The following is a 576,716-nucleotide window of genomic DNA, read 5'->3' on the forward strand; positions in this document are numbered from 1 at the left end:
CTTACTAGGAGGTATATGCAATATACTCATGTAAACTCAAGATACTTTCACAGTCCAGAGAGAAAATGATCATCTGTAGGATTTTTGGAACCCAGTTTCAACGATAGAGTAATAAGTGAGAATAAGAATATTTTATGGAAGCACGAATTAGAGGTTGATTAGGAGGGCAATCACACTACAGGCACTGGAGTACAAAACAAGTGAGGTGGGGTGAGTTGTAGCAGCAGCAGCCTTGGACAGAAGGTAGCAGCAAGGAAGAAAAAAAGGCAACGGTGCTAGAATAGGAGACAGAGTAACAGGATAAAGGGACTTAGATGGTACCACTGGTATATACTAGGAGAGCTGAGAAGAAGAAAGAAATCTCAAACAAGACCCTAGTGGGAATCTGGAAGTTCAAAGGCGAATCTATGGGAGCCCGCCATCCAGCCTCCCCGGCCAGCCCAGTACAGTAGTCCTTATAAGGGAAGCGGCGGCGGCGACGGCAGAGACAACGGAGGTGCAGGGTTGCGATGGAGGTGGTGCTGAAAGGACAGCTCCCGTCCCTCCCTTCTCCCTCCCCCTTTGGAGCTGAGCGGCGGGTGCTGCCTGCAGAACGCACAGCCTTGCCAGCACAGCCGCCGCGGAAGCCTCAGCAGCGGCAGCAGGAGCAGGAGCAGCAGCCATGAGCCAGGCAACCGCCGCCTCTCTTTCAGCAGCAGAAGTAGCCGCCGCGTCCGCTCCCGCCTCCCGCGGGGCTCCCCAGCAGCCGTCCGCTGCCGCCGCCGCCGCTACCCGCGTCTCTCCCAGCTCTGCGGGACCATGAAGCGGCAAAACGTCCGGACTCTGGCCCTGATCATCTGCACCTTCACTTACCTGCTGGTGGGCGCCGCCGTCTTCGACGCCCTGGAGTCCGAGGCTGAGACTGCCGACCGGACTAAGCTGGAGCAAAGCAGCTGGAGCTCAGAGCAAGTACAACCTCTCCGAGGCCAACTACTGCGAGCTTGAAGGGGTGGTGCTGAAGCTGAAGCCCACAGGCTGGCGTCCAGTGGAAGTTCGCCGGCTCCTTTTACTTCGCCATCACCGTCATCACCACCATAGGTAAGGCGGAGGGCAGCTGGGCTCCGGCAGCGCCTTTCGCTGCGGCCTCAGGGCGCTTTCCGCCCAGCCGGAGTGATCCCCGGCTTAGAGTCCGCCCCCTCCTCCCCAGTCCAACATGCACCCACATCTTCCGCTTTCCCATTTGCAGTTTGTCTCCTGCTTTTTTGTGTGCCGAACCTTTTGGTTGGTTTAGCAGTCCCTTACTTTTCTCACGCCCAGGCTGGAGCGGATCGGCAACTTTATTCTGGGGAAAGAGATTTTCCAAGAATAGAGAGTGGACCCCCTTGTTCTCAGATAGGTCACTACTTTGGAGTGCGGCAGAGGCGCTATATTTTGCTTCCTTCTACCCTTCCCAAAGCTGGCTTACTACTGTCCGATCAACCCAGCACAGCCGCTCTTCTACTCTCTGGGTGTGATGGGCGTTTTAGTCCTAGAGTACGCCGCCTGTGAATAGTTTTCTCTACGTGGCTCTTAAGCGCCTGACTATATTATACCTTCTTTCCCGCTCTACCCCGCACTCTCCCCTCTGTTTTTTTTCCCTTGCTTTGCTTTTCCCTCTGGGAGGCATCCCGTTCCTCGGCGGTGCCTGGGCACCTGAGATTCTCGCTCTCATGCTCTTTAAGTCAAGCCGTTACCCGCGAATGGCCTTGGGACTCCCCCCCTCTTCTCGAGACTCCCCAGCCTGGCTGTGGAAGAGTATGCGCGTGTGTGAAGCCTGCAGTGCATGCTAAAGCAGAGGGAACAATGGAGACAAAAGATTTTCAACCGAAAGCAGAGCCTTTCTCTCTTCTTTCCTCCACCTGAATTTGTTTAGCCCGAGAGCATGTGCGCAATATCTGAAGGCATGTTGTGGATTTCCAGTTGCACTCTCCGTATATAATCCGTTGTAGCAGCTGCCAGTTGTGGGGCGTGGGTGGGAGGAGGAGGAGGAGGAGGAGGAGAGCACTTGTGGGGGAAGTATCTAAAGGGTTCCAAGTAAGGAGCAAAGCTCAGCTTCCCCCCCCCCGCGAAAAAACCTTCTTGGGCTGGGTAATTCTTTGGGCTAGATGAGAAGAATCACTACATTTCAACCACATCCCTAAACTAGGCCCAATTAAACTCTTCTGAGTAAATATGTGCACAAGTCAGCTACTAAAATATCTATTCTGGACACATGCTTGAGAAATTAGAACATTCTTTGCCTGTTTGAATAAACAGACTTACTTGAAGTAAACTCCACTGTATTTAATAGATTTTCTTCCTATGTGATTCTGTCTAGGACTACAGCCCTAAAGAGTTGTAGAATAATTTCATTTTTTCCCTGCCCAACAAGGTTTCCCCTCCTGCCTCTTGCTTACCAACCAACCCACTACCCCGTCCCTCCCTTTCATACAGGCCCCTTAGAATTATTTAGATGTCCAGATATCCCCCCCTTTTTTTTTTAAGGGAGAAGAGATTGCTTCCTGATTCTCAGTTGTTGTAAAAGCATATGGGTTGTTTCGGAAGGAACTCATCTTGACTTTTGAACAATGTCTGAATGTTCAAAATGAGCAATATGAATAAAGCAAGAGCATCTTCTGACTCTGCCTGCAATGTATACATTCCCAATCTTTTACATATCATTCTGATGGGAATGGAGGGGGATTCCCTTGATTGAGAAGAGAATCAGGAATCATGTTTCCACTCTGCTACATAGCAAGCTCAAAAAGTCTTAGAAGAATATCTTACATTAAGAGGAGCGATCTTCCAACCCTTTATAGGAGAGCAAGTTTCAGTGTGTGGAATGGCACTTATTGCTGAGTAAGCACACTTATCAGGCAGGGCATTACTTTTGGTATGATAAAGGAGCCGGTTATAGCAAGGTTGTTTCTATTTTGTAGGTGAAAATTGCAAAGGGGAAGGAGCTTGCTCAGTGCCCATTAGTGGAGAACTTAGAAAACTCAGTCACTTCAATGCAGAATTATGCCATTGTTGGATACTGGCAAAGTTTTTTTTTATTTGCTGATAACTTATGTTAAGAATCCATGCAGTCTCAGCTTGGAGGTGAGGGGTTATGAGAAAAAAACAAAAAAAAAATTAGATTGCCCCAAAGTTCATTAGTAAAACAGACTCTTTGTGGGGAATGGATAAGGGGCAGTACTGATGGTAAACGACAACTTTTTTAACTGCATCGCAAGATTTCACTTTTCTACTCTATTCACAAATCAGTTCGATTCACAGTAAATATTATTGTTGCATCTAAACAATTGTATTCATATTTACTTTAAAGTGAGTTCTGTTGAACTCAATAGAGTTTACTATTAAGTAAACATCTACTCATGTCATCTGTAGAGTGAACACTATGTTCTCTTTATTTTTGTTCCAACATTTCTGTTCTTAACAGGACAAAATGCTTTTCTTTGATGCTTTTAAAAATAAACGTTATACATTTTGCAACATACAGTATTAAGCCTGCTTCAGATAGAGCATTTTAAGGAAAAACAAATGCAACTGAGTACAGTGTGACATGTAGGGGAAGAGATCAATTTAAGCTCCTAATTCTTGCTTGCAATCAGATTAATTCCTGATTTATGTTGCTGCTACATAACAAAGTGGAATTCTAGCCAAAGCCTCACAGAGACCAGACAGCCTTGAAACAGCTTTCAATGAGTCCAAATTATTTTTTGAATCTTTGGCTCTTGAAGCATTTCTCTACACCCTGTCCTTCTAAGACAGCTCTTCCTGCTTTCAATCACTGTGTCTTATTTTTAGAACATACTCTTTGCTTTGGATCATTTCTTCTAAAAGTGCAAATCTTTATAGACTATCCTTCTCTTCATGTTCACAAAACTCTTTAAGAGGGACTATCTCCTGTCCTGCCTAATATAAGTAAAGTTCACCCTTCATTCAAAAGAATGAGATAGCATTACAGAAACCACCATAAAATTATTAACGCCCACTAACTGATATATGCAATTGCTGTCACCAATAACCAAAAGCTGAAATACCCTTTGAATATATATATATATATATATATATATATATATATATATATATATATATATATATATATACACACATATATATATAATCCACACACACACACACACACATATATATATACACACACATATATATGTTTTCTGAGGTTTTCGCGGGATTGTATGTAGGTCTTGGTTGTTCGGGTTTTCTCTCCAAGTAAAATTGGAAGTGTCTTGGCAACGTTTCGACGAAATCCATTCGTCATCTTCAGGCTGGTGCTTTCAGCTTCGTGCCTCGAGCAGCACGAAGCTGAAAACACCAGCCTGAAGATGACGAATGGGACTTCGTCGAAACGTCGCCAAGACACTTCCAATTTTACGTGGGAGAAAACCCGAACAACCAAAGACACACACACACACACACACACACACACACACACACACACACATATATATATATAATACGAATAAAAATACAATCACCAGGAGAATATAGGTATAAAAAAATATACTTTACTAAAACCGCCAAGCTTTCGTCGGGGAGGCTCCCAACATCATCAGGGCTGAAAAGCCAGTAAACAATGATGACTTAAATGGGTTTGGCTGACATTTGCACCCGGCTTTTGGACTGCGTCACTGGTCCTGGCTGATCAGTTTGTGTTTTTCAGTTTTTCAGCCCTGATGATGTTGGGAGCCTCCCCGACGAAAGCTTGGCGGTTTTAGTAAAGTATATTTTTTATACCTAAATTCTCCTGGTGATCGTATTTTTATTCATATTATAAACATGCCCAGGAGTCGTATTTTTATGGACATTTGTCAATATATATATATGCATGTACGTATGTACATACATACATACGTATGTACGTATGTATGTATAGGTTTTGCATCTTCTCTGAAAAAGTAGAGCAGTTGCAGGTCATACAGCTGAGCATCCTTCTGCCACCCTGAGGCAATCAGAAGAAGATCTTGTGACTTGATCCACAGACCTTTACATAGTATAGGCAGTAGCTCCCAATTTCAGGAAGAAAAACATCAATTGGATTAATGTAGGGCAAAGATATCTCTAAAGTTAGGAGATGCCAAACTAGGAAGAGTTGGAGGGTCATAACAAAGGTTCTGAAACTGCCCTCTGAAATGGATTGATAGCTAGAGGAATATTCCCATATTTAACCAAACAAATCCCTGGAATTTAGACTTTAGCAACAGATGATCATTGTATTGCTATAATACAGGGGGAGTGATGTCACATGTGTCATAATATCACTGTTCCCTTGCCATCATAGGGGCTTAGATGCTGGATCAGTTGATGCCTGATTGAGTTCACGTTCTCACTGCCTTTTCAGCTTATGTTCTTGGGCCTTGCTGGAATTCCGCATGTTTTGAAGTTGCAAATGTACCTTCTGCTAAAAACATTCCCCTTTGGAGGCTTGTGCTTGAATTTGATAAAACTGAATTTGTCAACAAACCATGGCTGGGTTCACGTGTAATGCAAGAAAGGTATGCTTTACTAATTACAGTAATTAAGTTTAGTACTCTTGACCCTGAAAGAAACAAAGCAGCTTTTGGTTTAACAAGAAATGTGCACCCAGCCAAAGACTTTATGAAAGCTTCCGTCTGAGATAACATAGGTTTCTGGTACAAGTGATGATGATTTCACATGTATCACTTATGTAAATTACATAATTTGCATGATATCATGATGCACACAATACTTTTGCCTTTTTCTCTCTTCCTCCATGCCCATATATCTTTCTATTGCCTTGTTCTTGCTGTTGCCACTTCTCATAGAAAGTAAGGAAAAATATGAGCAGGAAAGTTATAATGGTTGCATTAACACAACATACTCCACCTGAAACCTGAGCTAACAAAAATGAAGTATAAGATGCTATACTTTCATACATCTGCCTAACATGCAAGTGTCCCGAGTTTGAATCTCAGAAGGGTATGGCTACTGATGAGAGCTAAATAGCTCGAAATAATTATACTGGTCTGCCTTTAATTCTTTGTCGGTAAATTTAAATTTAACACACAAGTAGTCTGTTGTAGAAGCGACCTAGATTGGGGCTGAAAGGTGAAAGCGGAAGCAGTATGCTCTGTCCCATATTGGGGGTAGACCAGGTTGCCCTGATAGACTAGTCTCACATGAAAACACTATAAGATGCTATGTTCAAAGAAACCATACTAACACTTACTAGGTCATATTTTATACATATTTTATATTTTCCATCTTAATTAGTTTATTGTTCTGCAAACTTCCAGGGCAGATTTCAAAGCCAACATTAGCTGAGCAGCTGTCAGTGAAAGATTATTCTAGGAATTTTTGCAAAATTAGTGAAAATACTGAGGAACACCACTGGAATTATCTGAAATTATTTGGGGGCAGTGACAGAAGGGGGGGGCAATCTTTATGTAAAGTAATTTTAGCCAGTTTAAAATAAATGTGGGCTATCAAGAAAAGTAGCAATTAAGCCAAAATCCACTCCGTTTTTTTTTTAGCTTCATTAAAGATAAAGACTGATTAAAAAAAAATTAAAAAGCAACCCAGCTTAGCTGGCTGGCTAAACTAACACAGTTACTAGCCAAGCCAAAAATACCCTGCGATAACGGGAACCCCTTGACATCTGAAAGTAGGAAGCATGCTAAACTAATAATCTGAATCAGAGAATTTCAGGGGCTTTGCTGGAAGGGTTCTGTTCCCCTTCCCCAGTCAATACAAAGGGGCTACAGAAGAACTGACTTTCTGCAAGTGGGTCAGTAAGAAGAGGAAGTGGGTCTTAGGTACAAAACTTGTAACACATGCTGGGGTGGAGACTGAGGCATGCAGAAAAGAGATGAAACAGTTAGTCAGTCACCACTCTATTTTTTTCCACAAGTAGGAAAACATTGTGGAGAGGCTAAGGGTAGACTGAAGTGAGATTGCTAAACGCAGGGTGGTTCAGCATTTTGTGGGACTCCAACTACACTCTTAGTATATTCCATGAACCAGGCCCTTAAACCATACCGGTATTATGGTTTCTTCAACATAGCACGTAACCCTTGCTTACTCAGATTTAAGATTTAGCATGTTATGTGAATCTAGCAACTTCCATGTTTGCAAATCCTCTGTGCTGCCCACTTACCTCCAGTAAAGAGTGTGGCTATATGCAGATAATTCAGGCTCTCAAACTGAGACAGAAATCAGCCTTGGTTTGACTCGGGTTACAACTACATTCATACAATCTAAAGAGAAGGGATGGTCCTGGGTCAATGGCACAGCTTCTACTACAAAGTGCCAATTTCATTCCTCTTCTAACCTGCTCTTTTGGGGATGTGCTGGGATCACAGCTGTCAGCTGAAGTGATAAGAATCATCCAGCACATCTGGAGGATCCTAGACAGGGAGGGCGGGTGGCAGAGGGGGAAGTGGTTGTTTCTAAAGAAGTTTGTGACTCTTAGTAAAGTTCATTAGTTGTTGCTAATGGTGATGTTGATGCATTAATGATCAGTTGTATGGTGTTACCCCAATTGCTCTTAGATATTTTATAAAGAATCAAGATCGAAATCTAATGATAGCAATCACAGCAACAATATTACAGCTTCTACTGCTACTACTAACTTTCAGCACTTCCAAAGGATCTGCCTTTGATGGCAGAGCTAATAATAATTCTGGAAAAATTCTCAAGTTGTGTGACTGTGTTGAGCTTGGCTCCTGATGGAATATGTTTCTGTTTAAAGTATGATTTTTATAAGAAAGTGAACTCCACCGAGAAATGATTTTTAGATAAACATGTTAGGTTGAAGCTAGCTATATATTATGCATAAATTCACTTTTTAAAAAGAAAGGGAATGTTAAAGAATTTGAGAAGCAACGTGATGTGAGTGCAAATGGCTAAGACTGATTGATCTTTGATCCTGTATAGAGAGAATTAAGGGTAATCCAAGTAGAGAGGAAGGAAGGAAGGAAGGAAGGAAGGAAGGAAGGAAGGAAGGAAGGAAGGAAGGAAAGAAGGAAGGAAGGAAGGAAGGGCTTTCCCACAGATTCTCTACTCTTTTTTTTTTACTTTTTAAAAGTAATTTATGGGCATCCTTCCATGAATTTATGCATATACATTGCTTCTTTTCTTCCACTGTAAATTCTTAAACTTAGCAACTTTAAGATGTGTGGACTTCAACTTCCAGGATTCCCCAGCCAGCCATGCTAGAGTGTTAGCTCCTAAAAATAGAGACCATATAGAATCCTGGCAAGATCAACATTTACTCAGGACTTCTATTCAGACCAACCAGAAAAGGATGTTATGCATATTTCATATTTCACAAAGTCACTGTGTGTGAGTTTGGTGGCCATATAAATCTATTTAATAAATACATATCTCTGAACAATAATAAATTCTAGAGGGTACAGATTTAGCTCCCTCTGTAAGAAGATCAGCGGCATTCTGTAATCTTTTTGGCATATATGCAGGTGGAGCCAAAGTAGAGACACAGTTTGAACAAAAAGTCTCATTTGGGCATTTATTTATTCAACAGATTTCTATACTGCTTCCTATGTCAAAAGACATTTCATATTTTCAAGTTATTGATAGCTCCAGTTATTAAGAGTCATTTGCATATAATTTCCTTAATAAAGTGGAGGCTTGCCTGGGCCATCCAAGTGTTCTGCTTATATCCTAGCTTTACAGGCACAGGAGGGTCACTAGCAAAGAGAACTGGAGTAGAAGGAGCTGTAAGCTGAATGCTTAATCACTAAATCTTTTAGCAGCTGTTTTATTCCAGCAACTGGACCCCCTTTTGCAGAAACTTGTCTTTTCTTTCTTCTTTACTGGGTTTCAGCCCAGGCTTCAAAAAGCTTGTTGATCATTTACCCAAATCTAAATTCTAAAAACACAGATTTATCCCCCATTTGAAATAAAATGTGAAGAAAAATAACAATAGAAGAGAATATTTGTAGCCCAAGGTGGAACCATGAGTCTCTGGTGCTCTCTCTTTTCTTGCAGATGTTTCATTACCCAACTTGGTAACATCACCTGTGATATCACCTAGTTGGTTAATGAAACATCTGCAAGAAAATAACCCAGCTCAGAGAGCACCAAGGACCCCCTGAAGAAAGACAGAGATACGAAGATCATTAGCAAAGAGAACATTGAAGGATAGCAAACAAACAGAGAAACAGAAAACTTGCAGAGTGAATAAAAGCAAAGCTTCTCTTTTCAAGAGAGGACCCGAAACTGATTTCCAACAGAGTTTCACCTTTAACTTTTAAACTCAAGAACAAAAGTATGTCAACATAGTCCATTAATTTTGAGTGATATATTTATATCGGGCAGAACAGTCTTTCTCGCATTAAGGGACTTCGCCTTGACCTTTGAGAGATAGACTGGCACAAAGATGGGGGGGTTCAAAAAATATCGTACACATGTAATTAAAGTTTAAATAAATACAGCTCATGCAATTAGACTCCATGCATTTAATAATTTATCCCCCCATCAACGTTAAAAATTACAATTTCTCAGTACCACCAGCCAGGCTGCACTTTTATTCAACAAAACCTCTACATTTGATCTCAAGGAACTTCCCCTCTGCCTGTTTTGATTTATTATTTATGTCATTTGTAGACTACTTTCCCACATGAAATGGTGCTCAAGGGGGCCAGTAATACATTATGATACAATAACATTTAGAAAAACATCATTTGCAATCAAGAGGAGTGCCCAGGCAAACAGGCAAACATTCACATTTTATCAACACAATTGCTTAAACAGACCGAGTCGGTCTAGATAAAAATGAGTTTGTCTGCTTGGGAGAGCGACAAAAATGAAGTTAGCCTGATCTCCTTTTTCAGCTAAGTCCAAGAACTCTTTGGACTGCTTGTGGCCCTTGACTAGTACTCCTGCTTTGCATGCATATATTGGCAGAAGGAATTCCAAATAATAAGAATGGCAGGAAGGCCACTGCATGGTGTCTGAAGAATGACATGGTGGACAAGCCCCTGGGAGCAGGGTAGCCTGTCCAACTCTCCCTGTTCTCATCCCCATCCCGAGGACAGAATGTACATTATCTATGGCATTTCTGCCCTGGCCTTGACTGATCAGCACCACTCTACTGCCTGTTCAAAATTGCCCTTGGCTTCACTCTTTGGCCCTGCTTATCTCCTCAGTCATTTCCTGAACTAATTTTTGGATGGTCAAGGAAATCTTTAGTGGGAGGATGACTCTCTAGCTAAGTCTCTGTGGCTATTCTTTGGCCCCAAACTGTAATTCAACTTGTCAAAGACTTTGGCATAAGAGATGCTGACACGGATCCCCACTGTGCTTGCTCTGGTGAAGCTTAATTGGCTGAGAGGTAGTTGTTTTCATGTTAAGCCTGCACAGATTTTGGAAGGGGGTTTTCTCTTAAAAGCTTTCTCTGTGTTGCAAGGCATTATGTGAGCAAAAATCTACAATTTTCAGATGGAGAAAAATCTATTTTGTAGCCAGCATGACTTTCTCTCATTTGGGGATATTATTCATGTTCCAGTGTCCCTAACAACCCACCACTTTTCACCTGTAGATGCTATCTTTATTCTACTGATTGTAAAACTAGACCTAAACTATAATGTAAATAATTAAATCTGCAGCCTCATATCAGAAATGAATAGAAAGAGCAGGACAGCTTAAGCAATTGGTAATAGAAAAGTCATGTGCTTTTCTGTATAGCTGTATATCAGTCAGAGAGCAAGAAAAAGTGCCACATGTCACAGAACTGTGCAGTGTTTCAGATTTGATTTCAAAAAAGTTCTTTGGAGCAAGTGGTGGCACAAATGTAGCCCTTGCCTGCAACTCCTTAAGGCAACTGCCTCTTCTGGAAAGAGAACTGGGGAAAAAAATTGGAACTCTGATTTTATATATGGTGACGGCAGCAAGATTGATCTATGCACAAAAGTGGAAGGATGCCTCGATTCCTACCATGGACAAATGGTTAAAAAAGCTGATGGAATTAGCAGAGATGGCCAAACTGACTGTGTTGATAAAAGAAAACAACGTAAGTACTTTTGTGTCTAGTTGGAAACTGCTTCTGGACTTTGTGCTTGAGGTGGAAAAAAATGATATTATGATTTTGGGTTTGACTGATTAGACTGATTTGCTAATACAGAATTGGCTAGTGCATACTACTATATAAATGTAAAAAGTTGAGATTTGATTTTAATGTCTGATTTTACTGCAACAGAGAGAGTCGGAAGTCAGTGCCTTTTGTTTCTTCCCCTCCCCTTCTTCACACCTTTTTTGTTTCCCCTTTTTCTACTGTTATCCCCTACTATTTGCTTTTGTATTTTCACATTTTATGTTATAAATGAATAATAATAATAATAATAATAATAATAATAATAATAATGCAAGCAGCTTAAGGCAACTGCCTTTTCCTGGAATTTCCTGGAATTACAATCCTGGTCTCTTAAAGGACCAGAGGTCTGATTTTTGTTTACGGCTTATGAGAGATTGTGGGGAAGATGAGAAAGGATTGGAAGGGAGATAGACATCAACAATCGACCTAGAATCCATCGGCAGATTATTGTCTAAATCTGTCACCCGGGTATTGAGAAACCTGGGAAAAAGAGTTTCAAATCACTCAAAGTGATTCTGCTTTAATCATCTCCTATAAATGAGAGTTGGAATTTTTTCTTGCCATTGCTAAGATTCTGTATTTACTTTCAGACAAGAATGAAAGATACCTTATTGGAATCCGTGTAGTTCTAGCTATCTTGCTCTTGCCCAGCTGATCAGGGTTAAATTAACTCTAAGAAATATGGAATCAATTTAGGAGTAAAGTTAACCTCCTGGCAGCAAACTGACTTGATCACTTGACTCCTTGATACTGTTCCACAACTTAAGTCTCACCAAGTCAGTGAAGTGGATTGTGCGATAAATTTTATTTTGGAAGACATTATTTTTTCCTTTTATTGTATCTGGATCTGGCAATATCATACAAAGAGTTCCTCTATTCCATCTGCCAGACCACAGAGCAAACATTTATTGTCCAAGTAAGACCCTGGAATTTCTTTCACACAAATTGAGGGTTCTCTTCTTTTTGCCAAACTTTAGTTCAATTTGCCAAATGATGCTTTGCCACAAAGTGATCATTATGACCACCTTGCATTTGTACATTTCTTTCCTTGTTTACCACGAAAGGCTAGGGATTTCTCTACTTTTGTCTGAGAATGAAAATATTGCTTTATTAGACCAGGGATTTTCAACCTTTTCACCCACTGTACTACTTTTAGGATATGGCAATATCCGAGTACCACCAGTCGCCTAGCAAGGTGTCAAAAACCTGATGACCCCCCCCAAAAGGAAAAAAGTGATAAAGTACAGGTAGTCCTTGACTTACAACAGTTCACGTAGTGACTGTTTGAAGTTACAATAGCACTGAAAAAAGTGCCCCAAGGCACAGCTGAGCAAGACACCTGCCTGCCCACCCGGCGGTACTCTTTCTCCTGTCCGAGGTTTTAATTGTTGTGAGCATTTCTATTGAGGATCGGCAGCAGGGGTGGGGTGGGGGGTGTTTGTTTTTTATTCTCCCTGTCTGCTGGGTGGTTGCAGCAGGTTTTGGTCACTTCACATCACCCTGGGACACTGTGACCGTCATAAATATGAATCAGTTGCCAAGCATCTGAATGTAAATCACAAGACCCTGGAGATGCTGCAACATTCCAGTTGATCGGCGCTTCTTCTGGGCTCAGCTGGAGCTGGCACTGATCCTGGCACTTCTGCTGAGCCCTGACAGCCCTACAGCTTCAGCCATCTCTCGCTCAGGCTTGTGTGGTGTTGCCACCAGTTAAGCTCATTCCCCTCCCCTGCTACCACTTTTCTAGGATGGTCGTGTACCACCTGCCAGGTGCCAATGTACCACAGGTGGTGCCCATACCACTGGTTGAAAAGCCCTGCATTAGACAAAGCACAGATTACTGATTGCTAGATAGGGAAAGGATCCAAGGAGAAACAGCGTGAAGCAGAATTTTTTTATAAGTTCAAATCTCAGTTCTGTGAATAATCATTATTAAAGCAGAAGCTGCCTTGAGGAGGGCCCAGATTCAGTAGCAAAATACATGCTTTACAAGTTTACATCTATGATGTGGCAGCTTCTACAAATTCTGAAGAAGATATATAATGGTATATCTTTCTTTCTTTCTTTCTTTCTTTCTTTCTTTCTTTCTTTCTTTCTTTCTTTCTTTTTTTCTCACTCATCTTGTATTCAATGACTTTGGGCAGCTTACAACATAAAATTCAGATGAATTTAACTCCATTTAAGACAGCTCTATGTATAAGATGCTTACCTGATATATTAAGTGTGTGTGAACTCTTAGGAAGGGACTCTCAAAGCAAGGTTTTTGATTATCAAGACCAGATTTCTTCCTATTGCATTTACCACCATTAAGAAATGTCTGATCAGGCTCTATAAGGCACTCTTCTAATGTCCTGTATAAACCACTATTCTGATGTTCTGTATAATCCAACACTTCTTTCATTTTACGGCCTGAGGCAAGGTTATCATCCTGCGGGGCAGTCTTGCCAGAGCTGAGAATCTTGTTCTGTGATGGTGCTTCCATTCTACACAAGCCTCAGTGGAAGTACTTCATTGTCTAGACAGGTTAGTTTGAGAGGAAGCAGACCGTAAAGTTCTTGGATTCTCAGCTACAGAGTGATTTAAAGGTCAAAAACAGTAGCTTGAGTTGGGTTTTGAAACAAAACAGGATCGGCCTTTCTAAACTGGCAAAACATACATTTTCAAGCCTAAACCCCACCCCCAAAATTTGGAACCAGTTGACTTCATGGGTAGATTCACACATAACATAATTCAATAGTCAGACTGAAATTTTATCAAAACATATGTTATATCTGCACATGAAAGTTCTTGGTTGCCTTACCCACCTGGTACAAATCTGTTATACTACAATGGACATGTGTAGCTTATATCACAAACCTGAGTCACATTTTCATCCTAGTCTTTCAAAGAGAATGTAGTTCCACACTAAATGTAATTCCTCTTCCCAATGCACATACATATTGCCTCTTTTATCCGGATTTAGAGTCCATTTATTATTAATAATAATAATAATGATAAAGTTGGAAGGGACCTTGGAGGTCATCTAGTTGAACCCCCTGTTCAGGCAGGAAACCCTATACCATTTCGGACAAATGGCTGTCCAGTTTCTTCTTAAAAACCTCCAGTGTTGGTGCATTCACCGCTTCTGGAGGCAGGTTGTTCCATTGGTTAATTGTTCTAACTGTCAGGAAGTTTCTCCTTAGTTCTAGGTTGCTTCTCTCTTTGGTTAGTTTCCACCCATTGCTTCTTGTCCTGCCTTCAGGCGCTTTGGAAAATAGCTTGACTCCCTCTTCTTTGGGGCAGCCCCTGAGATATTGGAACACTGCTTTCATGTCCCCCCTCGTCCTTCTCTTCGTTAAACTAGACATACCCAATTCTAGCAACTGTTCCTTATATGTTTTAGCCTCCAGTCCCCTAATCATCTTTGTTGCTCTTCTCTGTACTCTTTCTAGAGTCTCAATATCTTTTTAACATCGTGGTGACCAAAACTGGATGCAGTATTCCAAGTGTGGCCTTACCAAGGCATTGTAAAGTGGTATTAATATTTTACGTGATCTTGATTGTATCCCTCTGTTAATGCAGCCTAGCACTGTGTTGGCTTTTTTGGCAGCTGCAGCACACTGCTGGCTCATATTTAAATGATTGTCCACTAGGACTCCGAGATCCCTCTCAAAGTTACTACTATTGAGCAAGGCACCCCCTATACTATACCTGTACATTTGTTTTTTCTTGCCCAAATGTAGAACCTTACTTTTTTCACCATTGAATTTCATTTTGTTAGATAGTGCCCAGTGTTCAAGTCTGTCCAGATCCTCCTGTATCCTAAGCCTGTCTTCTGGAGTGTTGGCTATTCCTGCCAGCTTGATGTCATCTGCAAATTTGATGAGTTCCCCTTGTCCTGATTGTTGATGAAGATGTTAAAGAGCACTGGGCCCAGAACAGAGCCCTGGGGCACCCCACTACATACTTCCCTCCATGTAGATGCGGTTCCATTGAGGACCACACGCTGAGTACCGCTGGTCAGCCATTTACGGATCCATCTGGTGGTGATGCTGTCTAACCCGCATTTTTTCTATCTTGTCAAGTAGTAGGTTGTGCTCTACTTTATCAAATGACTTACTGGAGTCCAAGTAAATTACATCCACAGCATTCCTCTGGTCCACTAATTTTGTCATTGGTTAAAGAATGCAATAAGATTTGTCTGGCATGATCTGTTTTTGACAAACCATGTTGGTTTTTATTGACCTCCTCCAGTCTATAACCAAGTTCAGGTACTGATTCAGATGGCAAGGAGAAATATGGAGTGTCAATACTGTATTGATGGGATTTAGCACATTATAAACATGTTTTTAAAATATCATAAAGCATCCTAACACATGATATAATTTTCAGTAGAGGTTTCAAAGCAGATAGTATAAAGAAGAGCAGAGAATTCACACTACCATATCTTTAATTTATGTTACTGTTAATTTATGTCACTAGGAGCTATAATGATGGTATGATTTAAGCATGTAGATAAAGCAAATGTGGCCTCCAATGCTAAGCAATGCATTCATTAAGTGAGTCCCACTTAATTTGCCTGGTTGCCAATCACCCAAATTTTGATTACCGTAAGTGACTCCAGGGACACTGCAATGGTTGTAAGTGCAAGGACCAGTTGTAAATGTTGTTTTTTAAAACACCATCATAATTTCAGATTATCATAGACTACCTATGCACTGTTAATTTGCAGAACCCATTCCTTACATTAATAATGTTCTAATTTCTCTATGACTCCTGGTAGATGCAGTTGCTACATCCCCTAACCTTTAGTATTCTTATAGGGATACTAAATATAAACATTGCTTCATATGACAAGATAGACCTAACTGGAACAAGAATCTTTTCCTAACAACAAACTTTGATTGTTGTCCTCTAGTTTGCTGGTCAAAAGCTGTTCCGCATGATTGAGTTTCCTGGGAAGATTACCAACACTCCAGTTCTGCCTGAATGTTCATAATTAGAAAGAAACTCACCTTCGGGTGGATATATTATCAAGATGAATTGGGCAGACAATGACCTCTGGAGCCTACATAATAAGAAACTTGGTCGGCCTCATATTGTAATGAAGTAACATGAGTGGGTGTGGTATTAACTGGCTATTATACTAATAACCTCAACAGTTCCTTTAGCAATTGCAAATTATTTATAAGAGGCTGTCACATGCTGTCTATCCAGCTGGTAATCAATATATGGCTCTTTTGCTTTAGTGACACTGTTGCCGTTTGCTGATTCAGGAGCTGTCTTTCCTAGGATTTTAATGTTATTAACGGTGGTTGGATTTATTGTTGTTTTAGAAGGCATTTCAGTTCTTTTGTCTCTCTGTGTGGGGCTTTTGGTCATGTTTTCTTTTCTAAAAAAATAAGAATTGCTTGATATAAATAAACAGGAATGGGTTTGCTGTGGGCTTCCAAATCACAGAAAAGGAGTAATGCTCAATGCAGTGATGGATGGCCACCAGGAATCTAATGGGTTGCCCAAACAGTAGGAGTTGGCAGGTGGACAGGTCAATCAGCTTATTTTTTAGAGGCAAAGAAGAGAAGGCAAACAAATCCTTCCCTTCCCCAGACAACGGAATTTCCTCTCCCTCAGTGGACATCTGACACCCCAATCTATTAGTAGTGAGATTGGCTGGAATATAGCTCAGTGCATTGCTGGGCCCAAAAAGGAAGAATTGGCCTTTCAAAACATCCTATTCAAAAAGCAAGAACACTATGTTAAAAACAACAATAAAATATAAGAAATACACTCCACCACACTATTGTTGTTTAACCATAAAAAAACCTGCAAAAACTTTACCAGAAACAACTGCCTATCCAAGGCCTCTGTGACAAATTGGGATAATGAAAAAAAAAAAATTTGGACTTCAAAGAGGTCACAATGACAATGGGAATTCATTTCTCATCATATTGCAAGGCCACATTCCGAATGTGTTTTCAACAATGGTCAGGACCAGGCAAACAGGCCTCATAAATCACCTCTGACATGTCCCAGCAAAGGTCCAGAGGTCACAAAAGTTTGTAATGCAGTGTTGCCAAACCATTTTATCCCCACCACTCCCCAAACATTTCTTGTTGTCTTACACAACTGTGATCAGGAACACTTGTGGAAAAGGAACACTTGTGGAAAAGACAACTGACTTTCACTCCTGGAATTAAGGGGCACATGTTATCTGGAATGTAAGTGGTCTCTTTCCAAAAACAGAAATTCTCTTTATTATTGGAAGCTCAAAAGACCTCTTTAGTGAAAAGCACTTCTTAACAGTTTTGGCTGTTCCAATGACTACAGCTTCTCTGCTACACTGTTCTTGCTGTGATAGCACATACATTCATAAGGATTTTTGGGGCTCCCCTTGAGAACAGTTTGGGGACTCTAACTAGTGCAGAAGCTGGGCTGGAAAATCTGCCCTGACTGATATTTGCTATGGACCAATGCCAAGTTATTGTTGGTTTAATAAAGTCCCAAATTTCTCAAGATCGGATTATTTTAGGAACTGTCTATATTTTTATAATCCTATATGATCTTCATACTCTGATGTAGATATAGCAGTTTTCTAATATGTATCTGTAGTGCAGTAGTATAGCCCCCCCCCAATGTAGAAGGAACATCTAATGGAAATTGAAATAACCCCTTCTCCCCCCACTTAAAAAAATTATCTACCTTCTTTTCTTTTTTTCATTATCTCTTATTTATTGTTATTTATTCCTTGTTCAGTGTAAGGAACCCAGCCATCATTTTAGATCATCAAGTTAAGATACATAATAGTTTATTGTGTGGAAATGTGTGTGTATGTGTGTGTATGTGTGGGGAGCACAACACTGTGATTTGAACACAGGTATTATGTTAAACTGTGTTTAAGATGAAATATGTCTTCGGTGGTATGTCACCACTTGGGGATGCTTAATGTATTTTCAGTAGCATAACCAGAGTCAGTGATTAAGGCTCTAGCGTAGAAGAGGGTTCAGCAGCAGAAATTGTTATGCTAGATCAAGGAGAACAAACAGAGTGTCTCAACACTTTTCTCTTGAACCCATGAGTTAAATGAAAGGGACTCCATCATTCTCCAAGGATTTTGGCCTGTGATGAGTGTTTTAAGTGGTGGTTACTCATGTGCAGACTTCATAATGTATGTTATAGAACAGTAACTATGTCCTGCCCAGCCTCATCTAAAATATATCAGAATAATAGAGTTGGAAGGGACCTTGGAGGTCTTCTAGTCCAACCCCCTGCTCAGTCAGGAAACCCTATACCATTTTAGACAAATGGTTGACCAATATTTTCTTAAAAACTTCCAGTATTGGTGCAGCCACAACTTCTGGAGGAAAGTCGTCCCACTGATTAATTGTTCTAAATGTCAGGAAATTTCTCCTTAGTTCTAGGTTGGTTCTCTCCTTGTTTAGTTTTCATCCGTTGTTTCATATATTGCTGTCAGGTGCTTTGGAGAATAGCTTGACTCCCTCTTCTTTGTGGCAACCCCTGAGATATTGGAACACTGCTATTATGTCAGCCGTAGTCCTCCTTTTCATTAAACTAAACATACCCAATTCCAGCAACTGTTCCTTATATGTTTTAGCCTCCAGTCCCCTAATCGTCTCTTCTCTGCACTCTTTTTAGAGCAGGGGTGTCAAACTGGCAGTCCGCGAGCTGGATGCATCATGCAAAGGCCATGCCCACCCTGGCTCTACAAAGGCAGAAAACATCGCAATATGTCATGATATGTCATGTGACACAATCGAGTTTGACACCCATGTTCTAGAGTCACAACATCTTTTTTATATCATAGTGACCAAAACTGGATGCATATTCCAAGTGTGGTCATACCAAGGCATTATAAAGTGGTATTTTCAGTAGTGCCTTGACTAGCCCTCTTACAAAGACCTTTGAAAAAAATGCTGGCTTTATATTTATGCTTTTATTATGATCTGTTCCCAGGAACTGCAGCTTGTTTTACAACACATGACCAAATCGACACCCAATGTGTATACGTATATAGATTTGGGAAAGCCTCCATTAGTTTTGGTTTCTTTTTTTCCCCTGAGGTTGAATTGGGAATTTTTTCCTTATGTGTCTGGGAGCTCAAGTGGTGTTGCATAAGTTCATAAGTTTGTACTACTAATAATAAACCACATTGTGAAACTGCCTGGATCTGGAGTGTGCTAGCTGGGGAGCAAAAGGGAGGGGTGGGGGAGACAAACAGAGGAGTTGTGGGGACCAAACTTTCAAGATATGGTGCTATCAAAGCTGCCATCTTGATTCTTAAAGTCACTTTGTGGATGCCCCTGATTGTAAGAAACCTTACTATTGCCCTTTCCCTGCCTGAGTAGCATTACAAGTGAACTTTGCCCTCATAGCTACCAAGACATAGATTTTCCCTTGAACAAATTATACAGTGTAGGAAAGGGTAGACCATTTTGCAGCTCCTTCTGAATTAAATCACATTAGAAACTCAGAAAAGGGGAGAAAATGGAACAAAGATTACAATTACATCTGCACATTATAAAAATGAGAATACAAACTTATTGTACTTCTGCACTGTACAGCACAAAACGTTATAGAAATCTATAACAATCTCCCCTAATATCTATGTGAAACCTACAAAGAAGACTAACAAGGTCATGGCTATTTACAAATTGTCACGAGCCTAGGAGAAATCCTATTTTTGAGCTGTTCCAGTGTGGCAACTTTCTAATAATGAACCAGGAGGGATAAACTGTTTTTTAGCCACAATGTACAGAGAAAAATTTAAGCATTGTGCAGTTGGGGCTATATAAATTGCAATGCTCAGAAACAAAATTCCCTGCATACTCAAAGCAAACTTCTTAGATAGCCATAAATTAGCCCTAAGTGCAAGCAGCTGGTATCTATGGAGCAAAGATTTATCAGGCTCCAATAATAGCAGTAGATGTGAAAACTAAACTCTTTGCTATTTTTCAAATGTACCTAAACCCCCTTCAATAAGGGAAAAAAGACTTGGGGACAAATTTTTGCAATGGATGGTCTGATAACTACAAACTACAACCTTTGTGGGAGATGTTGTGTGCCTATAGGTCTACACATTGCCTGCCTTTTGGTGACATCTGCTACCTAATGTTCAGTGAGGAAGAATTTTGCTAAAATGTTCAACACATAACTTGACCATTCTCATTTCATTACAGACATTAATGCCCTGTTTTGGGAAGCAAAGACTAGAACCATGAACAAAACATACATGTTTATTGCTGCAACACAGACATAATTGAGTCCTTGCAGTTGGCTTCCCATGTGCTTTTAAATTGAATATCGGAGCTGATGCCAACAAAGTTCCCCAGCAAATTACCTGCAAGATGTTGTGCATAAATCAAAAGTGAATTTTCCTTTGGAAGAGTAAAGGTTTTTTCCTTAGAGGAGGATGAGGTAGAGGAGGAGATATAGGAATGAGAAAATTGAAGTACCCATTTGGACCATGGGCTCAGGTTAAGTAAAAAAAAAAAAGGGGGGGGGAACTACTCCCTGAAACATCTCTCAAATGCAGCTCTGATCCTTACACTGTGTCACAATTGCCAAATGAAGAAATAGAAGGTTGAACAGCACAGCTGGGCTGGATTTCTGGGAAAGAGAGACTTCTATGGAGTAAGAACCATGATGAGTACTAGCTGAGTCCAGGCAACGCCAGTTACTGAAAATTTTATAAGGCTAAGGCTGTTGCTGAAGATAACGTTCAGTTTAGCTCATTTGAACATTCAGAACATTTGACTATGAATAGTTTCTATGGATATCTCGACCTTCATCTGGATCACTGTTGTAGCTAGACCTATCTTGAGTCTCTTACCATATTTCTTAGATTTGGGCTTGCAGATGGGTTTGAAGAATCCTTTGGCTTTATAGCCTCAATTAAGATTGATTTACTAGCTTGTGACATCAGTTATCTAACTATTTGCTCATATGCTCCCTGTATCTTTATGGGACAGAATTAACAGTCAGAGCAAGAAATTGCTGCCATTGTAATGTGGCTTAAATGGTCTCAGTGCACATAACCTACAGTAATTTCATATGTCACAAATATTGGAGATCCACCATTTCCTGACCATATCATCCTATACAGTTCTTGACTTGATCTATACATAACCCTGAGTAAATTAACGAACACAAGAATTTTTCAAATGTTATCTTGATGTTATGGCTGCTTTCCAGCTGTATGTCACATTTATATGGGCCTCAAAATGGTATCAATGGTGAAAAAATTCCATAAAGATCCTAATTGTGGTATTTGTTCCCTGAAGTCAGTTCTGAGAGAGCCTGAAGCAAAGTCACCAGTAGACTGACTGAACTGTCATGCAGCTTTAGCACAGTGCAGGTAGCACCATTTCAGAAGATTGTCCTTTGGCAGCCAATGAAGCTTTTTGACAAAAAATAAATAATACCATGAGTACTTTGGTGACATTCCAAGTACCCATGTCTTCATTTAGCCTGAGAATGACCTCCTTTGGTTTGATGCTGGGAAATTATTTCCAGTTACTATATAGGGATCAGCCTTAGATATTAGGCAAAAGAGAGATCTTTGAGTAATACGTTCCTAGGATTGGAATTGAATATGGTGCTGAAGCTTCTAGGAAAATAGAGAAATCTCAATCTATGGCTTCTTCCGAGAGAAACTATCCTATTATCTTACATGAATTGGATACTCATGAAAGGGGAACTTTTTCATGGAACTCTGCAACATCTTGAAAAGGATTGGCACACATACATAATTCCAGAACCTGCTTTTCGAACATTAGATACAATTACAAGATAGTCTAATTGAGCACTTCTCCTAGTTCTTTTGACCTCATTTTGGGAGTAGAGCTTCCACATCTTGGAGAGAGGACCATTTAAAAATGTTTTTGAGCCTCGGACATCACCTTTGCTGAAAATATAAGTTCCAAGGTGAGGGTTGTACGTCTGATGGTGGGCAGTGTTCTTTACTCCCAGCTGCAGAGCACTCTGCCAAGTGGTCTGCCCGCTGGGTTTAATTTTAGCTCTACCTTCAACTGCAGCACAGAAAGGAACATCCGGCTGGTGTCATTAGCTCAGCTGGCATGGACCAGATGACAGCTGCTGCTGTCCATCAAAGGCCGGATCTTGGGGCTTTAGTGGCATTCAAATCCTATCCTCTTTGCCGAATTACACCAAATGATTCCAAGCTGTCATGATCTCCAGGACTGTTAACAAAGGCCAAGAATTAAAGCCAACAAAGGACTCCGAAGGGACTATGTAGCCTGACAGCAGGCCAAAACTTTCCAGTGATTCCCTTTTCAGTCCAAAGAGCCAATGAGGAAGCTGCCTTCTTTGGAATTGGGATTTAGAAGCCCCTCAGATTGACAGAATGGATTCCAAGTTGTATAAGATACCTGGAATGATTAAAGATTGGCTCTAGGATTTTATCCATGCAAAGTAGGTTCTTTGCCACACAGTGGGGCTCCATTGGTCTGTGTGCTCATCCTGCTGTCCTCCAGTGTCATCATGGGGCAGGAGAGGTTTGCTATGAATTTTATCTTCTCGGAGAGTATCTCATTGTTGTGTTATGAATGTTACTGATTTATATAGGAGAGGGCAACTTATCTCTGGCCTCATGCAACCCTTGGCCAGTTCTTGTTTTAATTTTTTTAAAGAAAATTTTATTAAATTTATATAGGTAAGGAAAAATAGGAAGAATACAGGTATGGTAAAGGGAAGGGTAAAAGGAAAGGGGGAGGGGAAGGAAAAAAGGAATTAGGGTAAAATAAGGATAGGTACAATCACATATTTCAACAAACAAGCAACTGTCCGGTACATAATAATTAGTAAGTATCATATTCAACCATTTTTAAGAAAGCTTAAATTGTAACATATGACATGAGCTGAGGTGGCGCAGCAGTTAGAGTGCAGTACTGCAGGCCACTTTAGCTGACTGTGTTCAGCAGGTCAGCGGTTCAAATCTCACCGGCTCAAGATTGACTCAGCCTTCCATCCTTCCGGGGTAGGTAAAATGAGGACCCAGATTGTTGGGGGCAATGTAAATATATATATACATTGCTTACTGGTGTACACCGCTTAGAGAATGCTTGCACTTAAAGCAGTATATAAGTCTCATAAAATAAATATTAAAAATAATTAGTAAACAAATACGTTGATCTATTAAGTAAACACTACTAATAAAATCACAAAAAATAAATAAATCCTAACAATCAAAAGTAACAAATAAAAATCAGTAAATCAGGAAAAGTAATTGTATCATCAAAATGTTAGTTAGAACTCAATTAAAAATCAGTCATCTATTCTAAAATATTAAATCCTTCAAGTTCTAACATGTCTCTAACCATTGATAATTTTTTCCCAAGTTCTAAAATAAATTGAATCATCTTTTTCTTTCATTTCTAATGTTAGTCTATCCATTTATGCACACTCTAGAATTTTGGTAGTAATAATCTGGTCAGATGGTAGATTCTCTTTTTTCCAAAATTGAGCAAATACTATCCTTGTAGCAGTTAAAACATGCAATATCAAGTAGTCATTCTCTTTACCATAATTAGGTCTTAATATTCCTAACAAAAACAATTCTGGTTTAAATTCTATTTGTAGTCTCATCATCTTTTCCAACCATCTATGAATCTTACACCAATATTTCTTAGCGATAGGGCATGTCCACCAGGCATGGTAATAATTGCCTGGCTGTTGTTTACATTTCCAGCAAATATCCGAAACATTTTTAAACATTTTCGCTAAGTGAACTGGTGTCATATGCCATCTATAGAACATCTTATATAAGTTTTCTTTATATGCTACCGCTTTTGTAAGCTTAATGTTTTTATCCCAAAGTTTTTGCCAGTCTTCCAAATCTATAGAATATCCAAAGTTCTTTGCCCATACTATCATTGTTTCTTTCACTTGTTCTTCTTCCATCTTCCAGTTTAGAAGAAATTTATAGAGTTTTCTAATCAAATTCTCATCTGTTTTTAACAAAATTTTATCCAATGGGGTCTGTTCTTTGTAAAAATCTGCCAATTTTATATCTTTTTCGTATCTTGTTTGAATTTGCAAGTATGGTGGTCCTACTTGCAAATTCAGTCCTTGTTTTAATTTTAAAATTTATCTATACTGTCAGAGAGATGAGGAAGTCAACCTATTCTCCAAAGCACCTGAGGCAGGAGAAGAAGTAACAGATGCAACTTATTCAAGAGAGAGCCAACCTAGAAGTAATGAGAAATTTCCTGACAGTGAGAACAATTGATCAGTGGAACAGTTTACCTCCACAAGTTGTGGGTGCTCCATCACTGGATGTTTTTAAGAAGAGATTAGACAGTCATTTTCCCAGAAAGGTGTAGGATCTCTTGCTTGAACAAGTTGTTGGACTAGAAGATCTCCAAGATCCCTTCCAACTCTGTTATACTGTTAGTGTTATACTATTAGATTAGTTCAATCTCTACGAAGAGCTCCTTCCCAGTAGCTGCTTTTTGGATGAAAGAGAAGAGGATAGCAGAGGGAAAAAGGGGAAAGAGAAAGGAAGAGTGGTGTTAGAAAGAACAAAAAGAAGGCCCACTACTTCGGCTTTGAATCCCATCCACTACTTGCTTTATCCTATTTACTGAGATTGTTTTTCAGAAGAAAAAAGAGTATTTTCATCTGTGGCTGTGACATTGTGATAGGTTCAGAGAAGGACCATGAAGATGATCCTGGAATTAAAATTGACCCCCCCAAAGGGATTAAAAGGATACATATGTTCAGCCTTGCAAAAAGATAAGGTCAGGATAACATAACACTTTTCCACTCCTTGACGGATGTCCTGCAGAAGGACATTAGGGCCTGTTTTTTTTAATTCCACAGTGTAGGACACAAAAATACAGGTATAAGCCAAGGGAGGCATGTTCTGGTTGAATGTTAGAAAAAACATTTAAACAGTAAGAACAGTTTGACAGTAGAATCAATTATCAGAGAACAGGTGAGCTTCCTTTCATTGGAAGTATTCAAGCTGAGCCCGGGTAAATCTCTGGGTGGGAAGCTTTAAATTGGATTCCAGCTTTGAACAAAAGGCAAAAACTGATGATTTGAATGAACTCATCCAGCTTTGGGAGTTCATATGAGCTCAAACTTTGTGAGTTTGTCCAACGCAGTAGCTCATGCCTTTAAATAAAAGTTGGTAGTCTATCAGGTGCTATGAGGCTCCTTTATATTTGCACAAGTTGCTTAACTTAGGTAAACAAAGATAGCATGTGATGCAAAGACAATGCTCATGTGAGTTAGTTTTAAGCCTGGGTTGCTTTGGATTGTCATGTTGAATGGTTAACAGAAATGAGAATCAGGAGAAGCCGTGGACCAAGGGGCTGTTCTAAGCATTCTGTGTCTCTCTTGTGGTGTTCTCTGCCTCAAGGTTCTATAGGTAAATAACAGAGCTGCTTAAATCATTTATGCAGCTAAGCCAGCAGCATAATAATCTTTATGCCATGACATCTTTCACTGCACATCTTCATTACACCTTCATCTTTTCTGATCTCTACGCTTGCAGATTTTTCTCTTCAGAAATTCGTTCAGTGATTTCTGTTAGAATTTGAACGAGCTTATTTGTTTTACTTAAACCATTTGAATACCCACCCATCCTAAAAACCAACTCTGGGCAGCTTTCACCCAAGATAAGCAACATATGCAGCGTTATAACAAACTATACATAAAGAAAATTAATGAATTGCTTTTTGGGGTTGTTGGGTTTTTTTTTTTTTTTTTTTTTGCAGTCTCTATATCTTTTCCTTTTCATACAGCTGGATTTCTTCTAGTTCAGTGTTTCCCAACCTTAGCAACTTTAAGATGTGTGGACTTTAACTTCCCATGCTGGCTGGGGAATTCTGAGAGTTGAAATCCAGACATCTTAAAGTTGCTAAATTTGAGAAACACTGCTGTAGTTGATAAAACTTTTGATCTTCCTTTGTCTCATACTTTCTGTCCCCTCTTCTTTCTCCCCCTCCCCCACCACATGTCCTCTATGTTGTTATTGTCCCTTGATAGCCTTCATCTTCTTCTGGTCTTTGAGTAATTCCCAATAATTTCCTTCTGCCCAGTTCAGCTCAGGTTTACTGGATCACATTGAGTGGAACATTTAATTGCAAGCCATTTCCTTCTAATACCATCCTTTACCATTCTTTCTATTTTATGTGAGAACATAATTAGCTTCTTCATTTCCCTTTCACCTTCCCTGTCTCTCTTGACACTAATAATTACTAATGTAATTTCAAATACTCTTTAGCCTGGCTTTTCTGTCTCTTCTTTGGACACTCTTTCTTTTGCTTCAAGTTTTTCCATCTATCTCATTCCATCTAATACAATGGCAAAACCTGCCTTACAATTTCTCAAAAATTTTCTTCCCTTTTTTATTCACTTGAGAATTTATTTCAAACTTTTCTTACTACATTTGACTTTGCTTAGTTGTAGGAGCTGGCGGCTCTTTCTAAAGCTTCCTGGTTGCCCATAATTGGATCACAAGTTTCCTCTACAGGAGAATCCCCTCTTTTAATGGAAATAATGAAAACTCTGGGAGAAACAGTACAATGAAAGACAGGATGTTTACTCACAACTCTGTGAGCCACCACATGGCTAGATCAGCACAAGAACCCAGTAGGCTATTAATGAGAATAAAAACTCTTCTCCTTTTAAAGACATTTCAGAAGCAATTGCTGTTTCATTAGCTTGAGTGAAGTCCAGTTGGAAACTGAAGAATGTTGATAGCACTAGGGCTGTGCACAAAACAGAAGAAGTGTTTCATACATAAAACAAAACAGTGTGTCTTGAAAGTTCATCCCAAATGGTCTGGCCAGGTTTCAATTCAGGCAAATCTGAAATAGGGAAATGAGGGCTAATGAAGGCTTTGATTAAGGCGCTGATTAGAGCCAGGGAAGAACAGGTTCCAGTCTGCTCTCAGCCATGGAAATTTACTTAGTCACTCTGGGTCATTTCAGCTTGTCTCAGCCCAATCTACATCTTAGGAACTATTATGGAGAAAAACTGGAGTAGCAAGTGCTTTGTATGCCATCTTGAATTCCTGGTGTAAAGGCAGGATTTAAATCTAAAAATATAAATTGTTCGGTTAATTATTTTTATTTTCTTTATTCAATTTCTATAGCTGCCCATCTCAGTCAATGATTCTGGGTGGCTTACAATTCAAAAAATGTATTACAATTATTATACTAAAGCAGTGGTTCTCAACCTTTTCTTCACCACAGACTCCTTTTAAATACCTTTTGTGGTCATGGACCATGGCCATGGACCCCCAAGACTTAAGATTTAAATTATATTTCTTTAAGCCTTCACAGACTCCCTGTGATGACACTGTGGCCCCCCAGGGTCCACGGACCACGGGTTGAGAATCACTGCACTAAAACATTTTAAACAATACAAAATAAATAAAACATCCAAAATAAATAAATATACACAGCAGCCGAGATCCTTGGCCAGTTAGCAATACAAGCAGGACATGAGGTCCTTAACACATTCAGCATCCCAGGCTCAGGAACATAGCTACGTTTTAGTGCCTTACAAAAGCCTAACAGGATTGGGGCCATTCTAATCTCCAAAGGGTGGGTGTTTCAAAGAGCAGGGGCCACTGCAGAAAAAGCCAGTCTTCTAATCCCCTCCAGCAACACTCTTTGCTGGTAATTAATAAAGACAATCATACTTATTTTTAAAAAGTGCAGTGTCATTTAAATGTTGTCTAAAATCCGCCAACTAGAGAAGGCCAGATTATAAGATTTTTCCCCACCCCTGGAAAGCTTATGCATTGTCTTTTTAATATAGTTTTGGTGCCAGATAAAACCCCAACACACACTATTTTAGCAATTCAAAGTATTAATTGCAGTTGTGAAAATGGGGGACACTCCTTTTTCCTCAGGGAATGGGATAGAATAGAGTAGAGTAGAGTAGAGTAGAGTAGAAAAGAATAGAATAGAATAGAATAGAATAGAATAGAATAGAATAGAATAGAATAGAATAGAATAGAATAGAATAGAATAGAATAGGTTTATTGGCCAACTGTGATAGACACACAAGGAATTTGTGTCTCAGTATACATGCAAAATAACAAAGTAATAATAATGAAATGCATTTCAATGAAGTGAAATGGTGTTATATATTCACACAGGCAAGGAAGTGGGCTCTAAAGCAGCATTTTTCAAACTTGAGACCTTGAGATGTGTGGACCTCAACTCCCAGAACATCCCAGTTAGCATGCTGGCTAGGGAATTTGGAGCATTGAAGTCCATACATTTTAAAGTGGCCATGTTTGAAAAACATTGCTCTAGAGTATCCAGGCACATCTGGAAAACTATGCAGCTGTTTTAATGATCAAAACAAACCAAGCCTTTGCAGATTCTAAGGCACATTTTTTGCAGAGTACTTGTACTGCCCACAATTTTTAAATAATAATAATAATAATAATAATAATAATAATAATAATAGTAGTAGTAGTAGTAGTAGTAGTAGTAGTAGTAGTAGTAGTAGTAGTAGTAAAGTTGGAAGAGACCTTGGAGGTCATCTAGTCCAACCCCCTGCTCGGGCAGGAAACCCTACACCATTTCGGACAAATGGCTGTCCAGTCTCTTCTTAAAAACTTCCAGTGTTGGAGCATTTACTGCTTCTGGAAGCAGGTTGTTCCACTGATTAATTGTTCTCACTGTCAGGAAGTTTCTCCTTAGTTCTAGGTTGCGTCTCTCCTTGATTAGTTTCTACCCATTGTTTCTTGTCCTGCCTTCAGGTGCTTTGGAAAATAGCTTGATTCCCTCTTCTTTATGGCAGCCTCTGAGATATTGGAATACTGCTATCATTCCCCCCTTGTCCTTCTCTTCGTTAAACTAGACATACCCAATTCTAGCAACCGTTCCTTATATGTTTTAGCCTCCAGTCCCCTAATCATCTTTGTTGCTCTTCTCTGTACTCTTTCTAGAGTCTCACATCTTTTTTACATCGTGGTGACCAAAACTGGATGCAGTATTCCAAGTGTGGCCTTACCAAGGCAGTGAAGAGTGGTATTAATACTTCACGTGATCTGGATTCTATCCCTCTGTTAATGCAGCCTAGCACTGTGTTGGCCTTTTTGGCAGCTGCAGCACACTGCTGGCTCATATTTAGGTGATTGTCTACTAGGACTCCGAGGTCCCTCTCACAGTTACTACTATTGAGCATGTGCCACCTATGCTGTACTTGTGCATTTGGTTTTTCTTGCCTAAATGTAGAACCTTGCTTTTTTCACCATTGAATTTCATTTTGTTAGTTAGTGCCCAGTGTTCAAGTCTGTCCATATCCTTCTGTATCTGAAGCCTGTCTTCTGGAGTGTTGGCTATTCCTGCCAGCTTGGTGTCATCTGCAAATTTGATGAGTTCCCCATCTATTCCTTCATCCAAATCGTTGATGAAGATGTTGAAGAGTACTGGGCCCAGAACAGAGCCCTGGGGCACCCCACTACACACTTCCCTCCATATAGATGCAGTTCCATTGAGGACCACTCGCTGAGTACGGCCGGTCAGCCAGCTACTGATCCATCTGGTGGTGGTTCTGTCTACCCCACATTTTTCTATCTTGTCAAGTAGTAGGTTGTGATCTACTTTATCAAATGCCTTACTGAAGTCCAAGTAAATTATGTCCACAGCATTCCTCTGATCCACTAATTTTGTCACTTGGTCAAAGAATGCAATAAGATTTGTCTGGCATGATCTATTTTTGACAAACCCATGTTGGCTTTTAGTAATGACTTTGTTGCCTCTAGGTGTTCGTTGATTCGTTGTTTGATTATCTTTTCCAGGATCTTCCCAGGTATTGAGGTCAGGCTGATAGGTCTGTAATTTCCTGGATCCATTTTTTTTCCTTTTTTGAGGATGGGAACTACATCAGCTCTTTTCCACTCCTCTGATAGTTCCCCTGTGTTCCAGGATAATTGCTTCTTTTTATTGGTGCTTTTGCTTACAGTTATTGGTGTCTTACTGTACTTTCAAACTCTTATTTATTTATAAATAAGTAAAATCTTTTGCTAGAAGGTGGGTAATAAATCTGTCAGAAAAAGATAAATGATGAAGGCAGACAGCTTTTGCCTGCTTACAGGCTAACTAATGTGGTATATCTGAGGCTGTTCTTGTTGCAACATAGAAATAGCATTAATATTAGTCCCTTCCACAAGATGGGTGGCATAGATGGTTCATAATATAAATTAACATTTTTGAAACAGATAATATTCTCCTGCAATATTTGAAATTACATTGTAGTAGGAAATGGGAGAGAACATTCATTTCTATTCTGCTATTTTGAATTTGCACAGGAAACTAACGTCTCATACAAATCTCTCGCCCTCTCTCTCTCTCTCTCTCTCTCTCTCTCTCTCTCTCTCTCTCTCTCTCTCTCTCTCCCTCCCTCCCTCCCTCCCCCCTCTCTATCTGTGTGTGTGTGTGTGTAAAGGAACAACCACTGTACTATAATGAAAATACCTATTTTCTTATGGTTTAAGTTTTTAACATTTATTTATCATTTACCAATGATAGGAAAGCAGTTCTTGAATGGGAAATACCTTGGGGGAGAGGTAATGTGAATTTTCATCCCAATGATATATTACTGACCAAGCATTTTCTAGCAAGTCCTCTGCCCAGGTTTTTGCTCACATTCACTTTTCATTAGGCCTGCACTTGCGGAGAATGCTTTGTCTGTCCCTAAACAGATTTTCTCCTTGGGTATAGCTGTTAATGCTGCTGACATCAGCAGGGATTTTGGCCTGAAGCAATTTTAAGAGAGATTGGTACTCCAGTATTAAGCCAGATGAGTGTTAACTCTCCTCTAGCTTCATGAGTGTGTTAGGTTTTATAAGGGAGGAGATTTCACTTCCCTACCCCACTATTCAATGTGTTGATTTGCAACTATGTTAAAGGCTGTCTATTTAAATAACTGTGAATTGGAGGACTACAAGGTGGGTTTTTGAAGAATGAAATGGAGTCAAAGAATCCTTATTCATGGATCTCTTTGCTTTACATCCTGAAAATGAGTATTCAGATAATCAGCTTTTAAACCTAAGTCTTCTAGGCAAATGCTTTCAAATTTACATCATTCTGAATTGTTCAGTTTCTTCCATCTTTAAATTATGTGTGCTGCATGGAGTTATATCTGCAGTAATAACGACTAAAATGAATTCTGATCTAAACCCGTGTTTCTCAAACTTGGCAACTTTTAAGATATGTAGATTCAGCTCCCAGAATTCCCAGCCAGAGAGAGCAGGCTGGCTGGGGAATTCTGAGCATTAAAGTCCACACATCTTAAATTTGCCAAGACTGAGAAACAATTGATCTAAACAACTAATCATGTGATGATCTTCCTTTATTTCTTCATCCATGTAGTCCAGTAGACTTGACTAGAGTCCAGCTCAAATTCAGACTTTTTTCTCTTCTCCGCTTCCTTTATTATCCCCAACTGGGTGCCTTCCAGATGTGTTGAGGCTATAATTCCCAGAATTCTTAGTCATATAGACATTCTGTTCCAGAGCTATTTCAGGGCACTATGTTGGAGAAAGCATAACACATGGTTCAGTACAATTAAAGAGAGTATCTAGTTTGTTCGGATCCTACTGTAACAATAAACTCAAGTAAGAATTTGTCTCCTATGAATAGGATCTTGCCAAGATACCAGCACAAGTGCTTATCTCAGCCAGGCTGTTATGGGAAGGGAGGATTCTCACATACAGCCAAATATGACAATTTCCCATACCCCCCCCCCCAACCCACACACCCTTTCTCCCCCTTTATGTAAGTGGAAACAGACATGGGTATAATCTTTCATCAACAATAATACAGACTACTAAAATATGGAGCTAGATGTTCAGTCACCCCAAGGACTCATCCACATACACAGCTCACTAATCATTGACTCAATCCTGTCCCCATAACATAGTTTCCATCTCATCACCAGCCTGCTACTGAGGCCCCCTCAAGTTGGCATGAAAAGAGTGCTTTTCTGATTCTGCATCACAAGTCTTCCCTTATTCATCTGGAAGAGAAGACTCTGGAGATTACCAATTAGCTGTACTCCACTTGGATAGCGAGATGGAATAGTTAACAGAGGAGAGGAAAAAGGACCATTGCAAAAGAAACACCTTAGCCCAGGGGAGGAAGAAGAGTGAGAAAGAGAGCAATCCCAACTTAATTGCACTACATATAAGTTGAGCAGGACAATTGCTTTGACAGACTACATTATTCTACTAGCAATAAAGATCTTCCCAGTGGTTTTTGTTTCCTGAATTTACTAGCTCCACATGGTTTGCCACCTGGCAGGTCTGCCTTGGGACTGTCGCTCCTGTCTGGTTGTTGTGCTCTGTGACTCATTTGGGGTCTAGTTGGCAGAAAGACCAGACACCTTGCATCCATAGCTATATTCTTTTCAGTGGCAATGTGTGAGATGGAAATATGAGCTTCCAGGAAGATCAAATGAAGGTTCATCAAGGTGTCAACAAGCCAAACCTTGCTGGTTTCTATGATCGTGGGTCTTAATTAAGCTGTAATGATCCTTGACACTAATACATTGTTTGCTCTACTTTGGGGGAAGAAACTCCATTGCTTTCCTTCTCCAAACAGTGCTCCTGGACTTTAAAAAGGTTATCGTGGATGAAATGAAAGGCTGGATATTTGTCTTTTAAACTGGTGTACTGCTGGAATGAAGATGTGATTAATCATTCTTTGTTTAATCAGTGGAAATTGACAAGAATTCTGTCAATTTTTCTTCATAGTAACAAGAAAACTGATCCTCCCTTTCTGAAAGATTTCTGCCAGTTCCTCCTTTGACTGTAGTTTGTTTAGTGAAAAATTACCATTGTTACTACTTTGTGTTGATGATGGTGTGCCAGACAGGAAGTCCCAAAGGTGGTTTTTTCAAAAAGGCAACTGGATGGTTTTGACTTTTTTTTTAAAAGTTTCACTTCTCCTTCAAGAAGCTTCTTCAGTTCAGTTCAGAACTGAAGAAGGTTCTTGGATGAGAAGCCAAAGGTTTTCAACAAAAAAACCCTAAGAGTTCAGTTATCTTTTGGTAAAAGCACCTTTAGAACAACTATGATCTGGATGATTGAGAATCTCCATAGACACCAGACAGGAAGATGTCAGATAGGGAAAGAAGGGGGTTTATATAAATGGTCTATTGGTAGAAACCACATGCCCTCTGTTATGTACTGAGCGTAATTGGGAACAGGTGCAGGGAGCTGCCCTGAAACAGTCAGCAGACCACTTGCCCTGCTGGGCCAGTCTTGCTGTCTGCAAGGACTGACTAGGATACATTTGAGCAGGAAAATATGTCGCATTCATTGGCTGACAACGCCCCAGGTTGAATGTATAAAAAGGGGCGGAGCCATTTTGTTCTGAGTTCTGTTTAGCCTGAAATAAAGAAGTACCTGTTTGTTACTCCTGCTTCTTCAATGCCTACCAATGCAAGAAACAGAACACCCTGAAAGGCTCATCCATTCAGAGGAAAGGGGCTGGTGCTTGTTTTTCTAGCTTGGGGCGGGAGGGAGAAGGAGTACAGCGGTGGAAGAAGTGACAAAACAGGGACAATGATAAGTACAGGCCAGAGTACCATAGCCATCACATGAACCAAGCAAAAGAAGATCTGTAATCTTGAAAGAGATTTCTCAAGCAGGCTTGGTGCCCAGGTAGTTTTCACATGGCAGTTCAGCAATGTAGAAAAGCCCTTAAAGGATGTTTTAAATGGCCAAGCAAAGACTAGACCAGGGGTAGGCAGCCTTGGCTCTTTTATGACTTGTGGACTTCAACTCCCAGAAGTCCACGAGTCATAAAAGAGCCAAGGTTGCCTCCCCATGGACTAGATTGTATTTTTATATGGCTTGTATTATGAGTTGCCCAAAATCAATTTGGAGTCATGCTGCACCTAAATTGAACAAATGAAGAAGTAAGTAAATGAAATTTCCTGTTTAGCCTTTCTTCATACAATTTAGCTTCTGGTTTCCTGATCATCTGTGTTGTTCTTTCATGAACCTGTTCTTCATCCTCTAAAATTTTCCTAAAATGGGTTGCCCAGAAATGAATATAATATTCAAGCTGGGGTTTAGTCAGTGCAGAATAAATAGAATGATTATTTCCTGTGATTTAGAAAATACAGTTCTGCTGATACAGCCTAAAACCATATTTGCCTTTCTTTGGATATCAACTGCCAACACATATTCAGTTTGTAATCAACTACCATTCTAAGATTTATTTTTTTTTAAAAAAGAGTACTGTTGCAAACCAGCTATGCCTTTGCATTTGATTTCTTTTTCCAAAGTCAATGACTTTGGGTATTCAATTTCATTCTGCTATTTTCAGCTCATTTCTCTAACCTCAAGATCATTCTGAATTGCATTTCAGTAAGAGTGATAAGATTAATAATTACCACACTCACAGCAACTATTTTCACACAACACTTTAAACATCTTAGTAACAATCTTAACAGGCTCCCCTGCACAACATTATAGGTTTAGCATTTTTCTTTGTTGGCAGTTATAACTCTCCTTTGAGCATAATGTTCTGTTTTGGAATCAGAGACATCGAAGCGAGGCAGGAGTAACAAAACACAACTTCTTTATTGAGATCACAAACAGAATAGAACAGCAAACAAAATGGTGCTGGCCCTTTTATACTCCCTTTGCAGGGACAGCATCAGCCTATCAATGCAAGGCTAGTCTCCCACCTTGCACATGCTCACAAGGCTGGAGACAGTCTGTCTGGTCCCAGGCAACCACATGGTCTGCCTGGGCCTTCTGCAGCCTCCTGAGCCTGTTGAGTCATTCAGCAGAATCAGGACATAACACCCCTCCCCCCTTGGATAAAACAATAAGTGAATACTTACTGTTTTTATAGCAGCATACATATACATGTGTTCAATTAAGCATGTTGTTATTTCTAACACAATGATGCCTGCACGCAGCCAGACCCAGTCATGACATTTCTCATATTTACAAGAATACCACATATTGTTTAATACTATCAACAAAACACCCCAACTCTGAGTGTGCCCTTAGTTCAAGAGAACTATTAAGCCTCCTTTACATACATTCTATTTTTTCACAAGACTATTAGGCCTGTCCTGGAATTGACAAGAACCTTACATAGTCTTGTAAATGCTTCGGGGGACTCCTTGCTCGCTCTGATCCTCTTAGAGCTGTTGTGGGTGCCTGGCCTGCGAGCTCACCTGCCAGGCTTGGCAGACCAGGACGTAAATGCCCCTTGAATCCGGCGACCCTCCATTGTACTGACTGGCCAGAGCCTATAACCCTAGACCAGAGTTCCTTGGTAGGGTGGAATTCCCCGAGTCCACAATGGACCCCTCTTGGGAGCACTGTCCCGTGAGCCCAAGACTAGCATATGGAGAAGCCTGTAGTGCCGGTTGACTGGCCAAATCCATAGACCCAGTGCCCAAGTCAGGAGCCGCCTCGTAAGCAGAACCCCCTTCTGGAGCCAGTGTATCCCCACTTTCATGGAGAGACTGTGGTCCACAATCGTAATCATGGTTTTCCTCCCCCCTGAGAGCAGAGCCAGGAGCAGAAGTGTTGCTGGGAACCCTCCAGCATAGTTGATTGATGTGCCGCCTTAACACACGACCATTGTCCAAGGCTACTTCGTATGACAGTGGCCCAGAGACCTTGCATACCACTGCGGTCACCCAGAGATGCCCAGGTCCATAATTCCTTGCCCAGACTGGATCACCCACCTGTAGTCTCCTAGGTGCCCGCAGCTGTGACACCTGTGAAGCCACCCGGTCTGGGTGCAACCTGTCCAGTTTGGTAATGAATCTGCGACCCCAGTGGAGTTCAGATGGGCTCGTCCCAGTGGCAGTACAAGTGTGGTGCAATGGCAAAGAAGAAAGTCAGCTAACCTGTGATGCTAGTTGCCGTGAGTGATTCTCTTTAAAACATCTTTGATATACGCACCATACGCTCAGCCTGGTCGTTGGAAGCTGGATGGAATGGCACAGATGTGGCATACCAGATCATGTTGGCTTGAAGAAAAGCCTGACACTCAGAAGATGTGAATTGGGGTCTGTTGTCGGAGACAAGGATGTCTGGAAGACCATGTGAGGCAAAGATTCCTCTCAGCACCTGGATGGTCCTAGCAGTAGTAGTGGAGGAGACAGGAACAACCTCTAGCCACTTGGAATGGTTGTCCACGAGGAGAAGGAAGAATTGCCCCTGAAAGGGCCCAGCGTAGTCGATGGGTACCCTCGACCATGGAGTATGTGTCTCCTCCCACCTATGTACAGGGGCCTGAGGCATTTCAGGCCTTGACTGTTGGCACACTTAGCACCCATGAACCTGGGTCTCAATCTCTTTATCGAGCCCAGGCCACCATAGATGGCTACGTGCAAGCACCTTCATCCAGACAATTCCAGGATGACCTTCATGTAAAGATTGCAAGTCTAGTCCTCAATGAGGCTGGGATGACTACCCTGCTTCCCCACAGGACACACACCTTGAAAGTGGAAAGTTTGTGTTTCTTCTGCCAGAAATTCTGGAATTCTGAGCCTGAACATATGTCAGGCCACCCTGACAACACCCATATCAGCACACGTGTAAGCGTGTGATCAGTGGCAGTTTCTGCAGCCACATCCCTAGCATTGAGGGGAGATTCAGGCAATTCCTGAATAGAGAGAATGTGAAGAGCAGGAGCAGGATCTGCCTCTACCTGTGGTAGAGGTAATGTGCTGAGGCCATTTCTTTACCTGGTTTGTGGACCAGAGTATAGTCATATGCTGACAGGAAAATTGACCATCTCAGCATTCTAGGGGATATTATATGAGGGTTTTGCTTGTTTGTTGTAAACAAACCCAGCAGAGGCTTATGGTCTGTGTAGACCGTTCCTTCTGGCGACCCAAACAGATGGAGGCAACGTGGCCTTGCCTGCCACATGCCCGGCAGATAGCAGAGCAGAACCGGCAGTCAGAGCGCTTGTGGCGACCTCCACACCCAAAGCACCGAGGGACTGAGGTTGTCTACTGTCTACCTTCCTGAGGCCTTCTTCCTGCTTGCTGCTGAAGCCTGTCTACTTCCATCTCTGGCTCCTCTTCAGAATCCTCCCGAGCGACCTCTTGATGGATGGTACTAGGCGTTGGGGGGTTCTTGGCAAGCTTCAAGACCTTCACCGTCAGCCCACTGCTTCTTCAGCTGCAATCTCTCTTAATGCATCTTGGAATGACACATCTTCTTTTGCAAAAAAATTCTGTTGCAGCTCATGACTCTGAGGCCTACAAACTAAACAATCCCGGAGCCTCTCTTCTAGATCCTTGAATGCACAAGGCCTATCTGCTTGTCTTAAGGCAGCAACACAGTCCGCAGCAGACTCACCAGGCCTCTGATCCCTCTGCTCAAAGGTATGCCTCCATGCAATTACTGAGAGCTTGGGTTCGAAGTGCTCTCGCAGCATCCTCTTTAAGTCAGCATACACAATTGATTCCAGTGGTGCTGGGGCTACAAGATTCTCTGCAATATCAAAAGTTTCTTGCCCACAGACACACAGCAATGTAGCAGCTTTAAGGCCATCTTCTTGGATCTTGTTTACTCGAAAGTAATTCTCTACTCGAGCCACATAGGAGTTCCAGCACTCAGGGTGAGAAGTATCAAATTCCGATAGACGGCCTAGCTTTGACATCGTTACAGCCTGAAGCCTCTTCGATGCCTCTCACTGTAAGGTATGAGAAGGGGTCCCACAAAGCTTAGCTCACCTCCAGCGTTCTCGTACTGGCAAGCAATCGCTTCCTCTGGATGCTGAACTTCCCAGCACTTCAGGCCTCCTCTGGTAAGTCAGCCTAGCTTCTCCTGTTGTTCTTCTTGCAGCCAATCCCAACTTCCTCGCCAATGTTCTGTTTTAGAATCAGAGACATTGAAGTGAGGAGCAGTAACAAAACACAACTTCTTTATTGAGATTACAAACAGAACAGAACAGCAAACAAAATGGTGCTGGCCCTTTTATACTCCCTTTGCAGGGACAGCATCAGCCTATCAATGCAAGGCTAGTCTCCCACCTTGCACATGCTCACAAGGCTGGAGACAGCCTGTCTGGTCCCAGGCAACTACATGGTCTGCCTGGGCCTTCTGCAGCCTCCTGAGCCTGCTGAGTCATTCAGCAGGCCCAGGATATAACACATAACATTTTGGACTCCCCAATTTTTCCTTCTGGCTATGGGTCTGGCAAATTTCATTAGTATTTCCTTTGGATGTTGGACTACATTAAGGGTAGGCAAATTGGGGGTGAGGAATAAAAGACACCATAGAAGTGATGATGCATATCATACCATTTTTTTGCATGAGATCAAATTTGCTGCAGTGGTTTGAGACACAAGGCTAAAAATGGAAAGTTTGTGAATTGTAGTCCTGCCTTAGGGATGAAATCAGATGGGAGACTTTGGGCCAATCTTTCTCTCTCAGATCTGAAAAGATAGCAATAGTACATCTGAAAATGTTGCCAAAAAATCTTCAGGGACAAGTTCAGGCAGATGCCAGGAGTTAGGATGATTTGAAGCCATCCTAATACACAAACACAAAATTGCATATGGTTGGGCTAGAATTTTCTGTTGACCTCTGTGGTTTGTGGAAAAAAATATAGGGTTTTGAAGTGGGTTTAAAAAATATTGGATCAATTTATGGCCTCCCATTTTAGCAGATGTCTTCCGCCTGTATGTCTGGACTACACACACACACACACACACACACACACACACACAGACAGAGAGAGAGAGAGAGAGAGAGAGAGAGAGAGAGAGAGAGAAGGAAGGAAGAAAGGAAGAAAGAAAGAGAGAGAGAAAGAGAGAAAGAAAGAAAGAAAGAAAGAAAGAAAGAAAGAAAGAAAGAAAGAAAGAAAGAAAGAAAGAAAGAAAGAAAGAAAGAAAATTTCCAACAATGGCTATATTGGTTGAGGAATTCTGGAGGCTGACTTGATACTTTTGTCCTCCAAAGGATTTCCAGGTTTGTTACTTGTTTTTGGTACTTTCTGCCTCAAAGTTTGGAAATTCTACTACTAATTTCCACTACACTTGTTTCTGGAGATGAATCCGTGGACACTACAAAGAAGATGGTGACAGACTTGCAGCTCTGAGGCCTTGAATTGTTCACCCTTGGCAGACTTGTAGGGCATATTTTCACAGAAAATGGACATGCACAATGGAGTATGTTTTCTCTCTTTACATGCCAGATCAGAAGGCAGATTTACTCCCTTTTGGCTGATTACTCAAAACCTAAGTAAGGCTAGGTGATATTATATCTGACACAATCAGAAAAACTTAGGGATGTAGTAGATGGGGCAGTTGAAAAAGAAGAAGGCAATTTCCATGCAAAAAATGGAAAGAGTACAGAATGCAAAGAAGAGCAACAAAAATGATTAGGGGGCTGAAGGCTACAACATACGAAGAATGATTATAGGAATTGTATATGATTAGTTTAATGAAAAGAAGGACTAGGGGGGACACGATAGCAATGTTCCAATATTTGAGGGGCTCCTACAAAGATGAGGGGATCAAATTATTTTCCAAAGCACCAAAAGGCAAGACAAGAAACAATGGATGGAAATTAACCAAGGAGAGAAGCAGCCTAGAACTAAGGAGAAATTTCCTAATGATGAGAGCGATTAACCAATGGAATAGCTTACCTTCAGATGTTGTGGATGCTCCATCATTGTTGGCTTTCAAAAAAGAGACTGGACAACCATTTATCTGAAATGATATACGGTCTCCTGCTTGAGCAGGGAGTTGGGCTAGAAGACCTCCAAAGTCCTTTACAACTCTATTATTCTATGTTTTATGTTTCAACAATTTTCATTCTATCAAGCAAAGCTACATGGAAGAGTCCATATAGTTGTTAGCCCAGCCCCTAGCTTCTATTAACTTTTTTATGTTAAATCTGCCCTGAAGGATGCCTGACATCAGTCAGGAATGTGACTCTGTTGTTTGTAAAACAGAAGCTTTTACTAGCATGGGTGTATATATGAATGTGAGAAAATATGTCTTTTTTGGTGATATATATAGTTAGACCTGTTGAATGAGTTTAAGAGGGAAGACACAACAAGAAAAGAAAGACAGTCTGTTAGAAAGAATCAGGCTCCAAGGCAAAAAAGAAAGAGACCATATTGTTATGATGGGAATGTATATTACCATATTAACAGTAATTCAAGAGTGGGTGGGATTGGCTTTGAATGTGATGGATGGATGACAGAGGAAAAAGGTTGAGGATATTCAGAACTCTTTCTATATGTGTATGACACATTCTCTTTTCTCTCCCCCCCCCCAGTGGAAAATTATCTGCTGGTGACCTTCTCCCCAATTGCCTAGCAAGGGCCAAATGGAACAGCTGCAACAGAAACACCCCTCCCAAACTCTGTTACCCTCCCTATAGCTCTTGGGAGGGAAGAGCATTTTTATCTGTCGTTCTAGCCAGGCTTCTATACTTTCAACACCCAGGGCTACATGGAACAGCTAAACAGCTGCAGCATTTCCCACTTCTCGATCACCACAGCAGATGTGGGCTGGGCTTCACATGCTAAATGTGCAACAGTTAAAAAATGGCAAGACATCTCCTTTCTGCATCATTCCAGCAAAGGGCTTCATCCATTGACTTTTTGCTTCTCAGATGGCTTTCAAAGCCCTTTTGGAGTGCAACTAAGTATCTCCTCGCCTCTGCTATCTTGTGGATGTACACAGGTTGGTTGTGGGAACCATTTGCTTTTCAAAGCAAATGAAAACATCCCACTTGCAAAGGGATTTTCTTGACAGCATTAGCAAGAATTATTATTATGGATGAAACTACAGTTCTCAAGTGTATTGCCTCCACTTAGGCTTTCATATCAAATTATGGCTGCTTCACTATTGTGAGCAAAATACACATGTGTAATCATATCCAGCAAAGAAGGCTGTAGCATGATACCTTAGATCAGTGTTTCTCAAAACATGTGTGGACTTCAACTCCCAAAATTTCTCAGCCAGCCAAACAACATTTATTTTAAATTTTAGAACTGAGATACTATTAAATTTCCAAATCTAGCTATACTGTTAACCATTGTAAGATTATAGCAATATTGAAGCCCCGTGGGAAAATTTGCAAAGTTTCAAACTTATTGCACAAAGTCTCCCAAGTTTTGGGGATAAGAATTCTAAAATCCCATGAGATTTTGGGCAATTTCAACAAGCGCATGCAATGACCTCAGGGCCCCAAAAGAATGCCAGTTCCTAGAGTATATAAAAGCCAGGGATGAATACCATTTGCCAAATTCCTTTGCTGCATTTAAATTATTTTTAAAAAAGATAAGCAACTGTGTGCGAAGATCTTTTATATAAATCAGCAAGTGGATTACAAATGCTGATGGAGTCAGTCCGGCTGATCACCATTCCAGCTTCTGAGTATATAATTAGCAGGCAGCTCTGACTTCCCCAACATCGTGGGTGGCATCTTCTCATCTCAAAGGATATATTTTCTACTCCAGCAACTGTATTTTTGAATACTGTAATCATGGGATTTTATGATGATCCTGTGAGACCCTAATATTAAATGAAGATAAGAATGACAAGGGATGGCCATGTTTAAAAAACAGTGGAAAAAAGAACATCATAAGATTTCTCCAAGAAGGAAGGGGTGGGGTGGAGGAAGGAAGACCAACAGGAGTTTGCAAATTCATAAACTTACTTATGAGTTCAATTGCAAAGAACACATAATTGGTCATTATTTCACAATTCTTTGTTTACAAAGGGTTCATGAAGCAAATCATAGAGGTGGGACTTCTTTTATTTCTCTCATGCATACTGCTTCTGAAGCATTATCACAGCTAATAGCCTTTCTTATATTGTTCTCTGTCTACACTGGCAGCCACTACCATATCTAGTGAGAATGCATTCCATTGCAATGTTTTTCTCCAGCAAAAATTTCTAATTTTTCTTCTCAGCCCTGGCGGGAGTTGCTCAAATGAGGCTTTGTTATTACAATGTGATGACAAATAGGCCCTGGCTGCTACCCCAAGTCAGGAACTGGTCATGCTTGTATCCAGTAACAAATGGAAAGAGGGAAAGTCTATTGGTCTGCAAGCAACATTAATAGCAATAGCACTTAGACTTATATACCGCTTCATAGTGCTTTACAGCCCTTTCTAAACAATTTACAAAGTCGGCATATTGCTCCCAACAATCTGCCTCCTCATTTTACCTACCTCAGAAGGATAGAAGGCTGAGTCAACCTTGAGCAGATCAGGATTGAACTGCTGGCAATTGGCAGATTTAGTCTGTAGTAGTACTGTATTCTAACCACTGCAAGGCCATCTTCCCTTGGTGTAGTCTTTCCAAAATGAGATGGGGGCTTACTTCCAAGTAATCATGTCTAAAGCTGAACTCATTTTGTTTGTATGGAGGAGTTAAAACAAGGCAACAAAGAACACAAAAATCTTGTGAGGTACTATACATTATGTTGGGAAGGAGCAATTGGCTCAACATAATCACCAGTGGATTTCATAAATGAGGGAAGCATTATACAGTATTTGGAAATTCCCAGGCTCAGACTAGCTTTCCTAGATTATACCATACTAACTGCCCTTTCCATTCCCAAAAGAAAACAACAAAGCTACAGCCAATTTAGGCTATTCCTGGGGGGAGGGGGAGGAGAATCACTGCTCCTGCTTAGGATCAAACGTGCCACCTCCTTGCTTGTCCATTCAAATCTGAATGGCAAGTGGAGTCTTGTGGGGCTTTGATGTTTTATGGATGAAGCCAATTAAATGTTTATTAAATGGAGTGACTTTGTCTGTCTACATTTCAGCAAGGTGTTGGCTCTGCCAATGAATCTTTCATGGGGTCAGTGGAGTGGGAAGTGACATTTTGCCAATGGGAAATGAAGGGAACAGAAGGAAAGCAACTGAGGAACATCAAACATGATCCTTTTTTGTGAAGGTCATGGACCTAGAACTAATCCCTTATCTCTGAGTCAGTTCTCTCTCACACACACACACAACTACCATGTTTTCTTTGCCTTAGTTTTCTATGTCTTTTGAGATTCAGAAGGTGAAGCTTTTTCAAGATCTGGGGTGGGCAACCTTTTTCAAATGTAAGACTGCACTTTGTACTTTTTTTCCCTGGATTTGGATAATGTGGAACGGTGTTTATTTAAGGCCTGGTGTCTACCTTCACACACCCTATGAAATTTAACATTGTTAGAGTTTTGTGTTTGTATGTTGTATGTGTATGTCTCAGAATAGTGTGGAAATTAAGTCTGATTCATTAATGCTTCAGGTTTTTCTTTTTCTTTTTTTTCTGTAAACCTAGAAATGAATTAACTCAATAAGGTGATTCAGTGCATTATGCACACCCAGCAATGAATTGCTGGAATTAAGTCAAAAAATGGATCGGGAGGAGGGAGGGAGGGGGAGAGGGAGATCTGCATAAAAAAAAAATAGACCAACCACACTCCTACACCAGCATTTAAACAGTTATCTTTTCTTAAAATTTTTAAACATCAAGATTACTTTGAAGTTTCTGGTGTTTCTGTTGGGTTTTATAGCTTGGAACTCCTGTAAGATCTTCCAAAAATCTTGTACAGCCCCAGAGCTCCAATCCTTGCTATCAAAAATCACAAGCAGGATTTATCACCACAAACAGCAAGACATGGCCCATCTACAGCCGAGAGAGAATCCTTGGAATGGAAAGAGCTGCACTCATAAAGGCTTGTTGGCAGTGCAGCTCTAAGCACTCCTCCACACTGCCCCAGCCCTTATTCCCATTTCAGTCATTAGTTGCCCTTATTAAAGTGGCTGCTTTGTTAAGGTGACCAACTTTTTTACAATGAAAAGGAGGACACAAATAAATTGAAGAAAAAATATCGTAAATAAAAGAAACATTTTATTCATTGCAACAATAATACAGACAACTTGCATGTGCAAAGTTTGCCAGCTGGTTTTGGCACACTCAGCAGCAATTCCTATTGGCTTTTGAAAGCCAATAGTGGCAGTAACACAGCTCATGCAAAAGTTGAAAAAAAAAAACATTAAAAAAAGGTGCCGGAACACCATTCTGAGCGTTCTATGAGAAAAAAAAAAGCCCTGCAGATTAGTCTTCAAATATCAAAAAGGAGGACATGTAGGAGGACACTTTTTGAGGGAGGACAGAACTTACAAGAGGAGGACTGTCCTCCCTAAGGAGGACGGTTGGTCACCTTAGCTTTGTATTCTTGTCTAAAGATTTCCTTTTCACTTTTAAATGTGCTGCTGAACCAAGACAAAAAACTTAAAATTCTCTCGGTCATTTTCTGATTTCCTCCCCAAATTCTCTTCATTTGCTCCTTTATCTGTCGGCAGGAATGAATCCATTTCCAGGTATATTTTGTAATTTGGTTGACAATGAGCCAATATTTAAATCCTGATTAGCTCATTTAGTTATCAGTCTATTGGAGCTTGGAATGACTGTTTTCCACATAACATTATAGGGTCTGCAATTCCAATCGGGTTGCACTCAGTAGTTCTGTTTTTCAGGCACTGGTGGTGAAGATGGATCCTCTCCCTTCTTGGTTTATCAAATAGCTGACACTTCATGGGTTCATAGCCAAGCCATATTTGATCCCTAGGAAGCTTTATGATCATAGCTTTCATGCTTAGCCATTAGGCTATCCTTGTCTCAAAAGATTCTGAAAGGTATTAGAGAGTATGTTTTTACCTATGGATGTTTTAATGTTGTGCTTCTTAATCATGGCAACTTTAAGATGTGTGAAGCCTTGCTGGGGAATTCTGGGACCCTTGCTATAATTCTGATTCTGTAATTTAGTAAGAGCTTTTTCTTGGGATTCAAGTAATTTGTCCTTGGGGTTTTATTCTATGTGCTTGATTTCACTTAAAGTTTTTCTTATAGTATGCTTTTCTATTTTTAAAAGAAGTCCTCAAAGCACTGCATATTATATATGACCCTTTGCTATATGCTGTAGATTTTATATGCGTGTTTGCCCACAAAATTGCAGGCTGGCAGTTGCTAAGCTCTTGTTTAAGTGCCCAGTCATATTTTTATTTGATTAATTATCTGCACATGAGAGAGAAAATATTTGCCAATTGACCTCCCTGGAGGGATATGATGATTAATGTTTGCTAAATACACTGTCTGAAAGGAAATGTGCTTAGGAACTGATGGGCTTGCTAATTCAGTATAGCAAGGATGGCATTTCAGAAATGGTTGAATGAAAGGCCCTCTCTGACTTCAGAAGCAACAGTACAAAACCTGAATGAAGAATGGAGCATAGCTAGGGAGTGTCTTCCTGACATTTCAATTGAAGAGAAAAATACCTCAGAATATGGCTATGTTGAAAGAAGGGCTATACATATGGTTTTGGGTGAACCTTTAAACCAGTTACTTTTTTATTTTATTTTTTTTTTTATTTCTATTTTTTTTTTATTGAAAGTTTTATAAATTTTACAAAAAGACAAAAACAATACAAAACAAAAGACAACATATACAAAAAAAACCCTAAACATTACATAAAAAAAAAAAACACCCCATCCCCCACCCCTCACAAAAACCCTCCCTTCCCCCCCCCGAGCTTCCCAGAGCAGAATATAGGCTTAATTAAAAATTAAGAAATAAAAATAAAAAATTAAATTAAAAAATTTATATTTATATATATATATATATAAAAAAAATATCTGTATATATATATAAAAATAAAACTTATAAAAAAGCTATGTGATATTTTTGTATACCCAATCTAAATTGTATAAATTTTATCCATTTGTCCCAAACAGCAAGAAACTTCTCTTGCGTTTGTTGCTTTAAGAAAGCCGAAATCTTTGCCATTTCCGCCAGATAAGCTACTTTAAGAAACCATTCCTGCAATGTAGGCAAAGATTCCTTCTTCCAATATTGTCCTACTAACAGCCTAGCGGCTGTAATCAAATTTAACATCAATACAACCTCCTTTGTATCACAATCTGTAACAATGCCTAACAAAAATAATTGCGGAGTAAATTTTACCCTCCTTCTAAAAATTCTCTGGATATTCCACCATATTTTGATCCAAAATGCTTTTATCTCTCTGCATGACCACCAAATATGATAATAGGAAGCATCCTTATAACCACATCTCCAACATTTGGGTTGCACGTCAGGGTACATAAGAGACATTTTTTGTGGATCAAGGTGCCATCTATAAAACATTTTATAAAAATTCTCCCTAAGGTTCTGTGCTTGTGTAAATTTGACATTTCTCACCCAAATGGTTTCCCAAATGTCCAATGAGACTGGGACACCAAAATTCTGCGCCCATCTAATCATACAATCTTTAATTAATTCCGTTTCTGAGTCCATTTCAACTAATACCCCATAAATTCTCTTAATATGGGTTTGTCTTTGATCCTTGACTTGCTTAATAAGATTTCCATCTTCTCTAAGAAAACCCAATTTACAATCCACCTTCCATTTATCTACTAGTTGCCTATATTGAAACCAAGAATAAATAATATTTTCTTGCGCTAAGTCTTCCCGTATTCTTAACTGCCAGTTTTGCCCATCCCATCTAAGTAACTGACTATAAGACACCATGTCCATTTTTACTCCTCTTTTTATTCCTTCTATCGCATGCCAAGGTATAGCCCATAATGGAACTTTAAAATCACTTTTATAATATTTTCTCCAAATCCTAAGTAAAGAAATTCTTAAAATATGAGATTTAAAGACCCAGTCCATTTTTTTATTAAATATTAAATATTAAATATTAAATTAAATATTAAATAGGCATGCCACCCATAAAGTAAATCCCATCCCTCTAAATGAAGTATCTCAGGATTTGTCAAATTTACCCAATCACTGATTAGTGTTAAAACCACCGCATCGTAATATAATTTCAAATTTGGTACCTTAAGTCCACCCCTCTCACGGAAGTCTTGCATAATTTTAAACTTAACCCTTGGCTTTTTCCCTGCCCAAATAAATTTATTAAGACCCTTCTGCCACTCACTTAAATTAATCTCATTTTTCAAAATCGGTAACATTTGAAACAAAAAAAGAAACTTGGGTAGAATATTCATTTTTATCACTGCAATTCTTCCCATGAGGGATAATTGCAACTTCTCCCAATTCTTCAAGTCCTTCTGTACCCTGACCCACAACCTTTCATAATTATTTTTAAATAATTTTACATTAGAAACAGACAACATCACCCCCAAATATTTTACCTTATTAACAATCTCAAAACCCGTCAAGTTAGCCAAAATCTGCTTCTCCTGACTAGACATATTTTTAGGTAAAATTTTAGTCTTATTTACATTAATCTTGAAACCCGAAACCAAACCATAATGATGAATCAACTGTAATAAGTTTACAGTTACTTTTTTATTGATATTGAATATTGATATTAAAAAAAAAAAATCCAAGGACAAGTTATTATTCAAATGTGCAACGGTCATAATTGATAAGAGCGAATACATCTATGATTAAATTTGACTCATTTGAAATGAGGGTGGAATTTATGACCTTTTGCCAAAGATATTCAGTAGAAACTGAGCAATAGGGAGACCGGGCTGGAAGTTTGAAAATTTCAAATACTTTTTAAAATTAACATGTGAAATGGAACACAAATATCCTTTAATTTTTACACATTGGTCAAAACTAGTGAACAATATTAAATAGATAATGGGGTTATGTTAGGAGAAAGTGCTGTGCAGACTTAAACTAACAATAATCACAAACTCTTGAAATAATAAACACTATCCCCAAAGCCCCAATTATATTACATCCTTGTGTGATCCATGAACTCAAGAAGAGAGAAAATGGGAGAGAGAGAGAGAGAGAGAGAGAGGGAGGGAGGGAGGGAGGGAGAGAGAGAGAGAGAGAGAGAGAGAGAGAGAGAGAGAGAAAGGGAAAATGTGGTGTCAGATTGGCATGGATTTTTACTTGTTTCAAAGCAAATATTCCATATATGGACAAAAACAGTAATGGATGAGCATCTCTGGGTGCAAACGTTGTAAAAGTGAGATTTCCTTAGTACTGTTAAGAGGGAATCTGTGAAGAGAGAAATGCTAAGGATGTAGAGGACCCAAGCAGAGTAGAAAGAAGGTGAAAGTGGCTTGGCGATGAAGAACTACCGTAGTTGCAAACTATTTGCAACAGATGTTCAAAGAGGAAATGTTTGCAAACCATTTTTTTTAAAAAAAATCATGTAAGCATATTATAAATTAAAAGGAGCAAATGAGTAACATATTGCTAGCAAATTTCCATTTATAAATACTAGCTGGAGAAGTTGTTCCCCATCCTGATAATCTCCATATCTTATCCATCAAGGCCACTGTAACTAAGGGAATTAGGTTGGGAAACATTAATGTAAGCATGAGGAACCAGATCTGGACTGTGAAATTCCACACCAATATTAGATGACAGCAAAGATATACGGATAATGCTAACTTTCCATTTAAGTGATTGTCAGGGATTTTGCAGCACAATATAGTAAAATAGAACCTACTACCAGGAAAGATCATTGACCAATATTCTATTTCTCTTTCTGCTCATCTAATAGCAGGAATTAAAACAATGTCCAAGAATTAAAACAACAGGCTAACAATCCAAGTAACAAATACCGAAGGTCACAAAAATAAACCCTAACTTAAAATACACACACACACACACACACTAGAACCAATTAACCAGCAGATCTCACATAGCCTCCTGACCTAAATGCTTGAGAGAGCAGCCAGGTCTTTAGTGCCTTGGGAAAGGCAAGCAGGGTCAGTTAAGACCATCTGAAAGTTCAGCTTCTCCAGAGAAATGCTGTTTCATAGAACATGATTAGTCCAAATAACATATAACATTTAGCTTTTACCTTATTTAATGACCATTTGCAGTTACAACAGTGATTAAAAATAAATAAATTTGCAACCAAACCCCACATATACAATCTTTACAGGTCTGTAAAGCAAAGAAGAGCTGAAGTACAGGTGGTCCTTGACTTACAACACTTTGTTTAGTGACCATTCAAAGTTATAACAGCACTGGAAAATGTGTCTTATGACTGTTTTTCACAGTTATGGCCTTTGCAGCATCCCGATGAGCATGTGATCAAAATTCAGATTGGCAGCTGGTTCATATTTACGATCGTTGCTGTGTCCCAAGGTCATGTGATCCCCTTTTGCGACCTTTTCACAAGCAAAGTCAATGGAGAAGCCAGGTTCATTTAACAACCAGGTTACTAACTTATCAACTGCAGAGATTCATTTAATAACTGTGGTAAAAAAAGTTATAAAATGGGGCAAAACTCACTTAACAAATGTCTCACTTAACAACAGAAATTTTGGGCTCAATTGTGGTCGTAAGTTGAGGACTACCTGTACAGTAAAATCATAAGCACAGTCATTGTTTCACTTAGCAATCTCTTTGCTAATGTCTGGATTGCTGGTCCCAAAAAAGGACTATCTGTAATTGAATCAGCCTCTGTAGCCTGGATTAACATGTCATTTTAAACCATAAACCACTGTTTGCAAACTGCGAATGGCTAAGTTCCTACATGCTAAACCACAAACATGAGAACTGTGATGTGTTGTGTGAACTCAAGAATAAAGTGGCAGAGTACCAAAAGAACAACTAAGTTCTAAAGGTAAGAAATTCCAGGGGCAGAATTTCACAGATAATAGTATAAGTGTGACTTCAGATTGTATAATTGAATGTGTTTCTGCAGGAAATTTGAAACTCTGTTGAGGCAACTCATAAATTCTTAAAAAGAAACCGCTTTTGATAAGATCTGAGTAGACAAATGTTTCTCTTTCATGCCCGCTCTCCCTCTTCTTTTCTTTTGCTATATAAACACAGCAGTGCTCTGCTATGTTTCTCTTTTAAAATGCAGTAGTCCTTCCACTGGTTCTGTGAATGAGCAACTTTTGCTGACTGGGAAATGTTTTCTTTAACCTTGCTTTGGGAACATATAAGCAGTCCCTTTTCGCTATTATCCACAATGCTCAAGATAATCAAGATTATGAAATCCCTCAGTGGTTTCATCTGACTGTTTTGTGTTCTGACTCATGTTTGAACCTAACTGGAGCAAAATCAAGGTTGAGAGAAGAAATTGGATTAGAAAACTATCTCCTGTCTTTTCCTGTTGCAGAATTTGATATTTTGTCCTTTATGTTTAACATAAGTGCTTCTTGGGTAGTGTTTTTGGCTGCTAAGACCAACTGTTTTGTAAAAATGAGATGCTGGTTAGATCAAGGCAGAACACTTTGCAAGACAATTTAGTTTGTTTGCGTGCCAATTAAACCTGTGCAGCAGTTCAGCTTCTTCATTTAATTAGCTTAGATAAAGCATCTAGCCATTCAGCTTCTTTTTTTAATTAGCTTACATAGAGCTCTAGTTCTTTTGTAAAGTGATACAACCAAGCGGTTGTACAAGGGGGCTTAAATCAGTGCTCTTTACATGGTTTCAGCTCCTTTTTTAAACCAATTAAAAGAATCTGCTAAATCCATGCAAATACAGTAGTTAGAGCAAGAACTTAGCTGCCCTTTGATTAATGCGGCATTTATTTAACATGAGTGACAGCTTGGATTTAAATGATCCAGCAAAACTACCCTAAACATTTAATAGTTTGGGTAGTTCTATGGTTTTGCTTTTGGTATGTACTTAGGCCTGTGAAACAAAACCACTGAGACTTTTTTTGATTCCCAAAATAATTTTAAAAACCCAATGAAAACCTAAGCAGGATATAGATGTTGGATAGAAAATCACCTTAAGTCTCCATATGTCATGTATTTTTTCATGGTCAAGTAGAATGAAGGACAGTTGTATCCACATGTAAACCACCTTGACTTCAAGTAGACACTCCTAAAAATACTATCAGGGTCATCTTATTCATGTTTATTTAGAAATATTTCTGTCCATTTAGTTTCACTGGGCTTCTCTCTATGTAAATGATATCCACCTATTTTCAAATATTGTTGCCATGATAGGACGGCTTTGTGTATTTATCTTGATTTATATAGCTGCCCTTCTCACAAGTGCAACTCTGGGTGGCTGACAAGAATAAAAAATACAATATATATAATTTCCAAGCCCAGCAACACAAAATGATTTCTGGATATACTATTGATCCGTAATGAGACCGCAATTACTCTGCTGGCCTTACTGCCTGGGAAAACAGCCAGTTCTTCAAGGCTTTCTGAAAGGTGAGTAGAGTCAGGCCCCGTTGAAACTTGGGCAAGATGATCTTCAGAGGGCAGGTGCAGTCACAGAAAAACCCACTTTGTGTAGATGACAATCCAGACACTTGGATGGGACCTGGAACATACTCTACCTACTCAGTAGGAAGGGTAGAATATGGCTTTTCAAATACTCTGGTCTGTACAATGTAGGGATTTATAAATAATAACCAGCACCTTGAATTGCACCTGAAGGCAAGTGGTGAACCAGTGCAGTTCATGGAGGAAAGGTTTGTAACATGGACATAACAAGACACACCTGTATTAGCCTGCACTGCTGCATTCTGGATCAAGTGATACGTCCAATGTTTGTCAAGGACAGGACCATTACAGCACATTGCCATAACTGACTCAGGAGGAGACCAAAGTATGAGTGACATGTGTAGAGTTTCCTGGTACAGGAACGGAAGCAACTGGTGCACGACACCAAGTACAGCGGGAAGCCAAATGTGCATGTGCTATTTTTTAGCTTAGTGGCTTGTACAAATGTAGCCATGGTGGATGTGTTTATTGCTTAGCAGTTTCTATAAACCCATCAATTATGGCCAGTTTGATAAGCCATGTTTAAGTTAATCATGACTTAGCACGATATGGGAAACTACTTATATTTTCATCTAAAAAGAAAAAGAAGCAGAATATTGCATTATGAGCATTAAAATTTTCCTTTTTTAAGGGAAAAACTGGTTGGAGAATTTTGGTGTATGAGTGGGGAATGTCATGCTCGCTTGTGTATTCCCAGCAGAAAAACATGGAATCTTGCTCCAGGATCACCTTGCTAGCACACATGTGCTCCTGCTTATGGTGTTTATTATCCTTTTGCTCTGTCAGATGACAGAACAAGTCAACAGCATGGAGCCTTAAATATGTTGTTTCTGCTTCTGAGAATGTAAAATGAAACCCAGAGAAAAAGAGAAGGAGACAAAAGGTATCCAGATTTAAGCCTAGATTCTCTTCACTGAGAATGACCTTGGCATTAGCATCTGCTCCAATGCATTAGGATTATCACACACATTTCATGCATTTCATGCATTCTAGTGACATCTCTCACCATTCTCATTGAGCTGTACGCTATGGGAGTTGTAGTCCTGAGAGCAATAGACTGGAAAATCTGTTCCGTGTTGGAAGATTCATGCCCATCTTATTTTGTCTGCTAATGTGCTGGTGGTATAGGAGGATAGAGCACTTCCATTCCATGCAAGATCCAGAAAAGAGCAAGGATCCAAGACAGTTCTTTTATTCCTTCTTCCATATTTTCACACCTTCTAGTCCAAGGATGTGGATAGAGCAGTTTTTCCATGTAAGATATCGATGTAGTTTCTGGCATGTGCTGATTGACTGGAAAGATTTGTGCTGGGAGTCCAGAGAGCGCCTGTAAGCCAGTGCTAACAATACTGAGTTAGATAGGCTCATGTTATCTAAGGCAGGGCTCACACAGCTGTAACATGGTTTCTTTGCCTTTTGACATAGTCTGTCATCTAAATTCAGTGTGATTTGCAAACTAGCATGTGATGAACCCTATCGGTTATGATTTATTTGGAATGAAGGCAAAGCATCTTTATTGTATCAGCACCTTTACTGTACCTGCCTCAGTTTTTTGAACCCTCTTAAACTACATTGAGACAGGTTGGAAAAAAAAAATCAAACATCAGATTAGCTGGCAATGGCTGTTCTTTGCCCCTCGACTCTATCTCCTTCAAAATTTTCTGCTGAAGAAAAGCTAAAACTAAAGTTAAAGCTGAAGGTTATTTCAAAAATAGATGGCTGTAAATGGAGAGAAACATTCATGCAGCCTGTTAAGGCCTTCCAGCTGAACTGGAATGTAAGTCCAATTCCCAGGGGTGTTGGGTTGGGTAAGGTTAAAAAAAAGTCAAGATGGCAGCCTTAACTATGCAACTGAAATCCCACCACTTTTGAATATGCATCATGATGCATGTAATGAAGAGGTGGGCTTTGATTGTATACTGGTAGAACCATCTTCACCTTTTTGAAACCCCCCCCCCCCGGTCTCCAGTTATTTTTGGTGCAATACATTTGGTGCATTTCATATGAATGAAAGCTGAAATGAATTGTTTTAATCCTTCACTCAAAGTAACAATAAGAGGCAGGAACATAGGCTGGCTTAAATGGCCTAGGTAGAGAAATAGAGGTACATATTTCAATGGCTGTTAGCCAGGATTTTAATATATAAATCGGGGGTGTCAAACTGCTGGATGTGTCATGCCAAAACCGCATCCACCACATTGCCGGCAATGGAAAAAAAGTTGCGATACGTCGCGACACTTTACGTGATGTTGTGAGTTTGACACCCCTGATATAAATGAAACCTCCATGTTCAGGAACAGTGTATCTCTATCAGAAACTGGAGGGGTAAACAGTAACTCTTGACTTCTCATCATTTTTCTTGAAACACCAGCTTAGTTGTTTTAGAACCAAAAGGATTGCTAGAGGGAGCAATGGGATCCAAAAATATTTTGGCATTTAGCCCCCCCTTTTTTCTCAAATGAAGGTAGTCTCATTACTTGATTAAATTGACTTGTTCCATTTCATAGTATTTCAACAATTGATCTCCTGTCATTTTTGCATCGCATGCCTGATAAATAACAAAATGATAACTTCGAAAATATAGCTATAAAAACATAAAAACACTGCTAATGATAATGGCTAGAGTCATTTGTCTGGATTTTCAATTATGTAAAAAGGTTCTATTCACGCTCTCATGAATAGACTAGAAGCTGCTGGCAGATTTCTTCTCTCGATATGGAAAAGTTGGAGCTGTTAGCAATGTAATTGATGCTCATGTAACAGTTGGAGATAAAGCAAATGTGCCCAGCCCTGTTGTTCTTGTTTATGTCCATGGCTCTTTTCAGGCACACTAGAAAGTCAGGATATTATAATACAGGTAACCCTCAACTTACAACCATAATTGGAATCAAAATTATCATTGCTAAGCTAGGTGGTTCATGTCCACTTTGTTTGCCACATTTATTAAGCACTGCAGTTGTTAAGTAAATCATACACTCATTAAACAAATCCAGTTTCCCCCATTGACTCTGCTTATCAGAAGCTGGCTGGCAGCGATAGTCAGAAATGGTGATCATGTGATCCAGGGACACTCAACCATGCCATTGCCAAGCACCTGAAATCTGATCCGTGGACCAAGGGGATGCTCTGGTGGTTGTAAGTGCAAAGAGCAGTTTTAAATCACATTTATTTTTATTGCCGTTGTAACTTGGAATGTTGGCTAAACAAATGATTTTAAGTTGAGGACTATATGTAATTAGGTGTTGGATTAGGACTGGTGAGCCCCTTAGTCAGGTCATGGAGGTTCACTAAGTAATTTTGGGTTAGTTGCTCTTTCTCTGTCCAAACTACATCACAACTTGTTCTTCAGTGTGGGGGAAAATAGAAGAGAGTACCATGTGTGGTATTTTGAGCTTCTGGAGGAGTGGCACGTGATCAAATTAATGAATTAAGAACTGAACCCACTCTTGGTACAGGGATTATCATCCAAGGAGAGTGTAATAACAACAACAACAACAACATCTAATAATAATAATAATAATAATAATAATAATAATAATAATAATAATAATGGTAATGGCGCGAGGGGAGAATTATTCCTGCGCCATTATGCGGTGCTCAAGCGCCAGACGGTCAATCCAGATGACAGATGGTTCCCTGGTGTAGGGACACTCGGTGAGGGGGAATTTTCCACGGGGGCGATTGAGACAGGTTCATCAGGTCGGAGAACCACGGTCTCTGTGGCCAGTATGGTGCCACGAAAATCACCTCCACCTGCTCGTGGATCAACTTGCAGATGGCCGCTGGTATGAGCGGAAGTGGGGAAAAGGCGTAAAGTAGGCCTTGTGGCCACTGAATTCTTAATGCGTCCGTCCCCTCCGCCCCTGGATTGAAATAGCGGGAGTAAAATCTGGGGAGTTAGGCATTGTCCGGCGATGCCATTTATCTCATCTCTGTTACTTTCAAAACTGCTGTGGAAGTACTGAATTCCTCAAATTAGAGGTCTGCAGTCCTTTCAGGTAGCAGATGATACCACATGATTTTGTGTAATGCTGTGGGACACAATAAAATATCATGTCTAGTTTAATGAAAAGAAGGATGAGGGGTGTCATGGTAATGTGTTCCAATATCTCAGGGGTTGCCACAAAGAAGAGGGGGTCAAGCTATTCTCCAAAGCACCTGAGGGTAGACAAGAAGCAATGGATGGAGACTAAACAAGGAGAGAAGCAACCTAGAACTAAGGAGAAACTTCCTGACAGTTAGAACAATTAATCAGTGGAATGACTTGCCTCCAGAATTTGTGAATGCTCCAACACTGGAGGTTTTTAAGAAGAGATTGGACAACCATTTGTCTGAAATGGTATAGGGTTTCCTGCCTGAGCAGAGGGTTGGACTAGAAGACCTCCAAGGTCCCTTCCAACTCTGTTATTCTGTTCTGTTCTGCTCTAGTATGAGTGCAGGGAACTCGCAAGATTTCACTATCTTGTGAGGTTTGGCCCATTTTTATTTCTAAAAAATTAAGAAGGTACCAGATACCAGCATGCAATGCTTGGGCACTGAAGTGTCCCTTGTTGCCAACTTTCTCCTTATGGGTATATGAGGAATCTGTCTTTATATGTTTACAAAATGAATGAATTTGGTAGTGGCTTGTATGAAAGAAGGAAAGGCAGCTGGGGAAATAAAATGTGTAAGGAAAAGAGATACAGGGAGTTCTTATTTAGCAACTGCCTCATACAGTGACTATTTCACAGTTACAACAGGGAAGAAGTGACTTTGTGACCAGTTCTTGCATTTACAACCATTGCTAAGTCTGTAAAGCAAAGGAAAGCTGAAATAAGATAAGCTCAGCTGCACTTTCACTTAGTGACAGCTTCACTTAGCAATGAAGTTGCCAGTCTCAATTGTAGTCTTAAAAAAGATTAACTGTATCTAGTTGGCCTACGAAGGATTTTGGTAAGTGTGGAAGAGCAGGTTGCTTAAAAAAAAATAGGGAGGAATTTCCTGCCAATGAGAATGATTAGTCAACGGAGTAGCTTAACTTTGAGAGTTGGGGGTGTTCCATTGCTGGAGGTTTTTAAATAGAAGATTGGATAAATATTTGTCTAGGATGGAATAAGGATTCCTGCCTTGGGCAGGGGGTTGGACTAGAAGACCATCAAGGTCACTTCCAGCCCTATGATTCTATGATTCTTTACCAGATATAGTATCATATTTTACAAGCATTTGTGAGTAGACATAATGGGAGTAAATATTTGAGAGCTAGCATAAGGAAAGTGGAAAGATGAGAACCACCCATGAGTTTTCTGAAGATGAGGAGATGGTTCACAAATAGTTGCAAAAGATGGATGAAAGTTTCTTTTGAATCAGGAAAGCCATGCCTTTTTCTGTAGGATTGTTTTCCAATGTTTGATGTTTGTGCAGAAGTTACTTTTTTTCTTAGAATGCAGAGGGTGGTTTCATGCTTGAGCTTTTTTAAAATAAGTACTATAGTTCATGTGGACCTAATAATGACAGGCAATTCCTGGAAAAAGAGGTTATCAATGGCTACTGCTTAGAGAGATGATAAAGTACTTTCAGAATGGGAAGTGTTTCTATTTCATCTGGTGGGGATTACAAGCAGGATGGTGCTCCAGACTCATTATGCTGCTTTGTGGGTTTTATTTCTAGCACAGATTATAGAGAGAGGGAGATCACCCATTCCTGCCTTTGATTAATTGTAGAGGGAAGAAAGGCTATCTTTGCCTGTCACCCGTGCTTTCTTAATGCTCCATGAACATTTTAGTTGTCACTGTTTTTGTTCAGATACTATGAATCTATGGCAGCCTCCTGATTGCTCAGTTCATAGAAATCTGATTAAAAATGTCCAGATAGTTGATCGGTTCCAAACCAATAAAGATATGAAGAGGAACAAAAGATAGGAAGAGCTTCCCTCCATCTGAGAATGTAGAGTTGTTACTGCTAAGAAGATGCTAAGAGAAATACTCAACTTCTAACATCCCTGCAGCAAAATCTAGAATTCAGGAATCAGTTTTCCTTATCCTTCCATAAAAACAGGCACTATACTAGTGGTTGAATTCCTCTTTCAGTTCCTAATGATTCAGGATAGATTCTTATCTTCCATCAGTTCTGGACATCAGAGTCCAAGTTGTACTTAAAATAATTTTTTTTTTAAAAAAATGTTATATGTACTTTCTCATTCCCTTTCTTATAATATGTGACTAATGTTACTATAAGAACAGAGTTATATGTTTAAAAACAAAGTTATACGTTTTCCATAATTGTGTTTAAGCATTTTAAAAAATCACCACAATGTAATAAGAGCACTTGGCTGATTCCTGTAATTTAAAAAATGAAATAAAGAAGAGATAAGATAGAAAACAGTTAGCTTAAAGGAGCTATAGAAGAATATGTCAATGGACATGAGAAAATATTCAACATATAAAATGCCCAAATTAATGCAGTTTACTTAAAATACAGCCTTTAAATGAGGGCATACTGTGCAAGAAAATGGACTGATTCAGACATTTATTCATTTAGTTTTTGATAGCCATAGCATTTAGACTTATATACAGCTCCATAATGCTTTACAGCACTCCCTGAGCAGTTTACAATGTCAGCATGTTGTCCCCAATTATCTGGGTATTCATTTCCAGACCTTGGAAGGATGGAAAGCTGAGTCACCCTTGAGCCCAACAGAATGGAACTCCAGAATCTGGGCAGAGTTAGCCTGCAATACTGCATTCTCACCACTGAACCACCAGGGCTCTTCATATTCTCAGAGGTATTGGGTTTCAGCCATACTGGGAATTGTACACATTGAAGTTCAATACATATTATGTATTTCAGGCAGCAGAAGGATATCAATGGAAAACAAGGTAGGCGTTAAAAAAGGCTTCAAAAGACAGCCTATTGAACTGGTTTAAACTCAAGCCAAATTTCATTATGCAACCAAGCAGCTCACTTTCCTACAAACCAGTTTAAGGAACTGTTTTGAAATCAATGGGTCAATGCCCTTGGCATGCTTACCTGATGGATAAGTCTCGCACTGTATTTGGATAATTATTATTTGTAGTATAGAATGAACCACGAATAGATCTCTCAAACCGCTTGTCATCCAAACAAAGAACCAGTTAACAACAATTCATCCATTCCCTTATCTTGAACTGAGATCAAAAGCAAGTCAAGAATTGAGAGCATTCAGGATCTCATTTATGTGGGTAAAAATGTTTCAGCAGCGATATGGATAGCAACAGATATAGCTGCCAGCCTTCCCTGCTCAAATATATTGGATGATTTATACCACCCCACAATCAGCATGGCCAACAGCCACATTGTGACCATTCACAATATGGACAAGAGGTGATAACCCAACACTTCTAGAAGGCATCAGGTTTGAACAGACTAGTTTAATGTTAGGGTGGGCTCCCAATTGAAGGAAAGAGAAAGTATTTACCCTGGACCTGGCTTTTTTAAAAAAGAAGCTGATTCAGTCTCTAAGCTGGAAATAGGAGGTTTTTTCATGTTTTAAATTTTCCACTCTGCCTTTACATCATTTGTTAGTTTCCTTACATATTCAAATGAAAAGGAAACATATAAACTCAAGAAATTAATATTGAGTCCCCATCTCCACACACACACTTTTGTGGCAATTTAGCCAATGCTTATTTAATATATTAAATAATTCAAAAGGAAAAGCAGTAATCCAGAATATGGATCATTATAATTTGAGTACCTTTGTCTAGACTATTGATGGCGAACCAACCTACTTGATGCCGAAAACCAACTGGATCTCCAGCAAGATCTAGTTCACCAGGTTGAGAACGTTCCCCCCCCCCAAGAGTGAGTACAATCTTTCAAACTGAAGTAAACACCATTTTCCTCTGTAGTCATAGCATACTTTTACCTTACCAAGATCATAAAACAGTGCTAAAGGCTTTTCTGCACTTGCACCAGTGTTTTTCAAACTTAAGATGTGTGGACTTCAGCTCCCAGAATTCCCCAGCCAGAATGAGTTGAAATCCATACATCTTAAAACTGTCAAGTGTGAAAAATACCCCTCTATACTTTGCACTTGTCAGTAACCAGATTTCAGAAGTCATCTGTATTAGTCAACCTGATCCGATCAATTTAATATTACACTTAAAGTCTGCATAGATTTCAACTAACTTTTCCCACTCATCACTCTCCATGGGGTTAATTTATGCTTATCGTTCCTGAGACAGAGAAATTTCTGGCTGAAATGGCTTTCAGTCCCCACCAGAGGCTGCAAGGTGGGGGATGGAGAGAGAAAATGAACAAAAATGGGTTAGAAATGAGAGTAGCCCCCTCCCCCGTCCACCATCTGTCTGAATTGACATAGGTCCCCTGCTGCTTTTATTTTTTTCCTTTTGCATTGACTCAAGGGGACTGCCTTGGAACCACTATTGTTATGTTTGCAGGAAATAGAAAGAAATATTTTGGCATTCTGTCTCTAATAGATGGACTCATACTATGGTTTAGGCTGTAGTAACTTAGTCATTGTGAACTGTAAACTTTACTTTCTGGTTCAGGTTTTGTGCAAATCCCATTGTGTTTTGCCCCCCCAATAAATAATAGCCTATAACACAAGGGATAAACCACCTGTCTGGTGAAGAGCAGAAACACCCCTTTGAATATTCTTAAATGAGGTTGTTTGTTGTAATTAGAACTGGATTAGTTTAGGTAGGGTGCAAGCTTCCCAGAGGATTTGCGTATCGAGTGGCATATAATATATAAGCAATGAGATGCAGTCACCTCTTCTAATTAAAAAAAAATACAAATTGTCTCCTTAATGCACATGCAGAGTGTTTTCTGCAACAAGCAGTATCGGATTTTTGATCAAAGACGTCCACAGAAGTTTTGATTTCTCTGCAGCTGGCCAGATTCAGGCATAAGGATGCAGAATTCCTCTCTGACCGTTTCTTTTTCTCTTTGTGGGTTTTTTTCCCTCTTTTGCATCTGCCTCTGGTTGACAAAAGCAAGCTGCTGAGGAGGGGAGGAATGAGGTGGAATGAGGGTAGCAGTGGGGCAGCATTCTCCTCTTACCGGAGGTTGTATGTGCTTGTGTATGTGTGTGTGTGTGCGTGTGTGTGTGCGTGTGTGTGTGTGTGTGTGTGGGAGAGAGAGAGAGAGAGAGAGAGAGAGAGAGAGAGAGAGAGAGAGAGAGAGAGAGAGAGAGAGAGAATGAGTGTATGTGTATAGGGATGCAAAGAAATGGCTTGCCATGATCCTCTGCTGCCAAGGGCTCAGAATGACTCTGGGATAGGTCTGGCCAAGAGCCATTGCAAAAAATAGGAGAAAATGTCTGATTCTGTCAGCACAAATGCTCCTTTTGGCCGGCTGCAACATTTTCCATGACACCATCAGCTCTGGCGGAGGGCGCAGGCCCTCCCATCTGCACACAGAGGGTGAGGGGGAAAAAGGAAGGATGACAGATTTGACCTGACAGGTCTGAATGTTCAAATGAAGAAGCTGCTTTGCCTTTGTAGATGCATCTGGGGGGAAACAGGGCATAAAAGGAAAGAGGCAGAGTGTAAGAGGCAATGTTTCAATGATTCTTCCACTGAGAACCTGCTCTGGGGTGCCAAAGGTCCCAGGGTAAATACCAAGTATCTTCACTTCAGAATTATACCTTGAAGCAGGTTAGAGGCAAGCCTGTTTCCCTCAGAGCCTCCAGAAAGATCAGACTAACTTCTACTGGATGCACAAATGTCTGATTCAGTACAAAACAGACTCATCAGAAACATAGAGAGGTCAATCAATAGAGAGAAACGGGAGCAAAGCCACTCATAAGGATGCTGCATTACTTTGCCTGCAGATGTGGGAAACTTTGAGATCTCTCCTATAATTCAGGTAGATATACCTCAACTCCGTTATTTTATTTCTCACTTTATGGAAGTGTGAACTTCATAGATCGTATCATGTAGCACTCTCATGTAAGAAATAATACATACAGCTCTATGGAGTTCCATGACCAACCTGTTGGACTACACTAGATCAGTCAATCTGGAAATGGACTAGTTTAGGTGGCAGAGAGGATGGGAGTTTTATTAGTTCAACTCTAAAATCAAGAACTTGGTTTGAGTGACAATTTTCCACAGTGGAGTTCTGGAACATGTGAAGCAAGAAATTATGTGAAAGAGAGAACATCAGAAAGTTTACAGCATGTAAGTTGTGTTCTAGCTCATGAGCTTTTAGCAATTATCCTTCTATCCTGAATTTAATGCTGCAAATTACAAAGATATAAGACACATAGCCAAAAAGCATTCATTTTGGTTGTCTTTCCAAATGCCCAGGTTTGCTATAAAAACCTCTATCTTTCCCATCTGGAGCTGTGACAACCTCTCTGAGAAAACTGAGCAGTTATTTAAAAACCAGGTGCTCTACAATATGGATTATGAAATGTATATCTAGAATTTCCCCTTCATGAGATCTCAAACCCCTCCTAGTTGTTCCCATTTTTACTTTAATTTTTATCAGTACAGGTAGTCCTTGACTTACAACCAGAATGGAGCTTGGAATTGCTGTCATAGGTCATGACGGTCATAAGTCAAGGCACCCATGTGACTGATCTGATTTTACAACCTGCGATGCTGGAATCAGTCATAAATGTGGGCCAGTTGCCAAAGGCCCAAAATGTGGCCACATAAGCACCAGAAGGGATATTGTGACTTTAAATTTGGGTTGTAAAGTACCTTTTTAAAGGGTCCATTATAACTTTGAATAGTCGCTAGGTGACTGGTTGTTAAATGAGGATGACCTGTATCATAAATATTTCATCATGCTATTGCTACCAGCTAGTGATGTATAAATAATGTAGAAACAGTTCAAGCTGCAGATTCACTCTTTTCCCATGAGGTTTACCAGTGTGATGCTATAGATCACCTAGGGTAGAAATAAGAAAACCATGGGCCATCTGTTGGATGTTGTTCCAGATTTCCATTTCATTTGTGTTCCAATCACACCCAAGTAACACTGCTGAAATTTGACAGCAGAAATACAGCAGTGTAGTTCTTTGCTCAAAATAAAAGACCAAATTATTCTTGCCTTTTAAGATGACCTCAACCCAGTCAAAAAAAGAAACTGCTTTGCCTTTGATAATATCACTGTGTTACCAAATTCCCTGGAGCCCTTGGGAACAAACAAACAAATACATTTTTCTACTTCTATAGATCATAAGTAATGCAACATAATCAGGGAACATCAACCAGATCTTATCAACATGCATCATTAAACCATAGTGAACTGGCTTTGGGATAGACAAGTATCTGGATAGTGAACATTGCAATACCAGCAGACTGCAGAACAGAAGAGAAAGAAATAGAGAAAAATCACAAATTATAAAGACCTGCAAATAGAACAACTGTAGCAAAAGAAAACAAAAACAATGCTAATAATAATAGATACCTTGGGTGAAATCCCAAAACATCTTGAACACCCTCAGCACTGACAAAATCAGTCAATTGCTAAAGGCACCTGTACTTGGAACAGCTTATATCCTGCAACTATATTTTAATATTATTGAAAACAACATTTGCCTATCCCAGTGCTAGGGAAGGATTTGATAGGTGGACAAAAATGGCAAACCCACTGTAAACATCTGGCTGACTGTGCAACTAACCATAATAATAATAATATATTAAATGTACAAGCTGCCCAACTCTGGGCAGTTTACCAGTAATAATAATTCATGGCTTATAAATTATAGGTTCCATGGTAAATATTTGTTTATGGCTTAGAAAGTAGGGGAACTTAGCTAATTCTAGTTTATTAAACTGTGTTTAAGCAAAAGATGGCTTAAGGTACAATGTGTAAAAATTATTGATCCTTGATGTCAGGGCTTGTCAATGTCCAGTCATAAGTAAATTAACTGGGTTTTATAGAGTTTCCTAGAAATAAGGTGACCAACTTTTTTACAACAAAAAGGAGGACACGAATAAATTGAAGAAAAAAATATCGTAAATAAAAGAAACATTGTATTTATTGCAACAATAATACAGAATACACTATAATATGATAAATGCATAATAAAAACCATTTGTAACAATAACATTTTATATTGTAATTATGCTTACATGACTATTAATTATTTAAATGAGTACTTTTTCATTGAATGAATATTTTTTGTCAATGTATCATCTTCTAATAATATATTGGAAATATCTGAACAAGAAATATCCTTCATATTGAATTTTACGGCAAGTGCTGCAGCTAGAGTATCAACATTCAATCTCGATTTCTCACATCCAAAAATCTACATGGCTGGATTGCGCGGGGGTGGGTGGCGGAGGCAGGTGTTGTGAGCCAGGCGCTCCAGGACGGCCATGTAGGTGCGCAGGGTGAGGTGGTGGCAGCGCAGGTCAGCACTGCGTAGACCACCAGCTGGTGCAGCCCATGGAAGGTCAACTGCCCGCCACGTCCCCACCCATAGCTGCCCCGCCAGCACCGCTGCCCTGCCATGGAGAGCCGGTCCCGCGGCTTGCAAAGCACCAGCTGAGCCAGCTCTGGCCCTGCAGTGCCCCCCAGCAGCACCGCCTACCCTGTGCATCACTGTGTAGAACTGAACAGGGAAGATCAAGAGAAATTTACCACTCCAGTCTCCTCCAGCTATCTGCTATCTGGAGATGGTGTAGTTAGATAGCAGTGAGGGGTGCAAAGTTCCTGCAACTTGCACGTGCAAAGTTTGCCGCCCGGGTGTTTTGGCGCGCTCAGCAGCAATTCCTATTGGCTTTCGAAAGCCAATGGGGGAGTAGCACAGCTCAGGCAAAAGTTGGAAAAAAAAACATCAGGAAAAGGTCCCGGAACGCCTTCTGAGCATTCTATGAGGAAAAAAAAAAAGCCCTGCAGATAAGTCTTCAAATATAGAAAAAGAGGACATTTAGGAGGACATTTTCGAGGGAGGACAGAACTCACAAAAGGAGGACTGTCCTCCCAAAAGGAGGAGGTTGGTCACCTTACTAGAAAGGAATATAGAATAACCTTGCTACTGGATTTTTGCTAGGCCAAGAGAAGAGGCAGAAGAAAGTTTCTGGCCATTTGGGGACAGTGTAAAACTAATTCATTGTTTTTAAACATTACGTATTTCTGATGTGTAATTTAAATATCACCTTGAAGTTGTTCTTATTCTAGGAAGTTTCTATGGCACTTTTTGTTTTGTGAGAGATAATAAGAAAACAAAGAGGCCCTTGTCTGGGCATCATTTCCCTGGAGTCTAAATTTAAAAAAAAAACACCATCTGATCTTTTTTGGCAGCTGAGTGACCATTGCACAGTTCACAGAAATCATCTTCCTTCAATCTCAAGAATCTCACCAAGCTTTAGATTAGTGCCTTCAATCTTGCAAAGGATGATGTTTGTATTAGAAAGACAGAAAGCTGGCAATAGATGTTCATTTTCCCTGTGAATTAATGTGCTGATCCACCATCTGGAATCTGAGCATTAGTGTTCTGGCCTCAGGATAGGGGGCCCAGAGGGGAACAGCTGCCTCCAGGCCTCCCAACACATTAACACCCCCCCCCCCAAACTTTCACCTCATTTCACCTTATCTAACATGTTGGGCAAATATCACCCATGGATGCAAGTTTGTGACCTGAGACAACATGGAGTCCCTCCATCAAACCATTTGACACTCTCAGATCATCTCCTTTTCCACTAATTTTCATTATGTGCATGTAGTTTCAAAATGGAATAAAATGCAAGAGGGTGGTAGAAATCAATATATGAATGGGCTTAGGAAAAATACATTTTATAATGGATTCACATACATCTTGATGTGATCACACTCATTTTTATCTCTCCCCAGTGTTGTCTTCATGTGTGGTCCAAAAAGCTATGACAGTGTAATACATATAAAAAACAGGCAAAGATTCAATCACATCATTGTGACCATTATATTGATGGTTTAGAACAATGGTTCTCAATCTTTTTAATGCCGCGACCCCCAACCGGTCGTAAGTCGAGGACTACTCAACTGGTGCAGCACCGTTTGCAGAATGGGACTTTTGGCGGGCTCAGCAGGGCAGAGACAGCCTGGACAATTCCTATTGGCTTTTGAAAGCCAATAGAATTAGACTCTATTCAAGAGAGTCTATTCTATTGGCTTTCAAAAGCCAATAGAATAAAAGGGAGTAGCACAGGTAAGAAAAAAAGGGGGGGGGGGGAAATGGCGGACTGCGTTGTTTGGCGACCCCCGTGAAATGGTCGTTCGACCCCAAATGGGGTCCCGACCCACAGGTTGAGAACCACTGGTTTAGAAGGCTATCCCTGACTCTCATCCCCTCACATGTAGCAAACAACCCATTTCATAAGTTACGCAAATGGACCTGAGTTCAGAATCCTTCATGCAGCCTGTTCCAGAGCTGCATCAAGGTTTTAAAATGTGTGGCTTCAACTTTCAGAATTCTCTAGCCAGAATACTGACTGGGGAATTCTGGGAGTTGAAGTCCACACATACTAAAGTTGTTGAGTTGAAAAGTACTGTTTTACAGCATTCTGGCAAAGAGGATACATTTAACATCCTCTGGCTGGGTGAGGATGCAGAATTTCATAAAAATTATGTCATATAGGAGAGGGAGGATTTTCAGGGGATGGGGGGCTGGTTTTAAGTTGTGGGTTTTAACTATGGATTTTTAATGTTGTAGGCCACCCAGAGTCACAATGTGTGAATTGGGCAGCTATGTAAACTTGTTAAATAAATATGGTATATAAGGATATTAGGGCTTATACTACAAGGCAAAATTCTTATGGGGCAAAAAACCCTTCATTTTTAATTTTTGACATTTGCACAGCCCAGACTCAGTGATATGGCCAGAGTGAGTTCCAGAGAGGTCACAGAAGGAGGATTCAGAAGGCATCTATGCATCTGAGGTGAAAGGTTGCTTACCTTTGTTTCATATGCTGCTTCTCTCAATTAAAATTCACACTAATTAAATCTCAGTTTCCTGAACTGTATAATCTATACAGTATATTAAAAATGAGAAGCTATTGTTGCCCCCCTAACAAAGAATACAGGAGAAGATCACAAAAAAATAAGCAAGGTTTTAGGACGAGGACCCCCAAAATATAGACCATGTGTTACAGGCAACTGACCAGTATCCTCTTTATGGCTCCCCAAGGCCCAATGGCTGGAAACAAACAGGGGAGATACTGTTTTCATTTTTGGTAGGTGGGAACCGGGTGCTTTAAACCTTGCAATTTAAAGGACCACTTGAATGCCTTAAAACTCCTAAACACTTCCATGGGCATCCACGGTGTGTGTGTGTGTGTGTGTGTGTGTGTGTGTGTTAAAATGTGAAAATAGTCATTTTTTTTGTTCATTTCATTTCCAATGTTACATTTAGTTTTGATTAATTATAATGATTGTAATATTATCCAAATCTGTAAATATTGATAGAATATCCCCCTTATTTCCTTTAATCTATATTCAACATTCTAAGGCAGCAAAATAATAGAATACTAAAAAATCTTAAGTATATAATCATTGCATTAAAGTATCATATTGTAGCAAACCTGAGAAGATGGAGCAATAGATGGTCTAAATCAGGGCTTTTCAATCTTTTCACCCATTGTACCACATTTAAGATATGGCAATATCCGAGTACCACCAGTCGCCTAGCAAGGTGTCAAAAACCTGATGACCAAAAAAAAAAAAAAGGAAAAAAGTGATAAAGTACAGGTAGTCCTCGACTTACAACAGTTCGCTTAGTGACTGTCCAAAGTTACAATGGCACTGAAAAAAGTGCCCCCCAAGCTACAGCCGAGGAAGACACTTGCCTACCCACCCGGCGGCGCTCTTCCTGCTGTCTGAGGTTTCCATTGTTGTGAGCATTTCTGTTGAGGATTGGCAGCGGGGGTGGGATGGGGGATGTTTGGTTTTTATTCCCCCCATCTGCTGGGTGATTGCAGCAGGTTTTGGTCACTTCACATGACCCTGGGACACTGTGACCATCATAAATATGAATCAGTTGCCAGGCATCTGAATGTAAATCACAAGACCCTGGAGATGCTGCAACATTTCAGCTGATTGGTGCTTCTTCAGGGTTCAGCAGAAGCACCAGGATCAGCGCCAAGCTCCAGCTGGATCCTGGCGCTGATCCTGGCACTTTTGTTGAGCCCTGACAGCCTTGCAGCTCCAGCCATCTCGCTCAGGCTTGTGTGGTACTGCCACCGGTTCAGCTCATTCCCCTCCCCCGCTACCACTTTTCTAGGATGGTCGCGTACCATCTGCCAAGTATCAATGTACCACAGGTAGTACCCGTACCACTGGTGGAAAAGCCCTGATCTAAATGACTAGATTTAATAATATGTAAAGGTTGAGCTACTGCTATATTAATTCTTTATGGATAAATTTTTAGTTTCTACAAATGTCACTGATTTAGTCATTATTCTGTATATCCCCATTATTTTAGCCATTGTCTATCCACTGCAGAATGAAGGCCTCTTCCGCATGTTTCCAACCAATACGGTCCTGAGCTTTCTTTTGCCAAATGGACCCGTGATACTTGCTGATGTCGTTGATCCATCTTCTTTTAGATCTCTTTCGTAGACACTTTTTATCAAGTGGGATCTATTCTATGGCTGCCTTGGTCTACCTGCCATCAGTTCCTCTTGCTATGTGACCAGCCCGTTTCCATTGCAATTCTTTTACTCTTTGATGATATCGTATGCTTTCATTTGTTCTCTAATCCATATCCAGGTCTTTCTATCTTGTCTTGTAATGCCGAGCATACTCCTTGCGCCACTGGTATCTTTTGTATCGATTGTGAGGTTTGTGTCCATGTTTCACTGGCATAGGTTAAAGCAGGTTACACACAGTGATCGATCAGAATAGTGTGGCTATATTTTATATGCTTTTCTGAATCTATTAGCACTATTATATTTTTTGGTTGTACTTCTTCGGGTTATTTTTTTAAAATAAAAAATAAATAAAATGTGAAGAAGATAGCGAAACATTTCTGATTGAAGCAACAATGGCAGTTCAATCATGGAAACCATCTTCACTTTTTTAACAGATTCTCTGCCTCCCTTGGGTGCAGATACTGGAATCTCTCCCTTCCGCCCTTGATCCAGGGGTGGGATTCAGCCGGTTCGCACCGATTCGGTAGAACTGGTAGCTAATTTTTTTGTTGACTTCAGTGAATCGGCTGATGCCCTAGCCCTTTTTCGCAAGGCCCAGAATGGACCGCTAGAAATGCATGGATGCCACTTCTGGAAGTCCATTCTAGGCCTGGGAGGCCTCCCTGGCCTAGAACGGACTTCTGGAAGTGGCGTCCATGCAGAGAACCAGTTGTTCAGGTATTTGAAACCCATCACTGCCTTGATCAGGTCTCAGTAGCAAACAAGGACTTAAGAACCAGATCTTAATTTATGGATAGGACAATCATGAGCAGAAATACAAACCAGCTCACTGTTCTTCAACCTTGATTTCTAACCTTGGTTTTTAACCCTGGGGAGTTGAAAATGTGTGTACTTCAACTCACATAATTTCCCCAGCCACATTTTCAACTCCCCAGGGTTAAAAACTACTGAGATAGATAGTTTATCAAAGCCATGTTAAGTATAACTTCAAGAAGATGGAAGAGGACAGAGGGAGATTTTGAAATTATAGTTATGAACAGTTAAGGTTAAAGAGTTAATGTAACTCTTAAATCAGCAGCAGCTTTTTTTTTTCAGCCTGAACTGAGACAGGATGATTTAACGACTAGCCAAGAGGTTCTGTGCTTCACATGAAGTCCAAAAACGATGTTATTTTGCATGACTTTTGAAATATGCATAGCCTTACTATCAACGATTAATCTATATGTCCCAAGATAGTGTACCCCTTAATTCCAATAACTGGGGAGAGACTAAACAGCAGGAATGTTCCTGCCAAGTCCTGCTCCCTCTCAGTTCCCTTTCCAGAGCCCAGAGAGGCTGTGCTTTTCAGACATTGGTGAGTTCATAGATGCTTGTGGGAACAAACATCCCCATGGACTCTCCAGTAAGGATTATCCCCTGCCTTTTAACTGTTTTATTCCTGAAAAATTTGAAAGTTGGCATGCTTCAAAGCAAAGCCCCCATCTACAGAGTTTTATTTAATTCCAGGAATCTCTCTTCTCTTAGCTCTTAAGCCCCACTGGCATTCTGAAAAAATTAATATGATGAACTGCATTTTGAAATATGCTTACTTTTCCAGAAAAAAAAGGGGGGGGGAAACCAAATAGAGAATGTCCTGGGGATTTTAGGGGTGGGAGAGAGTGGAAGATACAAGCAAGGCAGTAGCTACTTTTGTGAAGAACCCAGTATTTCCCATATATCTGCTACCTTGTGAGACCCCTTATGACAAAAATGTTTGCATTCCTCATGGCAGAATCCTTGATTAGTTTCGAACAAGAAACACAGCATCTGAGTTCCCTCAACACGTGTAACTAGGTCAGGCACCTGCATTACCCAACATGGTAAACTGGGCTGATATTCACCTTAATTTTCTTATGGTTTCTGTTATCTTATAATTAAGGGTGCAATGCAGGTTAATTCATTGATCAGAGCTTTTTTCTATTCTCTTAAATGTCTTTTACAGCCAGATGAATGAATTCCCACTGACATCAAGTGCATCCCTGAATTCCTGGTCCTTTCTAGAAGCTGCTCCCCCTTCTTCAAACAGCAGCTTGGCATTCTTCAATGCTTTTGGCACAACAACCTGTTTGTAGTTTTCTCCATGTCTTCTTAATGCAAAAGAGAGATATTTTGTAGCTGATGCTGGAGTGCGATCAGCTGATGGCGTCATGCTGTATGAAGTTTGAGAATCCACTGGCCTCACATTTTTAACATTTCCCTTTTTCCCCCCAAGCAGCACCACCATGTTTATTTTCCACTGGTTCCAGTCTCCAACTGTCACCCTTCATTAATGTTCTTTGCAATGAGATGCTTGCTCTCAAAGTGGCACTGAAAATCTCACAATGCAGAGAAAACAAAATAGAGCATCTGGTATTAATGAGGAATTAGTGGAGGACAGGGGTTATGAGTTAAAAGGCACCCAACCAGGCAGATTCCAGCTATAGAGGATTCAGCACAGACAAGTAGCCTGCAGCCATGCTGGTTTTCTGCTTGGGCAAACATTGGTAGATGTTAATAGCTGCATCAGGGTGGGCTTCCAACCATGAAAATCAATATGTCTTAGTGGCTGGTGTTGTCTTCTGTGAAAATGGAAGCAGCTAAGTTGAGGGTGGCCAATGGGCATCTAAAAGACAGCTGCCCGGTTTCTTTGTATTTGGGGATTGTTGATATGTGACAACAACTTTTTATCTCGTAAACTGAAATGGTCAACTGTCGCAAGACATGCTACGAAAGTACATATTTCGTAGCTGAGACTATTAGGCCAGCATCCATTCTGAGAAATCCAGCAGTTGAATAATTTCTTGAGCATTTGCTCGAAGAAAGGGGCTTCAGAAATTGGAGGAACCCAAATGACTGGAAAAGATTTTCATTGGAATTGCATCACTTATACCTCTTTGACACTCTTTTAAAGTGGTTTCAGTCTTTCTGTCAGTCCATATCTCAGAAGGTGATGCTGGGGGCAACTCTTTAGTAGAATGTATCCTAAAGTTATTTTAGCTTGGCCCTTCTTATATTTAATAACTACATGAAGCTGCTAGGAAAGATCATCTGAAAAGATAACAGATCATGGGTCCTGCAGATCACCACCCCCCCATCTAGTTTTAGGCCTGTGTTTCTCAAACTTGGAAATTTTAAGATGTGTGGATTTCAACACCCAGAAATCCCCAGCCACCATGAATTCTACACCTCTTAAAGTTAACAGAATTAAAGAGTTGGAAGGGACCTTGGAGGTCTTGTAGTCCAACCCCCTGATCAGGCAGGAGACCCTATAATATTTTGGAAAAATGGCTGTCCAATCTCTTCTTGAAAACCTCCAGTAATGAAGCTCTTACAACTTCTGAAGGCAAACCGTTCCTCTATTTAATTGTTCTAACTGTCAGGAAATTTCTCCTTAGTTCTAGGTTGCTTCTCTCCTTGGTTAGTTTCCATCCATTGTTTCTTGTCCTACCTTGAGGTACTTTGGAGAATAGGTTGACCCCCTCTTCTTTGTGGCAATCCCTTAAACATGGGAACACTGCTATTTTGTCACCCCTAGTCCTTCTTTTCATTAAACTAGATATACCCAATTCCTTTAATTAATTAATTAATTCAAATTAAAGTTGTCAAGTTTGAAAAAAATATTGCTTTAGGCAACCACCTAGATTGCTGTTGCGTCCTTGGCGGGAAAGCAGACACGAGAAGCAGCTGGAGTTCTCAGTTTCTTTTATTCAGCGTTCAGCTTACAGGAAGATGGCTTCAGCCTCGCCCAAACGCCTCGCAGCCTCTTATATAGGCAACTCCCGGGTAAAAGGGTTACTTTTCCCGCGCCAGCACCCGCGCATGCGCACGGCGCTGGCGACAGCCTGTCTGGTCCCGGGCAGCTTTGCACCTGCCCGGGACTGCCTGCAAACGCCCGAGCCATTTGCAAAGGCTCGGGACATAACACCCCTTTCCCCCGGGCTAAAACTACTACCAACATACAACATTTATTTTATATAACATTTTGCTCCCCAATGTTCCCACTGTTTACTGGCTTTTGCTTTGCCAGCAATGTTATGTAGTCTTCTAGGTACTTGGGAGATTTCTTTGCTCTCTGTGACCTTCTTAGCTCTGGATTACTGGCATAAGTCCCCTGACTGGAGGGAGGCGTGAGCCTTTTCTCTCTATTGTGCCCTGGTGTCTTCCAAGGACTGTGCCCCAATGCCTGGCCTGCTCGCTTGCCCACCGGGCTCGTCAGGCCAGGGCTTCTGTTGCTTTGTGACCTGGTTGACCTGCCTAGCTGTAGACCCTCGGGCCCCTTGAAGTGATAGCCGCTGCTGGGCGTCTCTGTAGAACCTCCTAGGTCAGTCCAAGACCTGTCAGGAGGCTGTCCATTCCCTGAACCCCATTCTGTGTTCGGGCTCGTGTGGGTTTCTGTACTTTCCCAAAACTCAGGTGTTCCCTGATTTGTGCTAGGGTTGTTGTAGTCGGGACTTGGTTCCTCGACTAGCTCTGTGTATGTTTGACCCCCTGTAGGATTTGGGGTAAGGTCAGGCCAACCTTGGGAATTGTGTGCCAGCTCTCTTGCGGGGAATGATTTGTTGGGATGCCCCCGGGTATCCTCCGTGACTGGAGTGCTGTGTGACGTGTGTGGAAAGTGAGTATGCCCCCGGGGTGACTCCCTGGCTGGAGTAGGCGTGAGTGCCTGTTGTGTGGGTAAGCTCCATGACTTCCTTTTCGGAGCAATTGCGGAATCTTGGGACGAGCCGTTTGTGGCTCCCTCAGTGGAGATGGGCAGTAGCTCTTGCCCTTCCCTTTGCTCCAAAGGGTCCCCCTCCCCCCCTGGAAAAGACCCAGGAGTCTCAGCAGAAAAGTCTCGCCTAGAGCGAAGTTGGTCGATGTGCCGACGTAGGACACGACCGTTGTCCAGGGCAACCTCGTAGGAGAGAGGACCTGTGATCCTGGACACAGAAGCGGGGACCCATGTATGACCAGGCCCGTAATTGCGAGCCCAAACCGGGGCACCCACAAGTAGTTGTCTAGGTGCCCTAGGATGTGAGGTAGATGAAGGCAGTCTGTCCGGATGCAACCGGTCAAGTCTAGTAGTAAGTTGGCGCCCCCAACGAAGTTCAGCTGGACTTCTCCCTGTAGAAGTGGACGGTGTGGTGCGATAAGAAAGGAGAAAGTCAGCCAACCTGTGATGCCAGTCCCCGTAGGTGAGTCTCTTCAAGGCGTCCTTTGCGATGCGCACCATGCGTTCAGCCATACCGTTGGTGGACGGGTGAAAAGGCGCAGACGTGGCATGACGAATCAGGTTTGCCTGTAAGAAAGCTTGGAATTCGGAGGAGGTGAATTGAGGGCCGTTGTCGGACACAATGACATCTGGCAGCCCGTGTGCAGCAAAAATCCCCCTCAGTACCTGAATAGTCTTTGCAGTGGTGGTGGATGAGACAGGCACAACCTCAAGCCATTTTGAATGGCTGTCAACAAGGACCAAGAAGAACTGGCCCTGAAAGGGCCCAGCGTAGTCAATGTGCACCCTAGACCATGGGGACTGTGTTTCCTCCCATCTATGCACAGGAGCTTGGGGCATCTCTGGGCGAGATCGTTGGCACAGGTGGCATGCGTGCACCTTAGCCTCAATATCTTTATCTAAACCAGGCCACCACAAGTGGCTTCGTGCAAGAGCCTTCATACGGACAATGCCAGGATGACCCTCGTGGAGGGATTCTAAGACCCTAGTCCTCATTGAGGTGGGAATGACAACTCTGTTTCCCCAAAGCAGACAACCCTGAGAAAGGGACAGTTCGTTTCTTTTGGACCAGAAACTCTGAAACTCAGGACTAGGGCAGTGCTCAGGCCACCCGGACAGGACCCAGGAGCGGACACGTGAAAGTGTGTGATCTGTACCTGTTTCAGCGGTAACATCCCTGGCACTAAGAGGGAGCTCGGGCAAGGCTTGGATTGATAGAATGTTGACAGCTGGCGCGGGGTCAGCTTCTACTACTGGCAGAGGCAACCTACTGAGGCCATCAGCATGGCCCATTTCTTTCCCAGGCTTGTGGAGTAATGAAAAATCATATGCAGACAAGAAAATAGACCACCTAAGCATTCTAGGGGAAATGATGTGGGGAGTCTGCTTACGTGTGGTAAACAGTCCCAGCAGAGGCTTATGGTCAGTGAAGACCGTGAAATGCCTGCCATATAGAAAATCGTGGAATTTTTTAATTCCAGCAACAACAGCCAGAGCCTCCCTGTCTATCTGAGCGTAGTTGCGCTCGGCAGAAGACAGTGTTCTGGAGTAGTATGCAATAGGAACCTGAGTTCCATCAGACCTGAGGTGACTCAGGACAGCTCCAACCCCGTAGGGGGATGCATCACAAGCGATGCACACAGGAAGAGACTCGTTGAAATGTGCAAGAACACTGTTAGAAGTGAGCAAGGCCTTGACTTCTTTAAAGCAAGCCTCATGTGCTTGTGACCACAGCCACACAGCTTGTTTGTCTAGTAGCCTGTGAAGAGGCTCAGCTACACTAGCTTTATGTGGAAGAAAAGAATTGTAGAAATTCAGGAGGCCTAGGAAGGCCTGAAGTTTGGCCTTAGACTTTGGCCTGGGTGCTTCTAAAATAGCAGTTAGTTTGGATTCAGCAGGATGAATCCCAGCAGCATCAATTTTGAATCCCAGAAATTCAGTAGAAGGCACCCCGATCTTGCATTTGTCTTTTCTGAGCTTGAGGCCTGATTCCCTGAATCTTAACAGGACAGCCCTAAGTCTTTCAGCTAGAATGTGTGTGGAGTCTCCTGCAATCAAGACATCGTCAAAGTAGGGGCAGACCCCTGGTATACCTCGTAGTGTGTTTTCCATTACGCTTTGGAAAATCCCAGGAGCGACATTCACTCCAAACTGTAGCCTTTTTACCTTAAAGGCTCCCCTGTGGGTCACAATGGTCTGAGCTATGGCAGCATCATCATCAACAGGCAGCTGTTGATATGCTTGAGCTAGGTCAAGCTTTGCAAAAACACGCCCCCCCTTGAGAGAGGCCAGGATGTGACTGACCACAGGAACAGGATAGGCATGTTGCTGCAATGCCTTATTGAGTGTGCATTTGTAATCAGCACAAATGCGAATGTCCCCATTTGCCTTTAGAGGCGTAACAATGGGGGTCTCCCACGGGCTGGAATCAACAGGTTCTAGGATTCCCTGTTGGATTAGTTTGTCTAGTTCAGTGTCAATCTTACTTTTTAAAGCAAAAGGGACCCTTCTTGCTTTAATCCTAATGGGAGTGACAGTGGGTCTAGCTTTAAGGACACAGGTGGTCCTTTGAATGTGCCCAGCTGGGGGCTGAAAACATCTGCAAATTCTTTGCAGACTTCCTGTAGGTCGAGTGTTTGTAAGCTGTTGAGTCCTGTGACGTGTATCCCCAGGGCCTCAAACCAATCGAGTCCTATGAGACTCGTTCGTTCACCCCCTACTACTAATAAGTCTAGTGGACCTTCAAAACTCTTGTATTGCACGTTAAGGGTGGCCTCCCCCTTAACACACACTCTTGAGTTCTGAAAATCTGTTAATACAATATCAGAAGGCCTTAACTTGGCCTTAGACCCACTTCTGGAACAAATCTTCCTAAATGTATGCAATGAAATGATGGACAGGGCAGACCCTGTGTCTAGTTCCATAGATAATGGAACCCCTTGTAGCTTCACGTTGAGTGACAGCTTTTTCTTCATGGGCTTGTGTGTGCCTGTTCTGCAGATGCTTCTTCGCGAAGCGCAAAACCCTACCCTATTCTGGCTGGGGAATCTGGTACCTTTCAGGCGTTCTTCTTGGGGTTGTGCCTTTCGTCGGCTCAGACACACAGCTGCAATGTGCCCTTGTTTGCCGCATGCCCGGCAGGTAGCGGAGCGGAACTTGCAGTCGGTTCTTCTGTGGCGACCTCCACAGCCGATGCACTTGAGCGGAGCCGAAGAGCTTCCCTTCTGGTTCTCTTCCTTCGCGGGGTGTAGACGGTCGACTTCCTCGTCCGGATCCTCCTCGGAGTTTCGTCGGACGTCTTCCTGGTGCACGGACGCACCCTCTGCACTGTTTCTGATCGGCCGCATGTTTTTGATGGCGCCGCCTGCTGCTTCTTCTGCGGTGACTTCCCTTAAGGCGTCTTGGAAGGATAATTCTTCCTTGGCAAAAAGTCTCTGTTGTAGCTCTCGATGCCTTAGCCCGCACACGAATCGGTCCCTCAGTCGTTCCTCGAGGTCCTTGAACTCGCAGGGCTTGGCGGCCTTCCGTAGCGCGGCGATGTATTCCTTGGCTGTTTCACCGGACCGTTGATCCCTCTGCTCGAAGGTGTGGCGCCATGAGATAACGGACACCTTGGGGTGGAAGTGCTCTTTCATCAGCTTCTTCAGGTCTGCGTAGCTTACAGACTCTACTGGAACAGGTGCTGCAAGGTTTTCTGCGATTTCGAAGGCGTCTTGGCCGCAAACGCAAAGCAGGGTGGCGGCCTTCAAGCTATCTTCCCTCACTTGGTTTGCCTTGAAGTAGTTCTCCATTCTGGATACGTAGGACTCCCACCGCTCTGGATGTGAGACGTCGAATTCCGAAAGCCTTCCGATTTTCGCCATCTTCGGATCTTCAGGAGACGGGTCTATCAGCCAGCCTACCCCCGAATGCGCACCGGATTGGCGGGCAGCTGCCGAGTCGACGCCGTTCCTTTCCGCCGCTCAGGACTCCTTGGGTAAGCTTACACTTCTTCCTTTCCAGGTAGTGCAAGGCATCCCACCTTCGTCGCCAGTGTTGCGTCCTTGGCGGGAAACAGACACGAGAAGCAGCTGGAGTTCTCAGTTTCTTTTATTCAGCGTTCAGCTTACAGGAAGATGGCTTCAGCCTCGCCCAAACGCCTCGCAGCCTCTTATATAGGCAACTCCCGGGTAAATGGGTTACTTTTCCCGCGCCAGCACCCGCGCATGCGCACGGCGCTGGCGACAGCCTGTCTGGTCCCGGGCAGCTTTGCACCTGCCCGGGACTGCCTGCAAACGCCCGAGCCGTTTGCAAAGGCTCGGGACATAACAATTGCCAAGCCCTATTTTATGATTAGCCTATGAACCTATTAAGAACTTCCCAAAAACCCTCTGTGGTTGCTTTCATTTCTAAGTTCTAGTTATGGGGTGCATTTTCTATTTCTGTTCAGTCTTAAATCACAGCTGTAATTTGTTTTTGTTATTCCTTTAATTTTAGGGTTGCTTTATTTATGTTTACATTTTATAAGATGATATTGTAATATGTTTTTGTGAGCGTTTTTAAAAATGATATACTGCATAAAAATATGAAAGCACATATCTTTGTGAGAGATCAAATTTGGGTTGCTCACCGGGACCAGAGATCTACTCTTCCGAGCTATCAAATTTTTGTATTCAAAAGTTAAATGGTTTAATAACAATCTCTTTAATGATTCCAGGATCTAATTTGTATTTGCCTTAACTGGTACCCCACAGTATAACTGAAAAGGAACATTATTAAATGCATTTATTGTTTTATATTATATCATATTTAGTAGTTTTCTTGGCTATATCAATAACAACAACAACAACAACAATAATAATAATAATAATAAAGTTGGAAGGGACCTTGGAGGTCTTCTAGTCCAACCCCCTGCTCAGGCAGGAAATCCTATACCATTTCAGACAAACGGTTGTCCAAATATCTTCTTAAAAATCTCCAGTGTTCGAGCACCTAACTTCTGGAGGCAAGTTGTTCCACTATTTAATTGTTCTAACTGTCAGGAAATGTCTTCTTAGTTCTAGGTTTCTTCTCTCCTTGATTAGTTACCATCCATTGCTTCTTGTCCTGCCTTAGTTGTCCAACTTTAGCATAGTATTTACCACTGACAAATCATAAAGATGGCAAATTAGTCTCTTTGGTCCCCACATTTTTCTTCATTCTTCTGGGCCTGAAGCAATGGAAGGAACTTCCCTGATTGGCTCTTGCTAATTATTTTATACAAAAACAATATTAAGCAGGAGAAATGACTTGTTTAAACAATATGCAATCAGCTAATGGAATTCACTGCTGCAATAAACTATTAGCTTGGGGGGGGGGAGCGGGCAAGGAACTAAATGCTCTATAGATCCATCAGCAATTGTTATTCCCTGACAGATTTCAAGATGGACTTTTTTGCCTGAGCCAATCTTCCAATGTGAAATGAGCAAGTCCCTGAGTGAGAAGGAGGTGCAATTAAATGGGCAGTTGCTAGGCAGATGCAACTTCATTTCCTGGGAGACTTCAGTGAGAGGCATAGATCTGGATAAAGGTTCACAATAAACTCCGCCAATAAGATGATGCCACATCTGGTGACTGGCATCCTTTCCTGTGTGTTCTCCTTTTTAAGCACAATCTTAATAATAGACAATGCCAGTACCCAAACATTTGGATTTCACCTTCTTGCTGAGAAGCAGAATTTGTGCTCTTAATATAGGAGAGTACCAGCTCATCTTCTGCCATTTTCCTAATCCCCGTTGTAGCTGAATGCTCACTTGATAGGATGAACTTCAGCCCAAATAATCTTGGTATCCTTGTATCAGTGGCTTTGAAGGGGACAGATGAAAACACGAGGGAGTGGTATGTATGTTTATTTAGTTTTCTATAGTTTGTTTGAAGAGAGGAAAAGACTGTGATGATAAGAACCTGGGCAGAGGTAAGGCAGTGCAATCAGTATGTAGATGACAGCTGAGCAATGACTAGCTGGCAGAACGTTGTGCTTGGCTATTGGACAAAAATGAGCAACTGTGATGAATTGATGGGTTCTTCACAGGTAAATATACCAGGCTGTCTTGTCAGCTCTATTTCTAGAAAGATTTCAAAAGGTCAAAAAAAGCTGGAACAATATGAAGCCAGCTTCAGACAGAATCATAAAGGTTTGGGGACAGGAAGACTGGTCATCTGGAAGTTCCATTGGCATATACTACACAAGAGGTTCTGATATACCATAGTAGTATTGTGGTGTTATTTCCAACAAACAGGTGGAGGAGAATGACATTTATTGTCCATTTGCTATTACCTAACTTTAACTTTTCCAATGCAGCCTCAAAAATAAAGTAACATGCTATTATTGGGATAATTAATAATAAAACATTAATAAAATAATCATGTATAAATATTGTCTTCCTCTCACCAATCCCAATTTCTGAGCAACAAAGCCCATTTAAGGGAAGTTTTGAATGGAAGGAAGGAAGGAAGGAAGGAAGGAAGGAAGGAAGGAAGGAAGGAATGAGCGAGCCTTTTGGACTTTCTTAACAGTCATTCATTCATTCATTCATTCATTCATTAGCATGTTACTTTATTTTTAGAGGCTACTTTGGAAAAGACTGATCAACCATACATAGCAAGCTATCATCGAACCATTATGGAAAAGGTTCCTTTTATGTTTAACCAAATTGTTACGCCACAAAGGTGCACAACAGAAAAAGTCCTTTGTTCCTGATCTTAACATGCAAGAAGGTTGACACAATTAAGGCCTGCCTTTATTAAAACGATTAAAGACATCAAGATGAGCTCTTTGAATTAGGCCCAGTGGCCAATGGCACTACATTCTGCTCCAGCTGAAGTTTGTGGGCTGTTTTAAGTGCCTCAAAACCAGAAGGAATAAGATTTGACCTCAGGGATTCCTTCGTAAATGAATGAATGAATGAATGAATGAATGATCTCCTACTTGGTGGACAGGCATGCTGGTAGCAGCTGCTTTTTCTCAGCAGTTTGTTCTTGGTTGTGATGAAGTCCAAATTATTGCCTATGCACTTTGTAGCTCTGTATTAAGGCCCTGCTGTAAGTCATTTGGCTGCAACAGTTTTTGAATTTTCTCTCCTTTGGGCACATCTATCCTTGGGATTTTAAAAAACTCTGATAGGTGGCTATAGTATATCTACACTATGCCTTTCATGTCAAACAATCTGTTGTTGAAATAAAATGAGGCATGGCATCCAGTTGGAATTACCGTAGGCTGTTTTTACTTGCAGAAGGCAAAGAACATTATGCTCTTCCATAACAATAACTGAAGAGAGAAATGGGCATGTAGATAGCTACCTTGAGTAGGACATGCTAATTAGTGCTTCTGAATATTTTTACATACATTGTATTAAAAGTTTTAAAGAGAGGATAAAAACTAACGGAAACTGATACAGGATAAAGAAAACAAAAAAAAGAGAGAAAGAGAAAGAGAAAAAGAACTTTACCATTTCTTTTGCGGCAAACAGAAGTATAATTACAAAGTTATCTCTTACTCTACGGTTACAAAAATCTATTTTTTCTAATTTCTAATTTTTTTCTAATCACCAAAACCACAAGTCATAAGTGGTTTTGATGATTAGAAAAAAACAATTCTGTTTCATGTAAAAAGTCTATCAGGGGTTTTCAGTCAGCAATAAATGTAGATGTTGTCTTTTCTTTAGCAATCTCTTCACCAACCATTCCTCTGTTGTGGATAGCATTGTGTCTTTCCAATTTTGAGCACATAATAATCTCACAGCAGTTGTCATATACAAAACCAAAGTCCCATATATTTTTTTCCAGCTGTTGGTCCATTAGACCCAAAAGCAAAACTTTTGTTTTCAACTTACCTTACACTTTAGAGTTTCTGAATATTTTGAATGAGAAGGTTTCTTGCAGTTTGGAGAGAAATACAATCTTGGCCTTCATGCATGTAGCTGCCAAGCCTTAGGGTATTATAGAAGATGGAAGAAAGCAAAAGAGATTTGAAATCTAGACAGTGAAGAATAAGAAGCTGAGAGAAAGCGGAGAGTCAGTTGTTCTTTAGTACATTCTGAAGAACTGGATGGTCTTCTCCAGACGCATCCCCATGAAGTTGCTACTCTGTCTGACAATACAACATATTGCATTGGTTTAGCTCTCATAACCCCTCAAGAGATACAGTAGTTCCCTGACATGTGTGCCATCCCAAAGCTGCCACTGAATAAGATGATAAATGAGAAAAAAATATTAAATGCAGAGGAAGTAAACCCATTATCTGTGATTGTTTTAAATAAATTGTGTTGTCTTTGTTTCCCTATTGCCTATTCCTGCTCACTTTCTAAAGGGCAGTTCTTGACATTTTAATCAAAAGCTGAGTATGGTTTCATCTCTTGCTTTCCTTGAAGCTCAATCTTACTTCCATGGACATTGTTTCCCCTCCCCCACCACCTATATGTTCTAGGCTGGGCAAAAAAATTCCCTGATATAGTATTGGTGATGGAAAGAAAGAAAGAAAGAAAGAAAGAAAGAAAGAAAGAAAGAAAGAAAGAAAGAAAGAAAGAAAGAAAGAAAGAAAGAGGGAGGGAAGGAGGGAGGAAGGAAGGAAGGAAGGAAGGAAGGAAGGAAGGAAGGAAGGAAGGAAGGAAGGAAGGAAGGAAGGAAGGGCTGGCTCTCAGTCTAATCCAGTAAAGTTGCTTTTTTCCATTCTTGAGTTATAAACTTTAAAGAGTGGATGGTGAGATGAGACATAAAATATTGGGAAGAGTGAGGTTGTGAGAAACCTTTTTATGGCCAAAGGAACTGCAGTGCACACCTACATTTTCACAGGCAAACTAACCGAAAGGAAACTTTCATTTTTAGAGTAAATGGTACCCATGACAAAGCAAGAAGCCCTGAATGATCTTCTGTGGCTAACATGCCTGGTTTTGATGAGCGTGAGGCACTTTAGAGAGGAGGAAATTTCTGTTCCAACTAAAACTTATTTATTTGCAAGACTTGGGGGAGAGAGGCGAACAAAGGGGAAGATGGAGGCTATGCTTTTCTTGGCCAGCTAAGAAACTTTGTCGCATTCTTAATCACTTCTAAGCAGTCATCTTTGGTTTTCTCCTTCCAAAGCCCCTTAGTTCAAAGAATAACACCCGTTGTCGGTTGGAGGCAGATCAGGTTCCTAGACAGCTGGGCACAGCTGCTTTTTATTTTTTGGTTTTACTCCCTAATTCCTGGATGAAGTTGCAATCCCTACAACACCACAAACCTTAGTCTTCCATGGTTGTTGGCTAGCCAACATCCCCCTCTTCCAAAAATAAGGTAATTGAAAAATGAGTTACTAGTACTGAATTCTTAAAGCAAACACCAATGATGGATTGGGCAGAAGACAAAAAAAAAAAAAAAAAGAGAGAGAGAGAGAGAGATGGTGTATACCCTGGTTATATATTATGTTGATATCCCCAATTTTCAATGTCATAAGGTCAACTAGACTGTTTTCTGTTTCAACACAAAATAATGACTTGATTTATATAGATTATAAGCAAAATTTTTGGAGAAGCGCTAGACTATCAATATATCATAGCAATGAAATCCTGTGGTTAACCAGTGAAGAATCATAAAGTCTATAAACTATGGCAAAATAAAGTGATTCTACACAGCTGTACCGTTTGAATCATCCCTCTTTACCTATTTGGTTGCCAACTAATACAGTTGGATTCATTGAATGTGCAAATCAAATTATTATTTACAAATAACAATAATAATTATTATTTTCTGAAAATAAAATAGCTAGAAACTCTTATAGAGAAAATACAAGGGCTGTAAAAGCATATGATATAAATAGAATATAGAAATAAACAGTCAAATAGAAATGTAGTTGGATTATCATGTTCCATCATCTGAAGGAACAAGGCATACAGAATAAGATAGCATCTTTTTACTGTGGGTATAACCATTTTTATGCAATGTTATAGCTAAAGTCCATGGTATATTTCACATTGGTTTTTGATTAAGTGTCTTGCTGGCTTGGATTTTGTTGATTTCTAACTTACTTGTCCGGACAAGAAATGGACACGGGATAACCAGAAAGGTCCAAACAGGAACAAATTGGAGTGGAGGTAGGGCAGGAAGAACATAATGTTGAAGCATGAAGGCCAAATGGTAAATTCTTGTTCATTTATGGCTACAGTTTTTCTAGCTGTCATTGAGCACATCTTGTAGGAAATGATCAGACTGAGCCCAAGGGAGGGGGTCAAACACATCATCAGTCTCCAGTCCTTCATTCCCTCAAAAGATCTAAGCCCATCCCACCTTGAATTCTATTAGCTCTTATCTACCACTTATTTGCTTTGACTGTTAGTAGTTCAGATTCTTGTAGAGAGCATAAGCTTGCAATAAACCTTGATAGTCATTTGAACTACCTGGACTTCCTAATTTTCCCGTGCTTGGCATCTATATCTTTCAAGGTAGCTTATCTCACAAGATTATTGAGAGAATAACTTTTCCTACAAGCTGCTTAAAGGAAGACTAGCAGTCAGTCCACAAGCAGACAGTAGGTTTTCTCTATATAGTCAATTGATTAGTGGGTTATTAATTTTCCCAAATTTGAGGGGGGGAAATCTTCTTCCCAAACTTTGCTAAAAATGTCCTTAAAAACTGCTTTGGGACGTTCCTTGTAACCCTATTATCCCCCTATCTTTAGATCCACATAGGTTTTTTATAGTTTCACCTTTTTAACATTTAAATACATTTATTTAAATAAATAAATTTAATAAATAATCAAATCTTTTAGGAAAAAAAAGTATCAGCTCTCATACTGGCTGGCCAGAAAAAAAGGTTTTGCATCAAAATGGTCTTTAATGTTGGAGCACATAATGTGGTCCTCAATTTACTTCCACAACTGAGCCCAAAGTTTATGTTGCTAAGTGAGACAGTTGTTAAGTGAATTTTGGCCCATTTTACAATCTTGCTTATCGCAGTTGTTAAATTAGTAACACAGTTGTTAAGTGAATCTGGATTCCCCATTGACTTTGCTTGTCAGAAGGTCACAAAAGGTGATCACTGGACCCTGGGACATTGCAGCTATCATAAATATGAGTCAGTTGTCAAGCGTCTGAATTTTGATCATGTGACCATGGGGATGCTGCAATTGTTGTAAGTGTAAAACTGGTCATTAGTCAATTTTTTCAGTGATGTTGTAACTTCGAATGGTCACTAAATGAACTGCTGTAAGTTGAGGACTACCTATACCTTACTTTACAAATTACATAGGTAGCAGAGATAGTCTTGTTGGGACACTGTGCAGCTATTATAACATAGCCTCTATAGACCATGTTCCAAAACCTGGACCTTTGGGGTGGGTGGGTCATGGTTACTCCAAAAGTGCAATAAATTGGTGGGTCTGAAATGGGTGTGAAAAAGACTTGAAAGCTCTGCTCTCCAGCTCTTTCCATCCCAACAATTATGTGCTAGGGCACAAAGTGAAACTCTGCTACTGACCTCACTGCTGTGTAGCAGAGGCCCTTCATCAGTTGCTTACTAGGCTTTTGTTGGGTCTTTTAATTTAGGCTATGCCCCAAGGGAACTTCAATCTGCTTCCTCCTGGTGATAGATCTGAAGTTTTACTTAGTTTTAGTTTTATTAGTTTTACTCATGGACCTCCCATGAGTAAAACTAATAATTTAACTGGAGTTAAAATTGGGCAAGAAATAAATATATTGTTTGCTTTCCATAATTAAGTACACAGATTAAGTTACAGGGCTTTGTCATTGTTGCTGACTGACATTTGTAAAGGCAGGATGGGGACTGTAGCTCAAAAGGAGTCCAAACTCCACTGCTATTTTGCCTGTCCAAGATTGACCACATTTAACAATATGTGTGACACTCGTCTTGCCTGAGGGGTACTAATCAATGATTTGAAACCCCTGGTACAATATGGGAAGATCATTCTGGGTTTTATTCCTGTATTCCGAGATATTAGCTATTCCATCAGTTTGGTATCATCTGAAGATTTGATAAATATTTCTTTAGTCTCTTCAGAACATCAATAACTATGTAGACTCTAGAATCCAGTACTATATCTTGTTTCCACTCAATGGGCAAACCATCAAAATGAAGCCTACAAGTATCTGGGCATTTTACAGTTGAATTATATCAAACATAGGCAGGTTAAAACTGTGATTAGTAAAGAATACATCCAAAGAGTGAGAAAGTTGCTACAGACAAAATGGAAGAGTGGAAATACCGTCAAAACTATTAACATGTAGGCGATACCTATGATATGATACTGTGCTGGAATTATTAACTGGACACAAGTTGAGTGGACAGTTTGGATCCTAAACAAGAAAACTGATGACACTCATGAATAGCAAAACAAAATAATTAAAACATCTGATCCAAATGACTTTAAGAATCTTTTGCTATATTTTAAATTGGTTTTTGTTATCAAACCTACAGTATAGGACAAATGCCATTTTGTTTAATAATATAAAGTCAATTAATTTTGTTACATGCAGAGTCAAATGTTTCATTTCAGAGTCTAACTCTAAGCTATCCTTCCTCAGAATCATGCCCTCCATAAATGCTGGAAATGCCATCCTGGAAATTCCAGGAGTTACTATCTTAAAATATCTGGAGGGAACCAGGTTGGGGAAGACAGTTGTATTCTAGCTTTGACTTAAGGTCACCATTCCTATATTGAAGGCAGTTTTATATATTAATTAAAAACAGAAGTAGATATAGTGATCATATAGAAATTATTAACTTAGGCTGGGAAATTAATTTGCTAAGTAAAGTGAAGGGGGTAATCAGACAAGATCATTATCATTATACTTGCCAGCTTCTTGCATCTAAGACAGGTTTATCTCCTGATATACTGCAGGGATCCTCAGATACGTTTGGTTAAACTGCTTTCTACCCCCTCCCTACCCTCCTGTCAAGATTTTTTTTTTTTTTTTTTAAATAGCCGAGGTGCTATCTCCCTCCACTTCACCATAACCAGGTTATTTGAAAACTGATCTGGGGACTATTGCTTAAAATATTGGGGAAAATTTTGAACTTTGGTGATGCAGGGATAATTTTATAAGCTCAAAAATGGAAAGAAGCAGTAACTCCCACAATGGAAGAATGGATTTTAAAAGTGATGGAACAGGCAGAGATGGCAAAGTTAACCAGATTAATTAGAGAAAAGAACATAACTATCTTTTTTTCTACTTGGAAACCATTTCTGGACTTTCTGCTCAAAAGAGATAAAAATGAAATTTTGGTTTTGGGTTTGGATGATTATATAGATTGTTGTTATAGAAATAGCTAATACTTTTTGTCTTTCTATAAAAGAAAAATTGAGTTTATAACCATTATACAATTTACTGCACTGAAAAAACTTAGAAGTCACTCTTTTTTTGTTTCTTTTCCTTTCCTTCACTCTAATACCCTTCCCTGTTTGTTATTTAACTTTGTTTCCATTGTCTTTATTTTTATTTTATATTAAGAAAAAATAATGAAAGAACTAAAAAAAGAAAAAGAAAAGTGAACTGGTTAAGGACAATAGGAGGTGGGGATGTGGAGGAGTTTAGACAGAACCACAGATTTGAATGGGAGCATACATAATGGATACCAAAGCTGCAATCTTCCTACATCAGCAAAAACAAACCCTTCCCAATCAAATGTTTCTTGTATAGGCTGTGCAATTAGCAGAATAACAGAGTTGGAAAGGATCTTGGGGGTCTTGTATTCCAACCCCCTACTCAAGCAGGAGACTCTCAACCATTCTGGACAAATGTCTGTCCAGTCTCTTCTTAAAAACCTCCAATGATGGAGCACCCACAACTTCTGGGGGCAAGCAGTCCTGCTTGTTTACTAAAGTAAGCAGTTCACTTACTTTAAAGTAAAATTCTAAACTGAACTGGCTTTGCCTCTGGGAAGGTGTGATCAGTATAGGGACAGGGGGAGAAATAGCTTTTGTTTCCTTCTGCTTTTGTGTTTAAGGGAAGATGATGATATTGCCCAAAGCTGCAAAGACTGCCAGCAAGGCTAGGACTGAGGAGATCCTGCGTGGGCCTGCCAACAATAGAAAGGGATGCTGGAGGCACTGACATTCTGCAGCAGGGGAGGACAATCTTGTTGAGAGTAAAAGCAATATGTTGCACCTTATAATTAGAAATTGCCTGCTGACAGTGCAGTGATGCTACACTGATCACCTGAAGGGGTTACGCTAGGATTCTCAACTCATTTACTCAAACCTTGTTTGGGCTTTCTGAGCGGCATTTTATAAGGATGGTTTAAAACTCACCCAAATAAATGCCAACAACTGGAAGTGAGTCAATGATACTTTATTTTCTAAAGCTAGCAGTTATAGTGAGTCACTGCTCTCCTATACCTCACCTTTAAAGCCCTTCATGGCATGGGTCCAAGTTAGTTGAGCGACCATCTCACCCACTGGAATGGGCCCATCCCACTTGTGCCTGCAGAGGAGGCATGCAGCGGGTCCCATCAGCCCAATTATTCTGGCTGGTGGGATCCAGGAAGAGGGCCTTCTCTGCTGTTGCTCCTGTCCTCTGGGACATGCATTAACAGAGGGATAGAATCTAGATCATGTGAAGTATTAATACCACTTTACAATACCTTGGTAAGGCCACACTTGGAATACTGCATCCAGTTTTGGTCACCACGATGTAAAAAAGATGTTGAGATTCTAGAAAGAGTACAGAGAAGAGCAACAAAGATAATTAGGGGACTGAAGGCTAAAACATATAAGGAACGGTTGCTAGAATTGGGTATGTCTAGTTTAATGAAGAGAAATACGAGGGGAGACATGATAGCAGTATTCCAATATCTCAGGGGCTGCTACAAAGAAGAGGCAGTCAAGCTATTTTCCAAGGTGCCTGAAGACAGGACAAGAAGCAACGGGTGGAAACTAAGCAAGGAGAGAAGCAACCTAGAACTAAGGAGAAATTTCCTGACAGTTAGAACAATTAACCAGTGGAACAACCTGCCTCCTGAAGCGGTGAATGCTCCAACACTGGAAGTTTTTAAGAAGAGACTGGGCAGCCGTCTGAAATGGTATAGGGTTTCCTGCTTGAGCAGGGGGTTGGACTAGATGACCTCCAAGGTCCCTTCCAACATTATTATTATTATTATTATTATTATTATTATTATTATTATTATTATTATTATTATTATTATTATATCTTGTCCCCCCCATGTGAGAATGGCCCCAACCCTCCTATCTTTTTGTAAGAGACTAAAGATGTGGCTCTGCCAGTTGGCTTGGGGCCCCAGTGGGGGAACAACACAATGGGGGTGGTTGATTGAATAATAACAGATCCCACCTCCTCCCACTCCACCCCCACCCTCCCCATGTGTCCTTAGATTTTAATGTCTGATTTTAACTTTTTATGTTTTAACTGTATATGTAATTGTAAGCTGTCCAGAGTTACCCTATGGTAAGATAGGCAGCTGGCAGCCAATAAATTGTATAAATAATTAAACAAGAGCCCCAAGGTTACATAGGTCGTATACTAGTGATTGATCCAAGATACTTTAAGCATACCCATACACTAGCAGAAAACCCTATATAATGGCTCTACATTTGATGAGGGCACCAGGTAAGGGAAAGTGATTCACAGGTATCACAGTCAGTGTGAAGACACTACAGATACATTTCTTTGAAAGGCAGCAGAGCAGCTTTGAAATACAGTATAGGAAGTTCCAAGGCTCTAATTGTTATTCTAAGAAGCTGACCCTGCATTTTATTGCAGAAGGAGGGAGATAGAACAACAGCAGTACATATCCTTGAATCTGCAGCCTTTGCTAACAGCATAAATTCTATAGGTATTTAAATCATTGATAGCATATTGGCACAGTTAGAAAATCCTTACTTAAAGGAACTACCAAACAAGTGCAGTTCAAGACACATAAGCAATACTGTGACCGTACGCCAATTATTATGGAGAAAACAGGCAATTCAAGTTAACATTCTTATTTCAATTCTCCTCAAGAGAACTCCTTTGGTTTAAAATTACAGCCGCCAGCGTTTTTCAGGGTTTACCCCCCCAAATGGTCGGCAGTGAAATCCTAGTGGGTCTCATGGCCACAAGAAAAAGTTGGAGGGAATATGACCTGCTGGTTTTCTTTCTAAATAAAATCTGCTGAACATCATGAGCCTGGAATTATCTGCTTCCCTCCCAATAGTATTTGTATTTAATTTGGAGACAGAATGTGGACAGAAGAGAGCTCCATTATCCCAGGGATGCCTACTAGCTCAGAGTCATATATCTAGTGAGATGTAGGTGGACTCTTGGGAACATGAGATCAGGAAAAGGTTGGCTGGCTGTCCTCATGCCAGGGCAAACAAGCTGATTGAATTTACCCATTGTCTTACAGAGAACCATTATGTATATTTCTGCCCTCTCAAGCAGTAGCCTATGATTACATAAAAGTGGTATATGTACCAGCAGCTGATAAATGCTAGTGGTATATGTACCAGCTGCTTTAAATGCTAGCATAAATAGGATAACATTTTAAATACATTTTTCAGCATGACCCGTGGAAGGCCTATAAAGTTGATAAAATATTTATTTCATTTTTAAATATGTATTGCCACATTTTGTTCTTAAAATTGCAAGGAAAAGAGGTAGTGAGTTATTTCAATGTATTCTTATGCATTTGGGAGATATGTTTTTATTCAGAATGACAATGATCAGCATCAACAACTGTTTATATTGTATCAACCTGCAATGGTTGCCTGTAGTTGTAAACATGAAGATTGATATGAAATGTTAAGTGAAGATAAAGTAAGGGTTATATAGGGCATGTTCTGCTTTAAACCTGGGTTCCTCATTTCTTCAGTACATCTGCTGCTACAGTATATAATAATGATGATAATGATGACCAGAAATGCTGGCTTGTTCAGTTTTCTGAGAATGAACACTGGTTTCTTGTTTTCTACAAATGTTGCATGATTTGTTTGGGAACAATCCAAAAGCAAGGTTTAATGTTAGTAATTTGTTGCTTGTTCAGTATAGTGAGACAGTATAAACCAGTGGTCCACAACCACTGGTTTATACTGGCTTGGCAGTCCAGCTAGGGGGAGGGGGGAACGCCCGGTTGAGCTTGAGCAACTCACGTGACTCACATGCAACTCAACTATTTGAGTTATGCATATACTGGCCCACCACTCATGCAGCCCAGTTCCTATTCCCCCTAGCCATGCAAGCTGCAGTGTGCAAGCTCCGAGCACAAGCGCAAGTGTGTGCGCCAGCCCACCACTCACACAAGTCAAGCTGTGAGTGCACATGCATGCTGCCCTGCTGTTCATATACTGCAAATAGGCCAAGGCCCAGTAGTGGACCCCTGGTATAAACCATCTATTTGGTGTGAACATACCACTCCCTCTCATATAGTCTCTTCAATAGAGATGGGTATCTATAGTTCCAGAATAATGATGAATAAAAATTCCCAACATCCTTAACTACATTAGATAATTTAATGGAAGCTTTATATTTGGAAGTCTAGGGTTCTATGCTATGCAGGTTAAGAATAGCAATGAGAAAACATGTTTTTCTGGGGAGGGTCCTTCCCTTTCTAACACATTGAGTATGTTCTCACAACATACTTAACCTGGGAAGTTAAAGCTTTTTCCTAATCTTGGTTAGGATTACCCACAGAACCACTCGCTTGTCTTCAGAATGCTATGGGACCCAGATTGACTGATCTGGGCAGAGGGTCAAATACAACGAATAGTACCAGAAAAGGAGCCATTTCATAATCAGTTATTTTTTGTGAATCAAGCATTCTACCATTAATCCCAGGTTCTTCCTCACTAGAAAAAAATAACTTCTATCCATTATGCATAAAATAAATGTTCCCTTTTCCTTCTCCTCTTTCTTCTTTTCCTTGCTCACTTTTTTCTTTCTTTTTTTCAGTTCAGCAATGTGAATAATATTCATGGTATTAAGGAGGAGACAACTTTATTATACTAATACTTTAGTGTGTGTGATGTATTGATTGCCAGTGCATACATCACATTAGACTGAGTTAATGATTAGCTTGTGAATTCAGGAAGTTGTGGGAATCCAGCCATAGTCTTACTATGTTGTGTAAAATAGACTGTAATGTTAAGCCAGAACATGAATTGTCTGAGTTTAGCATGTAGTATGAACTGAGTCAATGGGTCAGTTATTCATATTTGTAAAGGCTTCAATTCTAAATGCCGGGTGTGTATGTCTGTGCGTGTGTGCATCTTTGCAGTAGCTTTTGCACAGAGGATCAGCACTTCATAAACTCTTAAAAGACTCATTTTTATTACTGTTTCTCATTTTCAGAGCTGCAGAATCATGGCTCTGGAACCTGAGCTCTGCGCTCAACATTCTTTCAATGCTGAATTGGAAGTCACAAGATTTGGATTTCACTCATGGGCGGGGGGGGGGCTAACATTTAGGGATCACGCTTTCTCTGGATTGGAACCTTTGCAGTGAGGTGGAGGGAAACGGCTGATGCTGAGTCAGACTGAGCAGATGAGCAAAATTACTTATGATCCAGCCTCTTTTTTCTTTTTATAGCCTTCTCCCTTTTCTCTGTGTGCACATTCTTTGCCAAATGAGAGGAGTGTCTCAGATCATTGCACTTCAGCTCGATGACGCTCCCTGAAGACAGGGGTCTCATAAGGACAGGTTGCCAGCAGAACTCAGAGGCCCATTCAGCCATTCCCTGAGGGCCCTTTCTGCCACCCCACAGTGAAGGATTTCCTTTTTCCTTTTCTTTTACACAGAAGGGAAGGAGCAGAGGTCTTCTTGGCAAGAACCGGGGGTTCCAGGGAGAAAATCCCATCCCATAAGAGAGCTATATGCCTGCATGTTTCCACAAGAAGGTTCAGTTAGCAGAAGTCATTCTTTTCCTGATTCTCCTGCCCTTCCTGCCATTCCTGTACAATTCAAGACAGGGCAGGACAAAAGTCATTTAGGTCAGAGATAAACTTTGTGCAGGGGGTACGACCCATACTTATCATTTGTGGTAGAAAAAGCAATGTCTGCCTGGAAACCAAGTCCCTGGTACTTTGTGCATAAGCAAACAAATTCATGTATGCCTACATTGTTCACATTTCAACCTGGACCATAAAAACGACTTGCACAATTGCTGGACAGATTTTAATACAGAATTAAACCTGGCAATCTAAAACTCAGATTTATGACCACTATATCTAGACATAAGCAAATTCTGTGCCCAACATTTTGGTGACAGATTATAAGAATTAACAAGAATTATATAACTTTGTATCATATGTGCTGATTTGCATAACTTTTGCCAATTTCTTCCTCATCTAAGCATGAAATTGGTGCAGAATCCTCAAATCTGTTTTTGGTCTTAATGTTTGACCACCCCCACCTAGGAGAATTGTTGTCTGGGCACCAGTTGAGTCCCAACATGACTGACTGTTACAGTGCAGTGATATATGAGCTCAAGCAGTTTTTTGGGGGGGAGAAAAAAGTCCTTTTCATCATTAATTTAAGACATCAACAAGTCAATCATAGATCAAGGAGCAGGAATCCAATAATCAAGAGCGGAGAGACAGGAGACTTGGTGTGGTAGACTCCTGAGTTCAAATCCAGCACAACAAGCTAAATGGGACAGAGCAGAGGCTTGAAAAGTTGCTATCAGCATCTGCTGCTAGAGATGAATAAATAAATAAATAAATAACTCAACCAAGGTGAGCCTCAATTTACACCTCAGCAATGGCTCTTTTGTTGGCTTGTTTCTTGGCAAGGTGATCATATCTACAGAGTTCTGCTCTCTGTTGTCAAATTTTTATCATTGATCTCTGCTTCAGATGGTGTATGTGTGTGTGTATGGGAAGAATTTCAGAGTCTGCAAAGCTGTACATGAAATTTCTTGTATCTGCCTTCCCTAGAGCAGATCATTGGCGCCAATGCTGCTGGAACCATCATGGCCAGGTTAATTGTCACAGATGCCTTATCTCCACTTCCTCCCCATCCTCCTCACCTATTGAAATGCCCAGCAGCAACACTGCATTGCCTTTTTGTAAAAGTTTTCCTTTGTTTCTTTTTTTTTAATGTTAAGATCAGGGGTGTCTGTGGATCTGTGTGTCAAAAAAAAAAAAAAGACAATCAAAGTTATGCTCCTTTTAATGTGGTTTGCATGCATAGCCCACATACAAAGAGCAAGAACTTTGATTGCACAGTTTTGACTGTGATCTTAAGGTTGTTGGGGTTTTTTGCCCTTTCCTGCAAACATCTCTAGTTAAGATGAAGAAATTTGTTTTGTAGATTTTGTTTTCTTCTTCTTCTCCTTCTCCATTTCTCCCTTCCTCCCTATCTTTTTAAAATAAATTTAAGATTCTTGAGGGGAAATATGGTTAGCATCTGCCAATCTGCCAATTCTATACTCAGCCAGAGTATCCAATCCATTTGTGGCTTATCTGTCAGGATATTCCTTCTGAAAAGTAGACACAAGGTTCATATTCCCTGTGACTGGATAATTGTTGTCACTTTCATGCAGATTATTATTAGCCTTCATTAGGAATAATAATCTCTGGATAAAAATAAATCATTCTTAAGGACAATATCAAACACAGATTACAATTGTCCATTCCAAGCAGTTTTCTCCTTCCCCGTCCTCCTTTTTTTTTCAGAGCCCTATGAAAATATTAGGCCTACTCCCCATCTGAGGATCAGTTTTAGTACACCAGCTACACATTTTCCAAACTGAAACCCAAAATTACAGTCTTCGCTTTCGCTTGATGTTCCCAGAAATCAGAAAGTAATCCAGAATCCAATTTAGCCCATCCAATTTCCTTCTGCCTCAGGGGATATTTTTCTAACTCTCTTAAACTCTCCTCCCCCCAAAAAGAGTGCATGTATGAAGTGGGGAGATGGTAACACAATGCAATGGTTTTGACTGGCAAAAGGAAACCTATAATTTACATCCATGTGCATGTATAAATAGATGTATTTATTACATTTTAAAATATATCACAACTCAGTAGAAAAGACCTGATTTGTTGTTGTTAATTGCGAAGTCGTGTCCGACCCATTGCGACCCCATGGACAACGTTCCTCCAGGTCTTCCTGTCCTCTACCATCTTCTGGAGTCCATTTAAATTCACACCTACTGCTTCAGTGACTCCATCCAGCCATCTCATTCTCTGTCGTCCCCTTCTTCTATTGCCCTCAATCTTTCCCAGCATTAGGCTCTTCTCCAGTGAGTCCTTCCTTCTCATTAGGTGGCCAAAGTATTTGAGTTTCAACTTCAGGATCTGGCCTTCTAAAGAGCAGTCGGGGTTGATCTCTTCTAGGACTGACCGGTTTGAACGCCTTGCAGTCCAAGGGACTCGCAGGAGTCTTCTCCAGCACCATAGTTCAAAGGCCTCAATTCTTTGGCGCTCAGCCTTTCTTATGGTCCAACTTTCACAGCCATACATTGCAACTGGGAAAACCATGGCCTGGACTATACGCACTTTTGTTGGCAGGGTGATGTCTCTGCTTTTTAGTATGCTGTCTAGATTTGCCATAGCTTTCCTCCCCAGGAGCAAGCGTCTTTTAATTTCTTGGCTGCAGTCCCCATCTGAGGTGATCTTGGAGCCCAGAAAAATAAAATCTGTCACTACCTCCATTTCTTCCCCATCTATTTGCCAGGAATTGAGAGGGCCGGATGCCATGATTTTGGTTTTCTTAATGTTGAGTTTCAAGCCAACTTTTGCACTCTCCTTCTTCACCCGCATCAAGAGGCTCTTTAGTTCCCCTTCACTTTCTGCCATTAGAGTGGTATCATCTGCATATCTTAGGTTGTTGATATTTCTCCCGGCAATCTTAATTCCAACTTTTGATTCATCTAGCCCTGCCTTTCTCATGATGTGCTCTGCATATAAGTTAAATAGGCAGGGCGACAGTATACAGCCTTGCCGGACTCCTTTTCCAATTTTGAACCAATCAGTGGTTCTGTGTTTGGTTCTCACTGTTGCTTCTTGACCCGCATATAGGTTTCTCAAGAGACAAATGAGATGGTCTGGTATTCCCATCTCTTTAAGAACTTGCCACAATTTGTTGTGATCCACACAATCAAAGGCTTTTGCATAGTCAATGAAGCAGAAGTAGATGTTTTTCTGGAACTCCCTAGCTTTCTCCATGATCCAGCGTATGTTGGCAATTTGATCTCTAGTTCCTCTGCCTCTTCGAAATCCTGCCTGTACTTCTGGTAGTTCTCGATCCACATACTGCTGGAGTCTAGCTTGTAGGATTTTAAGCATAACTTTACTAGCATGTGAAATGAGTGCAATGGTGCGATAGTTTGAACATTCTTTGGCATTGCCTTTCTTTGGAATTGGAATATAAACTGACCTTTTCCAATCCTGTGGCCACTGATAAGACCTGATAATCAGAGGGGAATAGATTTAAAAATGATGAAGATCCAATAGAAGGCAATAAACTGTATATAGCTCAGGGTTGAACTGTGGAGTACCAGGTTCTCTCTGACCTTGATTGTTTTCTTGTAGATGTTTCATTGCCCAACTAAGTAATATCATCAGCACGAATGTGAGTGGAGTTTGCTGCCTATTTAGATGTAGCAGCTTGCCTTTTCAGTTTTGATGAGTATGTAGTTTTCTTGGTGGTTCCCTGATTAAAGTATTGTTTTTGATCTGATTGTCTGGGATGATCCTTGCTTATCTGAATGTGAGTTGCTGGAGGGGATGTCTTGTAGTCTTTTTGTTTTCTCTTAGTTTTTCGTAATTGTCTCTTTTAAATGATGCATAAAGATGGCGTGTAAATGGTAGGTATAGCCATGTTCTGAAAACATCTTTGTACCTGAATTTAAGATACTTGAAGGAGGTAAACACAGGTTTAGATATTTCTATATCTTAACTGTGGATCTCCTTGGTGTTTCTTGGAAGTAGAAGTCTGATTTGGATAGCAGGGCAACTCTACAACACTGTTGGGCACAGATGGCAAAAAAGGAAACTGCCAGTGAGGGAATGGCAGGAAAGGTCTCCAAAGGTGGGAAAGAGTTACCTCCATACCATTATAATTAACTTTCTAGTCTCCAAGTCCATTATGGAGTTGGAGGTATCCAACAAACTCACTGTAAAGCCCATCACAAAGATGGAGTTAATCCTGTGGAAATTTAAAGAATAAGCCCTTTTAACATAATTGAACACATGGTATGGCCATACCCAGCTGCAAGCATGAATCCTTCTATTGTATATCTTTTGTCTGTTTGTATTGCTAAAGCCATCAGGTCTTAGTCTGGTTGGTGCTTGAACAAAGCACTGGCTGGAAGCAGCTCTGAATGTCTGAAATAGTATTGGGAATGAACCATCACTCAGAAGCAACGTTGCCCAAAGTGGAAATCTCCTTAATTTTCTACTTCAATGCGGAACACCATGTCTTTAGTGAACACATTGTTCCTAAATCAGCGTAAATTGAACAGATAGGGGTGTATCCGTAAAAGAGAACTGTTAATCCTCTCTGTACCAGCAGATTATTCTCTGTAAATAGTGATACTGTTAGGGCTTAACAGACTTAGTGAGGGAGGAGGCACTTCAAATTCTCATGTATATGACAATGGCCTGCTCATTTTACTGGGTTGGATTCTGCATATCCATCCCAAATTCCAGCCACAATGGCGCCAGTGCTAATGATTGTCATCCTACATTGTAAATTCAGTGTTTGTGTTGCAAACTACTTTTCTACCTTCCTCCTTCTGATTGTAAATGGTAGGAAACTGTAAAAGGTAATGATAACATTTTCCTTCTCAGTCATGTCCGATTCTAGAGCATGGAGCTCATTTCTGTTTCTAGGCTGAGGAAGCCAGCATTGTCAGAAGACAATTTCTGTGGTCATTTGGCCAGCATGGCTAAACTCCAAAAGGGCACAGAATGGTGTTACCAAAGTAGGAAAATAATCTATTAATCTGCTTGTGTGTATTTGTGTGCTTTTGAACTGCTAGGTGGGTAGGAGCAAGGAATGGGAGCTCACCCTGTTACGTGAAGCTTGGGTCTCCAGCTGACAAGCTTAGCATCTTTAACTGCTGAGCCATTGCTCCCCTGAAATCTAGGGATGGTTAAAACAGCATTTGCTTTATTCTGTCATTTCTATTGATTTTCCCACCTGGAGAAATTTGTTTGCCAAGGTAGGAACCTTTCTGTTTACTGATCATACTTTTCCATAAAGTGCTATGTATGCCAAAGGTGTAATATTGTTCTACTCATCAACACATGACTCCATCAAACTCATTCAGTTTTTTTACACCTTCAGATAAAGGTTGTACTCATACAATAATCTTAAACATGTCAGTTACAGACCTAGCAGCTGTATTTACACATCCTGGGTTAACATACGTGCTTGATTAATTGACATCTCCAAGTATCTATGTAAACCTGGAACATAGACTCCTGTAATAGGTGAATTAAATATACTGTGTGAACACACACACACAAAATAAATAAATCCAGGCAATAGTAATGAGAAAGATCTAGTGTTAAATTGCAGATCTCTTCCCATCTTTGTGGAATTTCTGAGAGCAGACATCTTTCTTGTAGTGACTCAGGGAACAACATTGTTTCCCAGTATATTTTATATGACTGAAAAGAGCAACATGCTGTTTATTGTAGCTTCGCTGCCCTTTAAATGGTCCCTTTTTTTTTTAAAGGACCTGATAATTTTTGCAGCAAATTAACTGACAATTAACCACATGAATTTAGTGAGAATTAAGCATAAGTGTAGAAGGTGTTATCAGAAATGGAATAGATAAGAATTGTTTTGCATGCTCACTCCCTTTTACATGGTTGAGATGGGTCAGAATATTGTTCAACGTGGCCCTGGACCAACAAACTTGTGATGTGGGTGAAAGGAAATCTGTATTTAACACTTAGAATTCACCCAAAATTCTTTCTGATCTCTGAATTTTCTGTGATTTAGAGGTTGGTTGTTGCTAAACAGTTTCCACAGGGATAACTGTCTGTTGTAATTATAAACACCAAAGAGGTCTTGGTATCTTAAAACCTAACGGAGAAGTTTTGATGTACTACTTAATAAACATGTTAATAGTTCATCTAATTCAATTTGGCATTAAAAAATTCAAGACTCTTGAATTTTTTTATTGTATGGCTTTCCTAGTGTCAGTATAAGTAAAATTTCCTTGGGACATATCGGAGCATGTCTCGTAAAGATTAAACATTTTAGTTGGGAGAAACTAAAATAGTGATTTAAAGTTCCTGATTTGTAAAGATAAAGACAAACAAAAAAAATATTGCTTTTGTAAAATTGAAGGAATTTCAAGAGCAGTTAATCTTGATGTCAAACTCACAAATTTTATACCATTGAAGAAAATATACAAGTGCAAACTTGCACAGCTTCCAGTTGCCCTTCACATTAATAGTAAGAATAACTGTAACATAACAGAGATCAAATACAAGAGCATGATATGATTGATACTATGAGCAACCTTCTACAATCTGTTATAATGTGCAAGGACTACTTTTTGTCCCAGATAATATTTTCTTTTGTTGAGAAAAACACATTTGTTCTGCAGACGATCCCACTACTACACATGTGTGCATTTGCACACACCCACATCATTCCCTTTGTGCATTCTCTCTCCCTTCTGTCTGAGGTCATATTATCCTCTTAGAGATTAATCTATCTGTAATTATGCCCTGTAATTGCAGAGCCATTTTAAAGCTGATTTTACCTCCCAGTTTTCATTTTCATGGATCCTGAGTCCCATCTATAAGTATATTTCTAATCATCCACCAGGAAGCTATAAGAAGGTCAAGAAACAATCTCCTAGTGGGACACTGCTATACTAGAGATCACTTCTGAGGACCAGCAAGTGGCAGAACACATGCCTTGCATGCAGAAGAAACCAAATTCAATCCTTGGAAGAACCACCAGCTGAATAGACCAGAGTAGAAATCCTGGCTTAGGTAGACGAAAAATATCATTTGGTCTCAGAAAACTTCCCTGATTCCAAACAATGTAGTTTTATTCAGCATCTGAACATGAATAACCTGCAGAAAATAGGTTTTGCTAATAAACCTATAAAGTAATGTAATTACCAGTATTTGTGGTTTTCCACCCGCAGAAACAGAAGTGGTGAATGCTCCAACACTGGAAGTTTTTAAGAAGAAACTGGACAGCCATTTGTCCGAAATGGTATAGGGTTACCTGCCTGAACAGGGGGTTGGACTTGATGGCCTCCAAGGTCCCTTCCAACTTTATTATTATTATTATTATTATTATTATTATTATTATTATTATTATTATTATTATTAATTATTATTATTATTATTACTATGGATCATCGCACAGTCAGCCAGATGTTCAGACTGGATTTGGCATTTTGTCTACCTATCGAGTCCTTACCCAGGACCTAGGATAGGCAGATGTGGATGTTTGATGGTATTACAGATATCGTCGCAGGATGGAAGCAGTTCCTAATAAGGCGCCTTTTGCAATTGACTAATAGCGAATTTGTCAATGCCAATGGTGTTCAAGTGGTGCTCCAGTTGTTTTGGGATTGCACCCAAGGAGCCTATGACTATTGGTACTACCCTTGCTTGCTTTTGCCACAGTCTTTCTATTTCTATTTGTAGGTCTTTGTATTTTGTTATCTTCTCCAGTTCTTTCTCTTCTATTCTGCTGTCTCCAGGCACTGCCACGTCCACTATCCAGACTTTTTTGTCTTTCTTATCGACAATTGTTAAGTCTGGGGTGTTATGTTGCAGGTGCTTGTCTGTTTGAATTCTGAAGTCCCAGAGCAGTTTAATTTTATCATTTTCTATGACTTTCTCTATTTTATGATCCCACCAGTTTTTGCTTACAGGCAAATGATATTTTTTGCAGATCTTCCAATGCACCATTGTTGCTACTTTGTCATGCCGCTGCTTGTAATCAGTCTGTGCAATCTTCTTGCAACAGCTTACCAAGTGGTCCACTGTTTCTTCAGCTTCTTTGCATAGGCGGCACTTACTGTCTGTTGCTGTCTTCTCAATTTTGACTTTGTATGCATTTGTCCTTAAGGCTTGGTCTTGTGTAGCCAGAATTAGTCCCTTGGTCTCTTTCTTCAATTTTCCTGCTCTTAGCCATTGCCAGGTTTTATTATTATCTGCTTTCCCAGCTATTTTGTTCATGTATTGGCCATGTGGTGCTTTGTCTTCCCATGCCTCTATTCTGTTCTTCATTTGGTCTTTCTTGTAGGCCAGTTTGGTCTCTCCAGTAGTCAGTAAGCCTTCCTGATATACTAATTTCAGTGCATCTTCATCATTGTTCTTCAGATATTCTTCCAAAGCCATTTTTTCTTCTTTTTTCTTCTTCAACCATCTGATGTACTTGCAGCATTCCACGCCCACCTATTTGCCTTGGTAGATAAAGTCTATCAATGTCACTGCGTGGATGAAGGGCATGATTCATTGTCATTATTTTTCTGGTCTGCCTATCCATTGCTTTAGTTCTGCTTGAGTCCAGCCCACTATTCCAGCTGTGTACCTAATGACTGGAATTGCGCAGGTGTTGATTGCCTTTATGGTATTTCCTCCATTGAGTTTGGACTTATTTTAAGATCTTCTTCACTCTCTTGATGTATTCACCTCTAATCTTTTTCTTGACTTCAGTGTGCTTGATGTTGTCAGCTTGAAGGATACCCAAGTATTTGTAGTAATCTTCCTCATCCAGACTCTTAATGTTATTTTCGTGGGGCATCTTGATTCCTTCAGTTTTCACTACTTTTCCTTGTTTGATAGTAAAGTGTGGCACATTTGTCTAAGCCAAACTCCATAACAATATCTTGGCTATATATACAGACAGTGTTGAGCAGCGATTCTATTTCAGATGATGTTTTTCCATACAGCTTCAGATCATCCATGTAAAGGAGATGGGATAGTCTGGTAGATGTTTTTGATGTTTGATAGCCATGTCCTGAGTTATTCAGTATTGTTGACAGAGGAAACAGTGCAATAACAAATAGTAATGGTGATAATGAATCTCCTTGAAATATTCCTCTCTTGATATTAACCTCTCCCAGCCTCTCACCATTGATCTGCAACTGTGTCTTCCATTGTGCCATCGATCTTTGCACAAATTTTCTGATGTTTCTACTGACTCCTGTTATTTCTAGGCACTTGATTATCCAGTCATGTGGCAGAGAGTCAAATGCCTTTTTGTAGTCAATCCATGCCACATTCAGGTTGGTCTTCCTTCTCTTGCAGTTTTCCAAGATCATTTTGTCTATTAGGAGTTGATCTTTTGTTCCTCTGCTATTGGGGCGGTTTCCTTTCTGCTCAGGTGGAAAGAGATTGTTTTCAACTATTATTATTATTATTATTATTATTATTATTATTATTATTATTATTATTATTATCTTGTTTCTTCTCTCATCTTGAAATTTTAGACTAAATTTGAAAAGTGGACTGGAAAAAAATAATAATAGAGCCTTTTTTTTTTATTTTACCTTGGGCTGTAATCAAGATATTTCCAAATTGTAATTATCCTCTGTGAGGAATATATTTATTATTTAAATCAATTTATAAGGTCACTCGTCTCATAAATGCAACTGTAGGTAGTTGACAACATATAAAAACAATAAAATAAATTAACAAAGAGTAAAAAGCTATCGTGGGCACTGAGGCTAAACCTCAACAGAACTATCAACAAAAACCTCTCAACAGGCCATCTAATTTCTCAACTTCCAAACTCTGGGACACTTCCAGTTCTTCAGTACTTTATAAATGACTGGCAAGGTCCAGATCAATCTAATCTTAGGGGATGTAATAAGCTGTTTCAGAAGACAGGTTTTACAACAAAAAAGGCATATTTGTGGATGTGAATAATAGAATTAGAAGAACAAAGGATTGAATACTCTGATCTTCATCTGAATTCCATGTATTTGTCGAAAGCTTTGGACAGCCAAGAGGCTCACTAGATCCACACATTCATGTCTACTGATGTGGAAATCAGTGGCCATCTATGAATTCAGTTGAATTCCAGTTCAATTATTTTCATATTTATTTCCTTTGTTCAGAAAACTTTCATTTGCTATGCTTTGCATGTTACATTTTAAAGCTACTTATTTTAGTACTTTTGCATGTTGAAGAATAAAGCATACTCTGCAGAAGGGTTCCTCCCATTGGCATCCTATTTGTTTTGCACATTAGCAATCTTTTAAAAATAAGAAAATTGAATAAGTGGCTTTCTTTCCCATATAATGCAAAAGAGAACCTACGAGTTGTGGTGTGTGTCAGAACAAAGACAAAACATAAGAAACAATTTTAGGCAACGGAAATACTTTCTCTCATAAATTCACACCATTGTACTGTGTTTTCTGCTCTCTGCACTAGAGAAAAGAGAAACTAGAAAATATGAGTCAACATGCTTCATTTTTTTTTTTAAAATCCACTATTTAAATAAATAGGTGCTTTAATCCTCTACTTCAAAGGCTTTGTTCCATTAAACAAGCAAATACAGTATAATTCAAATCTAATTATATTTTTATATTTGATGAAACTGCTGTAGATAACTCATATTCTGGCTTCTGAAGGCAGAGAAGTCATGATTATTTTGATTTGCACTATTGACTTTTTATTAATATCCATGGTTTTGTTCATTTGTTGAAATATTGCTTCAAAACCATTTAGCTAGCTATTGCTAATAGGCACTGATATTTTAGAGTACAAAAATTGCAGATGTTTAGTACAGAGTAAAATTCTATATTTTAAAGAATCATTTTTCTTACACTCTTAATCAGCAATTGGTTCCTATGAGAATCAGACCTGGCAAAAATCCTAGCTTGAGGATGTCTTTTTCCACTCTTCAGTGCCCCCTTTATTGTCATTTGACTCCACCGGAGTTTAGACTTTCTTGAATCATTTTTCTTTAGAATAGAATGGTGGACCAAACTGGGAGGAAGAAAAGATTGCATGCATGCTAATCCTCTATTATATCATTGTTTTTCAAATATGGCAATTTTAAGATGTCAACTTCAAATCCCAGAATTCTCCAATAGTATCTGCGGAATTCTAGGATTTGAAGTCCAAACATCTTAAAGATACCACATTTGAAAACCATGCTCTATTATCCAGGGGCAGCCTTGGGGGTTGGAAGAACAGAAAAAATCCTCAAGATGGTGGCCATGCCTTTATGACTGAAACCTCACCACATTTTTACCTGTATTTTATGTGATCATGGCCACCACCCTGAGTTTCTTGGCACTCCACCCCTGATACTGTCACTCTTTTCCAAGTCATTTCCAGAATTTGTACAAATGGATGAAAGATGTGAAACAGAAAACACTGCCTTAGTTTTTAGATTAATGAAGGAAAGGGTGTCTGTTAAAGCTGAATGTCTGTTAAATCCAAATTTAGATAATTGCCATAATTAATGCCATTTGCGTTAATTAATGTATTTTGCATCATTATATGATTGATATCATACATAATTTGAATCCTTATATAATTGATATTGTACATAATTTGTATCAACATGTAACTGCAAACACTTTGATGCAAATGACATGCATTATGTTAATTGTCCAGACTGCCTCAGAAAGAATAGCCTATCTGTTATTTGAAGTCCACACTTATTTTTTTTCCTTGGTAAATCTGAAATCTACATAAAATCAAAGTTTTACTGTAGTTTTACTGGTAGACAAAGCACTGCCAGGTTCCTTAGCAATTCCCTTCACGTCTGGGAACTCCAATCTATTTTTCTGTCAGATTTTGACTAGATTTCCTCAGAAAAGACATATTTCATAAAACTACCGTATTTTCCGGTGTATAAGACGACTTTCTAAGCCACAAAAACCTTCTTAAAAGTTGGGGGTCGTCTTATACGCCGAGTCGTCTTATACACCGGAAAATACGGTAGTTCTGGTCCTCAGTCCTCAAGGAAAACTGTATTCTGTTTAACCAGATGCTGCTTTGTATGACTGCCATCACAATATTGCTAATATAGTAGAATTCTGGCAAGATTGGCAGTCATTCCTAAGCATTCTTGTAGGAACAGAAGCTGAAAAACAGCTTCTATACCTTTAAGGTTTGGTCCATTATTGGTCTATCCAATAAAATGGTAATTACTTGCCTATTTTTCCATAATGAAATTGATGTGTTGGGCTACAGCTATTATAGTCCCCAGCCAATCACATTAAGATTTGTTGGCCTGAAGTTTGTATATTTGTTGAATGTAGGTTGTTTAATGCAGGTACAATAAATGAAACAACGTTTTTATTATCTTATGACTTAGTTAATTTCTTTAATGCTGAAAGAATATAGGTTTCAGATTTGGAAAGAAAGGGGAAAAATCGTCCTATGATCTTGTACAAATGAAGATTTTTTTCCCCCCAGAAAAAACAGGTAGCTACTGACCCAGAAAAGTCTGAATTAGTATTGAATTGGTCAAATAAAATGAAATGTTAACAATTTTCAATGCGTTTGGGAAATGTTTTGAACCTGTGACATATTTGGGTTGGATCAAGAATGTCTGAATTCATATCGTACTGATCTATTGTAACCCCAGGTTTGTCTGGATGATGATGACGACGACGATGATGATATGAATTTATATGCCACCCAACTCATAGCAATTCTGGGCAATTTCTTGGGGTTACTGTTCTTGTTAATTATTCTTGGAAATAATAGTGAGATATTTCTGTCAGCATTGGTTGACATCCACATAGTAAAGATCATGTAAGTACTATTCTTTGCTTCTAGACATTTCTTTTGCTGATCCGCTATCTGTGAAGAATAATAACTGCATTTATTCTTATTTTCTTATTTTCAAGTTGCAACCTGCCTCCTCATATGGTTGAAACTCTGTTGTCACATTTTGGTAATCATGTTTTAAGGGGCCTTCAGAGGATGGAAAAAAGGTACTGAAGGCATTGCAGATAACTCAGGGCCATACGTTATCCATCCTGGCTTTTGAATGTGTTCAAGAGGTTAATCAACTCTTCAGATGTAATATAAATTGTACAGAGTAGCATAGAAATTCTCCTCATTCAGTTTTATATTCTCCTTACTTGGCCATCTCAATGATGCTTTCAATACACATTCTGATCAACTCTCAGATCCTCATATGATTAACTCAGTTGGAACCCATAATCACTGTTCTTCCTTGTACCATCCTTTTACCATCACTACCCTTCCCTTTAACATGTATATTTGTGTGTGTGTGTGTGTGTGTGTGTGTGTGTGTGTGTGTGTGCATGTGTGTGCGTGCGTGTGCATGCGTGCATGCTCCTTGCTTGAACAGAGGCAGCTTCAGCTTGCAAACTTTGGTGGTGTGGCTTTGTGTGCCAAGGTGTGTGCCAAGGTTGTGAGGATAGAGGGTTGTGGGTGCAACATGGTGATGGATTATTGTAGCTTCTCCTGGCTCTTGAACCAAAAGCAGGTGGACATGGACCAGAAGAGAAGGACTTTGGTACAGATTGCTACACCACTGAGTTTGCAGGCCAGAGCAGCATCCCATCCAGCTGTGATTCCTCCCTTTTTTCAATCAACATTTTGAATGAGGAAGTGGCACACCCATCACCTATCAAGCCAGAATGAAAACGTCCTCTTTTCTCCCATGAAAATGGTATTCATAATCTATGAGGTGCTACTGACCAGGTTGCTTTGTTTTTTGTTCCGCAGGCTATGGACATGCAGCCCCTAGCACTGATGGTGGGAAAGTCTTTTGTATGTTCTATGCACTGCTGGGAATCCCACTCACCCTGGTCATGTTTCAGAGCCTGGGCGAGAGGATCAACACCTTTGTGAGGTACCTCCTGCACCGCATCAAGAAGTGCCTTGGCATGAGACGGCCAGAAGTATCAATGGCCAATATGGTCACTATTGGATTCTTCTCCTGCATCAGCACCCTTTGCATTGGAGCTGCTGCATTCTCCTACTATGAGAATTGGACCTTCTTCCAGGCCTACTACTACTGCTTTATCACCCTCACCACCATTGGTTTTGGAGATTATGTGGCCCTTCAGAAAGAACATGCCCTCCAGACCAAGCCCCAATATGTGGCCTTCAGCTTTATCTACATTTTAACTGGGCTGACAGTCATTGGGGCCTTTCTCAACTTGGTGGTGCTCCGGTTCATGACCATGAATGCTGAGGATGAAAAGCGGGATGCGGAACACCGGGCACTGCTCACCCGCAATGGACAGGCCAACAGTGTACATACAACAGACACTACTGCTTCCTCAACTGCTGCTGCATTAGGGGGCATAGGGGTTGGTGGAAGCAGCAGCAGTAGAGGAGGACTCCGAAATGTTTATGCTGAAGTTCTCCACTTCCAATCTATGTGCTCCTGCCTCTGGTATAAGAGCCGGGAGAAGCTGCAGTACTCTATCCCCATGATAATCCCCAGAGACCTCTCCACCTCTGATACCTGCATGGAACAGAGCCACTCCTCCCCTGGGCATTACCCAGAGACCCCATCCAACAGATGCTTCTGCAACACTCAGCGTTCAGCCATCAGCTCTGTTTCCACAGGACTTCATAGCCTCTCAGCCTTCCAAGGACTTATGAAGCGCCGAAGTTCTGTGTAGAGACTAGGAGTCCTTTTACAAACTCTCCTTCACTACTGAAAAAAATAAATAAAAGGCAGGCATGAAAACCCAGGTGGATATAAATGACAAAATACAATTTTGAATTTATAAAAATAATTTAACTATAAAAAAGGAAGAAAGAGCATGCACCTAGAGAGTGCACAATAAACTGATGGATCAATCAGTGGCTTAGTTATGAGGGGCAATCTCCTGGGGAAACTGAACCACCAGTCTCTAGACCAGGAGCTAGTAGTGGATTCTGTTAAGTTCTTCTGATGATCAAGAAGGGAGAAAGTCAGATTGTCCTTCCAAAGGTCTGGCAACATTAAGTTGTCTCTTCTCCCCAAGAAGGAGGCTCGACACTTCTGTTGCTGTGGTGGAAATTTTAAACTTGTTTTGCAGCAACTCCACAAAATATGAAACTTGAAAATAAGGCTTTGCACCCTTGTAAAAAATGTGTAGAACAGGGTGAGGTGGCTCTCAAGTTGAGTGTACACATCTTAATTTGTGCCAAGGACTGATGGAACAACTTTACATTGTTTTCTCCAGGCCAGTCCAATAAAGTGGGATGAAAGGAGGGGAAATAATGTTAAATACAGCTCTTTATCCTCCATTTATTTTATTCCATCCATTTCAAAAAGAAAGGAGGGGTCTTTTTGCTTGCTTGTCATTGAAAGGCCATCCATTGGGGGAAACCATTATGTAGGAGAAGTTAGAAATCTTATAGAGGATGAAGAACCTGGTCCTGATTAGTTAATACACAAATGATATCAGTTACAAATGGCACATGTATGTACAAATAGTGGCTTTTGCTACATGGTTTGGCCAAATATCAGCAAAAGCTGCTTCTTATTCATTGTATCCCATTCACATTTATGACATTTATTACTCTACCACCCTCCAGAATACAGCACTGTGCAAAGCAGTATCCCATTTGTATTTCTATGTTTAAATGTACCACAACACAAGCTCATATGCTCTTCTGCAAAGCTTTCATACAGGCAAATCCACTCTCAAAATCTTTCTTACTATCTCTAAATCCCACTGAATAGAATTCAAAAATGTCTTCTATATTTTCTCCTTTCTGGTCCTTTCCCCCATCCTCACAGGCTCTGTTGTCCTAGAAAGGAATGCTACTACAGTATACTTCCCTCTCAAATCTACCATTTTTGAATATGTGAAAGATTTAACTTCTTCACAAGTGTGATAAGGTTGTATCTCTGGCACTGTCTTGGCATAGAATCTTTTCACTATGATGCAGCAAGAGTCTGATGTGAAGTGAAGGCAGAGCCTACTCAAATATCATCATTTCTCTGTAACCTAAATTTCTATTCTTCTAGGATGTGCAATGTCCTCTAAAAGTTACTGCATTTCTACAAATCAGATGAGGGCTGTGAATCATGGGTCACACTGCACCAAAGGGACACAGCCCCAGTTTGCTAACCTGAATGTTTTATAGCTAACCCGGGAAAGTTGAATTAATTGGAAATCAACCATTCAACCTTGGATAACTCATTATGACTTTAAGAATAATCCACATGTTTGCTCATAAGCTAGGCCAGTGGTGGCGAACCTATGGCACGGGTGCCAGAGGCGGCACTCAGAGCCCTCTCTGTGGGCACGCACGCTGTCACTCCAGTCCTAGGCCTTCAGCTGGGTTTTATAGGATCCTCAAAGCAAAGATACTGCCTTCATGATGATGTATATATAGTATGTTGTTTATCTATAAACACTGATCATTTAAAATTATGTATGACAATAACTAGGTATACTGTAGGATGTTAAAGAGACCCATGCAAAAGGGAATTTAGAGAACTGATAAAGTTAATTGAAGGCGCCCCCCCAAAACAATTTATCTTTAAATAGAAGCATAATTCTAGATTTCCAGGGAAATCTTTGTGTCTACTCCCATTTTGGAGGGGGAGGGGATGTCTTAAATTCAGGACCATCCTTAAAATATATAAATACAGTATGACTGAGTTTGATTCTAGTAAGGGTGGCAGAATGAAAAGCAAACAGATCTGATCGACGAATGCAACAACCTGTCTTCTCTTAGCAGATAGTAAAAATGGGAAAGCTATATGAGAACATTAACCCTTAACTTATGTTCATTTGGCTGCATCAGCAAGAGATAAACAAACATGTGTGACTTCAGCTAAAAGTCACTCCCAGTGCTGTCCCTGCTCTCTTCCTTCCTGGGACAGATTCTGCTGAGAGGCTCACAAAGCAACTAAGCTTTCTGGCTCAAATGGGCTCATGCATCAGTGAGCAAATTAGGCTAAGCTGGTCTTAAGCTAAAGCTTTTTTATTATCATTCCTGCTCATGTGAACTTAGTATTAGAAGCAATCGGCACAGCATCACATTGACAAAAGTGTAAAACCAGAGCTGGCTGGAGGGCTGACTGGCAGAATGTCTCCTTAGGAGTTGAGGCTGGTTGAGAAGAATGTAAGAGGCACTCAAGTTTAGGAAAAGTTCTGAAGGTTCTTGTGATAGAAGAACATGTACTAATATATTTGGATTCAACATATTTGTGTTTTATTGAAAAAAACTCTCTGACTCATGAACCTGGTTTCAAAATGAAACCAGGATAGAAAACATGAAAAGAAGCTTAATGTTTCTGGGATCACACTTCCACATTTTGCTGCCAATGATTCTCCAACCAGCCATCAATAGTAGACTGCTGAGAAGGAGATGAGAGGTTAACATTTCTAAAAAGAAGGCACAGAGAATCATTTTTGAAGTTACAATAGAAGAAAATATCCGTAGCTCAGGATTGAGCTGTGAAGTCCTTGGTGCTCTCTGAGCTTGATGGCTTGCTTGCAGACATCTCATTATCCAACTGGGTAACAATTTATTACCTAGATGGGTAATGATATGGTTGCAATCAAACAACCTAACTCAGAAAGCACCAAGGACTCCTCATTTTTGAGGTTAGTTTCTCTGTCCCTTAATTTTCAGCCCTTGAGATGTCTTCTTTTTCATCCCACATCCTAGACAGAAGGGTTTTGCCAATTCATAACTCAAAGAGTTGTCCTCATTAAATTTTTTACATTTCTATCACATATTCATTGGTTGAGCTAAGACAAATTAAGCAGGGTCAGGCATGGTTAGTATTTGGACTGGAAAACCTCTAAGACATTCCACTAAACAGGAACTTGAAAAGAGTTCAAGAAATGGGCAATGGAAAGCCCCCTTCTATGAGAAAATTATTTAGAGGTCTCTTTGCATCCACAGGGATCAAGCATAACGTGAAAACATTATGTTATGGGGCTTACATGATGCCCAACATTTTATAAACAGAAGTAACAGAGGCTTCAGGGTATGTTACTTTTCAAATTGATTTTTTAAAATATTTCTTAAGCTTTAAAAAAAATAGTAAATTGGATGCTAAGGGAGATCAACCTAGGTATAGCCCATTAGCAGCTTGTTAGCTATTTCTATTTCTTCTCTAAGATTAAGTGGACATGGAAACAAACTCAAAGATGGAGTCACTACTCACTATTGGTAAACAATAGGCCTTATTTTACTCTTGAATATATGATATTTCATTCTTTTGACAGTTGCTTTTAGAGGCACATTCTGTGTTTACAGAGCCTAATTTATTCCATGCCAAAAAAGGTTGTGTTCAGTTCAGTCCATGCTGGTGTTCTCCCTCATTGTGCAGGGGGCTGTCTGCTACCCATCATAAAGCTGGTAGCATATATTACCTTTTAGGGTGCTTTCCAAAATTAATGTTATGGTGTACACCTAAAATATTATACAGAAACATAGCATATTCTGTATAGATATTGGTAAAACATCTGTATCACGCATGTACATCCATCAAAGAGAAGCCAGGTTCTATGTATACCTGCTAGCAAATTAGCTTCTATTGCAACCTGAGGTTTGCAATGACATTTCAGTAAGACTTATGAACAAGATAGGTTGCCAGTAAGGAACTGTGCTTCTGTTCATTAATCTGTGGAAATGTATAGGAACAATGGAGCAAGTTTTGCCTTAACACTGGTGAGAGTACAGGAAGCAGGTGATGTTATCCAGGAGCTGGTCCAGGAAACTCTAGAATATGAATCTTTCACTTAATTTCATTAGCTGTTTTATCTGAAGGATAAAACAATAGGAAGAGTAAATAGTTTATCTCCTTCTCTGTTTTACACACTGCATAATATGTCAAAGGTCAGACCCGCTGACCGAGAGAATATACTTGTCAAATTCTTGTCAGTATTCCCTGCTGTGCCTGCATGTACTAAATCTCAATTCCAGATTATGGAAATGCCTCTTCCTCTTCCCGTTGCTGCATGACCTATTTTATTTATTTATTTATTTTGCTTTTCTGCAAAATAAATCAATACATAAACAAACTAAAATATTCCCAGAGATGAATTTGTATAGTCCATTTAATGCATGGAAATGTGCTGCAATGTTGCAAGAATCTACAAATGATATTGGTCCAGTCTGGAAATGCCAGGCTTTCAAACTATTGAGAAAACAATAGTTAAGACCAGGAGATCCAAGAGAACATTGATCACAAGCCCATGTTTTCCCCCCTTATTCTCTGCTTTCCAGTTAACATGTGGCTATACTGTGTGCAGACTGACTATGGCATAGCCAGCATTTCAGGGTAAGATTTCTCACAAATACAAGCCAATAGAAGTTGGATTTATCTGTATTTCCCATGATTAATGCAGCTGTTCCAACCATGGCTGCATTATCCCACTGCCATAATTCCTTCTCATATCTTGTGCCTTTGCTGTGAGCTGTGTTTTCAACCATGCAACATTTCCCACCAAACCTGGAAAAAGAGGACAGTCATGCCTAGTTATAAGGAACCCTTCTAAAGAGATCCTTTCTTGTCATTAAGGATTTATTTAAATCAACTCCCTTTGCTGGCTTGTTTGACTGAGAATTTCCCCTACCCTTAATGCCATGTGACCCAAAAGCCATTTGAGAGCTCTTCAGGCTTGGGGACATTTTTCTTATTTTGTGCTTTCTCAAAATCTAGTTGACTTTTAGGTGTAGCCCCCATGTCAGATTCCTGGAAACATCTTTCTAGCTACAGCAGCTTAATGTAGTATTCCTTTATGAGGAATGTGGAAGTAGAAGAGGAGCAAGGCAACATCTCAAATTTGTTTGGTTTTATTTTAATGCAATTCAGTTTAATGTAATTCTTATGGTTGCTTGCTAGCCCCATGTCTAAAAAACTTACCTCCACATTTCATTAAAATTTACAGTTCAACAACAATTTGGGAAGGATCTGCAAGATCTGCAGTTCTAAGACTACTGAATATGTTCCTCTGCAGACTGATATGGTCCAGAAAATTTTCTTCTGCCCTTTTGAATGCTGCCAAAATCCATGCAAGGAAGCAATATGACATAAGCTAAATATTTCCAGTGACGTTCATGAGGTCTCTTTCAATCAACTCCACTCTAGAGAGTCATATCTAAGTCTTGTTCAAACTAATAAGTGACAGCTATTTGTAAGATCTGTTATTATTGGTAGGATGTACGTTCACACAATAAAATGATCTGAATTAGGGTTTTATTTGGAGTGTTCAGGGCATGTTTTGATGGCAGCCCTTATCAGATAATGCTGTGGTAAGGAATCAGGGTATTTTCAACATACTTTATGCATAATCAGGGTCTTTTTCAAGTTGAGGCTTGTGTCCAGGGAATTCTAAATTCCACCAGCTTCTGTATTTTAAAGATAACAGATATATTTTTGTCCCATACTAGAAGATGAAATAAAGGTTAAAGAAGATCTAGTTATCCAGTGGCTTTGTTAAACCAAAAACCATCACACAGTCTCTCTCACACAGTCAATGAATCATTTGGATGAATCATTTGGACAAGCAAATAAAGAATTAGTAAGCAGTCAAGACTGTGATATCTCTGAATGAAAGATTATGTAAATGGACCTGGATTCATTCCCCAAACAACCATTCAACAGAAGTGATTCTGTGTAACAAATATGATAAACAGTAGTCATTTTATGTATAAAAATACTCACATGATTTTAGCATTTTAAAATATCTACTTTGAAACAGGGGCTATTTGTTTCTGCTCTTGTCTGCTAAGAACTTTCTCAGGACATTACGGCCAGGGAAGACAAAGATAAAATCAGGGTGGGAAAAACCAAAATAAAGTATCCCAAATAGGAGCAACAGTAGTATATGATATTTGGAATACTCAATACAGAGTCAATTGTATGAAATGCTTCTCTGATATTTTTGCTTAATACCTACAGTTATATAGTTTTTTCAGCTAGGATGCTGTGGGAAATGGAGATGAGGGGACAGATGGCAGTCATTAGAGGGGGGGAAACGGTTCAGAGAAAGAGAAAAAATTATGACCTGACTGATGCTCTGTTACTCTGATAGACAACCTGATTTCAGAAGATCCCAAAGAGCAAACCAGTTTGGATCAATGGTTTGTTGTAAACCAAAACCAAAAATTACAAACAACTTTTAAAAGTTGTTGGCTTTGTATCTGAATAAATGAGTTGCTGTGGGGCAGGGAACAAAGTTAATTAATAGATGGAAAAAGGGAAGCAGGAGAATCTGTGGGGGGAGGGGCATCAAAATAGTCAAAATGGTAGCCACTCCTTTGCAACGGAAGGCTCATCCCTTTTTATGTCTGTTGCAATGCATTTAAAAAGTTGGGAGAGGAGCTTCCGTTGTGCAGTTGCAGCCACCCTCTTGACTTTTAAAAATTCCCCTGAGGGCAAACCTGAGCCAGTGGAAGCTTCCCTAGTTAAGTTTTGGGCTCACAGCCTCAGGTGTGGGCCCAGCAACACCACCTGTTTACTCTGCCTCTCATTTGCCAAAGAGCTGCTCTGCTTTCTGTCTCTGACTGTCATTTTACATGAGTCTAAAGACAGGACATCAATGGAAGAGAGATATCCTTTTTTTCCTCCAAAGTGTAGGATGCAACAATTTGCAATAGAGGCAACAAGATCTGGAACACCAGGAGGGATAGCTGCTGCACTTCTGTGAACGAAGAACCCTTGTACCAAGGACAGTGTTTTCTTCCTATTTATTTTATAACCATCCATTATATTTATTTGTAGTAAATTAAAGGGGCACTGGAAAAACGGAAAAAATAACAACATTGTACTTTTGCTTAGGAAGTTACAAAGCAGAACTTGTGTTTTGCTATTTTTTAACAGTGACTCTAAAACACCTATTTCTAATACTTGACATGTATATAAATGTTAGATATGGGATTTTCAAGGAGAATTATTTAATATAAATGATCTATATATGCGCCATATCTTTATAAATATAGACATACTGTTTGCAAACAGCATTGAAGACGTCTTGCTTTTGAACGATTTGGGAGAATTTTATTCTTAGTTGGGGTTTTTTTTCACTTAGAAAAATAGGAAATGGGGGAGGAAGGAGGGGGGAATTGAATAAAATACTCCTAGACAGGTCTTCTCTTTCTCATGCCAAAGCATATTTGTACTGCTCTTTTATTTTCATTTTAGAAACAAAATAAAGTCTGGATTCAACCTCTTATTCTCTTTCTTTCTTCTATGTATTTCTTTTGGTTGTTATCCTAGTAGTAAGCACCATTTAAGGACAGTGTGTTTTTCAAACCTGGCCACTTTAAGATATGTGGACTTCAATTCCCAGAATTTCCCAGCTAGAAAACACTGATTTAGAGTTTTAAGCATTATCATATTTTTATTTTGCTTTTATGAACTGAAAACAACAAAGAAAGAAAATAAAAATTATACAGAGGTATCATTTGAGTTTAATGAATTATTGCTGAAAAAATCATTCTGGAAAGATGTGGTGTCATTTATGGCAGGTTCCTGAAGTTCTGTTTGAAACAGAAGACCATTCCATAAATCACATTGGCATTCAAACTTTTCCTATGCCAATTTTGAAGGGAATTTGGTTTCTCATAATGGATACTTTTTAGCAAATGTCTGATATTCGGCATTAATATTTGGACCAGCATCAGCAAGCGTTGTTATTAGAAATGGTCAGTGCACAAATTTCAAAAGATAAATTAAGTCATGTCCGTAAACAACTGAGAAATAATAGTCCTATTTACCATACCATGAATAATACACTTATCAGACATGCTTATACAATACCAGATATTGGTTGGATCCAAGTGTTTCCTTGCTCTGATGGAGCAAACTGTTCTATGATGGACTCAATTTCTTTTGGCTAAATTATAAATCTGAGTCAATTTTTGTCTTTTAAAAAAACCTCACCCAACTAAAATATCCCTTTCCAAAGATGGTTTAAGAATGTCAGTTTATTCATAGGTCTTCCATCCCAAAATTCATCTGGGAGGTTGGAGAGACTCTGAAACTGTATGGATGTTGATCCTGAGGGCTGAACAAGATGATCATTTTCAAAAGTCATTCCCTTCTCCTCTTGGCTGAAGTGTCCTAATTTAAAATTCACTCCAGTTTTACTCTCACCAGAGAAATTAATGTTCCAAGCCAATTTTTATAATGATGTCTAAAATCCTAATTATAGTAGTGTCCATGAACCTTCTATGCTTAATCTTAATTCTTCCATTTAAAATAACTTAATACATCAATATAGGATTTCACGAACTTCCATTTATATTTATATAACAAAATATGTTCTTGGAATTCCCAGTTAACTACAGCTATAGACTTGTATTACACAACATAGTTACTTAAAGACCTAACAGCTGCATCAGCATAGTTTATTAAGTCGGATTAATTTTAATCTTGGTTAGGTGTTTTGTTTGTTTGTTTCTGAGTGTGGTTCATGTTTGACTGGGTTATGGTTCAGTCATGTCATACTGTCATTCCCATCATAGGAATTCAGTTACTAAGCTAAGCAAGTTGCCCAAAGCCAGGAAAAATGAAAGACGAGATCGAGGAAAACCAAGATGCAGTCCTAACTATGCCCTACCTCTAATTTAGTGGGATTTTTCTTTTTTTCTATGGAGGAAACAGTGAACAAGAGTGGCAAATTGGACACAAGTTTAGAATTTTGAGGACTAAATGCAGTTGTTAATATTTTCATCAGTGCAAAATTGTAACTGTGCTACCAATGGGTGATTATCTTGAAAATAATTCCATATAATGGGATGCTGGAGGTTATATCTTATTAACCTCACTTAACAGAGAAACTGGGAACAATTTTTTGCTGGAATTTGTTTGAAGCAGTTTGCCTGGTTCCTGAGGGGCTAAGAGATGAGTGGGGAGATGGAGGCCAAGAGGTCCTGAGAACAGAGATGGAAGCCTGGAGACCTCTGAGATATCACAAAGAAAGCTAGGGCTGGGTTGTAACCTTTGGGCCTCTCTCCTGCCATGGCTTCAAGGCGTCCCTGATGAATTTGGTAACTATATTTATTTTTCCTTTTGTGAAATATGAAGAGTTGCTAATGAGAAGAGTATGTTCCACTCTCCCTCTGGCAAACAATTCCCATGGAAGGAGGCAAGCCGTTCTGTGTCATTCTACTTCTCCTCAATTCTGCAAGATTCAGTCTTCAATCATCTCTTTATTGAAGCTGCTGGAACTGGAGGTTGACTAAATGATAAAGCAGATTGACAGCAAATGTGTGTGTATGGGTAGTTAGGGGTTTTTTTTAGTGGGAGAGGGACACAATTACCTTGAGTTCCATACATGCAGGGACCTCCTCGCCTTCCAAAATATGGTTCAGTGTTAGATAATCAGATGGACTAATTCTCTTTTATTCAAGGAAGTCAAACATAAATCACAATCCCATTTAAAAATATTATGGTTTTTTTCACCTAAAAAGTGATCCAAAGTGTTATTTTGTTCTAAGTGTTTCCTTCCATACTCTCATTTGCAGTACCATTGATTTCAATGAAGAAATGGGGGGGGAGGTAGAATAAAATGCATGGGATGTTGTAGGATGAAATGAAAATAAAATGGATCAGGGTCCCAAATGAAGACTCTCCCAGAGCGTAAAAGGTGTGTGTATGTGTGTGTGTGTGTGTTTGATTTTATAATATTAACTTTTTCCAAGGTCTGGTGGCAAGAAAACAACTTTAAGTTTGGATCGGTATTCCCCAACCTCCTGTCCTCCAGCTATATAGGCACTATCCAAAATAGTTCCACAAATCACCTCAGTACAAAAAGTAAAGAAATGGGTATATTTGATTTGAATATTTATAAAAATGTATTTTCTCAATGGATTTGGCTATTAAGAAATCTTTATAATATCAATGACTACATTGTTCTTTCTTCTATCTTAAGTTCATTCCAATTTGTAAAAACTTCAGGGGGTTCTTTTTTCTTTCTAAGCTGTACCATGATTAGAGGTTTTTTTTTAAAAAAAAACAAATCATCATTCCTCATGTTCTTTCCCTATCTAAAAAGCTCAGCATCTTTTTTTCTACAATGACCAGTGAAATACCTCCAGGAAGACTACACCTCTCCAGAGATACAGCAATATCCCTTATTTCCCATGTTGATCTGTAGTCTTCCAGCTATTTGAGAATCTGCAAAGAAACATTTTTATTTTGGGGAACAACAGATATTCATGTTTTGTGGGTACTAAGAGCAGATTCCAGAGCCCATGTTTGTATAAAATGCTAGTTGAATGGATGCACTTGACTTCACTTGTGATTGGATGCTTCTAAGCTCTTGCACTTTGCAATTTGTTTCATTAGATTCCTCACTAGTGTGATTCAGATTTTTTATATAAAGCAGTGCCAATAACCTGTCCATTCTCAAATTCCCTGGAAATAGATCAGGGAGAAAGGTGGGATGGTGTTTCATCATTTCCTTGATCTCAATTAGCATTTGGTCCATGACGCAGCCTCCTGTAAGAGATGCTGAATCACCTGCTGTTCACAGCAAATATTTGAGATAGTTCCCAGGCTTTTCAAGGGAACATCTGTTTTGTGTTCCATCACAGAGATTACACTACTGATGCTGCATTGCAATGATGTAAGTATAAGAAAAGGTAAGGCTGATTAACAAGAAAAAAGGTACATACTACAAAGAAATGGGTGGTTTTTCCAGGTGATTAAAAGAGCTGGGAATTATAGAACATAAGGCTATCAAGTAGCTGTCCAGTGCAACTCTTGCCCCCAATCCTTCTACATCTCCACTGTTCAATGTTCATAAGATGCACATATTTATGAAGGAAACCACTAGCATGATTTTGTTATTTTCCTCTTCAATAGTGTTTCTCAACTTCATCAAGGTTAAGATCTGCAGACTTCAGCTGAACTTCAGCATCTTGCCCCCTGAAGTGAGATTGACACCCACTCTTCTGGCATTCCACAAGAGCATTAAGACCTAGCTCTATCAACCTGCATGGGGATCCAAGAGTAGTATGCAATCTTGGGGGTGGCTGGTACCTTGAAGATGCTCGCTCTGTCTTTTTATTTTGTTTATTTTTGTATGAAATTTATGGTTTTTTTTTTTTACTTGTAAACAGCTCAGAGCCACTTAGGAAGTGAGATGGGTGAGCCAGCATACTCACAAAAGTCTGGGAATTGAAGCGCACAAACCTTAAAGTTGTTGAGACTGAGAAACACTGGGCTACAGAATCAAGCACAATAGCATAGCAGGGTGACATTGTGACAGGACCAAAATTTGGTGGGCTGCCCATAACAAACAGGTGAGCATGGCATCAGAAAGAGAATGTGCTCCTCCATATCTGTCTCCTAGTTCCCGAAATTGCACTGACAGAAGAAAGTCCAAAACATACAGTCGAACAGGCTAGCCAAAATTCCAAGTGAACAAATAAACAAACTGTCAGTTTCACCAGAATGCTTTAAAAGCAGGGGATAGGAGAAAAAATAATGTATTAATTCACACAGGAGCTCAGATTTTCTCTCCAGAAAATCTGACTGTTAGATTGAAGATAGAGACGGTGAGCTAAATTGTTATTAGCAGTTAATAAATAAAGCCTAGCCTTTAAGAATGAATAGAAGACAAAGCAATGCTAAAAGATATGCAGCACTATAGTTCTGACGTCAACAAGGCTGAAATTCAAATTATCTCTTGTATTGTTTGAGGAAGATGGAATTTACCAAAACTAGAACCTACTCATATTATGCTGTATAATGGTATATTACTTGCAGTATAGAAAGTTCCTCATTGTTCCAGGTCAGAATTGATTCTAACTTAAGATCCAGATTTAGCAAACAGACAAATAAACAAGCAAACAAAATCCTCACTGTTATCAACACATGTGCTACCTTGTCAAATGTCCAAAATTTGAGTATTAATGCACAAAACAAGGAATTTCAGTACAAGGCTAGAAAGCCAATTGTAACATTATTGTGCAAACAATAAACAAAAGTTCACTTTTGGGCATTAACCAGTGGTGGGATTCAGCCATTTTGCACCATTTTGGCAGAACCGGTAGCTAATTTTTTGTTGCCCAGGCCCAGAATGGACTTCCAGAAGCGGCATCCACACTGCTTGTTCACATATTTTAATCCCACTACTGGCATTAACTGTGTAGTGATGCCCTCAATGAAAAAAAAATCAGGATGCTTTGAGGCCACTAACCAGAACAGAGGATAACTGGCAACGTGAAAGATGAATGGTAACATTTTCAACAAAGCTTTCCATTGTACTTGAGGGAATTGGCTACCATGAAGAAGAAATATCACACTTCCTAAGAGCAGTCAGAACAGATGCCTCTGCTATTATATAACACATTTATATTAATGGATAAAAAATGAATAATTTTAAGGTCTTGATGCAGAAAAGTAAGGCCTCCTTACTTATATACCGGTAGTTATGTAGAAGATTACTTTCAGATAATATCTACGAAAGAAGATTGAAGAATTGAATGTATAACAGATCTGAAACCAAAGAATGAGTTTTGTGACTTTGGTAAGTTGACAGAATCTTTGATCAAAGATCAAATTGTTCTGGACATAAGAATCAAAAGAGTGCAGAAACATTCAGAGAGATTATTTGCCCTTCAGAAGCACTATGCCAAGCAGCAGAAGTTGCTCACTCGCAACTGAAAGTTATGAAGCATAGCAACAATTATACTTTGTATTTGGCCATCAGCTGTCATAAAACTTTCTGGAAAGGAAGCAAACCAGGAATGTCATCAAAAGCATAGTCCTAAGAAGGAAATTGGGAGCAGGTAAAATGACTTGGAAACAGGGTGAGGTATATGTAAACAATACAGCTGATGCCATGTGAAGCATGCCAACAAACAATGCTCAGCCTATGGCAGAAATGTCCCAAGTGTGGAGGAAATAACTATGGAGCAAAAGTGTCCAAAAGATTAATTAAAGAATTCAGGAAATATACACAGAGTCAAACAGATACAGATCTGGAGAAGATTATTTCTTCAGAGATTCAATCAACATGAAGAGGGCAAGACGTTTGGATTAAAACAATACCCACGGATAAGGATTGTGACTGAAAAAAGCAGCTAAGCACTGTCACTCTGTTGCATGATGTCTCACACACTCAAGTTGTATTTTGAGTTTATCTGGAAAAATATCAAGACTGAAATAGGTAAGGATTTTACACTCACTGTTTTTTCATGATCTAAGGCAGCTGAAAGGTGTTGAGATCTGGCAGAAAGAGGCAGAGCTGAAGTTTGGGAAATGAGATGAAGAAGATGGCTAGCAAGCTAAGCTTGATTTAAGCAATTTCAGCTGCTAAAGAATCATGTGTTCCAGAGTGGACTGAAGGCCATTAAATAGTTCAGGTTAAAAAAGAAGATCCCTAAAGATGGCAGAGGCAGCTTTGAGAGGCTGTGTCCACCTAACCGGGGAGGAAGAAAAAGATCTGTAGACGATTTAAGAAGATGATGGATATATTTCTAGCAAAGAGAGGTTTCCAGCTAAGTGTTATTAACAATTGATTATTAAAGGGTGAGGGAGACTTCACCCATGGTTATGCATTTAGCTGTATTCCAAAATAAACACATTGATCTTAGAAGAAGAATTACTTTGAAGACAGGGAAATGGTCAATCAATGAAGGTAGAGCAGTTAGAATCGTAAAACAATTTATTGCTTTTTACTGCACTCTGGCCTTGTTATGTCCGTTCAGGAGAAGGGAGAAGGAAATCTGTATATCTACTTAGGCTAAATGCTATTTACACAATTAGCCTTGTATAGCTGAAAGAAAAACCAGTGCTTTTCATTTTGCAAAATTACAAATACAGGTGGTCCTTGACTTACATCCATTCATTTAGTAACCGTACAAAGTTACAACGGTATTGAAAAAAGTGACTTATAGCTGTTTTTCACACTTACCACTGTTGCAGCAACCCCATGGCCACATGCTCAACATTAAGACACTTGGCAACTGACTCATATTTATGACAATCATGTGATCACCTTTTGTGGCTTTCTGACAAGCAAAGTCAATGGGGAAGCCAGATTCACTTAACAACCACATTACTTACTTAACAACTGCAGTGATTCACTTAACAACTGTGGGAAGAAAGGTCACAAAATGGAGCAAAGCTCAGTTAACAATTGTCTCGCTTACCAATGGGAATTTTGGCTTCAGCTGTGATCATAAGTCAAGGACAACCTGTAAAGGAAAAAATAATTCACAAGAAGGTAATTGTTTACTAGAGTTTATCGAGTTGGATCTTGGGAATCTCAACCCCTACAAGAAGTGACAGATTAAACAAAGAACGTTTCTCAGTATGCATGCTACATATTGTTCAATGCAATAATGTCTATATTAGATTTAATTATACTCACAGACAGGGCTTTTTTTGTCATAGAACACACCGGAACAGAGTTCCGGCACCTCCAGCTCTATCTGCCTCCTCTAGGAGAAGCCATGAGGCGCCGGAGCACCACAGCCAGAGCGTGGCTTGATTGGCTGGGTCGGACCATATAGTGTGGAAGCCGATGGTGGTGGTGGGAGACACATAAACACGGAGGCCATCTTTCACGAGAGGGTGAGTGAGCTTTTTGCCTTCCCTTACAGAAGATGGAGTGTGAGGTTAAAAAGAGGCAAAGCGAGAGGAAAGAAAGGCAGCTGACGTGGAAGATTGCCTGACAGCAAAACTTTGCTGTTTCAGTTCCTTGGGTAGTTCAAAGACTAGGATGCCTACAAAAGTCTCTTTTTAGTCTTTTATACTTTATATTCAAACTACAGAGGAGAAGAATAAGAATAAAACCAATGTCTTGTGATTTGGAGGTGTTATTAATAATAATAATAATATATATTAATTATGTATTGGTCAGATGTAAAGATAGACCTACAGTATGAGGTTTTATTCAGATCTATTTATTAAATTGGGTTTAACTTAAAGGTAAACTAAAAATAATCTGTTCACTGACAAAGTTTCAACTTTAATTTGTTTCAAGTCAATATCCATATTAAATTCCAACTGAAAAATTTTCCACCTTGTTTGACAACTTCTTAAAAATAATTCAATCTTTTACAAGCAACCAAGTTTTGTTTTATTGGGCCAATTTCATTCCACATAGAAAACTGACATTTCCACTTATTAAACTAAATGAATATGCCAGTGGTAAATGTCCCAAAAGATTAATAAAATGCCTTCTTGTATTTTAAAGCCACACAGTGCATGGTAATATTAATAGTATTAACTTACCTTGAACAAAATCCTAGTCTTTTAGATACACTAAAAATTGAAGAGGTTTTTTTTCAACTACAAAGGTAAACCTTATAGGATAGGCAAGGTGGATTGTATGACATGTGTGAGTTCTGGCACCTTTTTTTATTATTATTACAAAAAAAGCACTGCTCACAGATATTCTAAATAATCCTTGCTATCGTCTATTGCTCTTTTTATTATTACCTGACTCTTTACCTCTGCATTTTTTTTCTTCCTTCCCATCATTGGCATTGTGTGTTTATGTAATCCTTCTTTTAAAAATTATAATCTAGACTTCTGATAAAATAGATTGTGATCCATGAGGCTTATAACATATTTGTTAATCAATAAGATACTCTTTATTTTTTATACTACAGATTAACCCTTAATTTTTGAAAAAGATTACAAAACATATGCTTTACAGCAGAATAAGTGTCTAGTTTTATTTTTAGCCAGTCATCTGTTCCCCTGTGAAAGATTTTGTTCTTTATTTACCATTATCTTTTGGAAAACATTGCTACGTATTTTTCTACTTTCACAAATCCAAGTATAAATACACAGATAATTTGCAATGCCTTTTATTTACAAGAGACTATAGAAGAGAATATAGAAATTTACATTTCAGAAGCTTCTTGGGGTAATTCCCTAACACAAGGATCCTTTGGAGCACCCCTCCCCAACCTTTTTGGGCAACGGGGACTGGTTCCATGGAGGGTGGTTTCTCCGTGGACCAGTGTGTGTGTGGTTTTGTGCACTGCCAGGATATCACACATGCACAGATGGGGCTTTGTTCACTTGCACAGCCTGGTTCCTGCCAGGCCACAAACCGGTACCAGTCCGCAGCTCAGGGGTTTGGGACTCTTGCTTTGGAGGCTAACAGCTTTATTGAATTTCTGCTTTTGGAAGCATCTGCGAGGCTTGGCTTTCAAAAGCCACTTAATTGTCAAGATTGAATGAACAAGAGCAACAATAATACCAAAGATAAAACAGCCAGCACTTCCATAACCTAAGTTAAGAAAATGTATGGCTGTGCTCCTGCTATATATTTCTCTGGGTACTTATACATATATTCCTTTATTAGTCTCTGTAACCGCCACTGACTCAGAATAATAATTGTGAATGTCAGTTACTTTATCTCATTTTATAATGCTGAGTTCATTCTGGCATGTCAGCTACCAAAATGGAAAGTGAAATGAAATGATAAAATACTTGTTTGGTTATGTTTTCACCTCTGTTTCTCCTAAAATACCTATTTCCTAATGTACTAATTGTACTTTTCTGCATGTTTCCTCCTTTTTCTAATAAATGCTTCTTTGCATTCACTTTTATTTTTTTAAAAAAACTCACAATTGCAAAGTGAAAATTACACATCTGAACATGTAAGTTCAGTTCACATATAGAAGTTATGAACTTTTGTATAAACATTTGGGCTGAATCCATTTGTCATCCTCCATTTAAATCTAAAAATCTGTTTCCCCTCATTTATCAATGCTTGCCAAATGAGACTGCTCTCATTCATGTCCTAAGTACAGATCTCCTATGAATAGAGGGATAATGGTATGCTACAGAGGTTATTTACAGAGCTTCACATCTTCTTTTCTTCCAGCTCTTCTGGATTTCTTGAGGATATCTGGTGCTCTCTTTCTGTCTATTTGCTCTGGAAACACTGTGGATTCCATTGGCAAGACAATAAATTCTGGCTGTTTACAGGATGCTCTGTTTGAGAGAATAGCATTAGAGTGTATAGAGAAGAACTGGAAAAAGAGCTTTATTAAGAAACTTAACACCAAGGAAATTTGAAGCTCCTCCTGAATGTGGCTGATCTGTCCCAGCTGGATCTATGACAACTCACCATGGCGTACTTACCAAGGCCAACTTGCCATGGCCAACTCACTGTGGGACAATTAACTATGGCCAACTCACCCCAGGATAACTTGCTGTGGGACAAGAGTTACAATAATATCAAATAAATGGTGGAATAAAATCATTAAAGAAAGGGTGCATAAGGGGGGACAGAATGAAATATGAATGGCAAAAATTAATTTTTTAAATTTATTTTAAATAATTAAATAGAATTGTTAAATCGTCCCACAGCAAGTTATCCTGTGGTGTGTTGGCTGTGGTGAGTTGTCCCATGGCAAGTTGGCTGCAACGAGTTGGCCGTGGCAACTTGGCTGTGGCAAGTTGTCCCATTCCGGTCCCAGCCTGACTGACAACAAGAAAGATGATTGACATGCCACCCACTATGTGCAGTGTAAGTGGGAGAGACTCCAAGCCTTGCTGGCATCCTTCATTCATCTCTTTGTCACTAGCATATAGAGTCACTAGATTTGTATGGCAAGAGAAAAAATCAAGAATTAAATATAAAGTTTTCCAAGATGCTAAGAAATGAGGAGGATTGGAATTGCAAACTGTATTTTGCAGCTGAGTGTTTGTTTGGGATGAAAGAATGGGGGCTGCTGAGAAAGAGAAGATTTTTAAAATTAGAAGAGCATAATCTGAGGTTTGGATGACATGGTTTTCTATTGTATGATAAAGGTAAGGTTAATGTAGATTTTTTAAAAAATCATTGTGATAGAAGCACCATATTGAAAATATGAAATAATAAACTCAGACTATGTCAGAAAATGCCTCTATGTTTCTTTAGTTTATGGTTCAGCACAAGAAACATTTTATAGGAAAGAAATAGGAGAATTTGAAGCTGAATTATATACAAATGATGAATATGTAATTGCCAGAATGTAGAAACTTTGCTGAAATTTGAAATGGAAGATGTACAAGTGAAAGAGATTATGGAAAAAGGAAACTTTAATGTTAACCTTAGAGCAAGAGAGGGTAAAATATAAATGGACTTATTGCTATTAAGAAGATTGGAATGCATTTCTTTATTGCTTCTTTTTTCTTTTTCCTTCTTTTCTATCTCTTCTTTTTACACCTTTCTATTACTTTTCTCCATTTGTCTTTTACTTAAAATTCATATTCCTTTTACTACCGGTATATGAAAAAATATTTAATAAGAATCATTATCTATTTATCTGCCAGTGTCTTTCTGTTTTTCTGTCTGTCCATCCCTCTATCTATCTATCTATCTATCTATCTATCTATCTATCTATCTACCTACCCATCCACTCACCTACCTACCTACCTACCTATCATCTATATCAGTGGTTCTCAACCTTTTTAATGCCACGACCCCAACCGGTCATAAGTCAAGGACTACCCAACCGGTCGTAAGTCAAGGACTTTCCCTGCCCGGGAGCGCCACGCATGTGTGGTGCCGCCCCCTGCGCCGGTCGAGGCGTAGCTGGCAAGCGGCAGAGATGGTGCAGGCCGACCACCAGCTGGGCCACCAGCTGGCCCAGCCCAAGGGAGGTAAGGCATTCGCCAGGCCCCACGCGTGCCAGCAACCCTCGCTGTGCCCTCCGGCCTCCCACCTCCCACCCCTGGCCCTCTTTTACTTACATTTTTAGTAGTTGCTCAGCAGGGAGGGGTGTAAACTTCCAGACAGCTCACCTTCGCTGCAGACAACTTGCAGCACCGTTTGCAGAATGGGACTTTTGGCGGGGTCAGCAGGGCAGAGACAGCCTGGACAATTCCTATTGGCTTTTGAAAGTCAATAGACTTAGACTCTATTCAAGAGAGTCTATTCTATTGACTTTCAAAAGCCAATAGAATAAAAGGGAGTAGCACAACCAAGGAAAACGGGAAAAAATGGCGGACTGCGTTGTTTGGTGACCCCCGTGAAATGGTCATTCGACCCCAAATGGGGTCCCGACCCACAGGTTGAGAACCACTGATCTATATCATCATATGACAACTTCATAGTTGCAATAAAGCAATTCTTCGTGCATAAAGCTTTAGGTACAAATATGAAGCTTGCTGCTGGCAAATTATTGGTACATCTTTCTCATTATAACATTATAATTCATGAGATTATTTCCCTCTTATGTTGTAGGTGATCCTTTCAACTTCCAGTGCCAGAAATTGAATTTCTGCTCTTTAAGAAGAGTATCTGAAATTCTGTCATATACTGTATTATATGACAATGTAGCAAAATATACAGGATGTTCAGTTTCATGCAGTGCTTTTTTTTAAAAATTCTTTGTAGCTACCTGTTGCAGGGTGCGGTACCTGTGGTGACCAAGTCCCTTCACCTGATGAATAGAACTATCCTTCACTCTCAGATGTTTAGAAGCAGAAACTCTGCTCCAATTCTTTGTCCTCTGTGGCATCTCTGAATGACTTCAAGTCAGGAACTCTCACAAAACGTCATTTGTTCCAATATAATGCCTTTTTAATTTAAAGTTTTCATTAGGAGGCGTTTTTTTTTAGTCTAGAGGAATAAATAATGCATTATTTAATCATGCATGCCAATTTACACATTTATAATTTGATCAAGACAGAATGGAATGGGGAAAGCGGAAGGGGGGGAATGGAAGATAATTTTGTGTTCTTGGATGAATTATGAATTATTACTGGAGACAGACAGAGATGCAGATCATTGGTCCATGTGGTTGGTCTACAGGAGTCAAAATAGCTTCAATAGATTCTCTCACTTCCCCCTCTTGAACATTGGGGAGGTGGCAAATCCAATGACCCTGAGCCCATTCTGAAGCTTCTTCTGACCACGCTCACTCTTTGGAAGCTAAAGTGACAATAGTGTACAATCCAACATCAATTAAGCATAGTTTATAACGAAAATACCCTTTTGAAAACTTTTTTTAAAAATCCAGCCAAAAACAAATTCTATATTTGCCATCAGCTCATATTGTATTATTGTCCCAGTAACTCCAGTCCTACAATACCCCACTATCAAGCACAAGGAGCTAGAATAGCAATAGCAAGAGCGATAGCACTTAGACTTATATACAGCTTCACAGTGCTTTACAGCACTCTCTAAGTGGTTTACAGAGTCAGCATATTGCCCCCAACAATCTGGGTCCTCATTTTACTGATCTTGGAAGGATGGAAGGCTGAGTCAACCTTGAGCCAGTAAGAATCAAACTCCTGGCTTGGGCAGAGTTAGCCTGCAATACTGCATTCTAACCACTGCACCACCACGGCTTTTAGAATAGAGTTCAAAAGCACTGACAGTTTATTCCATGAAACCTTTGTACAAAAATCTGATCTTCTAATGGTTAAACTGGCAAAAATGATGTCATATAAGAATGGGAAACTAGTCTTAGGTCTCGTTTGAAGGTGTAGGGACTCCAGACTGATGATGCATTTGACCCCGTTCTTGGGCTCAGCCTGATCATCTCCTACATTAACCACTGGTCAGACTAAATGAACTACCAAACAGTTCCAGGAATTGAGTCCAACATTTATATTTCTCTTTGTTGATCTTCCCATTAAATTCTGTTACCAGTCATTGATTGGTGTCTGGGAATTCTGTTTCATAGCTTATTATCAACCAGAACCTTTTGCAGAATATGATTTTAAAAAATCCAAATGGTGACTGTAATAATGTGTTTGGAGCTCCACCTTGTTCCTGGACCATGTGAAAAACAGTACTTCAATTGCACTGTCATAGTAGACACCTTGACTTTTTTTTAACCTGGTAATAGCAGTTATTAGGTTGGGTGTCAGAATGACTCAATAACGTTTATTAACAAAACTGGTGAGAGCTTCCCAATCTGTGAGTTAGTCACTGCCTGCAGCATAATTCACAGTGATAGAATTTATTTATTTATTTATTTGTTTGTTTGTTCGTTCATTCATTCATTCATTTTAACAGATTTACATAGATGTCCATTTTAAGTAATTCTGAGCAGCTCACCAAGCAATAAAATCAATAAATAAAACAATCATAAATCCGTAAAAACAGTGAAGTAATAAAACAAACAGAATAAAACAGAATGCTGATTCTATGTAGGCTTCCCTTTCTTCTTCTCTTATGAAAATCACAGATGATTAGACCACCTACACAATCTCAGAGAGTTGGTGATGAATTAAACCACTTGGTGGGCTTGGCTACAAATCAGTGACAAACATCTGTCCAAGAGTGATGACAAGATTTTAGATTGGAAAAATAATTATAGAAGGTACAGTGTATCAAAAGCAAGAGATATAACCCACTAGATCTAACTGAACTTCATGGTTCAACTGTCACGGTCCTGCCAGCTTGGGATGGCAGGACCTTTTAGCAATATTTAGAGAAGTGCAATTCCACATTATTCTGAGGCATATACGTTTCTTACACCCGATAAGATTAATTTATTTACAGTGACCATAGGTTCCTTTTTAATAATGGATAATCCTTTGTTTCAGTAAGCTGCCCGTTAGGTTTATTTTTCAAAATGGCCTAGACATTGATATTTGAACATAGGTCTTTTTAACATTTATATTTTACTGTGTTTACTAATCTAGCTGAAATGTAAATATATATATTGCTATTCTATGTATGATATGCCATACGCCAAATACATTTTTGAAAAACTCACTTTTGCCCTTCATTCATACAAGGGATACTAGTTAATGTGCAGTCTTTCACATTCATGTGAAAAAAAAATGGAGATTGAAATTTCTTTTTTAAATAAAATTACATATACTGTTAGATTTTACACATTTTATTAGAATATGCATTTCTATAAAGCTCTTCTGAGTTTTCCTCCTGAATTTTCCTTTATAAAGCAAAGTTATACGCATTATATGAACCTCTTTCAGATTTACCCCTTTTTCAATGAAGTAAGTAAAATAGCTTGCTTAAAGAAACACAGTATAAACAACAGGCTGAGGTGATAGTTATAGACTGCTGATATTCAAAATTTCTGCATCTTTTTTTTCTTTTCTTAACTTGGGTTATTGAAATAAAAAAAACATTAAAGAAAATAGTGTGGTTGGTTAGTTCATAATTGGGTGCATGAAAATGAATCCAGAAAATGAATTCATTCAGTAAGCAAATTATGTTTAACACAAATTAAGTTAACTATCATTCTGAACTCAAACTGAGAAGTAATTTCAATTCCATGAGATACACTATTCTTAATTTATTAAAGCACAACATAATCCCTCTAATGGCAGCACTTAGCTGATCTTAATTGACCTTGGAAAGCTAAGCAGAGTCAGATTTATCTAAGAGTAAAGTCCAACTTGAAAGTACTACTTTTTGCTTTCTGGACTTCAAAAAAAACAACAAAAAAAGCTGATCTCCAAAACATGGAGTGCATTCATTTCAGTTATGGGCAAAAAGAGTGATGAAACATAACCTGCAGACCTAGACCCATGTGGGTCACACCAAACCCTTGAAGGAAGCTCAGGAGACTAAATCCAAATTGTATTTTTAATGCAAAACAACCAGAAAATGAGACATTTTTGTAATACTTAATCCATTTAAATTGTAATTAGGTTTGTTTTTAAATCACAGGTAATCTTTGTTCATATTCCACCACTGTTTTGGCTTAGTTTCTACTTCTTGGAGCACATTGTACTGCATTCCCCCCTCGGGGTGTCTGCAGTGGGATCAAAATAATCAAAATGGAAGCCTCACCACACAACTGAAGTCTTACCCCTTTTTCACATCTTCACTGTTTGACCTGCCAAAAGCCAAGTCCAGTTGTGTGTCCCTGGTCTACAGAAACTTTATTGAAGAAGTTATTGTACTGATAAAGGAGAATATTTGTGGCTCAGGGTTCAAATGAGGGATCCTTGGTGCTCTCTGAGCTTGGTTGCTTTCTTGCAGACATTTGATTATCCAAACTAGGTAACATCATCAGTGCTCTCATGTCACAAGTTGTTGTGCCCCCCACAGACTTGGTGCTGTGTTTATTAATGATGTATATCTGGTTGCCAAGGGTTACAAGAGGCTTCTGGATACTGAAATTCCAAACAGGAGAATGGGCCAATGCACAAGTCACTCCATGAAGAAAGGAGAGTTAGAAGAATATCAGGTAAGAGGCGTCCATTCTTCAACTCTAACCATTGGTTCTCATCATTATTCATGCCTTGTCAAAGGCAGACATGTAGAACAGTGACCTCCAGTCTTTCAGGTACCAGGGAGTGATTCTGTGGGGGGGAAATTTCCATGGAGCAGGAGGACATGGTTTCACGCATTGCCTAGATCCCACACATGCGCAGATGAAGCTTCGTTCACTTGCACCACTCAGTTCATGACAGACCATGGACTGGTACCGGTTTGCAGCCCAGCAGCTGGGGACCCCTGATATAGAACACAAAATCATATTCAGCTAAGTGGTGTCACATCATCTTGACAAAAACCCAGAACCCATTCCATATCCAACCAGTAGGAAGCCATAACTAGCTATGATGTGATTGAAATGTCTGCCTCACTTGTATGTTCAACTATAGTATTGGTAGGCTGATTGAATTATGATTTCTCCAGAATTAACAAAAATGAGGCCTAGATAAATTAAGGCAGACATGGGCAACTGGTTGACCCAGAACTTGTTCCCATTTTCTCCTTGCTTCAAGGTTTTGGGAAGCAGAATGCCAGAGTGCCATTGATTCAGTACGGTCATCAAGATAGATAGGTCACAGAATATCATGTTTTGAGGTTTATGTAATGCTTTGTTTTCAACCACAAAGAAAGTATCTCTTTGTTTTTCTGTAGCCCAGTTTCTGGAAAGTCTGGGGAAATAAAGGAACATATGCAATCTGTTGTCTGCAGTTGCCCATCCTACAGTTAGGGATACTCAAATCTATCATGCAGCCTACAGAACAGGTTCCTATTCCGCCCTTTCAGGAGGTCACATGACTCTGAATATGAGTAACTGAGGAAGGATAACAAGAATATTGCTATAATGCTATGCTCCTGGGCTTTCCAGACATTCCCAGATAATTAAACAGGATGCTGCAGTAGGTAGGCTTTTTATTTTTATTTTTTTATTTTTTGAAATGTATTTTATTTTGAGAACTTCTGTTTGTACAAAATTAGCATAATTCAGAAAGGTAAAAAAACAAGTTGCTTTCTTCCAAACATTATTATATACTTATAAAAATGCAAAAAAACAAAAACAAAACAAGTACATTTGTTCCAGTCTGTTCAACGTGAAGAGTGATTTATTAAGCAACCTTGGTTTACTTATTTTCTTATGCTGAGGTATTCACTGTAGAGTATTGTGACCGTTGAGGTGAGAAACAACTGACCATTGAATATATAAGTCAAGATTTTCCCTTCAAAAACTAGTTACATATCTAGTTTCCCATCCTAAGCAAAAGTAGAGAAGATTCAGGTAGGCTTTTTATTAATGAAGCTTAAATCTTCTGAGATGGCTCTATCCAGAACAGGGAGATCGTGTTCAGTCCTCCATCTTTATAGAAGAATACTTGTTTTATTTCTCTTGACACATTGAGGAGAGTCTCCTAAAGCCACATGACTATTCTCTTACCTCTCTGATAAATTCCACATATTTTATGAAAACATTATTTTAACTTTCCTAGGATATCAGAAATAATGGCCAAGGAAAGCTTTTCAAATTTATCTTATGTATTCTTATGTGCAAAACCAGGTGATTTCTGCCAACATTGGCTGATAGGCCAAATATATGGTTGTGTTTGCATTCATTTTTTTTGTGTCTGTGTGTGTTTAAAAGAAGCAGGTAGGTTCTCTCTATCCCATCACACTGGCAATGAAAATAAGGATGGCTCATTTTGTAGTATGACATCTTTGTCATTTCCTGCAGGTGTTGACATTTCTCACCAAAGGAGAAATACTTCGGTAAGTTGATCTTTAATTTTATTTCGCATAGTCTGAGTCTTGCTATAAGTAAAGAAGACCAATCCAGATCATAACAACAGTGGCTGCAAGAAGCTGACATTAGTATTCTAATTTAAATTGGATGCCCAGTTTTTGTTCATAGATGTTAAGGACATCTATAAAATCAAAGCAGTTTTGCTCTGGGTTAGTGATTTGAGTCATCGTGTAGGGTTATATGGCTCCTATTTAATGAGAAATAAGAAACTCTTGATCTCACAATAGAACTTGGAATCATGGTTTGCTTTTCTGATTTGCCAGGGGGTTGCAAAAATTGCAGCCAATTAGCCATGAAGTTACTAGAGGATTATTGGTGTGAAATGTTTGGTCTTTTGTTGTTTGTTTTGAGGAGGGTTTTCAAAGTGTGAAATCAATCCCTTAAACCATTGCAAAACTAGTCATTAATTTTGATCTTCAGGTGCTGAAAACACATAATATTGATATTTTGGCTACATCCCGAGGGAATGGGGAGGTAGGCAAATACATCTATCATACATACTTCTTGCATGGTGTTAAGTTGCTTGAATTTTAGGACCTATAATTACCTTTCATAGTTACTTGTGAAGATCCAATCCATTAACCATTCAAGGGTTATTTATACTCTTAAAGGCCCTATTGATGAACACAGGTAGCTCAATTTGAAGCCATATACTAGTTAGCACACAGGTTTAGTTCTCAGGCAGAGGATTCACCCAGCTTGAACTAATCTGTGATATAATTGAGGGTCATGGTGTCAGCAGAGTGCTTTCTAACAAGTAGACTGATCCAGTAAATTAGGACCTTGGCAAAATTTTCTTAGTTCTGAAATAAGTAACAGCTTATTCAAAGCAAACAAACAAAGAAGCATTTGATGGCATTCCAGCAAATTAAGTCAGGATAGGCTTATTCCAGAACAAAAACAGTGCTATTAGAAGATACTGTTTCTAAGTAATATGAAATCAGAGGGTCTTATTTAATTGGGAAGCTGACTAACATTTTTTACCTTTGAATTAATTTTGATTCCTGATGACAATATGTACCAGTCCATTAGGTTTTCCAAGTAATGTTTGTACTACTTACAACATATTTGCCATTGTCTTCTTCCTAAAATTGAGAGAACATGAATGGCCCAAAGTACCTTAATTTGATAGCATGTGTTAAATTTTATGGTTACAACGAAATTATTCAGTTAATAAAGTGGAGGGCTGCAAAAACCAGCTTTTCTGGTTAGTTACTTCCTATTTTCCCTTCTAAAAATACAAAAGAGAAAAAAATCTGTTTTGAAATATTCATGAGCTAGCATCAGTAAATGCCTGAGCAAACTCTGAAATAAGAAACTTATTTGGTAGTTTTCGTACCTTGCTTCAGGTATTGGTTTTACTTCTTTGTGTTTTACCAAGACACCCAGATCCTTTGCAAATGTACTGTTATCCCTCATTGGTCTCCTGCATTTTATACTCATGCTTTTAATTAGTCCTACCCAAATATGGTACATTTGTATTTGTCCTTCTGAAATCCCTGTTGTTGGCCTTTGCCCATTCTTTTAAGTGTTCCAGATCTTCCTGAATCTTGAGATTGTTCTTTAAGAGATTTGATAAATTAATAATCAGTTTTTGTAATTTTGTAATTTTGTAAGTGACTTATAAATATGTTGAACATTACAAGTGCTAAAATGGAATCCCACCTTGTGTCACTTGCCCCTTCCTTCTATCTTGATGCGGAGTCATTGACAAACATTCAATGGTTATAGTTTGTTAAATCAATTCTGCATCCATATAGCGGTAGAATAATTCAGGTCACATTTTGTGATCCTCTTTACAAGGCTCTTAAGAGAGACTTTGTTGCATTCTTTGGCAGAGTTAAGGTTATTACAGAATCCAAAAAGTACTTATAAGAATTATCTTTGCAATCAGTTGCTTGCTTTTGATATTCTTCTCTCTTTTCCCAGGCTAGATCCTTCACTAGGAAGGAGTGAATAAAACACTAATTATTCCCCCAGCTCCTTCAATGTCCTGGTCTGTTCTTTCTAATATCTTTCAGCATCTTTGAATCTGTAACTATCTATATTATTTGTTCCCAGGTGGATCTGTAGATATTTGTCAAAGGGCTTAAATAATCTTTAGAGCTTTTTTATTACATCTTGAATATGTGCCCAGGAAAGGAACACATGTCTCTTGATCTGGAAGTAATGGAGTAGGCAAAATGGTGTAGCAGTAGACAAAATTTAATCCCTACACTATTAATAAAAACAGTATGTCAATGTTCTTATTAGCAGAAGCAGCATAAAAAGTGTTGTTCATTAGTGAAAGAACCAGCAACACAGAGTTAGCAGAATTTATTTCTTTTTCCTTGTTTATATCAACAATCTGTGCCATCCAGAATTGGTGTGTTATGAGGTGGGGTAGCAGAAAGGGAGAAAACCTTCAAAAAAGTGTTAAATCCTTTTTTTAAAAAAATTAGGAATAGAGCTTGTTCAAAAGGAGCATTAAACATGTGTATATAAAAATGCCCCATGAATCCAATAAGTACTTTGGTCAAGCATCATAAGGCAAAGTATTACATGGCCCCTACATACACACACACACACACACAAATAGCAGGCAAGAAGATAAAGATCTGGCAATGATTAAGAGCAGAAAAGTTGAAGAAAGAGACAGAGGGGCTAATTATGGCTGCATAAGACCAAACCTTAAGAACAAATGCATACAAAACTAGAATTTAGAAGACAGCAACAGATAGCAAATGTCATCTCCACAAAGAAGCTGAAGAAACCTAGTTAGTTGCTATAAGAAGATCACACAGACTGGTTATAAACAACAGCAGGACAAAGCAATAACAATAATGCATTGGAGTAGCTACAAGAAATACCACTTGCTCAAAAAGAAGAATTGGTGGGAAAACAAAATAGATTAATAAAAAATGAAAAAGTGTTATGTGACAAGTGTTTGCCACATAACATCTCAGACTTAACAATTGTTGATAAGAAAGACAAAAATGTCTGTATAGTGGACATGGAAGTATGTGGAGACAACAAAATAGAAGAGAAAGAACTGGGGGGGGGGGAATCAAACAATAGCACTTGCCTATCCCAGGTCCTTAGAAAAGACTCTGTAACTGGATAAAAAGGCCAAATCTAGTATAAACATCTGGCTGACTGTACGACCGTAATTAAAACAATAATAGATCCCCAGCGAGGCACTACCTTGATGTGGCTGAGGACTTATGTGTTCAAGGATGAGAGAGCTATGGCAAGGTTCAGTCATACCGGACAGGTCTCATCAGAGGATAATAATATAATAGTAGTCTGGAAACCCTGGATAGTTTGGGCAGAAAATTAATGACAATGAATCATACCCTTCATCCAGCCAGCGATGTTGACAGTTTCTCTTTACCAAGCAGCATAATGGGTGTGAAATGTTGCAAGTACCCCAATCAGTTAGGGAAGAAAAAGGGACATTGGAATATTTGAAGAACAGTGAAGAAGATGCATTGAAGGCAGTATACCAGGAAGGCTTACTGAATACCAGTGAGACCAAACTAGCCTATGAGAAAGATCAGATGAAGAACAGAAAATAAACATGACGAGACAAAGTATTACATGGCAAGTAGACACAAACACAACTAGCAGGCAAAGCTAGTTTTTTTTTAATATTTTCTTTCCTTAAGTCATACCTTCAATTTCTTTGGTTCACTGTTTCTTCTTTTTTCATCCTCTGTGTAACTGGTTATGTCAAAAGAATTACGTAAAGGGCATGAATGAACATCTGTGATTTAGTCCTGTTGTTTTATTTGGAGTTTTGATGGCTTCAAATTGTTAGGTAATGTGGTGAATTTTAATATGTTAAATATTCATGTAATTGCTGTTTTAGTTTGATGTTTTTATAAGTAGCCTGAGGGGGGAGGAGAGGGCTTTACAAAGCCTTGTGAAAGGAGTTTCAGAATTTAAAAATTATAAAATCAACATGCAAAATACAGTTTATGGCAGCCTTGACAACTTAGGACTTTATCAGCCCACCAACTGTTTTCTTCCATTTGCAGCATCCATGAAATGTTTTGTAGTTCATGCCCTCAAGGAAAAGATTACAGGAAAGAAAAACTCACAACAGAGCAAGTGTGTAGCTGGCCACAGCTGAAGGTAAGCCTGGACATTTGCCAGCAAAAAAGAAGACTCGATGGACAGTATTCTCTGAATGAGAAGTTAAATTGTTTCTCAGTATAAGGTGAAGGAGAGATATGATGGGTAACTTTTCCTGCTGCCCAGGAAGGCAAAGTCATACAAACCAGATGCTTGATAAATTGTTCTTTTTCTTCTGTTGCCTAGAAAACTTCTACCAGTCAACCCCCTTTTTCTAATAGAAGCATTTCTTTTCACCACTGAGCCATGGTGGAGCAGTGGTTAGAATGCAGCACTGCAGGCAAATTCTGCCCACAGCCAGGAATTTGATCCTGACCAGATCAAGGTTGACTCAGATTTCTATCTTCCAAAGTCAGTAAAATGAGGGCTCAGGTTGTTGGGGGCAATACGCTGACAGTGTAAACCCCTCAAGGTGTGCTGTAAAGCACTATAAAGCAGTATATAAGTCTAAGTGCTATTGCTATTTAAGTTGTGGAATCAACTTATGAACAAGGAACATTGTTATATATTCTTTCATAGCCATGAAGGAAGCACATAGCCTTCCTACATGCTAGCATTTGTTACTATACATACTATTCTTGGATACCTTTTCACATCAAACTGAAAAGAAGTTCAATTTGGCATTATGGAGGCATATACTATACATCATACAATAATCCAGGAGAATATTATGCATGGTCATCCATATGATCTCCTATTAGCTCTAATAAGCATCGGCTGTGTGATGACAGATGATAGGACTTACAGTCCAAAATCAATTAAATTAACCTGTCACCTTTATACAATAGTACAAGAAGAATGAAGCCATAGACATTCTATTCAGCAATTCAGTTTATGCTACAGGTAATCTTCAATTTAATGACCACAGCTGAACGCAGAATTTTAATTGTAAGTTTTAATAATTAAGTGATTGCCTTTGCTAGTTTCCTGGCCAGAAAGCTAGTGAAGGTGATTTTCCTCAAGTCTAGAGAAGCAATCTTTCTCAAGGCTATTCAGGAACAAGGAAGTCAGCTAGCAGAATTCCAGTTCCTGGCTAGCCTTGAGAAAGATTATAAGTGATAATTTTCTAACTATGCTTCCCATGGGGTGGGTGTGCCTGTCAGCAGCTGCAGGGAAATAGAAGGGTAAGTGGACCTAGATGTGGTGGGGCAGGGAGAAAGCTCAGGCCTCTTGGAAATGCAGGGGAGAGAAAAGGCCATGTTAGGGAGGGGGAGAAGTTGCAACCACTCCCATAGTTATTAGGATAGGTGCTCAGCCAAGCACCCAAATTTTGGTCATGTGACTGCAGGAATATTGCAAAGGTCAGAACATCTGGCAGGGGTGGTAAGTCCCTTTGTTCAGCAGTTGCTGAGTTAACTTTTGTTAAGTCAAGAACTATCTGTATTCACAGTTGGGGAAGAGATTCTTCTTTCCTTCTTCTTTTTGTTATTTTATGAACTCCTTAGATCAGTGGTTCTCAACCTTTTTAATGCTGCGACCCCCAACCGGTCGTAAGTCAAGGACTACTCAACCGGTCGTAAGTCGAGGACTACTCAACTGGTGCAGCACTATTTGCAGAATGGGACTTTTGGCAGGCTCAGCAGGGCAGAGACAGCCTGGACAATTCCTATTGGCTTTTGAAAGCCAATAGAATTATACTCTATTCAAAAGAGTCTATTCTATTGGCTTTCAAAAGCCAATAGAATAAAAGGGAATAGCACAGCTAAGGAAAAGGGGGAAAAATGGCAGACTGCGTTGTTTGGCGACCCCCATGAAATGGTCATTCAACCCCAAATGGGGTCCCGACCCACAAGTTGAGAACCACTGCCTTGGATGATAACATCATCTGAAACACTGCTATAGGAATGAACTGGACATAGTGGATCAATATTAAACTTAATTCCCCAGGACAAAGCATGTGCATATTAATTCCATTTACAAAACTACTGTTCTGTCCCAGCCTATAGCCGTCTTTGTTAAATGCACAAGGACAAAACCCCTTTTGAGAAATAGGCTGGAGACTCAGAAGAAAACAAAAATCCTTTTAATATTGGTAACAAATCTGCCAAGTGGTCCAAAAACAAAAGCAACAAAACACAATCCAAATGGAGGAAATTGTCCACCTGAAACACAATGCAAAACAAGGAATTAGTCACTGGTAATACCAACAGAATATGATCTCATAAAGTACTTTGCAACGGTTGCCTTCAGCAACCAGCACTGTCCACACCTTCCCTTTTTATTAAGCAACCCCAAGTCGTGGCTTCTTAATGAAAAGTTCTTTGGAGTGCTTTTGGAATTATATTTCTGATTACTTTGTGAATGCATTGTGTCACCAGTGCACACATACAGCTTAATGAGTCCACATGAACATTAAAAGGTCCTATGCACTGTTCACACCTTGCCATTTCACACATCACAGATGCTGCGGGATATTTTGAAATTGATAACACATTGTAGAACATTTATATTTTTGCAGCATATTTTCCACTAAAGAGCATTAATTTTATTGGCTTTTTAAAGCACAGAGGGAAAGCTTGTATAGCAAAGCTTTCAGCAGCTAACAGAACTGAAATACAGATTCGGATCATACCTCCTATTTAATGCAGGAAATCTAAAGCTTGATAATCTTAACAAATGGCTGTCTAATCCCTGATAAAAAAAAAACCTTGCCTCCAGTGCAAATGGAGATGTATATCTTGGAGATAGGCTGAATATGAGACTATAAGCTTGTCCTATTTTCATCGGTAAAGTATCAGAGAGAGATGGCACAGTCCTCAGATACTTGTACCTTTAACAGCCCATAAACTCTACTGGCCTTGGAAACAGCTTCAAAAAAAATAAAAAGGCTGTAATGGAACATTGATTGATTGACTGATTAATTATGTGCCACATAATTCTTGTTGATTCTTAGCAACCACATAGATTTTCTCCATGCCCATCTGTTTTTATTCTGGTCTTTCGGGTCTTGCACTCAGAGCCATTATAACTCACTCCACCCACTTTGCTGTTGGTCGTCCTCTTTTTCTCTTTCCTTCTACTTTTCCCAGCATTAGAATCTTCTCCAAAGAGTTAGATCTTCTCACAATGTGTTCTAAATAGGATAATTTGAGCTTGGTAATTTGTGCTTCAAGTGAGACCACTGAATTGACTGATGGAACAATTTAGCAGTTAAATTAAGTTGTAATATTATTTGTTTGACTACTCTGATGTGGGAATTCGATCATTATGGTTAGTTAACTAGAATTTATAGGTCAGAGTTATGTGTGACCCTATGTGTGAATGTATGCATCAGGGTCTCTTCGTCCCATCTTTTCTAATTTTAAACTAATTTAATGATTATGTATTGTTTTTATATTTTAATGTTTTTATTGGCTTTTAATGATTGTAAGCCAATTAGAGTTGTCTCCAGGCATAAGATGATGAATGAAAGAAAGAAAGAAAGAAAGAAAGAAAGAAAGAAAGAAAGAAAGAAAGAAAGACCTACCCATTCTGAGTATCATTCAAGTTCCACATTTAGCTGCAAAATCTGGGCACAATGCTAAATCAGAGGCAACAGAAGGCTAATCATAGACCATAGACCCAACTGTCCCAACGAGTTCTAATAGTTTCTTAACATCATCAATCGGCAAAGCCATTGTTGTCTAATGTGTTAGGGAAGGTTGGAGGTTTTATTTGCTACAGGTCTTCTGACACACTGAAAATAGTGAGTGTATGTTATATTTGACTATATCTAAAGGAAAACTCAGATTGTGCAACAATAAAATCCTGATGTCTGCTCAAATCTTGGCAAATATTTCAAAATGTGGATTTAGAATAATTCATGTTGGAAACTCTAAAAATGAAAACAGGAAAGAATAAATTTGTGTTTTTAACCTAATAAAAAATCCCCCTGTGAAAATATAATATTTCTTCAAACTTCGTTTTTCCTTTCATTGTCTCCTATTCAAATTTAATTCATGCCATCTTCTACTGAAAACTCAACACTTTCAATTAATTCAAAGCAACCTTCCATCTAGAGGCAAACACAAAAATAAGTTAAAAAAATACTGCAGTTTAATGTTTATTTAATTACCTTCTTCAAATATGGAACCCTGCCAGAGGACAGTTTGGATGGTGAGGAGAGAATTTGTTATTTATGAGTGTTCCAATTTCTCTATAAGTTGGGATCCAAATTAGACTGCATAAGAAATTCTATTCCAAATCCTTTTTTCCCCTATAAAAGTTTTATTATTTGTTTAAAAAAATTACAGTCTTTAATGCTTAGTAAACAACATGTTGTCTGGGTTCAAATATTTCACTTTAACTTCTTCAATATAAATCTGTTCAATACTACACAATCCAGTATTTGTTCCCTGATCCTCCTTCTTCATATTTTTTTCCATTTTCCTCTCATTACATCATTACAATTTTTGATACTGTTAATGTATACAAAGTTAGATATAAGCATCTTCATCATATTTTACTAATATCATACAAATAACAATAATATCAATTCACAGATCTATAATGTAATTCACTAAGCAATATTCTGTTTTTTGTGCTTTTGTTAGGGTTTGATTTCCCATCAGTATTTGAAATATCTTTATCAGTTATGATTTTCTCAATATTAATTACATTTATTCAGTTAAAAGTTTTATTCAAATCAATCCTCCTCTTATCTTCATATTTTCCATATCAAAAAAGAGAAAAAAATGCTATCTTAATTCTAACTCATATCTTTCATTATAAAAGTATAATTATATCTAAGGATCATCCATTCTTTTAATCTTATTCGAACAAGTATTTAAACCTATAATGTCCCCCTTAAAAGATCAAATCTTCTTTTTAAAAAAAATCTGACTCTTGCTTTCTTTCTTTGCCAAGTCGCTTTCCAAGCCAGGGCAATTAGATCACCCAGGAATTTTCTTTCTATTTTTGTAAAAATTGATTGGCACAAGGAAGACAATTTAGGTAGGGCATTTTGGGGGGGAAATTCTGCCCATTTATATTCCTTAAACAACTCCCAGTTCCTTTCTCCCTCCATTTCTCTTTTCATTCCCTGTCTCCCAAGTTGTGACATTTCCCTTAACAGCTATATATTCCCTTTTTAAAAATCTTTTTCCTTGCCCTCAGATATATTTTGCAGACCTAAGTGGTAAAAGGTCTTTTGCATTTTCATTGTTACAGCTAAGTCTTGCAGTATTTTGTTTGTATATAGTCATTTATATTTCCCTTCTTTTATCTCTTCCATCTCTAACTCCATTTCCTCTGTTTTCTCTTCTGATTTCTGGATTATTTGTTCATACTTTGTAGTTGTTATCTGGGAACCTTCTAGTTGTAGATTAATTTGGAGATTTGCTCATTTATATTGCCTAAATTGTTTTTAGTCTCATGATTTCTTTTTATGTCCTCTTTTCATTCAACAATGGTTTGGTGAATTAATTGTAGCACAGAATATATTTCTTTCTGAAAGGTGTTTGTTTTTTCTTGAGGCATCATTCCTGGAGATCCTCTAGTATCACCAGACTCAGTAAGAGTAGATCAAAGTTTCCTCTAGTTTTCTATCCTTCATAATCCAATAGATTTCAAAGTATAGATTCAGTTCTGAAAGCAATATTTTATAGTAATCCTTTGTCTCAAGTATTGTCAATCAGGCAAGGTTGTAATCCACAATGTTCAAACTGTTCAAAATGTTCAACTTCTCTGAAAATAGTCTCTCCCAGTCAGACATAGTCCAAGGTCAATTTTTTCTTTCTCTTCCACTAACTCTTGAAGTTAAAAGTCCAAATTCAGTAGGTATTTATAATCCAAGAAGGTCAGGGTGATAAGTATGCCAAAATATTTTCCTTTATTGCCAACTGTTCTCCCAAGCTAGGAATCATCAAGCAGCCAGGAAGCAAATTATAATGCTATATACAAATCCACCACTAGACGTCATTCAAAGTCCATTTTCCACTCTTAAAACAAAGGATTGATTTCTTATATTTTGCCTCAGTGGTTCTTTTTTTTTCAAAGAGAAAGTCTTGACAGTTATCTCAGTTCTCAGGTTTATCAAAACTGTAGCTTTATGTTACTTCCACTTCAATATTGTATGTTTCTGTCCCCCATAAAATTAAAACACTGCTTCTGTTTACATTCGTAGGTTTTTAGCTTCTTGGGAGCCTTTCCCAGGAAATTCATTTGTAAAATAGTAAAGAAAGGATCAATATTCTCACCCAGTTACAAACATGCTGTTTACAATGTAGTAAGTAGTGCTTTATTCTCCTTCGGTTGTCAGCAGCTAATGGCCAGCCAAGGAATGTAGCCGGTCTTTTTCCTGCTGGTTTGAAAGACTGTCATTTCTCCATGATCAACAAGGTACCCATCCTCTTCATCGCCTCTTTGGGGCAATTTTAGGCCCTATTTAGGATCCCCGGCAAGGCAAAATCGGGTGTGGAAGGTAGAGCCCTGCCTTCCTGCATCCCGTCTCACTTCCAATCCTAATAGGAGCTAATATGAATTTGCACCTCATATTGAGATCCCTCTTGCAGTCTACAAGAGGTCATTGGGTTTTATTTATTAAGAGGTCATGGGTTTTATTTATTAAGAGCCATGTTGGCTGAGTGGTTAGAATGCAATATTGCAGGCTAACTCACTGCCAGGAGTTCGATCCTCACTGAAACTCAGCCTTCCATCCTTCCGAGGTTGGTAAAATGAGGACCCATATTGTTGAGGGGCAATATGCTGACTCTCTAAATCTTTAGAGAGTTCTAAAGCACTGTGAAACGGTATATAAGTCTAAGTGCTATTGCTATTTGTTTAATATATATCCTGCTTTTCTGGTTATACAGTTCCTAAGACAGCTGAATGGAAGAGGTTTTGCCCTAGTGGTGATCTCTGTCAGATGGAAGTTCTCAGCAGGATCCAGACAAGGGCTCAGGAAGCACAGCAAACACAGATCTAGTTTCTGGCAGGGAAAGATTCAAATTCCAGATAATTTATTGTTGTTGGAGCTCAGGCTAGAGATTTGTACATGCAGGTTCAAAGATTCATCCATAAATAGCTTCAGATTGAAATCTAAGTAAAGTTTTAGTTTATCCTGATGCTTGCTGTATTTAAATTGGAAGCCACATTTCCTCTATTTTAGCAGCCATTGCTTTTGGAGAAATTGTGAAGGATGGTGCTTATGTATTTATTAGATCATAAGGAATGCCAGTCTTTCATTTCACAGTCCTATCTATACTGAGTTTTAATCTCCTTGGCTTCTAGCACTTCAGTTTATTCCCAAGTAAATTCATCCCAAGGAGCATTTATGCTATGGTTCTACTATCCCTGCTATGGTGAAGTTCTACCTTTGATAAAACATTGGACATTTTTCTTTCTCTGAAGAATTCATTTGCAGAAAATTGCCCACAAACCTGGTGGAGAAGAGGTCTCTTGTGTATAGCCCCTAACAGCAGAATTTCTTCAAATGGTAATAGATCCTTTTAAATCATGGTGTGATAGTCTGGTTCATAAAACATGCTAAAGCAATGGTTGGGGTTTTTATAACACATAACACATTGGATCCTATTCTTGTCTTATCCACGTTATGCAAACCCAGCTGCAGCATTGAATAAAAGCCTAGGATCAATCTCAGAAATAGGTAATCTAATCTAATCCAATCCAATCCAATATAAATATATTAATGATCTAGTTCCATCAAGACTCACTATTAGTCCATGGCCTTTTTGAACCTGCTGCTACAGCAATATTCCATTTTTTTCTTCTTACCGTTTCCCAGAGTGGTAGCCATGAATGAGTAAAGTGTGGAGAACAGGTGATGATTTCTTTTTTTTTTATTGAAAATTTTTAAAATTTTTACAAATAGGAAAAAGAAAAAGTAAAAAACAAAAAACAACCCTACCCAACCACCCCAACCCTCCCACTCCATCCCCCCAACCTTCCCAGAGCTGAATATAGGCTTAATTAAAATTTCTAAAAATCTTAGAAAGAAATTAAAAGAGTATAAACCATAAGTATATCTAAATACATTACATAAGCTTATGATAATTAACAATAATATATATGTAAAAAAGAAAAGCATAAATATTAAAAAAGAAAAATGCTTAAAAAAAGAATAAAAGAAAAAAGAAAGAAGAAAAGATGTATATATATATATATAAAAAAAGAAGTAAAATAAGATAAAATAAAAATAAGAAATATAAGGAAAGAGAAGAAAAAAAATACAATCTATAAAATATTAAGATTTATATATAAGTTATTGAAAAACTAAGTAATATTTTTTTATATCCAACTTATGTTGTATAAAATCTATCCATTTTTCCCATACCGCAAAAAACTTCTCTTGCGATTGATCCTTTAAAAAAGCCGAAATCTTTGCCATTTCCGCCAAATAAGAAACTTTAAAAAACCATTCTTGCAAGGTAGGCAAAGATTCCTTCTTCCAGTATTGCCCTACTAACAACCTTGCGGCTGTGATTAAATTTAACATCAGTATAACCTCCTTAACATCACAATCAGTAACGATACCCAACAAAAACAATTGTGGGGTAAATTTTACCCTCCTTCTAAAAATTCTTTGAATATTCCACCATATCTTAATCCAAAAAGCTTTTATATTTTTACACGACCACCAAATATGATAATAAGTAGCATCCAAACAACCACATCTCCAACATTTAGGCTGTAAGTCAGGATACATACAAGACATTTTTTGTGGATCAAGGTGCCATCTATAAAACATTTTGTAAAAATTCTCCCTTAAGTTCTGGGCTTGTGTAAATTTAACATTCCTCACCCAGATGGTTTCCTAAGTGTCTAGTAGAACTGGTTCACCAAAATTTTGTGTCCATTTAATCATACATTCTTTAATTAGTTCTGGTTCTGAATCCAGTTCTACTAGCACCCCATAGATTCTCTTAATATGAGTTCGTCTTTGGTCTTTTACTTGTTTAAAAAGATTTTCATCTTCTCTAAGCAAACCCATATTACGATCTATCTTCCATCTATCCACTATTTGTCTATACTGAAACCATGAATATGTAATATTTTCATGTGCTAAATCTTCCAAAGATTTTAACTGCCAATTTTTACCATCCCATCTGAGTAATTGTGCATAAGAAACACTATCCATCTTAACTCCTCTCCTTATCCCCTCTATCGCATGCCAAGGTATAGCCCATAATGGTATTTTAAAATCACTTTTATAATATTTCCTCCAAACCCGAAGTAAAGAAATCCTTATAATATGAGATTTAAAAACCCGGTCAACTTTTTTATTAAAAATTAAATAGGCATGCCATCCAAAAAGTAAATCCCAACCCTCCAAGTGGAGTATTTCTACATTTGTTAAATTAACCCAGTCACTAAGTAATGTTAAAGCCACAGCATCATAATACAATTTCAAATTCGGTACCTTGAGTCCACCTCTCTCACGAATATCTTGCATAATTTTAAGCTTTACTCTTGGTTTTTTCCCTGCCCAAATAAATTTATTGATACCTTTCTGTGGTAGCCATGAATGAGTAAAGTGTGGAGAACAGGTGATGATTTCCACATAGCTTGTCTTCTCCTGCAGAAGTGATTCAAGCCAGCCTAAAGGAAGAAAAGCATTGTCAGTAGTAGCAAAAGGGACAATGGGCATGGGAACATGGTGCCCTGAAAAGATTTTGCCAAAGACCTACCAAAGAACTCATGAATCAAGAATGGCAGTTTTTAATTAGTATGATGCATTTATTAGAAGGGTTACACAAGCTCAACATAGTTTTGAATGTGAAGAGAATACATGAGAGTTTCTTAGAAGGTACCAATTATAGTATATAGTATATACTTGTAGGTTCCAGGTTGAAATACTGCACTCTTTATGGGGGCTGCCTTTTTAATCTAGTCCAAAGACTTTATTTTGTACATAATTTAGGATTTTCAGTTTAATATATGGAAAGTTATGATTGACAAAGAAGCCCCTTAATTCCTAAATAAGAATTCAAGGTGATGCCCATTTCTACATTCAAGGCCACTCATATAGTCTGAAAGATTTAGATCAGACACCGTCTCATTTAAAGCCACATTGCTTGCTGCAATGGAAGAATTAGTTGTATAGCATGCAAGCAAAGCAGATAGTGTTAATTGCCCAGAAGTGATGGAGATGCTGTTTCTGTGAGAACTAGAATGAGCATGTGCAAATCACATTTACAGATTCAAGCACTGCAGGGTTTAATTAAAATCCAAGAATAAATATAGTTGGCCATACTGTCAGTTTAGATTACAGTGAGTATGTTTACATTTTTTACACATTTAATGAATGCTATTTGCATAGATGAATGTATAGGCCAACATTTGGCATTTATGTGATCAACTCATTGCAGGAGGAAAACAGAACACTGGAAATTGTATGAAATACAACTTTAAAAGCTTCTCTCTCTCTCTCTCTCTCTCTCTCTCTCTCTCTCTCTCTTTCTCTCTTCCCCCCCCCCTCTCTCTCTCTCTGTGTGTGTTTATATAAAATTAATAATAGTAGCAATATAAATAATTCATTGCATATTGTTGTTCACCTTGAGGCATCATCTGGGATAATGAATTGAAATAAACCTCCCAGAAAAAGGCAGTGGCAAAGCGCTTCAAAATTATTGCCAAGAAAACGTGAACTCATCTTCAGGGTATGTTTGTATTTTTATGGTCAAATAAAAGTTTGTGCTACTTCCTACACAAAAAAAGAAACCATTTCAAAGCATCTTACAAACATCAAATATGCATAGCTTCTCTCATATTAAAGACAAATTCAGTAAAAAGGAAAAAGATAGGAAAGAAGAAAAGCAGAAACAAAATAAAATCACCCATATTAGTGGAGAAAACATATGTGAAGAGTTACAGGTTTGACAGGTGCCTAGAATGGTAGTTGACCCATGGATTTCAGGAGTGAGCATTCCGGAGTATATCACCAGTCAAAATCCCTCCAGAGACTTAGATAGGAAATATTTGCTGTATGTAGGACACAACAGGCATATCATATTATTAAAAGTCTCTAAAAAGGTGGAAGAGATATATATCCAGTCACATCTCAGAGCCTTTGCATACTTTAACAATATTGCCCACTATGAAGAGAAACCTTGGATTTCTTTTTCTTGTTGTCCTTTGTCCCATCTTTTGGAGACAGTTGCATGATTATATTCTCTGCACTTCGGGTCTCCTATCTAGGTAATTCTCACAAGTTAAGCTGAAACTGTCTTGCAATTAACAGAGCACTCACACCACCACTGAGAAAGTGAACAACTGCAAGATAGCACACTGCCGTTCTTGGCACATACAGCAGGACTTCTGATAATCTCAGCAAGCAATATGATGTATAATTACAAAAAGACCCTGGTTCCAAGTTGTTCAGGGCTTTGTACATCATAAGAAGAGCATTAAACCTGGCTTGGTAATTAAATGAAGTCACTGAAATTGCTGACTCCTATGAAATCAAACTTTTGGTCTGTCCACCTCAACATTGCTTATACAAGAGCTTCCTTAGTTGTACATATAACATTTTGGGTACATGAAATAGGTACTCAAAGGGGAAGAGGCATTGCCTCCCACAAAATAACTATTACTCTACATTGCCAATCACAAAATCCAAATTTACTAGAAGAAAAACTGGATAGGTTGACATCCTTACAATTCTTTAGTTCCTGGGTTTATTTTTATTTATTACATTTATGACCTCCTTTCTTCCAAGAAAGTGGATTTCTTATTCCTGTGTTGCACCCAGTTTCCTTCCTAGCCAAATTCAACAGATAGTTCAGCACCTAGATACAATCTTTTTACCCTATGTGATCACTGAGAAAATTTGTGTTGTGACTCCCTGCCCTGCAAGAAGTGAAGAATAAGTGAATGAGTCCTGATGACACATCTTCTCAGTGGTGGCCCTCACTTTTGGAGCATCCTGTAATTTAGATTCAGGAATGCCACCAACCGTCAAGTCTTTAAGAAGTCTGTAAGATTTATTGTTCCATGGGTCATATAGGCACTGATGATATAAACATTGCTAGTTTGTTCATTTATTAATCACATTTATATTGCCACCCATCTCATAAAAAGTTTTAAAGAGGGGTTAAAGCGGCCATCTACCTTAAGATTGAACAGCCCTTTCTCAACAGAAGGGGAGGGACATGACACCATCTATGCCTTGCTTATAATACAGTCCTTTCAGCAGTTCCAAGAAGGTTCCACATTCATTTACACCAATGGTTCTCAACCTTTTTAATGCCGCGACCCCCCCAACCGGTCGTAAGTCAAGGACTACTCAACTGGTGCAGCACCTTTGCAGAATGGGACTTTTGATGGGCTCAGCAGGGCAGAGAGCCTGGATAATTCCTATTAGCTTTTGAAAGCCAATAGAATTAGACTCTATTCAAGAGAGTCTATTCTATTGGCTTTCAAAAGCCAATAGAATAAAAGGGAGTAGCACAGCTAAGGTAAAGGGGAAAAAAATGGCAGACTGCATTGTTTGGCGACCCCTGTGAAATGGTCGTTCGACCCCAAATGGGGTCCCGACCCACAGGTTGAGAACCACTGATTTACACCATTCAAATGACCCTGAAGGCACAGATAAACCTTGAAGTGTCCTCAATGACTCTCAGAAAGAGTGCTAAAGGCTAGATGACTGTAAGAAATATAAATCCTTTCATTCTCCACCATTCAGTCAGAACTGAAGAAGCTTCTTGGATGAGAAGTGAAACATCTTCAAGCAAAACAAAGAAAGTCTAGTTGCCTTTTGAAAAAACACTTTTGGGACAACCATGACTTGGGTGACTGAGAATCTCTATAGACATTGGTTACTAATGGGTAAATGACATGGCCATGACTGTGTTTTCCCTTTCCCCTTCCTCCATATTTGGAATCCTTATCCAAGTACTAAAATAATTAGCAATAAGGGGATTATTGTTTATATTAACATTCATTGGAGAAGAAGAGATTACAAGAGAGTAATCAGGCACATGTTGGCAAATACACCATACTGTTTGTTTAGCACATTTAAGGCTGTCAGTGAAACCACATTCCTTACAAGGTGTATTCCCTGTTGTGTGCTTGATTACTTTCTTATAATCCCTTCCTCTCCAATTTCTCCATTCTGCAAAACAACAGGTCAGGCACAGGATAACATATACTGATTAGAACTGGCAACCATATGACTGAGGATATTGCAAAGTTTATAAATATAGACATTGATCATAGAGTCATTTTTTCAGTATCATAATTTCAAACAGTCTCTGAACAAAGCAGTTGGTAAGTGAGAACAATCTGTACAGTTCCTCAGTGATACAATGTGCAACCCAAGAGCAGTTCACAAACAGAGACCACATAAGGGTGATGTTGTCCAAGAATCCATCCATCCATCCATCCATCCATCCATCCATCCATCCATCCATCCATCTGAAGCAGCAATCAGGACTGGGCCCTGCAATTGTTTGCAACATTGGATGAAACGTTTGGCAAATCAAATAGGAGCTGTGCCACCAAATTAGGAAATTAATATATTAGTTTCTCTAACAAATTAGTTTTCTCTACATGCTCTTGCAAATTGTTATAAACATTAAGGAAATGAAGGTGATAATGAGAGGGATAAAATTTAACAGTTGCTAAATAACCCCCAGGAGACCTGTACATCTGATCAAACATACTAACATTTCTGATAACACAGCTTAGGTTTCTTGACAAGGTAGTACATTACTAAATGGAATAATATTGACTATCCCCCCCCCCCCCGAGATCTTGCTCAGAGTTCTTTACAAGGCAGCTTTTGTAGAATGAAATTAATCATCTTCGGTATCCTGGTGCAACATAGTTTTTTCACTGACAGAACTGTTCTTAACAATAACCCAGGGGTAATAGTAATAGTAATAGTAGTAAAGTTGGAAGGGATCTTGGAGGTCATCTAGTCCAACCCCCTGCTCAGGCAGGAAACCCTACACCATTTCAGACAAATGGCTGTCCAGTCTCTTCTTAAAAATTTCCAGTGTTGGAGCATTTACTGCTTCTGAAGGCAGGCTGTTCCACTGATTAATTGTTCTCACTATCAGGAAGTTTCTCCGTAGTTCTAGGTTGCTTCTCTCCTTGATTAGTTTCCACCCGTTGCTTCTTGTCCTGCCTTCAGGTGCTTTGGAAAATAGCTTAATTCCCTCTTCTTTATGGCAGTCCCTGAGATATTGGAATACTGCTGTCATGTTAGCTGGCTCAGGAATTCTGGGAGTTGAAGTCCACGAGTCATAAAAGAGCCAAGGTTGACTACCCCTGCAATAACCAAACCATTGCAGACCTCATTTAAAAAAAAAATATCAGCAAATGCAGGGATTGGAAGTAGGAGGTCTAAAGGAATCTTCTTTTAGTGACAAAAGAGGAGTCATTCAATTAACTGTTTGGGGAAAATTAAAGCAGTATTTATCTCCTTGAGAAAACTGAACTATTATGTTTTCTTGCCTTCCTCCCAAAGTATTATTTCAATCAGCAGCAATTTGAGGGCTTTGAAATGTATGAACATCTCAAATTCATATAGACCCAAAATTCATATGGATCTACTGGAGAAAATGTGCAGTAATATGTGTAAAGAAGAAAGAAGCTTACAATTTGTTAGAAGAAAATAAAAAGTGTAATTTTTTTTTTCAAATCTCTGATGTAGTACACACTAGAACCAAATTGGCTTAAATGCTTGGCTGTGTAAATTAACTGAAAAATATATAAAAATATAAGAAAGGATGCAATTTAGCAGCTCTTGAACTGTACATCCTTTATGTAGTTGGGCAGTCTGCAAAGATGGGGTGATGGTGTCAAACCTGACTCAACTCCACAGTTGCCTACACCTGTTTTTGCTCACAGCTTTGTCCAACAATGATGGGAGGAGGGTGGTGAATTCCTAAGGGTGGGGCTGGGGAGAGGCTATGGAATGCAAGTGAACCTTCTGTTGCCGCAGAAACATTATCTACCACAGTTCATAGTTCACCATTTGAGTTCAGTTCTTTTGCTTTGGGAAAAACTTTCTGCTCCGGTCAAACATTCTTCATGACTTGACCTTGGTAGATAATGTTTCTGCGGCAACAGAAGGTTCACTTGCATGAACCTTCTGTTGCCGCAGAAACATTATCTACCAAGGTCAAGTCATGAAGAATGTTTGACCGGAGCAGAAAGTTTTTCCCAAAGCAAAAGAACTGAACTCAAATGGTGAACTATGAACTGTGGGTGGCCCAGAGGGGAAGAGGGTAGTTATCTATGTGGTTTGTCAAGGGAGAATCCCAGAACTGCTTCTGCCATGCCTAGATGGATTTTTCAATCTTGGTCAATCTAAAGAGCCAGGAGTTTCTTTTGTTGAAAATGTCAAATGGGACAGTTGACAGGAGGCACTTAAGTTAGTATTAATCTTGTACCACCTCCCTCATTTTGCTTTTGCTGCCTTATTACAGTAAAGAACATGGATCCTTATATTTGAGAAATAGAAATATCAAAAATGGCTATACAGTTGGGGGGAAATGGGCGGGCAAGACCGAATGTGGTGTGTATCAATTTGTTTTATTTTTTATCTGAAGTATTTGTAAGATTGTTATGTATTTTAAAGTTGAAAATAAAATTTTTTACAAAAAAATGGCTATACAGAGAGAGAGAGGGAGGGGGGAGGGAGGGAGGGAGGGAGAGCTGAGAACTTATATTTTGAAATTTACCTTACCTTGTAGCAAATGTGTTCTTTAATTTCTAAGCAATCACTGTTTGCTCCATTGGTAAAACTTTCAAAACTTGCAAAACAAGTTGCAAAACAAATAAACAAATGAATAACTTTATTAAAATATACTAAGACCACAATTTTCTTGAAGAATATATTACAAAACATCTCCCTTGCTTTTGTACAGCTTCTTCTCTAATTACCCTGTTTTACAGAACAGGGCTATCTTCAGAATTGCCTTTTAACAGTTTTTGGCTTAAAATACTAGCCCAGAATTAAAGGAAGTAGCCAAAAATAGTATTTCAAACAGCTCTCCAGGGTTCTGAAATAAAATTGGGATTGAATCATTTTGTTTTGCTTTCTGATGATTTCAAAATAGACTAAAGGCCATATGTAAAGCTGACATATGATCCAGTTTTCAGATCTTTAAGAAATGAGTCTCAGGTTAAGGGAAATTACAGTAATAAGATGTGGATCAGTAGGAAGCTAACATATATTCCTCACACCTGTGCAAGGTTCACTTGAGAGTGCGCTTTATATAAACCATCTTGACAAGTGAATAACACTCAGTTGTGGTTCATGTGGCTGTTCAGTCAAACAATGAGAAACAATGAGCTCCCCAACACCTTCACTATGTGATTAGCTGAGGAAACAGGCTACCCACTAATAAAGCAAACCTCTAACCCAGGCCTCTACCATTTAAATAACCAGCAATTTTTGTCAGGAGTCAGGGCCTCTAATTAGAAATATAATATGCTTAACCAAGCAGTGAATGATCTAGTGGTTACAATTCTGTAATCTTCTAATTTTATGTTACTTAATTTTTGTTAGTTTAACATGTGCAAACTAAACTCATTTCACTTGTTTTTAATTAAACATATGGAGTGAAAACAGGTTAATACAGCAAGCAGGTTAAACATATTTGATTATAACTATTTGGATTATGGCTGGTGTTAAAGCAACATCTGTTTCCTCAAGGAGCTATCCAAAGTGCTGAGGATTTTGTTACTGAGAATGGGTCCTACTTTCTATGCTAGGTAATATCCATCCATTCAAAGCACACTGATCAACTTACTATGCAACAGAAATAAAATGGATTACGGATTTGTTCCTGGCTTTTAAATTCACCCAATCCTAGCAAAACAAATTATCCAGGACAGTGCAAACTGAGGCAAAAAAAACGAAAAACAAAACAAAATAAGCAGAGTTCTGTTAATTTTGTGAAAGAGTGGTAACTCAGGCAGTCCTCTGGCTTGGAATCTTGTGTCCTGTCTTCTTTCCATGAACTCCCCGAATCCTGTATTTACACAGTGATCTGGTGAATTTTCATACCCTTGAGACAAGTATGGCAATTCTTGCTGAGATTGATCTCAGGGCCTGCAACTTCTGAATATTAAAACTCAGAGGTCTCAAACTTAACTTGGGGACAGTTGAATTAACAATAGGAAGTATTTACCCTTTTAGAAATGTAATTCTTAAAACTGCCCTAAGGTTTGAATGGGAACAATTTTCTTCCTTTCCAAAACCCCTCTTTTTCTAGCACTTTACAAACAGTAGAAGATCCTGCTGTTCTCACTTTCTCTCACCTAGACTCCCTTGCACTGAAGTTGACAAATTGCTAAGATCTATTGACTTTGAATTAAAATGAAGAATTTCCTGTAATTTTCCAGTAGAATTTAAATGATCAAATTGGTTAAAAAATTCTGTACTTGTATCTCACTGTAAGGATTGTTGAGAACTTTATGTTAATCAAAACTCACTTAGCAAAGCAAGTTCAGAGTCAAATAATTAAAAGATGCTGCTCCCAAACTCTTGCTGGTATTTTATGCTGAATATTGTTTAAAGGGATGACATCAAATCAGATTTGATGAATAACTAATTGTGGAATAAAGTAGGCCCAGGATCCTGTGGTGCTATGCCACCAAGTCAACATGTATAGTATCCAAGGCAAAGCAGATACTTTTTGAGGCTGACCATCCTTCAGTATTTGAGCACATTCCAGATGGATTTGACCCTTGATAATCAATGGATAAATAGAAAGGATGCCTTGCCATTGTAATTGAGTCTATTTACCTTGCTGCCAGCTGTCTTCTTTTTCCTTCCACTTTTGCCAGGATTAGGCCTTTCCTAAAAGATTTAGGTGTTCACATAATATGTTTGAAGTAGGACCATTTGAGTCTGGTCATTGTGCCCAAGGGAAAACTGGGCTGATATACTAGATGATCTATTGGTTTGTTTTCTTGGCTGTCCACAGTATTCTCAGGAGTACTCTCCAACACCAAAGTTCAAAAGCATTACTGTTCCTATCCTACTTCTTCAGAGTCCAGCGCTGAAATGTCTCAGGGAATACCATGGTTCTGATCTTTGTAGCTATAAACACATTAACAACACGTGAATATCTTTTGCAATGCCTTCATGGTTGCTCTACCAGGTTGCTAGTCTGTGGTGTATTATTATCTCTTTGCTGTTGATGGTTGATTCTAAAAGGCAAATGCTATCCACCACTTCAGTTATCAGTTCTAAGGCTAATTATTTTACCTGTTGCCATTAGTTTGGTCTTTATATTTAATTTTGTCCCATTGTTTTCATAGTGCTTCTTAATTTTTATGACAAGAGCTTGCAGATCCTTTGCATTTTTGGCTATCAGAATAGGGAAGCTATTCTTTTTCATGGGATGCATGTATTGCTTAATTTAATTCAAAACAAGTAAAATATTTTCACGATGTATTTGCATTTGTGTGTTTATGTGTACCCTTAATATTAATCAGTGATAGTACTCTCCAAACACCTGAAATAATGTCATATAGAGGAAGATGAAGAGCTGTCAAGTTAGATGTAAGTAAGGAAAGCAAATTACAGTTGAATGTTAGAGAAAAAAATCCTAAGAGTATCAGCAGTGTGACAGTGAAGCCATAATTACTCAGAGAAGTGTTGGACTTTTTTTCACTGGATAGGTTCAAGTGGAAGATAGACATCAGTTGTGGATGCGTCAAGTGGACGATAGGCATCAATTATGAATGCTTTAATATGGAATCATTTATAAAAAAAGAGGATTCAAATCAATATCTTAAATGTCCCCTTCCAACCACGTGATATAATTATTTAATTTTTAATAAAGATTTTTCAAAAAGGAAGGTTAAAACTGATACAACAATATAAATTAAGAAAAAAGGAAAGTGAAAGCTAAAGCTAAACATGTAAAGGGGGAAAAGTAAAAAAAACAAAAAAGAAAGAAGATAAAAAGAACTTCTTTACAGCAATTAGAACTACAATTGTAAATTTACCTCTTACTCTGTTACAGCATAACTCTCTTCTTTTTATTATCTAGCCTGTCTAATCATTAAAACCATAAATCAGAAGTTCATTGTTTTCTGTTTCATGCAAAACCTCTGTAAGAGGTTTTCAGTCAACAGTAAACAAAGTTGTTGTCAAACAAATCAGTTTAGCCATCTCAGCAAGTTCCATGATCTTCACCAACATTTTTCCATTGTGGGTACTGCTGAGTCTTTCCATCTTTGTGCATACAATAATCTCACTGCAGTTACAATATAAAAAAAAATGAAGTTCCATAACTTTTTCTCAACTGTTTATCCATCAATCCCAAAATAAAAGCCTCTGGTTTCAATTGCATATTAATCTCTGAAATCTCCTGAATCGGTGTGTATATTTGAATCAAAAATGTTCTAGCCTTTTTAAATGACCACCAAACATGATAAAATGTCCCTTCTTGTTGTTCATGTTTGCAACATAAATTTGAAGTGCCTTTATACATTCTGGACAATTTCTCTGGTGACATATAACAATGGTATATTAAAACCAACCATCTTCTGATCCATTGGATCTCTCTGAAGAATCAGGGCCTGAAGCCTCATATGCCTCTCAACTAGCTTTCAGCAGTACTTTCCAACAAATGCTAGGCATTGATTTCACCCCCTTAGCATGAAACAGAGGCCAAGTGGGCTGTTTTCCTAACTTAAATAAAATAATGCAAGGCAAACTCCAAAGCAATTTGTTTTCCCGCTCACTACAGTTGAGACAAAAAAAAAAAAAAATCTTGGACGATACTTGTATGTGCACTTAAATGGGAGGAATAGCTACTAAAATAAAAGAGTTTTATTGCTTGTGGACAGGGCCAGGTGCCAATTGGCTTGGCTAGTTACTGAGTTGCTGTTCCCTGTTGTTTGGATGGTGATATATGAAGGTTCCTGGCCTTGATCCAGTAAGTATCATTAAATTTAGGTTTTAACATGAAATGGACCTTTTTTTCCCCCCTGAACTCTATTACCCCAGTCTCTGAAGAGTGCTTTTTAGGGAGGGGGATATTGGGAAAGAGAACAAGGGACTACCAGGACTACCATGCTGTCTATGTGGCTCTAACTCTTGATGTTTTCTGGATGTTAGCCAGCATCCAGTATCAGCTTACAAACTACTCAAAAGACAAACTTTTTTCCATTTATGCAGACAGAGACATAATGTACTCTGTTTGCTTTCTTCCTCCCTCCCTTCATTTTAAATAACAGCTGTGGGAGGAAAAAAAGTGTTCAGTAAATGGAAAATCATGAGGGGGAGACTGGGCGTTCATCTGGGCCATATCTAAATTCTTCAACTGCTTTGAATTCTGTTTTCTAAAGATTTGACATACAGGCTGGGGCAGAGGAAAAACTCTTCGGTGATGGACTTACGCCATCTTCAGGGAAGCTAATGCATTGCATCTCTTTGTGTGCATGCCATAGTTTTTAATTATGAAATATCTAAATCTTATCTATCCAATTACATAGTCCATCATAGATTGTAATAATAGTTATATATGCATATATACCTGCATGCACATATATACAGATATACAAATAGAAACAGAGTATAGACAGAGATGTGAGCAAGCTGGCTAGAGAGATGGAAGGAGGGATAGATGGATGATGGGTAGATAGATATAATTTCATTCTTTGTACAGTATTTATATATTCCTATTTTCTTTAACTTCAGAATAACTCTCATTTTAATACTTGCAACAAATTCTGTGGTGTTGAGGATATTTAGTTGATGGATAGACTAAGGCCTTTAATCAATCTAATCTATCTGTCTGTCTCTGTCGGTCTATCTCTCTCTCCCCCCCCCATTTGTGTGTGTGTGTGTGTGTGTGTGTGTGTGTATGTGTGTGTGTATACCTATTAAAGCTGGGCTGTTCCAAACAACCCAAAGGACAAAGTTTGAACCATCTTTTTTCTTCAGTAACCTGACATAATGTTTTAGTACTTTTGAAATTTTGTTCTTGAGTTGTCATGTATTCATCCCATTCTATTTTCCTCTCACAAAAGGAAAATCACAGCAAACTAAGAAGTTCCGAATCATATCATGCAATAAGAATCATACAATTTCAAATGTAATCAGACTATGAGCACCATAAATCATACCTTGGGAAGCTAAGCCACAAAACTATAAGCGCATAGTCCTTTCTTCAAGCTTCTTGCTTTCTGATGGGGCAAATCCATGTTTTGAAATGCAACATAACGTCTAACAGTATGCTTGAAGCCCAGTTTTGTCTAGATGTGGGACAAAAAGACATTTGTGGGGAGGAGTCTATGAGACCCAGAGCATCAGATGCAGGCTGTAATAGGATCTGGATGACCTCTGATTCCCTTTGAAGTTTAAGAGTCTCTTTTTAATAAAAACTCCAGAGGAAAAAAATCACCCTTATTTGGGGCACAATAATAGTTTTCAGAGAAAGCAGTATACATGGTACGCATTTTCAGGACTATTTCAGAAAGCACTTATTTTCCTTTCACAAAGAACAATAGAGAATGAAGATTTCCTTTCTTTCTCTCTCTTTTCTGATTTGTTTTTCATTAGTGTTCCTGGCCAAGAGTGAGACAGAATCTATTTTAGAGAGAAGGCTAGAAATATCCGCCTCCCATTGCAAATCCTTCAACCAGGGTTGTCTCTGAATCTTAATCTTAAAACAGAAGGAACTCAAGAACTTGTTTTGCTGGGCAACATAATTAGACATATGAATAAAACAATGTAAGGATTGAAAGGATTTTTTGTAAATTTAGTGAGAAACTAAGCACAAAATTTAGTACTGTAGAAAGAAAGATGTGCACATATTGGTGGGCATATGCACATTAATATATGAATGAACATAAGAAGATCTCTGCTAGATTATTTCAAAGTCCAAAATAACCAGCTAGATGCTTCTGACCTCTTCTATTATAACTTCTTAGCATCCCTGAATCTCTACAGCACTCCTGAACCTGGAAATTTTATGCACCCATAAAATAGTCTCTCTGCTTCATGGCTTTGTATAAAATCCTCCATTTTAAATCCACTATAGTCAATAATCAGTTACATATTTGAACATTTTGTTTTCAGACAAGTGAGTTATTGCACTATCCCATGGTTTATTTGTGATTAGTTGAATAGACCATAACTGGCTAGGGTCACACAAAGAGCTAAGAAAAAAAACAAATAGACAGCTTTAGAGATTAGTGTAAAGTGCAAATTTCAACTACTACTTTTGGCACAGGAATGAAAGAGGTCTTTCAGTCCAAACTTCTGCATGGGCAAAAATCCTCAGGTCTCCCAGAAAAATGGCCGTCCAATCTTTGTTTGAAAATCTCCAATGATGAAATATCCACAGTTCTAGGAGGCAGATTATTCCACTACTTAATAGCTTTCGTGAACAGGAAAATATTTTTATGTTTTGAGTTTGGATCTCTTTGTAAATTTTAAACCCATTGTTCTTTTCCTATCCTCATGAACTATGGAAAATAAATCCACACTCTCTTCTCTGTGACAGTCCCTCAAGTATTAGAAAAGTACTATTTTGTTTTCCCTTAGTCTTCTTATTTAGGTGAAATATACTAAATTCTTTTAGTCATCTTTCATAAATTTAGAGTCCAAGCTCGTCAACATTTTTGTTGCTCTTCTTTGTATTTTTTCCAATTTCTCAGCATCCTTCTTGTATTATGGCAATAAAGCTGGATAAAGTATTCTAAAAGCAGTCTTACCAGTACAGTGCTAAGCAGAAAAATTATACCTCTGCCGATGTAGATCAGGACTGCATTATTTCTCTCTTGATAGCTGCAGAATGTTACTAACACATGCTTAATCTGTGGTTTACATGGATATTCAGATCCTTTTTACGAATACTGCAGGTGAGCTATCTAAGTGTACAAAATCTACATTTCTTGACATTTTTTTAAAAAATGGAATAATGTTAGCATATCATCAATCTTTTTGACACTTCCCATGTACATAAAAGTATTCACTAAGATTACAAGTAATGGTTCTGAGATCTGCTATTTTTGTTATGTGGCCCACTTTTCATGTTTTAAACTTAATTTTAGAATAGAATAGAGCTGGAAGGGACCTTGCTCAAACCGGAGAACCTATACCATTTCAGACAAGTGACTGTCTAATCTCTTCTTTAAAACCTCCAGTGATGGAGCGCCTACGATTTCTGGAAGCAAGCTGTTCCACTGGTTAACTGTCTTCACTGTTAGGAAGTTTCTCCTTAATTCTAGATTGCTTCTCTCTTTGATCAGTTTCCAACCATTGTTTCTTGTCCTGCCTTCTGGTGCTTTGGAGAATAATTTGACTCCCTCTTCTTTGTGGCAGCACCTCAGATACTGGAATATGTTATCATGTCACCCCTATTTCTTCTTTTCTTTAGACTAGCCAAGCCCAAGCCCTGCAGCTGTTCTTCATATGTTTTAGTCTCAGGCCTTGGATCATCTTAGTTGTTCTTCTCTGAATTTTTTTCCAAACTCTCAACATCTTTTTGTGATATGGTGACCAAAATTAGCTGCAGTATTCCAGGTGTGGTTTCACTAGGGTTTTATAAAGAGGTACTAATACTGCTTACTTCTCTCCATGTGGATGTAGTACCATTGAGAACTACTTTTTTGTTTCTTAGTTTGTCAGAGAATTCTCTTTGCAGCCATACCAGTTTCATCATCTATCTGCCATTTTTATTTCCATTTAATATTGTGTCTTGGGGTCTTAATTATCTAATTTTTCAGAATTTCTCAATCCTTTTGAACTTTTCTTCCCTTCAGGTTTTCTCACCATGGAATCATTCCTACATTTTCCCTTATACAGGTAATCCCCGAGTTATGAATATTGCAGCACCACAGCAGTCGTTTGCCCTTATGAGTGACCGCAGTGGCTCTACAACATTCACCCTGGTTAGTCCCTCCCTCCCCACCCCTGCCCCGGGTCTCCCTAGGCACCAGGCCTTCAATACTCACCCTGCAAAGATCAAGATCCTTCCCTTTCTTGGCTGCTCTAGGCCTTCGGTGCATTCGCAGAGAATGGAGGCCTAAAGTAACGCAAGATCATGTGAGATCAGTGGGGCGAGATCTCACATACTGATCTCTTGTGATCTCATGGTACTTTAGGCCTCTGTTCTTTGCAACAGAGAATGGAACTGAAGCTGGGGGACGCTTCCCTGTACCTCTGGAGGCTGGATCGGAGCTCCGGACATCTTTTCCAGGCTGCTGCAGTCCTGATTTGAGGCCAGCGAATGCTTCCGCACAACCCACGTGGCTTGATCCAGGCTCTGGAGGCCTTTTCCAGGCCACTGTGGCCCAGATTTGAGGCTGGTGAACACTTCCGCGCACCCCACATGGCCCAATCCGGCCTCCAGAGGCCTTTTCCAGGCTGCTGTTGCCCGCATTTGAGGCCAGAGAACACTTCCACAGCCTCCCCATGGCTTGATCGGTCCTAGAAAAGGCTTCCAGAAGTCGGATTGGGTTGTGTAGGGTGCGCGGAAGCGTTCCCCAGCCTCAAATCCAGGTGGCAGCGGTCTGGAAAATGCCTCCAGAGCCCAGATCAGGCTACGGGGTGTGTGTGTGTGTGTGTGTGTGTGTGTCACGGAAGCATTCCCTGGCCTCAAATCCAGGTGGCATCAGGAACCACAACAGAGAGGAGATGGATCTTTTCCTGGTGAGTCTGGCGCAGGAGGGAGGGGGAAGCATGCAGTAGCTTAGTGGGTCGGGGAGGCTTTGAGGGCCTGTTCCAGCACTAGGCCCTCCATGGCCTTCCCCACCCTGAGATACCCTCATGTTTGCTTAACAAGCCTGAGATACCCTCATGTTTGCTTAACAAGCCATGTACGTTTTAACGAGCAAGGGAGCGATCTCATACCTTGAATGAGATTCACTCTACGAGTGGATGGGCAGGCTCCAGTGGTGGGATTCAAATATGTGAACAACTGGTTCTCTGTATGGATGCTGCTTCCAAAAATGCATTCTGGACTTGGGCAACAAAAAATTAGCTACTGGTTCTGCTGAAGTGGTGTGAACCAGCTGAATCCCACCACTGGAAGGCTCCACTACATTTGTAACTCAAGGACTACCTGTAGTTTATTAAAATAGATTCTCTTGATATTTAGAATATATCTAAACTCTACTTTCAGTTTTTCTTATCTGCAACGTTGTGAATTTTAGGATCAAATGAATGTTCTCTACCAAGGTTTTTACAATTTTCACTTTCTTAACCATTCCTTCCGTTACTAAGTCTAGTATAGCTAACCCTCTTTAACCTTCCTCACCTTTTAAGACAATGGTGTTGAAAGAAAAATATTCATCAGGGTCCAGTCCAAGCCAGGAATAAACAACATGGAGACTGCTTTAGAAAGAAGGTTGTAGTTTATTGAAGAGGAGAGCCAGACAGAAAGATGGCTCTGGAAAAAACAACTGACTACATGTAGTACGGAGTGGATTTTTATACCTTCTTGGGCTTTTGTTTGGAGTTGTTCCTGTGGCATGAATTTTGACCTGAGTCTGAATGTGCTGGTATTCTGATGGTGGTGGGTTAATCTTATTATGTCCCAAAGGTCATATCTTGCTTTCCTGTGGCTGCGGCTGATTGTTGGATTTTTTGGTGTGAGGGATTTTTGATTCTAGGGATCTTTCTTTCTAATCCCAGCTTCCTGACTCCAGTCTTTCTGACAAGATTATCACATCTGCATTTCTGCAGACCTGGTTTCTGTTTGGGGCAGAGAGACTTGAGGGGTGTGTGTTCTGCCTTTAAGATCCTTTGGGGAAATATAATACTTTTGCCTTTTAATATTCCCAAAAATATTTCTTTCTTGGGGGGGGGCTGACTTCCCACAATGGAGTTGTCTACAAAGTATGTCAAGAACCTATTGGATCTCTCACTTGCTGCAAAGTTCTCAGCTGACACTGGAATAGTTGAAACTATATCACCAGTATATGTTTGCTGGATGATTTGCAAGGCTGTCATCTAATGGTAGAGGAGAGAATGGTAGAGGATATTATCTATTGGATGGGGGTCATAGAACGTACTAGATTAGGCAAAAATGGGATTGAGTTATATTGTTTTAGCAAGTAGTATGAGCCAGGGTTAAGCTCTAATATGATTGGCAGAGCATAACATGAATAGTTTTAGTAACCTAGAGTTAGCATTTTATATCTAGATATAATCCAGCCATTGTATATGGTTGCATCTTCCAAAGCTTTATTAGAGATAATGGGACTGTACAGATATTCTACTCTTTGCTCTAAATGTTGGTGATTTATTACCAGTATTATATTAGCAAGAATGTCTCTTTCCCATCTTCAAGGAATTTTAGTTTGATCCCATCACTATCTCTCAGTAGGAAAAAAAAACCTTCACGGTTTACAAAACACCCATTCAATCTGCTCCTTGCTATTTTTCTCTGTTCTGCTACTTAGAGCAAAGAGGCAGGTGCAGATAGAATGGAAAAGTATTTTCTTAGAACTAATGGTCTATTGCCACCTAGTGGTGAACAAGAAAAACTGCAGATAGCTTGAAACAGGAAGCTAGGAAATGCGGGGGGGGGGAGCATCTTTTTTACAATTTAATCAAAGGAACATTCTTCTTGAGTATGAGGATATTCTCAGCATAAAAATATTTCAGTGCAGTCTGTTTATGGTTTTACAAAGAATATATTATCAAAGAAAGATTCGATCAAGCCACATTGTGTACAATTATTATTTTTATTCAATTTAAATAGTCAAGTTCTTCTGTTTTCACCCAGATGAATCCATTCAGGGACAGGATCTGCAAGGTCTTCTCCACAGATGGCTACTTTACATTTGAGGACATTCTTGGGATGGCATCTGTCTTCAGTTACCTAGCATGTCCCACACTTAAGATTGAGTATGCTTTTCGGATTTATGGTATGTCATTCCCCATTGTAATATCCCCATAACAGTTTCAGTATATGAAAAAGCAAAAATCCCCAAGTCTGGAGGCACTTTGAGGATGAGATCAGGAATTGGAAGGCTAGGTGAGATTGGAACCATTTTATTTTTCAAAGAGGGGATAGAAACGTCTGCAGACATGGCCCAAGAAGAAACAATTGTTTGGTTCATACAATATACTAAGCCATAATATGGCTACTTTGGGTTTTACTTTAAAAAATGGAATAAAGGGGGGAAAGGATAAAAAAGATTAAAAAATCATACCACATACAAAAAATGTATTCAGCTGAATTTTCAACTTACTCATTAAAACTTGAAATGACATGAAATTGTTAGTTTTCCCACTGCAATGATATTCAATTGCACTATCAATTTATAAACAGAAAGCATATATCTATAATCCAAGATTTAAATTCTGAGTAATTTGGTATTCCCAGCATTGAATAATTTTGCAACTTCATCTGCTTTGTAGAATAGATTCCCACCAGAGAAACACATCACTTTTTTTTTCCTCCTCCAAACCTTTCTCAGGATGTTCTGGGTGGCTTCTTTCAGTTGGGGATGATCATGTTGCATTTTATTCCCTCATATGCCTGTTTTTATTCCCTCATATGCCTGGACACGGAACCACTGATTGGTTCAAAATTGGAAAAGGAGTCCGGCAAGGCTGTATACTGTCGCCCTGCCTATTTAACTTGTATGCAGAGCACATCATGAGAAAGGCAGAGCTAGATGAATCAAAAGTTGGAATTAAGATTGCCGGGAGAAATATCAACAACCTAAGATATGCAGATGATACCACTCTAATGGCAGAAAGTGAAGAGGAACTAAAGAGCCTCTTGATGCGGGTGAAGAAGGAGAGTGCAAAAGTAGGCTTGAAACTCAACATTAAGAAAACCAAAATCATGGCATCCGGCCCTCTCAATTCCTGGCAAATAGATGGGGAAGAAATGGAGGTAGTGACAGATTTTATTTTTCTGGGCTCAAAGATCACCTCAGATGGGGACTGCAGCCAAGAAATTAAAAGACGCTTGCTCCTGGGGAGGAAAGCTATGGCAAATCTAGACAGCATACTAAAAAGCAGAGACATCACCCTGCCAACAAAAGTGCGTATAGTCCAGGCCATGGTTTTCCCAGTTGCAATGTATGGCTGTGAAAGTTGGACCATAAGAAAGGCTGAGCGCCAAAGAATTGAGGCCTTTGAACTATGGTGCTGGAGAAGACTCCTGCGAGTCCCTTGGACTGCAAGGCGTTCAAACCGGTCAGTCCTAGAAGAGATCAACCCTGACTGCTCTTTAGAAGGCCAGATCCTGAAGTTGAAACTCAAATACTTTGGCCACCTAATGAGAAGGAAGGACTCACTGGAGAAGGGCCTAATGCTGGGAAAGATTGAGGGCAATAGAAGAAGGGGACGACAGAGAATGAGATGGCTGGATGGAGTCACTGAAGCAGTAGGTGTGAACTTAAATGGACTCCAGAAGATGGTAGAGGACAGGAAGACCTGGAGGAACGTTGTCCATGGGGTCGCGATGGGTCGGACACGACTTCGCAATTAACAACAACAACAACAATGCCTGTTCTAATGTATACCTGCCAAATAATACTGTTTGTTCAATATATAATGTTGTAGTCTTTTAAACTTGTCAAGCCACCAGGAATTATTTTGGAATTGGGTGGCCTGGAAATCTGATGAATAAATAAATAAATAGCCTTACCACTCTTTGGGTGGATTAATTCTAATGAATGGCTTGCTCATCCAATCATAATTAAATTGTGCACATATGATTCCTGTAATGGCACTGCCTCCCCATCACACACTCTTCCTTATATATATGTTGTGTACATGGCATGCACATGCAGCTTCAGGCCATGTTCAGATTCAGTGTGGAAGTCAATGGAAAAAAGGAGAAAAGGAATGAGATTGTCAGAATTGGGACAAATCTGGAAAAAGAGGGAGTACAACTCAATTATCAAGTGTCTATTTATACAGAGTGTCCCAAGGCCAGTTCTTGGCATATTCTGCTGCAAAACATCAAGCAGATTTAGTCATTAAACACTGCTGGACTGCATGGACTGAGATTCTGTGGCAGTTTTATGAGTAAAGATAATAGTATTATTGTTTGTGTAATTCTTAAATAATTGGCACTGGACTGCATAATAGTCTGTAAATCTTCCAAGTTCCACCCTATTTCTACTTTTCACAGTATTTTAATTTCCCAGATTTCAACAATGATGGTTTTATTGATGAGGAAGATCTCCAAAATGTCATCCGCAGATTAATAAATAAGAATAACCTCAGTGAGGAAGAAATTGTGTCTCTGGCAAACCATGTAGGTAATTCCTTTCTTTTACAACAAATCTTGAGGTTTCAGTGACTGAGGCCTTAGCATAAAATTGTTTTAGATGGTTTAAATATCCTTTCAGTAGAACCTGGGCATGAAAGGCAGAGCTCTTCTGTCTTCTAATGGCTGTCTCCAACCTAGTACCTTCCGACTGAGTTGGGAAGTCAGTGGCTCCCTGGGATGCCTGCGAGTTGTAGTCCAAGCATATTTTGAGAATGAGATTGGAAAAAGAAATCCGTTTTGGAGCACAAAAATAAAACTCTTATGTTGACTAATCTGAAACAACAGAAATACTGTTTCTATATAATACATACTTTGTGTTTGAAACAGATTTTGGAGGAAGCTGACTTGGATAATGACAGAATGCTCTCTCTAGCAGAATTTGAACGTGCTATGATAAAGTCTCCAGACTTCCTAAAGTAAGAACAATTTCCTATCATCCCATCCACAATGTACAGTAGTTGAGCTTCTTAGTTCTCACATGCTTCAAATCCAGCTCTGAAATTTCTCATTCTATAATGTTTTATGTAATTTCTCCTACAGAAAAAAAAATTCTGCCTATTTTGTACTAAGCTATATCAGATGTAACGCTACAGAAAACCTGGCCAAGGCAGCTTTGACAGATTTCTAACATAGGGAAGGGAATAGAAGAAAAATTAACACTGGAGACTACACTAAACGTCAGGCAGCAAGATGGAAAAAGCTATTGTTTAACTATTGTTTCCAATGTTCACTACAAGAAATTTATTTTTTAAAAAATAATTCCATTGGCTTTTTCTTCTGTAAATTGGATGGTACATAGCATTCAGGATGGACTATCACCCATTTTTTTTGTCCCTAAGATAAAAAATTGAGGCATTAGATTTGTTTCAAATGTTGTCCATGTTGGAATCTTCAACAAATGTGGGACTACTAAATGTCCCACTTACATTGTTCTGGATATTCAAGCTCAGCATTTTTTTAGCTCAGAAAATTTTCTACCCCTTCCCAAAACAATTATTATTACAATTAGAAGAACCTTTATCCAGGCTTCACCTGACTATGCAAAATGATTAAAAGCAATCAGAAATTTACCTTCTGACTGCGTATCAGCTTCACATCAGCATATTAATGCATTTATATGTATATGTCATTAAATCATAACTCTACTAGAGCAAGAACTAAGTTATTTTTAAGTGATGAATCCTTGGAATTCAGATTGACTCAAAAAAGTTCAAATTGTGACCTTAGGATGAATGACTTGACATTACATTTCCAACCAAAGATGTCTTTTATAATTGGGCTTCTTCAGAAATGGAGAACGAGACTGCGATTAACTACTTTCTTGAAACCATATTCTTTATTACCTCTTTATTTTCTGGAGACTTAATTGGACTTCTTTTGGCTCCACTACATTCCTGAAAACCCATAAGGTGCTTCAGAATCTGTCCCTTATTTGGTTCTCCCAGCTTGTTTTATTAGCTTATGGTTTACTTGGTACTGAATGTAGGAGTCGTGGTGGTAATTAGAGTGCAGTATTGCAGCTAACTCTGCCCAGAGTCTGGAGTTCAATCCTGACCGAGCCTTCCATCCTTCTGAGGTCAGTAAAATGTGGACCCAGATTGTTGGGGACAATATGCTGGCATTTGTAAACCAGAGAGTGCTGTAAAGCACTATGGAGTGGTACACAAGTCTGAGAGCTATTGTTATTGCTATTATGTTTAGAGAACATGAACTATTTATCTCTAATCTGATTTTGAAGCAAATAAAGGTGACTGTTTCAATTTCTTAATGATTTACTGGATAAAATGTCAGCTAAGTTGCATCCCATTGAGAATACCTTAATGGCAGGATTCATAGAATAACTGTTCAAAGTATACTCCTAAATGTATTGTACAGTAATGTGTCGAATTGACCCATACACCTGGTAATATCTTTAGTTAGACCTTAAGCTTTGATGCAGTCCACATTGTCAACACAAAGTTTAGGCATTTCCTGAAGAAAACAGAATTGTGGGGACAGGAAGCAGCATTGCTATAAAAGGTAGATCTGATTATACATAAGTTTAGTAAGGTGTCCAAGAACAAACTAAGGAAGATAGAAATAATTTAAAGACGGGAGACCTAGTCCAGAAAACTAATAAATGTTCTTTCTAGATCCTTCAAGATCTACTTCTGAGAGACAAGAATGTGACAACATGGGAAATTCAGGATCTTGCAACTGGACAGGCACAAGATAACAAACATAGCTTTAACGACTGCCATGAAAGATCAGATAGCAAATCAGTCCATGTATTTTTGCAAAGAATATGCAAATAAACAATGATTCTGAGAATGGGAAGAAAAAAGTCATGTATTCTCTTTTTTTCCATCCAGTGCAATTATAGAGAATGACATTTTCATAGCAATTATAAGCAATTTTTGTACAGGAAGAGAGGGAGGATTTGGCTGTACAATGCACTTAACTTTCTTTATAATCCTCTATCCTAAAAAGGAAATAGTTTTATTCATTACTGCTTTATTTAGAGGTTTTCTAACCAATTCATAAGCACAAAAGCTCTCAGTGTGAACACTATATCAGTTAAAAGAAGCAATATTCTCTAAACTTGAAGGCACCCATAGGCACAATAAAGTAAGCAGAGATGAAATAACAAAGACAACAGAGAAATTAGAGGTAGTCCATGGCTTATGACTATAATGGAGCCTATTACAACATTGCAATTGTAAGTTGTGATGTCATAAAACAGGTCACCTATAATCTGACCAACCAGATTTTACAATCTTTTTTCAGTGGTTGTTAAGCAAATGCTGCCACCATTAAGCAAATGCCACAGTCACTAAGAGATCCAATGGTTCATTATGAGTCAGTTTTGCTGAAAATCAGAAGTAAATGCCAGCTTTGGGCAAAAATGTCATAAAAGGCAGTCACATGATTGCATGATGTTGCAAATGTCCATAAATGTGGGCTGGTTGCTACACACCTGGCACAAATGTCATGTCACCATGGGATAGGATCCTGACTGTCAGAACTTCAGAAATAGGTCATAGGTACCGCAGGGAGTTCCATTATAACTTCAAACAATTGCTAAGCAACAAGTCCTAATTCAAGGACTACTTGTATTCAGAAACTTGACATTGAAAATAATTGCTCAAAACTTAATAAGGGTCCAAAACATCGGGAAGGTCACCCTTTTTCTTCAAGAAGTCTTCCGTTTCTGGGGAAGAAAAGGTAGACTTAAGATAGTTCCACATTTTGTGAAGCTGATGATTGTGACCAAGAACAAGAAACTGATGAGTAGCTTGGTTCCTTTGACCATCTCTGAAGAAAGACAGTGGTACAAGAATGCTCAACTCTCCATACAGTTGCTTCTTGTGAGAAGACTGTACGGCAGCAGTCTCCAAATTATAAGACAATCAGGAGAAAACTTGAAATTCTTGTTCCAATCACAGCCAAAGCCTTCAAAGGATGCTAGTTTGCAAGTTCTTTGCTAAACACCTTCAGATATTGTCTATGAACTGTTGTAAAGAAGTTAGGCCCCTTTCAAATAACAAGGCTGGAAATACTGAACATGTGTAAGAAAATGAATCTTTCTCTTTATAAGCTTTATAAATTCAAAGTAAGCAGCAAAAAGCAAGTCAACATTTTGACATAGAAAGTTTTAAACAGTTTAAGGGCTCAGGAAAAGTTGGAATATTTGATTTTGAATATTAAGCCTGAAATTAATGAATTTTAAAGAATAAATGCATTTTCATGGGAAAGAAAGTTATTTCTTACATAATGAGATAAGCAACTAATGATAGTGTTCAGAAATGTTCTTGAGAAATGATAATAGGACTTTGAATCAACATTGCTGGGTATGTTGCATGTTTTTCTGAATGCCCTGTTCCCAGAAGAAGCTGTGATACTATTATAAAAAAAAGATTTGGGAAAAAAATGATCTGACATGAATATGAACAACATGAACAAGAATTCATCACTGGACATACCAAAAAATTGGGTGAGGCTGTAGAAATTAAGAAGGAAATAAAAATGCCAATTCAAAAGAGTAATTGGAATAATTTCTACCTGCTGGACTTATGAAAGAAGCTTGTTGAAGTTTGAAAAAATTCAAGATAAGGAGCAATGATCTTTCCAATGAATTAAAGACAAGATTGTTTTATGTAAAAAGATGGAATATAATCCATCTTATTTGATCAGGATTAAAGGGATTTGTTGTTATTTTAGGATTCTTTCTGGATTTGCTGATATCTCACTGGAAACATTGTGTACTGGATTTGCTTATAAAGAATTGAGATACAGAATGATGAGTTTTATGTTTGTTAATGAATGTGATTATTTTAGGCTTGGTACTAAAATGCCGGAAACACTGCTAGATATGTTACAGTATGTGGCATATATGCAGAATAACAAAATGAAAAGTCCAGGTTGAGAGATAGCATACCCTGAATACTATATGGTTATTCACTTTTTGAGATTTTGTGCATGTGTATCTGGATGCCTTCAAGTCAATCTTGATTCCTAGCAACTACCTGGGAACGTCTCTGTAGTTTTCTTGGCAGGATTAGCGAAGTGGTTTGCCATTGCCTCCTTCCTAGGGCTAAGAAAAAGTGATTGGCCTGAGATCACCCAGCTAATTTGTGGCTAAGAAAAGATTAGAACTCAAGGTTTCCCAGTTTCCAGTTGGCATCTACACCAAACTGATTCGTATTAGATTATTAACTTTGACTAATTCAGAATTTTCAAATACCAACAATTAATCCCTTCGGTCAGGGAAGAAGGTATAAGCTAGTTTTACCTTGTTTATACAGAAAAAAATAAGCATGAAATTGAAGCCAGCATAGATGAATGACACATGATATGGGTTAACAGCTGATCACCTCCAATTCTTCAGTTTTTCTGGAATATTGTATAACCCAAGTATTCCTCGGCAACAAGACATGGTGAAGGAGTAAAAGAAAATCAACTTTATGATTTCCCATTCTTCAAACTTTTTTACTCCCAAGCTCTGACTTTCCTCTCAAGGGCTGGACAGGAATGGCAGCATCCTTCACTCAAGCTCTGAACTCAAAAAAGCTGTCTCGGACTTCTCTCTCCTGTGAAGTCACTCTCTTTCCTGAGGGAAAAGTCTGGTATGTCCGTAGATTCTCTGGCGAGATGCGATGGAGGTGCCACATTGTTTTGGCACTCAGTGGTGGGCTAAAAGAAAAGGGGTGAGAAGAACAAGCACACAATGGAGACATGGTTATATAACTGGTGACTGACCTCAGGAAGCACAACATGCATGTAATAGAATCCCAGATGATGAATTTTGGGGGGATCCTGGAGGAAATGAAGCTCCCAGACTGAAAAGGGATCCTGGTTGGAGTTCACCTGAACTGAAAATATTATTTATTCTAAGAGCACTCTTAACCCAAATCTTACCAGATATTCCAGCAGCACATAATAATCTGAATTGGTTAAACATTGCTTGTGTGTGTGAATATAAAGTTCCTAACTACTTAGTCCAGGAAGTATCAGTATCGAATGAGACCTTGCACCACAAGTATACTGGCAAGGCCTTAAGAAATCATCTCCTCCCAGACTTCTAGAGCAGAGATTCCCAACCAGGGGTACTTGCACCCCCTGGGGGTTGAGACGATATTCCAGGGGTGCGAAAACATGAGTTTTCAAAATTATAGTGTATATGCATAATTTGTTGCCATTATTTTGAACTTTTGTAAGGGGTGCGAGAATATATCAGAAGCATTCTAGGGGTGTGGGGTATAGAAAAGATTGGGAACCACTGTTCTAGAGAAAGAAATAGCAGATTGAAGATGGCTCCACAAAAGAATGGAGAATGCAGAATGTTCCTTGTAAGGAGACTGCAAGAATTCCCCTTTTTTATTTCTTTTCTGCACCTTCTACTTTGCCATTTTTCCGCATATATGTATGTGTATATGTGTGCATGTGTAATTGTCTGTCTATCTGTCTGTCTATTTATCTATGTTTGTCTGTCTGTCTTTCTTCTGTCTGTCTATCATCAAAACTGTCTCCTTCCACACTTGACCAACAATAAAATACACATGGCGATCACTATTCAGTAAATGTGTTCCATACGTAATGGCTTTGGTAACAGAGAACATAGATTTTCAGCTGTCCTTTCTCTCCAGATGTTTTTCTTAGAGAACTAGGTTTGCAAAATCAATTGCTTTGGTTCAGATGTTACTACAACATGCCTGCTTGGATAAATTACTTTAATCCTTGCAAGGCTGAGCCTGTTTGGAATTAACCTTCTGGGGTTAGTTAACTGTTTTGTGTGCATGTGTGTTTCTACTACACCACAATCCCTTAACGTGAACATGGTCAACATGTTATTTATAATTGGTCCATTAGGCTGAAGAAAAGATGGAACAATTTAATTGGTCCAGTTTGACATATTTAATTATTTTTATGGATTTATTTATGGATCAAAAGAGTTGATGAAAACCTGTTATCTTCATACTTCCATCTCTGCTGGTAAAGCAGCACACTGCAGGATTATACTCAAAAGTACCTAAACAAAGAAACTCTGCCACAATGTAATGGCCTCCCCCCTCAGCTGTCCTCGAAGGCCAATACCAGAAGATTCCTTACTTGGAGAAGCAATGTCCAGTGACTCTGGACATGGAGCAACAACAGAGCATGTGCTTCTCCAATGCCTGCACTACTAAGAAAGTGGTACTACCCCCATCTGACCATTATTAAATGGCCAGGGTGTGCAGGACAATTTTAGATTACCCTGTTTTCAAATACCAGCCCTGCTTGCACTATTGTCCGGTTCTTCAGCAATGCTTAAAATTCATTGGTTAATTAACTGACCTTGTGACTCAACTTTATAAACTAGATTTAAAAAACATCTAGCCTGCCATATTAGAATGCCTTGTAACTTGATGTAGATTTCCACCTTTTATATTCCCCTGCACCCATCTAATGCTTCTATTCCTTCTTTTAGATTATTTTAAACTCTCACTATATGTATATTCTGCTGACCATGTGAGACATAAGTACATTTTTATGAACTTGCTTCAGAGATGAATAATGCTGAGATAAAATCTGAAAGGAAATAGAATTATACTACACACATTCCTCATTTTCCCTTTCAAAATTTCAAATATATCTGATCTGTTTCATATATGAAAATTCCTGGTTAAGAAAAAGAAAAAAGTGAAAATGAAGAAAAAGATGCAGGCATCTGTGAAAGAAAGGACAACAAATATAAACAGCTTTTTGAAGTTTTTTAATTAGATACTGTGAATGTAAAATAGAAAAAATATTTTACTTCAGTTTTGTAATAATAAGAAACACAAACACTTTTCTAAGTGGATGAAATACTCAAAAGAGCAAGATTATATAGTATGACAGTTTGTTTTAAAATATACCAGAGAGTTATATTTTAAATCAGCTAAGTATTCCATCCATCGTGTCATTCCATCCAGTGAATGGGTGAGTATGAAACAGAATTAGCAAGATAACTTATTTCATTCCTCAGTAATATTTTTGAAAATAGGAACTCCAAATTAGAGGTGGAACTCTAAAGACACTAACATTAATATACTTGTTTTTAATAAGAAATATAAAGATCACACATTTCTTCACTGATTATTCATGATAAATGTTTTTATTACTGTTAGGGAACTTGTTTGGATTCTATTCTGCCTATCACATGCATGTTTAATGATATATTTCAGTGCAAGTGAAGGTAAATTTTCAAGTATCTCTATCATATGTTACAATTTACAGAAGCTCCTACAATACTTTATATAAAGAAAGTGACATGAACCCTCAGATTTTTGACATTAGAAGTAGTCAAAACACATTAAATGTAATTTCATTTAAATGTAATTAGAAGTGTAATTTGGTGCTTTGTTCTTTCTTTTCAGATTCAATTAGCTGCATTCTTCCAACTAACTCCATCTGTGTATAACTCACACAAGGTCAGACTATGGGGAATTGTTTCATTAAAAAAAGTAATAAACCTGCTATAAAATGCTAGCCTACAGCATAATCTTTTATTTCCTAGAATAGTACTGGGTTCCATCAATATTCTTATAAAATAAAAATGACATGTGCTACAGCCTAGCCCTAGACCATGTATATCCCTAAGCAAAAAAAAAAAAGCTAAAATTTGTAGGAAAATATTTCTGGAAAATAAGGCATTGACAGGGAACATCCTTGCCATTACCTTCTAGTAAATGGTACTTACCAGATTATCTTCTGGTAAATGTTATTTATATTCTGGTAACACCCACTAAGACACACATTTAGGGACCATACTACTAACTGGATATTTCTGAATAAAACTAAGAATACTGCAATTAAAGCTCATGCCTTAACACTTAATTATGTTCCTAAATGTTAATCTTAAAAGTATAGTTGTTTATCCTTTGCTTATTCAATATGGTCTCATCTTTAGATTTAATCTAGAGCTTCTTATCCTTAGGGTACAATTCATATTAACACAGAATATGAGTCCATAAGGGACATGTTAGTGTGCTTGGATGTCTTTTCACTTACCTCATAGCTGGTCGATCGGATTTCATTTTTCCAACTGAATAATAGGAACTACCACATTCTACCAGCAGAGGGCACCCATGAAGTATGAGAAATTGAACAGTTTGATTTATGCTCACTCTCTATTTCTTCAAGTTTATCAAAAGAAATACAACATTGTAAATATGTAAAATGGAGAACCACATGATTCTCACAATTATGCCTCTATGCAAAAGCCTAGTCAAGTAGCTGTAGAAGATTTATACAAATGAATTCAAAAAACACTCTAGAAGAAATAATTGAAAAAGGAAATTTCGATTTGTTGTAAGAAAGCCAATTTTGATAACTGTGGGCAAACTCCCAGTTACAAATAATGTCAAGAAAAGTTAAACTGGGCATAACTGGGCATCATCCAACAACTCAGGCAAAGTTTGGGGCAGACATCTCAGTGTTAAAGCAATGTGTTCTACTTACTCAACTGGCATGATATCAGCTAGCAGGGTTAGGAATAGATAAGGTCCCAAAGGTGCTTTTCTAAAAGGCAACTGGACTTCTTTGTTTTTTTTATCTTGAAAACTTTTCACTTTTCATCCAAGAAGCTTCTTCAGTTCTCTGAAGAGCTGAACTAAAGAACTGAAAACTGAAAAAGCTTCTTGGATGAGAAGCAAAACATTTTCAATGAAGAAAGTCCAGTTGCCTTTTGGAAAAGCATCTTTGGGACAACCATGACCTGGATGATTGAGAATTGCCATAGATCAGGGGTTTTCAACCTTGGCAACTTTAAGACTTGTGGACTTCAATTCCCAGAATTCCTCAGCCAGGTCCACAAATCTTAAAGTTGCCAAGGTGGAGAACCCCTGCCATAGATGAATAGATAAGGTATATAACTGCCAATTGTCCAAATCAAGGTAAATCTATTTTCTAAAATCATATGCAAAATTCAACATCCTACCAACTGTGACCCCATTCCCTGTACCTAGGTTCATAAGAAAAGTTTTACTAGATCAGCAAGCTATCTATTTTTCCAGTGGCCAGTCAAAGGACTTCCAAGCAGGAAGGGCAATGCTTTACTTAATGGTGTTTAGTAGCATGTAATGTCTGAAACGTGATGGTGCCTAGAACAGAAGACCCAACCTTTTCGTAACATCATAACCACAAACTTTGATGGACCATGCAAGCCAGAATTAGCAATATGGAACCTGCTGGTATCATAGCATAAGTCAGGGGTCCTCAACCTTGGCAACTTTAAGGCTTGTGGACTTCAACTCCCAGAATTCCTCAGCCAACTTAAAGTTGCCAAGGTGGAGGACTCCTGGCATAAGTGACTATCCCAGGTGACACATATAAAATCCTAAAAGTAAATTAAAAAGAAATAAAAAATAAAACTTGCAAGATAACTCAAAATTTCCTGATATTTTCAAGAAGGCTATTAAAACTTTCACAGAACTTGGCAATTCTTTAAAAGAAAACTTTGTGCTGAAAGCCTGTGCCACTTGCTATACCTTCAGGCATCACAGACCACGGATTGGCAACTACTAGCCTAGAGTTATCAGGGTGAAGGACTGTAATAGAATCTTCTCCTCACCATAATTTTTTTATTGCCTCTTTAAATTATTCAAGATATTACACTCTGTAATAGCAAATACATGAATTAAAAACTGAGTGAAATAATTAATTTTCTGTCTACTACTCAAAGATTGCACTGAACAATCCAATTTTTTAAGGTAAGCAATTTAATTCTATTTTTCTACCCAGCCAGTTACTTTAATTCAGTAACTGAATTATCCTCATCTGTTGTGTAGGGCTTCTAAAGGTTTCCAACATCTGGTCTGCAATCTTGTTTCACCATCCTGTCATCCCAAAGCAATAGAACTACAGTCCCACGACAGCACCAAGAATTAGTTACAGCAGGAACAGAAATGCTACCCTCTGTAAAGCATGGAGGACAAAAATACATCGTATTTCCTGCCAACACACAAAGCCATAAAAATAAGTACAATCTGTGGCAGAGCAACATGCCCTAGAAAAGTGCTCCAGGGGATTGATCAATCGTGATTAATGCTTGTGTGCCTTGGACAGGAATAACAAAACAGATTGCTTTGAAATGACAGACTAACAGGCAATGCTGGATTCATTATTTAGAAAGATACAAACTAGGGAGGTGTATTAAAAGCAGAAATCAGTCTGCTGAAATGGATGAACTTTTCCTATATGATGTCAGTTTGCAGCAGTGAAAATCTAGAGAAGAGTCACTAATATTTTTTCAGCAGTTTTCTGGTTTTTATAGCAGTATGGTAACATATTAAGATTAAAACTCAGAAATATTAAGTTTGCTGAATTTCCTATTTATATATACTATCTTATATCAGTTCAAGATGCTCTCACCATTATAAAACTGCAGATATCCAGCTTAGGCCTTAGGGCTATGAGATCCAGGCTTCAAAATTATAATCATTATAATGCATTAAATGCCTTGGTGGCACAGTGATTTGAATGCAGAATTGCAGGTTGACTCTGCCCATTGCCAAAGGTTCAATCCTGACCAGCTCAAAATTTGCTCAGTCTTCCATCCTTCCAAGATCAGTAAAATGAGGACCCAAATTATTGGAGGCAATATGCTGACTCTGTAAACTGCTTAGAGAGTGCTGTAAAGCACTATGAAGTGTTATATAAGCCTGGGTGCTATTGCTATTAAAGAGTTTATATTTTCTTTCTCTCTTAGCTGCCATCTGTAGTCTGCATAAATAATTAATCTCTCAACCAAGTATTCCTTTTTTCACCTAACATATAAAAAAAATCAATAATGTAGCAAGTGCAAATCAGGCATTTTATAATATAGACAACCAGATGCCTGACAGACAAATGAAGGAATTGGAACATAAGAAGTGACCTACAACATGCTTAACCAAATCTTAATAATGATTTAAACTTTCTCCAAGATCTGTCAAGTATACCTAGAACCCTTGCGCAAATACAGTCCTAGCAAGGGTTTCTGATTACAATTACCCCTTCTTGGTCAGCCAGGCATCAGTAGGCATGCAGCTAATCAGTGTTTGGGAGACATATTTTATGCTGTCAGGCTTTGACAATTCTGTAATATAAATCCTTTTTTCCTTCCAGTACTTTTTTTGGAAGACTAGATATATGAAACTGGTCAACTGATTTATTTCATGTTTCTGCAATACATTGACCAACTTTGTTTGACCAATTAAGTGTATTTGGGAACAGATATTAACTTGATTAATTCAATTAATTGCATTTGTTATAGCCACCATTCCCTTAAACTCTGTGTAGCTTATAAAATCCCAAAGACAATTAAAGAGAATGACAAAGTTGCAGACTTGAGTTCACAGCAAATGTTTACATTTAAAATACATTGCATAAATGGTGTGAAATCAAGCAAGTCAAATAAAATAATATTGTACTATATATAATTGGAAAGCAAAGGTTAATACACTATCCATTTAACATATGTTCACCCAATCTTCGAATGTAAGTACTATCTGGAAGGAATATTGATGATGAACATTGAAGTTAGAAAGTTTCACCAATTATGCAGGATATGGCACACTACATAGGTGATATATAAGTACTGTGCATTCTACATTCCCGAGTAATTCTCCTAGGAAATTATATATTGGAAATTGAAATGTAATAGATAAAGCTTGATACATTTTATTCAAGGAAATTTGAAGAAACAAGCAACAGAAAGAGAACAAAGATATTTTACAAACATTTTTGTAATTCTTTAAATAACATGAATCAGTTTTCAGATTACATACAACTTTACTTACATGATTTTTAAGAACATAACACCATCATAAACCCATCTGTCACAAAGCAATACTGACAAATGGAAGTAAGAACTCAGTTGTGATTAAGGACCTTAATTAAAGCAACACAGTATGGCCTAATACAGTGGTTCTCAACCTGTGGGTCGGGACCCCATTTGGGGTCGAACGACCATTTACGGGGGTTGCCAAACAATGCAGTCCGCCATTTTTTCCCCTTTTCCTTAGCTGTGCTACTCCCTTTTATTCTATTGGCTTTTGAAAGCCAATAGAATAGACTCTCTTGAATAGAGTATAATTCTATTGGCTTTCAAAAGCCAATAGGAATTGTCCAGGCTGTCTCTGCCCTGCTGAGCCCGCCAAAAGTCCCATTCTGCAAACGGTGCTGCACCAGTTGAGTAGTCCTTGACTTATGACCGGTTGAGTAGTCCTCGATTTACAACCAGTTGGGGGGTCACGGCATTAAAAAGGTTGAGAACCACTGGCCTAATACCATACTGACTGGGAAACCATGGACATTAATTCAAGGAATATTTATATTTTTAGACTTGGATCAAAATCAGTTACACAGAGAACAGTACTGTATGTTCAATTATAAAAGCAGAGAACTTCATTATAGGTAGTCCCTGGGTTACAATGACAATTGGGAACGGGAATTTGCTAGTCACCAAGCAATGTGATAATAAAGCATAATGTCACATGACTACAATCTAGTTTACATTTTCATTCCAAAATGTGCAAATCATTAAGTGAGAAGCAGTTCTCAGGCAAAAAGTATAGGATACCACAGGAGGTGAGAGAGGCTGGGGAAGGCCCTAGGAGAGCCAGTGCAGACCGTGCATGAATTGAGGGCAGCTGGGGAAGGCTTGGAAGCTCAGTAAAGGCTGCGAACAGATACTGTGGGCCAAAGAACTTACCAGAGTGACCTGTGACCTTCTTTACCAGCTTCCCTACTGACTTTACTTGTGGGAAGCTAGCAGCAAAGATTGCAAATGGTGATCAGGCCTCTCTTCAACATTGTAATTGCAAGCCAGACACCCTTATGCCCTGATTGCAATCACATGACCACAGGGGTACTGCAATGGGAACTCTGGAAACCAATCATGTGTCCAATTTTTTCAGTGCTACCATACTTTTGAGTGGTTGCTGAATAAATGGGACATAAACCAAGGACTATCTGTAACAAAGTACACATAACTAGAGGCATGCAAAAATATTCAAACTTAAAATCCCTTTTGTTCTGAGCTGAGAAAGGTTTGGTCTGAGCTGGGAACGCTTCCAGAGTACAGGTAATGGTTTAGCAACCACTGTTGGCACCAGTACCTCAGTTGCTAAGCAGAATGGTCGCTAAGTGAAATCATGACTATGCTTATAATCATACTTCCGCTTTCCTTTACTTTACTGACCTGCGAAGGTTTTAAATGCGAGGATTCATCATAAATTACTTTTTCATCACGGTTATCACTGTGAATGGTCACTAAATGAGGTAGTTACTATTTGAGAACTACCTATAATTATATCATTGAACCAAAATAGTTGTAACATCATTTGAACACTATGATATGGTCAGAATACAAGTTTCAAATTCAAAATGTTTATTTATTTATCAAATTTTAAGAATGCCCATCTCCTGCATTTATGTATTCATTTTTATTTATTAAATTTATATGCTGCCCATCTTACTCATACAGCAACTCTGGGAGGGTTACAATATAATAAAAAGTTAAAAAGTGCTAAAAGCAAAATTGGTATTGAAAGATTAAAAGTTAAGAACCAAGACGATGGGCAGCCTGGGGGTGAAACTCTTCTCTATGTTGTCGGCTACCCCCAACAGGTCCCTATCAGAGCCCCAAGCCAAACAGCAGAGCCAAGTATTTAGGCTCTTCCAGAAGGCCAAAAGTTTGGGGATGGATCTCACCTCTGATGAGAGAATATCCCACAGAGCAGGGGCCACAGCAGAAAAGGCTCTTCTCCTGGATCATGCAGGCCAAAATTCTTTGGCCAACAGGACCCTTTCCCCTGAAACGAGTGGGACGGGTTAGTCCCATTAATGTAAGGCAATTCCTCAGGTAACCTGGATTCATGCCATAAAACATACCAATAATATGTTTTGCATATCATAGACCAGAAATCATAGTTCATCTGAGCTTAGTTCTTGTAGCCTTAACAAACACCCAAAACAGATTGCAGAGAGGTAAACAGAACAAATCAGAAGATACATTCATAGTAAATTTAAATCATCCAATTAAAATAAAATACAGAATTTACAAGCAATACATAAGCATATATGTACATGGATCAATATATAATTGCATTTTCCAATAACAATTATTGCATATTTTAAGAGAAACTTGTTTTTAAGGGAGCAGAGGGTGGGTATTTTGCAAATACTAGAAAAGAAATAGATCCAAGAAAATGCCTTTAAGCGGCCATAGTGGGGCATTCATTCAAGAAAATATCTTCCCAATATATACGGGATCAAAGCAAATACAGATGGTCCTTAACTTACAATCACAATTGGGACCAGAATTTCCATTACTAAGCAACTGTTGAGTTGTGCCCAGTTTTATGATCCTTTTTGCCATGGTTGTTAAGCAAATCCCTGGTGTTGTTAAGTGAATCACATAGTCATTAAGCAAATCTGTCTTCTTCCATTGATTTTACTTGTCAGAAGTTAGCTGGGAAGCTTGCAAATGGTGATCACATGACCCTAGGATGCTGCAACAGTTGTAAATACATGTCCAGTGCCATGCACCCAAATTTTGTTCATATGACATGGAGATACTGTGACAGTCGTAACTGTGAGGTTCAGTCGTTATTTTTTTCAGTGCTGTTGTAACTTTGAATAGTCATTAAACGAATGGTTGAACTTTATATTTTATTTTTATTACATGCTACAATATACTGTAAATAAATAGGAGACCCAATTCCCTCCCCTCCCTGTAACTCTTCCTTGAGATTTCAGGGCAAATCAAGAGATTATGAGGAAATAAGCCACCTAGGTTTTTTTTTTTCTTACACTGATATGAGTAACATTTGCAAGGGAGAATTAGCAGATGGGCAGGTTTCTGAATTCTTCTGTTCTTCCCTGTAAATGTTTTTCATCCTCAAACTGTTATAATTTCTCTCTTCAATCCCCTCCCACAATATGATTGATCTACTTATGATAATAGGAATAACTAAGGATAAAATGGTGTATTGACTTGGAATAGCTCTCTTTCAAGCAAAAGAAGCCAATGTTTTCCAAATCAGATGGGTAGATTTCTACTAATATATTTTTAATAATCTGGTAAAATGCTGGATTTCCTTTCCCCTCTAACATCTGTTCTCTGATTTATTACTATGGTGAAATGGGAATGTTATGTTACTTCAATGATTAGGAATACAGAATACAGATCAATGAACCAAAATGATAAAAAGCAGAAAATTAACAAGTGATGCATAATAGTAAGGGCAGAAATCATAGTTCAATATTGCATAAAGCAGTGAAGGTCCCAGATTCAATCAGAACTTAAATAACAAATCTGGAAAATATATTTGTCTCCTTGAGGTTTTGGAGAACATATTGCCAATCACAATAGCTAACTATGAGAAATGAGGTGAACCAATAACTAATATAAGGCACCTTCTTATGCTAAAGATAGTTCTATTGTACTTTCTGCTTTCTGTTATTATTATTTAGTGTATGGCATATCACACATGGACTAGCAATATATTAACATTTCAACTAAATCTGTTTTCTGTGAGAATCTCACTGTACAATTCTATATAAGAGAACATAGGGCTGCAGTGTTTTCTGTCACAGTAACTTTGTCCATCATTGCCAATAACAAGTTTTTTCTCCTTTACAAAGATTTAGACTGCAATTAAGCTGTACAATATTATCTGACTTTAATGAATAGTCTGAAGAGCAGGACAGGAGATAAGAGAATATTTTCTTGGAAAAAAGAAACTTCCAGGGTTGAATTAACACATTTGAGACTATCTTTTTAAAGGACTAAGAAGAATGGGATAAACAAAAAAGAAAAGTATTTTTCATTTGAACAAAGACTAAAAAACACCCAAAATGATTCTGTTGGAATGATAATTAATGTCTTTAGATATACTACTGACTCTTTGATGTGTTTCTTTCCATGATGAATGGCAGAACAAAAATAGCAAGAAAAATATAAAGTGCTGTCTACCTTGTGCGTAAACACACTGCCTAACGCAAAGAAATTGTTGCTTTTGTTAATGAATCTCAAAATTTTAGATGGATTTTAGATGACCATGAGGATCTTAGAAGGGATTTACTGACGTGATCCAAGTCACCTCAGATTATTTTAGACTCAGACTTGTTACAGATAGTCCTTGGCTTAGAAGAAATTATTTGAAGTTACAATGGCACTGAAAAAAAATGATTTACAATCAGTTCTCTCACTTACAACTATTGCAGCATTCCCACAGTAATGTGATCAAAATCTGATTACTTGGCAACGGACATGCATTTTTGATGGCTGCAGCATGCAGGAGTCATAAGATCACCATTTGCAACCTTCCTAGCCAACTTCCAACCAGTGACGTCAATGGGGGAAGCCAGATTTGCTTAATTCAACTTAACAATTGTTGTGATTCACTTAACAAGTGTAGCAAAAAAGGTCATTAAATTGCTCATGACTCACTTAACAATCATCTTGCTTAGCACAAGAAATGTTGGTTCCAATTGTGGTCATAAGATGAGTACTGAGAGCCTATAACAGAATAGCAGAGTTGGAAGAGACCTTGGAGGTCTTCTAGTCCAACCCCCTGCTCAAGTAGGAGACTCCATACCATGCCGTGGTTGTCCAATCTCTTCATAAATCTTCTACAATAAGGAAACTGATGAGTTTCTATAACACTTCCATAAACAATCTCAATATAATACCTGATTTCTTTCCCTCCACACCATTGTTTTTGCCCATTAGACTCACAGATCAAGAGGATGAGGATACTTGTCTCTTTCCTTCATAGGCAGCACAAAGTATGGTACCATGTGCAATGTCCCTGTCTTATCTCTGTAATGTTCACGATGCATCTGAGTAAGCTACAAATTAAAAATAAATTGGGTCAGGAGCATCAGTACATAGACCTGAGTTCTTTTGAGAATATTTACTTTATGTGTTTACTTAATTTCTAAATCATCCACATTGCTGTTATGTAAGGGTTGGTGTGCTGAATCTACACAAGGGAATCTAGCACTGAGAACTCTATTCTATAACTATGTACATGTGTAATGTTTAATTACTTAAGAGATGTTTGTGTATAATAATACGATTTGATAAGATATGATAATATTGGTTTTTTTAATTAAACTAGTTATTATTGGAAGAAGAAATAAATAAGATTGGTGATAAAAAAGGGATGAGAGGGATTAAGAACTTGAATATATTTGCAAGAGGTATTTGAAGTGATAATACATTGATGTAAAACCTATCTGATTATGGTAATTGAAATTGATTTAAAGTTTTAATAAACAGGTTTAGTAGTAATAGAAATTTAGGATAGAAATGAAATATATTAAATTTACTATGTTACTTGAGGGAAATAGAGAGATGATAGTGAATGTATTCAGCTGAGCTGTTATTGTGTGATTTTATGTTGGAATCTTTGTTTACCCAAACACCACGGTGTGTCTTAAACACTTTTTGTTAAAACTATAAAACCAATAAAATACATTTTTTTAAAAAAAGAACTCTATTCAACCATGATGCCTATCACTTTAGCATGGAACTGAAGTAACCTCTTTACATGATTGTTGTGAGGCTAAAACTTAATAGGGATTGGTGATTCTGCTAATTGTACTCAATTCAGTTTCTCATTTTTCCAGATGTATGTCTGCATGCATTCAGTGCCTCCAAATCCACGCAAAAATCTATGTGCATTTGCCAGAGTTGTCCATTTCTATACAAACTGTTTTTCTTCTTTGTGCACTTTTCCCAATGTACTCCTTTCCTTTAGCACATTTTTTCTTGTAACATTATTTTATGCCAATTTTCCATCAATATGCATGTCTTTATGCAGTCTTTATGCACTTTTAAATTTGATTTTAATTTAATGTACTAATTATTTCCCTACACTTCTGTATGGTTTTGCACTATGTGTGCAGCATATGTTCAAAAAAACATTGTTAAAAAAATCCTAGCTTAGCATTAATGAACAAAAATATCTGTAAAATTCTATTAACCTTAAAAAATAACTGAAAATAAATGACCTTTTTGGTCACTTTCTATTTTCTACAAATATATTTTTTCATATGGATAAACAAAAGCATTCACAGGATCCACCATTTTGCCAAAATGATGAAAGCAGCAATCTGCCATAAACTGTGTGTGCAATATCACAGTACATATACAGAAAAAGGTTTGCATCAGGTTGGTGCAGTGCTACTTCACCATTTGTCCCCTCCCACTTGCCACCCCATGAATGTTCCCACAAGGGAATGCAGCAAGTTTGGAAGCAATGATTTGTAAGAAAAGAGAGAAAAGCTTGCAGAGAAAGGACTTCCTCTCTCCATTCTGTTATTTTTCCACCCAAAATCCCAGAGGTTTTTTTTATTAATAAAATCCAAAGATTCATTGTTGCCATTTTCATGCAATGATGGGTTCAAACAGCATGCTAAATTCTAAATCTGGGTTAACAAAAAACAATTGTCATGTTTCCACATACCAAACAAATCAGATTAAGATTTAACACAATGCTATCATTCCTGCAACATGCTAACATCTAAATGAGATGGGCAGCACACAAATGAAATAAATAAATAATAAAAATAAACTGCCAACTGCCCATAATATGCTAATCTATAAATTACCCATTGCCACTTTAACCTAATACACTTGTTTGTTGTGCAAAAAAAATAAGTTTGCTTCGAAAGCTGACAAACTATTAAGTAGAATAGATAATGACAATCACAATAATCCTGCATTTTTACCTGAAGCAACCTGTTTTTTCTTTCTCACTCCCCCTACTCTCTCTTTGTGTGTGAGTGTGTGTGTGAAAGAGAGAGAAAAAGAATGTGTAAATAGAAAGGGCTTTAAAATATTTTTAAGTTTTAATGTCATTACTTTAGAATCACTAAGAAACAAAAGAAAAAGGTCTGAACAAATAGTGCTTCTTTTCAGTCCATTAATTTTGACATCTCACTCTTAATTATTTATAGATTGTTTAACTGCTGTGGATACACTGGCTATTGAGTAAGAAGAAATTTCCCTTATTTCCAGGCTTAAGAAGGAATAAAAATTAAACTAAATTCAACATAGCAGGATCTGTGTATGCTGCTCACTTTTTGTGAGATGGACGGCTATATAATTTGATTATAAATAATAAATAAAATAAATCTACTTTAGCACACTTTTCTGTATTCAAAATGCAATTATCAACACCTACAATCAGGGAAGGCTATTTATGTGTAACCCCTCTACTTTTCCCGCACAGCTTTGCACTCGCAACCGTGCTCAAGATTGGTATCTCATTTTTTCCCTTTTTAATATTTTTTATTTATTTGGGTTTTTTATATTTTATTGTTTGTAGAAACTTAATAAAGTATATTAAAAAAAATAACAACAAAGACTGGGAACTAGAATCACAGGGCATGGCCTTATAATAAAAAGATCATAAAGTTAGAATGAAAATGCCTTTTTAAGTTTCTCAGTAGCAATCTGGAAAAAAAAATGCCATGCAATCAATTAATTCATCTAGTGGGATGACCCAGATGAAGACTGTTAAGAATACTGATTGCTGGCAAGTTGACTAAGGTTCTGTTGAGTTTTCTCAAGAAACACAGGCTTTCTTGTCATTGATGAAGGAGAAGAGAATGCAAAAAGCCAGGTTCTTGCTCCATAAAAATAGCTTAAACAGCACAGGAGTTCTCATGGCAGAATGCAGCAGTTCCTAGCAGCCTAGAAAGTGCAGAAGGCTTCCCTGAAGGCAGAACATTTGGTAACTTCTGAACTAATACAAAAGCCTGCTGTAAGAAATCAGGCAATAAACAATCACTCTTGTCTACCCATCTGAATTATTATGTTGTCTTTTTCTATATTTTCTATTATCCCAACCCACCTTGTCTTCTGCACTTATTAAATCTTGTTTTTCCTTTACCAAATTGTCCCAGGACTAATTAACACAATCCACATGAACATGTGGTACAATTTGTCCCTGCATGTATGTCTCCAACTGCAGAATATATCATTTGTTGATGTTCTGTCACTGAAACCTGTCCTCTTAAAAAGATCTGCTTGTCAAGGGGGGGGGGGGAGGAAGGGACTGGACAAAGTAAACAGCGGTCAATTCCATTTTTTATTATATACAATTGGATTTTCTACTTTCAAAATATAAAGAAGCCAATCTTTATTCTAACAGACCTAGGAGGCAACTTAAAAGTTATTTGTCTCCTAGTAGATCCTTTTCCATAAATCTTAAAATGCTGAAGAACAGGCATAAACTGAAATGTAAAAGATATTAAAACACAAAGAGCATTCAAGTTACATCTAGGATTAATATAAGTATCACCAGACTATTTGGGTTTTGTTTTAAAAAATGGAAAGCATTCTGAATAGTGTTTCTATGCATGCAAGTGGGTAAGATCCCATTTATCATTTTATGCACACATAAAATGCATAAATGTCATATTCATGAATTACACATCCCATGTGTAATTCCTTTCCCCCTCTTAAACCAAGTGTTTACTCTTAGACAATAACGAAATATCCCTAATTAGTTTAATGTAGATCATCTACATGACATTTTGAATTCACAATTTCAAATTATGTGTAATTGACCATGAGGGAGACGGTATGTCAAAGCAGCTTTACCTTGTAGAACTCTCCCAGTTCTTCTGAGCGGTTCATATCCAAATTGAAACGAGAGTAATTAGGAGTACGTAGCCATCGATCCCAGCCCCTTGCCCTTTCCCCAATCACGAGAGATGGGTCACGGGAGAAAAGGGTTGGGAATTGGCCTCCTTTGCTATAAGGACTATAACTGGTTTCCATTGCAGCACTTCGGAAGTCTTGAAAATATTTCATGGTGGTATTTCCATAGGTGTCACCAAAGGAAAAGGCTACATTAGGGACATGGCCACGGTACCTAGAGAAAAAGGGGAAATCAAATTACACATAAATTTATTCACCTGGATAACACTCATTATTTGCAGCATTTTGCAAACACTACAATCTTCATAAAACAAATAATTATTACATCTATTTTTCCAAAGGCAGAATTAAAGCAGTTGATGGTTTCTTGATTTGCTTAGACTAGTGCCACATATTATTTCTATGCCTCATGTAAGTTTTTCTCTATGTAGACCTTTCTGTGGGAACCTGTATATTTTACTTGAATCACTACTGAAAAATCAAGTTCTAATTGCTTAAGTAAAATATTCTTAATCAGAAATTATGTAAAACAGATTTTAACATTCCAGTCTTTCTAACTTTCTTCTTCCCACCCCTCAATATTCAGTGTCTGAATGAGTTTTTCAACAACTATTACGTAAGTTCCATATTTAAAAAGATGTAAAGATGCTATTCTGCCCAATTTATAGCCCTCACTAAGCCTGTGAACAAGGAAATACAATCTAACATTATTCCTAAATGACTGTTGCTATGCAACACATTATTAACGACCAGTTTGCATCTTTCTCATATTGATGCTTTCTAGTAAGTGACCTCCATCTCAACACTGCATTTAATAAGTTAATTGCATGATTTTTTTCTAAGCAATTTTTCAAAGTAGAGGAAATTAATTACAGATATAAGATAATTATACCATTCTTTTTATAAGCTATATATAAGCAAGATCTCCACTAGTAATTTATAGCATCTTTTTGAACCATCTAACCATTGCTATACTAATATAACAGTAATGAGGACAACATTTATATCACTTAAATAGTAACTGAATGATGGTAGAAGTGCTATAAGGGAAATAACCATAATCTCTTCTACAATAGTCTTGATTACCTGAAATTTATCATATTCCTTCTTTCAAATAAACACTTCTCAGCATCCTACACTATGCAATTTGCATTTTAAAAACATATCAGTACTATTCTGAGTTCCTATTTTCCTGCATGTAGTCATCAAGAAGCTCTCCTTAGAAGAATGAGTTGCTCAGCAATAAAATAGGAACACTTTAACACTGCCACACACACACACAGACACACACACACACACACACGGGGGGGGGGGGAAACCATTTGAAAATAATGGATTAAGGACTGGGAAATTCATGTGTAATATACAAAGGTGTGGATAAATAAAGGATGGGAATATAATTATCAGACTGGGCATTATCATAATAATATGCACGGGGGAGTTTGCTCTGTTTTTACTGTATACCAACAGTTCTACCAGTTTATCCCCTCCCACTCATCTAAAAGCCTTTTGGTTTAAATGCATTCTAACACATGAACATCCTTTTTTCCGGACAAGGAAGCAGCTTTTTACAAATAAAATTTCTATTACCGTAGGTCTTCTGAAAAAGTATATAGAATGTCACCGTCTTTTGCTGACGGGACAGTTCGGTCACATCGTTCCTCATCTTTTGTTCCCAGCGTCTCAGCCTCCACCCACCTTTAAACCCTCGCTGACCGACGCCTCAAATCCCCCGCCGTCCCCACCTCACTAAAGACATTTGCCGGCCACCCACCCAGGCATGAGCCCCGGCGGCACATAGACCGCGTTGTTTTGAGTGAGGAGTGTCCCAGCGCTGCGTGAGGCCATAGCCACGATCCCTTCGGCGGTGAGGGACGGATCAAGTCACGAACGCTGCCAACTACCGTAGCCGGGAATTGAGAGCCTTAAGGTGGAAGCCGGCCTACTTGTAAGGCCGAAGCAGTCACAAACCAGTCGCCATGGCAGCCAAGAGGCCCTAGTCCCGCTGCACTGGCGCAGAAGGAGGCCGCTCCCTTCGCCTCCTTCAGTTGCGCCCATCCTTCCGCGCTCCTCTCACCAGGAAAAAGTGGGCACGTGGCTCACACACGGCGGCGAAGTGTGTGGAGCTTTTTAAATAAAGAAATGCAACGTGAGGAAATACGTCTCGGGTTATCTGTAGGATTTTATTCGGCATTTTAAAAAATCCTTAGAATTATTGCACCCGTACGTTGCAAACTGGAAGAAGACACAATTAATTCCCAGAAGCATGCTCGCTTATAAATGTGCTTAAAATTGTTTCCTGCTTGAGCAAAGGGTTGGACTAGAAGACTTCCAAGGTCTGTTCCAACTCTATAATTCTGTTCTGATCTTTTCTCAATTCCTGAAACCAGGCAAAAGCCAGAGCAAAGGCGTTGATTATTTGGTAGGATACAGTCCCAAAGGTGCTTTTTCAGGAGGCAACTGAACTTTCTTGTTTTTCTTTGAAGAAGTTTCACCTTTGGAATAACTATGATCTGGATGACTGAGAATCTCTATAGACACAGTCTGAGGCATGTCGTTGAAAGGGGTGTGACATTATACATAATGAGGAAAATCCCTCCTGCTTATTTATAGGTGTTTGCAGTGCTTTTTTTCTAAAAAAAAAAAAAAAAAAAGTGCCGGAACTCACACATATCATACAACCCACCTTGCCTACCTTACAAGGTTCCATCCAAAAAAGGTGCGGGAAATCCGTTCTGGGTGTTCTATGAGAAAAAAAAGCCCTGGGTATTTGGTGAAAATCCAAGGCCAGTGCTTCTTAACCTTAGCAATTTTAAGTAGGTGGGCTTCTTGGCTAGCTGGAGAGTTCTGAGAATTGAAGTCCCACTTAAAGTTGCTAAGGTTGTGAAATAGTGGATTAGATTATACAGTATGTCCCAACTTGCATTTTAACTTTCTGGTTGGCATTTAGCATATGCACCCAAATTGTAGCTGCCTGAGACTGTCATAAAGCAATAGATGTTTATGTTGTATACTACCTTCTTTAATGAAATGTTATTGTGTGAGGTTTGCTTCTGTGTTCCTTTGTTTTATGAAAGGTTTTTCTTGCACATCTTTCCGGGTGCTGAGTAAGCAGAAGACGATTCATCAATTTAATACATATCAATTTTTTAAAAAATGTGGTCTGGAAGCTTTAGATAGCTGAAGGGGAGAGGAAGCAAGAAAGCATTTTATGGCAGCTTAAAAAATAACAAATGTATTGTAGTATAAATGTTAATGTGTTATGAGACAAAGGAGCTTTCATCCTGTCTTCTGACTGCTAGTTAATGTTCATGAATACAATCTGCTATCTACTGACAGTCTGTTTTACATAGTGGCTGTTAACAGTCCTTAGGCTGTATGTTGCAGATGACTCCTGGGTTTTTTTTCTTGAGCTACTGTGTCTTTTGGTTTACTTAACATCCAAACAGACATGTGCAAGCAAACAATGAAATTCAGAGAGTTTCATCAGCGGTGAGCCAGATATATTCTCTTCTACTGAAACACTTCAATTAGATGAGCCACAAATATTTTTCATGAAGAGTGCAATATAAGGTTTCATTTAAAAGTTTTTTATCCTTATTCAAGTTATTTTAATAATTGCTTTGTATTTTTCTATTATTATTCATACGTTTAGTTATTTCACCTCTTCATGTTAGCAATGTATCATTGGAACACGCATCCAATGGGCATCTGTGGATCAATAAACAGCTTAATTCATTTTAGATAACAGTTTCAAGATTGTAGCCTTTGCAACTAACTCAGTATTACTAACTGAGGTGCCATTTTCATACTCAGATTTACGGAATCCTTGGACATAAACCATGGTGGTGCGGGAGCCATGATAACGCAATGGTTAGAACTTCCACAGCTAGGAGTTCAATCCTGACCAGTTCCAAGTTGACTCAACCTTCCATCCTTCTGAGTTTGGTAAAATAAGGACCCAGATTGTTGGGGACAATATGCTGACATTTGTAAACAGCTCAGAGAATGCTGTAAAGCACTATGGAGTGGTATATAAGTCTAAATGTTATTGCTATTGCTATAAGAGGCAGAATAGAACTAATTTAGTTAGGCAAATGAGCATTATTTAAAATCTAACCCACTTTAAAGCATCTATTTATTCCTGCAAAGTTAAAAATGGCTACATAGATGAATATTAGTGGACATTTTTGCCTTGAGAAGCAAAGTTGGATGATCAAAATGCCTATGATTATAGTTAGAGTGGAATCTTTTTACATTATTTGTGAGGGTGGGAAAGATGAAGCTGTTCTATGCTTGGATTGCACAACCAAGGTTTGCATAAATTGTACAAGCCAAGGGAGACCTCCCCATATAAGAATAGTTATGCCCTCTCCCCTGAAAACACATCAGGTGTTATTTGCTGCAATATTTTTAAAAATGGGCAATCAGAAAAAAAATGATTCATGAACTTATTTTTCTTATCTCATTAAATCTTCAATCTGCTTTGTGTGAGTATTTTCTGCTTCTTTGGGAAAATGAGAATGCTAACAGGCAATTTTCCTAACATTTGTTTTGCTTTCTTTCATTGTATTATGTTCTTCCACCAGTGTATGCATTATGGCTTTTTAGCCAGATTAAATATGACGCTTGCCCTATCCTCCCCAGTCACAAAATTTGAAATCTTAATATTTTAGAAGTAGAAATTAGATTACATCATTGTGTTCTATGACTAGGACTATTCCTCAAGAACTCCAAGTGCTGATATGAAGTGGATATGTGTGGAATGTCATAGCAACTTTTTCAAAACACAAAAAGTTAATTCTGACCATAACAGCTGAGCTAAAGCATTTTCAGACTGCTATTCACAATATTATGCCTGTGCATGTTTGTAAATCCACTGAGTTTACTGAGATTTATACAGTACAGCTTATACAGTAAATTTGCATAGAGTTGCAAAATGATATGCAATTACAGATATGTGGGAGAAAATCGTATAGAATTTATTAATATTTACTACTGAATACCTCCAACTTATAAATCCTTTGACTATTCCTCATGACCCACAAAACTTTATATATATATATATAAATCTCTGTCTTTCTGTGTGTATATACACAAACAGATAGCAATAGCATTTAGACTTATATATCACCCCATAGTGCTTTACATCACTCTCTGTGCAGTTTACAATGTCAGCATTATTTGCATATTGCCCCCAACAATTTGAATCCTACTTTTACCGACCTCGGAAGGATGAATAGCTGAGTCAATCTTGAGCCCCATCAGGATCAAACTCCAGGCTATGGGCAGAGTTTGTCAGCAATACTGCACTTTAACCACTGTGCCACCAGGGCTCTCTCTATAGATACATAAATTATCTGGACAGTATACATTTAAAAACATATAAATATAATATTTCAGTAAAAGGAAGCAGTTAAAACAAGGATAGAATAATCAAAGTTAAAAATTTTGGGGGGAAGGCCTTCAAGACACTCACCAACCCCATGCTTCAGCAATCACACAGAGAAGTCTTAAGCAGAATACGTTACTCTCAGCTTGCCCTTGTCCTGGCAGCATAACAACCTGCCATCAGATTTTCTTTTCTGCCCTGCACTTTCCCATCCGGGTAACATCTACATTCCTTCTGGATACTGTACTATATGGAGTTGCCAGCACAAGCCCTCCCCTGTGTTCACCCCATGGCCATTTTTAGAAAGTTTGCATCTAATGATAGGAACAAGCCCACATAAGTCCTGATCCCCAGTGTGTTTTGTGTCAGGCATTACGTGGGTTCTGTTCTAGATGACGTGAAGCACTGGTTTTGTGGTTCCTCTCCAAGTGAAACCAGTGTACCCAGAGTCATCTTATAGGGAGATTGGGAGGTGGGTATAAATTTCATATATACATATATACCAATAAGGTGACCAACTTTTTTACAATGAAAAGGAGGACACAAATAAATTGAAGAAAAAAATATCGTAAATAAAAGAAACATTTTATTCATTGCAACAATAATACAGACAACTTGCATGTGCAAAATTTGCCAGCCGGGTGTTTTGGCGCGCTCAGCAGCAATTCCTATTGGCTTTCGAAAGCCAATAGTGGGAGTAGCACAGCTCATGCAAAAGTTGAAAAAAAAACCATCAAAAAAAGGTGCCGGAACGCCGTTCTGAGCGTTCTCTGAGGGAAAAAAAGCCCTGCAGATTAGTCTTCAAATATCGAAAAGGAGGACATGTAGGAGGACGCTTTTCGAGGGAGGACAGAACTTACAAAAGGAGGACTGTCCTCCCTAAAGGAGGACGGTTGGTCACCTTAATACCAACAAAGCAAATGATAGTTCTGGATTTTTTTCTCTTTCTCACTGATTGAGCTATAGAAGACTGGATTTTCTTCTATTTTTTTAAACTACATGAAATTGACAGGTTCTCTGATGGTTTTTCTTTTTAGCCCAGTGGTGTTAAAAAAAAGATGGAAAACTGATCCACCAGAGAATATGGTGAGCATGTGGAAAACTCTTATTAAAAAGTTTCATTGAAAGCATATGTCCTCAAAGACTCACTATGGAAAGGAAAGTGAGAGATGCTTGTTTTCCAAACCTGGATGGGAAGAATAAAGATAGGATATCCACCAATTGGGTGCTGTGATATCCTGCATCTAGACAGAACACCTCATGAACATTACCAAACTGAACAATGGACTGACACCGAGACAGAAATTTCTTTTTTATAGTAATTTTATTAAAGATTATTTTTACAACCATAAAATTACTACATACTAAAAAAGATAGAAGAATAAAAAAGTAAAATAAAAGATTAGTCGTATAAATGCATCAACAATATATACATCTTGTTTACACTGCTTTCTGTATCACTTCTGAGGATATATAACCCATAATATTCAGCTTTCTTTCACATGCTTTTGACCAGGGACCCAATGATCCCTGTAATTGTGCATGCTAATAAAAGCTATTTCACTGCATCTATCTCTGTACACTTTGGCCCTTATTTAAATGGCATTTTCTCTTTTCCTGGATTTTTTTTTTATATTGTCAAACAAATGCTGATTTTTCCATGTTTTGTTCAGGAGGTAATGAGGGGTGATGGATTGTGCACTGATTCCATTAGTATGTAGTTTGAGTCTTGCATTAAATTGATAATAGATAGCTTGATGGGTTTTTTTTCTTTATCCTTTTCTCATGTCTTGATTGGCACTTTTTCTTGCATAGCATTGCTTACCCCAAAAGGGAATACTGTGGTAATATGTATGTATGCATCTGATAGGATATGATCAACTTAAGGAAAAAATATTAAAATAATAAGTGTGCCTTCTCTTGATTACATCTGTCATGTGGAATAGAAATGTTCTTGAGCTCTACTGGACCCTGACCTTATTGTGCTTTCACAAAACTAAAAATCTGGCACTTTTAATAGACTTTGGGGATTAGGTGCAGGTGATCTACTCCCCGATAGTGTATTTTGGTCATTGGTTATGATCAGATGAGTTTCTTCCACACAATATACTGCATTTATTATTGCTGTATGGTTGTTGTCCTTATTATTTATAAACTGTTATTTTAACATCAATGTGTAATCATCTAGAATTATTTCAGTAATTGAGAAAGCCTACAAGTTGATTAAACAAACAGATAAAAACTCAACTTTAACATCAGTACATCTAAGGACAACTAAAGATGATTTCATTCACAGATTGGGTACAAGACAAAGGCAACATCATGAGGACACAGGAGGGAAAAAATGTTGCCAGAACACGATTGTATTATGTTAGACATAAGTGGGAAAGTTCCTAGTTAGCATAGGTTTTCCAAGTAGTATAAGTCAATTCATTTCAATTTGACTTTTGTCATTGCTGGAATAGATGATTTATGTAGCCTTCCCTAATTTGATGCTTTTTAGATGCATTGGATCCCTTCCTTATACTTACGCCAAAAGAATTTGATTACTCTTTTAGGTGCTTCAAAAATCTTCAGTCATCTTGTAGAATAGTGATTATAGTTCACCAATCAAATTTCTATTTGGAAGACAATTTCAAATCCTTCAGGGCTAATGCATCAGGAGGCAAAATTCTTATTGTGAGTTTGGCAGCAATGTAAAGCATCCAAACAGATATATCTGTCTGCCTGTCTGTGTACATAAATACCTACCTACCTATCTACCTATCTAGCTATGGCATAGGACCTGATTACTTAAGTGGACTAACTTTCTTGCATAATATATGCTTGGTTGATTTGATGTGGCAAGTTTGGAGCTTTGGGTTCCTTCAGTTAAAGAATGCTGTTTGTTTGAACCTTGGAACCACATTTCCACTGTAACTTACGAGTGGCCAGAGTAGTTGGGAATCAGTTATCATACAAATTTAATAATCCAGAATGCTATTATGATGCCCTTGAGTAACAAACAATATTTGTTTCCTAAGACTTCAGAGCCTAAGTCTCACCATAATCAATAGGATGAACACATCTCAAAAATCTCGAGCAGATTAGGCAATCAAATAAGCCCATCATCATGTCAGTTGTTATCTTTTTTCCAAGATGTGGCATTTTCTAGTGTTAAAATGTGAGCCGAGGAAGCATTTCCAGGCCAGAGTAATCAGAAAAGAGATATTTTCTACAAGTAGAAAGTTTCAAAGATGGGGCTCTGAAACTCCATGTCTGTGACAAATGAATATAGTAAAGCAAATTTCCAATCTAGACTATATCAATATTATTTCTTTTGGGATATAGTTTATATTGAAAGCTTGCTTTACTCAAGTTTATTTCAAAATTTAGTTTAAGAGCTAAACAGACATTTGAAGTTCAGCTGGAAAACAACATACAGTATACAGTACAGGTAGTCCTCAACTTACCTCAACTTACCACAACTGAACCCAAAATTTCTGTTGTTAAGTGAGACATTTGTTAAGTGAATTTTGCCCCATTTTACGATCTTTCCTGCCACAGTTGTGGCAGCTGATAAGTTAGTAACCCAGTTGTTACGTGAATCTGTCTTCCCCATTGGCTTTGCTTGTCAGAAGGTTGCAAAAGGTGATCACATGACCTTGGGACAAAGCAACGGTCCTAAGTATGAACCAGTTGCCAAGCATCTGAATTTTGATCATGGGGATGCTAAAAAGGTGGTAACTGTGGAAAACAGTCATGTCATATTTTTCAGTGCCGTTCTAACTTTGAATGGTCACTAAATGAACTGCTGTAAGTCGAGGACTACTTGTATATGCAGAAAGCAGCTTAATATGATTTAATGCAAATTCATTGCTATGAATGATAACAGATCCTCACAAAAAAATAAATTAAAATTAAAGTCTTAAATCAGAATGCAGTCAAAACACCTAAAATAAAATTCTAAAGTAAAAACAAAATATACTATAATACCAATACAATATATTTGTCAATATGAATATTTACACATCCCAACCCTCACTTCAGATATTTTGCTCAAATTAATACTATGGAATTACAGTCACACTGCAAATTCTTGTTGTTAAGAGACTGGATTTGGCAACTAAAAGTGTGACCTTAGAATTTCTGTCTCCCAAAACAACCAGGTATCATATATTGTCAATGATCCGGAATGTAAATCTAAACCAAGATCAGGGTAGAATTGACAGTGGAGTAGAAAGCGCTCCACTGACTCATTTTTCCCAAGTTTTAATGGGCATTCTCTAGATCCCAATCTAATGATGTTTTAGAATGCAGGTTTCATAATACTTTAGACTCCCAGAAGTTCTGTCCATTTGATTAATTGTTTTATCTCCATCCAGACCTCAGGTTAATTCAGAAACCAAATTAAGAATATTATGAAATCACAGTCTCTGAGTGTTTTCTTCCCTGTGAATTCCACTTATGATAAAAGAACTGTCGAGGGAGCAAACTAGCTCTGTTTAATGAACCACAGAAGTTAAGTTAAATGAAACTGTTTATGGGTTGATAGAAATTAAGGAGTTCAGGCAGCCATATTAAAATGTTACCCAGCAGTCCTTGAAGTGGCAGGAAAATATGCTGATATAAACTGTGCTGCTCCCCACTGTCTCTAGGCTTTGAACTGATCCAGTTAAGCATTCATATAGTCAAGGCCATGGTTTTCCCAGTTGCAACGTATGGCTGTGAAAGTTGGACCATAAGAAAGGCTGAGTGCAAAAGAATTGAGGCCTTTGAACTATGGTGCTGGAGAAGACTCCTGCGAGTCCCCTGGACTGGAAGGCGATCAAACCAGTCAGTCCTAGAGGAGATCAACCCTGACTGCTCTTTAGAAGGCCAGATCCTAAAGTTGAAACTCAAGTACTTTGGCCACCTAATGAGAAGGAAGGACTCACTGGAGAAGAGCCTAATGCTGGGAAAGATTGAGGGCAATAGAAGAAGGGGACGACAGAATAGGGTGGCTGGATGGAGTCACTGAAGCAGTAGGCCTGAGCTTAAATGGACTCCAGAAGATGGTAGAAGACATGGGGTCATGATGGGTTGGACACAACTTCACAACTAACAACAACAACAACAACAAGTTAAACATTATGTAGGGAAAGGGCCCCCACCCTTCGTGATTTGCTGCTGCCTTTGCTATAACTCTGTCTTGTTGCTGTAAAATTGGCCCTTTGCCATTTTGCATTACATCCTGACCCTGTTCACATTTGAATGTCCTACTGATTTCAGGGAAATGTGTTCACATTGAAGCTTGCATTGAACTGCAGTGTTTAGATTTAGATCTTTTAGTTTATGAAAAGCTTCATAAAATTGGCTTGGTAAAATCCAAGCAATGCCAATTCCAACCAATTCTTATTTTGAATTTCTTGTACTTTCACCTCAGGTTTGGAATGTAAGGAATGACAAACTACATTTCCCAGCAATCCTACTAAGCATGGCCAATGGTGAGGAATCCATCATTTTATGGAGTGCTTTGTACATCCCACTTAGTTCCAATTTAGTCCCACTAAGGGCTTTTCCACATGGACAATATTAAAGTGCTGTCATCTGTTTTGGGAACCAGCAGAAATCATGTGGCATGCACAGTATACTGATCCATATTCTGCCTCAACAATAAAGCGGAATACAGGTCTGATATGCTCTAGAAGAGAAAGACAGAAATAGAGTGAGGAATGCCTTCAGTTACTGGCATCAGAAGCCCCCCCTCCAAAGATTGGATTCCTTACATGCATGGGAGCAGCAGCTAGTTAGTGACTTACCTTTCCTCCTTCTCTCAATCAACAGGAAGCTTCAGTCACTCTTCCACCACCATTCCTTGGGGCTATTGAGCATTTAATAACAAGGCAGCAGCTATCAAAAAGACCCAATTAGCCTTGTCTCCCCTTTCTCCTGCCCCCTCCCATACACGAGGAGAGAACCTGAGTAAGAACAACTTAATTGCTACCGGTTCTCCTATCTCATCAGGTGATTTTTGTTCAGTATCAGACAACAGAATATTTTTTTCCCCTGCTTTCTTCCTTCCTTTAAAGCTGCCCTCCTCCCACCCTCAGCAGGTGAGACAATGCGGTGCTTAACTCACAAGTACTGGGCATTTCTTTGCCAACACTCCCCATCCATAGATTATGCACAAAATTGGAGATGTCAAAACTCCACCCATATAGACTTGCTGATCAGCTCTCCCTTCCCCTGACAAAAATATCTTTATGAGATTAAAAAAAAAAAACCCGCCCACTGAAGAATGGTTCTTTCCCCTCCTACTCCCAACCTGGGGATCTGCTGCCAGATCTGTCAGATTTGGCCAGAGAAGTGAGGAGGTGGCTTTGGGGCACATTGGGAGAGAGCCCTGACTTCCTCACTACCAAGAGGTGAAGGAGCAAGGGAAAGCATATCCACTGCAATGCAAGTGATCAAAAAAAGCAGGGCAAACACCTGTCCCCTAACCTATTGCAATATTGGGCACCACAAATGGACCACACTGCAGGGCTTGTGCCCAAAGAATCTAGAGGACACCACTTTAAAACTAGAGAAAGAAAAGACCACGAAGCACAAACAGGGGTAATTTGAAGATGACGTCATCCATTCATGTCCTCCAAACAGTGCTGCTGAGGCATCTAAAAACTGCAGTTAGCAGTTCATGTGGAACAGCCCAAAATTAACATTTAATCCTTCAGACAAGTGGGGCTCAATGTCCACTACTGATGCAGTCAGTAATCTTTGCTATCATGATAATATATATTGAGTCCTTCAGGAAACTCTGGTAACCTTTTCTAGGGTTTGAAAAGAATTAATGCTTACTCCTATATCCTTATTTTGACTGTGAAAACGTTGCACATCATTGCTATTTTACAAAGCAGGATTTGTTCTCCAAGGGTTGCAGGCTGACAATAGAATTCTAATTGAAATGGTATGTGGTTTGCTTTTAGTACAACAGATATTGAGTCAACTTTGAATGTAGAAGACAGGGAAAAAGAGAAGGCGAGAGGAAGACAAACTTCAACAAGTTGTTGTAGAGAACACTGGCTATGTTCAGATTTATGAGAATAGCTATCCTTTAGAGCCAAATGCAGGGGAGGTTTTGTCCAGATGAGCTACTGAAGGAATCATGGCTAATGTTTTATTTTTTTATTTATCTTTGCACATAGTATGTCTTTTATAACTTCTCCAGCTTGTCTGGTGGAAGTTGGAAATATTTGAGTATTAATGTGAATGCAACATCTTTCCTTTGTTTATACTCCCCAAACTGTTAAATCAGCTAAGAAAAAATGTAGCAAAAATGTAGCATGTGGCAGAATACCTAGCCTGGATTATTCACAAGTGATAAAAATTAACTAAAGATGACTAGCAATCATCCAAAATTCCCATCCAAAGAATTATTTCCTAAATGTTGGGAGCCCAAATCATCCAGCTTTCCTTATTTCAAAAATGGAATGAAAAACTTGTTAGCATCCATGGGCATTTCTTCCCTAGCTGTGCAGAAGTGATTGTGCCTTTACAACAGCCTTTCCCCATTGGACATCTTCCAAATCTGTTGGATTATAACTTTCAGATGGTATGGGTGAAGACAAGTGCTCCTGGAGGCATCTGGCTGAGAAAGTGTGCCTTGGGCATCAAGGACAGTTTGCTGCCTTGGACAATAACTTCTGGGTATTATCTAAAGATTTAGGAGGGATGGGGTCAAAAAGAAAAGATGAGCTTCTAGGTTTGTTAGCATATCCAGCTAGCTTCTCCTAACTACAAAACATTTCTTTTTATTTGGAATTCAAGACAGAAAAGAATTTGCAGAATCAGTTTTGCTGGGCCAAGAACACCCTGTTAGCTTAGGAACTGGTTTTCACCCTGTTTGCTACTGTTCTCATCACTTACTGATTCGCAGCTGAGTTCACACCAAGAACATGACCTGACTCTGGACCTCTTCTGTAAGTCTGCAATAACTCTTACAGGTCTGTTGGCCGAAAGCAACTTGTGATAAGCAGCAGAAAAGTAATTTGGTATCTTTAGAGTTCCAAAGCCCTGAAGCTGCCATTTGCTAAACTTCTCAGAATTAGTACAGCTGCACATGTACAGTTAAAAAGAGAGGGCACAGAAGCAAGAAAGAACACAAATCCTAGCGCTCTTTTTCAACTTTGCATCTCCATATGTCTGCAGAATAGTGCCAGAGTTATGAGCCAGTGACAGTTTAATAGCATCAGATAAGCCCTTCCCAGGGAGGAGTGGGGAGTAAACAGCATAGTTGTGAGGCTGGTTATCTACATAATTGCCTGTGGATATCTGGTAGTACCCAACTCATCTTGGAAACTACTTTTTTCCCCCCAGTACAGGTAGTCCTTGACTTACAACCACAGTTGAATCCAACATTTCCATTGATAAGCAGAGCAGTTATTAAGTGAGTCAAGCCCTATTTTACACCTTTTTGCCACTGGTCATTAAGTGAATCTGGCTTCCCTCGTTGACTTTGCTTGTCAGAAACCAGTTGGAAGGTTGCAAATGGTGATCACAGGACCCTGGGACACTGCAATTATCAGAACTTCATGCCAATTGCCCAGGGCCTGAAATCTGACCACTGGACCATGGTGATGTTGCAATGGTCTTAAGTGTGAAAATCATTCATAAGTCACTTTCTCAGTGCCGCTGTAACTTTGAATGGTCACCAAACAAATGGTTGTAGGTTGAGTACTGCTTACACCCTGAAGCCCACAAGAATCCGGGGTTCCAAGAAAGAACATTTCTCAGGTTAAGGACAATGCCCATTTTCTGTGGGGAATAACAATGTAGAGAATGCAGAGATTCTGAGGCAGGGGTTTCTCAGCCTTAGCCACTTGAAGATGCATGGACTTCAACTCCCAGAATCCCAATTAGCGCATTTGATTCTACTATTTCCATATACTGTCTTGTTATTTTATTTCTTTATTAAACAAATTTATTGGCTGCCCAACTCATACATGGTGACTCTTGGAGACCTTAATGTCATCACTATCAGTTTTTGAGTGTCTCATTAACTCCACCCAGTCACAGCTGCCCAGTCTTTCCCTTCCACTTGGCTATTCAGTCTTCTTTCATAAATTCATAAATAAATAAATCTTCATTTATTCTGCATAATATACAATCACACCACCTCAACATACTTCTTTCATGCTAGTTACTTTGCACTACTTCCCCAAAATGTTTCTGCCTCTACAGTGATGTTCATTTGGAGGAAAAACTGGGTGTGCAGCTAACGAGTAGGCTGACTTGGTCGCTCAACAGTGAGAAACTGGTGAAGCGGGCACAGCAGCGCCTGTATTTTCTGCATCACATGAGAAAAGCACATCTTCCTTCCCCTGTCCTGACCACTTTCTACAGAGGGACAATCGAGAGCATCCTGTCATACAGCATCACAGTCTGGTTTGGAGGCATCACTGCTTCAGACAGGAAGGCAGTGCAGGGAATGGTGAGGATGGCCGAAAAGATCATTGGCAGTTCCCTCCCTCCCATCCAGGACATAGCACAGAAGTGTTGCTTGAGCAGGGTCCGTAAGATCATCTGGGACACTACACATCCTCTTCACAACCTGCTTTCCTTGTTATCTTCTGGGAGAAGGCTTCGTGGTATCCGTAGCAGAACATCCAGATTCAGCCAGAGTTTCATTCCATACAGCATTAACCTTGAGAACTCTCAAGCTTCCTCCTTCTGTTATATATTCAAGATGGACAATATTTAATATTTATTTGCTATGTATATGTAGGGATGTGGTCTGTACATATGTTGTTCATAGTATGTTTAGGTGTGTGTCATGTATGTGTTTTACTTTGAGAGCCGGCAACTAAATTTCATTTTTGATGTGTGCCATCGTGCCCACAGTATAAAAATGACAATAAAGGTTATCTTATCTTATCTTAGTTATGTTTGCATTCAATCAAGATTCATTCAGAACCTGAACGTTTTAGATCCCATCTCTTCTCTTGCTACTCATACGTCTTAAGGAACCCCTTTCCATTTATTCAAGGTTTTTCCCCCTGATATACTCAACTCTTGCTTCCAATACAATAAAGCAGGCAAAACTCACTTTCACTGCTTATGGCAAACAAATATACCTATCTTTCTATCAGTATTTTCATTTATTAAAATCACTTCATCCTATTAAAGTATGCAAATTCATCTAGCTGTGTTTTTTTAATCACTTAGTTGTAATGTTTAATTATTCACAATCAACCAGCTTGATCTTTCATACATTACACTTCAGATCCATATTCCTCAAGGCTAGCCTTTGTTCCAGGACATTCCGGTTCACACCCAACAAAGTGACATCACCCTGCATAAGAAAGTGCCCACGCATTCCCAACAAACAAATATTGCCACAAGGATTCATATATACTGCACAAAGTGCTCTTTTCTCTAACTTTTCCCCACAACAGTCTTGTGAGGTAGGTCAGGCTGAGGAAGAGAGAAGAGAGAAGAGCAGATGAAAGAAAGAATTGCTCACCCAAAGTCAACCTCTCCTAGCCAAATGAAGAGTGAAATCTGATCTTCCCTAGCACTAGGCTAACGCTAAACTGGCCATCACTCCCAAGTGCCTCTCAGTTGTAAAATGAAAGGAAAACGAATGGACAAAGTTACTCCGTTTGGTCCATTCTTTTCTTCCATGCAATAATATGGTATTTGGGCAACTCCCGATATTTAAATAGTTTTAGATTTAATCATGATAATTAAGGGATACCTCCTCTGGCCTGTCTCTGAGTTTGCATGCTGGGCACAGGCAAGGGGGGGGGGCAGTTCTTCTTCCTCTTTGTGAATTTCCCCGTAGGTCCTGTGTTGGACCCCAAATGCAAACGCAGAACGGAGGTCCTCCTAAGATCCTTACGATAAAACAAGCAATCGAGCCCTTTGCTCTCCACATACAGGGTGTGCAAAGAGAATCCTCCGGGTCGGGTATTTTAATGTGTGGACGGATCGATAGCGAACGAGGTTCGGTTTAGAAGCTTGGACTGAAATGCCCGTCTGCTTGCCTACCTTTCCAATGCAGCAGTCGGCTGTGGGGCAGCCCGAGGACGGAAACTGAGACCCCCACCCGCTCTATCTTCTGTCCCTCCCAGGATCGCGTAAGCCCCGCTTGGCGCTCCTTTGGGTGGGGGGACTCAGCAGTGAAGCAGTTAAGGCACGCCAGCCGTAGCTCCAGCCCCCGGAGCCAGAGCCAGCGTGGTGGGGGGATGCTCCTCCGTTATCCTGGCTTCCCCAGGCAAAAGTCACGTTGCTTTGGGCAGGAGAGGAGTCGTGAAGCGACCTCGGGTTTAGCATTCTCTTTCTCCTCCTGCTAAAAGCGGTGGAAGGATGGGGAGAGTCCTGCCTGGAACAAGGGACCAGTTCGGGCAGCGTGTAGAGAGCGCCGAGCGGGACTTTCCAGCGACAGCTCCTGAATAATTGAGAGCCAGCAGCCACTTTGCTGCTTCCCAGGCAGCCCAATTGGCACAGCAGCTCTGGTTTACAGCTCCTGATCTGGACCGGGATGGGAGGAGGTCGCTTTCCAGCTGAAGAGCTGCAGGAGGCTCATCAGGCAAAGAGAAGAGGAGGGTGACACAGCTCTGAAGGCAGCCCTGTTGGATCCCCATATCTGCTCCAAACGTTGTGCCCATTGCCTTTCATTGCCACTTTGTAGCAACAACAGCAGAGTGCACTCCCGGCCACCAGCCCACCATGGCCTTGATCGTGCGTTTGAAGAAGGTCACCAACCTGAGAGGCAAAGCGGACAGGATAGCCAAAGTGGCTTTCAGAGGTACATGCCCCCCAGTTGTGTAGCCTGCAGCAGAGGTGCTCTTTTTGATGCTGCAAGATAGGTGCCTGTTTGTGTGCCAGACTGCATGTCCCAGGGAAGGGAAAGTTCTCTGCAGAGGAGCCTCAACCCTGCAGAACAAGGGCATGACTCTGGGGAAGGATGCTCTCACTCTCCTAGTGTTTGGGCGGCTTCATTCTGGAAAAGAATAGCTCGTGCATCTATTTTGCCTGGACTAGTGCGACTTGGAGTTGTGGCTGTTGTTGTTTAACTGGCAGGTTCTGGAGTCAGCAAGCCCTGGTGATGCAGCTCCTTCAGTTTGGAACCACATTACATCTGAAAAACCCTCATAGGTTCCAAGCCAAAGTTTTTCCATCCAGTTAAGATCTGAGGACTGAGTTAGTATGTTATTGTTGTCTATGATTTGTTTTCTTATTCAAAGAATGATTGTGCTTGCAATTACACAAGTAGACATTTTTGAGCTTTCGAATGAGGACAGACAGGAAGAAGAAGAAGAGTGCCAATAAGAACTTCAGGGTCATTTTAAATCTCACATTTTTTGAAAATGTGTAACATGTGGCACACTCCTGCATCTCTGCAATGCTTCAGACATGGCAAGGTTTTTACAATGAGATACCCATCTGGTGGAAATAGCAAGTGAATTGTGATAGGGGTTATAAGCAAGTTGCCTCCTAAACAGCAGTTTGTCAGATCCTAACACAAGAATTGGCAGAAACACTTCCCCATTTTGAGCAGAGCGCTTTCTCAGCTTTTGCTGGAGATGCCAGGGTTGAACCTGGAACCGCTGGCATACAAAGTATTGCTTTGAGTGTATGCACACAGCTTTGAAAGATGCACATTGCCACTGTTCTCTACTGAGTGCTCACTATATATAATAATCCACATTGTTTTTATATAGCACTGCAGAAAGTTAGTGCTCGCACTAATGCTGATTTGCAAAATGTAAACCTTTTGATCTTCATGTTGTCTAGGGGAGTGGAGTTAGAGCTGAAATTGGAAAGAATGGCTTGACTAAAGTTATGGTAAACTTATTTTCCACTAATCATTTATAGCATCGTCTAATCATCACTGAGACAATATAACACCTGCCCCCATCCCTGTTACATTGGCAGAAAAAGAGTTGAATTATACTAAAGGACAGTATAAATGATTACTGGAGAAATGGGCTATGATTTGTAGTTGATATAAAATCTGCTCTGACTTTTTTCAATTTATATGTTCTATTAGAATCACAGCTATTGCATGACACCTCCATAGAGTGTGCATTTAGTATACATGACAATATATGAACAAAGAATGTTATAATTATTATTTCTGAGATACTATATCAAATAATATTGTTCTTCTCACATGGAAAACATCCTGGATTTAAAAATGAAATGGTTTGCATTTTCAGGTGTTTGTTTTCTAAAATTCAGAATCAGCTGTAAGAGAAAATAATGCATGGACCTCATCAACTAAAAAGAAAAATCAACTTGATTTTCTGATGATGTCCAAACAAGTTAAAGAAATCCAACCCTCATTTCTTGATAGTTGTTTAACTTCTACACCAGCTTTCCTTGTGTCCAAGAATATAAATATATTTATCTGTAAACTATCTCAGGTCAGGTCAACCAGCCGTCAAGAATAAGTGGAAAGCCTAGCAAAATTCTAAGCATCTTAGAATAGAAATATTATGCCAGAAACACAATCTGGAGACTTTCTGATAAATTGAATTAGACATATTGGATTAGATCCTGAGTGTATTCGATTGGAACACTCCTACTTAAATTATCTCCTTAGACCCCACATCAGTTCCAATCAACACATCTGCTGCCCCAATTCATTATAAGGACCAACCTTTGTCCCCTTCCCAGCTTTGAGCAGAAATAAAACTTGGGAAAAAAAAGAATTAGAAAGAAAATAATTGATGAGGAAAAAAGAAAAAGAATGCAACCATATGGGTTTAAGGAGTATTTCTTTACACATATTTTAATCTTAACTGTTAAAAAATTGTGGCTTTTTATTACACTTTTTAAAAATAGATGGCTGGTGTGATAGGAATGTTTTTATATTTCCTATTTCAAAAACATTGTGCATGCCTTGTGTGTGTATGTGAGTGGTTCTTAAATGCCCATTATCGATTCTGGACACAGGCTTCAAGGATATTTTTCTTTAGTAAAAGACAAAAACAGCTGCAACTTGCACATCCCCTACATCTAAGGTCAAGGATAATTTGCAAACAAGATCTGTAATGTACAATGGCACACTTGTTACATATGAGGATATGGTGAAGTTGCAGTCCTAATACTTAGAACTTTTTACAATATTGATGCTGATTCAAAATATTTTTCCCAGTTCTTTTTTTTTTAATGCATCTTGAATTTTGGAACCTAGCCCCCCCATTTAGTCTATTCGTGACAGATTTTACTCCAGTGCAATCTGAAGCTCTCCCTCAAATGGTTCCTGCTCACAACTTAGTGCCATGAGATTTAGTGGTACTAAATCTCATGGTACTGAGCCATTCTTTCCTCATCCTTGGAAATAGTTTGAGGCATATTGCCCCATTCAGAAAATGCAGCTGCTCCTTGAGGTTGATAGTTGATAAAAATAATCTTGTGGCATGAAATCCCATCCTTGGCCTTAAAATACTGTTCTCTACTTATTAAAGATGAGGGAGGGACATTCTGGATATGTGCAGAGGTACTCCTGTTTTTATGATCACGTTTGCCAGGGCAAATGGTACAAAAAGAGTTCAGGGCTAGATCAAGAAAATCCTACAGCAATCTATCCTAAATAGACAGTTTCATCTGGAGTGTTGTGCTGGGGAGTAAAGGAAAAGCTACTTGTCTTGTCCATGTGATATAATACCATCTGATGAAATAAGTAAGAAATTAGCAAAGATTTTCCAAGTTTTGAGACCAATCAACCTACCATGGAAGATTCTGCCAATGGTAACAGAAGTAAGTAACCACAATAGGAAATTTAAAGCCACCAAACCAAGTCTTGCCCATGAAATGTGCTGTCTCAGGCAAAGAACCAATAACCAAAGTCATTATCATCTAGGGCTATCCCAAATGCAATGGGGAATGCCTCTGTACAGGAAGTATCCCTGGAACTATTTTTGATGTTATACAGTAACGATGACAGGATTTTATTTATTTAGTATTTATGTTTAATTTTTTGTGGAGTTCTTGGTGCTCTCTGAGTTTGGCTGTTTGCTTGCAGATGTTTCATTATCCAACTAGGTTACATCATCAGTTCAAGAGAGTGTGGGATTTGTTCTGGTTTCTGTGCAGTTGCTTGCCCTGCCAGTGTTGGTGGGGGTGTGGTTTTCTCCTTGGTAATGCCTTGGCTGAAGTATTGTTTTCTGCTTGATTGTTTGTCTGGTGTTAAATCCCTGTTTATCTGAGTATTGGCTGCTGGAGAGGATGTGTTCTGGAGACCATGTGTTTTGTTTATTTTCTGCATGCATATATGTAATATTGAGCTGCAAACTTAGAAGTTTTACAGAAGAGTGGCATCACTATTTACACATAATAAACAATATATTAGTTTAGCATTTAAAATGTGCATGTACGCGCCCTACTGGATCCTTTCCCTCATGTACCCAAAGTCAGGAGTCCCCAGCCCCCGATCCATGGACCAGTACCAGGCCACAGCATGCCAGCAACCGGGCCACACAAACAAGCAAAGCCCCATCTGCAGAATGCAGGCAGCACACAAAACCACATCTCCTATGGTCTGTGAAAAAACTCTTGCCATGTAACCGGTCCCTGGTGCCCAAAGGATTGGGGACCTCTGCCCTAAGTCACTGCAGTTATTAGTCTAGGCATTTATTTCTTTTCCAGATTCAACTCCAGACAAATTGTTGGAGCAAGAAACAGCAGGGGTCCAAGACTGAAAATGTGTTCATTACTTTCTCTTATTTACTATTGAAGTCCCTCAGTCTGATGCTTTAAATCAGTCTTTGTGGGGAGCTTAACAAATTCACATGACTTACCTAGATTGGTGGCGGTACTTAGCTAGCCTTGGCTGATTTCAGAAAGTTAAGCCAGGGCAGATCTGGTTAGTCCTTGGACAGGAGACCACCCCAAAAATACAAGGGTGGAGGCTAGATTGAGAACTTTAAAACACATCCTGGAAGTAGACAGTAATAAACCTTGTCTAAATTGTTGACAAGAAAAGTACATAGATATGTCCAAGACATCACTAGGAATAGAACCCTTACTTTTACCCCTTTCAGGGTTAAGTTATGCTTAACTGCCACAATAACCTTTTAATTTCTGCAGCTCCAAATAATAATACAAAAAAAATTATGGAGATTGATCTGCTGGACATAGCTGCATGTGTATATTTGCCAGTCTCATCAAGTTTGCAGATTACTAGAAACTGGTGGCAGTAATATTGTCAAGATCATTTTAACTAATTTTCCCTTTAGGAGATTTTTCACTAAAATTATTTTCCATAGGCCTGTATTTCTTGTACAGAGGAAAATTCATCAGGAAAAATGTTTGAGCAAGGACACATAAGCAATAATGATTCCATTGTGGTCTTTTTGTTGTAATTTTTGTAAAAGAACAACAATAAATCTTGGAAGAAAGATACAGGCGTTTCAACAATATGTCTATCTTGGCACCAAAAAAAGATATGCTAGGCAAAAGAAAAGATTAGATGTTAGAGATGGGGATTTTTTTTAGAGGAAGATGATAATGATGATGATCGATTGGTTCAGATTCCAAAGCACTAGATAGATGTTAAAATAAGAATTTAAATTATTTTGACTTAAAAGTACCATGCAACTTGTTGGATCTGGAATTTTTTCTCCTGCAAAAGGCTAAATGGCTTACTCTCTACAACTGAAAACCTCTGCATGTGAAATTTGATCAACTTGCTGAAAGAATAGCATACTAGTTTTTTTCTTGTAATTCATTGAAGTGAATCCAACTGGATGATGGGGAAATTGCTACATGCGATCCAGATGTGAGTTTCTAAAAGATACAGGTATAAAGCAAGATTCCTGATCTGAGAATTAAATTCTGATTTTCTGAAAAGGATTTGACTACATATAGTTATACTTTATTTAGACTGACAACTGACCTTGCAAAATAGATTGAAATGTAGGTCACACATAAAGATATTAGGAAGTCTGAAGGCAACCATCCTTAATCCAGCATAATCCAGAAATATTTAACTTCTGCTATCAAAAAAGTCATTATCATGGCTATAAAGCCTAATTCCATTTTTATACACTATGCTATAGCATTGTTACACATGTAATGAAGTGGCAGACAGCTGCAGCCATTTTGAACTTTGGTTTTGGAGAAAAGTTTTGGGAATACTATAGAGAGCCAAGAAAGCAAATAAATGCATCAAATGAACCCAATATTCTCATTTCCTCACAAATTATCCTACTTCAGACACAATATACAAAGTCCTAGCTTTCTGGAGAAGATTCCAATGCTGGAAAAGGTAGAAGGAAAGAGAAGAGAGCAACCAGCAGCAAGATGGATAGACTCCTTTAAAGAGGCAATGAGGGTGCAGTTGGAAGAGCTGAAGCGCCAAATTAGAGGTAGATCATCATGGAGAAAATCTATCTATTGGTTGTTAAAAATTGACAATGACTTCATGGCATGTAATCAATCAATCTTTGGTTGCTCCTGACATAGAGGCAAGAGACTTAAATCAAAACAATTGAGACAGGCAAAACATGCACATTCCCCCCAATTATTGAAAAAAAGCCTAGGCAGATGCAAAGTCAGGCTTAAACACTATCCTAAAACAACCAATATCAATGAATATAAGGGGCAAAACTCCTACTGCATGCTCACTTTTATACCCACTAGCTTCAGAACATTGTATTTTTCTTGAATATCTTCAAAAAGCAGCCCTTGATTGCAAGAATCAACCATTTTTGTTCCCTAAGAATGCTTCAGGCATTCATAAAAAATAAAGATTGCTTCTGGTTTTAGATTGTTCTATAGCTGAACAATTCCCAGTTAGTGCTTCTTTTAGTTAAAAAAAAAGATCAAAGCTTTTTACTTATTTTTTTTTTTTTTTGGAAAGAAATGAAACTTGGAGGGGTTGAGAAAGTTGGGAGGTGATTAAAGGCCCCAAGTTGTAGAGCTGGGATGTCTCTCTGGTACAGCTGCTCAAGGCTATTTCTCTGCACCAAAATGTACATTTCTCACAAGGAAACAGCAGCTACATATCATAAAGTCCTGAATTGTAAAATACAAATCATTTTAAGAACACCAAAAGAAGAAATACAGTTCCAAACAATGTCTCATATATCAAATCAAGAAAACACCCACTAAAATATATTTGCTTAAGAGACTGCCTATGATATGTCTTGTGAAAGTGTATGGAGATGGTCTTGGGAAAGGGGGCAGGGACCACTGAAGAGCTGTAGTAGGAGAAGATACTACTCAGTCCTGAGAAATTGGAAAGGATGAGAAAGCAATTCAGTTCTGTCTTGAGTTTGCTTAGTATAAGATGGGGCAGAGAAGATTTCAAGATTCAGTTATTTTGCCCTGCAACAATAAAAAGCATTTCTGGAATCTCTGCTGCTTCTTTCGTTCCCTTTCTTACCTTGAAGGGCTGACCAGGCCAAACAACCTCCCCAAAGAAGTACCCTCCAGTCTGAATGGGAAGCCAACTGAGATTACCTCTGCTACAGGGATATTTGTGCAAAGGAGTCCTGGATGTTGGAACAAAGTCTCCAAAGATGAAAGGAAACAGATCTTACAAAGTATTTTTAAAAGATAGATGATTGGTCCCTCAATAGCTATTTTGCTTTTTATTTATTTATCATCACATTTATAAGTCACCCCATTCATTGTAGCCGGCATGCACTTGTGTGTGTCTTGTCACCTAATAATCATTGACTAGCTGGCTACCAATTAGAATAAATGCTGCACAAGAAACTTTACAGCACCAGTGAAAGTATTTGTAAGTAGCTTGTATATTTAGCACCAAATTCAATATGTCCATTATGAGAAACAAATTAATATATGCATCCACATTCTCAACTGATCTCAACTGATCAATGTTACATGTTTTGTAGCAACCAATGTATTTCTGGTCCCTTCTTCTCACTATTCAATCATGTAACTGATCATTACTCTAGTGGGTAAGGCACCAGGTTAGAAACCAGGAGACTGTGAGTTCTAGTCCCTGCTTAGGCATGAAAGCCAGCTGGGTGACTTTGGGTCAATCACTCTTTCTCAGCTCATCTTACCTCATGGGGTTGTTGTTGTGGGGAAAATAGGAGGAGGAAGGAGGATTAGATATATCTGCCACCTTGGTAGCATAAAAAATAAAATAAAATATATCATATAACCTAAAAAAAATTGCTGGGGTAGGGAATTTTCAGTAGAGGTGAATGTTGATGTCATCTCTACATTCTTTATAAAGAGCAATCCACAGTGAGATGAAAAATAGGGGATCTGCAGGATATGGGAAATCAAGATTCCTAGAAGGAACTCTAAAATCCATTCCAGAAAGTGGTGACAAGCTTTCTGCATTAGTGCAAAGAAAATTATTTTGAAGTGGCTGAAAAGTATTAGATGATTTGGGGGGCCAGATGATGAGATCTGGATGTCTGAGGTGTAGAGCTGAAATTGTGCACATCATCACATAACTGCACAACACGTGGATACCACTTTAAATTTGTAATTTGTTTAAAATTACAAATTAAAAACACTTTAATCTCATGCTAGATCTCATGTTAGACTATGAACACAGAGTTTTTTGAATTTGGCCATGTTATGAGATGTTGGCATCCTTCTTTAATTGATTTATTTTTCTTACATATTAATTTTTGAAGTCAGCAGCCACCGACTATTAGCATCATAGGCATTGCAACGGCCATGGGAAATTAGGTGGCTAATCCACAATAGATTGTTTTTACAGAGTAGATTATTCAACAAGCCATTACTAAAACATTCTTTGGAAAATAATTTCACTATTCAGTTTAACTCTTTAATTAAACACAAATAGGTGCTAACCTAAATGATGGCTGTCTAGTATTTCACCCATCTCCTCAGTCTCTCTTTCCTAGCACCCCTCCCAATTCACTCCCATAGTAGCAGATAGATAGACAGACAGACAGACAGACGGACAGACGGACAGACAGACAGACAGACAGACAGACAGACAGACAGACAGATAGATAGATAGATAGATAGATAGATACAGACACACACACACATGCACACAAACACACACACACACACACACACACAGAGAGAGAGAGAGAGAACCTTTATTGTCATTTTTTACTGTGGGCACATTGGTACACATTAAAAATGAAATTTTGTTGCTTGCTCTCAAAAGTGTACACATACATAACACACATATAAATATGCTCTATACAACATATGTATAAACCTACACACTAACATATAAATAAGATAAATATTCATCACTGTCCATCTTGAATACATAGCAGAAAGAGGAAGCTTGAGGTTAATACTGTATGGAACAAAACTGTGACTGAATCTGGATGTTCTGCTTCGGAACCCTGAAGCCTCCTCCCAGAAGGTAACAAGGAAAGTAGGTCGTGAAGAGGAGGTATAGTATCCCAGACAATCTTGTGGACCCTGCTCAAGCAGTGCTTATATGCTACGTCCAGTGCTTATATGCTACGTCCAAACTTTCTAAACTTTTGTACAAATGCTTCATACCTTTGTGCATTCTTTTAACAATGCATAGTTCAAAATATTCACTCTGTGCTTCTAGCTGATTCTTCCTATTATAACACTTCCTTTGTTTCTGCCAATGAAAAATGTTGCTTGCAAAGTTTCTGAGATCAGTTAAGGGAAAATAATGTGTAAAGGGATTCTCCCCAGGGAGCCATGGTTCCAAATTCTCTCTAGAAGGTTGCCAGTAGCTTCATGCCTCAGACTGCAGCTGTGTAGATTTCTTTTTTATAAGTATGTGTACGTATCTGAGAAAAACATTTGCATATGTTAGAAATATGATTGTGATTATTATATTTTTATCCCACCTTTTTCATAACTCAAGGCAGCTTTCAGTGGGGGACAAGGAAAGGAGAAACAGCAATAGACTATAGGAGATGACCAGACTGAGCCTGAGGGAAAGGTCAAACGTGTCATTAGTCATGAGTCCCTTCACGCCCACAAGAGATCTAAATCGAGCCACCTTGAATTCCTTTGACTCTTATACATTGCCAATTTGCTTTGACCATTAGTAGCTCAGACTCTTGCAGAGAGCTTAAAGATTGCAATAAATCTTTACACTGATTTGAACTGCCTGAATCTCCTGATTACCTCATCACTTGCTGCTGTCCTTGAGAAAATCCTCTGTTCATAATGCTTTTCCAGGTCTTTTTGGCTAAACAAATTAGTCCAAACAGACAAAAGGGAGATCAAAGATAGGTAATGACCAAAACATGCACTCCTGTTGACACCACACAATGCAGTTTGAATATTGCATACTGTAAGCATATGTCTGGAAGTAGCCAGTGCTGTGTATTTTGTTTTGCTGTTTAATCTAGGTTTCTTTCAACAGTATTAAACTGCTGAAATCAATTCAAGTCCATGAAGTCATTGATCCTCTTGTTCATATGTAATTTATATTGCATATGAATTCAATGCTGGGATGCCTCCTGACTGACTGTGCCAGGCCGTTCCTTTCTCCTGGGGTATTGGTTAAAAAGCAGTGACGGACTTCAAGAGAAGGGAAAGCCACAGAGCTTCCTTTAAACATTGTAAATTTTTTGCCAAGTTACCAAGGTAATATACAGGAGGAAATTATTGGGATGAAGGTGGATTAAATGTGGGATCCAAAAAGAACCTTAGATTCTCATATCATTGAAGAACTTGGCACCTTTGTCCTTTTGATGAAATAATGCTGGATTTCTCCCTGGAGGTAGGGATCAGAAGCAGAGTCAACTGCACATTTAGAACAGAAGACACATGTTGAACTGATTTTCAAGCAGGAAGAATGGAATAAAAAAATCTATCGAAACATCCCCAAAGGCGTTTCAAAGAGAGATACTTTAAGGAGGAAAAATAGAAAATAAATGGTTCCTTCTCACTGATGTGGTAACCATGCCTTGGTTGTTCCACCAATCCAGTTTCTAAGGAAGCCCTCATAAGCCCCCTTTCTCCCCCCAAAATTATTAAGTATGTATACCTCAAGCTTTTAGTTTGGTTGTTAAATGAATCACTAGTTCTTAAGTAAATCATGAAGTCATTAAGCAAATCCATCTTCCTCTATTGACTTTGCTTGTTGTAAGCCAGCTAGTGATTGATTATGTGACACCGGGACACTGCAAGTGTCATAAATACATGCCACTTGCAAAGTTCCCAAATTTCGATTATGTGATCGTGAGGATGGTGCAAGGATCTGTTATAAGTCATTTTTTCAGTGCTCCTTTACCTTGGAATGGTGATTAAACAAGTGGTTATAAGTTGTTTGCAAATTATTGAGATTTGTTGGGTGTTATTATTACTGATAATACCTACAACAATACAATCTTGTTTCCCAGAGAAATGATTGGAAACCTAATTAAAAGTTTAGATTTCTTTGCTTCAACCAGCATGGGTGCTCCCAGAAAGTGGATCTATATGTGTAAATAAAGAGATGATTGCCTGTACCTAGTGAAATAATAATTTCCCTTTTTCAATTATCCAAATCCTATATAAGTGAAACTGTGATTGCAATCCTATGGGGCATTTATCAAGGTTTCCTATTTTGTAATCTCTCTAGCTATATTAGAATTTAATTAACAACAACAAATTCTGCTGCACTATGTTACACAACACAATAAAATTGAAAAATAAGCAATCTTTTATTTCTAGAAGAAGGCAAATTTAATAATGAGCAAGTCCTGCTAGCTTTCAGGGGAGGTTAATTGGGAACTGGGGATATATATTTTAGCATTTTAATAACATTTTCCTCTACTGGTAAACTGAAAAAGTAGAGATCAAAGAAAAAGGCGAATGAAAAGTAAATTCCATGTTATCATCTTTCCTTGTATGTGTCATTCCAGGATTAACAATTTTTGATAGTTTTACTCCCTTCATAAGGTGTCTGATGGGTCAGGTTTTTTTAGACTCTTGCCACTGTACATTTAGGCTCCTTTGGTTTAATGTTTTCTTTTCCCCCAAGCAAATGAGTTAATCAAATAGGCTGGAGATGAAATTGATACAAAAGAATTCCAACCAGTAGGAAAGTCAGTATCCACAAATCTTACAGAAAAGTCCAAATGCCATCCATAAGTCTCGTCTGATATAGTTAATGGCCTGAAGGCAGATCGCTCTTTGTGTTAATGTTAATAAAGTGAAGAGTCACAGTGAGCTTGAATAATAATACTTCAGTGTGAGGAATTAGTGGGGAAAGGCACACAAAGAAGACTTAGGGGACACCTAAGAGCAGTCTGCCAATACTTGATGGTTTGTCACAGGGAAGAGGGGGTCAATTCATGGGACCTGAGGGCAAGACAAGAAGCAATGGGGGAAAGTTTGTCAGAGGGAGACCCAACCTGGAAATAAGGAATTTCCTGACAGTGAGAACTAACTTGCCTCCTGGAGTTGTGGGTGCTCCATTTCTGGAAGTTTTCAACAAAAGATTGGACCTTTGTCCAGGATGATACAAGGACTCCTGCCTTGGGTGGAGGGCTGGACTAGAAGACTTCTAAGCTTCTTTCCAGTCCTATGATTCTATGGTTCTATATTGTATATGAGGGAACTTTCAGATGGGTCCTCCAGAAAATTTCTTTAGCCTTCCTTTGCGGCCCTCCAGAAGTGGCAAACACTAAACCATGTCCTAGGTTACTGAGGGTTATGGGCAGTGGTGGGATTCAGCTGTTTCACACCACTTCGGCAGAACCCGTAGCTAATTTTTTGTTGCCCAGGCCCAGAAAAAACTTCCGGAAGTGGCATTCACACAGAAAACCGGTTGTTCATATATTTGAATCCCACCACTGGTTATGGCAGTGGTTCTCAACCTTTCTAATGCTGCGACCCCATAATATAGTTCCCCATGTTGTGGTGACATCCAACCACTTATACATCACTGGGTGCCAGGGGCGTGGCCAAAGAAAAGGGGAAAAAAATGGTGGACAGCCTTGTTTGGCAACCCCCGTGAAATGATCGTTCGACCCCAAATGGGGTCCCGACCCACAGGTTGAGAACCACTGGGTTATGGGCAATATATCAAACACATCTAAAGGGCATTCAGATAGGGAACTGTCCATATGGTTCAACGTTGTTTGCCCTGTTATAACAATCCATCAGCTGATGTCTATCTGACCAATATTTCTTGGAAAATCTAAATAAAGTGAGCATCCATTACTTTGGGTGCAATTATTTTATAATAAAATTAAGTGGCAGAGTAACTAGTACAGTGTAGTGTCTAAACCAGTGGTTCTCAACCTGTGGGTCGGGACCCCATTTGGGGTCGAACGACCATTTCACGGGGGTTGCCAAACAACGCAGTCCGCCATTTTTTTCCCCTTCTCCTTAGCTGTGCTACTCCCTTTTATTCTATTGGCTTTTGAAAGCCAATAGAATAGACTCTCTTGAATAGAGTCTAATTCTATTGGCTTTCAAAAGCCAATAGGAATTGTCCAGGCTGTCTCTGCCCTGCTGAGCCCGCCAAAAGTCCCATTCTGCAAACGGTGCTGCACCAGTTGAGTAGTCCTCGACTTACGACCGGTTGAGTAGTCCTCGACTTACGACCAGTTGGGGGTCGCGGCATTAAAAAGGTTGAGAACCACTGCTCTAAACTATTAGTCAAAGACTGGGAAGATCCAGTTTGAAGTCCCCCTTCGATTATGTAAATAAACTGGTGGACTTTAGGCCAGGCAGTCTCTCTCAGCCCAACCTACTTCCCAGGGTTATTGTTGCACAGGTAAATAGAAGGGAGATTCCCATGGAAATCACCCTGAGCTCTTGGAGGAAACATAGAATATAAATTTAGTAAGTGAAAAATTAATATGATAAAATCATCTATATCTGAAGAGATTTTGTGTATATTTTTAGGCTTACAACTTGCTCTGGAATTAAGTAATGAGACTGCCTGGCTTTAAAGTGGCAAAATAAATAATTTCATCATAAAATTCAGGATGTTACAATGAGGTTAGGTACATCGAAGAAGAGTAAGACAATCTTAAAGTTTAATGAGATCAGTTGAAAATTGAGCTGCTGCATGCGTGCAACATGCTACGCTTGGTTAGGGATAATCTTACTTTCCTTTATGTACCCTAGTATGTCAGTCAAAAATAGCCCATGTGTTTGTTTCACTCTTACAGTAAATATATCATGCAAACCCATAAACAGGATAATGTTATTCAATAACCATATAAAATATATTATGTAAATGCAACCAGTGACTATTATGTTTTATGGCTGGTGTGAGATTTCCTGTTTGTCACCTAAATAATAGAAGTTACAGTTAATGGAGAATTCTTGCTTTTCCCTTGACACAGAACAAATGTGCGGACTTGACAGCTCCTGATTGTTGCATTGCCTTCTATGCAGATAACTAATTGCATGAAAAACCTATCCAACTTATAAATGAATTCTATCATATCCATGTGGATATAAAATATGATGCGGTCATTTTAGATGTCCTTCTTTTACTCTAACAATCAGCTTTGTCTTTCTGCAACGTTTTATCAATAGTAAAAATCATTTTCTCTTTGGATTTTGCAGGTCTCTCATTCTACACTCGAGTGCTTGAGAACTGTGAGAATGAAGCTTCATTTGATGAGGTAAGGAAGGAACTGGAGAAAGGTTATGAATTGTGGTATCTTTGTATTCTGCCACTAATTCAGACCTGCTGACAAGTCGCTCTGTATTCTGTTTTGGCAATTGTGCTCCATCAGTATACAAGCAAGTTACTCTCTTGTGAGATGGGCGACTATGCAAATATGATAAACAAACAAACAAACAAATAAATAAGTCATGAACTTAAGATATGATCTTGAAAACCTCCAGCAATCACTCCCTGTAGATACGGCCAAGGAATATAGAAAATTCTGATACCTTGCTACCATCTAGTGATCATCCAGATAACTTCAACCTATAGAGGGTAAAACCTACAGAGGATATGAGAGACACAGTAGGTGTATTGCTGTTAGCTTGGAGGGTCACGTACCTTGTCCTTAGGGATTTCCAACATTTTGCATTGATTGGCATATATTGAGAATAGAGTGTGGATTAAAATGGCTATAGTGAAAGAAGGACTTGCCTATCACAAAATGGTTACTACAATCAAGAAACCCTCATTTCCCAAAATGATCCTGGCAGGCAAAAAAAAAAAGAAAGGATTTATTCAAGGTAAACTTCAATAGGAAGGTAATTATCTAAATGCTTAAACTGATAATTGAATTAACCCATTTTCTTGAATTAAATGGAGTGCACTAAACCCCAACAAACTAACCAAAATTAAAACTAGGGATCTTCCCTAGTTTCTTGGACTGTAAAAATAAGGAGGGAGAGATGTACTTTCAGACATGAATGATTCTGATCCAATAATGTTATAATAAAGTTAGAGCTAGTATTTCTGGATGTGCTTCTTGCCTGAATTACTTCACAAGGCTGAAAGGAATAGATTAGGACAGTGGTTCTCAACCTTTTCTTCACCACGGATCCCTTTTAAATACCTTTTGTGGCCACGGACCCCCCAAGACATAACTTAAGATTTAAATCATAATATTTCTTCAAGCTTTCGTGGACCTTCTGTGACAACATCGTGGGCTCCCAGCAGTCTCCAGACCACAGGTTGAGAACCACTGGATTTGAGAGCATCTGGCTTGGTAACAACACTTTCAAAAAAAATCTTGGAACATTACTTGATTGCAAACTGAATATGGGCTAGCAATGTGATGTGGCTGTAACAAATGCAAATGCGATTTCCAAATCCTCAGGAGAAATTATTCTAGTCTAGCTTGTTTTGATCAGAACCCCTTTTGAATGCTATGTGAAATTATGGGCACTATCCTTTCAGAAGCATTGAGCAAAATTGAAATAAGCTGAAAGAAGAACAAGAAGTTGTTCAGAAGACTAGAGATGGAGTTCTATGAAAAGAGATCAAAGGTGCTAAGTACATTTAGCCTAGGGAAGACAAGACCAAGAAGGAATATGATAGCACTCTTCAAATGCCTGAAAGGATGTCACACGGAAGGTCAAGATCTGTTTTTTATTGTTCCAGAGTGCAGGATACTGAATAATGGATTTACATTACAACAAAGCAGAGTCTAATTAAAGGTCAGAAATTAAGTACTAATGGTAAGAGCACTTTGTAGAACATGGTTTTGCAAAAGGTTGGACTTGATGATCTCAATCACACTGTCCAACTCTAGCAATCATTTCCTGTGAGATGGGTTGCTATACAAATATGACTAACTAATTAAATAAATACATAGATTTAAAACTTTTTTGTTCTTCACCTCCAGCAAAAATAGGAATCTGGATAGAAAGCATACATTGCAACTCTATGCCTGGGGACGGGGAAACAATTTTACAATATTTTGTGAATTAACTGATTTTTAGTATCTGCAGTAGATTTATTTTAACCTGTTTGGATCACTGAAATTCCAAACCACAAAACACACGTTTTAAACATACGTTGGGTATGTCTAGTTTAATGAAAAGAAGGACTAGGGGTGACATGATAGCAGTGTTCCAATATCTAAGGCAGACATGTCAAACTTGCGACGTCACGTGACATCACGCAATGTATCAGGACATTGCCGGCAATGGGGTAGGCGCGGCTTCCAGATGATGCGTCTGGCCCACGGGCCGGCAGTTTGACACCCCTGATCTAAGGGGTTGCCACAAAGAAGAGGGAATCAAGCTATTCTCCAAAGCACCTGAAGGCAGGACAAGAAGCAATGGATGGAAACTAATCAAGGAGAGAAGCAACCTAGAACTAAGGAGAAACTTCCTGACAGTTAGAACAATTAACCAGTGGAACAACCTGCCTCCAGAAGTAGTGAATGCTCCAACACTGGTAGTTTTTAAGAAGAGACTGGACAGCCATTTGTCTGACAGGGGGTTGGACTAGAAGACCTCCAAGGTCCCTTCCAACTCTGCTATTCTATTCTATTCTATTCTAGTCTGGTCTGGTCTGGTCTGGTCTGGTCTGGTCTGGTCTAGTCTAGTCTAGTCTAGTCTAGTCTATATATACCAAATTGTACAATATGCTAATTCATTGATTTTTGACTTGAAAAGACATCCCTTTGAAAAATGACAGAACTCTCTTGGGGCAGCAGAGTGTCACTCCCCCACCTCACCCCCCTTTGCCAACATATAAGCAGCAATGTTATTCATCCTAAGTGAAATAAAAAGGATGAAGTATAGCTTCTTTGCAACTTCCCTATTGCCCAGCCTGATTCCAGTGCCTTTGGTTTAGAAGTGGGAAGGATTAGGTATGATTGAGAATTCAGGAAGCAGTGAATGAGATTCCCAGATAGAGCTCAAAAGAGGTTCAGGGGTTCTGTGACCCAATGATAAAAAAAAAAGTCTGCTCAGAGGATCTGTAACCCAAGATTAAAAATGTATATGTGCTGGTTTGTAGTATAAAAGTGATATCAGCCTTTAATTTTCAATGGGAGAGGCATTCATAAATCAGGACCTTATGGCTCCTGAACATTTTCACAAAGTTTTTCTGGTAGCAAAATGGAAACACTGTTGCCATTGCCTTCTTCTGGACATCCTTTTGACTTTCCTGCCTAGCTAACTACTTCAGGATTTCCTGGCAGTTTCTTACCAAATTCTAAGAAGTTCCGACTCTACTTAGCTTTTTTCCAACACAGCCTAAATTTGCCAGGACCTTCTACCCAGAGTTCCTTGGGATACAGTGATTTCATCAAAGCAATGTCTCATCACAATGCCAGCTCTTTGTATTTGCCTGCTATATCACAGCACATTACAAAAGGAGTGGAGTTTGGTGCAATACCACTTTTGCCATTTCTCTCTTGACCCCTTTGTGAATCACCTCCGTTTTTATCTGCAGCCAGCAACTGTTTCCAGCTCTATTTGCTCTTCTGTGATCTCATCGTTGTACAATGGTTGGAGTCTCCTTCTAAAATTACTCACGAGATCACCAATTTTATGAAACTTTAGTCATCCTCCCATAGGTTCTTGTGAAATTTTAGTCATTAGCTGTGATTTTTTTTACTATCATTTTGGTGGTATGGATGTAGGTGGTAAGAGTTTATGGATGCCTTGTGTTTATGCATCTAAGTTGCTAATCCTATTCTAAAGAATAAAAGCCACCCTTGGTTCACGCCATTCCTGAATGTATTACTTTCTTTTACCTGGAAGTCATGCATTTTAATGTCTGCTGTACATGAGCTGCCTGGAGTTATATATAGCAGTATAAGCTGTTTATGCTGCAAATAACTTTCTTTGTTCACATTCTGAAATCATGCCTAGGGCAATCCTCTTTATCGCTCAACTTGAAGTAAGCCTTGTCTATGCCTGTGAAGTTGTAGAGAATTTCTTAAGTGCAGCTCTCACATTTGTCTCCCTAAATCTGCAAAGCTGTCTCTTCCTCTGTTGTTACATAAACCACAGATGCTGCAAACCTTACATAACAGCCTCCCTCTCATCACATACCCGTTAAAATGCTCAGGTTGTAGACACTCTCTTCCCCATCTACATTTTCTTTTTCCTTCTTTTCTTTCTCTCCCTTTCCCTCCCACACTTCACAGTGAGTTTCTTTTCTTTGTGAATTTTACTCAGCTGCAATCTTCAGAACCAACTTATTCTATAGATAGAGAGTAAGTCATCAGTGTTAGAAAGGGAAACTTGATTACATGTCAATGCTTTTGACTGGGTACAAATGCAGTGCAACTTGTTGCCTGGAAAATCATCAGCCTATATTTTCCCTTTCTTCCATGGTTTTTCTATAAGACCTTTTCAGGAGTTCCAAATAGGTGTGACCTTAGAATCAGGGTTAGTTCACATGTCCTAGGATGTTCAAGTTTGTTTCTCAGCTGGGGGATCTACAGTTGTCATTAAATTAAACATGTCTTACTGAACTGTAATATGATTTATTTGCCTTTGGTGTATTGTAGGAATTCACCTGTTATGGTTTATAAATACAATTTACAATTTAATATACTGTGTAAACCCAGTCAGTTGTGGTTAAGAAGCAAAATACCAAAGGTGTTCCCAGGGATGGTATATTGTCCTTAAGTGTTTCATCCATGTTCCATTAATGTCATCATTTCTGGGCTTTCTTTGAAAGGGTTACATGCTTACGCAGAATTTATGTGTCCCTCTATATTTGACTTTGCATATTTACAAACTAGTTTGAGTTCAGCTTGTTTCAGTGCCCAACTTTGAATTCTCTTTGAGGGTAAGGAGTATATAAAAGAACTTTTAAACAGTATGAGATAACCATTTTAAAATTATTAAAATGTATTATATACATTTTTATAATGTATATAAAATTTAAAATAAAAATATTAAATCCGCACTTGATTGCCTTTCCCTTGAAATCCAAGGCCAAAAAGTGATTTGTGAGATTCGCATAAAAGATTTTTTCTAATAGATTGCTTCATTTTCAGTACAGTGAAAGAAAATATACAGATAAATGGACTGACTTTTTAAGAAACTGAGCATGCCTCTGATGTAGTCTTTGTTCTCAAAGTCTTAATTAGACTTTTATAATGCTCCATGGGATCATTGCCATTGTCCTTTTTTGTCAGATTTACTTATCTTAATTGACACCAGACCTGAAAGGGCTTTTTGATCTGATTCCATCTAATGTGTAAAAGCATAATCAAGTTCTTTAAAATATTAGTCCCACTGTGTTTTTACAACAGATCAAACTCTTTGAAGCTAGTAATCTTCAAACTGTATATAAGGCATGTGGATGAAGAGTGTCTGGAAAAATCAAGCACGATATTAGACACTTTTGCCACTCTTAGACCAAAGATTGACAAAGAATACACATCAACAATTAATTGCTTTATATGAGGTGTACTTTTGTCTTTCCTGTGCTTACAGTCATTATGCAAGACTCCCTTGTGTATGAAGTATCTGCAATTCTTGGCTGGGTTAAATATTTAAATAAAGCTGGGAATAAAGGTTTGAAGAACATTCTTTAATAAATAGCAAATTCTTGTCTATTGTCTATAGCCGAAACTGAGTTGCATCCTACAACTAACTGTGCCATAGAGAAGGCAGAATGTCAAAAATCAGTATGAAAGAGACTACTGTATTTCCATAGCTGCAAAGTAGATGTTTGCTTAATATATTGAGATCCTTTTTATAAAAATGTATAAGGTAAAGTATCCCTGAAGATTTAATTGGAGTGGAATAAAAGGCTTTGTATCATCATATTAGAAGTATAGGAAATGCCCTTTCTGTCACTCTAAATTTTCAATAATGAATTGAAGGTACAGGAAATGTCAATAAGGGTATAAAGGTCCCTTGTGAAAACAACTGTCAAGGAAAATTCTTTGCCTCCTAACATTCAAGCATGCTTTACATCCGATCCTTTATTCTGAGCACTGAATATCAGGTCAATAAAGCCACATGATGGGATCAAACAGAAGAAACATTGCCTGCTGTGATACAGTCCAATAAAGATGCACGTGGCTGTGAGAACTACAGGCTTCCTTGGCGTACCACAGTTGTGGTAAGAGAGTCTTAACCAAGACATCATGTCATTTCTGCAATTAAAACCATTTTAAGAAATGGAAAGTGCTTTGTTATTCATGAATAAATCTTGAAAATAACAGTGTTGCTGCCAGCAAAAATAATGTCTATGAATTATGGAAAATACAAGAAAAATAACACTACCAAAGTGTTATTGTATTTCCTGTCTTTCCTCTGTGAATATGAATATGAATATGTTCCCTAATTTTATCCCCACAATGAGGCAGATTGGGCAGAGAAAGACAGATTCTAAATCATCCATGATCCTAAATCATTCATGGTCCAAACAGAGATTCATTCATGGAACTCCTGGTTGACAGGGTGCCTGTCATTTTCCAAACTCTAAGTCCAGTAGGTATTGCCTACATTATAATGACTGTATTCCAGTTGCTACAGTAAAACATAATAGGTGTTCTTAAACATTTAGAGGAGAACTGTGTTGATTGGGAGTTAGAATCAAAATCATGCTCTCAAACATATGAATCTTTATTTTTAGGTTTCTCTAACTCTATTCTTGTGTGAGATGATACTCACAAATACTTGGTGCAAGAAGCTTCTGGCTTCTATTGTCACTTGATTGCCCAATGGAGATACAACAGGTTTTGAAATTTTATAGCAGACTGTGGCATGGATTAATTCTTAAGGATCCGGTCTGTCCCTTCTCGAAACTGCTTTTGAACTGGCAAATCTGGCATGCAAGAATGAGAATATTAGTACTTGATCTAGGCAAAGTTCTATTTGTATTGATAAATCTGCTGGCAAATTGGACAGCAAAAAGGTAGGCCTCCAAAAATCCAATGTATGTATGTATTCTTATGTATGCTACTTTATGTTGTGGGCTAAAACTTCCTTTTGTGAATCTCTTCAGCTATATCAATGGGCGAAAAGCTCTAGCTTCTCAGAATTGTCTGAATCCTGTTTTTTGTTTTCTGGCTAAATAATTTCCCAGAGAAGCTTTCAAACTTAGTGGATTTGTTTATATTTTATTTGTTTTATTTTGTACATGTATTTATTGTATAAGCCAAACTACAGCCAAGAGCTTCCAGGGCATACTGTACTGCAAAAATAAAATAAAAACAATATATAAAATATCAAGTAAGAAGAGAATAATATAAATCAGTGAAGGAAGGAAGGAAGGAAGGAAGGAAGGAAGGAAGGAAGGAAGGAAGGAAGGAAGGAAGGAAAAGTTTATGATGCTTCTCAACAGCTTTTCATAAGAAAGCTCAAAGGGGAAGGCATAGATTCTTCTAGTTCTGCCTGAAGGTGTCTAGGAAAGTAGCTTCCTATAACAATATTATAAATAATAGAAAAAATAAGACTATGTCACTATATATGAGCTAGGGCATGGATTTGGCAGTTCTTGGGGAATGTGACTATGGTGGATGGAAGAAGGAAGGAAGGAAGGAAGGAAGGAAGGAAGGAAGGAAGGAAGGAAGGAAGGAAGGAAGGAAGGAAGGAAAGAAGGAAGGAAGGAAGGAAGGAAGGAAGGAAGGTAGGTAGGTCTTGGTAGTTAAATTGAGAAGCATGGTAGAACAAACAGCCAAGTATCTATTAGAAAAGAATTCCAGAGTCAGGGCACTATTGAAAAAGGCCCTTTATTTATCCCTCACTTTAGTTAAAAATTGGAGAATCTCTTGTATGCATTTCTATAATCTCAAACTTTTGTTCTTTGACCATCAAGCAAATAAATTAATAAACAAAGCCTCTATATCAGGGCAGGGTGTGAGATCTGAAATGAATTTAAAAAGAAGTAGAAGGCATTGTAAATGATGGAAATCTTGGAGCTCATTAATGAGAGCTTATTCATGTTTACAAGGTGATTTTGGTCCTCCAAAAATGGCATGTTTTCACAAGGGACAGGTTGTAACTCCTGGGCTGAAAAGAGCTCTTTACTTTTGGTCTTTTTACTATGGTGTAGTGGTAGTATTAACAATGTTGACCTGTCATAGACCTGATTGGGCTATTGTTTATTTCTTTGAGAAGGAAGGAAACGTATGGTATATTAGCTCATGAATTAATTGGAGGTGGCTTCTTATGTTTGTCAGTTAATCCTTTTAAGCTCTGCTGCCTGCTAGTTGCCAAGCAACTGAGAATTTGACTTTAGGAGGCTCTTTTGGGTGTTTGAATAAACTCATATAATTGTTAAACTTTTTCAGAGGCAAGAATTCTTGTTGTGCCTATTTGTAAAGAAATCACCACTTAGATAATTGGAATGTTTCTTTTTACATTTGATAGAATTTCCCCCACTGTTCCTAATGCATACACTAATATACACACTACTTTGTAGATAATCTGTATTATTTTCTTTCTTTACACTGGCCCAGCCTGCTTTTTCATCACTTTGTTCTTGTACTTGGAAAACTGCTTCTGGATTTTCAACAGAAAATATAAAAACTGGAATCATCCCATCATATTAAACCCTAAGCTTAAGTTAATAAACCATAATTGTTTTGTGTATACAATATACTAACTAATAGCTAGGTTTCCAAAACATGATGACACATACTGCACCTAACTATGTTTTAGTCTAGTATGTTGCCCGAAGTAAGCCAATTATTAATGTTGAGCTGCAGTCACCATGAAGGAAACAAAATCAAACTGAAATATAACCCCTCAAGATAACTCTTTGGAAGTAAAGTACAGGATGATTTCTTTTCTTGACAACCTTGTCTGAGCAATAAATCTATGCATATGACATGGCAGAAGACAGCAGGATTGTCATATGCCTCCAGATTTCATATGTGGCAATAAAATAGCTGCATACATTCTATTAACAGATTCAGACATACTAGTTACATTTTGGAAACCACCTAAAAATGGAATTTTCACATATATACATTGTTCCTGGAAAATGGTTCAGGATCTTTCTGCAAACCAAACTAAGCTTTGTAAGTATCCTGCACTACACCAAGAAATTAAAGGACCCTGATTCTTGCCTCTTAATAGTGAATGATGAGCAAGCGAAAATTGTGTGATTAAACAATGCTAATGGAACATGTCAGAGAAAACACCCTAATGGATGTTTTTAATCAACTGCAATAAATAAATAATTTCCCTAGAGGCCATGTACAGTATGTGTGTTGTGTTTGTATCCATAAACATTCACACAAACTTCAATTACAATTGTAATAACACTTACAAGAGCAGAAGCAAACTACTCCTTTTGACCATGTGCCATAGTTTGTTTCTTTTATCGTAGAGCCAGAAAGGACAGCTCTCTGGTGATACCTCTAGAGAGGGAAAGAATGAAATGGAGGCTCTTTTAATTTGGAGGAAGGGTTAGAGGTTAAAGAGAAATTGGCACAAACCTAATGCACCTATTTTACTTGGAGTGTTTTTAAAATAGGGTTGTAACAGTGCATAGCTATGTTCTGTTGCTGAAGGCTCTGTAGACCAGGGCTTTTCAACCGGTGGTATGCATACCACCTGTGGTACTTTGGTACATGGAAGGTGGTACACAACCATCCTAGAGAAGTGTAGTGCGGGAGGGGAATGAGCCGTAGCAACCCAAGCCTGAGGGAGAGGCAACTATAGCTGTAGGACTGTCGGGACTCGGCAGAAGCCCCAGGAGCCAGAAAGGCTCCAGCTGATTGGCTTCAGCTGATTGGTGCTTCCGGAAGCAGTGCAGAGCTGAAGGTGAACTGAAGAAAAATGGGGGGGAGGAGAGGAGAGGAGAGGCTATAAAAGTAGGTGGTTTTGGCGGGAAAGGGGAAAAACAACAGGGAAAGAGAAGGGGACAGAGAAGAAGCTGTGGAAGGAGAGCTCAGCAGGTAGGGAGGAAAAAGAGACAAGGAAGAAGCAGCAGCTGTTGCTGAAAGAAAAGGTTCCCTGGTTCGTTTCTCCAGCCAGGAGAATGCAATCAGTGCTGATGAAATGAAAAGCCAGGAGACAAGCATGTTGGAAAGGAGGTAGGTTTATTTAGTTCTGGATCAACTTGCAGCTTGATTGGGTTACCATAAGGATTTTTGTACAGTTTTTACAGTGTTTTGTAATTCAGAGGCTCCTTTGTGTGCTTTGGTTATTGGAATATTTTAGTCTGTTTCACAAAGGCTAGCAATGAGTCCAAAGTGTTGACTTCCGTAGGTGTAATCCCTTTAAACAAATGTAATTAGTTTTATCCCCTTATCTTGAGTCTGTCTATGGCTTTTAGAAAGTTTTCTTTGAAGGTAAACAGGCTTAATTTAAGGTTAAAGCTTTTCACAATTGCCGGAGCCTTTCATTCTCGGATTGTAACATTGTGACACGTGACATGCCTGAGGCAGCTTAAAGAAAAAAAACCCTGGAGTTTATGTGTTTCTTTATTCTGAGAGGCTTTTGTAAGCCTTTCTTGCTTAGCACTTGATTCTTGTGTCTTTAAGGATACAGGGAAGGGATTGGGGGGGGGTGCATTCTTACTACACAGTGGAAGGACAGCTCAAAAGGCAGGGAGGAAGAAGAGGAGAGGGAGAGAAGAAGAAGGGCCGAACAGCTAGTTCAAGGGTCTACAAACTTAGCAACTTTAAGACCTGTGGACTTCAAATCCCAGAATTCCTCAACCAGCCATGATGGCTGAGGAATTCTGGGAGTTGAAGTTCATAAGTCTTAAAAGTGCCAAGTTTGAAGACCCCTGAGCTAGCTGGTAGTGGTGCATATTAATAAACATGGATAAATTCATCCTACATTTGTCAGTGCAAAGGGAAAGTGATTTAGCAAAGGAACAGCTACCGAAGAAATTAAAACTGATATTTTTTTTCCTTTTTTTAAAATAGTTTGTAATATTTTATTAGATTATAGAATAAAATACAAAAGCAAATAGTTGGACACAGTGGGAAGGAAAAAGGGGGGAAAGTGAGGGGGAGAAGGGAAAAAGAACAGACTTCCTCTTTTGCAGTAGAAGGAAGCATTAACATTGAACTTCAACTTTTTACTTTTCCATAAAATTATAAATTAGCCATTTCTATAACAAAAAATGAATCTAATCAGTGAAACCCAAAATCCCCCCCTTTTTTTAGTCATCAAATTTTTGACACCTTGCTAAGCACTGGTGGTACTCAAATATTGTCATATCCTAAAAGTGGCACAATCTGTGAAAAGGTTGAAAAGCCCTGCTGTAGACGGAAGAAATAGAGGGGGATAGGGTAGTACTGTCTATCCTATATTGGATGTTAGTTTTCTTTGTCTTTCAGTATTTTTATTTGTGTTCAGAGTAGCTCAGCTAGAAGCTCACCCCAAAAAGCCAGTTGGAAAAGAGTATGTCCCAGGAAAGACTTTTGTCACGTAGTGATAGTTTAATTTCTTTCCTAAAATTTTACAAGGAGTCCAGAAGTCGTATCCTTTTTTCTGTTCCTTTTGTGCTTTCCTTATGACTTCTGTCTTTTTTCTGAATGGAATGGAATGGAATGGAATAGAATAGAATAGAATAGAATAGAATAGAATAGAATAGAATAGAACAGAGCTGGAAGGGACCTTGGAGGCCTTCTAGTCCAGCCCCCTGCTCAAGCAGGAGAACCTATACCATTTCAGACAAGTGACTGTCTAGCCTCTTTTTAAAAATCTCCAGTGATGGAGCGCCCACAATTTCTGAAGGCCAGATGCTCCACAGGTTGATTGTCCTCACTGTCAGGAAGTTTCTCCTTAATTCTAGGTTGCTTCTCTCTTTGATCAGTTTCCAATCATTGTTTCTTGTCCTGCCCTCTGGTGCTTTGGAGAATAATTTGACACCCTCTTCTTTGTAGCAGCCCCTCAAATACTGGAATACTGCTATCATGTCTCCCATATTTCTTATTTTCTTTAGACTTAGACTATTAGAAACAATATAATTAAGAAAGCAAATGTGAAAGAGCTGCATGAAGTTTTTTTACTTGGTAATGTAAGAAGTATTGCTGGAGACGCCCTTTATCTGTTAACATTAAACATAATTATACTCTCAATTTATAAAAATCCATATCTTGTTTGATGGCATGGGTGGTTACTAGGGAGATGCCAGCTGATTTTTTGTGTTTTACTTTGCTGTGGGTAGAAGGCACGATGCCAGCCTGTGCAGCCATAACACCAGAGTGGCTTTGTTTTCTGTTGCCTTTCTGTTTGCTACGGTTCCAGAAAAATGTGGGTGTTCACCACTGAGAAGTGAATCTTTCTCATAAAGATAACTTCTCATTACAAGCAAAGGTGAACCTCACTACCAGGGCCAGGCCATGTTGGGGGCTGTGAGTCACCTTTGTCCATTTATTATATGATGGATTTTTAAAATTTGTTACATGTCACCCAAGTCGGCTATGTATGAATTGGGCAGCTCTCTATATATATTTGTTTAATAAATAAAATATATAGTAAATTGAATGGAATACCTATAGATGGAGTGGCGCAAAGAACACAGTGGGGTTGGGACTTTGCTCAAAAATTAAACTGAACTTCATTCATTCATTCATTTATTTATTTATTTATGAGACTTATATACCGCTTTAAGTGCAAGCACTCTCTAAGTGGTGTACACCAGTAAGCAATGTATACATATGTATACATTGCCCCCAACAATCTGGGTCCTCATTTTACCTACCTCGGAAGGATGGAAGGCTGAGTCAACCTTGAGCCGGTGAGATTTGAACCACTGACCTGCTGAACATAGTCAGCTAAAGTGGCCTGCAGTACTGCACTCTAACTGCTGCGCCACCTCGGCTCATATTTCATCTATATGCTTATTATTATTATTAATTTATTGTTATTAATTAATTTCAAGCATTATAATAGCTCCCTACATATTGAGCAATTTCCTGCTACTTGGATAGATTAGTACTTGGATAGTTTCATAGGCATTTTCTTTGAGACGTTTGACTGGTAAGGCATCTGTGTTTGTGACATGGTTGAGTATGGTTGCTGCAGAGGTGAGCATTCTGCTGAAATCATCCTGAACAATTCTAGAAAGCAATAGAAGCTGTAGTAATAATATACACTTGGTGGAGCTGGGATTTTCCATTTCTTTCACTGGTTTATTTTTAGAAGTATGCAGCATTATTTAGGAAGAAATGAGGTGAAGGTGTAATGCTGTAATCCACTTTTTCTCTCTGCACATGTAACATTTTCTAAATTCCTTACACTTAAATTCACAAAAGGGTTACATAATAAGCCTTATAAAATTATAAGTTGTTTTTCACTAAATACCCACTTTACAATCCTCTTCAATTCTACATTTATATTTTGAACTTCATATCTGTACGATCTCTTGGTACAAATAGATAATGTTCGTTCTCGTATCTGGAGTGGGAATAATAGGTACATGAAGTCTGGACAAGTAGGAGAAATATGGTGTGCATTAATTCTGTAACTCTCTTAAGTTATACTTAATAAAGCTCTTTGGCATTTATCCTGGTGTGAGCCTATTACTCAAACCCTACAACATACTGGTCACCGAGTACCAGTATACTATGGTACTACCACCAAGTACCACTAGTACCACCATATTGTATCATAAATAGGATTCAAAAGCAATACCATTCTGGGTGAGAAGAGCCATTGCAGAATGCTGGTGTGAGCAATATAGTTTAGGAGTTGTGGGAACCAGTGGGTGATATCATAGGTGTGGAAATCTGAGATGATTGAACATGGTGAGTCTCCACCCAAAGCAGAAGTAAAATATTTGCAGATTTAGGAATATGGAAGAAAGAGTTCAGAAGAGCCAGGCCAGAAAATGTATTGCTACTTTAGTTGTTTGATATGCCAACTGAAACTTGAAACCTGCTAATCAAAACTATATTTATTTAGAAAGCATCTATAGTATAGCCATCCATCTTAAGTATGTAACTGGGCAGTGAACAATATATAGAAAGGCAATATTTAAAAAGCTATATGTACAAAATATAAAGAATATGTGCCTAATCCACAGAAGATTAGGGTACTTGTTGCATCCCTAAAAAGGTGGGCTAGAGGTTTATGGGAGTGAAATAAATATTTAAACAGAGTGAAATAAATATTTAAACAGAATTGGTCCATATTGCTAAGAAAAATAAACAACAGCCAATTAAGATATTGGGTTAATGATAGGTATATTTTTGGGCTAAGAGGGCCCATCTATTGCCATTTCTGGTTTTCCTGAGAAGAAGAAAAAATGTACTATATTGTATAATCATCTATTATGAAAGGCCAAACCCTGGTGTATAGAATGGAGCTAATCTTCAGAGCTATTTCATTTGGTTCTTCCAAGTTATAATCAAGTAACCATAACCACACTTTCTGATGATGGAGAACATAAAATAAGGCATACTGATAATAGATATTTTGGGATTTTCTATGGAATATCCTGGTTTAATTTCCATATAGAAGCCACCCTGATTTGGCTAAAAGTGCACAATTTGGCTAAAAGTGCACATTCTATTATAGTTGGAGAATAATGGCTCAAATTGTATTTAAGTATCTTTGTTTTGTGGTATGCCTTGTTCAGACTCTTTTATATGTACAGGTTGTTTGAAGCTCACTTCTGTTACCCTCCGCTCTTCTATGTGTGTATATAATAATTGTGTGTAATAATTCCACAGGGCCCTCTTAGCTTCAGATAACTTACAATACATCATTACATTCATAGAGAAAGTTTCAGATTTCTCCTAATAGATATTTGGCAGATTGATTAATTGCAGATTCTTGCACTAAATTTGATGGAAGTGTCCCAGTTAATGGTATAGTTATTTTTTGTATCACATTTAATGAACGTTGTTGAAAAATTGAAGCTTCTTCATGTTGTATCTTTAGAAGAACTTATGAGCAACTTGTAAATGGCTTCAAAAGAAGTGTAATTGCTTCTGAAAGCTGCCCCAGTCCCTTGGGATAATAGATGAGATTCCTTTTATCCTGAAGTATACTCCTACTTTATTTATGATCATCATTGTTTACCAAAGCTATTAATGCAAGCTGTAGATACATACTCAGTCTTTCTTACACTCTCAGGCAGAACTACAGTTAGGGATGATGGGAGTTGTTGTTCAATACATTAAGTGTGCAGGATTTTTTTACAGAGCTATATTCATGGGAATTGGTCATAAATGTTTACTATTGTTTTAAAGCATGGGTGTCCACCTTTTGTCTTCAAGTGAAGAAGAATGGTCTTGGGCTGTATATAATATATATAATATAGCTAATATATATAAAAATCTCATAATAATGTTAAAAATTTACAACCTTGTGGGACTGCACTACTAGCAGTATAGGGCCATATGCACTTTATAGGCTACAGTTTGAACAGACCTGTTTTAAAGGTTATTTAGATGTCATTACCTTCTTTCACAATCAGTTCATGATTTTCCTACTTCTCATCTTTCTTTTCTCTTAATCAAGAAAATAGAACCTTTAGATCAGAAACACAACTCTGCCAATGCACACAGAATGCTACACTTGCTTGAGCATACTGCAATATTTTCTCCATTATAGGATGAATTTATGACACTGAAGCAGTCCTTTGCTCTCACAGCTGTTCACTGCTACAAAGACGGTTATTGGTCTAAGCATTTTGTCAGTATTTTGTCTAGTTAAATATGAAGAATTTTTTTTAAAAAACTGAACAAGAATTCCAAAAATTGTGATCTTGCATTTTACTCCTATTTTTCCACTCAGAATATTCCCCCCCCCCAATATTCACGATAACTGGGCTAATTCCTTTACAAATATCCATCTTTTTAAAAGTATATTTGATAGTAGTGTAAAATATATGCACTGTTCTATAGCTTCATGAAAGCAGAACTTGAAAACTTGGGGTCCTTTCCAGTTAAGCTGCCAAATTTTGATGGCATAATGTCTAAAAAACAGCATTGCCATTTAGAGGTAAGAAAGGCACAGATATAGTCATTGATCCAGAGAATATAGAAAATATAGATACAGCCATTGAAAGAAACCCTGATCTATTCCTTCACCAATATGTACACAACTTTCCAGATGGAAATTCATGATGCTGTCTCTGTGTGAAATGGTCCTGCCTGCCTTGCATCATGCACTTCCTTCTCCAAATGTTCTGGAGGGAAGCACTCCCAGTGTTTCTGTGGCTTTTCTGTAGCTAAGAAGCATTTCAACCTCGATTGTTTAAAAAATTTTTTCCTCCTTCCATTCTTCTTATACAGTACTGTACTTGGAACGTGGTAGTTTTTCCATAAAAAGTGAAAACTCTCTCAACATGACCTCAATTCCGAGTGATTGCATGGTTGTATTCATACTGTTTTTTCTTGGCAACAATCCAGAAATGGTTTTCAATTGTCACCTTCCATGGTGGTATGTTTTTTTTTTTTTTAGTACTAAAATTTCTGGTCCTCTTCCATCTAAAACGAATTCTGCCTAGCTTTTCCAAAGTCAGCCAAGTTTGGAAGCTGCCATCTCTCTAGATATTCACAGCAGCATTTCTTTAACATTTAGATCTGCCAAAAATACTTGAAAAGGGAAAATTAGTTTTCAGCCAAAGGGTATTGAACTTTGTGGTTTGGACTCATGAGAACAACAGAGATTCAGCTTCTTTTTTACTTGACTGCATTTACAAAAAAGCAGCAAAAGGAAAGGTTGTAACTGAGCCAAATCAGTTCATCCATTTTCTCACTTAACAACATGCAGTTTGCACATTTAGCAGGTGCTCTGCGAAAAATGATATAGCCTTTGCAGAGGGAGGGGGGAGGAAATTAGGGAGATGCAGCCCCAGCCCCCATGCCTGAATTCATATTACAAATTAATCATATCAGAATGGGGGGGTGTGTGGCAGTGAATATACAGAGAGATTAATGCAGTATTTAGTTATCCCTTCATCTATTTTTAAACTGATGATTAAACTTTTTCTTATAAGCTTCCAAAATCTCAGTCAGATATCAAATTCCTACAGCTATGTGGAGAAACAAATGTGTTAGCACTCACCATTTTATTTAAGTAAATGTTTAAGTCTTTGTTAAGCAAAAAGCTGTTTTTACAAATTTCTAGAATTAGAATAATCCTCTCATTTGCAAAGAAATGCTAAGAATAGTTCACTTTGGCACTAATTAATTTTCTCTTGTTTTTTTGTCAGAGACAGTTTCCTGATTCAGATTAATTTTAGATATACAGAAAGTAGCATAGGTTTATAGTGGGTAATCATCCTGTTATGCTATTGAACTTCAAGCAAATATGCTGTAATATTTTAGATACTCTATTCTGGCTGGCAGAGTAGAGAATTTGCCTTGAAAAGAGTAATGTTGTTACATGCTGAATCTATTAAAAGTGCAACTATCAATTGATCAGCTAAGACTCTAGTTGATAATTCTACCAACTTAGAAAACATATATTAAACAAATATCAACCCTTAGCCTTGTAGAACTCCTGATAGATTCTTATTTCTCTGCCTCTCAGTGTTGGAAACTATTAAGCCGATTCCAGATTTCAGTAAAATATATTCTGTTATATAACTAGCATCATTTTCACCAATAAATAGCCATGGAAACTGTTATGTCCCGAGCCTTGCAAACGGCTCGGGCGTTTGCAGGCAGTCCCGGGCAGGTGCAAAGCTGCCCGGGACCAGACAGGCTGTCGCCAGCGCCGTGCGCATGCGCGGGTGCTGGCGCGGGAAAAGTAACCCATTTACCCGGGAGTTGCCTATATAGGAGGCTGCGAGGCGTTTGGGCGAGGCTGAAGCCATCTTCCTGTAAGCTGAACGCTGAATAAAGAAACTGAGAACTCCAGCTGCTTCTCGTGTCTGTTTTCCCGCCACGGACTCAACACTGGCGACGAGGATGGGATGCCTTGCACTACCTGGAAAGGAAGAAGTGTAAGCTTACCCAAGGAGTCCTGAGCGGCGAAAGAGGAACGGCGTCGACTCGGCAGCTGCCCGCCAATCCGGTGCGCATTCGGGGGTAGGCTGGCTGATAGACCCGTCTCCTGAAGATCCGAAGATGGCGAAAATCGGAAGGCTTTCGGAATTCGACGTCTCACATCCAGAGCGGTGGGAGTCCTACGTATCCAGAATGGAGAACTACTTCAAGGCAAACCAAGTGAGGGAAGATGGCTTGAAGGCGGCCACCCTGCTTTGCGTTTGCAGCCAAGACGCCTTCGAAATCGCAGAGAACCTTGCAGCACCTGTCCCAGTAGAGTCTGTAAGCTACGCAGACCTGAAGAAGCTGCTGAAAGAGCACTTCCACCCCAAGGTGTCCGTTATCTCATGGCGCCACACCTTCGAGCAGAGGGATCAACGGTCCGGTGAAACAGCCAAGGAATACATCGCCGCGCTACGGAAGGCCGCGCCAGCCCTGCGAGTTCAAGGACCTCGAGGAACGACTGAGGGACCGATTCGTGTGCGGGTTAAGGCATCGCGAGCTACAACAGAGACTTTTCGCAAAGGAAGAATTATCCTTCCAAGACGCCTTAAGGGAAGTCACCGCAGAAGAAGCAGCAGGCGGCGCCGTCAAAAACATGCGGCCGATCAGAAACAGTGCAGAGAGTGCGTCCGTGCACCAGGAAGACGTCCAACGAAACTCCGAGGAGGATCCGGACGAGGAAGTCGACCGTCTACACCCCGCGAAGGAAGAGAACCAGAAGGGAAGCTCTTCGGCTCCGCTCAAGTGCATCGGCTGTGGAGGTCGCCACAGTAGAACCGACTGCAAGTTCCGCTCCGCTACCTGCCGGGCATGCGGTAAACAAGGGCACATTGCAGCTGTGTGCCTGGGCCGACGAAAGGCACAACCCCAAGAAGAACGCCTGAAGGGTACCAGATTCCCCAGCCAGAATAGGGTAGGTTTTTGCGCTTCGCGAAGAAGCATCTGTAGAACAGGCACACACAAGCCCATGAAGAAAAAGCTGTCACTCAACGTGAAGCTACAAGGGGTTCCATTATCTATGGAACTAGACACAGGGTCTGCCCTGTCCATCATTTCATTGCATACATTTAGGAAGATTTGTTCCAGAAGTGGGTCTAAGGCCAAGTTAAGGCCTTCTGATATTGTATTAACAGATTTTCAGAACTCAAGAGTGTGTGTTAAGGGGGAGGCCACCCTTAACGTGCAATACAAGAGTTTTGAAGGTCCACTAGACTTATTAGTAGTAGGGGGTGAACGAACGAGTCTCATAGGACTCGATTGGTTTGAGGCCCTGGGGATACACGTCACAGGACTCAATAGCTTACAAACACTCGACCTACAGGAAGTCTGCACAGAATTTGCAGATGTTTTCAGCCCCCAGCTGGGCACATTCAAAGGACCACCTGTGTCCTTAAAGCTAGACCCCACTGTCACTCCCATTAGGATTAAAGCAAGAAGGGTCCCTTTTGCTTTAAAAAGTAAGATTGACACTGAACTAGACAAACTAATCCAACAGGGAATCCTAGAACCTGTTGATTCCAGCCCGTGGGAGACCCCCATTGTCACGCCTCTAAAGGCAAATGGGGACATTCGCATTTGTGCTGATTACAAATGCACACTCAATAAGGCATTGCAGCAACATGCCTATCCTGTTCCTGTGGTCAGTCACATCCTGGCCTCTCTCAAGGGGGGGCGTGTTTTTGCAAAGCTTGACCTAGCTCAAGCATATCAACAGCTGCCTGTTGATGATGATGCTGCCATAGCTCAGACCATTGTGACCCACAGGGGAGCCTTTAAGGTAAAAAGGCTACAGTTTGGAGTGAATGTCGCTCCTGGGATTTTCCAAAGCGTAATGGAAAACACACTACGAGGTATACCAGGGGTCTGCCCCTACTTTGACGATGTCTTGATTGCAGGAGACTCCACACACATTCTAGCTGAAAGGCTTAGGGCTGTCCTGTTAAGATTCAGGAAATCAGGCCTCAAGCTCAGAAAAGACAAATGCCAGATTGGGGTGCCTTCTACTGAATTTCTGGGATTCAAAATTGATGCTGCTGGGATTCATCCTGCTGAATCCAAACTAACTGCTATTTTAGATGCACCCAGGCCAAAGTCTAAGGCCGAACTTCAGGCCTTTCTAGGCCTCCTGAATTTCTACAATTCTTTTCTTCCACATAAAGCTAGTGTAGCTGAGCCTCTTCACAGGCTACTAGACAAACAGGCTGTGTGGCTGTGGTCACAAGCGCATGAGGCTTGCTTTAAAGAAGTCAAGGCCTTGCTCACTTCTAACAGTGTTCTTGCACATTTCAACGAGTCTCTCCCTGTGTGCATCGCTTGTGATGCATCCCCCTACGGGGTTGGAGCTGTCCTGAGTCACCTCAGGTCTGATGGAACTCAGGTTCCTATTGCATACTACTCCAGAACATTGTCTTCTGCCGAGCGCAACTACGCTCAGATAGACAGGGAGGCTCTGGCTGTTGTTGCTGGAATTAAAAAATTCCACGATTTTCTATATGGCAGGCATTTCACGGTCTTCACTGACCATAAGCCTCTGCTGGGACTGTTTACCACACGTAAGCAGACTCCCCACATCATTTCCCCTAGAATGCTTAGGTGGTCTATTTTCTTGTCTGCATATGATTTTTCATTACTCCACAAGCCTGGGAAAGAAATGGGCCATGCTGATGGCCTCAGTAGATTGCCTCTGCCAGTAGTAGAAGCTGACCCGCGCCAGCTGTCAACATTCTATCGATCCAAGCCTTGCCCGAGCTCCCTCTTAGTGCCAGGGATGTTACCGCTGAAACAGGTACAGATCACACACTTTCACGTGTCCGCTCCTGGGTCCTGTCCGGGTGGCCTGAGCACTGCCCTAGTCCTGAGTTTCAGAGTTTCTGGTCCAAAAGGAACGAACTGTCCCTTTCTCAGGGTTGTCTGCTTTGGGGAAACAGAGTTGTCATTCCCACCTCAATGAGGACTAGGGTCTTAGAATCCCTCCACGAGGGTCATCCTGGCATTGTTCGTATGAAGGCTCTTGCACGAAGCCACTTGTGGTGGCCTGGTTTAGATAAAGATATTGAGGCTAGGTACACGCATGCCACCTGTGCCAACGATCTCGCCCAGAGATGCCCCAAGCTCCTGTGCATAGATGGGAGGAAACACAGTCCCCATGGTCTAGGGTGCACATTGACTACGCTGGGCCCTTTCAGGGCCAGTTCTTCTTGGTCCTTGTTGACAGCCATTCAAAATGGCTTGAGGTTGTGCCTGTCTCATCCACCACCACTGCAAAGACTATTCAGGTACTGAGGGGGATTTTTGCTGCACACGGGCTGCCAGATGTCATTGTGTCCGACAACGGCCCTCAATTCACCTCCTCCGAATTCCAAGCTTTCTTACAGGCAAACCTGATTCGTCATGCCACATCTGCGCCTTTTCACCCGTCCACCAACGGTATGGCTGAACGCATGGTGCGCATCGCAAAGGACGCCTTGAAGAGACTCACCTACGGGGACTGGCATCACAGGTTGGCTGACTTTCTCCTTTCTTATCGCACCACACCGTCCACTTCTACAGGGAGAAGTCCAGCTGAACTTCGTTGGGGCGCCAACTTACTACTAGACTTGACCGGTTGCATCCGGACAGACTGCCTTCATCTACCTCACATCCTAGGGCACCTAGACAACTGCCCCGGTTTGGGCTCGCAATTACGGGCCTGGTCATACATGGGTCCCCGCTTCTGTGTCCAGGATCACAGGTCCTCTCTCCTACGAGGTTGCCCTGGACAACGGTCGTGTCCTGCGTCGGCACATCGACCAACTTCGCTCTAGGCGAGACTTTTCTGCTGAAACTCCTGGATCTTTTCCAGGGGGGGAGGGGGACCCTTTGGAGCAAAGGGAAGGGCAAGAGCTACTGCCCATCTCCACTGAGGGAGCCACAAACGGCTCGTCCAAGGTTCTGCAATTGCTCCGAAAAGAAAGTCATGGAGCTTACCCACACAACAGGCACTCACGCCTACTCCAGCCAGGGAGTCACCCCGGGGGCATACTCACTTTCCACACACATCACACAGCACTCCAGTCACGGAGGATACCCGGGGGCATCCCAACAAATCATTCCCCGCAAGAGAGCTGGCACACAATCCCCAAGGTTGGCCTGACCTTACCCCAAATCCTACAGGGGGTCAAACATACACAGAGCTAGTCGAGGAACCAAGTCCCGACTACAACAACCCTAGCACAAATCAGGGAACACCTGAGTTTTGGGAAAGTACAGAAACCCACACGAGCCCGAACACAGAATGGGGTTCAGGGAATGGACAGCCTCCTGACAGGTCTTGGACTGACCTAGGAGGTTCTACAGAGACGCCCAGCAGCGGCTATCACTTCAAGGGGCCTGAGGGTCTACAGCTAGGTAGGTCAACCAGGTCACAAAGTAACAGAAGCCCTGGCCTGACGAGCCCGTGGGCAAGCAAGCAGGCCAGGCATCGGGGCACAGTCCTTGGAAGACACCAGGGCACAATAGAGAGAACAGGCTCACGCCTCCCTCCAGTCAGGGGACTTATGCCAGTAACCCAGAGCTAAGAAGGTCACAGAGAGCAAAGAAATCTCCTAAGTATCTAGAAGATTACATAACATTGCTGGCAAGGCAAAAGCCAGTAATCAGTGGGAGCACTGGGGAGCAAAATGTCATATAAAATAAATGTTGTATGTTGGTAGTAGTTTTAGCCCGGGGGAAAGGGGTGTTATGTCCCGAGCCTTTGCAAACGGCTCGGGCGTTTGCAGGCAGTCCCGGGCAGGTGCAAAGCTGCCCGGGACCAGACAGGCTGTCGCCAGCGCCGTGCGCATGCGCGGGTGCTGGCGCGGGAAAAGTAACCCATTTACCCGGGAGTTGCCTATATAAGAGGCTGCGAGGCGTTTGGGCGAGGCTGAAGCCATCTTCCTGTAAGCTGAACGCTGAATAAATGAAACTGAGAACTCCAGCTGCTTCTCGTGTCTGTTTTCCCGCCACGGACTCAACAGAAACCAACACTCTATTTCTTATACAGTACATTATTTGCTTTGTCCCAGAAGTACTGCAAAAAAAAATTTGCCAGCAATTTAGATTATCTTGATGCAATAATTTAATCTTTATTTTTTCTTATAACAATTATACATAAAAATCCTTGCTGGTTAAGATGTTTAATTGTCAGATTGCCTAACTTAGCAGCCATAGAAACCTCTATTATTTGCAAACATTTGATCTTAGTGATCAGAAATGCAGGGAAACACCTGTGGAAGGTGGGATATGGAAGAAGTGGGATATACATAAATCAAATAAATAAATTATAAAACGAAATGAATTCACATGCTTTATGAAAAATCCTGAGTTAGTCAAGCAGTTTGCAATTTGAAAAACTGTTAACAAAAGTGTACTTTATGAAAGAATAGTGTGTGTTATATTAGGAAACAGTGTGCATTACGTATGCATACTGGAAAAATGGAGTGCAATATTCTTCTATTCAGGAAGACTATGCATATAATCATAAGATGCATTTTTCCCTGATGAGTTTATAAATTGAATTCAGAAATAGAATTTAGAATCTGATCCTCATTGGTGTAAAAGGAAAATAAGAATCCCTAAAGTGCATTCCACTGAGAGTATTCCATTGATCTTGAATCTGGATAAACTCACTAAGACTGACATAATGAAGAGTTCACTCTTTTTAATTACATGGCAACATAATGTTTTGATCTTCTTTTAACCTTTCTTTGTAATCACTACTCACAGCAGGATTATAGCTTGACTTGCAAACAAATATTTGTAGTGACAACAACAGGTTGCAGCTGGTAGACTGCTTTTGATTCCCTTGACTTGACTGTTACAGTGAGAGTATAATCTGGGTTGGGTGGTGTTTATGAGAATGAAAAAGACTAAACACCAATTAGGATGGGAAAATGTTGAGAGCCAGATGTTTTGAGGCTGGGAAAAACAAATTGTCACTCTTAATAGAGTGCAAAATGGCTTCAGTTCTTCTGGTATGCACCATCTGGAAAGGGTTCAAGTTAAGCCTTGAATACATTGCAGCTTCTGCTGCTGTATTACACTTGTACCAAAGTGTGTGATCTTCCCAGTTTTGTTTATTGACCCTGCTACGTTCTTCCTATTTCATTTCGTCTCTTTCCTCCAAGGATAACCTCCCTTCCTGTAACTCTACTGCACCTTTTGTAGATGGGCCTCCCCTCCAACGTTTTCGCCCATTGTAATGTATATGGAAATGACCTTAAGAGATGAGCCACAGCCAGGGAACAGAGGGATAAGAGGCAGCTTAGCCTGCAGAAGCCATAGGGATGTGGCAAATGTCTCAGAAGGGTCCCTCTCTACAATTTCTTGGGCTGTAAAGGCAGCGGGGGGGGGGGGAATATACTTTCAGACTTGCAAGTTCATCTGGCGTGCTCCCTATCTGGACTCCCTCACTAGGCTGACCTTCCTTCCTTCCTTCCTTCCTTCCTTCCTTCCTTCCTTCCTTCCTTCCTTCCTTCCTTCCTTCCTTCCTTCCTTCCTTCCTTCAGTTTGTATGTTATGGAAATTAAAAAATGACTCTTTACTTTTATGTAATTATTTGACCTATTTGTAAGGTGCCACAGTACAAAAAAAAATTTCTCAGTGGCTGACATAGGAAAAAAAATAAAATGTAAAACAATCTCCACCCAACACCTCCCCCCCACCCCCGGCAGCACTGCAGACATAAAAAGAAAAGTAAAATATGTCCAGTCTCTCCAGTAGATACCAAATCAACCCAAAATAGCCATAGATGGTTTTACTCTATGGTTGCATTTTGCCCTGGTTGAGGGAGAGATGTCTTCCTACAGAAGAGCCAAGGAAGATCCCAGCTCCTAACCAGTACATTGACTACACATTGTATGATATAGAATGGTCTTATCGCATGACTCGTTTTGGGAAAAATGAGAAATTACCACTTCTAAGTTGGAATAGCTAAATAACAATTTAGGTTTCTCTATGGTAGGCTGAGAATAAAACCAAGATGACATAAGGAAAATATATATTTTTTAAAAAAGTTAATGAGGATAATGGCTAACAGGACTTTAACAATGCATGTTCATACAATGATTAGATGCATGAATGGGAACATATCCCAGAATGTAAGAATTTGCTTTCCTCCAGTTCAAGACCATTGGCCTGCCCAACCTTGTCCTGCCTTTACAGCATTTCAAATGCTTTTCGTCTTCCTGGCTTTTCCTTGAGATCTTACGGACTCAACCCTTTTCATGTGCTACATTTTTACTTGTTCATTTCCTTCAACTGGCAGATGCTTTGCCAAACCCCAGGCAGAGGAAAGTCTTTTCCATTTAAAAACCCCTTCAAGTTGAGCTGCACTACAAGATTACAAAGAACCCATGTTGTTTTCTTGACAAAAATATTTAAGCATTTTGACATTGTCTTTCCTTGGAATGTTTTTTGATTTCTCAGCCAGCCTGTAATCTTAAGATTTCCTGCTGGATGCTCATCTGAGTATTAGCCGAGCATGACTTTGTTTAGTTTCCAAGCCCAGACAAAGTTGGCCAGCTACTGCCACCTGCTGAGAGGCTTTCCCATTAACTGTTACCTTTAAACAAAACAGCAAAATCTAGATGCTGCTAGATATTGATCTTGGACCTTTCTCCAAGCAACACAAGTGAGAACTCTTACAAGTATAGCAAAAACTAGGAATTTAAAATAGACACGGTGCGGATATTCTTCTGAGGCTACCTCTCTCTCTCTTTCTACTTTCATTTTGTCCAGTGTGATTTAACAGTCAACACACTCATAGTAAATACCTGTGTGATGAAAGAGAAAAGTGCAAATAGTTCATTAAAGGGTGGTTGAAAGGCCAAAGAGCCTCTTCATGACAAATAATCCAAATACAAGATTGTAACATTCTGCAGGCTATAGATCTACTGGGTTCTGAAAGTCCATATAGGTATTTATGAACCCCTCAATCAGATAGGTTATCCTTGTTCTCCAAAATGAGCATCTCCTCCCACATCATTGCACCTAGCCATACACTCAGATAGATAGCAGTCTCTAACAAGATGCTGTCCAAATGGATCAAACTTCAGTGCTCTCATCCCCAGCCATCAGACAGAGGTTAAAAAGGACTGCTTGGTCAAGAAGAGACAGAATTAAGACCTTATATGGAAGCCTTTTGGATACCTTTCTCATCTGAGCAAGGTCAATATTAACAAGGAGAAGGGCTTCTATATCCTGTTAATAAAACCATTTTCCTGGAAAGTTGCACCTGGTCCCAATATGATTGCCTTCACAGCACCCAACCTCTTACATTGTGATGAACATTCATTTTGATGTGATTGTTTCTGGCTTTGTTTTTAACCTTGCTTATTTATTGGTTTATAGTCTTGTTGTCTTTTAATTATCTGCTTCAAAACACCATTGACATTTTTATTAGAAAGGTATTGTAAAATATAATAATAAATCAAACCATATAAAAAGCTGAATAAGCCAGGAAACGATATCCAGGATATTTTATTTGTCTTCAAATTTATGAGGACTCACCTGAAGTCATATAGAATCATAGAATTGAAAGTGGTCATCGTGTTCAATTCCCTTCACACTGCAGGATTCACGACTACACCATTCCTAATAGATGACTTTCCAGTCTCTATTTAAAATCTCCAGCAAAATGGAAGAAACCATTCCATGAGGTAACTATTCCACTAACAGACAGCTCTTAACTGTTCTTCCTAGTATCTGATCTACAGTCCTGAAATTTCATCCCATTAGTTTTAGTCTTAGGCTCTGGAGGAAATTAGAATAAGTTCAAGAATAAGTCTACAATATGACAGGTATTTGAAGACAGCTAACAATCCTCAACCTTCTCTTCTGCAATAATTATAATTATTATATATTCTTTATTTGTTAATTGATGACATGCTGCTTCTCTTGAAAAGACTCTGTTTAAAAATGTATTTTAAAAGTTAATACACATGCGCTGAACTCTTGAATGGATCCAGTGCATTCTTTACACCCTGAAAAGAAAGAGCACACTGCCCTTCTCTTCACTGTAACTGAAATGCTCTGTGAGTAGAAAGCAAAGTTGATGTCAAGAAAACTGTCAGTCAGTGTCTGGCATGCTGAAAAAACTGTAAGAGCAATCCATGTAGTCTATCATTTTTTCTCCCACCAGATAATTAAATGCTTTAAGGAATTCCACAGGCAAGTTTCTAACATACGTGACAATTAAACAACCAACCAAACAAAAACATTTATTTATTTATTTATGAGACTTATATACCGCTTTAAGTGCAAGCACTCTCTAAGCGGTGTACACCAGTAAGCAATGTATATATATATATTTACATTTCCCCCAACAATCTGGGTCCTCATTTTACCTACCACGGAAGGATGGAAGGCTGAGTCAACCTTGAGCCGGTGAGATTTGAACTGCTGACCTGCTGAACACAGTCAGCTAAAGTGGCCTGCAGTACTGTACTCTAACTGCTGCGCCACCAACATCTACTAAGACTAATTATAGTCTTAACAAAAATATATGTAAAAAAACTGAGATATTTAAAAACTAAAACCTCAATAAATTCAGCCTCATATATTTTATCTATATACCATTGAAGTCTCCCAGGTCCAGGATAAGGGTCCAGCATGTTGACAATTCAAAAAAGCATAGGGTTCTTCTCAGTGATGGGTATTCATCATCTCTGATAAAGATTATGTGACTTCCAGGCAAACCCAAACATTTTGTTTTTATTTTGAAAAACTCCCATGAGATCTTTCCTGGGAAAAAGAAATCCTAAAGCATTGAGTGCTACTTGAATTTTTGAGCCATTTCTCTTGATAATTAAAATTAAAATCTGTACTTTTATAGAAGAGCAACACAGACATGGTGTTGAGGAAGCTCAGGGCAGAAATAGGTACCTTGAATATCTGAGAAATGTGTCTTAGCATGCCAATTGTCTTCTTGTTGTCTCTCAATATTTTTGTAGACATTCCGATGGCCCATTGCAAGCAGCATTGATGTCAATGAGATGCTGGAGATTCAGGTGTTTAACTACAGCAAGGTCTTCTCCAACAGGTAAGTGATGCACAATGCCAACTAGAACTGCCTTTTTTTGCCTTAGGAAAATGATTGATGGAAGATAGCATTTCCACAGCCATTCTGATATTTTCAGCATTTTGTATCCATATATATTAAGTCTATTTATTTTACAACATCCTTCTTTAAGAGAAGTAGGAAGATATTTGTATATAGATCTTGAGCTATGGCATAATAAAAGTTTTGCTATACTGAGAGAGCCCAGAGACCTGGTGTGGCACAAATGCATTATGTGTGGTGAGTGGTTAGAATGCACTATTGCAGGCTAATTCTGCCAACTGCCAGCAGTTCGATTTTGACTGGCTCAAGGTTGACTCAGCCTTCTACCCTTCCGAGGTTGGTAAAATGAGGAGCCAGATTGCTGGGGGCAACATGCTGACTCTGTAAACTGCTTAGAGAAGACTGTAAAGTACTGTGAAGCGGTATGTAAGTCTAAGTACTATTGCTATTGCTGTTGTCTTCCAGCATGTCACTACCCATTTCCTATATTTCAATATTTGCTGCTTAAGCAGCTACTTTATCCTGTCTTATGCAGAGTGTACCATCCCTGACGAATAGTATCTGAGTATATATAATAAGGATTGGCACCTTCTAATAGCTGAAAAACTTAGCAAGGCTATCAATGGGTTTGTAAAACCTATCTTAGGCCTTTACTAGGCTTACAGTAAAATGTTTTTCCAGTCTCAATATCAAAAATTGTGCCACTATTTTTCAGCAGGCGTAACTGGAGGTAACTTTTAAGGCTGTACAGGTAGAGGTGGGAAGTGATCCTGGGCCCTTTCTCCACAGAACCGGTCCCTGGTGCAAATCTAATAACAACTTGTTTAAACAAAATGATTATTTAAGAACACATATTAAATAAATGTGATGGTGAATTTGACCAGTTTTCCACAGATATGCACAAGATTTCTAATATAGCACCAGGTGGTGAAACATGCAGGAGATTTGGTTAGAGCAAGGTTAATTGTGTAACCTTGGAACAATACTATTTCACCAACAGCACTAGACATTTTAACCTGAATTACACTGTTAATGCAATTTGGCTGTAAAGCTTTTGGAAACTCCATGGGTAACACATCAGAATAACTTATCAGTTATGTACATAACAGAATTGGAAGGGACCTTGGAGTCTTCTAGTCCAACCCCCTGCACAATCAGGAAACCCCATACCATTTCAGGAAAATGGTTGTCCAATCTCTTCTTAAAAACCTCCATGTTAGAACACCCACAATGTCTGGAGAAAAGTCATTCCACTGAATAATTGTTCTAACTTCAGGAATTTTTTCCTAATTCTAGGTTGCTTATCTCCTCAATTAGTTTCTATCCACTGCTTCTTGTCCTGTCTTGACATCCTCTTCTTTGTGACATCCCCTTAGATATTGGAACACTGCTTTAATATCACCCCTAGTCCTTCTTTTCATTAAACTAGAGATACCCAATTCCTGCGACCATTCTTCATATGTTTTAGCCTTCAGCCCCCTAATCATCTTTGTTGTTCTTCTCTGTACTCTTTCTAGAGTATCAACAACTTTTTTATATTGTGGCAATTAAAACTGGATGCAATATTCCTAGTGTGGCCTTATCAAGGCATTATAAAGGGGTATTACCACTTTGTGTGATCTTGATTCTATCCCTCTGTTAATGCAGCCTAGGACTGCATTGGCTTTTTTAGCTGCAGCACTCTGCTGGCTCATATTTAAGTGATTGTCCACTAGGACTCCAAGATCCCCCTCACAGTTACTACTATTGAACCAGGGACCACCTATTCTGTACCTGTGCATTTGATTTTTCTTGCCTAAATGTAGAACCTTATTGAATTTCAACAGGGTATTTATCCAGGTAGTTCCAAGTCTACTTCTAACTTATTTCTTAATTTGAATTCAAGCAGTTCTAGAAAATGAATCGAAACTGCCAAATTGAATCCTTTAAGGACTGTGACAAGGGTATAATTATATTTAAAGCCTCAGTCTACAACAAAAGACACATATTATTAAACTTGGTTAAATATGAGCTTGCACAGCAGGGATTATGCTGACACAAAGAGTCTGTAGCTTTAATGGGACCATGCAATATCACCCTGTTCCCAAAATTTATTTAAAACATGAAGGACTTGAAGACTTCTGGGAGTGATACCTCCTGATCTAAAGTTTCTTTTTTTTAGTTGAGACATTAAGAACTGATATTTCAATGGTATAGTATATACCTTGCTTGTTGTTAAGTGTTAGGTTCCATCTTCTCAGATCTCCAAGTTAACTGCATAGTATAAATGCTAGCATTTTATATGTATACCAATCAACTCAGTGGTAGTGGTTTTCAAAGTAGAAAAGGTTTCCATATTCATTACTGCTTGGTTCTTTTAACCTGTGATATAATGGGTTGAAGAGTTGAATCCTGAGACTTTCTGCATGTATACTGAGCATGAATTTTATCAATGGGTTATAGTTGAGCCAATAAAATGAGAGGTGAAATTACTTGAAGCAGCACAGACTGCAACCTAACAATTCCAAGTTGGACAGTCAGAGGTCTCGCTTGGTATAAGATGCCATCTACCATTACAGTTATTTTATTTTAAATTATAAAAATTGCTAGTTAAAATCATATTAGTAATATAAAAGAACAATGGGTAAAAAGACTTCCTTTATCAGTAGCTATTAAACAGTACATAATTCAGAGTGCTTTTTGTTTTATTATTTTACCACTGATCTTACTGTGCCTATAGGCTGTTCTCTTATAAGCTTATTGATTTAGGATGGGTATATTCCTTAAGATACTGTATCCATTTGCATACACGAGAAAGTTTTGCACATGCTTGTTGTAATATTTTGGATTTTTATAAATAACATTAGAAGGAAGGAAGAACAGGGTACTGTAGTCATACAAAAGGGCGGAAAACTTGCATTCTCAATTCTCTTCTATAGTGCTTTTTTTGTAAAAAAAAAAAAAAAAAGGTGCCAGAACTCACACACGTCATACAACCCGCCTTGCCTATCCTACAAGGTTCCATCCAAAAAAGGTGCCGAAACTCCGTTCTGGGCGTTCTATGACAATAAAAGCCCTGCTCCTCTAGCTTCAAAAAATGAATCAGGCATTATTTCCATAGTTTTAAGCATTTGCTGATACCTCATGTGTTCCAAAATCACCCAATTGTTTGGCAATCTCATACAATGAAAAATTGATAGACATCTTGGCTTGCGGGTAGCTAAAGTGAGGGCTATATGTATTATGGCATATTGTGCCTGTTAAGAAACTTCCGTTTTTGACATCCATCTGTATGTGACACCTATCTGTTTCACCACAGCAATTTTGGTCTCCTGGTCTGGTTGAAACTTGTTCTTATCTCCTATATTCCATTTTCAGCCTGTTAAAGTGCACAGTGCTGGACTCTTTTTTTTTTAAGCATCATGTTGATAGAATTCAAAAGATTCCCTGCTTTTAAATCTTAGGCTAAATCTTGGAAATAAACCATCTCACAAAGTATGTGCACTGGTGAACAGACAAATGCTAGATGGGAACGCTGTGCAGATGGAAAAGAATTGCTGATTAGAAGCTTCTCTTCAAAGGCCAAGTGCACTTCAAAGCTAATTTAGAGTTCAAACCCACACTTCAGCAATGTATGTCAGTCCAGAAATAATGTCCCCTGTGACTCCAGCTGGGAGCCTGGCAAGATAATTTTTTTTCTAGAAATACAAGATACCATTTTTACCATAAAATATAGCTATAGTATTTTATTTTCTAACACTGTGGGGGTGCCACATGTGAGTTGCAAAAATCCAACCAATAACTCAATGACAGGAAAGAGAATTGTCTGCATCTCTTTGCTGCAACCTGGTGATCATCCTAATTTTTGCAGCCCACGTCTTGCAGCTTTAATTACCAGAACCAGACTATCAAACATTCCCTAATGTTTGTTGATGTGTTGAAGTATAAAAAAAAATGTATATGGGATTAAATATGTCAGACACTGGGCAGAAGAGAGATCCAAATCTTACATAGTGTTTACAGAATGATGGTAGCAAATATAAATATATGCAAGAATTTTCAAAAGCTACTTTTCCCCCAACTCTCTCACCTCCCAACTAAGCAGATAAAAAAGAAATACTGAAATGCTGCATTACATCAATGAAAGATCTGGTCATTATTCATACAATATGCCAAATTTGACTAGTTTCAAATTTGATTAGGTTTTTTTTTTCAGTTAGTGCATTGTTTAAAACCCATCTCATTAAATATTTAATATGCTGTACAAGCCAAGAAAATGGTTTAATTTAATAACCCAGTTTATTGTGTTATAAAAAGCCACCCTATAAGTGAACTTTACTGTTCTCCTGTGTAGTTCAACACTCCAGATGACACTCGTGCTTTTAAAGCCACAAGAGCATTGAAAACTGCATTTGCACTGACGTAAATCATAAGAAATAGAATTAGGTACTCCTCCAAATGTTCTTTAGGAGCAGATATCTTGCTCCAAAAGTGTTTATGCACTTTTTTTACTGGGGTTTGTAAGTTATTAATTTTCTCCCTAGGAAAGAATCATAGCTGATAAAGTCAAAATGAGATATGAGAAATTACTTTTTCACATAAAGATGCAAGAAACACATTCCATTTCGTCCACTGTCTTTTGCGCCAGAGCACGGATGGGTGTATCGTGCTGCATAGAAGTTGTTTGATAAGGGCTATCTGCTTACCAGAAGGAGCCAGAGATAAAGGAATGACACTCAATGCTGACTTGGGATGAATTATTGATGCAGCCCCCTCTGACTTTTCATTATACAGCTTTGTGATGGAGCCTTTATATTCCTTCCCTGGACACTGAGTAGCTTATGGTTAATTAGATAGCAATATGATCACATTTTACTCCAGCCAGGTACTGGGCCTAAGAGGGCAAAACTTTCCTAAACTTTTAACCTGCAGACATAACCAGGTTGCCCATCTCAAGGAAGACAGGGAAAGTGATATTGTTGCATAATTTTGTTCCCCCCCCCCACAAACACTCTTGGTTGCTTAAAAAGGAAAGTCATGCCAAGGAAACAGCGACTTGTACCTTGTGTACTAGCACTTTCCTGTACTGAAAAAAACCCTTTACCAAGTATGATTTCATGTAAGATGAAAGTCAGTTTTCACGGTGAATCATTAATATCATGTCCATTGAAGTCTACATAATTATTTGGTTCATGCTAACATTTGAAATTTGCAGGTATCCCTTAATCATGATTACCTCAATATCTATATTCATTGCTTATGCATAAATTAATATTTCTAGTACAATATAAAGGTAGTTTAAACTGAATGGAGGCTGACTGGGAATATCTGCTGGATGCAGAAGAGTGATGCCATAAAATTGCTGAGAAAAGATTACGTAGGATCAGCTGAAAAATGGTAAATCAGAATTGACATCAGTGCTCTAATTTAGGCTGCTAAAAGATAACAGAATCATTGAGAGTTCCAGTAAAAGGGTTTGGCGTTTGTCAGCTAGAAAATGTACTGAAACCTACAATGGAATTTTGACAGAAGCAGCATTAGGACCAGCTCCAGGCGGGAAGAAGTTGAACAAAACCAGGAGAGATCTTGGTTTTGTAGCTAATGCAGGTACATTATCTGAGATGACTCTGCTATATGAGTGATCATGCGCAAGTATCTAGAGCCGTGTTTCTCAACCTTGGCAATTTTAAGATGTGTGGGCTTCAACTCCCAGAATTCCTAGCCCATATCTGTCTGTCTGGGGAATTCTGGGAGTTGAAATCCACACATCATAAAGTTGCCAAAGTTGAGAAACTGATCTAGAGAGATCATTCATGCATAGTAATTGCATAACCTGCATGTACTAAATTTAGGTGTTGGCCTCATACTTGGGTTGTCTCTTTCTACCTGTTCCACGATAGTTCACTTCAGGCTTCTAAGGAGGAGTCAGGTCAGTCAAACAGAAATATGTTTTGATATGGTGAATAAAAATTCTGTGCCAAATATTTGATGCCTCAACTTTCTTTAGAAATGTGTATTTCTAAAGCAGACTTTAAAATATATAAGCAAACTTCCAATATCGCTTTCACTTATGTGTGTTCATCTACCCTGTTGATCTCAGTTGCTAGATTATTTCTGTTGCTTTTCATCCACTACACTCCTGACATAAAAAAACTGATAATTCACCTGTAAGATTAGTGATGACCACACACATCAGAAAGACAGACATTCCACAAAGAAACTTGGCTTCAGGAAGAGGCATTGAAAAATAATAAACTGCCATATCAAGTGTAGTACAGAGTGACGATCTATTTTTTTGTTTCTAATTCCAGCTGATTGAAGAGCAGCAATGAAAAGCAATGATGTGCCAGAATACAGGACTGTAGTGTGGAAGTAAATGTTGCTTGTGGGGGAGGGAAATGATTGCATATTAAGCATCTGCAAATTGCTAAACAGCATCAAGAGTAGGCTGGAAGTGTGAATCTCATTTTTCCTAAAGACACAAAGACACTGCTTTCTTTTCTCTTGAATGCAGCTATGCAACACTAAAAAATCCCAGTGCATTTTCCCTGAAACAATTTTATATTGCTCTTAAAACTTCAATTAAAAAAAGAGATCTTGTTTATGCAAAGCACCTGTCTTAATGCCTCTAAAGAACTGTGGAGCTTCTGATTTGTTGGAAACCAGTTAATATAAAAATCAGATGTCAAATTTACTGCGGCAATTGAAAGAAGTACCAACAAGGGTTCTTGTGCTGGTGGGTTTGTGCCATCTGTTTTAAATGATTGTTTTTAGAAATGTCCCGGAAACTTTAAATTGTTCCGGACAGTCTGAAAATTGCTGACTGAAGAATGCAAATGGATGTATATCAATACTCTGACTACTTTTACTTGCTGTACTCTTAATTGGAAATGCTGGTTTTATTCTTTGTAGCTTCAGCTGTTAAATGAAATAAAGCAGCTGCATTGACAGCAAAAAGGGACAAAGGATGAATAGGAGTCAAATGCCCACCTATTGCTTTCCTAGCCCTTACCCAGAGTAGTAGCCTTATGAGTTCTTAAAACATGCAGCTTGTAATGGTATGTAGGAATGACTTTGGGGAATAGGTGGACAGATGAATATATACTAGACAATGTTCAGACAATGGGCAGCTGAGTCCACATATAGGCATAGCAGATGTCTCAAAATGGGCCCTCCCTAATTCTTGGACTGTAAAGGCGGTAGGGGGAGAGATGTACTTTAAAATTTGCAACATCCTGTTAAAGTAACCTTACAATAAAAGTAGAGTTAGTATTTTATTGGCAAGGCTGTCACAGCTGGTTGGCCAGCTCATAGATATTTTGAGGATGTATGTGATGTGATTATAGCTTGACACAAAAGATAGTTCTGTCTCTTGCTCCCCTGGGTACCCATATGAGGATGGTGCTGTCTTGCAGCCTGGAGGCAGAGGTAACCAGTTGCTCTAAATAAGTGAGCCATGGGTGCAAGAAGGAGTGAAAAAGTGGGGAAAAGAGATGAGATTGAGGATGCCCAGAGCTTCTTCCCACTTGAAATGGGGGTCCTTAGAATAATATAAGTTGGAGTTGATAGTACAGCAGGTTCTCTCTCTGTATAGGTGATCAACATTATGTTCTTTTCTCTCTCCTTTAGATAGATAGGAAGGTTTCCCATTATTATTAGCTTTGGGGGTGTTATTTTTCATTTTTGTATTACCTGTGAACCACATAGAACATCTTTGGAACTGAACTGCATATAAATTCCAATACTTCTTTTAAAAATAAATAATTTAGGCCACTGAGTCTGCTGCTCAGTATAGAAATGCAAATTAGAGCATCCCCAAGTGACAAACCCAACTCTGTTTTTGGGTCATGATCAAACTGCTCTTAGTATTGGGTTTTTCCTGCCATTTGTTCAGTATTTGCCTTCTTTTAATTTAAATTGATTTTCCATGTCCTATGCTTTGGAACAAGAGAAACCAAGCCTCGTTTATTTATTTAACCATATTTTTAAACCACCCTAATCTGACTGACTCTGAGCAGTGTATGCAAGCAAAGCAAAGCAGACTATCTCAACATAATCTAGTACTAATTAATTGCATGAAAATCATTATAGTAATAACAAAAATTATACTTTGTGCTTCTTGTTTCCTAGAACCCAAAGGTTACCTGGAACAAGACAGTATTTAGGGCCTCTCAGATCAAAAGGAGACCATAAACCAGTGTTTCCTAACTTCAGCAAGTTTAAGATGTGTGAACATCAACTCCCAGAATTCCCCAGCTGGCATCTGGGAATTAAAGTCCATACGTCTTAAACTTGCTGAATTGGACCTGGAATTAGACCAGCAACCAGCATGGCACCCTCAAAGCAAGGATTATTTGTCGAGTAGCAGACTGGATGTTGTATCAGCCCTAGCTTCCATGTCTTCTTCAAAGAAAGGCCAACCAGAAGATATTACAATAAATATTACAGTAGGTTGCCAAGTTATCAGGGATGCATTACTGTCACCAGAGTATCAGGGTATTTGGACAGTGCTAACCTAACCCCCTTAGATATCTAAACATACCCATCTCCTTTAATAGTTTCATAACTTGCTATGCTCACTTTCTACAGCAGTCCTCTGTGTTAGGATATTCTAAATAAAGTTGTGGGGAAAAAACCTGAACTAGTCAGGCCACTAAGTGGCACAGTATGAACTATATTTATGCTTAACTGCTCCATAAGAATTCACTCTATAACTGATCTCCTAGCTGCCCTTCTCTGAATTTGCTCTGAATTTTCAAGTTGGTGCCAAAAAATGGGCATGGTGTCTGAGGTTTTTCTGTTTCAGATGGTGAGTCTTCTTGAGCTGGTGGTTGTAATCTAAAGGAGTCTCGAGGACATTATCAGGAGCCATCCTATGAGTGCTTCTATCTTCTTGTTAGATGAGGAGCTATGACCACTTTTCAATAGTAGCATCCTGGATAATGAATGCTCTTTACCCCATCTCTTTTGGTGTGAATACATACTGTATTTTTTTAACATCAAGCAAAAACATTTTTATTTCCCCCAAGTCTTTTTCAAGTCATTCTGGAGCTTAATTTTCAACAGGTTGTTTTTATTGATGGCAGCCATCCTGGGAACTTTTTGAACAAAAATAAATAAAAGCTGCTAACTCTGCTCATAAATACAAAACAGAAGGAACTGAGTTTGGAAAAGCGTGAGGCTGACTCCATGAAGGCATTCATCTCTCATCATCTGTGCTTTAATTTGTGAAGCCCTGAAGACCTTCCTTCCAAATTTGCTTGCAAAGAACTCCAGACCTTGAAGAACTGTTGGCAGGCAGGACAAATTAAGCCAATCAATATTGGTTGAAAGGAATTTTGCTTGTTCTTTTAAATGTAATTTATTCCAGAATTTTATTCTGATGAAATTATATATTTTAGCACTTCTATTTGGCCTTTCTTTACAATTCACGAGATGACTCTGTATTATGAATGACATAATAGATATTCCCCAGATGTGACATAAGAAGTCTTACTTCGTAAATAAGGACCTTCAAAAGCTCCCAACTACATTGGTTTGCAAAAATCCATCCAAGGACATGCCATACACAGGACTTTCTACTAAAGATCTCACGCTTTAAAAGCACTTTGGGATTGTTGAATTGGGAGAAACCCCATCAGGAAAAATGCTCTTCAGAATCAGTGAGACTAACACAATTCATCCTCCCCAAAATTGTCTTCATGCTGTGTTTTATTAGCCTGGATTTAGGGTTCGACTGTTATGGGAGTGGAGTGCCCATGTTTTGTATACACAAGTGAATGATGGGCAGGGAAGAAAGAAATGAGAAGTATGAGAAAAGTTGCTCAAGAAGAGTTTGGAGAGTAAGATTTTATTGAATTATTTATTTTAAACACATTTATGTGGCTGCTGTGTCATAAAAAGAGACCATGGATGGTGAATTATGAGGAAATGTACTCTTATTTTTAAGATAGCAAAGGATTTTTAGTTTTCAATCCCCTTTTCTTTAACTTTTTAACAGTGAAGATAGCATGGTATTGCACACTTTTTGAGGATGCAACATTGTTTTCTATTAACCAATGGAACAACTTGCCTCCAGAAGTGGTGAATGCTCCAACACTGGAAGTTTTTAAGAAGAGACTGGACAGCCATTTGTCTGAAATGGTATAGGGTTTCCTGCCTGAGCAGGGGGTTGGACTAGATGACCTCCAAGGTCCCTTCCAACATTATTATTATTACTATTATTATTATTATTAAATCATTGGTGGTAGAAATGATCATAGATCATATTTGGGAAAGATATTGCCTCCCTCAAAAAATATGCTAAGCTTTTCTTGTTGAACTGATGGCACAGCAAAAAAATTTTCTTCTTCAAGGAATTTGACCCTTCCTGCTATGAGCCAAACAGCAGACAAACACGCTTTTCAGCCTCATCAGAATTCCCTATAGTTGTAATGGCTGGAAAGCAAACTTAATTAAAACAATCCATCCTCTGGTGTAAGCCATCTAGTGCATGACGATTAATACAGTAATAGAGGAAAACATAAGCTTAAATAATCTTTGGTCACAAGAAGCTAGTGTGAAATGGGGATGTGGGTAGGAGATTGTACCGAGGTTAAAATGTTAACTAGAAATGTTCCCAGAGTAATGATTTTGTTAAATCCATAGATCAGTAATAGCAGGCCCATCCTGTGCAATATTTTTATGTTGCATAAACTCAGTGGATTTCAGAGAAAAATTGGCTGCACCTCAACATCAGCTTTGGCAGAAATTCATAGTATCCAAAATTTGATCACGTGGCCATGGGGATCCTGCAACGGTCACAAGGCACTTTTTTCAGTGACTTTGTAACTTTGAACCATCACTAAGTGAACTGTTGTAAGTCGAGGACTACTGGTAATAACCTGTCTTCTTTTGTTGTGCCTTTGGGGTCCTCATCAAGACTGGAACGGGACAATACACCCTGTTAGAGTATTGTATTTCAAGTCACAATTTCATGCCCTAGGCCTAGGGTACAATGTTTTCCTTTCAAAAAAACCCTCATAAGACAATATTGGATCCTATGAATCTGGACAGTAATTGTGATTTCCTAATGAAAATGCAAAGTAAACTATTACTCAGTTCCCCCCCCAAAAGCATAGCTCTAGTACAGCAGATATCAGACACTGATGAGTGGTGGAAGTAGGATGTTTTTTTCCTTCTTTAATATGAAGTAGTCTTTGTGGAATCTTAATCCTTGGAGCCACATACATTCATCACTGCATTTTTCTTCACTTGAACCTAATCATGATACAAATATGTTCTGGAAATGTGTTTTTTTTTTTTCTACCCTCTCAACCTTGGACATTGCCTTGATCTCATCCAGGCTTACCTTCTTAGCTGAACTAGTATTAAAGTATATTATTTTCTCATAAAGTCAACAGCTTCCAATGGCAATAACAAGATCTATAAAAGGATTTGTTCCCTGTTAGGTTGGAAGGAAGTCAAATTTGAACTTCACAATAAGGGTTCAGATGTAGGATGGAGTAGATGCAGAACTGCAGTTGGGCAGCAGATTTCATATTGGCCTGGAGGTGGAGCTCTCACCTAACAATCAGGAAGCTGTGAGTTTAATCCAAGGTAGCGGTAGATATTTCTCTCTTTGGGCGCAATGAGTTATTGTCTGCTGCAAACCCTGCATAGGTATCAGGAAGGGTATCCAGCTTAGAAACGCTCAAGCTCTGTTCAGTTGCCCTGACTCCACCCTGATGCAAGGGATTACAGGTTCATTAAAAGAAAAAAAAATAGTTCTATCAAGGTAAACAGCATTTAATGGGGAAAGACTCTCAATAATATTACATAAAAGCAGCAGTAAAATCCCCAAATGACCATCCTATTCCAGCTCACTCTTCCCGTGTCAGTCTACATTTTTATACTAAAAAATAATCTATTACTCTCCTCACATTAACACATTTTTGTTGTAAACTACACAGGGAAACCCCTTTATGGATTACTGCCTTGTCGTGGCGAAGGGGCTTGTGTAACTCAATGAAGCTATAAGCTATGCCGTGCAGGGCCACCCAAGACGGACAGGTTATAGCAGAGAGTTCTGACAAAATGTGATCCACTGGAGAAGGAAATGGCAAACCACTCCAAGTATCTTTGCCATGAAAACCCCATGGACAGTACTAAAAGGAAAAAAGATATGACACTGGAAGATGAGCCCCTCAGGTCGGAAGGTGTCCAATATGCTACTGGGAAAATTCTGTCTTATAGAGTGACATGCACTTAAAAAAATAAAAAGTTATTTTTGTACTTTCTGTAAATATCTGAAATTTAAAATTCAAAATACATATTTATATATTTACAAGAATTTGTATGCTGCCTTCACACAATTCTATGCAGCTAATTCTACTTTCTTATTATATTCACATCTGCCATACCTTTTCCCAGCATAGTCTCCTTGAATTTGTTAGATATAGCTTTTCAGTGCAGCCTCCCCAAAAAAAGGAACTGTAAAGGACATATTAATATTTAAGATCAACAATATAAAGTCTATGTGCTTTTTGATTCCTGACTAAATGTAGAGTAGAACTGTAATTTTACAAAACAAATCTCTGAGGAGAAGGGAAACCTTCTGTAAAGAAAGACAGAATGAAAGAGTAAATATTTTAATATCTTTTAAGATTAAACTTTATAGATGTTCAGTCTGTATGTTGAATTTATACTACTCTCCTGATACTTTTCCCCCAACCCCAAATCCTGCTATATTTCCTCATAATGATGGAAGGGATAAACAAAGAACATCAGGAATATATACCAAGAATATACACTGCCAGTAGGGTCACCCAAGATATGAAGGTCATCCCAGGTACCCAGCTAAATCAAGCAGGTATGTACATCCAGTGGCAGTGATTTAGGAACATGCTGTGTTATATGATCTCCTTTTAGTGACTATAATTAGGACCAAGGCAATGGCAGAAGATTTTCTTCTGAAAAATCTTGCCAAGAGGAGGAGGAGGAGGAGGAGAGGGTGGAGGAGGAGGAGGAGGAGGAGGAGGAGGAGGAGGAGGAGGAGGAGGAGGAGGAGGAGGAATGTTTTTAGGGTGGAAATCATGACTTTTGTTTTTGGGTTTCTCAAAATCATCAGATTGGCAATGAGGCAAAAGGACATGAAGGACATTAAAAAGTTCTTAGTTCCCTCTTATGCATATAAGAGTTAGTTCCCTCTTATGCATATAAGAGAAAAGTGAGAAATAACAGTGAAAGAACTGCTGCTGGGACAGGCTTATACCTAAAGTACATTTCCTTTCTATGATGAATAAGCAAATCCAAGATATATGGTTTCCTTTCACTGAAACACGGAGTTTGAATTAGGAACTTCATCTAATGTCTTAAAGTTTAGAAATTTCCTTGTGAGAAACTGCCCTGGCTCAGATCTGAGACCGATATTTACAGGTCCTAAAATGGTGGCATGTACACTCCATTAATACTACAAATTAGCTGGCCTGGTGCAAACAGTTCCTGCCTTAACCAACAAGGCAAGACCTCCCTCTCTACTTTATGGAACTGGAGAACTATAATCTGTATATAGATTCATGCTTTTATCTCTCCTGCTCTACTTTACTGGGCTTGTTTACTGAGCCTTGGTGGCACAATGGTTAAAACTGCAGCATTGCAGGCTAACTCTATCCTGATTGGGTCCAAGGTTGACTCAGCCTTCCATCCTTCTGAGGTTGGCAAAATGAGGACCCAGTTGGGGGCAATATGCAAAAATGCTTCTATTATAAACCATCCAGAGAGTGCTATGAAGCATTATGGGCAGACATATAAGGCCAAATGCTATTGCTATTAAAATACAAATTCAGGAGGAAAAATACGTCTATTTACATCTCTTAATCATAAAAGAAAATTAAACAAAACCATCAGAGCCAGAGGAAGTACATTTCTGGAAAATAATTGATGTAGAAGAAATAGCAGGAAATTGATTTTGTCCAGCATGGTCTGTTATTTCTGCTGGGGTGTGTGTGTGTTTCTTTGTTTTTGTTTTTTTTTTCAAAACAACTGGCTGGATACTTATGGAAATGACATAATGCTCTATCAGATCTTCAGCCTTATCCAGCAAAGCTTATTTAGGACTCACAGAAGAAATCCTTCACACAGAACATAACAGAACCAAAGAATTTATTGTCACATGATCATTGTAAAAGAATGTTAGATTAATGGAGGAGGAGATGTCTGTCAGTTGCTATTATTTCTAGTGGCTATATGTACAGTGTTGATCATGTGGTGATATATCCAGCGCTGATGTTACCTAGACTGGTAATGAAACATCTGCAAAAAAACCACCAAGCTCAGAAAACACCAAGGACCCCACATATCCAGTATGGTTGAGAGCCAGAAGGGCAAAATAACAAGGGTATGACTGAGATTCAGGAACCAAATTCATGGCTTTTCATTTGATCTTGGAGATCCCTAGAGAACCTTTCCCCATTCATTATTTCTTAGCCCAACCCTATTTTATAGGGTTGCTGTTGCAAGGAGAAAATGAAAAGAGCCCTGCCTGTATATTCCCTAAACTTCCAAAGAAAAAGTAGGTTATACATATAATAATACACTTTTAAAGAATTAAAATTATTTCCAAAATCAATGGCAGAATACCACTGAGAACCATTTACCAGGGAACATGAATAGGAGGATATTATTGTAATTATGTTGTGCTTGGAGGCTTCCCAGGGCATCCTTTAACAAAGAGACACTGGAGTAGATTGTCTTTTGGTCTGTTCTGTCCTTCCACATAAATGTTCTTGCATACGGTTTATGGCCAACTTAAATCAGTATCTGTTTTCAATTTGAGCACTGAAGTATGCATTGTTTCTCCTTTTTCAGCTAAGGACAGAAATTGCAATTTGCCTGATTCTGTAAAGTTAGTTTCCTAATTTGCAATGTGGGACAGCAATTCAAAGAATCCAAATTACTGGGTTTTTTTTTAAATCAGGAGAGGTGGGGGGGGTGACTGTTCTTCAGCTATGTGTAGAAGGATTTTGTGCCCTCACCTCAGTCCATTGTGCCTAGTTTGCAGAGCAGGTGGCACTCTTATATCTTCTATCTTTTTTTGGGGGGGGGAGGATGAGTTAATACAATGTTATGTAAAAAACTGAAAACAAAAAAGCGTTCATATGCAAATAATGAAGAAAGAGTACAAACAGGTGGGAAGCAAGAATTCAGAATGAAGACTGGTAAAAGTGACTAATAGTAAGAAAAGGATTTCTTGAAGTATGTTCAGAACAAAAAAGAGTCAGAGTAGTACCTGCTCAGTGAAGATTGCAAAATGCTAACAAAAAAAGGGGGGGGGAGCGACAGTATTCAGTTCTATTTTGTTTCAGAATTCCCCAGGATAAAAGAATGTGCTTCAACAGGAAATTGTGATGAGGAAGGTGAAGCTTGTAATTGATAAAAATATAGCCAGGAAATACCTCTTTACTTTGAATAAGTTTAAAGGTTTATATTGGCTGCATCCTAGGGGACAGGAGGATAATCTCAGTGAATCCATATGCATTATCTTTGATAAAACCCATAGAATTGCAAGATGACTGGAAAATAGCGTAGCAAATAGTCTTTTGTCTTCAAGAAGAGGAAAAAGAAAGATCCAGTCTGACTTCGCTAAGCATCTAAATAAATCATAAAGAATTTGATTTGTAAGCATGCTGAAAATAATATGGTAATTATTAGATATTAACTCCAGTTTGTCAAGAACAAATATTGCCAGTGTAACTTTATATCATTTTTAAAAAATCAAAGAATTCTCTAATAGATTATAATAGATTAGTACCACTTAGTACCCTAATAGATTAGTACTGCTTTATAAAGCCTTAGTAAGGCCACATCTGGAATGCTGCATCTAGTTTTGGTCACCACGTTACAAAAAAGATGTTGAGACTTTGGAAAAAGTGCAAAGAAAAGCAACTAAGATAAATAAAGACCTGGAGACTAAAACGTATGGAGAACGGTTGCAGGATTTGGGAATGACCAGTCTAGAGAAAAGAAGGACTAGGGGGGACATGATAGCAGTATTCCAGTATTTGAGAGGCTGCCACAAGGAGGAGGGGGTCGATTTATTTTCCAAAGCACCAGAGGGCAGGACAAGAAACAATGGTTGGAAACTGACCAAAGAGAGAAGCAACCTGGAATTAAGGAGAAATTTCCTAACAGTGAGGACAATTAACCAGTGGAACAGCTTGCCTTCAGATGTTGTGGGTGCTTCATCACTGGAGGTTTTTAAGAAGAGACTGGGCAGCAACTTGTCTGAAATGCTATAGGGACTCCTGCTTGAGCAGGGGGTTGGACTAGAAAATCTCCAAGGTCCCTTCCAGCTCTATTTTGATTATTATTGTGGGAATGCTTCTAGACATAATATGTTTTCACTTCAGCAAAGTATTTGAAAAAAGTACTCCACAACATTCTGATTAGAGAGCTAATTTAGTGGGGAGTGGATAACATAACAATTGAGTGCTGACTTGACAGATGATGAAAAAACACTTTGAGTACTGAGTTGAGTGCATCACATTTGAAGGAAGATTCAGGAACATGGGAGTGGGTTTGAGAAGAGCAGCACAAATGATCAGGAAACTTTGCTCAATGAAGAGTCTGAAAGAAATAGTTAAGTTTAACTACTTGAAATAAGACTTCAGGGATAGCATTCTTCAAAAACCCAAAAGAATGTCACATAGGAATTCAAGGCTTATTTTTTCTTTTTGTTTTGGAGTGAAGCCTCATCAAAATGCAAACAGTTGTGCTTATCTGCCTCAACCATGACTGCACTGGTATGTTGTAGAGGCTTTGACTTAGTATTTAGATTATGTTGGGGTCTGAGTCAACTGTGGTAACTGTAAGACAAATGTAAGAGTCCTGGTAGACAACTACTTAAGTAGGAGCCAGCTGCAGCTGTCAACAAAGCAAATGCAATCCTAGGCTGCATCAACAGAGGCATAGGATCAAGATCATGTAAAATATTAGTACTGCTATATACTGCCTTGGTAAGACTGCATTTGCAATACTGCGTCCAATTCTGGTCACCACAATACAAAAAAGATGTTGAGACTCTAGAAACAGTGCAAAGAAGAGCAACAAAAATTATTAGGTGTCTGAAGGCTAAAACATATGATAAAAAGTCGAAGGAACTAGGTATGTTTAGTCTAGTGAAGAGAAGGACTAGACTAGAGTAACATGATAGCAGTCTTCCAGCCATGGTGGCAGAGTGGTTAAAATGCAGTATTGCAGGCTTACTCTGCCTTCCACTGCCTGGAGTTTGATCCTGACTTGCTCAAAGTTGACTCAGTCTTCCCTCCTTCTGAAGTCAGTAAAATGAGGATCCAGATAATGATGGCAATATGCTGATTCTGTATACAGATGGATACTTATCAAAGAGAATTCCAACCTAGAATGAGAATTTTTCTGACTATGGGAACAATTAATCAATGGACAGCTTGCCTTCAGAAGTTGAGGATGCTCCATCACTGGAGGTTTTAAGAGGAGATTGGACAGTAATCTTCCAAGTTCCTTTTCAACTCTGTTATTCTGTTATTAAAATATAACAGTCCACTTATTGCCTGGTGACAACCAACCAGAGGTACGTAACATCTACATTATGGGCATTGCATTGGCTTCCAGAAGGTTTTCAGATACAGTTAAAAATAATGATTTTAAGCCATAAAGCCCTTTATAGTTTCACTAATTGTCCTGTCTGTTGCAATCTTAACAGCCAAGAGTCTTTTTTATTATTGTGGTTTACAAAAGGCCATATACGCCTTTCTAACACCATGTTTCTGCAATTCTCTAGTAAGCCCAGAACTCTCCTTTTTTGATCTTGTGACTCTGCTGCCACTAAATAACCATCAAATTCCAGCTGCAGGAAACAATGAAAAAGAAAGATGATTGTTTATCAAAAATATAGTATAAGCTGACATGGACGGTATCTTAAAAAAACAGAAACAGGTCAGCCTACTTGCAAGACAATAGGGACCACAGTGTTTGCATTATTCATAGTACTGCTGGTGAAATGAAACTTGCAAACATTAGCTGTTCATTTTTTAATAGGCTACATGTTACTTTATCTGTCTATAAGCAGAACAAATGCTGTCACCTCTCAATTTCCCCAATACAAATGATAGATGAATGAACTTCTGCAGAGGATACGATGGTGATGATCATGACAACAATAATATTTCTCTGTTTCTTGAAAGTAGTAGCAACTGCATATCCTCCTCTGTTGTTTTATCAAAAAAATTAAGCTGTTTTTTTAAAAAAACCCACTCTTTTACTTCCCATCCCTAGAATTTCACTGCAGAATATTGCTATCCCTTCCACTTTCCAACAAATTCTTAAAACCAGTTTTTTTTCCTTTTAATTTTTTTATCCTCTTATCCCTGTTTCTTAAAAGAATACGAGCCTTTAGTATGCTTACCAGTCAATTGTTCCTTTGTTGGCTTTAATTTCCATTGCCCTTCCTATTCTCTGTAGGTTTTCCTGTAGAATTTTTGACTGTGTGCTTTCTAGAGTTACAGAACTGTCTGATTTTACATTTTAAAGCAATATCTAGTATGCAGTGATAGAAGGGTGGATAACATGGAATCATTAAACTTAACTGATTTTTAAATAAACCCATCAAACGTGGCAAGATTCAGAGGACCTCAGAGAAACTCCGTGCTCAGGGGTAAGGCATGTATAGTTTTCACCACTAGATTTTGGATTTACAAATGGGAGTCAGATTGATAGATGCTTTAAAGATCATTAGATAATCCTCCTGTGTTAATCTAGGTTCTTTCCATACCACAGCCTGTTTGATTTGTAAACCATTCTCAATGCATGCTCTGCTTTTCCTCTGCTTTTTCCTCTTTGTATGGAGATGAATAGTACAGTGTGGTAGAAAATAACTGATTATATACCATCAAGTCAGCATCACCTCTTAGCAACCAACAAATAAATAGAATTAGAATTAGAACAGAACAGAACAGAACAGAATAGAATAGAATAGAATAGAATAGAATAGAATAGAATAGAATAGAATAGAATAGAATAGACTGGAAGGGACCTTGGAAGTCTTCTAGTCCAGCCCCCTGCTCAAGCAGGAGGTGACTGTCTAGCCTCTTCTTAAAAATCTCCAGTGATGGAGCGCCCACAATTTCTGGAGGCAAGTTGTTCCAATGGTTAATTGTCCTCACTGTCAGGAAGTTTCTCCTGAATTCCAGGTTGCTTCTCTGATCAGTTTCCAACCATTGTTTCTTGTCCTGCCCTCTGGTGCTTTGGAGAATAATTTGACCCCCTCTTCTTTGTGGCAGCCCCTCAAATACTGGAACACTGCTATCTTGTCTCCCCTATTTCTTCTTTTCTTTAGAGTAGCCAAACCCAAATCCTGCAGCCGTTTTTTGTATGTTTTGGTCTCCAGGCCTTTGATCATTTTAGTTGCTCTTCTCTGATTTTTTTTTCCAAACTCTCAACATCTTTTTTGTGATATGGTGGCCAAAATTGGCTGCAGTATTCCAGGTGTGGTCTTACTAGGGTTTTATAAAGCAGTACTAATACTTTGTGTGATCTTGATTCTATGCCTCTTTTTGGATCCTGAGTTTGTTTTCTGGGGTGTTGGATACTCCTGCCAGTTTAGTGTCATCTACAAATTTGCTGAGTTTCCCTTTAATTCCCTCATCCAAGTCATTTATGAAGATATTGAAGAGTACTGGGCCTAAGATGGAACGTTGTGGTACCCCACTGCTTACTTCTCTCCATGTGGATGTAGTGCTGTTGAGGACTACTCATTGAGTACAGTTTGCCAGCCAGCTACAGATCCAGGATTGTATTAGCTATTTTGGCTGCTGCTGAACACAGCTGGCTCATAGTCCACTAGGACTCCAAGGTCCTTCAGCTGGATTTGCACAACAGACTAGACTAGGTTAAAATGGTCTTTGATAATATGGTATAGCATATTATGTGAACTGATGATCATGTAAAATCATAATATGCTTTATTTGCATATGTCATCTTCTCTGAACACAGCAGTTGTACTTTGGTAATCCAGCTATAGAGTTTAAGAAATCGCACAAATGCAGGTTTATGCTGTCTCTCCTTTTCTTTCTAGCTATTTCTTCCTACAGGAACCTGATAATGCAGAAGTTTGTCTAGCTAAGATTCGTCTTCCAGGTATCTCACTGTCTTTTCTGCTTGCTTTCCAGACTCATTGGTATATTCCAGATGGTCCTGCAGAAAGTGGTGGAAGAAGGACAATTGAATGTGACTGACACCTTGATCGATGACAACAATGTGTCCATTCAAGTAAATACCATAGTGTTGCTCAAGAGGAGGTGGAGCTATTCTTATTCTGTCCATGATCTTCGGAGTTGATTTATTTTTTTTACCCCAACAATGGTGTTTCCATTATACTTAGAAAAGCAGTTGTGCATCCAGATCAAAATCCAGCCTAGCCTACATTGTAGGCATCATTTTGCATAGTTTCTTTCACTGCAAATGGATAGAGATGATAGAAGCTTACAGGCTGTCCTGAGGCTGCATTGTTCATGGGAAAGGGGTAAGAGACAATTTAATAGCTATAGCAATAGCATTTAGGCTTATATATTGCCTCACAGTGCTTTACCACAATCTCTGGATTGTTTACAATGTCAGCATTATTTGCATATTGCCCCCAACTATCTGGGTCCTCATTTTATCAATCTCAGAAGGATAAAAGGCTTAGTCAACCTTGAGCCCTGTCAGGATTGAACTCCAGGCTAGGGACAGAGTTTGCCTGCAACACTGCATCACCAGGGCTCTGTTATTTTAAAAATGAGGTGCTATAATATAAACCCACCTTTACTACTTATTTCTCTGTTTGGTCTGGTCTTTATGCATTCATGTTATATTGAACCCAAAGTAGAGTCACCCTCTACTTTCCCCACTGAAATCAAGTCACAGGTTGCATACCGAAGCTTATTGAATAAACCACAGTTGACTTTAGGCAAATATGAAAATAACTGGGGATTTCAAAACAGTCCTTGTGGATGGTGGTAAGCCCCTTCAAGATATGCTTTGCTAAAAAGTGTTTGCCCAACTACAGATCACATGAAAGTCAAGTTCACGTTTAAACCTCCTCCTTACATCATACAATGAAGAAATGTTTAAAAAGTTCATAATTGTGTTTTTTTTCCCAATAAAAAGCTATAGAATCATGTTCTGACTGTATAGTCCACAGAGTTCAGTTCCATTCTGCAAGGCCCTAGCTGTTCAAGAGTGCAACTTAATGGAATTATTGGAGAACATGAAAGACTAGCATCTGAGGATTGCTGGGTTTTTTTTTTTGGTTTTTTTTTTTTTTAGAAAACTGTGCAAGGTGCACTCTTTTTCTCTTTCTCTCTCTGTTCAATCAATGTTCAATTTCTCTTTCAGTAAGTATACACAACAGGATATACAGGTAGACCTCGACTTATGACCACAATTGAGCCCACAATTTCTGTTGCTAAGTGAGAGGTTTGTTAAGTAAATTTTGTCCCATTTTATGACTTTTCTTATCCCAGTTGTTAAGTGAGTCACTGCAGCTGTTAAGTTAGTAACACGGTTGTTAAGTGCATCTGGCTTCCCCATTGACTTTGCTTATCTGAAGGTTGCAAAAGGGGATCTGGGACACGCTGCAACCGTCATGAATGTGAGTCAGTTGCCAAGCGCCTGAATTTTGATCACATAATGATGGGGAGGCTGCAACGGTTGTAGATGTGAAAAATGGTCATAAGTCACTTTTTCCAGTGCCTTTGTAAATTCAAACAGTCATTAAGGGAACTGTTGTAAGTCAAGAACTATCTATAGTATAAAAATCTGCTACTTTCTGAATTGTGTTGTGAAATTTGCCTTTGCCTCCAAGGGTTTTTGTTTTTTGCTTTGGTCATACTTTGTTTTCAACCATTGCTTTTATCATGCATGACTTTATATTCACCCAATTTCAGCGCTCAGAGCTTTTTAACCCATGGCTAAAATCACCCAGTGCCTATGTCAGAAAAGAAATGCTTGGGTAAGGCATGTAATGTACTACCTTATTCAGTAACCATGGGAACCACAAATAGAAAAGGAGAGCACGTTAGGAACCTTCCTTCTATTTTTTTTTTCTATTTCTCTTGTAGGTCATTAGACCTGTGTCTGGATTAGCCAGAGAAAGAGATAAATAGAGACTGAGGGTGGAAAAACATTTTGCAAAATATTTAATCAGTTTTTCTAAATGAAAAAGACTAGGGAGGGGTTGCAAAGCCGTAGATTTGTCTATGCCTGTTTCACATTTAAAACTACATTTTTGCTTTACTTTCTTTTCCATTGCTTTCTCTCATTTTGGAACCTGAATGTATCACACACACACACACACATCCATATCTGGTGTATCCCTGAGGAGGAATTGCAATGGAGTTGCAATTTTAAGCTTTTATTTTGATTGCAGTGGAAGCCTTTGGTGCTTTTATTGACATGACCAGAGAGCAACCAAAAAATCATGGTCCCAAATCACCCATTAAAAAGCTGCTTGCTCCATAGACAGTGAAGCTTCTGAATGAGAAATAATATGACACCAATGAACCTCTATTTAGATTAACCCATATGCAATAGGCAGGCTGACATCAGTGACAATTGTTGGTGCAAAGCAGAGATGAGGACCAATTTGGCTTCCATTCAGAAGTTCTGCCATCACTTGGTCAATTTAAATTTAAAATAATCACATCTCACACTTTAACAGGTTGATTAATGTACAATTTATTTTTATTAAAAAAAACACAAATCCCAAAAAACCTCACCTTGGGCACTTAGTGTATATGCATAAGTACTTAGGCAATTTAAAAAGAAAAATATTGTTTTAAACATTCAGATTCATTTTTTCTCTCCAGAAGGTCAATTATATAGATAAAAATAATCTATTAAGGAAGCCAAAATGAATGAAATGTTCCTTAATTGGTGAGTTCTTCTGAGTTTTTAAATGCTATGCCAATGTTTTAGATTAGCAGAAGTTCTCCACATTTTTAAATCAAAAGACCTATACACACACATACACACACTAATATATACAGACCTATCATCATCATCACCACCATCATTCTAGCCATTGTCTATTCACTGCAGGATGAAGGCCTCTACTGCATGTTTCCAACCAATATGATCCTGAGCTTTCTTTTGCCAGTCAGGCCCGCAATACTTGCTGATAGAGGTTGAATTGACTTGTTGTAAGGAATAGACTATAATCTGCCATGCTATACCTTTACCTATAGGATAGTCCTCAACTTACAACCACAACTGAGCCTCAAATTTCTGTTGTTAAGTGAGATATTTGTTAAATGAATTTTGCCCCATTTTATAACATTTCTTGTCATGGGTGTTAAGTGAATCACTGCAGTTGTTAAGTTAGTAACCCAGTTGTTAAGTGAATCTGACTTCCCCATTGACTTTGCTTGTCAGAAGATTGCAAAAGTGATCACATCACCCTGGGACGCAGCAACTGTCATAAATAGGAACCATTTGCCAATCATCTAAATTTTGATCATTGACCACAGGGATGCTGCAGAAGTTGTAACTGTGAAAAATGGTCACAAGTCATTTTTTTTCAGTGCCATTGTAACTAAATGAACTGTTGTAAATCAAGAATTACCTCTACCTCTACCTCTACTTCTACCAATATATGTTTGTGCGTGTGTGTGCTTCCCAGTATTTTCTGTTGCTAAATATAAGGTGACCAACTGTCCTCCTTTAGGGAGGACAGTCCTCCTTTTGTAAGTTCTGTCCTCCCTCAAAAAGTGTCCCCCTTCATGTCCTCCTTTTCAATATTTGAAGACTAATCTGCAGGGCTTTTTTCCCCCTCATAGAACGCTCAGAACGGTGTTCAGGCACCTTTTTTTGATGGTTTTTTTTTTCAACTTTTGCATGAGCTGTGCTACTCCCACTATTGGCTTTCGAAAGCCAATAGGAATTGCTGCTGAGCACACCAAAACACCCGGCTGGCAAACTTTGCACATGCAAGTTGTCTGCATTATTGTTGCAATGAATAAAATGTTTCTTTTATTTACGATATTTTTTTCTTCAATTTATTTGCGTCCTCCTTTTCATTGTAAAAAAGTTGGTCACCTTACTAAATAGTAAATGTGGCAGCTGATCACAGAATTGTATTCACTTCTCAGGCAGCATGAGTTTATAGGTCCTGATGATTGCAAGGAAGTCATGCTGTGATTTGGAGCCTTGAGCTTTTTCCAATAAGTATCCACATGAGGGGGAGGGGAATTCCTCTATATTTTGACATCTGTTGAGATGATTCAGCTGCATTCCATCTCTGAGCCACATAAATGCTGTGCTTTATCAAACTGTTCCCTATAGTGGTGCAGCAAGTGCTGATGACTCTATAACCAAAGAAGAACACTGAATAGCAAAAGAGAGGTGTTGTCATGCTTAGGAAGGCCTAACCTTAAGAAAAATGCCATAAGGTTTGAGCCAACACAATAGGCATAAAATGTCAACCTTGGAAATAAATATTTTTTTCAGCCTTGGCAATTTTAAGATGCGTGGACTTCAGTTCCCAGAATGCCCCAGCTAGGTTGAGAAACACCATGTCAACCGTCCCACTTAGTCATCTAGCAAAGAAAGAATCTTAGCCATTTCTTTTGCCAAGAATATACTTTACTGAAGATTAAATGGTTACAGGAGTAAGCTGAATCTGAGGTTTTCCCATGCAAACAACACAAAGGAAAGTTCTCTCTTCCCTCCCCTCTCCAGTTACCTGCAAATGTCCAATCAGGTGCTTATATATTGTTCAGAAAACAGGTGCTCAGTTCCTAGCTCTGCATATCATAAATAACCTTGGCTGGCTGGAGCTTCTCATGTGGCTCAGCTGGGCTTCTATCCCCCTCCCCACATTTTTTCACATTCCAATTATTCCCTCCCCCCCACTCCACCCCACCCCATGCTAATGTCTGGCTGTCAGCTAATGAGGCTTGGATAGGTGAGACTCACTACATACAAGGTTCAAGATACTTTTTAGTGTTCTGTTGTAGATCCCTATTTATTCCAAATTGGGTCAAAATTTGCCTTGCAGTTCTCACTTTTGTTCTGAGAAGGAGTCTCTGTTTTTCTCCTTTATTCTCAAAGATGTCTAAAGATATTTTTTTTTACACTTTCTCTTGCTGGCATTTAGTGATAGAAGCTGCCATTAGTTAGGCGTTATTGTTTTCTGTTACTCATCTTCCCATCGGTTTCTAGTCCTCTAATAATTGGCCACATTTACCACTCTGAAAAAGCTCAGTGGGAGCAGTTCCTTCAGGATAACATTTTTTTTAAAGATTTAATGGACCTGTTGACAGCCAGAGAGGCTGGAGATTCCTGGAGAAATGCTGATATAGTAAGAGAAAAATGGCCAATTTGCAGATAGAGCAATGCAAGAACACCATCCATGAGACTATTGCCAAGTGTCCACATTTTGATCATGGGACCAGGGGATGCTGCCACTGCTGTAAAGTGTGAAAAACAGTCATAAGTCACTTTCTTCAGTGTCATTGTAACTTCAAATCGTTACTAAAAGAAAGTTTGTAAGTTGAGGATTATCTGTATGCTGCTTTGGTCATATAAGTAACTTGTACAATCCAATACAAATCCAATATAAATGCAACAAAAGTAGAATTCAAACAATTGATCTATAACTTCCCCAATAATATAGGGTACCTCTGCTTGTCAAGGAAAACATCCACTTAGTGATACTTTCTGCATTTCAGCCCATGAAGTTCTGCAGGACAGCGATGTTTTGCCTGGTTTTGTTGAAATACCATGGGAAATACCATCCTTGCCCCAGGGGGAAAACCTGTTTGTGAAGGACGGGGTTCATAACAGAGAGCCTCTGATTTGTTCTTCTTTCAGACCAGTGTTTCCATTGAGATTCGGTACCAGGCCATGGATGGCAGTGTTGGGGTGTGGAATGATGATGAATTCTTGGAGAGTCCCAGGGTCCATCCAGATGGTGATCCCTATGAAACTGATGTCCTGCTTCCCAGCCACAGACAGTCAAGCAAGACCAGCACTGCAGAGAAAGCCTTCCGAAGGTAAGAAGTCAAACCCACAATAAAAATTCATTTATAGATTCCTCGGTTCTCTCTGAGCTTGGTAGTTTGCTTGCAGAGATTTTGTTACCTAGTTGGGTAATGAAATGTATGCAAGCAAACAACCAAACTCAGAGAGCACCCAGGACTCCACAGTACAACCCTGAGCCACAGATATTCTGTACTATTGAAAAATGCACATCCTGGAACTGTGTCCTATATCTGCTAATCCTGCCAATGCATTTACTAACCTGCTGATTTTAGATTGTCTGTTGAATTCAAGGTCAGACTAACTGCTCCCCAAAGCTGAATCACTAGGGATACAGCATGAAAATATATTGCTTCAGCATAGATTCTCCTGCATCTGAACAACTTAGATGATGATGTTCCTGGTGTTGGTCTCAGGAAAGTAATTGTTCTTGGAATCCTATGAATACTGATCTCAGCAACAGGTTCCCTCTTCACAACCTCCTGCAGATCAAGGCTGGTCTGAGCAAGGCTCAGCTAATTGGTATTTAGTAAACAAGCAAGCAGTATAATAATAAATTTACTTGTTCCCCCAGCTGCTTATAGATCTTATCTTAATGACTTTCCAGAAATATTTAAAAACCTGATTGTTCTCCCTGGAATAGGATGTCTGATTTATTTTTTGTAATACTGAAATAGATTTCCAGTAAGTTATAGGGATTTCCCAAAAGTAGTTTTTCATGAGGCAACTGGACTTTCTTATTTTTCTTTGAAGACATTTTGCTTCTCATCCAAGAAGCTTCTTCAGCTCTTGGATCAGAAGCAAAGCGTCTTCAAAGAAAAACAAGAAAGTTCAGGTGCCTTATGAAAAAGCACCCTTGGGATAACTATGACCTGGATGACTGAGAATCTCCATAGATGTTATGGGAATTTTTTTTACATATTTTTTTTCTTTTTCTCCCCTTTTTATTATAAATTGCCTTTGTGAGGAGTGGGATAGTCTCAAAACTGAATAAATCAAAGCTGAATAGAAATTGAATTGTCATTCAGGCAAATTAATTGATCTTATACTACAAACTGGATATATACTTATTCAAACAGTCCCATTTTTTTATGATGAGTCATTCTTAAGTATATAATGACATGCCAGCTATATTTCTTAAATAAATAAGAAATGTAGATGGCATGTGATTATATATGCAAGAATGACCCATCATAGAAAAAGATGAAATTCTTTTGCCAGTCAAAAACTCAGGAGTCAGTTGTGTACAGGAAGTTCTTGTTTAGTGAGTGCCTCATTTGCTGTTCTATGACCTTAATTAATGAGTGCCTTGTTTAGTGACAGTTTGTAGTTACCAGATGATGAAAAAGTCACTTTACAACCAATCCCGGCATTTACAGCCTTTGTGGTTCTGTAAAGCAAAGGAAAACTAAAGTAAGATTTCATTTAGTGACTGCTTTACTTAACAACTGAACTGATGGTCCAAATTCTGGTCACTAAATGAGTTCTACCTATAGATTATTTGGTCTCTACATGGTGATGCTGCCAATTCTATTTATTTTTTAACTGGTTTCTCTCTTCTTGTGAAGCTATGACTAGAATTTCTTCCTGGAAATCTAGAAAGCATGAGAATGTTTCCAAAGAAACTTCTAGCCTAATTTTTGTGTCTTAGAGTTTTAACCTAAATGTTGGAACTGCATTCATGGAAGAGGAATAGAATTTGAGCTTCGGCATCATTCGATTTTGAATTGACCCTTTTGCAATTTCCCCAGGATATCTGTTGGAAGTAGGTTTCAATCTGTCCCAAGTTGAAGACAACTTTGCCCAGCCCAAAATATCCTTCTTAGCTTCTTATCCATTCTGTGCACCTTTGGCATATAGCCATGCTGGCCATATGACCCCAGAAATTGTCTTTGGTCAATGCTGGCTCCCTTGACCAAAAAACAGCGATGACCACCATGCCCTAGAATTGGACATGACTGACAGGGAAACCTTTGCTTTTTACCTGGTATAGGTGTTGCTAGTTGCTAATTCTTTGGGGTGTATTCTGTCCATCTGTGTTCTATGTTTTGCAAACAGGAGCACCTTGTAGAGCAAAGATCTCTCCTGGGCCAGGCAAAATATAGAAAAAGCCAATTTTTTATGTGAAATGGCTTTGAAATGTCTAATTGGAGCTGTAAATCAACTACCCAGATCAATGTGTAACCATTTTGTTGCCGGGAAGAAACACAATTCTTGATGTTAACAAGCAGAATGCGCCACTGTTAGTGTGTTGACAGCCTCATTTAGGAGATCAAAATATATGTTTGGTTCCTTCCAAACCCTGACAAAAAAAAACCTGGGAGCAGTTATTCAGAAGAAAAGGCAGCATCCATTAGGTCAAACTTTACTAAGCCACCTAAAGGAAATTACAGAGTAACTGGGCAATTTTAAATGTAAGAGAAGGCATACGATAAATAGCTGAGAAGGTAATCGCACAGTGCTTGGAAACCATTTCTCAGAATGATCTGCCAGATAACGGGCATCAGTATTTGCTCCATCTATGGCTGTTTTGTAGTTATTTGGATGACATTTACCACATGCCAATAGACTACTAATTTTGAGCTTTTCATTAGCTGCCAAGACATAATGGGTCAGGCAGCATAACAAATCAACAGTCATTCCTAAAGCTAAAATTGCTCATAAAGATCCCAGAGACTGTTAGAAGTTATAAGCCCAGGGAGAAGATTAAACAAACATGTGATTTTAGGCCCCTAGCTCAATTGGTAGAAAATGGTTCTTATGTATCTGTTTGTAACCATTTATTTTTTTTAAAAAAAAGTCTTTTGATTGCAGAGAAATGAGTCTCAGCTTTATGTAATTATAAAGCATTTCACTGGTAGAAATTGGGTTGACCTAGAGGTTAAACTTGACTGGTAAAAAAAAAAAATATCCAAATAAAATTTCAAAATTGGACAGTCTTGTGTTTTTTGTATGATTCAAAGGAACGAGTTTATTGTTGTTGTTGTTTTAAAAAAGTAATGATGTTCCAAACTCCAAAATGTAGGATATGATTTTTAAGGCCAGCTTGAACAAAATAACATTTTCTAACAGATTCTGAGTGAAAAATGTTTTTTTTTTTAGGAAAATGAAGGAAAAGGAAAATTACTAATGTAATTTTGCTTGTTTTTCAACAAATCACCTTTTAGTGAAAGGCTGTACTTTCAAATAACTTCTATTGCACCTTCAGTTCTTACAGTTTTTGAATCAATGAAACAAAATATACAGAAAACCCCCCCCCCACACACACACCACTAATACAGACCTTTGTCCTGAAAAGCACTGTTTGAAACAATAAATGAAACACACTAGCCATCTTCCAAATAATCTCCTGGCATTGTTTCAAACATATGCATTTCTTGACAAACCAACATTGGAAGATTTCCTCCCCATCCCCTCCCCCTGAGTGTGCATGAACACTCACATTTTTTCACTGTTTTTCATCCCTTATCCATTGAGTGAAAAGTCAATTTTGGCAAGCTGCATTAAGGGTTTCTCTAGAAGTAAGCTATTGATTGTGCAGCTATAGCAAATTAGTTTTGAAGTTGATGCCCTCTAGCGTCCATGTAGCATAAAACAAAGGACCAATCTGTTTAGGAAAGTGCTGTTAATTGTATTCCTGTAAGAAAAAATGGTAACAAGATAAACTCACTGAATAGGAAAGTCTTAAGCATCTCATTCATCTGTGTAGGTGTACATGTTAGTGTACATATACTAACAGATGTGTACTAACATACACTAACATTCATGCAGTATTTTGCAGCACAAGGTAGAAATGCATCTGAGTGCTCTATTGAGACATTAATTATAGCTCGTTCAGATGGGGTACTTAATGTATCAGTGATACATCATTAACTTACATCGTGCCTTCTCACTCATAACCCTTCCATGGGGAATTTGCCCAGCCGTGCTATTTATCTATCCAATTCATTTATCATTTATCCTAGAATTGCTGTTCCTGCTCTCAGCTTCAATCTTTGGTGCCTAAAAAACCCATAATATACAAACCTTGTATCGATCCTCATTATTCTAGGCAAGAAGATGATGAATTGTATTACCATAGTGATGATGAACTGCTGGGTGAGGGAGATACCGTCAGCCAAGGGTCTTTGAATGCCAGGTATGAAGTTCAGCTATGCCTGGTAGTGACTCAAGTGTGGGGTGTTGTGCTGAAGAAAGATTTCTTTCAGGCAAGGTGTGTTTTTTTCTACAAGGAAACTGCAGCAATCTTATATCATTTGCACCCACACAACATGCTGGACCTGATTATTGATTTAATCCATTATCTGGGTTTTTATTGTGTAAACCTAGCCAGGGAATTCTCATAAATTCTCCTACTGGTTGAAACCATCCCAACTTACTTTGTTCTGTATTGTGTTTTAATTGCTTTATTATATTGTGAGATGCCCAGAATCATTTTGGACTGGGGCAACATCTAAATTGAAATCAATCAATCTCAGGCACACAAAAAAAGCAACTTGTAGTACGGCACCAGTTTTCTTTCCTGCATGGCTGATTATTTATGAGAACATGGCATGACTGCAGAAATTCCTGGTGTTCTTTTGCTGAGTTTTGTGTAAACCTTCCCAAAGAGCATGCACAATGCAATTCAATGTGATGTCATGGTAAGTAGATGTGGTGGAATGTAATCTGGATTCCCAGAAGGGAGGGATTGCATTCCAGAGAAGCAAAAGACAGAGAGACTTAGACAGTTTGGGAGGAAAAGAATCAGATCAGCTCCTCCCTAGGAGTTCTCAAAGTATATGTTTAATAGTGTAAGTAGTTTGCAAGATTTCTACCTATGGAGGAGGAACAATATAGGAAACTGCTTAGAAGAACCTCAGTGTGTCTTTTTTTGGCTTTTGGAGCCTGACAGTAGGTGAGGCTCACTCTGGTACCTGTTGATGATAGAGATTAGGTAGGTAACTAGTAGGTAGTAATCCACCAGGAAAGAATGATGGTAGATTTAATGTTGACCAATAAAGGAGCACAGGTTTTGGGTGGGGTGAGTTACATGCAAACTAGAACAACCTTCGTGCAAGAAGTGAACTATTCAGTTGGGTCCAGACTCAAGAGAAGTTCTACCAGACACATAATGGTAAGCCTAAGGGCAACAAAATCTGAACTGGGAAATCAGAGAGGGGACTCAATTCATTCATTGGGGATAACACAGGAAATAAACTTACAGAAGCTAAACAAAATATAAAGAAAAACACTAATTATATCCCTTCCAAACAAAACATTACATTCCCAGCTTTTGTTTAACCTTTTGCAGATGATGTTTATTTGTTTCTGGAGTCAAGACAAACGTCTACATACAATTCTGATTTAAGAACAGACAACCTCACCCTTAGGGTCTCTTTCTCATCATTCTCCCATAATGAAACTGTTGTTTCTGTACTAGAGAGCTGGTCCAGAAAGGGCAGACTGAATCAACTCCTATTCCCCTTGTGGATGACTGTGGACAGAGTTCCTTGAAACTATGTAAATTCTTAAGGATGCCTCCTCCCATCTCATTTCATTCTTTCCCACCAAATAAACAAGGCTAAAAAGAATTCTGATAGTTTTTTTTTATGGAAGTTGGCTATCTTAAGGTCAGGGATGGAATGAATAGAAGAGAAAAACAATAAGAGAGCAAAATTGCACAGATGCCAGGTTTCACTCAAAGGTGGATGGATAAATGCTTCCTAGCTATGAGAATTATTTTAGAATTCATCTGCATTCCAAAGGGGAATTGAGCACATGCCAGGCATGTACTGAAGAATGATTATATTCCCATAATATGCTTAACCAGGTCTATTTCAATGTGGTGGCTGCGTTTGTGCAACTTCTGATAAGCAAAGTCAATGGGGGAAGCCCAATTTGGTTATTAACCATGTGATTCACTTAACAACTGCAGTGATTCACGTAACAACCTTGGCAAAAAAAGTCATAAATTCAGATGCAATTCACTAAACCACCTTTCTGAAATCCTGCTCCCTCCCTCCCTCCCTCCCTCCCTCCCTCCCTCCCTCCCTCCCTCCCCATCTTTTAATTGTAATTTGTATTTTTATTTATATCAGAAATACTTATTTTTATGGTTTTATTGCTTTTAATGTTGTAAGCCACCCCAAGTCACATTGAGGTGGGCAGCAAATGAATCAAATCAAATCAATAAATAAATAGTGGTCGTAAGTCAAGGACTTACTTTTATTCATGTTTTTAAGAGTAAAAAACCCTCTGATAACAGGTTGCAGCACAAGAATTCTCCTTCCCACCAGCCTCAGAACAAAACAAGAAACAGCCGCCCCATAAATTCAGACTAATGATTTAAAGAAATCTCAAATCCACCAGCATCACAGACTCATCAAGAAAAATCAGAGTAAATTGGTTTTTACTAGGGTGGGAACCAACTGTGACCAGGTCCCATATTAAATTGGATTGCTTTAGACTGAGCATGCTTAACTTGTTTGTTGAGATTGATTACTGGGATTCACACCGTCATAAAACAACAGATAGGTGAGAATAGGTGAGACATTCTGAGCCACAAAAATCTACCAAAGTTATTATTAGCTTATTATTATTAAGTACATGGTGTGAATGCATCTGCTAATTCTTTAACTGATCTGATTAATTGTGTTAATCGTGTTTGCAGCTTTACAAGACAAAGCCCAGCAAACTAACCTGGGCTGAACAGACACCCACAATAAATTTTCTGCATGCAAAGAATAGTGAAAAATGCTTGCTTTCAAACATCAAAGCACAATAATGGTCATTTTTCTAGATTGGAACTGTGCTATTTTCTCCGAAGAATCCTAGAGGCAATATATTTCTTGGGCTAAATTGAACATATCAAGAGAAGGATTTTATCATGGAATATAGAAATTCATTCAAATCTTCCAATTAATTTCTGTTCTTGTTTAGTGTACAGGACGGTTTTTCTGTTGTGCAAAGGTGCTTTTTCAAGAGACAACTGGACTTTCCAAAGAAGCTTCTTGGATGAGAAGCAAAACGACTTCAAAGAAAAACAAGAAAGTCCAGTTGCCTCTTGAAAAAACACCTTTGGGACAACAATGACCTAGATGACTGAGAATCTCTATAGACACTTTCTGTTGTGCACTATTTAGACAACATGTTTGACCATATCAGTTATAAAAATCTTACGCCCCACTTGCTTAGCCCTATTTTGCCATTATAATGAGGCCAGTGACAGAGGCTGTCCCTAATGCTTTAAAGTGGGAGAAGTTAAGAAAAGCTACTGGTGGATTCCTCCAGCTTCATTTCTTTTTTTAATCTCCTTCCATCATGGCCTGGAGATGAGACCAAAATAACCTCATTAGAATAAGATATACAGAAATTGTTACTGGGCAATGGTCACGATCACGGCCGTGATGTGAGCAAGGGGAATGAGTGGGTGGTATAAATTTATCCCTTTTGGCTAGCCTATTGTCTAGGAAACTGTGTGAACCCATATAATATTTCAAGTTGAACACAGTGCGTGAATGCAGCCAAAATACGATGGGCCTTTTACATGTCTAATGGCAGCATGTTTGTGTGATGATCCATCTGTCTCAATATGGCTCTTTTTTGTATGTTAGCAATTAAAATATTTTCTCTTTTTAACCAAATGAGCAATTTGTTCTAATTGCATATATTCTGTATTCACGTATATAAATGGAATAGCTTGGATGAAGATACAGAAGATTGTGAAGGGTAAATATGCAGCAATGCATGAAATTTGAAACAAAGGACAACTATTTATATTTTCTTGACTGTTTATGAAGCAGCTCCCATTAATAGAAGTTCAGCACTGTACATTTTTCTAATTTTTATCTTCTTGAAAGAACACCATCAGAAATAAAACAAACAAATCTGTTTTACAGATAGTTATAAAATACTAAATAAATATTGGATTGCATCTTGCATAACAAATCGGCTCTTCTCCTATTCCAATTCTGGAGATAAGATATAGGTATCATCACTACCATCTATCTATAGCCTTATTTTAATATATTTCTCTTTTAAAGTTGTTCAAGGTGATGGCCATTAGTGTTTTAATTATGGAGTTTATGAAGAATAACTTCTTTTTTCACCTGTTCAAAAATGTCACACTATTTGGATATTTTGAGTGATCCCTGGTAATAATTTTATGATTAAAGAATATCTACCAGACAGTAAGATGAAAAATGAGCCCAAGTTCCAGTAAGAAGAAAATGAATGTATTCTATTTATCAGAACTTTTTTATAGAGAAAATTATTGGAATTTAGAATTCCTACATTTACTAATTTGGGGAGAGAGGGTTATAAATAATATATTTAATAAATTTAATATTGAAACTTAAGTGGAATCAGACACCATGCAGAATCTTTCAATGTGTGTTTCCCTGTCTATAAGTACCATGGTCCCAGATCTTGATTTTCAGCTTGTTAAAATATTGTGGTTCTGTATAATAGTTTATTTAATAAAGAATATTTAACATAAATATCCCTTCACATTTTAATAGGCCTGTAAAACCATTTGAGACTTTACGTGGACGACTGCATTTTATTGTAGTTACTAATAAAGGTTATCCTTCAGTAGCCCAAATAATCCATTATCCTCTTTGATGTTATACCTTGGTAGTATTTTGTATTTAAAACTAAAGAAAATATAAACCTTTTTCTGAAAACATGCACAGTTTATCTATAAACTTCAAATGAAGTTAGGATTTGCTGAACTTTCCTTTGATTAATCTTCTTTCAGGAGAAGAGTTGTCATGGCACAATTGTGCAGGCAAATCCCCTAACAGCCTGTGTGTTCAAATTGGCCTCCTTGTATTTAAGCCTGCCTGACATAGGGCTAGGCCTGCAACTGGGCCAGCTTCTCTTAAATATTAATATTTTGAGATACATTTTGTTGCCTGACCCCCAATATTCCATTCTTTGCTCCTCATGGCTGGCCTCTTTTATGTTTTAGGACAGTAAAAATGTCAGCAGCAGGACATAATACCTGATCTATGTTTATTTTTAAAAAATAGGTAGGATGTAGCTCTGGAGCATAAAACAATCCTGGCCCAATTGAATTATTCATGTTTTCTTTCCTTGGGCAAGTTTTTAATGCAGCCATCACTTGGTACACATTTGGTGCTTGCCAATCTCTTATCTTCTAGAGCTCTGTCTATGGTGCTGAATTTAATCAGGGATGCCCCATAGGAGGCAAATTAGAGGATAAGCAGAAGACACACAAAATAGCTCTTGGCTTACAAGATTTCCTTTTCCAAGGCTTGGGAAACATACTTTTGTTGTTGTTATTGCATGGCTTCTGTATTCAAGATGGCTGCTTTCAGTTTAACACCGATTTTAATGTATTTCCTTTTTTGTGTACTTCTATTTGTGCATGCATGGTGTTTATACTGTGAAGTGGTTTGATAAAAATAAAATTATATGTTAAAATCGGCCTATATACAATCATGAATATGAGGAAGTTAGCTTACTTCACCCCTACCATTTGCCTAGTTAAAATCACTTTGCAACAGAAAAAGACATGAATCTGCCATCTTTCTCCTATAATTCAAAATAAAAACAAACACAAAACAAAAACAAACAAAAACAGAGTACATAAGGAAATCTCCACAGATCTCATCTCCAAATGATCATTCATGACCCCCTCAGAATCATTTCTGGAAGACATGTTTGTTTACTTTTTTGTAATTCAGATGCAATTAATCAATGAGGAGAATTCTGAGCATTTTTTTCCTTAATCAATTTAGTTTGTTTTCATATGCATTGGCAAAAGATTGAAGAACCTCACATTGTCCTTCTAAACTAAATCTACTTGTAATGAGCCTTGTAGGAATAATAAGTAAATGAAAGGGGAGGGGGAACTTTTAATCCTTCCTTCCTTGTGATTTACAGAATTTTTTAATAGCACGTTGCATAGCACATAAGAAAGATTTTCACTTTCACTAATTAGGACCTGAAAGACAACATTTAAATGGGTGAAAACATCCAGGGAAAAAGAAATTTGTCAGGGATAATCAGGAATTTGCCAGGTATAGTAGTAGTAGAAAGAAAGAGTTAAAGATTTCTCCCATCCATTGGTTTGCTCCTATATAGCCTGTCATATCTCAGCAATTATTGATTTGGGAGGTAACTGAATGGCTACCAAGGCAATGTATAGGCCTGTCCCTTTGTTCTTTTCATTTGGCATTTTAATCTACTTAAGCCACCAGAAGTAATGAGAAAAATTATACACAGATACAATTATTTATTCTAAGGGTGATAAACATCCTCCTTACTCTTTCAAGTCCTGTTGCGTGATGGATTTGCATCATTGTGTGCATAATTAGAATAAGAAAAACAACAATTCAAATCATTAACTTTGGTTGTTATAACTGATCTGGATCAGTTTTCATAAAATTGAATGTATTTTCAACTATGATAACTATACCATCCAAGTAATATTCTATGTCTTATATTTATATGGACTTTTCTAGAAGTGCCCATCAGGAAGGGCATTCTTCCAGTGGGAGGTTCTAAGTGGCCATGAAAAGCTCTTTCCCTGCTATTTGTTTTTGCTTATTTATTTGAATAGAATCTGTGGTTATTTGTATTGGTTTTCTATGATCATGAAAGTTGGGCCACCATCTTCCCAAATGAATCTTGACTAAATTGTAGAGAATCTCATTTGGATAAATAAGTTATAGAAAACAAAAGCATTTGTCCATTTCACATGCAAAATGATCTCATGACTATTGTTGCCAATTTCATTTATCCTAATTGTGTTTTTTTTTTCCCTTTTCTTCTGTGCCCTATTCCAGCAGGCTGTCAGGAGTCCAGAAAAAGCGCCATAATGGGTACAAATCTGTAGCCAGGTATATTAAGAACCAGGATAATGCTCTAAAAAGGGGTTTTATTCATGCCAGTCTCAATTCCAGAATTGATTTTAAAAATGGGGGTTGTTCTTATGTTCCTAAACCTACAACAGAGATTAGAGCTTTTCTGAACATATCAATAATAACCAGAAAATTATAAGTAACTCCATATGGCTAACCTTGCAAGAGCAATAAAAGATTGTGATTCTGAAAAGCTTCTTATGTATTCAGAAGGTGATGATTTATACTTCAAGACCTTATTTTAGAGGCCAGCTTTAGAGCCTTTGAGTATTGCCACCTGGGTCCTGTCCATTGGGCAAGAGGTTGACTGGAATAGCTCCCCCCCCTAGTTCACACTGTTGAGGTATCCATCAGGTGTTCCTGCTATAAAACTCATGCAGGAAGATGTATCCTTGAATCACCAAGCAATTGGTTCCTGGTAGGTAGAAAATAGTCTGTTGCAAATTAGCACTCAACTCTCTTGACTTTGATGTTTTTCCCTGGCTTTCTTCTCTGGTGCAACAGTGATGACCACAAAAACTCCAGGTACATACTGGCCCTTCAGCTGCAATTCCTTTCCTTTTTTAGTGTGTGCATTCTGTGTGTTTGTGTCCGTGCGTGCCTGCTTGTGTACTTCTTCTCTGCTCCTCTAATGAGATCTAAAATCAAACCAGCATTAGAAACCTTTCTGTTTTCCTTCCCAGCCAAAGGTGTATTGAGGTCTACTCTCATTTTCAGCAGCAAACTGAAATATATGTGAATGACTCCATTGGTGGCTATCTGAATTTCAGTTCTATTATGAAATTCTAACTATCTTAAGGCCGGGAAAAGCTATTTCTCTTCTCCCTTGCAACCTTGGATATCAGAAAGTAGAAGATAATCTACATGATTTGCATGATAGATAGAGATGAAACAAATTGTGGATAGGGCTGGAGCCAAAGTGGATTGGGATATCCATTTTTTCTATGACATTCCAATTTTCTATCCAGAAACATTCTTTTCCATTATCACATACTTTCTGATATCCAAGGTTGCAAGGAAGGAGAGAAATAGTTGTTAAAGGCCTGAGCAAATGTCTTCTAAAGGATGTTGAAAATAGATGGCTGTAAAATTACAAGTGGCTGTCCTAGATGAAATGTTTCTAATCCTAATCTTAATCCTACTAATTTTTTATATCTGTCAGATATAAATATTTCTCCATGTTTTTTTAATTTTTTTAAAAAATACCTCTCCTACAAATGTTTGTATTTCTCTTTCTATCCCTTATGTGTGCATTTGCTGTGATTTTCCAAGAAAAATGTTTTTGCAGTGTAATAGAAGAGAGTTGGGTTATAAGATTTCATTTTCCAAAATTTCATACAGGAAGGGTTTTTTTTCCTTGCTTCATTCAAGCAAATTATTTTTTAATCACTTGATTGTTTCTGAATCATATTTTTACTTTCAGAGATAAAATCAAGGGAAAAGAGAAAAAACATCACCATCTGCCATTCAGGTAGCTTAATACTTTTTATTCTTTTCTTTTAATAATTCCCAGTTTAAATATCTAATCCTCAGCCAAAATATTATACTTTCATAGTGATTTCTGCATAGATTGAGGATTTCATTTTTCAGGCTGATTAATGTCAGTGAGTGAGTGTGATAGAAGAAAAGCCAAGCCCTTGGAATCAACCACACCAGGAAATATGTACAAGCTCAGACCAATTAAAAAATTGTGTTATTGGCTTCTGGGCTTTGCACTTAGCTCAAACCCATCCCTATTTGGGACACTTTGTTTTCTATGGGACAATGTGAATGTACTGTTAATGCTCAACAAGGTGGTGGTGATAATGGTGGTGGTGGTGGTGGTGGTGTACATCTTGAGTTGGGTTGTGCAAAGTGTTTTTAATTTGCAACATTTCAGTCTCAGGATGATCCTTTTCAAATATGAAACAGATTCTACTGAACTTAGTGGAAGTATTATGACTCTGTTCCCATCATTCTGGGCATATTCTGGGCTTGTGAGATAGCTCTGTTGTGAGTTCAAAACAAATCCTTGGAACATTGTCAAAAGAGTTGGTAATTTTTAAAAGTTTTGTTGTGTTTAAGATTACAATTGGCTGACAATTTTAGAGATACTCATAAAGAACCATATCCAAACTGTGACGGAATGCATGTCCTTGTTATCTAATGTTGAACACCACCATTCATAGTTGCTGCCCAATGTTTGAATAACTCATTACTCTGGCATGATTAATATTGTTACTAAATTCCTAGAATCTCCATAGGACTTGCTGTCCCCCCCCCCCAGTCATGGGTCAGTGAGCTTTCCCCCAAATTTTCAAAAAGTTGTTCTCTGCAACTCCATTTGATGAATAATGAGCTGCCTCAATTTTTTTCTGTCAACCTTCACATTCTCTAGAGTAGATTCTATACTTAGACAAAATAAAAAGTAACATATATTTTGTGGGTTATTTTCATCAAATTCAAAAACCACTACCATAATTTTAAAACAAAAGGAACAGAAGATTCAGAGATAACCCAGTGTAGCAATCGTCATATGTTTAGAATCTCTCTCCAGAATTCATTATTATGCCCTCTAGACCAGAATTCATCTTTCATTATCACTTTTGGTATGGAGGCTTCTGTGCTTTGTAGTATCACAGATTACTGAAGCAAGATCCTCTGGGTTCAATGATATCTATTTCTAGGAAAGTAGGTAAAAATGAAAACTGCAACGTCATATCATTTTCCAGAGTGTAGCAAGAAAATTTACATTATTGCCATTATCACCTCAGCATAATATTTAGAGAGACAATTAGGGCTTTCAGAGCTGAGTTGCAGAAACAGACATGGCCAAAATCTGGAAGCAATGGGACATCCCCAAATCCTCTGTCTTTCCCATGACCTACACAGCCATCAAGATTTTTGTAATTCATATCCTGTAGACTTAGATAAGATTTTGGGGTTACAATATATAATCAATCTTTTTCCTCAACTTTTTCTCCTTCACATGGGAGAATAATATATACATTCCTGAAGAAAGAAAAATAGGATTTAAATGTATATAGCTTGTGGCTGTTCTTTTGATATTATCCTATGAAAAATCCTCCTAATTTCTTATTTATTTATTTTATTTATTTTTTCAAATATTTATATGCCGCCCAATCCCAAAGGACTCAGGGCGGCGTACAAAGTTAAAACAATGATAAAACAATAAAATAAAACAGTCATACCACGAGTCCGATCATATCCCGGCCCCCCAGGGACATCAGCCCCAGGCCTGCCGCAACAGGCAAGTTTTAACGGCCTTCTTAAAAGCCAGCAGGATGGGAGTAGTTCGAACCTCGGGGGGAAGTTGATTCCACCAGGTCGGAGCCACCACAGAAAAGGCCCTTCCCCGAGGGCCCGCCAGCCAACATTGTCTGGCCAACGGGACCTGAAGGAGGCCCAATCTATGGGACCTCACCGGTCTCTGGGAGCTGTGCGGCAGAATGCGGTCCTGTAAGTAACCTGGCCCTATGCCATGAAGGGCTTTGAAGGTGATAACCAACACCTTGAATTGCGTCCGGAGACCCACAGGACGCCAGTGCAGCTCGCGGAGGATAGGTGACACGTGGATGTACCTTGGTGCACCCACAATCGCTCTCGCGGCTGCATTCTGAACCAACTGCAGCCTCCGAACGCTCTTCAAGGGTAGCCCCATGTAGAGCGCGTTACAGTAATCCAGTCTTGAGGTGACGAGGGCATGAGTGACTGGGAGTAAAGCCTCTCGGTCCAGATAAGGCCGCAACTGGTGCACCAGGCGAACCTGGGCAAAGGTCCCCCTGGCCACAGCCGATAGATGTTGTTCCAGATTTAGCTGTGAGTCCAGGAGGACACCCAAGTTGCGTGCCTGCACTGAGGGAGGTAAATTTGCCCCCCCCCAGGACTAAAGATGGACCATCCAGTTGGCCTTTGGGAGGCAAGATCCAGAGCCACTCGGTCTTGTCAGGGTTGAGTTTAAGCCTGTTCACCCCCATCCAGACCCTTACATCTTCCAGACACCAGCACATCACGTCGACTGCTTCACTGAAAGGACACGGGGTGGAGATATATAATTGGGTATCATCCGCGTACTGATGATACCTCACCCCGTGTCGCCGAATGATCTCACCCAGCGGTTTCATGTAGATGTTAAAAATGAGGGGGGACAGGACCGAGCCCTGAGGCACCCCATGATCGAGGCACCTAGGGGTCGATCTCTATCCGCCCGCCAACTTATTAACTTTTTGTTTAAATTTTGGCTTTTTGCTTCCTGCCTGGCTCTGCTCACCCATTTCAGCAAGACCAAGGACAAAAAGTAGGTTTCAATATCATAATCTCTGCCTCTCTTTCATCTAAACTCTGTTCTGCAGCTTCTTCTGTCATTAGTTAATAGTCAGAAATTGGAACAGCATCTTGCAATAAAATGCTGTTACCTTCATCACTATCAGCACAGTAGGGGGTTTCGTAGATGAGAGCTCGTTTGCCATATTTTTCAGAACCGAGAGGCATAACCAAGGTGAGAGGCTGATATATATCCAGTATGCTTCATTTCATTTATTCTTTATTTAATAATCAAATTTATATAGCCACCAATCTCACCAAAGGCAACTCTTGGCAGTGAACAAAAATCAATAAGAACAATAAATAAAAAGCAAAATGTGCAATATAAAAAAACCTTATTAATACATAACATAAAATAGCAATAGCACTTAGACTTATATACTGCTTCACAGTGCTTTACAGCCCTCTCTAAGTGGTTTATTTATTATATTGCCCCCAACAATCCGGGTCCTCATTTTACCAACCTTGGAAGGATGGAAGGCTGAGTCAACCCTGAGCCGGTGAGAATCGAACTGCCGAACTGCAAAAATAGCAAAAATACAAATGATCACCTGGGAACCCCAGGTCTGACAACATAGCCAAGACCCGAGGGCTTTTTGGAATACTGATATCATGTTTCATTTGCATAATAAACTTTCATATTTATAGGACACAATAAAAAGATAAGGCATAATTTGAAGATCATTTAGCTCCTCTTGTATGGACACAATGAATGCGTGAGCTCTGGATTGAAATTACTCAAGTGTGATTGAGCCCACTAACTGACCAAGTAACAAAAAGTACCACTTTGTTTTCCAAATCCACTCTGCTCTGAAATTCTGGTGTTTGATTTAATTTGGTCCAATTGGCAAAATTATCAATCAATCAATCAGGCTAGAGCTGGAGGAGGTTTTCTAGTCCAATCCCCTGTTCAAGCAGGAGACCCTATATCATTTCAGACAGGTGGTTGTCCAGTCTTTTCTTTAAAACCTCTAGTGATGGAGTGCCTACGATTTCTGAAGGCAAGCTGTTCTACTGGATAATTGTCCTCCCTGTTGGAGTTTCTCCTTAATTCCAATTTGCTTCTCTCCTTGATTAGATTTCATTCATTGTTTCTTGTCTTGCCTTCTGGTGCTTTGGAAAATAACTTGACCCCCTCTTCTTTGTGGCAGCCTCTCAGTACTGGGATACTGCTATTGTGTCCCCCCTAGTCCTTCTTTTTTTGTCTAGACTGGCCATACCCAATTCTTGCAACCGTTCTTATATGTTATTATCTGACTCTCTGTTCAACTTGTGCAATTACTCTTACCTGTCTGTCTATCTACATAGCTACCTACCTACCTACCTATCTAATTTATATATGGACACATTTCATAACAAATGGATACTGGTATTTTTTTTCAACTTTGCACAATACAGTAGCAGAGTCAGTTTCAACTGATGACTTGTTGAATACCGGATCCTTCCAAATGCCTTTCCATTCCCAGTAATACCACACTAGATCAAATGGCTCAAATGGCTAGGTCAATATAGGACAGTGTGATTGTAGCAATGGTGATAATACTTTCATACCTCCCCAAAGGGCAGTTTACATATGTCAGCATATTGCCCCCAACATTCTGGGTCCTCATTTTACTGCCATTGGGAGGATGTAAGGCTGAATCAACTTTGAGCCAGTAGAATTGAACTCCAGGCTGGGGGCAGAGTTTGCCTGCAATACTGCATTCTAACCACTGTGCCATCATGGCTCCTTGACTGCTCCTTTTTAATTTTGATTAATTTTTCCCAAGCAAAAACCCCATGTATACAAGGGAAGGGCCATGTGTGTGTATAACTTTAATATGGATAGGCAACAGGTGGTAAACATTTTCTATTCTCAAGGTCACCATAAGGCAAGCCTTCTACACCCAAAGAAAGTTCAAGATCAAATATTTTTTCATCTAACCTCACACTGTTCATTCTAACTGGCAATGGCTTTCCAGGGACAAGATCTTTCCAACCACTTTACTCTTCACTGAACATGAGGATTTTTTTAAAACAAATTTTATTGTTTTTTTAATTCTTAAGACAAAGCGCTCAAGACACACCGTGGTGCTGGGGTAATCAAAAATCCAAAGACAAAACATATATAAATAGTTCAGTCAGTACCTCAAATATTCCCTCTCTATTTCCCTCAAATAGCTTAATATATTTAAAATAGTCTATTTCTAACTTAAATTTCTATTAATCCTAAACCTGTTTTAGAGCTTTATGCAATTACAATACCATAATCAAATTTAACTTTAAATAACCACATTATCAGTTCAGGTATCCCTTCCAAATATATCCCGATTCCTTAATTTTATCATAAATCTTGTTTATTTCTTCTTCCACTAATATCTCCCAATTAAACTAAAATATTGATCTATCCTATACATATCTAATCCATCCATCAATCAATTTCTTTAAATGGACAAAGAAATAGTAATCTTAAATCATTTAAGTCCATTAGACAAGGTTCTAATTTCATCCAATTAATTATCAAACCTAATAACATCCATATTATCAAACAGACACATCATCTTATTAAAATAACATTCAATTAATTATTAGTTCAGTCCCGAACTAAAACACCTCTTCAGTATTCTTCATTCCATTACATAATAATTTTCATACAAATAAACCTATTATTTCAAAAAATAGCTTCTTACTCTATTTAATGTATATATTCTAATAATCACCCATTTTTCTTACTTCTGACTCAAGATCTTAGTCCTTAAATCAATCTATAGTTCTAAAATGCCTTAAATCCAGTATATATAGTTTTAAGTTTCTCTTTTCAGTCTTATTTTAGGCTTCTTTTTATGCCAAGCAGGTTTCTACAACAGAGCTTCCCTTTCATCCGATAGGTCTCTCTTTGTTGCTTGTAATACCATTTGAGACAGTAAGAAGCCTCCTGTCTTCTGCATTGGACCTCTATTTCTCTTATCCTTGGAGCCTCGCTGCTTTAAAGGTTCAAATCTCAATCTTTGCTTTTTCTGATCCTCAAAAATATAGATAAGATGCTTGTAAGGTAAAATAAGTTCCTCTGTATTCTCAATGAAGTCATCTTTTAGTGTATTTTGGTTTGTAGAATAGTCAAATGTAGTCTGAGAATCAATTTTAAGATTTGAAGGAGAGTTTCTGGCTCTTTTTCTCTTTCATTGTAGCAAATTCCTCTTTAATCTCCCTTAGTTCCTCTGTTTTGGTTTGTAGAGTAATCAGATGTGATCTGAAAGTCAGTCTGAGAGTTTAGGGTAGAGTTGGCTCTTCGTTCTGTAGTAATCCTTTTCCTTATTTCTTCAGTAGCCTCATAAATCTTTTCCAGTATAAGCTTGCAATTTAAGTGAAAGTACAATTTCTCCATTTTAAAAGTGATTAAAGAAGATCCTTTCTTTATTCTTTTTAGTAAAAACTGTAGTTAAGCAGTGTCCACCCCCTCAGTTCCCACAGCTGCATCAGCTTATCTTATCCAGGAATAGTTTGAAGGTACTTCTCTCCAAAGAATAATCCACAGTTACAATATTAACTTTTCACCACTAGATGTCCTCAGTAAATAAAAAATCTTTTCCAGACACCATTTTTTCCCTTTTTTCTATCTTTTAAAGGAAAAAGTGAAAAAAGAAATAATCTTCCAATATAAAATAATACAATTTGAAAAAGCGTTTTTTTCTGTATCCCAAAATGAATGAAAATAAAATGTAGTCTTTAAATTTTTTGTTCTCAGAGCCTTTCTTCCCACATATACAAAAGCTGCTTTTTCCAGACGGGGAAGTAATTCCAACCAAGCTTTTACAGGCAATAAAAAAAATCAAATAGGGCAAAGAGAGGGGCAAGGAAGGTCTCACCCATATCCTCCACAGTGGGTCTGATACACTTAGGTGTAATTGTGACTTTGGCTGGTGCAGCAGGGTAATTGGCCATCTTGCAGGACAATCTTTGCTGTGTCGGCCCTAAGGAAATAGCTGGAGCCACGGGAGAAGCTGCCGCTCTCCTGCAGTCATCAGCAAGCCTCCTCCTCGGTGGTCGCCCCTCCAGGGCGACGTTTGACCCACTAAGGGGTCTACTGACGAAGAAAACCCGGCCGGACTGGAGACGAGTCCCTAGCCACGACCGGCATCGCCACGTACTAGAACTGGAAGCCTGAACTTGAGGGTTTTGTTCCGCTCCAAGTAGTGGCAGATTCACAAGCTACCCAAAAACGAATGAGTTTTTTAGCTTAGAAACCTAAGAACCAGCCCTAAGATTTAATCTCTCCTTCATCTCTGACCACAAGATAGATGACCTTAATACATTTCAAAATGTTTCTTGATGTTAAAAAAGCAGATTTAACTGTGAATAATTCATTTCCAAGCCGTAATCAGACCCATGCTTAGAATTCATCTGGAATTCAGGCAGATGCCACAGTTGGCAGCCTTGTGGCTCTTTTTTCACCAAGCAGGTGAAAGATTAGCAGCTAAGATTAGATTTTTTACAAAAATTTAGTGTGTACGTTCTGAACACCCATTTAGGAATAATGGAGCAAAATGATAAAAGCCCAGAGACCTAAAAAGCAATGGCTCCCAAACTAAGTTTCTAAATGATGGAAACCTCTTCTAAGGCTACGATTTTGGACCCTTTGAGGAGAAAATAAAATGTTGCTGGGAATCTGAAATGGCTGCTATTCAGCCCTTGCCAAGCAGTCTCAGGTGTTCTCATCCAATATTCATGAAGGGGATGGTATCAATTCTCTGCTAACACAGCTGGCTTCCTAACTACGCCATTCCTTTCCCCTCCGTGCTGTTATTTTTTGGTGATGTCCGAAAATGGAGGGCAACTGGGCCTGAGTTTAATGACACAATTGTCCCAAAATGGTGTAGGAGCAGGAAATGGATCAGGAACTCTTTTCCCTGTCTCAGTAACTTCATGCCCCAAAGTCGCCTTTCAAACTTTTGTCAGTGTAATTGTGAGATATTGGTAAAGAGGTCTGATTCTGCCTTACCTGGAACAGGTAAGTAGCTGCTTTGATTTCCTAATCTCTGAAAGGTTTGTAGGAATATTTCTGCTATGAATGGGTTGAAGAGTATCTATTGGCATATTTGAGATGTCACTCTAGAACAAGCGTCATTAGCAAGCGTATTTGCATGGGGGAATTGCATTTTATATTACTAAAAAGTGGGTGGGATACAAAGAGTTTGCAAAGGCACTATTTAAAGAGAATGATCTCCTTGACATTAGCTGATACTGCCTGCTGTTCCAAAGAATATTACATACTATTCCAAAATCTATGCTGCTAGATATATACTTTATCTTCAATAAAGTCTACTCATTCTGAAAAAAAAATGGGTCTGATGGGCTCTTAGCTGATATACCCTCTGATGCACAGAGTGGCTGTTTTGCCCTCCTTTTTCATTCTCCCTGTGTGTAGAAAATAATACTTGGGTGACATGTAATACAGGAGTTTTCTGAGTTTAGTTTGTATCTTTGTGCTAATTATAGTCTGTTAGCTATCACCTTCTCTGTTTAGCTAATGGAGACTGAATAAGAGGACCTCCCTAGTGTGTGTATATACAGTATGTAAGAGAGGAGTTTCACTATTGCTTTTAATAGAAGTTATGTAATAACCCTGAGATTCAAAATATCTGACTGAGGTAACAATCTGCTTTCCACCAACTGCTTTGCCTCTAGAGTCCTATCATACCTTCCATCTGTTTGTTGCTCACCCAACAGCATCCCCCCCCCCATCCATCACTTCCATTGCATTCAGCCAGATGGTCCCCTTTCATGGTTTTATATTTCAAAGGAATATTAATGATCAATTAATTGGCATTTCAGCTGACTGCCTTAGGATAGCTCTTGAAAATTTTTAAATATACTACAGTAACAGAATCCCTGAAAGCCAGTCATATCCTCCCTGTTATCTCTTATGTTAAGTTTTAGAAGACATACTTGATGTCACTTTTTTTCTATGAAACCTTTGGTTTAATTCCAGATGGAGCATTTCCTTATGAAAAGCCTATTAGGTTTACTAGGTTTTCTTCCAGACGTGAAGCTATGAGGAGATCCAAGTCTAAATGTCAGAAATTCATTTTGTTTTCACATTTCACAGTGCCCTTGCTTTTCTCTCCCCTCTTTTCTTTACTATTCCGCTTTCCATAGTCTAAAATCTTCCAGGGAGAGCCCAGTCCTCTTTGTCAGTTGTAAAATGACACATATATGGGTCCCATTGCATAACAAATAATGCACTCAGTATGATTTGGGATACTCAAGGAATACAGTACATAGAACAGTGACTTCAGGACAAATAGAACAGGTTCATTGGGGTGTGTAATTTATTTCATTGGCATTTGGGTATCTGTTTTGTTTGTTTAGTTTTTCTGACATTTTAGGCAGATTAAACCTACCCAAAGGCTTTGTCAAGTGAATTGCTTAATTACCTTCAGAAATGAGCACTTTTTGGTGCATGGTTAAGGAAGGTTGTTGGAGCTGCGACAATAACAACAAAAATAACAACGAAAGAAAGGGAAAGGTGGAGTTAAATGCACCTGCAGACTGCCCATCTTTGGCATAAGCAGGAGTTCCTTTTCTTATAATCTTGCAGTATAAGGCCAGTAAGAGTAGGAAATCAATCAGTCAAATCCCGTGCGTAATTGCTGTAATCTACTGTTATAGCATCCCCAACAGATTCAGCCTCTGTCTGAACACTCTAGCAAAGGGGAGTACATTTCTTTCTAAGGCAGTCTGTTCCATAGTTAAACAATTCTTACTGTTAAGATTTTTTTTCAGATATCCAACCAAAATCTATTTCCTTGTAATTTAAAACCATTGTTCCATGTCTACCTTTTTCCCAGCAAGGTTGCCATGGATTATGTAGGCTATGGCCAACATAGAAGAGAGCATACTGGGGAAGCCTCACTTAAAATAATTATCAAACAATACCTTCCTTTCTTCCTCCCTCCCTCCCTCCCTCCCTCCCTCCCTTCCTTCCTTCCTTCCTTCCTTCCTTCCCAGCCCAGTCAATTCCATAGCTTTCCTAATTTGGCTGACAACTAGAATAGTCTGTTTTCCAAAAGCATTAGCCCTGTTTTCCATCTCCAGAATTAATGCAGCTAAAACATCTATTACTTTGGGGGGGGGGCATTTTTGGAGTTTGTAAGAGTTAAAGAAAAATCAAGTACCTTATGCCTTAAAATCTCCTCAAATCATCCTCAAATAAGTTTGAATCCTGGCCTCCCCCACATCTTTGGAGTATGATAATTGACATATCAAAGAAAGTGTACTGAGTGATCTTCAGCCCAACAGAAGATTGGAGTAGAAGATGGCTTTAAGGTCTTATAGTCTATGTTACCTAAGGTTGCAGATTCTGCTGTAGTAAGGAGGAAAATAGATGACAGATCTATAAGCATATAGTATAACAGCATTTGTGGATCCCTACATATTTCAAGAAATCAAAATGCAAATGATGCAGAGCTGGAAAACAAAAAGGTCCAATAGAAGATAATATAAATAACTCATGACTGAACTGTGGAGTCTCAGTGAACTCTGAGCTTGATTGTTTGTAGACATGTTATTACTGAACTAGATAATATCATCAATGCCATTGTAAATGGGGTTTGCTCCTTGTTATACAGTTAACTTCCAAGGAGAAAACCACATCACCACCAACATAGGCAGGGCAAGTTATTGTATACAAATAAGGAGCAAACCCCACACTCTCTGTCACTGAAGATGTTACCTAATTACGTAACATCTATAAGCAAAAAAAAATCTAGCTCAGAGAACACACTGAGGATTCCACAATGGCTAAAGGGCAGGAAAATTCATGCCAATACAATTTGAATAATGGCAGTCCATTTGAAGCTCTGGGTATGGACATGGCATATGTGTGAAATAGTTACTAGTCCCAATAAATGCATTTCATGCTTAGAGAACAGCCATTGTGTTTCTTGGTTAAAAACCCCTCACCAAGAATCAAATATGTTTATATTTTCTTGATTCATCCCAAATTACAACAAATTCTAAGTAGGAGTAATGAATTTGCTCATATTTTTCTCTTGTTTCCTTTCTCCCACTATTTCCTTTATTTGCCTTTCTCCTCAGTTTGTTTCTCAGCTGCTTCTTGGAGAAGGAACCTCTCTCTTTTGCTTATGTTCTGAGATGACATAAAGATGTTCTTAATGTATCTGCTTTGCTTACAGAGCTGGGAGAGGAGTCTTTTCAGCCATGAAGTTGGGCAAAACACGTCCCTCAAAAGATGATCATCACCGAAAGCAAGGTATGCATATGCACACCACCTAAACTTCAATCAAATCAGTGAATTACTACAATCTTGTTGTAGCCTGAGACTGCAGATTAGCAGTTTTAGACTAAGTGAAAAAGATAGGTACCCCTTTGAATTCAAATAACTCTCTCTGCCTTCATTTTATCCTAGGAAAGCCAATTTCCTGTATTTACTTGTTTATAAATTGATTGATTGATTAATTGATTGGTTGGTTGATTTACAACACACACACACACACACACACACAATACATATATACATACATACAGCCTCCTGCATCCAAAAGAGATTTTGGGCAGGGAACAATGAAACCCTACATAAACAAGAAAAATGCAACATTTAATTATCATCCCCCCTCCCCCTCCAGTAAAGAATCAAAAACTTTAGAGGGGCTCAATATTTTAAACTTCCCTAAGAGTCAAAACACTGTTTTGTTTAGTTTACAAAGTGCCAGTAAGATAGGCGCCATCTGTTCTTGCAAGAGAGAGTGCTCCATAGAATTGAACTGCTACTGAGAAAGTCAGTGGCATGGTCCAGACTTATGTATCTTTTGAGGTGAGAAGACTCTTCTACTGTATATATCAAAACTTCAGTTCATGATGACATATCCTGCTATCTCTACACTTCTCTGAGAATGTGGTGCAAATAGCTTTGATTAAACAAAATAATCTAGATCAACTTATCATAACTTGGAATCCTCCCAAAAAATGAATTTTCACCCATTGCCTTACTAGCTAGAGAACTGTGAATGCTGAAACTCACCAGTTTGGAGAATACTCATCCAGGCACTTTTAATAGTGCCAGTTCTAAATGACTAGATCACAACTCACCATACTTCTTCAGGTTTCTCTCACCCTTCTTGAAAGGGTGCCTAGAGTTAAAGTTTTGTGATAGTCACTCAAATGTTTTAACTATGACTTGTCTTTCCTGGGCAGATCAACCAGCTATCTTGGAAGCAGAAGATCTGGACCGTAAAGCAATACGGCTTGGAGGTGGCCTGGATCCAGATACCATCTCCCTGGCATCAGTAACAGCTGTGACCACCAATGTGTCTAATAAGAGGTGAGTACAAGACAACTCAAAAAGTGGAGATTGGCTCTACACATGTCAGGGTGTAAAAAAGGTGTGAGAAAGAATGAAAATTGTGGCACATAACATTAGAGGAAAAATATTAACCTATTAAAATATATTATTTATTTCTATCCCGCCTTTATTAACAAGTGACTACATTTTATAACCTTTTGCCTAAGATTCAAAGTGACTCATCAGATCTATTGCTCCTTCTTATGGAGTTAGGATTTTTGGCTGGTTTATTCACAATGCGAAACTATAAGCCTACATTTGCATCTCGCAATAGATAGATTTACAGATTGTGCTATCCCACAATGAAGCCAGCTACACATTGTATAAAATATATACACAAAGGGCTAAATATTATATTGTTATTTATTATGTCATTGTTATTATCTTTCACTATTATCATGGTCTTTTTAAGATCCAAGCCAGATATTAAAATGGAGCCCAGCGCAGGAAGACCAATGGACTACCAGGTGAGATGCTTCCAGTCTCTCATTTGTGCTATGGAAGTAATATTTGGAGTTCATTGTCTCCACCACCACAATCCTTCTCCAATCAGCATGAATATCTATTCACCCTTATTGCCACCTTTCACAAACTGGTATGCTTCATGGCATCTTACATGCTCCTGAGCAAGCATGTCCCGAAGTAGGAATTGTTGAAGCCACATCAGGTGGGGGAAAGTGCAATTAGTACAACTCAGAAGCCGGTTGTGCTATTGCAGCATGCTTAACCTATGCTTAGTAGATCTGTGCTTGATTGAATCAATGCAACTGCTTTGGCACACGCAACATTCTGAAGCATAAACTTGCTAACCACAATTTAACATAGTATGTTGTGTGAAGCAGCTATATTCTCCATCCTGCTGCTAGCTGATGGAGCAGGATTACAGAAATCCCCTTTCAATCAGAATAGAGCTGGAAGGAACCTTAGAGGTCTTCTAGTCTAATCCTCTGCTCAAACAGGAGGCCCTATACCATTTCAGACAGGTGGTTGTCCAGTCTTTTTTAAAAAACCTCCAGTGATGAAGCACCTACAACTTTTGAAGGCTTTGAGATGCTGCAAATTGACAAGCCTTTCTGGCTTTTGCATAGCACTCATAGGTAGCACGTAGCTCCTTTTAGGAAGAAAATGAGAAGAGAGAAATTAGAAGGAGGATGATGGATCTTTGGGAATGAATTTAACTATGTGTTTCTTTTTTCTCTCTCACCAGGTCAGCATCACAGTAATTGAAGCGCGGCAGCTGGTGGGGCTCAACATGGATCCTGTGGTGTGTGTGGAAGTGGGAGATGAGAAGAAGTACACATCCATGAAGGAATCAACTAATTGCCCCTATTATAATGAGGTTAGCTTGCTACTTGTAACAACTGACCTGTCAATTCCTTCTTGATAGATATTTAGGTTAGAACACCCCCCCTCCACCCCCAGCAAACATGGGAAAAGAGATTCCTCTTAGCTGTCAATGAGGTTTCAGGACTGATTTGTGCAGGTGGGCTGAAGCATTGCCTGTCTTTATAGGAAAGTGGATAAATTCCCACCAAGATCTCAGAATATTAAAAAGAGGTGAACTGGAGCATCTTTGTCAGTACTTGGAAAAAAATCTCGATATAAGCTTGTTTATGATTTAGGTCAGCAAATTGATTGGTGGAAAGAAAGAGCAGGACCATTGTCCCAAAGATTCTTTTTCACGAGGCAACTGGACTTTCTTGTTTTTCTTTGAAGACATTTCGCTTTTCATCCAAGAAGCTTCTTCAGCTTCTGAGAGTTGAAGAAGCTTCTTGGATAAGAAGCGAAACATCTTCAAAGAAAAACAAGAAAGTCCAGTTGCCTCATGAAAAAGAATCTTTGGAATAACTATGAATTGGATGACTGAGAATCTCCCTAGGCAGCAGGACCATTGGATATAATAATGGCTATATTATTTATCATATGTAATCAGGGCTAATGTTTCTGCTCTTCCTACTTACTGTGTTACAGGTGGCAGATTAGGCCAGGGCTGGACCTTTGTCTTAATTCATGCCTCATAAACACCACCTTTTTATCTAATTAGCAATATTTATTTCAAAATATGAAAACTATATGACATTGTATTTCCAACATAATGCCTGGGCTCAGTATGTCCAAAGGCACCTCTCTCTCTTTCTAAACATTCTTAGAAAACAAAAATAATGGGGATGAGGGGTGGGGATTAGACTGCAACGTTTTGTGTGGAAATACTGAAATAATCATCCACCCAGAGTAAATGTTGAGATGGCAAATTTGGGAGAAATTCATTAGTTTTCCCTCTGGTAAGTAATTATATTCCCTTATACCAATCATTTCTGCCCATGACATGCTTACAAAATTTTGAATGGACCTGCTGATTAAGAAATGTGTGGACTTCTGGTAAAATAATAATTTTAGAGGCTACAATTTACAAAATAAAGTATGATTCCATTAGCCAAATGGTAAAATTGTTTTCATTTAATTTTGATTCTCAGGTTATGATTATATTAACATGCTTTTTCATTGCTTAGAACAGGGGTCTTCATACTCGGTGCTTTTATGACTTGTGGACTTGAAGTCCACAAGTCATAAAAGGGCCAAGTTTGAAGACCCCTGGCTTAGAAGTACCACAAATGTTTATTTAGACTTACCATTTTTCTCCAGTCTCAAAGGTGCTTTTTCAAAAGGCAACTGGACTGTTTTTTCCTTGCGGAAAAAACTAAGAATCTCCACAGACGTTTTTCCCCAGGGTTCTGAAGAAAACCCTAGGGCTGCTTTGACATATGAATATTTATGTCTTTCTCAAATTAGCATTCTAGCTCTAGATTATGAGCCGAGGTGGCGCAGCAGTTAGAGTGCAGTACTGCAGGCCACTTTAGCTGACTGTGTTCAGCAGGTCAGCGGTTCAAATCTCACCGGCTCAAGTTGACTCAGCCTTCCATCCTTCCGAGGTAGGTAAAATGAGGACCCAGATTGTTGGGGGCAATGTAAATATATATACATTGCTTACTGGTGTACACCGCTTAGAGAGTGCTCGCACTTAAAGCGGTATATAAGTCTCATAAATAAATAAATAAATAAATTTGTTCTGCCACTGCTTCTAGTCTGTCTAAGGGCTAAATTAAATATTGGATGGCCATATTTTTTTAGACAATCAAACTGTAATGAAATATATCTGGAGAAAACAAAATGACTTACTATTTTCATTTGATTCTTTATTACTGATCTTTTTACTATAAAGGACTTTGGTAACCTTTTTATCTCTCTTTCTCTTTCAGTATTTTGTATTTGACTTTCACATTCCCCCAGATGTCATGTTTGATAAAATCATCAAATTATCGGTGAGCAATGTTTACCTCTCAGTTCACTTTCTTGGTTGGAACAGTCCCTGAAGCATGACTGAAGAAGAAAGTATTCCCATCTTGAAAGATGGTAGCCTGAGATGCAGTTAGAGTAGATATGGATCAGTAATGGGGAACGTAGCTCTCATTTGAGCTGAGCTTGGAACCTGATGACTTCATATTGAGCCGTGGTGGTGAAATGGTTAGAATGTAATATTGCAGGCACACTCTGCCCATAGCCAGGAATTCGATCCTCACCAGTACAAGGTTGACCCAGCCTTCCATCATTCTGAAGTCAATAAAATGAGAACCCAGATTTTGAGGGGGCAATATGCTGACATTGTAAACTGCTCAGAGAGTGCTGTAAATCACCATGGAGCAGTATATAAATCTAAGTGTTATAGCTATCCATCTCACTTTGTTGGCACCAATGTAAATATAAATTGCCATTGCCTCTTATTGGTGTTGCTTTTCAATTTACATTAATATTTATCCATTTATCTGTTTTATCTATTTAGAACAGTGGTTCTCAATCTGTGGGTCGGGACCCCATTTGGGGTCGAACGACCATTTCACGGGGGTTGCCAAACAACGCAGTCTGCCATTTTTTTCCCCCTTTTCCTTGGCTGTGCTATTCCCTTTTATTCTATTGGCTTTTGCAAGTCAATAGAATAGACTCTCTTGAATAGAGTCTAATTCTATTGGGTTTCAAAAGCCAATAGGAATTGTCCAGGCTGTCTCTGCCCTGCTGAGCCCGCCAAAAGTCCCATTCTGCAAACGGTGCTGCAGGTTGTCTGCAGCGAAGGCGAGCTGTCTGGAAGTTTCCACCCCTCCCTGCTGAGCAACTACTAAAAATGTAAGTAAAAGAGGGCCAGGGGTGGAAGGTGGGAGGCCGGTAGGCACAGGGAGGGTTGCTGGCGCGCGTGGGGCCCAGCGGGTGCCTTACCTCCCTTGGGCTGGGCCAGCTGGTGGCCCAGCCGGTGGTCGCCCTGCGCCATCACTGCCCCTTGCCAGCTATGCCTCGGCCGGCACAGGGGGCGGCACCATGCATGCGCAGTGCTCCCGGGCAGGGAAAGTCCTCGACTTACAACCGGTTGGGTAGTCCTCGACTTACGACCGGTTGGGTAGTCCTCGACTTACGACTGGTTGAGTAGTCCTCGACTTATGACCGGTTGGGGGTCGTGGCATTAAAAAGGTTGAGAACCACTGATTTAGAATCACATTTTTGACAGCAGAGCTGTCTTGAAAATTTAGTAGAACTAGCAATCTGAAATTATTGCACTCAAATGACAAATCTTTTCAGTAAGACGTGTGCAGCTGCAGCATCTTTGCTTCTCTCCTGAGATTAGCAAAAAGAGAAAACAAGCAGAGGAAAATGTGGCCCTTAGAGAAATGTGAGCTTTTCCTTAATTTGAACAATTTAATAATAACTGTCTTTTGGGTAGCCTGCAATACATGCAGCTTTGGGCTCATTAGCATTTCACCAGCTGAAATACATATTTATATTGACATTAATAGGATTGTATTTTAATGTCTCTTATATTTCTCAGATGTATATACATTTTATATTATTTATTTACCCAATTATGTTTTGAACACCTGGCAGTGGGCAGTAGAAATTGAAATTAAGGGAGTAGAGTAGAGTAGAGTGGAGTGGAGTGGAGTGGAGTGGAGTGGAGTGGAATGGAATGGAATGGAATAGAATGGAACGGAACAGAATGGAACAGAATAGAACAGAATAGAATACTAATGGAATAGAACAAAATAGAATGGAGTGGAACAGAATGGAAAGGAACAGAACAGAATAGAGTAGAATCAGCATTCAGTCAATTAATTAAAATAGAGGAAAACTGGGGTGGGGGAAGAAAATAGCAATAGCAATAGCAGACTTATATACTGCTTCACTGTGCTTTACAGTCCTCTCTAACTGGTTTATAAAGTCAGCATATTGCCCCCAACAATCTGGGTCCTCATTTTACCAATCTTGGAAGGATGGAAGGCTGAGTCAACCTTGAGCCGGAAAGAGTTGAACTGCCAAACTGCTGGCAGCCGGCAGTTAGCAGAAGTAGCTTGCAGGACTGCATTCTAACCACTGTGCCACCATGGCTCTATGTAATCCCAACCACTGCGATCTTATTTAGTCATGTGATTTTGTTCTTCTGTAAAACAGAGACTAAAACTTTACAGTCCCTCTTTTAAGTTTGTTAAATAAGTGTAAAAAATCCATTTAAGAGATACTCAGATGCTCAGAAAAATAAGAAAGGTCTTTGCTTTAGAGTGACGGGGGCCTTGAGGTGGAGGCAGAGAAATCTCCCTGGGGAGAACATTCCAGGATTTAGGCAGCTAAATCCAAGGCAGGTTTCTTGGCAATCCTGTGGTCCTCTTTGCCTGAAATTACCTCTGTTTTGTTAAACTGTAGGTGATTCACTCCAAGAACATCCTGCGCAGTGGAACCTTGGTGGGTTCTTTCAAAATGGATGTGGGAACTGTTTACACTCAGCCAGGTATGTAATGGAAAATAATATTTTGTGGAAGAAAGAGCTATGTAAGAGAAAGCCTCCTGCTTTTTCTGGTCTTGGAAATTTCGCTTGAGAGGCACTTTACATCAAGAACTCATTTCCATGCAGTTTCCCAGGTCTGTATTCCAGGAGCTATTAAATATCCAGTTTCTACTGACAGTAGAACTAGATCCATCCACTTCTAATGTAGCCTTTCATCAATGTCCCAGGTTGCTGTGAGACCACAGCAAAAGTGTAATTCTTGTGGCCTTCTTTCTCCTCTAGCATGGCCATGGGATTCTCAGAAGCATTGCTTTCTGCTTTTTAAATGCTTATTCTAGTTTATATGTTCATCCAAACATAGTAGATTATATTTAATTAGTCAATAGTTTTGGAGGAAACCACATTCATCTGATGGAATGTAAGACTAGATTAAAAAATAATGTTATTCTGCGAATGCTGCTGTCCTCTATAGTCCTATACAGACATGAATGTTTAAAGCAAATGTTGTTTTAATAGGGTGTTAGTCTTGCCAACAGGGCTCTAGCTTGTTCATAGTACTTTCTTCCCCTTTCCTTGCAGAGCATCAGTTCTACCACAAGTGGGCCATCTTGTCTGACCCGGAGGACATCACGGCTGGGCTGAAAGGCTACGTGAAGGTTGACATCGCAGTGGTGGGCAAAGGAGATAATATTAAGACTCCACACAAAGCTAATGAGACAGATGAGGATGATATTGAAGGGTGAGAAGTAGGAGCTACCGGGCAGGGTTGGTTTCCACCCATGTTATTGTGAGAAGTTTTATATCCAAATATATTTTATTCTTCATACTGTTTCCATCTTCCCTTAAAATATTAACTGAATCCACAATGGTCTGAGAATCAGTGTCTCCAGTCAATTGACTGTCAAGCTGAAACTAAGTTAATCAACTGAAATTAGCAAACTTCCTCAAACCCCAACTAAGTTACTCAGACCTAATCCACATATCAAAGGATAAGGTCTGCAAACACAGAGTTAATTAAATTAGGTCTCACAGAGGAACTGCATGTTCACAAGAATAAACCTACACACACACAAACACACAAACATACACCTCAAGTGTCACCCTAGAAACAGCAGGTAGACACGTCAGCTTGGACAAGCTCCCTCTATAAAAATCTGCTGCTGTACACTATTTCTCTGCAGCCTGCCAGTAAAGGCAAACTGTTTTGCTTTTAGGAATAAATACTTCTTCTTTCCTAAATTATTCTTCTGACATTATCAAACAGTCATAGTTTCTTTCAGGACAACTTTGAACCTGGTTCTGCATCTGTTTGCAGTTTGAGAACTTAGAGAAGGAAAAATGCTCACCTTGTCTCTCTTCAAAATATCTCTCTCTCTCTCTCTCTCTCTCTCTCTCTCTCTCTCTCTCTCTCTCTCTCTCTCTCTCTCTCTCTCTCTCTCTCTCTCTCTCTCTCACACACACACACACACACACACACACACACACACACACTGATCTATTGGCTTCATCTTTTCTAGGGTACTCTTGGCCAAGAAAGCCACCCTTCGTTTGTAATGTTTGTTCTTTATTTTAGCCGTTTTTGGGTTTTTTTTGCACTCTCAATCTCAAATGTCATATCTTGGCTCTGCAGTTTTGGATTAGTTTACTTATGGGGTTTTTTAAAATTATTTTTCTGTTTTTTTATATGATTTATATGGCCATCCAGCTCATGCTGGTAAAAAAGTGGATAGATTTTCACAAATAACCTTAAATTTAAAAGAGAGAGAGAGAGAGACCTGGGCAAATCTATACTATGAAAATATTAGTTTTAAGGCCCTGAGAAAAAGATCTGATTCCTGCCCTTTTGACACTGAGACAGCAAAGAAAACCTCCCAGGATTGCAAACAAAGGAGCAAAATCTAACTAGGTTGAAGCTTAAGAAATATTCCTTCATGTCTACTATGTAAGTTTTTTTTCCCGTCTAGCGTAGGGAGGCATCCTTTTTGTAGCTGAGAATGATACCATCACCACTACCATCATAATTACTAAAAGTTTAGCCATGACAAAACGGTAAGGAGATAACATGACATCATCAAGAGACATTAGGTGGGCTTATTGTTTTATTTCCCTTTTTTGTTTCAGGGAGAATTTTGAAGTTTTAGAGATGCAGGTAGTACTCAACTTACAACAGTTCATTTAGTCACTGTTTGAAGATACAGTGCCACTGAAAAAAGTGACTTATGACCACTTTTCACACTTACTATTGTAGCGTCCCGTAGTCATATGATCAAAATTTGGTCACATGGCAACTGACTCATATTTATAACAGTTGCCATGTCCCAGGTTCATGTGATCACCTTTTGTGACTTTCTGAGAAGCAAAGTCAATAGGGAAGTCAGATTCACTTAACAACTCAAGAACTGCAGTGATTCCTTTAAAAACTGTGGCTAGAAAGGTCATAAAATGAGGCAGAATTCACTTAACAATTGTCTCACTTAGTAACAGAAATTTGGGGCTCAATTATGGTCGTAAGTCGAGGACAACCTGTACAATAAGAACTATTAGAAGCTTAATACTTTTTAAAAAAATCTTCACCAAAATTGCTAAAAAGCGTGATTAACTGATACTGCAATATAATCAAAGGGGATCGTGCTAATGTTGTCCAACAATTTGCCACTGAATTTTGGCAGTATGAGCCGGAGGAACACCACAATTATATAAAAAAGAACCAAGACAAGATATAGCCCATGAGTTACCTTTCTTGTTCATACACACTTTTGCTCTGTGGTATATAGTTTGCCCACCTTGACTCACACCCACTTCTAGTGATACTTCTAATGCCAGGTTACATTTTTTCCTCCAAGTCCTTGATGGGGAAAGGTCACTAGACCACCTGAAGCACTGCTTTGAGTATAATTACTGTTCTTCATCAATCCTTGATTTACTGTGTCTTGTAGGAACCTACTGCTTCCAGATGGAGTTCCTTCAGAAAGGCAATGGGCCCGCTTCTATATTAAGATCTATCGGGCAGAGGGGCTTCCACGGATGAACACTAGCATCATGGCCAATGTGAAGAAAGCTCTCATTGGGGAAAACAAAGACCTGGTGGATCCTTATGCCCAAGTGTTTTTTGCTGGACAGAAGGTATGAGATATCCAGTGAGATCTTGATGGATCAGGTCTGACAACCATTCATGTTTATTTTATATAAGTTTGATAAATAAATAAAAGTATGTATAAATTTGAGAAATTAATAAGTAAGTTTATGTTATCCTGGCATTTTTAGTAGGGACTCAGAATGTAACTGATCATTAGTCAGAAGTTTCATTTAGTCCGAGTACCTTAGTGCAACTTTTCCTAACCTGATACTCTCCAGATACATTTAACAGAGATCATGCTGGCTGAAGTATTATGAGAATTGACCTGACACAAACTAATGACACCACTGTGAAAGACAGATTTCAATTTAGCTCCAAATATGTTTTCAGCATTTGAATATGTGAAATAATTTGCTTCTAAGGTATTAAAAGAATTTGAGGGAATCTACATGTGCATTTTCCCAATATATAGTAATGATAGTCATATAGAGCCTTCTTGTTCAGAGATGCCATATCTCTTCATACCGATCTAGGAAGAGCAGCAATAGGGGAAAGTTAAGAATATGGACGCCCTAATCTATCAGGTTCTAAAATTCTTTCAATCTTATGTCTATGGCCCAGGGGAAAACTTCTGTCCAGAAGTGCAGCTATGAACCTGTTTGGAATGAGCAGATAGTTTTCACAGAGATGTTTCCCCCCCTCTGCAAAAGGATCAAGGTCCAGATCCGAGATTCTGATAAGGTCAATGATGTGGCTATTGGAACCCATTTCATCGATCTGAGGAAGATCTCCAATGAAGGAGACAAAGGTAGGGAGGATGCAGAAATTCTGTCTTCAGATACCTTTATTTTTTGCCTACTTAGTGGGTTTTGTTCCTATTCTTCATTTTCTGGCAAGTTGTCCCCAAATCTAGTTACATTTTTCTGTTTACAACAAATGTCTTATAATGGAATGCATTTTAAAAAAAGACTTAAAACTTCAGTGGGTTTGGCCACCATGGCTTCCTCAGCCTATATCCCTCAATGATAATATCCTGGCAACATATCTCTTCTGACAACATTTCCTTGTCCAGCTGTACTGCCTTCAAAAAGATCACATGAAGTGTTAATACCACTTTATAATGCCTTGGCAAGACCATACTTGGAATATTGCATCCAGTTTTGGTTGCCAAAATATAAAAAGATGTTGAGATTCTAGAAAAAGTACAGAGAAGAGCAACAAAATGATTAGGGGACTGGAGGCTAAAATGTGAAGAACAGTTGGAGGAATGAGATGGCTGGATGGAGTCACTGAAGCAGTAGGTGTGAATTTAAATGGACTCCAGAAGATGGTAGAGGACAGGAAGACCTGGAGGAACGTTGTCCATGGGGTCGCGATGGGTCGGACACGACTTCGCAGTTAACAACAACAGTTTAATGAAAAGAAGGACTGGGGATGACATGACAGCAGTGTTTCAATATCTAAGAGGCTGTCACAAAGAAGAGTTGATCAACCTATTCTCCAAAGTACCTGAAGGCAAGACAAGAAGCAATGGATGGAAACTAATCAAGGAGAGAACCAATTTGGAGCTAAGGAGAAATTTCCTGACAGTTAGAACAATTAAATGAAACAATTTGCCTCCAGAAATTGTGGGGGCTCACCAACACTGGAGGTTTTTAAGAAGAGATTAGACAACCATTTCTCTGAAATGGTATAGAGTTTCCCGCTTGAGCAGGGTGTTGGACTAGAAGACCTCCAAAGTCCCGTCCAACTCTGTTATTCTATTATGCTGTTATTCTGAGGTATATATACCTAGATGATATCATCTCCATTGCTACAATTGCAACTTCATCTCAGGCCTACTTGCATCTTCAACAATCAGCAGTGGAAAAGAAATGAAACTATTAGGCTTACAACGTTGGAAGTAAATAGTAAATGATAGGTGTGAGCATACATCAACAGAAATTACCAGACCAACAACTCTGTTGAAACCCAAAAGAAGAAAAGGTAGCAAAGGCTAGAGGAAACAACATGGAGGAAGATAGATAGTTAGAAGACTTACTAGACATTAGTATCTAGTACAGTATGCCAGTACTAGAACAATTCTGGCAATATGTGTTGCAAATGAATCAACTTAATTGTTAAAAGCTGTTTTAATATGAGCATTTATCCAATTCTTCTTATCTCTACAAGGTTTCTTGCCCACATTCGGCCCTGCCTGGGTAAACATGTATGGGTCCACCCGCAACTATACCCTGATGGATGAGCACCAGGACTTGAATGAAGGTCTGGGTGAAGGAGTCTCCTTCCGAGCCCGTTTACTTCTTGGTCTAGCAGTAGAGATCTTGGATACCAGCAACCCTGACATCACCAGTTCCACAGACGTTCAAACTGAATTAGCAACTCCTGTCACTGATGTATGTTTCCTATGCTATAATAACTACTATATCTTATGTTCTCAGTATATCACACAATCACATTTACTGGGGGAGCCTTGTTTCCACGGACTTTAGTCCATTCTTTATTGCAAATAGCTCTGTTTTTCAGTGTGAACCAAGAGCTGTCATGTTGAGGAAGGAAACAACAGAGTTGTATTTTGGCAATATGGCCAAGAGGTGCTTTATGTCTGGGGTTCCAGGTTTGATTCCTCTGAATGCACAAACCTAAACTCAGTTCCCAGTTAGTCATCATTGGTTTTAAAAAGCCAAAACAAGTCATTACTAAACTGCATGCTTTGTGTGTACAAAATCTCTGGTACATTCCCATGCCACCAAATAAAAAGAAAAGCTTACTAGGTAATCTTTTGGAGTTGGTGAACGCCTCTAAAATGTTGAGAATTGTTATGGATACTCTTATAAATTGCCTGCTCAGTAGGAATTTGTTTCTACACAATATGTCTCCCATGGTGGACATAACTGCCTGTTTCAAGAAAATTGGTGGGCATCAAAGGGATTATTTGCAGACATATTGCCATCCCTGGTACCATGTTTTTACCTGTGACATTGACCAATGATCTAAATTAATATGTCACAACTCATTTTCATAGGTTGAAATCCTTCACTATAATTATAAAACCTGCTGTGTTTATATTCCATCCCATCCCACAGAGCTGCACAGGCAAGATGGAGGAGTTTTTCCTCTTTGGATCCTTCCTGGAGGCTACCATGATTGACAGGAAGAATGGAGACAAACCAATCAATTTTGAGGTCACAATAGGTTTGTGAAGGAATTTTGTTAAGTATAGGATGTGGCTTTAGGAGGGAGATTTGCTTTCTGTGATGCCATACAAGCAGAATTGAAAGTATAAATGGCTTTTTCAGGAATCTGAACAAGAAGGATGAACTTGCATAATTGCTTTAGTCCGGAAAATGCTATTTCACTATTATTGATTCATTATCACTCATTTTTGTAGATGTTCTGTTCTAGCACATAATGTTTATCAAATTACAAAGCATGTAACACCTGTGGCTGCATTTGTTATTACCAAATGGGTTTAATTGATTAAGAATGAATTATAGAAATTATTATATTGATATTTCTAAATACGCTATTTGGAATAATTAAATATAAATTATCATAGAAAAATTGCTGAATTCCTAAACTCCTGAAAATGATTGCTGATTTATTGTTAGGTTTTATTTTGTAGGTATTCTAAAATTCTGCAAATAGAATTGCTTAAAGATGCCTATGTTCAATATACTATAGTTACTATGCAACACAAAATCACATGTTTCTATTTGACCTTCAATAGATGGAACTTAAGAACACAAATGTCAATGTGTACTTTTTTCCCAGTGACAACCTCTTAATAAGAATTGCCATCTACAAGGAGGTGTGCTTAGGACAAATTGTATTATATTTCTTTTACATTTTAAACTTTACATTGATTATATTTCTAGTATGTTGAACATCCATAACTCTATTTATTTTATTATACTATTTTTAATCCTTCAGTATTGTTTGAATTTTTTATGTATTCTTCCCACAAATATATTTCTGGATGAAACTGTGGCTTATAAAATATGTAAAATGAAAAGTCCACACTGACTCCTTTCATTCGTCAAGCTATACTTCAACTTTAGTTATTATTTTTTTCAAACATTAAAACAGGATCATTGGTAGAGAGAGATATTTGACTAAAATATGTATATTGACATAAATGATTTAAAATGACATATTAAGATGTCAGGTTTCAAATACGAATTTGTACCATGATTTGAGTAACATTGCTTCAGGATGGTTCTGTGATGGTGGCGATGATGATGGTGGTAGTGGTTCTTGATATAGGATACAAATATGATTCTGATGTGTGATGAATTGTATAGGTGATTTTGAAACTTGACATCACCATGATCGTTCACATTATTTTTGTCTGGATTTTTTTGTGATTTATATTTCAATCCTTCTGATGCAGCTCGATATAAAAGCTATCCAGATGTCGAGCATAATAAAATATGAATCACTTTCAGCATTGAATAATGACAGGGGAGCATGATCAAGAAAATTGTCATGTTCTTGAGAATGATTTATGTAATATCAGTCTTATTCAAATTTTAGGTTCTATGTTTCTTCCATTTCCTATCTGCTGGCTATATATACCATATATGCCGGCATATAAGGCGACTTCCGCAAGCGTTAAAATTGGCGCCAAAGACGGGGGTCGTCTTATACGCTGAGTCGTCTTATACGCCGGAAATACTGGTAGTTTCCGGCGTATAAGACGACATTCTAGGAATGCGACTCGGCGACAAAGATGGGGGTCATCTTATACGCCGGGTCGCCTTGTACGCCGGCATATACGGTAACACTAATCTATTGAAGTGTAACTAGGAACTCTCACTCGACAATGTTATCCCAGAAATTCATTTCTTGAGTTTGGGCTTTGTGGTTATTCTCTTCATGCCTAAAAGCGTAATCCAGCTTCTGGGTATATCCAAGATGTCATGATATGATTCGGCGAGGCTCAGTAGCTCTAATAAATGGTATAATCTTTCCATTCTTCATCCTACAGAATCTGATTCCTTTTTCTTTTCTCCAAGGCAATTATGGCAATGAAATTGATGGTATGTCCAGGCCCACCATCAAGAAGAAGAAAGATGGTGGGGATGGCAATGAGGAGGAATCTGAGCTGCTACAGAATGACAGTGATGAGGAAGTCAATATTGATGGGGAATTTTTCTCAATCTCTACTTCTCCGGCCATGAAACCATTGATTACTGACAGGCAAGTGAGCTTGGCCAGTCTGAAAATACATTTACTTGAAAAGAGGAAGACTGTAGGATCTTTAGTTGGGTGTTAAGCTGTATATTTTCTTTTCTTTGATTCAGAGATGGGGCAAATGATACTGCATTTCCCCATCTTCAGTACCATGTAGGAGACATGGCAAAAACCCAGAAGACTTTTGTGCTAAGACTTTGTCACTATTGCATTTACATTTCTTTCGGTAAAAGACCAGTGGAAGAATCTTCTGATGTGTTCCTTAGTTTCCCATCTTGGAAAATTTTGTCCCAGTTTTCATGTAGCACAAGAGGTACAGTAAGTCTTTGTCTTTGACTTGCGACCATAACTGAGCCCCAAATTTCTGTTGCTAAGTGAGACATTTGTTTAGTGAATTTTGCCCCATTTTACAACCTTTCTTGCCACAGTTGTTAAGTGAATCATTGCAGTTGTTAAGTTAGTAACATGGTTGTTAAGTGAATCTGGCTTTCCCATTCATTTTGCTTGTCAGAAGATCACAAAATTGATCACATGACCCTGGGACCCAGCAGCCATCATAAATATGAGTCAGTTGCAAGCATCTGAATTTTGTCCATGTGACCATAGGGATGCTACAACAAAAGTGAAAAACAGTCATAAGGCACTTTTTTTCAGTGTTGTCATAACTTCAAACAGTCACTAAATGAAATCCTGTTAGTTGAGGACTACCAGTATTAGCGAAAAGTACTAATAAAGGGGGGGAAAGCTATTGTGATACGGATTGAAAGATGTCACTCTTTCTCCTGCTATTACAGGAACTATTTTCATTTACCGTATTTTGACAAGAAACCTTGTATTTATATCAAGAGTTGGTGGCAGGACCAGAGACGACGTTTGTACAATTCAAATATCATTGACAAGATTGCAGACAAGCTGGTGAGTACCTGCAAAGGAGACAGGAGGAGGAGAGGAAGACGGGGTTGGGGTGGAATGAAATGCCTCTGGAATGAGTAGGGCAAATCTCCCACTTGAGCACTGCCTACTGAAAATCACTTCTGCTCCTTTAGGAAGAAGGCCTCAATGATGTGCATGAGATGATCAAAACTGAAAAACCACACCCAGAGCGCCGTCTCCGAGGAGTGCTGGAGGAACTGAGCAGTGGATGTGTGTAAGTCAGGAAAGAGGATTGGGGATGGCCAGCTGCCTCTTAAGACTCTTGATTCAAATAATTAGTGAGGTTTATCTCCACTATGGCTCAGCAGTTAAAGACGCTGAGCTTGTCATCTGGCAGCCGGGGTTCAAGACCCAAGCGCCACACAATTGGCGTGAGCTCCCATTACTTACCTCAGCTCCTGCCCACCTAGTATTGTGCCACTTCAAAATTAATTTTATTTGAAGGACCCTTTTTGAAAAATACAGAAATTATTGTATAAATAAGCCCTAATTAAGCATGTTTACATTATGGAATATAAAATATTTTCAAGTGTTTCTAAGAGCAGAAGTAGATGCTACCTTAGTACATAATAACTATAGCCTGGCATTTGGGAAAACAGAGAAATTCCAAGAAAGAAAGAAGAGCAGAAAGGGAGATGTATCTGTCTCATTCCACATCTCCTTTTTCTTTCTATTTACTAGTCCTGCACCCCCTTACCCACCCTCATTTTCTATCACCAGTAAATTTAGTAAGATTCTCTTTTTCTATTCAATAATCAAATATTAAAGGATAAAAGATTGAGGACTGAGTTTTGTGGTCATAATTCTCTTTTTTCACAATATCCTCTTTCCATAGGAGATTTGTGTCTCTCTCCAACAAAGATCAAAACCACTCTTCGCGGACACGTCTGGACCGGGAAAGGCTGAAATCCTGCATGCGAGAACTGGTGAGTATCCTTCCTTCCTTCCTTCCTTCCTTCCTTCCTTCCTTCCTTCCTTCCTTCCTTCCTTCCTTCCTTCCTTCCTTCTTTCCTTTCTTCCTTCCTCCTTTCTTTCTTTCTTTCTTTCTTTCTTTCTTTCTTTCTTTCTTATGCACAAAATATTTCATAGTGTAGTGTCAAGACACTGGGTTAGAGATTCTATTATATATTCATTCACGGTGTTTTTATAAGAACTGGGCATCATCAGCATATTTATGGTACCTAACAATTGTTGGATCGCCTCTTCAATAGATGTTGAATAAAATAGGCCAGAGGGTCAAACAATCTATATTGAAGGGTCTGAGAACTCATTCTCTCCTCCCTCATAATTATCAGCTGGGATTATCCACACAGTAATGAACACAATTACCATAAAATGTTGCTCACAATGTCTTCAGGTAACCTGGAAAGATATGATGGTCAACAGTTCTGATGGCCACTGAGAAATGTAGGACAAAGATGGATCACTCTCTAAATTCTAGCCCTGTGAGAGGTTATCCATTCAGGTAACCAGGGTAATTTTTCTCTGAATATAGGCCTGAATCCAGATTGCCTATGGGCAAATAAACTTTTTCCAGGGTTCTCTGTAAATTGCTTTACTATCACCTTCCCAGACTTCCCCAAGAAGGGAAAATTGAAAAAAGATGGTAGTTCTCCTAATTCACAGGGCTGGACTATTGGAAAGGGAAACAAACTGGTGCCTCTTTCAAGGCAGACAATCTCTCCCTCGTCTTACAATGAATCCTCTTCTCAGAAGTTTTAACCAACCAGGGAAAACCTTGTAGATGGCAAAACTGGCTTAGGAGAATATCAAATCCATGTTCTTGAAATCCACAGGCTCACACCTGCCAAGTATTGCAAGTTATCACTTTTGGACCCTAGATATCTGCCTTGTTGATTATCAACAATTATCATCCACCAAAGTCCAGCTAAAGCGTTACAATGCCCATTTGACAAATAAAGACAAGCCATTAAGATAACCTCTGTCCAGTGTCCTTTTTGCATTCATATTCTAGTGAGCAATTTTAGGCACCAACACTGCTGCTTTCTGAATCACTGGAAAAACTACTAAATATGAGTCTCAAATGTGATCATGCCAGGTTCATGGAGCAAAACCATTTTAGGAATACACTGTAGAACATAAATTATATTCCTTAAGAATGTACTCTGGTGTCTATTTGTATTGTATAAATCTTAAAATCTTTTCTGTTAGAATAACCTAAGGATAGTTTAGGTATTAATAAAGAATATAAAATAGAAGCCATTGTTTACATGTGGTCAGAAATAGGCCCAGGTACATTAGGCGCATCAACTTCTAAATGCATATTCTTGCAGTCTTTTGTCTTGTCTTTCAGCCTCTTTTCTTTTTCTCTGCTCCTTCTTTCACCACACAGGAAACGATGGGCCAGCAAGCGAAGACCATGAGATCTCAGGTTAAGAAGACCACTATCAGGGACAAGTTGAAGCAATCCCAAAACTTCCTGCAAAAGCTGCGGTTCCTTGCAGATGAGGTGAGACTTAGTTTCATTAGTTCATAACTTTAACTCCCTTGATATGTACATCTTAACCCTGAGTGTCAAGGATTGTTTAAGTCTGCAGGTGCATATAGTGGCCTGCTCCTTGCAGCACTGTTTTCATTTCAATCAAGGAAGGAAATTGCTGCAGATCTGATGGTGCAACATCTCTGTTATGGGGACAGCTGCACCAACACTTTAAACCTCTGTCCTGAATAGGAAGGAAGATCTAAATGTCTATGGAGCTTCTCAGGCATCCAGGTCACGGTTGTCATGAGAGTGCTTTTCCAAAGTCAACTGGATTTTCTTTATTTTTTCCTTCTCATGTTTTACTTCTCATCCAAGAAGCTTCTTTAGTTCTGACCTAAGTTTTTGTTATATAAGAAGCATTTGGGACCTTTTAGGTTGTGATCCCAGGCAAATCAATGACTCCATTTACATGTGGAAGAAGCCCATGTGATGGTTTGGGTGACTGAGTAGGAAATCCATCTTAGAACAATGAAAGAATGGAAACTAACTTTTTCCCAAACTAACTTTTTTGATCTCTAGCAGAGTCCCATATTCACAGTTGAAATGGGTAAACAAATAGATTCAATGAAGTGTAGGTGCTTTGTTCATCATGCCCAACAATCTCCGTCTTTCTCCTCTCTGCCTGTCATTTTCAGCCTCAGCACAGCATTCCTGAGATCTTCATTTGGATGATGAGCAATGGCAAGCGCATCGCCTATGCCCGCATCCCCTCCAAGGATATCCTGTACTCCATTGTGGATGAGGAAACAGGCAAAGACTGTGGAAAAGTGAAGACGGTTTTCCTCAAGGTGATTTTGCATGTCTTTTTCTATCTGACTAACATTTTTATGTTAGATGGGGGAAGAAGAAGTATGTGAGAAGCATGTGTGAAAAAAAGGACGGAGGGATGTAAATTTCCCAGGATATCATGATCCTCCTTATCCACAGATCCCCTTGTCTGTAGTCTGAAGGCAACAAGGGCAGAGGCGGTTCTGTGCTTTCAACAGTTGTGTGAAACAGAATTTCAGCTGAAGCTTTTCACATCCCAGAACTGTTGAGAGCTTCACCATATAGTATGTTAGGAAACTGAGAAGAAAGAAAGAAAGAAAGAAAGAAAGAAAGAAAGAAAGAAAGAAAGAAAGAAAGAAAGAAAGAAAGAAAGAAAGAAAGAAAGAAAGAAAACTGGCAACTGGCAACTTTTCTTAGACTTTGCATTTTGTTGCTGCAATTCAGAAGAAGGGATCCAAGTTATTTCTGCTACAACAGGCTGGTTCAGGATTCAGCAAGGAGCACAAAACCTGATCCATATATGGAGAAAAATAATGTTTTGAAATTGGATATTTGTATTTTTCCAACTCCAGGATATTTTAATCATTTAAATAGTATACACATTTGGTAAATCCAAAATGTTAAAGCATGTTTAATTGTGTGGTTTACTTTTGAGCATTTAAAGATATAAGAAGGCATTTGTTTTAAAAAAAAAATCAACCCAGTGTTCTTGGATTACAGCTCCAATCATCTCCAGCCAGTTACAGATTTAATGATTTTGCTAGTATTTTTTTTTTAGCTTTGGATTAAATTGTAGTGTTTGTGATAACTTCACGAGTTTCAGAATTCAAAGGTAGGAAAGAATAATTGGGAAGGATTCTGATAGACTGATGGAAACATAAACTGTTCAACCTTTCTCTTCCTTAACTCATCTTTTTTTCAGTTACCTGGGAAAAGGGGATTTGGGCCAGCTGGCTGGACTGTACAAGCCAAAATGGAAATTTATTTGTGGCTAGGACTCAACAAACAGAGGAAGGATTTCCTCAGTGGCCTACCCTGTGGCTTTGAGGAGAAGAAACTTCCTGCGGGACAAGGTCTCCCAACTTTCCCACCCATCAGCCTCCTCTATACCAGTAAGAAAATATCCCCTTTGTTTTCACTGGGACAGATGGGGGCCCCTAAGCACAGGCTTTCTTCTCTCACACAATGGTGAAGTGAAAGAAGATCTGTCAGAATACATTTTCTAAGATAAAATGATGCCTCCTGTAGTTCCAGGTCCCTGGGAAGGATCTCATTTTGACGTTAGCTGCTTCCATGTTACTTGAATGGCATGCTAGAATAAGTGAATGTGGGATCAGTTTTTTGGCACTTCACAGCTCCATCTTCCAATATTCTGTTGCGTTTTTTTCAGCATTTGTCATGTAAAATGGTGGCACTCTGCCTAATATTATAATGGGGCTATAGCTGAGATATATATAGTCAGCATTATTAAGGTGCCTGATTTTCTAGGTATAAATTTTGAAAACTGGTACCTGGTTCAAGGCAAAGGCCTATTGCAAAATGATTTCATTTTTTTCTTTCCCCCAAAATCTAATTCTGCCTCTGTCTTCCTGAATGTACTGAATAATCTTTGTCCTTTCCAACACAGAGAAACAAGTCTTCCAGCTCCGAGCCCATATGTACCAGGCCAGGAGTTTGTTCGCTGCAGATAGCAGTGGCCTTTCTGATCCTTTTGCCCGGGTTTTCTTTATCACTCAAGGTCAATGCACTGAGGTAAGATGACAGCTGCCAAACTCAAGAAGTATTGTTGCAGGTCAACCTTTTCCACTCTTCGTCCTCCGGGTATGCTGGGTTATAATTCCTATAAACTCCATTTGGTACACATGACAACTGTGCTAACTAGAGTAATTGAAGTTATATTCTACCACATCTGAAAGGTGCAGGATGTAGAAATTCTATTTTAGGTGGTCTTTTAGGGGTATCTGCAAGGTCAAAACAGTTGAGATGGTGTCTTCAAGGGTGCGATCAAAACTTTGCCTAATTTTTACATGCATCAACCATGCAACATTGCAACACTGTAGTCTATGCCAGAATTTTGAAGTGTATTTGCTTGATGGTTGCCTGATGGTGTGCAGAACATATTCTCAGATGCTGTTCAAATGTTATTGGCTACATATTCATTGGGCTGTTGGAGTTCGTTCATTCATTCATTCATTCATTCAATTTGTATAGCTGGCCATCTCAGTCAACGACTGAGCAGCTTACAAGTCAAAAAATAAATTACAATTAAAACATTAAAACATTTTAAAATAATAAAAACAATGTACTCATTCATCCTTCTAAATCTGTAAATAACTTGGGACTAATTCTTTATCCAATAATTTCTCTTATGTATTCTTTCTTCTACTCTGAGGAAAATCAGAAGTTTTGTTTCATGGTTCTCCAGCCATTGTCAACTCTGGTGCAGCAATTGCATGCCATTCCCATGTCATCATAACATCCCTGATGGTTTTTGATTGTACTACTAGATCCAACTTAGTGGGCATGCAGTGTGTCATTTTGATAAAGCAACATCATCTGGATGGGTGAAGAAAATTGCACCTCCTTCATGGAATACCCTCCTCAAAGAGATTCAGACAACCCCCAACCCGTTGGTCTTTCATGAAGGCCAAAAAGACCTGGCTTTTCAGCCAGTTGAGAATGGAGTCTGCTGTGATGTGGGGATGGTGGAATATATGGATAAGGCATTTGTTATAGTGACTCAGTGTTCTTCTTTTAACTTAGTTATGTATTTTGTTGCTATTGTTGTTATTATGGTAAGTGGACAGTCATATAAGTTTGCTGAATGGATAAATAAATAATAAAAAATCATAGTTATTCTAGAATTGCCATAAGATAAATGTCTATGAATGCATGCATACATTCATATGTAACTAAAATAACAGTAAAAAACAACATATTTACAACAACAACAAAATGTTTCAAGACTTTTTCCCAATTCCATGCTCCATTCTATTCCACTCTTCTTTATCTGTTTGTTTCCATGCATAATAAGCATTTTAGTTCTCTTTGGACCGTTTGACATCTTTTGTTCCTTACAGATGTTTCCCCGTATAATTAAAAATAATTATACATGGTGTCCTTGAATAAATATGTTTTCAGTGTATTATGATATGCTCATTATGAAAGCCTTTTGTATTTCTCTAGAGAAAGAATTCCATAACTAAGATACGGCCACAGAAAACAACTTGTCTGTGAACCAAGAAAGTCTGATTGAAAAGAGGGTCAGAATGCTGGGCTTGGTATAATAACCTTAAATTTCAAATTCAAAACAAAGTGGATGATTTCTGTTTTATGTTAACAAACAAACAAAAAACACCTTGTAGAACAGAAACCAAAAGAAGGTTTGTTGAAATGAAGAAGGTTTATTGGACATCTTTAATCCTTTGCTACCTCCACTTCCAGGTCTTGAATGAAACACTTTGTCCTACCTGGGACCAACTGCTGGTGTTTGACAATGTTGAGCTATATGGGGAAGCACATGAGATGCGGGATGACCCTCCCATTATTGTCATTGAAATCTATGATCAGGATACAGTGGTAAGAGAAGACTAAGGCCAGTGAGGGAACTGGGTCTCCATAGTCCATAAAATGAAACAGAGGTTCTTTTTTATATAAATTCAGAAGCTCCCAGTAAGAGTGTCTCCTGATATCCCTCATATTTAATATATTGCTCTTAGATGACTAAACTAGATAGTTAGCAGCAGGGTCATGTCCAAGATCTTGTGTAAAAATATTGTAAGGAAGGGACAGTTTCATCGATGAAAAACAGCATCACTCCTGCACTGCTGTCCCCAGATGCATTTATCCCAGGCATTTATTTTTGAAGCTAAGATGAAAAGAGCAGCTTGTCTGGCAACTTTAATCCTGAAAATTGTTTTTTTCCCTGAGGGTGGACTGGAGATCAAGATGTAATAGTCTTTACCTTGATGTTTTGAACAAAAAATCATCACTGGAGGTTTTTAAGAAAAGACTGGACAGCCTTTGTACATCTGAAAGGATATACAATCTCCTGCTTGAGCAGGAGGTTGGACTAGAAGACCTCCAAGGCCCCTTCCAGCTCTATTCTGATTGATTTCAACTGGTAGGCACATAGCAGTGGCCCTTTGGAGACCCTGGGAAGGATTAGGATGGTGATTTCTGTATATTTTCAGGGGAAGGCTGACTTCATGGGACGAACATTTGCCAAACCTGTGGTAAAGATGTCAGATGAGGAATATTGCCCTCCACGTTTTCCGCCTCAGTTGGAATATTACCAGATCTATCGGGGTAATTCAACTGCTGGAGATCTACTGGCTGCCTTTGAACTCCTTCAGGTAATGGAATGAACTGTGGTATGTTAGAGCACATCTGGATAGTATCAGGCTTGAAACCTCATTAGACAAATTCATTTGTTTCAGAGTTAATCCTGGGATGTAAACTATTCTAACCTGAGGGAAGTGGATAGGACCTAAAATGGGATGGGAGTTGTACTCTGCCCTATCTGAGATATTTATTGGTAGTGTTTCATATTCTCTCCTATTCTCTCATCTCATTTAAAAATATGGTGGATTGGAACAACAAAAGCCACTTACTTGTCTCACTGGATAAAGTAGGGCATTTGTGAAAGAACAAGAGGCAAAATAACTAAATAATACTTGCTATGAAGATAACTCAAACTTTTCTGCAGATGGATTGCATAGAGCAAGCGGTATAAATGGAACCCTGATAGGACAGGATCTTATAAATATGAAATGTTATTTCAATTTTGAAAATGGTCATTTGCTTTTCCATCTTCTTTCCTATTTGAGAATAGAGTTTGTTTCATGGATCTGCCTATTTTTCTTCCCCTGTCCCTCCCTCATATCTATTTTCTTAGCTTCCTTATAATGAGAAAGGCAGATCTTGCTGGTGGTCACCAATCATTTGTGCTACAAATTAAGATGCTTCTCAAATTGTCTAGGCTGTTAAGATTGAACAAACTACTTCTTGTTATTCTTTCATGTCTCATAGCCCAATGATCTATTTGCATCACACATTCTGTTTATCACTTGTTCCTTTTATTTTGTATCTTTTGTTCTTTCCCCTATAATAGCTATGCCATTGCTTGTTACCGGCCTTTTTCATCTTTCAATTAACTTATTTAAGTCCCAGATAAACGATTGTAATTAGGTTTTCTAAATTAGCTAGAAATAAAGCAAGAAGCACTAATGTAATTTCTCTAAAACAGAATTCTCTCTGTGTGTGTGTGTTCGTATGTGTATGTAAGTGTATGTGTGTGTGTGTGTGTGTGTGTGTGTGTGTGTGTGTGTGTGTGTGTGTGTAAGAGATAGTCTAGACCCCTAAATCATTGGAAACTTATAAATGAAAAACTACCTTCTTGACAGGCAATGCATCATGCTTGCAAAGAATAAGAAGCTAAAAAAATAGAATCTCTCTGATATCAGCTTTCTATCTTCCAGATTGGACCAGCTGGGAAATCAGACCTGCCTCCCATCGATGGACCCACAGATATGGACCGGGGTCCTATCTTGCCTGTCCCTCTGGGGATTCGCCCTGTTCTGAGCAAATACCGAGTAGAGGTAATATGAATTCTTTTGATAACTATTGTGAGTTTGTAGGTATCTCTTTAGCACAAAATCCATATAGCAGATCATACTATAGGCACCCTCAATAAATTGGTGCTTTGCTTTAGAAAACTGTTTTTATTTATTTATTAAATTTTTATGCTGCACATTTCTTCTATAAGGCGATTCTGAGTGGTTTTAGTGAACTGGCAGAGGTATCTTGCCTTTATCTTCAAAAGCAGAGTTGATTACTGGGCACAGATTTGCAATCTTCTGTATGTTTGTGTCTGTCTAGATTTTTGTATATATACTGTATGTCCCCACATCAAGCCACATGAAATAAAACAAAAAGAGAGCTTGGAAGATATAATTACATATATACAATCATGAACAAAAGCATCACGGACAACTTATGAACAGTAATTTAGCTGTGAGTTAAATAAATATCAGAGCAAGAATTTCAACAATTTAGAATACATTTTTTGAAACCTTTAACATTTCAGCCCTTGTTTTATAACTAAATTAAATGGAGGCTTTCCTTTCAATGCAAGTAGGAGTTTTAGGGCAACAGTGTTCATTATGATGAAATTGGTCCATTGTTTCTTAAGCTTCTTAAGCTTCCTGGTAACATTTCTTACATTGTCTTCTTATATTTCTTAAACATGTATGTTAATTGGATTTGCATTGTTTGCATCCTTGGTTTCTTCCTCTTTTTGGTGTTTCCAGTTGTTTAACCATTATAGACTCCTCTTTTAATCTCTGATTCAACTTCCTCCTAGATTTTGTTCTGGGGATTGAGAGACCTGAAACGAGTGAACTTGGCCCAGGTGGATAGACCTCGAGTGGACATTGAATGTGCTGGAAGAGGGGTCCAGTCATCTCTCATCCAGAACTATAAGAAAAATCCCAATTTCAGCACTTTGGTCAAATGGTTTGAAGTGGTGAGTTTTTCTCCCTTCTTAGAAGCAGCCTAAGGAAGAAGGGACTTGAAAGGACAGCCCTGATGGATCCCAACATAATCTAATCCAGCATGCTGTAGGTATCATTTTAGATGCTCACAATGAGATGGCCTACTCCCACTGTTGCATTCTAACAACAGAAATCCATGGAAAGATAGAAATTTCATGTCCTGTCCATCTTCTTATCCTTTCCCAAGGCTTCCTTCCCACCATATGCTGACCCCATTCTCCATAATATGAGCATAGTAAATGGCATGAAATGTTAGACTACGAGGAATATATGTGCTCTTGCAATCTTTCCTAAGGTTTTCCTATTGTGAAATGACATTGAAAAAGCATGACATTTGTGTAACCCTCACTCTCACTTCCTGGACAGTAGTAGAATATTTGCAATTCAAGGACATCACATATTTCTTTGGCTATAATACTAAAACAATGTAGGTGAAAAATCAGATTAGAAATTCAAGTACATTTCTCATAAGACGTTATATGCCCAAGGCAATAACAATGTTAAGGCTAACCAGATATCGGTCTGACCCATATCTATTTACCAAAGGCTGGTTAAGTGGTCTTGGAAGCAGACAATGTTTTGATGAGTTGCAGATTTAGCTGTGTACAAAGCTCACACTGATCATCGTCTTTGGCACAGAATCTGATCCTCCTTGGCTGCAGCCTTACTTTTACATACCTGGCAAAGGCCCCTTAGAAATAAGTAGATTGTACATTTACTTAAGACATGCATAGAGTTGTGCTGTTAATGCAGAATCTGATTATAATTTTACTGCCAAAAGTGGTATGCAAATATTTATACTTACAAATAGCCATTATATATAAAAGGAAGTATTCAGAAATGCATTTTATGTCTTGGAGCATTAATCTTACAGTAATAGCTTTCATACCCTTCAGCAATAAATAGTTCCCCATCCCACCCCAAATTTAGATGTCATAATTAAATCTTAGATTTAATCTAAGTCAGTGTAGTCCTATTCTAAATGTCGAATTCTTATGAAAATTTGGCAAACTTCATATCTGGCATAGATTGTATCATTCAGCATAGAGCAAAACACTTGATCAGCTAGTCAACAGCTCAACCAGGTTAGATATGCATTAGCTATGACAAGTTGACCTCTCTTAATAGCTGTTTGAGTATCCCCAAAATTTATGTTTGAAAGTATTTTAGCTCACTCTGGCAATGATTCTTGTATATAAAGAAGAGGAAAGCTGACTAATAAGAACCAGAAAACAATGAACTCTCCAAAGGTGTAGAGGATCTATTGAAGTTTATTTTTCTGTCCCTTAAGCATTCAGGAACTGGGTTTGAAAACGAGAACAGTTTTTTAGAGTTTAAGCAATCCAAACTAAGAATTCAACATTCAAAATAACGTACTTAACCAAGGAGGCAAACTCTTCAGAAATTGCAGTTTGAAACTTTCTCTTCTGCTTTCTCAACAATAGTCACAATAAAGACTGTTATGAAGCCTCTAAGGAAGATTTTCCAGTTTAAGGAACCAGCTCTCTTCTGTGCCTCAATAGCTTGTTGAATCAAGCCAGGCAGTGTAAAAGAGTGATGGAGTTTGTTTGTACAGGCCTGATAAGGTTAATTCAGCAGGTATTTTCTCTGGAGATTTCTATTTGTTAACCTCTGTATCTTATCATCTTTCTAAACCTTCTTCTCTCACACCTACTCCTTTGTCAGAACAGCTGTAATGCTCCATAGCATTAAGAGTCTACAGGTAGTCATATTCTGCTGCTGTGATTTACCTCCCCAAAAGTCTGATGTTTTCCCTTCACTATTCTCATTAGAAAGTCCAATTATGTTGTGAATTTGGAATATTCCAAATGTTATAACTAGTTACAAATACCATATATATCAGGAAAAAAACTATGTGAAAACCTTAAGAGGTATTGTGAGTATTAGCCAAGGTTAGCAGGCTAAAGTTCTCCAGATATCTAAACAACTCACTGGTGTTGACCATGCTAGCTAAAACTAATGGTAGTTGAAATCCAAAGCTTATGGAGAGCATTCGAGATACCTATTTTAGCAATACAGACAATATATTAAGCTTAATAAATCCATAGCCTTTATTTAAAAAGCAGTTTTGTTTCCTCTGTGCTTCTTTCTTAAATACCAGAACCTGATCAATATCCATGACTTGTATTTATTTTTCTTTTCAGGATCTGCCTGAAAACGAACTCCTACATCCACCCCTCAATATTCGTGTAGTGGATTGCCGTGCCTTTGGGCGTTACACCCTTGTGGGGAGCCATGCTGTCAATTCTTTACGGAAGTTCATCTATAGACCTCCAGATAAGAAGTCTCAGCACTGGAGCACTGCAGGTAGGGAATGAAAGAGAATTCATGCTATGGGAATAGATGGCAGGAGAAGATCAACTTATGGACTGGTTGTCCTCATTGGCCAAGAGCATGACTTATTAATACATTCTAAGAATCCAGATAATACCAATAGAAGAGAATATTTGTAGCTCAGGGTTCAGTTGTGGAGTCCTTGGTGCTCTCTGAGCATAGTTGTTTTCTAGCAGATGTTTCCTTACCAAACTAGGTAATCTCATCAATACACTGCACTGATGGTGATGATGTTACCTAGTTTGATAATGAAATTATCAAACATCCAAGCTCAGAGAGCACCAAGGAATCCAGATGATAGTTTGCTGGCACAGAAGAAAATGGGAAATCTGAGGGTGAATGGCAAATTGCTCTTCATAGCAAGATGTTGAAGAGATTATGTTCAAATCTCACAATAGATAAGGTTTCTAGCTGAGTTCAGTCAACACTCTAAACTTAGTTGAAATAGCATTGAGCAAATTCAGAGTGTTAGGAGATATTGTCTTAAGCACATTATGTGAATTAGTCTCTAATAACAAAACATAATATAATTTATTTGTTCAGACATAGAAGATTATGGGAACATTTAATTATATTCTGTTATTTCAAGTTTTAAGTTTTAGTGTGTTAGGAGAGTCATTCTTATGTTAGCCTTAACAAACGAAGATGTTGCATATCTATGACTTTGCTTCTTCCGCCTAATATGTGGCAGTAATGATAATGGCTATTATTCTGACCCAGAATTAAGTTGTGTTGTAAACCCGGGTCAGACAGATAAACTCAATAGGAATAATTTCATAACAAAAATATATTTATTTAGAGATATTACTTGCATTTATGCTGGTGGCTTCTGAAAAATACATCTCTATTCATTCCGATAGGTGAGAAGATAATGCTCTCTCCATACCATCTTTATAGCGGAACAGGGTCATCAGGTGACATCCGATGGCCCGTGCTTCTCTTTAGACAAAGACATTCCAAATTGGCTTGTGTCCAGGAAGTCTCCCAAAGCCCTTTAGAAACTCCTCCCACTGACCCATTAACATGGGATGACTGACTACATTTCCCATAAGCCATCTCTTAAGGAGACAGCACTTAACCCAATAAATGCCAGATATTCAAACATACAGACATTGCTCTAGTCAGGGTTATATAGAGTTATACGATCCAGAACAGCTGTACTTAAATTATTCCAATATTTGGCCAAATGATATACTCAGTGGAATTAGAAAATCAGTTATGTAATACAAAATGATTTTGGTGATAGATGATCCCATCACAGTGATCACATATATTCAATATTTTGCTTCTTACTATTGTGAGGGTTTTTTTTTCTTTTAAACTCCAGATTCCTCCACAATTTCTTCTACATTTTTTCAACCAGATTTTCCAGGTTCCTCCACAATTTCTTCTACATTTTTTCAACCAGATTTTCATTCTTCAATGTTATATACTTTGTCTCATCTTCAGACAACTTCAATCTAAAATATTTCATATATCTATGCTCTCTCTTTTTCTCTTTCCTGTGTGTGCCTATTATGCACTCTTGTTTTTTCCCTATTTATTTATTTTCTGTCCAGCTAAACTTATGAACGCCTATGTGATTCTTGCAAATGGGGGGCCCTACTCTCACCCCACAGGTGAAATTGTGGTTAACATGGAGCCAGAGATTCCCATCAAGAAGATGGAGACCATGGTGAAGTTGGAAGCGGTAAGAAGGATCAAGGATGAATTACAGAAGTCCTAAAGGGTTTGATGTATGGCACCCAAAAGATTGGATCTCTGATCAGTCTTTCATTCAAATAATGAAGTCTGGGTTTGCTCCTTTCCATCTGTCTTTTGTTTTTCTCCTTTGTTCCTATCCTTGTTGGAAAATTACTGTGTGTAATTTACAGCTCAGTTTACATTCAGCAAACTCCCAGAAACTATGGTTGGGTCTATCCATGTGTTGTGAGATTAAGGAATTTTTATAATGTCTTCTGACTACTAGTTGATATTCATGGATACGCTCTGCCTTCTGCCTATCTATTCTACATATTGTTGTTACAGTCATTACACTGTATGTGGTAGATCAAGGGTCTCAAAACTTGTAGACTTCAATGCCCAAAATTCCTCAACCATCCATGCTACAAGTTTTAAAGTGGCTAAGTTTGGAGACCCCTGTTGTAGATAACTTCTGCATTTTTCTTCTTGGGCTTTTGGTTCATTTAAAATGATTTAGAGGCTTTAGTTGATTTGTGTGCTATAGCGATGTGTGCTGTGGTGATGCCTTCTGGGTATAATAATCTGTTGATAGTTTCTGAGATGGTTTTGATGTATGTAATGTTATCCTTTTTGTAGCTTTAGTGGTTGTAATATAGTGGTTTGAGAGTCAAGCACGTTTTGATAAAATTGTGTGGATATCCATTTTGTTGGAAGATGTTGTAAAGCTGGTTTGTTTTTTGTCTTTTTTCTGGTGTTCTGGGTTACTGTGATGTCTTTGTACTTATCTGAATAATATCTTACCTAGTAATAGTAATAGTAGTAAAGTTGGAAGGGACCTTGGAAGTCATCTAGTCCAACCCCCTGCTCAGGCAGGAAACCCTACACCATTTCGGACAAATGGCTGTCCAGTCTCTTCTTAAAAACTTCCAGTGTTGGAGCATTTACTGCTTCTGGAGGCAGGCTGTTCCACTGATTAATTGTTCTCACTGTCAGGAAGTTTCTCCTTAGTTCTAGGTTGCTTCTCTCCTTAGTTCTAGGTTGCTCTCTCTCCTTCTCTCTCTTGTGGAAAGCTGGACTGTAATTTTGGTAATGGAATACCTGGTTAGTGTGGATTGTTTTTCAATAGACTTGCATTTCTAATTTGCCATCACTTCCTCTGGAAGTGTAGTATATTGTTTTCTTCTTCCCTTGTGAATTTTATTCCTTTGAAGATGTTTATTTTTTCATGTGTCTTCTATAGTTGTTCCTTTTTATTATGAGGGTGTTGTCTGCATACTGAATCCATTCTTTTAGTTGTATCTGTGTAAGTGCTACAGTTTCCAGATGCTGTATTATGAACTTTGCTATGAGTCCCAAGAATGGTGATCTCATGAGTGTTCCTCTGATTTGTTGGTATATTAATTCATCAGTTGTGTTTTGATTGCTCACACTTTTGAGCAAGGGTATTTTTTGAGGTGGAGAGCAGCTCTTGCCCTTATGAAGTCTTGGGAATTACAGAAATGGGCAAAGATAGTGCGTACAAATCACACCCTTTCTCTCACATTGATGCACACTATATACTTAGAATTCCTGGGAAATAATGCATGATTAAAGTCTGCCTCCCCCCAGTTCCCCCCCCCAACACATCTTTAAGTGTTCCTTAAATTTTTCTTGCCTATTTTTAATGGAAGAAAGCAATGTTCTTGTGAAAAACTGTTGGGTAGCAGAGATTTTAACCTACTCCTTTTCAAGTTCTCTGTTTCCTACCTGTGAGTGGTTAGTTCCCCCTATTAGAATATGCCATGTCCATTTTCTACATTTGACAGTCTGCCCCCAAACTCAAGCATGATGCTTTTTCCATGTGACAATTGGAAAAACTGAAAAATAGGAGTTCTGTCTCATACTCAAGTGCACAGGGCACACTTTCCAATGATGGTGTATCTGAGAAAGAAGCCAAAGTACCTCTCCTAATTTTAGAAATAGTGGTAAACTTAACTACCAGGCAAGCAATGGTCTTTTTTTAATATCAAAGTAATATTTCTATACATGTACTTAACCACATCTCCTCATCTGCACTTCCCTCCACTGCTCATTTATTGGGAAGTGGGGGTTAATTAAAAAAACACAGTTCAATCAGGGAACATTACAACACTCAAAACAACATGGAACAAAATGTTCAGACCAAATTTCAAAACAAAAAGGGTTTTATTTAGAGCTTTGAACACTTGAACCCACTATTTTGAACTCAGAACTGTTACCAGATGTGCTTCAGAAACATGACACAAGAATTTCTCCAAATATACCTTATATCCACCAGGGACCAAACAATGTGTTCTGATGGATTGAGGTCCAGTAATGACAGATAAAATGTTCCAATTCCACTTAAAATACTTTTAATAACAAAACCTATTTAAATTTAGTATGTATCATTTGAGATTGAGTGGTGGTGTTTTTGTTTTAATATGAATAACAAAAGCAAATATATAATTAATATTAATTATCTTAGTAGGGAAAATTAGCTATCAATTTCAAAATACTGAAGAGCATCACAGTGCAGACTAGTAAAACAAAACAAAAAGAGAGTGAATTAAATTTTGGTGCATCTGAATGATTTTTGAAGTTATCAGCTGCTGATTACTTTTATTCTGTTTGGGATTATTACCAGTGAGGAGTAGAGCCCATGTGAACAATATATACTTTTATACATATTGCAACAGGCAACTTCAGAGTCAAAGAAGGAGAGGGAGGGAGAAAGAGAAAGTCTTGGAAAGCTGCCAGAAAAACCCAACACAATTCTAGGCTGCATCAACACATCAACAGAAGGATAGTATCAAGACCATGTGAAGAGTTATTACTGCTTTATATTGCTTTCGTAAGACCACACTAGGAATACTACATCCAATTTTGGTTGCCATGATATAAACAAGATGTTGAGACTCTGGAAAGAGTGCAGAGAAGAGCAACAAAGATGATTAGGGGATAGGAGACTAAAACATATAAGGAACAGTTGCAGGAATTGGCTATATCTAGTTTAATGAAAAGAAGGACTAAGGGTGATATGATAGCAGTCCTACAATATTTAAGGGGCTGCCACAAAAAAGAGGGGGATCAACCTATTCTCCAAAGCATCTGATGGCAAGACAAGAAGTAATGAATGGAAGCTTAACAAAGAGAGATCCAATTTGAAACTAAGGACAAATTTCCTGGCAGAACAATGAAACAGCTTGCCTCTAGAAGTTGTGGATGCTCCATCATTGGAGGTTTTCAAGAAGAGTTTGGACAACTATTTCTCTGAAATGGTATAGGGTGTCCTAATTGAGCAGGGGGTTGGACTAGAAGATCCTCATCTCTGTTATTCTATAATTCTGTAAAAGCAGTGCTGGGAATTATAGTCTTGTTTATCTGGCAGGTGAAAATGAGGCAAAAGTGGGGCCTTAAAGCTTCCATGCTGCATAGAGTCTAGCCAAAGGAATGTAGGAAAAAACGTTGGCTTGTTGCATTCAGTTAAAGGGCAAAATACAAATGGATAATCATGTTTTGGGAATTGGGTTGAAAGTGTAGAAACTCTATTTCAGAGAAGAAATCTGGAAAGACAGGTAAAGCATTTTTGTTTTTGTACAATCCCATTAATCTATCTCAAGATTAATTGAAGAAAGGCAAACCAGGTCTGATCCACAAGACAGCATTTTAATTATAGTGGTCAATGAAACTTTGAGATCCAATTCCTGCACCACTCTGTCTGAAATAATTTAGATTGTTCTGAATGTGCCTTGAAGCATAGTAAATTCTTTTTAATTGATGGGAGCAAATGACTTCCTCTCTGAGTTTTTCTCTTTTTTGCTATTCAAGTCAGGGACTCGAAATCATTGGCTTCTGAGCAAGTAGTAACTGATGTGTCAGCCATCAAGGGAGTTTCCTAGCCAGGTGAAATCTACAGGTCTAAAGGCATAATGGATGGCTGTGCATGGAACTTTGTTTGGAAGAGTCTACCTATCTAGAAAAAAACTAGGACCATCAAGAGTGCTTGAGTATCCTGATTTGGGAGTGCAAGTTGGATGAGCTATTGTTTCAGCAGCCTCTTTGCAAGCATTCCCACAATATGTTCTCAGAATGATAAATGTGTCTATCTGGCTCAAAATGCTGGGCTTCTTCCCCTTCATTGATTTATGACACTTTGGCTTCTCCAAAGGCATTTTTTAAAATCATGGTGTTTGTGGGCATGGATAATATTTAAAGAATGTTTATCACCCTTCAAAATGCCTGACCTTCCTGGTTACCTATCAGTAAAGAAGCTCATATTTTTTTAAACAAATGTAATGCATGAAATGGGGGGGGGGGGACATTGACAAGCCAATTCTATTCTGGTATTTAGGAAGAGGTATGTATTCTGTTAGTCCTGACATATTTAGTATGACATATAGATTATCTCCACATGCTTTCCTAGTTTATAATTTTCTTTACCAGAGGAACTTTTTTTTTCCTTTTTCACTTCCATGAACATTAAATTCCATTGCAAGACTTTTGCAATACAGATCTTCCTATCCCCCAGAATGACCTTTGATTTCTATATTACCCCTTGGGAGTCTTCTCCAAAGTCATACTGGGAAGAGTGCTTGCTTCGTGCTTTTCAAATCAAACATTTTGGCAAGTATTGAAACTGTACATACTTTCAAAATGAGTGTCTTCCTAACAGAATGCTTTTGAGTTTGGCATGTTTTACCCAGTTGATGGTGAACAGCTGGATGACAAGAAAAATGGAGGGGTGGGAGAGGGGCAGGATACCTTTCCCCAAACCAGGTGCCCTGCAGTCAGAATGCCAGAACTCAGAGAATTCCTAGTCACTGTAAGAAGAATTGCTATTGTTCCAAAACATCTGAAGCATCAGATGGAGAAGACTATTCAAGGTCCCCGAAGAGCAAGTGGTAAAGAGTTTCAGTGAATCTATGGCCCAGTGTTTGCCTATACATGCTATAAAAGAATTGTTCACTGATGATCTTACATAAAGCATAAAAATAAAATGAATTTATCATTAGCTATTCTGCATGTATGAATTAGAGATCTAGCAACAAATCTGGGCAGAACAGCACCCTAAGCTTCTTCATCCATCTGTAACATTCCTTCCATTGATTTGGGCTGTGTGTTATCTTCCTTTTTTGTTTGATATCAGATATGTGCTTGGGCTTCCCCAGTGGCTCAAAGATGCTGTACCCCATGTTCAAGTATGTGTGCTACAGACAGCAATAACTCTCCTTCATTTTATTAACTCTCCCTTGTTTTTCTCCATTCCACAGTCCTTTCTCTGGTGACAGAATTCTGATGCTGTTGTGAAGGTGGACGTGGTAAGTGACAGTAGTGCTTATATGTGTCTTACTAAAACATCTTCTCTGGCATCTGGAAACAATTTATAGTAACATGATCTTCTTACATTCAGGGAATAAGCTGAAATTGCTCCCTTCTTGGATGGCCTATGTATAATAAGAATAGACCAGTAAATATTTGAGACTGATAGATATTCATTGTTCTTCCTGAAAGTTTGAGGAAAGTTTTTCCCAAGGTCCTTTGCTATTACACACACACAAATACAAACACACTAACACAGACATACTTGGAATTCTCAGCTTATAACATAAATTGCAGTTTTAGTGTAAGGAAGAAATGTTGGGGAGATATAGATACATATGGATACAAACAAAAATATAAAAATGATTTTGGGCCATGGTAACAGGTACTTCAATAAATCTGTTAGAAAATAAACTAATTTATTGCAGTATCTGCTGCCATGGCCCAAATTCATTTTTATATGTATGTTTGTATCTGTATGTATACTACTGTATATACCAGTATGTGTTTACTTATATGCATACATATATGTATGTGTATGTGTATGCATGTGTATAATTTTTATTAAATAATATTTTTGCAAAATTACATGATATAAACCTGAACAAGTTGAAAAGAAAGAAAAAGATAAAACTAAAAATGATGAAAACAGTAGAAATTGAGAAAGAAAAAAAAGAAATACTTAAGAAGCAACTTTCAATCTTCTTTACAGACATAAATGCCCTTTTTCCTCTTCAAAATTACATAATATAGTTCCCTTCTCTTCATATACAGCCCTTTTCAGTCAGTATGTTCTCCATTTATCCACTTTCTGAAAAGTCCATCCGTTGCCCAAATTTATTGACTGAGTCACACAACATACTAACCTAGATAATCAATTAACCAATTTTCTAGATTTGCAGGATATAATGATCCATTCAAAAACTGAATTAGTTCTTAGAATATTCTAGCACCCCAAAGGCAGAGGGGCTATAATTTCTGTTTGGAGAAGCTACAGGACTTCCATAAAATACATGTGTTGGGTGAATTATAGCTACAGTATAATCCTCCTATTTTACAAAAAGAAATTTAAGTACACACAAAATATTGCACCAAGTATGCTACCTGTGACTCACAGGCCAAGGTAGCTCAGCTATTCTATAGAGCACTGTTTCTCAACTCAGCCATTTAATATGTATGGACTTCAAGTCCCAGAATTGCTCAAGAATTGTTGAGAAACATGGGTCTAGATGTACAGAAATTAAACTGTCTGGATTTTTCTGCATTGATTGAATGTGTCTCTCTAGAATCTTTGGCAGAAATTTATTTTGCATTTCATAACTATCTCTCACTTCTTTTCCGCTCTCTTACAGACAGAAGAAGAGAAGGAGAAAAAGAAGAAAAAGAAGAAAGGAAATGCAGAAGAAGCTGAGGATGAGGAGCCTGATGAGAGCATGCTGGACTGGTGGTCCAAGTATTTTGCTTCCATTGAAACTATGAAGGTGGGCAACTCACTGGCAAGCAGGATGGATATTCCGAAGGTTCTCATTAAGTTTATGGCCTGCAGGCCCTGGACCCTTTTAGATGTCAGAGAAAGAAGAAGATCTCAGAACTATCTAGTAATTCATCTGACAATATTATCCTACTTAGATGAAAGATTATGTGAGATCCATGTGAGATTTCATTCTTCATGAACAAAATATGCCCATTAATCCAACTCTGTATTCCTGATTATGAGATATACTTGGCCTTTCCAAATTCATTTATTTTTAACGCATTGTTAAAAACAATCCTAAAGCAGTCTTTTTTTTTTTTTAGATTAAATTGGTTGTGGTATGTTTCTACTATTCTTACCATGGGGGGGGGAATCACTCTATTATGTCCCTCCCCTTCAGACTTCATAGTCTACATTCCAAAGAACTATCTGAATCTTTACAGTACTAATCACCCATATTAAAAGGGTAAGCTCAGCTCTATTCCTGTATTTCCATTGTGTTACATTGTATTTCACTGTAAGGGGAAATCAACTCAAGAAGCTGGGGGAACTCTGAAAAATGGAATTATAAAAACCTCATCCAGTTCAATATCACTAACAAAAGAAAACCAAGAAAAAAATAACATGGTTGCACAAAAAACTCTCAGACCAACTGAGAGGGAAAAAAGGATAGGTTAAAAAAAATGGAAAGAGGGACACATATCTAAATCAGAACATCAACAGATAACCCAAACCTGCAAAGATGAAGTTAGGAAGGCTAAGGCTTTGAAGAAAGTAAGGCTTGCAACAAATTTCAAAAACAATTTTAAAAAGTTTCTTTCAACACATAAAAAAACAAGAAAATAGTCAAAGAAACAGTCAGCCCACTAATGGTAGAAGATTTCAAAGAAGTAACAAGCAGTAGAGAGAAAGTATTATTTATTGTCTTGAGTTAAAGGATAAAAACAGGAAGTATTGCATTTGAATTCACCTTTCTCTGTATTTCTGTTGTTTGATAAATGATTACTGTCCATGTGTTGGAAGAGAAATTGTGCTATATTTAACCATTCCATTGGCTAACCTTCATTTTTCTAGCTACTTCGGCAGCAAGAGGCAGCTGCAGCAGAAGCTGAAGAGAAAGAAGAGATGGACACCACTGAGGGTAAATATTTGAAAAGTGAGAGGAGAAAGAAACAGGAGAGGAGACCTTGTGGTTCTTCCGTTACAAAGAAAACTCTCTCCAACAATAAGCAGGCAAAACATTTTTTTTTCACTGCAGCTCTTTAATAAGGAAGTATTTCCCTTGTTGATTGATTGTCTACTTACAGAACAATTAAAGATCAATACATAGTCATATTTAGCAAATCCCTATATTGGGAATGGCATATGGTGCTAAAGTGAAGGACACAAGATTGTACTGAAGGACAATATCCTTATGAGGATATACAAAGATTTCCTCTGAGGAGTATATTGATGCTCGTGGGAGTTTATAAAACAACACTGCTTAAATTAGTAGAAAATATAGGGGGGGGGAAGGATACTTTTTCATAACAGTCATACTGTTTTCATAATAGCCATTTGCCATTCTAAATCTCCTCTTAATCTGTTGTTGTGGCCAAAAACTAGCTCTCCTAAAATAACCAGATCACTTTAAAGACAGAACATATTTTTACATACATGCATGCATGCAAGTAATAATGCAGCATGTATTGGACCCCCATCAAAGCTTTGATACTTTGCCTCGTGGCTATGAGCAAAAGCAGAACCAGATCTTATATATCTTCGACCCACTATATTTCAGGGCAAAGAAAGGCAAAGGCAAAACAAAGGGGGGGAAAAGACAGAGATGGTAGAAATGACAGCATGATATAGGAATACTTTAGTTAAGTCCATCCATGTGACTTCATTGCTTATCCCTTCCTACTAGGCTAGCATGCTTTGAGGTATGGTCAGTGAACAGAAGCAGTCTACAGGTAGTCTTCAACTTACAACCACAATTGAGCCCAAAATTTATGTTGCTAAGTGAGACATTTGTTAAGTGACTTTTCCTGTCACATCTGCTAAGTGAATCACTGCAGCTGCTAAACTAATGATATGGTTGTTAAGTGAATCTGGCTTCCCCCATGACTTTGCTCATGGGGATGCTGCAACAGTCCTAAGAGTGAAAAACGGTCATAACTCCCTTTTTCAGTGCCTCTGTAACTTCGAATGGTCACTAAATGAACTGTTTTAAGTCAAGGACCACCTGTAGTTTACCAGGCCACAGGTTTCTGATGATTCTTCCCCCTATTGCTACTTGGGCTCAGTTCAGCATGCTGAGAATGTTTTTTGTTTTTTGTTTTTAACAAGGGAACTTCAAGCAGTTCATATTTCCGGGGGATGAAGAGAGTAGTAGCATATCACAGGTTTGGTAGTGAATGCAGTTTATATGTATAGATGTGGTGGTGGTGGGGGGGTATATTTAGCACCACACTGTTTTTAGTATCTGCATTTTAGAAACTGTACGACTAGCTGAAAACGAAGTTTATCAATTTAGTTTTCAAACAGGCTCCTCTTTTATCATTGTTACAGAGTGTCATAGGCTAATTGTGTAGATTGTAAACAGAGCAATAGCTGATGATGGCAACTCCTTGTTATTCCCACCAAAAAGGGGTGTCAGCCATAGTAGCTTTTCTCTTGTTTGGTTCTGATTCTATAAACACATTCACTTCATTTATGATATTTGTCAGTTCAGGTAATGAAATATCTGTCCAATAAGAAACCACAGGGCCCCAAGAATACGTTGAATATTCATAACCAGCACAAGGTGCTTGCTTGCATGATCATTTCAGGACTGGAAGCTAAATCAGTATTGCAAACTTTAATTTTTACTAGCTTTCTGTCACTTTTCATGTATGCCATTGCCTGATTTTTTGTTTTTTTTATCTCGTCCCTACCCCAAACTTCTTATTCTTGCCATCCATATCTGCTGCTCTTCTCTGGGAGCTCAGAAATGAGACTTGATGACTCTCCTCTCAAAGGCATAAAAGCCCAAGGAAAGACCAAAGACAAAGTCAAATTATCCAAAGAGGACAAAAAGAAAAAACAGCAGCAGCAGCAGCAGCAGCAGCCAGATGCCTTTGAAAAGAAGAACAAGCAGAAGATTGATGAGATGAAGGTGAGCTATTTCCAACCCTAATTTGATGAAAAACATTTTATCCAGCCATGGCTTTGCATTGATGAAGTACAGGTAGTCCTCGACTTACAACAGTTCGCTTAGTGACTGTTTGAAGTTACAATGGCATTGAAAAAAGTGCCCCCCAAGCCACAGCCGAACAAGACACCTGCCTGCCCACCTGGCGGCGTTCTTCCTCCTGTCCGAGGTTTTCATTGTTATGAGCATTTCTACTGAGGATTGGTAGCGGGGGTGGGGTGGGGGGGTGTTTGGTTTTTATTCCCCCCGTCTGCTGGGTGTTGCAGCAGATTTTGGTCACTTCACATGACTCTGGGACACTTGACCATCATAAATATGAATCAGTTGCCAAGCATCTGAATGTAAATCACAAGACCTTGGAGATCCTGCAACATTTTAGCTGATCGATGCTTCTTCTAGGCTCGGCAGAAGTGCCAGGATCAGCGACGAGTTCCAGCTGGAGCCTGGCACTGATCCTGGCACTTCTGCTGAGCCCTGACAGCCCTGCAGCTCCAGCCATCTCTCGCTCAGGCTTGTGCAGTGCTGCCACCGGTTCAGTTCATTCCCCTCCCCCGCTACCACTTTTCTAGGATGGTTGCGTACCACCTGCCAGGTGCCAATGTACCACAGGTGGTACCCGTACCACTGGTTGAAAAGCCTTGTTCTAGTAAATCTACCATTCCACATCAGAAATTCTGAAGAAAAGGAATGTCAACCTAACCCCCTCACCTGTTTCAGTTCTGGGGAGAGTTCAATTGTATACAAAACTGGTTACAATTCCTTTTGTTCATCCATTTCTTCAATGCCTTTCAGCCGCCTTTTCCCCGATATTTTGATAGGGCATGCTGGTTGAAGATAACAACAATTATATTCAATACACCTAAAGGCTACCACAATGAATGTACTGTAGCTGCTGTAAATTGTCAGTATACCTCTACTGCATTGATTAAATAAGTTGACCTTATTTTTAAAGCTTTTCACATTCTTTGCTTCATTATTCTTTTGATATGATATTTTATTTACGAGGAAGTGTGCTTCTGCAAAATAAAATACACATGCACACAAATACAATATCACAGTGGAATTCTCTACTGTGTAGGTGCTGTTCATCAGTGATGAGAATGGGAGAAGGAAGATACAAATGAAATGAAATAAAACTTGTGGCAACAATGATATTTTGCAATATCATAAATGATGATAAAAATATGACTTTCAGAGGGGTGAGAAAACTGGAAAAGAAATAGAGAAAAGAGATGTCATCTATTTGGGTGGTTCCATTCTTGCATATTATTGTATGTTTAGAGATGTTCTTCATATTTTTTTTTTATATATAAAAAAGGATCAAGGACCACATTTTGAAGCTGGGGGTAGGAATGGCTGTCCACCATGCATCAGCAAAATATCTTGATTCTGATCAATAAGTATTACTGTTCCTGAATAAGTCTATAATATATTATTGTAATAGTCAGAGGCCCAAATTATATTATTTTCACCATCCTATCGAGGTATATCCCAAAGAACTGGAGACAGAATTTGATAATTTTGAGGACTGGCTGCATACTTTCAACCTCCTTCGTGGGAAGATTGGAGATGATGATGACAATTCTGCAGATGAGGATCGCATTGTGGGAAGATTCAAGGTGAGTGTGAAATTCCACTGACTCATTTCCAATTTTATTAATCCTGGTGGACTTCTGGCAAGCCAGAAAGGCAAAGAAAGGATCTGATTTCACTCCTCTTTTGACTTGAACAGAGAATTTGCTCAGTTAAACAGGTCTTGTTTTAAGATAATGGGGCTTTAGCAAGATTAATAGAATGAATGAAAAGATGGATAGATAAATTAGGAATTTTAATCCAAATTAAAGAAGAGTACAAGTCTTTGAAATGTTATTTCTTCTCCAATATATACACAGTGTACCTCTTCTCGCATTTGCTTTAGGGGGAGAAAAGAGTGATCTCTCTTTTCTACACGAGGGGAAAAAGCCAGTGAAAGTATTGTTTGGAATTGCTCTAACCATTTGCAGCACCCCCATCAGTCAAACTTGTATAGAGCATTTGCAGATTGTAAGAACAAAATATGCAATATGTGATCATTGTCATGACACCAGTTCAGCACTAAGGAATATTTTTTTTCACTGACTTTGCTGAGTAGGCAAATATTTTGTCACCATTCCAACAGCTGAAAAAATAATGCCTCCTTAAATACAGCTCTCTTGTGGAAATCATTTGTAAGTTACTTACCGGTATTTATTACATTTTATCTTTTTTATTTTAAAATATTCCCGAGTGTCGTATAATTCTATTAGAGCCACAAAAATTTTGATTGCACTATACTGTTTAAACTTTAATGTGTCACAAAACACTGATACAGTTGTGTCACAGGCCTGCATACAGAAGATGGAAAAAGAGAGCTTAGTAGGTGCTTCCTTCTTGCTTTCTTTGCCAAAACCTAGATGGACTTTTAATTGGGCTAAAATTGTATCTTCTCAGTCCCAGGGGTCCCTGTCTGTTTATAAAGTGCCTCTTCCTGATGATATCACCAAGGAGGCTGGATATGACCCTACTTTTGGCATGTTCCAAGGAATTCCAAGCAATGATCCCATCAATGTGTTGGTCCGGGTCTACATTGTGAGGGTGAGAACAAGTGAGAACAGCTTTCAAGGCCATTTTGTTCTTATGTCCATTCCAGATCTGAGCACTGAACTTTTCCTCCTCTGAAATTTTAGATTTCCGTGTTTTATCTAGAAAGTCTAAGCTTTTGTTTGCTTTTTGCTATTGAGTACTGACTCTCCAAATTTTAGGAAAAATGATTTGTTGCTATGCCTTCCCCTGAATAATTAGGAACAGATTTTATAAGCTTAGGGTGGGGGTAGGGGATAGGGAGAAGAAGAAAATTAAGAAGAAGGGCCCCAGGAATCTCTGAAATATTGCAGTGCTATTCACCTGGGGGTTAATAAATGTATGCTATTTTGCTGGCGTCTATACACTTGTTTGCTCTCTCAGTAGGGTTCATGTGCTAGTTGGTTATTGGGCCAGCTAAAAAGAGGAATGTTCTGCAAAATTTTGAAGTTTCAGTTCTAGAGCAGATGTGCCCTAAAGTTTAATAGATTTGCCTGCTAAGGATTTTCCTTTCCTAGTGCTCACTTTTTCTAGGCTTCTGTCTCCTAACTTCTGTACTTCTTGAGAAGTCCAAAGCACTCCATCTAGCTGGCCAGCCAAAGAAGTAGAAGGGCTCCTTGGGTCCCTATTAGAATTGCTTTGTCAACTTAACACTTGATTTAATTTATAGATCACCCAAAAAACAAACTGATGTGCATTCAATGAAAATGTATTATTAAAGTAGTAACACGAAAATCAGGAGCAGCAATTATCATGAGTAATGAAGGCATAAAATCACAATAAAAAATAGCAGTAAAACAATTAAGTTTTGAAAACACTAAATTTAACATGTTTGAGAGACTTAAAAAGGTCATTTTGTAACACTAAAAGTATTACGTGAAACTTTCTGGGAAAAGTTCCTTTAGAGCAGGGTTCTCCAAAGTTTTCAGCTGACTGAATCCCCTTATGAAGTTTCAGATTGTTCATCAATCCACAAATTTTTATTGCATGAATTAGATAAATACTTCTTTAATTAATACTACAAACAATAATAACAACAACAGTAATGGATAGTCCCATTGACAATTGAGATGTGACATTGACCCCTTTGATGAGCCCTACCTTAGAGGAAGTACCCCCACTTTAAAGTCTTTTTCTCTTGATTGTTGGTTGACTTTTATTCCAGGCTACTGATTTGCATCCTGCTGACATCAATGGCAAAGCTGATCCTTATGTTGTCATCAAACTGGGAAAGACAGATATCAAAGACAAGGAGAATTACATCTCTAAACAGCTGAACCCAGTCTTTGGAAAGTAAGAGATGCCCCTGGTGAATCAGAATGAGTGTTAAATACTACAGGATTACATGGAAGCCAGTTAAGGCATTTAGATATTATTTATGTACTTAAAAAAACAAGTTACTAGATGTTACTATGAAAAATAGGAGCACATATGCAATGGCATGGGCTTAATGAACTAACTTTAGTGCAGCTGAATCCTGAATCCTCCAAGTCTTTGTTTTCATTTATAGTTCTACATTTTCTTGCTCTTTTTAGCCATCAACATACCTCAGGTACAAAGTTTCTTTGAAATAGTCAAAGGATGTCTTCTAGGTTTCTCCATAACACTCTCTTCAATGGAAAACTTTATCCCATTTGCTGTTGTTCGTGTTTTCTCCCATGTAGATCCTTTGACATTGAGGCTACTTTCCCCATGGAATCCATGTTGACAGTGGCTATTTATGATTGGGACTTGGTGGGCTCGGATGATCTGATTGGTGAGACAAAGATAGATCTGGAGAACCGGTACTACAGCAAGCATAGAGCAACATGTGGCATTTCTTGGACCTATGCTCTGTAAGAATTTTTAACTTTCTCATTATTTTAAAATGTTGAAATAATGTTCTAATGATTGTCCCAAAAGCCAGCCCTTTCTCACCCAAATTATGGGTCTACTTTTTAATAAGAAAGTACCAGGATAAAAACTCACCCCCAAACCTATCTCTTCAATCTTTGGAAAGATATACAGTAAATCACATCCCTGATTTCCAAACCTGCCCATGTCTTAGGAAGTCTTGTAGATAAGACTGGCATATGAATATTTTAAGAAACAAACATATAACATTTTTAGGAATAAAGGAAGTTTTTTTCACCAAGTCATGCTCTTAGATTATTCTAACACTGACTGCTCATGATAGATAGAGGGAACAGAGCTTAATGCAAAACCTAATAGGATTTTGGCATAGGTGCCCTAATTCAACAGCTATAGCACTTCCTTTGTATGTTGGATCCGTTAACTGTATCCCCTCTATCAGCCATGTGTGGTCAGCTGACATAAGATGCAAGTAAGAACAGTGTTTCAGATCTAGATATAGCCCACCTGTTTAAGATGATCTCATTTGTATATCAAAAAATACATTCCAGGGTCATAAATCATTCTTCCACTTACCAATGCAATATACTAAAACAGCATCCTGATTTTAAAAGAGCATCTGTTAAAAGTGGGATTACACCTTTGTGAAGTTACAGGCCCGAGGACTTGATCTGAAAATCTTACATTTCTCTCCACAGCCATGGATACAATATGTGGCGAGATCCTCAAAAGCCTAGCCAAATCCTATCCAAGCTTTGTAAAGAAGGTAAAGCTGAGGGTCCCCACTATGGCCCTGGAGGCAGGGTGAAGGTGACCAATCGAGTCTTCACTGGTCCCACTGAAGTGGAGGATGAAAATGGTAAATCTTGAAAATCAAAGCACTTTAATGATGTATGAGTTTATTAAGCATAACCTTGTATTATTTTATAACCAAATTTGTTATTATAGTGTAAAAATATTGACTTTAGAAATTGACATAGAATTCAGAATCCTGAGAATCAATGTTTTATCTTCCAAAAATCAAAGTCCTCACTCTCATGGCTGTAAAATGTCCACAATTATTAAAGAAATGTTAAAATTGAGAATGAGAATGAGCGGTAATTTGAATTGTGAAGATAACTTTCTGTTCCTCACTTTGCCTTCTTTCTCCTCTGGTAATAAATAAATAAAATTAAGTTATTCAAAACAAGCAAAATTATACTGATTTACTTAATTTTCAGAAAATGTATGTGAAAACATTCCATTAATCTTAACACAAAATTTGGCTTACTTTACTTGAACCCCATTATTCAAACACCATTCTGCTAATATAATCCTTTACTGTGGTATATTTAATTGTATTTGGCTCTCATGGAGTAGTTGGTACCTTAGCCAGAGTCTATTTGGATAAGGCATGCAATAAATAGATAACCAACCAACCTTGTTGCATTCTTTCATTGCCACCATTGCTGTGTTCTCTATGCTTGCAGGTCAGAAAAGGCAGACAGATGAACATCTGGCACTAACTGTGTTGCACCACTGGGAGGAAATTCCCCGTGTGGGCTGCAAATTAGTGCCTGAGCATGTGGAAACAAGGCCATTGCTGAACCCAGACAAGCCAGGCATTGAGCAGGTACGTAGCAATATTGTTGTCTGCACATAAACTGTTCTGTTGGCCTGACACATCAATTTATCTACATTCTGCTACAACTTCTGTTTGTATCTTATACTCTTTCTTATAAAGTCTAAATATAGCATTACACTAAAGAAGACACTTTCTGCATAAGTTTATGGCATTTCTTAACACATGTGAGTCTGATCAGATCACTGTTGACACAGTCATAAGATATTGTGATACTCATCATTTAAAAGGAGTTTCTAAAAAGCTTTGGAAAGAGTTTACCATTATAATTTTTTCTGCGCAGAGGTCCACACTGGTTGTAGCCCTTTCTTTTTTTCATTTGTAAATGAAATTTATTGAGTCAATATTAAAACTGTCTCCTTTTATGGGCTTTAGGACTGGTCACAACATAAGACTTGTAGGCTTGAACTTGGGAGGAGGTGTACGGTCCTTTTAGATTTAAATGGGCGCAGTTCTTCATCCTGCATAACTAACACATTAGAGATGCTTCACATAAAGCTTGGACAGGAGTTGAAGTTACTCATTTCAGAGCTTCTCAAAGTGCACTACTAACAAATTTTGGATGGCACATTTCTTAATAGCTTTTTCCTTAGAGATGCAAAGGACATCATTCTATAGGCTGGAAATGTCCTTGATCCTTCTTGGCACAGCTACTATTCCTTCTTGTTCTTTTCATTTTGATACTGGGAAGGTGAAAGAGCTTAGTAACCCTTTAGAAAAACAGTTTTCCTAGTGCTAATCAGCTGGGCAGAAGGAGAGTCCACTGTCTAGCTCATTAGTAGACTAACATTGCAACCGTTCAGTGGCAAAAAGGTGGGAATTAGGAGTGTGAACTTGGTTACTGGTAATAAGTTTCTCTGAAAGTACACATGTGTCCAGGAGCCACCAGTTGATTGACTAGACTGATAGAATATGAGTGACTACTTATTACTGCCTCTAAGTTCTGAAGCAATGTATCTCTGAATGCTAATTGCTGGACTGAGAAAGCAATAAAGGAGGGATGTTCCCTTTGAATTCAGCTTATGTACTTCAAAGAAGTGTCCCATTGTTCATAATTCAAAATGAATCACCTGGCTAATCTCATGTTTATAAAATATTGGGATGAACAGGAGTCTACAATAGATAAGATAAACAAAGAAGCATGGAGCCTGGAAATGGAAGCCAGTGGTAAGAGGCTAAACTTGGGGGCATCAGGAACCAATAACTGGGTCTTTCCAATATTGCAGGGACGGCTGGAGTTATGGGTGGACATGTTCCCGATGGACATGCCGGCACCAGGCCCTGCCATTGACATCTCACCAAGGAAACCAAAGAAGTAATGCCTTGCCCTAGTTTGGGTGAGGGGGGTGGGATTCTACTTGGAAAGTCCTATGTCTGATGGGGTCAGTGCATGCTGGAAAAACAAGAAATCTTCCAGGTGCAAAAGGATGAGTAATGTATGACTGCAACTGAGGAGAGGGAGAGGGAGAGGGAGAGGGAGGGAGGGAGGGAGAGAGAGAGAGAGAGAAAGAGAGAGAAGAGAAAGTTGTAATTGAAAATCAATGTTTTTTTATATAATTGGATGGATGGTGAAAAACATGTTTATAGCATTTTAAAAACTGATTCTGTAGGAAAAGATGCATTTCCCAGGAAAAGATGCATTTGGTTTAAGAAATTACCACATATACAATATGAATCCCTGCCTATAACTCAAAGCACTGCTTTGAGTTCAGATGTGAAGTTCTGCAAGTCCTTGGAGATGACTTTTCTGATGGAACAAGACAGATTAATTGTCATACTTCACATATATAAATTCAGCCTTTTCTTCTATCCATTAAAGTGGCTCCAACCTTTGTTCAAGCTTGCTCATGAGCCAGAAAAAAAAAAGTTAATGCTTTAATGAATCCTTTATTAAAGTTAAGGCAACTCTTAAATAGCCATATTTTTTTCAGGAAAGCTAAACATGGTCATTGATTCATGAATTGCATTTGATTCATTAATTGCAAATGAATAAACAAGTTATTCTAAACATTTTAGAGGCATGGACAATACTAAATAATAAAGAATAAGTGGAATTCATCTTTTATCACCATTTTTGGAAGCTGCAGAGGGCAGTTTTCTTCAGGCTTTTCTTGATGGGTTATCTATGAGCATCTGATTGTTACTGTTGGAAACATGTTACCTTAGACAAATTTTGGATGGGAATTCTTCAGGACTTCTTGAGCTGACTACTCAAAAGTCCTATACATATTTATACAGAGCATCATTATTACTAAACATATGAGAAAGTTAAGATGACCATGTAGCTCTGTATCTTTCTGACAGTCTCATCTTAGACTGTTACATGAAAGTTATCTCTGTACAGATTAATAAGGAGACAGTGTTAGTAAGAATTACTTTTTCTCCCAGTTGCCCATCTTAAGCTTTGGTGGGAAATTACGCTGTCTTGGAACATCTCAAAAACAAAACAGATTGGGTCAAGGCATGAGAATTTGAACCTTACCTTGTTAGAGACTGGGTTATGGACAAAATCAATAGGATTTCATTTGGTCCACACCCTATTCTGACTAACACAGAATAGCAAACCCTTATTTGATAGCAAATCCTCTATCAATGTTGCCAAACACATACTGGCCTGTCCTTAATCATTAAAAGCAAATTTGGATTGAAAGGATATCTGCTGTTTCTTTGGACAGTAGGGGGTGAACATCACTTTGAATTTGAGGAGTCCCAGTGGATGCTTTTCATCTCCAGTTATAAGCCCAAAACAATTGAAATGGAAACTAAACAAGCCCAAGATATAATGGCCTTGTTCAAGCAGCTCAAATCTTCCTGGGTGGGAGTGGATGTCTTAAAAGTATATGCACATCATTTTTATTGGCAACCTTATACCCTCAAAATCCACCTCTATCCTTCCTCCCCTCTGCTCACCCCTGTCTCCCTTCCTTCCTCCTTGCCAGATATGAACTTAGAGTAATAATCTGGAACACTGATGAGGTAGTCCTGGAGGACGATGATTACTTCACTGGCGAGAAATCCAGTGACATTTTTGTCCGGGGGTACGTACATGCTGCCCCTCAGGGCCAGCTGGGTATTCTGTGTGTGAGCTTCCTGTGATTTTGGTGCTGCTTGTCTCTCAGATCTCTGCAGAGGATGGCTGATTGTTTCATAGGCAAAGCATCTGCTCTGTGCAGGCAGCAGTAATGGATACTTTGCTTCTCTGTTCTGCCCTTTTCTTCTGTTCTCTGTGTTTTTGTTCTTGTGTGCTACTGTCTGCTGTGCGTGATAGCTAGGTGTGAACTTTTGGCAATTCCTGGGAACATCAGTAGGGTTATCTTGAAAATGATGAAGTCAGATATAGTAAGGAGCTATTGATCAAGAGTTATTATTCAGCCCATCCAAGAGGCAGGACTATTTGAACAAGAGAAAGCACAGAGAAGTTTACTTTTGATCCTTTGTAATTCCTGTGGTGGAGGCACCACCATTTAGATCTGCCTAGTGTACCTCCCTAGTTTTCCATAAAGAACTCCATAAAGTTCCATCAGTTCTACCAATACAATAGGGAGGTACAAGTATTGATAGAGCTGAAGAACTGCTTTCAAAGCAATTTCCCCTAGCAAAATAAAGTCTGTGGTGAACTAGGAGCATTCTGGACCATCAAACAGTATTTTTATTATTTTGACTTCTTTTGTTTCCCATCTATTAATAGTCTCTTTACAAAGTATTGTTTCATATGTCCAACTACATTATGTGCACAAGTGTTTGGAAAATCTGTGCCTCGTAGAGTATTACCTGCCAAAAAAATGAAACTGCCTGATGGTCCCCAAGCAAGGAACCCTTGATTTATTTTATTAAGTATACACCAATCTCTCTTATGTGGCCTTGGAGCTCTGACATAGTTTCACTGGTTTGATCAGAACATTGTTGTGCACATGAGTGGAGAGAAAACAATGGATCTCATAATGATAAGGCAACCAGTGGCTTATACAGAAAAGAAAACAATTGAACATCATTTTGACATGTAGCCCCCTTCTTCTACTTATGGACCATCAGGAGGGGCATTTTCATTCACATTTGTGTGGAACTGTCAGTCATACTTAGGCCTGGGCCAGCAGGAAACACTGGAAGCAGAATCTCTTGCAAGTCAGGATCTAAGATAAGGAATGTAGTCAAAGAGATGTCAAAGAGGAGGGAGGGAGAAGCCTAGAAGAAGCATGAGACCTGTCTGATAAGCTAATGCCAGTGAAACAAAAAAAATCCTGCGACTGATCATTAGTTTCAGCTGCTATGAGATACCTTCATATGAAGAAGCAGTGATCAGAAACATCTAAAACAACAGTAGAAAACTAAGTGGGCATATCCAGAATGTTTCTGTTAGCTAAGCAAATGATTTAGTATAAACTGTTCTGCAAAATATCTAAGTAACTCAGAAGCAACTCATGGGCTGATCCTGGAAGAATAGTATTCTCTTTTTCCTTGATCCTTCTTGTGGTAGATCATCACAAAAGGCACCAAAATAAGCAGCTTTTGACTCTTAGTCTTAGGTGGTTCTAAAAAGGACAAAAACAACACAAAGCAGTAATGGGTTATGTACTCAATGCTATTTAGAGTTTTTTTTCTACTTAAAAAACATTCCTCTTAGTAATTTTGGATTTTCTCTTCCATATTTGCATAGCCCAAGGCATGTCCAGACATCAGTCAGTTGTTGTACAGCAGAATAGTTTGAAGATTTCTGTCTGTGGAATTCATGATTGTGCAAAGATTCAATTGTTAGAGGGCAGGCGAATCATGTGCCTTCCATTCAAGATATATCCTAACATTTCATAGATGTAGTTTGACACCTTCCCAATTAGATATACTTTTGCCAAACCCCACAGTCTAAGCTATATATACTGTATGTCTAGGAATGAGTTGTATGGTATATGTAAAGGGTGATTTTCTTCTTTCTGGTTGAATGTGGAGTGTTCTTGTCTTCTGTCTTTCTGCATGCTTTGGGAAATTGAAGTGGTAGAATGGGTGTTCTGCTTTTTGTGAAGCACAATTCTCAGTCAAGAGGCAGAGTCCTGGCTTGGCAAGGAGATTGTGCAGATGGGAACATTGAACAAGGATGGCTTGCTTCTCTATTGCATGCTTTGGAGGATGGGAAGAGCATTTTGGACAATCATTTGGGGACATGTGTAGGCAAAGCTTCTTATTTGAGCAGAAACAATCTCACCCCAATGGAACGATCAACCTCACAGAGGACATGGTCTATTTTCAGCTGTATCAAGCAGAATCATTCAAATGCTCAGCATGAAACTCCTGGGAAAATCTATGAAATAATTTTGGTTTAATGGCAGAATTTCCTGATATTTGACTGTCTTTTCTGAAAACCATCATAACACTGGTAATAAAGGCAACATTTCAAGGCTAAAGCTGCCTTCATTCAGAGTCATCCAAAGTATTCTCTGGATCACTTGGACTTCTAAAGTTCATGACTGCTACATTTTGAGGTCTTTGTCACTACTTTTTTCACTTATAACATGGAGTCATACTCAAGGAGAAAACTTTCTAGTTTAGTGCTCCTCAGTCTGTTTCACCTCTGTGAGATAGGTCAAATCAGGAAACAGATACTTCAGAGATTACAGGAATGCTACTCTACTGTTGTAGGGTATAATAAGAGAATATTAAAAAAAATTGAATTTCTTTCTTACACTTTCCATTTAATCATGATTATGATTTTTTCTCCCTTTATGGCTCACCTGTTCCTTCATTACAGTTATATCTATTTTCCTTTGTTCCTTTTAAAAGTATTTGGTTTGCATTAGTCATTGCCCATTAATCTGCTGGCTGCGAATGATGGGACTTGCAGTCCAACCCATACAGGGTACTACATTGGAAGTAGATTCACTCCACTCCTCATGGTCTCTTCTGTCTTCCTGCAAACAAAGTTCTCCATCTTCCAAAACTATATTTTGTCATCTCTCTACACTGCTGATTAAGTTGGCCCAGAATGAACAATCATTCAATGATTTCACTGTTTTTTTTTCCCAATCTCATCCTTTCTTCTGACCAACTTCCTTGTTTTTGTTCATGCAGGTGGCTGAAGGGCCAGCAAGAAGACAAACAGGATACTGATGTCCACTACCATTCACTGACAGGAGAGGGCAATTTCAATTGGCGCTACATCTTTCCTTTCGACTATCTTGCAGCTGAAGAAAAGATTGTAATTTCTAAAAAAGAGTCTATGTTCTCCTGGGATGAAACTGAATACAAGATTCCAGCCCGACTCACATTACAAGTGTGGGATGCTGATCACTTTTCTGCTGATGACTTCCTCGGTATGTTGGAGGACTTGATTGCTGATCAGATTTAACTTCTGGAAGGCAGATGTTCCCTGGATCAGAAATACAGCTGAAACTGAAGATGGGCTGGCATAGGGGATGATGGATAATCCTCTCAGGAATAAGAAATAAGCAGAGTTTAAGACTGTGGGATGTCATCAGTAATTTGTTTTATTAAACTGCACCAATTAAAATGAAGATGACATGCATTAATCTGAGACTCATTAATTTTAGTATTTTGGAATCTTCCTTTAAAAATTGAAGTGGGCCTTATAAATCCCATGTTCCTTTTCAATTTAAAAGTGGAGCCAAAAATACTTTGTTGTTGTTGTTAATTGCGAAGTCGTGTCCGACCCATCGCGACCCCATGGACAACATTCCTCCAGGTCTTCCTGTCCTCCACCATCTTCTGGAGTCCATTTAAATTCACACTTACTGCTTCAGTGACTCCATCCAGCCATCTCATTCTCTGTCGTCCCCTTCTTCTATTGCCCTCAATCTTTCCCAGCATTAGGCTCTTCTCCAGTGAATCCTTCCTTCTCATTAGGTGGCCAAAGTACTTGAGTTTCAACTTCAGGATCTGGCCTTCTAAAGAGCAGTCGGGGTTGATCTCTTCTAGGACTGACCGGTTTGAACGCCTTGCAGTCCAAGGGACTCGCAGGAGTCTTCTCCAGCACCACAGTTCAAAGGCCTCAATTCTTTTGCGCTCAGCCTTTCTTATGGTCCAACTTTCACAGCCATACATTGCAACTGGGAAAATCATGGCCTGGACTATGTAAAATACTTAGAATATTATAATATTTTGATTTATCTCTAGCAGTCCTTGTCTCACAGCTAAGAGAATCTTCAATATTTCTCTCTTCTCTTCCTACTCCCATAGGAGGCATTGAGCTTGACCTGAACCGCTTCCCACGTGGTGCTAAGACAGCCAAGCAGTGCAGCATGGAGCTGGGAACTGGTGAAATAGAGGTGCCCATAATCTCTATCTTCAAGCAGAAGAGGGTGAAGGGCTGGTGGCCCTTTTTGACTCGAAACGAGAACGATGAAATGGAGATGACGGTAATGTTGGTGGGGGAGGCCTGCCGTTGCTGTTTAAAGGAGAAATAGATTCCGTAAAACCTAGAGCCAAGACAATTGGAAAAAGATTATTTTAGATTGTGGGAGTAAGAGGGAAAGTCCTTAAACAAGCCCACAAAAATGGTGGGAAATTATGGGATAAGCAATAGCTCACAAAGACAACTCACACAGGATAGATGAAGGAATGGAGCATTCCTTGGATTGTGTGGCTTTAATAATAATAATAACTTTATAATAACTCAGTGCTTCCTTCCAATTCTTCATGTTGATGGGTAGGTGTTAGGGATGAATATGGTAGAGAGATGAGCTTGCTGGAGACACGGGTAAAAAGGGTAAAAATACCTTAAGTCCACAATAAACAGATAGCATTTGTAAGTGGCTCAGACATTTCCTAATTCACAAAAATATAAGAAAGGGGAGGAGGTGCCTAATAAGACTTGCAAGATTTGGTGTCAGTGCTACTAGGTAGATCAGACCAAGACATAATCTCCACAGGAAGGATAAAACTAATTTTATTGAGAAGGGCTCTATTAATAGAATTTTACAAGTGCCATTGTGCTGTATCTCCTTCCTTTTCTGTAATTATATTTCTGTGATAACATATAATATATATTATATAATATATACTATATTATATTTCTGTGAATTAGCCAGGTGTCTGAGCCACTTATTAATGCTTTCTGTTGATTGTACACTTAAGAGATGTTCACCCTTTGTTGCTTTAGTACTAGAGCTCAGATATTTAAGAACATGTGAGGTTGGCCTCAACCCTCCTATCTTTTCGTAAGGGCCTAAAGACATGGCTTTGTCAGTCAGCTTGGGGCCCCAGTGGGGGAAGAACGCAATGAGTAATAACATATCTCAACTCACCCCACTCCACACCCACCCTCCTCATGTGTCTTTGATTTTAATGTTTGATTTTAACTGTTTATATTTTAGCTTAGATGTAACTGTAAGCTCACCATAGTTACTCTATGGTAAGATAGGCAGCCTATAAATTTTATAAATAAATAAATAATAAATATTTCCATCAAGATCATTTCCATACTCCACAAATGTCTACACAATATTTCCATCAAGATCATTTCCATACTCTACAAATGTCTGCACAATATCCCACTTACCACACAAACGCACTTGTATCTTTATCTTATCTAAAAAGAGAGCCTTGTTCATTCTGAAGGTAACCCTATCTGTGATCTTTTGATCCCCTGCAGGGTAAAGTGGAAGCTGAGCTTCATTTACTGACAGCTGAGGAAGCTGAGAAATGTCCAGCTGGATTGGCGCGTAATGAGCCAGATCCATTAGAAAAACCCAAGTGAGTGTATGGGAAAGGATGATGGGGGCAGGGATATCCAAGCAGATTGATACCCTGTGGGGATATTGAATTGGGAAGGTCATGGGAGAGTTTACAAACACATGGGATTATGGCAGCAAGCAAAATTAGACTGCCGTCACCCATTTTTCTCCATGACTCCATTCAGTTTTCCTGTCTTTCTCTTACTTATATGTTTTTGGCCTCTCTCTTCTCCTTGCCCCACCCTGCCCTAGCCGCCCAGATACCAGCTTCATCTGGTTCCTGAACCCTCTCAAGTCCATCCGCTACTTTATCTGGCATACCTATCGTTGGCTTCTGCTGAAAATCCTTCTCCTCGTTCTCTTGCTCCTTATGGTTGGCCTCTTCCTTTACTCTATGCCTGGCTATCTGGTCAAGAAACTTCTTGGGGCCTGAGTAGGCTTCCTTCTTTGCCGAGGGTATTTCTTTTTTTCCACCTATTCATGCTTACAGTATCATTTAATGCCACAATAAATCCATTGTAAATGTAGGCAAGCTGAAATGAGAAGGACAGTAGATAGCTTGCAAATTATAATACTGCCATTCCCCAAATTAGAATGCATGTTCTTTTGTCCAAATGAGTGAGGGTTTGCTAATATTGATTGAGTGGTTTTGACATGTTTAGAGAGAGTTTTCCTGATGATTGTATCAGATCACTGCAGAATAGAATCTTAGGCTTGAAAACAAGCCATGGAATTGAATTCCAACCCTAAGCATTCATGTAAATAAAATTCTTGGTGAGGAGAAAAGGAAATTCAGAAAACCTCTAGTTGACAAAAATCCCCAGAAAACCTGAGTAGTAGTCCACTACACTCTTCCAAATGGCTGAGTCTTGTGTTATGAAAATTGCATCCCAACATCCTGTCAAGGAATTATGGATGACAAGCTGCTTTATTAGGGCTTCTGAAGCAAGACTGCATAAGATAAAACCTTTTTTGTTAGTTTGGCATTAATGAATAGTGGCCACCAAGTCTGGATAGTTTCTAACCTTTGTACCATACCTTAACTGATACAAAAGGATTTGTCAAGTATCTGGTGAGTGATGAATAAGGCCTGTTGTGCTTGATTTAGCCTCTCATCAAGAATCTTTTTGTGCCATCAGGCCAACAATAGGATAAATGAGAAGGTTCCAAATCTTATTTTGGTAGCTTTGACATATTTAAAAAAGCAATTTTCTACTGAACAGTGGGTATTCTTGGGATGGTAAGTTGTAGACCAAAGTTGAATGAATCATCTCAAAGAACAATTATTCTCATTAAGCTTAGACAATTTCTTTTTCCTTTTCAGTCGCCCAGACACATCCTTCATCTGGTTCCTGAACCCACTCAAGTCTATCAGATACCTCATTTGTACCCGTTACAAATGGCTCATTATCAAGATTATTCTGGCCCTTCTACTTCTCATCATGGTGGCCCTTTTCCTTTACTCCATGCCTGGTTATATGGTCAAGAAGCTTCTGGGAGCATGAGACAGCTGCCCTATTCTCCCATTTCAAAGCTGAGTGTCAGCAACAACCTTTCATTTCTGTTTGATGGCTTCCATGTGTATTTTTGGACCTTTTGGGGGAGGGATTTTGGAAGCAGGAGGAGTCAGAATCAGAATTGCTTTATTGTTTTTTTATGACTTGAAAAAGGGAAAGTGTCCTTCCTTCCCAAAGTTCACTGTAAGTTCTCTTTTCAGCTGTTTCCTCCAGTCTCTTCAACAACTTAATGCCTTCCCTCCCACATTTATTTGTTGTTGCCTCAATTTCAGTGTCCTCCGTGAATGAATTAATCTTAAATGGAATTACCTTGACAACCATAATTCCATTTTGTGTGGACTGCATTTATCCCATCTCTCCCTTCTTTCTTTGTTATTGTTTTCTCCCTTTGCTGATGTCACAAAGTATGTCTCCCCAAAAAGCTGAAATTTCAAAGGATTCCTGTTCATATTAGATTTGGAGTGATCGGCTACTTAAGAAATCTTGGCATATTTTCTTGGAATCTGATGCTGCAGTTTCCCCTTATTAAGAAAAGAGATTGCCCCTGCTTCCCTGACTGTGTAACAGTTTATTGCAATGGAAAGTGGGAAAGCTTGCCCTTCCAAGGTTTTGCATGAAAACAGCTAACAGATTCTTAGCTTCAGGCAACTAAACAAGATAAGCATTTTGTTTTGTCAGAGTGTGTAAAGTAATGGCAAGAGTGTGAACTGCAATGGCCCCAAGCTATGGGTTCAGTTCAGATAATAGGCAAATTATTATTTTCCTCATTTTAGTTCCTTCTTTACAATTTGTTGTGAGGTGCATGTTATACCAAAACAAACTAAAATTGACACACTTTAAGACCTAATTGTTAAATAAAAAGAGCATGCAGTTTGTGCTTAATCCTGAAACATTCAATGCTTTAAAAATATCCTAGAATCATTACAGAAACGTTGCTTGGATATTCACCTGTGTACACATTTATACTCCATTAATGCAATTGGGAAATAAAAGAATTTCCATTTTTTTAGATGACCATTATAATGGGATTGGTTGTGATCTTTAGACAGGGTTTTTTATATTTTCCAGTTGGAACAACTGGGAAATCAAGCTTTGAAGAAGAACACAGTGGAAAGGCAATGTTTCATGGAAGGCCAAGAAGTTCTTTTGAACTTCTAATTATCGGGTACAAAGCTGGGTAAACAGCTGCATTTTACGGTATGTAATTTATCAGGAAGTAGAATCAGTTGCTGAGACAAATAACATCCAGAATAAGGAGTATGGTGAAGCTGAGGAACATGTTATAATGTCATATCCTATTTTAATGGCAAATTATATCATTTTGAAGTATGGGTCAGCTAGTGAGGCCATCTGCATAGGATGAGGGCAGGAAGGATGGAGTGAAATATCCAGCTTGGCCTATTAAACTCAGACTATGTTGTAGGAATGTAGGTAATACCAAGTGATACAGAAGGATAACTAACATGGGCAGTTCACGTTATTATTTAATAAAACTGGGTAATCTTTTCAAAGCTCATACATATTTAGTTCAATCTATCCTCCCATACACATTCAGTCCTCTCCAACAGAGAGGATCGTTTAAGAGCTTCTTTCTTAATTCAACAGTCCAGTGCTCATAAGCATCAACTCTTTAATATGAACACACTAAGATGCTGTTCATCTTATTCTCATTCTACCTGATCATTAACCTATTGTCCCTACTAGGGTTGGTATCCGTTCCTAACCATTATGGCACCAAAATGCTGAATTGTGTGTGATGGTACAAATTCTGTCACTTTGTACTTGCATCATGCATTGGAGCGTGCAGGCTGTGATGTCACAACCACATTTTATCACATGCTACCCTGCCCCCATGCCTGGTACCTAGGAGACATAATGTGTATGTCAAGTGTGAATGTGGATTTTAGATCACTAACACATTTTCTTGCAAGCAATTGCAGAAGCATGCGGGGGAGGGGGGCAGCTACAACTCTTTCTAGTTCCTAATGATAAATTATAACTGTTAGTCTTGCATAATGATTTAGATACCTCTCCCAAACATATGCTCGATACTATACCATACTATAGTATCATAAGGCAGTGGTCCCCAACCTTTTTGACACCATGGACTGGGTTTTTTTTGGGGGGGGGATGGTTTCAGTTTCGCTCACCGTTCAACTCCAGCTGTGTGATCTGGTTCCTAACAGGACATAGACCGGTACTGGTCCATGGCCCAAGGGTTGGGGATCCCTTCATAAGGGGCCTGCAATAGCTAATACTAGCAAAAAATCTGACTTGTCAGGAGGCAAAGATAGCTTACAAGTTGGAAGGAGATGTGATGTCCTAGCTTTAATTTATCAGATTTCTAGGAAAAAAAATAGCACAATTGCACTGCCTTTTGGCTGCTCTCTCTCACAGCATAGCACAAGTGAAGTTTCTATATTTCATGCTTATTATTTTCTGGGTTGTGTGAAAACTGTTGATTTTATTTCCTTACAGTTGTGGTGGGGTGTCTGATATTGGTAGGGATATTTTTCTGTGCACTGTTAATATAGCATCTCTGGATTAAGAAAAAATCTGTAAATTCTTTAATAAAAATGGATCACTGAAAGCAACAGATTCCTATGTATAATAATGGCATAGGGGAGAAGCTGGGGAAAACTGCTGTATTCGTCAAGATGGAAAACTATACCTCTACTCTGCATCAGAAATGCAGTTCTAAATTAAGAATCCCACTTTTCTTTTACAATATCTTGTGCTCCTAGTCCTGATATCCTTAAATGTACATCCAAGCTTCAAAAGATGGCACACGATCTTTAGGAAAACAACAGCTCATTTCTTTATGTGAACTAGAATTTTCTGGAAATGCTCAGTTGAGTTTCTTTCCATGAACATCTTTGCCATGTAATCACATTCTGTGCTCTCTTACAATACGATTTCCAGGCACTTGGTCTTCCTCTTTTAATAGTCTTTCTTGAAATCTACCACATATCTGCACATTGCTATTATTTATAGGCTGTAAAGCACTAGATTATGACAACACACTTTCCACACACTAATGGGCATGGTAGAATGAAGCATCTCAAACTATATGGCTTAACGCAAGGGAAACACAGTCTCAGTCCTACGGGTACAGTATATATGTGTGTGTGTGTGTGTGTGTCTTCTTTTTTCTCAGTCAAAGCTGCTATTCAAGTTCATATTTAATGGTTCCTTGGGATTATATTTCAAATATTTCAGAATGCCAGAAGTTGCAATTTCAAATCTTCTGATGCTTGATACCATCCAATTGCAGACACTCCATCCCACCCTCGTTTCCTTAGGTAACAAGGATGAGTCAGAAGAAATTGTGTAGTAATTAAATATTTATTTATTATTTTGACTTAATTCTTTTGAAACACTTTCCCTCCCCCCCCAAAAAAAATACATGGATAGAGTCAAAAAGACATCTTGTTTATATTGTTTTAAATTTTTATGAAGGATAAAATTTTTCTCTTTTCTGAAATATGCCAATATGGGCTTCATCATCTAATCACATTGAGTTGTGGTTTGAACATATATCAGAATATTTGGAAAGCAGATTTAATGTGCCTTAGTTTTAGTTTTAACTTAGTTTTAGTTACTCCCTATATACAGTACATCAGTTCTGCCATCATGCTAGAAAACACCTGTGTGTCTCAGTTTAACTCAGGAACGACTAACATATGTGTTTTCAAACCAGCATCTCAAAACAACTGAGGGGCTTACATGCTGAAGTTGTTTATGCCCACTCTTGCCTCTTGGGACTTAAGTGGGGATTGGCAGTAATGACCTGGCTGTAATGATCCAGATAAGTAATGAGAATACTGGGGGAATAACCAGCCCACATCTCTTGCACAGAAGATTATCATGGGTTATTCATCTGCAGATGCAGTAAGTGGGTAGGCGGAATGAGCAATCCAGCATTGGCCTGTAACAAACAGAAGCAAAGAGATTAAGGCTCCCTTGTATCCAGCTCCATTTCAAAATGCTTAAAAGTACCCCATCTCAAGGTACATGTTTTATTAAGAATTAGCACTGGTTCCCAAGATCTATAGATTACATTAAATAAAGTCTGTTCATAATGATTCCAGAGTCTATGGTTATGTCTCTCTTTTCTTTTTTCTTTTACTAAAAGCATGAGAGTCTGTATGAAATACGCCAAAAATAGACTTAATTCAGTATTCTGTTTTCTGCTAGCTGTCTGTGGGAATACCACAAGAAAGCTAATGAGGGCAACCATCTTCTTTTTCTAAATCCACTGTCTTAAAATTATATTTGGCAACATACTATCTCGAAACATGGCTCAAAATAGCTCAAGCCCTCTGATAGACTGTTTCCCAGGAGTTAGAAAACTAGCCAATAGTCATCTTGATATTGTGTGGCAGCAAATTCATTACACTTACCAAACAATTTCATCAAGAAATAGCTGGCTGCCTGATCTTCCTCCAGTCTGCACCACTGTTACCACAGCCTTGCTGATATTGAGGTAAGAGGAACAGGATGGGCCCCAGCCTAAGACTTTGCTTTGTACTGCTTTGTGTCTAACAGTTGCTCCAATTTTATCTCCTTGCTATATACTCAATTATAACTCTCATGCATTCAACCATGGGTGTAAATGCATTCCCCTGAGACACGAAATGAAACATTCTGGTGAAGAAACACAAATCTACCTCTATCTTAATCCATATTGCATTAATTCTTCACTGAAAGTCTTATGCTTACTAAATTTCACACTTATCACCATATAGCTGTCAAATCCCCTAACAGCTGGGCAACATAATGGAAGCAAGATTTGTAGATGTCAGTAAAGTATCTTTCAGGATTAATGAGCAAACACAGAATTTTGCAAACTGCAAAAGAAAATTCCTACCCTCATTCATTAGTGAATTCCTTAAGGCAGAGTATCAAAACATTTTGAAAATTCCTTCCAGGTTTTTTACAATCTGGATTAGTTGCAGTTTATGAAGAAAACTGTTAACAGACTCTCCTATCTTACAGTAGCTTATACCTAATATGATAAGCCTTCCCCTACTGTCTCAGCCTCCCCAATGCCTCTCACATTAGCTACAATTTAGGGTCTGGAAAATATAGAAAATGTAGTACTTGGATTAAAGAGTGGTGCATAGTGGGAAGGCGATGATAAGATAACATACTGTGTATTATAACTGACTTAATATGTTAAGCAAGTAAAGTTAATATCATTGAAAATAAAATAAAATGTGAAGGACAACTGCTGAGGTCTATGTGGACTTGCAACTATATAAACTAGGACAAAACTAGGACAGAAGCCCTCCATCCTCTTCTACAATTTTTATTTTGAGGAAAGGTTTTTATACTGATTTGAATTTGATTTATTCCTAAGCATTTTCAGAAATTTTAGAAAATGCTATCAAGAAGGTTTTGTTGCTGATATAGCTTGTATATTTTCAAAATATTGCTGCGTTTTTAAATATGTTTTGTCTGGAAATTATCCTGGAGAGTTTTATGGCAGGGAAAATGACAAACATTACCAAATAAACATTGATCAGTGTGACTTAAATTCAGTGTGAGAAAGTTTTTGCAAACAAGATGCTGAATAGGTCCTGCAGGGATTTCCTGGCCTAGTTACAGGTACATAACTGGCCTAAAATATAATAAAGCAGGCCATATGTAAGCACCTTGAAAAGCATGGCTTTATCATAAATAGGTATTCAGAGAGAAATCTTTTCTCCTTCTTTGACAACATAACTATACCAGTGGAGAAGGGGATTTAACTCACCTACATTTCAACAAAGCTTTTGACAGGATTTCATACAGCATTCTGACTGACAAATTGTTAAAAGTGGTGTATATAAAAATGGAGCAGTCTAACTATGAAGGTTGCAGGTTCTGCATCTCTACAAAATTTAAGTAGATGCCAGATGGACAACTCATGGAAAGGGTTAAATTAGTTTTCTTGCATTTTGTACAGGATTGAATTACGGTACATGGTCCCCTACTCCTCCACAATTTTATGATTCTACATTTCTATCCATTTACTTACTGGGGATTGTAAATATTGCTGTAGCAGCATCTGAAGTTCTTCATTCTGCTGAGTCAGCCCATCAGTCTCTGCAATCAGCTTTGCCCTCAGAGTCAGAAAATGGCTTAGACAGATGGAAAAGAGAAAGGGGTCCTTCAACACAGTATGGACAAAAGTGTTGTTGACTGCAGGCTTTCAAATGGTCAACATTTGAACCACATGGATATACCACACCCCTTCCTCAGCCCTCAAGTAATTTTAGGAGTTCCTCAGAGTAGATATGACCAAACACTGCTAGTGAAGCACTGTGCCAAAATGGGAGCCTCGGGTGTTAAGGAAGATTAAGGCTTTTAGATATCTTTTTTTAAAAAACATGTCTATTTTTTTCCCTTTGGGGAAGATGGGAAGGCTGAGAAACTCAAAGGTGCCTTGAATCATGTTTTCCCAACCCTCCTCACACATTGGACAATTTTATTTTGCCCTATTACTCCAATACTATTGGAACATTACCAGTCAAACTCAATAGCCTAGAGGTGGGGAATGCAGGATGAGGACAGTTATGTGTCCTCAATGAAAAAAATAAAGCTTTTCACTATCATAGAGAAATGAACCCATTAAAACTGGGCAACAGAAGATCAACTTCCTGATAAACTGACCAAGTAAAGAGGAGAAAGTCAGTATTTTCTGTTCACATGTCTACAAACTTGCATTTAAAAAAACAATGACAAGACTGGGATTGAACTGGGATTTGATTAAAGTTCATTGAAACTGAAGAAATAAGTCTTCTGCTGTCTTATCACAAGAGACTACTCTCACCACAAGTCTCTAGGATGAATAACACATTAGCACACTTTGGCAAGATTGCTTAGGTCAAATGTGTCTAGTCCACTCCTTGCAGAGGTTGCCCTATTATCACTAAGGGCATGGATGTGCAGATTTCATCACTTACTAGTATTTTTGTAAGCCAACAATCAGAGCATCCCAAAGCTTCAGTTTTCCATCTGGGATAACATGAGCCAATGCATCCCAATATTCAGAATCTTTAGAGTTGTCCCGCTCTTCATGTACTTTCTTTATCTGTGGCCATTGGTCCCTAGAGGTGAAGGAAAGAGCCACTAGCTGGAATAATTTGATCTGACATAAGCAACTTCCTACTGTATTGGTCCTAAACTCCTATCACAATCTAAGTGAAGGCTTCAACTTAATTCTTCTATGCTGTTCTCACCAACTCAGACATTAGCATGACTAGGGGCTGAATCACAATGCTAAAATAGAAATCTCACAGTGAGCTGTTATTTTGATACACTGTGCAGATGGTAGCTTCTCAATGTCCAAATCTTGATGAAAACCTCACCAAATATAGCAATGATGGAATCCCCTCCAATCCAGACAGTTAAATGCATGGGGTATTTAATAGTTTACTTCCCCCTTGCCCCCAACTTTCTCAATTTTTATATAATTCTAGGCAGCTTATGACAGCACAAACACAAAAATATAAAACAAAACACTAGGAAATTATTAAACATTACTACAGAAATTTAAGACAATAAAATCTTCATTAGCTTTCAAAAGAAATGTTCACCAGTCAACAATAGAGCTACATATTCCAATCCTGTTAACTGATCAGCTTTGGTTTTTTTCCTCTGTTGAATCATTTGTGCATCTGGGTAGAAACATAGAATAGCATATGTGAGATTTTCTTTCTCTATTTTCAAAACAATATTTCTATCCATTTGAGGCAGTACTATTTGTACTGAGCATCATTTGCTCTCCCCAGTCCTAACTGGAGATGCCGGAGACTGAACTTGAGATTTTATGTGTGAAAATATACTTCTCCACAAAAATCTTTCTGCTTTTATATTTAGCCAAAAATGCTCTGGCAATATTTTTCTTATCACAAGATAAGTAAAATGTGTAATGTTTCATCATCTCATTATGTTATAGGTGAATCAAGAGATCACTAGTGGGTGAGATTAAAGAAATATTTATGACCATTTCAGGTAGATCAGGGAAAGCCCCTTCCCCTCCAGTCAGCCTTATCTGTGGTCATTTTGCTGTTGTCCCTTAAAAGGCTAGGAACAGCAATGATCTGCTGGTGGCCTTTTAACAGCCCTAGACTGTTCAGCTAGCAATACAATAATTAACAGAAATAAGTAGTACTGACTACATAAAGAAAGCAAAAGTAGGGAGACAAAATCCTAAACAAAAGTGCTGCTTCCTTTATGCCTTGGAAGTGTTTGTTTTTCAAGTGTTTGTTTTTCAATCCAACTCAGTTTAATGACTGAATGACATATAGGAGGGACACTGGAAGAAGCCTAAAGATGATGGACAGTCCTGCAGTTGGTGATGTGCTAAAGAATAAGGTCATGGCTACGGCAGCACCACTAATTAACACTTTGGAACATATGCAGAAGGAACAGAAAAAAGGATGTACAGTTACAACAGTAATTTTGTACAGGCAGTTTTGTGTCAACTCAAGGATGATTGGACACTACTTCAGTTCACATAACACTTAATAGGGGAAAGACCCTATACTAAATAATAATAATAATAATAATATCCTATACTATATTATTATCCTATACTATATCCAATCAGTTTAACATCAATACCTGGGAAGATCCTAGAAAAGATATTTAAATTAAATATTTATTTAATTCTCCTAGAATTAACAAGAAATTTCCTGACAGTGAGGACAATCAACCAGCGGAACAGCTTACTCCCAGAAATCATAGGTACTGCATCACTGGAGATTTTTAAGAAGAGGCTAGACATTCACCTGTCTGAGAGGGTATAGGTTCTCCCGCTTGAGCAGGGGGCTGGACTAGAAGACTTCCAAGGTCCCTTCCAGCTCTATTCTGTTCTATTCTATTCTATTCTATTCTATTCTATTCTATTCTATTCTATTCTATTCTATTCTATTCTATTCTATTCTACTTATTTGAACGTGCACCTATTCCTGGCTGCTTGTGAGCATCATATGCACTACTACCAGGGCCAAGCCAATTTTCTGTTTTAATCCATTCTTCACCTTTTGGGCAAATCCAACACCTTTACCAGCCCCATTTTTCAATCCAGACCTACTTTGGTATCTGGAATTCCTGCACAAATGCCTTGAGAGCCTTCAAAATGTCATCAGGATGCATATAAAGTGCAGAAAGGGACACTGTTGTAATTGTGGAGCTTTTATCCTCCTCTTGTGGCTCTGCAGAAACCTCCTCCTCCTCCTCTCCTATACTCTCCGCATCTTGAGATACTTCTGCCACTACAGCTTCCAGGTCCTAAAAGAAAATGAAGCATTCTGGGAGAATAATAGCCATACTGTATGTCCCAATGGAATACAGAGAATATTCAACAGTCTGAGAGAGCTGAGATGTATGTGTAAGGGAGAGTATTAAAGAAAAACAAAGATAATTAAGACATGAAAGAAAAGGCCAACATTTTGTGAAAAGCGACCATAACCCAACATTTGCTGGTATTGGTTAAAAGCACAATCCATGACTGCAACTAAAAAAATCCTAAAACAGAATGATTATTTTCACCAATTCATGTTTCTCAGCCTCCACTGGGCAGAGATGGGGGGACTTTCAACTTCAATGACATCGCATAGAGAAAGTCCATGGGAGGTGGGAGTAGACAATTAAGCCAGAACAGAGCTAAGGCTAGTGTTATGAAGGAAGTTTTGATGGTTGGATCACTGTACAGATAAATCTCTACATGCATCACATTGAAAATCATGATGTTCATTAGTTGAAGCCCCCATCTCTATTACCTGTGAACCAGCCATCTTCTGAGCCTTGAAATGCATGAAAAACTCCAGCATTCGATATACATCATCTTCACTGTCAATTGATAGGGCCTATAAGAAAATATAGAAACCTAAATGGGTGCTAAGAGATCAGCTAGTTAGATGGCATAAGGAGTCCAGTTAGAACCCAAAACTAAATTTAAAAACAAAGGTTGAGACCTTACACTCCTGGCAGACTGTACAAATCTCTACCTTAGGGTAAATAGGAATAACTGGGAAAAAATCAGTTACTGAGGTAGCATAGAGAGGCCCCAATCCCAAGTACATGCTTTCACAATCACTTCTGCAAGAGAATTAAGGAACTTACGGTGAAGATGGAGTCCAGCTTCATGAGAGTGCGATCAGGCCTCTCTAGAGGTTGCAGGAGACCCCGAAGCTTGCTCTCAATCAAGAAGCCCTGGCAAAGGAAGCAAATACAGAAGACAAGAGGGGGAAACATGAATTGTTGGTCTGACTAATTCCTAGAGCTGAACTTGGGACATGACTTTAAGAGGATATTGTGACATAGCAAGGCCCCAGCCTCAGAAAGCAGACATCTGTAGCAAGTGACGAACCCCATGTTTCCTCATTTTCTCAGCTCACCGACTCATCACAGAGGAGCTCCAGAATGTGCTTGACAGTCTTTCTTGAAATAGACCAACGTTTCTTTGATTCTGGTTCAGCTCCCACACCCTCTTTACACTCCTCTTCTGGGACCACTTCATTCTCTTCTGATGGTCTGCCCTCGGATGGGGAAGAAAGTTGCTGAAGTGATTGACTTGCTAGAGAAAAAACAGAACCTGGGGTAGCAGCATAACACAGAACTTTCCTAAATACATAAAGAATTAAACCAGCTATTCTTTATCCATTGATTTTTTTAAAAAAATCAGAAGTCTAACATATGCCATTTTAACGTCAACATACAGCATCCCTCATACAAGATGGGTGGCCAGCAACAGAGTGCCTACATCTCTATGATTCCATACCATCCGACAAATTCCACATTTACTACTAGGTTCACGAGCCTAAGAAATTTTCAGTCATAATTGATATTAAAAACAGCATTTCGCTTTACAATGTCACAAGTATTCATAAATTTGCAGGTACTAACTGACAAAACCAAAAATAGGATGTTTGAGGAGGGGTGATGCTACATGATCAGAAATATGGGCTTAATCATAACTCTTCTAATTATTTAGAAAAGGGCTGTAAAAACTGATCCCCAAAGTTGCATGTGGCCCCCAAAACACGATGCAGCTTCCATAAATTCCTTCAAAATTTGCAATTTTTTATATGGCCAGATTCCAGAAATTACAGAGAAGTTAATATTGAGTTACCAATATATAGCTTTCTGCACTGAAAGCAAAAAGGTGCTTCAGAGCTGTAGCATGAACATGGCACTTCTCTGAAACCCTTTAAAGCAGCTGTACCTTTTTCTATATTCACCTAGCCGCTCTTAAAAGCTGCCACGTGATCCTTGGAAAACATACAATTAATCTTTTGGTTTAAGGGGCTGTAAAAAGGTATCCATCTGTTTTAATGAAAATAAAGTATGTAAAACTGGCTTATTCGGGTATGACCGCATAATCTGCATTATGTACAGTATATGTTACAAATTAATCTTCATAGGAGTGAAATTTGTAGCATTGCAATAGCAGAATTTGTCAATTTCTGAGGAAAAAAACAAATTCTAATCCTTAATTTCTAAGGAACCTATGCAATTGTCTTCATTTTTGTCCCCCCTTCATGACTTTCATGTCCCATCATCTTCTTACTTGTTAAATAAATCCCGTTTTTATAATGGGAAACAGAATCATTTATACAGGCATTAGCAATGTGGTACAACTTGTCTCAAATTGCATCAATCATGCTGCCTTTATGCAGAATTCCACAAAGATTTTGGAACATTGCTTACTGTCAGGTGTGATCACCTCACGGGCCAGCTCATTGGCTGATTTTATCTTCTTAGTATGCATGATAGGTCCCACATTGTGCAGGAACCACTCATCAGGTTCAGTCCAGGGCAACCCCAACTGCTGAGCATGGATGACATGGTCAGCATCAAAGGCTTTGCGAATCAGCACCTTGGCCTCTTCTTCATTCATCAGCCACACATCCAGGAAATGTTCAGCATCCACAATGGCAAAATGTCTGAGATAAGAAAAGAGATGCATGACTCAACAAACTTGAACCTATACTCAGATTTTGATTGGCACCAATACACAATGGTTTGGCTACAGATCAATAATGAAATAATTAGAAGTCCCAAGATTCAGATCCTAATAAAGATGATGATGTCATTCATTCAGTCATGTCCAATTCTTGGTGATTCTGTGGGCCAGGTCTCTCTACGCCTTGCACTTCTTCTTTTTATTGTTCTATGCTGTGGCTGGTGACAGATTTGATAGTGCAAATTCTAACATATGGAGCTAAGTTGCTCTGATCATACAATGTATCATGCTAAACTCTACAGCCAGGTTAATAAAGCATAATGGCAGGGGCCACCTAAAATGCTATACTCAAATAAACCACATGTAAGACTTAATATAATGGTGTGGTTCAGACAATATGCTGAGCAAATGGCAGGATTCATACAGCAAGCTGATGTAGGCCAATATACTTGAACTGCTCTCATTGCTAAGCTTTATTCTACCTCAGCAAGAAGACCAACAACTGCCCTCACTTGCCTAATGTAGAGCAACTTAAGGAAACAACTGTGCGTTTTCCTGGCATCGCATGCCAGCAAAAAAAGAATTAATTGCTTTCCCAACAGGAAGAGGCAGGTTTTGACAGATGATTGCTCCACCTGCTTCAAGAATCAGTCACTGTTTACTAGACAGAATGCCACAGTGACTGATCCAGTGACGATAATGAAGGAAGACTTCTGAATGAATGTCAGAAAAGCTACAAAAAAAGTAGTGAAAAGAAGCAGCTCTCACACATGAATTTTTAAACACACACCTTGCAGTTTTGAATGTAAGAGCCATGGCTGAGAGAGCACGTCTCCCGCCTCCATCTATGGGTGATTGTAGGCATTGTGATTTGAAAGTTGGTTCTCTGAAAGCTAAGGGACCAGTTTCTTCTGTTACACTAGCTAAAATAACTGAAAAACAATGTAGTGTGATCAGAGATGGATATGCTTGGACTACCTTAAAGTTGTCAAGAGGAACTAGACAAATTCCACTCTAACTCTATCATTACAAAGATTGAGGAAGAGGAACATGTCAGGAAAAGAAGAGAAATACTACTCTAATACCATGGACTTCTTTGTCCGAGGCCAGCAGAAAAGGTTACAAATGGTGTTCACGTGACTGTAAGGATGCTATGACAGCCAGAACTTTCAAAGACTAGTCTTAAGGACCACTCATTCAGCACTGTCATAAATTCAGTCATTGAACAAATAGTAGTAATGCTAGGATCATCTGTATGATTTTAAACTGCCTACATGGTGGAGGCTGGTGATGAGATGAAAGCAACACTGTGAGATTATGTCTTTTAATGGTTAGTTAAATTTTGTGTTGCAGTTAACAAGTCATGAAGAAGAGTCATGTATAAAAAGAAGCTTGTGTAGTTTGTACTTCTGTATGTTTAATATATGTATGTAAGTATGTATGCACACAAAAAACTTGTTAATCTAGATTTATAGGGTAAACAGAAAGAAAAAATCATCTTTCATTCCCCCAACATGGGTTTACAGGACTCTTGGTGTAAAGAACACAATTCTTCATCTGTTCTGAGGGCAACATAATTGAGTGCAGAATTCTAGCCAAGCGACAAAGTGTCTCAAATTGCTTTCATCTGCCTCTTGTCCCAGTGTGCGCTCCCCACCTCATTGTTCTTTGCAAGTCCTTGTACTGCTCCACAATCCTCTTATAGTCAGCTGTCAGTGTCAGGTTCTCCTCACGATACTGTTTGATCTGCTTGGCTAATTTCAGGCGCAGGTTATTGAGCACATCATGCTGTCTAAGAAGCGAAGAGACAGACACATCTATAACATGAGCCAACCTAAATTACACTCACACAACTCAGAGACAAAGAAAAGGGCTTAAATCCTTTAGAACTCATGGTTTAAAATATTCCATCACTTTGTGGCAATAAGACTTATTATTTAATGGATTTCATTGTTCAGAGATCATGGATTTTAGACACTACAATTTTACATCACCCTTTGAGAAGCTGAAAAGCTTCTGAGGATATGCATATGGGTAGACCTCGACTTACGACCACAACTGAGCCAAGATTTATCTTGCTAAACAAAACATTAGTTAAGTAAATTTTGCCCCATATTACGACCTTTCTTGCCACAGTTGTTAAGTGAATCACTGTAGTTGTTAAGTCAGTAACATGATTGTTAAGTAAATCTAGCTTTCCGACTGACTTTGCTTATCAGAAGGTCACAAAAGGGGATCGCATAACTCCAGGACATTGCAACCGTCATAAATATGAATCAGTTGCCAAGCATCCAAATTTCATTCATATGACCGTAGGGCTGCTGCAGTGGCTGTAAGTGTGAAAAATTATCATAAGTCACTTTTTTCATTTCCATTGTAACTTTGAATGGTCGCTAAATGAACTGTTGCAAGTCAAGAACTACCTGTACTTGGGTGCATTCCAGCATAAAATTTAGAATACAGGTAATCCTTGCTTAATGACCAGTCACTTAACAACTGTTTGAAGCTACAATGGATCCCCCCCAAAAGATACTTATGATTGAATTTCAAAGTTACCCTTCCTCTTCAGTCATGTGTTTGCACTTGGGTGCTTAGCAAACGGCTCACATTTACAGATGTTTGCAGAGTTCCACAGTCAGATGACCACACTTTTCAATATTTTTTACTGGTTTCTGATATTTACTTCCTGTTTCTGACAAAAAATGCTGACAAAAAAACAGATTCGCTTAATGACACTGTTTAATTCAATGACAGCGGCATTTGCTTAATGACCACCACAAAACATGGTTATAAAATTGGGTGTGGTTACATGATGATCTATCCAACCACCACAACAACGACGACTTTAATTCCAAGCTCAATTACAGTCACAAGCTGGGGATTACCTGTATTTGCTTTTCCTTTCCAGGCCAAGGAAAAATAGTGATTGCAGAAGTGTCCAGGGTAAAATATCAGGGCCGTACTTTAAGTTCCAATTAAGCTGATTTATTGCTCATGCCCATGCACAGAAATCTAGTCAACCAACAGCACTATTTTGGCACTAAATAAAAAGTTAATCATGAATGGAATTTATATCACAATCCTGGCACAGCTCAGAGGGTTGGACTTCGTCTGCTTGTGGCAACATAGAGACTCTAGGCTGATTACTCATTTGACTCAACCCCCAGGCTCTGCTATTCTTTCTCCTACAAAGAGGAAGCAATAAAAATATGAAGCAAGGAAGCTGTTCTGCTACTCACTTATTGAGCTTCCGCTTCTGTTGGGATTTGATTATGGTGTTCTCATCATCCCTCTTCTTCAGCACTTGGAAATTATATTCCAGCTTCTCTTGGTTTAGTTGGTAGATGGCTTTCATTTGCTGGAGTTGCTGCTCCAAAATCTGGTACCACAAACAAAAATATTACACTAAGTTAACTTTGTAATAGCAGAGCTGTGCTAGTTTAGGGCAGCAAAAATCAGGAGTGCGATAGCACTTTTTCTGACTAACAAATTTTATTAAAAAGCCTGCATGCCTTTGGTAAAACTTGTTAGTCAGAAAAAGATGCTACTAAACTTCTTTTTTTTACATTGAGTGACAAGCCAGGATTATGATATAAATTCCATTCATGATTTTGCTACATATGAATTAGGCTGAGCAGCAATAATGCTATTCCTTTAGTATTTTCATCACTTGTCAACAACATTGCCTATTGCATACTTTAGAGTGCCAAGGTGGAGCTTTTCAAGCAAACACACTGACTAAAAGTTTTAGTACCCTCATCTAAAAACAGGTAACTAGCTTGGGAATCTGGAAAGGAAATAAAAAGCAGAGCTATTGGGAAGAATCCAGAGATGAAAGTTCTCTTACTGAAGACAAAACACTGTATGAAGTTGAATAGTTTCATCTTTGCAGCAGAAGAAGTATTAAATGGCACAAATCAAACATCATGATCCTGATCTTGAGCTGGGGAAGTTGGAAGACTTTCAAATATAGGTATCTATATAATTTTTAGATATTTTAAAACTTTACTGAAATCTATATATATTAATGGTTGTGCTATGGTTATCCACTTCTAGTGAACCAGCCAGGCCAGCTTCTTGGTGTCCATCAGATGAAATAAGGAACATACACTGAGGAATCTGCCAATGGCAATCTCACCTTCCCACTGCTCTTTGGGGCAAATTGTCCTGCTTTACTCAGCTTCCCTCAAATGGGCATAGTAAATTGTTCTTGATTCATACCTGCACATCATGCTCCAATTTGATCTTTATAACATTGTACTCCTCAGCATCTTGCACCCGCAGTTGGTTCAGTTCCTGTTCATACTCCTCCACCTTCTTCAAGCGAGCCATCATAAAATCCAACTTTAAAATGGGGAAAATATGTTAAGTATTAAAAATAGTCTAAGTTCTCCCTTATACTCCACTTGATTATATGCTATGAAGTCGTGGTCAATTCTCAGTCACATGGATTTTCTCCATGATGATCTGGTTGTAACCTTCAGCTCTTATAACATACCAACACCTTCCCCCCACAAAACCTGTCGTGCTACTTTATTGGAGGGGAGGGGCTGTTCTTGGGAGGGATATGAAAAGGAGGTCAGGAGTGTTGCCCAGAGTATATTTTCCCAGCAGGGTCACCCAAGGCATGAAGGTAATTCCAGCTGCCCAGTTAAAGCAAATAGGCACTTGCATTAAGCAGCAGCAATACAGGAAGATGCCAGAGGTACACAATCATTTTAGTTACAATGGCAGAGGCCTCAATTCATAATACTGTATTGTAATACCCCCAACTTCGGAGACGATTTGCATGCTTTAGAAAGTCGTCTTATACGCCGGAAAATACGGTACATGAGAGAAGACAATGGTAAACCACTCCTATATTTTTATCAAGGAAATCGCAATGATAGAAAATATAGTTATTGGTTCCAGTTGGGAACTTGTCCTTGGGAAATTCATGCTAGCTCTTTGCAAAATCAGAATTCTTTTCTAAGTTCTCACTTTATTTATTTATTTATTTATTTATTTTGTTTGTTTGTTTGTTTAATATCCCAGTCATCTTGTGATTCAAGGCAACTCATGCTTAATGACTGGATGATGCACAGTTGATGTTCACTAGTTTAGTAATGAAATGTCTGCAAGAAAGCAATCAAGAGAGCACCAGGATCCCACACTTCAACCCAGAAATACAAATATTCTCTTCTATCAGCTAATGATCTGCTTTAAAAAGTTTCTAGATATTAGCATTATATTAGCATCAGCCTCTTCCCACACTGCAGAAGATAAGGACAACATCTCCTTCCTTTCAATTTCATGTTATGTCAAAGATTTTAAAAGAATTTTCCAAGATTTTTTAAAAAAATACAGTGTAGTCAGAGGCAATAACATTTACGATCTATTCTTTTGGGGGGGAAACACTTTTCCTACCACTGTGTGCATCTTCACACATGCACCTTGCGTCAAGTCTTCTATTTCCCATTATGAAAGACACAATGGCAGAGACAGACTAAGAAATATCAAGACAACCTGTTATGTTCTAGATTTTAAAATATAAAGTCACCCTAAATTACACTCTGGAGATCACATCTAGGCTTCTTCTACCTATACTTATTTATTCACCCTCAAGCATCGTCCATTAATCGAGCCATCAAAAATCTTGATATTGGCAAGGACTTTTCCAGAAATATTTAATATTTAAGCTTTACAAAAGATTGTTATTCAAGTTTCCCCTTTCCTCTTATATTCCATCTGTTGCCATATACCTTTCTTTTCCATCAGCTTTTCCACAGAGAACTCTTGGGTTATCACTGCTTCCTGGGATCCAACAGAACAAAAAAACCCAAATTACCTCTTGTCGGTTTAGAGTTTGCATGGCTTGCTCCCATTTCCTTTTGTTACTTGCAAGAAGTTCACGACGCTCCAATTCAAAGGCTTTCTGGGGGAAAAAATCTATGATTTAAACACCTCTTAGTCTACGAGCAAAGAAATGAATAATCTCAAATAAGGGTAGGAAAATCTCTCTATAGAGCTAACATTTAATGATAAAAATGATGCCAATTCCCCACTGTAACTTGAAGTACAATTGGGTTATACAAATGGGCCTTTCCCAAGTGTTACTGCTGAGTAAGATCAAGTGAGTCTCAAGTGACAATATTTTTAGAACAAAGAAGAGAGTCACTTGTTCAGATGCATACCTATACAAATTAAATCAATCAGTCAAGACTTCTTGTTCCTTCTAAACTTTTAATGGTTTTTTTAAAATAGTTTTCACTGTTAAAATATTAAGCTCCTTCTACATTAACAGAATAACAGAGCTGGAAGGGACCTTGGAGGTTTTCTAGTCCAACCTGCTAGTCCTCTCAGGCAGGAAACCCTAAACCATTTCAGACAAATGGTTGTCCAATCTCTTCTTAAAAACTTCCAGTGTTGGAGAATCCACAACTTCTAGAGCCAGGTCATCCCACTGATTATTTGTTCTCACTGTCAGGAAATTTCCCCTTAATTTTAGGTTGGTTCTCTCCTTAATTGGTTTCCATCCATTCAGTCTTGTTCTGCCCTCAGGTGCTTTGGAGAATAGGTTGACCCCCCCAAAAGTTCATTAATTCATTTTGTGTTGTGTTCTTTTCCTACTGTGATCAGTTATTTACTGAATATTTGTAATTTTTATCTATTCCACTCATAGTTAATATATGTATTTGGTAAACAAATACAATAGTAAACCGATACAATGCACATACCTTGTAAGCATTTCTCTCTCCACTAAAGGAGAGAAGACTTGTCCCCAAATAATTATATTAATGTTGATTATTTAGTTGTGAACTCAGAATAGAGACCTCTCATATGAATTCTTCCTGTTTTTGCCTTCATATTGCTCTATATGTCACAAATGGCATAATAATCATGTGCTCCACTCAGTGTTACATATGTGAGATGGACAGCTATATAAATTTAATAAATAAAAATAAATAATAAAAATAAGACCAAGCTTCTAGTCTTAAATCTCAATATTGACTACTCATTTTACAATAGAAAACAAGAATCTGATAAAAACAACTTTCTTTAGTAGTATCTGCAAACTATGGAACTTACTCTTCAAAGTTATTAATTTGCTATCTAGTTTCCTTAACTTTTGAAACAGAATTGAATTCAATTTAGCTAAACATACAGAATTGATAAAACATTATTTCCTTAGTCTTTTACTATTTATTTTAATTTAATTTAATACTGTCAGTAGTTTATAACATTCTTAATCTGTTTTAGATTAAGATTAACATATAACAGGCTACTTATAAATTAATAAGAGACAAGATACATTTTATACACATTGTATTGTTTTTCATATAACTCTGTTTTCTTTTTCTTATCTGTTGTACACGCACAACAAATAAAAATCATCTTTTGCTAAAAAAAAATCATATACCTCTATATACAAAAGTTCTCGACGGTAGTTTTTAACGAGATTTCGGATCTGTTCTTCCATTCGCTCCAGCAGCAAATTAATGTCTTCATTCTGTTTCCTAAGATCTTTCACATACTGATCATCTTTACTCTTCAATTCCTAAAAAAGCAAAATCAATCAGGAAAGCAAAAAGAATTAATTTAATTCAGAAAAAGAATTAATTGTGGTATTGTTCCATGTTTACCTCTGCAAAACTGAAAGCTGTTCACCAAGCTAAAGGATATGTTCAGTAATACAATCAGTCAAGACTTAACAGCTGCATTAGCACAGCATGTAAAGCTTAGTTAATTGTGGTCAGTTGTGTCTAACTTTTTTATAACTTAGTTATTATATGATCCCAGTGTGTTTGGTGAGTTTCATAGTTCAGTATGTTGTGCAAACTCAGTAAATAAACCAATTCAAGCTGATTGTACCAATCTAGTTAATCTGCCTTCACCCCCAAATTTTTGAGTGGAAATGCATATTTTTTAGGGCAGGAGACTACAGTACCATGGATGCTCTAAATGGAGAGGGCAAAGATGAAATGGATGTGATTTTTGATTATGCTTATCATACACTGCAACACACCCTACTACAAAGAGACATTCTAATCCTCACAGGCACACATTTATTCAATACGCATACACATCTTTCTTTCCTCATACAGTATAAACGCACTCATGTATCTTCCCATTCTTACACACACACACACACACACACACACACACACACACACACACACATTCTTCTTCTCCTCCCACTACTTCCCAATTCATTGATCAAAATCTGTGGATTTTTTTACCATAGGCTTTTCTCCCCAACAACTATGATCCCTTCTTTCCCAGAAAAGTGACTCAAAATCACGATGCTTATGGCAGGAAAAACAGTTATCATACTTCAAAGATAATATCATGTAGTTTGCCAAACAGACAAACATTAGTAAATTACATGAAATCACACCGGGGGAGGGGGGGAAGAACACAAATATTTTCAGACATCACAATGTGGTGGCAGATGAAATACCCTCAGCATTTACAAAACTTTAAAATTTATTATCAGAACTCAGCAACAAGTTTGAAAGTGGCTTTGGGAATCATAATCTCACCATTGGGAGCCATATGTAGCTTGTTGGTCATGGATTGTGCACCATTCTTTTAAGCATCAAATAAGGTACTGTTAGCTGTTTAATCCTATTGCTGTTGAGGCTATTACTTTTCAAAATCTCATATTTCTTCCAAAGATCATAGGGCAGAAGGAATAGCTCCCATTCACATTGCTATGCTCACCACTTGCCATTTTTTTCCAGTAATAGTACCCAGCTGTGAAAAAGCCATTCCCAGAGAGGATCTTCTGGAATTTATAGTTTGTTGCGATGACAATCTATTTTACTTCCCAGGCTTTTCAACTTTTAAAAAATAGCAAATATATCATATAAGAATAAAATATTTATTTTACTTCAGATATTCCCTGTGAATTATAGGGAAGTGGGTCATCTTATATTTTATGGAGAACATAAAAACCACTGTTTATTTTTTTTAAAAGGGGTGGAAAATGCACATATGCACACAAATGGGTGATTAACAAACAAAAATGTAATATAGGGAAACATATTAGTTTCAGCTAGAATTAGTTACTTCCTTTTAAAAGGGCGAAATAGAGCTGGGAGGTATCTGAGAGTTTGCTTGTATTCTTCCTTTCAGTGATTACTCTGGGGAGATCTTCTGGGGAGATGAGTACGGTAGATACTAGTGTTCTAGATATTAGGTATTTTGATGCTATTTTAGGTTGACACTATATTATTAATGTTTCCTTTGTGTATTGGAATTTTCCAGGTAAGATGTAAATGTTCAGGAGATGATTGCCTTCTAATTTTTCCCATCATCAGTTCAAATTACTTTTCTCATATATATATATATATATATATATGTTTTCTGAGGTTTTCGCGGGTGTTTGTCTTTGGTTATGTGGGTTTTCTCCCACATAAAATTGGAAGTGTCTTGGCGACATTTCGACGAAGTCTCATTCGTCATCTTCAGGCTGGTACTTTCGGCTTCGTGCTTCTAGGAGCAATGTGTGATTGTAGCTGTTTCCTCCTTTTAACTGCCAGTGGGGCTATGAACTGATTGGATGAGAGCTTGGCTGTGTTTTGATTGGATGGAGGTGTGTTCTGATTGGTTAGGAGCTTGGCTGTGCTCTGATTGGCTGGGGGGTTGGCTGTGCTCTGATTGGCTGGGGGGTTGGTTGTGCTCTGATTGGCTGGGGGAGTGTTCTGTTTGGGTGGGGGCTTTGTTGTGCTCAGGTTAGTATGAGTTGCAGGGGGGGTTAAAAATGGTGAACTGCATTGCTATTTTTTGGCTTCGCGTTCGTGCCTCATCTTCATGGTGGGTGTCAGTTTGCTTCATGTATGGATTGGAAGGGTTTAAAGTGGCTAATGATGCAACTGTGGTCTGGCTTCTGGTTTGTGGTCGTGCCTCATCATCGGTGTGGCTTTGGGTTTGCTTTTTGCGTGGATGTGTGGTGGTGACATCCTGTGTGGTTTTTGTGAGTCTGGGTCTGGTGTCATTTTTTGTGTTAGGGAGTCATTTGTCAATGACAGGGCAGGTTTCCAAATGGCTGGTAGGCGGGAGGTATCATCTCGTTTGTTCATGCTGTGTGGGCGTTTTTCTATCTCGATGGCTTCTCTGATTATTCTGTTATTAAAATGTTCAGTTTTGGTGATGGTTCTGGTCTTTTTAAAGTCAATTTCATGTCCTGTAATTTTAAGGTGTTGGACCAGGGAAGAAGTTGGTTCCTCTTTTTTGACTGAGTTCTTATGTTCTTCAATGCGTGCACTTATTCTTCTGTTGTTTGTCCGATGTATGTGGTGGGACAAGTGGTGCATGGGATTTCGTATACTCCTTGATTTTCTAATTCAATTTTATCTTTGGGGTTTCTTAGGATGGTGGATATTTTTCTGTTTGGGCAGAATGCTGTCTTAATGTTGTATTTGTGGAGGATCTTACTGATTCTGTCTGTGGTGCCTTTTATGTAAGGGAGGAGGGCTTTGCCATTTTCTTGTTCTCTGTCTTGGGTTTTAGTGGGGGTTTCTTTTTGGATTAGTTTGGTAATCTTATTTCGTTGGAATCCATTGGATGTAAGTACATTAGTGAGAGTGTGCAGTTCGTTTTTTAGGTGTTGTTCATCAGCTAAGCGTTTTGTTCTAGAGATGAGTGTCTTGGCTACGGAGTTGATCTGTGCTGGATGGTGGTGTGAGAGAGCATGAGATAGCGGTTTGTGTGTGTTTTCTTCTGGTAGATGGTGTGTCCTAGGAAGCTATTGGATTTCTTGTAGACTAAGACATCTAGGAAGGGAAGTTGGTTATTAGCTTCTGTTTCCATGGTGAACTGTATTTTGGGGTATAGGCTGTTGAGGTGTATGAGGAAGTTGTCCAGTTTTTCTTTCCCATGTGGCCAGATTTTGAAGGTGTCGTCTACGTATCTGAACCAGAGTTTGGGTTTGTGTTCAGATTTTTCTAGAGCTTGGGTTTCAAAGTGTTCCATGTAGAGGTTTGCAATGACAGGTGAGAGGGGTGATCCCATGGGTGCTCCTTCTATTTGTTTGTATTTTTGTCTGTTATAGATGAAGTATGTGTTGGATAGACAATGGTTGGTCAGATCTAGGATGTGTTTTGGGGGGTTATATTTGTTTTGGATAGCTGTCAAGGCTTCTTTGATTGGCACTTGGGTGAACAGGGATATGACATCGAAGATCACGAGTAGGTCGCTGGGCTGTAAGTTTTGTTTCTTTATGATCTCTAAGAAATGGAAAGAATTTTTTACGTGTGAGGTGATGGATTCTGCATAGGGCTGTAGTTGTTTGGCGAGAAATTTGGATAGGTTTTGTAGAGGTGAGCCTATGGAGCTGACTATGGGTCTAAATGGGGTTCCTTCTTTGTGTATCTTGGGGAGACCATAGAGCTTAGGGCATCTGGATGATTTCTCTCTGGGAATGATTCTTTGCTGGATCTCTTCACTAATGGGGGAGGCTTTTATTTTGGATCTGGTGGTTTTTTCCAGGTAGGTGGTGTGATTGTGTTTAGGGGTTTGTATGTAGAGTCTTGGAGTAGGTTGGTTAATTTGGTTTGGTAGTCAGATGTGTTCATAACCACCGTGGCATTGCCCTTGTCTGCTGGTAAGATTATTATGCTGGTGTCTTCTTTCAGGTTACATAGTGCTGTCTGTTCCTCTTTGAGTAAGTTGCTTTTGGGTGGCTTGCTGATGCAGAGGATGTTGGTGATTTCGAGTCTGATTCTGTTAGCGTCATCGGGGTTGATTTTGGTCAGGCTGGTTTCAACTCCACATATAATGGTTTCAGTGGGGATGTGTTTGGGAGCGACTACAAAGTTGAATCCTTTGGAAAGGACATTGGTTTCGGCTTTGGTGAGAATCCTATCTGAGATGTTGTGCACTGTTTGTTTCATGTGTGGCTGTGAGGGGGGAGGGGTTTGTTTCTGGCGTTCTTGTAGTCTTCAGAGTTTGTTGGTCTGTGTGTCTGTCTTGAGGGTGGTCTGTGTTTCGGCTCTCCAGACGGCGAGTTGTTTGGATTTGTCCCAAAGTGCGGGGTGGATCTTGTTGCTGAGTTTGAGGTGAAGTGTGAGGAGATCTTTGTTAATTCGGTCTAGGAAGAATCTTTTTGTGTGAAGTTCATTTCTGATTAGGGGCAATTCTGTTCTTTTCAGGATGCATTTGGTAGCTGCAAAGTTGGAGTGGAATTTCAGTTGGAAACATGTAGGGATTAAATTTTGATCTCGGCAGTTGCATAGGAATGCGAGGTCACATAAAATGGAAGCTCTTTGGACTTCAAGTTTTTCATAGGTCCTGGTCAGATGGTGGATTTCCTCCCCATAGAGGTTCGATATTTGTTTTCTGAGGTTTTCACGGGTGTTTGTATGTAGGTCTTTGGTTATTCGGGTTTTCTCCCACATAAAATTGGAAGTGTCTTGGCGACGTTTCGACGAAGTCTCATTCGTCATCTTCAGGCTGGTGCTTTCGGCATTGTGCTTCTAGGAGCAATGTGTGATTGTAGCTGTTTCCTCCTTTTAACTGCCAGTGGGGGTATGAACTGATTGGATGAGAGCTTGGCTGTGTTCTGATTGGTTAGGAGCTTGGCTGTGCTCTGATTGGCTGGGGGGTTGGCTGTGCTCTGATTGGCTGGGGGGTTGGCTGTGCTCTGATTGGCTGGGGGAGTGTTCTGTTTGGGTGGGGGCTTTGTTGTGCTCAGGTTAGTATGAGTTGCAGGGGGGGTTAAAAATGGTGAACTGCATTGCTATTTTTTGACTTCGCGTTCGTGGTCGTGCCTCATCTTCATGGTGGGTGTCAGTTTGCTTCATGTATGGATTGGAGGGGTTTAAAGTGGCTAATGATGCAGCTGTGGTCTGGCTTCTGGTTTGTGGTCGTGCCTCATCATCGGTGTGGCTTTGGGTTTGCTTTTTGCGTGGATGTGTGGTGGTGATATCCTGTGTGGTTTTTGTGAGTCTGGGTCTGGTGCCATTTTTTGTGTTAGGGAGTCGTTTGTCAATAAGGGCGGGTTTCCAAATGGCTGGTAGGCGGGAGGTATCATCTCGTTTGTTCATGCTGTGTGGGCGTTTTTCTATCTCGATGGCTTCTCTGATTATTCTGTTATTAAAATGTTCAGTTTTGGCGATGGTTCTAGTCTTTTTAAAGTCAATTTCATGTTCTGTAATTTTAAGGAGTTGGACCAGGGAAGAAGTTGGTTCCTCTTTTTTGACTGAGTTCTTATGTTCTTCAATGCGTGCACTTATTCTCCTAACCAATCAGAACACACTTCCATCCAATCAGAACACAGCCAAGCTCTCATCCAATCAGTTCAAACCCCCACTGGCAGTTAAAAGGAGGAAACAGCTACAATCACACATTGCTCCTAGAAGCACGAAGCCGAAAGCACCAGCCTGAAGATGACGAATGAGACTTCGTCGAAACGTTGCCAAGACACTTCCAATTTTACGTGGGAGAAAACCCAAATAACCAAAGACCTACATATATACATTCAAGGTAAATATATATATATGTATATATATATAATTTCTATTATATAGATTATATGTTCCCATAATTGCATGATTTGGCTAACTGCAGGGAGAGAATATTGCAAATCAGTAAAGAACTTTCAAAAGCTTCCTTTTGAATTCTTGCTAAATTTGCCCAAATTACCAGTTTTACTTAGGTAAGGACTGCTTTTCCATCACAGTTTAGTATATGTATCTAAATGTCCTTCTATATGGGATCTTCTGAAATACTTACAAACTATTATAATCTTCTTCTTTAAAATTCCTTTCTCTAAATTCAATGTTCTTAGCATGGACCTTTCAGCATGCCCCTGAAGCCATATTTGCTGAGAGCAATTTGATGCGTGTACACTAAGCATGAATCCTACCTGTTGTAATTCACTAATGACCTTGTTCTTCTCTTCAATCAGCAATGCACAGTGCTGCTGCTGTAGATTAAGAGCTTCCCAGAGATCCTGGGGGATAGTCTTCTGCTTGGCCTTGGCCCACTTGGCGGTGATCTCATCAAACTTGTCCAAATTGGCCTTGGCTTCATTTTCCAGTTTCTCAAGCCTGAGAATAACAATATCTAGGAAGTTTATTCAAAACAAACTAGATGAAATTCATTTCTATTCTATATGAAGATTAAAAACTCATACATTTGTTGGGTACTGCTATGGATCATGAATGATCTGAAATGTTCCTTGGAACATTAGTTCTGTTCCCCCCCTCAGTCTTTCTTTTTGGTAGAAAAGCCAAGCTTCAAATTAAAAAAAAAACTGTACAAAGCAGCCTTTTCTATTTGTACTCTTTGTCTGCTGGGCCTTGTAGTTCATTCAAGTTCAAGCTAATGCATTAGAATGAAGTACAGATGCCATGTTTAATTTCTGCTCAAAAGTAAGGGAATCTGTGGGGGATAGTGGTGGGCATCACAATTGTCAAGGAATATTTATGTACAAATTAAGACAAATACATCACCGACACATATATGGACAAAACACACAAATATACACATAGATAAGACAGTCTGAAAACAATTAGTAATATGTATTGAACATCAGATGGCTTCTATAAGCCATAGCTATTAATAAAAAGTTTGCAATCTTCTTGAAGGCATCCTGCTGTGTATGCACAACTCATTTTAAAAGATGCAGGGCTCTAGTTGTGCAGTTGCAGCTACTATCTTGACCTTTTTGCCCCCAGATGCCCCAATTCAAGGGGAAGATGCTTTCTTAAGACAACCCTAACTGTGCTAAGTTTGATTTTTTATCCTTCTTTCACGTCCTAAACACTGCATAGTTCCAAGAGATGCTAATACGGAGGTCTTACCTTTGCCGAGTCAGCTCTTCTTCTTCTGATCTCCTGTGTGCCTCTCGAGAATCAGCTGCCACCTGGATGTTTGTTACTAGCTGTGTGCCATCAAGCAACAGTTTGGCCAATCTCTGAAAGAAAACATGCCAGAATCAGATTTCACATACATACAATATACCTAATTCAGTTATAGAGTTAACCCATTTCAGGATTTGCAGAATATAATTAATATTTGAGGGGCTGCCTCTTCCAGATTACATCTACCTGTCCCAGAAGGCAGGTAAGCAGGCAGGCAGGCAGGGGCATATTCAGGTCCCATCTGCTAAGGAGTTTCATCTGACAGCACCATAGAGGCAAACATTCACTGTCGTAACACCTGCCCTATGGAACATATCCTCACCCAAGTTGAGAATGACCCCGATCGTACTGATTTTCTAGCAATCCTTAAACCTTGATTTTGTCAGCAGGCCCAAAGCGGGGTCCCTGTGAAATGGCTATACTGTATGTAAGATCTTGAAAACATTTTCCTATGATTTTAGTTATATCTGTTTAATTAAAAAAAATCAAACTTTTATAATAGCCTTTAAACATAAACTATTGAGACATCAAGTTTCTGTTTTATTCTGCCTTGTTGGCTAGGCTATGTAGTGAATAACGTTTCTGCATAGACTGTCCAACAAGGCAAAATATGTCATACAATTTGATTCACACGGTGATTCCCTAATTCTCTACTAACCTGTCTACTGTCCTCTATTTGCTTGTGACTCCTGCTCTGTTCCTCTTCTACAAATTTTTTTGCATCGGGATCTTCCCCAAGGGCTTCTCTAAAACGGAGAAAACAAACACAAATATCTATTTAACCTATACATGATTTATTACATGGGAAATAGGGGTACCAATAAAAAGCTAATCTGAAGCAGGTGCCTAATAAGTTCATTTTCACCATCCCACTCCCTAAAATTCTGATACTGAATGCATTCTAAAAGCCTTGTATAGAAGCATCTGTTAGTTATTCACAATCCACGATTTTTGTTCAGTTTGAATTGGAGCGACTTTTTAGACACAGGCAATGGAGTGGGCAATAGGGATGAGCCCCATTTAGTGTAAACCAAATAGATGAAAGTGGATTTGGTGGATGAATGGGGAACCATTGGGATGAAGACCCAATAGACTCTATTGAAAAGAGACGGGTGAAGATTGACAGGGCTCAAGGGTTCACATAAGTTCGCGAGCATTTTATGACCGGTCACGGTTAACTCGTGGAGGAAACATTTATTATGTCGTTGCTGCACTGTGGATTTGCAATTACGAAAATCACTGGCAGATTTGCCTTTCATGCTTCAATTCTTGCAAAGCGCTTTGGGGATTCGTTTTAGGACCCCGAGGCGATGCATATGCGAATATCCCCCCATCCTGCCCCCTCTATCAAACCGACCGTCGTTTCGCCTCCAGACGGGCGGCGATGCGAAGGCGGCGGGCGGCGATGCGCTCCAGGGGGTCTTCTGAGTTTAAATTGGCGGCCTTGGCACGCGGGACAGCGCCACTACCAGCGTCCCGTCCGGCCCCGCCTGCCGCCTCCGCCTCCACGTCGACATCTGTCCCCGCTTCGCCTTCGGGTACAGCAGCGCTCATTTTGGCGGCGTTGATACTCCACCGGCCTCAGCAACCGCCTGTCTCCGGTACCATGGTAACAGCGTCCCTAGCAACCCAGACGTAAGGCCTGCCCCTTCTACGGAAGCCGATTGAAGCTGCCTGCCTATTATTCCTATCGAAATGGAATAACAACGTCCCTGTTTCCTCTTGAATTCCTTTGCAGATCGCTGTAGTTAGGTTGAATCGTGTCAGTAATGGCGTGAGAATCCTGTAAATAACTAATGCAGAAAGGATCAGTGGAGGTGATAACACCAACGTGTTGTCATTTAGGATCACTCTAATGGTCACGTTTAATGTGATAAAAGCATTCCTATTCAGCCAATGGTTAACAAAATATGGCTCTTTGAAGAAGAATCTTAGGGATACCTGGAGATTTTGCTGATGGACTGGTGACACATTAAGACCTTCTTGCTGTGATGATTGTGTTGTCGATTTTATACGTTGTAAATTTATGTTGTTAATGCAAGTCGCTTGGATGCTTTGGAAATAGAATAGCGTATAAGTCAAGGTGATAAATGTGAACGGAAATAAATAAAATTTTCATTCAAGCCATGGACAAGGGACTTGAAAAAAATGAAAAACAACTGCAACAGAATTTGCTAGAGTAATGCTACCCATTCAAAACCTTCTTTATGTCATTTGTTCCTATAATAAATATCAGCAACTTCTCACTCACTATGCTTTGATGAAGAAACAATATACAGTAGTTACATTGTTTGTGATTCCTCATCATACTTATATATGAAAATAATACTTTAATAGTACTATGAATTATTATAACAACTACCACAACTCCTTGATGGGTTCCATCAATTCTTGGGGGTCAATATTGACCACTTTGAAGAAACTTGGTATAGACTTTTATATAGCTAGATCTACTTTAAAAAAAACATTTTTTTCCAGTTTCCAAGTCGCCAAGAGTTTGACACAATGATATCACTGGGAAGTTCTATAGGGCTGCAAGCAACCTGAGATGACCACTTGTTCATGGGCCAGAGGTTGCCTAGTCCTAGTGTGAGAGCTAGTAAGCTTTCCTTTCCTTTTGCTCTCCTTATGATGTTATGTGTGATGTCATTCATAGTTAGAACAGGTTGCCAAGCATCTCTTCAGATATCAGATTGAAGCACTCAATTGTTTAGATAAGAGACTATTTTGTGGATCTATACTGAACTGAAGATTTCTCAACAAGCTACAAACCAAAAGTCATCTGTGGTAATAGATTCATTTTCATCTTTATATTCCTTTTTCTGTTCTCCGTGGCACAATATAATAATAACTGTCTCCATAGTTAATTCAATTATGGCAATATGCAGTACATTATCTGCCTGTAGGGGACAAGAAAGCTTCTCGCATCCTTCTCCAACTTGGTAAACCTCCAACTTGGTGTCTTTCACTTGTGTTGGAACTACAAGACTGGATTTGGGAGATGTAGGTTAAAAGATCAAAATACAATATTTTGACTGGTTTTTGTGAAGCATGATGATTTATGGAGGCAAAGTAACAGAAAATAGATATTATAAAGTGAACAATATAGCTGGGATCTGCAAACATATGCCTGTGTCTGCATATGTGATTAAATGGGAAGGTTCTTGATTTTTATCCTTACTCTAGTAAAGGAATAATTTCTGCAATTTATCTTAAAACTCTTATACTCTTGGTAGTAATCTCAGAAGTAAGACATTGCTTCATTTCTAATGCCTGGCATATATCCATATTACATCCTTTTGCTAAGAAGGAGTCATAAAAGGGAAAGAGATCTTCCATTTACCACTGATAAAGCAATAAAGAAAGGATGAGGATTGTATGAATGAAAAGAGGGACAAGGATTTAAACTCTCTGTACTGGAGAAGATATAAGATATTTTCAGAGTATAATATGGATGTTATATTTGTGTTTCTGAGCAACAACAAATTTTTTTCAATACAGTAGTATTACTAATGCATCCATATGCCAATCCTGGCTTATCTGTACACTGTGACCTCTATGAGATCCAGATCTCATTTAGAAAAACTGCGGAGCCTGACTTCGTGTATTTGCTTTCTTTAACAACATGCTCAATTAAGTCATAAAAAATTAATAGTTTCATTAGAACAGCATAATACATTTGATTTTGACTTTCATTATTGTTTGTTTTGCAGAAAATGGCTATGCAAAGCCAGCCTGTTTAGTTTAGAATTCAACGTGAAGGGAAAACTTAGCAAACATATTTATTTTAAAATTAAATTAAGTACATGATTAGTCATTCTTTCAATGGGAAAGATGTTCTTTGATCCTCTTCCAGACTTAAATGTCTGACACATAAATGTTCTCTGATTAAATGTTCTCTGATTGAACAGTGAAAAATTGTAAGAATATTTTTAAAAAGGTCTGCTGGAGCAAATGAAGGACCATTTAGTTCAATATTCTACACATTGACAGAGAGATAATAGCTCTCTTCCACTGAATTTCTTAACAAATGGTATTTATAGTGTGCTGTCTGTGATTCCAGAAGAGAAGCCAGAATTTCTAGGATCCAACTCTAAAAAACTACTGCTCTGAAGAAAATGTAAAATGAGATTACATAGAATTTAAGGCAAGGCTGCCAGCTTAAGCAAAAGGCAATCAAAGGAATGCATTTATATAAGTGGACAATAAAGGGGGAAGTAAAAGTAAACTTTCCTTCAGGTTGACCTCAGCTTTTGAAGATTTCATAGACTTTCTTTGCAAAGATATAGAAATAATTTGCTATTGAACTGTTTCAGGATTCCCTCTACCCTTCCATCTTCACAATTTATCATACAATCCTGGGATTTCCTGGTAGACTCCCATCAAGTTGTTTCCAGGGGCAATCCTGCTTAGTTTTTAAAGATCAGCCTAAATCAAATGTAAACAGGTTCTTATAATCGAAGGAAAAAAAATCCTAGTATGAATAATTGCTTGAAAAATGACTGCAGATTGCAGGGAATCTGAATCCAACTTCAAAAGAAAAGATAAACTTTTATTGTCATTTTTTTGCTGTGAGTACACTGGCCCAAATTAAAAATGAAATTCTGTTGCCTGCTCTCAAAAGAAAATATATACAGTATCTACCCATATACATACATAACAGACATATTCACATGCCACACACACACACACACACACACACACACACACACACGTATCTACACCCATATATATATATACATACATATACATACAAACACACACACATATATATATACATATAAATATTAATCACTGCCCATTTTGAATACATAGCAGAAAGAGGAAATTTGAGATTTCACAAGGTTGATGCTATATGAAACAAAACTGACTGAATCTGGATGTTCTGCTTCGGATACCACGAAGCCTCCTCCCAGATGGTAATAAGGAAAACAGGTCATGAAGAGGATGTGTACAGCATCCCAGAGAATCCTGCAGACCCTGCTCAACCATCGCTTATATGCTATGTCCTGGAAGGAAGTGAGCTATCAATAATCTTTTCTGCCATCCTCACCACTCTCTGCACCGCCTTCCTGTCTGAAGCAAAGCAAAACTGCAAGCCAACAAGGAGCAAGGGAGACAGATCTCTTTCAATTGGATTCTAACCATTTTACTTATGTAATAATTCCTCAAAAAAGTGTCTGTAGACAGAGATCATCAAATCAAGCATAATAATATTTTGGTAGTGATTCACCATCCTAGCAGCTGCATAATATCTTCATCATATTTTTATCTTGATTTATGTCAATAGTTGATAACTTGTGAGAAAATAAATATTTTTCAACAGACAGTCATTGGCTCCATCCACAGGTCTGCAGTACTTTTGAAAACTACAGAGAGATTAATGGCACTATTTGAAGCCAGCTATTAATATAATTTTCTGTGTTAGAGGACTGAACCTAAAGAAACCAAGAAAATGTATGTGAGGCTTTAATCCTTTTACTGATCTATCACGGGAGAGAAACTAATGAACACATATCTGATTTTTTAAAAACTTATTTTTCTAAATTTACTTTCAGTGGGTTCATTTTGTTGAAGAAAATCAAGTTGGGAACGTTTGAAGATTGGCAAAGAAATGCACTGACAGAATATGAAATTTTGAGTAATAGTACACTTGATGGAATTGAAAATCCATTATAAAGCCAGTCATCTAACTCAGAGGTCACCAGAAAAGGTCCAGTTTTGAAACCAAAAATGACATGTGCAGCTTAATTTCTCTCTATATTGAGCAACTTACAAAAGCTAAGTTGGGAGAGTGGAGAGATTCTTCATATATGCTCAGTGCAAACGCTTTGAAGCTTTTTTAGCTACATTCCAGTTCTCCATTCTCCATTCATCCTTGATTTTTAGAATTAATCAAGCAGTCCATTTATATTTAGGAGCTAACAATTGATCCCTCCCTCTCCAGTAATAGAATGATAAGGGTCAGTCATCCCTAAGATGTTGCTATAGAGACTAACTGCCGCCTGGAATCTTCAAAGAAAAATGACCTTGGAGTGAAGATGTCCCTTCCAAATGATCCCTTACAAGAGCTATGAAGACTTTTCGCGATGTTCTTCAGCAACCCGCCACCGCTGCCCTCTTCGAAACAGCAACTCGCAACCATGTTTTGTCTCTTGCACATTCTTCACTCCAATTTGTTTGCCGCTTTCACAAGATGAACCCAAATTAAGATTCAAGGTGAGTTGAAAGAGAGGGAGGGAGGGAGGGAGGGAGGGAAGGAAGGAAAGAAGGAAGGAAGGAAGGAGAAAGAAAAAGAAAGAAAGAAAGAAAGAAAGAAAGAAAGAAAGAAAGAAAGAAAGAAAGAAAAAGAAAGAAAGAAAGAAAGAAAGAAAGAAAGAAAGAAAGAAAGAAAGAAGATCATATGCTGCAAAGCAAAGACCTTACCTCTAACATATTTATTTTTACACTTTCTTAAAGAGGTGTTTTTTAACTGGCACTTACCATGACATCTACTCTGGGAATAGTAGATTTTTGGGGAGTGTAATCACAGCATAATATCAAAATTCCAAATACCTGGCCTGTTCCCCCCAAAAAACTCAACAACCCTTATCGGTATTATTTTCATATTTCAAAGAGAGAGGATCAAAGTTCTGTTTCTTCATATAGTTAATTAAAATTAAATACTCAGTGAACATAACAGGACTACCTTCTAAAGATATGCTTAGTATTTTAGAAGTAAATGTTTAGAATTGGTTGAATTATTTCATATAATCTCATGGGTATACTCCAATAAGTTTGGTTCTTGATGAAATATTGCAGGAATCTATCCACAAAAACTGTTGGCATAGCAATAATTAAATCAGTCAGCATTTAATTATTAATTAATACTAATTATTATTAATACTAATACTTAGTATTCCTAACACCATAATATTAAGCTGTGTTTTGTAATGTCAATCTTAATCTTTCTAATGAAGAATTCCTGACAAATACTATGGGCACAATATCTAAATAGGCTGGGAACCTCCAAACTACCTTTCCAATAAGATTATCTGGAGCAGTTTCTTCCTATATGTAATTTTCTCATTTTTATTACATATATTACCACTACAAGACAAATTATAACAAGGCTTTTAAAATAATCTGGTATGTCAATTGCTGAGATCCAACTGTTGAGAATGCAACCAGCCTTTCATTATATCTTACAGGAAACATGTATCCATGAAAAATAGGACTAGCTAAATTCCAATTCTGCACAGGAAACTTCAGCAATTCTCATCCTGCATAGAATTTTCACAGATGAGATGACTGATATTTTTTAATTAGAAGGGCAAGAACAGAATATCTCTGTTGACATCACTTATAGTTACTCTCCTACCCATCACACTGACTTGTTCTTGGCTTGCTTTTTTATGGTTGAGAATTCAAGCCTTAAAAAGATTTAACATATGCCATGGTTATAAAAGGAGATTTAATTCATACTGAACTATTATGATTGAAAATCTAAGCTTTAAAAATATTTGGCTTATGCCATGGTTGTAAGGGGAGATTTAATTCATGAACTAAAGCACTAAGGGTAAGGAACACCTACATACACTTATAAAATAATGCTAGGCCATTTAAGGATTATTTAACCCAAGTGACCAAGAATGTATACTATTTTTCTCATATCAAAGAACCATGGAAATTGCTCTACTTTTGAAAGGTTTGTTTTTATTTTTGTCTTAAGTTCTCAGTGTGAATCTAATCTGCCTCCACTTTTAGGCCCAAGTCCAATTCTGTTAAATAACTTCACCAGTGTAAGATCCAGCTACATTATTTCCATGGACATATAATATCTTCATCTTGAGAAAGGAAGCTGTCATCCAAACTATGAAATGTTATATTGCTAAATTCTACAAAACAAAAACCAAATACCACTGAAAATATATTTTGGTCACTCCTTTGGGGAACAGTAAAAAATATTTAAAAGGAGTTACCATTTGCTACACAGCATGTTGGGAGAAAGTTGAAGCAAGAAAAATTGGTCACCCTAGAAACCAAACAAATCTCAGAATCCAGATAATTTAACAACATCTATCAGTATTAATGTTACAGTCAAGACGAGATATGAGATACATAATAAACTGCAGATTTTTTTTTTATTTTTTTTTTTTGCTATTCTGAATCAAGCAAGCAGACTGGGAGTCAGGGGAAAAAGCTTTCATGTATAATAAATATCTCAGTTGAGAACATTCAGCATCATTTTTGTAAAACCTAGTATTCTTTGACACTGGCACTTTCCAGATGGGTGGACGACTCTCAGAATCCTCCATTTATCCTTTATTTAGAATTCCAGGAATTGAAATCTATACCTCTGAAGGAAATATAATTTAAACAAAGTTTAATTGGAAAGATGGATGGATGGAAGAACAGGCAGGCAGGCTGAAAATAGCATTATACAAATTCTGTCTCTCTTCTTTACAACTGATATGGCTTCCCCATATGAAAACAAGACCATTGAAGTTATCATGGAGAGCGACGTTATTAAAATAGCAAGTGGCAAAGTCCTGTTCTGAATGTGTAGATAAAGAAATAACCAAATCTGATATTATAACATGTAGAAGGTAAAATAAAAAATAAGTAGAGGGAAACCTGATAGAGCGAAGCATTAGTGACGGTACTTTTAAAATACAGGTATATTTTCTTGAGAGTATCTTTGACAGTTGCTGATGAATTGTAATTTTGAAGATGACAAAGCAAAACTGTGGAAGATAAAGAAGGAAATATATTCAATGTATTTAATGTACATTCCATTAAAATTAAAGAATCACATTCACCTTAGTTTTTAATTGCCTTGCCCCCTTTTGAACTACCTTCTAAGACAATTTCCACATCGGTGTCAGTGAAAAAATCCTCACTAAAACATTGGCTTTGCATCATCTGTAAATAATATGAAAAGGTCAAACTTCTCTGAGTCAAAGCAAATTCAGAGTGTCTACATGTAGTACCCTTGGCAACAAAACAAACAATTTTCCAGGATTTTTTTTTTTAAAAAAAAAAACACTTCCTACTTAAGTCGTCAGCTCTAGGATTTCTTGAAGCACTGTTTGCCAATTCCATGTAGCTTTTTTCCAACATCTGTAAAGGTCATCTAGGTTCTAACAGCAATGTCATACTAGCAAAAATACACAAAATGACTGGGGTGGTTCCTATCTGCTTGTGTTCCCTGAAATATGGGGAAAGGGTGGGGGAGGGGGGGATGCAGAGCTCCTAAGAAGGCTTGCCTGAATTTTCTTTCTGTGTCAGGAAAAAAGAGATAGGAAAAGGCTGGGATTGGACTGTACTAAAGATGAATAAATGCCCTAAGCCGACCATCAAAAGAAGGCTAGTGGGCTACATTTTGCCCCTAGACGATACCTTTTGCATCCCTCCAGTAGATATATACCCAGTAATTCCTTGTCTCTAGGCTGAGGGAATGGAAAAGACTTGCACTATGCCTGAAATACAGCCAAAAGACCATCAATCTAAACAACTAATTCTTTTGCCTGTAACTAAACATAATGCAAAAAAATTGATTCTACAAATTGCATGAATTGGTCTTTATTTAAAATTTTGCTGGAATATCAAAGTAGGACAAAGTTCAATAGTTACAGGTTTGTGCTGTATGTAAATAGAGGATGTGAGATTTACACTTGGATCAATGCACAGAGGTTCAGCAGGGAAATGTATTTCAAACTGTTCTTTCTAAAGTAGCTTGATTGATCAACACCGTTTATTTAACAAAACGAAGTCCTTTTAGCTTTACTGACATTGTTTCCCACATTCGTGCTCTACTACATTGTTTCAGCAGTCTGTAAATGCAACTCACTATTAAAAAAGATCTTGAGGTACTTAACCCAGAGACAATCTTCTTACATGGTTAATAATTATTTTTTCTCAATAGAGGATAGACAGGAGGTCAAAGCCAGAGATGGACTGTGCAAGCAAAGATCAAGAGAGCTGCAGTAATAGTGATAAGAGCTCAGAGAGGTAAGGTTGTAGTGCTAATTGAAGAAGATTCATTTGAGTGTGTTCACTCAATGTATTTCACTAAAACAAAGACTCATTCTCACACTGTATGCAAGTCTGGTTGTAGTATTAACCTTTGTGATATTATTCACAGTTTAATGTGTGGTATAAATCCATCTCTTTTTGTTATTTTATGATTCAGTGTATTGGACAACTCAGTAAATGGGGAATTGAGCAACCTGTTTATGTACTGCATGATATGAGAACATAACCGCTGAACCTGGGATATCTTCCATAGGTTAATTTGAAGCCACTCTTTTGTATGATATCACGTCTATGCAGGGGTATCCAAAGGATATAGTTAAAGTTCAAGTTTTTTCCCCAAAAGGAATACTGATTTAATTATGGGTGGGTGGATGGGGGAAAGTAGGAAATCAATTTCATGCTAATATGACTTGAGGTCAACTAGTCTGTTTCAGCCAACCTACTATACTGGGCACCTGTTGTGGGAAGGAGTGCTAGATATGCTGCCTTGAACTTCTGAATATAAATGTAACAAGCAACAAGTCAATATTGTAATTTTGAATGCAGCAAGAATAGAGGATTTTCCAGGATGACTCTTAATTTTGAAAATACTGCAGGGGAACAAAACAATACTAGACCTTTGCAAATCAAGTTATTAAGGTCTAGGCAAATGAATCAATGAAAACATGAGAAACAATGTGAAACCAAATGCAATACCATAGTAAAAATGAGAAACAAAAGAAACTAAAGTAGACTTATTTGACCATCCCTAGCAATCTCCATATATTGCTTCTTAACAGGTTTATTGGATCTTCTTTTTTAACCTGCTATTATGGAGTATGCATTTTGCAGAAGGGTGGTGCAGCAAAAGTAAAAAAAAAACAAAAACCTTCTGCATTCAAATCTTAGCAGAAGGAGAGAAGCTAAAGGTGGGAGAAACTTTATCCTGGTGATTGATGCCCTGTTTTAATGGCTTTAATATTTCAACCCCCAGAGAAAAAGCAATGAAAATGGAGTGTTTGGTAAGTGCAGACTTCATATCTTATATTTTTTTTTTCAAGTTTTCAAGGGTACAATTCTCTGAGTGCATCTGGCTGGCTTCTGTTAAGTAAGACCATAGTTCCAACTAAACCCAGCCAAGTGACTATAGTATCCAGCATGGTTGTTCTTAAACAATATGCAATTCACTGGCATCTTATTTGTAATCTCCAGAGTCCTATTCCCCATAGGCATTTTTTTTTAGTTTTGGAAGGGGATTAAAAAGCAACCAAAGAGGTCAGCATTTTGGAAACTTAAGGCACTTATTTGATCTTTTAAAATGGGTCCTGATCCTGCCATACAATGAGCTTGTTTCTTGACAAGCCTGAAGCAGATTTAAAGCCAATGAAAATTCTAGAATCCTATTTACATACATGGTAGCACTAAAGTTAGATTGAGGCATCCCATGTAGTAAGGACTTGGTTAAGTGGGAAAGATAGAACAGGATGATTTGACTGTTGATCTGAGTTCCTGTAAATAGGAAGGGGAGACAAAGGGAAGACAAACCCAGCCCTGGATAACTGTTAAGCATATACTTAGGTACCCTTATCTCTTTCACTGCCAAACTCAACTTTAAATTTTTGTATTTACATTTTTCCTTTATAACAATTTTATTAAAATGCATTAAAAGTGTTTAAAACTGGCATTTTTTCTATTTACCTAATTATAGGCAAATAATTTGCTTATATTTCTTACTGCTGTTTAGTATTCAATAAATCATTTTTAAAAGTTCATACTTAGTGTAGTAGTGAATTTTTAATCTCTTAATTCTCGTTCAGCATTTATTGAGCCTTAGTGTCTTGCCAGTTAAGCAATGGAAGAGGCTCCTTTGGGGGGGGGGGTGCTTAGGGTACCAATCCAGTCATATGCAGGTATTGTTGCAGTTCCAGCAATAGGCTCTTTCTCCACACTTCAGCTGGCAGAGTTCTCATAGCAGTAAGAGAAGGTGACGGGGGAAATAATGAAAAAGAAGAAGTGTGCAGAAATGGCTCACTCTGTGTGTTCTCTGTTATCTTTCAGTTGAAGAAGGTGCTAGTAGAAAACCAACAGTTGAAAAATGCTGTAAGTGTTGGTCTTCTGTAAACTAATGTAAGACGTAGTGCTTATGTTCTCTTGTTGAAACTAAACCTGTATAACTGAACAGAAACAAACATACAACCTTAGCCCCATCTTCTATGACTTCCATCCTCCTCTTGTTGTTACTTTATTCTATAATAAAATGAGCAGAGACCATAGTGGGGGAAGAATGTAACAATATATAATTTGCACACATTATAAAAAGCACAGAGATGTGGTTAAAACAATGCAATACATCTAACTCATAATCTTTATTGTTTCTGTTTCTTTGTGTTTCTATTTTGTTTGTACACACACACACACACACACACACACACACACACACACATTCATTCATTCTTTGGATCAAGCAGGAATGATCAGGTCTTTGTTTCTAATCCAAGGAATAAATGAACTTCCTTCCTCAGTAAGGGCTCCTTCTTAAACTCTTGTTTCTTACACTGAAATTGGTTGGAAATGAAACTAACTTCCTTTCTGGAAAGAAGCTAAATTCCTTTGTGTATCTCAAACTTTTCTTCTTTTCTGATCATGGCGATGGCTTGATTTTTTGTTCAACTATATTTACTACAACCACCTATGCTATGAAAATAAGAAGCAGTTGCTTCCCTTTCTGTAGGTGGGTCTTTGAAGACCTGTGTTATACCCTTCAAATTGACGCCTCCTGATACTTCAGACTTATCTGAAAGGTTTACCACAGGGCAAAAAAAAAAGCAAGGGAGGGAGGGAGATGTATCATTATTCCCTTGACTTGGGTTATAGAAGAGAAAGCTAGCAGAAGAGGAAAAGCAGGAAGAGAAAGAGCAGGAAGAAGAAGAAGAGAAGGAGGAAACAACCCACTCTCCTAGGATCTTAGCTCAAAGGACTTTTTAAAGATAACGAGGGGAAATCCTATGTACATTATTTCGAGTCCCTACAGAAAAAGCAGGATATAATTGCAATAGTACATATATATACACACACATACATATACATACATACATACTACATACATGCATTCATACATCCATACATATATGTGAGAGACAATAAGTAGGATTATTGAATGTATTGTTTTTGTTTATTTTATTCTGTCAGTTTGGCAAGCCAAGATCCAAATTGAGTGGAGTGGTTGAGTAGGTTGTATATTACTAGTTGGACTATTGTCAGAGATGGCAATGTCCAGTATAACAGGAAAAGCCATCTGGATGAAACTTCTGTGTCTCTTTTATAGGTTGTCTTCCTGAAGCAGCAGAATAAGGGTAAAGCTTTTCTCTAATTTGATTCCATGAAAAAGACATCTCTTTTTTTCAAGAGTTCGTAATACAGCCAACCTTATAATCAGCTAAATGTTTTAGATGCAGTTTTATTGTATTTCAAGTAAATGACCATTGACTACACTGGACAACTTAGAAATTAGTTCCAAGCATTAGTGGGCCAAGTATTTAAATGTATCTTCATGGATATTGGCCAAACCAGGTTGACCCTTCATTATATTATTATTTAGTACTTGTCCACTTCTTGTTGGGATCTTCATTATGGCAACTATTGCCAACAATATGCTTGTGAACTCCTCACACTCCCACTTTGGCCTTCCACAGGTTTTTCCACATTCTATTTTTTTATTATTATTTTAAAGTATCATTTTGCTTGCAAAGAAAAATATTAGAAAAGAATCTGGCATGCTGCAAAACACCACCCTCTCCATAATAAATTTTATTTCCACAACTTAAAATGAGAACTAAGAACCACTACTTTTTAGAAAATAAAAATGAATAGATTGATGCAATCTAGTGCTGCTGTTAAGAAACAGATGCTTTCACCAAAAATAAAAAAAAAGAGGTAAGACAAGATTGGTAGTGAATATCACAGAGATGCCCAATAAGGTGGCAGGGTATAGCCTTGCAGTCTGTTTCAGGTAAACTAGTGTTTTGTGTTTGGCTTTACCCATTAGGACAGCCAATTTATGAAAATATACTTTTTCCCCCACCCCACCCAAAAAAACTGGAAAAATCTTATTTAGGGAAATCAGATATCTTCTTTTTCATTTCCTTTGATGAAAACTCAAAAGCAATGCAATTTACACAAAGCCATAAGATTTGATTGATGGAGTTTTTTTCCTTTCCAGAAAAAGATAACAGTGTGGATGACTGCAAGAGGTCAGTGTCAGTAGCAAATCTACAAATGAAGAGGTGAATCTCTGAGAAACAGCAGACACCAAGTATTCTTTTTCCCTTCTCTCTTTTTTTTTAAGGTCCAAGGATAAACTTGTCTCTGAAATTGGGACTCTCTTGACTGAAATTGCATTTCTCAAGGAAGTACGAGAACAACTGGTGAGCTTTTTGAATCAAGATGCCCATATGTCTTGAATTTATTCCTTGTCTTGTTCATTTATGCCTCATGTTTGTAAAATATATTGGGAGAATCCAGGGATGACACAATTATACCACTAACCCCATCTATATTGTTCCTTAAAGGATCTGATTCCAAGACAGATGCTCTAAATCAGAGATGGGGAACTATGGCCCCTTTATGACTTGAGGACTTCAACTCCCAACATTCCCTGAACCAGCATGAGAGTTGAATTTCACAAATCATAAAAGAGCCATAGTTCCTCACCTATGCTCTAAACCGGGGGTTCCCAATCCCCAGTCCGTGGGCCAGTACCGGGCCGCAGCATGCCAGCAACCAGACCACACAAGCAAGCAAAGCCCCATTCACGGGATGCAGGCAGCACACAAAACCACAAAGCCTCCAAGCCGCGGAAAAACCTCTCTCAATGGAACCAGTCGCTGATGCCTAAAAGGTTGGGCATCTGCTCTAAACTATTAATTGCATCTACGTTTTCTGCTTCAATAAGTGATGTGGCTCACATAAATCAAACTTTCTTTGTCTCCCACTTAACATAACTGCTCCAAACTCTCTTTCTTTGTCCCAGAGCATTATACAACCCCCCCCCCCCAATGGAGCATAAACATTGAGAACATTTCATGCAAAGAAATCATAGTTTTGCTGTCTGGCACACAGATCAGCTTCCCTCCCTCCCCTTTTGCAAACGCAGAAATCTTTTTGTTTTGTTTGTTTGCTTGGATTTTGCATCTCTGCTTCAGGAGCAACTCACAAACACATTTCTCTTGTCCTTTCCTTTTGGGTTGTGATAGGTGATTCCTTCAAATATCCCAGACTTGATCTCAGTGGATTGAGTGTATTCTGGAAGAACAATGAGGCCTGAGCTGAGGAATATGCTCTCAGTGGAGGAAAGCTTGCAGGCTCAGCAGAAGGAAGGATTTATTACTATAGAAAGACCCAGAGGGACATATACTGTACAAACAGATACTGCAGATACACATATTCTAGCCCAAGGAGAAAAGAAATTACAGAAAATCCCACTTTCCTCCAACCAACCTTTCCCATTTTTAAATTCTCATACCACATGATACTATTAGTCTTTTTTGAATCCCAGGGTCCATTTTTCACTACTTCCCTATTGTATTCCATATTGCTTGGTGCCAGTTACTCCCCCAAATCCCTTATTCTGATGCTCAGTTTAAGCACAGTTAATATACCAGGGGATTGTCTCCTCATCAGCATCAAAGAAATGATATGAAACAAAATATAATAGACAAAAAAATCAGTACCTGCCAGGTACACCACTTTGTATCAGGTTTAGGGAGGTGTAAAATGGATGATGCAGCTTTTGACCAGAAAGTTCATAATTTAAAAAGAATCCACTCCTCAAATTCCTCTCCTCTCCAAAGCAATTATTGGATTACCGCCAATCTAACAGGAACCTTGATTTTGGAGGATTTGTTTTAATCCCCCATAAATTTCAGTCATTAATTAAAGTATTTAGCCCAAACCTAGGTGAAATACTGGGTAGTCGGTGATGATCAAGTGGATTCAGCATGGTTATGAGGACACAGATGTCTGCCATAAAGCTAAATGTTTCTTGCCTGTGTGGAAAGTGTCCAGTATAAACTCCCCATATCAGCCGTGTTGGTATAATGGTTAGAATGCTGTCCTGCCCATTGTCAGGAGTTTGATCTTGACCAGCTCAAGATTGACTCAGCCTAGCATCCTTCCAAGGACCCAGATTGTTGGGGGTAATATGCTGAGTCTGTAAACCGCTTAGAGAGTGTGGTAAAGCACTATGATGTGATATATAAGTCTAAGTGCTATTGCTATTTGCTTAATAAATTTGTTTTGGATTTGAAAGGGAAGAAAGCATCACACTTAGTTATGATGGGAGCTGTTTCTGCAGAATTAAGAGGGATGAAGAATTTGTGAACAAAGGATCATCTCCTGAGTTGTTTGCTCTTATGTTTCTTCTCAGAGATTTAAGGACCCTGAATCCAGGAAAGAAACTACTAAGGCTCTTACTGAAACCATCCAGGCCAAGCTGGAAGTAGCTCATGCTAAAATAGAGGCTGCAGAGGCTAAGAAAGAAACCTTAGAAGCTCAGAAGATAGCTGAAGAAGCTAAAGAATCAGCGGAAGCAGCTCAGGCTCGGGAGGACAACCTACTGTCCTATGTCTCCAAAGTTGCCAGTTTGGCCTACCAGCAAGCTGCAGAGGCAGAATATGATTGTGCCCAAGCTCGGAAAGCCATGGCAGTAGCAGAGGCCGTTCAAGTGGCTGCCTTCACTGATGGCAGAGTTCGCCGGAACAACAAGGAAAAGTATCCTCGAAGCCATCGGAGTCATGGGGAATGCCGGTGTCATCATCATCACCACCACCACCATCATCATGGCCAACATGAGCGCCACAGTGATTATGAGACCCAAAGTGATCTCATCCACTCTGAACCAGAGACTCTGAGTAGCACCCGATAAAGCAGGGAAGAAGGAAGCAGGGCTGGGTGGGATGGCTTGATAGTTAATGTCATTTGAGGAAGCGTGCAGAATTAAATTTTTTGTTTGAACCATGAATAACTGATTCATTTCATAGGTATGTTTAGGACAAGGTTTAGGGGAGACCTGATAGCAGTCTTCCAATACTTGAAGGGCAGTCACAAGGAAGAGGGTGTCGATTTATTCTCCAAAGCACCTGAGGGCAGAACAAGAAGCAATGGTGGAGCTTGTCAGAGGGAGATGCAACCTGGAAATAAGGAGGAATTTCCTGACAGAACAATTAAGCAGTGGAATAGCTTGCCTCCCAGAGTTGTGGGTGCTCCATTGCTGGAAGTTTTCAAGAAAGGATTTAACAACCATTTGTCCAGGATGCTATAAGGGCTCCTGCCTGGATAGGAGGTTGGACTAGAATACCTACCTTCATGGTCCCTTCCATCCATGTGATTTTATGATTTTAGCTTGTAGCCTTTCCCCACTTCCCACAGTTTGCATCAGTGCTTCTATTTTTCAGATTTTATAATGAACATATAGAGATCAAGTAGCCATGCTCCCTCCCCATGTCTGTATGTAATGGTTTTATAAATATGTATTATATTATTATTTATTTAAATGTATTGGCCACCTAACTGGGGTGGATTTCAGTAGCCTACATGAAATGACTTGATTCGTCACTAGCTCATGTTCAATTTTTTAAAAAAAAGAATAATATAAATAATTTTTAAAACAATTCAGAGTTTAAAAACATGCAAGAAAGCTGTTCCAAACTGCGATAGTATGAAACAAACATTGAGACAGTAGAAATCCACAATTCTGTGTTGTAAGACAAAACGTTTTTAAAAATGCAAAACTTATCCTATGAATATTTCCAAACTTTTAGCCTCCCTGGGGGACAAAGGTTGCAAAAATGTTTATAAAACCCAAGGCCCTGTTTTGCTCTGCATTTCATGAATGCATCAGTTGTTTATCTTAACAAAAGGCTACAACTTCCAGACAAAGAGCGCGCAGTCCCCTTCTCTAATCAAGACCAGTTATCTTAAAAAACAAGCTCAATTCTTAGTTTGTGCTTCAGGGGATGGGTTGATGATGCAGTTTGTTTGTGCCAACACCTGCAACAATTGCTTCAGTTAAACAAGGCTTCTGCCTCCAGATCTGAAGGAGCAGAGAATGAAAACTTGCATCTTGAAAACTTTTTAATTTAGTGAATGTGCAGCAGGTGGGAATGTTCAGGAGAAAAATATTTTGAAAGCAAAATTAGGCCTTAGAAGTTCAATCACTAGCAAACGACTACCAAGAAGTGGAGGAGAAGGAACTGGTGCACAGAAGTGTCTCTTCTCCTCTTGCTTCTTTTCCTGTACAAACTCAATTCACTTTCCTTGCACTGGACATCTTGGTTGTTCTATAGAAAGGTTAGGGATATGGTCTCTGCATATCACTCAGTTTTAAAGTGTTTTCTTAACCTGTTGAAAGAAAGAATCAACTTGAGAAAAACAGAAATAATTTGGAAGAAGATCAAATGGAACACAACTAATGGTTAAGGAAAACCCCAAACTTCCAGATTATGGAACTCATTGAGAAAAATCTTGAAACTTAGAGCAGATAGCTAACAAAAATAGATTTCAGAGTCCAGTGTTAGAAAGCGTCATGCAAATTATGATTAGAAAGAACATAAGCAAGGAGTTCTTAAATTTTGAAACATCCTGGAAATCAGAAACATTAGGAGAGCCTTGAGGTAAAACACAACTATTGTCCATTATTTGCTATAAGGGATTGCTGGAGTTAAAGTGAAAAACCACAGATTATTTCTAGAAATGCAACACACAATTACCTCCCAAATTATATTTTTAAAACAATCTTCTTCAGTTTGAAAAGAAATACTTTATTCATTGAGTTAACCAGTTCGTTTAATAAACTTCTGTTCATAATTTTGTATCAAATAGTGATACTAGAGTGAGGCCTAAGTCACCATGCTGCTGAGTTTCTATACAAGAGTATTTTTTTAAGTTTGAATTCCCCACCAGCCATGCTAATCTGCACATCACATCTACATGTCTTCAAGCCACCAAGCTGTAGAGTGCACTGTTGGCAGCAGATACAATTTTTATAGTATAACTAGATCTTGAACAATGCAACAGAGAGTTTAAAACATCTAAGCTTCAACATTTTAAGAAAGGAAGAGTAAAATAACTCTGTATATTCTGTAATGGTAGAATAACTCTCTTAGTTACGCATGTCTAAGGCTGACTTTTGCAAATATTTTGCAAGGGTTGAATAGGCTTTTCTGTTTCACAATTTCAAGTTGTCTATTACCACTTTCTGTTTTATAACCTACTTTGAAAGATTTGGAAAGAAGGGTTGTATAAAAATGTGTCTGAGGAATCACTGATGAATCCACATTGAGATTACTTGAATGCTTGTGATTGTTTTTTAAAAAGTGGGTGTTCAAGTGTGTGTGAGAGAGTTTGTTATTAAATGTTAGGTTTATCCCTGTTCTAGATTCAGTATAATTCTGCAGTCTATGGAAAATGACTTCTGGGGGCCCATTTCCACTGGCCACTGACAGTTTTGAGCTCATGTATACTGCCATTGTACCACAAATATCATGCAATTCCCAATATATGCTCTATCAGCATGAACTATCATCTTTTTCCCTGACAAAAGAATTGTACATTTCAGCATGTACATAAACACCAAGAGCTCTATTCCTGTCTTTTATAATTACAGTACAGCTCTTATTGTTATGCTAAGTACTATACTCTTTCATATGTAGGCCCTCTCCTATCCTATATAGCTTTGTAAAAGGAAGAAACTTTTTTTGTTATGCAACACAGAGAAATACAGAACATCTCAAATATTTTTATTATTCAGAATGCAATAATCATCAGCTTGCTAAGCAAACAGGTTATTATGTCTGTAGCTGCTCCACTTCTCCCTGTATAGCGTATCTTCAGCTCCAGAGCTGTCCCGCTGGTTTAAGGGCTGCATCACACATAGCTTGCAATAATATGTTCAGCAACCTTTGATATTCAAATTCTATGTAATGAATGGAAGCCTTAAATGGCTTGGCTTCTTGTAACTTTGTTGTATACATTAAGAAAAGTGGAGGATATAAGTTGGAAAAGGATGAAATGGCACCTCCCCCCCCCCCCGTAGCATTATAGGTGGGATAGAAAAATTACAGTAGTTTCTACTGTAGCACCTGAGACATATAAAGGCAGAAGTTGGGCTGTTCCTTTTTGATAGCATTGGCAATAAGAAAGCACAGTATCTGCTATTCTAACAACCTCTGAGATCTCATAGTTTCTTCTCCAGTAAGTCCTTTGTTCACTCTTTGGTTGTCAAATTTGTCCTATCACTGTCTCAAGCACTTCACTCCAGCATCCTCAGCATGCCCACAGTTTGTTTTTCCCCAGCTGGAAAAGCTACATTGGAGAAGACTATCTTCTGTTCCCTTGCAGGCCACATCATCCATCCAAATCCGTCCTTTCCCTGGGAGAAGAATTGAATAGAATCATTAGGTTGCAATGGTCAATAATCTTTCATTTTTGCATCAAATTGCAATAGCTATGAGAACATTCACACTTTGCAAAACCTAAATCTGTGTTTCTCAACCTTGGCAACTTTAAGACATTTGGACTTCAATTCCCCAAATTCTCCAGCCAGCCATCATTTTCTATTCATTCTGTTAGGAGATCAGACATTCTATCATCTATCTGTCTACAGTGTCCATCTATAGTGTTTATCTGTAGTATCTATCTATTTGACTTGGCATTCAAAGTTAGAGCATTCTAGGATGTTTCATGATTGGGCAGCTACTTTTATAACTATCCAAGTTCAATATAAAAGTAGGAGGAACTATACCCATTCCCAGACTCCCAGCACCCAGATAGAGGGGGAGTGAGAGGATTGATAAGATTGTATGGGATCAGTGAAGAACATTTTGTCCCCTTGTCTCCTGCTACAGTTACAGATAGCAAAGCTCAACTTGTATAACACTCTCCTTGTTTTGCAAAATAAAAAATATTGATTGTTTTGAAATATACTCTGCAAATGGAGATTTTGGCAGGTTTAGAATAAAGAATTTTGCCATATAAAGCCTGACTGCTCTGAGAGATACACCTTGAGCTTTACATGGATTCCTTATATACATAAAGACATTGGTGTTCTGGTATACCAATTGGTGTTCAAATCAATAGTTTGATAGTTTCAGTTGCCGTGGGAAAGTAATTTGGCAGCTGCTTTCACCTATTTCTCTTTGCCTGACATGCCATTGGAAGAGAAATATCCCATATAGAGTGAAGCAGTGCCATTTTGTGTAACCCATGAATTATGATGCAGCCATCCATCTGTCTAGACTAGAGTGTCCATCTAGAGTGTTTATCTACAGTATCTATCTATCTATTTGACTTGGCATTCCAAGTTAGAGCATTCTGGAGTGTTTCATGATTGGGCAGCTATTTTTATATTTAACTTGGATATTTTATTTTATTCTGGTTTTAATTTTAAAGCCTTTTGTAAATTGCCTAGAGTTATACTGAGTGGTATAAAAATATTATCTTTCTTTCATTTGTTATTTCATATATTCTATTCCTTTTAGGAATAATCTGCCAAATACACATTTTGTTTTTACTAAGATAAGGAAGGATTAGACTAAATTACCAACCTTGACTACCCCCATACCAAATGCAGCATTCTTTGCTAATGATTCGGACAATGTCAGTCAGTTTGGCACATTTTGATCAGTCTGCCATAAACTTAATCAAACCAAATTTGACCCCAGTCATGCTTACACCATTCTATGCAAGCTATGTATCTAATCTAGAGATTTACAAGTCAACATACTGTTCTATGTATCTCAACAGCTTGGAGATACAAGCAATGTATCCTGACCTATACTCAGGATGCACAAGTTCGCCCAACTCAATGATACCATTTGTAAGCATTTTTAAGGCTGCCATCATGTAAATAATAACAACCTAATCAACTGCGAGTAGATAAATAGGCACCACTTCAGAAGCAATTTAATGGGGATATGATAGGAGCACCCCAACTGGGTGTTCCCTAGGCAGCGGTGTTGTCACTGGTCAATCCTTTCAATGTGGAAGCACTTCAGTATTCCCAACACAAACTTAGTATTAGCAGAAAACAGACCAAAATCAAAAATACCTTTATTACTTGATTATTTGCTTAAGAGCAAATAACAAAGCCAAAGGAACAAAGCTTGAGAGGGAATCCCATAGACAGTATAGCCTTCTACATGCAAAGAGCTACTTATTTTTGTGAACAAGCTGTTCCAATACATTGATATAAAATAATAGATGAGCCATGGCAGGGGTGAATCTAAAAGCACAATCCCACTCTGTGTGCAGCACAGCAAGGTTGTGTAGATAAATAATGTATATAAATACTGTGAAAGTTGCTTTCTGTCTTGCAGTTCTAAAAATTAAAATGGGTATCTTCAATAACCATTTCTAAAAATGAGCTTTTCTGAGATAATTTTAAGCAAAATGCTCCATTGCTTCACCAACTGGTTTCCAGCAGATCCTTCATGTCCAAACTGCTTTGGCTTCAGGCCACATGTGGCTTGTGTCATTTTGCTGCATAAATAGGACCAAGGCCAAACCACAGAAGATATTCAGAGATCTGTTACTGGGATGCTAAAAGTCATCTCTGAATATCCCTCAATGTTTTTTAGGATAGGACCGCCTCATAGCCTAACAGAAAGATCTTATCCCAGGCCAATGCCAGCCTTTCCAATTCCCTGGAAGACATGAGTCAGGACTCTCCCTTTTCCAGCCTCTGACTCACTAACTATAAAGGAGATTCTACATACAGTTCAGGGCTCTGTAAAAAGCTCTCTGGAGAAAGTGGATAACAAGAATAAATCCCAGCCAGAAAAAGCACAGTTTGGCTTTGGTGGGTCCAAAGGGAACAAGTTTTCAAGCATCAAAGGAAGGTAGAGCTGGAAAGATTGTACATAACAATAACAGGAACACCCAGCAAAGTTTGGAACTACAGCTGGACCAGGCACAATTATTTATCCAGCAAATATCATGCTAGATTTCAAAGGCTGCCTGATATGACAGATTACCATTGGTAGAAAAGCCATGTTTACTACAGAGGATTAATGGGACTCTTGTTTTGAGTGGCCAGTTGAGGGAATATTTCAGGACTGTCACGATACAGCCACATTTTGTTCAAAGGCATAAGCTTCATGAACTACAGTTCCCTTCATTAGAAGGAGAACAGCTATACTGATACAGAATCTTAGCAAGGACGAGGTGCTGGTTTAATCACTTCATGCATCCAATGAAGTGAAATACAGCTTATTAAAAAACTTATGCCTGTTAATTAAATGTCTTACTCTGAAAAGCTATTCCCAGATTCCTCCTGATTTTGGGCAATCATAGAGCAATATGGCTCCCATCTTATGATGTCTGCAAGAAACAAGAATCTAGAGAAAACCTATATGCAACTGTACCTAAGAATTAAATTCCAAAACCTAAAATACCATGGGAGTATTAGAAACAGCAAGGTAAAAGTTGATTGAGAATATTAGTTAGTCATGGGGATATCCTTTATTTCTTTGAAGCACTGTTAGCTCAGCTTTGAGTAGTTTTATATCCCTATCCTATTCCCTGTTTATTTCTTTTGCTCAGATGGCTAACTCAGCCACGCAATTTTATGTAAAATTAAGTTCAACCTATACTCAAATCTGCATGTTGCTGCTTTTAGTAAAATGAAAACCATTTCCTTGATCATTCCTACTTTGAGTTTGTAAGCTGTAACTGCAGATTTTAAAACTATTTGGACAGTTAATCCCGGATATGAAGGTAAAAACTGCAGCCATTCAGTTAAAACTTTGTCCCTGGGAAAGAGGGGTCTCCTTCTCTGCCTGTCCAGATTCCAGGCATCTCCTCATCCAAAAACAAACCGTGTGCCAGGTTTTAAAAAACAAGAAATACCTGTTGAGATTCTTCTAAGCAGGTACCTTTACTGTTCCTTACCTACAGACAGATAATTAGCCAAAAGTAAAGCAGACCTTACACCATAAAACATATACTCTGGTAACTATTGGGGAGAAGCTATCTTCACCCTCTTTCTCTCACATAAATTGTCTAAACTGTGTTGTCTCTTGTTCTTCTGGAATGCACTCCCATGCTCCTGGGAATCTGAACAACATTCCATCACACTGTGGCACTATAACCTGCTTGGGTGGGACTCTTTTATCTGCAGGAACTATACCCAGACCTCCAGCACTCAGATAGAGGGGGAGTGAGAGAATTGGTAAGGTTGTATGGGTATCAGTGAAAAATACTTTGTCCCCTTTGCTTCCTGCTACAGTTAAAGATAGAGAAGCTCAATTTGTACAACACTCTCCTTGTTTTGCAAAATAAAAAATGTTGACTATTTTGAAATATATTCTGCAAATTGGGATTTTGGCAGGTTTAGAATAAAGAATTTTGCCATATAAAGCCTGATTGCTCTGAGAGATACACCTTAAGCTTTACATGGATTCCTTATATACATAAAGACATTGGTGTTCTGGTATACCAACTGATGTTCAAATCAATAGTTTGATAGTTTCAGCTGCTGTGAGAAAGTAATGTGGCAGCTGCCTTCACCTATTATCTTTGCCTGACATGCCATCGGAAGAGAAATAGCCCATGTAAATAGAGTGAAGCAGTGCTATTTTGGGTAACCCATGGAATTCTGAAGCACCCACTTGCAAAGTTTATGGACTGGGAAATTGGGTAAAACAAGGAAAAGTTCTGCCCGTTTCCCCTTCTAAGCAAGTGACCAGAAAAATAGCAAACCTATCCACCAGAATTTTATAAGTTTGGGAAATATCTCTCCAAAAACAGCTGGAGGACAGCCAATACTTTCCCCTGTAGTCCTTTTCTGTTCTAAGTTGCCTGAAAGATCAACAGATGTTTCTGGACCAAATTCTGCACCATGAGATGCTAGAATTAGCCTTCAGTTCAGGAAAGTTGTTGCTAGTTTGTGCTATAGTAAATTAACATAGGTATCTCTCAGGAAGGAATCAAGATTATGTAAAAACACATTAATTGTGTTTACGAGCAACAGCTAACAATAGATTTCTTGTAATCTTAATAATCCATCCTTAGTAGACTAAACAAGGGGAGTACATAGGTACCTCAATTATATTTAGGCTTTACTTCTTGGTAAAACTAGTTTCTCTGTATTGACATTCAGAATATCTATCATCTATCCATCCATCCATCCATTTTCTGATTATCAACAACCTATTTAATTTTCATGACTTGCATAATCCATTGAACTATAAACCAGCTGAAGAGATTGAATTTAAACAACAGGCTAAGCCACATAAAACCTAAGCAAAGTTAAAATGAACCAAGCTTGGTAGGTCATGGAAATGTATATACCAGCTCTTACTCTGGCATGATTAAGCATATTTTGTGAACACAGCCATGGGGAAAGCAATTTGCTTTCCTATGCAAGCACACATACTGGTTGAAAACAATAAAATGGCTGGAGATAGATCACATCCCTAAACATATTTCTACAAGCTGGTCATGTGAATATCGAAATATGTGAATAAGAACATTTTCCTTCTCTAAAAAAAAAGCGATAAAAAACAGTGGAGTGGTGCTAACATTGCTTTATGCTATGGATCCAACCAGGACACCTCCTTTTCCATCACATGGGATTTATTCTGATGATACTCAGTAGGGTTTGTGTGGAACAATTTCCCTCCAATACCTCTTGTGCGCCCCTCTCTCTGGAAAGAGGGCCAGGGTAGCCTCTTGATCCCCTCAAACCCATGTGCAGTGCCAGCCCATCAGCTACAAAGGCACCACAGGGAAAACCTCTTTATGCAGTTAAACATTTATGAGAGACCTTCATCTAAATTTGGGAACTTGTAAAATTTTTCCCCAGTTCCTGTTTCTCATAACCTGGGACATTTAGAAAAACATGAGTAATATTAGAGCATCACTACACTGACGTTTAGAATTGTGCAATGGATTGCAATCTCAAGTGTCTTGTTTTTCTTAACTTACAAAAATAAAGCAATTTGTGAATTTATTTATTTATTTATTTATGAGACTTATATACCGCTTTAAGTGCAAGCACTCTCTAAGCGGTGTACACCAGTAAGCAATGTATATTTATATTTACATTGCCCCCAACAATCTGGGTCCTCATTTTACCTACCCCGGAAGGATGGAAGGCTGAGTCAACCTTGAGCCAGTAAGATTTGAACCGCTGACCTGCTGAACACAGTCAGCTAAAGTGGCCTGCAGTACTGCACTCTAACTGCTGCGCCACCTCGGCTCGGTATAATGTCTTAAACATGCCAGGTTTGGAGTGAAACTTTTATTAACTGAACGTTTTTATAACGGGGAATAATTAAAGCTCTCTGGGCCCCAAAGCAAACCTGAGCTGAACTGAGCTGAGCACACCAAATGACAGCTAGCAGAGTGAACGTGTCCTGTATCTCTTTGGTCAAGAGATCTTTGTAGGCCGTATATGATACTGTAACCTTGAAGAATAGAATAGAGCTGGAAGGGACCTTGGAGGTCTTCTAGTCCAGCCTCCTGCTCAAGCAGGAGGACCTATACCAGGGGTCGGCAAGCTGAAGCACTGAAAGAGCCACTTGGACACGTTTTCTTCAGAAAAGAAAAAACTGGGAGCCACATAATGCACGCGCATGCTCATGGAACAGGGGGCTTGATTAAAGAGTGGAGCCTAAGGCGAGACTTGCACTGGCTCTGCCCCTGTCCAGCTCCATCCTGGCTTCTCCTCCCCTCGGAAAAGACTGCTCTGCCCCCCACCCCACGGTCTCCCTCTCTGGGACTTTCTTCTTTCTGCCTTTTGGCACGAAGGTTCCCAGGGAGCGGAGGAAGAGGCCGACGGGGAGAAGGAGCTGTGGGCTCGCCTATCTCAGCCTGCTGCGGGAGGCTGGAGTTGAGACTTCTGGCTCACTCTGGGAGGGATGCTCGGAAAAGAGAAGATGAGAAGTGGAAGTGGGAGAAAGGATGTCTTCCACCTCTCTGGGGTTCTTTCGCTGGGAGGGCAAGGAAGCAGCAGTTCTGCTCCACAGGAGGTGGGAGTAGGCGGCCTCTCCTTCAAGCTCATCTCCAGCGGTGGCGGCGGAGCCATCTGGTGCTGTTTACACAGCCGTTTGTCTGCGTGACTGAGATAGGCAGTGGCCCCAACTCTGGTCTGGGGAAATGAGAGCGGAGCAGGGCGGCGCTGCCTACCTCAGTCACTTGGACGAACGGCTGCCCAGGGAGCAATGCTGGCGCTGCCCACTGCCCCAGCTGGGACTGCCGCCCAGGGGGCAACAGAAGGAAGAAGGGGAGGAGGAGGGCGAGGAAGCCACCACCACCACCCCAGCTGGGACTCCGCGCTGCCCAGCCTCACTCTCTGCCCATCTGAAGTAGCTGCGGCGGGGGATGGTGCTGCGTGGGCCACTTGTCCTGGCCGCGATGATGTGGCTGCTCTGCCTGACCAGCCCCTGCCAGCCCCTCCGCAGGCCCGGCTACTCCCCCAGGTGCCCCTCTTGCCCCGGCGCCCGCCCAAGCTGCCCATTGGCAGCAGGAGGAAGAACGCGAGGAGGAGGGCGAGGAAGCCACCACCGCCACCCCAGCCGGGACTCTGCGCTGCCCGGCCTTGCTCTCTGCCCATCTGAAGTAGCTGCGGTGGGGGATGGTGCTGCGTGGGCCACTGGCCCTGGCCATGGTGCTGCAGCTGCTCTGCCTGACTGGTCCCTACCAGCCCCTCTGCCGGCTCAGCTAGCCCCTGCAGGTCCCCCTCTTGCCCTGGCGCCCGCCTGAGCTGCCCATGGGGCAGCAGGAGGAAGAAGGAGAGGGGGAGGAGGAGGAGGAGGAGGAGGGCAAGGAAGCCGCCGCCGGCGCCAGGCCCCAGAAGGAGGCTCTCCTCTCCTACCATTGCTGCATCTCCCTCTTCCTTCCTGCCAGCTGGGACTGCGGCGTGCCTTCCTGGACAACGGGGCCAACAGTCACGCTGGCTGGGGATCACAGGGGCTGCTCTCCCTTGGGCCGCTGGGCCGCTCAGTGGAGCCTTTGGCGGGCCGTTCCCAGCGGGGATCCCAGGGCTTCCCCGCACGACTCCACGTCCACGTGCGCCTCCGACAGGGCCAGCTTCTCCCAGGGAGTGGGGCACCCAGGCTGCGCTTCTCCCAGGGGGTGGAGCACCTGGGCACAGGGCCAATCAAGAGCCCTGTGAGGGGGCAAGTCCACATGAGAGAGAGAGAAGGGAAGCACAAATGCCTCTCTGTCTCTCTCTCTCTGCAAATGGTGGAGGAGGCTCCGGAGCCGCAGGTGAGGCTCAAAGAGCCGCATGCGGCTCCAGAGCCGCAGGTTGCTGACCCATGACCTATACTATCTCAGACAAATGACTGTCTAGCCTCTTCTTAAAAATCTCCAGTGATGGAGCGCTCAAGATTTCTGGAGGCAATCTGTTCCATAGGTTAATTGTCCTCACTGTCAGGAACTTTCTCCTTAATTCCAGGTTGCTTTTCTCTTTGATCAGTTTCCAACCATTGTTTTTTGTCCTGCCCTCTGGAGCTTTGGTGAATAACTGACCCCCTTTTCTGGGTGGCAGCCCCTCAAATACTGGAATACTGCTATCATGTCTGGCCTAGTCCTTCTTTTCTCTAGATTTCCCAAATCCTGCAACCGTTCTCCATATGTTTTAGTCTCCAGACCTTTAATCGTCTTAGTTGCTCTTCTTTGAATTTTTCCCAAACTCTCAACATCTTTTTTGTGATATGGTGACCAACATTGGCTGCAGTATTCCAGATGTGGTCTTACTAGGGTTTTATAAAGTGGTACTAATACTTCGCATGATCTTGATTCTTTGCCTCTGTTTATACAACCCAGTATTGTATTAGCTTTTTGGGCTGCTGCTACACACTGCTGGCTCAAAGTCAAGTGATCGTCCACTAGGAGTCTAAGGTCCCTCTCACAGTTACTGTTTTTAAGCCAGGTCTCACCCAATCTATACTTGTACCTTTGATTTTTCCTGCCTAAATGTAAAACTTTGCTTTTCGGCACATTGAAACTCATTTTGTTGGATAGGGCCCATTGTTCAAGTTTGTCAAGATCTTTTTGGGTCCTGAGTTTGTCTTCTGGGATGTTGGCTACTCCTGCCAGTTTGGTGTCATCTGCAGATTTGATGAGTTCCCCTTCAATTCCCTCATCTAAGTCATTGATGAAGATGTTGAAGAGTACTGGGCCTAAGATGGAACCTTGTGGTACCCCAATGGTTACTTCTCTCCATGTGGATGTAGTGCCACTGAGGACTACTCGTTAAGTATGGTTTGCCAGCCAGCTACATATCCATCTGGTGGTGATGTTGTCTATTCCACCTTTTTCTAGCTTACCAAGGAGTAGGCTGTGGTCTACTTTATAAAATGCCTTACTGAAATCTAAGTATACTACATCCATAGCCTTTCGCTGGTGTACTACTTTAGTCACTTTATCAAAGAATGAAATAAGATTGGTTTGGCATGATCTGTTTTTAACAAACCCATGCTGGCTACTAGTTATATCTTTGTTTGCTTCTAATTGTTTGCAGATCTATTTTTTAATTATCTTTTCTAGGATCTTCCCAGGTATTGATGTTAAACAATTGGTCTGTAGTTTCCTGGGTCTGTTTTTTTCCCTTTCTTGAAAATGGGAACTACATCAGCCTTTTTCCAATCTTCAGGTACTTACCCGGTGCTCCAGGATTTATGAAAGATATGGTGCAGTGGTTCTGAGATAACATCTATCAGATATTCTTATACTCCTTATACTCTTATACTCCTAATTCTCTTCCCATTTCTTCAGTCAGGAAGGAAATGAGTGAAGAGTGAAGAGAAGAGTGAAGAGTGAAGAGAAGAGTGAAGAGTGAAGAGAAGTAGACAGCAGTTAAGGGCAATCTACCAAAAAACCAACAGAAACTCTAAGAGCTCTTCTTGTAAGTGTAGGTTGCTGCAGTTATTGCTGTTAAGACAACCGGGTCTTGAATTAGAGATGTGATAGTAGCATGGGAACTTTTCCTTTTTTGCCTCATCCTTCATTCTGTACTATTATTCTTTTATTCTTTTGACCCCACAATTGGCCTACAAAAATGTTGGGGCTGCAAAAATCTATATGCCCACTAGACAATGTAGCAAAGAGATACAAAAACTCTTAACTCAAAATCTTAGCTGCCGTGAAATATGAACTGAAATAACCCCTCATCTGATTTTTTTTTCTACCCAAGATTTGATAGCTGTAGTGGAGAGGTTTTGTGAAGATGAGGGCAGCAGGGAAGTATAAAGGTACTTGGGACTGAAGTTGGGAGATGAAGAGATGCTGAATAGGGAATGGTCAGGTAAGAGAGAGCATAGCCAGTAGCTGGATAGTGCGTAGGGCAAGAGGTTCACGAAGGGATTCTCTCTAGTTTCTTGGGCTATAAAGAAAATGGTGGGAGAACTGTACTCTCAGACTTACCACATTCTGTTAATGTACTTTACAATAAAGCAGAATTAGCTTATCTGGTCATGTTTAACTGGTTATCTGGTAAAGCTGGCAGAGTTATCTGGTAAAGCTGGCAGAAAGAGGCTACCATAGCACCTGCTTTTTGTTAAAGTTGCAGATCATGGAATGGAAAAACCCAGGGACTCAGTTGATCTCAACCAAGGGACTGAGTTTTCTGCCTCTCTACTGTCCTCTGATGGTCCTCCAGATTTGTCCAGCCCAGAGCAGCCCTAGTTTTATTTGCCCAATATGCTTAATATGTTGAATGGATTCAGTCATTCTGAGTCATCAGTCATCTAGTCCTGATGAATTCCCTTTAATTGGAGATTGAATTGGCACTTCTTATACATTCTGAAGTGTTCAGATTATTTTGCAGAGTTTTTTGTTTTGGTGCTAACTAAACAACTGTGAGCTGAAAAGTCTAAGCAGAATTGGACCTAGTGAGTACTTGGATAGGTCTTCTATGAACTCTCAGGAACAGAGAAGTTGGAAAACATCCCCAAAGATAATAGAAACCTACTTCTGTATTGTTGCCAAAGAACCCTACATGGACATTTCTATAAAATCACCATCATCTTTTTATGATCCTGGATTTATCCAACAAACAACCCTATCTGGTAGGTCGCAGGCAACATATTCTCAGAAAACTTCTCCAAAAAAATGAATGGAAGTGTGGAACTCTTCAGGCTGCAAAACCTAACTATTAAGGAACAATAATTATAAATTTCCAGAAGCCCTGACCAATGAGGAATGGGGCTTCTGAACATCAGCTGACAAGACTTACCATTGGATCTTAGAAAACCTGCTATGGATGCTTCTGAAAAACAGCACTGAGCCAAGATTAGATGTCTGAGTTCATTAGATTTTTTTTTAGTCCCCTCTGAATCTAGTGAAATCTATTCAAGTTGTCACATAGCCCAATTTGAAAAACATCCTACAATAAAGGCGCTACATAGTATTTGTTTTATTTGCGTTAACACCCTTACATTAAATTCTTTGGATCAGTTTCCTGGGGTGTGTTCTATCATCAGTGTAACTTATTTAATCTCAGGAATGTATTTATTTTCTTACCCTGTCCAAATGCAGCCATTCTGTAAATGTCTTCAATGCCTCGGAAACCCAGCATCCGACACACCACATCCCCATCTTTCTTGTCCCATCCATCGTCACACACAGTTCCCCATTGTCGATCGTGAAAGACTTCTACTCGCCCTTCATGAGGACCAGAGCCATTCATCAAGCGGATAATTCCCTCTTCCAAAGTAAGAGCTGTGCAGTCATGAATCAGGGGAAGTAAATATACAGGATTAAAAATGATTTTCTGCTACCGATCCTGGTGAAATATTGTAGAAACACCATTAAGTATTTCTAAGTACCACCTTAAAGAAGTAAATAAAACTGTTCAGTGGTTTAATGCAATCAATCCAAGTGATTCTTGACAAAATTCATAATCAATGTGTCTGTTCTTATATTCATATCTATCTTTTCTTTAAGATCTGAAGGTGATGTGTTTGAGAATCTTCCCTTACCAGTAGTCCTCACTTAACACATGGTTACTTAGAGAACATTAGAAGTTATGACGGGCCTCCAAAATGTTACTTACAACCCTGTTCTGGAGTTCCAATGGCTGCAAATACTCCTCCCCCATGGTCACATGATTCTATTTTGGGAACTTGTCAGTCAGCTTGCATTTACAGATGTTTGCAACATCCTGCAGTCACATGACCACAATTTTGGCATTGTTTGCCAGTTTCCGGCATTTACTATTGGTTTGTGAAAAAATACTCCCATTGCTAAACTGCATTTGTTTAATTACTGCAGCATTTGTTTAATGACTGCTACAAAAAGATAATAAATTCAGGCACAGTCACTTGGTGATCTAATTAAACATGGCAATCATCACAAACTTAACAATCATCTTCTTAACCGATTACAACCATAATTCCACAGTCAATTATGGTTGTAAATTGAGGACTACCAGTATTACACTGCCCAAACAACAAACCTCTGAGATTGCTCAACTGAACAGAAGTGACAAGACAATCCACTTTCTTCCAGCGTCTACTTCTTGTAACTTCTACTGCAGGGCAAGTAAAATAGCCAAGCCTTTCCTACATTTCCTCCAGATTCTGCCCAACAAGCTGTCATCACTGATGGTTTCTGTCAGTTGCTTCTTTCTCAGGGGTCTCCAACCTTGGCAACTTTACGACTTGTGGATTTCAACTCCCAGAATTCCTCAGCCAGCATGGTGGCTGAGGAATTCTGGGAGTTGAAGTCCACAAGTCGTAAAGTTGCCAAGGTTGGAGACCCCTGTTCTGAATGACAGCACTTACTCGGAGACATACTGTAGCAATATCTTACAGTCTTGAAAAGGCTAAAGAGTTACAGCTCTGGCAACAGCTGCTCTTTACTCCAGAATCATATTCACAGGCTTTAGCTGTGGGGTGAAGACAAATGCATTCCTGGTGGAATAGTTCCCTGGCCAGAACAGCAGTTTTATGCAGTTTTATCTCCAGACTGATATATACAGTGGAAACATCCCAGAATTGAATATTAACCAGTACTACAAAATGTTCTGGGAGGAAATACACTTTTTTCATGTTTGGCTTAATACCAAATGGATTTCATTCAGAACAAAACCAGGGTTCAGGTTTAGAAGTGTCCTGCTTGGCCTGACTGTTCCTAGAAGTGCAGCTCAAGGGCTAGTTAAGTACAGGCAGGAACTGTCAATTGTTAACAGATGCCTGAAGGCCTGACTTTGTTCATGGATGTGTTTGACTGTCAAAGTTACACCTACCCAAGCCCACAACCCAGTCCCACGAGTCCTTGCAGTTACATCAAGCTTAGGTTGGCTCCAAAGACCTCATGATCTATTGTTTAATGTCCATACATGGACAAAAGTGCATACTTTTAAAAAATGTTCAGTATGTACACAGTATAGAATACACAAATTGCCTAAGTAAAAACTATGCAATTTTAGATATTTTATGATGGCTGTGGGCCATATCAGGGGTGTCCGTAGGGTGCGGTTAAAAAATATCACAATGGTGGCCATGATAATTGAAGTTCTGTCTAGGGTTTTTTTTTTTAATGTACATCACATATGTTCATTATACCGTTTAGCCTTCACATCCTCTTATGAACTTTGTTGCTCTTCTCCGCACTCTTTCTAGGGCCTCAGCATCTTTTTTTTTTTTTAATCAGAACTGGATGCAATACTCCAAGTGTAGTCTCACTACTACAGTACAGAGTGGTAAATTCAATATACATACAATGGAGTTTCTTCACTGACTTTTCTGGTTGAAAGTTGGCAGTGAAAGTTGCAAATAATAATCATATGACTGCAGGATGCTGACGTACCTAGCCAAGTGTGGTGCACCCGGATCATGATCACATGACAGATGGAACTTCAAGAACAAGTTGTAAGTAACCCTGTTCAGTGCCGTCATAAGTTTGAACTCTTGTTGAACGAGTAATTGTTAAGTGAGGACTACTTATGTTTGCATCTCTCATGAGAAAGTTGAAATGGGACACAAAGACTAGATGAGAAAGCTAAGTCTCCTTCATACTGACTCAATATCTCCAACTCTTTAGTCCTTTTAAAACTGAAAATGGGCTTCTTTTGATACTTAGAAATGTATAGCAATGACTGCTGTTCCTGATATTCTACCTTATTGCCCCTGAAAGCAACCATTTTATTGCACAAGTGAGTGCACTGACTAATCCACCCCTTTCCATGTATTCCAAGAAATTCCCCATGGATTCTGTTATTTTTATATATATATATATATTTGTTTGCATAAAGCCAATTACAACCCAGATTTTTTTTCCCAGGGGAGAAATATAAGGAAAATACTTAAACATTGCTTAAAGAAACAATATCTCAAACTGCTGCAGCTGTACAAAGATAGCATTGGCTTGGATAATTGGGACCATGTGTTTATGAGGGAAGTGGAAGATTTATCCTTGCACAGAAGTAGCACTGCTTTCCATTTTCCCAGCCTCACCTCCACCCAGGAAAAATAATCCATTTTTCATTCCAGTCCACTAGGCCCAGGAAATGGACTCAGTCTAAGATGCCAGAATTGAAATTCCTGAGGAATGTGTATGTGACTGTCTATGTCTTTGTCTGTTTATTTGTCAATAAGCCTCCTTTGATATTTAGTATGAAAGAAAAATAATTTCTACCTCAGCTTTCTTCAAAATAAAGACAATATATAATATAAGCATGAGAAAGAGATATGTCTGTTAGTCCTTGACTCACAACAATTCATTTAGTGACTATTCAAAGTTACAATGGCACTGAAAAAAGTGACTTATGACCATTTTTCAGTTATGACCTTTGCAGCATCCCCATGGCCATGTGATCAAAATTCAAGTGCTTGGCAACTGACTCATATTTATGACTGCTGCTGTGTCTGTTGCTTTATTTTTTAAATTGCTGGTTTTTCTCTAGATTTTAATTATTATTTTTGGATGTTGACTATTTATCTTTCGGCACGACAGTCATAAAGAAAACCTAAGCTATGTGGTAGCTAGACATCAAAAATGACTTGATCATAATTCATTGTGTATCACTATGATTGTGGCATTATATAATGTACTGTATATAAAATATACATTAGTTCCAATCCTTGGGTCTCTTCCTCCCTCTCCCCCCCCCTTTTTTTTAAAAAAAAATCAGGACGTGTTCTTTTATCAGTCCTGAAAATGTCTGCTTTTACTTATTTACACTGTGGCTTGTGAGAATGAGATATTCTTGCTTCAACAGTTTCAACCCTTACATTTATAGTAACAATCTTGGCAAGTGGAATGTTAGACTTTGATTGTAAGAACAAATGGTAAAGACCATTATGAATGAATTTATGAATGAATGAAGAGTGATATATTGTCTTTCTATTAAACTAATAGAAAGGGGAAGAATATAATAGATTTAACCATATATGGTCTGATCTTTGTGGTGTGGAATGGATAAATATTTGTGGAAAATGAAGATATAGCATTAGTTATGAATGAAAGGGCTAAACTACATGTCAGAAAGTATAAAATGGTGTCATTAAGACTTTTAAGGGTATATGAATGTAAGAATTCAGATTGCTCATTAATTGTGTGCTGTGGTTCAGTGAGTGATTATTATTTGTTTTTATTTATCACATTTATATAGCCAAGGCTGGAGACTAAAACATATGAAGAACTGCTGCAGGACCTGGTTTGGCTAGTTTAAAGAAAAGAAGAAACAGGGGTGACATGATAGCAGTATTCCAGTATTTGAGAGGCTGCCACAAAGAGAGGGGGGGCAAATTATTCTCCAAAGCATCAGAGGGTAGGACAAGAAACAATATTTGGAAACTAAACAAAGGGAAAAGCAACCTGGAATTAAGGAAAAAATTCCTAACAGTGAGGACAATTAACCAGTGGAATAGCTTGCCTTCAAAAATCATGGGTTCTCCATCACTGGAGGTTTTTAAGAAGACACTGGACACTTCTGAGATGGTATAGATTCTCCTGCCTGAGCAGGGGGTTGGACTATATAAGACTATATATAAGAGCTGAGGTGGCGCAGCAGTTAGAGTGCAGTACTGCAGGCCACTTTAGCTGACTGTGTTCAGCAGGTCAGCGGTTCAAATCTCACCGGCTCAAGGTTGACTCAGCCTTCCATCCTTCCGAGGTAGGTAAAATGAGGACCCAGATTGTTGGGGGCAATGTAAAATATATATACATTGCTTACTGGTATACACCGCTTAGAGAGTGCTTGCACTTAAAGCGGTATATAAGTCTCATAAATAAATAAATAAATAAATAAGACCTCCAAGGTCCCTTCTAGCTCTAGTCTAGTCTAGTCTAGTCTAGTCTGAGTCTGGGTGGTGTACAAAAATAATGTAACAATCAGAGATGAACATCAAGGAAAAATCATTCTATGTTCAGAATGAAAGTGGAAAAAATATTCTGTTAGGTGACGTGAACAAGACTGAGATTACAAAAGTCAGAAAAATTGATTGGAACATTTAGAGATATAAGAATGAATGAGAATGGTGTCTGCTATGTACTCTATGTGCTTAGGAGAAGATAATTTGTTTCAAATACACAATGTATCTAGAGAGGAGAAGATAATTGCAAAGAACGTAATCAAAGATAGCAACCTTAAGGTTAAGAGGAAGAGAAGATTCAGAACAATTATAAAATAAAAAGTGTGGGTAAAAAAAGGCTTAATAAGGAACATTCACCAGAAAGAATGGAACTCAAAATAAAATTGATGAAATAATTTGGAATGAAATTGAAGTGAGACAGTCCTGTAAATAATATTTTTAGAGATTAGTTTGGTGACGATAATGATGTTAGAGTACAGTTGAAAAGAATGCTATAAATAATCCATAAGTATGTTGAAAAAGATGGCATAAATGCTGTGGATATGTTAAAAATGGCAAAACTACAGGAAAAGTCTTATAAATGAAATAACATTAGAATAATGGATGTAATTTTTTTAAAGAAGCAGCTATGCAATTTGTTTAATGAAGCCTGCATCTGTGCTGGACTACTGAAAGAAGGCCGTTAGTGGTAATAAAGAAAAGTAATAAAAGTGTTTGCAAGACTAGACAGGGATTGCCTCGTTAAATGTAGCTGGGAAAGTATTAAGCAGAATTATCTTTGAAAAGTGCAAGTTACAACAGCAATCAAATCTAGGAAGTGCAGCCCAGCTTTACACTGCGCAATGAGTATATGGATCAAATTTTGCTCTTCGATTGCTCATTGATAAACATATGAAAGTAATACCGTAATATTTATTTATTGGTTAATTTAGTGAAAATGTATAATGAAATAAATGGGCTTGACTTATGGCCTGTTAAATGAAGAGATAAAAGTTGGCTGCTGAATGAGATTAAAGTGGTATTGGATGAAAATGACACATGCATAAGATTACATGGAATGCTTAGCAAATGGTTCAGTGTTGAACAAAGAACAAGAAAAAAGATCTATGGAACACTCTTGGTTGTTTAATGATTTTTGGATAAATGTATAAGGAATGCTTGTGATGATGCTACTGATGTGTTCATTGCATACTTTGTACATAGATGATGCCCTATTGTAGCTGAGAACTCAAATGTTCTGTAATGAATGTCAGATAGATGGTATGATGCAATGCAGAGTACAGATCTGAAAATTAATGTATCAAAAATCAAGGAAGTCAGGTTTCACAAGAAAAATAGAGCAAACGATTGAGATCACGTATAAATGACAAAATATGATGTAATATTTATTAAATATAGGGAAAAGAATGGAGAGATTTGAAAATGTGCAAATGCAAAGTAATGAGTGGTCTGTTGTAAAGAATGATGGTTATTTAAAAAAAATGAAAATAGCTATGAGAATAGCTGCCATGCTATATGGAAATGAGAGCTGAGTGTGACAAGAGAAACATGAAAGCTGAATGCAGTTGCAAGGAGGTACTTAAGACTTATGTAAAACAAGAAGAGACAGTTTAGAAAGAAGGGTACGGAAAAGCATTTTGAGATGCGCTTCTCATACAGAAAGCATGAAAGTGTTAAAAGGAAAAATATGTATATGATTGATAGTAAGTTCAGAGAGAAGAGGAAGACTTAAAAAGCAGTGGTTGGAGATGTGATCTTCAGAACGGAGAAGGTGAGGATTTTAAAGGACAAAAGGCAACGTATGGATTTAATAGAAACAAGAATGGTGTGCAAAGACAGAAAATTATGAAGAGATTTATTGGTGTTGTTTTAAAGTGGATTTTTGCTGTGGTTTTTTTCCTTATCTTTGCTTTACAATTTCTTACTCCTTTTCTGTGATTAACTTAGCATTGCTCCAAAGGAAAAGACCATGATGGGTAAATATTGATAATTGAGTAGTATGCAGAAAGGGCCACTTTGAGAGATTATATTTCATATCATAAGTCATTATTTTTCAGAACTCATATTTTCAGGACCTCCACTGATCCCTCCAAATCTTGGTAGGACAATTGCATGGTAGAGGCTCATAGTAATTTCTCTACATCTGTTATGCTGAATCTGAGTCACCAGTTACCTCCTCTTCAGTAATTTTTCTCCCTCTAGCAATAGAACTGTAGCAGACTTGTGTTTTTAATAAGTTAACTAGCTAAGATCAGTTGGATGGGAATGCAGGCTTCTCTTGCTTTATGCTAGAACTCTATTCCCCCCAAAACTCACATGATGACTTCACGTGGAAAAAAGAGGCTTGTAGGTATGTTATCAAATTCTGTAATTCAGATATTTTGACAAATATGTATATCTGTCAAATATTTGTCTTCCCTATTTTGTATTCTATGTATGGGGAAAGCATTTTTCTTCATCCTTTCTACAGCTAGATTTCTAAAATGTGGGGTTACAATATCATAGAATCCATCATAACACTACAATTTTTATTAGCATTTTTCATTATGCTGCACACAGAAATTTGTGGTGGTCCTGGGGCTGAGGATCTCTCACCAGCTTGGTGTGAAAGAATACACCTCACTTTTTTGTGTATTGGGTAAGGGGGTTGAACAAGGTGTTGATGCCCCATTGTCTGAATGTAAACATTTGCAAATATGGTGGTAGTGAGAGACAGGATACACTACTGGAACAGCAGTACAACAGGATGGTAAGCATGAGGATAAAAAGGGAGGTTGGTAGAAGGACTGGCCTATTTCCAGACCTTTGCTGGCTGGGGAATTCTGGGAGTTGAAGTCCACAAGTCTTAAAGTGGCCAAGTTTGAGGACCCCTGATCTGTACTGTGAAAATCTAAGGAAAAATAAAATATATGAAATTTAAGATATACCTGTTTCTCCAGCTTGGTCTCCTTTCTCTCCCTTTGGGCCCCGCTCACCTGACAATGGAAGAAAAAAGTATCATGGAGAAAAGTATAAACTTAGAAATCAATATCAGGACAACATGGCTCCCAGACATTTTGATGGCCAATGACAATCCACTTAAAAGACCGGAGTGCTCTTGCTTGGCCCCCATTCACTGCAATAAGGCTTGCATGGAAGAACTGTGCTGTATTAATTGGAGCTGTCAATCTCCTAACCCGCTGTCCTTATTGATATAATGAAAACAAAAAATGCTAAGCTAATAACCCATTTGTTACCCTAATTCCATCCATTTATTTATGTTCAGCATGCATAGCTGGATAAAAAGCTAAAAAATAAATCTTTGTCAAATTTTCTGTCCTACAGGACTCAGTTGCAGCTTATTTACTAGGGGCAACAAACAGTAAATGATTTGGATGTTCCCCCATAATGGCATCCCAAATTCATCAGTCCAGTTGCCTCTGACCTATGAATGACATGTCACATAATTAATCGGTGCATAATTGCTTCATTCAAAAGCAGTCGATGCATGTGAATGATCAAGAATATTGTATGCTTCTTTTGAAAGGATGTACCGGATCTATGCCCAATTCTCAGAACTGATTTTAATCTTTAAAAGCACTAAAGGTAGTGTTGCCTATTTGTTTCATTTATTATTGTTGGTTGCACAGGCAGCCATGTACTTTTAGACTGGATGTGACATTTTTGCTCAGCTACTGAGTCCTTCCCAAAGATCTGGGACAGGCAGATGTTGTATGGTGCTATTAAAGGTATTGTCACAGGATGTACACTATTCCAAGGAAAGCTGCCTTTTGCAATTGAGTGATGGTGATTTGTCAATGTCAATGGCTCTCAAGTGGTGCTCCAGGTGTTTTGGGAGTGCATTCAAAGTGTCTATCACTATTCTAGTCTTTCCTATCAAGTATTATTATAAGGGGGACTATCCTGAAACAGAAAAATGCTATGCACAACTATCAAGGTCAATTTTTTTTCTCTGTAGCACTCTGTCAGTACACAGCTTAAACCTGGAGAAGACTTCTACATCATTGCACGTCAGGGAATGTATGCTTCTGCCATTCAGAGAAGGTTGCATAGCTGCTGCATTTATATTTAACCCTCTAGCAGCTCCTTTTTGTCATTTGAATGTGCTGCCTACCTCCCAACAGGAAGTCAGATCAACCAATCAGCGTGCAGGATGCAAATCTCCACACAACACATAATTGAGATTTGGGAGGTGTGCACATCAGCCCATCTGCAACCATCTGCAACCTACACTTATTCATCAATCCCTCTGCAGCAGAGGAAGATGTCAACCCCTACGAGCAGTTGCAGGCAAGTCTAAATCAGTGGTTCTCAGCCTTTTTAATGCCACGACCCCCAACTGGTCATAAGTCGAGGACTACTCAACCAGTTGTAAGTCGAGGACTACTCAACTGGTGCAGCACCGTTTGCAGAATGGGACTTTCGGCGGGCTCAGCAGGGCAGAGACAGCCTGGACAATTCCTTCTGGCTTTTGAAAGCCAATAGAATTAGACTCTATTCAAGAGAGTCTATTCTATTGGCTTTCAAAAGCCAATCAAATAAAAGGGAATAGCACAGCTAAGGAAAAGGGGGGGAAAATGCAGACTGTGTTGTTTGGTGACCCCTGTGAAATGGTCGCTCGACCCCAAATGGGGTCCCGACCCACAGGTTGAGAACCACTGGTCTAAATCAAACTTCAGGAAGGTGAACAATTACAGATGAAAGGAAAATAAAGTTTAACTTCCTTGCAATTATCTGCAAACTGGCATGGAGGTTTTGGAATAAAGAATAATAAAAGATGTTAGAGCAGGAGTGGGGGGGTGGAGTGTCTTCTTTTAGGCTTGGCAGGTTGTGACGGGGCATGAAGCATAAAGGAGGCTGCCTAGGAGAGCCAAGAATCAGACGGTCTCTGGCCAAGGAGAAAAACTGAGAAGGAACCTATGGCAGCTGAAGCCAAAGAAGGAATCTACCAAATGAGCAGAAAGGAAAATTTGGCTCTGGAAAATAGATGGTGGCAAAGCAAGAGGTTCAAGGCTGGATAACATTTCAGGTGTGCGTTAGGAGAGAAGTTGATAGCATTTGGTGCCAAAAAATAAGTAAGTATGGGAGGGAGGGAGGGAGCAGCTAAGCATTTTGTATTATAAAGTAGAAAATTACATTTTCAGTTACATTTTGTTTACAAATTGCATAGTTTGTTTTATTAGTGTACATATTTATGCCAGATCACCAAAGACAAATAGATATGCATAAATGCTTATGTCCTAAAATTCTTATAAATACACCATGCACTATGCTTATGAAGCAATAAGCAGATACTTGCTAGCTGCATATGCAAGCCTGGCCTCATCTTTATCTATTCCCACCCTCCAACTTTATTTTTGTTGTTTCCTTATTAGAAGAATTAGAGGCCACCTGATTTCAGAACAAATCTGGGTGACTTACATTAAAAATAAAACAGAAAACAATAAAAAGAAAAGCCTATGGATCCATGTAAACATAATACTGAACAAAAGCTACAAGCACCCTAAACCAGGCCCAGGGAACACTGCCAAAATTTTAAGTACTTCCAGAAAACCATCAGGGTGAAAGTCAAACAGATGGGGGGAGGAGGGAGGGGGGATATCAACCTTTATTTTAAACTAAAAGTTTCTGCGTAAAGTTGATGTCTTCCAAATGAGTCGACCCTTCTCAGAATTCCTACATCCCAACACAGCTCTGTCTGAATGCTCCCAATGAAGGGAAGCCCAGCACTTTTCTGGTAATAGTTCCAATGTCAAACTGATGTTACTCACTTGACAAGAAACACATTTTTAGTGGGCATGTTCATCCTGTGCGGGAAAGGTTTTTTTTATATTCAATTTTGAATATTTAGGACAGCTAAAAGGTATAGTTAATTTCGTATCCAGTGATAAGAGAATCATGTCTTAGCTGATAATGAACATAACTGCTTGCTTGCATACAGGAAATCAGACTATTACACTATCATTTAGGCATACACACACACACACACACACACACACACACACATTCATATATACACATACAAAGAACGAACTGGAGCTCTAGAAATTGCATCCCCATCAGCATCCTAGTACTGTACAATTTCTCAAATCAACTAAAAGCCCCCCCCTTTTAATATAGGACATACTGTATGCCATGCTGGACCCCTTTAGATGAGTATAGAAAATGATTAGACCGTGAGTAGGCAAATAGGTTGCCTGTCAACTTGTCAAATGAGCATGGCTGCAGCCATCTTCCTTATTCTTTTTCAGTTGACACATTGAAAGGAGGGAGGGGGGTTTGCCAGGTGCTTTGCTAGCCTAAATAAATTTTTGTCCCCTGGGAACCAAAATCATCAGCTGCTCTCAAGAGTGCAGGCTGGGTGTTTCGTGAAAAGCCCGCCAAGAAGATGTATTGGGGAACCTAGTTGCTTGCATAGCCTTAGGGGTGGGATTTCTTAACTTTGTATTGGGGCATTGTCACATGTGTCTTTAGACTTGGTTTCGCTTTTGACATGCCGATACTTAGTATATAATAAACATGTTCTTTGAGGAATTTCCAAGCCTTGGAGTTCTGCTTTATTTGTGTCTGTCAGAACCATGACATGAGCATACCTGAATAATTTGCATATCATGGACAATCTCACAAAAGTGGGATATGATTGGTTGTGACCATTCAAAACAGATCCTATTATTGGAAGGAAAATGGATCAAAATTGCTCTCAGCTTTTGTCTCCCACAATCTCAGTTCTCTATTTGGTTTATTGTTTTTCAACAATGCATCCAAGCATTATTTCTATTTTCTAAGAATGCCTATGGGGTCCATGGTTTGGATACCAATAGGCATTTTTATAGCATAGCATATCAACTTGCCATCTTATTTTTTTAATTAAAAAAACTTTTTTAAAGTATTATTTTCCATTCAAATGCTGGAGACTGTTGTTTTCACCAGTCTGCTTTTAAGATAGATCATGGCTGGGCATAATGGAAATAACAGTTATATTATTTTCATAGGACATTGCCAAAAGAAGATACACACTATTGATAGAAGCATTAGAGGCTGAAACCCAGTCATTTTCTAGTGCATGGAGGAACTAACTCAAGCATTATGAAATTGACCAGATGGGGTTCTCTGACTAGATCAGGTTGTACAGTTTAATACAGAACTGGCAAAGCACCAAAAGAATGTTGGAAGGGAGGCAAAAAAACCCCTTTGATTTCTACATCTCCTAAGGTGTCTAGAAAAAAAAACTTGTTTTCTTTCTTTTAAAAAAAACACCCTCTGTATTAAATATAGAAAACCCAAGGAATGATAACTGAAATTCCAGCCATGTTTCTATTGGAGGCTATTTCTGAAGTGTCAATTCTTTACCATTTTTATGCTATTTTTATTCTATTCTAATCTATGGAGTGGTAGAGTTAGCAAACAAACAACTCCCTATTTTCTATCTTAATCTCTCCTGTATTACCTGGCTGGGAGATTTATCCACTTTGGTTTTTCTTTCAGTCTGCTTCCTACAGATTGCAGAGATTATTTCCTTTCTTCTCCTCTTTTCTGTCATAAGACTAGACAGCTCAGAACTGCAGACCTTGTACTGGAACATATAAAGTATTTTTTTTTCTTTGGGACTTTAAGCATTCATCCTAGATGCTATTAATAGGCTTAATTCTACTTACTTAGTCCTTTGAGTTCAGTAGTTCAGGCAAGATGCACAACCATGAGTGCTACGGTAATGGTAGCTTTGTTATAAGGTTCCATCAAAAGTACCTTGCAAGACTGAAGGTATTTTCCCCCCTCTTCTCCTTTTACTCTCCAGAAGACTAGGGAGGGTCCCTTTTGAAATGCTCCCCATGCCTCCTCCGCTTTTGTGTGCTGAGGTATCTTTTACATCCCAATTGTCTAGTCTGCAGTTTTTTCACCTATCACTCAAGGTCATTCCCACACATACCATTACATACTCAACATGTACACTTTGCTAAAAATGAACCAGAGTGAATGCACAGATAGAATTCAATTGGCTCCAAAGCTGTCTTGGGTATAGACTTGAAGCCGAATAATCTTGCCACAGAAAAGCCATCCTTTCTCTCCAGCATGCATCTTATGCTATACAAGCTTCATAGTTGCCCACAAATATATTTTCTGAAAAGAAAAAAAAAGGTTTGCACAACTCTGGAGAACAGAGAAAAGCAACAGCAGCAGTGAAAATCCATAACAGTCACATGCGTCAAAGCCAAAATTTATCTCTGTACTTCCATAAGAAAAACATTTAAGCAAGTTAAATAGTATCATGTTTGGTTTTTTAAAAAAGCAAATATCTAGTAAATACCATGAATCTGAAATCTGGGTTTAATACCAAAAGATAAAATCTTCTTTGAACCACTGACTCCATTTGCCCAGCTTGACATCCCTGAGTCTGGGAAAAGTGTTACGAACAACCCAGCTGAATTCCCTTCTTACTATTCAAGTTTATCTTGGCCTCAGGGTGTTACCCGTGTCTGTTTGCATTGGCAGAGGGTTCAGCAGTCTGCAGGGTTCTCTCATTTCCCAAAACTTTTATCTCTCTTTCTATCCCCTGAAGACAGATTGAGAACAATCAAAATGGCATTAAAAAAGTCAATGGCTAGCAGCAATTGTTTTTCCAAGGACATCTCTTTAATAGTACTGTAAATGTCTATGGACATTCTCGGTCACCCAGGTCTTTAAAAGTATTTTTTTTTCAAAAGCATTGCTATGTAAAATATTCAGGAAAATTTATCTAGTTCACCTTCATAGGATGTGAGTATATTTGCTAATATTCTTATTTTATAATGAGGAACTCAAACCAAAATAAAAACCAAATTGACCATATTTCCCAAATTACCAATAAGAACTTTTCTGGCTGCTGAGAAGCACTTATTCAATCTGCATGCATCTCTATAACTCACTTAATTTTAACTTGTACTTTATTTCTAAATTCAAAGAGCTTCCTTGGTTCACTTCCAAATATAGTGGCTTCTACAGACTGGAATATAGAATCTTATTCTAAGACAGGGGTCCTCAACCTTGGCAACTTTAAGACTTGTGGACATCAACTCAGCTTTGCTGGCTGAGGAATTCTGGGAGTTGAAGTCCACAAGTCTTAAAGTTGCCAAGGTTGAGGACCCCTGTTCTAAGACATGCGAGCCATAGGCATATACCCCAATAACGCTGCAGACAGGACAAAATGGCGGGTGAAATGCAAAACTGTAGATCTTTCTGACTGCCCTATGTTCTTGAACAGATTTAGGAAACAGTAATGAGGATATGCAGAGCATTAAAAACTTAGACTTATGAAAAGAGATTGCAGGGATGTGAAGTGTTTTCCCTTGAGATAACTAGACAGAAGTCCTGATGACATTCTCTAAGAACCTGAAAGGAAGTTACATAGAGTCATAGCTTAATTTGCATTATTCCAGAAAGTAGGGCATGGAATAATAGATCTGTGCTACTGCAAACATCCATCTGGGATGCTTTAATTGGGTTTCCTATGCAGTGCAGAATTGGACTTGAACTCAAAATAGCCCTATTCAGTTTTATGGCCTTTATGATTTACTCTCAGACATTATTCTGCAAAGAGGAATTAGACTAAGCAGATTCAGATGCAGATGAACTTAGTGCTCAGACGGATATTGTGCATGGCAACCTCATCTTTTCAAGGGAAGCCATTCACCTCTCTTGCTTATTTCCAATAGATGTAAAATCATCTTATTTATTTGAACATTTTATTTAGTAAACAGCCATTTTTAAACAGCAAAGTAGGTATAAATAAGGGTCCAGCACTTGCATTTCTTTATTATATAAAAATTCAAAGCCAGTCTTCAGCCACATATTAGATCTCCAAAGATCTGTAGGAACAGCTGACAAGCAAATTGGATGACACTGGATTCAGTAGACCATGTGGTTGGAGGCAGTAATTTTGTGGAATCCTATGCCAAGGAAGAACAGCTGTGCAATTTTTCTCCCTTGCTCTTGATGGTAAACAGTGAGCAGACATGCAAAACTATGTTTCTGAACAAGATTATTTCTGATAAAGAGGAAAAAAAGATCAACCCAAAATGATTACAGGTTTGATTAGTTCCTCCACGTGGAAAGGATGTAGATTTTGGAAGCTTTTTTAGTTTAGAAAATAAGAACAATACTGTAACAGGCAAAATGTTATTTGCACAGATGTGTGCAAATTGATGCAAAGTATGAAGTACAGTAAGTAAATAGGGTAATTTTTTCTTTTTTTTCTTATAATGCTAGAATTGAGATATTATCCAAAGAGGCAATAGGAAATATTAATTCATACAGTTCTTAAGCTAGAATTCTGAAAGAGAATTAGACAAACTCACAGAGGAAGAAGAGCAGGAGGAGGAGAGCACAACCAAAAGCTACTCATTATGATGACTGCATTACTTCCATGTTTCAGTATATTGAATTGCCAGGGAGGAACAGCATGAGAGAGCCTTGCCCCCACCTCCCAAACCCGCCTAGGATCTTTCAAGTCATCTGGTTGCTCGATTAGGTGTACCTCTGGCCTAAACCAACTGTAGGTTCCTTTTAAGTTCTCACTTTTTTTTTCAATGAGGGCACGCACAGCATTCTTGGCTCGAGAATGCTGCAATTTTCATTTTAGAAAATGCCTCCACTTCAAGAAGTTCCAACAAATTAGAATATGTTAAATCCAGCACTTGCAAGGCCAGCTCTGACCTCAAGCAAACCGCCCTCATTGGCTTTACCTTCCAAGAGATTGTTCTGATAAGAAGTTGAATTTCAAGGGCTGGTTGGCAAGTAGCCACACATATATAATGGATAGATTCAGCTGTTTTGTGTACCTAATAGCTGCAGTGGGGGCCTATCAGGAAATTTTTATGTAGGGAATTCAGACTTACATCCTGGGAACAGAGCCAAGCCAGATGGTCTTTCTTTTCCCTAGCTTAAGAGTTCATTGCTAGCATGCCATCTTAAAAATCTTAAAAACACCCTCTCAGACTGTTTTCCTTCTGCCCATTTGTTCATTCTTCCATCCCCAGATTTGTCAGTTTGCAGTACCCAGATTGCATTTTATGGGATTCCAGATGCTGTGAGCAAGAGGGGAGCAAGGAAGCTGTGTTGCCATCACCTTAATGAAGGGCTTAAAAGATAGGGGGAGGGAGGGAGAAAGATGATCTATCTTACCTTTTCAGCTCCTCCTGCTGTTTTAATGCTACAAGAGAGCCATGATTTAGCTTAAACAGAGTAGGACTGGAAGCCTCCAAATAAATCAGAAGCTACAACTCTGCCCCACCTGTATGCTTTTTCAGAAGCTTCTGACAGGTTGATATTGGAATCAGAATGTTATGCTGGATGGAACTGCTGGTCTGATCCAGAAATATGTTTCTTATATTTGTATAGGATCTGGCCTTCAATACCACTGAAACACCTAAAATGTTTTGTGAACCATGCCACCCACCCAAACTTGGGTTTAGGGAGAAAAAAAAAGAAAACCAAAATATGACTGTGTGGTTAAAAGAGAATTGCTTGGCTCATATCAAAAGAAAATTGACTCTGATCTTATGTTTTTTATCTCCTGCCCATTGCTGGCAATCACCAATGGGCAGGGGAGAAGGGGAAGCAAGAGGCAGTGATCCCCTCCAAGAAGGATGTGGAAGCTATGGGCTTAACCACAACAACACAGTGCCACTTACTTAAATAAAAAAAAAGCACCAATCCTTTGATTGCAGCCAGAAAGTTAAAAAAAATGTTGCCTGTTTTCCATTTGATCTGTTGGTTAAGGCACCAGACTAGAAAGTTGGAGATCATGAGTTCAAGTTCCGTCTTAGCCATGAAAGCTAGTTGGATGATCTTGGGCCAGTCACTCTCAACTCACCTCACCTCACAGGGTTGTTGTGGAGAAAATAGAAAGAGGAAAGTATGTTGGATATATTTGCCACCTTGAGTTATTTGTAAAAATTATAAAGGTAGGATACAAATAAATAAATAAATATTCTCCTAGTTTAGGTCTCCACTTTATCAAAATGTTTTTGTGTCATGGAATCCAGAACATGGACACTTTGCAAGGTTAAATCAAGTTGGAGCCTAACCAGTAAGAAGGAAAGACTTCTGAGATAGTGGGGGATTCATGTGAAACCTCAGTAGGAATGGTAGAGGAGTTGTAATATCTGTGTCTATACATTATTATTTACAGGATATATCAATTTCCTTTCCAATAGCATATCAGGAAAACCAACATTTAATCCATAAGAAGGTAAAGGACAAACTCTTCCAGCAGTTTAAATGTAAAACAGCTGAGCTTCAGGAAAGCATTTTTATTCTGAATCTACATTTTAGCTGTAAGAGATTTGTAAAGCTGTGGTTCATTTGAACATAGAAGTTATCTATGCAGTGTGAAATAGGAAGCAGCAAATTGCTTGTAAACAGAGCTAGCTCATCCCCAGTTCTCTGTAGATTAAGGTGATAAACGGCACTGGGATATGCTTACTGTGTATGTATCTTTTTGTACAGTAATATTTAATATTTAGCTTTAATACTATATTTAATATTTAGCTTCCAACAACATAGCAAACTGTATTGTTCCTAATTTCTAACATGCAATCAAATGTAATATTTTCAGACTGATCGTGCTAATTTAAGTAACCAAAGCCCTAACAAGATCCCAACTGGGAATTCAATTTGCTGCCAGATTTCAACATCAAATTCCAAATGCAAATTTGAATTCAAATTCCAATGTGAATGTTTTCATAATAATAGTTCACTTCAAGTTTTTTAACATAGGCAATCATTTAGGCTACAGAAATAATAAATGGAGAACTGCAGGCATAGTTTTTATCTATATCAGAAATCAACAACTTTGTTCACCTAGAGTTTTGCAGGGAAGACAAAACTTCTTTTGGAATTATGGTGGTTTTGTATGCAGTTTTGTTATCAGAGCATCAACAAGCAGCAAATTTAATACCTGCCATTCCACGGAGGCCAGGTAGCCCACGTTGGCCAATGTCTCCCTTGTCCCCTTTTGGCCCTCGTTGTCCTTTTTCACCAGGATACCCTACATTCAAGATGAAAGGAAAAAAAACAAGAAGAACAAGTCTCAGACATTTGCAGTTTGCTTTTTTTAAAAAAATGCATTCATAATGCTTTACAAAGAATAATAAAAACTAGCAGCCTAACCTGCATGCCATGTATCTCTTCTAATTGTGGAACTATTAGACTGCACTAAATAGGCTTGCTTAGTAATTACAGTGCTCACTAACCATGTCTTTGCTGAGTTGTCACAGGAAACATTATAAATATGCTGCTGTTTGCTTTGCAGGGCTTGATTGAACATTTCATTTCATGGCTCTCTTGTAAATTTTCACATCCCAGCACACCTGTATTTCCAAAAAATAACACATATCTACCCAGAACTAAGTCCCATTCAATTCCAAGTAGAGTATGTCCTCCATACTGCTTAACATCAATATGAGACCATTGGGGGCATCATTCGGGACTGGAATCCCCAGGAAATTGAAGATACAATAAAAAGGGATGAGTGGATTCATTTGCTTGATTACAGCCCCTATTTTGAAGCCAGTGATTCTGGCTGCAGAGGCCCCTGTCATACTGTAGATGAAAAGGTTAGATCAGGAGTTAGAATTAGCAACATTTGGACAAGAAGTAGCTGTATTAAGGATTGGCAAGGCAAAAATGAAACCAAAGAGTTAAAAAAAGATATATAAATGGAACCAAGTGCAAGAAAATTAGATGCCCAAAGGAGGAAGGAGCAGAAGAAAAACAGTTTAGCCTGGAGTCATGGCTAGGAGAAAGAAAAAGAGGTAGCTTGACGCAAGCAGCAATCTAAGGAAATAAGGGAATACAATAAGAGATAACTCTGGGTAGCCTTTCTCTTTGTGAAACAAGGGATAAAGAAAGACTACTTATGAGCAAGCAACAGATAGAAGGGAGACAGAACAAGTTTTTTTTCCTTGTGGCATAGTACTCTGCCCATCTGGCTTCTGCACCCTATGTGAAGCAATAAGAAAGCTCAGAGGGCATCAGAGAGCATCAGTCAGTCAACAGAAGAGAGTCTAACAGCTTTCATAAGGAGAGGACCCCCAAGAAATTCTACTAAGGAAAGGATCAAAACTTGGAAGTGTCAAAAGGAACAATGAGAAAGAGAGGTACTGACTGAGTCAGGTGGATGGAAGTGGTCCAAACCCCATGTAGGCAGAGGGAAAGTGAGGAAATTGCCACACATTTGCTATACTACATAATTGAGGCAATTTTCGTGGGAAGAATGGTGGCATGTTTAATATGCACTGGGCCTCTAGTATGTACTGTGGTGAGGAGATTGTTTAGTCAGCAAATTAAAAAGGGTGGTTTTCTAGGCTTACAGCCAACTTCTTTGTGGGACGAAGAACATAGATCCAACTAGTCCATAGTTTAAAGCTGCAGAGAGGCTGAGGAATTTTTAGAATTTTCCTTGTTACCTTCTGGGGGGAGGCTTCGTGGTATCTAAAGCAGAACATCCAGATTCGGCCACAGTTTTGTTCCATACAGTATTAACCTTGTGAACTCTCAAATTTCCTCTTTCTTTTGAGACCAGGCAACAGAATTTCATTTTTAATGTGGGCCAGTGTGCTCATAGTAAAAAATGACATAAAGCTTATCTGTTGTCTTGTCTCTTGTCTTGTCTTCATAAAGTAGCTGAGAAATTCTGGAAACTGAAATTCAAACATCTTAAAGTTGCCGAAGTTGGGAAATGTTGCCCTAGAACAGTGGTTCTCAACCTTTTTAATGCCGCGACCCCCAACTGGTCGTAAGTCAAGGACTACTCAACAAGTCCTAAGTCGAGGACTACTCAACTGGTGCAGCACCATTTGCAGAATGGGACTTTTGGTGGACTCAGCAGGGCAGAGACAGCCTGGACAATTCCTATTGGCTTTTGAAAGCCAATAGAATTAGACTCTATTCAAGAGAGTCTATTCTATTGGCTTTCAAAAGCCAATAGAATAAAAGGGAGTAGCACAGTTAAGGAAAAGGGGGAAAAATGGCAGACTGCGTTGTTTGGTGACCCCCGTGAAATGGTCGTTCGACCCCAAATGGGGTCCCGACCCACAGGTTGAGAACCGCTGCCCTAGAATCTTCTACAGTTATTGAAGTCTTGATGCCAGGATTTTTAGTGAAAATGATGTCCAATTCCGAGCTAAGGTTGCGTAAGAATAATACTAGACACGCTGTTTGAAAAGGTGGCTGTTTATTCGAGAGCATTAAAACTGCACCCAAAGCAGCTACATTTTGGGGGTTTGAGGTTGGTAATGTTTATAGATAATATAAATATAAATGTGAGGTGTGTGAATGTGCTCTTTGAAATGTTTATTCTGGTGGAGATGCAGCTCTGGTGAACAGATCTTCCTCCCTTTTGTGTGTGTTGATTTTGGGACACCATGTTTGTGTGTTTGGGAAAGATGTTTAAGCTGATAATTAAATTAGAATAATTAATCAATGGGATGGCTTGCCTTCAGAAGTTGTGGGTGCTCCATTACTGAAGATTTTTCAGAAGAGATTGGACAACCATCCATCTGAATTGCTATAGAATCTTCTGTTTGAACAGGAGGTTGGACTAGAAGACCTCCAAGGTCCCTTCCAACTCTGTTATTCTGTTAAGCTATATTTTATGGTCTTTGTTTACAACAGGGGTAGCCAACCTTGGCTCTTTTATGACTCGTGGACTTCAACTCCCAGAATTCCTGAGCCAGAATTCCTAAGCTGGCTCAGGAATTCTGGGAATTGAAGTCAACGAGTCATAAAAGAGCCAAGGTTGACTACCCCTGGTTTACAACATAGTTTCTTCTGGTTTTGGCTGCTTTCAGATCATCTTGATGATTAAAAGGAATTCACAAGGAGTGCAGGAATAATTATTTCTGAATTGAATTTTATTTCAACAAAGGGATTCCCAGAAGAGCTGGAGAAATCTCCCTTAGGATTCCCAGATAAGAGGGCTTCTTAAACCCTGGGCAGTCTCTGCTTTAAAATAGTGGCTGCACATAGCGAAAGGACTGCTTCCATATATCTCAAGGCAACTGATTCTCCAGAGCCTCTCTGTCTTAGTTCTAGCAGAAATTTAAGCCAATTATAAGCCAGTTAATAATGGCCTGGTGCTTTTGCCAGAAGCTTGAAGAACATATATAACATAACCTTCTATTTAGCTTGCAAATCTCTTTCAGGGATTTGATTTAATTTCCCTTTACAAACAGTGGTTTCAAAAGAGGGGAGAAATGTTTCTTGAAATCTTCAGAGGCTCACTAAAAACCCACAAAATGAACCCCACCCTCCTTCAAGTACCAAACATTTCTCTCACTTCCCTGTTGCTGCAATTGAAATGCATCTAAGAATTAGTTGCTAATGATGCAGTGCCAATATAAACTAAGGATGATCCACAAATGCCACAACAATCTTTTACATGTCTATTGTTTGCTAAAATAAAAACATGAAGAGGAATTTCAGGCAATCAAACACAATCAAGAGGAATTGCATATAATCAAATTAAAGCATGGAGCAGAGAGAAAAATTTGCTTCAAGAGTACGATACACGCTATTACAATTCTATAATAGCAGGGTTTTTTTTTTTTAAAAAAAGGCTCAAATCTTAATGCCACCTATTTTGCCCTGGAAACAGCTTTTTAATCAGATCAGATTCTCTGTCCATTGAACCGCTGTGGATCTTGAGCAAAGAGGGATCTTTCCAGTCATCTTACCATCTCCTTTTAGCAGACAACGCCACTTAAATTAGGGAGAGGGGTTGTTTTTTTTTTTTCCTTTTAGGGTTTCCTCAGGGCAATCACAAGGACTGAGACAGCTTGGACTTTCTGAGTCTCTGCTCAGTAACAGCACAGGATTCACACAAGCCCTTTGAATAATAACACATTACCTTGCAATCCAGGCATACCAGGTCGGCCAGGTTCACCTTCTATTCCTTCATTGCCTTGATCCCCTTTGGGTCCTGGTGGCCCTAGAATGTGGAAAAAAAGTATTGGTGTATGGCTTCATGTTATAACTGTCAAAGTTTAGCAAAGAAACCATCAGCTGCATTTGGGATTCTCAGGGGCAATCAGACTCATGAATCTCAGCTGAAGGTCCTACCAGCTGAGTACCAGGGCCTCTTATCATCTGCAATATTTTAATGGTTCTGTCATCTGGAGCAACCAGTCAGTTTCCTGTCCAAAGTTAATCCATTTCAATCACATTCTATCAAGTTTTAGTCCCAAAGCAGTCTTCTCTTTTTAGAACTTGACCTCTCTCTGATGATTTTGTCTACATTCCCATCCCTAGCCCCTGTGATCCTTTTTTTTTTATGCTCTGGAATTTAGCCTGTGAAGTAAATAAATATACAGTGCAGAAGATGTCACATTTTAGGAGGCTAAAACAACACTTGGTTTAAGGCAGAGCCGGGAATTATGGCCCCTTTATGACTTGTGGACTTCAACTCCCAGAATTCCTGAGCCAGCATGCTGGCTCAGGAATTCTGGGAGTTGAAGTCCACAAGTCATAAAAGGACCATTGTTCCCCACCCCTGGTTTAAGGGTCAGAATCATATATTCAGAAATACATATTTAGCAGCCTGAGGCAGGGGAGGGATAAGGTGCAGGGTCTAATCATTCAGGGAAACAAGAAGAGGGTGGGAAAATGCAAGGACGGCAGACCAAATCTGACAGACTGATCTCTGTATTCCAATAGCACCATGGAGCAGGCAGTACTAGTCATCTAATTCACAAGGGCCAATCATTTTGCTCCATGACATGGACAATCCTCAGCCAGAGCAACTTATTTCTGGTATCAAGATACTGTCTAAGCTCCTGCTTGTATTTAAGCATTCATTTTCTTTTGCTTTCTCTTTTTGTAGCATTTCTACCCTGCCACAATCTAGGCCAGTCACAGTAATGAAAACACAAAAAGCTAAACCAATATAAAACCATAACATCATCAATCTATAGAGCATAATCACTGTAAAAGATTGACATCATAGTCCTCAGAACACGATAGATAGCATTACCACTTCTGTCACCAACGGAAAAGAATGGTTTGTTACCAGATTCTTAAATGACAGAAAGGAGAGGGATCTTACTCTTTAATTCCAAAGAGTTATGACAGCCATGGAAAAGTCTTGTCTCTCTGTTCCTGTTTCGACACCATCTAGGGAAGTGGAATCAGAAGTACTCTCCCAATCAGAGTGCACAAAATAGGAAAATTTCACTCAGAGCAGAGATTTCTACAAGAACTGTAAATCTGAACCCTAAAGGGTTTTATAGATAGTCCTTAACTTACAATCACAATTGGGACTGGAATCTCCACTGCTAAGCAATGAGGTCATTAAGTGAATTGCACCTTTTTTGCTGTGTTAAGCAAATTCATCTTTGGCCATTGGCTTCGCTTATTGGAAGCTAACTGGGAAGGTTGCAAATGGCAATCAGGCGACATTGCAACTGTCATAAATACATGCCAGTTGACAAGCACCCTAATTTTGATCATGTGACCTCAGGGATGCTACAATAGTCATAAGTTCAGGGATGAGTCAAAAGTCACATTTTCAAACTTATCGTACTTTCAAACGGTCATTAAATGAATGGTTGTAAGTTGAGAAGTACCTATATAGGTAGCATATTGACAGGTATCTGGAAATTTACTGGAAACCAATGCAGCTCTTAAAGAATAGGTGTCATTCTGTTAAACAATCTGACCCATTATCTGATTGTAGTTTCTAAATCATATTCATAGGCAGCCCCAAGTAGAGTGCTTACCATAATCCTGTAAACCAGGGGTAGGCAACCTTGGCTCTTTTATGATTCGTGGACTTCAACTCCCAGAATTCCTGAGCCAGCCATGAAGTCCACGAGTCATAAAAGAGCCAAGGTTGCCTACCCCTGCTGTAAACCATCAGCAAGATGAGCAGAACTGAGTGATTGTTGTAAAATGATAGCCAGCTTTCTGTAGCTCTACTGAATTCATCTTTCTGAAACCTACTCCTCTTTGAAATAGGAAGCTAGCAAATGGGGAAATGTTATGATGGGATTGTTCTCCACTAAAAAACACGGTCACAATCTACATCCAGAACAGTAAATACAGAGAAAAAGCAATAGCACTTAGAATTCTATACCGCTTCACAGTGCTTTACAGGTCTCTCTGAGCGTTTTACAGAGTCAGAATATTGTCCCCAACAATCTGGGTCCTCGTTTTACCAACCTTGGAAGGATGGAAGGCAGAGTCAACCTTGAGCCGCTCAGGATTGAACTCCTGGCTATGGGCAGAGTTAGCTTGCAATATTGCATTGTAACCACTGAGCCACCATAGCTACCATTTATCTATGGTAGCTATGTCCTTTCTTTTTACAATACTGTTCATCATATATGAGGAGTATGCCACAGTTTGGGGTTCTTTCCATATCAAAATAATGAAAAAATATGCCATTAAGGTTTGGCAATCACACTGTCAGCCAAAGGCTGCAAAAGAGAAATTTGTAACCACACAGAGCATTAAGGCTGCAGTTGGCCACTCTTGCTGTAAACCAATTTAAACAGGGCCATCTGTTAAATGCTTGTTGTTATTGTTGTTGTTGTTAAAAAAGCACAGGATGTGGAACTTGGATTAGGGTTTTGGTGTGAGGGGAAAGGATTAACAGTTTTTGTGCTATTTACATTATAACTCATTTGCCCAACTTGCTGCTTGCATAGATGATTGACTGATTGAAAAGACAAACAGCAAAATTTCAGGTTCTACCTCTGTGTTTTGAGACAATGAAACAATGTACTTTCTTGGGAAATATAAAAACTGTCAGTTTCAACAAGATCACTGAAAAGTTGACTTGCTCAAAAGCAAACAAAACAAGAAAAACAACAGGACTCAACAGTTATTTACTATGCATATGTGTGATATCTCCTATATGTATTCAATTTTTAAAAAAATTGAATGGGAATTGGTAAAATAGAATGGTTTTTCACAATGTAGTATCCACCAGGAATCGTAGATAACGGCCAAGTTGTTAGGGATTCTAAATATTGTAGGCTAGCATACTAAGAGGGTGAAAGTATATGGAAAGTTGAACAGGAGATTTTAAGAATGCTTGAAAATTTTAATTCTTCATAACTAATGATTAAAATGACTTGTTAGCTCCTGGACTATTGTGAAATTTGTAATGTAATTTTCCTTCCAATTCTGTGCTTCTCTAGATTTTTAGGTGCAGTTTTCACCTTCAAAATTTTACCAAAACTTTTTTAAAAGCCATATTTGAAGAAAAAATATCCATAAATGAATGATTTGGGTGAAATACATTTATAAAAACATACTGTGACAGGAAATCCATTTTGATATATATTTGTGTATTTTTGTGCATTTCAAAATATTGCATTGTAGTCTGGAAATTAGATTAAGTGGATTTATGGGTAACATGTGTGAAATTGACACCATCTGGAAATAGCCCTAAAAAATATGATGGAGACAGAATGAATGATCATGTGTGAAGCTGACAGAATGATTTATCCCTAAGCAATTAATGCCAATTCAAAACCCAAAGTCAACTTCTTGGTGAAAATCATATTAAGCCACATTGGCCATTGGGAAGAAAGTGAGGGGAAAACGTATTACACATACATAACAAACAGAACATTTGATGGATTTAACTGTTTGATCAAATTGCTAGTATTTCAAGCATAACTTAATCTAGAATTTGATCAGCATCTGAATCCATGGACCAGGACAACAATACTAGAACTATTTTGTCAAATATCCATAATTACATTTTGTTCTAGAAAAAAAGACCAAACACATGAAGTCTTGCCACTAGGTGGCAAAGTTCCCGTGAGCATGAAGCTAGTTGCAAAGGAAGCATTTCTCCCTTTAATTTTTCTTGTAAACTGAAACAGAATTTCTCTGTTCAGAACCACTGGTCATATAGGCAATATGGAGGGGGGGGGATCTCTTTGTCACATAATAATGTCACAACCAGAAATGATTGGGAACAATACTTTTAATATGAATATATTTTCTTGATGGCACCTCATAGCTAATTATCAGCTACCCAATGATGTCAAAAATCCAAACAAGAATTTTAAAAAATGTTTTTTGTCCTCACATTGACTTATTCAGTGTTCTCACCTTATTTTCCCTTGTCCCTGATTTTAAGAAATGTTGCTCCCATAGTTACAAGTTATTGATTGATTAATGTATACAACGTATATGTGGCCAGCCAACTACCAGTAACTCTGGAAGTCTTAAAATTAAAAGTTCAAAAATTACAAAACATAAAAAAGAATCATGAGCAGTCCCAGAAAAAATATACAACCAAAGAAAATGCAAACACAGGGGTAAATTTTCATTCTGCCCCCAAACATGGGAGAATGGCTAGAACAGGGGTATCAAACTGGTGGCTCCCAGGCCGGATGTGTCTTGCTCAGGCCATGCCTACCCCAGTTCTGCAAAGGCAAAAAATGTCACGATACGTCAAGATACTTGATGTGATGCAATCAAGTTTGACACCCGTGGGCTAGAATGTTACCAGTGGAGAGCCATATGGATCTCGGGGGGGGGGATATAATTCCAGATTAAGTTAATTAATAATACATATATTATGCAGAGGATGAGACTTCACTTTAAACCTCTATGATATGGTCCATGATTAACTTGGAATGGTCAAAACATATTTTATTATAAAAATGTATATGCTACCTTTCTAATGTGCTGGAGCTTAGCAACAGCAATAGCACATAGACTTATGTACTGCTCCATAGTACTTTGCAGCACTCTCTGAATGGTTTAAGAGTCAGCATTTTGTCCCTAACAATCTGGGTCCTCATTATATTGATCTCAGAAGGATGGAAGGCTGAATCAACCTTAAGTGGTCAGCATCAAACTCCTGGCAGTCAGCAGAGTTAGCCTACAATACTGCATTCTAATCAGTTCACCACCATGGCTCATATATTTTGTACAAAGATTAGCTGAATGCATTCTATGTAGCTTTACTATTATGTTCCAAGCTACATAAGCATATAGCTACTAAGTTCTCACAGGTTCCAAATGGGCTTACAGAATGGCACAATAAAGTTAAAGACATCCAACACATAAACACCACCAATGTATCATGATAGTACCAACCAAATAGGGCAGGCTAAACCTCCACATCCCCAAAGGCATTCCTAAAGGTCGAGGTCTTCGTGGCCCTTCAGAAGCCCATTCAACTAGAATAAGATAAAATAATGAGGAATAGCTGTTCCAAAGAAGGGAGCCATCACTGTGAAGACTCACCCACATGATCCCTATAGATGACATCTCTTCAAATAAGAGACCCTCAGGAAGCCCATTCTTTCTAATCTCACTGGGCAGGCAGATTCTATCCAGAGAAGATGGTCACATAGGTATTTAGGCCTTGAGTCATGAAGTGCCCTCAGTTTGACAACTAGCACCTTGAATTACACCTGAATCCAAGAGGCAATTACATTTGCTGAACTCCTTACCTCGTATCACTGAGATATCCTTCAAAGCAATGGAGTGCTCCCAATCTTTGAGCCTCAGATCCTCGGTCACATTGTTCAGAATGGCCAGCTCATGTTTGAGCTGCTGTTCCATGGCGATGTGGACAAAGCGCATCTGCCGAGCATCTTCTGAGGCATTGCTGATGAGGACTTGCAGGTCCTGGATACGGGTATGGTGGATTCCCACATCATAAGACAGAGTCCGGTTCATGCTACCCACCTGCCCACCTACCTCTGTCAGTTGGTCATTCAAGCTCTCCACATGAGACGCCAGCTTAGAGAGTAAGTCCTCATGATGCCTCAAAAGCAAACGGCTACTATTTCCCTCTACAGCAAGCTTGTAGATTTCCATTTGTGCCATATTATTTTGCTGGCTCAGGCTATCGCGTAGGCCAGAAAGGACTCGATCTGCCTGAGATGCCTGCGCCTGCAGGCTCCTGAGTGCCCCTTCCAACTTCTGAAGTGAGCTGCTCAACATTAGCAGAGAGTCAGAATGATTCTGAAGCATGTCTTGCAGGCTCCAAATTTGGTCCAGGATGTCTCCTTTGAAAGGTAACTGCTTCCCTGTTTTCAACTGAAGATTCTGAAAACTTTCATTTAACTGATTCACACTTCCCATTAGCATCTTCAAGTCTTCAGGAGACCTCTGAGGTCTAGAAACTACAAAACATAGAAAGGAGATAGCAGAAGTTAGAGATAGGAACAGAGGTGAATGTTCTAGAGATGGCAGAGAAACAATTTGAGAGGTATTTTCATGATGAGATTTTTTTTTCCAGGACTTTTTTTTATAAAATAGAGGAAGGTTCCTCTGAACTATTTTGATTCTAAAACCACTGATTTAGATTCTATGGTTCACACTTCACATAAATTTAGTGATATTTACCTTTGGGACATGCCTGGTCCATTTTTTTCATTCCTTGAGACAAGAGTTATAAGACAAGAGTTTATGACAAGAATCAAGACATCATGTTATATAGCTGTTGCCAATCCAACACTCTGGAATAATATGTACTGCAGATTCTACTAATGTCTGCTAATTTCTGTGTAGTGTAAAATAAATTTACACTACGCAAAAAGCAAATATAATTGTTAACAGAGATCTAATAAAACTATATGAAATACAAGAAGGAATAGGATAAAGGCTCCCCACTACTCCTTTTCCTGTATATTTTGGTTCCTGAAATATATTTATTTATTTAGCATATGGCATACAATATCAGGGAAATCTACACATGTTAGACACATCCTGACAACCTAGATTGCTAGTTCATTCCATTGGGTGCTTGTGCACCCAATTAGCTAGTGGCACTTGGGTTGCGGCTCTTGCAGCTCCTCTGCCAGGGTCCACTTACCTCGTGTCATAATGCCTCATGTCTGGCCAAGGTCCAGTGCTGGCTTCCACTCTCCATGCACACAAATGCAGCTAGGTTTTTTCCCCACTAAAATGGTAGCCATTTAGCTACTTGCAATATTGCCTGCTTTTGAACTGCTGGGTTGGCAGGAGTTAGGGGTCAAGTGATGGGAGCTTACTCCATCTCACGGAGCTGGGTTCCAATCCACCAGAATACAGATCATTTCTGGCATCATTAAGCCTCTGTACCACCCCATCCCCACCGGTTCTTAAAATAATGGATATATAAGACAGGATAATATGACTGTGAGAATAAAGAGTTTAAAAAGAGACTTATAAGAGCCTTTGCAAATGACTTTATGTTGGTTCTTGGAAGATCTTTTAAAGGAACTGAAACATTAATGGGTAAATTTTAAAAAATTGTTGTGTTAGCAGATTTTAAGATTAATAAACATAAGACAAAGTTGTTAATAAAAATATGAAAATACAAGATCAAACATAATGGATGAATAAAGGTCTCAAAACTGAAAAGAAAGTAAAATATTTGGGTTTCACTTTGACAAATATGAACTGTATGTTACTTCAAAATACTGTATTGTTAAAACCTAGAATGAAGTTTAAAAAATATGTTGAGATGGGAGAAAATGCTATTGTTAATCCTAGGTAGAATTGCTATGATTAAAATGAAAGTTTTATCTAGAATGTTATTTTTGTTTCAGGGTATACCTGTTTTGAGAACTGACACACCATTTAAACAATGGACATATCTGAACTTGAATGGCAAGGAGAAAAGCCATGAGTTAAATGCAAGGTGTCACAAGATGCAAAGAAAAGAGGCAGACTGGGTTTGTTGTACTTTGCTGCTTGTTCTTTAGCTTGAATGAAAGACAAATTAATTTGGATGACAAATAGAAGGTTTTTGTAGTTGGAGGAAACAAAGTAAGATTTAGGTGGCATGTACATTTGTGGTATAATAAAGTTAAAGTTAATAAAGATTTTAAAAATCATTATGTTAGAAATGCTGTGAACATAATATACTTAGATTTCAGTAAGGTATTTGACAGAGTAGATCACAACCTATTTCTTGGTAAGCTAGAAAAATAGGACTATGAAGAACAGTTCCAGAAATTGGATAAGGCTAGTCTAGAGCAGCAGTTCTCAACCTGTGGGTCACGACTCCCATTTGGGGTCGAATGATCATTTCACGGGGGTCGCCAAGCAACAGTCCGCCATTTTTCCCCTTTTCCTTAGCTGTGCTATTCCCTTTTATTCTATTGGCTTTTGAAAGCCAATAGAATAGACTCTCTTGAATAGAGTCTAATTCTATTGGCTTTCAAAAGCAAATAGGAATTGTCCAGGCTGTCTCTGCCCTGCTGAGCCCGCCAAAAGTCCCATTCTGCAAACGGTGCTGCAAGTTGTCTGCAGCAAAGGTGAACTGTCTGGAAGTTTCCATCCCTCCCTGCTGAGCAACTACTAAAAATGTAAGTAAAAGAGGGCCAGGGGTGGGAGGTGGGAGGCCAGCGGGCGCAGGGAGGGTTGCTGGTGCGTGTGGGGCCCGGCGGGTGCCTTACTTTCCTTGGGCTGGGCCAGCTGGTGGTCCAGCCGGTGGTTGCCCTGCACTGTCGCTGCCCCTTGCCAGCTATGCCTCGGCTGGCGCAGGGGGCGGCACCACGCATGCGCGGTGCTCCCGGGCAGGGAAAGTCCTTGACTTATGACCGGTTGGGTAGTCCTCGACTTACGACCGGTTGAGTAGTCCTTGACTTACAACCGGTTGGGGTCGCGGATTAAAAAGATTGAGAACCACTGGTCTAGAGAAAAGAAGGACTAGGAGTGACATGATAGTACAGTGGTTCTCAACCTTTCTAATGCCGCGACCCCATAATACAGTTCCCCATGTTGTGGTGACCCCCAACCACTTATACATCACCGGGTGCCAGAGGCGTGACCCCCGTGAAATGGTCGTTCGACCCCAAATGGGGTCCCGACCCACAGGTTGAGAACCACTGTGATAGTAGTATTCCAGTATTTGAGGGGCAGACATAACGAGGAGGGGTCAACGTATTTTCCAAAGCAACAGAAGGCAAGACAAGAAACAATGAATGGAAACTAATCAAGGAGAGAAGCAACCTGGAATTAAGGAGAAACTTTCTAATAGTGAGAACAATTAACCAGTGGAACAGCTTGCCTTCAAAAATTGTGGGTTCTTTATCACTGAAGGTTTTTAAGAAGAGACTGTGCAGCCACTTGTCTGAAATGGTATAGGATCTCCTGCCTGAGCAGGGGGCTGGACTAGAAGATCTCAAGGTCCCTTCCAGCTCTATTCTGAGTGTTTGATATGTCACTTAAATATGAGCCAGCAGTGTGCTGCAGCTGCCAAAAACCCAACACAGTTCTAGGCTGCATTAACAGAGGGATAGAATCAAGATCACGTGAAGTGTTAATACCACTTTATAATGCCTTGGTAAGGCCACACTTGGAATACTGCATCCAGTTTTGGTCACCATGATGTAAAAAATATGTTGAGACTCTAGAAAGAGTGCAGAGAAGAGCAAAAAAGATGATCAAAGGACTGGAGGCTAAAACATATAAAGAACGGTTGCTGAAATTGGGTATGTCTAGTTTAATGAAAAGAAGGACTAGGGGTAACATGATAGCATTGTTCCAATATCTTAGGGGTTGCCATAAAGAAGAGGGAGTCAAGCTATTCTCCAAAGCATCTGAGGGCAGGACAAGAAGAATGGATGGAAATTAATCAAGAAAAGGAACAATCTAGAACTAAGAAGAAATTTCCTGACAGTTAGAACAATTAATCAGTGGAACAACTTGCCTCCAGAAGTTGTGAATGCTCCAACACTGGAGGTTTTAAAGACGAGATTGGACAACCATTTGTCTGAAATGGTATATAGGGTTTCCTGCCTAAGCAGGTGGTTGAACTAGAAGACCTCCAAGGTCCCTTCCAATTTTGTTATTCTATTCTATTCTATTCTATTCTATTCTATTCTATTCTATTCATATTGAAAATATAGAATAGATATAAAGCCAGGTTGAGTCCGAAAACTGCCTCTGTGGCTCTCAGCCCAAGTAGCATTTTATAGGCAAAAAAATGATAAGTAAACATAAATAGTTAACTTACTGTAAGATTTTTGTACTGAATCTTGCAGTTACAGAAACTATCATCTTAGTAAGGAGGAGAATTTTCTATCCATGATACAAATCTGTGCCATGTCATTATCTGGGAATTTAGAGACATTTTGTTTTTGCTGTTTACATAGTAAAAGGGTGTTAATATCTTCTAGGATGTGATAATGCAGAGACTCTCATTTTTCTTTTGCTGATTCATACTTTCATACAAGGTCAGGGCTAGGGACTTTTAATTTCTTATTGCAAGCAGTCTTTGATTAACACAGCTGCTAAATAGCTGTAGCAGTGGGGAATTTTCTTATTCTGAAGCTTGTAAACACTTGAGTTTGTACTGTATCATGGAATGAAAAAAAATAATCTTTTCTTCTCCCTTTAATTGGAAAAAGATGTGTCTTTTTTACTGATGTGACATGCTGCATAAAAGGCTCCTTTTTAGAATAAATGTGTTACCTTTTTTAAAATATTGTTTTTGACAAATGATTTTTTTCAGTTATCTTGCATGTTTAACTATAATTAACGTTACAGTACATTGTTCCTAGGGGGTTTTGGGTGGGGGAATTGATAACATATCCCTGTTCCTAATAACACATACAATAATCACAATATTTTATGTTTTTTTTCATGTTCCTGAATTAGAGAAACAAGCTGGACCATAAATATAAAGGCTGATCACTACAACAGGATTATTATTTTTCCCCTCTTTCCTTGCCCTTGAGCATTATGTTTCCTCTCATTTGCACGAACTTACCTCCATATTCCTCTTTTTACCCCATCCCATCTGTAAAGCTTTGGATGAAACTTAAAAAGCCTATCCATAACATTTTCTTGAGCCAAAGTATGGCAATTATTTAATACATAGGTTAAATTCCCACAACACGTTAAATTCCAGTGTAGAGCTAACAAATCACAATTACTTGTTCACAGGAAATATTCATTTTCAAAGAAACTACATTATGGCTTAATACGATTACCCAATTCACAAGATGTTAAGAAAATGTCTAGGTCCCACAAGATGTCAAACTGCAACCTACCGAACCACATTTCAGCATGAAACCATGACACATAATAATGTAATTAACTGCATTTAATTCTAATTAAAATAAATCTTCTTAAAATTTTGTCATGATCCCTATCCAATTTCTGGAATGTAACTTTAGTGATCCATGTAATTAAATCGCTATATGTGTTATGTAAAGTAAGTTTGAGGGTTCCTTGTTCTGCAAGGAAACAACCAAGCTCAGAAAGCAACAAGAATCCTTCATTTCAGCCCTGAGCTGCAAATATTCTCCTTTATAAGTATTAATTTAGCTTTTCCCAAACCCTCAACCTCACCCTGAAGTTGGATTCCCATTATTGTCTTCCAGCAACAAAGAGCAGCAGGAACTGAATCCAACAAATCTGGATTGGTAAATGCCAACCAAAATAGTTACTGATATATTGACAGAGGAACTGAAATTCAAGATATTTAGAGAGAATCAGTTGGGGGCTGCTTCTGTTGTTGCATCTTAATAAATCTCTCATGGGGTGAATCTCAGTTAGGTACCATTTGTATACCTAACTGATTTATTTTAATTACTAATGTGCTGTAAGCACTTGAGGAAATGAATGGAGGATAAGTGGGAAAATATTGCAGGAGGCAAAAGAATGGGTGTGAGCAAGATCAAAAAGCTGAAAGCAGATGAAGGGTGGGGAGAAACTGGGTTCACCTGGAAAGCTGAACATCAGAAATGGTGAGCAGATTCCAGCCTGCCAAGATGGAGATAACAAGAACACTGAAGCTGCTACACTAAAGAATTTGCTAATAAAAGAACTGTAATGTGAAAAGCAGATGGCCGACCCCCCCAAGCGAGAGATAGGATGACTAAAGGAAAAAAAAAACACTTTTAAAGCCTGCATGACCTGACCTACAAAGAAATCCATCATACCCTGAGAGAAGACCTCCTCCATTGTAGCATAAGCATATGTGAGTATCAGTAAGGATCTTTGTTAACAAAGAATGATCTCTTTTAAAAAGATTTGCACTAAACCTTGGTATATTAGGTCTCATACTTGGATTACACAATATCCCATTGCAACAACCCTGGATATTCTAACCTGTATGAGGGTGGGTGGTAGTGGTGGTAAATCACATAAACTAAATGCCTTGTTAAGACCACACTTGGAATATTGCATCCAGTTTTGGATGATATGAAAAAGAAATTGAGACTCTAGAAAAAGTGCAGAGAAGAGCAACAAAGGTGATTAGGGGACTGGAGCTTAAAACATATAAAGAACAATTGCTGGAATTGGGTAATGCCTAGTTTAACAAAGAGAAGGATGAGGGGGGACACGATAACAGTGTTCCAATATCTAAGGGGCTTCCACAAAAAAGCACCTGGAGGCAGGACAAGAAGCAACGGATGGAAACTAATCAAGGAAAGAAGCAACTTAGAACTAAGGAGAAATTTCCTAACAGTTAGAACAATTAATCGGTGGAATGACTTGCCTACAGAAGTTGTGGGGGCTCACCAATACTGGAGGTTTTTAAGAAGAGATTAGACAACCATTTGTCTGAAATGGTATAGGGTTTCCTACTCAAGCACAGGGTTGGACTAGAAGACCTCAAAGGTCCCTTCTGTTATTCTGGTATTAGACTTTAATTTTACACATGACCATTTTGTTTAGTGTAACACTGGTATCGACCAAGCGTGCTAATGATAGTAGCAGTAGTAAGAGCATCCAAGAACGGTTTGTAGTAGCTACTCCACAAGAAGAGAGACTCCTCTTTAGTTATCTTCACTGAAAGCTAGGCTTTAGCAATTTAGGGCAAACTGTTTCTCTACCATTTTACCTATTTAATGGATCTCCGAAGAGGGAAACAGGACAAGACTGCCAGGTCTGCAGCCTTGTCCTGCAGAGTATGGGGCCACTTGCAACTCAGTGCACATAATTTGGGACCATAGAAGCAAATCTTGATTGGTAAATTGGGACCTGAGATGAACTCACATTGCTGCAAGGAACCCCAGCTGGCGTAGGACTGCTAGGGAGAGCATTCCAAGACCTGCCAATCATTAGCCAAGCAAAAGGTTAAAGGACACATGAAACTTGAGAGAAATCCCAAATTGGACTGCCTTAAGACTGTTTTGCTCTGACAATCTGCATTATCCATGACTGTTTCCATTCAGGTGTAGTAACCAGAGCATCATCGGATCTCCCACTCTGATGGCATTCAAGAATTTATTATAGGCTTGGCTATTCTCCCAGGCTTTGGGATAGAGTGGAGCTTGAGCACCTGTTGGGTGGAGTTGTTTTGTTTAGATGTTTGCTTTTAGGCTGCACAGTCCTTTTTTAACTGTAAGCCACCAAAGCAGTCGAGTGACCCAGGAATAAATAAATAAGTAAACAAATATCTGTAAAATGGTACCCTAGAGAAATAAAAGAAAAGGAGTCCCTGCCGATTTTACTCCACTAGTGGCTGTCGACTATAGTGGGCAGTTCTCATCTCCATTCCAAGGCCATTGAGCCAGTGCTGTCCAAAGACTTTTCCATGGTCATGTAGCCAGCATGACATCATGGAGAACTGTTTCCTTCCCACCAAAGGGGTATCTATTTATCTAGTCACATTTGCATACTTTCAAAATGCAAGGTGGGCAGGAGCTGGGCAAAGATGGGTACTCACCCCATTGCGCAATGCTCTGGTCTCAAATCCAGGCTGACAAGCCCAGCATGTTGACCACAGAGCCACTGGGCCATGCATTTTTATATTTAATATTTTCTGTAAAATAGTATTCTAAAGAAATAAGATTGAGTTTTATTCCATGGAAGTCATGAATAAAGTTTTGAGGTTTATACATTTTCTGGAGCTATAAATGCAGAACTTGCCATGTTTCTGGTGGGATCTGATAAGAAGTCCCTAACTAGAAAATTAAACCAGGAAATTTATGCCAGTTTAATTTATCTTTCAGAATAGCTTTTGGATCTGAAAGTTTAATGCTATCACTGAACGTTGATTTGAGTAATGTGATTTCTTCAACTTTTTATTTGACATTCTGTGAGTTACTTAGCATTTACAGGACTTAATGACATAGAAGTCCAAATAAGTAAATAAAGTTTGCAATTGTAGTTATTTTTAGATGAAAGGAAAGAATTAAACTTTGAATCTGAAAAGTAGAGAAATATCAAGTATGCCAATCTAGAAAGGTAATGACTAGCAGACTAGTGACTGGATTCATTAAACTAGCTTTGTTTTAACTGTATTTTGTTTATTCATCTTAGTGACCTGCTTTATACATAATGCTAAGCCATAAACTTATTTACAAACTTCATAGTGGCTTGGTGTGGTGTCTGGCTTCTGTTTGAGTTAAAACCTTGCCATTGGCATCACTTCATAACATCTTTGGCAACGTCAGACTTAGCAACATCCCAAAATAAGCTAAAGGCACCCTAAGATCTTGCCCTTAGAAAACAGAAATTGCCAAACAGAGTTGTGAACCTGTGAACTTCTAAAAAACTTCAAATTCAATTCATCCAAAAATGATATTTTGAGAGAAATGAACACAATTATATGAGGACAGTAAGGGGAAATGGAGCGTGTTTAGTCTAGAAGAAAGAGGACTAATGCATGTGTACTTTTTCAAATATTTAAAAGGATGTCAAAATGAAAAGAGAGGATTAGCTAAAGAAGCCACTTTTCTAAAACAGTCTTTAAAAGGTCCTCCTTTTTTGGCCTGGCTTCTTCTGTAACATTTCTCCTCTTGCTTCTAACCACAGTGTGAAAACACACCAGGCAATAGCTCTTTGTCTGCCATATCCCCATGACATTGCCTTTGTCCCCAGTCCATGAATGAAGAGGTCATTCTTAGCTGCACTGGGGCTAAGGTAGTGTTTTCCCCAATATGCTGACAGCAACAGCCCCAATTTGGATAAAACCTGTTGTACTTTACATTCATAACATCTAGGTCATTGGTCATTTCAGAGAATATAGGTATCCATGCATCCTCCCATCCAGGTCCTAGACAATCTGCCACTATTTTGCAATTGTTTTCATTAAAATCTGGATATAGCAGTGTTCTGACACTAGACGTTTGGATTTATGCAAGAGCAATAGAACTGTTATTCCCAGCACAGAGGTCCTCTCTTTATTCATTGACCACCCACCAATGGCACAAATAGTTATGTTTCAAGAATGCATATGCCTATATTTAGGGGTGTGCTGGAGCTGACTTGCAGGAGCCAATTGGTAAATTTTCTTGTAATTTGCAAACTGGTTGTGAGCAGAGCTGGACCACTATACCTAGCATGCCAGTCAACTATTCTGTGACCAACACCATATACCACAATAACAATGATACCAGCAGAGCCAATTTTTAAGTATTTATCACCATATCACTGCCTGTATATCACAATGTAGAATGGGAAAAACACAATTTTGCATCCTCCACAGCAGTGTTTTTCAACCTTGGCAACTTTAGAGTTTTGAATTCTGGGAGTTGATGTCTACACATGTTAAAGTTGCCAAAGTTGAAAAACACTGCTCTACAAAAAGATGGAAGGAATGGGCCACTGCTAAATGCAAATGGCGATCAATCAGAATTGTGGAATAGCACTAATCTGCTCAGTTGGCAGTACTATATATACTTTAACTTGATGGGTATTAGTTTAGCACAAGGCAGAAATAGCATAATAGAAGAATGACTAGACCAACCCTGTTGTTTAATCCATCCTTCTTTGAGGGGAATAAAACTTGTGGTTCTCATTCAAAGCATAAATGACCAGGCTCAGTTTTTTAAATGCAATGATCTAACACTCTGGAGAAGGCTCTGTTGCTGGGAAAGGTGGAAGGAAAGAGAAGCAGAAGACAACCAGCAGCAAGTTACAGTGGTGATGGGTGGACTGTTGGAAGGTATGAAGAACCAACGTAGGGACAAATTTTCATGGGGAAAAATCTATCTATGTGGTCACTAAGAGTCAAATGATTTTATGTTATATAAACAATCAATTTAAACCTCTGGAAATGTTTTCTTCTCTTCACGTTTTCTTCTCTCTGTTCACTACACAATTTCTTAATCCATCTAAATAATAAAAACTGCATCCTTAAAATGCCTTGAAGCAGGCATTGCTGTTGGAAATATCATTTTACATTCTGGAGCATATACTCTGAAGTCACCCATTCAGAAATGTGTTAGAGTATATATTTATATCTCACTTTCTCCACCCAGACATAAACAATATTTAGGTCAAATTACTGTAGGTTGCAAAGCATAAATGTGGATGCAATTAAAAATAAAAGCACATAATAAAAACAAAGACAAAATTACATAGTTCACCAGGCAAATTTAGTCAGTAAAAAAAAAAAGAAAAACAGCACAAACCTGTAACATAATAATATATTTATCCTGAACTATAAAGAGTTCCTCAACACCCAACAGCAAGGAGAGAAATACAATATTATCTGAAACACTTGCAATTGTCAGTCCCAGAGAGGACCATCTTGGGCATCATAACACAGAATTTTGTCTCCGTTAATGGAAAATAAAATTCCAAAGATGTAATATGAAACATATTTTATTCCTGCTTCCAAGTAAATATAGCAACTTAGAAACCAGCCTTATGCCAACTCAGAAGATTGGTCCATCTAGTATTGTCAACACTTGCTGTGTTCATACAATTTGTGTGCCATGATTTGCTTAACTGTGACACAGAACAAAACCTTAATTGACTGGGCTCATACAACATGCTAACCCATGAATTATAGTTTACAATGAATACTAGTTGCCTTCGTAAAGCTTATAAAATAAAAATAGGAAAAGCACATTTTGGCCAAGTTCACACATTATTCTAAGTTAGGGCTTCTCAAAATGTGGATTAGATCTCATCTGCAGCTGTGTATTGTCCTCAAAATGCACTAGGTTTAATTAGTTTTAACACTGGTTATGGTCTTGGTGTGCAAACCCAGATTGTTTCTTAGTTTAAGAGTCAATATATTGTGTGAGCTCAAAAAAAAAAAGGCAATTCACTATGTTAATCCAGGCAAAGAATGTATGAAATTGAATTTATCAATCTATTTCAAGATCTGTCTCTCGTTAGACCCAACCAGGAGTTTAAGCCAGGAATCAAAAGCAAACCCACTTTTCCACCGTGCTTCTTCATAACTGACTATCAGAATAATTTGGGGTTCCAACTTAAGTCAGGGTTGCACAAGAATAAGTAAAAATGAGATCCAGACAGCTGTGAGGAAAGAAGAAATGTTTATTCCTAAAAGTAAACAGTTTGCCTTTAGAGCTAACTGCAGAGAAATGGGGTACAGCAGCAGATTTTTATAGTTGGACTGTCAATTATCTAGTGGAGACGCTGATTCTCAGACCATTGTGGGTTCTGTTAAGGTTTTAAGGGAAGATGGAAACAGTATAAAGTAAAATATATTTGGATATAAAATGTCTCAAATCATAGTTACCAATATTTTACTTCTGAACATAGGGAACAGTAAGGACAGAGATGGGGACCCTCCATTGATACGTTAAAAATGTTATATTTTGATAGTCCTCACCACTGCCACAAATTTATTTAATTCCCTGATCAAATTCCACATAACATTAATCATGCCTATTAAAAAGTGCACATAGTTGCCAAGACCTTGAATTGGCACTGTCCTCCTACCCAAATGTGACACTTATGCATTTGCTCTGTTGTGTTCTTTTTTGGAAGCATGGGGGCAGGGTAGCAGGTCTGTTCTGAATCTGTGGCCAGTCAATGTAATTGGATTAGCATTCAAATTCTAATTGTGAATTAAATTTTTCTCATGTGGGAACTGCTCCAAACTGTTGGTAATTTTGGTTGCCATCTATTACTTAGTTGCAATTTTCTAGATCTATTCCATCCCTTAGACTCAAGAAAGTCTTGTTAGGATACAGTCATACCATTTAATTTTAAAAAGCGTAAAGGAGTCCCTTCGGATTTTACTCCACTAGTTGTTGCTGACTATAGGGGGTGGTTTCAAGGCCATTGAGCCAGCACTGGCCGAAGACATTTCCATGGTCAAGTAGCCAGCATGACATCATGAAGCACTGTTACCTTCCCACTGAAGTGGTACGTATTTATCTACTCACATTTGTATCCTTTCAAACTGCCAGGTGAGCAGGAGCTGGGGCGAGGACAGGAGCTCATGCCATCACATTGTGCTCAGGTCTCAAACTCGGGCTTCCGGCTTTCCAGTCGACAAGCCCAGCATTTTAACCATTGAGCCACCGAACCACCCTCATTTAATTTAAGTGAAGGGAAATTTCGTAAACTAATTCATGCAAAAAGAATCTCATACTGGAAAGAAAGGCAGTCTAATTTCAAAATTAATGAAATGACATCTGGAAATCGACATGGCAATATTCTAAGGGCTCTCTTAAATTTTTCAAGTTGGGAGGAACTAGTGCAGTTCCTAAGCAACTAGATTTGTGTGTGTTCAACAGCTGGTCAGAACTAGTATATGAAATGCAGTGACTGATTTTCAAAATCAAAAGTGGGTGGAAAAAGAAAAGACCCAGGACGTAGTTGGGGTCTTCAGCTTTCTCAGGAATATAGAAAGATCTAGATTCAGAACTGGCTGCATTTTAAACATAAATAGAAACTAAACTTTATTTTCTCAATGGATAGCTCCCAATTTTCCCATAACTAAGCCATACACAGAAACATTTTTATCATATGTAGTAAAGAGCCAAATGTGAAAGAAATGTAGTTGCTATCCCCCACCACCACCTTTGTAATTTCTAGGGAATTTTAAATTTATTGCACATTCCGCAGTACAAGTTATGGATGGAAGCCAAACTCAACCAAATAATAATAAAGTAGTAATTACTTAAAATATTATTAGAATCTGCCTGGCTCTGTGTCCCTGGTGATGCAACTGCTTGTTTATAGAAAAAGCAGGGGATATTAACACAGCACATTTGGTTCAAATTAGGGGAGAGTAGGGCACATACACAGAGGATGTTCATGTACACATAAAGAGTGCATCAGCAGTATGTAAGCCTTTAGGCTGGGGTTGGCTTTTATGCTAAATGGACTGGGCAATGAGATTTGAATGACTGAGCTTGATAACAGGCCATAAGGATTTAAGAAAAAGAAAAGTGATAAAAGAAAAGTAATAAAAGAAAAGTAATAAAATACCTACAATGGAAGATTGGATTATGAAAATGCTTGAATTTGAGGAAATGGTAAAGCTGATCAGTTTTGGAAGAGAAAAATCAATGAAGACTTTTTATATTGGCATTTTGTTGAAAGAAGGGAAAAAACCCAGATGATTTCTGGATTTGATTATTCAAAAGGGTGAAAGAGGAAAGGAACAGAATTGAATATTCAATTATTCAGTAGAAAGGAGGATAGATATGTTTTTATTTCTTTTTTAAAAACTTTTTTTTGTTTTGTATACTTTTACTACATCAAAAATTCTTTTACTCACATACACGCATACAAATTAGATTATCTTCTCTTTGGAGGCAGCAAAATGTTCAGTTCATTGAGTAAAGTTTAATTCAAACTGCCCACTGTCCAACTGTAGGGTTAGTAGTAGTAAAATATCCAGGGGGGGCGGGGAATCTATTAGAGAATGCTACAAAATTACATTTTCTAAATGAATATTGAGATTTCTTTTGATTATGTCAGTCCACATCCCATTATAGTTGCAAGAGAACTTTGAACTAGGTTCAGCAACCCCAAATTTGTAAAACAGAATAATTATGTAATTAAACTAAAGTGGGTTGGGTTTGCATGAATTAGGAGTGGGGCAACCTTTTGGGAACTAAAGGTTGCAATGAACATTTGGAAAGAACTAGGACTGTGGCGGGAAGGATGAAGGTGCAAAATGGTGGAACCATATGATACCCAACAGTGGGCAGGGATTTTCCATTTTTCCTGTGGTTTTGATAGCTTGCTTTTTAAAGTGTGTGATGCCTATTTGGGACATATAATAATAGTTTTTGTATATTCCCACCTCAAAATGGTTCTGAACTTTGCAACCCAGTCTTCTGGGCTGGAAGATGTTTTGGAAGTGACCAAGAGGCTACCTAACCCTGTCATAAACTATGATTTGTTCAATCATATCTGTGAGAGGGGGGTATATAAATTTGCAAACCACAATGGTAGGATTTTTCACAGTAGACTAATCCAAAATCAAAAGATGTGTGAGCCCAGCCATTAACTGGCTTCGGACACAGCATGAAGACATGTTTTATTTAACCTTGATCTACTGAATAAACCACAAGTGGTAATTAACTCAGTACCGTGTTTTTGGTTTAGAATATTGTATGAACCCAGTCACAGTGATGCCCAGATAAATCAGAACCATTTTAAATTAGGATGCCAACTCAACAATTTTGGCACCTTTCTATCGCCTTAAATTACTGCATTTATAAAATACAGTACTCACTTTTCTCTTCCAGTGGCCCTGTCTCCTATGTTATAAAGGACAGATATTTTTTGCTATAGTTGTCACACTATTGAATGTTAAAATTAAGGCAGCCTAACTAAATTGTTTATTTCAGTGAATTCCTGAACTGAAACTGACACTATCTCTATCTGATACAGTTAACCCTATTTTTTTTGCAAGTTTATTATTTAAATACAATTGTTTGCACATTCAAAATAAGAAAACCTTTATATTTCTTTCTAGTAAGTACTTCATGGTTAGCTTGGTGATTTGTTTTGTTTTGTTTTTGGTGCCTTCAAGTCAATGTTGACTGTTGATGACTGCCTGGAATAATCCCTGTAGTTTTCTTGGTATAATTTCAGTAGTGGTTTTCCATTACTGACTACCTACCTAATGACTACCATCATTATTGAGAGAGAGTGACTGGCCAACTTCATCAAGCTGCTTTCATGCTTAATGTGGGACTAGAAGTCACAGTTTTCCACTCTCTAGCCTGATGCCTTAACTGTTACAACAAACTGACTATTTTGGATATTTATTCAATTTCTTTTGAAATAATCTTCACATCCCCAGACTGAGAATCTTCTAAGAGTGCAGGCAAGGAGACTTAAGAATATTTTTGAGCTCCAAGATGTCTACACAAAGAGCAGAAATAAATTCCAAAAGCAAAAAATAAACAGGAAATGCTTAGAAGCTGTTATTTCTGCCAAAGGAGATATTATAAAGTATTGTCTGAAAGACTGGCCAAATTTCTGCACCTGCCATGTTCATTAGTTTAATACCTCACATATGACTAAATTTTTGCACACAACTGCAACACATCCTGATTTCATCAAAGCATTTGAGAAAGTCCCATGACATGTTGATTAGAAGTTAGTAAAATGCCAGTTAAATAGCCTGGTGATGAAGTGGATACAAAACTACTTTGAAAATCATAATCAAAGAACATTCACCAGTAATGGATCCCTAGGCCCCTATCCTTCAATAGTATTTGAATTGGATCAAAAGGAAGTTGGGGGTGCTGATTAGTCAGAAAATATCTCCTTATTGTAAGTTTTAATATATCTCTGTAAAGCTTCTATCAATTATTTCTTCCTACTTTCAGATTCTAAGAGTAAATCCACATCCTCTTTCCTGTGACAACCATTCAAGTATCAGAAAACTGCTATCATGTCTCCTCTTAGCATTCTCTTTTTTAGACTAAACATACCTAGTTCTTTTAACTGTTTTTCAGAGGATTATGTCTCCAAGCCCCTTATGAACTTTTCCACTCTTTTGTGTACTCTTTCCAGACCCTTTGCTTGTGTGTTTTTTAAAAAATGGGGTCATTTAGAACTAAGCATATTAGTCCAGATGTAGTCTGACCAACGAAGAATATTATCATTTCTTATTTTCCCGACACTATAAATCTATTGAGGCACCTGTTTCATCTTCCACTAGGAGCAGAGTTTGTCTCCCAGTTGATGTCAGGGTAGTTAAAGTCCCCCATTGTGGTGTGCTTCCTACATACCTTAGTTATATGATTAGTAGAGCATTCCTCTATTTCCTGTAATATATACCTTTTTCCTTTTATATTAATCCAAATGCATTTGAGAAGATTTTCATCACTGTTTTGTTCTATAGTATAGTTATTTCTTATATATACAGCTCCATTTCTTTTTGATTAGATTTTATTAGGTCCTCTTCTGTTAGGTCTATACGTAAGGGCATGGTTGTCCTAAAGGTAGTTTTTCCAAAAGGCAACTGAAGAAGCTTTCTGGATGAGAAGCGAAAAGTTTTCAAGGAAAAAAACTAAGAATGTCCAGTTGCCTTTTGGAAAAAACACCTTTGGGACAAGGGGAGGGGCTGATGGTGCAATACTGTTATTATCAGTCTTCCTCTCCTGATACTCCACCCCAGACACTGGTAGAAATACTGTACATGCCTAAATACAGCCATATCTGCTTCTTTCAACATTCATTCCTCAAAACAAGCTACATATTACCCACTATCCCTTAGCATTTGCATAACTTAAAAGTTTTTCCATCCATTTTCTCATCTTCAGCAAACATTCTACAGAGTACCTAAATTCATATATAGTGGTACTTGGTACTCAACTGCTTTGAAACTCATTGAATTTGGTACTCAATGCATTTTGATGCAAAAATTTCATCCCAGTACTCATTGTTCATCCCGGTACTCAATGCACAAGCTAGAACTCAGTGTTGGTGGCCTTGTAACTCACTACATTATTCCTTATGGAAAAAACTTGTTTTAGTACTCATAATTTTTGGCATTCATCATGCCTCTCAGAACCAATGAATGATGAGAACTGAGGTACCACTGTCCTTGCTCTGGTCTTCTGCCATTTATGCATATGTTGCAATCATTAATTCCATCTTCTTGTCATTCACAACCACCTTGGTTTTTGATACATTAATTTTCAGATTCATATTCCTTATGGCATTATGGCATGTCACTCCTTTGGATTCCCAGCCAACAAAAAGTACACTTAGCAAACTAATTCTCCCATAGTGTTTTATTCATTCTTGCTATCTTTCTGTTTGTGTAGGGGAACAATAACAGCATTCTTGCAGAGATGCAATCTTCACATTCCAGCCAAACAAGTTGTACAGCCAGCCGAAAAGTAAATCACATCCCCTATTATCACATTTTTCAAATTATAAAATATGTTATAGTATTTGTCAACATTGTTACATTACATTTATGACTTCTTTGTTATTTTTCTCAGTAGCATTTAACATTTATTTCCCTTCCTATTGTTCAACATATCACTATCATTCCCACACAATTCCCTAAAATATTCTTTCCAGTACCACTTCATCTCATTTTTATCTCAAATCCATGTTATTAGTGAATTACATCGGCATATTTAGTAAATTTAGTAATTTTCAAAGCCAACTACATTTTAATTCATTCATTGACTCAAAAAATGTGAAAGTAGAACTAAATTGATCTCTACAAGGAGGCAGAAGGATGTGAATGGAAACAGAAGTGAGAAAGCCAAAAGAACTGAATTCCAAAAAAAAAGATCAGAATGTCTGGAAGTTGCATGACTATTGAACGTGAAAAAAGGAGCTTGTTTGTAAAATAATAGGAAATGGATGCTCTAATTTATGTCAGTTTCATATGTTTGTTCATAAATGTATCTGTCTTCCATTTTACAGTCTGAAAAATGTCATAGAAAGTATGACTTTTAACATTCATATATGTATGTATCTTATGCCCAAAAATGTTTAAAAGCTATAAAATCTATTGACATTTTTGAAGAAGCATAACTCCCAACTTATGCGTAGTATTCCAGGAGAATGACACAGATTAGGTCACCTTAAGTTCATTTAGACTGATCTCCTCAAGCACTAGCAATCAACAATGATGGGAAAAAGAAAGGAAAGAAAATCAGTGGGAGAAATGACTTGGGGGCTCAACAGTCAGAGGTTCCCAGCATTTGGATCCCTCTACATCAGCAGTCAAGGAAAGCCAATGAAGGCAAATATACATGTCCCAGGATAATGTTGCAGGATCCTACCTGGGTTGATCACCAGGACCAAAGGTTTACTCTTCCAGGCTTTCAGATTCATGCTGGAGCCCATCCTCAGGGACCTTCTCTCTCACCAGAATTCTGAGGTCCGAAACCTTGGAAGAATAAACCTCTGGTTCCGTTGACCAACTCACATTGGATCCTTCAAGGAAAGCATCTGCTGTTGAGCAGATACAAAAACTAGCTGAGGATCAAGTTCAGAATAGTGACCATTTTACACTTATTAAAGTGACATTAGGGTCTGATAGTTCACTTAGGCCAGGGGCCTGCAACCTTGACAACTTTAAGACTTGTGGACTTCAACTCCCAGAATTCCTCTGCCAGCATAGCTCCAGACTCCGGACTTGGGCCAATGTTCTTGTCTACTTGGTTATGGCACAACTATGGTATTATATAAGCGACAGCTCCTATTTCAGGTTCAGTCCTTGACAACACTAGTTAACAATGAATTTAAAGTTGCCATCAGAAGAGTTTGGGGAAGATTCTAACAATCAAAGTGTTCTGAGCTGGACAGAAAAGGAGTATTAGTATATGGTAACTTTATTTATTTGTAGCACTTTCCTATCTGGCCTGTGTTTTGCATACACAGTCACTGTTTGCTTCCATGCATCTTTAGTTTAGGAATCTCAAGTAGCAAACCTGGAAGTGTGCTTGAAAATCCCCTGAAATCAGAAAGAGCTGCATCCCAGATGAATCAACAACCCAGTTGGTTATAGTTCACTCCAGATAACGATCTGGTAGCTGGGTTTCATCAGAATGAATTTTGATTAGGGCTTGTCTATGTGGTTTAGAATCCTATACAAATTCAACCCAATGGTTAGTATATAGCAGTGGTGGCAAACCTAGGGCACATGTGCCAGAGGCAGCATTCAGAGCTCTCTCTGTGGGCACATGCGCCGTTGTCCCAGCCTTGCTTCCCCCACGGCCCCCTCCTCACCAGCAGCCCTCCCGGAGGAGAGTCGCCCCCAGGCATGGCCCGCACAGAGCAGTGCAGCCAAGGACATGGCAGCCAGACAACAGGGACAAGACTCCGCCCTTGCGCCCCATCACGCACAGATGGTGCTGCAGGATGTGGGCAGAGGGCATGGCTGCCATGGCACTGCTGGGCCGCCTGAGCTATCTGCTGCAGTGGGCCGTGGAGGCAGTGGATGGCCCTGCAGGCAGGTGGGCGGGGTGGGAGGCGGGGCAGTGGGCAGAGCGGAGGCAGAGCGGGCAGGGTGGGGGTGGAGCGGGTGGGGGCGGGAGGTGGTTTTTGGGCACTCAATGTCTAAAAGGTTCACCATCACTGGTATATAGTATATAGAAAACAAATTGATTCAGTTACCGTGTTATCTATGTTGTCTGAATGCAATCAATCAGTAAAGGACAGTTTTGTTTATATGCATTCATCAGCCACAAGGCACCAAAGCTCATTTTGCAGTATCCCAGTTCCAGGTATTCCTTGCTATTGCCAGTGCACGTAAACACTGATAGATGTAGAGGTCTACAAAGATTGCATTCTCACAACATGCTCAGCTAAAACCAAACATTAAACTTAAGCCTAGGTAATGGGCTTAGTTTGTTGTGGGAACTAGGCCAGTGCAGAGCAGTTCTATATCTCCAAATGAAATCCCTATGCCTTTAAAATTATAAACATTATCCTTCTTCACAATTCGAATAAAAACATACAATTGCATTTATTTTGGATCTGAGCAGGGCAGTTAGACATCATTCTGCAAACAAACAAATAAATCCTTTAGCAAGCCAAACCCCATCCGTATTCCAGCTGCACACTTTATAGAGTTGCTGTTTACACATCCATTCATCATATTTAATATCTTCTGTGTTGTCGCTTCTGCCCATATCCAGACATAATAGCTTTCTTTCTTTCTTTCTTTCTTTCTTTTTTTCTTTCTTTCTTTTTTTGTGGCAAGCAAAGATAAAGGACAAGCAAGATGAGGAAAGTTTGGAAGAACAACATCTCAACATGTTACATACAAGCATGTTTTTTGAAGCACTGCTCTATTTTGGCCCACAAACAGAGCCTCCCAACTGCCTCACACTTTCCACATTCTTTGGCCCAAAACTAGAGTCTTGGAATTACGGGTGGTTTAACTGAGAATCTTTATTGGAACAGGACTAGACAGAAGACAAAAAGAAAATAAACCTTCCTATTTTTTTCTTTTTCTTTTTAATTGGACATGAAGCCTATTTCAAGGAAGAACATTAAAAAAATCTGGCTATTGGGACCCTGCTGGGGATGGGAAGGGGGTTCATTTTGAAGTTCCAACATTGATATCCAGCATCAAGTAATCGAACAAGGGGTTAGAGAAGAAATGTAATTCTCCCTGCAGCTCAGTTTTCTATTGCAGACATTCTGGAACTGAGGCCTCTTTGCATCTGAGAAGATAAAGTCTTAACAGCAGCATCAGAAGAAGTTGCCTTTAAATAGAAAGCTATTAACAAGGTATCTCTAAGGTGACCAACCGTCCTCCTTTAGGGAAGACAGTCCTCCTTTTGTGAGTTCTGTCCTCCCTCGAAAAGTGTCCTCCTACATGACCTCCTTTTCGATATTTGAAGACTAATCTGCAGGGCTTTTTTTTCTCATAGAACGCTCAAAATGGTGTTCCGGCACCTTTTTTTGATAGTTTTTTTTCAACTTTTGCATGAGCTGTGCTACTCCCCCTATTGGCTTTCAAAAGCCAATAGGAATTGCTGCTGAGCGCACCAAAACACCCGGCCGGCAAACTTTGCACATGTAAGTTGTCTGCAGCAAAGGCAAACTGGCAGGAAGTTTGTACCCCTCCCTGCTACCCAACTATACCATCTCCTAGTTAGTCCCGAAGATACCTGGAGGAGACTGGAGTGGTGACACCATGGTAACTTTCTCTTGATCTTTGGCCCTGCTAGGGCAATAATGGCTGCAGGTGCAAGAGCCAGGGGCGGCAGGGCTGCTGCGGGTGGGGGTGTGAGGGGCGGCGGTGGCCAGCTGCCCCCCATGCTGTGGGAGCTGCGGGGCCTGCTCTACACAGGGCTGTGCAGGCTGGGTGGTGGTGCTGGCGGGGCGGCTGCAGGTGGAGTGTGTCAATGGCGGGCTGCCCCCCCCCCGGGGCCAGAGCCAGTGCAGCTGGTTCTTTGGGAGCCGCGAGGCCTGCTCTACACGGCAGGGCAGAAGTGCTGGCAGGGCGGCTGTGGGCGGGGGCACGGCATGTAAGCATAATTACAATATAAAATGTTATTGTTACAAATGTTTTTATTATGCATTTATCATAGTGTATTCTGTATTATTGTTGCAATGGATAACATGTTTTTTTATTTACGATATTTTTTTCTTCAATTTATTTGTGTCCTCCTTTTCATTGTAAAAAAGTTGGTCACCTTAGTATCTCTGAATATGATTCAGATATTTCAACCTGTCTAGAACCCTTAAGAATTGTTAGATTGTAATTCCCATTATTCCTAAACTGTCATAATGGGTTTACAATCTAACCCATTTGCACAGCACTGGCTTGCTGAACGATACTTTAAATTTGTGAAGGGATCTTTCCTCTTTTACAAGAAGTGCCAGCAGACCAATCAGCTGAAGTAGAGCTGTAGATGGATTTCTTGGCAAGCCCTAGTAGCTGTTTATGTGGAACAAGTTTTGGTTCTTTATTATCTCAAGATTCATCTTTACAAATTCATTTCTGTGCCTAGTTTGGAAACATTTCACTTTCAAGTTCTAACCATCCTAGATTTTATTTATTAGATTGATTTGCTGCTCATCTGTTCCACATATCTTAATACAATCATTTACATAGGTCAGTGAGGGCAAATCTTTTAGAGACCTAGTGCCCAAACTGCAACCCAAAACCCACCTATGTGTCGTCGGGTGCCGGATGGGCATGGCCCATTGGGTGGGTGTGGCCCATGGGGTGGGCGTGGCCCATTGGGTGGGCATGGCTGTGGTGGTAACGGCAGACTGGGTGGGACTAAAAAGTTTAATCAATCAATTCCAACTTTGCAAGATCTTTTTTTTCCCGCAAGTTGAAATTGATTGATTGATTGAACGATTTTTTTTTTTGCACATGGTGGCGGAGGCCTAAAGCAAAAAGGTTTTATAAAACCCAGCTGAAGTCCTAGAAGTGGGGCCATGGTGCATGTGCCCACAGAGAGGGCTCTATGTGCCATCTGTGGCACGCGTGCAATAGGTTCGCCACCACCGACATAGGTTAAAGAAATTCTTATTAATGCCTTCACAATATTATATGACCCCTATATTTTGGTTATGCCCATAAGTGTAAAAAAACCTGGCAATCTATTACAATGACACGATGATGTTGAACATACAGGCATCCAATGGTTTCCAGGATATTTTTTTATGGAAATGCAACTTTATTTTCTTTTAAAAGATTTGTCAAAGTGTATACAGTTTACACATTGTCTTAGAGTAACTGGTAAAAAATAATTTGGAAATTGTGCTGGTTTTAGTGCTTTGCTACTGAGTTTTAGTGATATAATTTCAAATATCAATGGAAATTCTCAGTCATCCAGATTGTGGTTGTCCCAAAGGTGCTTTTTCAGAAAGTAGCTAGACTTTGCTTTTGCTTGAAGATGTTTTGCTTCTCATCCAAGAAGCTTCATCAGTTCTGATTGGTGGAGGATGGAAGGATTTATATTCCTTATCTGGTCATAAGCACTCTTTCTGAAAGTCATTGAGGCCACTTGGAGGTTTATCTGTACCCTCAGGGTCACCTGAAGAGTGCAAATGGGAGTGCAACCTTCTTGGAACTAAGTGCAAGCTAACAACCAGAGGCCTGCAAGGAATATAAATCCTTCCATCCTCTACCATTCAGTCAGAACTGAAGAAGCTTCTTGGATTAGAAGTGAAACATCTTCAAGGAAAAACAAAGTCCAGTTGCCTTTTGAAAAAGTACCTTTGGGACATAGTTTCAGATAGATTTGAATGGCTGAAAAATGGATTGAAAGACTGTATATGCATTGTGGATTGTTAATCTCGCTCTTACAGGTTCTATTCTGCCTAATATGATTAGCTATGATGTAGGGCAGCAGCTAAGACTAGCAGTGTTTGTCCATGTAAACATCAACTGTTGATGTAAAAAGTGTTCAAGGTTGGCTAAACCAGCAGAGACTATTGACAGCTTAGAAGAAAAGCATCCAACACTGACAACCAATTCCTGGCCAGGGAGAAGTGAGATGAGGCAATTATCTTGAAATGGCTGAGTGAAATTATGAAGTTTTCCCCTCGACACTGTGGTTTGGAATGTTTTCTTGGATTAACATGTTTATTTCAGAATTCTTCCCTTGTCCCTTCTCCCCAAATTAGATGGAGGTACCAATTTCCCCCTTTTTTATTTGTTTTTTTCCAACTGGAAATTATACTTGGCTACTAGATTGTTTTGAAAGGGTTCTGGATGCGGCTGGATGTACCATATGCCTGCATTGCCTTGTTAAAGCCCAACAATCATTAAATAGTCTTTAGAAGGCCACATGAGTGGTTTTGCAGTCAACACATAAGAACACACATGATTTCAGACAAGAATTCTGCAAATACAGAAAAAGAGTGAAGATATAGATTTAATTATGAATGAAAAGATTAAATACAAGGGCAATTCAAAAATAAACCTCCACTTTGTTATCAATGACAGACACTTACAGATACAGAACTTTTATTATACATATTAGAAAACTACAACATTACATTACTTTTCCACATAATCACCATTCAAATTGAGGCACTTGTTATAATGTCTGACAAGATTTGAAATTCCTTAGTAGTAGTCGCTCGGCGCCAAATCTGGGCTATGGGTATGTGTGATCAAAAACATCCCAGCGGAACTACTTCAAAAGTTCTTGGGTGCATCTAGCAGTGTGTGGACAAGCATTATCATAAAGTAACACCACACCAGAAGTAGTGCCATAGAAAATCCCACCAAATGTGAAGACACCAAAGGAGTACTGCTAGTGAAATTCATGGAGCGTGGTTAGACCATCAGAAGTCTACTGTGAAACATTACGAAAACTCAGCCACCCATACAAGCATCAGGGCATGCTGACTTCTGGGTGTGGTGTTGGTTCACAATAATGCTCACCCACACACCGCTAGATGTGCCCAAGAATTTTTGAAGCAGCTCTGTTGAGATGTTTTTTATCACACACACCCCCCAATAGCTCAGATTTGGCGCTGAGCAACTACTACTAAGAAATTGCAAACCTTGTAAGATGTTATGACAAGTGCCTCAATTTGAATGGCAATTATGTCAAAAAGTAATGTAATGTTGTAGTTTTCAAATGTGTATAATAAAAGTTCTGTATCTGCAAGTGTCTGTCATTAATAACCAAATGGAGGTTTATTTCCAAATTGCCCTTATATATGCCAAAAAGCAAGACATTGAATTATGTCTGTTTCATATACACCCATAGACTGTTATGGGTGTATATGAAACTAGCAATCAATAAATTGATGATAGTTGCATATTATACTCCTGTGAATATTAATACTGTATATGCCGGTGTATTAGGCGACCCGGCGTATAAGACGACCCCCGTCTTTATCGCCGAGCCGCATTCCTAGAACGTCGTCTTATACGCCAGAAACTACCAGTATTTCCGGCGTATAAGACGATTGGCATATAAGATGACCCCCGTCTTTGGCGCCAAGTTTAGCGCTTCCGGAAGTCGTCTTATACGCCGGCATGTACGGTAATAAAAGAACTAGAATTGAAACATTCTAAATTACTGCCATGTTGAGGGGAAAAAACTCTTAGGTGGTGTGAATGGTGGGTAGAAAAAAGAGAATAGAAGGAATAGACTCTCAGATTCAAGAACGAATGACAGTGATGATGGTTTGATGAGTATTTGGTTAGGAAAGAGAATGTTCATTTCAAAAACATGATTAAAATATTGTTGTATTTGTGCATATGAGTGGGAAAGGAATTAGTAAAAAGCATGATTTATTTCATGGGTTATGATGAAAGATTGAGAAAATCAATGAAGGATAAAAGGATTTGAAAGAGAAAATAGAAGCTGTTTGGAACAGAATAAAAAGAATTATGCTATAGAGAATCAGAAATGCCTGGCATTATACTAATGGGAAGTATAAAAAAGACTGGTGGAATGATGACATGAAACATAGTGCAGAAGAGAAAAATCTTGCATGTAAGTGTTTGTTTCAATATTGTAAAGAAACAATAGTTGCTTAGAATATAGTCAAAGAACAACTGAAATTGAAAGAGGCAGAAAAACACAGAATCATTTTAATGGAAATGAATAATTGTTTTTGGAGTGGTTAAAAAGGGCTAGACAAGGTCACCCAGCAGAGTGAAGGGAATTACAAACAAAAGCATTGAAATTATTTTAGTCAAAAAGGGAAGGAATGCTGGAAGGATAATTTTAAGAAGTTTATTTTTCCAGGAATGCTAGTGATACTGTATGTCAGGGGTGTCAAACTGCTGGCCCACAGGCTGGATGCGTCATCTAGAAGCCGTGCCCATCCCATTGCTGGCAATGGCAAAACCGTCCTGATACGTTGCGTGACGTCATGTGACATCACAAGTTTGACATGTCTGCTGTATGTTAAAGAAAGAACTGAAACAATGTGATAAATATTATTGTATAAGAATAAATGATTAAAAAGAAAACACGAATGCTGTAAGAAAGATAAAAAAGGAAGCAAGCATGGAGAAATGTTATGATATAAGTATGCTTCATTTTTGGAATGACTTTGTGATTTGCTTAAGACGTGTGCAAAGGCTGCAGTTGGACCTAACAATTAGAAGAATGTATTTGCTGTTCTACATAAAGAGAAAGGTAAAAAGAGAAAATGCAAAAACTGGAGGGCAGAAAGTCTGTTAAGAATGACAGATAGATAGATAGATAGATAGATAGATAGATAGATAGATAGATAGATAGATAGATAGATAGATAGATAGATAGATAGATAGATAGATAGATAGATAGACTTTATTGTCATTTTTTACTGTGGGCACAATGGCACACATTAAAAATGAAATTTAATTGCTTGCTCTCAAAGTATACACATACATAACACATGTTGTTGGAGAAGATGTTTGGCAAAATTCTGACTGAAAGGATATAAGAGCTGACAATGAATAAAATGGATGTAGTGGTTAAAACATCAGGCTAGAATCAGGGAGACCATAAGTTCTAGTTCTGCCTTAAGCACAAAGCCAGCTGGGGGGACGTTAGGCCAGTCCCTCTCTCTCAGCCCTAGGAAGTAGGCAATGGGAGACCACTTCCAAAAAACCTTGCCAAAAAAATCTGCAGGATTTGTGAACAACATTAATTCAAAAGCACTCAAATTCCCCCCCAAAACAGGTTTATGTTTGGCAAGGAGTGTATGGTGTAGACCAGATCATTTATTTATTTAAAAGATTTGTATAGCCAACCATTTTAAACCAAACTCTGAATGGCTTATAACTAAGAATAAAAACCCCAATAAAACAAGACATTTTGCTGTTCATGAGACCACTAAAAGATGTATGGGTATGAGAATAAAGTTCACGATATACTTCTTGATCTGAGTATGATAAAATGCAGGATATTTTATATGAAGGCAGCAATGAAGGTGCATTGAATAATGTGATAAAAGTGGCATATTGCAGAAATATATGCAAGAATAAATTAGATGATTAGCAAATGAACAACATTGATCAGGAAATAGGACAAAGAGATGTAATATCTCTTAGTAATTCAATATGTTTATGGATAAATGTGTTTCTTTATACCTGTGTTTTTCAAATTTAGCAATTTGAAGATGTGTGGACTTCAACTCCCACAATTCCCTGCCAGCATTGGCTAGAAAGGTCCATACTTTTTCAGATTACCAGGTTTGGAAAAAAAAAACTTGGATTATATTTTATTTTCTGTAGCAAGCCATTTGTTCAAAACTCTGAGCAACTGGCTGTAGAGATGAACCAGTCCTTGCTTTTCATAGTCCTTCTTCCTGGTGTTTATATATATATTACAATGCTGAGTGAACAATATTAGTATGCAAGACTTTTAAGGGCATCAGAAAACAGCAGAGCTTGGTAGAAGTAACCCAGAATAAAGTGGGTCTTTTATTCTGTCTTTATTCTACCTAATAATAGGGCCAACTTTCTATTCAATGTCAAGTTTAATTAACATTTTTGGGCTTAGCAGTTAGATGCAAATTTTGATAATTGTGCCATTTTTTAAATTAAGACAGGGATGAAATTTTTCCATATACCCTATCCACTTACCATTAGCAATGAAGAAAAATTACCCCATTAGAAAAGATGTACCGTTAATTACCCAATACAAATGGAAAATAGAGAAGAAATTTCAGACTAACTGCTTTCCTACAACCAAACTTGGGAGAGATCACAGATTTTGCTTAGATACTGTTTCCTTTAAAATAAACCAAATTTAAAAAGTTAGCCAAATATGCAGATGAAAATTTATGAAGTGGCAAAGAACTTATTTAAAAATATAAATGAAATAACAGTGAATTGTTGTTAATGGCTTGATCTACCCTTGGGATCCAATTGGCTTGACATTTATTAGAGGCCCCTTGGCTTAACTAACTTGTGGGATCAGGATCTAAGCCAAATATGTTGCACAAATAGCTGTCCTCTGAACTTATATAACAATCAGCAGAAAGAAGTACATTTAGCTAAAAGAAGACAGACCAAACAATGGATTATGACATGGCTGGATATTTAATAATAACTATTTAAGTTGTTTATATATAACCATATTTGGGGCATATATCCTTTGGTAAATTTTTTGGTAATTTTCTACAAGTGTCCTAATACAGTAAAAAAAATTAATTCCTTCCTTCCTTCCTTCCTTCCTTCCTTCCTTCCTTCCTTCCTTCCTTCCTTCCTTCCTTCCTTCCCTTAAATTTTCAGCATTAAGTTTAAATTTTATTCTCTGTCACTTAAGATAGTTATAACATGAACATACAGTAAATTAAAATAACATTAATCCTAATAAAAATTAAATGAAACCCATTCTAATGTACAGTATTTGCAAAGCTATTTTTGAACATGCATATGTTGGTGTAGTTAATGAAAATAAATATGAAATGTTAATTTTATATCAATGATGTGTGAAACTGTTCTATGGTCACAAATACAGAATAGTTCTTGAGAATAGCTGGATAGTATTCAACCCACCAGTTTTGGATTACAACTATAATATAGATTAGAATATCTATGTGCAAAGGTACACAAAAGTGTGGTGACCCATGGTCTGTTGACGTCTTCTGTAGCATTTTGAATTTCAAACAAATTTCAGTGCTGATAAGACTCAGTATTTTTGTGTCTCAAAGGTTATTCAAATGTTGATGCTAATACTGCTTAAGGCTGCAGTCATTTTTACAGCTGCTTTTCTAAGAGCTATTTCAAACAATGGGTAGGCCCACCCCAGCTGCTGCAAAAATAATCTACTGGAAAGCACTATTATTCTTCAAATATTTTCTGTTATGATTGATAGTGGGTCCTCCTTCTCTAACTATTTTTGAAGTGCCTCTGTTTGTAGCTTTTATTTCTGTTTTTACAAGTTATTGCTTCTAAAGCAAAGGATATATGCCCCATTTCTTGTAATTACAAACAGTGTTGAAGGATGGTTACCTAAATCATAAAACATTAGAAAATGGATTTAGATCTTATGAGCATTGTGCAACATTGTTAGGGGTTGATGCAAAGCTTTGTAATGTTATCTATTTTGTTTAGGACAGATATGAAAATGTTCTACAATAAACAGCTGAAACTATCAAAATATGGTCCGCCTCCCAGTTCTGCTAACATGCATCTTTTGGGGGGGGAGGGGCAGGGACAAAAGGAATGGGTGCTAGGAAACAATTTCATTCATTCTTCTCAATGTTGTGTTTCACACTGCATTTAAACAAGGATTATTTAAACACTGCTGTGCTTTGGAGAAAGCAGAACTGCATTCGATTTCTTTGTGGATAATCCAAAATATATTGAATGATTCCAATAGAAAAATTCATAAAAGGAGCAATGAGAGTCATGAAAGTACAGATTTTATTATGTTGGATTCTCCTGTAACAACATACATAATTATTTAAGGACAGGACAGTCCCTGTGCTGTCAAGGTTGTATCTTATTTTGATACAAAATGGATTTTCATGTTCAAATGATGTCACATTTTTTTCTATAGGTATGGAGAGTTGGTTTCCATTATTATGCTTGCTTCTAAACAAAGAGTGAAAATCACCTTGGCTTGGGGTGGTTAAGGCATTAAGCTACAAACCAGGAGATTGTGAGTTCTAATCCTGCCTTAGACACAAAACCAGCTGGGTGACTTTGAGCCAGTTACTTTCCGTCAGCCCTAAGAAGGAGGGCAATGGCAATCCTTGGCAAGAAAACTGCAAGGACTTCTTGTCCAGGCAGCTTCCAAAAATTAGAGAGAAGAGGGAAAAAAACAGTGCCACTGGTACCAGCCTGGTACCCGGCCATGGCCCATTCGCAACTGGGCCATGCAAGCGGCAGACGACGAGCAAGCAGAAGCAATGCACACACAAAACCATCCCCTCTCCCCCACCACCATTGCCGCTACCACCGGTCCACAGAGCAGGAAAGGTTGGGGACCACTGGTCTTAGGGAAGAGATTTAGGAAAAACGCTGCTGCTATCAAAGGAGTGATCTGCCTGACTCCACTCCAATTGGTTACTCTGTCCCCAATCCCAGTCACTACCCTCCATAATCATTTGGGGTAATTTGCAAGTTTGTCAGCAGAATGATGAAAAGCTTGGTGGTTTTTTAATGTTCATTAATGGAATAATAAATGGAGAGTACACCTTTTTTACAAGTTCATCAATGGAAAAACAGAACAATGAATGAATGTTTAAAGTTTAAAGGTTGTTTTGTTACTTGCGTAAGGGTTTTTTTTAAGTATAGATGTTTTTCTAAAAATTTCTTCTAATTTGTAAATACAATTTGGACAAAAAAGATAGGTTTTGATTGATTGAGTGAGTGAGTGAGTGAGTGACTGCAGTAAAATTGATCAGAGTGCTGCCACTTTCCCCTTCTAGTCCAAGTGACAGGAAAAATGGTACAATTGTTTTCTTCTTTCCTCCTTTGTCCCAAAGGGGCAAAGAACAAAGAAATCCACAGCCAGAGCCTTTAGTAAACACACTGTGGTCAGAACTTCAGATACATAATCAGTCCAAAGAACATCCATATGCTCAGTTCCAGGAAGGCTTTTTGCTCAAGAATGCCCTGCAAAGAGACTGTCCAGAGTTAATTCTTGGAAGTACCCTCCCAAAATGCCTCATTGAGCTGGAAGGAGGCTAATTAAAATCACAGAGAGAAGATGCTGCTGCTATCTTGTGAAATTTGGCCTCAAGATAGGGAAGGGTTAGAGAGTACTCATAAATGAAAGAATTAAACTTGTCAAGACCATAAAAGGAAGCTGGGGATTTTTTCCCCAAGTTATATAGCTTAGTAACAACAGCTACTTCCTATTCTATGCTTTCTTGTCTAGAGATGGGGAAGAAATGAATTTAACCAACTAAGCCAAATGAAAAAGAGCTGATGGCTATGAGTTCCCTACTCCTAGTAAGGAGACTCTGGATTTCCCCAGCCTGTTGGTGGCCAAACTGGATAAGAACTCTGGAGGCACAGTCCCAGTATAGCTGGAGATTGGCCAAGGATAATTCAAATCTTTTATATTTATAACTCACTTCTGATCAAGGAATCTTATGTTTCTTAATACAGAGATTAGTTTTATTTCAGTGTACAATGTCAACAGCCTTCTTTGATTTCCTTTATTTGGGATCATGTATACTAGTCTGTAAGCTGTTTACTGGAGTAGGTGATTCCTTCTACTTTGGATAAAGGCTTCTTGAAACTTGAGCTATCTCATATGAGTTCTTTGTCCAGCTGGGATAATTTCCACAGCATATACTGTATCTATTCTGAGGGTCAAACCATATGATTCTAATCAATCCCGACTGACCCTATGAATCACTTTGGAACAGTCTTGAAATGCATATCATGTTTCTTGGATTTTGGTCATCTGGTTTTCCCCTTCAGAATGGCCATAATACCACCAGGTCCTACATTTTTTGGGTCAGAGAGGCCAATTTACTAAATGGCTTTGAGAAACACATAAGCTAAATATCAAAGAACATTCCCGTTTTCTAATGTAATTCTTCACTGAAATGCTACCTTTGAATACAGAGTCACTGTGGCTAGTTTCTGCTAATAGCCACATAGTCAACTTTTTTTTCAAAGCTGATTTTCTTAGATCTCCCTCCAGCCTGTAAGGTTAGTGCAGTGGGAAAGATCTCTGCAACCTTGAAACTAGATATACCAAACCATCTAGGCCAGCTTTTTGCAATGTCAGTTGTCTGAGATTGTATGTAACACCCATCAGTTCCAGCTGGTATGTCCACGAGGATTGAGAAGAATGCTAGTATAGTCTAGCTATTGCTATAAAAGAGCTCTTCTTTCAGTTCTACATATTTCAATAGTAAGTCTAAATAAACCCACTGTGATGACTTAGTTGGTGATTCATGCTCATGTTTCTCCTCTTAGGAAAATGGGGCCTTCTATTCTAGGCACATTGCAATTTCATCCTCCACCCTGGAAGAAGTATTTTTAGGGAGGTGGGTGGGTGGATGTTTTCATATTTAATTTCATTTACCTTCCTCAAGGGAGAAATCATAGTGGGGTGGGAGAGGGAGAAAAAGCAAACACAAAAATAACAATTTGGCATCACAATAATCTCTCATAGGAGGGGGAAAGTTCCTGTCTTGATTCTGATTGCAATCAGATGTTGCAAAAAAAAGCTACCTTTGGCAGTAACGACAAGGTGGAGAATATTTTATCTTCATCTTCTCATTACTCCATTACGGAAAAAATGAAGCTGTTAATCTGAGTGGCAGATTAGGATGAGAAGTTAATTAACACCAAACCCCCATCCAGTGCCACTCTGACCGACAATCCTGAACAGCTGCTTCCCGGACCTTGAATGCACAGAGAACAGCTTGCCAAATTAGCCAGCTGCTTCATATGCTTTGCTTGGAGAAAATCTTTAGGCAGATATACTACATGATTTGTTGTTTTATTTCCTTCCCTACTACAATCTCCCAATTGGCAGTTTACATAACTGCGCAGCATTAAAACATCTATAATATGATTAGAAAAAACAAGAAAATAAACAACTGTGGCCATCTCAATGGACTCTTTAGGGCCATGCTTACAACATAGGATTGCCAGCCCCCTATATCAGACATGTCAAATTTGCAATGTCACGTGATGATGCACAATGTATCAGGACAGTTTTGCTATTGCTGGCAATGGAATGGGCACGGCTTCCACATGACGCGTCCAGCCCGTGGGCTGGCAGTTTGACACCCCTGCCCTACATGATTGCCAAGAAATTGGTGGGAGTTTCACTTTCAGAGAAGGAATATACGGTAGAAGTAGAAGATAGCAAATCTTTCTCCCTCTTTAAACATAAGTCCATCTAAGTCAGCAGGCCTTCCTAGATCACTTTCTCCGTGTCCCCAGCAAGGGCAACTAGATGAATTTTTAAGAAGGCACATGTATTGAATTAGAGTCGGTCCTACTGTTAGGCAGAGTGTGGAACCTGCCTGAGATAGCAAATGGTAAAGAACAGGCAATAACTGGAAGGTATCAGAAAAAAGAACGGTGTATGCCTTAATCTGTCCTGCCATTTTCAGATTTTATAGAACAAAATTGCCAGGACTGAAATAAGGTTTGGTTGCCAGTCTGGCTATAGAAGATGGTGCCAGCTTGTCTTTCAGCTCAGCACTGTTCCTCAAAAACACCAAGAGTTTTCATGGATAAGGCAAATCAATGCAATGATATTTCAAATGAAGTTTCACAATAGAGCAGGGGTGTCAAACTGCCAGCCCGTGGGCCAGCTGCATCATACAGAGGCCGCACCCACCCCAGCTCGGCAATGCTAAAAAAGGTGCGATACGTCACGACACATCACATGACGTGGCAAGTTTGACACCTGTGCAATAGAGAATAATAAGTAAAAGGAGAAATAAGTGGGTTGTATAATGTGGCAGAATGCAGAAAGGCAAGCGGTGGGTTTCCATAAGAGAAAGCAAACACCTGATACCAATCCTTCAAATGAAAAGGAGCCTAAGAAACCTGGCCACAACATGGCTATCCAATAATGCTTAGCTGGCCTGCAAAGATGGGAGAGAAAATAAGCAACTACCTTGGTCCCAGTCCTGCCCAAGCATTTCATTGCCAAACCCATAGAGGAAATGACACCCAGGGATATTTATCACCTTCATTTCTGTTACATCAACTAAGAGTTGCTGGAGTCAAAACAGCCTGAATCAACCTGACCTGCCTGGCATCCTCCAACCTGGTTGGGAATACTGTGAGCTGTAACCCCAACACAGCAGGTGACAGGCTGGACCTGACTTGAATGAAAGTCAAGAACCTTGAAGCAAAAGCAGAGATTAAAGGAACAGTGTTGTGAACAGATGGTTTATCTGGGCCAGAAAATTGTGTCTTTAGCTAGTATGAAATAGGACTGAGATCCATTGCACTCTGTGGTGCACATCAATTCAATTTTGTCCAAGAAACTTGATGGCATAGCATATTGTATGGACCTAGTATTTTCATTTGTGAACCATGGCATATGGCTTCACATGACTTATTCAGTAAACAAACCATGATTTAGCATGGAGGAATTTATTCATAGATGGTTGCTTCTCTATATCCTCATGATCTGTTGGCTGTTGTCTCTCTGATCCTGTTTATTAATTTTATTCACATAACTGGGCAGCTTCTGGGGTGGCAGAAGATCCGTGGCTAATATTGGCAGGAAGGAAAGAACAGGACAGACACCGTTGGGGAGATCAGCAAACCAATATAGTGTGTTAAAATATCAAACTTTTCATTGTCAGATTTAATGTCAAGTGTCAGCTACTGTGCTGCAATCATCCATGAATCTTGCTGGTGCATTGGTCTCAGCACATGCCTATAGATGCCAATTTTTGATCTAAGGGTCTGCTTTGGCATACAGCTTTGCCAGCAACACTCTTTCCCTTCACACTGTGCTGATTACTGTTCTTGATATGGTAGGGTTGAGGCAAACTATTCTAAGATGAAAGAGGAAGCTTATATTAAATGTGCACAACATGTGCTCTGAATTCTGTTTGGGCTTTACTGTGATGTGCTTGTCAAAATGTTGACTATTAATGCTCCAATGCCACAGTGGCAACAACAGATGTCTCTATGTCCTTAATAGCATTTTGGAATAAGATTTCAGGAAAAGGGAAATAAACAAATGAAACTGCAAGTTGGTTCTTCCAATGGGTCATTATGCAATATTTAGATTCCCAGAGGTTTTGGTGCTAGGGCCCATATTCTTAGCAGAAATATATAAATTTGATGTACATCTTCCCAGATATTCTGTAAATGTGTTATAGTGGCAGCTTCCCAATCCACAAATCAAAGATAGAGTGTCAAATCTCCTGGGACTGGTTTGTGGTCATCCACAAATCTCACTCAGTTTATTGCCTGAGGATTGGAACTGAGACATCCTTGCCAATCTAAATGATAATCACTGAGCTATTTCTTTACGTCTTTATCTATCTGTACCTCTACTCCAAATCCTCTTTGGCAGTGACAAGAAAAGAAAAAAAGAGAGCAGAAATGTTTCAATGTATGGAGACAAGGATGGTGATTAAGTGGACCTGATACTGTAGAAGCAGACTGTAATATTTGGAAACAACATACCTTATTTTCTGACCGTACGTCTTTGATTCAGTGCCTATTTGATCCTAATTTTTTCCAGTTATTGTAACGGAAAGCTTTTAAGCCAGTGGTTCTTAAAATGGAGATAATAGAATAATGTGTAATTTTTTCTGAGGATCCACTTGGTCTACCATTGCCAGTGCCACTGCCAAAAATAGAATTTGGAGGAGATCTGAGATCTGAGATCAGGAAAAGGGATAATTGGGTCAAAGAGCTTAAGAACCACTATTGAAAAAGTTTGCAGGATGGTTTGATTTTGTTATTTGTCAGAATGTAGCTTTTTTTCAAGGAATCTTGTCGAGATTCATCTTTTCATAAGAAGCTAAGACCAAGTCATAAGGTGATTTGTTTCTTTTTGACCCAGAGCAATGTGTGAATACTGATCTTGTGATTTGGAAACTATGGTTTATGGTTTAGCCATGACTGAGCAAACCCTGGATTACAGTGTGTCACATGATCCTAGGCTGCCCATTTTGCCTCAGTGATCTCTCCGAACTGCAAGCAGAGAAAGTCTTTCTCTCAATTTCTACTTCTGTAATTCTTTCAAATGGGGAAGGGAAATATATTTATTGATTGGACTTGAGCAAATATGGATTCCAAAATACAATTATGAAAACAAATATAATTATTATGTTAAGGGGGAAGGGAACCAAACAAAAGAGCCAGTTATTGAGCATTTATGTAGGAGACAAATGAGCAGGTTCCATATGAGCTATGTCCCCTGCCAATTGACAGGTTTATCTGTATATAGATTTTAAAGTCTCATGCCCTGCATAACCACATATTGTTTTATGTACTGGTTATGAGTTATTAGTATCAAACCACAGCACAATGATTCCTTTGACATATATAATAAATATAAAGACCAGATATATTCTTGGCTTCTAAGATAAAGCATGGCAACATAGAGAAAATATTAAACATGAGTACAGAATAGATGTGGAGAACTAGGCAGTGATTCTTGGGATGAGAACGTGCTATTATTTTATAATGAAATTGTTCCTGTGAAAAATTGAAGGGCATGATTTTCTCCTTAAAAAAACTTATTATATCAATCCAACATCAATATCCCCAAAGAAGGTCTAAAAATGCAGAGACATTATACAGTAATAGAATAATTCAACTGAACCCAAGCAAGACAGAATGGCTGTGGATGCAAGGGACCTCAGGATCTGGTTGCTTATCATCGTTAACTGTGGATGGGGTTGCACTACCTCAGACAGATCCAGTGCACAACATGGGAGTCCTCTTGGATTCACAACTCCTCTCAAAGAGCAGCTGGCAATCTTGGCTAGGAGAGCCTTTGCGCAACCTCAGGTGCCCCAGTTGACCCCTTATCTGGACCTTGAGGCCCTGTGCATGGTCACTCATGCCCGAGTCATCTCTCAGCTGGATTACTGCAATGAGCCCTACATGGGACTACTCTTGAAGACTATTCAGAAGCTGTAGTGGTGCAGAATGCAGGAGTGTGCACGGTCCTGGGAACACCTAGGACTGCATATATAACACTGCTACTGCATAAGCTGCATTGTTTACAGGTTTACTTCCAGATCCAATTCAAGCTGTTGGTTCTTACCTTTAAAATCCTACATGGCATGGGTCCAGGGTATCTGAGAAGCCATCTCTCCCCAATGGGACTAGCTCATCCCACTCATTCCAGTGGAAGAGGCCTGCTACAGATTCGGTCTGCTAAGAAACTCCAGCAGGCAGGTGCAAAGAGAAGAGCCTTTTCCGCTGTGGTTCCATCCCTGTGGAACACTCTATGACCAGCAGTGATAACTGCTCCCATGCTTTTGTCTTAAAACTGGTCTGGAGCTCCAAAGGGGTTTCTCACCTCTGGAGGGAGCTGACAGAATAAGATCTCAACCCCCTCCTGTGATATCTTGGTTCTGGTTTCAGTGTCGCTTTAAAATCATAATCGGTGTAGTTTTAATATTTTAATTATTATTTTTAATAACGTAAACCAACCAGATTCACCTTACAGGGGAGAGGGGCAGCATAAAAAAATTAACAATAGTTTTTACACAATTTGTTTGAATCAGCAACCATTTCTCCAATTTCCTATATGCTAAACCAAGTGCCCTCTTATTAGCCAATACAAATCTGTTTGCTAGATGGAATGAGAAGACAAGTTACTCCTGCTCTGCAAAAAGTTTTGGAACTTTTTGTACAGGCAGATGCTTGAATATAGGTCTGATTCTTACCTGCTAGGATAAAAAATCCCACAAAGATCAGGAACACCAGCAAGTAGAGACCAACCACAGCATATCTGAGAGTAGTCAAGGATCCTAGATGGCCACAGGGTCCTGAAGCTTTCTTCTTGCTGCCTGGACCTGTAAGACAAAGACGGTGGTAATGGATGTGATAAGTTTGCTATTTTGTAATATTCATTGTGAATACAACTAGCATCCTGACAACTTCTTGGACCATAACCTCTTGGCAAGATGAGAACCACGCAACTGCGTAATTCCAGTTTTTATATGATATATGGAAAGTTTTGCTCATCCTGCAGTACATCCAGCTGAGTAGCCAACTCTCCAACAATAAAAGGTCCTTCCCGTTAGCTGCTACCAGTCCTTTTCATCAGAACTTGCCAAAAACAGAAGTTGTGTTTTCTACATACAGAGTAGATGTTCTACCTGTAAGCCCTGATTCCCCTGTGGGACTGCCATGGATTCGGGAATGGTACAGACTCAGATGGGACACAGGTCAATGCTAGTTTGACAACATGCTTATTACAAAGATGAAATGTACAAAACAAATGTTTTCTAAAAGAACTATGATTTCACATTAAGGGGGCGGAGACTCTTAGTAGATCTTTCTGAGATGCTTCCCTTGACAGACAAATTCAATTTTGGAAAGGCAGGGTCCAATGTAACCAGGTCCTCTGCCATCATTATTTGAATTGAGTCTAGAAGCCTATTGGTAATTTGTGCATGAGTTCAAGAGAGGTATTAGCCTGCAGTGGCGGAACTGATCCATTGTGGAATCCATCTCACCAGTTGTAATTTTTCCAAAGGCTGTTCCCTGTTGTGAACATTACAGTAACCCAGTCAAATCATGAGTAAAGCATGATTTACAAATGCCAGAGGATTCCAATACAGGTGGCATCATAACTTTTGTTCCGGCCAAAGATGAGCAAAGACCATGTTGACCATACACTCCCCCTGTTGCTTAATCCCAGGAAGAGTAGTGCAGGAGCTTCTTCAAGGGAAGCATGATCCTGTCCAGAATAACTATCAGGACCAGCATATAACAGTTCAGTCTTGCAGCAAACCTGTGCTTATTTTGCGCTATTAAGATACCAGTCCAGGTTTTTCACAGTATCTTTGGCTTGCCCCAGATTGATAATGTATAACTGACTGCACCTCATCCCAAAACAACAGATGACCTCCAGCTTTATATGGATGTTAAATAGCATGGGGGAAAGCACTGAGCCCTAAAGTACCTCTCACTGGAGTAGCCAAGGCCTCCTGTACTGTTCCTCTATAACTACAAGCTAAAACCACTTTGGTAGGAGAGGAAATATTGCAAAACAGTGCAAATCCCAGCCCTAGAAGCTGAATTAACAAGATGCATGGTTAATGGTACTGAAAGCTGCTGAGATGTTTGAGGCAGTGTACCTTCCTCCATCCGTGTCCCAATGAGCAACCAATGCTGTTTCCATCCCATAAACAGATCTGAATCCTGAATAGCAGGGTCCCAGATAATCTGTTTCCATTGGGACTCTGATTTCTAACAGATTATGTGAGAATACAGAATCCAATTTCTCACACATTCCCTATATAGCCAAGAAACTTTGGTTCATTGAGAACAAGACAGCTGTCAATACTGCAAATACTGTATATTCTTGCTTTGACAATATGCAAAACTGTCTGGTATTTATTGGGTTAATACTTAGCTTAGAGTGGGGGGGGAAAGCCCGGGAAAGAAAGAGGAAGTAAACTTTTGACCTTCACACTAATTGGATAATGTGACCTGTGACTGAATGAGAAGGGAGGGGTTTAGCAAGAAAAGCTTGATGCCAGCGAAAGGAAATTAGATTCTGGAATCAACCCGTCCATCATGGTGACCGCAAAACTGTAGCTCTGCAATAAAGACTTTAGGAAACATGCCTGAAAGTTCTTTGAAGTGCTTCATTAGTCGGAACCTGTGACAACAGCACTTTTCCAAATTAATGGTCAAACCAGATACAACTGGCTTCTCAAAGCATACCAATTTACCAAGATTTCTGCAGCCTAGATCTCTTTTCACTTTCAGTTAATCTGGTTAAGGAAGACACTGTGAGAATCTTGCTTTTTTGGTTGTAAGCAGTTGTCAAAGACTTGCCACTGGTCATCTAGAATTGGTATGACATTTCTGAGGTGGGAGAGATGTTTCTTCTAGGTCAAATTGCTGTCATTAAAGTGGTTGAGGTAGGCTTTACAAAATTTTTCTTGGCCTGAGAGAATATAATCTATCAAATTCCAGAAGATGCAAAGCCCCATGAAATCCAAATAGCATCCATATAAAATAGAATAGTCCCTGTGGGACACTGAAGGCATTCTTTTTCCTTGAAGTTATTTCCAAAGGAATCTGCCAATAGGCCTACATTAGACTCAGGGTTGACATGTACCCATCTCTCTTAGTTATCCAGTGAGTGAGTCATCAGTTCTTGGCACTGAGTAAACTGATTCAACTTCAGAACCACGCAAAATGTTGCCTCCCTACTAGTCTTGGTCACAAGTACAATAGGCAAACATAATTTACTCTGGGGTGATACAGTCATGCTTAGACTGAACCTTCTTTAAGGTATCCTTTAAGTTATCCAAATAGGATATCTGGATAGGAAAATCTGGACAGAGATGTTCTAAACTGAAGCAGGGATATACATGCTCCACTCCTTCCTTTGTGCCAGTCTGTTTCCCTTGGCCCATTTGCTTACATATTCACAAAGTGGGTTTTTGTTCTTCCTGTGCCCAAATCTATATTAGAATTGGCATATCTCATCTTAATGTGACCTTTGAAATTTACACTCTTGACTCTGGAGGAGGAAGAATACTTGCTCTCCCATCTCTCAATTTTTCCTATCATATGATTTTTGTTGTGTTTCTATCAAACCCCTAACAACAGGCATACTGTCCTCATAACTGATAAGAATTGCCAATGCCAAACCTTTGTGAGTTTTACTGAGGCAGAAGCAGGCCAATAATCTTGATTCCCACACACTTAGCAAGACATTTTGCCGGCCCCAACCCCTTCTTTTATCTTAGCATGGTTTCTCACGTTTGAGAGCTGTATGCAATGAAATTTCATTTTGATGTATGCCGATTGGTGTACATTCAAAGTGACAATAAAGTTGTTGTTGTTGTTGTTCTTGGCTGGCCCTGCCTTGCAGACTTTCTCCCACACATCTCTAGCCTTTTGTTAGACCATCTCCATTCTGAGCTTCCTTTCCTTTCTTAGGTCATCCAGATTCTATCTATTTTGTGCTCTACAGGCTACTAGTTAGTCTTCTGTTGCTTTTCTCCCTCTCGCTGGGTAGTGTATTTGGATGCAGCAATGTATCACCACTGGTTCTCTCATGTGGACTTTGCAAAAGGGAGAGAAACCAATGGAAATTGACAATGGCCATGTGGAACTTTTATCTGCTTTTGATTATTAAGTGCTGAGGACCTGAAGAACTGAACTGAACTGAAGAATTGAGAACTGAAGAAGCTTCTTGGATGAGAAGCAAAACATCTTCAAGCAAAAACAAAGAAAATCTAGTTGCCTCTTGAAAAAGCACCTTTGGGACAACCATGACCTGGATGACAAAGAATCTCCATAGACATCGTGCATACAGGTTACTTATTCCTGCTGGTTCTGTCTCAGGATTGTTATGAAAGCACGTCATTTGCTAAAATAGATTTCACATCCAGAGAATTAATATAGAATAGGGAAAAGAAGAAGTAAGAAACTACTTTGATATGAGGAATTTCCAGAAATGCTTTCCATCTAGGATCTATGTTTTTTGTCTCTTTCTGTTGGGGAAGTACAGCTGTGTTCCACCAAAAAAAGGTGAGATTTGGTAGATGATTCTCAGCAACTCAACAAGGAGAATGAACAGAACATTAGGATCTAGACTTTAGAGCCAAGAAAGGAAAAAATTGCTCACAAAATAATATTTAATAAGAATGCTTGCAAAACATACTTTTTAAAAAAAATGTATCTGGCATGACAATTTTTTTTTTACAAACCTATTGCCAATAGCAGGAATCTAACACAGAAGTCCTGAGCCAAGGCTGGCCATAGAATGCTGCAAAGAAGCAACACTTACTTTCAAAATGGGAAGAAAATAAACAACAGGAAGGACTGGATTTGTAAGTTTACTGAGGTATCCAAATCCACAAACAATTCATTAATGTATCTGGTAAAGAGAAAAAGAATACAGAAGACAGCTAGCCTTAGGGCAGTGTTTTTCAAATGGCAACTTTAAGATGTGTGTACTTTAACTCCCAGATTTCTCCAATCAGTATTCTTTAGGAGAATCTTAATATGCTTAATCGTGATATGGATGGCTGGACAGTATCTTCCAAGAGACTTGAACAATTTTCTGAGGAAATTAAATAGTTGCTGAAAAAAATGTTGAGGATTAATGGAGGCAAACAAGGCAGCTGTTTGAAAAGCTTAGCCATATAAAGTCCCTCGCAATTCAGTTTTGAAGTTCTGGAAACCATAATTCAGGAACATTTGTGATCATACTTAGTACAGATGAAGGTATTTCACAGTTTTGTAAGGATAAACAAAACAAGAGGGTTTTTTGCAGCATGTGAGCTAAATTTAAAAGGCTATCTCAGCACTGTGAATTTGGCAAAGGGCTAAATGATTGAGAGATCAGCTTGTCTCTGGAATGTTGAAGTTTTCAAAAACATCATAAAAATTAAGCTCTTAGACAGTATTTGAAAGTGCTATCTCTGTGGAAACTGCTGCTAGAGATACCATAGGACAGCAGTTGGCAGTAAAAGCAAATAGGAATAAGTTTTCCATAGTATACAGAGTAAAATGTCAAAATCAAAAGGGCTACCATGTGGCAGAGATTAACAGACACAGGTTCAATATTGATTTAAAAGAGAAATCTACAGAAAATGTCATAAGAGATCTCTATAGAATATTTTCAAATATGGGACGTATTTTATCAATGGCTGGGAAAACAGGGTAGAAATTAGGAATTTAATTGTATTACCAAGTAAGATAAATGGACCCAGACAACACGTTGTTTACCAAGCACCTATAAACTGTAAATATAGAAAACTAATAAAATATTATTTAAAAGAAATAAATAAAATGTAATAAGAGAAAAAGCCAAGTATTTGATAAAGATAAAGAGCTAAGCTACTACTTTAAAAGTTCTGCAGTGACATGTGCCATTGATAAAGAACTTGATAATGAAAGTGAAACAAGGATAGATAACCTGGAAGCCTATAGCAAAAAGAATCAAATGAGAGCAACAATACCGCTCATGCCTTTACCATGCATGAATGGCAAAACCATATCAATCCAATTGGACACTGGTTCTGCTATATAAGTTATACCACATCATAAATCTGAGTAATATTTCAGAGATGCTAAACTAAAGCAAACAGAAATGCAACTTGTAACTTAAACTAAAGCAACTTATAGCAATAGCACTTAGACTTATATACTGCTTCACAGTGCTTTACAGCCCTCTCTAAGTGGTTTACAGAGTCAACATATTGCCCCAAACAATCTGGGCCCTCATTTTACTGACCTTGGAAAGATGGAAAGTTGAGTCAACCTTGAACCGGTAAGAATCGAACCCCTGGCAGTCAGCAGAATTAGCCTGCAATACTGGATTCTAACCACCATGCGCCACCATGGCTCCAATGCTGGAAAAAAGATTATTACTATCTAAGTCAGGGGTATTCAAACTTGGCCCTTTTATGACTTGTGGACTTCAACTCCCAGAATTCCTGATGAGATTTGGAGATGATGTTGACCAGCTGAAAAGAAGCTGTATCTGATGTGATTGCAAATACAACTGTAATTCCTACATTATCTTCAACAACACATATCCCTCAAGTAGACATGCAAGATGTAATTGCTTCATAGAGATCAATATTGTTGGATATACTAAAGGTTTTCTTTTGGGAAACAGACTTTCTCTGTCCTTCTGACTCAATCTGAAGCCATAACCTATTTCAGGAAGCATAGCAAAGGAAGGACAGCTTGCATACTAAATCAAAAGCAGATTTTAAAATGAATAAAAATAAACTAAGGTGACCTTAATCAAATTTTGCAAATTATGCAAATTTGTCTGTTTGGTTCCTAACTTACCTGATAATTTGTGATGTGTGAACGAAGCCCTAGAAATGAAACTATAGCATTTGTCCTTTGGATTGACATGTTATTTTGGAATAGAAGTTTCTGGGTGGAAGAAAGCCAGTTTTACTATGATGGAGATTTTTGCAGACATTCAGATTTTCTTCCATGCCCTAATTTTAACTTAGCATTGGTTTGAACAGATTGAAAATTGACTGGGAATTGTTGGCTACATCCCAAAAGGGGGGTTTCCCTCACATAAATACACCATTGCAGCTGCTGCTCTGGCTGTCTCACAATAGATGGGAGAGTCTCCCAAAAGGCAAATTTTCACTTCATTTGGCAACTTGGAGATCTCTTTCTGACCTAGATACTGCTGCCTGTTACTAAAAACATATGGGACTATGCTGCAATGGGGACATCCTTATGCCTAGCTAAAGACTGTGTTTTTTAACTTTAGCAACTTTAAGATGCTGGCTTGGGAATTCTGGGAAAGAAGTCCACACATCTTAAAGTTGCCAAGGTTGAGAAACAATGACCTAAGAAAGAATTTAATACAATGGGGATTCTCCCCTCCAGAAGGGCTTTTTAGGAACAAAGCAGAAAGAAATATATGGTAGGCCTGTTATACGTAGCACAGATGGGAAGCCAGTATTTCTTTGGTGAGATTTTCCTGTAGGAAGCAACCTCCAGGCCTAAAACGTTTCAAATTGTTAAACAGAATAGAATTAAATCTGAAGAATTATCACATGAGTATAGCTATGGGAAAATTATTGTCATGGTTCCGACAGATGAAACTTTTCAAAAGAACTTTGAGGCATTGTTTACCTTAAAGAATCTTTTATTCAAGAAACAAAGTATTGGCACTACATAGTTAAAGCCAAAAACTGAATTCCCCTCCCCTGGGCATAAAGTAGCAAAGCACAATTCTCTCTTCCAATTAACAGTCATAAATCACATTCCCCAATTAGCTTGAAGCGCAGCGGGTTTTCTCCCCAGCTCTCCAGCCCACCAAATCTTTATCAACTCTGAGCGCAATAACCTTGGATTCCCACTGCTGAGTTATTATTGTTATGACTAACTGGACTCTCATCCACATCCCCTCTCCCAGCATCAAATAACTCTAAAAGCGAAAGAGAAAAGATGGCTACATTTCCATCTGCTATCAAAGCAACAACATTCAATGTTAGCAGCGTTGACAATTATATTCTCCAGACACTGATGCTCCAATTTACATAGTGCCACAAAGCTCAACATTGTCACCCTTCCTGTTTAACAGCTGTGTGAAGCCACTGGTGAGGTCGTCCTTCAAGATGGGGTCTTATATCTGTAAGGTCCATCATCAGTTGAACTGTATCTCATCCTTAGGCTGGCCAAGTGACGCTGTTAGGGTCTTGTTCCAGTGCCTGGAGTTTGTTGGGAGCCAGATGGAGAAGAATAGGCTTGACCCTAGCAAGCTGGGGATGTAAGTGCATGAATTTACAGGTACAGGAATTCTCCATCTTTAGCTAAGAATAGGACTATACTTCCTCAGATAGGACTGGTGTGTAATTTGAAAGTCTTCTTGGATGCTAGTTCCTTCCTGAAAAGCAGGTGGCAACTGTGGCCACAAAGGCTTTTCAACAAATTCATCCCATGTGTCAGTTTTGCCCATTCAGGAGGTCAACTATGCCTTGAACAATTCATGTGTGAACTACTTCAATATTTCAAGATGCTGTCCTTGAAAACCATTCAAAAGCTTTAAATGGTCCAGAATGTGGTAAAGTAAGTAGTGATAGGTATGCCATAGTATCCCCATGCCACACTTTTGATACATGAGCGATGTTGGTTACCAATAGGTTTCAATTAAATAGCAAAGGAAAACATTAGGTGATACTTTTTATAGCATGTTTTTCAAACTGAAATGTGAGGAGATGGACCATCAGGCAGGAAAAATGTGTAACAGGAAAATATGGGAAGAAGGAACCTTTTGAGAAAATAGAGCTATTGGTGTAGCATAACGATCATTAGATATTCCAAACTTAAACTTACATATTCAGAAGCTGTAAAGTTTGATGCATTCATTGATTGGCCAAAGGTTATAATATTCATTAATTCACAAGCAGAATGAAGCCATTCAAGGATTCCTGATTTCATATACCAATTAAATTAAATTGGTATTTATTTAAGTCAATTAAATTAAATTGTAAAAGTTGATCTGATAACTCATAATGCTTTTTCTCAATAAATCAGGAATAGATGTTAAGCTAAGTTCCTGCTATTTCCTGAACTTTCCCAGCCCCATAGAAAAGGATGTTAGGTTCTATACTTTCCAGTTCTCTGATCTATTTATTTATTTATTTATTTTCAGTGTTTATATGCCGCCCAATCCCAAAGGACTCAGGGCGGCGTACAAAGTTAAAACAATGATAAAACAATAAAATAAAGCAGTCATACCGCGAGTCCGATCATATCCCGGCCCCCCGGGGACATCAGCCCCAGGCCTGCCGGAACAGGAGGGTTTTAATGGCCTTCTTAAAGGCCGGCAGGGTGGGAGTAGTTCGAACCTCGGGGGGAAGTTGATTCCACCAGGTCGGAGCCACCACAGAAAAGGCCCTTCCCCGAGGGCCCGCCAGCCGACATTGTCTGGCCGACGGGACCTGAAGGAGGCCCAATCTATGGGACCTCACCGGTCTCTGGGAGCTGTGCGGCAGAATGCGGTCCTGTAATATCTAGTAGAATAACATCTCTGTACACAACCCATACAATTTTAAGTCAAAAAATGACAGCGGTTTTATTTTTGTATCAAAGTGAAAATACAGACTGAACAAGTTCACTGTTGCAGAAAATCTATTTTTCAAAGCAATACAGATTAACCTCTTTCTCAATTCCATTATTTGGTGAAGGACATATTTGCAAAAAGGGGGGAGATACTTTGGTGGGGAGGGGTATTTTTATATCCCAGTGTTGAAATCCACACACCCACCCCACCTGCACCCACCCACCCCACCCACCCACACAACCCGCCTGAAGGCAGTATGGCCAGCTCCATTCAATCTCCTTTTTCAGTGCCAGGTCAGAAGGGTTTTATTTGTTAAATAATTTTAATATACTGGATTTTCTGTTATAGAATCATTATTGTGGTGTTTTTTTAAAAAAAGAACAAAGTGTTGCATTGTTACAGAACTGAAATGGTATAGGGTTTCCGGCCTGAGCAGGGGACTGGACTAGAAGACCTCCAAGGTCCCTCCCAATTATTGTTATCATCATCATCATCATCATCATCATCATCATCATCATTGTTATCATCATCGTTATCATCATCATCATCATCATCAAAGCTCTATGCCTTTTTGAATGGTACACATGTAAAAAACGGCAAAGTGCTTCAACCGTGCAGTTTCAGTCATTATCCTGACTTTTTTAATGAACCCAAGTTGCCCCTTACTTCATGCTAAGCTATAATTACAGCTCATAAACTAATGGTAAATGACAGCTTCAAACTGACCTACTACCCTGAACCAAGCTATGTTTTCACATACTTAACTTGCATATTCCAGTAAATTAAAAACATGTTACTCATAGTTTATTCTGAAATACTATAATAAATCACTACGATAATTCTTTTTAATATCTAAATTGTGTCTCTGAAGAAAAAAAACAAGGGATTTCTTAAGGACTGATTAAGCTATGATATAACTTCCTTGCCTCCCTCCTCTCTGATTCAATATGACTTTAATTACTGGCATAGTTTTATTGTCAACTTGTGGCCTTCTTCTTTTCACTGGCCAAACAGATGGAGCTAAGGTTTCATAATGAGGAAAATTACAGTCTGTTTTTCTGATATTAATACTTATACCAGGGCCTTAGGGAGCATGATGGAAATTGGACCCTGTTGTTCCCATTCTGGAACAGAAGCAGACCTTAGGTGGTCTCTGACTAATTTCAACATGGATATATGATTTTTGTGAGGAAGAAATCTCTGATTTGCCCAGTATCCTTTCAAATCCAGATCTGGATGTTTAACCAGATTTTGGTATAGTGGTGCCATTCAACCTACCACCACCATCACCAATTTAATGGCACATATGACTTCTTTAAAAAAAACTTATCCTTTTTTCTCCCTCCTACAGAGGCCCAGTGGGGAAATGAGGATCAAGAGAACCATTATAGCCCACCTAACCTCAGTTCAATTTTCCAGTGGAAAGTAAAGAGGAATTGGACTTTCTATTTTTTTGTTAGGTAAATCCAACAAACCATCAAAGCATGTGGCAAAACCCTTCATAGTTATTGTGTTGCGTGATAAAGGATCAGAAGCAACATGGCAACCTCTTTGGATTTTTTTTCTTATCCAGGGAGATGATAAGGTCTGGTTTATGGACATAACAGAACATAGTCTATAATGGAAAGAAATAATACAAAAAGTCAGGTAAATTTTGTAGATTGTTTTTTTTAATGTACATCATGTTGTTTCACCAAATTGTACTTAGATAGCAACAGTGATACCAACATAATAGAACACATAACATGAAAGCTATCAAGTTCAATTTAAAACAACCAGGAAAACCAAATGCACATCACTCAATGTGGTTTATGTCTTTGCTTCTTGCTGGAAAATCATCAGATCAGCATACTAGACAAGGAATTCCAGATTCTGGGAACAGCTACCAGCTCACATAGGACTTTGAACTTCACCCTGATAACCATCATTTTTAATTACTTAATATGTTGCAATAAAAGCACAGTAAGGAAAACATATATGTTACTGAAACAGGCTATTTGCTTTTACAGCAGTATATTTTCTCCTCACACCTAATTTACACTGCCAAAGCCATGGCTTTCCTTATAATTAAAGTTACCACACAGCCAAATCTGGTAGACCACATGGATGGGGATGCGCTGTGTAGACTGCAGGAACCCTAATTAGCTAGGACCATAGCAAAAGTCCTCATTAAAAAGAAAGGATTTAAACAGCAGCGAAGAAAGTTGCACATTGGAAAGAGTAGAAAAAAATGAATCATGTAAATTTCAGAGTTATCACATGATAAAAAAAAGTTAAGCCACTTCTCTATCTCAAAATGTCCTCAATTAAAAATTTGGAACAGCTCTAATCAAGATGCAAAAAGTATGTCAAGTTTCTGGTTTTTATTTTTCAGAAAAACCACAATTACAAAAATTGTTTTTAACAAGTACATTGTTTTTTTTAATTGAAAAGTTTTATAAAAATTACAGTATACACCCCAAAACCCACCTACCCTAAAACCCCCATCTCCCTCCCCCACTTCCCAGAGCTGAGTATAGGGTTACAAATATAATAATCAAACTCAGTTATAACTAACATTAACCAACTATATAAATAACCAAGTCCATAATGCACTTTAACTCCCCTTTAACATAAGTATAAACAAATTAAAAATAAACATAATAATATAAACAAGTCAATATTATTAAACAATACAATATCCAAATTGTTAAACAATACTAATACTAAAAATAATAATAAAACTAATAAAAATTCAACTGTAATAAACTATTAATAATAATAATACTCTAAAATTTACTCATAAGCTAAATGGAACTTTTTAGTCCCATATGTATTCTGAATATAATCTATCCATCTTCTCCAGACTACAAGTACATTGTTATTAGCAAGATAAACCTTAACATGTGTGGCAAATTTCGGCTGTGGTAAATTGCTTGTGTCAAAGTGGTCCTTTCCAGAGTCGACACTAGAATGTGCCAACAGACAGTACATCACTCTTGTAGTCATAAAAGTAGCTTAATTGTCTTAGTCTTAAGCTAAAGAAGTCCAGATGGTTTAGGTCAGAGCTATCAAATGCAAGACCTGCAGTTCTGGACACTCCACATAATTTTCAGCACACTGTGTTGCTAAGAAGTGACATCCTTTGAAGGTTAAAAGCATGTCCCAATTGTTCCCTACTTCATTTACTTGTTCAAATTCCTGAAGAATCGTGAAATTCAAAATTCCCTGCACTTGAAAATTAGTTTCACTTATTTTAGGAAGTGGCCCATGATCTTTGAGAGAGACTTATTCTAGTAACCAGATTCACACATAGGGCTAAATCGTGATTTATCTAAATCCATTATGACTCAGGATGCCAAGGGAACCCAGCAAGTGAACTGAATATATGAAAGTTGATTATTGGGGTGGATGAAAGCTCAATGACTGAAAATTTGGCTGCACCTTGCTTGACTTCAGTTTGTTCCCAGTTTCTTGAAGAAGAGATGGCTTAGAAACAATTAAAATGGTCAAAACTCAATGCATATTCCCAATTTTCCACTACCACTAAAATGGTTTAGCTTCTTTTCAGAGGTCTAAAAAAGTTGTAGAGAGTTGTACAGAGTAGAAATAACCTTCACACACAGAGAGAGAGGGAAGATCCACTACCAAGGCAACAAACAGATAAACATGGCTTAAATCCATACCAAGTTGGAAAATTTCTTGTCACTTAATGACCAGTTTAGATTGGGCACCCTTGTAATTCACTGGAATTGAAACTTCCAGGATTCTGTTTCTGTAGTCATTCTAGACAAAGAGGTTTTATTTTTATACAGTATCTTGATATGGTCTACTGTTTAGGGCTACCAGGCATTTTATGTTATAACTTCTAACAAGTATTGTTACTCATTTTCTCAACCTTTTATTGACAAGGTTTTTGTGACACAAATGTCATACCACCCCAGATATATTTTTCACCAGTTTCAGAAATGTATTACTATCTTGGCAATGTATTCTTGTTGTTCCATTGTGCATCACTTAATGTTTTCCTTTTATTTCTCCATTTATAAACTCAGTGAAATTCTTTTGGAATTTTTGTTTTCTTGAATAAGGTATTATCTATGAAAACATAGAAAAAAACATAGAATAACAGAATTGGAAGGGACGAGGTCATCTAGTCCAACTCCCAACTCAAGCAGGAGACCTTATACCGTTTCAGACAAATGGCTATCCAGTCTCTTCTTGAAAGCTTCCAGTGATAGATCTAAACCTCAAATGTGCTGATGGAAAAATCAGTCCCAGTGATTGCTATAAGGATGTAAATCCATGCTGCTTAACAATAAGTTTGTTTTTTTTAAAGGGCTCATTACATGGTGGCTTGCTGTGTCAAAGGCAGATTCATACAATGGTCATTTAAATCTCATTGTACATGGGCAAGTATGTATACCTGTGGTGTAAGGAAGGGTTGTACTCCAGTATTAAATTTGCATGCTAAATGCCTTATGTTCAGTCCCTGGCATTTCTTAATGTTTATTTACTGATATTTAGAAATAGTATATCCCGGTATCAAAATTCATATATACCGTACTATAAAACCAGAAACAAATATAGAAACAAGAGGCTGCAAGCAATGAAAACTGCAAACTAACCGAAACAATATAATTATAAAAATGCTTGGCTGAATAAAAATACCTCAACCCAGTGCCAAAATAACTAATTTTAGTGAATCAAAATTCAGACTTGATATGGAAGAAGAAAATATTGAACTTTTGTCTGACTCACAGTGACCCAGCATCCTCCACTTATGCTGGACTACGTGGGAAGACTGGTGCTCAATTTAGTGCTCAGATGTACATTCATCTGCCACTTTTACTGCTACTCCAAAATAGTCCTCTACCAAGTTACACTTGGTATGTTCAGTTTATGAAGCCACTTTTCTGTCCTATGTTTCCAATCTGTCCCAAATGCATTTTAAAATGTGATTTATCTCCCCAAATACACATTGCATGTTGAACAATGTTCTTCTGAGCTGAGAACAGTGCTGGAAATTTGACAAGATGTGGATTCTTAATCTTTAATCGGGGATTGATTAAAGGGGCGCAATTCAAGAATATTGATATGAGAATTTCCATAAATTAGCATTCCTGGACTACACATCATCATGCTCCTTTGATTCTTGGTGTAATGCTATTTGAATCTCAGAGCTGCTCCCTGGGACTTACCCTCATCACAGAGATTCAGCTTTGAAAGGTTCTTTCCATCAAACGGCTCTTCCAGGATGGATCCATTTTCTCTTTCACCCAAAGTGTGCAGATACATGGCTTTGTTCTCCATCCTGTGTAAAGCACATAGCAGAATTCATTGAGAAACTGGTGAAGAGTGATTGATGTTTAGATTATATATTTTGCATGCATGCACTGAACATTCTGAGATGTTACTGAAGAATATCAAAGATTTGTCAATTCAGACTTCAACATTCACTCCAGCTTACTTGCCAAATGTTGGGGGGAATGGCAGGAAGTAATAGACATAAAGAAGCATGAAGAGAGCAACCAAAATCCAATCTGAAAGTGTTCTAATACTTTTTATACAAGAACAGACTAGAACATTAGGACTTTTAATTAGAAAAAAATCTAACAAGGGGAGTACAGGATATGGTTGAGGTGTATAAAGTTATACAAGGCATGATAAAATAGACAGGAAGAATTATTTCTTCTCTCAAAACTTTAGGATTAATTGGCATGGAGTGAAGGTAACTGAAAAGAGATTTAGAACAGATATAGCAAGTAATTAACTCAAGGGATTCACTGTCAAAAGATACGATGGGATAAGATATGATGGTCACAAACATGGGTGACTTAAAAGGGGATTGTATAAGTCCCTTGGAGAAGGACTGTTTAAAAGTCTCTGTGTAATCCTTAGGCAGAATGGGGTAGCATTCTTCCAAATATCACTTGCTACATGTATCCATCTGCTGCTAGAAAGTACCTCAGAAATATCTGGCCACAATGAGAATCAACATGTTGGAGTTAAGATGAGTTTTCATGCAATGCAGCTGGACTATTTCAGTGCTTGTATGTCTTATAGCTTTCAATTGAATGATGTTTACTTCTGTGGAGGCTGTTGGATTTCATCTGGATCCCCCACTTGGGATCAGAAGATCAGTGAATATTTGCAGCTGCTCTGGAGCATAAAAAAGTTTTGGAATCCCAAAGAAGATCCATAATCAGTGATGATGGACATTTGGCACAGATAGTATACTACTGCATGACTGACTGACTGACTGACGCATAACTATTATCAAACTGTACAGAAGTACAGGTAGTCCTCGACTTACAACAGTTCATTTAGTGACCATTCAAAGTTACAAGGCACTGAAAAAAGTGACTTATGACCATTTTTCACACTTACAACCATTGCAGCATCTCCATGGTCACATGATCCAAATTCAGATGCTTGGAAACTGACTTATATTTATGATGGTTGCAGTGTCCTGGAGTCATGTGATCACCTTTTGTGACCTTCTGACAAGCAAAGTCAATGGGGAAACCAGATTCACTTAACAGTCATGTTACCAACTTAATAACAGCAGTGATTCACTTAATGACTGTGGCAAGAAAGGTCATTAAATGGAGCAAAATTCACTTAACAACTGTCTCGCTTAGCAACATAATTTTGGGGCTCAATTGTGGTCAAAGTCGAGGACTATCTGTACATGACAAAATAGACAAAGTCGCTGTATTCTATAGTTTATACAGAGGGTAAATCTAGTGAAAAGAGAAGAGGATAAAGGCCAATGTATGAAGGGAGGGACAAGAGTAGGAGCATCAGCAGCTGAATAGGAAGGCCTCTGGGGTTCATCTAAAATGCCTGCTGGATTTCCAGGTTGGAAACACCCAGCCTTGTTTACAAAACAAAACTGATAGATTAGGAAAACTCTGGGCCCCTTTACACACAACATATTCTACAGCTTCAGTTTATCTGTGCTTTCCCAGTCTGTCCTATTCTGCTAATGCTTTATCTATGCATACAAAAAAAACAGTATGTGATACAAGTACACTATAAGGACCTGTCTCAACTAGGTTTCCCAAGAAAGCAGAATTCTTGAAACAGGCATTGTCTCAAAAGGAACTTTTATTAGGTGATAGCAAAGAAGCAAAGTGAGGTCTGAGGAAATAGCCCGTGTAAGCAGTATATCAAAAGCAATATTCGTTACTCCTCTCGCCAGGGTCCCACTGTCCGTTTGAATCTCAACCAATCCACAGGTGGTATATTGTTTTGGTAACTGGCTCCTATGGTGAGCTCTTCAAGGTCTCTCTCAGTTTCATTTCCCTCTGGCTCCAAGCGCAAACTATCTTCCAGATAAGTGTGATGGTGTTCGGCTGCATTCCTTCCTCTGGAAAAGGGCAGTGTGGCATGGGCAAAGCAAAACTTATTATATATCCCCATAATGGAATTCCCCCCTCCTAACAGAATGGCAGGCTCCCCAAAATGGTTATAGAAGCATGTATAGGTTAGATAGAATAGTGCTACATTTCTTTGGGGACCTGACATACACCTTATTTTTAACAGTAAACTTTTTAAGGGTTCTGATGCTTCTCAGAGTTCATGTTAAGCACCAAGGAAATCAGGAAATCCAGGCGGTAGATAAGAGTCCATGGAATTCAAGGCGGGCTGGACTTAGATCTTTTGTGGGCATGAAAAGACTAGAGAATGATGACGCATTTGACCTCTCCCTCAGGATCAGCCTGGTCATCTCCTACAGTCCAGTTCTCTCAAGAAGTAACTCAGGATGAATTTTTCAATGATTTTTTATTTATACGTGTATAAAAACTCAGTATAAGATGAAAGTTTGCAGCATTGATAGTCAGCCTCCTGTTTCCACCAGTTCCCACAACCCTGTAAGATTTCCTGCAGAATAAAAGACCACTGTGTCCTCTTTCCTGATCAAATTCCTGCGTAACTCTATTAAATAAGCAGAATTTCCTTTCCCTCATGCGCTTGACCAGAGAAAAAAATGTAATTAATACCTTCATCCTTATCATCCCCCCTTCCTCCATCTCTTTGTTTGATTAATGGTCCTTCATTTGTTAAGTTAGTTATAATATAATCTCAGTTATCAGATTGCTCCCATCATTCTATTATAGGAGGCATTGCTGCAAGACCACCAAATTGATGGTCTGTTCAAATCAACATTTAACTCTGCTCATTTTTCAAAATCTCACATAAATCTTCCTGACTTCATCTCTATCAGAAGTTCCATTATTCCCCATTACTACCATTCTGGCTGAGAACCATGGATCTTGAATTCTAACATATCTAGAATGCACAAGATTGGAGAAATTCCTAAGAAGGCTTCTACTGATCAAACTCAAATTCAATTTACTATCAAAAGAAAAAAAGCAATCTTGCTTTGCAGTTTGTTTATAAACAGTTGGATCAAAATTGTTTCTGTGTTATATTTTGCTAAACTGAGAGAGCACACTATGTGCCACAGGTAACAAAACAGCACAAATGAAATCTTCATGTAGTCAGCCCCAAACAGCCTTCTCTAAAGGGCTTTATCAATGCATACTGGCACGCATGCTTTGCCTGATGGATGTGTAATGAGTTTATCCAGATTACTTCAGAAGTTTTACGCAGCACAGACTATATGTCCATGCCACTTGTCTGATAATGGAAGATCTGCCACTTTTGCTGAAGAAGTTGAAGGTGCTTTAATGCCATCTCATGCCAATTATGTGCTTTACGACAATCTTAAAATTGCATGTAGTGCAAAGTCCCAAAGGTGCTTTTTTAAAAGGCAACTGGACTTTGTTTTTCCTTGAAGACATTTTGTTTCTTGAATGAGACTTGAATGAGAATCTCCATAGACATGTAGTGCAAAGATTTGCCTTTAGAAACAGGATTTGATGTCTTACTCTAAACATCAGTCAAGACTTTATATGCCACCATTTCTTTCATCCGCAATACAATGAGGTGGCTTAAATCTAGGAGGCATAATGTTTTGCTTGTTAACCTGGCCATTTCTTCCCAAATTCAAGGAGAATACCAGCTGTGAGAATACCAGCCGTGCCTCAGATAGTGGAGAGCTTCTATTAGCAGATAGCCCTGAACCTGGGTGGCCAATGGTTTGTCTCCATAGAAGTTAGTTCCATATATAACTTGCCACTGTGGTAAAAGGAACATCAAGCTTATTTAAATACAGTATACAGATAGTCCTTGACTTATGACCATTGATTTAACAACCATTTAAATGTATGATGGCACTGAAAAAAGTGAGTTACAACCAGTCCTCACACTTATGACTGTTCCAGTGTCTCTATGGTCACATGATCAAAATTCTGGCTCTTGGCAACTTGCATATATTTACGACGATTGCAGCACCCTAGGTCATGTGATCACCATTTGTGATCTCTCCCAGAGGGTGTCCAACAAAGCAAAGTCAATGGGAGAAACCGTATGGTTTCACTTATGGTGATTTGCTTCACAACTACAGCAAAAGAGTTTGTGTAATCGGGTAGGACCAGTGGTGGGATTCAGCTGGTTCACACCACTTTGGCAGAACTGGTAGCTAATTTTTTGTTGCCCAGGCCCAGGATGGACTTCCGGAAGCAGCATCCACACAGAGAACTGGTTGTTCACATATTTGAATCCTACCAGTGGGTAGGACTCACTTAATGGCTGCATCGCTTAAATGACCAGCTGCAGTCATCAATTGAGGACTGGCTGAGGGATTCTGAGAGTTGAAGCCCACAAGACTTAAAGTTATTAAGTTTTGAGACCCTTGCTTTAGTTCAATGTTAGCTGAGTAACCATCGTACACTAAGCCATAGCTAAACACACTGCACTATGATTAAACATGATGTGGATAGTCAGCCATTGTCAGTTATTTTTTGTTTAACATATTTATGAGGCCAATTGTTTTAGTTTGTAAAACATAGTGTGATCTAGTGTTACCTACAAATATCACCTAACATTGGCACTCAGCCTAACACTTGATGGCCTTTTGGAAGATCCTGAAGTCCTGGCTTTGCCATCTAGTTTAGGGATCAGAGAGTAATGTAGAGCCCATAAAATGGCTCTGCTGCTCTTGAATGGCTATGCTCTCCCACTGATTATATTTTATTCCTTCAACTGTTTGTTTTTAATGCTTGTATTGTTTGTATGACTGGTTTTTTTATATTTTTGGGGGTACTGTTTATATTTTAATTGTAAGCCACCCAGAGTCAGGAATGTGAGATGGGCAGCGATATAAATTGAATAAACAGACTAACAAATAAACGTTTCTATCCATCCAATCCAATCTGGCATGAAGGGTATGCTGTGGATAGCAATGGCTAGGGAGTGCTGATTGGTGAGCCCAGAAGGTCCCATCTTTTTTGGCATGGCAAACATCATCCCCTGAGAAGTAGATTGACCCCATCCTTGTTGGCTTTCATAAGGTTTTGAAAACTTGGATTACTGCCAAACCTTGGGCCCTGAAAGTGGATTAAAGCCCAACTCCTGGTTGTGTGGCTGATAGGCTAGATTACTATATGACCAGCTGCTGTGTGTTTTGTTTTTATTTTCTATTTTTCTATTGTGTATTTTATGGATTGATTTATTTTTTAATAATAATATTTTTTTTATTTTGCGGTCACAGACCAAAATACAAGTGCAACAAAAGAAAACATAAGAAAAATATAATCACAAACAATTAACACCAGAAGCCTTGGCTAAAGGGAATTACAACGTTCTCCTCTAATAGTTACAGCTCTTAAAAGAAATTTAGAAATCTGAGAAGTAATATAGGAAGAGCCATCCCCTAGACAATATAAGACCAAATTACTAACATTAGAACCAGAGAGATCAATTCCAAGGAGAGGCAATAATTTAATTCTGGCTGTGTTATACATAGGGCAGTATGATAAGACATGCTCCACAGTTTCAACTTCAGCCCTATCACAGGGGCATAGTCGCTCACTAAACAGGAGCCTCTTGAATCGCCCGTTGAGTAGTGCTGAGGGCAAGACATTGAAACGGGCTAGGGAAAAGACTCTTCTATACTTGGGGATGGTTAGAGTATAGAAATAAGAGGCCATCCTCAATCCATAATTATTAGAATGGCTGAAGATCAAAGGGGAGCAGGTTTTGTTGGCTCTGGCTCTTAAGTATTGCAAATCTATGACCACAAGCCATTGGACTACCCTAAACTGGGCGGATTTATTTTATTTATTGTACAGTACTGTTAGCTGCCTAAAGTCACTTAAGTGAAATGGCAGCTATATAAATCAAATCAAATAAATACTAAGCCATTATGGTGGCTTATGGTGTATTTAACAAATTATGATTAAAATAAACCATTTCGTAACGTAAGTGAAGACTCAAAAAGTAATACTAATACTTAAACACATAGTGCTTCCAAATATATTCTTAGACCTACAGTCCCTTTCGTATCTCATCTTTTCCTTCTCCGCTGGTCTCCAGTTCCACTTGTCAGCATCTCCATCACAATCAGACACTTTCATTTCATCTTCCTTGCAGCCCTATTTCTGCTCCACTGGAGATTTCTACAGATGGATTGATGTTGTTGTAGCTAAGCAGTGATGTTTACTTGATTTATATTGGGCTATATTTAAATTCCATAGGTTTTTTGTTTTTTTTTTGCATTGAATTTCAAGAGGCAGAATGTTTTTTTCTTCTTCTTTTTAATTCACCATTCTCCAGGAATGAAGTTAAGTTCTGTTCACATGTCCCACTGACTGGAAGATTATTAAAACGGAGCAGAGATTGATTGGTAGGGCTGGGTATAATTAAGAATAGGGTTAGACAGCATACCTTGGTAGAGGAGACACTATAATAATGTAAAGTACCCTCTTTCTTCCCGCTTCAGCCCTGCACATATGAAATTAAGCACCATTATTCCCAATTCACAGATAGGGAAGAATAGCTAAGGGAGAAAAAAAGTAATCCAGAGCTATGCTGGTAATAAGTGACTAAGGGTTTTTCTCCACAGCTGATCTGAAAGGCTCATATTGCTTCTTCAACTGACAGAAAAGTACATTGGCATGATTTTTTGCTATTGTACCGCCTACTTGTATTGTACTTTCACTGTCTCTGTTTTCAATCACCGCAAATCACCTGATTTTGTAATGGTGAATAAAGCCTAGCAAATTTTATATAATTCTGGGGTGTTTGGGGGATGGCTTCAGGATAAAAGGGTTAAGATGGCTTAAGCTCATCTCATTCAGTAATTGGAATGAACTCAAGGTCAAGGTCCAACTCATGAGGACAAGACAGAAAAATGATATTACCAGGCCCAGAACATCTTTGTAGCATGATTATGCACAAGAGGGGAAAGATGCTAACAAAACATTCTTCTGCCTCCCCAACCAAACCACAATCTCACTACTTCTTCAGTCCATTCAATAACAAGATGTAAGATATGCTACTCACCTGAAGGAGGATTGCTGGGCAGCTTAGGCACTTGACTCCTCAGTTCCTCTTAGTTCCTGCCACATGACATGGTGAAGGAGAGGAAAGAAAAACAAAGTGTTTCTTCTTGTCAGGTTCTTCCAAGCTCAGAAGAAAGGGAAAAGCCGGCTAGGCATATATAACAGCCCCTTCCATAGTCAACTGGAGATGAAGGGGAGGTGCTGCTGAGTTGTCTGCAAACCTCCCCACCCTTTGTGACAAAGGACTTCAGATGCTTTCTCAAAATCCAGCCCTCAGCATCTCCAGGAATGCTGGTGACTAGGACACTCACCACACATGGAGAGGCAACAGGAATGGGAAGCGGAGCAAAAATATGCACTGCTGAATCAGATGCAGGTCCAAAGGCTCAAATATTGTTGTGCTTTGCAAAAAGTTCCAGTTGTTTGGAGTTTTAAAAAGTTTTTGGGAAGGTGGAACATTTGTGGCTGCAACTAGTGTGGAAATATACACTCTCTGGTGGCCAAACTAAGAAAAGCAGCTAGAATTGCTTTTTATTTTCAAAAGTTAGCTACAGATCCGTATTTGCAATCTGAAAGCTCCCAAGGAGCCATTGGCTTATCTAAGAACTCAGCCAGTGCCAACAAAACCTAGAAACAGAACACACAGTCTCTTTGTAATGGATTTTGCTGATTAAAACAAAAGGAGAGAGGAAGGAATGAAAAATGCTATCAATCTTTTATATAGAATTTAGCAAAGTGACAGAAAATAATCAGAACATGTATTTGCTTCCCACAAGGTGAAATCAAAGTGAAGAACATTTGCTTTATAGAATGCACAAATGTAGAAGAAACAATACAAAGCCTATGTCCCATGCCAATGATCTCCAAGTATGTTGGCATAGTTAGTGCACAAACCCATGAATAGGCTCAAATGAACTATAAACCACCAAGAATTGGATTTGCACAATATGCAAAGCTTGTCAGATCAAATTGCCTTGGTACTGATCAGTATAAAGCAGCTCTGATGTTCATCATAGGCATAATCACTAGAATATTTTATGCAGACCCAGAGTTTTGAAAGAGAATACTTGCACTGGAAAATTTTCCAGTGAATCATACACTTTATTTTACTTTATTTGTTCATAGTACAGATTCAACAACCTGCTGTTTTTCATATATTTTGAATTATCCATATACATGGATGTAATTCTAAAATGCGAAGGCAGCATGGCCATCAGACTTCTCAGGGCTGAAGTCCACATATCTTCAAGTTGCCAAGGTTGAGAAACATTGAACTAGAGCAGGGCTTTTCAACCAGTGGTAAGGGTACCACCTGTGGTACATTGGCACCTGGCAGGTGGTACACGACCATCCTAAAAAAGTGGTAGTGGGGGAGGGGAATGAGCTGAACCAGTGGCAGCACCGCATAAGCCTGAGTGAGAGACGGCTGGAGCTGCAGGGCTGTCAGGACTCATTGGAAGCCCCAGGATCAGTGCCGCTTTCCAGCTGATCGGCGCTTCTTCGGGGCTGTCAGGGCTCAGTGGAAGCACCAGGATCAGCACCAGCCTCCAGCTGGAAAGCAACATGGATCCTGGCACCTTTACTGAGCCCAGAAGAAGCACCGATCAGCTGGAATGTTGCAGTATCTCCAAGGTCTTGTGATTTACATTCAGATGCTTGGCAACCGATTCATATTTATGACAGTCACAGTGTCCCAGGGTCATGTGAAGTGACCAAAACCTGCTGCAACCACCCAGCAGACAGGGAGAATAAAAACCAAACACCCCCCCATCCCACCCCCCACTGCCAATCCTCAACAGAAATGCTCACAACAATGAAAACCTCGGACAGGAGGAAGAGTGCCGCCGGGTGGGCAGCAGGTGTCTTGCTCGGCTGTGGCTTGGGGGCCACTTTTTTCAGTGCCATTGTAACTTTGAACAGTCACTAAGCAAACTGTTGTAAGTCGAGGACTACCTGCACTTTATCACTTTTTTCCTTTTTTGGGGGGGGTCATCAAGTTTTTGACACCTTGCTAGGCGACTGGTGGTACTCGGATGTTGCCATATCCTAAAAGTGGTACAATGGGTGAAAAGGTTGAAAAGCCCTGATCTAGAGAGTGCCATGATATGGGAAATCTGGCATAGACATATAAGGTGGGCCACAGCTGTGTTTATCTCAGCCCAGATTATGGTTGAGTTCTGCAATATTCCCTATTGAACTGTACTGGGAAACAAGAGCTACTTTTTTTTATTTAAACAATGAATAGGTATCTTTAATCACCAAATCAGATTTCAGAACCCACTGAAGTTTCCAGTTGAGGAGAATGGCCTTGAACTGAATTTTCAGATCACAGGTATTGTGATGGTAAATAATTAAGAGGGACACAACAAAATAAGGCATACAGCAAGGACGTCTGTGACTGCAAACCTAATTCTGTGGTTCTTCTTCTTTTGTAATATTTTTTAGCTTTTCCTCACAAGAGTTAGCTCTCATACAGGAGGGGTTTTTTTCAATGAATTACATCCAAATTCTTCACATGCTTTCATGATGTTTATCTAACATTATAAAAGTATAACTAGCTGATAGAAGACTAAGAATCCCAGTAGAAAATATATATTATCGTTTGCACAATTTTCAAACAAATGGAAAATGGAAATGGAAAAACTTTTGGAGTTGCTTACTTTGCTTTTCACAACTATACCCATCCATTCATGTATGAGTATGAGCAGGTGTGTTCATTTCTTTTATAATTTCCATTTCCATTGTATGCAATCAGAAACTATTATAATTAAGTGAACCTGCCAGTTTCTGCTATATTCTTTCCTAGGATTAGGAACTTCAGTACAATCTCTTCTGCTTCCTTTCAAATCAGCCTTTTCATTGTAAATTGAGGAGGACTTGTCCATGTAGGTTAATTGAAGGTGGTGAAGGCCAGCTTTGGCAGTGAGGTGTCAACTATTTTCAACATGTATTTTTATTATTAAAGTAACAGAATTTTGCAACTCTGAAAGTACTCCCCCAGAGCCCCCACATCTTTAACTAAAGAGTACTAGGAACAGTCCAGTCAGATGTTTTCTCAAATTCCATTCTTGCTTTGGTCTTATGGACTTATCTGCCCATTGCCTTGCAGATCTTCCTTATGTTCCTCAAGGTTAGTCTCATAGCAGCAGTGGGCAAAAAGAAGACTTGATTGTATTGTTTCAGTTTGAATTCTGAAGTTGTAGCTTTGGTTTTATTTTGAGCTATATACCTTGAGCCAATCTTCTATGAACTCATGTGTTCCATTTATGTTGAATAGGAATTATCCTCTAAGACTTCTGAATGGCCCCAGTGTAGGAAACAATGTCACTTTTCCTTGAGAAACAGGTATGAAGGTATTGTATGTGAAAGGGGGCTTTTTCTCCAAAAAAAAATTCATATTAGAATTCATTTTGTACATCTCTCTTAAGCCATTATGCATAATCATCAGCACTTATTTAATTCAATAGTCAGAGTTACAGAAATATATTTGTAACCCTGTCCAGTATCCCAGGACAGTCTGTTTCCTTTCTGGTCTTTGGGGTGTTCTTTCATTGGCAAGAAATTGTATGTGTCCTCATTGCTGTCCTCCCACATTTTCCCTCTACAGTTCCTGAACTGAGCTGACTCTTCCCTCTACAGTTTCTCTTTGAAGTCCAGCTGTCTGGCTATGTGGACAAATAGAGGTTGTCAAAGAAAACAGAAGTCATCTTCTCACTTTACTCTTCTGCAATCCAAAGTGCAGCAGCACCACAGGCCTTTGAAGAAGGACGAAGCAACATTGTGAAGTCTGTTTTTAGTTGTCTGTGGAAAGATTAGAAATGGTAGTTCTACACTTGCTGTAACATCATCATGTAACATCTCTTATGACCAAATCATTCATTCATAAGTCTTTATAAAAAAAAAAAGAGAGAGAGAGATTTATAACAGATATGCTATTTTAAAAATCCACATTCCCAACTTATTTATCTCCCACTTTAGGAAATATTCCCTATCTTTTCAGTCTCTTTCAGGAGTTGGAGCATGATGGTATTCAATGTACATCTGATAGATCATATCACTTGAGACTGATAGGGCAGCCAAACAATTCGTAGATTAAGAAGTCTTGATAGACTATTAAGTAAACCTAGCCAATTGAGGTTTTCCTCCTAAATGCTTAAATAAACTGTGAGGTGCATGAATCTAGGAATTGAATCTAGATCTCTAAGAGCTTATTTCCTTTCTTAGTTGAGATCTTCCTTGAACCAACTTCCCAGCATCCCAGAAAGTGAAAGAAAGATCTTATTTGCGAATGACTCCCATCACCATTTCCCTATGAAAAGCCTGTATCCCTGTTGCATTTTATGTCACTGCTTTTTGACAGTTCTGAGTTTATTAAAAATAGAATGTCAAGGCATCAGATAGAACATAAACAAGCTAAAATCATGATCCAGAAAGGCATTCACGTCAATGGGAATTTTGCCACTTGAATAAATGTAGATTGTCATAATAATATTCAATTCTGGGCTGTCCTGCTGGTGATGTTTATAAGATGTCAGAGACATGCTGCATTGAATTGGTGCAGAAGATCAGCCAGAGAAACAGATGGCTTCAGTTCCTCAAAAGAGAGATGATGTTGCCAACCTTCAATTTAGCTCCTGCCAAAGGAGAAAGGAAAAACAAAACTGGAGCTATTTTGCTTATATCCAGAAATAAAGCAGTTGTTCCATATGATTCAGTGAAGAATCATTATTTTATAAAGCAGGTTAAAATATTCTAGCTTTATACCAAACCTTGAAATCCATATTGAAGATGCTTCTGATAATTTGTTACACTTTCAAGTAGAAGAATCACCTAAGCTGTTCCATGTTTCAAAAGAGTAGCAGGTTGCTTCTGTTTGGTCTGCAGGTCAAGATATGACTCTTCCTCACCCTGGGTGCCCTTCCAACTGTATGAACTTCAGCTCCCAGAATTTCCTACTGTAAATCATTGCCAAGAATTCTGCAAGCTGAAGTCCATACATTTATCTGAAAATGCTTGGCTTGGGGAAGTCCGCTTTGGAAAGCTTTAATTAATGTGCCACCGCTACATTAGATCAATATTTGAAAAGAGGGCCCCAATTCGCATCAAATCTGCAACCTATATAAATCTCATATATGTTATGCCAATCTTGATTACTTTCTAGTTCTTTTTTGACCAAACAGTTCCTAAAAAGCACATTTAGCCTTAAAACACTAACGTCTTTGATTAGCCATTTTCCATAATTTTCTTATTCTTACTAAATTAAATCACTTAAATAATAGTGATATGTTTTAAACTGCCTGTTAATCTGCCTTACCCTTTACAAAAGAGCTACAGCAGTCTTTTCTGAAATATTTTTTTACCCTGTCTTTATTATTCTGGGAGTTGAAGTCCACGAGTCATAAAAGAGCCAAGGTTGCCTACCCCTGCACTAGACCAAACTGGCCTGCCTCCTACTTGATATTCTCCAGGGATTTTTGGCTTCGAGGCCCAAAATGTCCAAGAACCAAAAGTCATGGTGACTTAGGATCCTGTGAGTTAGAATCCAATATACTTGGTAGACATCGGGTTGTAGAAAGTTAAGTTATACATGTATGTATGTCATGCCTTGAGAACCCATCTGCTCTTTCATAGATAATCACACACACTACAAATACAATACATGCTTCTATTAGTTCAAGTGTTTTTCCCTGCTCTGTTTTTCTGGATTCTATAAACTTGCCTTCAAAACGCTGATCTTACTTTTGGCATCAACTCTTCCTTTGACCACACTGCCCTAGGATATTTTTGCCACTTCCATCATCTTTCTTGCAAGTTCTTTCCTTTGCTTTACACTTGCCTCTTTTCTTTTTAGTTTGAGTGAGGTCTAGGAGCATAAAAAGGATAGGAAGAGGGCTCCAATATCATGTTTGCATAGTATGGGTCATAAATTAGCTCCTGATTGGGTTTGCACAGTACTCTAAATCATAAACTACACCTAAGGGTTGGTTCATACAACACACTAAATTACCAACCTTGCTCAAAAAATAAATGGTCAAGGTTAAAATTACAGCACATTGTGCAAATATAGCCACAAGGCTTTAAACTGACCTAAATGTGAACCCAGCCAAAGGAAAGTTGGAGCTTTAGAGCCAGGTTGCCACACTGGGGCTGCACAACATTTTATTTTCTAGGCAGTTAGCCAGGAATACAATATGAAAATGTATATGGGATTTGCAAGCTAGGTTAGAATGTCTCCTCACTGTATCTAAACCATACTATTAGAGGATTTGTGTTTCGCCACCTGGCAGGGAGCCACATTAGAAAGGCAATTTTATTATTTATCAAGACAAATCTCTTGCGAGGTAGAGGATTAAGAGGGGGAAATGGCAAAACTGGGCATTCTAACAACCTAAACTTAGTTTTATACAATGTATCCTTTATAATAGAGGCCCATATTTTGCTTTGGTTCAAAGCCTTCTCTGGTCTTTGAGGATCCTGCCAAGGGCTACGCTCCAAAAACTAAAGTGATTTCCCTTTTAATATTGAAATTAAATGTAATTGATACAGAGTCTTATTTCCAGTCACATTGTGTTGTGAACCCACCACAATATGGACTGAAATTTTTGAAGCTAGCTTAAGCAAAGGCCAAGGGCATTATCGGAGACAAGCAGATTAGGCTGCAGGTCAGAACTGTTCTCAGCCTGATTGCACAACTGGCCATCATGGTGTCTCCCAAACAACCCCGAGCGGTGTTTTGGGAAATATTTGTGGACATATTCTTAGGATGACCCATAAAAAGAAATGTCATGAGGGAGGGCTTGGGGGGGGGGGGAAGTGTTTGGAACTACTGCTGATGAAATGACTCAGTGACAGACCTTTACATTCCTACTTGTATATATTATACTGGTTTACACAAACTATCAAGTCAAATAAAGAATTAGCAGTTTTGCACAATATGTTAGTTTGGACATTATTAACCTAGGTTACATTTTTGTGGTATAGTATGTTCTGTAACCCCAATCCATTTGGCTAACTAATAGTTCAGTTCCGTGTATGGCATGAATCCAGAAAATTCAGTAAGGATGTTAAGTGCATTATGAAAACACAGCCAGTTTGTGGTTTATTTGAAGCAATTCTAGACTCTGTGTTTAAAAAACCATAATTTATGACTTAGAGTATAGTGCAAAACCAGCCAGTTTTAATGTATTCAATAAACTAAGTTTAAGCAAAACATGTCCTAACAGGTTATATGAATGCATGAAGGGAGATATTGTAACCTACTAGCATTTGCTTTATGTATGGAGAATTCCAAATTCAATTCAGGACATCACTAGTTAAAATCAAGTAGTGGTGGTGCAAAGGATGTCTAACAGCTAAGGAAAAGGGGGGGAAATGGCAGACTGCGTTGTTTGGCAACCCCCATGAAATGGTCGTTCGACCCCAAATGGGGTTACGACCCACAGGTTGAGAACCGCTGTGCTAGTACCATATATGCATACACATATTAAATAGTTAAGCCTGCTGTTTCATACCCTAAATTTGATGAAACATATTTTGCAATTTTCTATTGGATATTGTAGATAACTACATTTTTCATGGAAATACTAATTAAAATGTTCAAGGACTAGGCCATGGGTAGGCAACCATGGCTGGCTCAGGAATTCTGGGAGTTGAAGTCCACGAGTCATAAAAGAGCCAAGGTTGCCTACCCTGGGACTAGGCCATGGGTACCATATGTGAGACTGAGGGATGTTGGAGTGGTATCTGGACAATTATGAGTCAAAATACGGAAGCATATATACTTTGACTAAATCTAGGAACATCTTGTTTGAGTAGAAAGTAATCCGTAGAAATTTATTTAATACACGGCTAATGATCAGCCTAACAAAAAGTCATGTCAGAATGACCTGTTCATTTGAAAACATGCCTAATGAAAAAAGTCATGGCAGAGTGGATGAGGAAACATTCCATTCCAGTTCAGCACTATTATATCAAAGGAAATAACATCTGGAACCATACAAGAAATGTGACCCAACAATCAACAGACAAACCACTCATTCTGATGCAAGGACACTTTGTGGAAAGTTGGAATCTAAAGTTAAATGAGATACACCATTCTGTTTTGTACTTCAAAAATTAGAGAGAAGACGAGGAACTACTTCATTCCATTTTTCCATTTTTTTTAATTTAAAATTCTCTATCAGTTCTGCTTAGATTATCAGTAGTGGCTTGGCCATCCTAGTTCTATAGTAAGTAATCCAAAGACAGATAGGATCTTGTGGCCCATTGTTCCAATAGCAAATGACATTTAACCATGTATTATGGGAGTATGAATGCTATGTGGAGAGAAAATATGAATGGATGAAGAATGGTGAATGAGATTAAAATAACTTTTTTTTAGTTGAAATTTTGTGTTTAGTTTCTCCATTACTATCTAATGCTAACATGAACATGCAACCTGTCTACAAAAGGAGAATACTAGGAAACATTCCTTTAATCCTATCAAGACTCAGATTCTTCCTTGCTTACCCTGAGAAGACAGTGGATCTCTCTGGACAGACTGGAAACTAAAACATAGGACGAATGGTTGCAGGAACTGAGTATGACTAGTTTAGTGAAAAGAAGGACCAGGGGAGACATGATAGCAGTGTTTAAATATTTGAAAGGCTGCCACAAAGAAGAAGGGGAATCTATTTTTAAAAGCACCCAAGGCAAGACAAGAAACAATGGATGGGAAATAATCAAAGAGATATCCAACCTAGAACTAAGAAGAAATTTCCTGAAAGTGAGAACAATCAAACAGTGGAATTGCTTGCCTTCAGAAATCGTGGGTGCGCCATCACTGGAGGCTTTTAGGAAGAAACTGGACAGCCACCGTCTGAAATGTATGGGGTCCCCTGCTTGAGTAGGGGGTTGGACTAGAAGGCCTCCAAGGTCCCTTCCAATTCCGATATTCTATGTTCTATGTTGTGCTGGAATTGAGAAATGAACTAAGGAGCAATTTGTTTTGTAATGTTGAATCAATAAACCTATGCAATCATTATTGAAATGCATTCTATTACCATTGGTGATTGGTGTGCCCACTGGGAACAAAGATCCCAAATTGCTTACGACTAGCTTGTTCAAAGGTGCTATATTTGGCCCACCAGTATTTCTTTTGTAACCCCCGAAGTCTGCAAACAAAATATTTCAGCCTGATTTCTTTCCACCTTTGAACAAATTGGGAGTGCTAAATGGCAAATGTCCTCCCTTTACTTTTCCTGAAGCCCTGCAGAAAGGATCCAGGCTCCATCTACTAACTCCTGGATCCAACTAGAAATCGTGGATTTGTATTATGTAAAGAAGATAGAATTCCAAAGGTGCTTTTTCAAGAGGCAACTGGACTTTCTTGTTTTTCTTTGAAGATATTTCACTTCTCACCCAAGAAACTTCTTGGATGGGAAGCGAAACTTCTTCAAAGAAAAACAAGGAAGTCCAGTTGCCTCTTGATAAAGCACCTCTGGGACAACCATGACCTGGATGATTGAGAAGCTCCATAGACAAGGAGGATGGAATGGTCTTGTGAACTAAACAGACAAATTATGGGAGTAGAACGTAAACTACCTTATAAGGAAAAATGAGTTTCAATGTGGAGAAAAGCAAAGTTTTACATTTAGGCTGGAAAAATCAAAGGTACAAGTACAGATTAGGTGAGACCTAGCTTAAAAACAACAACTGTGAGAGGGACCTTGGAGTCGCAGTGGACGATCATTTCACTATAAGCCAGCAGTGTGCAGCAGCAGCTAAAAAAGCTAATATAATCCTGGGTTGTATAAACAGAGGTATAGAATCAAGGTCATGCAAAGTATTAGTACCTCTTTATAAAACCCTAGTAAGACTACACCTGGAATACCGCAGCCAATTTTGGTCACCATTTCACAAAAAAGATGTTGAGAGTTTAGAAAAAATTCAGAGAAGAGCTACTAAGATGATCAAAGGCCTGGAAACTAAAACATACAAAGAACGGCTGCAGGACTTGGGTTTGGCTAGTCTAAAGAAAAGAAGAAATAGGGGAAACATGATAGGAGTGTTCCAGTATTTGAGGGGCTGCCACAAAAAAGAGGGGGTCATGTTATTCTCCAAAGCACCAGAGGGTAGGACAAGAAAAAATGGTTGGAAACTGATCAAAAAGAGAAGCAACCTGGAATTAAAGAGAAACTTCCTGACAGTGAGGACAATTAACCAGTGGAACAGCGTGCTTCCAGAAATCGTGGGTGCTCCATCACTGGAGATTTTTAAGAAGAGGCTAGACAGTCACTTGTCTGAGACGGTATAGGTTCTCCTGCTTGAGCAGGCGGCTGGACTAGAAGACCTCCGAGGTCCTTTCCAGCTCTATTCTATTCTATTCATTTAAAAATAATCATACATAATAGATCTGTACAAAATTGCATATATTCATGGACATAATATATAGAATTGCCATATTTCAGGGAGGGGAAAACCCTCCCTTTTTACAACCCTGTAATCCCTTAATTTGGGGTAGAGTTGGAGCAATTGAATGAAGCTGAGCATTTACTGTCCGGATACCCTTCCTGATGCCTCACAGAATTCGCAACAGGTATTTTTTTTCTTTGCAACTTAGGACAGAAACATCTGCTTCTACCTAGGATTAAACTCTGAGTAGGAGGTATCTTCACCACTAGGTAAAATTGCAAAAAATGTGCAATAGATGACTCCTCTACAATATGTCCATAATTCCCTTAAATAACCAAATGTATTTATTTCTAATTTTAATTCTAATTTTAAAAATCTTGGGCGTTTAAATGAATTTGACATATTTGCAAAAATGAAGCAGCCCAAATTTACTCATAGCTGTCATGCATTTTTCTTTCCCAGCAGCCATCAAGGAGAGCAGGAACTCAAAATATCCAGGAGATGGCACTCCAAGGCCATCTGTTTTTCCTCAATCACCTGCAATATTTATCAGTGCATACCCTAAAAACATACCCTAGTCAATTTTGTTGCCTATTGGTGGTTTATAAGATTCTAAATCACCTCTTCTTTAATGACATGAAGACTGCTTGGATAGATTGTAACACAATGTTCTCTGCCAGAACAATAGGCTTTATGCAACAAAATGAGTTTCAATGTGGAGAAAAGCCAAGTTTTACATTTAGGCAGGAAAAATCAAAGATACAAGTATAAATTACCTGGCTGTGACCTGGCTGTGAGAGGGACCTTGAGTCCTAGTGAAGACTCCAAGACTGATGCCTTGTTGAGACAGCTGCTTACTGTTTTGGCTAGCACCAGAAATAGATCTACTTAACCACTGTGATTTACTCAACAAACTGTAGTTAAGAACTCAGCCTGTGAGAATGCTATGTTAAGTGTCACTGAGACAGACTCAACCCCAAATGACTGTATGGAAAAATGCTTGGGATTTCAATCTTATAATTCATCAAAAAAAATCTCAAAGCAGCAATCAATCTTTATTATTATTATTAACAACAACAACAACAACAATAATAATAATAAACTGCAAGAAAAAGAAGACCAACCTGAATGTGGCATGGATTGACTACAAAAAGGCATTTGACTCTCTGCCACATGACTGGATAATCAAGTGCCTAGAAATAACAGGAGTCAGTAGAAACATCAGAAAACTTGTGCAAAGATCGATGGCACAATGGAAGACACAGTTGCAGATCAATGGTGAGATACTGGGAGAGGTTAATATCAAGAGAGGAATATTTCAAGGAGATTCATTATCACCATTACTATTTGTTATTGCACTGTTTCCTCTGTCAACAATACTGAATAACTCAGGACATGGCTATCAAACATCAAAAACATCTGCCAGACTATCCCACCTCCTTTACATGGATGATCTGAAGCTGTATGGAAAAACATCATCTGAAATAGAATCGCTGCTCAACACTGTCCGTATATATAGCCAAGATATTGTAATGGAGTTTGGCTTGGACAAATGTGCCACACTTACTATCAAACAAGGAAAAATAGTGAAAACTGAAGGAATCAAGATGCCCCACGAAAATAACATTAAGAGTCTGGATGAGGAAGATTACTACAAATACTTGGGTATCCTTCAAGCTGACAACATCAAGCACACTGAAGTCAAGAAAAAGATTAGAGGTGAATACATCAAGAGAGTGAAGAAGATCTTAAAGTCCAAACTCAATGGAGGAAATGCCATAAAGGCAATCAACACCTGGGCAATTCCAGTTATTAGGTACATAGCTGCAATAGTGGACTGGACTCAAGCAGAACTAAAAGCAATGGATAGGAGGACCAGAAAAATAATGACAATGAATCATGCCCTTCATCCACGCAGTGACATTGACAGACTTTATCTACCAAGGCAAATAGGTGGGCATGGAATGCTACAAGTACATCAGATGGTTGAAGAAGAAAAAATGGCTTTGGAAGAATATCTGAAGAACAATGATGAAGATGCACTGAAATTAGTATATCAGGAAGGCTTACTGACTACTGGAGAGACCAAATTGGCCTACAAGAAAGACAAAATGAAGAACAGAATAGAGGCATGGGAAGACAAAGCACTACATGGCCAATACGTTAAAAAAAATAGCTGGGAAAGCAGATAATAACAAGACCTGGCAATGGCTAAGAGCAGGAAAATTGAAGAAAGAGACCGAGGGACTAATTCTGGCTGCACAAGACCAAGCCTTAAGGAGAAATGTATATAAAGTCAAAATTGAGAAGACAGCAACAAACAGCCTATGCAAAGAAGCTGAAGAAACAGTGGACCACTTGATAAGCTGTTGCAAGAAGATTGCACAGACTGACTACAAGCAGCGGCATGACAAAGTAGCAACAATGGTGCATTGGAAGATCTGCAAAAAATATCATTTGCCTGTAAGCAAAAACTGGTGGGATCATAAAATAGAGAAAGTCATAGAAAATGATAAAATTAAACTGCTCTGGGACTTCAGAATTCAAACAGACAAGCACCTGCAACATAACACCCCAGACTTAACAATTGTCGATAAGAAAGACAAAAAAGTCTGGATAGTGGATGTGGCAGTGCCTGGAGATAGCAGAACAGACGAGAAAGAACTGGAGAAGATAACAAAATACAAAGACCTACAAATAGAAATAGAAAAATTGTGGCAAAAGCAAGCAAGAGTAGTACCAATAGTAATAGGCGCCTTGGGTGCAATCCCAAAACAACTGGAACACCACTTGAACACCATTGGCATTGACAAATTCACTATTAGTCAATTCCAAAAGGCGGCCTTACTAGGAACTGCTTCCATCCTGCGACAATATCTGTAATACCATCAAACATCCACATCTGCCTATCCCAGGTCCTAGGTAAGGACTCGATAGGTAGACAAAATGCCAAATCCAGTCTGAACATCTGGCTGACTGTGCGATGAGCCATAATAATAAAGTTGGAAGAGACCTTGGAGGTCATCTAGTCCAACCACCTGCTCAGGCAGGAAACCCTATATCATTTCAGACAAATGGCTGTCCAGTCTCTTCTTAAAAACTTCCAGTGTTGCAGCATTCACAGCTTCTGAAGGCAGATTGTTCCACTGATTAATTGTTCTAACTGTCAGGAAATTTCTCCTTCGTTCTAGATTGCTTCTCTCTTTGGTTAGTTTCCATCCATTGCTTCTTGTCTTGCCTTCAGGTGTTTTGGAGAATAGCTTGACTCCCTCTTCTTTGTATGCATTGGAACACTGCTGTATGTCACTCCTTGTCCTTCTCTTCATTGAACTAGACATACCCTATTCCAGCAACTTTCTTTATATGTTTTAGCGTCCAGTCCCCTAATCATGTTTGTTGCTCTTGAGGGAAGTTAGCCCAGAGAAGGAAATATTAAAAAGGGCAGAAAAATATATTTTTCCTCAAAAGGATTTTTTAAAACCAAACCTGGCCCCAAATCTATCTCTCTGCCCCAAGCAAGAGCTAGCCCCATACAAATGCAGATGTACAACCATCAGAAAGTTGAAGCCAGAGCACTCAAGAAGACAAAGAGAAAATCTGCATGCCCCACCCAAACTCTAGGAGTCATTAGCCCTATCACCTGGGAAGCAGGGTATGATAATAGGATTAAACCACAGATATCAAGGCCTAGACAAACACTCAGAAATAGCCTCAAGATTCATGCCACAGGAACAGGAAACTATTCCAAACAAGGCTAGAGGGGATATAAAAACCTACTGCCCATGTGCTCAACTCCTCTTCCCTCTCCTCTGCTCTTTCCTGCAAGGAACATCTTTCTGCGTCTTCAATAAACTGTAACCTTCTTCCAAAAGCAGTCGCCATGTTGCTTATTTATCCCCGGCTTGGATGAACCAGGATGAAGACTTACTTCTGACACTCTTCTCTGTACTCTTTCTAGAGTCTCAACATCCTTTTTACATCGTGGTTACCGAAACTGGATGCAGTACTCCAAGTGGGGCCTTACCAAGGCATTGTAAAGTGGTATTAACACTTCACGTGATCTTGATTCTATCCCTGTTAATGCAGCACACTGCAGCACACTGCTGGCTCATATTTAAATGATTGTCCACTAGGACTCTGAGATCCCTCTCACAGTTGCTACTATTGAGCAAGATACTACCCATACTATAGCTGTGTATTTGGTTTTTCTTGCCTAAATGTAGAATCTTACTTTTTTCACCATTGAATTTCATTTTGTTATATAGTGCCCAGTGTTCAAGTCTGTCAAGATTTAGTCCAGGACTTGTGGACTGGTTTTTCTTACAATCCTTGGTACTTTTATAACTATTTTGAAAGCCATAATTGACCACAACAAAACTATATGCTTTGTATGGAAGAGATTACCTGTATGGAATTCTGTACAGGTAAGCAACTTGAATGAAATTGCTAGAGAAGGATTGATTGCAAACACATGAATTATAATCAATGAACCAGTCAAAAACTCAAGAGAAAAATTGCTCGGGGGATCAATATGCTCTTCTACTGAAAGACTGGTCTGGGCAGGCCAGATGAGTTCCAATCTCAGGAAGGGCTAATCTGATTTGACCACAGCAATGACTCAGTCTGCAAATCTGCTAAATCCATTTACAATTGTATTGATATAACATGCTATTCCCACATGAAGAAACTGGTTCTGGTGGGTTCCCAGCATGAATAGTGGACTCCTGGATTGTGTCAGCTCCCAAAATGGGTAACAGGGTGGGAAAATGGGGTTAAATTGGTCCCTATCCTTGGTTTAACCACTCTTTCATTCTACCTATTACTCATTTTCCAGGCCAGGGGGGAAAAAGTACTATTTTAAGGGTGGATCTTGTTCTCCCCACTTCTTCTACTGGTCTGAAAGAAGCGTGACAAGCAGAACACGGCAATACAATTCCCTAATTAGTATGGCAGGAAAAGTGAGAAGAATTGAATAACTGACAGCTAAAAGCTGCTTCTCCCTTCTTGATTTGCAGCCTTTAAAAAAAAATATATCACCAGTCATCTTCTCGAAGACCACTAGACATCTGTCAAAAAGCACAGTCATCCATCACCTCCATTGTGTTGAAGTGCCGGATCTAGAGGGGGAGAGTGCATTCTGCCCAATGAAGCAAGTATGCTATACTGAAATAGTAACCACTCCCATTTCCCTGCCAAAGCACCTGATATGCACTTTCTGGGGTAAAGTTATAGTATTTACTGCATGGATGCATCCTGTCTAGTAAAGTAGGCAATCTCTTGCTTTACCAAGCAGAATAAACCCTCCCTGCCCCCCCTCTCCACACACACACACACACACACACACACACACAAACCTGCCTGCAGGCCATAAGCATTCCTGATCTGCAGGAGGCAGGCACATTTACTATAAGATAGGAGGGAGAGGATGCTTTGTTTGGTAAATCCGCTTCCTTCCATGTGAATAGGAGTGGTAGCTTCTGCTTGGCAAGTTCAAGCTGTCAGAAATACAAATACAGAGACAGATAAATGAACACACAGATATAGATATCAGCTATGTTGGGAGCAGGTTTCAAGAGAAGAACCAGCCATTTGTCACAACTTGCCTTGTCCCTCAGAAAAAGCTTTTTTTCCCCCGCTAATAGCACATGACTCCAGAAGATTCCACCAATCACTTTCCTTATATTGTCTCAAGTTAAATTTAAATTTGTTTCTGAGGCATAAGAAGACTCACAATGAAGGCAGCACCCAAGTATGCTGGTACCTTTGTGTTGTCAGTGGATGGAAGGAGATCTCATTAAAGTGTCTCTGATGATCTCTAGTTCATCCAATGAAGTCCTTCAGCATTTCCAGCTCCAGCGGAGAGTTAGCAGGGTAAAGAAATATATATATATATATATATATATATATATATATATATATATATATATATATATATATATATATATGTTTAACAACTGCCAGCATCATCAGGGTAGCTTCCAGTCGATGGGGGAGGCTATTTATGGATATGGCGTTGTTTGCGCCCGGCTCCTGGACCTCGTTACAGGTCCCAGCCAATCCACTTGCACTCTGATTGGGGTTTCCGTGTTGCTGATCGTTATTTCTTGCTTTCCTTGTTTGTATCTGTGTTCCCACCCCCCTCCTCATGTGGCCGTGGATTGGGCGAAAGCTTGATATTTTAACTTATTAAAATTTTTTTATAGTTTTATAATTTCCTGGTGTTCTTGCATTTTTGCTAGTTAACTCAGGAATCACCTTTTTGTTTTTAGCATTCTTAAGAATGTGTGTGTGTGTGTGTGTGTGTGTGTGTGTGTGTGTGTGTGTCTGGCATCAAGCATCTTATTATTATCTCAGAGTTTTAATTCCGCAAGTTGATATGCTCTTATTATTTTTTAATTCTAAAGCCTTTATTGAAATACTACCTAGTTTCTGTTACTGCTGCTGCACTAAAGTAGTTTATAGAACTCCTGCGACAGTTTAAAGTCATTTAAATTACATTATTTCAAATAGCTTAAACTGTAACAGCTTCAAGAAAAATTAAATATTTGTTAAAATTCCCTAGCTGATCTCAAAAAGCCAAGCAGGGTCTGCTCAGATTAGTTCTTGGATGGGAGATTAACTGGAAACACCAAAGCTAAGGGCTAGATTGGGAAGTTGATAACACCTCTTGGAAGAAGGTAATGGCAAACAGCTTCTGCACTACTACCAAGAAAATTATATGGAGATGTCTATGCAATCTCAAAAAACAAAGGGCAGTTTCAGGGAGCCTTACTTTTACTATGTGATGACATAATATGTTTGTTCAGTTTATGGAATGTGTTAAGCTTTGGGGTAATTGCCACAGCATTGTGATTTTCCTTTCTTTTTTTCCCTTTTCCAGTTTACTTTTTAAAATGGGTGTGATTTACACCGCAGTGTAAGTCCTACCAATGACATAGGGTTTTTCCGCAATGAAGCCTTCAGCAGCTTGTATTCTGTGTGAAACAGATTAACTGGGTTGGAAGGGACTTTGGAGGTCTTCTAGTCTAACCTCCTGCTCAAGTAGGAGACTCTGTACCATTCCGGACAAATGGCAGTCCAATTTTTTCTTTAAAACCTCCAATGGTGGAGCACTCACAACTCCTGAAGGCAAGCCATTCTACCTGGAAATTAAATTTAACAAATCCCTTTTCAGATTTCAATCCAATTCTTCTTTTTAGCCAGAGTGATGGTTTGATGTTCTGTTTGGATCATATTTAATACAACTCCTATCATATTTAGATTTTGCTTCAGAAGGAAGGAAGGAAGGAAGGAAGGAAGGAAGGAAGGAAGGAAGGAAGGAAGGAAGGAAGGAAGGAAGGAAGGAAGGAAGGAAGGAAGGAAGGAAGGACCTTTAAACTTTTTTCCTGTCACTTGAGCTAGAACAGAAGGGACAGAATTCTTGTCAATTTCATCTATTAAAAACACAAAAACACAGGTCTGTCCTTGTACTATTTCATCTCTGGTTCTATAGTAAACTTTTTATGTAGTACCAGAAAATGTAAGCAGTGATTGTGTTACCTTCTAGATAGGGCTGGATTGAGGATGATTTCATGCATACTTGCCCTCAGGCTGAAGTTCACAGTTGGGATAAACTGGAAATATGGCTATGTCTAGATGTCTTCTAGGGTCATCTAACATTGTTCTGCCAAAATAATAGTAATGAGGACAAGTTTAATACTGCAACAATAGCTATGAAGAAGTTCATAGTTACAGATTCATTAGTGGCCCTAGAGCAAGCATTCAGTTCTCCAGATAGCTTCTAGAAAGAAAGAGGTGGGAAGGAGACTGGCCAAGATCTCAGCTGATTAGCTATTTAACATTTGTGCAATGATAAATGTGAGGATTCTATAGTCTGGGGTTCCAATTTCATCTGTGTGTGCCCAAGGTTAGAAATACAACCATTATCTCCAGATCATGGTCTCAGATTGGATTCTGCCAAGCCAGTGGACAAATTAAGCAGGTGGTATCTTCCCCATCTTCATTGGTCCCACCAATAAAAGTAACTTTCTGAAATTCATATTCTGAGTTTATTAGCCTCTTGATTGCCTTTCTTAAAGAGGAAAACAAAAAATGTCCCCTCTGTCATTTCCTTCCTGCCTTTGCTGCCAGCTTTCAAATGCTTGCATATGCAGGGACAACTGGTCAGCATTAGCTGACAGCATTTCTTAGATGTCCCTTGTTCTAATAATAAATCTGCATTCGGTCTCCTCTGTCTGCCTTGTCCAATTCTGCAAGGGCCTATCCTGCAAAGGAGGAGACTATCATGATTCAGGCAAGTTTGACTTTCTGAGGGTGCTTATCTATTAAGACTTTGCTCCAATTTCTAGTGACTTGATCTGTGTCTAGATGCAAATTTCTTCCCTTTCTTCATAGCCTTTAAACAAAGCAAGATAATCACCACTGAAAGTTTGCCTCCTGGAGCAAGCTCAGCATCATCCAGTCACTGCCCTGGAAGGAGGATTTGCTGTTTGGATGGCTGGATTCCTCGAGTCCTCAAGACCCCTGCTGCCACTGACAGCTGCTCCCCGTGTCCATGGAAACAATTCTGGGCAGCCCAGGAGGAAGGTAGAAACAGACAGTCGAGGGAGGAATCTGACTTGCAAAGGATCAAACATTCCTCCAGACTCTGGAGCCGGTTGCAGGGTAGTTAGCAGTCATTCAGGGTCAGGGTAGGAGCGAGACACAGGGACTTTAGCACTTTGGGCACACAGAAAGATAGGAAATTAAATAAGAGACATCCCTCTGATCCACCTACCCAATAAGGTGAATTTGGGAGAATACCCTCCCGGTCCTCATCCTCTAGCCTTTATTGAAAGCAGAGCAGGAGGTATACAGGAGCAGACAACATGATCTGGAAGATGTGAGCACATAACAGTGGCAAATGGGTGTGAGCTGCTTGTGATAGGCTGGCTGTGAATCTTGAAACGTGTTCCTGAAAAAGGCATATTCATCAACTCTGCCATCTTTTAAGGGACAAATCCAGTTCCTTACATGTCTGTGATCTTCCTGAATGACACATCATCTACTTACCTGGTTTTGTTCTCAGAAAGCACTCTCATCACCGACAAGATCTCTAAAAGTCTGCTAGTCAGACTGAAGTTCAACAGGAAAACAGAGATTCTTAGATTCCAGAATGACAGGTAAGTCAAAGAGAAAGGGAGGTAGGGTGGATTGCTATAAGTCAATGCATCCAAAACAGAGCTGAAATATGTTCATTTATTATTTCTGCTTATATATCCTTATGCATTGCTATTTGAGATTTTTTAGTAATGTTGTGTTAAATTGCATTAATTTTAGAGAGTCTTATGAAATACATGTCCAGTTTAGACTCTATGTTACTTACAGGGGAATATGTTTCTCTATAAAGTTCTAAAGGCAATGGAAAATATCTTTTTTAATATGAGAATTAGTAATTCTCCTATTAGAGTAGATATTATGAAAGGGTAACATGATACCTATTGTTTATTATTTGTCCAATACTTTGAGTTTTCACAAAAATTGCAACCTTTAAAGTAATAATGAAAATGCCATAGTAGCTAAGAGCATGACAACACAGTTCTATATGTCTGACTCAGAACTAAATTCAAAGGAGTTCAGTGCATTCCTTTGTTGTTCATCTATTCAGTGAAGATACTGCTGTTATAAAACTGTCATCCTCTCTTCTTCTTCCTCTTCCTCCCATCATAGCAAGCTATATTTTCAGGATCAGTAAAGATTATACTAAGTTCATCATGCATGAGAAGGGGTATAGAGAATATTAGGGTAGTAATTATGGATCTGGGAGATCTTCCTTCACCTGATTGTGCTACAATGTGCATTTTTGTTCACTACTGTAGTTCTAGGGAAGGAATTGAATCATTAGTTGAATCAGGAAGAAATCTGACAAAAATGCTTTGATTGGCATTCCTGAACCAAACAGGGGTTTAGTTTCAACAAGCTAAATGATTCACAATTCCATGCTTTTATAAGCCTATGAAAAATAGCAGCAGACAAGAGTTGAAGGGAAGAAAATAAGATAGAAGAAGAGATGAAAAGTTTGTACAATACTTTTCAAATTGACATCCTTCAGACATGTTTGATTACTATCCCTACTACACACATTCAACATGGACCATGGGCTGGATGATAGGAGTTGCAGTTCAATATAACTGGAAAGTGTCGGGGAAGATAAGGTGTTTTATGTTATTTCATAAACTCTTTCAACTTTGTTTATCCATATGTCTTATTTGAAGATTTACTTTCCTGAATATGCAAATCTCACCTGATGACAATTAATCTTGTAATTTGCTCATTTTCAAGAACATGGTTTTTGTTGTTGCTGTTTTAATAAAAAAAGTATTTGATTGGAAGGGATTTTTGTGAAAAAATATAATAAAGTGTAACAAAATATTATAAATTTCCTAATACTCTTTTGAGTTTATGGATTCATAACAAAAGCATGGATCTCCTAATTGTGTCAGCCTTACTAAGTAGGTCAGATAGAAAACCTAACCAAATAAACTAATTCTACTTTATTGAAAAGCTACATTAACAGAATCTTGCAAGTGTAAAAGTGCAATTCTCCTACCATCTTCTTTATAAAAGCCTCTTGCCCACTCAGTATTCAGCTGAGAGTTATGATGTCTCTTATCTGATCATTCTCTAAGCCAGTGGTTCTCAACCTTTTTAATGCCGCGACCCCCAACTGGTCGTAAGTCAAGGACTACTCAACCGGTCGTAAGTCGAGGACTACTCAACTGGTGCAGCACCATTTGCAGAATGGAACTTTTGGTGGGCTCAGCAGGGCAGAGACAGCCTGGACAATTCCTATTGGCTTTTGAAAGCCAATAGAATTAGACTCTATTCAAGAGTCTATTCTATTGGCTTTTAAAAGCCAATAGAATAAAAGGGAGTAGCACAGCTAAGGAAAAGGGGGAAAAATGGCGAACTGCGTTGTTTGGCGACCCCCATGAAATGGTCGTTCGACCCCAAATGGGGTCTCAACCCACAGGTTGAGAACCACTGCTCTAAGCCATGTCATGCTTTTCAGAAACATTTCCTATTTTAGGGATTACATCAGAGTTAATGGGTGTTTGCAGTCTCACAATGTTAGTACACCATATCAGTAATAGGCAATCGGACTAGGAAAGGACTTTGGGACATCATACAAGAGTTTGGGGTGCTGAATCTTATTTTACTGCTTTGGATAATCTCTCTCCTCTTATGAGGGGAAATCATACTTGCCTATTGCTCTTTGCTAGCACTAATTCACATAAATGCTTCCATCAACTTTTTTTTTGCAACAAGGCATTTTCTAGATGCAATCAATCTATTTTTCATAGATTTCCTAGACTTACAGCCAGACTGAAAATATGCTAGTTCTTTAGATGCTATAGTAGGCTGCATTTTAAATGACATTTTTTCTATTTAGGTTCTGAGCAGCAGTATTCAGATGATACTTTCTGCTTTTGTGGACAGGCAATAAAAGCCAAATAATTTTAGAACCCATTTGAATCTGCAGCTAGTGAGGCTTGAGGATAGTTGTAGTTGGTTCTTTGCTACAAGCTTCTATTATCTTGGCAGATGACTCCATCATAGCTGGAGGAGCTACACAGGAAAACCTTTGGTTTTGGCATACTGGTGGCATTTTTACCACTTGCCATTCAACTGCAGCCATTGTTTGTGACTAAAACTGATTAGAGGGTGGTATTTTTTTTTTAATGCTGCTTTATTTCGAGTGGCATTTGTAAATTTCAAAGCTGGCATCAAGCACTCCTCCTTAGTTGCACACTTGATGGAAATAACCCCTGTTCTGTGCATATTAGAATGGAGTGTCCGTAGCAAAATGGACAAATTATAGCAAGCCTTACCTCATGGCAATGTTAGTAGTGTGCAAGCTCCTTCCTTATATGTCTACACTGTGATACGGCTGTGGGAAGGATATATATAGTGACGCCATTGCACATATTCAGATGCCTCAAATGCTTATATAATATGTGTGTGTGTGTGTGATATATATATGATAATGAAAGCACAATTTTGAATTTATTGTTGAATTTTGCCACCCTTTACTTGGAAGGTGTAAGCAAGGGGAGTGAATAAAGTATGATGGATTCTTCTGGGTGGGCAAATCAAAAGAGATACCTTTTGATTGTAAACACTTTGCTGTTGCATGGTGATCTTCAGTGATGATGATACGATCATCATCATGATCTTCAAAAGACACAATGAAAACTCCATAATTTCTCAGAACACAGACAGATGTAACCATAGTTTCAACATTCTGCACCAAGCTAAATCCAAAAACTTTTAGGGAATTCCTAGAAGCTTGGCACTCAAACAAATCTATTGTTGTTGTTAGTTGTGAAGTCGTGTCCGACCCATCACGACCCCACAATGTTCCTCCAGGCCTTCCTGTCCTCCACCATCTTCTGGAGTCTATTTAAGCTCATGCCTACTGCTTCAGTGACTCCATCTAGCCACCTCATTCTCTGGCATCCCCTTCTTCTATTGCCCTCAACCTTTCCCAGCATTAGGCTCTTCTCCAGTGAGTCCTTCCTTCTCATTAGGTGGCCAAAGTATTTGAGTTTCAACTTCAGGATCTGGCCTTCTAAGGAGCAGTCAGGGTTGATCTCTTCTAGGACTGACCGGTTTGAATGCCTTGCAGTCCAAGGGACTCGCAGGAGTCTTCTCCAGCACCGTAGTTCAAAGGCCTCAATTCTTTGTCGCTCAGCCTTTCTTATGGTTCAACTTTCACAGCCATACATTGCAACTGGGAAAACCATGGCCTTGACTATACACACTTATGTTGGCAGGATGATATCTGTGCTTTTTATATGCTGTCTAGATTTGCAATAGCTTTCCTCCGCAGGAGCAAGCATCTTTTAATTTCTTGGCTGCAGTCCCCATCTGTGGTGATCTTGGCACTCAAACAAATATATAGGCACATAGAAATAAACCACACATACACTATTCAAAAGAAGTAATCAACACCCAAATAATCTAGGATTAGTACTGGGAACAACATCAGAAAAACAATCAAGTAGTAAACAATACCTTAAACAGAGAACTGCTAACTCAGACAAAAAATCAAGTAGTAAACAATAGTCTAATCAAGAAACTACCAAGAAGTAAACAATACCCCCACCAATACTGACAGGTCAAGCTACTATATATAAACAAAACAAGCCCGACTCCCTTCTAGCACTGAAGATATTATTTAGCCAGGTAACAAAACATCTGCAAGAAAATAACCAAACTCAGAGATTATTTAGGATTGCACAGTTCATTCCTGAGCATCAAATATTCCATTCCAATGATGATGTTCATCCAGTTTCAAGCACATTTATCTAGAAATTATTTCAGAGGCATTAAATGCATTAGTGTGAATTGCCCGCTTTAAAAGGTGCAAACTGAATGCATGACAAACGTGTTGTTGCTCATTATATAACCATGTGAAGAAAACAGCCTAAGTTTTCCAGAAGCTCCAACTGTCCCAATTTTCTGATCACTTGCACTTGCTAGTTCTGCCTCTATTTTTAAATATCATTTTCACAGTTTGTGGGCGATAGGAGATTTCTCGTATCATTCCTCTTTATGACTCAGCAGCCTCCATAGCCCTTTGAATCCAGATGCAATCCAAATGCAGAGTCTGCAAGCCCCATAAAACCCAGCCAGGCTGATAAACATTTGAATGCAGTGGGCAGCCTGCCTTCCCACACACAGCTGAGGCCCTTTCTCACGACACAGAAATATGTTTGTTTTTTAAGCTTTCTTTCAATATATATTTCATCCAGATAGTAAAAGTGGCTTGGATTTCAATGGCATCTGCTGGGAATGGGGTCGAAATATGCATATGCATTTGGTATAGCTGCAGTATTCAGCAACTACATCCAGGCCTTCAATTGTAATATTGCATTCCGTGTTTTGCAGATTTTCACCCCGAATGCTGCTGCTTTGAAATCTAGCTCACTGCACCTTGACCATGCTGGCCCATTCTAATGACCTAAAAATATATTGGATTGTACTTCCCATATTCCCAGCTAGCATGCCTTGGTAGCTGCACTTGATGTGGTCCAAGGTATATGTAGAATGCTAGGTTGAGGTTAGCTCAGGACAGAAGCAAGAGTTTTAAATGTTTGTTTTATTCATTTAAACCAATTTTAAAGTTTGTGTGTCTCCTAAAGGCAGCTTTCATAAAAGATTATGCAACATTTGCCCTTCAGAATAAATAAAAGTACATTTCATAAAATGTCACACATTGTGTTCCTAGCTATAATACCATTTTTCATCAAAAGTAGATTTTATAAAAATCCAGTGACCCCAATTGTTCATCTCTCCTTCTCCATAGGAGCTATCTAGGGAGAGGCCTTAGGCTTGTGAAAGTTCTCACAAGATTCAGAGTAAACTATTTAATGCTATATCAGGCTGTGATCAAGACAGGGAACAAATGGGAAATGTTTCCCACCCCAAAGAGGGCTGATTTGGACTTCCTACTTAGCCCATCAATGATTAGATGACTGGAGGCTAAACCATAAGATGAATGGTTATGGGAACTGGGTATGTCTAGTCTAAAAAAGAGAAGGACTGGGGTGACATGATATCAATCTTCCAATATATGAGGGGCTGTCACAGAGAAGGAATTGACCTATTTTCCAAAGCACTTGAGGGCAGAACAAGTAACAGATGGAAGATTATCAAAGAGAGATCCAACCTAGAATTAAGGAGAAATTTCATGATCAGTGGAGCAGCTTGCCTCCATCACTGGAGGTTTTCAAAAAGAGATAAGACAGCCATTTGTCTGGAGTGGTATAGGGTCTTGCTCAAGTAGGGGGTTGGACTAGAAGATCTCCTAGATCCCTTCCAACTCTGTTATTCTAAGTTCAACCTTATATAGCACTCACAACCTGCCAAGTGCAGGAATTGCCAACATCCTCCTCTCACTCATAACTTCTTGCAAACCTCTTTATATCCATGTTTGCTAGCTTTGATTCAAAGGGGCTGTTTTCTGACCCAAGCTATCTTAAATCCTTCAGAGCAGGTGGTTTCAACTGCTTTGATCTGTTCAGGTAGCAGATCCAGCAATGATTGGCTATAACAGCTGGCATGTCCTCTCCTCTTCAGTGGCTGATGCTGCCTTGTACAGCCATTTCATCCTAGGTTATTGGGCTGCTATGTTTTCTGGTGATCAGCTATAACTAGGTTTTCTAAGCTTGCAGATGACCAGATGTTCATCCATTTAATCAATGAAATGCTATCAAACCTAGAAGCTCATGCTCCCTTTAGCCCTTACAGTTCCCAGTGGGCACACTTTGGATTGCTGCCCAGGCTGAGTGAAATATTTTCCCATCCCCTTATCCAAAGTACTGCAAAGTTACCCTTCCCTTTCCCTCTCCCCTCCCTTCCCCTTCCCTTCCCTCTTTCTTTCTTTTCTTTTTTCTTTTTTCTTTACCATTTGTAAGTTGAAAATTAGGACTGTTGCTACTCAGTTCCTATGAAGTTGAGCTATGAATTCTTCCTTGCTAAAAGTTTCCATAGATCTTCGTAGGAGCTTAGGAACAACAACATATTCCCTATTGCTTTGATTATAGTGGCAGAGCAACAATGATCTCATGGGGTTTCTGTTCTGAAAGGAAAGCGGGTAAAGGCATCCATGTGTGAGATGTCTAGGAAAACCAAGGAAAGACATGGAGACTAGTGAGAAGGGGACAATCTCTAAAGGGAAAGGCGGGCACTGGGAAATCCCCCTGTCCAGGAGCCAGCCAGAAACAAGCAACCCTGACTGCAATGCAGCATTGCCCAGAGTCTAGTCCTTTACATAGGGCAGATGGGAGGAAGAGGCATAAGAAATGCGGACACCGTTTCATATAAACTGAGCTTGTATTTGAAATACTGCCATTGCAGGAATTCTTTCCTGATGGCTTTTGAGCTTTCCCACTGCACAGTTTGCTTATCAAAAGTTCTTGCATTCCTTTGTTGTTTATTAATTAGTTGCACTGGGAGGAAGCAAGAGTGACACTTAACCTTTGTGAGGCATGCTGGCAAGTGACACACACCAGATACCCACACAGAGACACACACAGAGATAAACACACACACACACACACACACACACACAAAAACACCCAGCTATGATCAGAAATGGAACAAAAATGTAGGTGAGCCTAGGATAACAATTAAATCTGATTTAGCATCTAGGAGTGAAATAAAATAAAATGACAGAAGAAAAGAGAAAAGGATGACCAGCAGCAGGTTACAGCAGGAATGAGTATATATCATTGAGATCTGAAGGACAAGAATGGGGTCCTATTTGTCCTAGAGAAAATCTATCTATCTTTGGGGATTGAAGGGCCTCTTCCCATCTTTTCAACTTTATTCTATTATTCTTTTAACTGCTTCTCTGTGGCATATAATATTTAATATAATATACATAATATTTATGTGATTGCTATACTTTTGATTGTACACATGGAGACATCTAGACATCTAGAGTTCCTCTGAGAGTGAGATGGGCAGTTTCTAAATTTGATATATAAATGAATAAAATGCATTTTATCCTCCATCTTTTAGAGCTTCAGTATGGCTTATATCCAAGATGCAGAATGGGCTGGGAGCATGGAAATGACTCAGGATGTTCAAGTTGTACTCATCAGTTTCTAACTGCTGTCTGTAGAAGTGAGAGAGGCATTTTTAGACTTGGCTTCCAGCAACAAATATTTTTAGCTGACACTATTCACCTTAGTGAGCCTCCAGAAGTTACTCTTGATCTAAGAGATGGATGTCATTTGTCCAAGCCTCAGCCTGGGCAGGCTGAGGCTTGGAGGCACAAATATATTAATCAAGCTAGGGATCAGATTCTCTGAAAGTCTGCTTCTATAAGAAATGGAAATCCCTCAAACTTTTAGAATTTCTTTCTTCATCAGTTTCTCGATTTCAGAGAGACCTTTGGTTATATTGTCAAAACAGCAATGTTAGAACTTAGAACCTCAGTAGCTTTCCTAGCAAGTGTAATAAAACTGTACACATGATTTTCTTAAAATGCAGATAGTAATATTCTTGCATTACATCCTCTTAGAAAAATAATTACAGTATTCCCATGTGGAAAGAATCTATCCCTTGGAAAGGAAGATTGGGGTTTTTAAAAGAAAAATTTCAAAATTCGAAGATCTTTTTAGAGTTGCTGAGAGGATCATAATAGAGGCAAATGTATTTTTTTCTGATTAATCCTCCTCTAGGGGAGGATTGTCTTAAACTCAGGGTCTTCTTACTTCTGGGTGCATATGGTATAACATATGTAAATATTACTATTAATAGTCTCACTAGAAAATCATTCCGTGTCATGAACAACTGAATGCTACCCATTATTACAGTGAATCAAAAATATCCATAGATAAGAGGCATTTTTTAAATACTTGGATGACACAAGTAAGCATATAAATATTATTTTAAGAAATCAGAGAGAGAAGCTAGCTGGGGCATTCTAGAAGCTGAGATCCATATACCTAAAAATTGTCAAGGTTGAGAAATATTGGTCTATAAGCATAAGCACAAGATCTCAGTGATGAGAAGTTACTGATATGAGAAGCTATTTTACTGAATTCATTAAGAATTGGCTTATTTTATCTGCCCAACAACAGTGTGAGATTTTACACTGCCAAAATAATGTTGTTTGGAGTATTATAAAATGCTGCCAATTAATTATTACATTCATCTGAGAATCAGTGTGGATCTAGCAATCCCCAAGGCTGAATAAAAATTTACATGCAGATCACCTTAGTGACAATCTATATCAATGATCCACTCTACTAGATCACTATTATCACAAGCAAAGAAAGCAGATTTCTACTGAGATATACAGCATTCAGTTTTTGCCTCACAATCTAATCTCCAATTACAATCACTGACCTTCTCATCTAACCACCCTCTCTTTTCATTCCATCTTACACTGAACTTTAGGGGACTTCTTCAGGGCAGGGTTTAGTTCTTTAGGGGAGTTGTTTTGCTCTTAAGGTCTCATAGACATTTGTACCTGGATTTTTAATTATTTCCCCCAACCCATGTTGAACTAGAAGACAAAGACCATTGCTTTTGGGCCGATATATATTTGAATTTATTTCATTAGCAATATATTCCCTCAATTTCAAGGGAAATCAGATAAAAGATTTTATCAAATGTCTGGTTTTAATTGACTGATCAATATCCCTGAAAGCCAAATGTCTGAGTCATCATTCATTGCTGCTTAATAATACAAATGAGCATTTCTCAATGCAGTCAGTCATACAGAGCAATTGACATCTGTTCACAAGTGCCACTTTTGACACCTCCCTGACACGGTTCATTCTACATGACTGGCCTGCCTTGTGCGCTCCATTAACCTGGGTGGGCAAGGTATCAATTACAGGCTTTTTGTATAATTTTAAAGGGATTACACTACAGATATACTTTGACAGACATAAATAGCAGCTAGAGGAAAATCAAGGTTACAGCCAAACTAAATGGAGTGGTGAGCCCTCCTTGACTTGTATGGGTAAAGTGCAGCATTGTAGCATCTGCTTGTTTGTTACTAGCACCTCTTGATCTACCAGCTGGAACCAACTGCAAGATAGCACCTCAGTGTGATGGATGTGCACTTATATTAAGAAACAGACCTTTTCTGGATCTATGCTTAGCTCAGAAAGTTCTTTTGGTTACTGAAATAGAACCAATAATCCTTCCGCGTTAAAAAAAATCATGCCTGGTTCAAAGAACTTATTAGGAAGAAAATGTTTATAGGTTGTGTTTGTTGTTGATGGTGTCAAAAACCATGCTGATGTAGTCTAGATCATTCTCAGATCAGTGATCAGACCTAGATTTTCTTTTTGGCCATGTGTGCTTGGCAATCTTGCCACATTTTGGGTAAGCATCTAGTCTCTTGCCTATACTCGAGCATGAGGAAGACCTATTCTAGCTTCTTTTAGCTGAAGCAACAAAATAATCTATTTTCTTCTTTAGTGCTGTTTTCGTTATGTTGACGAGCATCAGTCTATTTTGACATTAGGTGGAGATCCCAAGAAATAACAAAGGAAAAAAAAAAAAGAAAGAAACTGCATCTGCTGTCACTAAAATGATTGTTTGCCCTGCTACCATCATTCTCATGTAGGCAAAAGATGATAGAAGTTGTATTCTAGAACTAGAACAACTGTAAGATAACAGGTTGGGCAAAGGTTTGTTATAGCATAAAATAGGATCCTCTTGTTAGGCAGAAAACAATACAAAAAGGCTCCTGTTTAATGGTGCACATCTTTATTTCTGTAGCTTTTAATTTTTCTTAAATATAATTTTCTCTAATCCATTCAGGACTTTAAGATCCAAATTACACCATCTTAAAACAGGTGGCCTTCATTACCACTGATGAATCTCAATGAAGTTTTGAGCAGTTGGTGTTGCTGTGGTTAGTGAGAAAATAAATACAGCACTTATAATTTTACAGTTTATTTCCTTTTCTACGGGATGAGAATTGTCTGTAGGCAAAGGAAATGAGTCCACTCTGTGAATATGATTTCCCTGTAACATTTAAGTACTTCAAATTGGCACATTGTATTACCAAAAATGGCCACAGGTGTAGATTTGAGGTTTATGCTGGCCAAGGTAGTTCTGGAAGGACCATAATTTTCTGCCTTAACATGTGTTTTGCTTCTTCAGGAATCCTGGTATTTTGGCATTAAGCTTCTCAACTTAGAAGACTGGAAAAGACTCTTGTCTATGCTGTATCTGCCATTCAAAGCAGATACCACTTGGCCAGCTGAAGTTGATATCTGCAAGCATTCACACCAGATAAGAATTCTGTCATGTGTATGTTTGTGTGTATGTGTGGAATACTTATAATTACCTAGGGTCACTTAATTAATTAAATCCACAAGATAATGTGTAGGAAACATTTCTCTTTGTTTTATAGTAAAGGTTCAAGTTCTACTCTTCACAATTACAGGGGCAAAAAGAAAAATGACATACAAAGCTCAAGGGTAGACTTTTGGTTCCATGTCTTTTAGAAGCATCACATCCAACGGACAGCAACTAATCAAGGTCACTTTACAAAAGGCATTTTGCTAGTCCTGCTTTCTTAGATCCTTTCTTAGGCCATTCTGCATGCAAAGTAGGTACTTTGCCATTCGATGTTTATTAGCAAGTGAACAATTTGGAGCAGTGCTGGATATTTTCCAGGAACATGAAGTTCAAGCATGTATTCATGTGCAATCATCAGATTCACTACTTGTTACTTGCTCTACCATTCTTATCTGCCACTTCACTTCCTGAAGCCCTTCAGTAAAACAAAGAGCTTTCCTTGAATTAGCCAGCAGGGAGAGATTACTCAGGAGCAATTCTGAGACCACAGCCTCCCATTCACCCCAAGAGGTGACAAGACCTCTGAAGAATTGCCCACCAGAGCCTTGGAAAATTACTCAAAAGCTCTCTGGAAACTCAGTAGTTCTATTAGATGCCTAGGAGAGATTGGTTGCATATATAATAATAACAATAACAATAATAACAACAACAACAAAAACAACAACAAAAACACAAAACAAAACAACAATAATAATAATATTGGAAGGGACCTTGGAAGTCATCTAGTCCAACCTGCTCAGGCAGGAAACCCTACACCATTTCAGATGTCCAGTCTCTTCTTAAAAACTTCCAGTGGGAGCATTCACAGCTTCTGGAGGCAGGTTGTTCCACTGATTAATTGTTCTAACTGTCAGGAAATTTCTTCTTTGTTCTAGATTGCTTCTCTTCTTGGTTATTTTCCATCCATTTCTTCTTGTCCTACCTTCAGGTATTTTGGAGAATAGCTTGACTCCCTCTTCTTTGTGGCAGCCCCTGAAATATTGGAACACTGCTATCATGGCACCCCTCATCCTTCTCTTCATTAGACTACTAGACATTCCCAATTCCAGCAACTGTACCTTATATTTTAGCCTCCAGTCCCCTAATCATCTTTGTTGTTCTTCTCTGTACTCTGTACACCATTTCAGATGTCTTCTCCCTATGCAAGTTGGTGACCTTGTTTGCTTCTAAAGCAATCAGATGGTGATCTGACTATGATAAGAGATACATGTTAATGTTTCATCCACTCAGATCACATTGCATCTGCCTGGTGACAAAAACCAGATCAAGTGTTTAGCCTTCTACAAGTCAGATTCTTAATATGTGTAAAAGTGACCTTGGGGAATATGTGAGGGAGTCATTAAAGGAGAGTGGGGAGGAACAAGCAATTATTAATAGACTGGACCATGCACAGTTAGAAAGAAGCATGAGAAACTCAAAATAACCTCATCTTGATTTTATTTACTAAGGTAGGGCAAACCTGGATATGCTTTCAAAACTCTATTATATCCCGAGACAATAAAATAGCATTCCTGGGATCTCTGTCTGAAGTGCTAACATGAGCTTAAGAACAGAAGAGGATTGAATTTATACTGCTGAACAGTTCAAGCCAGGTTTAGTTTAAGTAGATAGCTTTGTTGAAATTTAACCATTGTTTTAGCATTGTCTTAGCATGTTGTATGAACAAGTCCCTCCTCTTAAGCCATGATTTACATAAGATCTTAAGTGAATACATAATTAAGAAATTTGACATGTATCATATTGTGTGAATCTAGGACAAAAAGGCTCCTTGACTATTTATTTGTTATGAATGTGTGTGTATCTGTATTTCTATCCTACAGTTTTGAACTGTACAACAATAAAAACAAGACAGAATAGTCTACAAAGTAGGTGCCAAAACAGAGATGACTTATTTTCTATTCCATACACCCATAAGATCACATCATGATGGTTTCTTGAGCAGATCCTCTATGGAGGTCCTCACAGAACAGATATGTTCACTATTGGTATTCAGGGGTGTCAAACTGCCGGCCCGCAGGCCGGATGCGTCATGAGGAAGCCACGCCCACCCCATTGCCAGCAATGGTAAAACAGTCCCGATACGTTGCGCAATATCATGTGATGTCATGGGTTTGACATGTCTGGATTAAATAGTACCTTAGTGTATTTAGTTGAGCGGATGTTGTAACATCTACTTTCCATGTGAGCTCTCCAAGGTCCTGCAGAATCTGCAGCTCCTTGGCTTATGCTCTGCAGCTTGACGCTGGACAGCCCTGATTCAAAGTTGTCTTCTCTAGACAGGGCTTAGGTCTTGTTGGCTCCACATCAACCAGAAGACATGTTGTCTCATACATACATACATCTCTACATCCACAGATGTAACAAATAAAATCCCTGCACTTCATTTGACAACCCCCTCATTTGTCTTATTTGACAGCATCATATTTATTGCTTTCTATACTTACTTGTTTTTGCCGCCTGCCTCAGGCTGTTCTATACTGTTTCATCCTCCCCCTTGAAAGGCTTCTGGCACTGTTCTCTGTTAACAGTCCAACCAGGCATCCTCATAATTACTCAAGAATTTAAGGATGCCAAGTTCTGACAGCCTTCTTCTTCTAAAGATGTCCTTGGCTCATGGAAATTATGTGGAACTTTTCACTGCACTCCATCTAAAGGAACTGCTGCAGTAGCTATTACTGCTACTGACAAAGTCTCTTGGTATTTGGGAGGGAGGGGGAGATGAGTAAAGGGTGAAATGTTTATACTGAGAAATAGTCTTTTAGACTCAACACCTTCTCCATATCAGAACATTTGCGCCAGCATCACCCACTCCCAAATACACACCTCTTGCTTGCTGTTTCACACTCAGAACAAAGACCAAAAATAGCCTGGAGGAACGCAGGAATCTGCAAGCAATCAAGCCCCACAGATTCCTGCCCCACCAACTGCTCAGAAGCAGACCCTGTAGCTTATTGATTCTACTGTGATTTTCCCACCAACTGCTCAGAAGCAGACCCTGTAGCTTATTGATTCTACTGTGATTTTCCACCCCTTTCTTCATTTTCTGGCTCAATGACTTGTTTGCATTTGCATGGACTCCTCTGGCTTAACCTGGAAAACCACTTGGCATCTGCTTAATTAATTCAACAAGGAGGCTTTCACTGGAACCAAGTACCTTTTCTTGGCAATATTTCTTCTCTTTTGCTGACAAAAGCGTTAAGAGTCTCCTTTGCTCAAGGTTGTAGAAAAGAATAAACAGAAAGGGTGTCCATCTCAATTCCCCCCTCCCATTCAATACAAAGTGAAAAAACCTTTGGTGCATGGTGATGGAAAAGTTATTTCCAGCAAATCCTCTGGGCCAGCCATTTCAGAATGATGGAAATTATATACAAACACAGGTGAAGAATGCCAGTTTGGGAATTATTGTCTTGTTGTCAGTTGTAGAGGTAATGGTTTTTGGTGGTTTCAGCTTATACATAAACATGAACATCAAGCTCCTTCAGTCCCACCGAGGCTGCACACAGGGAGAGGTGAGCTTCCCTGTTCATTTCCAGGAAAACACATCCCTTTTCAAGCTATATCTTCCATGGAATTTTAAGAATACCCATTCACATTCTTAGAGAGTGTTCAAACAGCTGAGGCCAAGAATCCTTGTAAACAAAGTAATAAGTTAAGTTCTTATTATAATTATTATCTTAGTACAAATCCCTACATGCAAAGGGGAAGCTGAGAAACCCACTTAAGAAAATCAAGCAACTTTATGTCTGTGTTAGATTTGAAATCAAAGAGTTGTAGGCCTGTAGTGAAAGGCTGAATTGTATTCATATTCTTCTTTGGTGTGGCCAATAATAAATGTTCTATTAAAAGCTTACCTGTAGCTATAGAAGAAGATACAATCAAAACCGGAAAAAATGAATAAGAAACATTAAGGAGGGCTCTACTTAAGCCACCTGCTCCTCTTGCAGTTATGAAAATTAAAAACTCTTAAATAGGAATGCAAATAGGATCAAGAAGTCAAATGGAAGGGACTCTGAAGCTAAACTGAGGCCCTAGACTCTTTATAATGATGGAAATACAATAAACCACTCTCTACTGAACTAAGGTTGCAGAATCCCTGTTGGTCTTCAGACCATACCAGGCTTTGAATGAAGTATTAAGGATCATATCCACAAACTGAGCAGCCAGTCCATGGGAAGAGTGGAATTTATCTTTGGCTCTACATCATGGGAGGGTGCTTTGTGGGCTTCAAAAGGGATTCTGGCAAACAACATATTCTGCCAAACTCTTTACATTTCTAGTCTAGCTCATTCCTGTTTTAACCAGTAGTGAATCCCGTATTTATCTTTTTAATCTGTTCTGAAATGTCAGGGACTGAACCAGTGACCTTATATAGGTAAAACTCATTTATCAAACAACCTGGAATAGAGATAACTGCTTTACCTAAATACAACTAAGGTTACTCCTGGATAAATTAAGATTGAATAAGATTGTATATTTAACTAAGAATAAGATTTACCCTCAAGTATTAATGTGATTTCAAATTAGATTTTCTCTCTCTTCTACAGCTTTTAAATTTATACTAGCCCCTACTAATGCCCGTAAAAATTAGGTTACCATATTTGCACTGCAAACATTCCTCTGATCTCTAAATGGTAGGAAAAAGATAGAGGATATTTAAATTCTTTGCTGTCACCTAATGGCCCCCTATATAAACCCTTTATATAAATGCTTTGAAGATATGCTTGTTCAACTACAGAGAGTCCTCAACTTACGACCACAACTGAGCATAGAAAACAATCATAAGCCACTTTTTAAAGTGATGTTGCAGCTTTGAACGGTCAGTAAATAAACTGTTGTAACTTGTGGACTACCTGTACCACTATTCCCAGCTGGGTGGGTCATAATGGTTTTTCTTTTTTCAGCAGTTTTACTTCTGTGATCCTTTTAGATAGGTAAGCCAGACATTGAACCTGGACTTGTACATGCAAGGCGGTGCTCCATCACGGGGCCATCACCCGTCTCATCTTTTTGCTTGCTGCAAGGAGACATTCTCGCCTTCATAATTATGTCCATTACATCTATCTGCACTGCAGACGCCTGCAATTATGGTGTCAGCTTGAGGGATTGCGTTTGTAATCCTGAGAGTGCACTGCCTCACTCCCTCCTCTGAGATGAATTGTCTCTTTAGTCACAATAAATTCTATTCTCACTAGTCATATACAACTTCAGGTGGTAGAGTGATGAGACTGTGAACTCAGATGAAGCTCTGGTAAATAAGGTTTAATGGTCTATTTGCTGCAACAAGAGGCATTTTGCCAGCTTGGTAAATGTATCTGTTAACTTAGAAGTGCTGCTGCTGTATTAATATACAAATAGAATGTGCAGCAAAACATGGTAGTACAATGCAGTGTTCTTATTTAAGATAACAGCCATTCGTTTTATAATGCTCTGTCTCTCCTCCACTAGTTTTCTCTTTCCATGCCAGTGAGTGTCATGAAAGGATGAGTGAGTGTGTATGAAGGATAGTGAGTATGGAGGATGGCCTTGAAGGACAGAAGGAAGATTACTAAGACAATGATCGTGTAAATGAGGCCTGAGTCTGGACCAAAAATCTAATTTATGAAAATGCCTCAGCTATCCCACCCCAAAATTCACAGAAAGGTAAAAGAGAAAGAGAAGCACTTTAGAGTTGCAAGATTCTGTTACAATGGCTGTTCTAATAAAAGTAGCTTTAGGTCTGCATGGTGTCTGTTTCTTAGTCTGGTTTACCATATAGGGTCAACAGCCAGTCACTATATAATGTGCATTGAGCAATCCTTATTGTGTTACTTTTGCATCCTCAGAAAACATGTTAAATCAACTTAAGAATGTTTTGTGAAGCCAACCAGTATTGATGGATATGTGACAGTTCTGGTTGTGACTTCCCAGAAATTGTTTTTTAAAAAAAGGCTGCCAAAATTATCATAAGACAAGTATTGCTTGTTTATGAAGAAAGGTGGCTAGAAAGGCAATAGAGAACACAAAAGAACAGATCAGAATAACAGAACTGGAAGGGACCTTAGAGTCTTCTAGTCCAAACCTCTGCTGAAGCAGGAAACTCTATACCAGACATGCCAAACACAAGGCCTGGGGGCTGGATGCGGCCCACGAAGTGGTTTCATGTGGCCCGGGAAGCCATCTTGGAAACAGTGAAGGAATGGCCCCCGCTGCCTTGGCCCTGGCCCAGGCCGGCCAGGAGCCAATGTACAATTTTGTGGTGGCCATCTATGCTGAAATGCATTCAGTCTTAGCTCCACAAGGCCATCTAGAAACAGCAAGGAACCAGCCCCTGCCGCGTCGGTCCTACTCCCTGGGTGCATGCTGGGGAGGTGTCACCCTTTGTGAGGAATGAAGAAATGCACCATCACCTGGAAGTGGCCAGCAAATGGCCCTTGCCTACTTCACATATCCAGCTTGATGGGCTCTGCCCTAGTCCCACCCCTTTCTGCCAGAGATCCTCAGATCTGTCCCACTCCTTCCCAAGCCCCCACAGGCACCCTTGACGCGAATGATGTAGAGCTAGCCACTCCCACTCCATCCACGCCCACCCAGTAGGCTGCACCCACCCTGGCCACACACCCCCACCCCCCAAGAGCAAACGCAATGCTGATGCGGCCCTCAATGAAATTGAGTTTGACACCCCTGTTCTATACCATTTCAGACAAATGATTGTCCAATTTCTTCTTAAAAACCTCCAGTAATGAAATACCCCAAACTCCTGGAGACAAGTTGTTCCACTGATTAATTGTCCTCACAATCAGGAAATTTCTTAATTAATTTCAACCATTGCTTATTGTTCTGCCCTTAGATGCTTTTAAGAATAAGTTGACCCCCTCGTTTTCTTGACAGCCCCTCAGATATTGGAGGTGGAAGAGTATAGCAATTCATAAAATGAAGAGCAGTGTGGTTGCTCTTCCACTCACAAAACTGTACTATAAGGCTTCTGACCAATTGATTGAAAATAGATTCAGAATAAGCTAAGCAAAGTTTTTCACAAAAATGAACTATTGCTTATATCTTCAGGCTGCTTGGTAGGTTTTAAGAGGATTAGGTAATATTCTGATTGTTAATTATGATGGCTTATGGCTTCATGATTGTAATGAAGTTTGATTGCATATTTTGTTTTTCTACCCCATCACTAAACTCTTGATGAATTCCCTGGTGAAGTTGCTGTCTATAATCCTCCCTGCCCCATTCTTTTCACATCCCCACTTTTGGAATAAACCACAGAGGCTGCACAAGATGATACTGAGAGACCCATTTTTATGGGGAGAAAGTGGGCAGAATTTGATGGCAAATGAGAAATCACTTCTTTCTGGGGATAAAAATTCTGCAGCAGATTATTTGCAAAAACTAGAGTGGACAGTATAATCTTTTAATCTGAATCAACACCAATTTTTCTAATTAAATAAATCCTTGTGAATGTTATAATTTTTTTCTAGAGAAGAGGAAGATGGAAATATTTTTGTTTATTTAAATTACTATGATTAGGCTGAATTTGGAATGATTCACTTGGAATCATTCCAAAATCTTATTGTAAAATTTTCAATATTCCAATTTTATCTGGATCCTATAACATTCTAAGATCAAAATCTTATTTAGCTTTTTGCTGCTTATTTTAATATTCTTTAAATTCTTGAGTCTATGATTAACATGTTCTTTTGTTCAAGACTGAAGGCTCATCCATCATTTTCAAACTTGATATTCCAAAGGTTTCTAATAACTTAGAAGTAGTTAATGAGCAATTACTGAAAGTGAGCATAAAAGTAAGATTTCTAAACTTTAAAAGGCTGTGCTACAGATGCCAACAAGATGGCTAATTTTGTTATCTCCTGGCCCTCAAACCTACAGAAAATCACTGTCCCATATTCTACTGAGGAGCAACCATTCAGGGCACATGTGGATAATCTCCAGAGAGGTTTCAAGGAACTGGTCTATTAATTGGTTCCTTAATCTTTGCTACATTCACTGGCTCAGCTTTTGAAGAGTTGTCTTCAGTTCTTTCCCAGAAGTCACATCTGCCCTGATCATCCAATCGGGTTCCCTCATCCCTCCTCAACTTTCCTGCTACATCCCAATGCATTAGATCTTGTCTGAAAATCCCAATATTTTTTTATATTGACAATTTTGTTAAGCACTTCACATCCTTTCTGCCACTTGGAATTTCTTTATATCCCCAGCAGGAGGATACTCCCAAGTTGAGTATCCCTAGTGTAGACAACTTCCTATAATTGCTGCAACACTATTTCCTTATATTTGATTTTCTCTCTAATGAGCTCTTTGCTCATCACTGGCATAATCTTAAATGCAACTTTTTATCAGCTCTTTGAGCAACCACCTCATTGGTTGTCTAAAAACAATGCTTATTTCTTGGATGAAAATATTTCTGGATGAAAATACTTGATGTGTGTTAAATACTGAATACAGAGTTAAAATATTATGGGATATTTCATGAAGTGAAATATTTCAGGAATTCCGATCCATTGATTTGCATTTGTAGGCCAGGTGCAAACATCTCAACTGGTACATGAATATGATGCTGTATACTAATGGCACATTCTCTCCAATGACTGACACTTACTTAAGACAGGGTCATGCTTTTCAGATGAAATTGCCTTTGGAAAAATTTTACAGAAGAGGGCATTTTTATTAAGCAGCCACACTGACAAGTGTGAGATGAAATTCTATGTATGTGGAGAAATGAAAGAGGGCTCCTGCCATTACTTGTACTATCATTCCTATCATTTCATTGCAGTCCTTATATTGTTCAATTTCACAATATAGGAAGGTGCTGGCGACAGATTAACACTTCAGTGACAACAATAATGGCACCATTCAAAACTGCATAGGAGAAGGCAGTGGTAAACTATTTCTGTCTTTTACTAGGAAAAACATGTGGACAGGCAAAAAAAAAAAAAAAAAGCAATTATCAATGCAATGCCAGACATGGCCCCTCACACGGGAGAAGGAAGAACTGAGGATTTTTTGAATACTAACAGTGTTTATGATGCTACTAGATTAAACCTATCTGGACTTCTAGTTGTTGATAATACTACACAAAAAAAAGAAAATCTGAAGCTGCAAATAGAATTATAGTGAAAACATGTAGAAAGCATGAACATGGGAAAGCTCAACATGAAACATGAAATAAATTGACTACACATTGACATCCCGTGTACCAGCAAATTGAAATAGTTCAGAACTAGACACTTTCAGTAAGAACATCTTAATGTTTACTATTTCTCTCTCTCTCTCTCTCTCTCTCTCTCTCTCTCTCTCTCACACACACACACACACACACACACACACACAAACACACAATTCCCAATCCAAAACCAGAAAGATAATGGCATTGCTACCATAGCCAGGAAGAATATAGCAATCCAATGATTTCTTCATTCCCAGTGAATTCTTCAAACAACCAAAACAATGCCTACATACATGGACACCACCAAACAGAGCACACAGAAATCAAACTGACTATATTATTTGTACTAAGAGGTGAAAAAGCCCAGTTATAACAAATGTGGCTAGGGGCTAATTGTAGAACAGACCACATACCGTCCAATCAAAGTGGAAGAACAAAGTCAATATGACATATAACGATCAGTTTCAAAAAGAACATAAGGAACTGCTTTGAATCTAACTAATAGGGAACCAGAAGAGCTGCAGAGTGAAATCAGATAAGTAGTAAAGAACAAATGTGAAAAGAGACTGCCCAATATGAATAGAGCAAAATGAATTATGTGTTAGAACAATTTGGAAAATGTCCAAAAGACAAGAGAAACCAAAGCCAAGAAAGGCAGTTATCTCAGGAAAGATCGTAAGAATTTCAGAGACCTCTTAGAAGAAAGAAGCAGTATTATGACAACATCTGCAAAGACATTGGAGATGAAAAAAAAAACAGAAAAGCAAATAAAAGCTTTTTGAAAGATCTCCAGACTCATAAGGGAGTTTGAACTTCAAATTAGCATGCTAAATGAAATCAATGGACAAACAGTAACTAATTCAAAGGAGATCAAAGATAAAAAGTATATACGAAAATTCTGTGTAATTGGGAGGTCAACATTCAAGATAACTTAGAACAGATGTCCCCAATCCCCAGTCTGTGGACCAGTACCGGGCCGCGGCATGCCAACAACCGAGCCGCACAAACAAGCAAAGCCCCATCCACGAGATGCAGGCAGCACACAAAACCATGCCCCCTCCGATCTGCAGAAAAACCTCTCTCTACAGAACTGGTCCCTGGTGTCCAAAAGATTGGGGACCTCTGACTTAGAAGTTATACTGTGCTTACAAGAACCTCTGGTACTGGAAGTTGAATTGGCACTTTGTGCTGGAGAAAACTTAGGAAAATACTAAGGACAGCCAAAGAGACAAACAAATGGATCATAGAACAAATCTGTCTAGAGTTCTCAGTCACGGCATAAGTGATCTGGCTCAAGTTATAGTATATATTTTGCACATATTACGCAAAGACTTGGAAACCCTGAACTCATAATGCTTAGGAAAGTGGAAGGCAAGAGAAGAGAACAAGCAGCAAGACAGATGAACTCCATTACAATAGTAATGGGTATCACATGCTTTGAAGCAAGTTGAGGATGGAGCTTAATGGAGAAAAAAAAGATGTATCCATTGTTTCTCAATTTTTAAGATATGTGGACTTCAACTCCCAGAAATCCCTAGCCAGCATGCTGGCTGGAGAATTCTGGAAGTTGCAGTCCATGCATCTTAGAATTGCTGAGGTTGAAAAAAGATGACTATGGAGTTAGAGTTAATTGACAAAACTAAATTTTTAAAAAATAATAATACATCAAACCAAGAGAATGAGTAACTCAGAATAATGATCCCTTGGGGGATTCAACTGAAATCCCATTGCTTGTAAAGATTCTTGGCTTCTAATCTCGAAAACCCCATTTTTCCCCTGCCGGCACCAACCAAATCTTTTGGACTACCAATACCATGACCTCTTACCATGGTACAAAAGGCTCCCTCACCACAACACCACAGCAAAACATCCTGTGCATTATGAGAACAATGAGGTGGTACACCAAGCGTTTCAGATGTGCCCCTCCTCGGATGTCCGCGGGGGCGTGTCCAGCGGAAAAAGGACCGCCTCCTGCCGGTCGCCACCCTATCCCTCGCTCATGCGCAAAGTGAGCATTAGCCGCAGCCTGCGAAGGGGCCGCTATTGTGCCGCCGCCGCCGCCGCCGCCTGCGTGAGCTTTGTCGCTTCATTCATGCCCCCTGCTGGTTCCGCCCACTCCTGGCTGCGCCGCGAAGGCTGAATGAACGCCAGAGGCGCAGCAGAGACAGAGGCAGAGCGAGCGAGCGAGCGCGGCGGAGCTGGAGTTTGGAGAACGGGCCGGCGGGGTCAGCTGAGCCATGTACGGTAAGGGAGGACGGGCGTCCGTTTTCTTTCGCTTTTTTTTTCTAGAACTGGCGGCTTGGTTTTCCTGGCTGGATCCACTGGCAGGTTTCTTCTCTCCCTTTTTAAATCTCTTGTCATTTGAGCCGCGCAAGTCCGTTCCGTTCTCCTCAACCCCCCTTCCCCGTTTCCTTCCCGGTCGGAGGCATTCAGGCACTCCCTGCTGCTCGGTATTTTCGAGAGCCACTTGCTCCGGAGACATCCTCGTGCCTGGAGATTTCCCTTCCCCGCCTGACACTTTCCTTGACGAGCTGTCTCCAGGGAGCCTGCGAGAGCGGCGTTCTTTCCTAGCGCTCCGTGCATCCTTGGAAGGGGAGCGTGGTTAGGAGTTGTTTTTACCGGTAGCCGACTTTTCTCCTGGGTTTTCCGGGCACGGGCTCTTTCGGGAGACGAGTCAAGTGATGTTTCAGGAACCAAGTTCATCTTTTTCTAAATTGCAGCGGGCTGCTTTCGAAAATCGTCCTTTTCTATTTCTGAGAACCGGTCAGACAAATAAGGGTACTTCTTTCTTATTCCAGCAAAGGCCAGGGGTCAGAGATGCGGTTGGAAACTGGAAACTGTTTGGGAGGCGGAAAAAAAAATGCGTTTGCCTCTCCCCTTCTATGATTTTTTTTTAAAGTAAACCTCGGTCTAAAAGATATACGTGGACCGGCTTCTTAACTGAGATGTCATGTGTTGGACATTACTGTCTGGGGAGATGTCCTTTATGATATCCCTCTCACCACAAAGATCACCACCTCTGTCAGGAGGTGTTTTTGTTTGTTTTGCTAGCATGTAAGAGAATTCCCTCTGTGAGCCCTGACCATTAACTGTGAAGACAGCTTAGCCATTTCTGGAGAAAGAAATCCTGCATGAGCAACCTTAAAAACCCTTTCTCCAAACTGCTTTCTTCCAAGGAAAGAGCTACTGTTTGTCTTCTCTCTTTCTCATGCACACATCTAAATCGGAGCTCTCTGACACTTTGGGCCCAAACAGAATAGATGACAAATGCACAGAGCTGCTGGGGGAGATGCAAAGTTGCATCAAAGACTACAGCTTCCCTTTGTAGTCTTCATCCTGTTAACTTGCTTCATTGATAGATGATCAAACAGCTTGCAGTTTATATGGAATGACTATTGGAGATCTGCTGCAGAGGCAGTGTTTACTCTCCCCCCTCCCACCTGTCCCTTCTACAAGCCATGTGTTACCTAATTCTCCTTGGATTGCTATAGTGCACTGGCTGCAGTTTTACTGGGCAATTGTAGTTGGTGTCTTCAGCTGTCACTGTGTTGGTGCAAGGAAGAGAAGTGAACTCAGTACAAAGTTTGAGTACAGGAAAAGCTTGATAACTGCATTTGAGAAGATCCAAGTTACAGGTGTCTGCATATATAAAACACTGTGAGGAAATGAAGTGGAATGTACCAACTACTGTCCCTCCCCCTGTGGTCATACATTCCCTGCATCCTGAACATGCAAGAACTAGTAGCAGGCTCCAAGAATCCCTAGCAATGCCTATTCAGTGGCTGCCAATGTTAGATGTACAGGATCAGGAGTGGGGTGAGTAGTGGAAGGGATTCATTAAATATAGAAGAGTGCCATCTCCATCACCTCAGGCACCAGGCTTTGCATGGCTTGACAAGAACTTCAGTCTAATAGAGCCCAGTTTGAAGGAAGGGAACTCTGTTCGAGGAGTGAAGTATGTACTTTAAGCATTTTCAAAACTTAAGTTAGCTATTTTGCCCCTTAATCATTTCCTTCAACCCACTGGTGAGGGAGGGACAAATTTTTAGCTGTATCCATTCCAGTACTGACTCTGAAGCCAGAAATCAACCCCTGGTTGGGTATCCATGGTGAAAACATACCTAGCTGGGTTCTGCTGAATGAAACTCTTAATGTTTCCTCCTTGCAAACACTGGCCCAGCAAAGTTGTTCTGTGGCGAGTTTCAGTATTGCTCTAAAGTTTGTTTATAATTCTAGAAAGAAAGCCTTGTTAGTATTTTGCAGCAAAAATAAAATTCCTGTACATTTTAAAATTTAAGCAGTTTGTTTTCATGTGTTATAGATCATTAGCTACTTCATTTATCTAATACAGTATACCCTACCACCCATGAAATCTTACATGATAATAAATTGGCTAGTTTTCAAGATCTGCATGATTATATTGCCGTTTTTTTCATAGTAATTCATTTATAACTTTATATAGTTTGGATTTTGTGGTATGTTTTTATTTACTGGCTCTTCTTCAGTGACATGAATCAGCAGCTTTAGATAGCTATAGAAGGACATTTTTCACTGTCATTGCATACTATGCACAGTCTTGGCTACTATTTATCATACATTTCTACATGATAAAAATATAAGGTGGCAAATTTTACCCAAAAATAAGGTTATTTTTAAATATAACCCAAATCTGATTTTTAATCCAGTTTTATAAGGCAGTGGTCCCCAACTTTTCTGACACCAACGACCGATTTTGGAAGAAAAATTGTCTTCCACAGTCCGGGGGGTGGGGGGAATGGTTTCATGTGCAACATAAATCCTGTGCATGCACAGATAAAGCTTTGCTCACTCGCCCACTATTTGCATGGCCCAGTTCCTAACAGGCTGTGGACCGGTACCAGTCCATGGCCCAGGAATTGGGGACCCTTGTTATAAGGGATATAAAACAGAAATTCATTAAACTTACTAAAGCAGTAACATACAAAGAAAACTTATATAAAATGTTTTATAGATGGCATATGACACCAGTTTGCTTAGCGAAAATGTTTAAAAATTTATCGGATACATGTTGGAAATATAAGCAAAAACCGGGTACTTATTATCATGCCTGGTGGACATGTTCTATTACAAAAAAATATTGGTCTAAGATTCATAGATGGTTAGAAAAGATGATGAAAATCCCGATAGAATTTAAACTGGAACTGTTCCTGTTAGGTATATTAAGACCTAACTATGGCAAAGAAAATGATTATTTAATATTACATGTATTAACAGCTGCAAGAATAGTATTTGCCCAATTTTGGAAAAATGAAAACCTACCATCAGACCACATTATAATTTTGAAAATCCTAGATTGTGCAGAAATGGACAGATTAACGTTAGAAATGAAGGAGAAAGAAGATTCAATCTTTTATAAAACCTGGGGAAAATTTTATCAGTGGGTTGAAACACGTTAGAATAAGAAGAGATTTTAGAGTTTTACTATATTAAGTATTAAGGTTGATGATTGGAAATAGTTGTTATGCTATCAACTATGTCAGTGATGGCGAACCTTTTAGAGACCGAGTGCCCAAACTGTAACCCAAAACCACTTATGTATCGGGTGCCAGGTGGGCGTGGCCCATTGGGTGGTGTGGCCCATTGGGTGGGCGTGGCCCATTGGGTGAGCGTGGCTGCAGTGGTAAAGCAAAAAGGTTTTATAAAACCCAGCTGAAGACCTAGGACTGGGGCAATGGCATGCGTGCCCACAGAGAGGACTCTGAGTGCCGCCTCTGGCACACGTGCCATAGGTTTGTCACCACTGAACTATGTTAATTATTTAAAGGAATATTAGTGTTTTACCAAATGTCAGTTGTAATTATACCGATTTATTCTTATAAATGTCTAGTATTATATAAACAATAATACTTAATATGAAGACTCGGACCTTGTTCGCTGAATTACATATTTACTGTAATTATCCACAGCCTGTCCCTTTTATCCCGATTTTCCTGTACCCACACCAACCCTACCTTTTCCCTACCCATATAAAATCTAATAAAATATATTTTTAAAAAAACCAACAGAAATTCAGCTAAAACAATATGCTAAGATTAACATTTCAGCTTGTTAATTTCATTGACAGAAAGACCCATATAGAAGAAAATGAGCCGAGGTGGCGCAGCAGTTAGAGTGCAGTACTGCAGGCCACTTTAGCTGACTGTGTTCAGCAGGTCAGCGGTTCAAATCTCACCGGCTCAAGGTTGACTCAGCCTTCCATCCTTCCGGGGTAGGTAAAATGAGGACCCAGATTGTTGGGGGCAATGTAAATATATATATACATTGCTTACTGGTGTACACCGCTTAGAGAGTGCTTGCACTTAAAGCGGTATATAAGTCTCATAAATAAATAAATAAAATAATCTGTGAAATGTATGCCAGGATTCTCCAAAATCTGCTTTACCTTATAGGTGAGCACCACACAGATTCTGCTTTCTCTAGAAAAGTTAGAATCATTGTGCACATATTTATCAAATGCTCTTTACTCTTCAGATGTCTACACAGCTCTTAGCTGTTCAGTGAAAGGCACAAATAAAAAAAATGCATAAATGTTTTGTCTGTAACTTGATTTCTTCTTTCTCTTTGGCTCTTTTCTGACAGTATTCTAAATTTGCACGCATTTTATCCCTTTTTAACCCTGTTAAAAGCTCAATGACTTGGCAAGGGTCCCAAGAAACAAATCCTTATACTTATAGAGCTGTTCATGTCAAATAGATCACTAAATCCCTTCCTCTTCCATTAATGTTGATCCTTAATGTTCAACATGCCAGATTTAAAAATGTGACAAGAGATTATTAAATTTGTGTCCATCTGTTTTTTTGCATCAGCGAGAGTAAAGGACATTTGTGTCATTTCCTGCTCTGGATGGGGTACTTTTCTTGCAGGGTTCCTGCCTGAATCAGGAACCCCAAAAAGAAGAACTGGTGAAGGAACATTGTGATCAAAAAGCATCCGGCTCCAAATTTTCAGAAGTGGTGAACTGGTACCTGGTACCTTCATTCTTCTCTCAGGTTTTCTTTCAGGGGTGAGTGGGTCTAATCAGTTTGTATTGCATCCATTGTCTTGGGCTTTCCTTAGCAAGATGGAAATTTGGTTTGGGTGTTTGTTTTGGGGTGATTCTTGAAGGACCACTGGTTAGTCCTTGCTCTTGTTTTCTTATTCTTCAGAACTAAATATTTACAATATGAATTTTGGGTTGTGCTTCTTGCAGTAGGCAGTTTCACTTATTTGCTACACAGGAGTTTAAACAGTGAAGTTTCTGTAGCCATGATCAGATGGTAAAGTGGGAATTCTGATGTATTTCTAATTCTTAATTATCCTTTGCTGGTGATTCTCCTGAGGAGGTGAAGAAATGGCCGAGGAGAAACCATATAGGCATAGACATGCCCTGTTGCTCACTGTGCTGTGTTTGATAATAGAACTTTATTGTATGATTATCATGAAAACACGTGATGCTAATTAATTTTTAGGGAGACAACTGCCTTTCCAGAGGAAAGGTTGTACACAAGCCATGGAGAATCTTATTTGAAAAGAGAAAGCCTTAGTATCCAAGAAAATAAATAATTGGCACACATAGCTGTGGGTTTGTCCAATTTCAAAAAGTTACATTTCATGTGAGCTTGCACAGATGAAGAAAAGCTTTTTATATCTTTTTATGAATAGAATCTCCAGCAGATGTTGACAAAGCATCAAAATAGACACTTGCAGAAGTTGCGAGGAATAAATGTCTTTGATTAATGTGGGTATTTATAGCATTTATGCTTATTTTTCTTCAGGAATTCAAGGGTCTCAAATTTTCTTCTCCAAACAACAGCAAATAGGTTGGAATAAGCAATCGTGACTGGCTATGAAGTTTATGATCAAGTCAAAACTTGAACCTGGATTTTTCTGAGCCCTGTTCTGCACCTTAATGATGATACTACCCTTGTTCTGTATCTTTAATTGCATGTTTTTCAATGTTACCTTTAGCAGAGACACTGCCTTATCCCTTTGCCTTGAGGCGACTGAGCTGTACAGTAAGAAAAGTCCAGTTTTTGATGGATTGTTACTCATCTTGTAGAATTTTTCTCTGCTGCATCAAGACCTTTTTACTTCCTTGTTGATACATTCTTGATTTACTAAGCATCATATTATTTACCCAGCTCAATTTATTAACTGCTGACTTGATTCCTGGATGTACAAAATATTTAAAATAAATTTAGGAACTCTTATAAGAGCTGCATATTCTTTGCAAAAAAAGGTTTTGCATTGAACACATGCACCATTCCCTGATCAGGCTTGCTATGCCATTATATTATCTGGGAAAGTGCCCTTTATTAGTCCTCCCTTGAAAACCTATGATAAAGGTCACATAACAGAGTAAGATGCATGGTAACCTTTTTATGCAAAAATCCTTGTTCATCGTTTATGATTTCTCACTGAGGAACCCAGAGGATCCCTAGAAGATAGCTTGAAGATATATAGCTACTGAGCTGGGTTGAATGTCATTCTGTCTATTAATTAAATGCAAGTTTGCACAGCTGAAAGCTGGCTGTTGTTCAGTTATAGATGACTTGGCAGAAGTGTCTATCCAAGGAAAACAGCCCTGATGGAACATCTCAGTGAGTGCTGCATCATAAGATGGAGATCATTAGGAATGCAGCTGGGACTATGATTTCTTCCCAGGCTCTCTTCTAGGTGGAAGGAGAGTAAGTGCTAGTTGTATCTGGTAGAAATCCTCATAGAAGAGGCAGACAATAAATTAACGTTTTCTGTAATTTGACCCAAGCTGTAAGGAGCAGGAGCTCTCTGAACATATAAAAAAGAGAAATTAGAAAATTCTATTTTCTTGAAAATGTTGGTGTAATCTTCAGACATAAGTCTTTATGTCTAATGAGGCTAACCAGATTTGGATTAGAAGCAGCTACCTCTATATTTAATTAACTATAATTACAATAGGCCATTAATTTAAGGAACATTTTTTTTCCTTTTTGTTCACAATTTTCCTGTTTTGTTTTAATCCGTAACAGTGGCATGAACGAAGAATGATTACCATGCATTCACCATTCTCACAGTTACATGAACTCCTATTTCTTAACACTTATTAAGATGGATATGAGAATGGAGGAACATTTTCTTAAGTGGTGGTGGATCTTTGCTGATATACTTGCTGCACTTGAAAACAATGGGGACTAGTTACAAAATAGGAGGAAGAGAGAGTTTAAATAACGGTTTAAATTCTAAAGATACAGTCATGGATACATAAAAGAGAAATATTCCTAGGCCCAAGCCTATATGATTGCCATAAAATGGAACAAGGTTATACATAGGCACAGACTGGGAACTTTGTTATTTATCAAATAAGGTAAGCACCTTTTATCAATGTATACAGGCAAATATCTCCTTTGCATACAGAAAGCTGTATTGTTTTCCATTGACCTCAAATAAATTGAAAAATGGCTGCTTCAGAGGGAGACATTCAAAAATAAGGATAAACTCTGTATATGAACAGTATTTTAGTCATTGATTATCATGAGTGGTATTGACAGTTGGATTCTCAGATATTGCCTTTAATTGCAAAGCTGTCATCCAACCTTGTGGGTAAAATGTTTGATTTGGCAGCATTTGGGGGCATTTTTCTCTTGAGGCTGATTGACTTCCCACATAAGGTACACAAATAAAACAAATGTGCTCTATTCCATCCTGAATAATCTCCAGGTCCTTTCACTGGTTCATTCAAACTTGATATCACTTAGCTAGTTGCAAGTTTTTATTTTTATGTTTTGCTCTAAAAGAGCTACAGAGTTCTACCTCAAGCTTCCTGTGAAACTGACACCTGGAACTGTGCAATTCTATAACTTGTTCCAGGCATTCTCAAGGACTGGTTCATCCTGTTATGTCTCTTGATCAACTAATTGCAATTATAGTATACAAAATGACGCTGATCTGGACAGACTGGAGATCGTGTCTAAGGTATTTGGGGGCTAGGGAGCTTATTCTTAGTGCTTCTTCGCATGCAGGAAAAATCCAACTAGTAAGGGAACAGTAAAGAGAGCATGAGTAATAGAGAACAGTTATGCCAATGTTTATCTGCTCTCCATCATTCACTGCCTCCCCCTCTTTGCAACCTGGAATAATTTGAAGGACAGCTTGTCTCATTATCTAACTAGTAACCTGCAGGTGGGTTGTTGAGTGATTTTTCCAGACTTGGGAGGAGAAGGCTGAAGCTACTAGAATTTCTGAGTTTTCATGAGCTCAAAAATTAGCTATTGTACTACATTAGCTATTCAGAATTAGCTACTGGGTGGGAGCGAGGAGGGAAAGCTAAGTTAGGGAGGCTGTTTCAATAGTTGCTGTGGGAGAGATAGGAGCATGGCCTAGCCAATTTTACTATCAAAGTTTCTGATATGCAGTTTTTATTTATTTCTTTGCTTTTTTTCTTAGAGTTTAGAGATCTTTTGCAGCCAATGAGAGTTCCAGAAGAGTAGCTGCTGTGTTAAATCTGTCACAGAAATGTAATCTGTGGTTCCTGTGGCTTTTTGAAGATTGCTGGCTTCATAGAAGCATCCATTTTCATGATAAGAGGATGTAGAGTTTTTTTATAGTCTTACCTGACCAAACGGGACATGAAAGTTGATGCCATTCTAATACTTCTAATAATACACGGATGCTGAATGGCAGAAGAATGCAGGACTGATTAAAAAAGAAAAGTGGGGAGAGAAGAACATGATACTCTGCACTTATCTTTTCAAGTCCTGTGTCACTCAGATATTGGGAATTCAGGGAAGTGTAATCTACATTTGTCTGCAGCACTTGATTTTGATTGGTATTCTGTGTATTGGTTTAGAAGTCAACCCACCATGTTGGTGTGTGTGCATGCATATTCTTCCTTGGCTTTTTTGAAATAAGTATTGTGCTGTATATGGTTTGTTTGGGTTGGATTTAACATGTGCAACCCCAATCACTTTAGTTTGTAAGCCACATTTCATGGATGAGCATATTATGTAAACACAGCCAATTGTGGTTTATTCAGGAAAACACAATGGAACACAGTCCTTTACATCTTCAGTGAGCTAGATCAGTGACAGGCAATATTTTGGAAGAACTTAAGGGAAGTAGTGGGGAAGGTATAATACTGGGGACCCAACTTAGAATGGATTTTGTTGTCCTGCGTTTTGAAAAGAGGATTTTGGTGTTTCTTGAATTGTTAAAATCATGATAAATCTTCTTTTAGGGCTTATAGTATCTTTATTTTCAGCCTCAAATGCTGAAAATAATTACAGTAGTTTTCTGATAATCACAGAGCTTAGGAAAGGGAACAGAAAAGGAACTTGGGAGTTGTCTATCACCTTGAGTTCATAGGTTGCTTAGTTATTATTTTTTTTTGTGATACCCTTTTTGCTATTATGAATTTATAGTAGGATCTCCTCTAATATTTTATAGCATCTTCTAGCACCATCTACTCATGAATCTTGTTCTCATTACTGTTATTTTGAGACAAAGAAAGTTGTAAGCAAGAGTCTCATAGCTTTGGGCTAGATTTTTCCTTTGCCTCCCTGGGATCTTTCCACAGAACCAAGTCATAGGTTTGATCAGACATATCCAGTTAGGTGGTAAAGGAAGGGACAAATTCAACATTAAAATAAAGAATTTATTTTTATTTTCTTCCATAAGCCTGTACAGAAATGGTGCATTAGTAGAGGGGTTCCTTTGCTGTTTTTGTCACATCCTGCACCATGGTGTCAAAGCACGTCAGTTTGGACATGAACATATGTTGAACAAAGAAGATTATTTTAAACCAGATGGGCAAAGACTATGACCTAATAATAAACCAAATGGGCAAAGTATGACCTAACCTCCTTGTGTCCTTGTAGCAAACATAATGTAGTGCACAGTAAAGTTCTCAAATTTATCTTACATGTTGCTGCTTCCATTCCAAAGGTTGGTTGGTACCAAAAGCTAGTAGAATAGGCACAGGAAAAATAATAAGATAGGTGTACTGGAAAATAAATTGAATCTTCTTTAGTAAAATGTGTAAAATGCAGGGTATACTAATTTATTTTTCCCCTTGTGCCTGAAATAAAAAGGATAAAAAATTGACTGGGTTGTTTAGTGAATGGTATCTGGCAATACCTACCTTTCAAGTTCCTTTGCAGCAATAGGCAATAGAGAAGAAGGATCCCATGACCACAAATAAAATGGATGAAGAGTCACATGTTACTAGGAGTTTCACATCCAATAACATTTTAAGGTTGTAAAGATTGATGCCAGCACTTTGAATTTGTCAAAGAAATAAACTCCTTTCAGATATGCCAAAATGGATGATTAATTTCTGACCTTCCAGAAGATTTGCAGACTAAACAATGGCCCCCAATCCATGGAAGGCAACTTTTGCAAGCTTGCTTGGCTGTGTGATGATCTCAGGGGGAAAGAAAAATGACTAACCTCCCTCTGCCATAGAAGGAAATAGAAGAACAATTCTTAGAAGGAAACACCTGAATCACTGAAAGTGCTTCCTATATGTATTGACTTGAAACTGTTTAAAAGATAAAACCTACTTAGATCTTGAGTCAGCAAAACAGGAAGCAGTTCAAATTCATCTCTGTAGTTATGATCCCCAAAAAGGTAAAATCTGAAGGCTGACTGGACTCTGGATGATTTCATGGAGAAGTCAGGTTAATCTTCTTGGCAGCAACATGGAAGTGATTTGTAATTGTTTACTTCCAGGATGTTATTTTTTTTTAAAAAAAAGTTTCTGGTTTGTCCTATAAATACTGGAATTTCCTGGTGGTTTCCCATCAAAATGCCCACAGGTCAGATCCTGCTTAGCTTTTTAAATCAACCAAAGCTATAGAGATTCATAGCAAGATGTTTTATGCCAGATCACTTTACTGTCCATCTAGTTTAACATTATTTGCTTTGGTTGGCAGCAGCTCTCTGGGGTCTCATTGAGAAGAGGGGTCTTTCTAATTCCTTGCCATGAGCTTTCCCCCTTCTTTTTTAAAGGAATTGCCAAGAATTATGTTTTTCATTTATTTATTTGTTTATCATTTTGGGGGGCCACCTATCTCCCTCACAGACTATCTGTTTCCTCATCTGCCTATCTGAGCACATGTGTATCTTCATACACACTAAAATACATTGACAATAAGTGGATCATGTCATTCTCAGATTTTTCCAATCTAGTAAAATAACATCAGGATACATAGATAACCCAAGGGGTTGTTTTTTGTTTCTCCGCACTGATTCTTGTCTGATTGGATCAATTGACTGTTACACTCCAAGGATGATAAAAGCTCTCTGCAGGCCGAGTGCTCCTATTTAGCAACAGCACAGGGGAATAAAACATGGAGGGAAACCGAATTCTTGATCAACTTAAATTCTTCATCAACTTAACAGTTTGCTGTTCATTGTGCTGCATAGCAAGATGGAGCCTTTATGTACTAACAGCAGTGCATTGGGGCCATTTTTTCAGGGATTACCATGAGAACCGTTGCCCCAACAGTCCTGGGTCACTCTCAGCTATGTTCAAGTTGGCAGTGGTTTTCTTATGGTCTTGTTCTTGAAGGCAGTTGGAAAGAAGGCAAGGGAAAGCCAGCTGAATTTGGCTGCTAAAACATGGCAATTGTTGAGCCTCTCATTTCAGAAAAGAACATTTTGTTCTCCGGTTTTGGTGTCCTAATTCTCTAGACACAATTATTGTAATAGTTGGTTTAAAAATGCTATGCTTTCTAAATTGTCAGTTCCATTTTCTGGTTATCATATCTTCTTGACGATTCCTTCTCAGCTTGAATCTTCTACAGATATTTTTTTAAGAATTCAGTCCTGCCAATGAACATTTTTATGGCTTTAAAGGATGTCGGCAAACTTTGTGGCTGAACCATACTCTTAACATTGCTTAGCTCATATACGAAGAGGTTACACAGTCTTGAGAAAGAAAAAAAAATAATTGCATGTACCTTGATTTTGTTTACACATAGTCCTCAACCTACAACCATTCAATTAATAAACTTTCAAAGTTATGACAGTGCTGAAAAAAATGACTTATCATTAGTCCTGACTCTTGTGACTCACAGCATCCCTGTGGTCATAATTTGTGTGTTTAGCAATCAGTATACCTTTAGATGGTTCCAGAATCCTGGGGTCATGTGATCGCCATTTGCAGCCTTCTCAAGAGACTTCCAACAAGCCAAAAGTCATAAAATCAGGTGCAACTCATAACCACATCACTTAGCGATGGAAATTCTGGTCCCAATTGTGCTAAGTTGAGAACTACCAGTTGTATAAGATGGGATGGAGAGAAACTTCATATGTTTTTAAAATTCTATGTTGTTCTACCTTACACAATTTACACAGTTTGGTCTAGTAAAGCGGTTCTCAACCTGTGGGTCGCGACTCTTTTGGGGGTTGCACGACCCTTTCACAGAGGTCGCCTAAGACCATCGGAAAACACATATTTCCGATGGTCTTAGAAACTGAGATACCACTCCACATCCATCTCCGCATGGCCTTCTCTGCCATTTGCAGAGAGAGAGAGAGGCACTTTTGCTTCCCTTCTCTCTCTCTCTCAGGCGGACGTACCTCCTGCAGGGCTCCTGATTGGCCCTGCGCCCGGGTGCCCCACCCCCTGGGAGAAGCGTGGCCAGGGCCTTCAGCTATAGAATTGCGGATTTTCATGATAAAACCTGCCTTTCACTCTGCAGGAATCACTTCTTGCCTTCAAAACAGAGAAGAGCCAACCAAGCAGGAGCAACGGACATGATTTCAAACTAATGAGTTGTTTACATGCTTGCTGAACCAGAACTGCCCCCCCCACACACAAACACACATACAAATACTCTGGAGCGCCTCTGCCTCACACCCACAACAGAACCAACACACCCGCTAATGCTCGCAGTTGTCAACAACACAGCGGCCTCTGGGCCTTCCGAGACTCCAGCCTTCCTGCCCCGGGCTTTGGGGGCAGAGTTCGCGGGGAAGCAGAAAGCGCAGTGCAGGCCAGCCCCGCCGCTGAGCTCTGGCCGCAGCCCTCCAGAGCAACGGGCCATGGCCTCCCTCCACATCGCTGCCGAGTGCAGTCCCTTCTCGCCTGACTCTCCCTGCGGCGCTCCCTCCCCGGCGGCCTCTCAATGGACAGGCTGGCCCACTGCCAGCTTCAGGAAAAGCGGCTAGATAAGGTTCCGTGAGGCGGAAAACTGCAGCCATCCTGGGAACGGGGCGGGGAGGTGAGGCCGGAGCGCGGCAAGTTTGACGCGGGGGCAGTGGCGGGAGGGAGCGCTGAGGGGCAGCCGGATGGCTCTTCCGAAGGTCCTGGCGGCACCTCTCGAGCAGCCCGGGAAGACCCTCAGCCAGGCCGGGCAGAAAGGTCGCCCACTCTGGCCGGGGTGGCCAGGAAGCTTTGGCTCCTCCCTGTTGCGGGCCACTTCAGCCTCTCGTCCGTGGTCTCACCTTGCCGGGGGCCCAGGACTTGCAGACCCCCCGACTTGCTGCCGTTCCCAACAACTGGACTGAGCCCGCACGGTGGGGAGGCCTGGCACCTGCCCGAAGCTTCCGGCCACGCAGAGAAATGTGTTGGGCTGCACAACTGGCAGAGGCGCCGCTCCCACTCTTGCCGTCGCCGTCCAGCCCGAATCTGCTCAGGGCAAAAGAGGCGGCCGCTGCCTAGCGTGCGGAACTCCTGTGTGTCCCAAGCCCCCCCATTCTCGAGAGGAAAAAAGCCGATGCCTCCCATCCTGCTCCCCTCCCTGCCCATTCGGCTGAGGACGCAGCGGAGGCCAGGCCAGGAACGGCAGGGACCCCCGACGATGCTGCGGTAAAAGAGAGAGAGAGAGAGAGAGAGAGAGAGGAAAGAGAGAGAAACAGAGGAAAAGAGAGAGGAAAGAGAGAAAGAGAAAGGGAGGAAACAGAAAGAGAGAGAAAAAGAGAGGAAAGAGAAAGAGAGGAAAGAGAAAAAGGAAAGAGGGAAAGAAAGGAAAGAGGGAAAGAGAGAAGAGAGAGGAAAGAGAGAAAGAGAAGAGAGGAAAGAGAAAGAGAGAGGAAAGAGAAAGAGGGAGGAAAGAGAGAGAGAAAGAGGAAAGAGAGAGAAGAGAGAGAGGAAAGAGAAAGAAAGAAAGAGAGAAGGAGAGAGAGAAAGAGGGAGAGGAATGGCACTTCTCCAACCAGGCTAGGCGGAGCCAGCGGAGCAGCCTTCCTACCCCCCCCCCCCCGGCCAGCTGGATGGGGGATTGGGGGTCACCACAACATGAGGAACTGTATTAAAGGGTCGCAGCATTAGGAAGTGCCTCTTCAATTAAATACAAGAATCAGTTTATAAAATGACACAATAATACTTAATATCAAATATATACAGTATATACATACAAAAAAATCAATAAATATATCAAATTAAAAAAGTTAACTGTAATAACTCTGCCATTTATAGATAATGGGGTGAGGGAAAGGATTCAGTTTTACTTGAATTATCCAGGGATAATTCTTATTCACCACAAGCACACAGTCAAATGGTTTTTGTCAAGCAAGTTATTACTCAGTCTATCTGTACTGATAACAGCAATATTATTCATACTTGTCTTTCAGTTCATTTGAAAACCCTGTCTTTTACTGCCATTTCTGCTTTCATAACAGCTCATGCTTTATGGATTATTTTAATTACACACAATTTTTCTTCATCTGAAAGTATCTTCTGAATTCTTTAAATTAACTTTCCTTGTCATGATGCTAGTGCCATATGTTAACAATTCATTTAAAAAAAAAAACACCAGATCTTTGCATCAGTCCAACTTACCTTAGTTTTACTTTTGCTATACTTCCCACCTTCAATTTTCAGAATAATGGTTCACTTTTTTAAATAGAACTTTCAAAATAACAGAAAGGGAAGGATGTTTTCTGGTTTACTGGTTACATATCTTTTTTGCTCTAGATGAGTTGCTTCCTGCAGGTAATGTTGAGATGAGTTACTGAAGTTGTTTAGCGAATATCCCTCTCTATGATAAGATTATATTCAAAATAACAAACGTGGAAAGGTGACAGCTTCCATCCTTTCCTGCACAGAAAAATGCATGATGTAAGATGGCCCCATCCTCTAATCCAGACATGTCAAACACAAGACCCGGGAGCCGGATGCGGCCCGTGAAGTGGTTTCATGTGGCCCGCGAAGCCATCCTTGAAACAGTGAGGGAACGGCCCTCACTGCCTTGGCCCTGGCCCAGGCCAGCCAAGAGCCAATGTACAATTTTGTGGTGGCCATTTATGCTGAAACACATTCAGTCTTAGCTCCACAAGGCCGTCTAGAAACAGCGAGGAACCAGCCCCTGCTGTGTTGGCCCCGTCCCCTGAGTGCATGCTGGGGAATGTCACCCTTTGTGAGGAATGAAGAAATGGACCATGCCTTAGCTCTTGCCCAGGTCCCACCCCCTTCTGCCAGAGACCCTCAGATGTCCCACTCCTGCCCAGGCCCCCACAGGCACCCTTGACGCGAACAATGTAGAGCTGGTCATGCCCACCCAGTAGGCTACACCCACTTCATCCACACCCACCCAGTAGGCCGCAACCCCCCTGGCCACCCCGCCCAAGGGCAACTGCAATGCTGATATGGCCCTCAATGAAATTGAGTTTGACACCCCTGCTCTAATCCATGGCCAGATTGACTAAATTCCTACACTAGATTGTGTCACTCTTTAGATTGCTAAAATGGTTCATACTTTGGCCATCTCTTTAGGGCTCTGTTGCTGTAGAGTAAAACTATATTGGTTTGTCGTGATAGCAGTGATATGATTTGGGGTAGTGGAGGAGAAATCCAGTGCTTTGCTTTTCTGTATGAAGAATTATTCCAACTCATATTGCTAATGATGCAATTACTCATGGAGCACATTGGGAAAGGTGATATAAAATCAATGATGCCACATGTGAACTGAGCCCATTTTTTTCATTTTTTTGAACAGTTGGGATTTGTACTTATTTATTTTATTACATTTTTGAAATCTGTTTAAAAAATTTCAATTAAATTTATATGCTGCCTATCTCATTGTTCAGGGTGACTCTTTTTTCTTTGTTTCTAAACTAGTCCAATCCCATGGTATTCACATGGCTCACATGGTATTCTGTGCATTTTCCAGCACAAAATGATAGAAATCTGAAATTTGGGCATGCAGGTAGAGGTGCCTTAGGAGTTGCCAGCAAAGGTCCCAGGAAGTTGCCCCCCTCATTTAACAGGAACCCCTATGCTTCTACCTCAATTCCACAGATTGAGCTGCTGGATTCCAAAAGTGGATTCTTATCTTCATTTTGTAAATTCTCTGCAGACATTTTCTCCTCCTGCCATGGCCCTTGATACGTTTTGTCAACGGCCAACTGTGCTTTGTTGTTCGGTGGAGCTGCAGAGATTCATTTAGAAGTTCAAAATGCATTTAATGTGTTTATTATAATAAAGTAATGGCTCATGCAGGCATCAAAACAGCTAAATAAAGGTTGCAATCCCAAGTGGCAGTGGTTATAGATGAATTACTGTAATTATCCTCTGTTAAATCAACTTCCTCAGCTTTGAAACATCTATTTTTCATGTTCTTATGCTATCAGTCTGCTTGCAGCATCTTGGCAGGTGGCAGTGCTTGGCTGCTGACCTCGTTTGGATTCAGAAGCTAAGTAACATCATGCTTGGTTAGGACTTGGATGGGCAATTTCCAGGGAATCCCAGAGCTGCAGGCTACATTTGGAAGTGGAAAAACTTTTAGAAGAAAATAGTGTAAAATCTAAAACCTCTGTATTGTTACCAAGAAAACTAAGTCTATTTAGCCATTAGACATAGTGTGCTGCCTTGTTCAAATGCTTGAGGTGCCACTAATGGGCTTCAGATCTTCAAGACATTGCACTAGGTCAGGGCTTTTCAACCAGTGGTACGGGTACCACCTGTGGTACATTGGCACCTTGCAGGTGGTACGCGACCATCCTAGAAAAGTGGTAGCAGGGGAGGGGAATGAGCTGAACCAGTGGCAGCACCGCACAAGCCTAAACGAGAGACGGCTGGAACTGCAGGGCTGTCATGGTTCAGCGGAAGCTCCAGGATCAGCACTAGGCTCCAACTGGAGCTTGGCGCTGATCCTGGTGCTTCTGCTGAGCCCAGAAGAAGTGCCGATCAGCTGGAATGTTGCAGCATCTCCAGGGTCTTGTCATTTACATTCAGATGCTTGGCAACTGATTCATATTTATGACGGTCACAGTGTCCCAGGGTCATGTGAAGTGACCAAAACCTGCTGCAACCACCCAGCAGATGGGGGGAATAAAAACCAAACACCCCCACCCCCGCTGCCAATCCACAACAGAAATGCTCACAACAATGAAAACCTTGGACAGGAGGAAGAGTGCCGCCGGGCGGGCAGGCAGGTGTCTTGCTCAGCTGTGGCTTGGGGGCACTTTTTTCAGTACCATTGTAACTTCAAACAGTCACTAAGCGAACTGTTGTAAGTCGAGGACTACCTGTACTTTATCACTTTTTTCCTTTTGGGGAGAGGTCATCAAGTTTTTGACATCTTGCTAGGCGACTGGTGATACTTGGATATTGCCATATCTTAAAAGTGGTACAATGGGTGAAAAGGTTGAAAAGCCCTGCACTAGGTATCAGTATTTCCAGTCTGATGAATGTTTAACATTTTTTTTCACTACAGTATACCAGTCTCCTTGTTGAAGGAACCCTGAATGATGTACCATAAACAAATAAACCAGCAATCAAACTCAATTTAAATAAAACCATCATCAGTAAAAACAATCCTGATAAAAAATTAAAATAAGGTTCCTTTTAAAAATAATCTGAAAGACAATCCTGGAGTGTTGATATCCTACAAATATTTAGTTAAGTAGGCAGTTTTTTTAATATTGGCAAGGAGACACGCCAGGTGCAACTCCCCAAATCCTTAGCTAACATGCTCTTGAACTCTGAAATCCTTGCCAGATGGGGGCATAGCAATTCTGTACAGTTGATATGCTTCAAGACTTTATGCTTGTTGTTCTTCATGCTCAAACTTGGATTAATTGATTTGGATTTGCTATATTTTGAAGGAAAATGAAATATAGACAGTGATGCTCTTGGGAGAGTAACATTGTCTAAATTTCATTTTCCTTCAAAATCTACAAGAATACATTTAGTATTCTTGCTTCACAGGTCCTCTGTCCTGCTGAGATGTCTTTAGACATTGGATGCACCAACAGATACATTTATAGGATATAATTTTGGAAATATGAATTTTAGTGTATTTTAAGTATACTCTAAAATTGTAAATTATTTTACATAAGAATCTTCTGGCTATCTATTTTGAAATTCTAAAATGTGTTTTTATTGCAGAAGAGGATATATTTTATAGAGGTTTTCAGTCATATCGACAAAACTCACCCATTTTCCCCTGAATACTTCTAGTTCCATTATCTCCTACAACCCTTTTCCACCCCAAACATTTGCTACTATGGAATCACTGTTGGCTTAAGGAGAGCACTATGTTGTAGCAGTTAAATTGCCAGAAGGAAGCAGGGAGTGGTCATTCTCCATCTCATTTTGGACAGGAAGTGTGTTCTTCTCTCTGTACGGAAGTTTTACCACATCTACGTATAATTGGAACTGTAGTCTAACTTGACTGAAAAAGACTAATCATTTAATACTTGAGTCTCAAAATACTCATGTGGTTATTTTTTAAAAGAATAACTTTACAGATAACTGTTGATTAGATGTTATTAAAATCCCTTGTACCTATTAAATTTATAGGCTTTAATGCATCTTTTTGAATAAACTCACTTTACAGTTTATGAATTATTGATATAGCTACTCTTATTTTCCATTCTCTTTCTTTGTCCAAGCTTTGCAGGCTAATAGTTTAACACTACAATTCTTGAGCTGCTGTAATGATGCATTGCCATGCTTATCAGCATTTCATCTCTCCCTCCCTCTCTCTCTTTCTCTCTCTCTCTCTTTCTCTCTCTCTCTCTCTCTCTCTCTCTCTCTCTCTCTCTCTGTGTCTGTCTCTGATAATTGTCATAGTTTTTGCTGTTCTCATTGCCATATTGTATTGTCTCTGTTCTGGTTTGCAGCCACAGGACAATATTTTCATTTCTTGTACAGAGAAGCTGCCACCCACCATTCACCTTCTAATAGCACTAACCAGCAAGAAAATAATCTGCCAGTCACAGCAGTGCTTATAATTTATATAGTAATGGTTGGGCAGATGGCTACATTTATGGGTTTAATCACCTGTCTGAATTTTCCTTCCATCTTCCCTGGCCTGAATCAACCCAAATAGCTTACAGGTATACGTTGCAGCGTTGACCCTTTTCTGTTGTTTCAGTTGTGTAATCCCACCACAACTTTGAACTATGGGTGGCACTCATTAGCCAGGCTTCTTTTGAACACAGGTTTAATGCTTTTTGCCGAGGAGTACTAAACCAGTTTTCATTTAGAAGGGGCGTTGTCTTACCTGAATGCCTTTTCTCAGTACGGAGATGGAGAATTGCCAAACCTCTGTTACAAAGAATCAGCTGACAGCTAAGAATTGGGATGGGATTTATATGAGCTGGATTTTTCTCTCTGGTGCTCCATTGAGCAAGTTCCCTCATTATCTACTGTTGTTTCAGCTGCTATTGAATAGAGATTTAACACTTTTGCAGAATTGCATTAAACCTGTGTAGCTTTAAACATTAGTTTCCTGATCTTCTGAAAGAATTTTTAACTTGTTCAAAAGCAGCCTCTAAACAATAATTAACAAGCAATAGCTAACAAAATGAATCTCTTTGCTCTAAATCAGTGGTTCTCAACCTGTGGGTCGGGACCTCATTTGGGGTCGAACGACCATTTCACAGGGGTCGCCAAACAACGCAGTCTGCCATTTTTTCCCTCTTTTCCTTAGCTGTGCTACTCCCTTTTATTCTATTGCTTTTGAAAGCCAATAGAATAGACTCTCTTGAATAGAGTCTAATTCTATTGGCTTTCAAAAGCCAATAGGAATTGTCCAGGCTGTCTCTGCCCTGCTGAGCCCGCCAAAAGTCCCATTCTGCAAACGGTGCTGCACCAGTTGAGTAGTCCTCGACTTACGACCGGTTGAGTAGTCCTCGACTTACGACCGGTTGGGGGTCGCGGCATTAAAAAGGTTGAGAACCACTGCTCTAAATGGTGTAAGCTCCATATAGGAACTTAGGTAGGAGCTTACACCACATAGAACAGAGGGATCCATCTTTTGCAATAGTGGCAAGTATCTGTAGCTTGAGTGTAGGATGGGGATGAAGGTTCGTTCTCCAAGCTTGTGGGTTGGTTTCCAAACATTTCATTACCCAACTTATCTTCAGCAAAGTTTAGGGGATGTCAGTGTCAGTGTTCTTCTGTTTATAAGAGCTTCAGGTGTGGATGTGTCAAGTGAGGGTCTTGTGATAGGGAGGTTACATCAGGTCAGGATCTTCAGGAGGTGAACTGCTGGTGGGGGGAATGGGCTTGCATGGGTTGGTTGAGGGTTGGTGCTGTCTCTAGTTGGCTGTGCAGTTGATTTGGATTCTGATGGGTTCATAGGCTGGTTGTAGGTCAGTGTGTCTGTTGATGGAATTGCTTGTGGAGTTACAGGCTTCGATGAACTCACAAGTATGACGGGTGAAGAACACTGACATCCCCTAAACTCTGCTGAAGATGTTACCTAGTTGGGTAACAGAATGTTTGGAAACCAACCCTCAAGTTCGGAGAACAAACCTTCACCCTCAAATCCATCTTTCCCCTATTTCATCTGATACTTATCCTAACATTCCTACTGTCAGTTCCTACTTAGGCTAATCCAGGTTTCCACTCCAAAGATTGGTTCAGAAATCTCATTGAACCTGAGGAGTCTCCTGCTGCCCCAGGCAGTGGTCCTCAGAGGACAGGGGAAAAGATTGTGCACACAAAAGGTTGCCAATTGGTACCAGGGTGAATCTGACCTCCTAAGGGTCACCTGAAGTACCATCAACAAAATGTTGGTGAAACATGTCAGATTGTTCTCATGGTTAAACATCCATAGCTTATTACCTCCTTAAGGGGGGACTCTATTTTAATGCTAGAATGGCTAAGGACAGCTTTAAATTGCTTGAGTTACATACTGGGGAGAAGAGACAGGCACTATATTGTGTTGTGGCAAAAAAAATGTACAAGTGAGGAAAGGCACTTATAAGATTCGTGAGCACATATACGGCAGTTAAGGGCTGCTCTTTTCTTTTGTACTCCTCTTGGGGGTTGAGGCCACATTGTATTTTCTTTGGAGTGGGTGGGTTGACATTTTTGGTGTTTGAGGGAACATGCCTTTCTCTGTTAATGAAGAAATCAGACTGATTTTTAGAATTTGGTTTTTTAAAGGTGAAACAGTAAATTGTGTTTGTGCAAGTATTATGCAAAACACTTTGAGATCACAGGCTCCTCCTTCTATAAAAATCCAAGGTGCTCTGTAAGCTGCAAACTGGGATTTGGGAGGTGACATGAGGTCTGCTGTATTCTCATCCCTATTATAGAGTGTTGCTATATATTGGATATTAAATGTCCTTTTCTCCTTTTCCTCCCATTATATTTAAATCCTGCTTTTATAAATCCTAGTAGTTGGTCTTCCTGTACAGTTGGAAAATATAACTTGAATCGCTTTAGCTAATCCCTGTACTTGGTAGAAGCCTTAATGCAGGGGTCTTCAAACTTGGCCCTTTTATGATTTATGGACTTCAATTCCCAGAATTCCTCAGCCAGTGTGTCTGGCTGAGGAATTCTGGGAGTTGAAGTCCACAAGTCATAAAAAGACCAAGTTTGAAGACCCCTGCCTTAATGCATGCCTGCATTAAAGAAAACATCAGGGTTCAGGGACTTTGTATCACATAGTTGGGCTTCCATGCAAGCCAGACACCTTGGACCAATAATTGTCCTTTTGCTTCAGGTCCTCCCCCCTCCATTCTATCCTAGGAGAAAACCCTGTGGCTCCCTTCCTGATCTCTGGATCTCTTCTCAAGAAGCACCTCTATGACTCAGCAGAATTCTGCTTGCACAGCAAAGGCTCCTTCATTTACATCAGTTGCTGCCAAAAGGATGAGGCTCTGGCTTGGGTACAGAGCTCTCTCTATTGGCAGAATTGCCAGCAGGTGCAAAAACACTCTCATCCCAGCTGAGTTTTTCACACTTGCTTATCTAGCCTAGCAAGAAGTAGGGCATGTTGGAGATTCATAGTGCCTCCTTCACCTCTCCTGAAAAAGGCAAGAGATGACCTCTGCTATTGATCCCTTTGCTGTGAGCCTGGCATGGTGCTGGAAGGTGGTCCACTTGACCAGAGGTACCTGTTTTTTCAGTCTTGTTTTTGTGTGGATGAATGTTTTAGAGTAGGGGTCCTCAGCCTTGGCAACTTTAAGACTTGTGGACTTCAACTCCCAGAATTCCTCAGCCAGCAAAACTTTGCCTTAACAAGTCTTAAAGTTGCCAAGGTTGAGGACCCCTGTTCTAGAGGCGTGATTGAGGGACTCCAATAATACACAGGCCAGGTTCCTTTTTCTCTCTTTATTTTTAACCTCTTGCCTCTTAGGTTGTTCTATTGAGGAGAATTGAAAAGGTCCCGGGGTTTGAAGCATCAATAAACATATTTGGTCAATAAGTGTGTTGTTTGAATGAAATTCTGATCTTAAGCCTTAATATCATTTAATTGTTAGGTGTAATAAGTTATATATCATTGAAATTGTGCTGTGTTAACTTTTGTTTAGAGTATGGCATGATATGTGAACCCAGCTAATGGGTCCCTAGTAAGCAGAATTGCCATGATGCAGACGCAACATTGCTGAGTGAGAGTAACAACAGAGGATCTCCTACTTTTCTTGGGATTGCAGTATCTAGAAGTGGAGGCCTTAAAGTTTAGAGAATAAATGAAATCAGAAACAGTTTTAAACAGTTTCTACCCTGTTGGGTGATGTGCTTGTAGGCATCAGTAGTCTTAGTTTGACTCTGGCTATTGGACAGAAGCCAGGAAGATGTGTGCACCCTATTTTAGCCTCTTCCTATATGCACTTTATAAAGCCAAGGAAGAAATTGAGAGATGTTATTGTTTACATTTGATTATTGCTTATTGTTCAAGTATACTGCTGAGGGTGCTGATTATCTTAGTAATAAATTATGTTCAAGAAAAAGGTTTCAGAATGTTAGTAAGAAATACATGGCTGTATTCAGAGGGGGAGGAGAAAAAGACTTGCTTATTCTGAGGAAGATACACTGTTTGCATCTTCCCTTGTAAAAGCATTTAAGAACAGTGTTGCATAGAAAGAGGTTGTTTCTCCTACAAAAGAGGGGGTGGGATTCAGCAAGGAGTCTTCAAATGTTGGCGTGGAGGAGGAGAAGTGAAGCTTTTGTAAACTTACACAACAGTGTTTTGATTTCCCCTTGCCTTTTTTTAGTTTCACAAAACTCTGCACATCAGCAAGAAATCTCCCAGAAAGGACTTTTCAAAGCTGTAATGGATCTGTTCGCATCAGTGAAAATCTAGAGTCTGGAATGCACATTGATAAACATCTGTCATAATTTATGTTTGAAACAAAGAAATATATTAACATTCCAGTTACATAACATGTGGCAGCAATTAAAATGGTGGCTCTTCAAAAGTATTGGAAATAGTAATCAGAGGAAGAATTTCATTTCCTCAAACAAATATAATGGGAAAAACAGTAAATGTTGAGAATAGGCTACTGATATCTGTGCAACAAAGGAGTAAACGCAGTGGCTTCGTGCTTAGTCTTCTGGAAAGGTCACTCCATTCTTCACTCTTGGGAGGAACAAAAAAACAATTGCAACATTATATTCTTAGATCAGTGATTCTCAACCTTTCTAATGCCTTGACCCCATAATACAGTTCCCCATGTTGTGGTGACCCCCAAGTGGGTGTGGCCACCAATAAGAGGGAGTAGGACAGCTAGGGAAAAGGGAAAAAATGGCGGACAGCATGGTTTGGCGACCCCCGTGAAATGGTCATTCGACCCCAAATGGGGTCCCGACCCACAGGTTGAGAACCACTGTCTTAGATCAATCAAGAGTTGCAATTGATTGGAAGCCTGTGTTAAAAGTACACCTGGTACTGGGAGGCAAAGAGTTCTTTGTTGCTGTTGTACCACTAACGCTATTGTACAGCCTGCTTTTCCTACTTTCTAAAGTTGAAATCACTGGCAACTGCTGTTACAGTTCCTTGCTTCTTACCTGCTACTCCTTCACCCACCAATGTACCCCAGTCTGCCAACATGGAAGAGAAGTTTGCTTGCTGAAAGTCTTTTAAGTTACCAGGTATAATAGTGATTTGTGTTGCAGATATGGCTACCACTTCCATATTCAGTAGAACTGAGTCTATATTGCTCCATGTTAAATTCCCTTCTCTTTTCTTCCATTCTTAAATCTCTCAAATGCAGAGGCTGTTCTGGGGAAAATTAAAAATTAAAAAAAACTCTTGCATCTATTATCTTTTTCTTTAAGAGACAGAATAAATGTCCATGTTTACCTTCTTCTTGCAGAAGAAAATCCTACAGTGTTGACATCCGTGGACTCATGTCCCATCTGCTTTGGCCTGCAGGGAATCAGGCTTATCCAGGGGGGAGAAAAGGAAGAAGTTTGTTGTTAGGAAAATGAAGCAGGCTCTTTAATGAGCCCCAATAGTGCTAACATGTGGGCGATGCCCTTTGCCAGGCAAATAGTTTCCAGGGATTCCTCCCTTGGTAGCAGTCCCAACCTCAGAGCAAACGCAGAAGACGGCATTGTTTAACCCTAATGCCTGGAGAGCAAGAGGCTTCCACGAGGCCACTGAGATGGTCTTAGTCCTTGGTACAGCATATCACAGGAACAGAGTGGGCTGGGTTTGCTGACGGAGCAGTTCCTCTGTCGGGTTAATTTAACTCTTTGTCACAAAGACAAAGGACGAGATTTTAGCTGTCGCTGGCATCATGATCCCATCCGAGCAGCAGATGGTGGCTGCAAGTAAATCAAGGGGGCAACTGGGGGGGGGGGAAATGTGATATATGTGCAGGCGGCAGGTCTGTTTGTGGTAGAGGGGACTCCTGTATATGCTGGCATTGGTTTTTTTCCCCTTTAATTCATTATTTTGGTTGCCATCAATGACTTTATGACCTAGTGTTACTCATTGCATCAGTAAGCTGCTTTTAGAGAAGCAGATTCTGTTTAGCACTTCTGCATAATTTTATGATGGGATACCATCTGCACGGGGGGAGGGGAGCTCTCCCATGAACCCTTGTTGAAAGGAATTGGAGCTTTGCAGCCTGTGGAAAAAAGTTTTCTTTGCCTGCAGAGCATGCCCCCTATGAAGTATATTTCAGTCATTCAAATGTGTTTGCTCTTTGGCTTTCAGAATCAGTTATCCAAGGAAGTTGGTTCCTCTAATCTTAAGAAAGATGGGTTTTTTTTTTTCCAAACTCTGCTGCAAGGCATCCAGAAAGTCTGTTTTTCCCTGTTGTCTATGTTGAGGGAGTGTATGGCTGTGATTAAGCAAACTTTGGTGCTTATAAAGGTCCAGATCAACTAGACAGCATTCAGATGACACAGCTGGACTGCTTCATGACTAGTAATATTGTAACAACTACCTTTTGAGCACCTTTAGTGCTCTGTCCCAATTATTACTGGATACATTGTCTGAATTAATTTAGGTAACTAAGCCTGAGAGTTAATATGTAACGTTTTATTAGGAAGTCTTCACTATCCGTTGTATGTTGAACTATGGCTATAATTCTTCTATATGGATCTTGTAGAGTAGGGGTCTTCAAACTTGGCCTTTTTATGACTTGTGGACTTCAACTCCCAGAATTCCTCAGCCAGCATAGAGGGAGATAAAATTGAGCATGATATTGTCTCAAAATATACTGCTCAAAAAAATAAAGAGAACACAAACGTATAGGATCCTATACCTTTGTGTTCCCTTTATTTTTGTGAGCAGTATATATACAGTGTAAAAGATAGCACCAGGTTAGAGGAAGCCTGGCTGATGGCCACCAGATCATGCTATAGATAGTTCTCAACTTAAAAATGTTCATTTAGTGATCATTCAAAGTTACAGTGCACTGCACTGCAAAAAGTGACTTATGACCGTTTTTCACACATATGGTCATCAAGGCATCCCCATGGTCACATGATCACGTGATCACCTTTTGTAATCTTCTGACAAGCAAAATCAATGGGGAAGCCAGATTCACTTAACTACCATGTTACTAAGTTAACAACTGTAGTGATTCACTTAACAACTGTGGCAAGAAAGATCATAAAATGGGGCAAAACTCATTTAACAAATGTCTCAGCAACAGAAATTTTGGGCTCAATTGTGATCATAAGTCGAGGACTATCTGTATTACAAAGGTGATTCTTGAATTTGTGACTCCTAGCTTTCTTCTGTACCAATGGCCCAGTTCTTGAGAGTGTGATTGGCCAGTGCTACCACTGTAACTAAGACAGGCAAAACATTTACTGTATACAAACAACATCATTAATTTATAGATTTTAGCATAGTAAAATGTGATGATAATAGAGATGACCACTAGTTTTGATGTCTTTGGATGGGAATTCTAGGGCTAAGAAAAATGCCTCCTTTAAAAAAATCTCCATTTGCAGGCACATAGGAATTTCTGTGTTTCTTTGTGTGATTGATCGAGAGTTACCGGTTCAAGGCATTTTTTTCTGTCTATGGAGATTCTCAATCATCCAGGTCATGGTTGTCCCAAAAGTGCTTTTCCAAAAGACATCTGGACTTGGTTTCTTCTTTGAAAACATTTCACTTCTCCTACAAGAAACTTCTTCAGTTCTGTACTGAAGAGGCTTCTTGGATGAGAAGTGAAACACTTTTGAGGGAAAAAAAAACCAAGAAAGTCCAGTTGCCTTTTGGAAAAGCACCTTTGGGAAAGTCATTTTTTCCTTTCTCCTTCCCCTTTTAAAAGCCATCTTGCTTCCACCAGAAGCAGAAAGGACAATGTCCAACTTTGAAAAGAAGGTGCCATTGCTGACACCATTACATGGTGAATACATTCCTTGAGATTATGAATAATTTCAGCTAATCACATAGGGAACCATATTGATGTTTTTTGGACATGCTACTGTGATTCCACAAAACTCGAATTGCTCATCAAATGCAACCTGTTAGGAAAAAAGATTAACAAAGAGGTGGAACAGCTGCTTTGCCTGCAAAAATTCACAAATTCAATCTTAGGTGGATGTTGAGTTTGAAAACCCAGAAAAGCTGCTGTTACTGCCAACACTCTTAAACTTGATCAGCTAGTGTTCTGACTGCAGAGAAGGCAACTTTGTACAGTAACTTTCAGCTCAGCAGTAGATTAGACATTCTTCTCTCTGAATCTGTCCTAAGAACCTACATATTGTTGGCAATAGTGAAGAGTAGAGCTTCTGAACTGGAAAACAACAGAAATTGCAGTTCCTTCCATGTCTTTTTCTGAACGTACTAGAAAGCTCTGCCTTGCCACTTTAGAATGGAATGCTGGATTAGATGATAGTTGAATCTCACCTGCCAATACAGTGTCTTTTCTTTTCTTTAAAAAAAAAAGCACCTCTTTAGGCCATATTGATTAAGTCTGTTTGGTAATTTGTATCAGTTTTCTTGCAACCATAAAAAAAATGGGATACTTAATTTCTCATGCAAGAGAGGGAAGGAGAGAGGAAAGTACCATATTATGTAGATTAATTAGATAATGTTTGCAAATTGTGTTGAACATGGCAAGAATGAGATAAAAGCTAGGCCTTATTATGCAAATTGCTAGCGGCTTTTGGCTGCTGGCAAAGGGCCAGAACGGCTTTCTTCATTCTCCCATCTACAGTAGTTGCTTCTCCTCCTGATTCTCTCCTCCTTTTGCTTCTCCTTCTCCCCATTCCAGAGAGAAAGAAACTCTGCCAACCCTTCTAGGCTTCCTTCCGTGCACAGCTACCGTACCCCAAATCAGTTGAATTTTGCCTGACAAAGCAGGGACTCCCTCTGCAGGCTATTTCTGCATTGGTATAATTACAGCATGCTGTTGTCTGTGGAAAAAGTAGGAGGGTGAGAATTGCTAAATCATCTTTCAAAGCTGGCATAAATCTGGGCTGCTGCAAGAGTTGGGGAATTAGTTTAAAGAGGTGTTTAAAATGAATCCACCATATGTTCAGGAGGTGAATGTTGGCTAGAGATTAAATTATTATCAGCTAAAAATTATTGTTGATGTGGCTTTGGATGGATGGGTCTTGTTCAGTGGTGGTCGGGTTTCAGCCTTCCTCACCTTGGCCATGTCTCTGAGCACTGAACACCTTGTACTTCTGGGCACTCCAGATAGGTTACAGTTCTGGAATAGGACAGCACTGGAGGATAATGGGTTCCTGGTTCACGTTTGATTTAGAGAGGAAGTAGCAGGTTGGATTTACTCAAAGTTATACTTCAGGAGATAAATGACCGAAGATGAGTGGCCCATAGCAGTTACTGTGGAATTCAGGGTTGCAAGGGGAATCAGGGCTTGGCAAAATGTGCTGGCATGGCTGGTTGTGGTATAGGGATTGAAGTGGCATTTCTCAGGTGCCAGCAGCAGCACTGGAGCTGAAATCCAGGCCTGGGAGCAGTGGCAGCTGTCAGAGACTATTGAAGACCCCAGGCTCTTTGACTTCAGCCCTAGGCCCAGTGCTGCCATTATTGAGTGTCATTGTACAGGGTAACTAAAAGGGCATCGATTGGGGAGAGGGAGGTGAGATGGGGGGGAGTTGCAGCACCATTCATTGAAATCACGTGAGGATTCTGAAGTATCGGGAAAACAAGATCCTACCATTCTCCATGCTGGCATCCAACTGGTCTCATTGCCTGATTTGGAGTTAAGCACTGGGAGTGATGACAGTGCCAACTACTATAACTTTGAACCGGGTCCTAAATCCATTTTTCATCACAGTCACTGAACAAATGATTTTAAGTGGTGGCACAGTGGTTAGAATGCAGTATTGCAGACTAATTCTGCCAACTGCCACCAGTTCGATTCTGACCAGCTCAAGGTTGATTCAGCCTTCCATCCTTCCGAAGTCGTTAAATAAGAATTGTTGGGCGCAATATGCTCTCTAACTGCCTAAGATGGCTGTAAAGCACTGTGAAGCGCTATCTATATAAGTTAAATAATAATAATGATGATGATGATAAAGCTGGAAGGGACCTTGGAGGTCATCTGGTCCAACCCCCTGCTCAGGCAGGAAACCCTATACCATTTTGGACAAATGGCTGTCCAATCTCTTCTTAAAAACTTCCAGTGTTGGCGCATTCACAGCTATTGCTATTGTTTCTTTAGTTTGTATTCTGCCTTTCTGTCTATATAATATTCAGGGCAGTTCACTGTGACAGTTGCAAATATAACATATGAACCATTCAGAGAAAAGTAATACAGTTAAAATCAGAAGTAAAATTAAAAAAGACACGATTCAAATCAGTTAAATCAGAGATTGCTCATCATCAGTTGCCTGAATTCATGGAGGAAAGATGCTTTCATGGCTTGCTTACTTTCTGATGATTGTGCCTTCTTTGCTCCAAGGTTTGCCCTTTTGTGGAATGTAGGACAAAGTTTTATTTTTACAATCATAATAGGAATATTTCAGCTTTCTTTGTCTCTATGTTATAATGCTACCTTTGCCAACCTGGTGCTTTCCAGAAGTGTTCGGAAAATATTAGCCAATCTTATGTCCTCCAGATGTGTTGAGACAGCATCTCTCAACATTTCCAGCCTTGAAAATCAATGAACACGTTGCCTGAGGAATTATGAAGGTTCAGATCTCAGCTTATCTGAGGGTGGGAAAGCTGAAACATCTCCATGTCATCCAAGTTCCAGCATTGCCTAAGGACAAAGACAGAAAGGATGCTAATGTTAATGATGTGAAGAAGGGCTGCTGGATGTTTTCTTTGCTTTAGAACAGTGATTCTCAACCTTTCTAATGCCGTGACCCCATAATACAGTTCCCCATGTTGTGGTGACCCCCAAGTGGGTGTGGCCACCAATAAGAGGGAGTAGGACAGCTAGGAAAAAGGGAAAAAAATGGCGGACAGCATGGTTTGGTGACCCCCGTGAAATGGTCATTCGACCCCAAATGGGGTCCCGACCCACAGGTTGAGAACCACTGCTTTAGAAGAAAGATGGCAAGTTTGTTATCACTGTACTCTGGAAGCATTCTGGGCTGTCTTATATAAAGAATGCATGTAATTGCAATTATGAAGAAAAAAGGAAAGTCTAAAAAGGCAAAGACTATGAAGCAACTCCCTGAAGCATTTTTCCTAGTACTTTGTCTCAGCTATTTTTCTATTTTTGACTGGTGAAGCTTCTGTTACTCTCCTTGACTCATAAAAATGTAATGGGAACATACAGTATATTGATTCTATGAATTACCGCTTTGCACTATTGTTATTGCAGCTGTTGTTGAAATTGCAGGAAAGTAACCATATCAGTTGCTGAGTTCATATAAGTTATATTGTAGCTTATTTTGTGAACCAAAGTATTGTAGTTTGTAAACCACTGTTTATGACAGTATACTGTGTAAACCCAGTTAATAAACCACAATTAAAGAAACAGCGTACTAGAACAACGTGTGAGCCTAGCCATAATAATTAGATTCCCGTCAATTATATCTATAAATTGGGAGTAAATCTCACTGAAGTCACCAGACCTTTATTTCTAAATAAATATGTAGATTAAGCTGCTAAAAACTAAGTCATCAACTCTCAATAGTTTTCTTGCACAGCTCCTTATCATTTAATTGGCATTTTCAGAGAAGAATATGTAAGCATAGCATTCCTAGCTTGGTGTCTGCTGCTTGGGGATTTTTGTAGGTATAATAGTCCAACTCATACATATGGTATCAAGTTAGAAAGGCTGCTGTAATGGACTGTGAGAGAGATTTCATCAACAAGAATATAAGGCAGACTGAAAAATATATTAGCTGGAATAAACCTTCAAGTAAACAACCTGAAAAGTATTGAATGTAATTATAAATCTTTATCTGGTAATAGTCTATTACATAAGAGAGCATGGTGGCTTGCAAGATTAGGAGGCTGGGCTGACGATCAGCAGCGTCCCATTCAAAACTCATTACTGCCATGGAGTGGGCTGAGTTCTCATCACAGGCCCACCCAATGGTTTGAATGTAGGCAGCCACAAATAGATAAATGGGTACCACTGTGGTGAGCAACTTCAGGGGGACGCAAAAAGAACCCCCGACTGGGCAACAGCAATATCACCAGCAAATCCTTTCACCACGGAAGCACTTTGATGCTTCCGACACAAAAATATTACTCTATTACATACAATACAATTACAATTACACAGCATCACTGTAACACACAAACATCTCCAAAACATCTTAAGTAGACCAAAAGACAAGTAGCAAAAAAGAGGGAAAAAGTGGGAATAATCTACAACAAACATTGTAAAAAAATAACAGCAATTATGTAGGATAGAGTGGCAGAATATAAGTATAGTGCATGCATGGACGCCAACTAGCAGTCATAAGACAGACACAATGAAAACTTCTTAAGCTCACAACATGAATCAATTCAGCCATAGCTGTAATTGGGAAATTCTGAGTCAAATCCCAAAATACTAGGGAATTCCTGAAAGCCTGATATTCAGACAAAGTGGCCATCAATAGACACATAGAAATAATGATCTTTATGCACTATTTAAAAGAGATAATAAACTAGCTAAAAAGAAAATAGAAGAAAATACATTCTATCTAATAGACCACCCAGACAATATGCAAGGATTAACACCAGATAATCAAACAGAAACCAATACTCTAATCAAATTTATTCATAATCCAATATTCCTAATCAAGGAACTACCAAGGAGAAAACCATCAAAACTGGCTACTGTATTTTAAAAAAGGGAGCAAATCCCATGCTCACCTCATACAGATGATATACCTAATTGGGTTATAAAATATCTACAAGCAAACAACCAAGCTCAGAAAGCACCAAGGACTCCACAGTTCAACCCCATAGCGGCATATATTCTCTCCTATTTAAATTTGCTTTAATCTGCATCTCAGTAATGAATGAGGGCACGGCTTCAGGGTCAAAATGGTCCCTACTAAAAAAAATTGAAATAATATAGGGAAATCTTTTAATATAAAGTATGATAAAGATTAATGAGTAAACAGAAGCATACATTATTCCCCACAGCAAGGAGAAGCAGAAATGGTCAAATTGATTCTTTTATCCAAAGAAAAGAATATATTTAACTTTGTTTCGATTTGGAAATTGCTTCCGGATTTTGAGCTTGCAATGAAAAAAAAATGAAACTTTGATTTTGTTTTTGCTAATTAGATAGGTTCGTTGTTATAGAAATGTATAGTTGTTATAGAAATATATACTGTATATACTGCTGTGTAAAAGTAAAAAGTTGAGGTTATAATGTTATCTTCTACTATCTAAAAAGTGACTTGGAAGACAGTGCCTTTTTCTCTCCTTTCCCCCCTTTACACAGTGTTTTCCCTCCTCCTCCTAGTTTTTTATTACTTTTTGAATTTCTCTTTGTATTTTATATTTTGATAAACTAATAAAAATGTGAAACAAAAATGATCTGAACTAATTCTAGGCTTCTGTAGTTTTATTTATAGTTGCAAGAGGAATGATTGGCATAATTAATTGAAAACTAATCTAAGTCTCATTTCTGCTACTCCTTTGTTGTGTGGAGATTTAATTACCTTTCTGTTTCAGGTGTGTGTGGCTGTTGTGGAGCATTGCGTCCCCGTTACAAGAGACTTGTTGACAATATCTTCCCAGAGGATCCAGAGGTAAGTGAACCTTAACTAAAAGTCTTTCTAAACAGAAATCCGTTCTAGTGGTTTATATGCAGTCATGGCCTCATTGCTTATCCCCCTGTTCAGTTTTTTAAAGTTATTTATTTATACAATCTGTATGATTGCCCATCTCAATTAGTTTTTGCTGGGCATTTTACTTCATTATGCTAACCCATTCAAGAAAAGAAAAATGCAAATACATGCAACAATGTTAAGGATCAACCCAATCTCAAAACTGACAAACAGCAATTATCAGTTCATATTTTTTTTAAAAAAGAAATGTATTCTGGGTTTTCTCAGTCTTTCAAAACTGCCAGGAAACTATATCAAAGCTTTTCTTCATGTCCAAATAAACTAAAGCTGCTGGATCTTACTTCCATGAAATCAACCCTATTTTTCTCTTATCCCTCCCCCCAGGCTCCACCAATTTATCCAGTCCAATTTTTAAAACAATTTATATAAGTGGCCATTACCAAATCAGAGAGCAGATAATTCTGCAATTATTATTTTTTATTCTATTTTATTTAAATGATTTATATAGCTATCCATCTAATGACAGCGACTTCAATACATTATGTACTATGTATATTTTGTGTACATGTTGTATAAATGAGTAATTCTGCTTGTTTATCACCTTAAGTCTCCCCACATTTAGTTTCTGCAGATGATTGTGAGTTATAACACACCAGAGGGAAGGAAACTTTTTTCTGTCCATATTTTTCATATGAATTATATATGTTATGCATATATACATATGCCCCATGTACCTCTGTTACGTCTTTCCTTACCCTCTGCAGTTTTTCGAGCGAAAGCCCCAAAGCAAATGGGCCTACATGATTTCATGTGTACAGAAACATTTCTCAAAATGGTAGCTGTTTTATATTGTCTTCCCATGTAGTATCCAAGAAGTGGACGTGCTCATTGAATCAAAGTTAACCTGATTCTAAGTTAAGAGATCTCATGTGATCATGCAAATTTCTATATACATACAAATATATATATATGCACACACACACACACACACACACACACACACAACCTTGGAAACTTAAAACTAGCAAAACAGAAGGAAACAGCAAAAGAAACATATTTTCTCTATCTACTTTCATACTCCATCTTTGGTTCTGAATTAAAATGCAGAAAATACATGAAGAAGAGATCTGAGAGAGCTACCAAATCCCTTTTTTAAAAAAAAGAAAAAAAAGAAGAGATGCTGCTCTTTTAAAGTTTGAAGGATATATGAGTATACATGAGGACAGTGGTAGTAATTATACATCCACATAATCTTGTAACCCATTTCCTTTGCTTTGAAAAAGCTGCTGTCATCTAGAAGCAATGTCTTTATCTCTTTATTCAGCTGGCCATGTGATTCATTGGTGCTCATGTGTCCACTAAGGATCCACATGGGAGCCATTCATTGACCTCAGGGAGACAGGGATACACAGGTTCTCCAAAACCAGTAGTTGGTCTACATATACTTTCCAAACTCTGGTTGCTCCATGAGCATGATAGGAAACCAGAACAATTTTTTTGCTCTCTTATGGTGTGGATCATATTTGCAATGCAATCTAATGGTGCTGTAGTGTGGTGCATAGAAGGTATGGAATCTGGTGAAGTATAGATTTTGGAGCTTTAAATATCTTTACATACCTTTCTGATGAAGAGGTTGAAATAGACATTCAGTAAATCAAGGTCAAATAGCCTAAGCTAAGCACACCCAATTCCTTCAAAATGTTTACCCTCCAAGCTCTTCACCGCCTTTAGCAGTCTTTTCCTCACTTTTTTCAGTTCTTCAGTATCTTCCTTGTATTTTGGTGAATAGAACTTAATATCCCAGAGATGGTCTAACCAATGCAGAACAGAGTAAATCTATTACTTGCTATGATCTTGATATTATATTTCTGTTGATGCAGACCAAGTTTGCATTTTTTGTTTTTCTCCTCAGTCCTCCATAGTATAGTTTCTATCAGGATAGACTGCTTTTACCTTTTGTAAAAAGATAGGTGTACAATAGTAATTAGGAATTCTGAGTCAAGAATATGCGAGAGTCAGAATGATGATGTCAATGTTCCGACTAACGGAACACTTCTTTCGTTATTATTCATTAATGCTGTTAATATAGGATATTATTGCTTTGACAGATGAAGTTATACTCAGCCATAGAGTACTTGCTGGTTGACTTTTGATGTTTCTTTCTGTTAAACTGATGTGTTTTGAGGGTAAATGGGGGATAAATTGCATGTGGCCATGTGGGATAAATTGCATGTGGGAATATTAACACATTTCATTATGTTCCTACATGAAAGCTGATTTGGGGGGATTAATATATTCAATAATATAAGCTTAAGTTTTAGCATGAAAATGTTTCTTTCAGGATGGGCTGGTAAAAACCAACATGGAGAAGCTGACTTTCTATGCCCTCTCTGCTCCAGAGAAGCTGGATCGCATTGGAGCTTATTTGTCAGAGAAACTGATCAGAGATGTGGGCAGGCACCGATACGGGTAAGGGATGCTGTGTATTTTCAGAAACGCCTTTAAAAATGGCTCTTTTTTAGCTCCATTCTTAGTCATTATGAATCATTTCTGCTTATTAAAATATATATTTCTGGTTTTGGATATATAGATCAGTTTCTATTGTGCCATCTCATCTAACTCAGGTTTGTGAATGTCAACTATCAACATCTCCCTAGGGCAGCAATGCTCAGACCATGGCCTGAGAAGTTTGTTTGTTTGTTATTAAACAAATTTATATAGTCACCCAACTCCTACACAGTGACTCTGGGCAGCATACTACATTTAAAGTCTATAGATAAAAATTGACAATCTGCCCCCCCCCCGAGTTCGCCAAATAATCTACCACAACCTCCACATATTCATGCTCATCCTCATTTTCCCAAGCGTTCCAGCAACCAGCTGGTTTGTGAGACTAGAACAGTGTCTGAAAACTGGTTTACCAGTGATAATACAAATGGCAGCCATACAAGTAAGAATGTATGTATTAAAATTTATAAAATAGACAATAATGGAATGGCTTCAAGTTCAACTGTGAATCCATGTGTTCTATGCAAAATGGGACAATAATAATCAACAATCACAAAAGAAAAATATGAGTGGGATTATGAATAACTAAAATAACAAGATTTCATTGGCCTGGAAATTTGTTTGACTTTGAAAAGCATCCTTGACGGGCAAGTTTGTGCTGAGTTTTGTTGTAGTAGTACGAATAACACAGTGTAAATAATTATTATTATTATTATTAGAACTAAGGAGAAACTTCCTGACAGTGAGAACAATTAATCAGTGGAACAGCTTGCCTCCAGAAGCAGTAAATGCTCCAACACTGGAAGTTTTTAAGAAGAGACTGGACAGCCACTTGTCCGAAATGGTGTAGGGTTTCCTGCCCGAGCAGGGGGTTGGACTAGATGACCTCCAAGGTCCCTTCCAACTTTACTAATATGAATGAATATGAATTATTATTATTATTATTATTATTATTATTATTATTATTATTCTGAACATCTGGCTGACTGCGATGATCTAATAATAATAATAAAGTTGGAAGGGACTTGGATGGCAAAGAAAAACATCCAATGATAAATATTTTGTTTCAAGATTTAATTTCGCACTTTTAAAAACAAACAGAAAGCATGCACAAATCCAACCATAACCATCTTATTGGCCTCCAAATGTGAATTATCGCAGTTAGAGACAAAAATAAAGAGATAATGCTGTCTGTAAAATTGAATGATCTCTGTTGCAACTGTAAGATCACCCTCAACTTTGGGGTCATATGGTAAACTTCATTGAACATTTGTTCAAATATTTGTTTCTATTAAGCCTTATGTGCTTTTTAAAAAAAAAAGTCCTGAAAGAAGCAGAACTATGATAATGAACTAACTTTTAATGATGACAATATGTCACAGTCAGTAACTTTTGGAATGAAACATAAAATCATAAATTTGGGAGGGTTGCTTAAGACCCCATGCTCAGTGTATGACTCTAATTTAAAAGTCTTCAGCAGATGACTATCTAGCACTGTTTCAACACCTCTCACTACTTATCTAAGTAATTAGTTTGAGTGTTCAAATACTGTACTATTACCAAGTTGTCTAATAGTATCTCCCTTCCTATATTTTAATTCAATGTTTCTCAATCTCAGCAACTTTAAGATGTATAGACAACTTCAAGAATTCCCAGATCTATGCATGGAATGGGAAAAGGAATAGAAGTTTATCTTCTTTCATGTAGTTTAAGAATACTGTCATATGTCTTCAGTATTTTCATCTCAGAGAAGAAGGCTATTGGGAGACTATTAGTTCTAGTCCCACCTTAGGCACAAAGCCAGCTGGGTGATCTTAAGACACTCATTCTCAGCCCTAGGAAGTAGGTAATGGCAAACCACTTCCAAAAAAACTTGTCAAGAAAACTGCAGAGATTTGTCCAGGCCATTCTGGGAGTCAACAATAACTTGAAGGCACACACAATGTTTCAGTTAGAACTGGTAAAATGCAGCTATGCTGAAGAATTCCTGGGTAGTGAAGAGAATATACAGAATTTACTCATAGCTGAGCCATCAAGTTCTTCATGCAGCAGTGGGGGCTTCCCTCCACACCCCACTTCAGTATTGGGAACACTGCTGGTCATTCTAGATATGACTGTGAGACATCTGAGAAAATTCATTTTCTCAGGGCTTCTTATTCCTGCAGTGTTATTGTAGTGAAACACAGCAAGGAAGGGGTAAAAGGGATGGTAGCTAGAAGAGTAGATGACCTTATTTGTCTTCTTTAAAAGTGGGTCCATCTTTTTAAAAATGCACAAGTTAGGCAATTTTTTAAAAATTAAAAATGGGCAAGTTAGCAACTAGCTTGGGACATAGGAAGCTGCATTATACAGTAATGAGGCACATCAAGCCTAGACAAATTGCTTGCATCTCTTTAGATTCCCAAGCAGAAAAAGATTCTATTCCATTGCCTGGTATCTTGTGATGCCAGGAACTTAACCTACTCCTTTCTCCATCCATTCTCTGTCGCTGAGCTGCAGTAATTCATTCCTAGCAATCAGAATGAGTACTTCATGGCAGACACAACAGTACAGAAAGAACAACTGTATTGTTGCATGGTATTTCACAGAATAATGTGTTCAATGGAGTCTTTTCACAGTTTCTAGTCAACCAAGGCTGACTTATGAATGGATTTGCAGTAGTCATTAGCTGACAATTGGATTTTTGGGGGGACGAACGAGCTTAGGATGCAGAAAATGGCTCTCTGACATGATTTTCTGGGCTGTTATGTTTTCTCATAAAATTAGCAAAATATAGTCTTGTGATTTAAAAATATTTTCCATAATAGCCTGGGATGCTCTCCAAATGTTGATGGGTATTATGGGATTCTGATCCAATACACTTAGAAGACACCATGCTGCAGAAGGCTGCTTTAATCTCTTAACAAGTCCTAAAGTGGTAGTGTTTTGCTTCTTGCCGCATTTTGATTCAGCTGTCTAAGTCAATTCTATATCTGTATTATTTCTCTTAGCACTTGCCGTTCATTTCACAAGTACAGCTGTTTTTTGAGGAGCTGCTGTTTATTGGAAAAAGAAGTACATCCATGTATCTTGTGTGGGTGTGTAGTTGCCAAGAATAAATTGCTGTTCCAATTAGAATTATCGGATGAACAGATGGAACATGGTCTGCAAATAGTTTTGGGCTGGAATCCCTTTCTTAATCTTACCAGCCCAATGCAGATATGTAAATATCCTTGTTATAATTCACACTATGAATGGCTTTTATCTATCATAGATAGACAAAAGGGGGAAAGAGGCAGAAGCAACATTAAGGCACAAAATAAAAAAGTTGTTCCAAGTCACAGAAAAGTCTTTTCACCTGAAGTGATAGTGATTTCAGATTTGTATCAGAGGGACTGTGGTAAAGAAATTATTAATAAGGTTACAAATAATGACATATATTAAGTTGTTGGGAGAAAAGATTAAGTCCAACCTACCTCTTAGATAACATCAGTAGGTGACAGCACTTGGCGGACTCTTTTTTTTTAACAAATTTTATTGGATTTTTAATTCTTAGAACAAAATGCTTAAGACACACCGTGGTGCTGGGGTAATCAAACATCCAGAAATAAAACCATATATGAATAACACAAATCAATACATTAAATATTACCTCTCTATTTCCCCAAATAGCATAATACATTTAAGATAATCCATTACTAATTTAAATTTCTATAGATCCTAAATATGTTTTAAAGCTTCATGAATTTACAATTACCATAGTCAAATTTAACTTTAAATAAACAGATTATCAATTCAGATATCCCTTCCAAATATATTCTAGATCTTAATCTCTTAAATCCTTAATTTTATCACAAATCTCGTTTATTTCTTCTTCCACTACACTATATATCTCCTAATTAAAATAAAATATTAGTCTATCCTATACAAATATAATCCATCAATCAATCTCTTTAAGATAACAAAATAATATCAAACCTTAAGTCATTTCAGCCCATTGGACCAGATTCAAATTTCATTCAGTTAATTATCATATCTAATAACATCCATATTGTCAAACAAGAACATCTTACTAATTTAACATATTTGATTAATTATTAAGTCAATCCAAATCTAAAACGCTTCTCCAGTTTTCTTCATTCCATTACATAATAGTTTTCATACAAATAAACCTATTATTCCAAAAAATACATTCTTAATCTATTTAAGATATATATTCTAATAATCACCCATTTTCTCTTACTTCTAACTCTAAATCTTAATCCTTAAATCAGTCCATAATTCTACAGTGCCTTTGATCCATTACATATAATTTTGAATTTATCTTTTCAGTTTTATTCTGGCCTTCTTTTTGTGCCAGGCAGGTTTCCATAACAAAGCTTCCCTTTCAACCAATAGGTTTCTCTTTGTTGCTTATAGTATCATTTGAGACAGTAAGAAGCATCCCATCCTCTGCATTGGGCATCTATTTCTCTTATCCTTAAAGCCATGTTGCTTTAAAGGCTCAAATCTCAGTCTTTGATTTTTCTGATCCTCAAAGGTATAGATGAAATGCTTGTAAGGTAAAATAAATTCCTCTTTAGTCTCGATTACTTCCTCTTCTAGTATGTTTTGGTTTATAAAATGGTCAGATGTTGTCTGAAAATGAGTTTGAAGGTTTGGAGTATAGCTTCTGGCTCTTAATTCTGTAGTAATCTCTTTCATTGTAGCACATATTTCTTCAGTAGCCTCATAAATCTTTTCCAATATAAGTTTATAGTTTAATTGTGAATAAGATTCCATTTTAATAATAATTGAAGAGAGTCCCTTTTTTCTTTTAGTGGAGGCTGTATTTAATAAAAGTTGAACAGTATCCACCCCCACAATTCCCACAGCTGCATCCGCTTATCTTTTATCTTCAAAAGTAATTTGAAGGCCAAGTCCATCTCATCTCCAAACAGTGACCAACAGTTGCAATATTAAATTTTCGCCACTAGATGTCCTCAGTAAGTTAAAAAATCTTTTCCAGACACCATCTTTTTTCCTTTTTCCCTTTTTCTATCTTTTAAAGGAAAAGGTGGAAAAAGAAATAATCTTCCAGTATAATATGATAGTACAGCTCTTAGAAAAAAGTTTTTTTCTGTACCCCAAAGTAGATAAGAATAAAGTGTAGTCTTTAAAAAAAATTATTCTAACCTTTTTTTCAGTGCCTTTCTTCCCAGGCATACCAAAGCTGCTTTTTCAAGACGGAGAAATGATTCCAACAGAGCTTTTACAGGCCAAAAAAAAAAAAAAAAACCCAGAGTAGGGTGAAGAGAGGAGCAGAAGGGGTCTCACCTGGATCATCCGCGGTGGGTCTATTCATGCTTAGATGTAGCTGTGACTTTTGGCTGGTGCAACAGGGTAACCGGCCATCTTACAGGATGATCTTTTGCTCCGTCGGCCCTAAGGAAATAGCTGGAGCCATGAGAGAAGCTGCTGCCCTCCCGCAGTCTCCAGCAAGCCTCCTCCTCGGTTTCGACCCACAAAGGGGTCTACCGGCGAAGAAGTGGAGACGAGTCTCCAGACATGACCAGAGTCGCCGCGAACCGGAACCAGAAGTCCACTTGGCAGACTCTTATCTGGACTGGACAGA

At 38.9% G+C, this 576,716-nt stretch overlaps 8 protein-coding genes and 1 long non-coding RNA gene across 33 annotated transcripts in view; 5 read left to right on the top strand and 4 right to left on the bottom strand.

The window, feature by feature from the left end:
* The first annotated feature begins 404 nt into the window (after window positions 1-404).
* KCNK3 (potassium two pore domain channel subfamily K member 3) lies at window positions 405-113,624 on the top strand. Its single transcript, XM_039345988.1, is given in 4 exon segments — window positions 405-923; window positions 925-1,008; window positions 1,010-1,077; window positions 105,209-113,624. Coding segments are annotated over 4 exon segments (1,185 nt in total). The 5' UTR covers window positions 405-798; the 3' UTR covers window positions 106,117-113,624.
* A 15,570-nt stretch (window positions 113,625-129,194) lies between these two features.
* Window positions 129,195-175,103, top strand: CIB4 (calcium and integrin binding family member 4). Of its 7 annotated transcripts, XM_039346005.1 has the most exons (8): window positions 129,195-129,544; window positions 131,297-131,331; window positions 135,385-135,481; window positions 162,133-162,274; window positions 164,519-164,628; window positions 164,971-165,059; window positions 172,518-172,571; window positions 174,930-175,103. In XM_039346005.1, exons 1-7 carry the CDS (start codon window positions 129,491-129,493, stop codon window positions 172,525-172,527), a joined length of 537 nt encoding a protein of 178 aa, XP_039201939.1. In that variant the 5' UTR covers window positions 129,195-129,490; the 3' UTR covers window positions 172,528-172,571; window positions 174,930-175,103. The 7 variants fall into 7 exon arrangements, 6 of the variants coding, with proteins under 6 accessions (XP_039201939.1, XP_039201938.1, XP_039201937.1 ...); XR_005557007.1 differs by lacking the exon at window positions 174,930-175,103 and having other exon boundaries at window positions 164,519-164,632; window positions 172,518-173,622; XM_039346004.1 differs by lacking the exon at window positions 174,930-175,103 and having other exon boundaries at window positions 172,518-173,622.
* On the bottom strand, window positions 169,636-188,008 carry FAM166C (family with sequence similarity 166 member C). The gene is made up of 4 exons (XM_039346002.1): window positions 187,581-188,008; window positions 185,747-186,020; window positions 181,868-181,980; window positions 169,636-169,815 (listed from the first exon to the last, which is right to left on the bottom strand). The coding sequence occupies exons 1-4, from the start codon at window positions 187,652-187,654 to the stop codon at window positions 169,671-169,673; spliced, it is 606 nt and encodes a 201-aa protein (XP_039201936.1). The 5' UTR covers window positions 187,655-188,008; the 3' UTR covers window positions 169,636-169,670.
* Window positions 188,009-188,036: 28 nt separating this feature from the next.
* On the top strand, window positions 188,037-352,764 carry OTOF (otoferlin). 11 transcript variants are annotated; one of them, XM_039345989.1, is made up of 51 exons: window positions 202,117-202,965; window positions 216,648-216,706; window positions 244,360-244,448; window positions 264,632-264,731; window positions 270,315-270,496; window positions 274,534-274,620; window positions 281,279-281,332; window positions 281,858-281,878; window positions 282,777-282,824; window positions 293,851-293,927; window positions 294,869-294,995; window positions 295,429-295,483; window positions 296,224-296,355; window positions 298,274-298,336; window positions 300,756-300,840; window positions 301,417-301,576; window positions 303,774-303,960; window positions 304,535-304,721; window positions 306,086-306,309; window positions 307,000-307,108; window positions 308,932-309,115; window positions 309,904-310,024; window positions 310,156-310,256; window positions 310,878-310,968; window positions 312,396-312,512; window positions 313,181-313,333; window positions 314,236-314,425; window positions 314,941-315,065; window positions 316,758-316,892; window positions 317,507-317,668; window positions 318,794-318,913; window positions 319,678-319,839; window positions 322,033-322,195; window positions 323,782-323,912; window positions 329,194-329,223; window positions 330,577-330,705; window positions 331,773-331,839; window positions 333,668-333,834; window positions 335,355-335,489; window positions 336,346-336,483; window positions 337,634-337,761; window positions 338,133-338,303; window positions 339,018-339,178; window positions 339,789-339,931; window positions 341,167-341,255; window positions 342,880-342,978; window positions 345,998-346,239; window positions 347,123-347,301; window positions 348,537-348,637; window positions 348,871-349,074; window positions 349,943-350,077. In XM_039345989.1, exons 1-50 carry the CDS (start codon window positions 202,887-202,889, stop codon window positions 349,049-349,051), a joined length of 6,240 nt encoding a protein of 2,079 aa, XP_039201923.1. In that variant the 5' UTR covers window positions 202,117-202,886; the 3' UTR covers window positions 349,052-349,074; window positions 349,943-350,077. The 11 variants fall into 11 exon arrangements, with proteins under 11 accessions (XP_039201928.1, XP_039201923.1, XP_039201926.1 ...); XM_039345992.1 differs by having other exon boundaries at window positions 323,842-323,912; XM_039345991.1 differs by having other exon boundaries at window positions 281,282-281,332.
* A 707-nt stretch (window positions 352,765-353,471) lies between these two features.
* Window positions 353,472-378,538, bottom strand: DRC1 (dynein regulatory complex subunit 1). 2 transcript variants are annotated; one of them, XM_039346010.1, is made up of 17 exons: window positions 378,301-378,538; window positions 377,602-377,689; window positions 376,884-376,996; window positions 375,944-376,127; window positions 369,494-369,631; window positions 367,922-368,008; window positions 366,316-366,438; window positions 365,334-365,473; window positions 363,752-363,886; window positions 361,839-362,074; window positions 360,527-360,705; window positions 360,252-360,341; window positions 359,909-359,995; window positions 359,221-359,417; window positions 357,086-357,229; window positions 356,158-356,260; window positions 353,472-354,063 (listed from the first exon to the last, which is right to left on the bottom strand). In XM_039346010.1, exons 1-17 carry the CDS (start codon window positions 378,495-378,497, stop codon window positions 354,001-354,003), a joined length of 2,304 nt encoding a protein of 767 aa, XP_039201944.1. In that variant the 5' UTR covers window positions 378,498-378,538; the 3' UTR covers window positions 353,472-354,000. The 2 variants fall into 2 exon arrangements, 1 of the variants encoding a protein (XP_039201944.1); XR_005557008.1 differs by having other exon boundaries at window positions 354,017-354,063; window positions 356,158-356,289.
* Window positions 354,111-393,924, top strand: LOC120309124 (ERC protein 2-like). 3 transcript variants are annotated; one of them, XM_039346013.1, is made up of 8 exons: window positions 354,111-354,621; window positions 386,851-386,936; window positions 387,934-387,961; window positions 388,998-389,039; window positions 390,265-390,292; window positions 391,159-391,189; window positions 391,285-391,363; window positions 393,364-393,924. In XM_039346013.1, the coding sequence occupies exons 2-8, from the start codon at window positions 386,878-386,880 to the stop codon at window positions 393,859-393,861; spliced, it is 765 nt and encodes a 254-aa protein (XP_039201947.1). In that variant the 5' UTR covers window positions 354,111-354,621; window positions 386,851-386,877; the 3' UTR covers window positions 393,862-393,924. The 3 variants fall into 3 exon arrangements, with proteins under 3 accessions (XP_039201947.1, XP_039201946.1, XP_039201945.1); XM_039346012.1 differs by lacking the exon at window positions 354,111-354,621 and adding an exon at window positions 379,618-379,730; XM_039346011.1 differs by lacking the exon at window positions 354,111-354,621 and adding an exon at window positions 382,770-383,162.
* Window positions 393,925-396,716: 2,792 nt separating this feature from the next.
* On the bottom strand, window positions 396,717-494,875 carry SCARA5 (scavenger receptor class A member 5). 2 transcript variants are annotated; one of them, XM_039346015.1, is made up of 10 exons: window positions 494,672-494,875; window positions 494,362-494,417; window positions 487,146-487,258; window positions 473,108-473,236; window positions 435,718-436,395; window positions 430,146-430,226; window positions 426,195-426,284; window positions 416,188-416,235; window positions 408,465-408,662; window positions 396,717-397,365 (listed from the first exon to the last, which is right to left on the bottom strand). In XM_039346015.1, exons 3-10 carry the CDS (start codon window positions 487,255-487,257, stop codon window positions 397,229-397,231), a joined length of 1,473 nt encoding a protein of 490 aa, XP_039201949.1. In that variant the 5' UTR covers window position 487,258; window positions 494,362-494,417; window positions 494,672-494,875; the 3' UTR covers window positions 396,717-397,228. The 2 variants fall into 2 exon arrangements, with proteins under 2 accessions (XP_039201949.1, XP_039201948.1); XM_039346014.1 differs by having other exon boundaries at window positions 494,362-494,875.
* A 15,235-nt stretch (window positions 494,876-510,110) lies between these two features.
* On the bottom strand, window positions 510,111-528,363 carry LOC120309128. The gene is made up of 3 exons (XR_005557009.1): window positions 527,078-528,363; window positions 512,292-512,415; window positions 510,111-510,247 (listed from the first exon to the last, which is right to left on the bottom strand). It is a non-coding gene; the product is annotated as an uncharacterized LOC120309128 (long non-coding RNA).
* EFR3B (EFR3 homolog B) overlaps window positions 513,153-576,716 on the top strand; it is a 114,270-nt gene continuing 50,706 nt past the window's right edge. The window contains exons 1-3 of one of the 5 annotated variants that reach the window (XM_039346019.1): window positions 513,153-513,913; window positions 568,500-568,576; window positions 570,957-571,084. In XM_039346019.1, the coding sequence (XP_039201953.1) occupies window positions 513,907-513,913; window positions 568,500-568,576; window positions 570,957-571,084 (212 nt within the window). In that variant the 5' untranslated portion in view covers window positions 513,153-513,906. Of the gene's footprint in view, window positions 513,914-535,823; window positions 536,044-557,802; window positions 558,093-560,310; window positions 560,759-568,499; window positions 568,577-570,956; window positions 571,085-576,716 lie in introns of those variants that run through there. The other 4 variants (XM_039346020.1, XM_039346018.1, XM_039346016.1 and 1 more) reach the window with 4 other exon arrangements.

This window comes from Crotalus tigris, unplaced genomic scaffold (genome assembly GCF_016545835.1).
Source record: "Crotalus tigris isolate CLP2741 ecotype Arizona unplaced genomic scaffold, ASM1654583v1 scf7180000017987.690289119674:8195010, whole genome shotgun sequence".
In the NCBI taxonomy this organism is placed as follows: Eukaryota; Metazoa; Chordata; class Lepidosauria; order Squamata; family Viperidae; genus Crotalus; species Crotalus tigris.

Coding starts and splice junctions, on each gene's coding strand:
- SCARA5 (XM_039346015.1), bottom strand. CDS start 487,257: ATGGAGAACAAAGCCATGTATCTGCACACTTTGGGTGAAAGAGAAAAT. Junction 473,237..487,145: donor GCTGAATCTCTGTGATGAGG/GTAAGTCCCAGG, acceptor TTTGTCTTACAG/GTCCAGGCAGCAAGAAGAAA. Junction 426,285..430,145: donor TGGTATGCCTGGATTGCAAG/GTAATGTGTTAT, acceptor TCTTGAATGTAG/GGTATCCTGGTGAAAAAGGA.
- DRC1 (XM_039346010.1), bottom strand. CDS start 378,497: ATGAGCGCTGCTGTACCCGAAGGCGAAGCGGGGACAGATGTCGACGTG. Junction 376,997..377,601: donor AAATAGAGGACAGTAGACAG/GTTAGTAGAGAA, acceptor GTTTTCTTTCAG/AGATTGGCCAAACTGTTGCT. Junction 357,230..359,220: donor CAGGAATTCCAGATACCAAA/GTAGGTCTGGAT, acceptor CTTCACCTCTAG/GGACCAATGGCCACAGATAA.
- OTOF (XM_039345990.1), top strand. CDS start 202,887: ATGGCCTTGATCGTGCGTTTGAAGAAGGTCACCAACCTGAGAGGCAAA. Junction 306,310..306,999: donor TAGCAACTCCTGTCACTGAT/GTATGTTTCCTA, acceptor CCCATCCCACAG/AGCTGCACAGGCAAGATGGA. Junction 313,334..314,235: donor TGAAGACGGTTTTCCTCAAG/GTGATTTTGCAT, acceptor TCTTTTTTTCAG/TTACCTGGGAAAAGGGGATT.
- FAM166C (XM_039346002.1), bottom strand. CDS start 187,654: ATGGCCTCACGCAGCGCTGGGACACTCCTCACTCAAAACAACGCGGTC. Junction 181,981..185,746: donor AACTGGGAGAGTTCTACAAG/GTAAAGCTGCTT, acceptor TTTAATTTGTAG/CTTACTCAGATGCATCGTGA. Junction 169,816..181,867: donor TATCCTCATCCTCTTGATCT/GTGAGTCTAATG, acceptor CTTTTCTTTTAG/CCCACCACTGAGTGCCAAAA.
- CIB4 (XM_039346003.1), top strand. CDS start 129,491: ATGGGCCAATGCACAAGTCACTCCATGAAGAAAGGAGAGTTAGAAGAA. Junction 129,545..131,296: donor GAGAGTTAGAAGAATATCAG/GTAAGAGGCGTC, acceptor CATTTCCTGCAG/GTGTTGACATTTCTCACCAA. Junction 135,482..162,132: donor GTAGCTGGCCACAGCTGAAG/GTAAGCCTGGAC, acceptor GTTTTCACCCAG/ATGAATCCATTCAGGGACAG.
- LOC120309124 (XM_039346011.1), top strand. CDS start 382,998: ATGATCCCTTACAAGAGCTATGAAGACTTTTCGCGATGTTCTTCAGCA. Junction 387,962..388,997: donor CAATGAAAATGGAGTGTTTG/GTAAGTGCAGAC, acceptor GTTATCTTTCAG/TTGAAGAAGGTGCTAGTAGA. Junction 391,190..391,284: donor AGTGTGGATGACTGCAAGAG/GTCAGTGTCAGT, acceptor TTTTTTTTTAAG/GTCCAAGGATAAACTTGTCT.